General features: G+C 40.8%; 12 protein-coding genes and 1 pseudogene across 33 annotated transcripts; 8 read left to right on the forward strand and 5 right to left on the reverse strand.

Annotated features, from left to right (window-relative positions):
* The first annotated feature begins 102,585 nt into the window (after positions 1-102,585).
* ATF7IP (activating transcription factor 7 interacting protein) lies at positions 102,586-192,223 on the forward strand. Of its 9 annotated transcripts, XM_079304526.1 has the most exons (16): positions 103,589-103,625; positions 112,255-112,295; positions 149,851-150,902; positions 155,045-155,128; positions 156,972-157,117; positions 158,176-158,313; positions 159,424-159,489; positions 160,007-160,080; positions 160,589-160,677; positions 161,980-162,618; positions 164,093-164,160; positions 177,080-177,158; positions 182,269-182,445; positions 183,336-183,521; positions 185,349-185,458; positions 186,824-192,223. In XM_079304526.1, exons 3-16 carry the CDS (start codon positions 149,858-149,860, stop codon positions 187,238-187,240), a joined length of 3,318 nt encoding a protein of 1,105 aa, XP_079160652.1. In that variant the 5' UTR covers positions 103,589-103,625; positions 112,255-112,295; positions 149,851-149,857; the 3' UTR covers positions 187,241-192,223. The 9 variants fall into 9 exon arrangements, with proteins under 9 accessions (XP_079160649.1, XP_079160651.1, XP_079160645.1 ...); XM_079304523.1 differs by lacking the exons at positions 103,589-103,625; positions 112,255-112,295 and adding an exon at positions 102,586-103,372 and having other exon boundaries at positions 182,266-182,445; XM_079304525.1 differs by lacking the exons at positions 103,589-103,625; positions 112,255-112,295 and adding an exon at positions 102,586-103,372.
* A 3,694-nt stretch (positions 192,224-195,917) lies between these two features.
* PLBD1 (phospholipase B domain containing 1) lies at positions 195,918-231,869 on the reverse strand. Its single transcript, XM_079304539.1, has 11 exons — positions 231,691-231,869; positions 225,165-225,384; positions 218,706-218,789; positions 216,720-216,858; positions 210,741-210,905; positions 209,438-209,582; positions 203,682-203,882; positions 203,431-203,571; positions 199,384-199,569; positions 197,651-197,757; positions 195,918-196,175 (listed from the first exon to the last, which is right to left on the reverse strand). Exons 1-11 carry the CDS (start codon positions 231,767-231,769, stop codon positions 196,008-196,010), a joined length of 1,635 nt encoding a protein of 544 aa, XP_079160665.1. The 5' UTR covers positions 231,770-231,869; the 3' UTR covers positions 195,918-196,007.
* Positions 231,870-233,825: 1,956 nt separating this feature from the next.
* Positions 233,826-277,901, reverse strand: GUCY2C (guanylate cyclase 2C). Its single transcript, XM_079305182.1, has 27 exons — positions 277,644-277,901; positions 276,597-276,709; positions 275,346-275,413; positions 273,427-273,642; positions 270,914-271,035; positions 269,954-270,050; positions 267,155-267,287; positions 265,810-265,945; positions 264,030-264,115; positions 263,491-263,602; positions 260,165-260,246; positions 257,926-258,031; positions 257,344-257,406; positions 256,714-256,785; positions 255,666-255,770; positions 254,418-254,504; positions 250,176-250,308; positions 248,215-248,352; positions 243,870-243,958; positions 243,066-243,157; positions 241,363-241,521; positions 239,787-239,979; positions 239,240-239,414; positions 238,205-238,303; positions 237,369-237,463; positions 236,681-236,757; positions 233,826-234,825 (listed from the first exon to the last, which is right to left on the reverse strand). Exons 1-27 carry the CDS (start codon positions 277,855-277,857, stop codon positions 234,651-234,653), a joined length of 3,237 nt encoding a protein of 1,078 aa, XP_079161308.1. The 5' UTR covers positions 277,858-277,901; the 3' UTR covers positions 233,826-234,650.
* A 10,055-nt stretch (positions 277,902-287,956) lies between these two features.
* Positions 287,957-333,167, forward strand: IFT56 (intraflagellar transport 56). The gene is made up of 19 exons (XM_079304538.1): positions 287,957-288,088; positions 288,373-288,510; positions 288,824-288,916; positions 294,435-294,549; positions 303,292-303,341; positions 304,961-305,106; positions 306,339-306,510; positions 306,908-306,982; positions 308,177-308,279; positions 310,638-310,693; positions 312,459-312,512; positions 312,936-312,999; positions 319,983-320,071; positions 323,165-323,248; positions 325,413-325,482; positions 327,894-328,000; positions 330,125-330,258; positions 331,975-332,109; positions 332,725-333,167. Exons 1-18 carry the CDS (start codon positions 288,086-288,088, stop codon positions 332,084-332,086), a joined length of 1,665 nt encoding a protein of 554 aa, XP_079160664.1. The 5' UTR covers positions 287,957-288,085; the 3' UTR covers positions 332,087-332,109; positions 332,725-333,167.
* A 12,801-nt stretch (positions 333,168-345,968) lies between these two features.
* Positions 345,969-389,014, forward strand: UBN2 (ubinuclein 2). The gene is made up of 17 exons (XM_079303650.1): positions 345,969-346,429; positions 350,510-350,602; positions 356,280-356,381; positions 364,892-365,029; positions 366,100-366,212; positions 367,231-367,729; positions 371,214-371,284; positions 371,958-372,087; positions 373,412-373,530; positions 374,164-374,277; positions 375,421-375,564; positions 378,497-378,547; positions 379,942-379,984; positions 380,630-382,168; positions 386,071-386,317; positions 387,019-387,108; positions 388,066-389,014. The coding sequence occupies exons 1-17, from the start codon at positions 346,010-346,012 to the stop codon at positions 388,119-388,121; spliced, it is 3,969 nt and encodes a 1,322-aa protein (XP_079159776.1). The 5' UTR covers positions 345,969-346,009; the 3' UTR covers positions 388,122-389,014.
* Positions 389,015-397,736: 8,722 nt separating this feature from the next.
* On the forward strand, positions 397,737-429,280 carry LOC306801035 (putative RNA-binding protein Luc7-like 2). Of its 5 annotated transcripts, none has more exons than XM_079303667.1 (11): positions 397,737-398,364; positions 398,455-398,575; positions 410,440-410,534; positions 419,205-419,303; positions 420,157-420,267; positions 420,928-421,071; positions 422,043-422,219; positions 424,237-424,328; positions 425,200-425,229; positions 426,099-426,293; positions 428,296-429,280. In XM_079303667.1, the coding sequence occupies exons 1-11, from the start codon at positions 398,236-398,238 to the stop codon at positions 428,486-428,488; spliced, it is 1,386 nt and encodes a 461-aa protein (XP_079159793.1). In that variant the 5' UTR covers positions 397,737-398,235; the 3' UTR covers positions 428,489-429,280. The 5 variants fall into 5 exon arrangements, with proteins under 5 accessions (XP_079159793.1, XP_079159789.1, XP_079159792.1 ...); XM_079303666.1 differs by lacking the exons at positions 397,737-398,364; positions 398,455-398,575 and adding exons at positions 400,577-400,971; positions 408,701-408,771; XM_079303663.1 differs by lacking the exons at positions 397,737-398,364; positions 398,455-398,575 and adding an exon at positions 400,575-400,971.
* A 5,393-nt stretch (positions 429,281-434,673) lies between these two features.
* LOC306801042 (cytoglobin-like) lies at positions 434,674-444,846 on the reverse strand. Its single transcript, XM_079303687.1, has 4 exons — positions 444,559-444,846; positions 438,577-438,781; positions 436,454-436,685; positions 434,674-435,270 (listed from the first exon to the last, which is right to left on the reverse strand). Exons 2-4 carry the CDS (start codon positions 438,669-438,671, stop codon positions 435,142-435,144), a joined length of 456 nt encoding a protein of 151 aa, XP_079159813.1. The 5' UTR covers positions 438,672-438,781; positions 444,559-444,846; the 3' UTR covers positions 434,674-435,141.
* On the reverse strand, positions 440,547-444,846 carry LOC306800752 (annotated as a pseudogene). The gene is made up of 2 exons: positions 444,506-444,846; positions 440,547-443,952 (listed from the first exon to the last, which is right to left on the reverse strand). The product of its transcript is annotated as an uncharacterized misc_RNA (transcript).
* A 3,286-nt stretch (positions 444,847-448,132) lies between these two features.
* POLDIP3 (DNA polymerase delta interacting protein 3) lies at positions 448,133-461,283 on the forward strand. Of its 4 annotated transcripts, none has more exons than XM_079303657.1 (9): positions 448,133-448,444; positions 451,678-452,065; positions 454,364-454,438; positions 456,273-456,368; positions 457,835-458,017; positions 458,842-458,919; positions 459,480-459,609; positions 460,381-460,447; positions 460,792-461,283. In XM_079303657.1, exons 1-9 carry the CDS (start codon positions 448,218-448,220, stop codon positions 460,964-460,966), a joined length of 1,419 nt encoding a protein of 472 aa, XP_079159783.1. In that variant the 5' UTR covers positions 448,133-448,217; the 3' UTR covers positions 460,967-461,283. The 4 variants fall into 4 exon arrangements, with proteins under 4 accessions (XP_079159783.1, XP_079159786.1, XP_079159784.1 ...); XM_079303660.1 differs by having other exon boundaries at positions 448,371-448,444; positions 454,361-454,438; XM_079303658.1 differs by lacking the exon at positions 448,133-448,444 and adding an exon at positions 448,484-449,149 and having other exon boundaries at positions 454,361-454,438.
* Positions 461,284-461,425: 142 nt separating this feature from the next.
* RRP7A (ribosomal RNA processing 7 homolog A) lies at positions 461,426-467,461 on the forward strand. Its single transcript, XM_079303680.1, has 7 exons — positions 461,426-464,359; positions 464,553-464,695; positions 464,830-464,958; positions 465,127-465,250; positions 465,845-465,942; positions 466,319-466,517; positions 466,988-467,461. Exons 1-7 carry the CDS (start codon positions 464,308-464,310, stop codon positions 467,071-467,073), a joined length of 831 nt encoding a protein of 276 aa, XP_079159806.1. The 5' UTR covers positions 461,426-464,307; the 3' UTR covers positions 467,074-467,461.
* An 889-nt stretch (positions 467,462-468,350) lies between these two features.
* SERHL2 (serine hydrolase like 2) lies at positions 468,351-477,439 on the reverse strand. 2 transcript variants are annotated; one of them, XM_079303676.1, is made up of 12 exons: positions 477,319-477,439; positions 475,703-475,927; positions 475,518-475,631; positions 474,365-474,406; positions 473,627-473,646; positions 473,371-473,445; positions 472,523-472,632; positions 472,172-472,251; positions 471,795-471,829; positions 470,961-471,037; positions 469,475-469,568; positions 468,351-469,164 (listed from the first exon to the last, which is right to left on the reverse strand). In XM_079303676.1, exons 2-12 carry the CDS (start codon positions 475,848-475,850, stop codon positions 469,048-469,050), a joined length of 912 nt encoding a protein of 303 aa, XP_079159802.1. In that variant the 5' UTR covers positions 475,851-475,927; positions 477,319-477,439; the 3' UTR covers positions 468,351-469,047. The 2 variants fall into 2 exon arrangements, with proteins under 2 accessions (XP_079159802.1, XP_079159803.1); XM_079303677.1 differs by lacking the exon at positions 474,365-474,406 and having other exon boundaries at positions 477,319-477,438.
* A 166-nt stretch (positions 477,440-477,605) lies between these two features.
* On the forward strand, positions 477,606-502,339 carry LOC306801041 (suppressor of cytokine signaling 1-like). 5 transcript variants are annotated; one of them, XM_079303684.1, is made up of 4 exons: positions 477,606-479,196; positions 479,851-479,950; positions 497,343-497,467; positions 500,625-502,339. In XM_079303684.1, exon 4 carries the CDS (start codon positions 500,691-500,693, stop codon positions 501,372-501,374), a length of 684 nt encoding a protein of 227 aa, XP_079159810.1. In that variant the 5' UTR covers positions 477,606-479,196; positions 479,851-479,950; positions 497,343-497,467; positions 500,625-500,690; the 3' UTR covers positions 501,375-502,339. The 5 variants fall into 5 exon arrangements, with proteins under 5 accessions (XP_079159810.1, XP_079159811.1, XP_079159808.1 ...); XM_079303685.1 differs by lacking the exons at positions 477,606-479,196; positions 479,851-479,950 and adding exons at positions 487,120-487,508; positions 497,005-497,142; XM_079303682.1 differs by lacking the exons at positions 477,606-479,196; positions 479,851-479,950 and adding an exon at positions 487,120-487,691.
* A 12,970-nt stretch (positions 502,340-515,309) lies between these two features.
* NFAM1 (NFAT activating protein with ITAM motif 1) lies at positions 515,310-530,704 on the forward strand. Its single transcript, XM_079304137.1, has 6 exons — positions 515,310-515,751; positions 517,787-518,125; positions 519,155-519,264; positions 521,297-521,398; positions 525,868-525,954; positions 528,553-530,704. Exons 1-6 carry the CDS (start codon positions 515,697-515,699, stop codon positions 528,610-528,612), a joined length of 753 nt encoding a protein of 250 aa, XP_079160263.1. The 5' UTR covers positions 515,310-515,696; the 3' UTR covers positions 528,613-530,704.
* The last annotated feature ends 7,265 nt before the right edge of the window (positions 530,705-537,969 follow it).

A 537,969-nucleotide genomic window follows, 5' to 3' on the forward strand; every position in this document is an offset into this window, starting at 1 on the left:
TGGGCATTACAGCAAGGCAACATTTATTGTAAGGACAGCTTAAAGCAGCTCACAGTGAAAATCTTGGCTTCCTCTGGTCCTTGTAGATAGGCTTGCCTGAGTGGAGGGAAGTCTGTGACTGTATTCTGTGGGTTTACAACAAGGCCATTTATCATTTGTTGTGCCCTTTAAGTGCAAGTACATAAAACTCCTGTGGAGTTATGGCTTATTTCCCTGGCAAAAGAGCAGCTGGACATCTCTGCTCCAACCCCTAGTCAGGATGCAGAACCCTGAGCTTGATGTGCTACCAGGCCTTCTCAGGCTGACAAGGGAACCTGCAGGCTGTTGTGCCCTTGTTGGCCATGTTCTTATCCTAAGCCAAGCACAGCCATGTGTTTTCATGCTACCTGAAGGAATTGTATATTTTTTTGTCATAAACTGACTCGTATCTCTTGCATGACTCAACTTTCTTAGGTCCCCATCTTTAGCCTAACAGCTTTTTTTTTATTGTATCACAGCCTCTGCAGAGAACACTGTCTCAGTGGCACAGACAACAAAGAGACAGTCCACAAAATAATGAAGTAAAAGCACAGGGAAGAGACATCACTAATGCCACTTTTCCCAGATATTTTTGTCTTCAAAAGCATTAGAGAGGGTCTGTGTCTCAGTTATATTGTTCCCGGTGGCAGCTCAGGGGATGCAGAGAGAAGAGAGATGATGAGAGAGGGTAATGAAGAGATCAGTACTTGGCAAAACTATGACTTTATGTCGGGGATCATTCAGCTGTCATATTAGGAGAAGGTTTTTCAACCAGAGTGTGTTTGGACACTGGAACAGGTTCCCCAGGGAAGTGGTCACAGGACCAAGTCTGACAGAGTTCAAGAAGTGTTTGAACAATGTTCTCAGGCACAGGGTGTGATTCATGGGGTGTCCTGCTCAGGGCTAGCAGCTGGACTTGATGGTCCCTGTGGGTTCCTTCCACCTCAGGTTATTCTGTGATTCTATAACTGGTCAATTATAAGTGTGAATTACATTCACTTCCTTTCTGCCAAGGACATTTATATTACCAAAAGAGACCTTTACCTACCAGGAGTCACCCAATACTGGTGATGTGGTTGGGCTGAGCAAAGGTAGGTTTGACTTCAGCAAATCCAGTGTTGGTGAAATGGCTCCTTGTTGGCCCCACTGTCTTGTGGTGTCCAGAACAGAACTACAAGAAATATCAGCAAACCCTGGGATGTTGTTACAGGTGACTGACTGCACATGCACATCATGACTAGTCAACAGGACCTGAAGACCTAGTGCAATGTACATGATGGCCAGAAATATCCAGAAAGAGATGCAAGAATTAGGATAAGCTGCATCATTTGGAATGTAGGTTGGTGGCTGTGTGCTAGAAAAGTTATTGTCCACAGGCAAAAAAAAGCCTGACCTGGCCATAACAACAAAGAGAATTCTGACTATGTAGGCATCCAACACACACAACACTGCCTGCATTAATGCCCACAGAGAAAGTCAAACATCCTATTCAACATCCATTAGTCCCTGTGTTATAGGCATAGGACTCCTTTTTCTTCATTTGGTGAGTTATCACCTCAGGCTGACAATTTGTAGAGCCATGGGCCCAGCAGCTGGAGAATTCATTTAATTAGAACTGTTAGTACTCCCTCTGGGACACTACAAGGTGTGCAGTGACATGGGGCACATCATGATGGGATAAAAAGTGAGCATCTTGACAGTGCCTCCCCCTCCTGTGACAGCCTCAATGATGAACTAACGCTGCTACCCATCAATAGAAGCTGATAGCTGTCCCTCTGCACCCTTGGCCTTAAAGGCTGCGTGCTGAGTCTTGGATGTGTGCAAATTCATAGCACAGCAACTCAGAAGATCTGCACATGTATACAAGCACCTGTACCTGCTGCTGCTGGCTTTACCAAATGCAGAGAACATCATGAACCCATGGAGTGTTGGTCTGTGTCTCCCAGAACCGATGGTCTGCAGCACAAGGGCAGGAATTGGGGTAAGTCACTTGCAGCTGGAGAAAAAAAACATCTAAGCAGTGCCTCTGTGTTAGGTTGCAATACAGGATGTGGCCAGAAATGTGTGTTCTATCACCATGTTAAAGCCAGGTGGGGCAGTGATCCTTATCTCCGTGGCACATACTATCTGCTAATGGGCCATCTTTAAGACTAGGTGAGGCAATCATCTTTGTCTTTTCCACAAGCCATCCTCCCTCCAGGAAGATATCATCTGCTAATGGGCTATTGAGTCCCACTGTATGACTGATAAAATTACATCATCCCATTGGGAGATGCTTCAGCCAGGGGGAGGAGCCAAGCCTTTCCTACCTACATAAAAACTGAGATTTTGAACACCAAAGTAGCCTTTTCCACTGTATTCCAGATTCCCTTCTATAAGACCACTGCTTCAGCTGAACCACATCTGCCACTGCAGGAGGACTGTAGCCACCATTTCATGGGACTGCTACCAACACCATGACTGACTGACGGGGTGTCAGGTTGTATTCAGACTCTGTCAGTGTTTTGGGATTTTTCTTTGTAATACTCTAATTCTATTTTAATTTTCCTAGTAAAGAACTGTTATTCCGAATTCCCATATCTTTGCCTGGGAACCCCTTAATTTCAAAATTATAATAAGTTGGATGGAGGGGGTTTACATTCTCCAGTTCAAAGAGAAACTTCTGCCTTTATTGGCAAACACCCATCCTTCAAACCAGGACAGCCTCAAAAAAAAAACAACAAGAGGGCCAGAATTGCTTTTTCTCTCTGCCCACATATACTGGGTCCCAGAATACAGGATACCACTGTTTCAAAACCCAGTGATCTGAAAGGACAGCTTACCTGAGAGGCACTGGTACACTTGAACACAGAGCAGTCTCCTGACTGGTAAGACAATGAGCAGGGAAACTCATTGTGATCATCTGCTTCTACAGTAATCCAGGAAACAAGTCCTTAGGTGCACCAGCTGCAAATAAATCAGCTCACAAAAAAAATAAACCGAGTTGTATGGTTTTTTTGCTTAATGGAAACAGCACAATGAGATCACTGATACTGGCTAACTTCCTGGGACACAGAAGAACAATACTAGGCTGATGGTAGCCCCATCCTCACAAACTGTCACCAGGATCTGCATTATTCTTCTCTACCAGTAGGTCTACTTCATAGAACTGAAATAACTAATCACACAACCTCAGTTTGTACAGATAGGCACCAAGCTGTATGAGAGCAAGAATCTTGCATATGTACAGATGATAAATGCCCCCTGGAGTTACTGCTCAAAAGACCACTTTCAGAGTTTTCATCAGAAAGGACTGTCTCCGTAAAATCTGCTCTTTCTTCTGAAGTCTGACAGAGTTCTTCTTGGTGCCTCTGTGTGCTGCCATGAAAGAAGTACAATCTCGCTGGAGGGTGTGAATTGAACAACTGGTTTTGGTATTAACTACATACCTGACTGTCATTGCACCTGTGATATTTTTGTTTGCAAGTCTCTCTTGATGGCTGGAAGAGTTGGGAAGTGCAGAGGTGCAGTATTGGCCTGAAGTCTGTGGGCATCTTACAGCACAAAGCAACAGGAGCCCCTCCTCACCACCTGGCTGTCATAGATCACAGGATAATTCATGCTGGGAAGGGTCTCGTCCAATATCCTGTTGAAACAGGGTCAGTTGTGACATCAGAACAGGTTGCTTAGGTCTTTAACCAGATGAGTCTTGAAAATATCCAGGGATGAAGACTCTCTGGGCAATGTCCCACTGCCTTCCTGTCCTCAATCAATTCCTGCAGAAGCATTGGAGTATGCTCCACAGGGACTTTGAGCACAGAATTCTGAGAAAGGCCAGGTTGGCTGGACAGACAGCCTCCCTGTTTACGAGCATGCCTTCACAAAGGCATGAGGAGGCCTGCTCCAGCATCCCCACACACTCACATCCCATGTATCTCTTCAAAACTCTGGTACCAAGAGGGGGTGTCCATCCTCCTCGTCACCTGCTCTGTCCACATCCCTGCACAGCATCAAGATGCTCACCAGCTCCCCATCTTCACCGTGGTTATTGCACCCACCCTTGTCCCCCAGCTCCCTCTTTTCTCCCAGAGAATTCACCAGTGTCCCCTCCTCAGATATTGCATCTGAGTGCTGACAGCAGAGTTGCCAAGCAACATGAATCCTCCAAGCAACCAACCATGGCAGATCGCAGCAACCCTTGCAACCCACTCCAAAGCTTGTGGGCCTGACACCATTTTGTCTCTTAGCATCTCTTCCATCCAGCCATAGTTCAGTCCCACGCAGATCCATCCTTTTCCCTCATGAGCCAAGAGCAGCAACCCAGGCACTCCTGCCATTTCCAACCTGAATTACAATTCTGTGCAACATAATAAAGGTCAGCTCCCTCTCACCATACCAAGACAAATGATTCAAGTGCCCACTGCCTGCCTCAAGTTGTCCTTCCATTCCACAGGATTGTTGCAACACACAACAATGCTGGAGTGTTTCCTCCAATCTTTTAAATGAAGCAAAATGTTTTTATCTGCCTTTGGAAACACACCTTGTCCTTGCAAACCTTCAGCAGAAGCAATGACATGATCATCCTGGGGAGGATGGTGGTTCAACCAGCCACCAGAGCCACAGGGCCAGCAGATCCCAGCTGGCCACTTTCAGAACAAACTCCTCGGGGGCTGTAAACTGCAATGGCAGGAGACAATCACACAGCAGCAAGATCCACAAGTGACTATTTGCTGCTCTTTATTTTGCCTCTTCTGCTTTTCTTCAGGTGCCAGTCACAGCACCTCCTGGGACCAGCCCTAGTGGCTCCCAAGCACCAAATCCCTTGTCTCACAATCACAGAACTTCCCGTACAAGGTAGATGAAGGCAGAAGGTCATTTCTGTGCTTCACTCTCCTAGAGCTTTTAAGTAGATACTGTGAGCAAATGAGAGGCAGTAAACTCTTGGAAGGCACTCGTGGCACTCAGGAGAAATTGAAGGCTTGGCCTTGCTGCCTGCAATCAGCTGCATTTAGAGGAGGTGGAGATTTCAGGATGAGCCAACTGCTGCCTTCACTCATCACAGCTGAGAAAGAGGCTACGCAGGCTGCCTTGGGCAATCTCAGAAGTCACCCCAGGAGAAGGCTGAGCTCAGGGGCTCATGTGCTGGCACCGTCAGCCTGGGACGTGTGGCTGTAGAAGGGCAGCTCCATAGCTAAGGGGCACACTGCTTTTACCAGGTGTATCACCATTAGGGGCTGGGATCATCTCCATGGTTTGCTCCAAGTTGACTATTGAAGGACAGAAGACTTCATGGCTGCTTCTTTCCAGTGCATGTTGCCTTTTGTCCTAAGAGACTTGGAGAAGGACAAGTTGGTTTCCAAACTGATTGATAGGTTTGACAGAGCACATCTACACTGCTCCATGGTACAGTACACTGACATTACAAAAACCTCATTGTGGCATATAATGATGCCATTAATCAGCCCATGTGCACTAGTTTGCTGATAGGAATTCTGGATTTGGTCTGTCCAAACCTAGGTTGCATATATCCACCTCCATCTCCATTGGGTGTACAGCCTTGCCCTTGTAAAGATGTATTTTAACCAAAGCTAACTGAAAGGCTTCAGATTAAGTAAATCAATCCTCCCACATAAAGAGGCTGCATAGACTTAATTAAATTGATAACTGGGCCAACCTGAACTAAACTAGTGCAAATTTGGGTATAGACAAGGCTTTATTTTTCTTACTAAAATCATTAACTAATCCAAGCTTTGATTGACATTAACTGCATGGTAACAAAAGTGAATACTCAGTCCAGTCTTCCAGTTTCTGTCTCCATCTGGCCCCAAATAAAAAACTTGCAAGAGGTGGATACACTCTTGAACATGCCCTCAGAATCAGCATTTATTGTGTTCTTACCTGAAGCCAAAAGGACTCAGTAAATTCACTGCTTTTTCCATAAAAATAACTTTATGGAAGCATCTATAGAGCCATTCCTCACAGAGGAATTTGAGCAAGTCTCGCTCTTACAGAGAAGCTATAATTTCTGAAGAAGCAGCAGTTAACCAAATAATTCTGTTCCGGCATCTCATCTATGGACCCTGTATAGGGATGATGGTATTATCCTATTTTTCTTTCTCAGCTAGTTAATAGGAAATCCCCTTTCAAAGGCAATTTCCATTTTAAATCACCCACATTAAGAGAGACATGTTTAATACCAATAAATCCGCTTTCTTAAAAGAGACATAGAAGCCAGGCTCATCGGCTGACTAAATCCTCTCCCCCACCCCCATTCCTGCCTTGCAATCTGTAGATCTCACAGAAGGGTGATCTAAGACAGCTGTAGTTAGCTAGCTACACTTGTGAGCACTAAGCTGCTCCTCACTTTGTATTCACTCTGTGCCAAACCAAGGTCACAGGGACACAAGAGCTAAAACACTCTTCTTGCCGTGGGAGCTGCAGCTAGAGATGCTTGGAGGCTGGGTTTCCACACACCTCCCATGGGAGCCTCTCCCTACATCAGTCTCCCACTACAAGTCAATGTGGGGTGAGTGCTATCTAAAGCCTCTGCAGATGAAATTATCTCTTCTCCTCAAAGCTTTTTGTAGCACACTGAGGAGAACCAGCCACCAATTCCCAGAAGGATCACGAAGCTCAAAACACATGCCCTAAGGGTCCCTCCTCATCCATGGGGACCCTGCTCTATCTTCACCAGTGTTTCTCCTGTCCAGAGGGATTTCTAGCCTAATTGCTCTTGCAGACAGTTGTACCACACCTTTGGCAGAGAGGTATTCTTTGGTGGCAGCCTTTCCAGGTCTCCTGTGTGCCTAAAGCCACAGCCAGCAGTGTGGGCAGTGCTAAGGCAATACTCCATCAGAAGCCAGAGAATGGTGACTTCAGAGGACCCCACAAGGTCAGGGCTGCAGTGGCATAGGTATCTCACTTGTCTGACAGGAGAGACACAGTTGAATGAAGTTCTTGTTGCTTCCCCCTGCTGTGACAAGTACAAGAAGCAAAAATTACAAAGTAAGATAAGGCTTAGGAGGGAAAAAAGCAAAACCAAGGCACAGCAGAAAACCTTGCTCTGGCTGCCCTTAGTGCTGCCAAGTACTGCCCAAAGCCACCCACGTGATTTTCCCCTGCCTCATCATTCAGTTCCCATAGCCAGAACTTGTGCTGGCAGGTATAATGCTGTGTCCCTGCAATGGCCTCTCATGGGAGACAACAGCCAGCTCCCTTCACTGAGATGAGATCGTGACACCAGTAGGAATCCCGAAAATTACTTTGAAATCTTCTATCCGAAGCATATATAACTCATTGTGCATTTTTCCAGTTGGAAGTCTGAACTATTTATTTGGCAAAACAACCCTTGTTTGTTTGATAAAAGGGGTCCATTTGCTCTGGACACATCCCTGTTCCCCCACCAAATACTCAGGCATCAGCTCTGCAAGCACCCCTATGGGTGGTGTAGTCATGCAAGGCATGTCAAAACCAGCATCACCATCAGCAAGTGCCTGCTGAAGGTGTGCCTGTGTGAATCAGGGCCTCTCAGAGTGCTGGGACTGAGCCCAGTGACTGAGGAGGGCCCTTCAGCAATGTCCCAGCCCTGCAGCAGGACCCTTACAATTAGATCTTTCCCTTCCAGGATCACCTCTCCAACAAAGCCTGTTGATAGAGAAACATTTAAAAAATAAGTTTATTTCTTTAAGGAGCATAAAGGTAAGAAAAGAGGAGTCTTGTTTCCTGATTTATTGTTTAAAGAACCTTGCCCATTTTGCTCCATGAGTCTGTGGCTGACTGCTAAGCAGCAAGGACAGTTCTTCCACTGTGGCAAACCTTCCTGGAGCAGGAAGCCATTCTCCTCCTCCTCCTTCTCCTCCTTCTCCTTCTCCTCCTCCTTCTCCTCCTCCTCCTCCCTCGCAGCACTCTTTCCAGTCTAGATAGCATGGATAATTATAACTGTTTCTATGCTCTGCTTAACCAAAATGGTATTTCTTAAACAATTCTATAAACACAGAAAAGAGCATTTTGCTCTTAATCTTGTACTTATTTTCCACCAGATAATAAGATCTATTTCTTGACCTGAGAGTGCACAAGTATTAAAAATATACTTAATCCTGTAGTCAATGGAGAGAAAGGGCAAAAACATGAGTTGGGGGAGCTTCATGGCTTCCTGCTCTGCAACTTGTCATAATAGGTCACAGCAGTAAGGTTACATTACAACACAAGACCAATGAATGATATGTAGATGAGGGTAAAGCATACAAAGATTAATACAAATTTTATGCAACAGCTTGCTTAAATAATGCTTCTAGGGAAAATAAGGAAACAGTGGGAGGGAGAGCACACAATCCTTTTTTACTGCTATTCCAAGACAATTTTAACCTCTTCAGTGGACAAAACATCTTGCTTGACCAAAATATTTTTGCTTTAAAAAGATGAATTAGTACCATAAGTAACTTCTACCATGCCCCAGGGTGGAGTTAGGTGCATGCTAGAATGTTCCTATCTGTCTGTATCTGCACTGAACTGTTAAGCAGATGCTCACTGAGGAGAAAATAGACTGCAATAAACTGGCACTGACACAGATCTGAATCGCTGGAACTGCTATAGAGATAAAATTCATTTAAGAAATGTGGTTTCCATTTCCATTTTCCTTTAATAAAAAGCTATTAAAACATTAAAAATATCTACTATTTCAAGAAGCATACTATACACATAAGTAAGAGAAGAAACGGACTTCATTTTATTATGTAAAATGTAAAACAGCCCAATACTGCACCTCATGGAAGAGCCAAACTAAAGTCATTTTTCAGAGCAAGGAACAAATCCTGTTCTCATTTACAGAGCTGACCAACAATTAAGGTCTGGTCCATTTTCAAAGCCATAGTCAATGTATGGGGATGCACCACAGATCCCAATAGGAGAAGTGCACAAGGGAAAGAAGAGAGCATACAGTGCAACACACCCAAGTGGAGGTCTCTAACTGTGCTGACAATGGACTGCCCTTCCTCCCCCAGTCAATCTCCTCTTTGGTCTCATTCTCAGTGCTCCATCCCAGGCACTATGCAGTGTGAGCATTCATCACTTTAGCACTGCTCTTCCCAGAATGGGGCTAAACCCTAAAACAGATGATTCTTTGATCTTAATGCAAATCTCCCCAAGTTCTGCCCAGGCTGCTTCAACAGCATATAATGAGCTCCTATCCTGTGCAATGAGTAGTCATGACAAAACCCAAAAATTACACAGATAAATCATTGTATCCTCTCATGATACGAAGAACAGTAATTATTCTGCCAAATTAATCTGCCTCCAAATCAAGCCTTTGGTCCTGCACTCTAGGAAGATTTAAGAGTATGAATTTGAAGTACCCTTAGTATTCAGATGAGATCAGAGGCAGGAGTGGAAAGCTATAATGGAGAGCTATATGCCCCTCCCCTGTCCCTGTGTAAGCCAGGCTGACAGCTCCAGAGCTGTGGTTGTCACACCAGCCTTCTAGAGATCTGTGAAACTTGAAAAGATACAGCACCCTAAATGCTTGTCATTATATACCAAAAAGAAACATTGCCATGCTAAGCTAATAGATTTAACAATGTGACCAAAGATCATCATGCACACCATAAATTGCTGCATAATTTTAACTCTGAAGAAAAATCTGAACAGTTTTAAATACCATTTTTACTGGCTATGATCCCCACACACTACACCTTGTATATTTTTCCTAGGAAACATTAGCATCACAGTGCCCAAGTCCCATCTCTTTCTGGTCCCTTGTATCCTCTGCCTTGCACCACCCTGTTGTAGGAGAAACATGGTCCAAGGTGAAGCATCATCCTTGTTGCTGCAGAAGGTTTCCAGGTCACTAACAGAGGATGGCAACCCAGAATTAGCAAGAACATCTAGATTGCTAGAAAATTAGCAGGAGGCTCATAGCTATACTGAGTTTTTGGTCTCTAGGAAGTAGCTAAGCAGCCATTTCATTATAGCCACACTTTGAATGCTCTTGCAGTGGCGTAAGGAAAGCCAAAAAAAGTACCAATGCTCTTTTCAGTAATGCCTTGAAAAGAATTTGTGATGGAGGAGAGTGATACATTTGGGGATGGTTCCTCATATGAGACCCTTTAGGTTCTCAGGGAGCAGAAGGGGCAGGCTGGTCCACAAGGAAAAGTGAGAAAAGCTGGGCACTGCAGGACCACACCATCACCAGCATAGGCACAGCACCTGAGCAAAGCCAGTACAGCAGTCACCTTACAACCACAAATCAAGTCCAAGGTCAGCCAGGAAACACAAGGAGATTCATCAAAGCTGTGCTGCTCACTGCACAGCTCAGGCTCAGAGCGAGGCATCCCCAGGCCAAGGAGCAGTGAGGGTGAGTGGGTGGGGGTTCCAGGGCAGGTGCTCAGGGCAATTGCAGCCCACCAAAGCAGTGGGGCTCAGCAGCAGCTCACAATACTCAGTTTCCCATGTCAGGGCCATGAGTCAGCTTCCATGGCTGCTGCTCCAAGTTTTTCACCTAGCAACAAGACAGACGGATGGATAGGGGGTGTTAGGAGAGATGTTGAAGCAAAATGAGATGAGAAAGACAGAAACTAAATTGTCAGGGAGATGAAGAGAAAGATGTGGTGCCTGAAGCTACTTGAGCTTCTAAAGGACAAAGTTCATGAGTAGCAGTGTCCCTTCTGCATTTCAGCCTTCTTTGGAAAGCATGGGGTGAGGGACACAACCAGCTCCCTCTTGAGCCACACTGCAGGTCTGGGGACTCCTGTGCTTTGATCTGCATATCCAAAGCTCTGCACCAGCTCATCTATGACCAAAGCCTTTGTCATTTGCAGTGCATGAGCTTAACCTGATTCTGCTTCTCATCAGGCAGCACAAAGTGCTCTGCCAAGGGGTAGCCACGAGGCAGTTCTTGCCATACCCACTGAGGAATGATAGGTAAGCACTACCATAGCTGATTTTCAGCTGGTTGAACTGAAGCCACTGGGAGGGTTGGAAGGCATGACACCAAGAGCTGCCCAGGGGATGGACCCCATCCAGAGCCAGAGCCTTGTACCCTCCACCAGGACACACCATGCTGCAGCCTTTCCTACTGGGGGCAGGCTTAGGATCAGGGAGAATAGCCAGGCTGCTTCACCACCTCTTCCCAGAGGAGAGGGTGCTCTCAGAGACTTGAGGGTCAGCACTAGGGAAGGCTGTGCCTCCTCAAGCTCTAAAAAAAGGACTTTGTTCCCGCTCAGCAATTTTTTCCCATCTGGGCTAAATCCACTCTTAGAAAGAGATAGCTCTATCTCCAGGGAAACAGGCTCTCTCCGCTCACAGGACTCAGCCAGCTCCCCCTCTCCTTTTGCTATGGGGTCACTCAGCAGCAAGGCTAAGGCACCCAGGCACCACAGGGCATCAGGCTCATAGGGCCACCCCAGGTCTGGACCTCTGAGAGCACAGAATACTCCAAGGAACATGTGCTGGTCTGAGCTGGAGCCACAGAGCACCTTTATGAGCTTGCCCAGCTCTGGAGAGCTCACACAGAAGTGATTACAGAGATTGACCCTGCTCAGAAGTCTCTCATTACTGAGGGTGACTCGTGCAGTCTGCTTTGAATTTTCTTATTTGCCTAAAATAGCTTCGTGTTCTCAGCATCAGTTTTCTTTGCAAAATCATTCACTGCCCTCCTTCCCACCACAAAGAGCCAGACATGTCCTACTCACCAAGAAGTCCTCCCCAGCTGCACAATACCATCCCTGTTCCCCTTCACAATCATCCTCCATCCTCTCCCCTTCTGGGCACTCAAGTTCATGGGATGCTTGGGCAAGCTGGGGGCCAAAACAGCTCAGAGGGAGTCAGGGTGACATGACAAGAGCAGAGCTGATTGCAAAGACCCACAGGCCCCTTTTCCAGTTAGCTCAGCCCAGTTATCATCTCCTCCCCATGCCTACCCAATCTCTGGGCAAACAATTCATGTCACGGTGGAGGAAGGTTTCACCTAGCAGTTTTTGTTATCCTCTCTCTAGGATCAACCCTCAAATCTGAGACTCAAGGAAATTACCCTAACAGCTACATTTTGGGGATCTGAGAGAACTGCTCTGCACTAACATCTGAGCTAGAAAGGAAACAAGTCCACAAGGGTCTTCTAAGATATAGTACCCCCACCCATGCATGGCCATGATACCTCTCCAATGGGTACTGTCCCAGGTAACTTACCCTTCCCTTCTCTGGGGACCAATTTCCAAATCTATGGCCACTGCTTCTATGCTCAGAAGCAGAGACAGTCAGTGCACCCCAAACTGTGCTGCAGGAGAGTTACACCCAGGTTTCCACCCAGCCCTGCCATCAGGTCTGCCCTGTTGGGAGCCCAGTCAATGAGAAGCACACATGGACAGCAGATACACTGCCTACCCCCCCAATTCTGGGGCAGAGCACAGTGCAGGAGCCCAGCCCTGACACCCCCCGAGCTTGTTGCAGGATCTGTGCCTTATCTCGCCTCAGCATCTGAAAGCAGACTTTGGCTAAGTCCTACATGCTGCTATTTAAAGTAAGCCAATTTGTATTCATTCTGCTTGCTACATTCACCAGTTGTTCTGAATTGTGTTTGAAGCTGAAGGGAAGAGGAAATGTACAACAAGAAAAAATTATACACTGGTAAATTTTGTGCTAATCCCTTCTCCTCCCATTATCACTTCCCCTTTTTTTGGGGGTTTCTTTTTGTTTTCTGTGGTTTATGTATTATTAGCTTTAGCATAATTTTGACTGAGAAAATACGTAGCTGATAGGATGGACTAATTACACTACCTAGAAGAATTAATTACACCATCTGTGACTGACAGTGGAGCCTGACTTGTTGCTTCCTGGTAGATGGAGCTACACCACCAGCTGCCCCGAATATTTCCCCGTAGAAGGCAAAAGAGAAATTACTGTCGGAAGCATCGTTTAAAAGCCATTACTTCTCTTTTTTAGCAATTTAGTGTCATTGGGTGACCTAGCCTGGCTGGCTGAGTCGGGGATGAGGCTCATTTGCCTTCCCTTGTGATCTTTTTACCGATATTTCTACACATATCCTGGCCCTCTGTCCCTAGCAATTTAGGGGGCTCAGTCAGTCCTAAGAACTAAAACAGGCTAGGGCTCATTTTCAAGGCAAGTGGTTCACATCCCTAGACCTACCTTCCTCTTCTACCTCTTCACATCTCCTGGAACCACCTCTCTAAATGAAGTCATCCATAAGCTGGAGACAGGTTTTGTCTGCAATTTGGCACAGCCTTTATATGTTTTGGGGGTTGCACTAACAGTGTGATGGATGGGATCATCACAGGACATCCAATGCCCTGATTCTGCCCTGTGTTCTCATAGAGACTCCCAAGATCAGCATTTGCTGTTATTCACCAACTATGGGTGGGATGTGAGGGTAGGCCATTTCCTCAGCATTCACTCTGCATGGAAAAGAAGCCACCACACCTCAGAGGAAGCAGGGACCTGGAGGCAGTGAGATTTTGCCTTCCTGGAAAGAGTGCATCTCTTATGTGTTCATCCACAGAGTCCCATCTATCTGTGCTGCCCTGCCATCCACAATGGACTCTGGCTGCAGCCACGAAATGACCATGCCAGTTTTGGTGTCTGTAGCCAGCTGAGAATCTGTCCTGGTTTATATTCTGGATGACAATGGGCATGCTGAAGATTGTCATGGCTGAATGTGGGTGATGGAAGATCTCTGCAGATGCACAGCCTTGAATGTGTGTTTTCAGCTAAAGGAAAGGAGTCGTGCCCACATGGGTCAGGAAATTTTAAGTAGTCATGCTTTAAGGTAGCTGTTCCTGCCCTTTTTGCCTCCAGCTCTGCTGCAGTTCTTTTCCTCCCACTCGTCTTTTAAACCCACTCAATTTACACAGGGTAAGCTGCAGTTATGTTAGAGCAAACCTCTTGCTTGCATAAACACATTTCTAAGCAAAATTCAGCATACAACTGTACATATACCCCCTTGGTATTGTTTGGCTGGCATACATGGAGAAAAAACCTCACTCTCCAGTCCTTGATCCCTATTTTTTTACTAGGGTTCTGGTTCCTGTCAGTGCTGAAAAACTTAGTGCAGTTATCCTTAGCCTGTGAAACCTGAAATCTTCTCCAAATAATCAAGGAAGAGCTTGAGTGATCCACTGAGACCTTATGTTTGCCTGACTCAGTTTTTGCCCTAGGACTTGAACAGCATCCAAACCATATATGGGTTAAGCCTCTAGGAAACACACACTAGCAGGACACAGACAGATCCTGAGGAATTCCCAGGCACTTACAGAGGAGGGTGAGCTTTATATTGGAACTGATACTGGGAAAGGTCTGTGATGGCACCAAATGTCTGTCAGTGCACAAAGATGCTCCAGCCTTAACCTGCAGGCAGGTGTTGAAAACAGCCCACAACTCTCTAAAGGACTTTATTAACATCATGAAATTCCTTGGTGGGTGCTGAAATACCAAGGTACTAGTCCTGCACTGCCAGAGCAAGGACTCATGCCTGGCTTATAACAAATATTTGAATAGATGCATTTCACATGGGACAAACTTCCTGAAATCCTTCTCTTCTGAGAAGGAACTACAAAATTTGATGTTTTTTTCTTTCTTCCTCCCCAGGTAATCCTTGTGCTCATTCTCATTGAATGTGCTCATTCTCATTGAATTAAATTCTCCACCTCCAACTTAAGAATGTTTTTCTTTGTAGCTTATGGTCAGTCCCAGCTCCAAGGCCATGCCACCAGTTTCTCTTGGAATGACTATTTTCTGCATGTTGCCAAGTTCTGTATATGTGGGTGAAGGATGGAAGAAGAGCAGGCTAGAGTAGATCTGGAGTAGAAAGGAGGTGTGGCACTGAAGAAAGAGGAACAATAAGCCAGAGAGGGTCTAAGGAGAGCGTGTCTGTATGAAGTAAAAGGATGTCTGATGAAGGGCAACTTTCACTGGGGAACAACAGGAAAAATCTGGGGAACAACAACAGCAATGCAATGAGTGAACAAAATGAAAGAGAAAAAGAGGAGCAGATGCACAGAGAAATGACAGGGAGACGCCCGTCTGCTGTTTGCAATTCTGGAAATAGTGATGGGGAGAAAGATTTTGACCTGCTGGAGGATATTCAGGCACACGTTTTTCAAGATGTTCCTGCATTTTCAGCTGGGTATTTTTGTGACCTTGAAATGTCACTTTATTTCTTTATACCTTCACTTACTTACCATTTAGAGGTAGTGATAATATTTCAATCACAAGAGCATGGGTATACTTAAAAGCAAAAAGCTTCAAGATCATGGGTGAAACTACGAAGTGTTGTAACACTTAGATTTCACACATGTACAGACATGCTCAAATGACCTCATATATTGATAATGACATGCATGTAAATTCAAATATATCACAAAGATATGTATGCCTTATTTATTTAGGCCAAGCTGACATTTCATGGTTGCCTAGTTACCAGAGAACAATAATGAGAATCTGCTTAGTATATATTGCATGAAGGGAAGGGAGAGGGCAGACGGGTATCCTGTCAGACACAACCACTTGTCGGCTGGGTCCGCCCTTCTGGTGGGAAACACAGGGAAAGGCAAAAGAGATCAGAGCTGAAAGGAATTCAGACAGGAAAGCAATAAGCTGGGGCACAAGGTTTGTGTGGTTCTCAGAATTCCCATGGCACATCTGTGAGCATGAATCAAAGCTCAGGTCAGTGGAAGCTGTGAAATGTTCATTACTTTCATGACATATTCCAGGTGTTAAGTTAAACAGACATTGGGAACATCGTAAGTGGTTACAATATCTGCCTTTACTTACACCAGACCTCTACCTCCATCCACACCAGTATTGGTACTCTTTCTTTAAAACAAATTACTTTGCTAACCCTAAGGAAGAATGATGTTTTGCTGAAAAAAAAAGCACCAAAAAAAGTGCATTTTTCCCTTCCAACTGCATTAATGTTCTCCAAGATTTGTTTCCACTGCAGCTCCCAACCATTTCAGAATTTGCTTGGCCTGATTTTGTAAACTCATGGAGGAGCCTTAAGGTTCAGAAATGCATCTGACTGTTTCATTTAATGCTAATGGTAGTCTGTGTAAATTTTTTGATGGAAAAAAAAAATCCTTCTCAGATTGACATCTTGTATTGCCTGATCTCATACAAGCCCAGAAATCTTAATGAGGGAGCTTGAATTCATCCCAGGACACCCTGAGAGTGGTTTATGGTTCAACATTCCCTTCAGAATAGAGATTCTGGAGTTCAACCTTCCCCGAAGGCACTTCTAATAGATGACAAAGAGGTTAAGACAAAATTTAAGATATAATGTACTTGCCACTACCCATATATTAAAAATAGAATTGCTAAGCTTAGAGACAAAAAAAGAGGCTTTTGCTATAGTTAAGCTGCCAGAAGTTCACTCTCTGCATCATCCAGCTTAAAAGATGCTAGAACACAGTCCTTGTACTAAGGATCCAAATCTCAGGCAAGACCCTTGTCCTGGGTATTTCTCAGACACATACCGGATATGTTATTTACCTTAACTACAAAACTCCCTCACAAAGTTCAGCTGAGAGTTAAGGCTTCTTTCCATACTCCTCAATCTCCAAGAACTCCCTATGACTCATAACATTAATATTTAATCAAGCTATGTTAACATTTCTTCTAAATTATTATTGACTGTCCTAACTTTAGAAAGTCTGTTGTTGTCCCTTGATCATATCTAGGAACAACTCCTGACAAGATATTTAGAAAAACCTCTTTGCTGGTGAAGTTAAATACCAATGTTTAACTTGGCTCCAAACAAGCTATTTTAATGTTCTAAAAGAAATATTGCTAAGACTGCAAAAGCATATGTCTGGTACTGGGCCCAAAGGACCAACCTGCCCAGTACTCTGAATACTGCAAGAACCAGCAAAGGCTTAGGAAAAGGCAGAGCAAATATGCAGTGATCCATTTCCCACTGTATTCTCCCAGCAGCCAGATATTTGTGGCTGAGAGTTTCCTGAGCCAAAGATCACATCTGCGTCAATGAGTTTAGTAGATCTTAATGGCCTTCTTTTTTTTTTTCCATAAATGTGTCAAGATGCTTTTGGAACTATTTATAATTTTGTCCTTCACACCATCCAATGAATTCCACAATTTATGCATGCACCAGATGAAAAAAAAAAAAAAGTGCCTCTTTTTGATTTTGACTGATAAATTTACTGGGGATTCCTACTCTTCATATTAAGAGAAAACAGTAATTTCCTACCCATCTCTGTGATCCTCCTAGACCCCTGCCATGCCCTACTCAGACATTTCCAGGCTGAAAGTCCTAACAACCTACCAAATAAAAGGGAAGGTTCAGGTGTTGCTGCCTTATGAACTGAGATATGAAAAGCATACAGAAGTGTAGAAAATATTATATATATATATATATATATATATATATAATATTTTCTACACAAAGTATTTTATATATATATATAAAATAAAGTAGATATACATCATACAAACACATTAATGAAATTAGTACGTGCAGTGCATTGCAGGCTGTTGATGAAGATGGGACAGAATGCACAATGGCAAATAAACAGCCTTGGAGAGAACAGTGCTTGGGACAAATCATGCTTGCCCACTATGGAAGGATGTCACTACATCAGAGCAGTAAAAGCAAATATTTTTTCATAATTTAAACTAGTTTCAGCTCAGATAAAGCTGATCCCAGAATCAGCTGTGCTGCCACAGACATCAGATATCTGCTGTATTTCTATCCAGCCAATTACAAAGCCTGTTATACACAAGGCTGGAACCCACTCAGCAAAAGTGGCTCTGGTTGCCTAAAATCTGATCTAAACTACAGCACCAGCAAATTTTAGATCAAACTTAACTGATAAAGTTTTTAAACTACCATGAATTTTGGAGGCATATTCTCCAGATCTGGAGTTTGGTTTGTTTTCTGTATTCATACACCCAGGTAAGTACAAAATATTTCTTTTTAATCTCCTCTGCAGGACAAAAGTTGCCTCACCAACCAACCAACCAACCAACCAACCAACCAACCTTCTGGGTTGTGCCATAAATCATGCTGAGAGTCAAGTGCACAACATACAGGAATTAAAGAAACTACAGAAGAAAGGCAAAGACCTGAAAATGTCCACTGGCAAATTACAACTGAACTTTACTTCCTAGCCTATATCCTCAAAGGTCATGGCAACTAAAGCTTGTGAGATATTGAAGTGACCCTTGACTATTACTGTCTACCTACTTAACAAGGCTTATTTACTTCATGTTCATCATGCAATCTGAAATCATCCAATAATAACTATTCTAAATAAGTCAACCACGTTTTCATATTTTATGTACATACTGTAGCTAAATAAAACCACTTTTGAGGGGTAAATAATTGCAGAGGAAGAGAAAAATTCAAGAGCGTAGGCTATGAAGATGCACTTTCAGCTGAAATTTTTTAACAAGCAATTAGTTGAGGCAGAAAAGCAGGAAAACTGTTCTCATACGGCTAAATCAACACTAGAGGAGGTTTCACACTAACTGTGGTAGATAAGTAGAAGAAAGCAAGGTGGTACATGAGGGAAGGGATCAGTAGGGGGTTATGGTCTAAAAGATATAACAGACAACAGCAAGGAACCTGAACCATAAAGATGCCTCAGGCTGAGTCCAGGGGCAAGTCCTTTAAATTCATCTGTTGAGCAGCTTTTGCATTTGTAGTGGGAGGGTAGAACTTACAAATGAGGTATTGTATGGATTAATAGAGTGAAGACATTTAGGAATGTAAGTGCAGTACAGCCAGCCTCAAAGAGTGAAGAAACCCAGGAACTGGACTCCAAAAAAGTCACTACAAGGTCTTCAGAATTTTCCCTCTGGAAAAGCTGCTGGTTTTGAACAGTCTTTGGAGCACTCAATTCCCAGCTCCCCAGCATGTAACATTCACAGAGTCACCAGCATTCCCAAAAGCAGATGGTGACTTTGGATCACCTCTGGAGTGACTCTGGCCACTGAGAGATGCAGAAAATCTAGGACCTCCCTGCAAGTGTCAGTAATTCCCTCTGCTCCACACACCTCCTCATCTGCAAGACCAGCAGTGAATTATAAACTTCTCAGCCCCACCTCTCCTGATGTTGTCCCAGCTCACAGGCATTACTTTCTACTTCTCCCCCTTATTCCTCGGCCAGGCTCTGCTGAGATTCCTCTTTCTTCAACAACCACAGCCTACCACAGTCTACCACATAGGCTGCAGTGAATCAAGGTGGAATAGGATGGAGTGAATCTACACAACCTCAGCAGTATTCAAGACTTCCTGATTCTTTCTTGCCTGGGGGAGAGAAGAATGTGGAATTTCACTTCTTCCCTTTAGCCCACCTACAATGCTAAAAGTGAGAGGAGTAAAATGAAGTGAACCCATTTTGCCCAAAAATGACAAGGGAGGAGCACTGCCCGGAATATCTGTTCCCTCTACTGTCTGTCCACAGGAGGTCCACTGTCTTTCCTCCCAGTTTAAAACAGTTTTCCAGTCTGTAATGGTTTTGGAATCAAAACCAGTGAGAGACTCCAAGTCAGAAGTACAATTTAATAGGAAAAAAGAGAAAAATAAAATACATATAATAGTACAAAAGAAAAACCACTGACAGAGTCAGAATACAACCTGACAGCCCTCTAGTTAGCAGTCCAGATGAAGTGGTCTGCTGAAGTAGTGACCCTGTAGAGATCCTAGCAGTGATCCTGGTAGCTCTTGTCCTCTGGAAACCAGTGGGTAAGGACAACTTGGTGTTCTAAATCTCAGTTTTTATCTAGGTAGGAAAGGCTTAGCTCCTCTCCCTGGCTGGAGCATCTCCCAGTGGGATTATGTAATTTTATCAGTCATGCAGTGGGACTCAATGGCCCATTAACAGAAGATATCTTCCTGGAGGAAGGATGGATGTGGCAAAGAAAGATCATTGCCCCTTCTGGTTTTAATAAATGGCCCATTAGCAGAAGATATCTCCACAAAGATAAGAATCACTGCTCCACCTGGTTTCAGCAGATGGTGATAGAATACATCCCTTTGGGCATATCTTTACATTGCAACTTCAGAATCTACCAAAAAACAGTAGCCACCTCCTCAACGAAGCTAGGGTCATGCTTGAGAGCTGTGAGCTTTGTGATGAGGGAACCTTTTTCAACCAGAGAAACTAGGTGGGCAGGCTAGGCAAGGCCAAAAAAGGGTGTGAAATAATGAAAAAATGCAAAAATCCTGAATCACACAGGAATTGCACCAATGGAGAGAAGAGAAAAACAAACCTGGAGAAAGATGTTGCAACGGACAAATACAATCTGAATCTAAAAAGTAAGAGGTTTTTTCTGCCAACGCAATTGAGACAATTGGTACGTGCAGGTCACACACATTTATCTTACATGTAGTGACACCACCTTGGGGTTTGTTCCCACAGAAACAGCCCTGCCTGGATTTGACCGGCAGTGGATGAGCAGCATGAGGAAACAAAGCAGGAACTGTGTCGGTGGCTCTGCAGACAGCACTCTGTCACCAGAGACAGCTCTGGATGAGCACGTCCTGTAAGACTGTATCTGAGGATGCTGTCTGCCAGATGGCCCCAAATTCTTCCCAAGGCTTTGGAGTTTGCAGTGATTTCATCCTTTTTTAGGACTATGAAGCCCTGCCTCATGCAAAATGAGGTTTTGCCTGCTTTAGAAGTGGTGAGGCAGTGTCTCCGAGAGCTTGGGAGACTGATGTTTCTATCCAGTATTTGCAGGTAACTCTGCTCATACCAGGAGCAGCTACCACACACTCTTATTTCAAGTGGGGATGAAGCATGTCTCACCAGGCAGAAAAAATATATGTCCTGTGGAGGGGCAGGCTGGGTCAGGAAGATGGTCAGTTCAGGGAAAGACTAGGAAGCAGTGGTTTGTAATGCCAGAGTGGTGTAGGACCATGTCTGATCTCAGGAGAGGAGGACACCACCAAAGCAATGTGATGTGCAAGGGACCAGAAGTGATAAAAAGGACGTAGAAGAAAGATGTTGAGAGACAGAAAAAAACATTAGATGAGATGGAAAATGCAAGCTGGATAAACACTGTTCTATCCCCCCCTCCTTACAGAGCAAAAGCACTTTGAAAATAAGTTATTATTATTATTACAAACATAAAGAATTAATCCCACTTTTGCTCTATCATCTGTCTGTTTGGTTGAGAAATGTCAGATGCTCAGGGAGGGGAGGAAGAAAGGTTGGCATCAGACAACATCCATTTGTAAAATTGTATCTGCCAGTTTCCCAGCAGCTGAGAACTCCAGTTAATATCAGGAGTGAATGTGAAAGGTTAGACAGAGGGGAGCTGGGGGTGGAGGAATGATGATTTTTAGTTCTCCCCAGCAATTCTTGGCACGAAAGCCAGCACTTGATAACGAATTGACTCAGTCACTAACTCACATAGGCTCCCTCTCTAGTAATGGACTCCAGTCTCATTAGCAAATACAATTGACAGTAAAAATAAACACACTTGCACCCTCCCCCTCGTGTGCTGCTGACACAGCCTTGATTGACAGATCTCACAAGTACATCAATGAAAGGAGAGGACAGTTGCTGTTACCAGTCAGCTTGAACACAGAATGGAGCTAATAATAATATCTTACTTTTACACAGTTTCTTTCTGTCACGATCCAAAGCACCACAGAAAACAGAGCAGTCTAGCAAGCTCTGAATGGTTTGCAGTAAGTAATTTTGAGAAGGAACTTCTCTGTTCAGTTGCTCAAAGGAGCCATATTTTAAATTTATTAATTTTCTGCTAGCACTGACAGTGAACAATACCCAGAGTTAACAGCCTAGAAAAGAGAACAACAAAAAGCAGCCAGGCTTTGTTTTGTTTGCAAAATAAACAAATCTCAAACAGTTCCTTTGGTTCTGAAGCACGACTGCACATACCTGGGCCTCATCCTAGTGATGAAGTATTCTGGCAAGCCTCAGGAAAAATTTTCAAAGACGTTATGCCTGAGTTATCTGAGAATGAAAGGGGGAGAGATGGAAGAAAGTATCTTTACAGCCTTTAAACAAATAAATAATCAGATATTTTTGCACTACTGAAGTGCAAGTAGAGATCACACTTCTGTGAGGAATTGTCATTACACCAGATCATAATGAAGAAAAAGATATTCATCATTTCAGAAGTGTGCCTAGGCATTAGCAATGTGCATATGCAGTAACACCACAACATTATGCACAGAACATGCCTAGCAGTCTGCAATGGCAGATGCAGTTTTACACAGAAGCAACCACTACCCATCAAAGAATGCACATTGCAAAAATCCCAGCAAACAGCCATTATGCACATACTCCACAGGCTATGTCTGAAGGCAGTATTTAGAACAAGAGCTGTATGCAAGTCTCCCAGCACGCAGTGTTCAGTATGCATTATCCCACTTCACACTACTCACTGCACAGATCCTCCTGCCTGCACTGTCAGCTGCAATCTCACCAAAAAGGGCAAGAGAGTTGAACCCATTCTCCTCATGCTTAATATCATGGAGTCTGGAGTATGGTTTCACTCCTTCGTGAGAAGGTTTCTGACAATGCCCCACATTTTACACAGCAGCAGAATTTTCTATGGAATACATTTTATTTCCTCTTAAACTGCAGGACTGCATTCTTCAGATAATGACATTCTACTCTAAGATTGTAAAGAAAGCTTAAAATACCAAACAGATGTAATCTGATGCCATGCTGCCCTCCTGAATCCACAATCAGCATGAAAGCACCCTTTTCCCTTCTCCTCCAGGGAGGTCTTATGCCTGAGCTAGTTGTGTGGCTGTTCAGTACATGAAAGAAAGGCATAAAATCATCCCTTTTCCTTACTGGCTTCTAACGCTAATTAAAACAAAATTATTTGAACTATTATGTTCCCTTTAGTAGAGAAAACAGGGGTTCCCTAGACCCAGTACAGACAGTGGCTGATTTACCAAACCCCAAGCTTCCATTGATTCTCTCATTGCTTTCCCCATCAGATGGTTCAGCAGTGAACAGCAACCAGCACAAAAACTAATTTCATATTGAAAAGAGAGATGCTGAATTAAACATTATAATTTTATATGTAAATACTTTTACCTTTTTTTAAGAATTTTTCTACAAATTGTACATGCCATGCAAATTAACGAGTTTTCCAGCAGCATCAAGACCCAGTCACTGGGTTTTGAGTTTTGTTTCTAGCAGCTGGATGGCAAAGCTATCTCAGACGTGGTTCCTCCAAATAATCCAGCCTGGCTGGTTCTTGCCCAGTCATTTCTTATCTCTTCTGCTTACCCAGCACACTCCATCTTCTGCCATATGTTTCCCAGCAATGCTTCTATACAGTAATCTGCGGATATCAGCTTGTGGACTTGAAAGAAAGGGCATCAAACTCAGCTCAGCTATACTGGCAGAAATTAGTAGTATTAGGGACTGGAGGTTGCCAAAATCTCAGTTTCCTAGAGGCTGAAGGTAGGATTTTCTGCATAAATAAAGATCCTGAGGAAGGAGAGAAAAAGTGAATGGGTTTCTTTAGGAAGGAGGAAGAAGTGGAAGGAGAAATGAGCCAATTCCCATCTATAAGTTCAAGCCATCAAGAACACACCTATTCTTCCTGAATGCTTTGATGTAGAGATGGAAAGCCATCATTTTTCATTCCCAGGCTACCCATGGCACTATGTTTTGCACAAAAACCCATCTGTTGTTGATGTTCAGTGTGCTTGACAGTTCTCTATTCCCCTCCACCACAAGCTGTTGTTGTGGGGTTCAGTTCTTCTCCTCCCAAATCTCATTTGCTTCCTGCGGCCAACAAGCTCCAGCTCTGAATGACTCCGAAAGAGAACAAAAGACACACAGTTCCTGATCTTGCTGATGGAAGAATTTGCTTTGTATCCTCTACCATTTTTATTCTAGCATACAGGAATTCCACTGTGTACAAACACCCCTTTACTTTTGTACCAAATTTCCCCAAATTCTTGCTCCTCCTACTTCCTGTGTAGCATTCAGAATATCCTGCCTCCTGGGCCAGACCCTTCTGATAACATCAGATGAATAGAATAGGAGAAGTTCTATAAGAGAAAATTTTGTTTGTTTTAAAACTATATTTATCATAGTTGCCAGTGTGCAACAGAGAAGATTTAATTAGCCAGTGAAGCTCGCCTTTGGTATGTTTTCATGAATACAGTAAGAGTTTTGATGCATGACTTCAGGCTACTACAACAAAGAAAGAAAACACACCATGAAATTAAGAAACATAATAATATACAAGAGAAGACACTTGGCTGCTGTCACACATTTCACTGAGAAATAGGCCACCACCAAACCTGGATCAAGCTGCCTAAATCTGGGGATATATTTTAATTCAGATTAAAATTTTGCACTGCAGTCTCAGTTAAGTGCTGGAAAGCAGTTAATTGCACGTGAGCTGCTGCACAGGACCCTGGGCAAAAATGAGGAGAGAGAAGAAAGCATGTGCAACTAAATAAATGACACTGATGTGACACATTAACAAAACCCCAAGGTTGTTTTGCATTATTTTGACAGCAAGAGCTGCAAAAAGAATGCTGTGCCAACCAGGACAACACCAGGACACATCATGACCCTGCCCATATTTCTGCCATGCTCCCTCTATGGGTCTGCACAGATCTGAAGTAGGCTTACTCAGCAGCACAAGTGCTCACATAGCTCTTTAGAGCACAGGTAGGTCCTGCTGGTGTCAGTGATGTGGCACAGATGAGTAACACTAAGAGTCAGCATCAAGAGTCAAAGCTGACCCCCTCTAAGCCACTGCAGAATGGCATCCTTGGGATGGATATTCAAGTCACTTCTCAGTGAAAGAGGTGTTCAGGTCTTCCCAGGTATACCTTTGACCCAGTTCTAACTCCATCACACATGACTTGCCTGGCCTTCTCTGATGAGCAGAAGTTAAATAATGCATTTGACTTTGCAGGTATGTCATAAAGATTCATTACTTAACATTTACACTTCCCTGTATGTACTGCTGTGTGATGCCATTTATTATCTTTCAGTCCTCCATGTTCAGAGGAGAAATCAAACACTAACCCCCTATTTCAGACTACCCAGAGGAAAAATATCCAGCCCAAATTTCTAGAAACTTTCAATTTTATCTACCTTGATTTCTAAATAATAAACTTTTTCTTCCAAGTTTCAGAAATGCTGGTAACATGCAACCTGAAGTAGCAGCAGTACATCAGCAAGTTTTATCAGGCATGGTTCTGCTGGCAAACTCCTTACAGCTTTACTGTGCTTGCAGCACCCATTAATGCATGACTGTCTTTCCCATTGCCACTTCTACACAGCACAGAGTGAGAAAGAAAATAGCACCTGCCAGCAGACACCTGGAATTTGCATCCAGGTGTGAGCAGCTGGGGCTCTTTCACATGACACGGGTTATGAGGAAGCAACGTTTGGAGCATATGGATGAGGAGCAGTGTGGGAAGGTCTTACCAAAACTGGCTCTGTCACTTCAGAAGAATCTCACTGAAGAGAAGATTTCATTCTGCAAGAGCTGCCAATCTAGTACTTTTCTGCTAGTGATAATATTTCCTAAGTTTATTTTTAAACTCAGTGAAGTATGTGCTACCTAACAATGTATGTCTCTTCAGTCTCAGGAAAAAAAAAAAATAAAAAAGAAAAAAGAAAAAGGCTACTGAATATCAAGCACTCCAAACCCAAATCAGGTGTAGCCAAATTATAGCTTAATATGTTTCAGGTATTCCATTTAGAGCTTCTGATCTTCCAAGGAAATAGGTTTTCCCCACTGAGAAATGTATATGCAGTGAAATTAAAGCAACTTTAGCCCCATGTGAACCAAAAGTAGGTTGGGCATCTATTTTAAATAATCACCCAAATGTTAATTTTTCATGATGGAAGGAAGACCTGGGAAGAAAGGAATATTCTCTTCTTTTAACTCACGTTCATCTCAAAACTACCATCTTTGCTACTCAAGCCTGGGGTGTAATACAGCACATGGTTATATGCATAAAACCCAACTGCTGCTATTTGCCATCTTTAGAGACAGGCAGGGCACAAGTGGCCTGGAGAGTCCTCTTTGAATATTTGTGGCCCCAACCAAGTGCTGTCTAGCACAAGAGGAAAACAAGATGCCAGGGTGAGGGGGGAAAACCCAGCATATATACAAGCCTTGAAGATAAAACTCTTCTTCCATCTGAAGTCTATCCTTCCTCTCCCTTTCCTCACTTGGGAGGCAGATCCTGAGGGAATGCTGGCATCCCAGATGGCCACAGGGACAGGGAGCTGTATCTCAGATGGTGTGGGACTTCTGCCACCCCACACTGGCCCTCCATGAACAAGAGGGAAAAATAAATCCACAGGCAAAGAAGGAAGGCAAGTGCTGCTAAATGGCTCATTGGTTTCTATGGCAACTGGCTCCGCTCTACTCCAGCTGCTTACCCCACAGTCCCTCTGTCACCCTATTTTTAGCTGAGAAATCAAAGAAAAAGAGAAGTGGTGGAGGTTTGAGGAGGAGAGAGTTGGGAGACCTTCTTGGGTATTGCAGAGAGAAGGTTAATGCGGATGCAGCCTTGTCTTGCTTTTAATCACAAGTTAAATCCTCTGTGGAGGCTTCTTATGGGATTCTTCAGACTTGATGCACAGTCAGATCCCACATTTGCCACATTGCAAGAAAGGCAGCCCAGCCATCCCCTCCTAAGCATGAGAAGCAGCTAAGTTGTGAATTTGACCTAGGCATTGACACCGAAAACTCAAGAATTGTCTACTAGGGAAAAAACTCCTCTCCCACAGTCTAACACAATGAAGTGATGGAAATCAGGACACCAGTATTTTAATAACTCTTTGGTCTGAAAAGTTATTTATTAAAAAAAAAAAAAAAAGTTTAACCTGTCCATGACCCCTCTGTCCTGCATGGTACCAAAAACTCCTCACAATTAATGCAGCATGTTTTGCTTAAATATCTCATTAAGGAAAGAGTCAGAATCACATTTACCTGGGCTGTACCAATACTAAACTTTAGTTCAGGGAACTTTGAGACTTTGGTTGCTGAGCTTCAATATATCTGCTGGTAAATCTAGAAGATATTGTAGTCTGCAGTTTCAGTATGCATAGGAGTGTGTGTTAGCTAAAGCATGGATCCCTTCGCCCCTTCTGACTGACCACAGAATCACCAAATCAAAGAATATGCTGAGCTGGAAGGGACCCACAAGGATCATCATGTCCAGCTGCTGGTCCTGCACAGCACCATCCCCAAGAGTCACACCCTGTGCCTGAGAGCATTGTTCAAATATTCCCTGAGCTCTGTCAGGCTGGTGCTGTGGCTGCTGCCCTGGGGAGCCTGTTCCAGTGCCCAAACATCCTCTGGGTGAAGACCCTTTTCCTGATATCCAACCTAAATCCTACCAACTTCAGGCCATTCCCTCAGGTTCTGCCACTGGTCACAACCTGCCTTTTTGAAATGGATGTATGCAAACACTGTGAGATACAGGTATTTTGACAGATATTTCTACCTTCACTCCCCTCCTTCTCCCTTAAAATTCCAAAAGTTTTATAATGAAATGTTGCAACTATCCTCCAAATAATAATGCTTTCATTCCAAAGAAGGCAGATTGATGCCATTAAACATCTATATTCACTTTTTCCATTTCAACTGCTATGATTTATGATGCTTACATCCAAGCTGTTCCTGCTAACAGGACCGTGGAAGTCTACCTTTGCTGGACACATTTTCACTTGCTGCCACAAGAAGGGATATTGATCTGTGTATCTCTGCTCACACAGCAAGGCTTTCCATTTTGGAGCTGTGATATTGTTGTACTAAGAGGACAAGGAATAGATCAATGATTTCTAACAATGATCACTTCTAAGAGGAAGAACTTTGGTAAAATGACTTACTAGTCCAAGTATTGCATTTGCAGTGCCTGCAATAAGTTCTATATCCTGGCAGGCATTAACTCTCTTGCTTTTCATAAAAGCAGCATATTGGGAGAGTATCACCCACGTTAGATATGTTACTGACTATGGCATGTGATGGTATATACTTCATATAGAGTAGGTTGCAGCCTCACAAAACTGTGTAAGAAGTGCCAGGGACCTAGGAAGGCTGGGGCTCCACAGGGACATCCCTACAGCCCAGATGAGAAGAAGAGCATCTGGGAGGCACCAGGCCCAGTCCCATCCCATGGCATCAGTTACCTCTCTGGAGCAGCAGGGCCATGGTCCAGCAGGGCAGAGCTGTAGGGAGCTGGAGCACATCCCTGCTGCAGCATCATTGGGACAGAGGCTGATGGCCCTGGGGGTCTGATAGAAGGGTGGAAGAAGCCCCAAGAAATGCTGGGCAAGGACAATCAGGGTCCTTGGTATCCCCAGGACCGTTGAGAAGAAGTTGTACAAGGCAGCCCAAGAAACATTTCAGTTCCTATGAACCTGGAGGCTTAGTCCATAAAGTTACTGGGATTTTCACTTCCATTTGTAGCCTCCAGAACACACAGTGGCAACACCTCATGGTTTAATCACAGCTGTGTGAAGTAGCCAGGTACTGCATTTGCCAATTTTTCTCCAAATGGCCCTTTGTTAGTTTCTGGAAACACATGAAGAAAAGATGTTCCCAACAAGAATTCTCCTGATACATGCTACTTCAAGTATTTTGATCAAGTCACTTCTGAATGAATTTCATTTCTTGTAGCCACTACCAAGTTCATCCTCCCAGGGAACCTTGTAAAATGCATTATCAAAATCTTCTCTTGCACAAAACAACATATTCACCCTATAACCCTCCTGCACCTCTGCACAGTCTGGGGAACTGTCAGGTTAAAAACACACACAAAAAAGCACAGAGACTCAGGAGTAGAAATCTTTGTCTGACAGCCTTGGAAAATGAGAGGTCCCTTAGAATAAGATGAGGACAGAAGGAAAGGTACAGAGTACTCAAGCACACAATCAGGACTCTTCTGCCAGGACATTTGCTGAAGGCAGCTTCTGGCCAGCCCAAAAGAGATGCATGGGGGAAGAGATCCTATGCAGTGAGGGGTACTGAAGAAAGAAGCAGAGGTGACCAGAAGGAAAGCAGCAAGGCATGCTTACAAGGCCTTCACTCCCTCCTGGGAAGAGAGACAGAGAGAAAATGCAATCCAGTAAGCACACATGCACTCACAGGATGGACAGCAGCCTCTGCTGGGTGGTGATGGACAACCTCACATCCTGAGCAATAAATGAAAGGGTGAGTGACTCCTGTTGAAAGGAGTAGTCAAGTATCTAAGTGAAAATAATCAAATGTGCATCTGCACTTGCCTCTGCAGGTTCGGTAGAGAGGTGGAAGCTCTTTTACTGCCAGACAAGTGGCTTTACTGAGGAACTGTGTTCCATTTGCAAAATTGGAGGCTATGATCCTGACCTTCCTTGTAGAGCATTTTCATAACTACAGATGGAAATAACCAGCCCTAGGTGGTGATTCTGATCATCATTTATTCTGCTTTCTGACAAGAGGAGTGTACAAGCACTTTGAGATGAAATGTGCCTGCACATTTAATATTAATTTATGGAAAGCACTCATGCAGTCTTGACATTTGTTTTTCCACATATACTAGCAACAGGAAACTCAAGCCTTTGAATGTTTATAAGAAATGAGCACACATGCAAACAATGCTGACAGAAGATGATTTTCTTTAAAACCTGACTATTTTCACTTCTTTTGCATTTCTCATTTGTCCTTATTCAGCATATTTTGACCTGCAAATATTATCCTGAAAGGTCACAGGAAACTCAGATTGTCAAATAAAGCTGAGGCACTGCAAAGATGGTACTTGGTAACACATGCAGACTGAAACTGATAGAAATATATGTAGAGAAATCTTACAGAGGTCTGACCATAGTGTAAAGTCTGACAAAAGAATCCTCCACTTATCAATGGGGACCCTCAGCTCTATCCATCATAAACTAGAAAACCCAGATTAAAAAGGAAAAGCCTTATTAATTATCAAATGTGAATTGGCTCCATGATATAGTGTCTCATATCTGTACTTCCATGATAGTCCATGGCAGCAGGGTTACACAAAACTCCTCAGACTGGCTGACACAGCCTAAAACTTGGCACTGACCCCTCCACTGAAGTGCCAGGATTGTCAACACACATGTAGAGCAGCTACAAGTCTTATTTTGCTCTGCAGAGCCCTTGGATAAATGCCTTCTTAGAGTGGTCCTCAGGATGACTAAGCAACAAAGCTGGGGGGTGCCAGTGACCACTCCAACACCTGCTGTCTCACTAATGATCTCAAATCCCTCATTCTCACAGGGAAGCAAGATACATCAAAAACACAGATAGGAGACTCTCTCCTGGAGAGGGAAATAAGCTTTTTGGAGTGTCCCATCCAGCAGTTCAGGGGAGTACTAAAGGGAAGAAAGGTGAAAATCAGACAAACAGCTTTTGTTCCTTTTTTGTAAAAACTGCTAAGCTATTTTGCATTAAAGAGATGTTCCTTTGTTACAGGTAACTCCATGGCTATCAGATCTCTTTTAGCAATGTCATACATGGATATTTATCATCTGCTGTGTTAGACTTTGTCTGAGCTCAGTCTCCTTGATATCAAGCAAGAGTGACTTGTAGGTCCTAGTCCAGGTGTTGTGCCATTTGTGTGCTTTGCATTCTGGGCACAGAAAAAGAGGAACTGAATCTTGAGGCGCTTTTTTTTCCCATCAGTTGTTTTAATGAAGCAGAATAATTCCATTACTCTATACAGAGGGAGCAGGCAGTCTATCTTGTCCTTCTGAGGTCTGTTTGCTGGATCATAATTTGCAGTGGTGATCTTGAAAAAGCTGGCATAGTTTACAACCAGGCACTCTTCAGAAAGGAGATATATCACTGAGAATTACTTGCTTATCAGGTCACTCTCCCCATCATCCAGTGCAAAAGGCCTGTAACGTAATTTTCATTCCACCTGGTGTCCTAAATCCATGTCACTCTGAGGTTTGCAGTAAAGAAGTTCATTCACTTTACTTGCATCCTTAAAACTCCAACCACACCTTGGTACCCAGCAACCCTGCTTGCCTTGGCTGCAAAGAGATGGCAGGGGCATTTCAGGATCTTGTGTCAGCAAAAGCAGCAGCAATAGATGAAAAAGGGAGGAGGATGCTGTGCTACTCAAGACATCCAGGAAAGACATTATGCAGGTTACTAGAAATATCCTACAAGAGAAGCAGACTTCTAGGTATTTTTTGAGAGACTGGCAGTGCTTGAACATCACAGGATGATGATGTTGTGATTACTCTAGTACTTCAGCATCTCCACCAGGAAACAGCTCACAAGGTGCTTACACTGAAAAGCAGTAAACAGCTGGCTGGAAGTTAGAAATGCACAGCAGCAATGGTCCACAGGAGAGATCCAAATACCAAGCACAAGCACGCACTGGAAACATTCAAAACACATGAGCAACTGTGGCTCACCCCTTAATACAGGCTTTCAGCTGGATCAGTGAAGACTCGGTTCAGAGAAGTGATGGGGTAACACACATCCTGACAAGTCTGGCAGACCCTAGACTTCTTTAAGGATATTGATGTGCCCTGATCTGTCTCTCCCGCCCCATGCAGCACAGGCAGGTCCTTTGCTCCTTATGGTCTGTGTTGATGGATCCTCAAAGATTTTTCTCACAGGTATACTACTTCAAGACACCTTTGCAGCAAATTACATGGCATCATTCAGCAAGAGACAAAGGTCACACATCCAGCTGTGAAGTGGGCTAGTAACATCATTACTGCGTGATTCCTAAAACCGGCTGTAATAATGGGGATAATGTAAGGGACTGACATAACAGCAATCTGACAATTTAGTGTTGCTATGCAACTTGAGTTGGGAACAGACTTTTGCAGTTGCTTCCTACTTGTCCATTGAATGCTCAGTGACAGTGTCTGGCAATCTTCCCCACTCATCACTTTACCTAAAGCAGCAAGAATTAATGTGCAGGTTTTGTGCCAAGGTGCCCTCTTCAAGCCAGTAGTGTAAGCAAACTGAGATGCAGACACTTACAATGCTTTTTCCAACCTGAATGATTCTGTTATGCTACACATGCACATAAACTGCTACATACCCTCACACACATCTCTCTTTCCTCTGATTCATTGTAGATCTTCCCCTTCTTCCTCCTTTCTCACCTTAAGGTCATCATGAAGATGACCTTCTTGTCAAAGAAGAACACTGTCTTTGGAAGCTTTTCCCTGGCCATGTCACAGCTATTATCTCACCAGTTCACACTGCTTTCTAACTCTGTACACGTGATGCCTTCAGACCTTTCCATCTTTCTCCCAACTGTTTTCTCAGACTCAAAAAAAATTAGAATAGATACAGTACTTGCTCCATCTTGTTTTATTCATCTGTCCCGAAAGTGCCTTGACCTGTCTTGAAACGGACCAGTTTTAAAAACCCTAACCAATGATTCCTTCAGCCCTTTCCTTGGGACTCTTAAGGAAAGGGGTTAAGAAAGCTGGCCTGCTCATCTCCCTGGCTGAAACCTGACTGTTCCTAGTGACATCTCTTTGTGCCACCCTAAAACACTTGCCCTGCATCCTGGTATCACCTGAACATCGAGGCGATGACTATTCTGCATCATGAGTAATTCATTCCCTATGATCCTTTGTTATCACTTCCCAGACCTCACTCAATTTGTTGCTTTTCTTTGAATTCCTGTGCTTGCCACAATCTGTTTTGTGGTGTTGCTTGTGTGATGTTTAATAGCCGCAGCTCAGAGCTGGCTGCAATTCAGTGGTAGGAGGGGGAACACAGGGAACTGTGAACTGAAACTCCTTATAATGTTGCTAGAGATGAGAACAAGTAAGGGAGTGTTTGCTATGCACGCTATCTCCAGAAAAACATCTTTGCAAATGTGTATCTGTGCAGGCACTGTGGAGATAGGGATTACGTTATGCAGAGGGGAAGAGCAGCTGACTGACAGTAGAGATTTGCAGTCCATATTGATGTTTCACAATCGTGCATCTGTCTGCAGAACAGCCATGAAGCTCTCGAAGTCATTGCACTAAAAAAAAAAAAAAAAAAAAAGATTAATCAATAGCTTCACTCACCCTTTTACCACAGCTCAGAGGGTGGAGAAGGAGTGTGTCATAGCAGCTCACATTAGTGAGAAAATTTTAATCGAAACAGTCTTCAACCAGAAAATACCACCTTGATAAAATCAAAATTTTTCAAAAAAATTATAAGTACGAATGAAAAATCCCCATGTAAAAGAAGACTGAAACAAAAATTCCAATATTGAAAAGTTTACCTTAAAGAAAAAAATTAAAGATTTTCTTTCAAATTAAAACACTATTTTTGAAAGCAATCTTTTATTTTTGTAACGTATTTTTCTCCTTGTATTGTTTTTACATTCTTCAGTTAATAATGAGAGACATTGATGTGCTCAATATCCTGCCATTAGCCTGGAATCAGGTTTCCAAGATATTAAAAAACAATTGGTCCCTAACTAGTACCCAGAACATTTCTATTTCAGAGTGCAAAAATTTAAATTGTTTCATTCAGCACAGACTAATAAAGCTGCTATTGCTTTTGATAGAAAACTCATTACTTTATAGAAAAATCACTTGTTTTGAATATAAAATAACACCTGTACTAAATTGTATAGCAATATTTAATTATTATATTCACAGTATGTTATGTTTTTGGTAGGATTGCATAACATGGCCTCATATGAGAACTTGATTTGCCATAATCTAACTCTGCATTTCAACTGATATATGAAATGATACCAAAACTTCACTAATTTTCAAAATAAAATATCAGTTATTCTTCTATAAGTATCTAATTGAAGTGTTCATAATTTTTTGTTTCCAGGAATACACTGAAAACAGTGTTTTTATCACTAAAAGTAACAAGACACCTTGAAATCATAAACTTTGACATTTCTCTCAAATGAACGTTTCAAGTTTCATCTGGATCTCACTTAACCTGTGATTCATTCTTTGTACTAACTCTAAATCTCCCTATTTGGAATAGTTTTTGGATTGGAGGCCTTGTCGAAAGCAATCATCATAAATTCAGCATGCACTTTATTGCAACTGGTTCTACCAGCATTTGTTGCAAGATAAAGCAGCTAATTGGTACTCACTTTCATCCCAATATTAATTCTTTTTTATGCACTCACAGGTACCTTAAAATTATCCTCATCAGAATATATAAATGAGGATAAAATACATCAGGAAAAATTAAATCAATCTTGCCACCCAACCACACCCAAGAGCACAGATTTCAAGGCTCCCACCACAGCCCTGCTCACAAGATCCTGTTGCAGGGAGGACCCGGGATGGGACTGACACTTCTCCTCCATTCCTCTGCTCACCCCATGGCGCATCAGAAGAGCTTGGACTTCCCTTTCTAACATGTGAAGGCAAGAAGAAAAGAAAAAGCTCTCTTTTCTGAAAGCACAAGTCCTCCTCCTCCTGCCGTCAGCAGCTGCAGTGGAACTGCAACCCAAGGCTTCCACCTAGTGTCTGCCGGGCAGCTCGGCAGCGCGCCCGCTGCACCGCTGGGGCACCGGGGCTGCCCTGGAGCCCTCAGCACGGGCAGAGCCTCGCCGTGCTTTTGAGGTGGGAGCATTTTCCTTACAATACAAAACTAAGCCTCATTAGGAACCACCCAAGCTGTCACCTAGAACTAACCAGTTTCTCCTTTACATGTGGAAAATTCGATTTTTAAAAAATTATTTATTTATTTCCCCATCATACAACAGTGCTAAAATCCAAGGCATTACATGGATGCAACAGAAAAGGGGAGAACAGAAGCTTGTTGAATTAGGTTGGACCACTTTCACATGCCCAAAAATATTTTCTTAACCTTTCTCTGGTGCTGACTTGCCTTCATATTAAGCCCACGAGAAAAATTACTGACTCTCTAACACTTCCATTCTACTAATTAAGAGATACTTAGAAATTATGCACAGCCTGTAAAATGGATGTATGATGGACAGGCATTTTCCTTCCTCTTGTGTTTCACTCCTTTCTCCACCATCATTTCCCATCAAGGTGATGGCTATTCTGCACCATGAGTAACTCATTCCCTGTGATCCTTGTTTTTTTCACTTCCCAGACAACCTCTGCAGACTTGGTGGGGCTTTAATCAAAACAAAGAATGAAGGACCTTATCAACTATTGTTTCTGTCTATCCCTTTCTCCATACTATGAAAATACAGCATGTTTGCTGTTGGATTTTTATTTCCGTAAGGGTATATAAACCAGTACAATCTTGGTAGCCATCAAAGCAGCACCCTTGTACACTCATAGAGTGACCTGACACAGAAGTGTTTTCTACGTTTTCTGGTGAGTCCAGCTTTTAAAAATCTCTAGTGCCAGGTGTTTCCAAGACCTTTCACAAAAGGCAGTTCATCAGTTTTAAAATGCTTCTCTTGATCTCTCTGCTTCAGCTTCTTAGAGCAAGGCTCATTGTGCTTTGGTTCATGGAAGCTAGAGACTGTGTTCTCCCTCCAACACCTGCTATTAGTCATTTGGGCAAGTGGGTGTGTATATGTAGATCCATACATACACCCATTCACAAGAAAACTCTGTTAAGAGGAGCTCAGAGCTTACAACAGGGCCCCAGAGCTTTTCAGAATATGTAGTCACACTTGGAAACTGGAGTCACTGAAAGCCACAAAAACTCACCAAGCCATGAAACCTGATCCAGGTGCCTCAGCATTCTGGTATCCCACTGTTCTCACCTATAAAAGCCCATCCATATTCCAGCAGCTTCCCAGCTGACCACTCTTTTCATAATGTGCATGAAATTTGCTGTATGTTCTATGGGGTTCAAAAACCATTTTAGTTGAATCAGTCTGCGTGCAGTGTAAAGGTAACAGGAAAGCAGAAGCCACTGATGGAAGGAATGGTTGGATTTGATGCACACACATTACCCCATGGGGATGATGAAGGATTGTGCAATACAGACACAGTATCCTGCCAGAATGAGACCACCAGACTCCTATGAGGGAGCTCCACCACAGTACTGGTAGGAGCTATAGGGTAAATACAGAGAGTATAATTGATTGACGTCACTAGCCAGCATTACTTAGAGCAGGGCTAAGCACAATTGCAAAAAGAACTGCCTCCAAGCTATTCTATTTATATTCCTACCAGAGCTACCATTGGTACAGTCATCCTGCTGCTGAAATCCTGACCCTGTCGTTACCAGTGTAGCCACAGACCAGAGGAGATCACTTTGGATCTTTTCAGAATTTGGCATGCCTTAATACCAGGAAAAGCAGCATTGGCAGGGGGTGGAGTGTGCTATTTGCACAGGACCTGCGTCAGGATTGGCATTCAGTGAATAGCAAGACATATGAAGGCATTTTATCCCAATATAGAGAATAACGCATCTTCCTCTGCGTTGCTGGTGGTAACTTTGGCAGTCCAAGGAACAATGGTAATTGCTTGTTACTGTGGAAACAAGACCTCCAGAAATAACACTAATGAGCCAGCAGGGTCGTGGGAGAAACACAAGCATACTGTCTCCTGCAAACATACATGATTTGGCTGCACAGAGGAAATGGGACTCTGGGGAAAGGAGCAATTTATTTTGAATGCAACAGGCACCCAGCACAATCTCCATTCATCCCCCATGCCAGTCTGAGCCTGCAAACAATTTAGGTTACTTGAAAAAAATGTTCAGATAATTTTGGAAATCATTGTTTCCTCCCTGCTTTAAATTTTGGGGACGTTGACTGAGAGATCCTCCCTCCTTTGGAGAGTGCCATTTTGTGCAATACACTCTGACAGGAAGATGTCTCCAAAAGTCTATTGATGAAAAACACATTCTTGCAAATTTCCCTACCCAATTCTGCACATGCAACGGATGTCAGTAATCTGGGAGATGGGTCTATAAGCATCTGAATGGCAAGGTCCTTCTCCTAATAACAGTCTGTTCATGATCCACTACTCCAACCTAAACAAGACTAAAGGAGGAGTGTGTACAGCAAAAGAGGGGAAAGAAGGTAAGGGACACCAAGAGCTTACTGCACCCTCAGCATGTGCCTTTTTCGCCGTTCATGCTGTGCTGCTCTCGACAAGAGAGGAGAAGACAGTGTAAAGGAAGGAAGATGGTGGATGGTAACCTGTGAACACAGCTATTTTTTCTGCTTCATATTCTTTTGCCTTGTAAAATCCCCAAAATTATGCTTTCTGCCCCCAGTTCCTACTGGGACAGCAGTGTAGTGGGTGGGTGCATATTTATAGTCAGCTCAGCTTCATGTGCTAGATCCCAGGAAGTAGACCCAGTGCTCAAACTGCCCTGAAGATTCTTCCTTCTGCCTACCAGTGGCTCTGAGGCTGTTAAACTTGATCTTCCTACTTAAAGTTGATGTACTTAAGATTAGAAGGTGGCCACAAAGGAGCAAAGAAAGGCACAGAAGCCAGAGCTAGCCTGGGCCAGACAACATTTTCAAACACATCCTGCCTTAACATGAAGGAATGTTTTGATTGCTCCACCCTACAGGGTAAAGATAAGAAGATGTAAACGTCAATCACAGGGAGAAGAAAGGTGTGACTATACTCAGATGACAGGGCCTTTTTTGTGGTGGCTCCTGTGGCAGGCCAGGAGCTTCTCAAAAAGAAAATAAACAGGTAGAGTCACCACTTTGCTTGTGATTGCATTACCTCAAATCATTTTTATTCACTGTTTGTTTTTTAGCTACACCAAGAAGTCTCAGATAAAATCAAGCCACTACTGCACAGATTAGGAACATCCCTGACATCAGCTCTTGCTGTGCTGTATGCCCACACAACAAGCAAAAGGAGAAGAAGAAAGAGGGTGTTGTCTATAGACAGGGACCTAAGGCAGAAAGACATGGAATGACTCAGCCATGGTTATGTCAAGAGTTAGTGGCAGTCAGTAGTTCACTAATTGCAACTTCAGTCTGCACAACCTTTGTCCAGAGCTTTAATCACAAACTCCTCCACTTTCCTACAACTCAAAAATGGAACATGGGCAAGGAGTGTGAAGAAGTTTGACATACAAATGGGAAATAAAAGCCAGGAGTTACATGATCAAGATGTTGACATGTCTTTCAAATATTATTGCATTGACACGATATTGTAGGCAAGGGTTCTCCAAAGCTTTAATAATTTTAAGCTGTGTGTATTGAAGCCAGTAAATTAACAGTATGCTCCCCACTGCTGAATTGCTGGGGCCCCCCTTCAGGATTTCTGTTTTTCCCCAGCAACAGTGATACTGCAGGTATCAGAGCAGAGCACGGTCCAGCAATTTCTGGAGAGCCAAACTGGTTTGGAGCTGCAGCCAGAAAGCGATGGAACCAGTTGAATAACGGAGGAAATTGTCCCAAATACTGCTCCTTTCAAAAAAAGAAAGTAGTTTAAATCCATACAGCGTCTTTCTGTTGTGGTTATGTGAGCAGTGTCCAGTGCCTAAGAACCTCACAGATATTAAAGAAAGAGAGGAGAGATGAAACAGTTTGGGTAACAATTTCTGAGGTTGTAGCCACATATTTGCCTAGAGCATCCCACCCCTCCAAACTCAGAAGGTTACCATGGTGACAAATTTCAGCTGTAGGTAAGGCAATGTTTCTGTATGAGAGCCATTTTGTAGAAATATAAAAACTAAAGATTAAGCCCCATTGCACCATTTGTAATCTTCATTTCCACATATTCACAATTAGATGAGCTTTCTTGTCTCAAGAACAGTTAACCAAAATGCAAATAAACCTGATTTGTTTTAATTCATGTGTTCTGCTAAAGGAGCTCATCTCTGTACAGTAAAATAACGCTCTCAAATTCAGCAAAAAATGTAAGTATTCATTTGCTTCCAAATTGTGTCTAAGGGACTTATTAATACTTTTGTCTCCCATAAGACAGATCTATTCCATTGCTTGACTGTGAATTACAAGAAAATTGCCTTAAATCATGCTTGGATCCAATTCATAGCACCTTAAGCACAGCAAGTCCCCAGTGCAGCCCACATCACGCAAGCACAGCAGGGAGCCAAGCACGGCTCGTATTGTAGATTTCCTCCCAGTATCTCAGGAGATTACAGCCTAATGATCACACGTTCAACCAGGCCTAAATCATAGATCAGCTTGTGAAGGCAATCACAGTAAACTCCCTCTCCTCCCATCCTGGGATTCCTAAGGAACTGACATGTACTGAAGTGCCATTTCCTCAGTTGTCCTAACCTGAGCAGTTCTGCTCCTGCTGCTTTAATTTCTCTGAGGCTTAGCACAGACACAGGGAGTCACACAGCCTTGGACCACCATCACCTGTGAGCCAAGGGCAGAGTGCCAGCTGCTAGAAGCTCCTGTAAGATTACTGACCTCAACACTGCTAAAGCTTTGTGGCATTCAATGATTGCCTTTCTCTGCAAACTCTTCCTTGCCCCTGTGTCTCACACAGACACCAACATGCCTGGGGCTGTAAAACCATCCCTCATAGCCAGAGCACAGCTGAGTGACACTTTGGCTTTAGTAGGATCAAATGAGCAGCAAGACAATAATGGAATAAACTTCTGCCTTAAGCAATGTACCTTTTTATGAAAATTAGGGAAAAAGATGGGCTGGAGCACTACTGAGAGTGAGTCCATGACATATCTGGCAATTCATTTCCATTTCCTTTGTCTCCACTGCAGGAATTAAGACTCCATCCTTCCTTCTCCCCATGAGCCCATGCTGCCATGTACTGCTTGACCATTCTATTACCACACACAGTCACACCACAAGCATTGCAGAGAATTGCAGGTATTCTCCTTTTGCCTCAAATCTTTTCAAAATACCTAATCTCTGAAATTTTGACATCCTGCTTTATTTAGTCTTCAAATTGCCTTTTAGTCATCACCAAAATGTATTGATTGCAATTAATTTACTGTGTAAGGATTTACAGGGAACTATGCCTCAGTGAATTGTGTCATGTTAATTGTGCACTAAGCTCAAATACAAAACCAAAGTTCAGCCCTTGCTCAGCTAGGGGGAGGGCTCTTTTGGTAACTTATGATGTCCTCTAGCCATAGGAGCAGAAGAGGGAGCAATCACTAACCAGTAAAGCCAGCGGCAGCTCTGAGTTTTTATCACACAGCAGCAAACAGGCCTTTGTGGTTTGTAATAGAGTGAAGATCCTTGCTGCTCACCCTTCTTTCACAGATTGTCATGGGACTGTTTGTACTGGACCGTCCAAGTTAAGAAAAGGTTGGTCTGGTCAGAGTTCAGATGGGCACAGAACTGTGTAACCAGTCATTTTACCCATTTCAGTACGAGCAGCTATTTAAAACTGTTTATTGGTTTTGGTAGCAGGGGGCTACAGGGTGGCTTCTGTGAGAAGCTGCCAGAAGCTCCTTCTATGGCCAGCAGAGCCAATCCCTGATGGCACTAAAGGTGGACATGCTGGTCAAGGCTAGGCCAGTTAGGGTGACAATGCCTCTGTGATAACACTTTTAAGAATAACAGTGAACAAAAAGTGGTTGCACAATTTTAACTTGAGTGAGAAGAACATGTGAGAAGAACAACTCTGCAGACACCAAGGCCAGTGAAGGAGGGGGAGAGGTGCTCCAGGCACCAGAGCGGGGATTCCTCTGCAGGCCATGGTGAAGCAGCTGTCCCCCTGAAGCCCACGGAGATCCATGGTAATGCAGAGATCCACCTGTGGGCCATGGAGAAGCCCTAGGCTAGAGCAGGCAGATGGGTGAGAGGCGGCTGTGAGCCCATGGGACACTCATGGAGAGAGGGGCCCTCCTCTCAGGCTGGAGCAGCATTTCTGTGAAGGACTGCACTCCTAGGAAGAGTGACCCACACTGCAGTGGTTTGAGGAGGACTGCTGCTTTTGGGATGGACTTGTGTTGCAGCAGTTTGCAGGGAGCTGTTGATCATGAGATGGACTCACATCGGAGAAGTTCATGGAGAACTGTCTTCCATGGGAGGATGTGGTTGGTTTAGAACTGGCTAAATCACCAGCGCACCACTAGAATTATTTACTCATTTTTTGCTGTGAGATAGGATTAGGAGAAAGGCAAAACAGGCTCAAACTTTGAAGGGCATAAAGAACAACTTTAACAGAAACTAAAAGAAAAAATAGTAAGAATCAGAACAAAACTTTCAGAAGACTTCTCCTCTCCCTAAACCTCTGATAATGTATGGAAACAAATCAGTCAGTTTACCATCTCTAAAATACTCTTTCTCTAATTTACTTAGGGAGAGGAATCTCTCTTGCTCAATCTACGGAGTCTTCTCCACAAGAAAACAGTTTTCTCGTGGCTTCAATGTCACAGTGAATCAGTTACCTGGGACAATGGAAATCCGATCACTGAGTAAAAATCCCTCCCCTTTTTCAGCCTTCCCACAGCTGAATTTATGGTCCATGTCAACTTATGGGGCACTCTTTAAGGATGAGCAGTTCAGAGGAAAGTTTTCTTCATGTAACTCTGGGAACAAGAACTTCTCTTCATCCCTGGAGACAGAGGTCATCACACTCTTCTCTCTTTTCTCTCTCTGTTCAAGCTTCTTATGGGATCACAGCTACTTCAACATCTGCTTACTTCAACACAAATGCCTTTGCTCATATTTCAATACGAATATTTCACCACCCCATAAGAATTTCATAATCAATAGGGAAACAAGAGAGTGTGATTTATGCATTGTATCTTCTCCATAATTTACAAAAGAATTTCAGCCTAAGAAGGCATTTCCTCATTCCCTCTTAACTGGGACCTGACCCTTCTGGTCTGATGTTGATGTCTCCATGTTGTTTTCTGTGCATGCCTTCATCTCTGTCCTATTCTTTCACTCAGGAGAGATGATAGAAGGTCTGCAAGTCTCATCTGTGTAGTGGAAGAGTTAATATCTTGCCTAGGCCTGAAGATGGTCATGGTTCCCTGCTGGGTGGTGGCCCAGAGCTATTTACAATAGAGAGTCCTTGGGTAGCTGTGCTGGGGCTGGGCCAGGATAGCAAGGGGCCAGACAGAAACTATGGTAGTTGCTCTGGTGTATTCCATCCTGCAGGGCAGGCCAGGCCCAGAGCTGCTCCCAGGGCCTGGTGGCCTCGTGCTCGGCAGCAGGGCAGGGATTAATTTCAGCTGGATGTTAACAGCAGCAGCATTTCAGCTGAGCTGCCTCGGGCTGTCTGGCCGTGCTGGGGAGAGGGGAAGCAGGCAGGAGCTCAGCGGCTGAAGGGCCTCCTGTCCCCCTCCCCTGCAATCGCTGGGGCCCAGCCCTGCCGGGACAGGGCGCCCATCCCCAGGCCATGCTGCCGTGCCCACGTACCTGTATTCAAGCCGGAGAAAGAAAAAACGCTTCCTGGGTTTGTTTGTTTTAAAATGCGTATTCACAGAGGTGTGTTCAACTTTCTCAGTGGTTTAAAAGATTGTCAGTTCTCAAAACCGGTCACTCATTGTTTTTTGTCAGACATAGAGGAAGCTCTCAGAAAAAATAATTTCCATGAGTGTCTTTTTCCCTCCTCACTTTTGTCATATGTGCAAAACCAGCACAAAAGGACCCCACAGTACAGCAGGGGAAGGACTCCTCTCCCTGAGCAGCGGGAGAAACCACAGGTGATGAACTGACCATAACCCCCATTCCCTGTCTCCATAACCCCCATTCCCTGCCTCCTTGCACCACTGGAGTAGGAGGAAGGGCTGGGGAGGAGGAAGGGGTGACAGAAAGGTGTTTTTAACAGATAATTTTACTTCTCACTATCCTGCTCTGATATCGTTAGCAATAAATTCACTTCCTGTCTCTAAGTTGAGCCTGTTTTTCCCGTGATGATACTTGAACAGCAATCTCTCCTGCTCCTTATCTCAACCTATGAACCCTTTGTTTTATTTTCTCTCCTCTGTCTAGCTGCAGAAGGGAGGGAGTGAGTGGCTTTCGTGGGTGCCTGGCATCTGGACATCATCAACCCGTGACAGCCTGCCACTCCCTGCTGCTTCAGACAGGGCCAGCATGGGCCATGCTCAGCTCAGCCATCACCTATCTCACTGTCATTCCAGATCCAAGCCCTCAAGTCCCTCTCCTGCACAAATATCTACCCCGGAACTAGTGAGTATTATCCTGGCAGCCCAAGACACAAATTCTCCATGGAAAAATCATTGGGAGAAGGAGGGACAATCTCTTGGCAATTCAACTTTTTCTTGAGCTGGCAGTTGTCTTCTTTCCGGATGAAGAAGATAGTCAAGGTTCTTCCTGCTAATAATCATTAAATAACTTTTCTTTTTTTCCTAGTACCATTTCAGTATTTTGATCGAGTTCCAGCTTGGTTTAATTACATACTTTCTATCTGAATTCCTGCCCAAGCTTCATTTAGGGAAATTATTCATTTCCTATCTTCAACATTATTATTATTATTGTGCTTATTTGCACGATGTGCTTTGCATTCATTGTACACATCTTCAGTGCTCTGATGGGCTCATCAGAGTGGTGCCGGTGGGATGGAACAGAAGAGCACTTCTCATACTCCACCCTGAAAAGTCAGCCCTCCTTCCCATCACATACAGACAATTTTGCATTACTGCACATTAGGGAATGCTCACAGTCACATCTGAGGTATGACAGAAACATTACTAGCTCCTCCTAAGAACATGCCTGAATGCTGATCAGTAACATTATTTAGAAACAAAATCCTAATCTGACTGCAAATAACGGGGCAAGGTGAAAAATGTTCATTACAAAATATTAATTTTTCCAGGATACACATTCCCAATAGTGAAGACAAGGAAAAGTTGAGTAAGAATGGCAAAAGCACATACCCTACATAACATTTTTTCTCTTTCCTTGTAAGGATTAAAGATTTGAACAGTCTTCATCTCACATGACACACTTATGTAAATCTCATTCAGCACATGCTTTTCTGTCCAATAGTAATGGATGTGAACAGAGAATTTTGGTTTCTTTGTCATGCTGAAAGCAATGTTTTTCTTGCCACAGTGATTTATTTTCTACCCAACTGCTTTCAACAGCTTTTAGCCTTCACTCCTCCATAGTTCTCCAGTAGCTTCCCAAGTTTTACCACACAGAGACAGAAAAAAAGCTATTTTTCCTTCTTTCCATCTCAGCCAAGGGACCTAATTTGAGAACTCCTGGAGGCTGGCAGAGAGACCAACACAAAAGCCATTTTGCTGGTTCATTGACAGAAGGGCAGGGACAGGACAGACAGAATGGAGGAGTACATAACCCCACACATGCAACTGTTGCAATCATTCCCCATACATGAGGTCAGGCAAGTATTAATTTAAATTATAATGAATATAAAATAGGTGGTCCTTAGATCTGCATTATATACTTCTGTTGGGCAGTAATATCTCCAGGACAAGAGCAAGCCTTGCATAAATGTCAGAAATGGAGCAAACACCCAGTAAGCTTATCTTAATAAATCAACTGCATTCCAACTCCTGGCATTTGTTTGCTTTCTGATGTGGATTAAGATCTGATTCCAAAGACAGGGCATCAAAATCAAAGCAATAACAGCAGCTGGACAGGGATGAGACAGCTCCATGTGGATTTAATCATAGATAGATGGAGCATAGTGATGGAGCAGAAGATGACATCCAGCAGACATAGCATTTCCTAACGCTGAAATAAAACCCAAGACAGTTTCAGTAGCTCAGCCTCAGTGTAGAGGGCAAACAAATTTCAGTGAGGACACCTGATCTTCTGCTTGTCACGCAGATTCCTTCCTGAATTGCATATTACTGCAATCTCTCTTGAGAAAGCAGAAAGCCCCTTAGAGGCAGGAAGTTTCATTGTCTGTAATATCAAGCCACATTACCAGCACCTTTACAACCTTGCCTTGTGTTAGACACGTTTATTCTACAGAAAACTATAAGTGATTTAAGACATTAGCATTCCTCAGATGCATGTTACCCCTGACCTCCTCATTCCTATCAGTAGGATCTCATTCCCACTGCCAGGAGAACAAAAGGTGCAAGCATTCCTCACCTACTGTTCTTCAAAGCCCATTATCTGAGCTTAATGTGCTGGGGATGATGATCTGACAATGTGCTGTAGTATCCTTTCAACTGCACTAGCTCAGCTGGGAAGACTGAAATCTCTAGCATGGATAGAAACTGAGCAGTTGGGGACAAGAACTTCTTAAACTATCTAACCTAGACACAAAAAAGCTTGTCCATGTCCTCAGACATCTTGCACATTCTCTAAAACCACTTCTACTCAATATGTAACGTACATTGTTCACCCTGGCATTCAAATTCAGGTTCCTCACAGCACACAGGTTTGAGTCTCCCAGTTACACAATCTGGAGTTGTCACACTCAGCACAACTCTCGTGGTATTCGATGAGTATTAGCAAGTATTGCCAAGGCCATAATCCACTAACTACCCAGAGTCTGAGATTTAATACACCTTTGCATACTTGCAACCAGACAACAAATATTCCAACACTGCACAACAAATAAAAATAATCAAAAATGTATTGCTTTCAGTTGCTTTAGTAGTGGTTTAATCCTATAATTTTAAAAACAATCACATATCAGAGGGGAGGCTTGGCACACGATTTCTGTATGCTTACCTTAACACCTCTGTCTCCAATAAGCAAACATTCTGCCATACTAAATACATGTTCAGGGACCAACTTACTACAGGTATGATTATACAACATATTTCTGGTACCACAAGCTCATACTGGCCTGTAATGCACCATGTAGACACACACTATGATTTCCTGAGGAAAGAGGTCTTTGCTATACTTGTTCTGTTTGTTACTGCAGGGCCTAGCCCAGCTCTCAGCACGGGCTGAGAACTAACTTGTCTGTAGCTTGATTTGAACTCACTTGGTATTAAAGGCTCCATCTTCCCTCAAGCCATTGGCTACTAAAGCCATCTCCTTCCTTTCTGTGATGCACTATTTAATGCTTGAAACATAAAGTTATTTTCTTCACCAAGCAACTTCTGTTGTAGAAGTTATCTTGATGACATCAGTTACGTTTACAAAAGGTGAGAAAATTCAGCCTGGGGGCAGATAAATCAGCTTGAAGACATCACAAAACCACAGCCTCAGAAAGAGAAAAATCCCTATGTTATGGGAATCTGAAGCTCAGCTTCTGGAGGGTTCCAAAACCAATAGAAGAATTTAACTGAATTTCCAGGATGAAGGTTCATGTGATGGCTAACAGCTGGCCTGGAGGCCTCATAGATAACCCTAATTATATTTACATAACTGAAATATAACTGATTATATAACTATCTTAATTATATAACTCGACCAGTTTGGGCCATTGGGGAGCCAGTCCAGCTGTTGGGGATGCAATGAGCTAGGCCAGTTAGCCAGGTGGCAACTAATTCAGCCAATCAAGACTAACTGCATGGGCTTTCAAAACTATATAAGGGGAACAGCACTCAATAAAAATTGACTCTCAGCATGCTGCTGCCCGTGACTGAGTGGGCAGCCCAGCCACCATTTGGCTCGGCCATCAACAGCTACAGTGCGCAAGTGGAACCCGGAAATCAACAAATACTCAGTGCTGGAAATGCTGACGTGGAGCTACAAGCACCCAAACCCGGAAGTGCTGGCAGGAGGTTACATGCACCCAGCACTGTGACACACTACACCGTGCCACTTTTACAGCTAGGGCACAAGAAGCCCAAGGAATACTTTTCATTAATACACCCATGGTATCCCAACAAGGGGGAATCGAGTTACCATATCTTTGCTGACTCACTTCCACCAAACTGCCGGTATCAGTTAACATCTCTACATATGATCCCATCAGCTTTTGGAAGCAGATAAAATTAACAGCCACTGTGGAAACGGGGAACTTAATAGCACTGAAAGGATTTCTGTGCCCATGCCTGCATTGTCATTGGATGGCCAGGACCCTGCGGGTGGGATAGTAAAGGACTCCCAGTACTGATGGATGACAGGACCACACCCAACAGGTATGTTCCCTTTCAGTGGCAGGTCCTCTCTGAACTGCATCAGCTAGCCACCAAACATGCACCGGGGTCTCCAGCAGTAGCAAGCATGCAATGATTTTTAACTGTCAATGAGACTACATGCTTTGACGTCAAGTAGACAGCAAAGCTGCTTTGTACCCTGGTCCAGTATATGATGTTTGAGTCCACCTGGTGACGATATGCAGAGGACCAGGGGATGCAGAATCTAGAGGTCCCACAGCAAGATCCATGTTTTGAGAGAGCTTCTCAGCTTATGGGACTGCCCCCTGTTGATAATCCACAATTATAGGCACGCCTATATTCTTTAATATTGGCACAAGCAAAAGACTTGGGGATATAAGCCATGCTTTAGGTTGCAGACATGGCAACACTGACCCAGAGGTATTCCATGATCAAACAGGGCTATAGGGAACCATACATACAATTAATGGAGAGATTAAGAGATGCCGTGGATAAGCAAATAATAAATAATGATGCAAGAAATCAATTAATGCTCCAATTGGCATGAGATAATGCAAATGAGGACTGCAAAAGACCTGTCAATTTGATACCAAAAGAAAATCTATCCTTAAACAAGTTATTTGATGCGTGTGCCAAAGTTGGGGACTAATTCCTATCATATGGCTTTGTTAGCTGATTCATTTGCAGCTGCTGTGGTGCTGTCACGACAGTGTTATGGATGTGGACAATAAGGCCACATAAAAGCAGATTGTCCCCACAATACCAATCACTGGGCACACATTTAAACATAGAACAGTGACTGCTATGGGAAACTGTAACCAACATGGGAAGCCCAATCATCTGACCAAGCCATGCAGGTCTAAGTTTCACTTTAACAGACAGCCTCTCAGTGAATAGGCAAATGGGAACAGGAGGACAGTGAGGAATCACGCTCAGACACAAGCATCTTCCCATCCCCCAGTGAAAGCCTATGTGACCAGCTCATCGGAAGAACAAGAGTATGTATGTTTCCACCAACTTCACAGTAATTGTAAGTTCATTCCAAGTACATTTCTCTTGAGGCCCAGGGATGTATAGGGACAGGGTTAAGTGCTCTGTTGCTAGGAAGATCAAGTACAACATTACGCATTTTTGTCCATCCAGGTGTCAGATACGTGCTATGGTGTCAATGTCTTCTTTTCCTGTGACTATCCCAGCAAAAACTTGTATCGTCTAGCTTATACCTTTCAAGTCTTGTGTTTCCAAAACAGACCCAAGGACACAAAGAGACCAAGGCTTCGAATCAACTGGAGAACCTCAGGTTGTACTGGACCTAGGTCATCTCTGATCAGAGACCAAATGTGATTTGTACATTTACAATGCCTCAGACAAGGACATTTCACATAAAAGTCAGCGGTATGGTAGATACTAGAGCAGACGTCGCCATCATTTCTGCAGACACATGACCTCAGTTGTGGCCTACCATGGCCATAGGATCTGTTGTTGCTGGCCTTGCAGGTACCACACAGAGTCATCTAAGCAGCAAACCCATGTTGGTTAGAAGTCCTGAAGTTCAAATAGCCACTATATGTCCCTATGTTGCTGCTGCCCTGTGGACACTGCTGAAGGCCTAGGCAGATTTCAGCCAGGCCTTTTCTCAGGTTCTGAAACTTTTCTTTTTCTCAGGCTGTGAGGATTTTTCCCAGGCTGTGACACTTTCTCAGCTCCGGCCAGCAGTTTTCCCAGGCTAGAGGTTTCTCTCTAATACAAACATAAGAGAAAGAATTATAACAAAAGATAAACACCTGCTGGATCCATGAGAAAGTCTGGGACAAGAGGTGTCTCCTTCTCTGACCAATGAACGGTCTGTATTTTGTTTTTCACGAACTGTCCTATTTAAAGCCATGGCTTCCTTCAATAAATTGTTCTTTCCTGCATCATGCAAGAGAGTGCCATGTTACTGTGTCCTTTCGCCACTCTGTAACCCTTACACAGCAACAATTGGAGGTGTCCACCGAGACTGAATTTGACTGAGATTGCCCAGGACTCGTCCTCAGGAAGTCCCACGGTGGCAGAGCCGCTGAGCCGAATTCCGGGGGGAGCTCAAGCCTTTCCTGTCTTTAAGACTGCTCCCAATACAGGACAGTCGGACAGGCATGATCCTATACCTTGGCATGCTGTTCAGGATTTGCATGACAGGGTCACACAGTTTGGGCTTGGCTCTACACAAGTTAAGAAAATTATTAGAGTGTTGAATGTGAATTTACTGATACATTACAATGTTAGACATATAGCCTAAGTGCTGTTTCAGTCTGTTTCAATTTAGAGTGTTTGAGGACACTTGGAGGCAGATGGTTGACAAGGCAGCTGTGGAAAATATGGTGCGACCCCAGGATGATCCCAGGTATGCTGTGGGGAACAATGCTTTGATGGATCAGCATCACTTTGCTAGCCCTGATCTTCAGGCTACCTGGGATCCTCTGATCCTTGCCCAATGCCAAGAAATAGGATTTGCAGCAATTTTGAAAACAATAGAGGCAGCAGCTCCAAAGTCAAAATATGTAAAAATTACTCAAGGTCCTAGAGAGCCATTCTTAGAATTTGTTGAGAGAGTGGCAGCAGCTTTAGACAAGCAGGTTGAGGATGATGCTCTAAGGCAGCTGTTGTGTAAACAGCTGGCTAGAGACAATGCTAATGCTAATTGTGCAAAAATTATACAGGCTCTGCTGGGAGACCCCTCATTGACTGACATAGTGCAGGCATGTGATGAAGTAGATACTGTAGATCATGAGATCTCTGCTTTAGCAGCTGCCATGTGGCATCATCAGATGATGTTGGGGGGTGGTCAGCAGAAAAAGGGGAAGAATAAAGGCAAAAATAAGAAGAAGCCACAGGAGCAGAAGGTTGATATGCCTACTTTTTTGTGTGCTAAGTGCAAAAAACCAGGTCACTATGCAAACCAATGCAAACCAAAAAAGCCTGTTGCTGGCCAGGGAAATAGTCAGACAAGTGCTCTGGGGTGCAGCGCACAGATACAAGCAGTGCCTCAGAACCCAGTGCTGACAGATTTCCCCAGCAGCATGCAGCCAGCACTTAGGACTCCACCGGTGTGGATGTACACACCACAGCCACAGTCGTCCTAGACTCTGTTGGGGTGCACGAGGTTCCTCTGGACACCTTTGGCCCTTTGGGTCAAGGGCTGAGTGCACTGCTCATAGGAAGATCTTATGCCACTCTCCAGGGAATCTTTGTTCACCCAAGTGTCATTTATGCTGATTTTAAAGGTCAAATTTGTGCTATGGTTTCTACGCTATGTCCCCTTGTCACTATCCCGGCAGGAACTCGTATTGCCCAACTTGTGCTTTTTCATTTGTCTGTTTTCAGGGCGGATCAGCAAGATCCTAAAGACGGTGGGTTCAGATCTACAGGCCCGCCACAAGTCTTTTGGACAATGAGTATCTTCAATCAGCACCCACAGATGTTGTGGACCCTTACAATACCCAGCAACACCACCTCAAATTCAACTCAGGGCGCATGTAAGGGTGATTTCCCTTTCTGCCTGGCCTCCCACATGGCCAATGGCCCTTCTTGGCCAGCCATTGAAGGTTTGGGGGGTTCAGCACAGATCTTTGTGAGTCAAAGGCCTGTGTTGATGAAAAATGTTGATGGGCAGACAGCTACAGTCTGACCCTACGTTACTACAGCCCCAATCAACGTCTAGGGGCAGGATGTTTCAGCAGCCTTGAGAGTGCACATTGAGACAAATTTTCAATCAGGGTCATTGAGGTAAAGGGCAGGAATTATCCTATGATGCCTTTATGGTGGTTGACTAATTAAGTTGATAGCCCTTCATCAATTGGTTAAAATGCAGTGATGGAGAGCATGGGGGCATTGCAGCCTGGTATGCCTTCGTCCACCATGCTCCTTGCTGGCTGGGACATCTTGGTCATTGATTTGAAGGATTGCTTATTCACAATCCCCTTGTGTCCTGAACAAAAGCCAAAATTTTTTTTACAGTGCCTGCAGTGAACAATTCTGAGCTAGGACAGAGATATCAAAGGAAAATCTTGCCACAGGGTTACCAAGTAGCCCAATACACTGCAGCAGACTGCAGCAAGCTCTTTTTACTCATCAGGTGTACCAAATGGATTCTTCCATTGATATCACTGTGTTTATCACCAATTCGGATTTACATCCTACAGGTATCATTGGCCAGGGGAATGACACATGGTCTGATTCCTTGCATGTTCTGGAATGTGTGGTTTTGCTGCATCAGCTGCAAAAGACAGCAACTACGGTGTTTGAATTGTTTGCCTGACTGATACTCAAATGATGTTAACAATGCGTGTCATTGATAGCAGTAGACCCCGCAAGGATTGTATTTCCTGTGGAGTGGGAGTTCTTTGAAGGGGGCTTTCTTAACAGTGTTCCCTTGCAAAGTGTGCTGCAAGATTTTACAGGGCATATTACTTGTCATCTGCCCAGCCATAAGCTACTGCAAGTAGCAAAGACAATTAAGTTGTCTTTGAGACCCAAAAGTAGTCAGGTGCCAGTGCAAGGTTCTACTGTCTTCACAGATGGGTCAGACAAAATAGGGAAGGTCATTGTTATCTGGGAGGATGAGTCTGGTTGGCAAATGCTGGAAGGCCATGAGATAGGTTCTGCTCAGATAATTGAGTTGAAAGCAGTCACAATGGCATCCAACAGTTTTCTTAGGTAACTTTGAATTTGGTCAAAGCATGTTCTCGACAAACAGAAAAGGGGAGTGGCCGGTGAAGCACCACACAGCTGATTGGGAAAAGCTTTGTGCACCATCAATCACCTTACTGTGCCACAAGATTCCAATAATGCTGTTACTGTGAATCATTTCTCTTCCTTATAGGCTGCAGATGAGACATGCCTGCCTTGAGCGAAGGTCTTCATATGGGACTTGACCATGAACAAGTGGGAGGGCCTGCATGAACTTATCATTTGGGGTCACAGGTATGCATGCATCTCAATGGATACTGGGGTACACACTGGCTGCCTGCAAGGCATGTACACCCTGACCTGCAACACCAGAGAAAGAATGCAGCCGAGGAACAGCCTTCGAATGCTGACCAACAGCAGAGGATGAGCATTCATCTGTTCCCTTGGAACTGTTTTAAGCCATTGAATATTGTTAGATGCGTTTTCTGAAATGTATTAGAAATTGTAAGTCTGGTGAATGGTGGCGGGTTTTTGTTATTGTATTAGAATTGGTTTGCAGGGGAAAAGCACCAGGTGTGAAGTCTTCCCTGGGCACTTCAGGTGTCCCCAGGTCTCCTAAGTGGTGTTTGTTATCCTTTGCAAAGGGCCCTGTGGGGAATTACAAACACTTCTCTTTCTTTTCTTTTTTTAAACTAAAAGGGAGACTTGTGGACACTGCTGTAGGCCTAGGCAGATTTCAGCCAGCCCTTTTCTCAGATTCTGAGTCTTTTTCTCTTTCTTAGGCTGTGAGGATTTTTCCCAGACTATGACACTTTCTCAGCTCTGGCCAGGATTTTTAGGATTTTTCCTACACTAGATGCTTTTCTCTACTATAAACATAAGAGAAATAATTATAACAAAAGATAAACACCTGCTGGATCAATGAGAAAGCCTGGAACAAGGGGTGTCTCCTTCTCTGACCAATGAATGGTCTGTATTTTGTTTTTCACAAACTGTCTTATTTAAAGCCATGGCTTCCTTCAATAAACTGTTCTTTCTTGCACCATGCAAGAGAGTGCCATGTTACTGTGTCCTTTTGTCACTCTGTAACCCTTATACTGCAACACTGCCCCATTTAACTTATGGGGAAGGGACATCTTAGCAGCATGAGGAGTCAAGATGGTAATGGAATTTTTCTCTGGGGCCACTGTATTAAAGGGTGTAAAATAGCCTGCCTTAGCCTTGAAATGGCTTACTGAACAAGCTGTGTGGGTTCAACAGTGGCCCGCTGAAAAGTTAAAATTTAGCACCCTTAAATCTCCAGTCCAGGAACAATTGGCTCACGGATACATTGAGCCATCAACAAGCCTATGGAACACATTTGTGTTGTAATCAAAAAGAAATCAGGAAAATGGAGGTTACTCCATGATTTAAGAGACTAATGCTGTTATGGAAGGTATGGGTACTTTACAACCTGGAATGCCATCACCAACTATGATACTGCCAATTGGGACATTCATGCTGATTTAAAGGATTAGTTTTTCACTATTCCCTTACACCCAGATGATACCCCAAAGTTTGCTTTTACAGTGCCTTTCATCAATTATGCAGCACCAGTTGAACGATACCAATGAAAAGTGCTGCCACAGGGAATGAAAAATAACCCCACAATTTGCCAGTGGTATGTTGAACAGGCACTCTCAATAGTGAGAGAATAGTTTCCAGGGGCATACTGTTATCACTATATGGATGACATCTTAATAACAACACCAACCAAAGAAGGCCTTTTACAAATTTGGCCAGAATTGATGCAAGCATTGCAAGAATTTGGCTTACAAATTGCACCAGAAGGCGTACAAATTGCACCAGGAAAGGTATAGCAACAACCCCATGGAAACACCTGAGAGTTAAAATACTAGAGTAGACCATACAATCACAAACAATTCAATTCTCAACAAAACTCAGACTTCAAATGATGCACAAAAGCTTTTGGGTATCATTAATTGGGTAATACCTTATTTAGGATTAAACACTGAACAATTGGCACCTTAATTTAACGTCCTTAACGGTGACCCTGAGTTAACCTCATGAAGGAAATTAACACCAGAGGCAAAGAACGCAGCAGAATTAGTAGAACAGCCATAACAAACAGACAAGTGTATGACATATGTCCAAAGGTTTGCATTAGAGTATTGTGCTGGTTTTGCACATATACATTTAGGGAGGAAGGAAGGAGACATTCACAGCAATTATTTTTTCTGAGAGCTTCCTCTATGTTGGACAAAAACCCATCACTGACCTGTTTTGGGAACTGACAACTTATTAAACCACCAACTAGGTTAAACACACCTCTGTGAATACGCATTTTGAAACAAAGCCCAAGAAGCGCTCTTCTTTCTTCCACTTGCATAGAGGTAAAAGGCTCAGCGGGGCAGGAGGCTGCCACAGGTTTTTTCCCTCATCAGTGCGGCTAGGCAGGCTCACAGCTGAAGTGCTGCCACTGCTAACGTCTAGCTGAGATGAAGCTGCTGCTGCCCCAGGCTGAGCGCCAGGCTCCGCTGGGCCCTGGGAGCGGCTCTGGGCAGACTGGGCCCGCCCCGCCATGGCCCCGCGGGCCTGAGGGTGGTGGGGGTGCCGAGTCGGTGTCCCCCCAGAGTGGAATGGCAGCAAGAGCAACCACCACCACTTTCTGTCTGGCCCCTTGCTATCCTAGCCCAGCCCCAGCACAGCTACCAAAAGACTCCTATTGTAAATAGCTCTGGACCACCACCCAGCAGGGATCCCATGACCATCTGCAGGCCCAGGGAAGATATTAACTCTTCCACTACACAGATGAGACTCACAGACACTTTGTTCTCTTCCTGAGTGAAAGAACAGGACAGAGATTAAGACACGCACAGAAAATAGCATAGACACATCGAAGTCAGACAAGAAGGAGAAGTCCCAGATGGGGGGATGAGGAGAGTCATGGACTGAAAATTTCTCTTGTAAGCTATGGAGAAGATAAATCAGATACTCTTGTTTCCCTGTAACTCAGACAAATGCATTTTGAGGTGGATGAAGTGTTCACATTGTCGATATGAGCAGAGGTATTCATGTTGAAGTAAAATGACGGTGAAGTAGCCGTGATCCCAAGAGAAGTTTGAACAGAGAGAGAGAAGAGTGCCTCAGGGAAGAAGAAAGACCTCTGTATTCAGATATGAATAGAGCCTTTGCTTGAACTGTTATAATCCTTAAAGTGTGCCCCATAAATTTAGTTTATGGCCCATAAATTCAGCTGTGGGAAGGCTGAAAAATGGGAGGGATTTCATGATTGCAGATTTCCTGGGCGGCTGCTATCTGTGGAATCTGAAGCCATGAGAGAACTGTTTCTTGTGAAGAAGTCTCCACAGACTGAAGAGAGATACTTCTCTCCCTAAGTAAATTAGAGAAAGACTATTTTAGAGATGGTAAACTGACTGATTTGTTTCTGTACATTGTCAGTGTGAAAGAAAGAGGTTTGGGGGAAAGAGAAGTGTTCTGAAAATTTTATTCTGATTCTTATTATTTTTCCTTTGTGTGTTAATAAAGTTTTCTTTATACCCTTCAAAGTTTGAGCCTGTTTTGCCTTTCTCCTAATCCTATCTCAGCAAGAAATGATTAAATATAATTCTAGTGGGTGTACTGGCTACTTTACCAGCACTAAACACACAACAGAATCGGTGCGCTGACTGGGAAATCTCAAATTGGCAAATCAAACCACTACACTAAATTGGTGTTTCCGTCTGGTTTGAACCGAAACCACAACAGTTGTTATTGCTGATTTACATCCCACAGGTATCATTGGTCAATGGGACACTCAGTGGTCCAATCCACTACATGTTCTGGAATGGGGATTTTAACCTCATTTAGCTAAAAAGACAGCACCTTCTATATTTGAATTGATTGCACAATTAATCATGAAATGTCGCCAAAGATGCTTACAATTAAATGCCAAAGATCCTGCAAAAATCATTGTACGTGTTCCACAAGAATATTTTGAGTGATGTTTGGCAAATAGCACAGCACTACAAAGTGCTTTACAAAATTATACAGGACAAATCACCTACCACATACTTAGCCATAAATTGCTGCAATTAAATGGGACCATTGCATTGCCACTGAGACCACTGAACCATCACAGCCTCAGGTCTCACTGTCTTTACTGATGGATCTGGGCAAATGGGGAAAGCCATTGTGGCTTGGAAGGATGACAATGGGTGGCAAACACTCGAAGGTCAGGATAATGGATGACCTCAATTACTGGAGTTATGTGCTGCAACTATGGCTCTCCAATGATTTCCTCACACTCCCTTAAATATTATGACTGATTCTGCCTATGTTGCAGATATTGCACAAAGGCTGGACCAAGCATTACTGAAAGAAATCAACAAGATTTTATGAAACCACCAGAGCCTTGACTCTATTTGCTGTAACTCACATGTAGACAAACCCTTTTTTTACTCTCTTTCCTCTCTTTCAAACAAACCAGTCAAACAAAAGTGCTTCATTTCTAAAGAGCCCTCAATCAATGCCACCATTACCCTCTTCCTAGAGGGTGATGCAGAAGCCACATGGCCACTGGGACCTGCTAAGTAAGAAGCTCTACCACACACAACAGAGGCAGCAGCATAGAGCCAGGCATCTCTGCAGGATCAAGGAAGGCCACAGGATGCTTCTCTGCTGTCTTCTCCAGGAGAGTAGTGTGCCCAGGGCAACAGCATGTGCATTCAGAGAATCAGGGCAGACATGGAAAGGTCACTACCTCAGCCTGCACAATGTTAGCCATGGCCTCAGGAGTATTATCCCAACATCCGTCCAAGTCTTGAAAACTCAACCTCTTCTCCAACAGAAGTGGCTCACTTCTCATCCCCCCAGTAAACTTCAGCTTCCAAAAAGCTTTGTTTTTCAGGTGTCTTTATAAACAGACACCAACTCTGCTCCACTGCTGCTTCTCCCAATCCAAAAATAATGCGAGTAGCAGCAGGGTTTCATTTGGGGAAGAACAGAAAAGCAATTTCAAACTAAATGTGTCTTTGAAACACTTCTCAGATCTGACTGTCAGGCCTCTGGCAACCAGGACAGTTGTCTAGAGCTTGTTATTAGGCCATAAATTATCTAGCCAAGAGCACCACAACCAGAAGGAATCAAAGAAAAATAATAATAATTTAAAAAAAAGCAAAAATAAACCAACCCAGTTGTCTTTCCCACCACTAAAATGCCCGAGTAGCAAAGTTATACAATAACATTACAGTGAGGTTTTCTAAGAGGCTTGACATGAAATTGTATTACAAATCTAAGTATTTCTGAACCATCAGTTCTCTTCCAGTTCAGACCAGTATTCTATAACTTCTCAGCAGTACTGCAAATCTCAGACCAGTTCTCAAATAAACCCCTAAGTGTTCTCATTGGAAATGTACCACCTTATGTTATAAAATTAGAGGAAAACCAGAAAAGATAAAAATTAAAACCTGCATTTGCTTACCATTTATTTTGGTGTTTTAAAAGGATTTAAATAAGCATTTGTGGAAACAGCTAGACAGGCATAATTATCTTTACCTATCAAATGCGTTTGCCAAGACAGAGACTATAATCATACCAGCTGTCCAGGATGGAGTATATTTAGAAACAAATTCATTTTCATCTGGCAGCAGAGCTTGAATCTGTTGAGAAATGTTATCTTCCATTCAAATTATATATAACCATATTAACTTTTAGGACGGATCAAAAAATAACTAAGCTATTTTTTAAAACTCAGAATAATTCTGTAGAAACCTTCTGAAATGATTTCTATCTCAATAATTTCAAAATTATACCTTCAGATTTCAGTAGGTTTACATATACACTACCCTGTCATTTTAAACCGAAACCTTAAACTTGCATATTTTAAAACACTGATTAAAAAAAAAAAAACAACAAAAAAAACAAAAAAAACACACCACCAGAACCAGGCTGACCTTTTTGTTAAGTTGTGGAAAATACAAGACTATTGCAATCCACACTTTCCCAATAATTTATTCAGGTATGGAAACTGGTATCTTTCTGGACAAAGAAAGTGGGGAAAAAAAAAGAAACCATTAAAATATCCACACAGAATTATCATCTGAAATGAACATTTTGGATGGCCCACTGGAAACCAAGCTATTTCATAAAAACATCAAAGCAGCCATTGCCTAGTTTCAACTAGGAAAGTGGAGTTTCAACTTGTGTGAGCAGAGAAAAAGACTTTACAGTCTGTATTTCCAATCTATTCTCATCATGGCATAAAAGAAACCTCTTAGCAGTTCAGGAAGCATACAGTACTACAGGATAGATCTGTTGGTTTGATTCTTCTGTCGATTTTGATTTCTCTGTTTCTCCGTGTTAGTTTTTAATTTGAATGACAGTAACTCAAAACAACCTCAAAGTTAGTGGAACCCAATCAATGAAGTTTCTAAAAATATAAATTAATGCAATTTATTAACTCCAGGGTTTGGAGGGAGGGGTCTCGGGTTTGCCTTTAAGGATCTGACGGTTGGTCCCACGAGTTTTTAGGGGTGGCAATACCAAAGAAGGCCAAGAGATGGCAGCATTGGTAAAGCATCTCACGGCTCAGCCGCCTTGCTGCTGAGCCAGACCCTTCCATTCATTGTTTCACTGCTGCTAAAACCCCAACCTCAACAATGCTCTGATTAAGCATTCCCTGAATTGTCGGTTTGCAGATCTTATGTGTGGTACAAATATAGACTGGTAAAAATAAAAAAAAAATAAGCGCTAGAAAAGAGAGGGCTACTACTCTTCTTACCAGAACACAGGCCAGCTTTCAAAGACTAGAACTGCCAGTCACACTTCTGTTACGTGTACAATAAAGATGGTAATTCCTCATGGTAGGCCCCCAGTATTCCAATCAGAACTCTATCGAATTCATGCTGCAAAAGCATAAATTAAAAGGCAGTCCTTGAGAAATAAATTCACAATGTTCATTAGGACACACAAAATGAAAACTCACTTAATCACTGAAAATGAGAGCAGAAGGATTGCAAAGATAATAAAGAAAAATTATTCTATACAGCATAGTCCACCCTCATAAAAAACTTGTAAAATAATCTGCACTTAACAAATTGCAGCATTTGGAATTATAAACTAACTGGCGGGAATTTATAAAAAATATCACATACAGTTTTCTCTGGCAAGGAGAGTTCTGAGTTCCTGCATTGTTTCTTGAAAATCTGAAATCTTAACTGCTTGTAATGTGTGACTGTATTTCTCCATGTAAGACAGAATCTTAATAACAAAGCAGCCAGCGCTGGGTTCATTTCCAACTGCTATCATGCTAATTCCAAGGCACTCCACACTTTTCATAGTGCTATTCTCAACACCTGAGAGTACTTCTAGTTATAATTATAAAGAAATATCCCAAGAGTGCATACTAGACAGATCTGATTTTTCCTGATCAAAGGCATTAAAGCTGTTTTAACACAAAAACTTGATAACCCATAACCCACACCACATTGGAACAATAAAGGGGCCACTGATTGCTCTTCTTCCATACTTCTGTTCTCCTGGAAACACACCACAAATCTTTTAAATGGTGAAGAGACTTTTGGAGTGAGCACACTGCCAAAATACTAAAGGGTGTTTTCCTTTAGAGAGGCTATTTTCATTGCCTGATCTATTTTGTAGAAAAGCCCAAATGTTTGTGAACATTGGTCAAATGGTATTTTTTTTAAAGTGAGAACAGGTTTCTCTCCTGGTTCTTTGATAAAACAGTTTGAATAACCATCAGTTGCTCTAAAGCTAGCTGGATTTATCCACATAGAAATAAAAAAGCAACAATTTTTACAAAAATATTCTCTTGCACAGAAACTGGGGAGGTGCACTTACCATAATGCTGCTGCAAAAACACAGATTTGCTCCTTCTACAACATAAATGTACATTTTGTACACAGCATAACAGCAGAATAACTGCAGAATAAAAATAATTTTAAAATAGTATTCACTCTACAAAAGTTCTTCATTGGTTTTATAAGACTGGTGTTTCCCAAACAGAAATGAAAGAAAGCCAATGCAGCACATAAAACCAAGCAGTCTTTCAAAAACTTGGTAAAATAAAATCTTAATTAAAAATTTAAAAAGTCTTCTCTCTATTCCTGGAAAGAGAATGACTTTTTATTTTATTTTTCAAGAAAAGGTAAATATAATGCCCCCTAGGGTTAGTGTCTCACTGATGCTTTAACAATGTTTTAAAACAATGAGATACTACCTACGTCAATGCCTTCACTATTTAAACATTAGAAAATGCCAGACCTTTGCTCACATGTACAGGCAACCCTGTTCTTTAAAGTAACATTATATTCAAACCTAAAATATTTCTTAGCTACATACTCATAAAAATATAATATGCTGTTTATGGTATTTTTTTAAAAAGCCCAGTACATACTAGGTACCATGTAATTTCTTCAATTTAAATTACACTGTAACTTTTTCTTTCTTTGGTCTGTTTTTTACTTAAATCATTTCTTGCTTTATAAGAAAACACTTTTCAGGTCTGCAAGATAAGAATCTGTTTCACAGCAACTGAGATGTGTTTATGTGGTGAGATTTTTTTCTTAGGGAAGTGTCCTTTGGTCTTACAGAAAAGCAGTTACAGATATGCTGAAAGCTAAGAGTTGAGCATAGCTTAAATTAGCATGAAACAGTGTAAAATAGAATTTAACAGATAAATTATTCATAGAAACAATGTTTCTAGAGACACTCACTGAAATCTTTAATTCAAGAATGAATATTACTTTGAAATTTTAAGGGGAAATTACTATGCTTGATTTTCAAGTATGAACAGCAGTTCTACAGTCTGCTGAAACAGGAGATATGTTTCAGATATATTTCTTTCATATCTATTCTTAAAATGTATTATGATAAGCATAATTCTCAAGATTACATATTTTATCTTCCTAGTCATTTCACCAGCACTTACGTGGGGTGTTACACATCTTTGCTTTCATTGTTGTTCCACAGCTGTGGAACACACAACACCATTAAGCAATCTCATCCAAAAGCTTATGCCTGTCTCAGAACATCCTAGTTCCACTTAAAAAGACACAAAAAAATATACCTCAATTTACTCAAATCTTGCATAGCACGCCTTGATTTGTAACACAGGAAAAGGAGGACATTGTGAAGTTAATATAAATGCAGATGTAGGTGGTCAAAATTCCCAGGAGCACATGGGCCTTCATCTTTTCACACATATAAACAAGGTTTCAGCCTCCCAAATCTCTGGCAATTATTTATGCAATTATTCAAATAATCTGTGTTTAAACTCAAGTATTTTCAAATGAGCAGAATTAATCTCAGGTGACCTGGGTCAACCAAAACTGCATTAGCAGGAGAGGACAACACACCTGTTGTGATGCTTCCAAAAAAGATGGTGAGGACACTGGCAACACTTGAAGACTCAGCAATTTGTGCTATAAATAAGAGAATAATAACCCACAAGCAAATCTACTTTCTTTGAGTTGTTAAACTTGTTAGATACTACAGGTGCTGGCCATGAGAGAACTCTGATTGTTAAATAAAGCTTTATTAAGCATAATATCCAGTCCAGTAGGTTGTTATGCTACATCTTGCAGGAGTTTTTCCCTATTCCCACCTTTCTACTGACTCTTAGTTGTTACTGAAAACATTGGTTTTTAATCCAGTCCGGGTAACTGATCTCTCATGAAGAATTCACTGCTTTTTTCATCTCAGTATTTTCACTTTGATAATGTCAAAACCAGGACACAAAATTCTTCTGTCACATCATTCTCCACAAGAACAACAGTGCTGTCTTCAATATCATAGAATATTTTCAAACTGCCATCCTCTTTAGTACAGTCTTTTTTTGTTTTGTTTTAGCTTTAGGGAAGTTAATGCACCCTCATACCAAACCTTAAATCACACACAAAAATATTTGCTTCCTACTGGCTGTTCCATATAACCATGACTGTTCTGCTGGACTGAGGACTAAGGAGCTTTACATTCCAGATTTTTTTTTTCAACTCTCACTTACTTCTCTTTTCCATCTTGCCATCCTCCTGTTCTTTTCCACCTTCTCTAACTAACAGCTGAACCCAGGAGCTGTGAAGCACTCCCAGGTTCCCACAGTCAAGAAGAGCTAAAAAGATGTTGTGAGGGCAAGGAGCTATTCCAAGTATCTCACAGTAATCTCTAACCTCAACTTTTGCCCTCCTTTTTCTGAAGCAGGATCACAAGAATAAAACTCATGAAGAACATAAAAGTGAATAAAAGCACTGTCATAGAGGGCAGCCTAACAAACAGCCCACAGTGTGTGCATCTCCCACTCATCTTCACAGAAGGCAGCATAACAAGTCCCTGCACAAAGCACACTCTTCTGCCTACAGAGAAGAAAACCAGTTACCTGAATTCAAGCAGACAAATGGTAAAAATTACTATGTGATTCACCCAATAAAGTCACAGAGAATCACCATACAGTGTATCACCTTCACAAGTGAAAAGGAAAATTATCAACATTTCCTGGTTTGGTAGTTGAGATCCAACACAGGCAAGAGAAGACCAAAACCACGTAGCAGATGATGACTGCTTCCTGCATTGAGCAACATAAATCAGTCTGCTGGGAAGATGATTTACAACCTTGCACATAAGAACATCAATAAAGTGCCCTTAAGGTTCTCCCTTGACTCTCAGACTGAAGATATCAACAACTTGATGTTGCAAGCCTGGGTGCAGACTCTGTTGTATGTCTTCCCACCTCTCCCTGCTCACCAAGAGACATAGAGCACAGTCTGTGGATACCAGGGCAGTAAATCAGGGGAGGGTCCCTAAAACAGCAGCTGAGACAGACACCCCATCATCTAACAGACAAGCCTTACTGGATACACAGGATACAACTATACAAAACAAAGCAATACCTGTTATTATTCATTATTGTTATCCATTATCCATTGTTAACAAGACCTCACTAATCCTAGCTATCAGATATCGCAACAGTCTTCAGCAGCCAGAGATGGTAGAATGCAGAGATCCATGCAAATGCAGCTCCTTTAGATTTGGTGTTTCTTCTTGTCATTCTTTTATTTTTCCTTACTCCTTTCCCCTACTTCAGCACTTGTTTTTCCTGCCTCTTTTCTAAATCTTCACGAAGATATTCTCCTCAGCGTCTTCATCTCCTTCCATTTCGCTCACAGCCTTTGAAATCATACAAGAGCAGCTTTTCTCTCTGGTTTACTTTGCTAGGCCAGTTCTGGATTACTCAAGACAAGGGTCACACATGCCAACTACAGGCTGCACTGGCTACATCAGGACTGTACATGTAATGATTCTCTCTCTTGATTAACCTAGTGGTAGACTTTGGGATACTACAGTCTCCCTAGCTGTCATTCTAGAAAGTCAATCTTGTCTCTGTAACCATGTCTGAAATTAACATGGAATAAATGTCATTGAGCATGAAAAGTCAACACATAGAATGCATTTGTCTGACTAATGCAAAGCCCTTGAGCTAATTGCTTGAAAAATAAGTGAAATATAAACTCTGATTTGAACAACTCAGAATAATCAACTCAAGCTCACAGGAGTTTGATTGTGAATATATAAGAACATGCAAGCAAAACGGTTATTTTATTTTCATCAAGATGAAGAAAAGTAATATGCAATATGTCAATTTTAGGACAGAAAGCACAATCACTTTCCAAAAAGTTATTCTGGTTTTAATAGAAAAATCCCATTCTCTCCAGATTTAGAAATTGCTCTCTTTTCCTGAAAGTCACACTATGCTGTAGGAAAGTATAGGACTGGCATTATTACTCCTGTGAAAGCAGCTGTACGGGAACATGCCAGGACACTTTCTTGTATTGCCAGCAAGGAAGCAAGCAAGCAAGCATCCTTTGTCAGTGATCTGCAGGCTTCATCACTTGCCATGAGAAAATTTCAAACTCTATTTTTCCAATTCCTTACCTCCTGTTCATTCACCTTCTCATCTCTCCTGCATCTCAACTTCCATCCTCTTTCAACTCCCAGATCTCTTGCAAGTTATTTTGCACCATCTGATCAATCTATTCTGCTTCCAAGCTTCCTGAATATAACTGAACACTTCCCCAGGAAAGCAAGCTTATCAAAAAAACCCTCAGTAAATTAGACCTTCTCTTTTCCCAATACTCACTCCTACATTTTTAATCTACATTTTTGTGACAAAGTTAGATTAATGAATAAAATTCTATATTTTTTTCACTTGAAATATAGTGCTGAAAAAATGGTTTACCAGCACTATGTCTGCTTCTGTGTATATTTTTCAGCCAACATTCCACTGACCACCTTGAGGATTTTAAAGTATTTCAAGACACTTCAGAATGACACTAATCTAAAAAGTGATGATGCAGAAAGACCCCAAGACTAATTCTTGCTATCCTCTAAACCTAGTTTTCCAGGAGTATTATCAGACTTTCACATAGGGATTCAAATATCTGTTCTACTTTAAATCCTGTGCTAATTTCTGTAACCATGGCAGATGCTATGGAATTATCAAACCAAGTTGAAATAAAGGGATAAAGAACAAAGGCAAATTCACGCATCAGTATGAAACAAAATTTTTACATACATTTACACGTGAATTTTGATGCAGTCTTTCTTTTTTGGGTACTGGTTTCAAGTTATTATTTTTAATATGCTAGTACATTTCATAGTTTCTTACTCATTTAGCTATACATTTGTTATGGACATATCAACTAAGGCAATTTGTCTTTTACTGAAAAGCAAAAGGTGTGTGAGTGCAAAAACCAGATTAATTAATTCAACTGAAAATCAGTTTTCAATCAAGTTATCAATACTTAGTAAAATTAGCAAAAAAATGACTTTTCCTATTTCTGTTGATCTTAAACTGACCATAAACAAACATCAAAGAATAATCCTGTTCACCTCTCCACCTGTCTCTAGATACTATTTCCTGTTGCTGCCCCTGGGCTGGCATTACTGTTTGCGCTTCTCACAGTCAGGAAAACTAGGCTAGTGAAAGAAAAATGAGCCTTCAACTAGAGTGACACTCTCAAGCAAGACATCACATAGCCACAGGCATATGAGTGGCACACGGGAACTGGTGGGAAGAAGGAGCAGAAGACAGCAGGAGAAGGAAAGCCAGCCTGCTCCATTCAACAGCAATCCCTACTTCTGCGAGATTAAAATAGCAGCGCAATGACAGTCTAAACCATTTTGAACTAAGGAGGGAGGCTTCTTTCAGCAACATTTCTTTCCTTTAAAATTTCCATAGTAGAAAGTCTGTTTCCTAAAGACAAAGTATTCAGTGACGACAAAGTAAGGAAAAAACTACATGTTTAAAAATCCCATTGTTATGTCAGGGTAGAAGATCTGAGTGAGCTTAATGGGCAGAGAATTTTGAAGAATTATCATAAAACAATCCATGACAATTAAAAACCTATTTGACGTACAGTTTTCCTCAAGGATTGTTTCTGATTTGCAAGTAAACTGTATTTTCTGAGAATATATATTGTCCACTCAGAAAAAAACAGGGACATACTCTTCATAAAAAAAAAAAAAAACCAGTTGCTGAATGCTTGCTTTGCTTTTTAAACATATATGTTGGAACAGAGTTATTTGAGTTTTTATTATATATCTTCTTCACTCTACATTCTCTGAAGCAATTTGTCACTTACCTTTTACGTTGACTCGATTTTCCCTCTGCCTTCTACATTAACAAATGTTCCAATTGGCTGCTTTTTTATAATTCAAAGACTCCGACATTCCTTACTGTCCTAGTTAGACTTGCAGGTGTTGGGAAGGGGGCAGAGCCTAGCACTGCATGGGCATAGCTAGGTTGCTATTCTGTATCCCAAAACATGGCTGGTGGCCATGAGTTTGGGGGGAAGACAAGCATATACCATGAGTGTGCCATTTTGTTCCATTCCTTCCTCAGAGAACCTTCCAGCAACCAGCACTGTGAACTGTGCTCCTCCCTCTATGTCCCTGCCTGTCCCTGAGGAGAAATGTGGTTCTGAGTGGTGAACAGTCAAGCCTAGCCCAATACTGCGGAACGCAGCGGAACCCACAGAGCAGCTCAGTTCAGACACGGTCCAGCTCGGCAGGGCACTGTAGTGGTGTGGTTCAAGAGTGACACAGTCCAGCAGCATGGTCCAAATTGGGGTATTTTTCCACAGTTGTGTTTTGTTCTCTCGAGCTCAGAGCAGGAGAGCCAGGCTCCAGTAATGGCTGCCATTTTCCCCTCTTTCTCAGGAGACCACAATGTGCTGGTGAGGGTGCTGTCCGCCATCTTGATTTTGTCTCAGGAGGCCATGGGGCCAAGGTGATGAGCACCTTTATATGTGTAAATCACCCTCTCTTCTGTATTCTTGTGTTAATTGTTGCTGCTACAGTTTCTATCACCATCCCATTGTTTTAGTAGATGGTTATCTCAACCCAAGGGGTTGCATTTGTCCCTTTAGAACCAGGAAGGGGCAGGGAGAAGGGGAGTGGCTTATTTGAACTCAGATTCCCCTCTGGTTTCAAACAACCAAACTTACTCATTTTCACACTTTTGTCCTTTACTTTCCTGAATGCATCAATACTAATTGCTAACATGGAAAAGAAAAACAAACATAAAAAACCAAACAACAACAACAACAACAAAACCAAAATGAAACAACAACAACAAAAATCATTCTTGTAGTTCTGGTCCTCCAGCTCACAGCTCTGGTGGTACTAGAGCCCACCTCCAGTGTAGAAGTCTGAGGCAAAGAAATCATTAAACATCTCTGCCTAGTTTATGTCCCTGTTTGAGAAGTGACTGTCCCCATCAATTAACTGACCAATGCTATTTCTTGTCTGCCTTTTGCTGTTAATATTTTTAAAGCTCTTTTTATTGTCCTCCACAGTACTAGCCACCTTCAACTCCACTTCAGCAAACAACATCTCTGCAGTCCTCCCGTGTCACCTGATCTTGTTTCTAATGGCCATACATTTCCTTTTTATTCCTTAGTGTCAGAAGAATATCCCTGCTCAGTAGCAGGCACTGTCAGAACTAAAGCAGGAAGATTATGTTTTATCTTAGTACCCCTCAGACTGTTCTCAGGCTTTTCATTATACACAGCAATAAATTAATTCTTTTTTAATAAACATTTCATTTATATGACTGATTAAAGCAAAAGGCAAATACTGGCAGTCTGCAGTGTATTATGTCAATACTCTTTAAAAGCCAAAAAGAAAAAAAAATTTACAACACCAAAACTGTTGAATTCCCTTAAACTGACTGAGTCCAGCTCTTTTCCCTGTCACCACCTCTTCAGAAATGCATCCACCTCTCAGCTCCACTATTCTTGGCATCACTCCAGCATCCTGAGCTCGACTGAAAGTGAGCACTCCCCTTGCCTGATTTTCTCTGGCCCATTTTCAGCGATACAATGATATTCATATTCTCATACTGAGACTGCAGAGGTGAACTTTTAAATATATAAATGTCTAAATACCTATTTTACCACTCAAAACACTGGAACAAATATGTACACATAAAATCTTTTGCCAAGCCACATATTCACTTTGAGTTCTTTGTGTATGGATAAAAGCCAAACAAAGACCTCCCTACCCAAAAATCCCACTAAAAAAAACAACGGCCATTGACCAGGAGAGGGAGACAGATGAGAAAAGCCAAAACCAAGACTGTTGGTGTGAATCCTAAATGAGCCATATTGTGTTAGACATTTTTCAAGTCCTGTTTCAAAACTGGTCAGTAATCCATGCCTGTTACAAAACAATCCATATTAAGTTGTGATGCAAAATGGTTTACTGATTTCTTAAATTCCTGAAGGCTTCTACTTTCTTGTATTTCTTAGTCTTATTCTTACAGTTACAGCTAAAAACTCAAACCCCTTCCCTAGAATCTTTCAGAGATACCCTGACCTGTCTTTTCTAAGGAAACCAGGGAGACAGTGCAAGGGAATGGGGAAAAGAGGTAGAGCACTGACTTTCCCTTTGTTGGAGTGGCCTTCCAGAGCCATATCCAGGTCTGCCAACATTCAAAAGTTATAAGTAAGGTGTGAAAATGAGGGGATACTTTAATCTGTATGAAAAAAAAAATGAAAATGCAAATATTTGCTTTTGGCATGAGACCTGAAGGCAATGGATCTGGTGGGGAAGGGAAAGCAGTATTTTTTATACTTTCCACAAAGGGGCTAGTCCCTTTTAGAAGATAGTTGTTTGCACATATCCTCCTGTGAGATCAGACTTTTTTACCCCTTTTTCTCTTACATCATCTGTTTTACAGCTAGGCAAGGAAACATGTGTTTTGCAATGCAGTGATCTTTTACTCCTGAAACAGGAAATCCTTGAAATACGCAGCATAACTGCAAACCACCACAGTATAATTAATTCCATGAACTCCACTTTTTACAGGCTTAACTTGGCTGTATGCATGTGTGTATGTGTGTGTGCAAGTCTGCACACACAGACATTTCTTGTCAGGTCATTAATGCAAGTAGTGGTGTCTCCTCCACCAGCAGGCAGTGAGAACAGTGAACAGCCTTCTCTAAAACACTGCATCTGGTGAAGGGAATTCTCACACTGCAGCCAGAAAACTGGAAAAGCAGAGGTCAATGTGCTTGATCAACTGGGTTGTTGCTCAGCAATAGTCCTGACAAACTGGAAAAATAAGTCAAAAGAAACTTCAGAAAATTCACAAAAAGAAAAAAAAAAGAAAAAAAAAAGAAAAAGCACAGTCATCTACCTGGTACAGTAATGCAGAACCAGCTTGAACTGGTCCAGTGAGGTGGCACCACAAACAAAGGAAGCCCTGGGTTTTGACATACTCACCCTGTGCATGTTAGTCTAGGGTCTTCCAGATGACACCTTGTCTCCTGCTGTGTCTGAGTGACTGGTCACTCAGGTTCCCTGTGCCCTCTTTTGTTGTGCAAACGGTTGGCATCAGTTCACAGCCTCTTGCCTGCTGCTCCAGACACCTCCTGCTACCCAGAGCTCAGTCAGCAGATGCACTGCAGCTACACACTAAGCTACTGAATGTATTGCTCAACACTGTCCACCATGCTGCTGTGGATGGGAAGAATGGGAACACCTGGGTCAGAGATGACAGTGGAAATTTTACTTCATGAATGTCTATATTTTGCAAACATTTGTCACAACATAGCAACAAGATTACTTTTGTCTAGTTTTTGTGCCACCCTTAAAATCAATACACACATCCAGTTTGTGAAAGGCCTGCGGGAGAAGTCTTTACATCTACTCCTTACACCCCTAGGGATGATGAATGTTTGACTTCCAGAGATTCGGGTGTAGGTACACGATTGCCTCTCCTCGTTAAGGAGGAATTGTTCACAAACCGCTTGTCAGAGGAACAAATTAATCTTGCTTGCCATGGCTTGCTGCCACAAACAGGGTTGTTTACTCCTTTGTTACACATCACTTGTGTAGCAGACTTACTCTACAGTTGTTTGTAGCATTTTGCTGGACTCTGGTGAGCCAGCTAAACTCACGGATCTGGCAGAACATTACCCTTGGAGAAAAGAAGTAGTATCTAGAATGTCAGTGAACTAAATTGGCTTTGGAGGTGTCTGAAAAGTATCAAAACTAGCACAGGTGAAAGTGGGGAATATCTTCAGCAGCAGCTGCCAGCTAGATCTACTCAGCTGAATATCAAACCAAAGCCAGGGAAATGAGTGGCATCCATATGTACCTACTCATCCCCCTCGGGTGTGTAAGGGTTGTTGTCTCAATGCCTTCAGAAGCATGGAGGTCTAAAAACAAAGTCTGCTCTGAAACTGGCAAAAGTTCAGCAGAGCTGCGTAAAACTCAGGGACACATATCACTCCAGCGAGGCATAAAATAATGCCTGAAAAAAACACTCAGCCACAGAGAAGTTGCATCAGCCACTGCCTCCATGCAGCTGAGAGACATTCCACAGCACCTCCAGGGTGAGGCGTGCTGTCTCCCTTGTGTTCCAGAAGGAGGAAATGCATGTCAAACCTCCAGGCAAGATCATCTCCTACCTGGAGCAGACTGGTTTCCTTTAATCTGTAAAAATGGGGAGCGTGTTGGTGGAGGGAGAGGAAAAGAAACAGTGGTGTTTTCCACAGTGATGGGCTGACTTAGGGTGTGCTTATCTTCTGGTATCTGCATGGAGCAGAAGGGAAAGAGCAACACCCAGGTTTGTCTCCTGTACTAAAGGGGTTGACTGGGGAAAATGGGCAGCACAGGGAGGCCTTTCTTTGCCATGGTGGCAGCTGCTTGTAGGGCTGTGATAAAAAGGAAAAGAGCAGCTAAGGTCCTGTGTCAGGGAAGTTAAAAGTTGTATCTAAGCATGAGGCAGACAGGAAGGAAAGCCGCACACAACTACAGGGGAACAAGAGACAGGGAGCACCCCAGGTGTAGCCATGTCCCTGCAGAGAGGCAGCTTTCACCAAAAACAGAAAAACTTGCTCTGCTTATTTATTCTCTAGGTGGAAAACCCTCAAATGTTCAAAACAAAGTACTTTTTTCCTGTGGAGGAAATAGAAATGTGGTTAGGAAGCCAGGACAGAAACAACATTAATGGATTCAGGAGCAGCAGCAGCCCCACAGGCACAGAGCACTGGTGGGGGGCCGTGCCTGGCCGTCAGGAAGCCGCAGGGGAGCACAAGTTTGCGGTGCCTTTGAGAGGGAGGCCAGGGCGAGGGGGAAGACAAAAGGAGGAGGAGGCGGGAGAATGCAGGCGAAGAGGGAAGCCGATCCGGCTTCAACCGGTTTGAGCCGGTTTGGGCCGGTTGAGGCGCTGCAAGGAAACAACATCTGCTGAGGCCGCCCTGCAGCCGGGCGGGCGCTACTCTCCGGGACGGATCGCCCGAGCCCTCGGAGCGGGGCACAGCGCCTCCACCGGCAGGCCAAGCCGCGGCCGGGAGCTGGAGCCGCCTCCAGCCGCAATCCGCTCCGGGCTTCCCGGCGCGCCCCGCGGGGCCCCAGAGCGGCGGCGGGGCGGGAGGCCCCGGTGTAGGGTTTCAGCGCAGGAGCCGGTCGTGCGGCCGGGGGAGGGGAGCGCTGAGGGGAAGGGCGCCCAGGGCCGCGCCTCAGGGCCGCTGCCGCGGGCAGCCCGCAGGGAGTGCCCGTCCTTGGCACGGCCCAGCCGCCTCCCCGGAGCTGCCCCAGTCCCAGGCGCACATGCCGCTCCTGCCCGACGGGAGCAAGGGGCAGCCCAGGCCCGGGTGTGCCCAGCGTGCTGCAGGAATGACAAAGCAGTGTGGGGCAGCGCCGCTGACACATCACGGGGTGGGTGGGGAGCCTTTGAATCACTGGTTATGCATGGAGAAAGAACTCGGGTTTTCTTAGTAACCCTTAGGCCCGTTTTGTAGGTTCCTTATCCACTGTGTTTACATAACTATTACATTTGATCTGCTGCGGTACCTTTCGAAGTACAAAATGGCATCTTAACTCTTGCAGGGAAAGCAACAGCGGCCCCTGAAATAGATTTGCTGGTTTTTTCCTCCCGTGGCTGACATAATCTCATTAATAAAGTGTCTTGTCCGTGGAACACTGAGCCACAGACTCCTGATTTTCTTTCGGTATCCATTTCACACTTCAATACTTCATAGTAGAAGGTGCTTTTTTTTTCTTTCTCAGCCTAAATTACTGTTAATCACATTGTATTTTCCACTCTCAGTGGCGACTTACAGCATAGTAAATTCATCACAGCTTTTAACAAATGGTACACTTTTTTTCTGTACCCATTACTTGAATGGAGACAAAACCTGGTGAATTGGTATTCACATTATTTTGGTTTTTCTGTCACACCAACTGGTAACAGCCATATGTGCTGGCCTGTGGTGTTTCAGCTTAACAGGTAACTCAAGTCATTTAGTCATCATACTGAAAAGCAAAAACAGCCTTGTCCCCTCTTTTTCTATTGGCTCAGATCTCTCTGTGTGTCTTTAATCTCATGAGCATTTGATCTGCCTCTGGTTTCAGTCTTTCATCCCTACATCTCCCACTGGGTTATACTGTTCTCCAGATAGCTCTGAAAAATGAGAGATGCGCCCTATCCACCCATTCATCATTAACAGTGGTTTTACTAATTGATAGTTTGTGTTGCAGGGGTTTTTTGTTCCTTGGTGTGCAACTGTGTCAGTTTTTCATTGTTGGCACGGGTGGGAATGGTGATGTAGACAACAAGCTCTTTTGTTTAGTTTTCTGACCAATCTAGAGTCTCTATATATCCATTTTGAAAGACTATTGAAAAAAATTGTGACCACACAGCAGTATTGTCACATATCTTGCCAGAAGTGGAGCTGCTTTGATAACTCCAAAGCAGTCACAGGACATAATCTAGCTCAGGCAGAATCTAAGGATGTAGGAAGTGACAGAAGGTATTTTGTTCTTCAAAAGTGCAGAGGAGTCAGCATATCTCAATTTGCACAAATTCAGATTTTATTAGCACTAGGTATGGACAAAGTCACTGGGTCAGAGGTGTTTGTGTTTCAGCTCAATGTGATTAGTAAAAGAGATTTGCCAGTTACTTATATCCTTATTTTTCTCCAAGAAGATACACAAGTAAATATAGCTTAGCAGCATATACTTTTGATCATCATGGTAGAAAAATTAATGGAACAAGAACTGTTCTTATTATATGCATTGGTTACTACAGTAGTCAACTGTGGTGGTTTGGGTAAGTTAGCTGTGCTGTTATCTATTCTGGTCCATCACTATTCTGATACTCCATATTGCCAAAGCATAGGGATGAGTACCCTCATGTACTGTGAAATTAAAATTGTTTTGAAATCAATGGGACAGTTCATTCTCCTAGCTCTGCTTCAGTTTTGTTTAGTTTATTTGCTGTTGTAATAATAAAATGTGTGCTTGTACTCATCAGAGGAACAAAGAGACTAAATCAAACACTTAGTTCTTTAGTTTCATGAATATTGTGTCCTGAAGCATTTCTGCACTTCAGAAAGTTTGACCTGTCTGTGACACCAACGCAGAACTGTAAACTCCTGTTGCAGACAGAGTTTTTTACCTATGCTGATTTGAGAAGTGTGACTCAATGAGTAAGCTGGTTCCTGCCTGTGTCTCTTAAATATTGGTGAATATGTGTTGCTTCAGTCAGACTTGCTGTGTTACTTTTGTCATGTTTGTAAGAAATGTGTCTAAATTATAAAATACCATTTTTCTCTGTTCTTTTATCCCACCATCTCCCCCAGAGTGTTTATTATAGCATTGTGGTGTAACTATAAGAGTGAGTATCAAATAAGTGAGTCAAACACAAAGTAGATTTTGTTATTTGCTTATTTCAGATACTGTGGTTCATGCATTGCATGGTGGGTTTATGTTTTACCACTTTAAAGGAACAACATTGTGTCACCTGTGTCACAGATTTGTTTATAAGGTAGTCATGAAAAAAATTTGTTTGCTCAAGATGAGAATGAGTTAAGGGGGGTTGCTGAAGGTCACTGCAAGTTATGTCATGCCCAGGAAGGACATCCATCATCTGACAGCTAACTGCTAGGCTCTGCTACTCTTCTCAGATTACTGGGGTTTAGATTTTTAAATAAAACTAAATTTGCAGTCATTTTTCTAGGCGAAGACTAGAACTGAAGATTCCATATCTGTAGGCACAATCAAGAATACCACAAGTGTCTAAAGCTATATAGAATGTTCAGGGAAATATTTTGCTTTCATTGCGTTTTATCCACTGTTGCTTAGGCAACAAAAAACTTTGAAGATGGATCCTGCCAGATAAATGAAAGAAAAATACAGTCTTTTTAGTGTAAATTCTGCACATACAAACATACTGTAAAGCGTTGCTTAGTAAAATTGAATACGTATAAATGGAATTTATTTAGTTCTCAATTTGCCTGATGTTTTTAATAGAGTGTAAAGTCATAGAACTAACAAAATACCCTTCCAGAAGATCTTACAGCATCTTCTTTTTTGTCACTGTGTGGTCATTGAACATAACATCTTCAGTTTGTGTAATTACATTTGGTCAGCTCAAGATTTAAGCCACTGTGATATGCAGCATGTGTTTGCAGAATTACAGAGGTACTTTGTTCTGCCCCAGATCTGGCTGAATTTTAACTATGCAGACAAACCTCCTATGGACAACCAGAAATGGAGGGTCTGGAGCCCAAGTCTTACAAGAACCAGCTGAGGATGATTGGGATATTCAGTCTGTAGAACAGAAGGCTCAGAAGAGACCTTTTCACTCTACAGCTACCTGAAAGGAGGTTATAGCCAGTGGGGGATCAGTCTCTTCTCCAGGTAGCAACAGGAAATAGCCTCAAGTTGCACCAGGGGAGGTTTAGACTGGATACTAGGAAAAATGGTTCATGAAAAGAATTGTCAAGTATTGAACACCACCCAGGGAAGCGGTGGAGTCACCATCCCTGGAGGTATTGAAAGGATGCATAGATGTAACACTTAGGGACATGGTTTAATGGTTGGACTTAAGCATCTTACAGGTCTTTTCCAATTACTTCTTTCCCACATTTCCAGTACATGTTATTTTCTTTCACAAGATCTTGGCCATGTGCAATGTACAGAATTAATCGAAACTATACAATGGAGGAAACATCCACAAAAGCCTTGTGGTTTTTGATGGAGATAGAAATTGTGTGCTAGGCTACCATTGTTAGTCTGGGCATTGCTCATGTTTTTTAACAATTTACAACTCTGCAAAGTCTCCAGTTGTGTTACTAAGTTGGGCTTTGGCTAATAACTTTTGTTGCTTTTAATTGTAAAAATGCCTGAATCATTCTGTTAGTGTTTGGTCAGTTTTTAACTGCTAACACAAAGAAATGGGGGCTCTTTGACAGTTCTTATTTTTCAACATTTGAACAGTGTGTTGTTTCCATTTCTTTAGAGACATATTGATCCTGGCTGGTCACTACTTACTTGACATTTTCTTTGCTTCCTCTATCTTCTTAAGAATTCAACAAGGTTTCCTCGTTTTTGTTATGCATATAAAATAAATAAAATTCTTTGTTGCTGTAGCATTTAGGAAATGCTTTGCAGCTTGTTGCTGTTGAGGATTAAAATACAGACAATAGGATATACTTCTGAGATGAGTAATTGCTTATCTGTTTTGTTCTACTTGTTTTATTTTCTATATCAGTTTATAGATTAAAACCTCACATGTAGTTCTTTGATTATAACCTAACTTTCTTTAACAGCTAGAGTAAAAACTTCTTCATTTATTCATTTGCTTTAGGGAATTCTAATTACCTCCCAGTGGAAAAGGGAATGTTATGTCCTTTGGGAAAACTGAGACTAGAAGTAGTTTGGTTTCAGGGCAAGTTTATTGTTGGTCCAAAGTTCTCCAAATCTTTGAGAGCAAGAGAGATTGTTCTCCACTTTGGATTCTTGATCACAGCAGTAAGAACCTTGACAAAAAATGTATTTACAGAATAAAATACTTTATTTTCTTGTGCTGTTTAGTCAAATTGGAAAAGAACAGAACAACATCAAAAGCCAACACCAAAACAAAAAAACCCCAGATGAATTAATTTTTCTTGTAACATTTAAAAATAATTTCCAGCTGAAGTTAAACATGGAAAATTCTCAAGGCCTAATGTGGACAGCTAAAACATAAAAATACTTCTAGAAGTTCCATATATAACAATTCATTATAATTTAAACTATTCTGAATTCTCATTAATGATGTACTAGGAAGCGTCTGTTAATAGAAAAGTAATTACAGCTAATGAATAATGAGGAATCATGAGAAATAAATTTTAAATGTAAGGGCTTAGTTTTTTTTTTTTCTCCAGAGGTCCCATGCTCTAAAACTGCCGTTAGTGTTTCCTGGCTTGTGGTTATGTACAGTAGAATAGAGTTACTGGAAAGGCTTAGGGCATCATAAGTCTACTCTTTAATTGTCTGACCTACAGTTGGTATTGTCTGGCAGCCTCTTAAGTTACCTGAGGCAGGGGAAACCTGATCTGCTGCACACCATCTGATACATTCCCATGATGGCTACATCCAGACCTGACTACCCCTGAAAAGTTGCTTGAGGAAGGTCAGAGAAGAATCCAGAGCACCTCTCCCTCTGAAGATGTCTTGATTAAGAATTTACATTAGTGAGGTGTAACACATTTCCCTAATTTAAAATGGCAGCCTGGTCATGAATGCGTTGGGGTTTTTTTACAGTCTGAAGTATTTTGATAACTCAGAAGTTGACAAAAAGAGGGAAGGAGGAAGAGATGAAGGCAAAACTGTCTCCTTTCTTGCAAAGTGAAACCTATAATTAGAAGAGTTGAGGACAGGTCCTGTGAGACAGCACCAGAAGAAAAACAACTATGGTGAAGAGAATGGGAAGAGAGAACAGGTTGGAAAAACTACACAAGGCATAGGAGGAAAAACAAAAGGATTGTATATTGAAAAAGGACAGTAAGTGATGGAGGTTGGCAGTGTTGTGGTGTAGGACTTGTACACCCCAATTCAGCATTACCAGTTTCTCTCTATCCTCCACCATTTTCCCCTCCCCACTATGATAAGATGGAGAGGGTATGAAAGGCAAAGATAAGGGGTTGAGGTAAGAGCAATTTACTGGAAACAGCAATGAGATAAGAAAATGAACAGGAACAGCAACAATACTAACGACAGAGGGTATAAGAAAGAAAATTATGGTCACAGAAGAAGAATGATAATAGAAAACACTGGATGGTTCCCTCTGCCCCATTTTCTAAATCAGAAGGGAAACCTTTACCCTGGAAAAGAATCCCTTTCCCCTGCCCATGCAATGATATGAGGTAGTATAGAATAACCTCGAGGTCCTAATAATGCCCTCTCTAGAATACTTTAAAAAATTAAACCTGACACAGAGGAAAGGAATAAACCAGGAAGAAGGTTAAAAGAAGAATAAAAACCAGAAAAAGTAGGAATTAATAAACAAGTAGATTTGCAGCTTTACTTTCAGAAATCCTTTCTGAGATTGGAATATCTCCACAGACCTCAGTATAAGGTCTACGGATTTTCTCACAGATTTATCTTCTAAATGTTAAAAAGTTTTGATTGGCATAGTCTAGCAAAGAGTTCATAGCGCAAAACATCTTGGTGTCTTGGTAAAGCAGTCCATGGTTTATAAAAATCCATGTTTACAGGTCTTTAAGCTATGAAATAACCAAGTAATTGGGATTCATCTGGTCTTTAGTTATTACGCCTTGCCTCAGAGCTGGGATAAGCCTCAGAGCTGGGATAAGGTTAGTAATGTAATATTCTTGAAAATACCTTTCAAATGAGATTCATTGATTGGACAATAGTATCCATCTGAGTTACAGTTTTTATGAATGCATTCTGATTTCTATAGTTTACTCATGGATGTTGGTAGTGGGTGTTTTAATGAACATGCTCTGTAATACTTCTTTTCCTGAACTGGACTAAGGTTCTTTTGGCATTTATTTTTCATTATTCCCTTTAATTAAGCAACAACTACCTTGTTTCAACCAAAATTAGAAAAGTTTGTACTCCTTTATAGTGCCAGAGAATGGTTTCTGTCACCACATATATACATGTACTGCCAAATAAAACAAATATCAGACCTGCATGGGAGAAATACATTTTGCCAGTGGTTTTCTAAGAAAGTGTCTCCTGTTACTAGGTTCTTAGTGATTTTAGGTAATATCACTGTGTACAGTTTTTTCTGAAGAAGGGGAATTGATCAAAGAACTTCCTGCCTCCATTGCAATTTTTAACCTACTAAAAGTAAATCACAGTTCTCCAAGTCTGAGCAATAATTTGGGTTAAGGAATAAGATACTGCACCAGTTCTGGATCACACAATGCCACATACTTGTATTGTGTATTCCTTAGATAGAAGGAAGGAGTGTGTGCACTGAATGTCATGGATTTCACGTGCATATTTTTAACACTGCCTCTTATCACAACAATTCGTTTGTTTAAACAAGTTACATCTTGTTTTGCTCTCATTGTTTGTGAGTTCTCTTTAATGCTGAGGTTACACAAAGTGTTCAGGGTTGGATAGCATAGTGAATAACTTTCCAAATGCCAGCAAAGATACATAAAAAGCTGTTTCCCAGAGTGAGAGAAAAACACTGGAAACTGATGAGATACTGCAGCATAATTCAAAATATCACTAATTTATGTCTTGCTAATGGGCATATGTCATAGTTCCAAATTTTTCTTTATATAATTTGAGCAGGACATTTATTTTCAAGCAAACTGTACTTCGATATGTAAAATGAAAAGGCAGAAGTTCTTTGAAGTCTTATCATGAAACACTCAATGCTGTCAGGACTATGAAACCAGTGAAAAATAGAAAAGAAGTGTTTATCCTCCCTTATGCTTATGTTAGGATTGCTAAAAAAAGAGGGAAGAAGGGAGAATTTTACTCGTTGATCATTTAGATAACTCACAAGTGAACAATAGTGCTCTAACCAAAAGCCTGTGCTTGGAATGGAAATCCTCTCCCACACCCTTCCAGACTGACCTTCCCTCCCCCCATCTACCAATGCTCATTCTTATTTCAGAGCTGAACTTCTCTCCAGCAGACTGTGAGTTGCCAGGAGGAATGCATTATTTGCTCAAAAGAAAAACAGAGGCTCAACCATTAACTGCCCCCTCCTGCCCCACTCCCCACAGGACAAGACAGATTTCTACATACGAGATAAACTTGCTATTCTTCATTGGTACAGCAAATCTCATAAAAACCATCATGTCTGCCCACCTACATGAGGGCTTTATCATGATCAAGAGGCTAGATCTCCTCCCAGAAAGCTGAGTAAGTCATGGCAGCTAACTTGTCCCTGTGTTCTCATGTGATCAAGTCCTAAAGCCAAATCCATATTGTTGTTCTCATGTGATTTAGGCAATCTGCTTACATCTGGTCGGCAGAGAAGACATGAATCAATAAAAGCAAAGTTTATAAAAGGGCACCAAGATTACACTGTTGTTATTGGGCACAGGTCATTTAACAGCAGGTCTTGCCTCTACTAAGAAATATTTATTTAGATAGTTACATTTTGTACCAGCAGACACTGCAAGTGGGTATGTATAAGTAGTTGAGGGTCTTTTGCCCCTGCTTTGAACAAAAAAGAAATTGGCAGCAGTGCCTCTTGCATTGTAGCTGCATCTCTTCTTTGCATTTTTGGCCTCATGGCTCTATTAGTCATGGAGACCGGGATGGCTCAATTTTCTTTAGCTTTGTCAGTCAAACTCTTTAAGAAATTGGGAAGAACAGTTCCAAAATCTGAAATTAAAAGTCAGTATTAGGAAAGTTTTATAAAAGCCAAGGATATTTTTCCTTTTCTTATTCTACATCTTCTATTTGACAATGAATAGTCACTCACTACTAATCATCAACCATAACTGCAACATTTGTGTTTAATGTTTCATTGTGATTGGAATATATTTTGATTTCCAGAGAAGTTTTACATTTAACTTCAAGAGGACCTTTCCATGGAATTAGGTGTGATGAGGCAAAGGAAATTACTTGGGAAAATGAGTGGACATAGAGTGACATGTTGGCAATATAATAAACTCAACATTAAACATCCATAAATAGATGAACAAATTAAGCCCAGTGGCATTGTCTATTGTATAGGAATTTTTATTCAAATAAGCATGCAGATATGTTTTTCCCTTTAAATATTCATATTTGTCCAATAAACATTCTTTATATCATGTCATCATAGTAGATGTGGAATGAAGAGAGTTTTCCCTACAAAAGCTCGGTATTTTAGGGAGACACAGCAAAAATCCCAAAAGGGTAAAGGGCTGTCTGTATAAATGAAAAACTGTCGAATAAACTGGGGTGTAAATTTAAGAGCACAGCAGCTATGCTCACCCCTGCTTAACTAACATGGAGAGCATTCATATTCTGGTTTTGATTATCAATGTTATATTGGAAGGTAGACAAACTCTCAATTCCAATGTTTGTTTTAACAGCTGCTATGAGGTTAGGTTGAGTTGGGAAAGGCAATGAATTAAAAAGTGCAATGGCTGCTCTTCAATAACTGTGCATGGATATTCCTTATTTAGAACAAAAATATCTACACATAGATCCAATCAGCAATAGCTTCATGTGTAAGCAAGTGTTAATAAAGCATTTACTTAGAGTTTAAGTGACAGAGTTTATCAGTCAGAGCAGTTACTTATTTGTTCCACTTAGAAGATCTGAATCCAAGCTACTTCTTTGGGTAAGAAACGGAACCAGACCATGCCTGTGCTCAGCTAGAGCGTTATGTGAGCAAGGTGTTGGAGAGGAGGTCTGCAAGCCATCTTTTGTTTTCCCCTTGTCTTAAAGCAGACCAAAAGAGCAGTTAACCATGAAGAAGGGCTTCCCTAGGCACTAAAAAGTTCGAGATCCTTGAGCAGACATGTTGATGAGCCCTGGGTATAGAACTATTGAATCACAAATGTTTTTGATGTGATATATTTGAGAATATTCGGCATCAGTGCCATCTCGACCTCAGCAGATCAAAGCAGTTTCAGAGAGGACTCAGGTCTAGACTTGTGTGCACAGGTTTCCCATTGCCTTTATCTTTTTGGCTCTTTATTGTTAGAATGAAGGATTTTCCCAACAAATGGAGAGAGACAATCACATGCACAGATCATTTGTATGGGAAGGCATACAAACAGAGGAGCCTTGGAACTCTGTTCCAGGAGGTGATGGCTACTGTGCTGGAAATGCTGACAGCACTAAGTGTGTTATGTAAGAGCCAGCCAAACCTGTTACACAAGTGTTTCAGCTCCAAGGCCCTACCACGGCTCCAGAGCTGCTTTGGACGCCTCCTGTTTTGGCACTGCGGGAAAGCCTGTGTTCAGTGCCTCTTGGCCTTCCAAAAGTGGGTGGAAAAACCCGTCAAAATTTTTTTCTGATTTCAGGCTTCAGTGCCAAGGAATCTGGGGAGAGATTTCTGGGCCATAGAATTCCTCCAACCACTGCTTGTTGCTTAAGCTCCTATGTTACTATTGCAACTACAAGCGAATTGAATGCACAGGGCGGCAGCCAGTTCAGCTGAATACGGACCTTGTGTTTACAAGCTCTTGAAAGAGGCCACACCCTCATCAAACCAGTCCTGTCTAGATTCCTTCAGCTGCCCTCCCCCACAAGAGGTGGACTGGCACTGGAGCCTGAACCTTTGTACATATCTCCTCCAGCCAGGATGACTAATACTATGGCAGTATTTCCATGGCAGTGCCATGGAAACAGCTGTTAGGAAAGCGATAGCATTGCTGGTGACCAGACCCATGAGCAAGGATGGTGTCATGGGGAAGGAACTTTTCAGGACTCAAAACCTCATCTGACACAGCTTCTCTCAGTGCTCCCACAAAGAGACAGCTCTTCACCAGGTGACCCAAAACAGTTCTTCCAAATACCGTTTCCTTAGCATCAGATCCCAACCCTCAAGGTGTTTATTCCTCCTCATACCTCTCCCTCACTAATGCAATTCATCCCTCCTCAGTGAATCAGATCAATGGTGTGTGAAGCTGCACTGTTAATTAAGTCACTGAAGAGGGGTGAAAAAAAAAAACCAACCTAAAGTATATTCCTCTCTGTAAAGTTACATTTCAGACTGACAGTTTCTGTTGTCTGGTGTAAAGTCCATCTCCATAAATGATTTATCAGCACAGGAAAAGGGGTGGCAGGCAGCTAGAGGCAGGAGCAGGCAGCTGACCTTTTCATTCCTGTTCTGGTGACATCAGCCTCAAAGCCAGCCTGTGGCGTGATGGTGCAACTGGGGTTGTCCTCCTCTTCCAGTTGAGTGTTAGTAACAGTAGAAGAAGGTACTTTTTCCAGCAGGTGTTTTTGAAAGAGAACTCTCTGCCTTGGATAGAACACTGACAGTCTGTCTAATCTCAGAAGAGGTTAAGTATGGGTAGGAGTATATGAACTTTTACACCCACTCTACTTCTTCCCTCCCCTTGTGGTTCTTCTCTGAGATGTCCACAAGATCCCTGTTAAAGCAAAGAGAAGTTTAGTTGCCATGGTTTTGCTGTAATAAGCCTTCTAGCAGTGGTTGCCAACACAAGAACTGTGTTGAAGAAGCAGTACATGAAGTAGAGGGATATGAACACCACTTCCTCCAAAAATAACAGTCAGCTCATTTTGTAAAGGCTGCCAAGAACCACCAAGCAAATGAGTAAGTTTCAGCATTCCTAGCCTGAGAACAGCTGGAAAAACCTGGATGATAGGTTCTGGTTTATTAATCCTTTAATTTAGTTCTTTAACACCTGTGGCACCACCCTGCCTTCTCACAATAAGAGCACAAGAAGGTCCCTTGACTGCTTCTTTTACCTCTTTCTGTTCATCTGTCATGTTCTATTTATTTTTCTTAGCCAGCTGAGTCCGATTTCCTCTCTGTGCTGTTCTTCACCTTCTTTCCTTCCTTCCCCCATGTCTTAATTATCACATAAATCCCTCTGGGTTTTGTGGGGTTTTTTAAGTTTCTATGAAAAATTGCTATAAAAAAATGAACAACAACAAAAAAAATTAAATTTTTACAACACCGGAAAAAAGTAGGTAATTTTCTTTGCCAGCCTGTAGTCCCTGGAGAGAAAATCATCATTCCTATAAGACAGAAAAACACTTTGACAGAAACAAAGAAGAAGGCATTAGGAAAAGTTGTTTCTAGCAAGATGTTTCTCTGGACATTCTGCAGCAAGGAAAACATTACTTTGGTAGAATGGTTTAATCCAGTATGCTCTGTCCTCCTGAAAATTATGTAAGTTGCTTCGGGGAAAGGTACAATCTGAGGACTAACTCAGCTAACTAAGCCAGAAGAAGTCTTTTTAACACTTCTTATCCTCCCAACAGAGCTTGTCTTCACTTGACTTTACCTTTTTGGCCATTGAGCTTGAGGACCTGATATTTGTAAAGGTAAATTTGCACATTCATCACACAACTGATCCAAATTTTAGAAGTTTGTTCTTTAAGATAAGACTATCTTCACTGATAAAAAGGTTCTGTGCTAATATTATATTATAAAATATAATAAGGTTCTGTTCCTAATATTTCTCTGTGGAACACTAGAGGAGACAAACACATGGACAATCACTACTTCACTACAGTTAGACAAGGTCAGCATTATGCTCTAATACAGTCTGATACAGTCTTTCCACTCATCAGGCTATGCAGTGTAATAAAAATCACAAGGCTCTGACTTTCATTAGATTTCCTAGCATTGGATTTCCTAGGTTACTAAAACGGAAAACCCCTCTAATTTTGTCTGTAAAAAAGACAGGCTGCTACTTGCTTTTCTCTGAAATCTGTTAGTTGCTTTTCCCCTTCCTTTTCCCCCCTATTTAAACACCATTCTTGTGTGATGACTCATAGCAGGAAACAGGGCTGCCTTGTGTCCTTGTGCAAGCCCCAGAAGGCATATGTAGGTCAACAGAGCATGGTACAGAATGTCCTGCAAACTAGAACGCAATGCATTCCACATTGTGAATGCTTACACTTAGAATTCAAGAGTGCTACAAGTACTGGTGGAACACTATGTACTGGGAAAAAAAAAAAAAAAAAAAAAAAAAAAGAAATCTGGTAGCAAGAAATGACATCTGCTAGGAAAAATCTGGAGCAACCCTTTTAGCGAAACCACTTTATTTCAAATTACTCTTTGCTAAGTTGTCTACAGGTGTCGAAACTAGAGAACACCATGAAGTTAAGGTAGTGTGCAAATTCAGATTAAAAGTGATAAAATTGTGTGGTGACCCAAATAGCTTTTTCCACTGTCCAGCTTTTTCCATTGCTTCCACACCTTTGCTGTATGACAGAAAATTATCTTTGATTCATAGAGGGTTACAACCCATATGTGGTTCTGTTCAAACACTAGTCACATTTTCCAGCAGTGTCAGCCATGATTCATGTGGAAAAGAGTGTGAAGCCTAGCCATGAAGATTTAAAAAATATAACAATTAATGATTTGTTCAGATCTGTAGAGCCCAAATAATATCATTTGGTTTGCCATTTCACTTCCAGGAAGTCCCAACATCCACTTCATATTACAAGTCACACCTGGGAAACTTAAATAGACTTCTGAAGACTTTGCAGATAGCTGACATTGGGCTGATGTAAAGGTGGTTACTACTTTAAAACAGAACAGAAAAATTGACACTGATGCAGCCAGTCTCAAAGTTACTTTTTTCCAAGTATCACTCCTGAGTATGATTCTGGTGTATCAGTTTTTGACAGTTACATTTTCCTGTTTTAGAGATTGTCTTTCCATCAATACAGATACTGATTAAACAAGATGTGATTCTGACTGTACACGAAATGATAAGTTCATAGGTTCATAATGCATAAACTTCCCTGCCAGTAACCTCTCTCAGTTGAACAGGGAATAAATATAACACTAACTAATTATGGTGATCTTATGCTTTATTCTCTCAGCTCCTTAAGATCTCCTGGGATCATTTTGGAAATAATTTACCTTTTTTATTATTTATTCATCCCTGAACTGCCAGGAAATTTATCTATTCTGGAACTGTGAACAGTGGTTGTCAGAAGTAATTTCTAATCAGAGGGAAATATGTTTTAAAACAATCCTTAGACTGCAAGGAATCCAAATCTTATCTGCCTTTCCTGGTGCAAACAGAACTACAAAATGCTGCTGGATAAATTTAAGACCTTGAATATTTCTACAGTGATACAAATTGGAAGTAAAGTTGGAAGCACAAAGTCTGACTTAGTTTCACTTAACCAAAGAGAGAAAAAGGCTCAAAAAATTATGCAGGTTCTTGTTTGACATACTCATTATATTTCCATCACAGGAGCATTGAAAATATGTCTTTTTAAGAAAATTCCACTTACCAAAAGCACTCAGTGTCCCTGGGAAACATCAGCCATATATAAACGTCAGGGGACCTCTTGTAAGGTGGCAAATTTTACCTCTTTCATTTGAGGGGTTGGGACGCTGCTTCAGACTGGAGAGAAATCACGTAGAGTGGTTTGAAGAGGGTCAAATGAACTATGCAGAGGCTGAGATGAGCTCTGTTCTGCAAAAAAGGGATTCAGCTGGGGTCATGGGAGAAAACTATCCATCTCAGCTCTTTCAGCTTCACCCAGTTAGGCTGCTTCTTGTTCAACAGTGATGTCAAGGACAGGCATCAGATCAGGGAATTCCTTTCAGCCGTGCTTTTCTCTTAGCCAGCTTCATCTGCTGAGGGTTGTGCTTGTGCTCAGTTGGGAACAGATTTATTACACTCTGTCTTGGAAATGGCTTCCATCTGGTTTTTATACTGTAAATTCTGGATTCTATGTAATTACTTTAGCCCAGGTTTTAAACAGATCCATATAGTTTTGCAAGAGATTTCAACTGCTGAGCACCATTTTTCCTATGCCATTAGTGAACCACTGCATTTTCATTAGCAGGGTATCTCAACCAAGGACATCTTGAAATTTGATGTTTACTTGTCATGCTCTGGTGCTGCATGAACTTGAGCTTTTCAGATTTGGCATTTCCAACTGAGAAGCTGAACATGCTAGGAAATTTTGTAGACTTTGGTTTTGACACTTTCTTTATCATCCTGATAGATAATCTCCATTGTTTCATCTCCTGATTGTTTTCAGATCCTGTTAATAGTTCAGGAACAAACAGATATATACCTCAGCATTCTGCTGTAATAACATGAATTTGTCCCCTTCAAGTTTCTGCTGACAGCACAGGAAAAAAAATTGGGGGAAGTAAAAGGCAGGAGGTTTGAACCCTGATGTTCAAGAACGGATAGAATTTTATTTTCTTCAAAATTCTCCTTAGTCAAAAGAGATTTATCATAACACCATTTTCAACAGGGAAAAAAAAAACCCAAATAACAACTACATCAACAAAAGCCCCAAACAAACAAAAAAAACCAACATAAAAAACCACCAGAAGCAAAACTCAGAAAAACTAGCAAGTTCTTTAACCTGTAAATCTGCCAGCCAGTATTCCAGATCCTGGGTTGTTGGTATTTTTTGCTTTAAGATCACAAAATAGCCTGACACATCTGGAGCTGGGGGCTGTAAGAACCCTGAGGTCAAATCAGTAAAGAAGCCGGGTCTGACTGTGAGAGTGAGGTGCACAGGGCATCAGGCTGCCTATTGGAGCTGCAAAGGGGCCTCCATCCCATTAGTTAAAGTGTCTGCTGGTGAGAGTGTGACTGCCAGAGTGCTCCTGAATAGTCAGACAGGAATGTTTCCTTAACAGGAGGGCTCTGAAATACCTACCTGCCTTCTTCACTTGTCAGGCTTCTGGCCATTTTGCTGAGATGCAGATACGAGCTCAGCAAGTTTATCCTTCAACCCTCTCTCTTCCTGGGAGCTTTATCAGCTACTCAGCAGGTCACAGCCTCTATCTATAGAGGTATGCATGTGGAAATAAAGAAAAAAAAAATTGAACAAATCTTTATTGCCCAAATACTAGGCCAAGCGCCAGCAAGGATGACATTTTCTTTTCTTTATCACTTTTTGATGATTTGTTTTCCCAGTTTGAAGTGCACTTGAAAAGAACAGAGTTTTTTCCCTTGCAGTTCATTTGTATGCAACCATCAAGCCTACACAGAGTTGATATTCACTCGGAGAGCATCTGAGAAATCTGCAGCTGTGACTCTAATTGCACACTCAGACCTTGTGGTAAATGATGTTGCTCTAGTTGGTGAGGAATTGATGAGGCTAGTTGAGAAAAACATGAGCTGGACCCCCAGCTTATCTTTTCAGCTGGCTTGAGCAAGGACTAATGATTGAAGGATCCTCCATAGAAAGAACAGGGATCTGCCAGGGGGATCATAATGGGGCTATACTGAAGCACAGAAGGAGAGGAAGGTGTGGCCACACTAAGGAGGTCTGCACTCCTTTCTGCAGAGTTGTAAACAAGTTGTAACTGCAAACACTTGAACTGCATGGTGCACTTGTGTTTAGACAAGAGGATGACATGAGGTAGATACAATCTGAGAACAGGAGAAGGCTGTACACAAGTAAATGGAGAAGTTAATCCAGGTGTGGAAGAATGCCGGATGGAGAGCGATAGGCAGCAGAAACACACACGGATTCAGTGGGACCCTGCTTCCTGCAGGACTCTCATGTGTGCAGCACTGAAACAGGTGAGATGACTCAGAGCTTCTTGGATGTATTTGTGAGTGCTGGTGTGGGCAGCCAGAAAGCAGCAGGAAGGTTAGAAAGGTCTCTTCTTTGTTGGTCTTCAGATGTAATGAGGTCATTCCTTCTCCTCTTGATATAATCTGGCAGTGGGTATAAAGCCATTTCCTGAAACTGATTCCTACTGACTCATTAGTTTTCCTTTGGTTTTCTTTAAAAACATTAAGTGGGTTCTAAGGCAAAAGATGAAACAATACTTCTAAGGCAATTTTGCATTCATTTTGGCTCATTGCGCTTTTTTTTTAATGTCTTCCAAGCCTTTTCTTTATAGTCATGTTAATTTAAGAGGTGTACATTGATGTTAAAACCTGGGCATCATAATTGCCACTGCTTTCCAGAATCAGGTTTGAGTTTTTGTTTTGGTTTTGTTTCTTTGGGTTTTTTTCTGTCATATTCATTCATAGATTTCCACTTTTTTCTCCTGATATCTTGGTTTAACCACACTATTATTCTCATAATTAATTCAAAACACAGCACTTATTGACTACTAAGAATAAATTTAACGCTACCAGTTGAAAATTAACCCAGCAGAAGCCAAGACACATGATGGAAAATACCACATAATTCTTTAAAATCACTTCTTTGGAAGAAGATTTATTTACAAATTATATTTGTAATATGGAGAGGAAGCTGGTGGTTTTCCCCCTCAAAAACTATTTCTAGAAAAAGTGACTTGAATTCAGGTACACATATATATAGCATCACTATATTTCTAAGTTCTCAAACAAATCTTGCCTCCTATGGATTTAGACTTTTTTCTTGCCTACAATATGGCAGTCTCAAAATTCAAAATATCACAGAATGACTGGGTTGGAAAACCTCCAAGATCATTGAGTCCAACCCATGCCCTAACATCTCAACTAGACTATGGCATCGAGTGCCACATCCAGTCTTTTTTTAAACACATCCAGGAATGGTGAACTCCACCACCTCCCTGGGCAGACAATTCCAGTCCTTCATTATTCTTTCCATGAAAAACATTTTCCTAATATCCAGCCTGTTGAGACTGTGTCCTCTGGTTCTTTGAGTTGCTGCTTGGAGAAAGAGACCAACCCCCACCTGACTACAAACACCTTTCAGGGAGTTGTAGAAAGTTGAGAATGTCACCCCTGAGTCTCCTTTTCTCCAGGCTCAACAACCCCAGCCCCCTCAGTGGTTCCTCACAGGGTTTGCATTCCAAGCCCCTCACCAGCCTTGTTGCCTTCTCTGGACACGTTCAAGTGTCTCAACGTCCTTCCTAAACTGAGGGGCCAGAACTGGACACAGCACTCAAGGTGCTGAGTACAGGGGAAGAATGACCTCCCTGCTCCTGCTGGCCACACCATTCCTGATACAGGTTAGGATGTCCTGGCCTTCTTGGCCACCTGGGCACACTGCTGGCTCATGTTCAGTCCACTGTCAGTCAGCACCCCCAAGTCCCTTTCTGCCTGGGCACTGTCCAGCCACACCATCCCCAGCCTGTAACACTGCAGAGGGTTATTGTGGCCAAAATGCAAGACTCGGCACTTGGACTTAATAAACTTCATCCTATTGGACTCTGCTCATCCATCCAAATGTTCCAGGTCTCTCTGCAGAGCCTCCTTCCTTCCAACAGATCAACACACACTCCCAGCTTAGTATCATCTGCAGATTTACTAATGAAGGACTCAATACCCTCATCCATGTCATCAGTAAAAATATTGAACAGAACTGGTCCCAGCACAGACCCCTGAGGGGCACCACAAGTGACTGGCTGCCAGCTGGATATCTTGTTATCTGTTTGTTTAAGATCAGAAGGCAAACGTTATAACCACTGATCAACAGGTAGGATACCCTAGTATTAAGATGGTGCTGTAGGAATGGCATTCCTCAATTTAGTGCTCCCACTGAAGCTCCAAACCACACATTGCTACTCCACTCCCCCTTTCCTCTCTGCCTCCGTGCTGCAGCAGATTGGAAAGAAGAATTGGAGGCACAAAAGACAAAGATCAGGGGCTGAAATAAGAAAATGAACAGCAACAAAAAACAATATTAATAAAAAAAGTGTATAAAAGAGAGAGTGCAGAGTTTGTCCTGAACACAGCCAAACCATGCTGACCATTCCCTCTACTAAACATCAGTGTTAACCCACTGCTCCATCTATCACGCTTGCTCAACCAGCAGGAATCCCTTCTCCCCTGGAAGCAAGGGAGTTTCTGCTCCCAGCAATGACTGAGGTGGTATGGAAAAACTGCCAGGTCCTGGCCACAGCCCCTCCCCTCCACTGCAAAATTTAAACCCATCCTGGTTAAACCAGGACACAGGGTGCAATTGGTCTTAGCATTCCGCATTCTCTCTTCTCTGCCTCTCAATGTTGGATATTTGTAAGAGAAAGCTGTTCATTTTTAAGGATCTTATGTTGGGTTTCAGGTTTATCAGTTCCCACCTGGTTTGCATGTTTGTACAGGAAACTGCCAAGGAAAACCCATTTACTTCAGTTAAAAGACTAGATTTTTCCCCCATGCTTTTAATTTTAAAAACTTTGATTTAAAGAGACTTTGGCTTATTTTTTAAAGGGAAAAATTGCCTTAATGTCCAGTACCATTCCACTTCATACAAGCTTCCTTTACAGAATGACAGTTTTCCTACACTAGAAGCTAAGTACTGTGATCACTGGTCTGTGGCGGAAATTATTTGTTACACATTTGCTGTAGCATTCCTCAGCTGTCTATGATATTCATACCAATAGCATTACATTTTTAGGCATGCCATGGTGAAACAGAACCACCCATTAAATAATTATTACCTATGTGAAATACCTGCTGAAGGTCCAATTAGGAACTTACAGGTGTCTTCATGGATGAATATATATATGGTGATGCAATGGTCATAAATATGGCTTAGCCTTGCTTGGTTCAGATACTTCAAAGATACACGTTTTTATAGGTATATTAACCCAAGTTTATTGCATGCAGGTAAGGTGAGCACAGTAGCACATAGGCTTAGATGTTAATTGCCTGACTAGGCTTGGTAGCTTACAAAGTCAGTCTCTTCAGAAGTCACTCATGAGTGCCTTATTCTAAATATTTAATACTACTTTGTAATACTACTGTGCAGGCATGCAGCTGGGAAAGGGATTTGAATATATAACCTTTCACTAAAGATGCAATAATGCAATGCAGGAGAGTATGCAGTGTGCAAGGCTGCATTAGCTTTCTTGTCTCTCAGGAGAGGAAGTTAGATGAACATGTTGCTAAAACAGAACTGCTGTGAACAGTGAGATTTCACAACAGAGCTGACATTGCAAAGGCATTCTGAATTGGTAAATGTGTATCTTAACTACACATTTCTACTTTAATTACAAAATACACAGAAGTAGAATTGCAGGGACATTGGAAAATAGGTCCTTCTTGCCTGTTCTCAGCTGTAGTTCAGCCTTGCTGTAGGAGAAAAATCATTTCACACCTCATCATCCAGCAACAGAGTTTCCATGTCATTTTCTTAGCCACCACCACCCAGTGTTTATATAAACTGAGGTGAAATTAGGGTTGGGGAGACACAGAAATTATTTCAGTGGGTGCAGTGATTATGTCGTTGCACAGTACTCTTTGTTCTTAACTCTCCTGACCCTGTTGGATGGACTGCTTCCCTTACGGCTCTCACTTCCTTCTTTCATCAACATTGCACTTCCTGTCTCCGATGGTCCTTCCCAACTTCCCATTCTCTTTGTTTTTCCTGTAACCAAGCCCTTTCTTTTTTTATCCTGCCATATAAAGCAGATAGACATATATATTAAGGCACGCCTTGAAATTGAAAAACCAAGACAGAAATGGAACAAAAATATCAGCTACTGTTGTGCTCTACTTTTGTTTTTTTTGTCCTTCACATCTGTCTCACTCTTTAGATTTTAAGCATTCCTTACACTCCACAGTGAAAGTGTTAGTGCAGTGTAAAACCTTAAGTATTTTCAACAGTTCCAACAATAGAACATTTAACTGCAACCATTGCATAAAAGAGCTTGAAAATTATTTAACTTCATTAAAGTTTTCTCTCCCATACAAACACCTTTCCTGGGGTTTGTTTTTTTTTTTACAGTTAACAAGAAGAATCTGTGGGCAACTGAAAAATTCATGTCCCTGAAATCTATCCAGCAGAAAAAAAAAAAATTATGGAAAATTAGCCATTTTCTTCTTCTTCACTGCACAATTGGAAATTATTAAATACCTTTATTTTTATTCTGAAGGGTTTTACAATATATCCAACATTTGTTGTAATACATCTTTGTAAGATACTGTAATAGGATGTTTTGCCCTTTGAATCTTAGCTTTAATCAATATAATTCTAGTACTTATTCTTTTCATACCTCATCTTACTGTAGATTCATACAAGCCATATTGCATCTTCAGACAGAAGTAGAGAATAAAAAGATCCCTACAGTGGTGTTTGGCCACAAAATGTTGCATTTCCAAAATATACAATAAAATTATCCTTGATACAAATAAGGAAGTCTGTTGCTTTTCACATTAATGAAAGGCAGTTACTTTAGTTATATGTCCTTAAGAAATGACCTGTTTATTTTGCAGCTGAACAGTAAAACCAGCTTTTAATTGTTAAAGTAGAGCAACCCAGCCTAGGATGCTCAGAAACTAGGATGCCATTGTTAATTGTCATAGTGCAGAATATGGCAGCTCTAGTTGAAACCCATAGTAGCTGTTTTCCTCAAACATAGGCATCTCAGCTTCTGAATTCCAGCTGCAATAAACCCTCCAGTTCAAAGAAGATCTCCATTTTGTCCTGTGCCAGCTCCCCTCAACAGGGAAGGAACAAGTTACATCCCAGGCTGCAGCCAGGGAATCTGGTTTTGGGAAGAGCAGCACACTGAGAGATGTGAATCATGGACATGGCCTGTCATTGCTCCTAGTGGAGTAATGGCTCTGTCCACTCCTGATCCACTACAGGGCAGACAGGCATGAGTGGTCTTGGGTGCCAGAGTGAGGGGAGGCAGGAGCACTGTGCATGCAGCCAGTGCATGAGCTGTGGGTGATATAAAATTAGACAAGAAGACTTTGAGTCAGCCTGAAGCTTCCTGAGTCAGGGATCCATAGCCTGTTTATTCTTAAAATGTTTTATTGTTAGTGCAAATGTCAGATAACAGTGTAAAGATCTACAGCCCTGCTTTCTCATAACTCTGTTTATGGGTTTGGGGTCTCACTACCCCAAAGTTTATGGCATCATTTACAAAATCAGAATTGTATATTAACAAATCAAAATAGCAATACACATAGTAAAGCATGGGGCAGAGGAAACCCTCACCTTCATGTGAAACTGTTTAGCATTGTTAAATAGCAAACGAGGGCACGTGCAATAATTGTTGAAATAAAATATGATGCTTTCAATAGCACAGATGACTATAAAATGTTACTGTTCTGTGGTTGATATTAAACATGTTTTTAATTTAAACTCAAGCTGAGTGTAAATTAAGGTCTCTTTATGGATGGAATTATTCTTTTCCATATATCTGATAAAGAATAGCATACATTTTTCCAAAGGCAGAAGACCATAATTTGATAGGTGCTGGGGATAGTGATAAAGAGGAAGACAGAAAGGAAGGGCATTTTATTACATCAACTAGAAACCAGAAATAAAATTCTTCACTTCAGAAATGCTATAAAGTGTGCTCATGAATCATAAAAGGAACTTGTAGTCACAGTAGAATTCTGATGGCTGAAGAACTTCTTCTCCAGGATGAACATCCCCAACCCTCTCAGCCTACTTACCTGTGAGTAACTATAGCAAAACTGGTGTGTGATTCAACAGACAAGCAGCCACCATGCTGCAGAAATATAGTTGCTTTGCAGACTTTTACTGTGATTAGCCATTAGTAGTGTTGTGTTAGTGATTAGAGGTATGAGAACCTTGCATAAAACTGTAATTGGGGTGTCCCAGTTTGGCTGGGGACACATCACACACATGCATATTTACCCTTCTGTTCTATACTTTTTGTCTTAGCCACTCTATTCATTTGGCATGAGCAAGTCAGGAATTTTCAGAACATCTAGAACAGAAAACCAAAAAAGGCAACTATTATTATGCAAATATCTTGCTTACTCCATTAATTTCCTCTGGGCCTCTCTTACTTTGTGACCTCTTTTGTTGGGATGCATGCAAAGTCTAGATCTCAGCAAGTCTCTGTAAACACACTCTGGTTTAGGGAACTGTACTTTACCTACCTGCATTACTAATGCTACTGATGAAAGTACAACCCCAATGGCCTGATTTTGGAGAACAGCTCCACTGCCTGAAAGTGATACTCTCCAATGGGCTGCTTCTGATCTCGGTCTCCAGGAGAACCCAGATTGGGGCAGGGGTGGTCTGCCATGCCCTTTCACATCCCAGCAGTCTCTCAGCTTTCCCTGTCTGTGGATTGGAGAGGGGACACAGAGCAGACTGGAAGGGCCTGCTGTGTGTGGCGGGAGCCAGCCCCAGGGAAGGCTGGAGCCAGATCCCACAGCACCAAGGGCCAACGCTGCCCTGGCACATCCATGCCTTCCTACAGACACCTGTGCCTTGTCTGCCTCCACCCATCCGTGCTGCTGCCCCTTGCCCTCCTGGGGGCCTGTTTCCGAGGCAGGATCCCACCCCCCACACTCCCTGCCATGTTCCCAACTCTCCAGAGGCACCTCATGTCCCGAGCCCTGGCTGCCAGGCTGAATCCCTCACACATTGCCAGGGAATGGGTCCTGCAGAGGCTGCCATGGCCCCGGGTCCCTGGGCTCCATCCATAGGCCGGAGCCACCAAGCCCAGGCCACATTCCCAGTGTTACCCTACACGGTTGCAGTGCCCACTCCATGGCTCAGGAAAATACGATGGAAACATCTTGTTCATATTTTTGTTCACTAAACGCAGAACCTGGGCATTCAGGTGGGCTGCACAGCTCAACATCATGCACCCCACTGTGGTCACAGTTCAGCCAACAGGCAGATGTGCTATTTCCAGGAATTCCATATGTTGTCAGAATTAGTTTTCTCTGAAGGTACTTAAGGCAGCTGAAGGGCATTTGTGCATGTGCCTGTGCATGGCCAGAAACGAGACATCATGAAGGGATCATCTAGAGTGGGAAACAAATCCCTGAAAGTATTTGGTTTCTTTTTCTAGGAAAACTACTCTTTCTGCTTACCACCTACCAGTGAACTAGCAAGTAAGTAATAAGTAAAACCATGGTGCTAATCATTGGAAAGAAGCAGAATGGTATCAGGGAAACCCAAAATGCTTCTTCTAAATGGACATTACTTTTGAGTAATTTAAAGAAGCCACTTTAAAATTAGAGGGAGCAAGGCCACTAAAAAAAAATACTGCAAAGCACAAGAAAGTTACTCATCCAAGCAAAGTCTGAAACAGCACCAACCTGTGATTCCTTTGAGCATGTAGGTGACTTTCCTGGGTATATAGCTTCACCTCCTTTTCAGTATAATTGTAGGGTAATTAAATTTCTCACAGTTTTGATGGATATATATAAAACAACTTTGGTTTTCTGCTGTTTTGTTTTCTGCTGTTGCCCCAATGCTGTAGCTTACAGGTTTGCCAATTGGTAGCTATGTAGCTCCTCACTGGTTTTGCTGTTGGGTCACCAAAATTGTGAATGAACCTGCTTTTATCTCAGATGAGAAGCCCTGAACAGTTTGACATTTCTGGTAGAAGTGGAAAGCCATTGACACACTGGCAAAGAGTAAGGCAAAGTAGATACCAGACCCTGGAGTTGCTGGAGCAGGGGAAACAGAGATATGCCTTGTGGACACATCTCAGAAGTAAATGGGCTGGACATCAGCATGACACTAGTACAAAATGCAGAACTACACAGAGGACTGGAGAGAAATGCACCTAAAAAGTCAGTAATGTGAAAAGAGATGACTATTTACCTGAGGGTTTCATATCTTTTGTTCAGAGTTTTGTGCCCTGACACTTACTCATTACCAGTTTCCAGTACAATCTCAAAATAATTTTTGTGGGTTGAGTTTTGGGGACAGGAATGGAAGAGTGATTGTGAAGAGAGGAATGCAAAGAAAGAAGAGATAATTGAATAAATTTAATTAGTAAGCAGGTTTTAATAGATACATTCTTTCAACATATATCAAATATTCAAGTGGTATTTCTGACAATAATTTCTGCACTTGTCCAGGTCTGTTGTTAATCAAACACTGTGTGGAAGGTATGCTATTTTAAGTGTTGTGGTATATCTACTTCTCTGTCATCTATCACACAAAAAGGATTATTTTTGGTAAAAAAAATAATTATGCCTTCCTCTAACTTGAGGCAATTCAGCACTAGCATCATGAGGGTGGGCTATTTCACTCTGCTTAGGGTGTGGAGTTCTAGACATCTGTGTAAATTTTCTCTTTAGAAACAAAAGATGGAGATAAACTGAGGTCACACAATGAATGTTTATTGGTTTAAAAAGTCTGCATTTTCAATGAAAAATATTTTCATTATTTCCATTTAGTTGTTTTAATATAATACAACTAAAAGTAAAACATCATTTTCTTTCAAGATAAATTCTAAAGAGCCGATTGGCTCTTTAGTTGGTTGAAAACTCAAAATAAAGAGTGAATTTGCTCAAAGACGTTATAAGCATTTAGAGCATGCTCTTGAATCACAGAATCCTAAAAGTGTTAAGGTTGGAAAAGACCTCTAGTGTCATGTCCAGCCATCAACCCAGTACCACCACCATGTTCACCACTAAACCACAAAATGAAGTCCTCAAGTGATTGGCAACATAACATCTTCCATATATCTCTGGGATTTTTGCATGAGTTATTTCTCTTCCTCCACCTCCAACAGGGATATTTTTTTTCCCACAGAAAAGACTATGTTATAAATATGGCCCTACCCTGTCATAATGAAGAAACTAAGTATGATGAGATAATGTTTTGTTTTGAATTTTTGTAAGTTGTTCATCTCATTTTGAAACAAATGAGCTACATTTGAGAAGATTATTTTGTTAATAATTAATAGTTTGACTTATATGATATGCTATGTCAAGAAGACATTAAAATACCAATTTGTAAGACTATAGCAGAAAAACGAAGCAAGAACCTGTAGCAGCTTGTGTTGAAAGACACTAACATTTCAGCATTTTTATCAAAAGGCAAAGAATAAAGGGAAATACATGATTTATTACACAGTAATAACTTTGGGCTTTTCAGGGGAGGCAAAAAGGTGTTTTAATTTTTGTACTGCTCATTCCCCTAATTGATTCTAATGGGCAATAAATTAATGTTCCTCAAATCAAGTGTGTTTTCCCAGCAGTAGTAACTGGTAAGTGATTTCACTGTGTATCTTGACTCTCCTAAGCTTGTCCACTCTATTTTTTCCAACTGGTCCTGTTGAAAAGGGGGAGTGAGAGATCAGCTGGGTGGGGAATCTGTCTGTTAAGCAAGGCTAAACCACCACAGTCTGTTTTGTTGTCCAACATGTGGTTGAAGGAATTAGAGATAATGACAGTAATTGCAAGAGGCAGTGCACAAAACTTGGACTGGATATTTCCAGGGAGTGGAGTAATTTGGGGGGAGGGTTTTTTTCATGTTGATAGTGAAGCTTGTGGGGAATGTGGGATTAATGAAAAAAGTCTGTGATTTCAGGTCCCTGTATCATAGGGAATGTCTCTGTGAGAGGGCTCTGCTACAGTTGTGGAGGCATAAGATTTTTTTGATATGTACATGTTAGCCTCCAAGCCACATTCTAATAGTTTTTTTTTCACCAGTTCCTTCCTTCTTCCTTCCTTCCTATCCATTCCTTCCTTCCTTCCTTCCTTCCTTCCTTCCTTCCTTCCTGTCCTTCCTTCCTTCCTTCCTTCCTTCCTTCCTTCCTTCCTTCCTTCCTTCCTTCCTTCCTTCCTTCCTTCCTCCTTCCTTCCTTCCTTCCTTCCTTCCTTCCTTCCTTCCTTCTCATTCCTTCCTTCCTTCCTTCCTTCCTTCCTTCCTTCCTTCCTTCCTTCCTTCCTTCCTTCCTCCTTCCTTCCTTCCTCCTTCCTTCGTCTTCCTTCCTTCCTTCCTTCCTTCCTTCCTTCCTTCCTTCCTTCCTTCCTTCCTCCTTCCTTCCTTCCTTCCTTCCTTCCTTCCTTCCTTCCTTCCTTCCTTCCCTCCTTCCCTCCTTCCTTCCCTCCCTCCTTCCTTCCCTCCCTCCTTCCTTCCTTCCCCCCTTCCTTCCCTCCCCCCCTCCTTCCCTCCTCCCTCCCTCCCTCCCCCCCTTCCTCCCTCCCTCCCCCCCTTCCTTCCCTCCCTCCTTCCTTCCCTCCCTCCTTCCCTCCCTCCCTCCTTCCTTCCCTCCCTCCTTCCTTCCTTCCCTCCTTCCTTCCTTCCCTCCTTCCTTCCTTCCTTCCTTCCTTCCTTCCTTCCTTCCTTCCTTCCTTCCTTCCTTCCTTCCTTCCTTCTGTCCTTCCTTCCTTCCTTCCTTCCTTCCTTCCTTCCTTCCTTCCTTCCTTCCTTCCTTCCTTCCTCCCTCCCTCCCTCCCTCCCTGATGCATGATGACTGCCAATGGGCAGTCTGCTGACTTCTCCATTTGTTGATTATTTTAATCAGTACCAGTGAATATCATGTGTTTTGGTTAATTACATGCCTCACTATTGGAAGAATGGTTGGATATTATCTAAGCTATATTTACACAATAAATAATCATCTTTGTTTACCCCATAATAAAACTCTACAGGATGAAGTAATGACAAAGAACTCAGAATCTGGCCAAAAAAATTGAGATAACAGCTTCAATTAGGAAGAGGCTTTAAAGGAAAACAATTACTTCTAGCAAAAATAATAGCCAACTTAATACAGACAAAACCCAAAACCTGATGGGATTTTTTTAGAAATATGATTGGTTTTTCAGGTTTGTACAAATACAGTAAGGTTTAAGTTATTCTTCATTTCCACTTTAGGACATTGTGGAGAAAATTCAACCCAAGCTGGAAATACAGAAGTAACAAAATTGATAAGTAAATAAATCCAAACAAGCTCTTTTTTACATTCCACCCTTCATCTATCAGCCATTTTTTTATTTACAAAGTCTCCAGCAAGTCTATAGAAGATTGATCATACTGGCACTGAAGAAGAAAAAAAAAAAAAAAAAAAAGAGAAAAAAAACAGAGACCTTTTAAAATACAATTGAGATAATGAGATACCCTAAGTCCCAGTTATTATGTAATTAACATCATCTTGAAAAGTTCACTGCTGCTAAGCCCAAGTCTTTTACCTTTTAAAGTTGTTACTAAATCACTCTGCATCTGATTCTTTACTGGCAATTTTCTCCAGATACATATAATTTATTGAGACATACAACTTTCTTTAATTAACCCATGAGTCTTCTACTTTTTAGAAAGATCTAAAGCAAGTATGGTATTGAAAAAAGCCTAAGGCTAGAGCTGAGAATAAGAAAACTGAGAGAAGAATGATTTGCCCTGAGGGTAAGCCTTTTTACCAGTATAGAATATTTTCTTTTAAAGAAAATATTTTCATTGCTCAACATTCAAGGTCAGGGTTTTTTTCATTTATTTTTCATTTATTTAGACTAAGTTAGGATAGACAAAAATCAGCCCACACATTTGAGATTATTTGCAGGTGAGATTATCAGTCTATTTACTGAAAACATCCAATATGCATTACATTCCAGACATGTTCAGACAGGTTCCTTCCAACAGGTCAAAAAGTAATCCCAAGGAGGAATCATACAAAATATCCTTTGCATTTCTTTACCTGATTCTAAAAATACTTATATTGGATAAAACTTAATGAGACACATGTTCAAAAAACTGTGTAGTGTGAAGATAAGCATCCTGCACCTAGAAGTATTGCGGGAGCTAAAATTGAGTACTGATTTCTCACCTTGTACTGCATTAGCAATGCTACTTTACCTGACTACTTTGTATTGCTTTGCATTGCATTTTTAGAGGGAGAAAGACATCTTCCAAACCAAGCTACTCCTACAGCAATTTTCCTGAAGTAATGGAAAGAGAACTGTGTTCAGCAACTAAGTTTCAGTCAACACACTTGATGGCAACCTGCTGATTTAATTTCCACCACACGAATACTGCTAGTGATTATATCCTGTATTTCAGGTACCGTTTTTACAAATAAGTTTCCCAATTTTCTCATATCAAATGAGACATTAGGAGACAAGCTATTATTTCCAAAAAATGTTCCTGATTGGTGCTCAGAATTTGTGGTTTTTTATATCCTTTTGGAAAAGATCCTCATTTAATAGATTCCAGTTTTCAATCACGTCATATTTTGTTAAAATTACTTTTTCTTTCAATATCTGATAAACACTTTACTAGATGTAAGGATAAAAATTGACAGATACTTGCCTGTATCTCAGAATACTCATAGTTTAGCAGAACAAATTTAACAAGCTGTAAAAACATGTTTTTGTCACTAATTAAACCCTGCACTTACCACTGAACTATACAAATATTGCTGCTACAAAGTAGGATTTTCTTATTAAAACCAGAGATTAAGTTAGATATAATTTGTTGTGGTGGAAGCTGAAAGTAGCAAAGAGAGAGAGAGGACAACTCAGTGGCAAAAATGACTGGTAGAGGTTTCCTCAGTAAATAAATTGGTTAGTTACTACACCAAAGTCATAACAAAGTAAGTTTGATCACAAAATAGCCGAGCAGGAGAATATTTACTTCATAATTAGTAAAATTTGTTTTTTAAAATTGACATAAAATCAGAGAGGAATAGAGAAGATTTAGGAATTTTCTCCAAATCCTCCTGCTAGCCTTTAAGATAATAGATAATAACAGCATATTTTACAAAATTCACATTACAGGAAGGTGCTTATCCTATTGTGAAAAGTAACCTTAAGTGCAAATGCCTTAACTACCTTTAATTCATTACAAGAAAGTTTCCTCAAGTATTGTGGTTATATTCTCTATGTTTCTGCTCTTTGTAAGTTAACTGTAAAGTTAATAGAATTAAAATATTTATGGAATGTCTTAACATAATTTCCTAACTGTATTTAAGGTTTCTTATTTTCGTATTTTAAAAAAAGACCTTATATGAAAAAGGAATTTTAAATGCCTTCTGTTTTTCTTCACCAGAAAGTTAACATTTCCTTTATCAGTGACATTTTACGCTTTCATAGTGAAATTCTTAAAGACTGAAATTGTAGAAATGTTAAGGTTGGAAAAGACTCCTATGATCAGCAAGTTGAACCATTAACCTAACACTGCCAAATCACAGATCAGGTTGTCAGATAAGGATTTCTTTTTTCTTACCAGAAATACTTCTGTTAGTGAAATTACTTCTGGTTTTATGATGTTTCTTTTGACCTGTGTATGAATTGTTTATAATCAGGTAAATTTTATTCATTCCATCCTATTAGGCAATCACTATGTAAGAAATTCTGACTAATCTAGTGATTTACCAAAAAATAATTAATATAAATCTTACTAGCTCAAAATTGTCATGCATTTAGTAAAAAGAGGTCTTTAAATACACATTTTCTAGTAATTATTTTAAAATAAAATGCACCAATAAAATTACTTTTCCCCTCTTGCTAAATATTTCTTATGATCATATTTTGTTTTTATTAAAAGTCAGCTTTTTGTTTTCTTTATATAAAAAGTATCTCTTCATATTGATAACTGTACCTTTTTCATGCATCCCTTTTCTTTCTTCCTTTTAGGATTCCCACTGTGCTCCTGCGATGTCTCCATTAGCAATTATTAAATCATATGGGGGGAGTTATTATTTTGAAAATATTGATGGTGTTAATATCACACTTGTAACACAACCTGACATACAGAGAGAAGTAATCAGATTTGGTCAGGTGTCTAGTGATATGTCATTCATAGGTTGGAAGCTGTCCTGTAACACCACCTGGAAGTAAGTAAACTAAATATTGGATGCAGACTTTAAGCCTTAAGTTCATTGGAGAACTGGAAATCAAGGAGAAATTCTCTGTTGCACATAAGATACTTACTTTTTAACGTTATTTTTGTAGAGTGCATAAGAGGAATATTTTTTTTTCTCTATGTTTATCATTACAATGCTTGAACACATTAACAGAGTAATCAGACAGGACACTAGATAAATATCTACATTTTCATAGTGTTAAAATTTTGTATCTGTTAATTTAATTCTAGTTTACTGCCTGCTTTGCACATTCCTTTTACAGGAAAACTCTCACATTTTGCAAATAGAGACAAGTTGAAGTTGTGTTTTTCTGAAAATCTCTTGTTTTAACTCTCTTCTTGCAAAGATGCTGAGCAATATAAACTGATACTATTGCTTTTTCAAATTTATGACCAGTCAGAGGAAGAGCAGATGACAAAAATCTGGACTTTCACTTTACTACAAATATTATTTGTTTTCAGATTGAAAGTTACAGTCCTAGTACCCCTGCTAGTTTCTGAAATGCCACAGCAGAGCACTTGTTTGCTCTAACAGCTACATTAATACAGCACCCCTGACTCCTCTTCGTGCTGTTTCCTCAGGTCCTGCTACTGGTTGCCAGAGAAGAGGAATTGGTGCCAGCTGTCTGTCTTAAACGTCTCTTTACTACATGAACTGTACTGCACTGAACAAAACTACATTGCTGCAATGGTTTTAATACTAAATTAAGTTTGGAATAACACCAGTTGTTATTCAAAGAGATGACAGAGATTCGAGAGATTCACAGTCTTCTGGAAAGTCATCTTTTAGCCACAAAGCATTCACTCCTGATTGACTCCTAATGGATTTATATGCAAGGACCTTGCAAAAGTGCTCACCAGAAGAGAATTTACAAGTTAACAATGGTATGGCTAGGAATTGCCCACTTCTGGGTAGTTTTGGCCTCTTCTTTATGAAATGCTGTGTCCTCTGACTGTAAGCAAAAGCTCAGAAGACCAAACTTCAAATTCAAGTCCCCCTTTTCAAGATGAAACATTCCACTATTGCACTGTAGCTCAACAACAGAAGTTTTAGACATTACAAGCTTCTGCTACACTACCTCTTAGAAATTGTCATACCTGTAGCAAAGACAGCTGAGGAAGATGCATGTTCCCATTTCAGCAGTTGAAGTTCCAGGCTAGTACCCCTTCTTAAATCCCTGTTACAGATACATTTGCACAAATTTATGGGCACATGAGTAAAGTTCCTTTCTTCCATCTTGGCTGTGCAAGGGAAGAATGTAGCAGAGACCAGGCAAACCACTGGGAATGGCAGAACCCTAAAACACTGCCTCTCAATCCATTAAGGAATACCTTCAGTGCAGGTAGCTCAGTTGAGCTCTGGGTGACAGGAGCCCCAGAGGGGCAAGAGGCTGTGAACAGGTGGCAACCCTTTGCACAACAATGGAAGCAAAGGGCTTGTGGCATTGGCCAGGTGATTGGAACACTCAGAGACATGGCAGGAGCCAAGGACTCAGCTGGAAGACCTCAGACTACAGTGCACATACACTGCCGAGGGTATAAAAGCCCAAGGCTTCCTTTGTTCAGGGTCTCTCCTCCAAGACACCAACTGGAGCTCTTACTCTGCTGTTGCACCATGATTTATTTTAAGGATCCAGATGTTGGAGATTCTGCTAAGGAAACTCAGGGTCAAACCAGTAAGGAAACATGGTCTGAGTGCATGAGTGTGGTGAGGGTAGGGAGTCACACGGGGCACCCGTCAGCTGCTGAAGTGAAGCAGCTTCAGTCCAGCTTTGGTGGTGCCAGTGTGACTGCCAGAGCGGTTTCTGGATAGTCAGGAAAGTTTCTTTAACCAATCCACCAGATGCACCTGACAGGACTCTTAAAATGGCTACTGTTTCACGACATATATACACCTATTGGTCAGCCTGGCCTGTATATGATGGACAAAAAATTTATTCATATTTAGCTTACTTTTCAAGAAAACAAATCAAAATGCTGTTTTTCACACCTTCAGCAGGAAGAACGTGACTTTTATTTACCTGAACAAGGAGAGAATAGGATTTTCCGCTACCGGGTCAGTAGGCGAAGCCTTCACAGGTCCTTTATGCCCTCATGGCTCCTTGTGTGCCTGAGGACACAGCCACGGTGTGTCTGACCTGACCCTCGCCGTGTGGGGCAGACCAGCCGCTGCCCAGCTCTGCCTCCGCTCTGCTACAAACAGCACCAAGTTCATGGCAAAGCAGGCGGTGTGGGCTTGTCCCCCATGCCTGAGGCAAAAATGGAGGGTGGATGAGGGAATGGCCACTTGAAGCTCACACAGGATAACCCATGTGCTTCAGATTCACCTAAAAGACGAGCCAACAGGCACCCTTTGGTTTTCTGGCGCTCTTGAACCTCAGTGCCGCTTATTAAACAACTCCAAGCCTCTGGGCTTTGGTCAGGCACAGCCCTAGCGCAGAAACGAGTGATAAGGGACGAGCAGCGAGCACTGCGGTCGCTGATAAGGCAGCCTGACGGATTCCAGGCGGGCTCTCGAAGGTGTCAGCGAGGCCCAGGGCCGCGCAGGCCGCAGCTCAGTGGCGGGAAGCGGCGGGATGGCAGCGCGGGGGCCGGGCAGGGAGCTGGGCCGGCCGCTCCCGGCGCCGCCCCTCGCCGCGCCACGGCTCCCCCTAGCGGCCGCGGCGCGCCCCGCTCGCTGCGCCGAACGCTGCACGGCTGCGCGCCAAGGGGCGGGGCTAGCGCTTATTTAAATATCGCGGGGCCTCATTTGCATGGCTCCAAGATGGCCGGCGCTGCGATTGGCCGGTTCCGGTGCAGCCCCCACTGCCGGCCCCTGGTGCCCACGGAGAAGGCGGGGCCAAGCCAGAGAGGGGCGGAGACTCGAGCTTCATTTGCATAGCGGCCTGGCGCGTGCGACGCGGGGAGGCGGCGTTGGCACCCCGAGCGGGTTCCGAGTTTGAATCCACGGCAGCGGCGGCGGCCGCTGAGGCGGGAGCTGCCGCCGGAGGCGAGCGCGCAGGTACCGCGGGGCGCGCGCGGGGCGCGGGAGCCGGGCGGGCAGGGCACGGCACGGCACGGCAGCGGCGGCGCTCGCTGCTCCGCGCGGCGGCGGTGCCGGCGGCTGCAGCAGCCACAGTGCGCACGCGCCGAGGAAATGCAGCGCTGTACACGCTCCTGCATGGGAGCACGTGACCCGGCTCCAGTGCAGCGGCAGTGACGCGCGTGCGCGTTCCCGTGGGTCCCGCGCGTTGGCGGCGGCGGCGCGGGCGCAGGTGGGTCTGATGTGGGCGCGCACCGGGCAGCGGCGGGCACCCGCCTGGGCGCGACCCGCCTCACGCGGTCCGGGCGAGGCGAGGGGATGGCGCGTGTTTGGGTGGGACAGGGGCGCGCCCCGCGCCTCGAGAGCGCTCCTCGCTCCCGGCCGGAAATGGGGCGGCGTGGCCTGGGCGGTGGCGGTGCCCCGCCGGGAAGGGCCGCGCCGGCAGGGCGGGACCTCGCAGCGCATGGAGCGTGGAAGTGACGAGGCGAAATTGCTGGTGCTGATCCTACACTGGCGGGCACCAGGGTACAGTTTCTTTCTTGTATGGATACACTATTTCATTGGAAACCAAACAGTTTCTGTATGGGAATAGAGAAAGCAGAGTTGTGCTTACTCGTGGGATACCGCCAGTAAACAAGGCCCAAGCGACTCCTCGAGGTGTCATGGCTGCCAACATCTGTCAACACGACAAAAGAGTTTAAGCCATGTGCTAATCTAAAGAAGGTACATTCGAACTCTTTCTTAAACCTATATTTTAAAAATGGAGATTTTTCATAGACAAGTGCTTTGTTCTTCAATTCTGAGGCCTGGTAGAGGCGTAGAGCTGCCCTTGAGTGGTTTGTTCTTCCAGTAAGTCCATCTTTCTCTTCCTGAATCCCACAGTTGGCAGCCGTTCCGTGGAAATGCTGATAGTAGGATATTCTGTTGCTCAACAGTAATCTTTGAATAATTTTATGTAGTGTCACATCACTGTGACTCTTACCTAGACAAACTTACTGAAAAAATTGGATGGAAATGTTGATGGAAAAATACTTGTTTAAAATCTAGGAATGAGCAGCTCTGCTATTCTAGGAAGCAATCATCTTGAAAACGCAGGCTTTAGTCACTGATAAACAATATGTACGCATCTAGATATTTACTATGCTAACCAGAAAAAGTAAGAACATGCTAACAGATGTATTTGTGTAATATCCCAAACTGTATAGGGAAATGCAGTATTGATATAAGATTTTAGTGCTTATTTCTGCAACATCAGAATATTTTACAAGCATGTTATTTGTCTCTCTTTTGGAAGTTAAAATATATGCTTGCGTTTTTCTGCTTCAATCTGTACACAACCATCAGCTATCAATCTAAAATATAGATGATTTTCTAATTAGGTGCTGGTTTTTGCAGTTCTACAGGAAGATATGAAGGAGAGTATTGCCACAGATATTGAGAATTCCTTGGAGAGAAAGTAACCAAACACAAAAACCATTGTTTGATTCTTGATCTTGGGTAGGTAATTTCTCAGTTTCAGATCTATGAAATAGGGCTAATGGTTTTTGTCAGGCCAATTATAAAATGAATTTACAAATTTACGAATCGTGGTAACTGCACCCACTATTTATTCTTAATGCACAGCAGTTACTGTTTCATATGCTCCAGAAGTACAAAATTAGATTTGTGTATATAATGTAGGGAACATTATATTAATAATGTTGGATTCTTGTATTTTTTTTTGTTTGGAGAACTTGGTACATATTTGGAATAAATGGTGGTTTTATCAGATACAACTTTTCTACCAATTGTAGCAGTGCTGAGCTGATGTTTTCTCTGATAATATGGAATTTTGCTGTATGAAATAATTTAGCCAGATTGTCTTGGATATTGTGTAGACTTCAAACTACTCATAGCAGCATTTATTTGTAAAATGATACAACTATTATTATATATACCAATTTAAATAGTTGTTTTAATTGAGAGACTTCTTTATCTTCTATCCCATGTTAAGTGTTTTCAAGGGGCTGGTTCCACTAGATACAGATGTTTTTGCCACATTTCCTGTACCTATGTAAGCAATAGCATATATTATCATGGTCATTTCACAAACTTAGAAAAATGAAAACTAACTGTAGTATGTAAATTTCTCTCTAAAGGCTCCTTTAGTAATGCTTCCCTTTGGGACATAAAATACATGGGCATATGCTTTCCTACAAGCATGGGAGATGTTTTTGCTTGCCAAGAAGAAGCCTGAACAAGTTAAAAATAAGAAAGTTATTAATAATTTAATTTTAAATTATTTCTTTTAGCAGAATTTGGTGCAAACAAAAATGTTTCAAGTCTTCAATGAATTCTGAAATACTGACTTGTCATTAGTAATTTGGTTTTCATTTTCCTTGTATTTGTGCATATTTCCTGTTACAAACTGGAAATACTTTCACAGTGAAAAAAAGCTGACTAAACCAAATGCCATAATTTGCTTTCAAACCACCGAATTTCTTATCATCTAGATGTTTTTAATGGTGTAATCATTTATGAGGTTTATCTCAACTTAATTGTCAGAAATCATGCATGTGCTAAAAATGTAAAGTTTATTCATGAAATATAAGCAGTAAGGCCAAAAGATCCTTTAAGCCAGCATGTTGTTTTTACTTAATAGTTTGCATGCTAGTTTTCTTCCCGTTTGTTCAACTCGTGGTGTTTTTTACGTGTTTGTTACGTGTTAGTTTCGTTTTTACATTAGGACTTTGGTTTGGGAATTACAGCAATGATACATGTATATCACAATTCTCATATCAGTAATAAATGAAGAAAATAAGTTGCAAATTACAAAACTGCTAGGGCATGTGAATATGAGGAGTTGGAATTTTTTTTCCCCTCCTTGATACACTATTGTTTAATACAGCTCTTAAAATGCAATGAAATCTTATGTTACTAATATTTTTGAGAAATACTTGTCATTGGTCTCTTTGGTTTTTCTCTAATAAGTGACATTAATCTGAGATATTGACCTATTCACATAAAATAAGTGAGACTGGTAAATAAGTAAAATAAGACAAAGTAAATGAAGGGGTCAACATAAATGCTACTTTTATTATGTATATTTGTAATCTTGGCGTTTCAGTTCTACTTGTTGCAGTGTGTGTATTGCATGAAAAAACTCTTAGTTCCACTGTACTGTAATAGGCTGTTTTCCAAGCAGCAGTATCTTACTCAAATACAGGATGGAGAGTAAGGACTGTTGTGTGCAGCAAATTTTTTCAGGGCTTTTTTTTTTTTTTTTTTTGATAGCTCATTAAAAGCAGAAAGTTGTTTTCTAAAGCGGTATTTTTTCTGTCAGGTCAGTTGTAGAATGTAGAATGATTGGTGAGTGTGGTTGAGATAAGAATTGTGTAATACTAAATATCTTATAATTCCTTTACCTCAATATTGGTTTAAATTCCAAAGCCTACTGGGTGATGCCAAAGAAAGTAACTAAAATATTTTTAGTATTTGGCTAGGGGGATCTGGAACAGATTATGTCGACTTTTGAGTTCTGGTTATCTTCTAAGGAAAACAATTTTGCGTGATATTGCAGAAATATTACTTTTTAGTTGCCCAGAAAGATTCTGTGTACTGTTGCTAGTGTTTTTAGAGGTCTTCCATTTTGTGTTCAGGTTTTTCTAGTTTTTTTTTTTTTGCTCTCTGTACTTTTATAGTAAGCTCAAGAAATTCATGAGTTCATATGTACAATGCTTAAGTTTCTGAAAACATCAGTCAACAGATTAGACAGTAAAAGCAAGTATCATCAGTCACAGATATAAAATACTGATATTAGTTCTCTAGAAACTGAATCTTCAGAATCTATTAATGTTTTTTTACTTTGGTAAACAATGGAAGTGTGATTCAGAAAAGAGAGTCTGTTTTGTTAGTTTGGAGAGGTTTTGTTTCAAATTGAATTTAATTAAATTGGTTTTAATGAATTTTCTAGTTCTTAGTTCTATTCTTTTTTGACTTTTTTACATATAAGCCAAAAAGCATTTTAAAGTTGAAAATAGATTTTCAGTTGCATGTGAGTTTTATGTGGCTTTGTGTTCTATGCTTTTATCTGGTGTTGTATTAGATAGCATTAAGAAAGTCAGAATGCTTTTAGTGAAATATAAATCTGAATCATAGAATTGTTTGGGTTGGAGGGAGCCTTAAAAATCATCTGCTCCCAGCTTCCCTGCCATGTGCAGAGATACCTTCCACTAGACCTGGTTGCTCAGAACCCCATCCACCCTGGTCTCAAAAACTTACACACGAGGCATTCACAATTTCACCACCTCACACTGTAGTGTTTCACCACTCTCACACTAAAGGATTTTTTTTCCTAATATGTAATACAAACCTATTGTTTTTCAGCTGCAATCCATTACTTTTTATTCTATAATTACATAACATTGTAAAAAGCTTATTTTTGGCTCTTTTGCAGATTATTTTTATAAGCACTGGAAGGTCCCCTAAGATATCTACAGAGCTTTCTGTTTTCTAGACAATCCCAGTTCTCTCATCATTTTTTCTTGGAGAGGTGCTCCATCTCTCTAATCGTCTTCATTGCCCATCTTTGGACTTGCTCCAACAGGTCCATGTCCTTTTTGTTCTGAGGACCCTAGAGCACTGCAGATGGGGTCTCACCAGATGCAGCCCAAGATAACAATTGGCTTTCTGGGCTGCAAGTGCACATTTCCAGCTCATGTCCAGCTCCTCCTCCACCTGCACCCCCAAGACCTTCTCAGCAGGGATGTTCACGATCTGTTTATCCCTCAGCCCCTACCAATAGCAGGGGTTGCTCTTATGTGTAACTTAAGTGTTGCATGCAGGCATAAGTTTCAGGCTTACATAACTTTATCTATGCATATTTTTAAGTTTTATTGAAGTGACCCTTGTAATTTCTGCTAGGAGGACAGATGAGTCTAACAAGTTTATTTTTTTGGTTTAGCAGAAAAATTGCAATCCAGATATGTGGCAAAAGTTTCTAATTGTGACACAGCTCTAAAAATTTTAAGAGAAATCTGTTCATTTCTAGCACAGTAATCCAGTTTTATGTGAGCATTGATTGCCAGTTGTTCTGAGTAGTTCTTGGAAAAATTTTCATTTTCACTAAATATAAAGCATAGTAAGTATCAAAGATAGTTAAGAATTATTAATAATTACAGCAGGCATTCGTAAGTTACACCTGCAGTTAGTGAAAACAAATAGCTGGAGGGAAGAGAGGCTACCAGTGCTGGCAGTGAGGTAACCTCAAAATTCCATGTTGTTTTGGGGGGATAACTTGCTGTCAGTCAGTACATAGGCCAGTGTCCAGCATTCAGTTGCTTGCTGTAGTAAGGCACCAGTGATAACCTAAGAAAAAAGTAGCATGACAATGTCTATAAATCTTTAGAAAATATGGATTTGCTAGTTCCATTGCTTATTCCTTACCTTGTTTATTATTACTGGTGTGTCCTTTTAAAAATTGCCTGTATATTTAACAGCAAGTCTCTCCTCCCCTTTCCATTCCTCCTCCCATCTTTCAGGGGTTTTTTGAAAGTAAAGACTCCCTTGTAGGTGTAGCTGAAGGCATGGTACTAGCTATACAGTACTGAATAACTGCCTGATTTTCACTTGTACAGCAGTTTCCATCCTATTACAGTGAAGGGATTCTCAACATCATGTAAATCTATGTATGTTGATTAAAAACTGTACATAGGAGTTACCAGCTCTTATTTCTTTCATGAACATTAAATCATTTGAAATCTCAGGAAATGAGATGGCTGCGTGTAAAGTTGTTATTTCTAAATAAATTTTAAAATATTTAGCTTAACTAATAGAGGTACTTTGTTATGGATGACGTGGATTTTTGTATTACAGGAAAAATGTTTTCTCTTCTAGAAGCAGTTTCTGAAAATGCTTACAAGTAAACTTACATACTCAATGAACAGATTTTATTAATTATACGGCTGTGGATATGGGAGACTGTTGTTAAAATAACCTGTATGTTAATTCTGTCATTTTGTGCTGTGTCAAGCATTATCTTTCATTTCATTGTGTAAAAAAATGTTACGGTAAAAAAAAACCAAACAAAACCACATCCCTCTTGTCCATCCCCACCTCTGCTAAAAGAAAACAACCAAACAACCCAAAAGCTGCCATGTTACTTCTAGCTTTGCCTGCAACATGTAGAAGTTACCATGAAGTAAATTTTAAAAGATACTGCATTCAAGTTTTTTGTTTCTTTCAAAAATGTTTAAACACATTAACATAAATGCTTGGTGACTTCTGTCAAAGCACTGAAAATCTCCCTCATTCATCCTACCATCAAATAGCTTGAAATTATGAAGAAACCTTAAATGTTGTGCAGACTTTTGTTTTCTGTCTCACGATTATGAGCTCTTTTCTTTCCCTCAACAGTTTAGGTAGTGTTTATTTGTGAAGTCCTCAGTGAGAGCCAACATGTTTCTTGAAGTCAGTCTATGGCCTGTGTAAAAATAGAAATAAAAAAGGATTTCAGTGGAAGGTGTTTTGAGACGTTGGTTGAGATGGGTACAAACAGTAGTTTCTCCTAAATTTTGGCAGTGTAAGAACTGTTTTGTCTACTTAATGTTAACTAACATATAAAACACTACGAGAAAACCAACTACTATCAATAAAGGAAGAGGGTAAATGAGAAGTTGATAGGATGTGGTTTGGACACAAGGATCATATGTAGCTAACTGGTTTTTAAGCATCTAATTTGAGCAAAAGAAAGTATTCATGCCTTGGCTGGTTCTCTCCTGCCCTTGTTAATGTTTAGATGCATAAAACCTTGTCTGAAATGGCAGAAATTTCTGCCTACCCTTGATCCTTCAGGGAAGGAGCCCTGGTATGAACTGTGGCTGTATATAATGATATTTAAAGAAGTATGTGTGAAGGTGATGTTACTTGCACAGGGCAATAATTAGAGAAACAACAGGGTGCCATTCTCTTGCATTTCTTGTTTGATGTTCATGAGAAGTTGGGAAAATTGGGAGAATTTATGACTACAGTAACAGAACTTTCTGTGATATTACAGTGTTTTTGCATTTTATCAAAAGAGGGCGGGATTAAAGGCTGTAACACATTAAGTTTAAATTCTGATCTCTAGTCTTATTAAAATGCTCTATTTTTTTGAGATTTTGACTGGAGAACCTGTATAAATGCCATATTAAACAGCAATGAAAACACCATAGTCCTGTGTTAGTACAGAATTACATATTAGTGTAAGTTCACTGCAGCATTTCCTGGGCCAAAGCAATTTCAAGGAGTTATTCCACTCTTAAATGTGTTTACTTGAACATCAGGTTTTATTTTAAAATTAGGCCTATTAATAACTTTTAACACATTTTTTTAACACACTTTATTAAAATACTTCTCTGTGTTAATGGGGGTATATTGAATTGGACATTTAAGTTAATGCATATGGTTTCAGTAATATTTTTTGCTTCCATGTGTCTGTATTAGTGTCTCTGCATGTTCCTGAAGCTTTCTGACAAAGCAGGACTGGGACATGGATTCTGTTTTCTCTGACTCGGGGAAAACATTCTCTGAAATTTTTTTTGCCAGCTTGTTGTTTTGCCTGTTCAGACCTATTTAAGTCACTGTCATCCATACATCAAGCTCCAGGACTCAGCGTTACATAAAATGCAGTGTTGTACATGTGCAGCTCTTGGATTCTGGGTTAGAATGTCCCTACATTTTTGGTGATATTCTCGAAATTCTAAGACTTGAAATCAAAATTCACCTTTTGATATAAAGTTTTGTAGATACACTAGACACAATACTATTTAAAATGTTGCTATTGGGAAAATCAAAGTATGTGTGTGTTTATTATACATACAGAATATTTAAGCTTGAATTTTGAAATTTTTCAAGTTACTATAAATTCCCACAGGCTCATGTTGTGATATATATGGTGTTCAGAGTAAGCAACATGGGGTAATAATAATTGGGTAATAGAAAACTTTTCTTTTGAATTGGTTCTAACTTGATTTTTAGTTTAGTAAAAGGTTTTGGTGAAGAAAAGTTTCATCGTAATGGATGGTTTTAAATTAGCTGTAATGAATTTCTTCTCCAATGTTCATGAGTTTGTTTTTTGACAAGTATGTCTTTTGGGCATTTGAACTTCAAGTATATTTTTAATTTAGTTTTCTAAATCTGTACCATACTATTAGAGACAATCAGTGGAGCTGTCTCAGATGTGATATTTGCCCTTTCTTGTACTGTAGGTCATGCTAATGCAAGGACAAAAGGAAATGCCAGATGGTGTATTTCACTATTTTTTAAAGTTAGAAATACTGACTGTAGTGCTGATGAGTGCATCAGACAACTACTGCTGGCATGATTAATCAATCCTGAAATAACTAGCTACAGCTGGCAACAGATATGCACAGTTATGTAAGTCTAGACGTTTTCATAACTGAACTGGTTGGAGGGCATGTTCTTCTTACTTTTTTGGGGGGAGTGACATACTATGTTGGGCTAGGTGTAATTCAACAGCAATTTTCTTTACAGTGCCCATGGACTCTTGCTAGTTTTTTGTTTTAAAGTAGACAAATTTGGCTTTTGTAGAAGAGAAGTGAGGAGCTCCCTCCAGAACTGATCCAGTGTTGCCTCTATGAGAGCACATGACTGATGTTAATAAACAGATAGTAGAGCAAAACCTGTATTGGATTTAATTTTGTATTAAATTTGTGGGGAGATAAGTTTCCTTTTTGGAAAACTGACACAACAAGCTGCATTGCAGTCGTAAAGAATTAGATACTTGATTTCTACAAGTTCTGGAATGTTCTTGGGGTTTTTGCTAGCTTTCTTATAAAGTGGACTTCCATCTTTGTTTGTTTGTTTGTTTGGGGTTTTTTAAGAAGCATTGAAATGAGCCTGCTCTTGAAAAGTATTCCCTAAGGTTTGTCAATTCTGTGTGTGATCTGGCTCTATACTTGTGACTGTTAATACGTGACATGAATTCTAAAGTGCCCTGGAGTTGTGAGAGGTTTGAAGTTTGTGATACAAACCCTGGATCACATGCCTAACAGGGCTGCCTCTTGCTGGTTTTTGGTATATTTTGATTTTCTCTTTACCAGTGGTGCTAGGAAGCTGTAATGGTGCAGGTGTGTATTAACCACTTCCTGTCTGTCAAACCACTCCTCTGCTCACACACACACCCATCCCACCTGTGCAGTTTGTTGCAGTGTAGTAAAGATGGAGGTGCTTTGCCATGAAATGTTTCACCTCCTGCTGAGTTGTCACTGACTGGCTTGTCTTGAGTGAGCACTGCAGCCATTTTAGTCTTATTTTCAGTATAGCTAAGACAGAGCAGTTTCAGAATGGCTGAAAAAATGTTCTTTAGTGTAGCAGTTCAGCTTGACTGTGTGCCAATGAGCAGAACTGTTAGCATCACGTGCTCCACACCTTTAAGAGGTGAGCACCAGCTCTAATTTCATGAAAAGCAGTTTAAAATCTTACTTAGGCATAGTTAACTGATTCTAAGCTATACAAAATATGTTGAATTGCTGGTTTTTGATTTTTTTTTTTTTTGGTCCGTTTTAGTGGGTTTGGTTTTTTTTTTTTAATTTTTGTTTGTGGTTTGGTTTGGTTTTTGGAGTTTGATCTTTGGTTTTGCTTGTTTGGGATTTTTGTTTTGTTTTGTTTTGTGCTATTTTTATTCTGTGCTTTCTCACTGAATTAATTTACAGACTATCTTGTCTCAGTTGCAGAATAGATTAGGTCAGAAAGGACAGGTCAAATATCATATCTGTCTTGCTAATCAAATTACTTTGTTTAGGCTTACCTTCTTAGCAGGCCAGAAGAGCTTTCATTCTGTGCTCAAATGCTTGCCTCATACTTTAACTGAAAAATGAAATAAACTCTTTACAAACTTTATTAATTTTTTGTAACTGAGCTGTTTGATTTGATTATCATGTTTCCAATGTGTAACTTTTTCAATGGTTAATAATTATAATGCATATATAAATACATTAGCAAAACAGTGATTATATAAATGTTAACAGTTTCATAGATAGCACTTACTTGCTGCTTAAGAATAACACTACAAATTTAATTGAATTAGTGCAAATGAGAAGGTGGAAGTTTTCAGGTCTCTTGTTATTTCTTTTGTATAACTGAATTGAAATCCAAGTTTCAATGTGCTAGTTGTTTCACATGGCCTCGTGTATTCCGCTGTGTGGTGCTGGTTGGTGATCTAGCTGTCATCCTTAAAACACACTGTACTGTCTCCAGGGAGATGAAGGTAGGAGAAAAATAATGCTCCATGTTTTTTCACACAGAAGAGAAGAAAGAGGGCATTTTTCTTCATTACTCTATATCAAATGGTCTTGTTCTGTATCTTACATGTAGTTCAGATCTTCCTGGGTTCTTAAGCTGCACAGAAGTTAAACCAAGAGTAAGTAAACAGGAAGCTTCTTGAAGCTCTCCAGAAACACATCAGGAGCAACAGATGAGCTGAGTAACTCACCAGTATGTAGCTCGTAGTATTCTCCTGGCTGAAGTTGAACTTAGTGCTAGGGATGTGAAAGCTTGTCTAAATGCCGACAAATTTAGACCTTGCTCAGAATTTCTGCACGTTAATTTGGTGCTTTCAGTATAATTTATAAAAAAGCACTTGGTGGTTAAATTAGTTTTAACTATCTATTCTCATATATCATCTTACAGTTTGTCAACACAGTGTTTATAAAGGCACAAAGTATTCTGGGCAGACATTGCATGTCATATGGTCAGGAGACATCGTTTCTCCATGTTTATTTTGTTCATTTCATAAAAAGAAATAAAATCAGTGAGTGGTTAAGGATTGGTGACTTCAATTAACTTCTAAATTTCTAGGTGATTTGTCACAGAATTTTCCTGCTTCAGGGTAAAGAGGAGTAATGCAAATATGTCATTAGAGGTGGTGATGAAAAGTTAGTTTTATTATTTTTATTGCTACTAGAACTTTGTCTAGTGAACTTTATTTACAGTAGATTTTAGTTCATAGTGGCTCTTTTTGACTGGATAAGATAGTTAAGACCCTGGGAACATTTGGGTACTTTAAAATGTCTGAAAATTCAAACCACAAATTCTAATTAAACACTTATCAAGATAAAATGTGAAGTTTTGCCATTCATTTATCTCAACTAATGAATGTAGATTAATAGTGTAGTGTAACAGTAATCTTTCTGGTTTTCTGCAAGATACTCTGAGCTATCCTTGCCCCAATCTTATAAACTATTATTGAGGTTTGTGTTTGCATGGTTTTTAGTCAATTATGGTTCATTAGTTCCAGATGTAGTAACTTATATTATTCACAGGATGCAGATACATTTAATTCTTTGAGGTCACCGAATTCCTACTTTATAATCTCTGAAGGGGATTAAATTTTATGTGTAAAACATACTTAGCCATACACATCCTGTGGTGGTTTGTTGGATCTTTTGGGGTTGGGTTTTTGATTGGTTGAGGCTTTTTTAGGGAAAATAACAGGCATATAAATATTGCCCAGTGCTATTTGTTTGGTTGATTTACAATTTCTCTGTTAAACTCTGCTGTAATAGGAGCATGAAAAACAGTGTTTTGGACAATCACTATAAAGAGTGTTTTTTCTTATGTATTATATTTGAATAACTTACTTTCAGACCACATCTTTTATATAGTATTTCTAGTGACTTTTTGTTGCCCATGGGGTTCTTTTTCTGTAAGCTGAGTGGGCTTACTCCCATTTCACAGAAAAGGTACAGAGTAATTGCCAGAGCTCAGAGAAAAGCTTGTCTGTGTTTCCCGTTCTCTTTGGTTTTGGTTTCCTTTGCTTTTTAACAGGCCATTTTGAACACAGATCCATTTTTGGAAGTGCCGTACAAAATGACTGACTTGCCCAGCAGGGAGTTGTAATGTTTCGTTGTATGAACTGCATGGGTAGTGTGGTTTCATTTGGCGGTTTTTTTTTGTTTTGTTTTGGGCTTTTTTTGGTTTTTTTTTTTTTTTTTGTGTCCTTTTTTCTTTCCTAATGTACGTGTTGGAATGCTAAAAATTTGGTAGGTTTTGAAACCTGTTTTGCATATGGGAAACATTCCCATTTTCAGAAATCCAAGTACATTGTAATGCTTTGTTATGGGAATAGTAGTAGCTGTAACCGTATCTCTTCTCTCAACTCCTATGGTACTAATAGTGTAAGGTCTTAATAGTAAAAGACAGTATGAAAACCACCAATTTATGTGCAAAGGAACAGGATACTTGAGTAGATGCTAAAATACTCCCTCCCCACACCACTTCTTTAAAATACTTAAATTAGATGTTCATGCTTTGAATCAGAAATAGATGTAATGAACTAATGATTTCAACTGAATTGATTAATATACAGTTTTAAATTAATACCGTTTTGTCAGACTGTGGTATGTATTCTTGTGTCTGTGTGGTCTAGAAAAAATAGCTTTGTACTGCTGATAAGAAAACTTGAAAGATTAGACTATTAGGAGTTAAATAAATTTCTAACAGGGTAGTAGTCTCAAAGCTACATGATTTTCCAAGAGAAATACAGTTTCCTAAAGAAAACCAATAGTTTACTCTGAAAAAGTGTATAGATTCCCTTTTTTTTTTCCTCCCTTGCAAATACTCTACTTAAAAAGGAGAAGAATTTTCTTGTAATGAATTTATTTTTTCATTTTTTCATGAACTATTTGGATAGTTTTTCATGACTGAATAATAGTTGCTTGGAACCATTCTAACATGGCTTGATTATTTTTTATGTTCCTCTTAAAACTCAGAATTGTCTCAGTTTGCACAGCTGCATCTTCTATTTTGATAGAAATTTCAGGAGCGAACAGTTTCAGGCAGGATTTGAAATGGACTCTGGAACAGATTGGAATGAATGCAAATACTATTTAATATATGGAAATCACTTTGAAACAGCTGACTTACTTGGTTCTTTGGGTGGAAGTAATGGTTACCAAGTTCTTAGAACTTGGAGTCTTAAATACTTAATCATATTATGACTGTTATTAAACAGTTGTATCGAACCTTTATTTTTTAACTGTAAAATTTAGTAGATTTTTTTAAAGCATTACTGTCTTTGAAGGAATTATGAATAAGCTGAAAATTTTACTGTCTTCTATCATCTTGATTTTCAGGTTGAGAATAGTCAGCTATTTAGTAAATAACAAAATTCTTCATACAAATTAAAGTTAGCAAAATTGTGGGACTTTTGTAGTTTATGAGAATACTTACACTGAAGATTTTCCATTTCTAGAAGAAAAGGAGTACAACATATTAAGATTGTAACAGCCTGGAACTTACCCGGTTTGAAAACTTTCTCACCACTTTTCTTCAATAGAAAAGCGGATAAAGGTATTTTCAGTCCTCCCTCCCCCATTTCCTGCCCTTCCTTGTTCTTTCTGCTGATACAGGCATCTGCTGTAAAATATCTTCAAATAAACCACAGCAGCTAAGATAATTATTTGATAGACAATTTTCGCTTCAGAAATGTACACAATTTTCCACGTCGTTCAGACACTAATGTGAGAATATTCTGGGAACTCCTAAAGTTTTAGCTGGCTCTTAAGTGAACAGTAATTTGATCTGTTCTGTTTTGGAGAAGAAAAGTCGGGGAAAGCGGTGTTTTGGACTTGTGTCAGAAGGCTCAGGGCCTTTCATTTTCATTTGCTTTGTGGTGGGTGTTTTTTGTTTGTTTAAGGTTTATTGTTGTTCAGTTTAGTTTTCATTTTTTTAGGTCAAGGTACTCGTGACATTTCATCATGGTAGAATTTACGGCATTTTTCCCCTTTTTTTTTAGACAAATCTAGTCAATTAAATACTTCAATATTTAAAAGTCTGGATTGGGGAAATAATTTTGTGTGAATTTTTTTCTCTACCTATTTTGAGAGAACTGAAAAGATCTTTTAAGAAGTTGTCTTGATTAGTATCTTTTGAACCCATACAGTTAATAGTAGTTATTTTGAACACAGCTGGTCTTACTACCTTTGACTGCAACATCTGCTTTTTAAGGTGAGGGAGTAGGAAGTCGTTTGCATGTTGCAGGAAGAGAACTGGTTTTGAGAATGATACAATAGTTTTTACGTGTTTCCACCAACGTGAGCAAAACGTAGAAAAGGCAGGCAGACATTTTGGCTTTTTTTGTAGTGCCAATCATTGGAGAATTATGAGTACATTGTGGTTTATTGTCTCAGAGTCTCCTGTTAAAAACAAGGCAAACTACAAAATAAACCACGCTCCCCTCCCTCTCCCCCCCACCCCCAAGGAAAAAAAAAAAAAAAAAAAAAAAAGCCCAAGCTGACAAGAAAAAAAAATCCCGCCGAAATCCCGTATTTTGGAGGCTGCTGAAGGGTCCCTGTACTTTATTTGGGGTGGGTTGCCAGCCCTATGCTGGCAGACGGAGGCTGCCGCCCGTCTGGGGCTCAGCCCTACCCAAGGCGGCCCCTCTGCCCTGTGTAACCGAGTTGGTGCATTTCTAACTGCTAAAGCAATGGCTCCTCCTCTCTGTGGAAACGTTTTGTGTTTGAAACTGAGCTTTGTCATTGTGACGGGGAGGAAGGCGCGGGGAGGAACGCACAGGCAGGGGGTGCGGGTGACTCTGCCGGAACGTTCTGGAAGCGGGGTGGTGCTTCCCGCAGACTGCAGATGCAGGGCTCGTCCGCGGGCGCTGCTGGCAAGTTCTGGCATGGACTTCCCACAGCGGAATGGAGCCCACAACAGAAAATGCTCCAAGGCTCTTACTTTTGCATTATGTGTTTTACTGTACATATTATTAGTCAGGTATTCGTGCACAATGCTGCGGGGAGGGTAGGGACATGACTATATTTGGGAAATCTAAGGAGTTTTAATTTTTTTTTTTTTTTAAACAGCACTGGTGCCCTTTCTTTTTAAGCTCAGAAGCAGTTAACCCCATGATTCTTTCTCCAAATGACAGCAGAATCACTGAAAGATGTATTCTGCATGCACTTAGATGCACTAGCATACATAAATCAGTCTGGAAGTAAAGCAAGTCCAAAGATACGGGTAACATGAAAGGGAAGTTAGTGATTGTCACTAATGTGACAGGCATTCTGGAAAAATAATTAGCCTTTCCTTACAAATCACTCTAGGGCTTTGGATGCAAAAAGTGAGGATAAATTACAACAACAAATGAGGAGTAATTTGTTTTGCTAAATATTTTCAGACATAAGAATCTTTTTGACATTACAGATGAGCATAATGTATTATGTTCAAATAACCTAGAACCAGCCATACATGAACAAATATGCTTGCAATAGAAAATGGGACATATAATTCCACTATATATACCCTTGACACTAGCATTCTAAAGAGGAACAATGCAGGGAATTAGAAGATGCCAGGGATGTGGAGCAAGCTCTTCTGGTCCTGAGTTGCTCTGCCATGTTCAAATCAGTAAGCATCCCTGTCTCCATTACTTTGCTTTTTCACTAAATGGTGCCGGGCTGCAACTACAGATGCCTATTGCTAAATGTGTAGCTAGCCAAATTTTTTTTTTTTTAAGGTTTCAGGAACTTGTGTTTATAGCTAATATAATAAATAGTGTATATCTATTTGCATTGGTTCTTTCATGCACTCAGAGTTCTTGCAAGGCAGCAGGTGAGGGGGGCAAATGAGTTGTCCTTTACACATACACACTGAAAGCCTTCCTTCTTTTTTATCTTTTTTTCTTTCCCCCAAAAAAGGACAGTGAATTTGAGTATAAGCATTTGTCAGATGTAATTTACTGATTTATTTAATTGGACTTTGACTGGAAGGAAAAAGGTTAGGTATTAAAAGTCAATGTGAGGCTGAAATCAAAGCTTCTGCTGCTACCTCTCACTGTACCTTAGAGGTAATTGGAAAGATAATTCTGGCTGAGACTTGTTTTTTTTCCTCCTACACCTAACTAATTAAAAAAAGTTAAATGTGAAATAGAGACAACAAATTAAATGGCCACACATGTTGCTTGTCTATTATGTTAAAAATTAATTTGTCTTACCTGAAACTAATATTTATTTCTTGTTGGAAATCTACAAAATACTGGACATACTAGGTTAAGAATAGCTAGTTGCCTTGCACAGTGCAATTTTTCTGGTGTTAGTTCTATTACTAGACAATGACTGTGAACAATGTCTGCAGAATCCTACTTGAAACAGGCTGCAAGGTAAAATTTATTTTGCAGACATTTTTGTCGATTTTCATTTATATGAACTATGAGAGCAGCGCTTGACTTTTGACATGGCTCTGGATTATTAGTAAGCAAATACTTAGAAAGGTATATTCTAGAACCCGTGGGGAGGGGCAGGGCTTTGCTCAGCAATATCTTGCTGCAATTTAGTCTTGAAATCAGGCCCCTTTATGTAAATTTTTTACTGGCGCCAGCTAGCTGTAACTGCAGTCTGGCTCTGGTGGCAGCAGCTAACATGTGTCATGGACTTCTTCACACGGGCTGCTGGAGCACTCTGGTTTCTGGACACAAAAAGCAGCACTGATGAATGTGAAAAGATGTACAAAAGAATCTAGGTGTAATTAGATTGCTAGTAAGTGAAAATACAGAGGAAATTTCAGCTTTTTTTTTTTTTCTTTGTGTGCTGTAATAAATCTGTGCTTGTTGGTGCTACTACTGTGTGGTATGTGGGAGGTACTTCACTGTACATAGTTGCTGCAGCACTAATAGTTGGCAGCACAGAAGGCAGTACAAAGAGTACCACTGGAGACACTTGCAGTTGCAAGTTTCCTCAGAGGCTGTGGCATGCTCAGTGAGCTGCAGGGGCACTCTGACATGTTCAGCTAGGATGTGGAGAAGTAGGAATTCCAGCACGCTTTAACGAACAGATGTAGGCTACTAGCTGAGAGTATAACAGCATAGCTCAGGCTGGCTAAATCCAGTACTCATGCTGCTGTGTAAACAAAACAGGATCTTAGTATCAAGATGGCCGACCTGGAAGTCTAGTTGTAGCTCATAATACTTATGCAAATGAGCTGCATGTCAGTGGCTTACTCAGAGGAGGAAACTCATTTTGCACGTGCTGTCTTCTCACCAGGTAAGAGAATCAACTAATTTTCTGCATTCGTGTTTCAGAGGATTTTGAAGTTAATTTTTTATATAGGTGCCCAACCCCCCACTTTGGCACAATGCCAGGAATTAAATTTGAATATAAGTGGCATTTTCTGGGAAACCCAAAAGTCATTTGTTCTGGCTGTAATTATATTGTGGTTGATGTTTTTAAGGGGAATGTTACCTGGAAGTTATTGTAGACTATTTACTTTAGTGAAAACTAAGTATTTTAAAAATATTCAAAATTGGGTTGTGTAGTTTTTGTTGGTAATGTTACTTCTTTTGTTTGATTCAAACCTCTACTGTTTTGCTAGTGTGCTATTTTTGTCCTACAGTGACACTAGCTGATGCACATGGAGGCTTAGCAATTGTGAGAGGCTAGCCTGGAAAGGGTGCATAGTTGACAAAGTTGAATCCACCAATTGAGTTTCAGCTTCCTGGTGTTATGAAGGATCTTCATTACCTTGGTTGTAGTTTGAATTTTCTTCTTCTTGAGATTACAAAGCTGTTGAAGCAATTAGATACTGAACTGTTGTCCATGTATCTTTTAGTATATATAATTTCTTAAATGCCTGTATGTACATTTTTAAAAAGCTGTTCTCATAAGAAAGGGACTAGATCAGAATATGGAGTTTTTATGATCTCCCCCACAAGAGGACAATAACCTTGCCTTAGAGCAGGAAATTTTAACAGAATTTAAGTGCTAATTACATAATACGCTCTATTATGGTTATACATGTAGTGCATGAAATAGCTGCATGAGGCAGATGTGCTAGTTCTGAACAAATATATGTGTGTTGTTTTTATTTAACAAGTCAGAGTAGTGACAGCTTGGAAGACTGGAGAGGTAGTAGAAGAAAATTATTTGAAAAAATGGTCACTGACCTAGAGAAAAGAGATAATTGGGGATACATGGACAAACCAACAAAATATGGCCACTTAAAGGCAAATATCAGCTCAAGATAGGAATGGGGAACTAGAAGTAGACAGGCCTGTTTTGGTTGAAGGAAAAGTAAGATTATTGGAAGAGAATAAAACTGAAGAAATAGAAGGACAAAGTAAGCAGATAAATTACTGCAGCTTCAAATGGCAGGGATAGCTATTGAAAGTACTGGAGGCATTCTGAGATGGCCTGGGAATTAAGGCCTACAGAGTAAATATGCTAGGAAGGAGAACTGTAACTGGTTGATATTGCAAAGGAAGGAATTTACCAGTAATAGAGAAAGGTAAACTTCTGCATTCATACGGCAGAGAAAAGTGCTGCATGCCTACAGTATGGGCCAAATGAGTTGCAATTTGTAGTTGGCTTATATACATTGAAACTTTTAATAACTTTTTGGTGCTAACTTAAGATTTGATATGGACAAATTTGCTTGTCATTCAGAAGTCTGCTTATATGCAGAATGTCCAAACTACAAAAAGTACAAAAATGGGCATGTGTGAGAACGTGCAAACACATGTATATGGTAGAGTTCCCTAAATAAATTACACTGGAAATCACCTGTAACAACTAGAAAGTTCTCTGTAAATGTCAAATTCTGTTAGAACCAGTCTTGCTTTCATTGCTATATGAAAGAAGCAGTTTAGGGCTCCTCCTTCCTTTCTTTGAAGTATGAGTGTGATGATGGTAAAGGAGAAATGACATTGAGTGGGGCATGAAAAAATGCAGAAAACTGATTATAATAAAATATTCCTAAGAGGAAAACCTTTACTGGTAAAGCAAAATAACAAATGTGAGATTTGTTAAGAATTGAGAATTCTAACAGTAATGTTGGTGATAATGGTATCAGAACCATAGTGAAAGAAAAATAGGTATATCACAGTAAATATTTTGGCGTTATTTTAGATAAAATTGAGATTCTATTGTAAGGTTGTGTAGGTAACTCTAGTTTTTGAAGCCTTGACGTTACAAGGAAGATACTGAAGACTCCATAATAAATATTTCTTAGCAAAGGTTATAAGGAGGTCTTTGTAATCTGCATCCATGGATTTTAAAAGTGTTGGCTGAGAATACTTTTCTGACATGTCCCTCCCAGTAAGTCAGTATAAAGTTGGAATTGAGGAAGACCCGAAGACTTTTTAAAAAGGTCTGAAGAAAAATAATGGAGGATTAATAGTATGTCTGTAAATGCAAAAGAATATTATTTCAATTAACATGGAGATAATTTAATTGCTGAAACACTATTATAAAAAGCATATCTTAATATAATTTGTTTTGGAATAAAGTTCCTTGGTGTAAATATCCAGTATCTGTAATGCAGTTACTCCTTGAAACAGTTACTTCTTAAATAACAACTTCCCCATCCCAAACCCTGCATAAATAAAACATTAAATTCATTTTTAAAGCTTTTGAATGGGGAGAGTACAATAATCATGCTCCAAGTAAAGTTTGATTGGTATTGTAAAATAGTTACTTTTTGTTAACTTAGAGGATTGAAAGATCGACTCTTACAAAGTCATTAGGATCATTTGCTTAGTGAGACCAAAACACCATTTATTAGATTCAGATAGATAAATCACCCTTGTACACCATTATTGGATTGATACATCTATGGACCATCCAGCATAAAATATATTTGTATGACAGGGCAATCTGTCCTGGAAGTAAGTGGGGATCACACAGACAAAATAGGTAGCTAAAGCCCAGAATAGACAGGTAATGCAGAGGGACTGAAATTCTGTAGCATACAGAAGAAGAGTAAGGAAGTTGACTCTTTATAAAGTTATGTTCCTGGGTGATACCAGATGCTGATGATGTGAATTATGCATCAATACAGGTTGCAGTCCTCTTAACTGTGTTGGTTTTTTACAATGTCAAAAAATTAGGAGGAGTCTTGGCAAAGAGCATAAGAATGGTTATGACCTGTCATATTCTCCTTGGGGGTATGTAAATAAAATAGTTTTATGGTTACAAATGCAAGCCTGGGAGAGGTGGTCACGTACACAAATTCATCAGGAGAGTCTGTAGTTAGTCTGAAAAATTATCAGGAAACAGTTCAGCTATGCTGTGTGCCAGCACATGAAGAAAGGATGTATAATGATTCTTCACTCATTCAAAGAGAAATCTAGCCTTTGATTTTTTGGGGGATGAGGTGAAACTGCAGCCAGTCCTTTCCAGGAAGCAAGCAAGCGTTTTGGCTTGCTGTCTCACCAGGCAAGAGACAGACTGTGGACAAGTGTTCCTTTTGATGTTAAAGGCTTCTGGGCAGAACCTTTCTGAAAGTTGACTTACAGCAAACCTTAAATGGTCAAAATTAAAGATGCTTCCCTTTGTGGCTTTTACACATTTTATCAATGGAGGCATTTTTAAGTGTAATACTTACCATCTGTTTCTGGCATCTAACTCCAGGTCTAGGCAAGAAACTCTAGTTCTAGGCAAGAAAAATGACGTTTCTTGCAAATGGTTTCCCTGAGTGACGGTGCAGATGCGTTTTTCTCCATGTGATTTTTTTAATGAAATCTGGGAAGGCAGGCAGTCTAAAATAGCTGTATAAATTCTTCATGTACTTCTGCATTTCTGAAATGGTATTGCTGGATTGTTGCTTCATCATCTGCCTTTCCCCCTCACAAAACAGTAAAATAAAGAATGTTTTTTGTAGAACTGCTATGAGCTCTTCACTGAAGAAGTCTTTTGCAGACCAAGTACTACCAACTCATAAATGCATTGGGCAGTATCACTATAGCCTGGCCACTGTTTTTTGGGACTAGGCTCAAAAACTTTTATGCACTGTTCTGGCAAAATCATTGCCAAATAATGCATCAGTAGAGGTAAACTTGCAACTCCTTTTTTTGGTATTATACTATACTGTGAAATGCAAGTTTGATGTTCTGTGCAGACTATCAATGCTTCATGAATTTATAATATTGTTTATTTTTGAAAATTTGCATTAGCAAGCAAAACAATGACCTCATTACTGGAAGAAGTGTGTTCTGCTTTTGTTCACTTCCATCCTTTCAACTTAGGAATGCAACATTGGCATTGGGGGTGGCTCCAGACCTATTTTTTCTGGTGTCCTAAATGCCTCGTTTATCTAGGTGCATTTCATTAAGTTAGTGTGTATGATGTCACTAGTCAGCATGAACAAAATGTTGCTGGCTGACTTCTCTGTCCACACAATTGCTGCTAGAAACCATGCAGAGGAGATGGTGTTGAGTAACTGCAAACTGGAGTTTACGGTGGCTTTGAAAATAATTCATCAGGAAAAAAACCCTAAAACCTGTTCATCCTAGATGAGAAGTTTAAAGCCAGGAAAGTCTTCCAGAATTATCTGAGCATCCCACATACTGGCAAACCTCATTGGGGTCATTAGTAAACAGACATAAGAAATACTTTGGGAAATGTGAGTTGATCTCGTTTGAAGCCTGTAGCTTCTTAATCTAGAAGACAAAGGTCTTTATTGACTAGATGGAACATCACTTCAATCTTCCTTTTTATTTTGCTTTTGTATCTTCTAAGAAACCTAGCATGAGAACATGCTGACTGCAGTGGTCAAGAGAACACTTAACATATCTTTCTTCTTCAAGGATCTTAGACTAAGAAATCAAGGAAACACAAATATGGATTCTCCCCTTGTTATGGAAAAGAAATGCCTTCAGACTACAGATTTTAATTTAAGTTTCCTATGTTTAGAAGTATATATTCCTTTGTAATATTAACAACAAGCTGTAATTCACAGAAAATACTTCACGTTCCTTGTACTAGGATTTTGCTGCAGAAATGGCTGCTGACATTTGGTCATCCCACAGCACAAAAAATAAATACTGCTTGGCAGCTAAAGTGATACAGCACTTGCTAATTGACTCCTTTTTATTAAGATTCATATTGCAAGATGAGAAAGTCCAATAGCTGGATTGCTTTTAGATAATTGGTTTTTTATTCTGCATCTTTGAGACTTTGTGTAACATTAGGTTTGCTGTCTCCTGTTTCAAATGGGTAATTGAGCACTTGCTTTTTTCCCTGATCATTTGAAGGCAATGATTTGAAGAACTATTGCCTGAAGTGCATGCATGATTCTACTTACTTAGTATTTAATAAAAACATAGCTTTTTACAGTTTTCATCACAAAAGTCTATACCTAATTATTAGCATTTCATCCTGTCCTCTTTCTCCTCCATCCTTACTTAAACCAAAGGGAGATGTCACAGTATTTAGTTAATGTAACAGAACCCTTTTAAGAAGATGTTGAAGAGTACTTCTTAATGCTTAAGTGCTGCTTAATAAGGATGGGGCTGTGTATGGATATTGACTAAACTATTAAAGATGGTACTGCATAGCAGTGGTGGTGCTCATTCTGCTAGAATTCTGACAAGCATGTTACCTCTTTTGAATCTTACTACTGTATGCAAAGCTGTGCAGAGTAGCTGTCTAGGTCATAGGATGCTGTCTTGCTACATAGGAAACCCCTCTGGATTAGATGACAATCAGTGTGGGCAGTTCTCATAACCTCATAGCAGTATTATCCCCAGAAATATGTTGACTGCATGGATTTTTGTAGTCTTTTTTCTTTTTTCTGCCACTGTGAAATCTGCTGCTTGATGTCACTGAAGGTCATTTATATTGGTCTTTTTTTGTAAGATAGAAGGAGAACATGTATGGGCTCATGTGTCATGATCTTCAACTAAGGGGGTTCAGTCTCATGTATCAGTGTAGTATTTTACTCCATTGTAGAATAAATCTGGATAATATGCTAATTGCTCTGAGGTATTAATTTTTTTTTTACTTCTGTTAGTATGAAATTTTCTGCTTCCTGTCCTTGCTTAATTTAGGTGGATAAGCCAGGAATCAGAAAAGGCAAGATGATTGCTGAATGTCTGTGAGGTTTCTGTAGCACTATGGTGGCTGTTTCTTGGCACATGCAAATATTCTAAAATATTTCATCTACACATAAAGAAAAGCACAGGAAAATGGAAGCTTCCCCCCATCTCCTTTTCTCCTCTGAAAAATCTGTTTGCATTTCATAAAACAGTTGTGAAAGGAGTGGAATGAGATGAGGTTACTTATGGAATAAGTAAGGTTCCAGTGAATATGCCAAAATGGCAAATACAAAAATTGAGATGAAACTAAGATGTTGCTTAGCAACTGTGGTAGTCTCTGGTCGCTACAGTGAATGTTTACAGCAGTACTGCTGCTGTAAAGTGAGTCTGTTTGAAGCAGGATTTCTAAAGAAATTACTTTTTGGTGAAATTTTACGCAGATTTATTCCTCATTTTGGTGAACCCTTAAATTGCTTTTGTCAGGGATGGGAAACGAAAACCTGGCAATAAAACTTATTTTGTAAATTGATGTTTTTCTAGTGATAAACAAGACTTTCTACCAAATATTTTGGTCTTACATTTTATATTATAGTAGCAATAAACTCTAGTTTCCTGTTCTTTTACTTGTCTTCTCAGTTGATGTGGAATTATACTGAATTAGTTGTGCACAGGCTGCAGTTGCAGAACAGGGAGAAAAAAGTATTTCATTATATCTCAGTAATACAAATTCCAATATTTTTCCTCATTGCACCATATTTTGAAATCTAACTTCTTAGTTGTTGTGATGTGTTTCAAACATTCTTCTGAAATAAGATTTTGCAGGTGGAAGATGGGTTTTGATGGTTTAAACCTATGTATGAAAACAGTTTAAATCTGTGTGAATTTTAAGAACGTTAATTTTAATCAAGTTTTGTAGGTATGAGGAACTTACAAAAAAAATTGTGTTGTATTGCATTGCACTTCAGGTTTATCCTGATGTTTTCATGTGAATTCTTAGAATTAAAAAACCCACCCAAAACAGCACCATGTTTTTGACAGTTACTTAAGACTTTTTCTGTTGCTGGGTGTCCCCTAGTCTGACTTCCGAAAATAACGTTTCCCTTCTAGAATGGGACTCCTGGACTTTGCAGTGTGCCTTGCCCTAAAAACAAAGACATTCATAGCAGTTTTTATTTGATACCCTGTTTCTCTACATTGTTATTATGGATATTCATAAATAAAAGTTGAAAATAATTTGTATGAGCCTGTCAAACTTGATACCCTTTGCAGTGTCTTTAAATACATTTCTCTAAATTTTTAACAGCAGTATTTATTCAATGAATAGTTTGTAGTGCCACGTCAGAAGACTAACCAGTCAAAAAATGAGTTAAAGAAAAATATTCAAAATGAGCCACTAGTTCTATTGGTTGACCAAAGAAGGGGAAGTGAGGTGCTTGCAATTTACATCTCAGGTGTGATAAAAGTCTGTCTTGTATGAATTAGAAATTAGGTTTCAGAAACAATCTTACTTTAGGTGGACTATTTTTTTTGTGTATCTGATCAGAGATAGCAAACATGATGAATTTTTCTGGAAGAAAATTGCCTTAAGGATAAGTTCACTTATGCTTATTTCAGCCTGATGATCTATTGTTTCCATGTATTTTTTACCTTCCATATATAAAAATTACATTTAAAACCCTATGCAAATAAGATTCTCAAGTTCACAACCTAATTACCATTTTAGATTTCTCTTATTATAAGCCATCTGATCATGTTTTCCTCAATCATATGTATTTATATAGAATTACAAAATGCATGAAGTATATAAAATATACTAGGTATATAATATATTCAAAGATCTAATATATAATAATTTTATAATAATTATAATAGCATGTTTTTAAGGTGGGTTTTTTGTTTGTTTTTTAATGACTTAGCTTATTAGCAGATGATTGCTTATCTTGAAAGGTACCTTCTCAAATGCAATTACTGCTCTCTTGCTGAAGATGTAACAGTCCTTCAGAAGACTGGTGGAGTAGTCATCTGGCCACCTTTAAAAGTACCATTTTAGATAAGTTTTAATATCTGATAGCTAATACTGATCTTCTGGTAATTAAATCAGTTCTATAGCTTAGTTAATAGAGTATCTTGGATCAGAAATGATCTTGAAAGATATGTAGTCTGGTCTTTCTTGGGAAAGAGAGCCTAGGTGAGATTATCTGGCATCCTGTCCAATTGCATCTTGAAAACCTCTAGTGATGGGGATTTTGCCACATCCTTGGGGAGGTTGTTTCAGTGGATCATGTTCACCCTGTTAAAAAAAAAAAAAAAAAAAAAAAAAGTAATCTGTCTTCTAATGACACATATTTTCCTGATTCTTTACCTACCAGCTGATTTCAGCCAAACTTTATCCCCACCCTGGTAAAAAAATGGATTTTCCCATCAACTGTGGAATTACTTTCAGGACATTATTCTCATCTTCCTTTGTTTTTGTTTAAACATCTTTGTTTTTCAGGCTATGTGAGTTAACAAGAATTATTATCATTAGGTGTAACCACTACAGAATGAACATATTGTGCTTTGTTACTAAAGGTGCTGCTGATACAGATCAATACAACTGTGCCACTTAACACTAGTGTGGCATCATTTCAAAATTTATTCCTACTGATATTGAATTTAGAAGTGTGACAAGACAGTAATGAGAAAAGAGTGTCTCCTATATGGTAGCAATTGAATCTAGGATATTGAATTTGGTCTCCTAACAAGTCGGGTAAATTGTATATAGCAAGATCATATGTCTGCTGTCTATGCAGCAAGTATAGTGAATAGGTGGGTGTGTTGAAGATTCTAGAAGGGAAGAATTGGTACCCTTTCAGACTACTTGTTGTCATTAAAGCCCCTTTCAAAGCTTGTTTTACTTCTCTTAGAATTTATTTCTGTGATTGGAACTATATTTAAAAATTGTAGGTTTACTTAGTGGTTCCTGTTCCTTGGGCAGTTTAGTGAAGAATTAAATCTGGCAATCTGTGTCTCTAGAGCCTGTTCTAGATGTGCTGAAGTTAAAGAATCACCCATGCAATGGTTGCTTACATCTTAGATTATGAAACATTTAAAGGACCATTTGGGTGATGCATTGGGCAATTTTTGTTACAAGTGTGAGATGACAGAATTTTGCCTAAGAGCAAGTACAGAAAATTAATTGTCCTCCCACTGACCCAAGAGAATTAAATCTGCCATTATTGACTTGTACTAGAGTCAGTCTTACGCTGGTTGCAGGCTTTGTACAGTAAGAAATTGACCGCCATAGAACTTTATTAGAAAACATCTGCTGATTGTTGTAAAAACATGAATTACCTGCATTATCTAGGATCATTACCATATTAAGACAATGTGTTACTAGTACTAATATTGTGTGGTTTTTTTTCATCTTCTTCTGTATCTGGTAATGCATAGAATATGAGGTTGGGATTTTCTTTTCTAGTTCCCATCATTTCACATTCACTTTCCTTTGGAAACTTTTTTCTGAGAAATGAAAAAAAATGCCTTGTGGTAGGAGACAGTTTTTAGTAAAATGCATTAGAAGCAGCTAATTAACATCTATGCAGTAAGATACTTTTCCCTAAAGAACGCTTGCAACGATCAGTCCCAACACTAGGTACAGGTAATAAAGTTTGGGTTAACTGTAGGTTTCATAACAGAACATGTGTACTTTGGTTTGCTTGGTGGCAGTGATGGTGAGTTTTTCTCCCTAATTTTATTTTTAAGTTTTTTAATGCGCAAATTTTTGTCTTACTTTACTTGCCTCCTATTCCGATTTCTGTTTATTTTTTTTCATTCTGTTTTGTTGAGTCATTCAGAAGACACCAGCAGTCTTCAGTGGTCACTGTGACCAACCACCTGCTTTGGCCACTTTTTTCCTGCTCTCCTTATTTAATTGCGACAGTTGCAGAGAAAATACCTGTTTTTCTCATTCTAGCAGTGCTTATGTATCTGATTCCTCATGTATCAGATGGCACATTTCAGGCTGCCAAAGAGCTAGGGTAGATTGCTGTACACTGGGTGCTTCATTCATCTTACAATGCTGGCTTGGACCTGCCTTGACCAGTTCCATGAAACAGAAAGCTGGGGGCGGGTGTGGTGAATAGAAAGATGTGGAACCTCTTTACTTGCTTCTGCTGCGGTCAGAAGAGTCTATGCTATCAGTTCAGTACTGCTGAAAATGAAACTTCTTGTAGATGATTCCTATTTTGTAGGTTGAAGTTGTAAAATTATGTACCTGAGGATTACCGCTGGACTTAACTATCCTAGAACATGTATGTATGTAGTATTTTTAAGATTTTGTGCTTACTGACTTCACTTTGTATCTAAGTTTTATTCTTGAAATGCCTTCTCTATTTACAGAGTTTCTTTTCTTAGATCATCCTGCTTGCCCTTCCAAATCCCACTATCTTTAGTTTCGAGTGGAGGAATGGTACAGGTGTGTTTCTGGTGAGTTGTGATTAACAAGTGGTAATTCAGGAGCCAAGAACTTTGTGTAAGAGGATTAGGTGGCATTTGGTGCAGGTGTTGTGGATTACTCCATTGCCATCTCGCCAAACCGACATTGGGTATTACAGTAACAAAGATGGTGTCTGTTCCTGCTTGCCTAGAAACGAAACTAAAAAAGAAGACAGTGTGCAGATTATAACAGTTTGTTTTGATTTGAAAAGAGAATGACTGCTGGATTTATTTTAGCCATTGAAAAGGCCCAGCGGAACCCTAGGCGTTCTTTGCTCCGTGCCCCCGGGTCTCTCACGTCGGGACGCGTGCCTGGGCCCTCACATCAGCCGAGCGCGCTCCCGCCCCGCGGCAGCGCCGCTCCCAGCAGCAGCGCGGGCTATTTTTAGCCTGTTGCCAGGCAGATTTGGCTCATGCAAAGCAGCTCTGCGGCAGCCAATCCCGAGCGCGTATGCAAATCTCTCTGTCATGGGGAGGGAGCCAGCGAGAGGACAAGATGGCTGCCGAGGTGCTGCCTTGGCCTGCCTCAGACCCTGAGAGAAAATCATCCTTTCATATGGGAAACAGGAAATAGCCCCTCTGTCCCGAATGTCTATCAGAGCACACACCATGTGTGCCATGAGTTTATGAGCTGGTTTCCTCGCGCCCTGGCGATGTGCCCCTTCCATCCTGCACGCTGTACCTGTGCTGGGCAGGTGCGCTGCCCTGCCGAGAAACGGTGCCATCCTCGAGAGAAACACTGATAACCTTCCAACACACAACTTACCAACTGCTGGTTTCGTTCCATTATAAACTTGATTTTTTGTTCTTGAGAAAACACAGTCTTTGCAAAAAAACCTCATAAAAGGTGCTTGGACGGGTGGCAAACAGTAATATTTCAGTGCAGCATTGCCTCTTTTGTTGTGAGTTTTCACTTCTGCTGCTACTGGCATTTGAGAAGTGACTCTTGGGACCACTGTCAGCATCAGGTAGCTCAGCTCTGAATTCTGATGTCACTGAGCTGCCAGTTGGAAAGCTGAGGTTACATTGCTACAGCTAGTTGCATATGTGATATGGGAACTAATCTAGAGTCTAGACAATAAATTGTTCAGGGTAAATATGTTAGTTTTTTATTACAATAGCATCGTTCCATATTTTACCCAACAGAAGGAATGCAAATGTGCATATGTTAGTGATACCGTGTCAAAGTTCTAGCTTGTTGAATTGCTTAAAATTATACATTTAAAATTTATAAATAATTTTTTTACAAAAGGAAAAAATACTGTATTTTGTAATGCCTAGAGAAGCCTAAGCATGATCAGAACATCTTGCCTTTTTTCTAAGATTCTTCTTTACCCACAATGTGTCTCATATGTTTTTATCTGCATGTGCATGAACAATGAATTCAGGTTTTAAGTTTGGAATATCAGAAGTTGGCTAAGATTTTAGTTTGTGTTTTTGCAATTAGTGACTACATCTATGGAGTTTCTAGGTCCTAATGTTCAAGGATAATGGTAAGGAAATTCAAGCTGTTCATCCTATGCCAGAGATGGAACTGTAATCTAATGCTCAGACTGTGTATAATAATGTTCATCAAATGCATTTTTAAATGCACAAATTCATCTTCAAGTTCAGTATTTTTTTTAATTTAAAAACTCCAAACTTTCCTAGTGTTTTAGTTTGTGCTAAAAAAAAAAAAAACTTTCTGTAAGAAAGCTGAATTTTGCTATTACCACTGTTTAAAACAGCGGGATTTGTTTAGTGTTTGGAGGTGTCACAGCTGAATTGAAAGCTGATGTTTTGAGTTGTTGATAATAACTGAAATCTCTAACACTTGGGAAGTAAGAAAACACATTATCACAGCCTTGTTGCCCTGGCTGAGTTCCAGTCATGCCGTTTTACTAGTTTAATAGTCTAAGCAGCTATTAAAATTCAGTATACAAAAAAAGATAAAACTCTTCTTGGGAGAATCAGCTTAAGCTCCATGTGCTAAATAATGGGTGTTTCTACGGGACTTGACTTGTTTGTAGAAGTCATCTGGGAAGCACTCTCCACTTGTTTTCTGCTGTGTTCCAAAGAATGAACTTTTCTAGGCATAAAGTGATGAACATGTAAGAACAAGTCTGCAAATCCACCAGCAGATGAAATATCTTTGCCGTGTGAATAGACCTGTCAGTCATCCATGAGGAGTTAATATTTCCCACAAGATGTCAAAGCCTCATGGGAAAAAACTCGAAAATTTGGTATGAGAAGCAGGTTCATGAGCCAGTGTCAGAGGAGATACTATTCTCTTGAGGTAGAGAAATGCTTAACTTATGGTGACGCCAAGGTGATGAGAGCAGAGTTCAAGTTTTACATGACGCTATCACATATACGATAAACAAGACCAACCTCCTTGAAAATGTACTGTCAGTTTACTGTGATTTAAGAAGGCTTTAACCATATAGGGGGGTGTTTTTCTTAGGCATAGGTATATAGTTGGGCTCAATCTTTTGCTGAATTTCAGAAGGCAGTTTGCAAAGGCGAGGGAGGTTTGCCTCTGCTTTCAAGGCAGGAGTCATATTGCAATCATGTCAAAACACTAATTTTCTGTTGGAATACTAAAAAGTCAGTGGCACTGCATAGGATCTGAAGAAAGGAAGGTTTCTCGGCTGCTATACTTGAACCCAGGTTGCATCTCAGCAGTTTTTCTGATTTAGCATTCAACATCGCAGGAACTCAGTGATCGCCTAAAAATGCTCCCGCACATCAAACACCTTTTCCTTATCGCGGCTGTGCACCCCCACTCGTGGGTCAGCGCTGTTGAGCAGCTCCAGGTGTCAGACGGAAAGCCCTTGGCTTCCTATTGCGCCATTTGGAAAATCCCGTTAGTTTAACGCGCGCTCCCGCGCTCGTGCCCGCGCCCAACGTCTGCCGCGTGGGGCTTTGTTGCTGGGCGGAATTTAAGGCGCTCCCGTGTGATTGGCTGCCGCGCTGCCGCTGCGTTCAGCCAATGGGAAGCGGGACTGCGGGTCCGTCCCTCCGCGGCGCGGGTGCGGCCGGCGGGGCCCCGCGGGCGCCCCCTGGGGCGCGCCGGCGGCGCTGCAGGGCTGCGCCGCAGCGGAACGTGCCTCTCGCTCCCCGCACTGCGAACCGCAGTGCGGGATGTGGCGGGGACAGAGCAGCTGAAGGGGTTTTGATTATAGTTCACCTTGTTCTGCTGTGTGGGGACTAGGTGAAATAGAACAGGGTGGTGACGTCATTTTTTCTCTTACAAAATCGTATATTTTTCTCCCTACTCTCAGCTAACACTAACATAATTTTAACCAAAAAGAGACAAAAACTCAAATTGTCTGTGGTGTGCTACAAGAGTTGTTATTTGCACGTACGATAATCATGTGATGTCTACTTTGTTTATTACATTTAAAAACAAAGGCGCAGTTATATGTGGAGCTCACTGGGCTGCTGGTGTGTATTCCATTCAGCCAGAGCAGTAGACTTGTATTAGTGGTAGAAAACCAAATTATTGGCACGTTATTTAATTACGCCTCTTATAAGGTCTCAAATAGTATGTTTTTTTCTTCTTTAAAAATAGTTTTTAAATTTCTGACAACTTATATCAAAATTGCTATGGAGGATTTCAACTGAAAACTGCTTTTTATGAACCACAACTTAAAAGGTAGGTTTTATTCACCACTCTTATTCTTTGGAACTCTCCATCTAGAACACAATACTCATGACCATTTGCTGCTTCACTCTCATTTGGCTATGCTACGTTTTAAGTAGGCTTGCACATTTGAGCACAGATGTTCATTATCAGTGAACTTTACTTCCTCCACATAGTTCTTGTGCTTTGGCAAACGTTTTATGGTTGTGGTGCATGTGGCTGGTGCTGCATGCCCTCCAGGAGCCCTTGGCTGCTGTAATAAATAAATAAAGCAGGGCCAAAGCCTTTATTAGAATTCTATGGGAAGGCCGCCGCCTGCTGCCGATGGTAGAGCCAGTGATGTCGCGGGGAAGAGGTCCTCTAGCCGTCCTGCAGGCAGGATGGGAGTCCCAGTCCTCACGCGCATGCACAGATCTCGCTGTTGGCTCAGCTGGTCTAGGGTTGTCATTCTTGGGCACTACTTCATAGATGATGGTTACTCTGGCGAGGCTCCCTTTCAGTATCTTTGGGTTTTCTCCATTACCCAACATCAGTGGTTTCTCTATATTTGGTGTCATTCTTCTCTTTTTATGATGTCTTGGTGGGGCTGGGACTTCCGCTGCAGAGGTGTCCATTGGGAATATTTGCTACTTTGCATATCAGGGCAGAGTCTTTTGACTGGCAGGTCTCAGCAGCAGGCGGCCGGAAATGGGGCAAGGAGAAAGGGCGGAAGTGGGAACAGGAAGTAGAACAATGGGGCAAGGGAAGGGCGGAAGTGGGAAACAAGAAGTACTGGTGTTTTGAACTGGGAACCATTGGTGAGTACAGCCTCGAACTGAGGGATACATAACATCTCTTTTTAGAACAGTAAGTAACTCAACTCTTTAGAACCTTATAACGTTAACAGTATTGTAACACTTTCAAATTACAGCTGCTGACCCTATATTCACCACAATATTCCCCCTCTTGCTTTTTGATTGGGACTCTGTCCCCCATCAATTAGCTGTTTCTGGCTCTTCTGGATAGAGTAACCGAAGTTTTTGGAATTGGTTGTACAGACTCCGGGCTACCCCTTCTTCCCTTGGACTAACCTTTGTGCTTTTTCCTTCTTTTTGTGATTCTAGTTTGAGTACAGTTGCCTGTCTGGAATTTTCAGCCGGAGCAATTTGGAAATTAGTTTGTACGGTAGATGTGATTAGCCGAATCAAACAGGGAAGTAAGCACGGAAGGACCAGAAAGCCAGCGAGGGAACTCAAAATTATAAAAACTACTTTCTTCCACCAGGCTCCCTTAAACGACCAAAAGTTGTCCCACCAGTCTGTATTTATTAATGGTGTCCATTGCTGTGTCCCCACATATGCAACTTTACGAATTTCTTTTGAGAGGTTTTTAATAACTTGGCTCTTATCATCAATCTCCAGGCAGCACTCAGAGGTGTTAAACTTCCCACAGATGCCTCCTTCATTAGCCAGCAGGTAGTCTACCGCTAACCTGATTTGATAGACTACCGTTCGGGTCTGAGCTAGTTGCTCACTGATATAATCCAATGCTAGTGCTGTTTTGTTAGAAACCACTTCAAGGACTGCTTGTAATCGAATTATCCTGTTAAGCATATATATTGGGGTCCTGTAACCCCACGACCCGTCTTGGGCCCAGGTGGCTGGCCCATACGTTTTTATAATCTCTTCCGGGGTCCAGACTTTACCCTTCCACTTCTGAGAGCCGCCAAGATTGATGATAGTCCTACGCTTGCGAGTACTCTTCCGTAACTGGTCGTATAGGGGAACTCCTAGGTGTTGCCCTGAATTTCTTTCAAGTAAGAAAAAAGCTGGCTTAATGATCCCCACTGTGCAAATTCCCGTCCAATCATTTGGCAACTGGGTGTAGGCCCGGTTCCCACATATCCAAAAAAGGTAAGACGGGGCTTTCCAATTAACAGCTTGTGTATCTAGGGGACTTTCCCAGGATTTAGATATAGATTTTATTCCCCAAAAGGGGTTCCATCCCCTATTAGGGCATTCATATAGGTTGTAAATTTCATGATGAAGACAACTACTTTTTTTTTTCACTGGAGACCAATAAGTTTCAGATTCATTGGGGACCCATTCTTTTCTACCACCTTTCAGTATCATTGTTCTTTTGCAGGGCATGGCCCCTACATATGTTTTGTACTTTCTCCCTTTTCTTTGGATACACTCTTCCCCTATAACCTTTGTCTTTAACTTCCACTGTTCTACCCTTCGCTCTCCTTCTTCAGGAAGGCCTGGATTCATTTGCTTCCATCTCAATATTTCTAAGGGAGTGAGGCTTATCCCCTCCCAGAGCCATACATCAGCCATCTGTGTACTTCCACAAACGTAACAATTAGTTATATTTAATTCATGGCTGATTCTTTCTATTAGTTCTATGAAGAGGTTTTCGTTATGAATTTCAACTGGATCCTTTTCAATAGATGTTAGGGGTTTTTCTTTAATTAGGTCAGCAGCTCCTTCCAAATTGTCTAGGTTCTCTATGCAAAACCATTCCCTGATAGGACATTCCCCGGTCAGGCGTTGCCGAAAGGTGGCTATATTTTTAGCGAGCCAATAGGTTCTTTCTCCTTCTTTACATGTGGCCAATTGGGCTTTATTAAAACACGCAGAGTTTACTTGTGTATGGACTTGGAGGAGGGCTTGTAGATCTTCTCCTTCATACACAGGGTTATAACATCGGGGACATCCCCCTTCTACCCTTTTACTGGTTATTAGGACTACGATTAGTCCTGCCAAGAGTCCGGTGCGAATCCTTACTTTCGATCTCGCCCGGCCTTGCCTCTTGGTCACTGGTTTTCGCTCCTGAGGTTGAGAGCCCATTCCTCCTTCTTTCTCTCCACCACGTTTATTAATTTGTAACACCTTACTAGGGGAATGTCTTATAAGGGGATAGGCGTAATGTACTAAGGGTATGTTATTGACTTTATTTATTTGGATACAATTTACTCAATGTGTAACCTTTCAACAACAACAATACATTCAAGTTTAACATCAACATATAATAGTTACTTATAACAACCACAACCTTGATGTAATGTCCTTGCAACTGGGAGTAATTGATCAACAACTCCTACTGTATTTTTTTTTTGTGTAAATACGTAAAATTTCCAGTCCTTTTATGAGTCTTATTCAGTCTATTGCTTCTTTCTTAATGTAACTTTGAGGGTTTTAGGGTCATGTGTTATGGTCCACTGCTGAGAGGTCGCAGCAGAGTCTGGTGGAACTTTGAGGGTCTTAGGGTCAAGCGTCGCAGCAGAGTCTGATGGAGTGCATGGGGGTGGCAAGGGTCCTTTTACCCGGGATATATGTGTCCAGCCTTTCTCTTGGGTCTTGACAGCAGCATGCGATGTGAGGAGGACTTGAAAAGGGCCTTCAAATTTTGGAGATAAAGGAGCGTTATTCCACGTTTTGATTAGAACCCAATCCCCAGGAGTTATTTTATGTATGTTGGCATCTAAGGGAGAGGCTTGAGGAAGATACCCTTTTCTTCTCAATTCTTCCAATGTTTTTCCAGTTGTTTCTAGATATTTGTGAGCTGCCGCCTCCCCTTCCAAATATTCCCCCGTGCTGTAGGGGGATAGGAGGAAAGGAAGTCCAAACATCATTTCATAAGGGGATGCCCCTATATCCGATCTTGGTTTTGTCCTTATCCTAAGCAAGGCTAATGGAAGACACTTAAGCCAATTTAATCCAGTTTCCATAATTAATTTAGTTAATATATTTTTAAGGGATTTATTCGTCCTCTCGACTCTCCCGGAGCTTTGGGGATGCCACGGTGTATGCAAGCGCCACCTTATGCCCAATGCTTTTACTAGGTCTTGTAGGACCTTGGCGGTAAAATGTGAGCCTCTATCGGAATCTATATTATTTATGATTCCATAGCGGGGGACTATTTGTTCCAGTAAGATTTTAGTCACAGCATCTGCAGTCTCTCTTTTAGTTGGAAAGGCCTCCACCCAATGGGTGAGGTGATCAACAATTACTAGCAGATACTTATATCCTTGGACGGAGGGCATCTCTGTAAAGTCCACCTGTATATTTTGAAACGGTCTTAGAGCCAATTCTCTCCCACCTGACACTGGCTTTCGCATCTGCTTCTGATTAGCTTTCTGGCAGATGAGGCATCCATCAGTAATTGTCTTTGCTAGACTATGTACCCCCACACAGGTATACTCTCTTAAGAAATGATCGCAGATGGCTTGCGTTCCCCAATGAGTTAACTCGTGTATTTCAGCTAACATTCTCCGGGCTAATGCTTTATTTAAATATTTTCTCCCATCTGATGTTATCCATTCTCCTTTTTCTCCTTGATGTAACCCTAACTCTTTGATTTCCTCCAACTCTCGCTTGCTGTAGACTGCCTTTTGTTCCTCTTCCCTATCTGGTGTTATGCTCCCTAGGTTCAAAATTTTGGCCGATTTCTCTGACATCATAGCCGCTAGCTTGGCTGCTTGGTCTACTGCTCTGTTTCCTCGTTTCTCTATAGTATCTCCTCTCTAGTGCCCTTTGATATGCACTATTGCAATTTCTTTGGGTTTCATTAGGGACTCCAGCACAGATTTAATTAAGTTTTTATGCACTAACTCTTTTCCCTTTGAATTCAAAAAGCCCCTTTCTTCCCAAATTTTCCCAAATGTATGTGCAATCCCAAAGGCATATTTTGAATCGGTGTAGATAGTTCCCTCCCCTCGTTCTAATAGGTCAAGTCCTTTCTTTAGAGCATATATCTCACAGCACTGTGCCGACCAATGTGAGGGTAGATTTCCTTGATCAAGTACTTCTAACTGGGCCCCTTCTTTCTTTTCTACTACGGCATACCCTGATAATCTCTTTCCATCTACTACACTTGATGACCCATCTGTAAACAGTACTCTCCCATATGATAGGGGCTGATCTTCTAGGTCGTCTCTTACATTTGTTTGTAAATTTATAACTTCTAAACAATCATGCTGCAGTTCCTCCGATGGCTCACCAGTTAGGAACTGTGCAGGATTTAGACTTTTGGAGGTGATCCATTCTAAATTATCAGTGGCAATTAACATAGATTCATACCTCAATATTCTTGCGTCAGTCAACCGCTGTTGGGCCTTGTGGCTCAGTATAGTTTTGAGGTCATGAGGGGTGTGTACTATAATTTTTCCCTGAAGTGTTAGCTTTTGGGCTTCCTCTATTAAATTTGCTGCAGCAGCTATAGTTTGAAGACATGTGGGCCAGCCCCTGGCAACTGGGTCTAGGAGTTTTGAGAGATATGCAATGGGCTTCCGATGTTCTCCCCATTTCTGCGTGATCACCCCATAAGCTATTCCTTCATTGGCATTGACAAATAACTCAAACTCTTTCTTTAGGTCCGGAAGGCTTAACACAGGAGCCGATGTCAATTTCATTTTTAGATTCTTTAACTGTTTTTCATCTGTGTCAGTCCACTTTATTGGCTCTGATTGAATTAATTTTTCGTACAAGAATTTAACATTTTTAGTATACTCGTCGATCCAAAATTTACAATAACCAAATAATCCTAATAATTTCCTAATGTCACTTTTTGTTCTTGGTGCGGGAATTGCCAATATTCCTGATACCCTTTCTGGGCTTAATTTCTTACTTCCCGCTTCTATAATATGTCCCAGATAGATAACTTTCGGCTCTACAAATTGTAACTTATTCTTAGAAACCTTTAAGCCTTTCGCACCTAAAAAGTTGAGGAGTCTAATACTAGTTTCTTTTACTTGATCTTGATCTTTTCCTGACACCAATAGATCATCAACATATTGTAAAACTTGCACGTCCTCCTTTGGTGTGAATGACTCCAGTAGTTTTTCTAATTCCTGACCGAACAGATTCGGAGATTCAGTGAACCCTTGGGGTAACTGGGTCCACCTCAACTGCTGTTTTCTCCGGCTTTCTGGATCCTCCCATTCAAACGCAAACCAGTCTCGACTTTCTTCCGCTAACGGGCAGGTCCAGAAAGCATCTTTCAGATCAATTACTGTGAACCATGCATGTTCTTTCGGCACTCGACTTAACAGCGTATATGGATCGGTTACAACGGGATGTCTTGCTCTGGTTCTTTTATTTACTTCTCGCAGATCTTGCACTAAACGATATTTGTTTTCTGCTTTCTTTATAGCCAATATCGGTGTATTGTGAGGGGACATGCATGGTTCCAGTATACCTTCAGCTAAAAGATGAGTGATAATTGGAGCCAACCCCCGTTTGCTCTCTGCTGATATTGGGTACTGTTTAACCCTTACTGGGGGTCCCTTTTCTTGCATCTCTACTTTTATAGCTGGTATATTTAAACAACCATATTTCCCTTCTTCCGCCCACACATTAGGTTCTATTTCATCTAGATCCCTAGTGGACAAAACCATCATTTGTGCTATCATCCTTCCTCCTTTCGGGACCACTCCTGTCCCAAACTCTAGCTGCAAATCTCTTCCCAACAGGTTTCCTTCTAACTAAGGTAAGTAAATAAAATCAGCAATTCTTTGCCGGAAGTTACCTCTTACTTCAACTTCTTCTATTAGGTTTGCCAAAAAAGGTTTACCTCCCGCCCCCCAAAACTTCACATGTTTTACTTCCTATTATTGTACCTGGCGGGAGTTCACTAAGGCTAGATCTGTCTGCCCCTGTGTCAACAACAAACTTTATTTCCTTATGATGGGGACCCACTTCTAGATTTACGATGGGCTCTTCTGGGTGTCTCATGGGGTCCCCCATTGCAAAGAGCCCATGACACCCCTATTCATCATGTTCCTCCCCTTTCAACAGCTTTTCCAATGCTTCTTGCTCCCGAGCAATAGCTTTGTCAAATGCAACCTTTTTACAAACCCTCCTAACATGTCCTTCCTCCCCACAGTAATAACATTTCAATGGCTCCTTATTTGCTTGTGGAATATTCCCAGATGGCATCGCACCCTTCCCCTTTTCTCCCATGACTGACCCCGGCTTTTCTTTCTTGGCTGTCTTAGGTGTCTCGAAATTATTCAGTCCTCTAACACTCTCTCTGGCTACTGCTACCATAACCCTGGCTTTTGATCGATTCTTTTCTTCTTCCCTCCTCAGGTACACCCTCAGGGCTTCCCTTAACAATTCATTAATGCTTTTGTTTTGCCAATCTTCTAATTTTTCTAATTTCCTCCTGATATCTGGCCATGATTTTGTTACAAATTGCATCTTTAGGAAGGTTTGGCCCTCAGGAGTATCTGGGTCTATGCTAGAATATTGTTGCAGATTCCTCCTAAGTCTGTTTAGCCAGGCTGCGGGAGTCTCATCTTTTTCCTGGGAGGTATCAAATGCCAGTTTTGCATTGCTACAACGGGGGACTGACTCCTTTATCCCTTTAATTATTAGACTTCGGTAATCTTCCATACTTCTTCTGTCACCTTCTCGGTTTGGTTGCCAACCAGGATCGACCACTGGTAATTTATAGTCTCCAGGGGGACCAGCTCGGTTTTCCCTTTCCCAGATTTTAATTCCAGCCGTTCGAATTAACCGAACCTCCTCTGGGGTGAACAATATATTCAGGATGGAATTTAGCTCTCTCCAAGTATAGATACTTGAACCCAAAAATTGATCGATCTGGTTGGCAACCCCGAGTGGGTCTTCTACCAGGTGCCCTAACTCCTTCTTGAAGCCCCTGACCTCTGAGGCGGTGAGTGGGGCATCTACAAATCCTACCCCCCCCACTCATGCCTCCCATTGGGACTTCCCGTAAGGGAAAGAGCTTGGTCTTTGATCTTGTATAGTATGGATGACTTTGGGCCACATCTACTACAGGAGAGACTTGCATGTTTTGGGGGAGTGAGTCTATTTCCTCCTTTCCAAACCCTAGTCCCCAACTAGAAGGGGGTGATGGGATCTCTGATGGCAGAGGAGAGGGTGTAACTGGTGGCATAAGAGGGGGAGTAACTGAAGAAACAGGAGGATTTAAAGAGGGGGTGTGTGAGATTGCTGATGAAAGAGCTTGTGAGGTTACGTAAGTAGGTGTAGGAGCCAGTGGGGACAATGACACTGGAGCAGGAGGGTCAGAGGAAAAAGGGGGAGTCGGAAAATGAGGTCGCGATGAATCAGTAACTGAGCAGCTTGGTGGAGGAACTCGCGGGGGTGATCTAGGAACGGTGGATATGACCGGGACAGAGAAAGAAGAGAGACTCTGTTGAGGGGGCACGGGAACTTGAGGTATTACTGAAGCAGGAGGACTAGAAGAGGGAACTGGGAAAGCCAGGATAGGATCTGGGAATGTACCTGAAGTAGAAAGAATAGGAGAGGGAACTTGTGGAGTAGGTGTGGAAACCTGGGGTGTAACTGAGGTAGGGGTTACAGGAAGGGAAACTTGAGGAGGTATTAGAGCCTGTGGAGTAGGTGTGGAAACCTGGGGTGTAACTGAGGCAGGGGATACAGGAAGGGAAACTTGCAAAGGAGGGGTGAAAACTGGGGGTGCAACTAAGGAAGGAGGTGGAAGAACTGAGGTTGCAGCTTGTGGAGGAGGAAGAACTGGGGGTGCAACCTGTGAAGGAGGTGGAAGAACTGAGGTTGCAGCTTGTGGAGGAGGAAGAACTAGGGGTGCAACCTGTGAAGGAGGTGGAAGAACTGAGGTTACAACCTGTGAAGGAGAAGGCAAAACTGGGGATGCAACTGAGGAAGAAGGAGGAAGAACTGAGGGGGCAACTAAGGAAGAGCGAATAGGAGGATGTACTTGAGGAGAAAAAGGAACTTCCAGAGAAGACGTAAGTGTGGGTGCTGGGTATTCAGGAGGCAGGGGAGGAGGCAGGTGATCTAGAGGGTCCCATCTGCGTGTATTCTCTTCCTCCTCCTTTTCCTCTTTTCTTTTGTTATTTAGTTTACATATCTTGACCCTTTCACTCTCCTGCCCTTGCCTCTCCCAACATATTGCATACCGGAGTTGTTCTGTATCAGAGTTCCCTTGAGCTCTTAATATTGTACTAGCTGTGAGCACAGCCAAGGGTCCCTGGTTCCACACTTTGGCCATTGTTCAGGCAGGTTTAAGGTGGGCCATATTTCTACACAATAATGTATCATCCGGATTTTGTCCAACTCTTTGATGTTACTTTCTGATTCCCACCTTTGTAATAATTGCCCTAACGGGCTATCTAGAGGGATAGAGTTAAGCTTCCCTCTTGCCTTTCCTCCTTTACTTAAGCACTTGCCCATCCTGCCCACCTAAATTAGATCCTCAAGTGAACTTAGAGGCTTTTTGGGGCAATCTCCACACCCAGGGGCTTTTAGGGTAAGCTCCTCACCCAGAGACTTTTAGGGCAAGCTCCACACCCAGAGCCACGGGAACCCCGGCCTAGACTGGCTAGAACCCAGCGGAGACCCTGGCCCACTTCACAGGAACCCCGGCCTAGCTTCTAGGACCCAGCGGAGTCCCCGGCCCACAGGAACCCCGGCCTAGCTTCTAGGACCCAGCGGAGACCCGGTCCACGGGAACCCCGGCCTAGCTTCTAGGACCCAGTGGAGTCCCCGGCCCACAGGAACCCCGGCCTAGACTGGCTAGGACCCAGCGGAGACCCGGTCCACGGGAACCCCGGCCTAGCTTCTAGGACCCAGCGGAGACCCCGGCCCACGGGAACCCCGGCCTAGCTTCTAGGACCCAGAGGAGTCCCCAGCCCACGGGAACCCCGGCCTAGACTGGCTAGGACCCAGCGGAGACCCTGTCCACGGGAACCCCGGTCTAGCTTCTAGGACCCAGCGGAGTCCCCGGCCCACGGGAATCCCGGCCTAGACTGGCTAGGACCCAGCGGAGACCCCGGCCCACGGGAACCCCGGCCTAGCTTCTTGTTTGGAGAGTGGTGCGCGTGAGAACTGGGAGAAGTACTCCACCCCGGGGGTGTCTCAATCACTCAACTTTGCATTCGCTTCCCCCCGTTCCCGGCCGGCCCCCTCGCGGGAGTCCGGAACCGCGGTACTAGAAGGTCCTCACTCGCTTCAGGAGTCCGGCTACCGGCCCCCGTCTCACTCACACTCTCACACACTCACCCCCTGTGCCCGCCACCGGCTTACTTACCTATTCTCCGCGGCGTTCCAGCTCTACGTTGCTTCGAGTCCAGGGGTGGCCAGCTGTCCCGGAGGGCCTCTTCTGGGCGGTGCCGAGGTCCTCTTGTGGGCATGGCCTATCCCGGACGAGCCCCCAGATAATTGTAATAAATAAATAAAGCAGGGCCGAAGCCTTTATTAGAATTCTATGGGAAGGCCGCCGCCTGCTGCCGATGGTAGAGCCAGTGATGTCGCGGGGAAGAGGTCCTCTAGCCGTCCTGCAGGCAGGATGGGAGTCCCAGTCCTCACGCGCATGCACAGATCTCGCTGTTGGCTCAGCTGGTCTAGGGTTGTCATTCTTGGGCACCTTCATAGATGATGGTTACTCTGGCGAGGCTCCCTTTCAGTATCTTTGGGTTTTCTCCATTACCCAACATCAGTGGTTTCTCTATATTTGGTGTCATTCTTCTCTTTTCATGATGTCTTGGTGGGGCTGGGACTTCCGCTGCAGAGGTGTCCATTGGGAATATTTGCTACTTTGCATATCAGGGCAGAGTCTTTTGACTGGCAGGTCTCAGCAGCAGGCGGCCGGAAATGGGGCAAGGAGAAAGGGAGGAAGTGGGAACAGGAAGTAGAACAATGGGGCAAGGGAAGGGCGGAAGTGGGAAACAAGAAGTACTGGTGTTTTGAACTGGGAACCATTGGTGAGTACAGCCTCGAACTGAGGGATACATAACATCTCTTTTTAGAACAGTAAGTAACTCAACTCTTTAGAACCTTATAACGTTAACAGTATTGTAACACTTTCAAATTACAGCTGCTGACCCTATATTCACCACACTGCTGCAGTTCTAGACCCATGATGTTATGCAAACGCCATTACTCACCAGATTTTTTAGACTGCAGCTTCTCCTCCCCTCCTCATTTTCCCATGACCTTCCCTTTGCCTGCTGCCTGTCACTAGGCAGGATTCAGGCAGCTCCTTGCTGATTGGTTTGTCATTTTGAGCAGCTCCTGGGCTGCTTACCTGAGCCCACGATCACAGGCTGATCCATACCAGCTGATACAATCCTTTCTAGCTATTGTGCTGTGGTCTCCTTACAGAGTAAGAATGATAAAAAATGAGGAAATAGAGGGAAAACTTTTTAATTGACTCAGAAAAGAGACCTTCCCGTATTCCTAGCTGCACGTTTTGTGGCATTTAGCACACATTTCATCATGAGAAGAATTTCTGAATCTTGGAGGGAGGTACCTAATGATGTGTTCATGTCTCACATGACTAATTATGTATGACTTTACAGCTTAAAATGAAAAAGGGAGTTTTTATATCTAAACAAATGAGCTTAATGTGTATGTTGGTCTGTCAGAATTGTTGACTTGAATAAAATCAAAACAAAAAAAAAATCAGCCCAAAGCCTGTGTCTTTATTTGCAGCATTTAACTCTTACAGAGTAGCTGTACATGCTGGAGTCATTTTGTGCTGATGCATACAAAAACCATTCTTTGAAATAAAAGAATGTTTCTCTGTTGGCTTGGTGCCTGTGCTATTGGTTTCCTCCTTGTGACTTGGTCACACGATGAGTAAAAAAAGAAAACACCCAAACACAGTTAAGGAGGGTGTTTAACAAACACAGCTAAACTGCATGTTGTTAACTGTAAAGAGAGACTACCAAAATACATTCATTTAGAACACTTGTAGCTTAGTAACATTTGTTCATGCAAGGTTGAATTAATATAGTTTGGTCTGTTGCTCTCTGAAGGGGTGCACCTTGCCCCTTTGAAAGACTGGAAACCAGTATTTATCAGATGGTGGGATGACTGGCTTACACTGGTGTGACCAAGCCTGTCTGGACTGATCAGTTTTTCTTCTGATTTGTTTTTCTTTCACTCAGCTCTCACGAGATCTCTTCTTTGGCTGCACTGTGTTCCCTTGTGGGTATGGCTGGAAATGCTTAAAGTCTGGTCTGCCCTGGTACAAGATATTTTGCTGTTAAAAGATGAACCCAACACACTGGTTCATCTCATCTATGCTTGTAATTTTGTTACAGTAGTATTTATGGAATATTTTTGATAGTTTTAATCAAATATTCTTTGGTTGCAAAAGATTGTGGGATTGAGCAGGAAAATATGCATGAGTTAATCATAGCCATTTAAAAATGAAATTTTGAGAAGCCTGTATTTCCTACAGGTTCTCTCTAGAGCTGTTAGTGCTTTGTTTTTAACTAGATTTTGGATAACATCCTAAGATAAAAACTAAAAATAATTTTGAAATATATTAGCAATTCCAGCTTGTTAATCCTGTTTTATTTTTTTCAATATAAAAGTAAGGATTCATCAATATAAAGGGATTCTGATGTTTGAATTTTTTAAGACTGCTTTTCTTGGCAAATGTAAAAAGAAGTGTTCTGTATTTTCTTTGTATTTACTGTATTTAAAAAATATTAAGGAAAAGCTGCTTAGATGACTTAAGGAAATTAGGACAACAATTTTAAGTTATATGGTTATTCAAGTAATACACTTACAAATTCGATTTTGAGACATATGTAAATGTTACATTAATCTGTTAGTGTATTTTCTGGTCATAGGAAAAGTAGTACTTTGAATTTTGTAAATTTTGTACTGTAGTCTGGGAGTTTGAACTATCCTATTGTAATTTTGATGCAGAGTCCCTGTTCTTGTACTGTGCTACCAGAGGATTCTCGTTAGTGGGTCTCCTATTAGGAGTTCTAGGACTTGTTCAAGATTAGCCAAGCCTGATTTTTTTTTTCCTAAATTGCCTCTACTAAATAAAAACCTGTAACAGTATATGTGTTGGTTATAGGGGTTTGTATGCATGGAACATGAGTATGATGGTCAGTATTCTATTACATGACAGTGAGACACATGTTTTTATAATGATGTGAAAATATCTGCCTTCCATTCAAAGTTCTTGGGAAGACAGAAAGGATGTGCTTCCAAAAACTGCACTTGCACTTCCAAAATACTAGAGATTTTTACATGCTAAAATTCTTGCATCAGATATACTCCCTTCTGAAGGAATATGAAGTAATTGTATTTAGCATGTAGACAGCTCTGGAAAGACATTAACAGCTCATCTGGAGTTCATAAGTCATCTGTCTGAAAATGGTTATGTGATGAGAACCTGTTCTCAATTAAGTAAAGTGGTGTTTCAGGTCATTGTTTCTGTAGGTGTTCTCTTTTGCTCCCACTAGTGGCAATGCAGTAGTAGACAATCCAGTTCAGAAAATCTAGGTCAGAATGCCAAAAAAAAAGTCATAATGGTATTATTGAGAGTCTATAAGAAGACCTGATACAACCTTTTGTAAGAATTTGTTCATCTGTTCTTGAGTTGTAAGTCAAAGTGTTAAGTGCTATCAGTAACTTAGATCTAAGGATTCTAAATTGTTTTGTGCAGCTGGAAAAAAAAGTATAAGGGAAGTTAAGTGTTAGATTATATATAAAAATATAAATATAAAAAACTGCTTTGTCCCTGTTTTACTCAAGTCATGTTAACTACATATAAAACAAGCCTTAGAAGAGTAATACGAGGTACATCATGATTGTGGGGGTTACAGTAGAATTCATATTGCACCTTAGAATATATATTCTCACCTTGCAATGTAGACTATTGTAGTTAGGGATAAATGTTAAATTATTTCCTTCACAAAAAATTGTTCCAAATAGGTGCCATTAGGAAACTAGGAAAGATCTAGCAGACCAAAATGATAGGAACTAAAGCATGTGACCCATGATGAGATGCTGAGGGAGCTTGACAGCTTCAGTCTGCTGAAGAGAAGGCTGAAGTGCAATCCTAGCATTGCCTAATTAAAACTTGTAGGTGAATCTGGCTACAATATGTAGTGGAGCCAAATTGTTATTTAGAGGCTGTGGCATCTGTGTTCTGAATTTTGCGCCTTCATTCATAGAATTGTGGAATTGTCAAATATCCTGAGTTTTAAGGGACCACACAGGAACTGAGTCCAGCTCCTCACCTGGCACAGGATAAACTCAAGAATCATTCCTACTGCCTAAGAGGGTTGTCCAAATACTCTTGAACTTGTGGTCACACAAAATTGTAATTGATCTGAGCTAGTGTTGGCAGTAGCCCTGCTTTCTTTAAAAAAAAAAAATTAAAAATAATTCATATCCCACCTGAAAAGACAAAATGCAATTTATTAAATAATTTCTTACCTCTGTAAATTAAAATTCATTGGGGACTGACACAAAACTAATCATAGTAAGTATTTAAAGTCCATCCTTTGTCTAATAATTCTGCTGTGTCAGTGTTATAAACATTTGCCTGTCTGGTCCTTGTGGGGAAAAAAGTCATATTGAAATAACTGCCTGATAATTTTCTCTTTTAGTTACTGTTAATATAATTTTTGCAATTTTTGAGACCCATTATAAAGCTGTATGCTTGATAGGAGTAACTTTATGGTGATTTGTAGCTTCAGTAGACATAAATTGGTTAACACCAGCTGATTCAAGATCTTAGATTTTAAGTTAGATTTAGGATGTAAGAACTTCCTTAGCTGCTTTCTGTTTCTGAACATTATCATATATAATCCTTTAAAACTAGGCAATTAGGCAAGACCACATGAGGAAAAATATTTAAAAATCCCTATGGATTTGTTTTGTTTAATAGAAACAGATTAAATCAGATTTTGTTGTATTTCAGCGAAATCATTATAGCTTCCTAGGTAATGCTGGATTTAACTCCGTGTTTTGATTTGATAAAATAGATTTTCTAACATTTTTCTTACAGTTTTTGCAAACTTTTTTTTTTTTTTTTTTTTTTTTAATACTTGAGTGGGTGGATGGAATGAATAGAACTGTGTTGGGCAAACAACAGTTTTCCTTGAAAGAGGAAATTTATCTACAAGGTGCTCCAATACCTGTAATTTTTATGGCCACAAATAGTCTTAGTAAAATGTTACTGCAAACTGAATGAAAGTGGTCTAGAAATTCAAGGTCATTTAACCATTGTACAGATATGGAGGACGAAAGCCTATTTTATTCATGCAGAAAAAGGTATTTTAATGATCCATTGAGAAATTCTTTGCATATTATGAAGTTTTCTTAAAAGTGACTTGATGTAAAAATCTTGTCATTTACTCCAGTTATTAATTCTGTTTAAAACTTATGAAATTAAGTATTTTTAGAAGGATGGAAATATTCATGATCCATCAGTTTACTTTTTTTTTTAAATCTTTTTATGAGAAGAGAGGCTGCTGGTTCTTAGTATGATATATATTTTTAATAGAATACTATGAGACAAATGGTCTAAATTGTGTAGTTAGAAAGTTATGCATGATTATTATAGTATGATCTCTGTGACCTTTGCATAAATGTGTTTGTGCAACACACAGAGAAACTTGGTTTCATTTTTTGGGAAGTCAAATAAAATTCAGGTTTTGACAGGTCTTTCTTTGTTTCTGTCAGTAACATTTCAACTACTATACTTTAAAACGTGCCAAACATAAATTCTTTCATAGTAGCAATATAATATGACAATGATAAATTTTTATCTTCACAATTCTGATTTTTTTTTTTTTTTTTTAAGGGCTAAGATGGATAGCACAGAGGAACCTCAGAAAAAAGTCTTTAAAGCACGAAAGACAATGAGAGTAAGTGATCGGCAACAACTTGAAGCTGTCTATAAGGTTAAAGAGGACCTGTTGAAAACAACTGAAGTGAAACTGGTAAATGGGAAACATGAGAATGGAGATTCTGATATGAATTCCCTTTTAAGCAATACAGACTCTGCAGAAGACAAGAAAGAAATTAATGGCATGGTTGACTTGTGTGTTAACTCTGAAGAAGGAAGAACAGCTTGTGATGAAATTAGTGAGACCAAAAGCCCTGAAAGTAGGGCAGGAAACATAGTCAATGACACAGAATCCAAATCTCCAGTGCTGTCTTCAGAAAATGTTACTCCTGAGCAAGCTAAAGATCCTGACATTGCAGTAGAATGTGAGGCTGAAAATGGAGTTGGTAGCAGTAAAGATAATGTCCATGAAGAAAATAATAAAAACGATAATTTGGACCAAAGAAAGAATGATATCCCATCAGAAGGTGAAAGTAAATCAGTCAGTGATATTAGTGACTCTTCTGAAGAGAAGGCAGAAACAAATGATTTACCTGTTAATTCCAGTTCATCTGGTGAGGGAAAGACGACTGAAGAAGTTACTGTTGAAGCGGTGGTTGGAGAAGCAACCATCTCTAGCAGTATGGAAGCTGACCAGGAAAAACAAGAAGGCAGTGCAGGACTTTCAGAAACCACTGTTTCAAAGACAGCAGATGAGCCAAGTGAAAATATCTTGGACAATACTGAGTGTATGGAAACAGATGACATTATTCCAATTTTGGAAAAACTAGCACCTGCTGAAGATGATCTGAGCTGTTTTTCTAAAAGTTCTCTACTTCCAGTGGATGACACAGTCCCAGATTTAGAAGACAAAATAGACAACTGTTTGGGCTCACCATCCAAACAGGAAAGCAATGAAAATCTGCCAAAAGAGGCTTTCTTAGTATTGTCTGATGAAGAGGAGCCCTGTGATGAAAAGGAGGAGGAACATGTTGAAGTGGTACTACCAAACAAGTCAAGTCTTCCAGGTAAGAATTTTTTAATTTGTTAATTTCCATTCAAGTTTGGGATTTTGTTCATTTCATAGAGTAATGCACTTGGGGCAGGATTCTAAATCAAAAAGGCAGTCTTACCCACAAGTAATATTATGTAGTATTAGTTTTCAAGGGTGTTATTTGAGGCCCAGAAAAATAAACTTAGCACTGAAAAATGGTCATCTTCAACATTTGGTGGAGGGGGAGTTGTTTATTTGTTTTGGATTTTGGTTTTAGGAGGTTTTTTTGTCGTTTTCTTAATGGTTTGCTTTGTGGTTTTTTTGTAGTCTGTAAATTTGGGTGCCAACTTGGGTGAGTTAGTAGGTGGAAAAAAGGAAGGATGAGTAATTGTCAGAGAGGGAACAGAAAGATTTGGGAGAAGTGCATTCATTTACTGCTTTCATTGGGAAGAAAGGATTTCAGCTTTCTTCAACATGCAAATAAATTTTAAGGAAAACACACATGTAATCCAGGTGTGCCTCAACTTCTTGTTTCTTTATTTTTCCCACTGAAAGAGAGTGTTGGAAAAGTTTAATGAAAATGTATTATGTATTTATATCATATAGCTTTTATTCATTTAACTCAGTAGTTTTTTTATCTGAGTTTTCTTTGACTATGGCAACTGATTGATGCTTTTAAATGTTAAGTATGGGATCTCCTCATGTAGTTAGCAGAACATTTTTCTAAGTAAAACTGAATGGATGTCCTTTGTAGTATACTGTTTCATACATTTTTGTAAGCTTTTTTTCTTTTTGACAATGGACAGTCATTGTTACACTATTGCATTTCTGAAAATAAGTGATTAATAATTTACGGGTAAGTTGATGCTGTTCTTTTACCTGTAATTAAGAAAGATGTTTCAAATTATCTGGAATTATTTTTTTGTTTTTTTCCCCTCCCCCTCTTCTCCCCAACCCTCCTTTTTATGGCTTTTATTAATTCATGACCATATTAACCCAAGTGTGTTTAAATATGGCTGACAGAGTAGAAATTTCATAGTTTAAACCAGATTCAGGTTTTAGGCTCAGAGAAGTTAGTAACCATAGTTTTTCAAATCTTGTTTTATTAATGGTGAGATTGTGGCATTCTGAGTCTTCATTCTCTAAAACAGCTAGATAAACAGATAAGAATGTCTCTTGCTTGTTAACTCCACTATTTCTAGTATTTACCTTTAATTTATGCTAGTTAGAGATAAGGGAGGTTCCATAGTTTCTGCTAAGGATTCTCTTAGGCATTATCTGTTGTCAATGAGATTGAAAAGGTAATATACCATTGTTGTGCACCTAAAGTCTTCTAGAAACTGTGGACATGGGGAAAGCACAGGGGAAGAAGAAGGCTGTGTGTAATTGTATCAAAACTGTAGTGTTATGAGTCCCTTTTATGAAATGAGCATTATGAATAAATTGGTTATCTTTGTTCTTACTGAAGTTTAAGGGTTCTCTCATTGAAGTCATTAGGTTTACTGTTTTCATCTTACCCAATGACAAAACACTCTAGGGTTACAAAGGAATTTGGTATGGAGCAAAAAGACTGAAGTGAGTATTAAATGCTGGACTATAATTTGCGGAAGTTTAAAATTAATGTATCCAGCAATATTTTTTCAGACTCTTAGTTTTGGTGACAAGACAAATTCTTTCGACTACTTGTTTCATTTATGGGCTCATGACTCAGAGTTGTGTGGCTGTTCATGAAATGAAAATTGGTCACTGTGATGTTTTGCCTTAGCCAGCAACAAAGATAATAGAGAGGTTACCAAGGCAGGAAACTGTTATATGAGAAAACAGGTAGAGTTACCTTATAAAAATTAACTTTTGGAGAGAGTCTGTGAAAATTACAACTGTGGAGACCATATGGAGATAATTTCAAGATATTATATTGAAGAAATTGGTGCAAACTGCTCAGTTTAGAAGGAAGATTTCAACAAATCCAGATAAAAACCAACATAGCTCAACAAGAGTAAATTCTAGAAGACTTTACTCAAAAGAAGAGAAGAATGGAATGTCTTTTCCAAGTGGAATTAGTAATTGTAATAACTGTGTTGTCGCAGATTTTTGTAATTAAAGTTCATACATCAGAAAACTGTGGAGCTCTTTGTGTAAGTAAACAGGCACATGACAGGGAAGACCTGATATGAATTCTCTTGGGTATCTAAGCACAAGTGATTTCTTACCAAGAACTTTTTGGAAATTAAATGGTAAAATGGAAAGTCCTTGTGGTAGAAATAATCAGCTGAAAAATAAATTTGGAGTTCTAGAGACTGTTGTGTGACTGAATTAATAATTTTCCCAAAATGAATGGTAGCTAGTGAGGTGACAGTTTGCTGATATGAAGAACTGGAGAAGAATTTTACAATGCTGATTGACAACAAACATGGCAGGTGAAACTCATTGTGGTCATCTGTGAAGTGCACATGAGTACAAAACTTGATCAGGAGGTAGAACTGACTCACCACTCAATAAAAATATTTCAGGATTATAGTAGGTGCTTTGGAGGAAACATTGATAAAATGGCAGTTGAAGAAAGCAAGTGAAAAATTATTGGAATAAGTTAAACTGAGTAAAACTTTACTATGATACAACAAGCTCATAGGAGGCCAACAAGGTTGCATTCATTGCTTCTGCCTGTCTAGCATCAGGGCAATGAGATCACAGCTTAGCTGTGAATACTTAAGTTGAAAGCCAATTGTAAAGTTTTCTCCTCCTGAAACTAGAGAAACATTTATCTGGGCATCATGTTTAAACCACTTTTAGTTAAATGAATTTGATTTGTTCATGGTAATGGAAGTCAGTAAGGAAAGGACCTTCTCATCCCTGAAATTAATTGTCCTCTGTACAGAACTGAAAAAAACGTTAGTTTTGAAGCTTGTAGCACATTTTAAAGACATTTTAGGTATATGTATCTTTTCATGGAATCTTGTGTCTTTCAGCTAAATATTAAAATATCTGAATTATAGGGAAAATTATCTTGAACTTAACAATTCTCATTTAGATTCATAGGTAAATGAGTCCTGTTTTATTAATAGCAATTAAATACATGAAACTTATCTCAAAGTCTTAAAAAGCAGGTGGCATAGGCATTATGCTAATTTATTACCTTAAAAGTAAATTAGATTTTGATTGAAGAATTTGTATTATGAATATTATTTTTACATTAATAAGAAAAATTAAAATCTCATAATGATGGCTTATTAGGTTTTGACTCCTTCCTTTTTCTGATTTATTAGGTAACCTGTTTTAAATAATTTAAATGTTCTTCATAATAGAAGTGAGACTTAATGTTAAGAGAGCATCAAGCATACCTTTCAACTAGAACTTTTCTTAGAAAAGCTCGTGAACTGTAATAACAAAATGAATATAGAAAAATGAGGAAGTGTGCAGATAAAGATGTGCATAACAGTGCTTATGTGCTCTGTTTTATTCTGGATAGATTTTACTATAATCTTAAAGGCATTGTTGAATCTAACAAGCACAGAAACACATAGTGGAAGCTTGTTTCATACACATATGTATGAAATACATAATAGAAGCTCATGGAACATATAACAAAACTTTTCAGGAACTGCTGCCAGTTTTATCTTTGTGTATTTGGTAGCTTCAGATTTTTCTCTATTTAAGCATTTCTTAAACTGTATAATTTTAAATGACTAGTCCTAAATTGTTATACTTTGTATTAGCAAGAAACTTCAAATTAAAATTCATATTTGTTAACCTAAATCTAGGTATTTTCTACCATTAAGATTATGGTTGAAGTTGCCTATTGTAAGTAGAGAAATATATTAGTATTTTCTCTCTAAGTAGAAAAGTAAGCTAAAATATTTAGTTGAGAACTTTAGCTACATTAAAAACAAACCATTTTATTCGAGAGGTAACTGAAACATATTAATCTCATAATTACAGTTCTGATTTGAATGTTAAGCAAATTCTGAAGTGAGTCTTAATGTGTTGTATGATAGTTCAAATTTTTGTTTTGAGGGTATCCCCTTATTTTTTTCATATCTTTCATTTCCTTTTTGTCATACTACTCTTGCCTTTCCTCACATTTTTTCATAAGTTTCCTTAACTCATTAGTTGAAATAGGACTGTTAAACACTTTTGCAGATCTAAGTGTCACATGGATATTTTTTCTTCTGTTTGTAGAAGAGATGGAGGGGGAGAGAAAAAAGGAGTGTGAAGATAAAGAAGGAGAAGAGGTCCAAAAAGAAGAGAAACAAATAGAGAAAAGTATGTAATGTTAAAACCATTGTGTCACTGGGTTGTGTGTGTTAGAAGCACAGAATTTGACCACCATCACAGTAAAACGTTTTTTAATGTTTGAGTGGAAATTCCTGTATTTCAATTTTCATCCATTTCTCCATTTCTGTCACTGCTGCTCACTAAAAGTCTTGCTCTTTGTTCATTCTTTACCTATCAGGTAATTCACACACAAGATAAAAATCTCCCCAATGGCCTTCTCCAGTTGGACAATTGCAGTTCTTGTTGAATGCTCCTATCTCTAAAACATTTCGGTGACTCCACACTGCATTCTCTCCAGTATGCTCGCATATTTTTTTCTACTTAGAAACCTAGAAATGGACAAAAGACTCAAGGTTCAGGCTCACATTCCCTGGTTAGAGGGGAATAAAGGAATAATACCTTCCTCAACTTACTGTCAGTACTCATTCTCAGGCAGCCAGGAATGTTGTTTGCTTTCTTTGCCAGCAGGGCACGTTCCTGGCCCATGTTCAACTTCATGTACATGGAGACCACCAGCACCTTTTCTGAAAAGGTGTTTTCCACTCAGTGAATTCCCAGCCTGTACTAATACATGGTTTTATTGCTACCCAAGTGTAGTACTTGGCTATTTCCTTTTCTTAAACTTCATGAGGTTCTTGTTTGCCCGTTTCTCCAGTTTGTCAGTGTGGCTCTGAATGGCAGCAAAACCATGCAGGAGTGTACAAATCACTCCTTCCAGTTTTGTATCGCTGCAAGTTGCTGCGGACATCCTGTTACCCCATTATCTAGGTCTTGAATGAAGATGGAAGTTTTGGTACCAGTAGCATCTGTTGATGTGCTTTGCTGAGCTCCAGCTGGACTATGTACCAATAATCCTGGAGCCCAGCAGTTGAGCTAGTCTGATTATCTAGGCGATACATCAAGAGCTGAGGATGTCTTGGATGTCAGAAGCGTTGTTAAAGATGCTCTCTTCTCATCCACCAAGCCAGTGGTCTCACTGTAGAAGGCTATCAGGCTGATAATGTATGATTTCCCCTTGATAAATTAATTTTATTCCCCACCTTCTTAATAGGCTTAGAGATGATTTCTGTCTCGATTTACTTGCTCTATCATCTTCCCAGAGATTGAGGTAAAGTTGATAATACTGTAGTTCCCTGGGTCCTTGTTATATAATCTGAAGATTATTTAGAAGCAGATGTCCCTCCTGTCCTCAAGAACCTTCTGGACATAGTGCCAGGAGCTGGAGGAGTGGATGAGGTCTCTTTGGTTCTTTCATGCTTCATCACTGTGATAAAAATGACTTTTATAATCTAGTTTTGTTTTGAGCCTGTTCGTTTGTTAGATTTTTACTTTCCTTCTTAACCAAGAAGTGAAAGAAAAGTTTGAATGTTTTTTCAGTCAGGTGTTGAAGGTACAAGTCAAAACTTCACAGCAGGTAAATGCAGTTAATGCTGGCATAATAAGTTGTAGGGTTTTTTTTGCTGGAATTCCGAGAAGAGGATTCCTTTTTCGGAAGAAAATTTTATTTTGCTTTTCAGAAGCCATGTTTCACTTTAGGATGGTGCTGATAGGAGCAGGAAGAACTGGAGGGAAGTTCTGGAGAGGGGACCATTTTGCATCTGGGGCAGCAATTGGGTGAATCACAAACCAGAACTCACTGACAGGGCAATAATGTATGGATACCAGAAGGACTGGTTTGTATTTTGCTATCATCAAGCATGTTTTTCCAAAGGCATTCCTACTGGTTTACAATAAAAAAACTTAAACTGAGAACATCATAGTAATCATGGCATTCTGAAGATACTTGCTTTTTCAGGAGTTCCTCATGAGCAGTTGTATCTCATTGTTTCAGGTGAAGCATCAAAGAGAAAGCGTTCCAAATCTGAGGACATGGACAATGTTCATTCTAAGCATCGTCGGTACATGACAGAAGATTATGAAGCAGAACTCCAAGTAAAAATTACAGCCAGAAAGGATGTTGACCTAAAATTACAAAAGGTAGAGTATTGTCCTCACTTTCTCTTTTTCGTGGTTGAACACTGCATGTAATTCAAATGACAAAGGTGCTTAATTCATATAAAGTTCTACATAGCCTTCCTTTTAAGAAGACACTGAATATTATGAGAACTATGCTGCAGGAGGTATATTTGAAATGTATAAAATACTTAGTGTCATGTAACTCTAGACTGAAAATGTTAGTAAAGTATGTATTTCACCTTGATGAGGTTTATAGGAGATGCACTTTATTGTGCACCTAGCTTTTAAAAAAAGGCAGTCTCCCAACATGAGTGTAATCAACCTGGCATTTTGCAGATTTTTGTAGATCTATTAATAGCCTAATTGCACAATTGCTATGTAAGAACCTATGGTCTTGAAAAAAAGAAAATTGTAGTGTTTTTATATTAGTTTGTTAGCTAGCATGTGTTCATTAATTTAGAACGGCAAAAACTGAACCACATTAGTTGCTTATTTATTTCGTTTCTGAAGAAAACTTTTTACACTGCAGTAGGTATAGAAGGGAGAAAAGCATTAAATAATAACTTGTATCAAGTAAACTTTGTGAAAACCATTCTTTCCTTCTTATTTTTTTAGCTTTTGCAAGAAAGGCAACACTGCAGTTTTTGCTAGAGAAAAATACATCTCAGAAAAAGGTTTTGTTGAATGTCTTAAGTTTCTGTTCTTTGAATGCCAATGTCTCTCTCAAAAGTAGAAAAGTAAGAAGAGCAATTAATTTGTGTAGGCACTGCAATTAAAAAAAAAAAATCTGTTGTTAAGGTTCTTTTTATATATAGTACGATTTTATACCCTTATCATACGGCAAGGAGATGAATTTGTTGAATTAATGGCAAACCATTTGTAGTTTTGAAAATGATGTCAAAACTTAGCTCTGCAACCACATGCTTAATGCTGACTGTTGATTTATTTGATTGACAGGGCATAACAGTTGTCATTTTCTTTTTATAGCAGGTTATTTGTTAATAGTTGAGAATATTTTTATAGATGATCCCCCAAATTTTGGGATTGCATTGTTGTTTTTTTATATAACAATTTTGCAGATTATCCAGAAGCTGTTAGAAGAAAAACTCAACGTTTTACAGTGTGCGGTATTTGACAAGACTCTGGCAGACTTGAAAACTCGAATGGAGAAAGTAGAATGCAACAAGAGGCACAAAACTGTGCTTACCGAAATGCAGGTGAGTGTTTGTGTGTTCAGCTCCATACTAGGGTCAAATTCAAAAATAACTTCCTCAATATTTAGTAGTAAGGCTCCTAGAGTTGTCAGTAGGGAGACTATTTTAACTGCAGCAGGAGGAGGTGGCGGCAGGAGCAGCAAATACTAATGTTCCTTTTGAGTTGTGAAACTATTTTCCTACTCAGAAGGAGGGAAGCCACCAATTTATCATACAGAAATACCAAAGTGGATCTTTCATCTGGCAAACTGACTCATTAGCTGTTAGTAGACTGCTTTTATATTCTTCTGTTCCATTTAGACACTTTCTTAAAAAATGCCAAGTATGAAAATATCTAAGGTCTTTATGAAGCTGGAAATCTGCATGAAAATGGGAAGATGCAGAAAGGAGAGAAAAGCAGCACTGGACTTTGAACATTCTACATCACACCTTGTTTCCCCAGAGTGTGAATTGTTGATGTTCTAAGAAGGAAGCAAATAGCTAGTGTTGAATGTAGTATGCTTTCCTGCATTCTTTATAGAAAATATGTACATAGTGGTGACATAAAGAACATCACAAAATGCAAAGAATTTTGGACTGACAAGACAATTAAAAGCTTGTATCATAACGAATTTGAATGATAAGGCTACTTTACTTTTTTCATTAAAAGAAATAGTTTGCCAGATCATTTCCCACTATACAGCTCTTTCCTCTTGTTGCCGCAGACATTTCATGTTGACTTTTAAAATGTTTTGTAAGATACTTTCAATATATTTGTTCACCAATATCTTTAGCCATGAACTAGAGTGTAAAATTAATAACATCATATAAGCATTTCATTTATGTAGTTTTGTGTGAAGATACAAGATGCATTCAGTTTGTGCAGCAGTGAATAGGAAGGAAATTAGTTAAACTTGTCTCTAAGGTACCTTGATTCTGATGCGTACATTTGTCTTTTTGCTATAATATAGTTGAAAACAACATAGTAGTACTGTATTTCAAGGAAGAATAATTTCCTTGATATGAAAAAAACCTTTGACTTGAAATCTTAGTTATGTCTTTTAGTTTGTAAAATTTCTTTGGTGGTTCTTGGGGATTTATGGGTTTGTTTGTTTTCATCTTCTTCCTGTTTAGACTAAAATTGCGAGATTGACAAAACGGGTTGGAGCAGCCAAGGAGGACTTGAAGAAGAGACAAGAAGTAAGAACTAGATTCATTGGGGTCTGGGGTATTTTTTTTGAGTTAGCCTAAACCTTGTGTTGAAAAACAAAATTTATGTGCAGGAAGATGTGACTTTTATATTCAATGGCGTTGACAAGTGAGGTTTGTCTGGTTTGGTTAAAGAAGTCTTAACATCTGTTATATAATTCTGATTTGTACAGAAGATTCTTTAGCTATTTTTAGTGTGAAAACTCCTTAAACTGTATGTAACTGAATCTAATTTACTTCATTATGAAGAGTACAATGTAAATAAAAGTGCATCCCACTACCTTAAATCAGAGAGCTGAGATTGGGAAAGGGAAAGAAAACATAGGAAGAGACAGTAGGACCAGGGAGATTTTGGGTAGTTGTAAAATATGTCAAATTCTCCTGCAGTGTTGACTACAGAAACTTAATCTTTCACACAGCAGTGAATGGATATGAAATAGAATGAAAGCATTTGGAAGCTGACTTAGAATTGTTTTCTTATGGCCTGTGTCTCTTTCATTCTGTGTAGAATGTGCCAAATGTACCTGTGTCTCCAGGGAAAGCAGCACCTGACACTGCAAATGTAAACAATGCTACGTATCGGTAAGCAAAGCACATCACTGGCACAGTGTTAAAATTTACCATAGGACACTTCAGATAATCTCTGTATTTCTTTTTTTTTTAAATTAATGTGTTCTTCCTTTTCCTTCATTGCTCTTGTAAAATTTGATTTGCTTTTACAGAAGTCATGAACTGACTGAATTGAACCCATTCTTGGTTAAATTTAGATGTTATTTAGCATCAGTTTCTTTTTTTTTTTAATTGCAGGTAATAGTGGAAGTTTAATTTCAATAATAGGAAAATTCTCATGGTGCAAGGCAAGCTTGGTGCAAAGACTAGAAAATTTATAAATAATTCCATACTTTTTTTTATTAGGGAAATATCCAGAGTTAATTTTCCTGAGGAGCAAAAAATGGGTTTAGAAAATAAAATCTCAAAGAAAAGAACAGCTGTAAAATTAGGGATTTTTTTTTTCCACCATTGTACTGTTCATAAATACACCTTTATGTGGCTTACTGAGAGAAATGCCTACTCAAACTTCATTCCTTAGAAATGCTGGCACAGTGAGGCAAATGCTGGAGTCAAAGAGGAATGTAGGAGAGAGCACACCAGCACCTTTTCAAGCTCCTGTGAATCCAGGTAGGAAACTCCCTGTGAAGTATAAATACATTGCTTAAAAGTTTTATTGCTTTCCATTAAAGAAGTAACTAACTTAACAGAGCAAAACTGATTTCTCTCCTTTTTTCTGACATAAAAAAATCATTATTTTTAGTTCTCTAGCACATTCCCAGTTTATATTTGTGTAGTGTGCTTACGAGGTATAGGAAAATCTTTATTGATTTGGCTAGGCAGAACTTAAGGTAAATTGAATGATTCAGTAGACTGCATGCTGAATATGGCAGCAAAACTGGCTGCCAAGAACTGAAACAATCTCAGGCCCCTTAGTGTACTTGACCATAATAGGATGCTGATTATATCCTTCCCTCTACCTAATGACTATAGGAATTGAGTGGGAAACTAAACAGCAGTTATAAACTGTATTTCCTAAAGGGATCATGTTAAAAACCAGATTTTCTAGATTAAAATTTTATAGGGAATATAGACTCAAATTCAACATTAATTTATTGATTGTAATCTCACTGTCCTTGGTTGTAAAAATAGTTTAATATTGAATGCTGAATCTTTCCCATAGGATTATCTTACAGTTTGCATGTACTGGCTTTCAGTAGTGTATTTTGCTCCTGATCTTTAGAATTAATCCTAAAATTTTATTGCATAACAGTCAAAATGTTCTCTGACACATTAATACTTGGTTTGGTAGAACTTTCTGGATACCAGATCCTACCTATACAAGGCAAGTTAGTCATAATTGACATAGTTTTTTTTTTCTTGTTTTGTGAGGCTCCAGTTGCTCTCCCATTTCTGTAATGCTGTATTTTTGTGTTTTCAACAGTTAAATCTCAGAGCTTTCTTCAAGAAAGTCATAATTCTTTATGTATCTTTTTTTTCTGACATTTTTTTATAAACAGAAATGAATATTGACTGTGTCTTTAACCAGGCCATTGAATATCAGAGTGTACAAAAGAGTATACTCCTACAAGTACTGTAGGAGAAAAGTAATACCTATAGGCTTTATTTGCAAAAAGAAGTAATTATACACTAACTTAATCATAGAATTATTTGGGTTGGAAGGAGCCTTTAAAGAACATCTAATCCAGCTCTGCCACCATGGGCCAGGCCATCTTTCACAAGATCAAGGTGCTCAAAGCCCTGTCCAGCCTGATGTTGAACACTCGAAATGATAGGGCATTTGCAGTCAATCTGGATAGCCAGTTCCAGTGGCTCACTGCCCTCATCATAGATTGTTTCCATTTGCTGTGTTGCAGTGAAACCTCCCCCTTGATTCAAGTGCTTAATTTTTTTTATTTTTCTTGTGTGTAGTGCCTGCTCCCAGTCTTACTGCTCCTCCAGCAGTTGTGAGTGGACAGCCTAAGCTTCAGACTCCAGTGTCCTCCACCAGCTCTTTGACAACAGCAGTGCTTCCCACAGCTAACACGGCTACGGTTGTAGGCACTAACCAAGTGCCCACTGGCAGCACTCAGTCAGTGTCGGTCTCGTTGCAGTCTTTGCCCGTAATCCTGCATGTACCTGTGGCAGTGTCATCCCAGACTCAGCTTCTGCAAGGCCACACAGGGACTTTGGTCTCTAACCAGCAGTCAGGCAACGTTGAATTTATATCTGTACAAAACTCGTCCACAGTTGGTAGTCTTACCAAAACTACAGTGTCTTTGGCATCAACTAACGCAACTAAACCAAATAACATCCCACTTGTGCCCAGTCCTGGTATTCAGAGGAACTCTACAGCCAGTGCTGGGTCAATAGGCACAACGTTGGCAGTACAGGCTGTTCCTACTACACATCCTGTTGCCCAGACCACAAGGACTTCTTTGCCCACAGTGGGTACTCCAGGACTTTATAATGCGACCGCCAGTCGACCGCCCCTACAGATGAAGTTTCCTCTCACTACATTTAATAGTACAGCTCCTGCTGAACCACCCACTGTTGCAGCATCCAAGATTGGTAAGTTATGCTTGAATGTTGACACTGGCAGAGGAAGGTAATAGTCAGAGGGAATTGTGAAACTGCACTCTGTGGAAAACTGTTTCTTAATGTGTTCTACAGAGATGGTTCTTCTAGGTTGCATTTCTGTTGAAATTTTCAATATCGAAATAATCTCTATGACAGATTTTTTTCAGACATTGTTGAAAATAAACTCCCCTTGGAGTCAGCAGTGTGGCTTTGTAAGCTTTGTTTTATTTGGAATTTGATTTACTTAATTCCTAGTGCTAAGTCAAACTCCTGTCATTAAGAACTTGATATTTATTTTTGATACAGCCTTTCAGAATAAAATGAACTACCTTTCTAAGCAAAGGCATACTGAAAGGGAAGTATAATTGTAAACTTACTGTTCACAGCACATGAAGGTAAACAAAATGAGAGGAAAAAACTCAACTGAATATGAACCTAATTCCAGAGGAGTACCCTTATACTATTTAAATAAAGTCTTTAAACCCAGTAAATGTTCAAATAACAATAATTATATTAATTATTTGAAATACTTCTTCTCAGTCTTCAGCCCTGCTCTGATGGTTGTCTGCACTTATGATTTTAATACCTTCAATTTTTTTATATGAGGTCTTGAAGATTTGTGGGTTGAAGTTATAGCAAGTGCCTTATTGGTACAATAATAATGTTAGAAGGGATCAAGCAGAAGCTGACATCAGAACTAGTTTCATTTCATTTTCCTGTATGTAAGTTACCTATGCTAAAATAGGTGCTCCATAAAGTTAGGCATTTATGTTTTATATTGACTCTTAGCTCTAAAGCAAATAGAAGTGTTTTAAAGTAACGTAAAAAGGGCTGTGTCTGATGAGATACATTGACGAAAGGCAAAACCTGTGTGTGTCCAAAGAATGTCTCATTTTATGCAGTTTCCTTAGACTGACTTCATACCCTAGAAGTTTTCTCACCAGAATTGAAACACTGATTTGGGCCAGCACTGTTGCTGATAAGCTGTTGTTAAAATGAAAAGGAATGAGAGCAGAATTTGGACTTATATATTTACATAAAATATTAAAGTAACTTCTTAAATTTCTATTTGGCTGAGTTACTAAAGGTACTACTCAGTTTCCCTTTCTGTTAAATATTTTGCAGTCTGTTTAACCATCCAGTTTTCAGTCAGGTTTTTTTTTGTATGGAAATATTAAATAATTTTATTAATTTTTCAACTGAATAGCTTGTCAATATGCGTACAGAGGGAGGAGAGGTTGGAGTTATACTTTGAGCTCAGGCAAGGAAATTGCTCATAAAAAGCTTTTAATATATTGTCAAACTTACAAGAAAAGGAACTCATTAATAAAACTTGAATACTTATAATTGAAAACTGGGGCTAAATGTAAAATATGTCTGAATATTTGCCTTCAAATATGGCAAGCTGGTAGCAGTAATCAGTACTGATCAGATACTGCAAATGAACAATTTCTTGACCCCTCAGAAAACCAGACAAGCAGGCCACCAACAGATACTTCGGCAAACAAGCGACCTGCTGAGGGAACAACACAGGTAGGCTGCTGATTGTTTCTATATAAAATTCTAAAGTTACAATCCACAGGAGAGTTTCTTTACCTTTATTGATTATAATGAAACAATTTTAGTTTCTTTTGTGCCATCCTTTCTAGTTCCTCTCAGTTTATATTTTTCTTCTTCTGAATCACTGTTACTTGCAGCATGAGCTTCTGATAACTTTCTCAGAAGTTTTCTGATGGGATTTTGTAGGTAGACAAGTTGGTAAATCAGGAGCAGACTAAAAATTGTCTGCTAAAACAAAGATAGCATACAAAGAAAAGACTGTCCAATCTTTGTCTGAATGGCTTGAACTTCTGATTACTAATATTTTATAAATTGTTGCAGTGGTCTTATTCCGACACTAATCCAGAAGTTAAAATTGAAATTCTAATGGCTTATATCATGGAAGAAAAAAAAAAAAGGAAAAGAAACCTTCTTCAGGAGTAGCTACTTCATTATAAAGGATAACTTGCAATACTTCTGGATTTCTTGTCTAAAACTTGTTGAACTTGCTTTGAAATTTAAAGTTTGAAATTAAGCCATTTAAAATTCTACAGAAATAATTTTCTTTCTGTCTCTAGATGTTTCACAAAGCACCTCATCCTTAACTATTGCTGTAAACCAGAAATCATTTTATTAAGGGTAATAAAATTAATTTCTTCTAGACAACATTTCCAAATTCATTAGTGTCACAAGTTAATCTAAATTGTATTTCAAAGCAAGAAGAAAATATACTGGACAATATTCTGGTTTTTGTCTGCTGAAAGTAGTCTGGCAAAGGTAGCCAGTATTTCAGAGTATTAACTATGCCTCACTCTCTTTCTATTAAGGCATTTAATAAAGATAGATTGTTTGGAACTTCATTTTTCAAAGATACCTGTGGATTATAGCTGTCAAAAACCCTTGTCAGTTCTTGATATGTAGGAAATCTAGTACCATAATGGATGACAGTAGGACAGTTTTAAGGCTTAATTTTCAGTGTCAGATGTGCATTTTGGAATTTTTCTGCAGTTAGAGCCTGAAGCCTGGAAAAAATTTGGAAAAACAGATTGTATAATAATGGTATTTAGCAGTGGAAGATGAGCTAGGAGGAGGAAAATAAAAGACATAGGATGTTTTCAGATTTTCAGTCATCTGTTGTGTAGTGTATGTTCTAGGTTTGCTTTCCATGAAATCAGTTAAAGCATGTGTGATGCCATGGTTAAAAAAGGACTTGATGCATTTTAATTGGCTAGTGAGGTATTGAATTGACATGCCATTCATTTGAAAAATCCAGTTAATGCCACCTGCTTTTTGCTACGTAAAATCCAAAATATTACATATTCCTCCACACTTCGCAGCTCTCAGATCAAAAAGTAGCTCGCTGTGTGCCGTATACCTGTGGCATATTTGATGGTACAACTTTGATCAATTGTTTCAAAAAGCAGTTGAAACAGGAAGAGACTTCATCAGAAAATAAAGAAGCAGTAGAAGCAGCACAGACGAATTTTAACTTCCCTGAGGATGTCCTCTTTGGCTTGGAGGAAGAGGAAGAGGATGCTAAGAGCATCAAAAACACCCACAAGCAGACTGGCTGGGCAGCTAACCTATTAAAGCAGTGGCTGGCCAAAAATGGCAAGGATCCTAGCTTTGAATTGGTCCCAGTAAGTGAACTCAATGATATCTTAAGAGAGTTTTATTACACAGTAAGAAATCATGATGGAAATACCTACAGCGTGGCAAGCTACAAGTCAATGCGTGCCGGCTTAAACCGGCATCTCAAAATGCCCCCTTATAATCGTCAGATTTGCTTAATGAAGGACAAGGAGTTTGCCAGTGCAAACATGGTGTTTGTGAGCGTGCTGAAGATGCTGCGCATGCAGGGGAAGGATGAGACTCACCACCATCCTCCTATAGCTGCCGAGGACTTGCGTAAGATTAAACAATCTGGTGTGCTGGGTTTGCACAGTCCCCTGGCACTCGTCAACAAGGTGTGGTTTGATTTGCAGTTGCATTTTGCCAAGCGAGGGAGGGAAATCCTAAGAGATCTGGCTCCAGATGCATTTGTTGTTGAGAAGGACAAGAACGGGCGTCGGTATGCTATGTTTAGATATCCTGGCAAAGGCAAAAATGGAGAAGATCCTCATAAAATGGGTAAAATGTATGACATGCCTGGGGACCCAAACTGTCCTGTTTTTTCCTTGGAACTTTATTTGTCCAAGTTGCCTCCAGAGCCCCCTGCCTTTTACCTGCACCCTCTAAAACTAACGTCAGAGCAAATGCAAGAGCAGCCTGTCTGGTACAAAAGAGAACCAATGGGTGTGAACTACCTGGGTACCATGATGCCCAGGATAAGTGTGGCAGCCAGGCTCTCTCAGCGGTACACCAATCATTCCCTCCGAACTACCACCATCCAGCTACTCTGTGAAGCAGGACTGGGGCCTAGGGAAATAATGGCAGTGACAGGCCATCGCTCTGAGTCTGCTGTTAGGCACTACTGGGGATCTGCAGAGGTTCGCTACAGGGCCTGGTCAGATGTCATGGAAAATAACGCCCCCAGCTATCGGTGTAGCAAGATCCCAAATGAAGTGATAAAAGAATCTGTATCTGGTGCTTCCACCTCTTCTGTAAAACATGTTGTTCTAGAACAAAACAAAATTGTATTCCCTACAAAATCTGTGGTGCCACCTGGCACTAACTCTGTGGCTTCAGTCCCTGAGGGACGCCCAGCTCTGAATTGCAAAAGCCCGGTGCTGTTGAACCGCAGTTCATCCAGGCTGTTTCTCCCCAAGAGCATGGCCAGTGGGAACCTCACTGCCGGTCCCCTTCAAGGCTGTTGTAGCAAACCTGTCTTTATAAAGCGTGTGATAAAACAAGAACCAATGACTTGATACTTCTGTAACAGAACTGATTTTGGATGAGTGGCTAAAGTGGAAAATTGCCTGGTTTTTTTACTTGGTTTACTAAGGAAATTTCTTATGGTCTAATTCAGCAAGAAGTGTTCTGTTTGTGTTCGAGATGTGAGCTATGGAGGAGAAATTTAAACAGAACAGGGCTTGGAGTTTGTATGATTTTTTTTTGGTGGCAGCTGGGACTTTTCCAAGTGGCTGAGCAGAGCAATTTAAAAAAACATTCAAAGGAGATATTGATTTCCACTTAGCTGAAGATATGCTTTCTTCACCAAGAGTGTGGCTTTTATATTTTGTGAAGAGTGTTATTTATCATACCATTTTGTGCCTGCTGGCACTAATGTAGCATCTTACAAATCAAATACTTGATTACTAAAGAGTACCAAGAAAGTAGGAGCTGAATGAAATAGACACAGGTGCAGTACAAATATATAAGCATGAAAACACCTGGATTTGCTTAACCACTGTCACCCTCTGTTCAAATTGTTATCAGACCTACCAGAGGATTGTGCCTTTATTTTCTTTTTTTTTCAAGCCTTCTTCTAAATTGATTTTCTCAGTGAGTTTCAGATTTGTATTGCAGGTCTTTCCTTTTCCTATTTAATATTTTTGGCTTAAGATTCCAGTCGTTCTGATCTCTGAGGGCACTATTAATATGTGTGGTATTCAAACTGAGATCTCTTTGGTTTTGCATGAAATGGGGAAAACATTCTCAAAAGAGCTGAAAACAATTACTTGCTTAAATGCCAGGTAATTCGTGTCTGTGTTGTCTCTGTGCCTAACTTGTGAGAGTTTTTGTTTGGTTTTTTTTTTTTTGTATTCCTCCCACCACCCCCATTCATTACATGTCACATCATCTTTGCACTCTAGTCGTTGTCAGTATATATAATTCACAAGAAATACATCTTGTTCTTCCCCACTGAACCCTGTCCAAATACTATTTTTGGTTTTAACTTCTTCAGATTAGTAAATTGGTCCTGTGATTATCTTTTCCATAGATTTTTTTACAGGTTAGAAATTCTCAATATAGTGGATGTGAATAATTTTCATTGTAGATTCTGACAAGAGATCTTCTTGTAAATAAAAATAGAAAACTGGTTATAGAATCACAGATTATGGTTGGTCACATATTAACAATGAAATATAAATTGCTTTGTCCTTTTCAAATGTGTGTACACACATGCACATCACACGGTTTATCACACAAAAGACTTCACTTGAACTGTTGATGTTGCTCAACAATGACAAAATAGAGGGAATCCCAGCTGAAATGACAAATTGACCGTGCTAAACTCTTAATTCTGTGGAAAAGTTCTCCTGCTGAGGATAGAGTCTCAAATTTTGAATGAGGTTCATCACTCTGTTACAGTGTATAGTTGATACAGACACTGCTATAGACTGTACAGAGGAGTTGATGCCTGAATTTTGGAGTTTTTCTCTTGGCTGATAATATTTACCCTTGTAGCCTTGTGTAGATTATTCATACTTAACAGCATCAGTTTTCCAGAGTGTAAGGCCAACACAGTACTCCATTTTCTAATGGATGATGATAAAGGTTAAAAGGTTTTAAAAGTTCTTTAGTGATCTTAAACTCATCTATGATTGAGATAGCTGATCAGATATAATTGCTAATATAGAAATTACTTCTACACAGTCCTACATACTTAATAGGAGTGTTAATTTATGACATCAGTGACTGGAGGAAAGAAAGCATGGATCATTCTGTCAAACCTAAAGTAAATCAGTTAGAGATGGTAGACAAAGTGATCCTTTCAAATGGTGAGAAGAAAAAGTGAAAAAACAAAGGGCAAATAGTTCTCAAAATATAGGAGAGCTGTGCAGTAATTTTTCTATGATATTTTAGGTTAACATAAATTTCCAAATTTAAGGGATATTGGCATTGAACATTTATCCTTCCAGAAACAAGTAGAGTATGTTGCCAGGAGATGATGCTGTGTTCCCTCTTGCTGCATGTGTCACACTGACCACATGACCACATGCCCTGCTCTGGTTCTGACTGCATCTGAGTGACTTTGCAACAGCAGATTGCTGATGGCTTCATTCTTCAACACAAATCTAGCTGGTGATTAAAATAGAAAAAGGGACTCTCTTGGCCAATCTTGGCATGTCTCTCATTCATTTTGATTATCATTTGGCTTCTAACTTGACTTCCATTCTATTGGTTTATAATTGGGCATTTTTGGATTCTCATTTGTTAAATTCTAATTCTGTTGGCAACAACTGTGAGTGTCCTCCTATTACCTTCAGTTTGAACCTGATACTTCAAAGCTACTGACTGCAGTATTACTACCCTCTGGGTTTTAGTATGGGAGAATTTTTTTCAAATGAGAGAGTATTCCTCCTTTGGCCTGGAAGTGTTATTGCTTCACAAGATCTGGGATTATTATTTACTAAGCTTTTTGGTAAACTTTGAATTATTTCTAGTTAGTAGAACGTCCTTCTAACTTTTTTCTTGTTTCCCCTTCCACCTAAAGTGTAAAATGAATCTTTCCTATATGTATTTTATTTCAAGAAAAACTGAAGTAAACAAAATGCGTATTTTGTAGCTTTTGCAAAGTCAATTTTGGCTGTGAGTACAGTGATATGGGGAGCAGGGAGTCAAGTTTCAAGTCAGTTCATGGCAGTACAGGTTATGCTGTGTGAACATAATGAAATTTTGATTTATACCAAAATGGGCATGAATTATACTCAGTTGCAGTATCAGCAGAGAACCTCAAACAGCAGGATAACAGAGTTTCAGGGGTTTTCCCACTATTTTCCACTCTAAGTGAATCTGTTTGGTGAACCAACAGTTTAAGTATAGTGTGTTTGTCTAAACTTAGATTCATACATTGGCTGCAGATTTAATGCTAAATCATCAGTCATTTAAAATTCACTTTAAAAAATCTGAATATAACAAATACTCTTTGAAAGAAATTTATCTTCTCTGATTCTTGAATTTTCTAATTAGATCTTCTCCTAAAATAAGACTGTTTTATTTCAGTTTCAAAAAAATCTATAAAAGCTAAACCAACCAAACCCCCCCACCAAAAAACACCAAAACCAACCAACCAAACAAAACAAACAAAAACCCCAAACAAACAAAAACCAAACCAGCACTTAGATAAGGTCAACTAAATTAATACTGACTGCTATGTTATTGATTAAATTCCATTTTCTTTCCTGGAGATGACCCTGAAAACAGTGGAGAATTACTCGTTCCTCATATAATGCTTCCATAAATTTAGTTTTGCATCTCATTTTCATAATTCAGCTTTGGTACTGGTGTTGTGAATATAGATCATGTTTTCCCTCTATTTTCCTGTTAAGTTTGGAAATCTCAGCTGTTATTTTAAGGGGTACTCGAATTACTTTTTGTTTTTATGAAGTTGGCATGGTGTCTTAAAGTATGTTAAATTTTCTTTGCTTATTTGCACCTTCTCTGTACCATGTGAAGAGCTCTGCTGTGCACAGTATCAAATACCTGAAGGCATTGGAAGGATGCTTTGACATTGAATTTCTTGGGTTTGTTGTGATTTTAGTCTAGTACCTCTGGTTATCTTGAACTGAACAGTTCCTCAGTAGTTGCTGTTTAGGTCAGTATAGTCAAAGTTTTCAGTATGCAGCTTGGACGTGTGATTTTGCTGTATGACTGTTTCTTATTTTCAGCCTTTCTCTGTGCTTCTTGCTCCAAAAGGAGTGTCTGCAGGGATGTGGAAGGGACATCTTACCACCTGTGTTAGTCTTTCATCTTCAGCTTTTTTCTGTGTACACAGAAATTTAAGGGTTGTTATTTGGTCCCAGTCATTTTGCCAATGGCCATTCCAGTGCCTCGGGTCTTGAGTTGCACTTTCACTGTATTGGGGCGAATGTTATTGTTACAGAGGCAAAGGCATTTTTAATTAAATAGCAAATCTTTAGAATGGTTTTAAAGTATTTTAGTATGAATCCCAGTTATAGATACAGGATTTAAATATATTATATATGATATATAAACATAGCTATGGTATATACTAAGAGAACTATAAAGCAGTTTTATTACACTGTAACCTAAAGTAACAGTGAACAGGGTTTGACGTGTTGAAAATGTCTGGCGTAAGTCAATCTTCAAGAATGTTTGCATTATATTTATAAAAACACCAGGTCAGGTGAATAGTTTTTTTTTCCTGTTTCCTACTTCATGTGCCCCTTATCCTCTTCAGGCGTAAATCTGTTTTCCAGTCTATATTTCATCTGTGCATTTCACTTTATAGCTACTGTTAGTTTATTAAATGAAAGTCCACCAGTGTCCTATCCATTTCCCATTGTTTCCGACATACCTTGATTTCTTTGGTTGAATTACAGTTTAATTTAAGCTATTTTGCTGACTATTGGAAATTCATCTGGTAAAACATTAATAAAGTACATTTATAACTCCTATCTCTTTACTCTGCAATGTGTAACAAACTTTGTGAGTGTCTCTTGAGAAATAATGTAAGCAAAGTGGATATGTCAGCTTACAATTTATAAGCAGCTATTAATTCTATGTTGTTGAAGTATTATTGATGAATATGTTTCCTTGAATTTCATGGTTTTGTCACTCAAAATAAACCTATATAGTTATATATGTAAAATGGGCTGCTTGACTTTTGTCTCTGACTCTGGGGTTATGTTTGGACTGTTTAAAATGCCACTAGCTGTTTTCTGTGAAGTGGAACCTTTGCTTGAGACTAATTAGAAAACTAAATTACAAAGCTGTTAGCAGAATGTCATGTAGCTGAATTGGATGGCTATTTTAAGGAACATGGTTAAAGTGAATCCATTCTCATATGACTTTCAAAGTGATTGTCGTTCCCTGTGACTGTATCTGTGTTACTTAAACTACCCCCAGCTGCTGAGTGCAGCTTTTAATGGTAAATATACTTATATATCATAGCTCCAATTTATAATTTGAGGCCAAAAAATTTGGGAGATACATTAAAATTACCTCACTGATTATGCCATTACTCTAGGCATGGTTAATAGCTTTTAAAAGCAGCAGTGAACTAATCCGAAAAGTGAAATATATGTCTGAAATACAGATATATTTCCTGTTCAATAAGATGGCCATGCCACATGATACTGTTGGGAAACTGTCAGTGAGTCTTGGGGAAATAAGGTAGATGTTTCACCTTCAAAGAGTAAGAACCAGTAAAGTGTGTGCATGTATGTTTGTATTCATTATATACCCTTTTAATTCTCTGATAAGGAAAAGGAGAATCACAGCTGTAGAAAATCACTTCTAGCATTGTGTCAAGTGTTTCTTTGTAATTTCTAATCAGGACTAGGATTAATAGCATCTCAAACTAGCTTTTCTGGCAACCAGTCTCTTCTTTGTGTTCTTGTTAATAGGGGTAGCCAAGCAACATCTGCTCTTTGCACTGAAGAAATGAGAGGGTATATAATAGTTAGGGGTTGTTGTAACTGGTTATTCTCTTTTTTTCCATTGTTGTTCTTCCATAGGAAGTGTTGCACAGGACCAGTTAAGGGTAAAGGGAATGGAGCAATCATGTGAATGCAACACATAAGGTGTCTGCTAAAGTGTTTTTGAGTATTACACAAATATTCAACTACAACTATCAAAACATGTATTGCAGCACTGTGAAATTTTGTTTGTGTAAACTTAAATCTTGGTAAACTGCTTCCTTTATTACATTGTCGTTTTCCTTTTTATCTTGGTAAGAGATGACAAATATACTTGGTATCTGGTAGAGTAGATTTTCATGACATCTTTGCAAGACTGGAATAATTACTTCAATTTTGTGGGAGTTATTGCATTGGAAAAAGTAATGGTTGAGGAGTGATAAATCTGACACTGAAACAGTCTGTGGCTGAAATATGCTCAAAAATGTATAAAAAAAAGTGGTTTTCACAACTGCTTAAACTGTGCTTGAAATCTGTAATTTTGTATACAAATAACTCAAAATTAGTTATTAACCTTATAATTATGCATACAAACACAGTGTTGCCACCCTCTCTACATGCATCCCATTCCCAAGACATATTTTTAACATCACTCCCCATAGTTTAAGATTGATTTTTGCTATTATATAACGCCTTGGTGCGTCATGTATTGTTTTGGTGGTGTGATGCTTCATTAGTTGTCTGGTTTACAACCTCCAGATTTTTTTCTAGTTTGTTATAGTGGAAACTGTTAATAAAATTGTTTGCACTGTGTCAGTGTGCCACACATAATCTTTAGGATTTTGATCTTTACTACCCTGATTATTTTTTTTGTTTTGTTTTGTTTTGCAATGTATTTTTTTGTTGTTGCATTTTTCCCCTTAATTTTTCACTTTTACATGCTGAAATGTTCCTTTATGAAAAGCAGGTGGCATTAAAAGCAATAACCTTGTTATCTCTTCATGATCAACTGAACTGTGGCGTTATATAATACCAAAACCTTCTAAATAATGTATATCATGTGTGAATAGAGAATTACATACTCAGAACTTTCTTCAAAATACCAACTTGCAGCTTTTGGTTTTTCATTTAGTACAATACATATGCATGTTGTTGAGTTTAATGGTTCTAATTAATTACTAATGTGACTGCACTGATAGAAAGGTGTTAAGATGGCATCATCTGTTCTTCTGCAGAGATCAGCTGAAGCAGTTTCATCTTGTTGGCTTCCTGTGTTTAGAGATAGCTAAAAAGTTATAGCAGACCAGAGTGCTTTGACTACACTTTTTTGCTTTACCAGTTTCTACCCAAATGCTTGCTGAAATCTGATACTAGGAGCTGAAAGACTTGTTTTCTTGTTTCTGGTTTTTGTCACAAATGGGAGTGTTGTTCATGTATGATTGAAAGTCCAATGCCAGGCTCCTCCTTGACTTCATCAGGGCTTTAAGCATTCCAAAGTTGGGTTCTAATTTTGCTCAGAGCAGCATTCTGAATCTCCATTCTGGTGTGTAACATGGCAATCTTCTCCATATAATCCTATTCCTTCCCTTTAAGGAAGAGCAGCTGTTACTCTGTAGTCTTTCCTCAAATTTAGTTCTGTTGTAAACTGGAGTTTTCACAAGTCCTTGTACTACAAAAAGTTTCCCTGAGATAATTTCTGGGTAAAATATTCACAATACTAAAAAGGAATGGTTTTATTTTCTGGTTGGTTGGGCACAGGGTTTTCTGAAAACTCCTTATTACTTGTATTTCATAGAGATGATGCCCCATGGTTAAATTTGTAGGGCTTAACCATTCTGGTGCTGTCAATACTCCAGAAACATCTGAGATAAGGTGATAAAGTTGCTCTCTCAGATCATGGAGGTGCTTAGTTTTACCATGAGAAAGTGTGGATCAGTCCTCTTGATACCCAGCTGCCAGTTTGTCTTGAATTTCCTTTTTGTTCTCGAATTTGAGATATCTACAAGTGTCTGAAAACTGTGTATGCCAACACTATGGGATACAGAAATGGATACTCCTCCTTAGGAGTTGAGGTGGATGCTGCAAATAGTCAAAATCCTGACCTTTATGACAGGCATGATGAGCAGTCTGTCTTGTGTGGGGATACCCTGCCTACACCATGCTCCTCTAGGCAGGAAACACAGTGTTCAGCCTTTTTGGTTTTTCAGGTTTCCTTAAGATACTCCTAAATTTCATTTGAGGGAAATGCATGGTTGGTGAAATAGGGGAATCTGGCTGGGGATACAGGATTTCATGGTGTGCTGTGTATTGAGTACAGCATCTGCAGGGGTGTTTTTCTTGGAACCAGGGCTGGGGGTGTACCAGAGCCCTGCTCAAAGGCTGCCCTGCAGACCTGCAGCTTCTAGGGTAGGCTGCAGAAAGAATCTGACTACTTCTGGAGATTGCTGTCCAGGGTCAAGTAAAAAACCTTGAGTAGTGTGACTGGCAAAGAGAAGGTCTTTCTTCCTGAGAATTGCATGTATGAGACCTTGTTGGTAGACTTGATTTAATAGCTGCCTGTTTAACTAACTCAGGATTTTGGCTTTCCAGACACATCAAAATAAAGAAATGCATGCTGTGACACTTCCTGACTTGGAAATTCAGAGAAGTTTCTCAGTTGGCACAGTCAAGTAGGGCTTCAAAACAGTTAACTGTCATATACAGTATTTTAGTAAGGATTTTGATTTCCTTGCAGAGGAAGAATTGAAAGGAAATTACTTCACATTAATATATTTTTAGTGGGAAGAAATTAATAACTTGATATTAGGGGGTTTTTTTCTCTAGGTCCTTTTAAATCTCCCTCTCCATTTTTTCAATCTGTTTTCTCCTGGCAGAGAGAACCATGGTTCAAAATACACATTGTTGGCTGGGAAGATCATCCAGTTGGAATGAAATTCCTCTTGACTTTATGCTAATCAATATATCACTGGTTATTATGTGCCTTTTTCTGAAGCTTCAAGTGGTTAAATCAGCTCATACTAAGAAACCTGAAGCTAGAAAGTTTCAAATAGCTGCCACTCAACAGAAGAACTCCATGGTTAATAATTCTGAAATACATTTCTTTATGTATAGGAAAGATGAGTCCCTACACAGATCTCTTTTGTCACCTGTAAACATGAGTAGTTAGATATTTCTTACTTAAATTTGGTATTGTATTTTATTAGCAGAATTTCATCAGTGGCAGCATCAAAACTTAAGGCAAAAAGAAGTCAGGTTGTAACAATGGATAATACAGAGAACTGACCTGTCAGGCACTCCAAATTGAGAGACTGATAATTCAGGCAGCTTCTGCTTCCATTTAGTAATCATCCAGTCCCTCTTTTTGCCTGTCCTTGGAGCTTTGCCTGTGTGAGAATTGCCTTTCAGACTTCCTTAAAGGCTTAGTTTTACCCAAATTAAAGGTCATAGAGCAGATAATCTCAATGCTTAGGCTTTGTGCATCTGTCACCATCTGACTGCACAGAAAATTCTCTACTATTCCTAGGATGTATCATGTCAGCATTTGTACAGACCATGTGGGTTTGATAACTTAAGCCTTTTTCCATGTTAATTGCTCAGAGATTTTTTGATAATTGTGGTGCTTTTGTAACTCTTTGTCTGTCCTAAGGAAACTTGTTGACTCTAATCCATCAATCTGTAGCAGTTCAGTCCAACAATAAGTGGTAATCTCTTCTACAAAACATCAACAAAAAGAAACCTCAACTAATTTTTGTAGCAAGTTGAAGGAAGTAGAAATTCATATAATCATAATGTTTTTCTAGAAAGTATATTTAAAACCACAGAAATATTTAAGACCTCTCCCATATTTTTGTCATCACATAAGGGAAAATGTTGGTGATCTCTGCAGTCTGACCAGCCAAGGCACATGACTTGATCTAGAAGATAAATCTTGTTTGGTGGTCTTCCAAGGTTTTTTGTTAAAACATTTAACCTTGGCAATAGCTTAAAAAATCCCTTCATGTTCTCTAAAGGGAAGGTTAAAAATAAGTTTGTATGTAGAATAATAAATGCTAAAATTTGTCATAATGGATAAGAATACAGTAAAGAAATTACTGAATACAATTGGAGTTTTCTGATGGCTTTTGGTGTGTTTTGTAAGCATACAAGTTCCAGTGTAGCTTTACCTTTTTCTTAGTGTGGAGTCAGTGTCTTTGTAAGTACACAGGCAAAACTGTCTCATAGATGAGTATAGACAAGTCCTGGTGACTGCTCTGTCAGAAAGTTACACCACTACAGAGGAAAGGACAGATTACAACCAGATTAACATGTTAGGAGTCATAGTTGAAATACTTCATAACAGCAAATTGTTATGCATTTACCTGTAAAACAGCAGTATGCTACTATTCATCAGGGGCTTTTACTCCTTACAAAGCTGAAAATACTTTAATACTTCAATACTTTTTACTGCAATACAGTCATTTGGTTATTACCCATTTTTCAAGTCCTGGGATGTCTGTCTGAAATTACATTCTTTTGTTCATTTAATCAGTTCCTTTCTAATAAGTATCAATTCTGAGACCTCTCCTTCTCAAAGTTCAATATATGTCCCTTTTCCACCTATGTTCCCTGGATTTGCTTGTGCAAAACGAAGGAGTTTTGTCTTTCAGAGCGGGAAGTTCACAGGAGGTGAATCAGGAGGTGTCATTGATCTTACACTGGATGAAGAAGATGATGGCTCTTCTCAAGGTGGGTGAAAAATATTTGCCCAGCTGCAGGGATAATTGAGCTACAAGTGTCATTTCACCATGTGAGTGGCAGAAAGGAATAAGCTTCTGTTTCTTCTTAGTGTATTTTTTTCCTTGGTGTTTGTTAGATATAAGTATTGTTAAAAAATTCTGTTAGGTGTTAAATAAAAGGAATTTTACTTATAGTCTTAGATTTTTACTATTCCTTTACTATAAGCATTAGTGCTATCTGTGCTTAAATACCTCAGGCTTGGGGAGTAATTTGAGATGTTTGAGTTCTTGATGATCTTTCCAAAAGCTCTTCTAGAGGTGTTTATTTTTTCTGTTTGCTGATTATAATTAAAGGCCTTTTAATTCTACAGGTGATATTTAGGCATTAGAATATTACAGCTTCTAATCTTTTGTGTAACTAACACTTTGTGTGCAAGTGTTTAAAGACCAAATGCAAATTGTTGTTTGCTTTAGGACTATATGCCAAGAGCAGAGTAAATATAGCCATGCTCTTGTGTACTTTGGCAATTTGGATGCACTTCATCTTTTAAAAGAACACATTTCTTTTTATATAATTTTTTTCTAAATGTGGGCCAATCTAATTATAGTTAGCACTGGATTAGTGAAGAGTGATAGTACTTCACAAAAGTAATGAGTCTCTACTTAAGACCATGTATTGTGCTGTCATTTTCTTTGGAAAAAAAGTCATATTTCTACTATTGGAGGTAAAATTTTTGTCCTGTCTGGGCTCTAAATGCATGTCTCTGTGCTACATTCTGAAGTCTAGCCATCAAGAAGTTTGATTCCTCTGGACAACCTTGATAGTTATTTCTCTAGATTGTGCATTCAAGTTCTACACAGATATTCTTAATAGCTTGCTTTGCTTTGCATTTGTATTACACAAACATAGAAAATAATTTTGGCATATGGTAGCATTTCTTCCAGTGTGAAAGAAATCATGGAGTTATAGAATGGTTTGGGTTGGAAAGGATCTTTAAAGTGATCTCATTCCAATGCCCCCTGCCATGGGCAGGGACACCTCCCACTAGACCACATTGCTCAAAGCCCCATCCAGCCCTGGCTTTGAACAGTTCCATGTGATGTTGTCACCAAAAGGGAGTGTGTGGGGCATACAAGGATCAGGGAAGCATGATGCAGTTCAGAGAGCTGACTGACTACATCTCTTACCAGGAGAGGATATGTGGTGCACAGTGTATTGGGTATGAGCCAGCAGTGTGTTCTCATTTCAATTTAAGTATTCCCCAAACTGACACTGGTGGAACTACAGCTGAAATAGGGTATCCAGTTTTGACTCCCCCTTTTTCATGCTCAGAAGTTGTAGTAGCACTGGCTGGTGTCAGGATGGTGAGAGCCTGGAGTGCATGACCTGTCAGAAAAGGAAACAGACATGGGCATGTTTGGTGAAGAGCTGAGCAAGAGACAGTGTAAGAGCAGCCTACAGCTATTTGGAGGATAGTTACAAAATGACAGAGCACAACTCTTTAGCAGTGCCAAATGATGCTTTAAGGGGCAGTGGCCATGATCTACGAGTTCAGGAAGTTCAAGTTCAGCTTGAGAAGGAAAGAAGTCACCATAGTGCTGCACAGAGGGATGGCAGAAACTGTCATCTTGAATGTTGTTGAGATTCAATAGAGCAAAACCACAGATCATTTGAATAAGTTATTGACAGTCCAGCTTCAACAAGAAATAGGACTACACAGCCACCAGAGGTCCTCTTCAGCCAGGATTTTGACTTGATGAGCTGAGTAGCAGAATAGCTGAGGAAATCGAGTTTTTATCAGTGTCATCTCTTCTGAGAGTTAGTTCTCAAAAAGATAAAAAGGTGCTTGCCTTGGACCTGTGCAATCCTGTCAGGTAAGGTTAGCCTCTCCCCAGTCCTATTTAATATTCTGTAAAAGATACCCAGCAGATAGATTAAAATGGATTTGTGGTATATTTTAAAGCATGTCACACAGTATTGTAATATATTTCAGCTAATATTTTCTGTCTAAAAGTTTCTGAAAATAAAATTTTCCAGAGAGCTTTTTTCTTCCTAACTGCATTAAATAGATGTTCACCTTACAATTACCATAAAAGATAATTGCCTCTTCACTGCAAAGCAGCTGATAGTCTGAAGCCACTGCAGATCAGTTCATGTTTAGAATTTGTGTGAGAAGTCAGTGCTATTTTATGTAAACTCTAGAAACATGGAAAACCCTAATAAAAGCTTGAGTTTCACCATGTAGTGAGAACACAGCACTAGGATTTTTGAGCAAGTTTCTTGGGAATGTGTTCTGTTGATAACTTCAAGGTTAAACACAGGTAGAGTACACTTGTAACAGCTTTTCCATGATCAAAAGCATCTCTATGCCTTGGGCCAAATATTTTTTCCGCTGCATTTTGTTTACAGCAAATGTGGAGCAGATTTTATTTTCTCCTAGATTTAAACAACCTCAGGATAGAAAATACTTTCAGTATTATTGTGTTTCCTGCAGGAATATTAGCTCTATACTAATTCAAATTGAAGAACAACACTTAGTGTTGTTGGGAGCACTCAGTTCCTGATTATTTATTTCTTTTAGCATTATCACCCACATAAAAAAATAAACCGAGTTCTGTTACTTGTAAAAGGTATTTAAATAGATCTCAATATCTACTAATATCTAATAACACCTTCTGATTTGTGCAAAAATTATGATGTTAACAGTAATCCAGATACTTTTCTGTCTGCAAGTATCTTTCAATGCTTGCACTTTGGACCTTGCTGGCCTTTTTATAAAAGGATCATTGAATTATTTTGTATGAATATTGAAACAATTAATAGATTTAGTCTAAAGTGGGTCTGTAGTCTAGAATGATACGTAATGTACTCTTAAATTTAAACAGCTGTGTTCTGATTTTTTTTTTATTTTGTAGGAAAATTTATTAAATACATAATCAGCTTTTTTTGTAAGGGATTTTATCTGGTTAACAAATCTGTAATTCTCTGGATTATTTTTTATTATTTATTCTTGAACATGCCTGTGGCATGCTTGCTGTTTTGTAATCCACCTATACCAGTTATGAGTTAGAACACTGTTCAAAGCTTTGTGCTATAACTGCAGTGTTGTAGACTGTTTCTGGTATGGAAATAAGTCCCTCTTCTGTTTTGTGTATTAGATTAGGAGTTTTGCTTACACCTCCAGTAGTAACAATTTTCATTTTGTGATCATTTCCACAAATCATATTTTTCTGTCTCCTCTAGGTCCACATTTGTTGTGTTCATGCTGTGTTCATTTCATGTTGGAAACTGTTCCATAATGACTTTTAACTTTAGTCCTGTGCTTACTATGTACCCAGTCTTCCTTACTGTTTTTTTAAACTTAAATAGCCTTTGCTGTTTGTTTCCATTTATTTAATGAAGTCTAGTTAGTTCTCTGTCATCATTTCCTGTGGGTGGTGCAATGTTGACCTAGTTTCCAGTCACTGGAATGTCAGCAGGGCTCTTCTTGATTTGTCAAGGATAAATGAACTTGTTATGTGTGAAATTCAAAACAAAAGGAAAACTTTTGTTTGGGAGGGAAAAGCTCTCACATGTGTCCAAACTCTAATCTTTCCTTGAGCCACATTTACAGCAGTAGGGTGTAAAGGTTTTTGCTGGTTGGATTGTAAGTGCATCTTCTAAGTCGTGACAAAGACTGAACTCACATCACTGAAATTATTCAGTGGTAGTTGAGATGTGCATCAGTCTGTAAATATTTGAAGTAAGCAGATGTATGCATCTCTGTAGGAATCTCTTTGGATTCAAGTAGTTTATTGAACACTGGGAAATCTCTTATAATCAAAGGACAATAAAAGAAGCTTGAACCAATCACGAAGCCTGTTAGTTGATCACAGCAGGAAGGATCTCAGCTTTTGTTTTCAAAATGATCATCCCTTCACTACTCCTTTTATAGACAAAAAAACAACAGTATATTTTCATCCAATGGCTTTAGTGAAGTAGTTGAGTCTACAGAAAGACAATATGGGCTGCAACTCAGTGTGTTTTATTTTTAAGGTCTTGAATTTGGGGATATGGTCTGGGGGTGATTGTTAGCTGGTGCTGGGTTAATGGTTGGACTAAATGATCTTGAAGGTCTCTTCCAACCTTCATGAGTCTGTGATTCTGTAATTTGTGTCTCATAGAATCATAAAACAGTTTGTGAAGGGTACTGCTGCATCCAGCTGTTAGCACCTAGTGTTAAACACAGCTCAATGAGACCATCAAAATAGTCTCAAACTGCTAAAAACCCCAACACTCTGAGCTATGCTGGTATCAACCCTGTTCTTAATGCTTTGAAATCTAGTTGGTATACTTAACTGAACATTTTAAATGTGGTCCTCACTATATTGTTCTATTTTCTCTAGACTAAAATGAGTATTTATGTATTTTCATCTTTATATTCTATGCTCTTTTACTAAATTAGTGCCTGATACATGTACAGTTTTATTAGGGAAGAATCCTTCTGAAAACTGCCTTTAAAATCTACTCTTTGTCTTCTGGTTTTTTAGTTCTTCAGGAGTGCCTCCTCTGCCCATTACTGCTATAATGTCCAGATGAAAGCTTCTCAATTCTTCTTTATTCAAATTGTGCAAAGTCTTGATTGCATACAGACTTGCACTCTAATGAATATTTTATGTAGTCACAAATGAACTAAAGCAGGAAAAGGTATTGCTGTGGTTAACTACAGAAACAGGCAATATTTGTTGGTAACACAAGTCAGTAAGTCACATGAGGAAGGTGTCAATGTGACAAGACCAAATTTTCTTTTTAAAGTTTTCTATAAATAATAAAGTCATTTCCCCTTTTTTAAGTAAATATTATGAAAATTCAAAATAGTGGCAAAAAGGACTGACTAACATATTGAATGAAGGAATGAGCAAATAAAAAATGTAAACATCAAAGGTGGACAGGACTTATTTAGGGAACTAAACCTGCAGTGTGTAGCCCTTGAAAGATTTTAGGAAATGTTTTTTTAATAGAAACAGTCTATGAATTAGGAGAGGGAGGAAAGAATTGTAAAACTGATGTTTGAAACTGTGATTCAGAAGTGAAAATTTCTGTTTGCTATTGTCTATATCTTTTGCTTGTTCTAAAGCAGATGGCAAGAAGCAGAAGCAGAACCAGAGCCAGGCACCTGTGGCAGGACTGAGCATACCCACCCAGCCCTTGACTCGACCCCTGCAGCCTTTGCCACCTTTGCAGCCAAGCCCTGTGCAGCAGCCAGGTGTGCCAACAAGTGGCCCTTCCCAGACCACCATCCATGTATTGCCCACAGGTAACTCCATTTGACATCACTGTGTGAGTGCAGTGGCTGCTTTTATTCTTGAATTAGACTGGTGTGTGCTCTACATTGTGCTAATCTTCTAAAGTGAGTATTTGGAATGTTTGAGTCACTTCATACATAATCTTCCATTGTAGTTGGCTTCCCATAACATTTTTTTTCTTTTAAACTGATAAAAGGGAAAGATAGTACTGTTGATTTGGAAAGAATTCAGGATCAATATAATTCCATGGAGAGGAAGAAATCCTGCTAAGGGGGTTCATGGAAATTATTAAATACACTATTGTTGGTAAAAGTGAAGAAGAAACCTGTACCTTCTTTAAGTAATGGGGGGGTGGGGGGGAACATTATTAATATCACTCCTATGTCTGTCCCTGTGCACTTGGCAATTAATTCTTTTGGCAGAGGGAATGACAGGGCTGGCATTGAAGTTATAGCCCTAGTTAAATATTACTTTGTAGTGTGATTATGTTTTCCCCTTTCTAAAGAAACGTAGGGCCTCTTTTTTTTCTTACTATTTTTCTGTATATGATTGCTGTTGGTTAGTTGGCATTGGATTATCTTATGACTGCTGTGCTCTGCAGACTTTTTGGTGGATTTTGTATTCTTCCACTGTCCTTACATACAGGACCTTTGCAGGGAGTGGGGGAGATATTACATTTTTCTTTTCTGTTAGGAATCTGTATATATACTGACTTTATTATTTCAGGTGAAAATACTGTTTAGGCTGCTTTCACTTTTCTTGCAGAATCCAAAACAGAGACAGTTTTTATTTCACATGGCTCAGCTGAGTCAGTTTTCCAAAAGAGATGTGTACCCTGTAATAGGCATATGGCTTTGAGTCACAAAATTCAGGTTTAGGGTGTGCTCTTTCTTTTTTTCAGCTTCAACAACAGTGAATGTAACTCATCGGCCTGTGACTCCAGCAGTTCCTAAGCTTCCTATCCCAAGAACCCCTGGTAGCCATCAGGTGGTCTGCACCACTATTCCTGCACCACCAGCTCAGAATCCTGTAAGAGGAGCTGTCATGACCAGCCCAGGCTTAAGGCCAGTCACCCCACAGACTGGAGGTAGGGGATAATTCCTTCCATGTGCTTCTTACCGTGACACAGCTTGGTATGTTTTACTGGCATTTAGGATTTTGATTTGGGCTTGTTGTTTGGTCTGTGCAATTCCTTAATGATCTCTGATGTGTGTGCTCAGCAAATTTCCTTCCTTTCTCAAGGCCTGAAGAGATGAAATCTCTCACCAGATGTATCGGAAATTGATACGTCAGAGTTTCCTTGAATGGAGAGGTTGGCAAGTTCCCCTTGACTTTGCAAATGCATAACTGATACCTTCTCCTAGCCAAAAACTCATTTTCTGAAATGAGTAATAGATGTCAAAAATAACTTAAATGAAAATTTGTTGCAAAGTGGTGGATTTTAACTGCTCCCCACAATTTCTACAGTATGTTTAACACCTTTATGTTTAACATAAATTTCCCTGTCCTCTAAGTATGTGCCTACTTTTGTGATGTCCTGGTAGTGATGCTGCTACAGATGTACATTGGTTTATATTATCATTGCAAGAGTCTTTAGTACCAGTAGCAGATGCTTCTTGTGTAAGGTTGCTGCGCTTTGTCTTTGAAAAATTGACTGTGAAAACCCATCCAAAGTGCTTTGCAAATTGCAGTTTTGTACTTCTGCCTCAAGTGACTAGTGACACTAGAAGTGTTTGTATCTTATATTTTATTAAGGCATTTCTGACCATCTTCAGATGGTTGTCATTTCCTGAGACAGAACTACAGTCATACTAAACCAGGATATTTTACCAGGTTCTCATAGAGGAGAAACAGCCAGCTCAGACGATTGCTTATCCCATAGGAGTTTGCACAGCTTCATCAGCTTCTTAGAGAGATTCCAGTAAGAAAAGTATGTAAAGCACCTACCCAGTGTTTAGTACTTAAAGCATTAAGATTTAGCACTCTGAGCTCCCTGCCTTGGACTCACAGATTACAGTGACTTCTGCCACTCATCCCCTATGGATTGTAGCTTTATGAGTGTTTATCAAGAGAAATTTCCATACAATAGCTGTGGTTTCCTGATAACATTGCTCCATTAACTTGTTTCTGGAGTATTGGAATGCTTCAGTCTCACACAAGTGTTGGAACTAGGGTATCATAGAGATTGCTCCAAATCTTTTATTTCTAGACAGAAATGGAGGGACAACCTGGGCAATCCATAACAATGAGCAAAAGCTTTAACTTCACCAAACATGCATGTTCCAACAGTGAATAGATAAAGTGTTGCTTAAGAGAATTAGATGTGGTATAAAATTAATGAAAACGTGGTAGCTTGAAGAGTTCTACAAGGCTATAAAACTATCTAGTTTATTCCTGCCAGGCAGCTCAGTTTACTGTGGGAATGACTGAAATGGTGATGCCTGTGAGCAGTGTTCATCATGGAGTCTGTTCTGTGAGAAAGGATGAGCTTCTTGGATGGAGACTTTCTGGCTTTCAGTGCCATCCACAGCACAGCCTTCTGAGTTGATAACATGGTGCTACAGCAGCATTTCTCTATTAATTTCTGAATCCCAAAATTATGTAATTGTTCTTTTCATACGAAAGCTCCCCTGTATCTCCCACACTTCTCCTCCTTGCCCATTTCTTTCAAGTTACAAAGTGCCAAAACATTTGTCCCCTCTGCAAACACAAGAGCTTGCTTTCTCACACTTTTACAGCTTCAGGGGATGGGAGGTGATTTTGTTGTTACACAGTGCTTCATCAGTCTGCTGACAGCTGGAGGAGTCTGTCTGATATTTGACCTCATCCAGCTGAACCAAGGAGTTGGTCTTCCAGTGTTCAGTTTAGCTGCCTGTAAGCATTGAAGGCTCAGTGTTGGTTGTGCTCCCTGCAGGTGTGACGGTGCGGATGCCTCAGACAACCTACGTGGTGAACAACGGGCTGGCCCTGGGCTCGGGAGCGCCTCAGCTCACGGTGCACCACCGACCGCCGCCAGCACACACTGTGAGTGGGGCTTCAGTCACCTGTGCCGTGGGCAGCCTGCACTGCACTGCACTCTCAGCCTGCTCTTACTGTGAGCTGCAGGATGGTGAAATGCCCTGTTGGCACTTCTCAGCCAGTTCTCGTGCATGGCACCACCCAGTCACCTACAGCAACTCCTGCCCAGAATGCTGTGTAAAATGTAAAAGCTGTGCAATGTGTTAGCTCTCCAAATTGCCAGGAGAACATACTGAAAATTAGTGCACGAGTTGTCTGCAGGTGACTCTTAGAGTCAAGGGTACAGAACTGCCAGTAAAATGTTCAGTCATGGTTTGGCTGTGAATTGCGTGACCAGATTTTAGTACAGCTGTTTGCAAAACTGAGGTAAGAGAACAAGGTACAGACCAAATCTCTAAGGTTACCAATTCCAAAACTCCAGAGGTTTTTAGTCAGTGTTGAGGGTGATTACTTCTGCATCACCTAAAACCTCTTTTGGTAAGAATTTGAGAATTTTCTCTGACTCATTTAATTTTACTTCAAATACATTGCCTGTACACTCACTGTTGGGCATTCACATCACTTATGGTGTCCTGAAATGGTAAATATATTGGTGGCTTACCATCTTTTCAGTCTAGACACCATCAACTTAATCCACTCCCCAGTGATAAATGAGAAATTAAGCAAATATCACACAGAACACTTAAGATGCCAAAAACCACCCACATTCCAACCTGAAAGATCTCAGGTTTGAAGCACTGTAACCACAGTGCTAAATTCATCGTAACTGATATAAATGAGAGACCTAGCACTGTTTCTGCAGTAGAAAAAAGAAATATCACTGGAAAGATACATTTGTGCCCTCATTTCCATTTTTTCTGGAAAGTGAGGCTGAGCTTTTGTGATCAATTTAAGGTGATGGAATCTATGTGGCACCATTACCCTTTTTTTCTTTTGTTACTGAATACCTGTCTGTAGAAAAGATGAGTTGTCATCTTAATGCCCTGCCTGGGGTCTCAGGTAACGTGGGAACAGCAGCTCAAATGTAGATCTGCTCAAAGTCATTGTGAACCTGTTTGCTCAGTCCTGGTAAAGGTGTTGAGTTCACCCTCTCCTGGCTGGGAAGCAAAGATACAGGAAAATTACTGTGGCCATGATAATTTGCACAGCTAGAGATTTATATAAGAATAACTTAAGAATTTTTGGCAACCTTGGCCCCCACCCCTTCTCATCATTTGCTGCTGCTGCCTTGCCTCTGCACACAGGGCTGAGAGTTGTGGTGGCTGGGTGATTGCAGGCTCATCTGCTTCCAGTTACCTGGGGAATGATGAGCTAAAGCCTCCCTCCGTGCTGCGGGTTCTGACCTTTCCCTCATTGCTGTCCCGCTGTTAGGACCCGCCGCGGCCCGTCCATCCCGCCCCACTGCCAGAGGCGCCGCAGCCGCCGCGTCTGCCCCCCGAAGCTGCCAACACTTCCCCGCCGCAGAAGCCGCAGCTGAAGCTGGCGCGGGTGCAGAGCCAGAACGGGATTGTGCTGTCGTGGAGCGTGATGGAGGTGGACCGGAGCTGTGCCACCGTGGACAGTTACCACCTGTACGCCTACCACGAGGACCCCAGCGCCACCGTGGCCTCGCAGTGGAAGAAGATCGGGGAGGTGAAGGCGCTGCCGCTGCCCATGGCCTGCACTCTGACACAGTTTGTGTCTGGCAGCAAATACTACTTTGCAGTCCGGGCTAAGGATGTCTATGGACGCTTTGGACCCTTCTGTGACCCCCAGTCCACAGATGTGATCTCTTCCCAGAGCAGTTAAACTTGAGATCTTTGGACCTTTGAAATCTATCCTCTTATCAAGAGTTACCCCAGTTTTGGGAGGAGTTAATCCCATGCATGTAATTCACCTTTAAATCCACTCTGCAGGATTATTTTAGACAGTTGTGTGATACACTACATGCACTCAGAACCAAAAGACAAATAAAGTCTGACCTGCAGCAAGAGCGCCTGTTTTTTCTAAATAGTTCATGTCATTGGCCATTTGAAAATTTTGTTTTTCCTTCTATGACAGGTGTTCTACCTAGATACCTACTATCCTTTATCCAATAGCATCCCAAATGTCTGGGATTCTGCATCAGAGTGGAAACAAAATGGTAAATTGCAGTTAGTCTCAAGTAAAACATATGCATCTGTAATGTCTATAGAGACAACGAAACAAAGGCAAGCATGATCTGCCTCTTGCCCCCCAGCATTCTGTGAGCAGGCTGTGGCATGAAGGGTGATTCAAGATCTCACTTTTTGTACTGGAGGCTTGAGTGGTCTGGTCTTACCTTACAAACTGTAATAAGCTCTCTGAGGGGAAGGAAGGGAACTTGAGTTTGGCCAGGAGCCCATGTAAATTTGGAGGCGGTGGAAAAAAATAAATCACCCCACAACCTCCTACCTCTTCTAAGAATGCTCCTCTTTTTTCACCATCCTCCTCTACTCACCCTGGGAATATTCCCCAATCAGATCTGAAACTGGATTGTAAAGACTGCATTCACACCTCTCTAGTTCAGACAATTTCTCTGCCCCTCCCCTCATACATCCAGCCCTATTTTTTAGATTTATTTTGTGCCTTAAATAATAATTTCAGAAATAAAATGTAGCCAGATACCTTGTGCTGTTCTTTTATTTGCTTGGAGTTATTTTTGCCTTTACCTTCTAGTCTTTTATCAGTGCTTCTCATTTTCCAGACCTGCAGTAATTACTATTTCTGTAAAGACAAGAAAGTGTAACATCTGCTGATGGTGAATTTGTTCTTATCTGCAGTGTCATTCAACCAACCATTTTCTTACTGTAATTCTTGAGTAGTTGTTTTTGTCCTGTCAAGAATACTGAGTATACAGATGTTATTTTACACCAGAGCCTTTCCTGGTTCTCTTGGGAAAGCAGTATGCTGCAGTTCAGCCAAAGAAACCCCTGTGGTGCAGTGCCGTGAAAGCTTCTACTTTTTTGCACTCGTTTGGATGCTCAGTGAGTACAAAAGGAGGGGCTGGCTTCCCAGTGTGCTTCTCTCTTCCATCACCTGCCTGCCTCTGCAGAAAGCAAACACAGCCAAGGGCGTTTGCAAACTATTTTAGACACTGGCTTAAACCTTGTGAGCAATTGCAAATGTTAATAGATGCTTTCATGATGCTTCTGATCTGAGAAAAGAAATTGGTGCATCTACTCCACTGTCATTGACATGTTGAACTTGCTTTTTGCAGAAAAAAATTGTAATTCATCTGGACAGGAAAGTAGATGCAAGGTTTTAACTTTGGCAATTTTCAGTTGCATTCCTGCCCCATAGAACTACACAGTGGGTTTAGAGGGGAAAGACTTTTTCTTTTAATCCACTTCACCATATAGCAAAGCTGCAGAGTATGACTTTTTTTTTTAATTTTTAATGCTTTCTTTCTCAAAACCAACATGTTGAAGTGTGAAGCAAGATTGAAGAAGTGTCAAAGAAATTAAATGCCCAAATAGGGCTGTTGAAATATGCTATTAGATTATAAGTTCTGTAGCTGTTGTTCCTTTCTATAGAACCTTCACACTGAAAGAAATGGCACTGTAGACCTCTGTCTGGTTTACTGCACTACTTCATGTAGCTAGGAGTGTCACTTCTCTCAGGTGAGTAATGGATATTCTCTCTATGGAAATTTGCATTGAGATGTATAGCAGTTCTGTTGATTTGGGCAAGCAAAAATTCTGGCTAAATCCAAGTATCCTCAGAGAAGGTTCACACTGTGTATGAACAGTGTGTAACCTTTCCTTTGAACTGCAGTTGTCCATGTATTTCTGGTGCCAATTATCAAAAATGCCTTGAATTTTTTGTGTACGAGTACATGTTTGGTTTGCTTATTTCAAGGAATAATGACTTAATTATGCATTTAATCTATTTATGGAGATAAGACTAGATTTGGGTTCTTATAAGGACAGGTCTGTAATAGAGGTTAGAACAGTTCTTTACAGTTGATGGCTGTCAAGTCCTTGGGCAATTTTTTGTTAACATGTCTTTGAGGTGGTACCAAAGAGCCATATCAATACTATGAAGTTTTACAGTTTGAAAATTAAAATAAACATGAGGATACAACCTAGAACTTACTTGATTTATTTAGTTGTGATTCCAGCCCAAACTACATGTGAGCTTTGTTATAGCTTGAGCTTCCATTCAGATATCCCTTGTTCTGTCTCCTTTGGGATAGGCAAGGGGTGCAAGTCCTGCATTAGAGTATTTTCTTTCCTCCAGTGGAGGTATTAATAGGGATGGTTTGTCATTCCATTTGGAGGTTTTGTGGGCTGCATCATTAGAGAGAAGACTCATATTTATTTACTGAAGATTTAGTTCTTCATTGAACCGACTGTAAAAACTGGGTGTGGCAGCAGTTCTGGGTTTTTTGCAGGATTTTGTGAGACACTCTTGACCAAAGACATAACAACTCTTAGGTGAAAGATCACTTCCTATTGTTTCATCCCAGCAGGGCTGTTAAAGGTCTCATTTCAGTACCTTGAGCAAGTACTAGTGGAGAAGTACATGATAAAGCATGGCTTGACTTTGAGATTCCTAGTTTGGTGTGGAGACAGCCAAGGGAGCTGGTCCCTAAATCACTGATGCCCAAAGAGAGAACAGTGCCAGTATTGTGCAGTCACTGTCACTGTGGAGTAGATATCTGCAGTGAGTTTGCTAACAACCACGAGTAGTGCTTAATTCCTTACCTCATGGCAGTTCTTCCCATGTAGTCAAGTGGCTGATGGTTTTATTATTCTTTACCTCCCAGAAAGATGAAAACTATAGAGAAACTTTCTGCTAGCAACAATCAATCAGAAATAATTTGTTTCATTTATAGACTTTATTTGAAAGTATTACCAAAATATTTGGCAACATCCAGTACAGGTGTGCTAATACTCTACTTCTAGACTGGTCTCTTCATTAATGGAAAGTGTCAACTGCTGAAGCCTTCCAATAATCCACTTTTAAATAGGCTAAAAATTTCTATATGGCTTTTAAGTGGAAGTGTTGGGTTTGGTTTCTTCTCTGCACTTAATACTAAGTTTTTCCATCTTTCAGTAGCTTAGTATAAAGTTCTTCCTGACTGTGTTTGAATTCTATGCTTCTGTGTTTTGCTGATGCCTCTGGGTACATGACATTTCAGCAGTACCACCTTGGACCGAGTTGCCTGTGTTTAAGCAAACACAGCATGGAGTAGAGCTGTTTTCCATCCTCATTTGCCTTCTGGTGTGTTTTAGGTTTGAGCTGTTTTTTCTGTGATACAAGGGCATCTGGATGTCCAGGTTGAAAGTAATTTGAGTTAGTTCATCTGCTTGGAGAGAAGCCCTGCTGTGGAGTGCTGATGGCAAAATGGTGTTCTGCATTGCTCCTAGTTACAGCTTCACTGGCCTCTTTTATATTTCTGGGTGGCTGAAAAACTTTATTGAATGCAAAAAGAAATAAATGCTAGGAGGGGCAGACTGTAGGTACAGCATCTGTACTGTCTCCAGGGGCAGCTTCAGAAAACACAAGGATGCAGATCTCTCAGCCTGCAATTATTTCCATGCCCTGAGCAGCTTCCCTATGCATTGGTCTGACATTGCTCTTTGGAATTGTCTGTGCTGCCCTTGGCCATGTTAGATCACTGAGCACAAGCAGAGACACCCATTCCTAAGGTTTTTAGCACGAGGCTGGAAACACCCATGGTGTTCTTCCTGTAAAATTATGGGGTCTTACCCTGCTTCCTTTGAAAACAAAGGCAAAACCCCTCAGTCTTCACTGGGACCATGACTCAGCTCAGTAGTACAATCTGAACATCATTTTGTACTGTAACATATTAAATAGCCACTTCAGCCCTTCCTTGATGCTGATTGTCTTACATGTACAGTATAAATAAAAAACAATATTATATGTAGGGGTGGATCACGTCTGTTCCTGCTCCCGAGTCAGCCATTCCCCAGGATGAGTATTGCATACACTGTACAAAATCAAGCTGTGATTCTGCCTTCTTATACACCTTTTGAGTATTCTCCTTTTGTGAAAAATATCTATGCAGATATTTTAAATAGAAGCTTGATATATTAAATATATATTTTTTTAATTTGTTGATTTGGGTAGGGGTGGGCATTGTATGAAAACACTGGAGGGAGAAGAGATCAAATAACACTAAGCCAGCCCTGCCATGCAAATCTATTCCCTTCCAAACACCTTCTGAGAGGAGAAGGAAAAAATTAAGGATAGCTAGGAGAAAGCAAATTAATTAATTTTCCTTTTAATCCCTTTTAAGTTAACAAGGTATCTTTCTTTTTCATTGTCATTATGCAGGCTGAGAATTCTTTTCTTCTCTTTTATATATATGCCTATATATATGTGTAGATGTGTGTGTATATATACACACACATACACACACACATATATATACATACATATCTATATTTGTACTTCTGTCTTAAATTGATAGGCTGTAGCTGTAAATAAGATAGCTGAGTAGTAGTTGTTCAGGGATTCCTGTTCATCTTTAGTAATTTATTGGCTATCAGAAGTCAAATGTGCAAAATCCTTTGTTGGAAAACTCCAAATCTGATTTCTTGTTTTGTTTTGCAGCTGGACTTGTAAATACAAAAGAAAAAATGTAGGACTGATTTAATGTCCAATTTAAACTAAGCAGTTGCCAGCTTTCCCCGTTTTTATATGTACTGTAGATTAGTGTGTGTCTGTGTTAACTGTAGTGGGGTTTTGTCTGACAAGCCTGGAATTTATACTTTGAAATAAAACTGCTGGGTTTTTAACATTATGAGTCACCTGTGCTTAGTTCCTGACACCTTGGGAGGCAACTCTCTCAAAAAAGAGCCCAGAGCCTGCTCCTTCTCTTCAGAGGTGTTACCACCTTGCTCAAGTAACATTGAGGAGCAAGGGTTTGGCTCTTGTCATTCCCATGAAGTCAACTGCATGGTGCTGCCCTCACAGAAGCAAAAAACCAAAGCAACACTGGAACTTCTGGAAAGTTGCCTTCCATGCACTTCTGCCAAGCGTGGACAGACAGAATAAAGTAACTTGCACCTCAGAGTTGCCCCAGATGAATACAGGAATGGAAATCCAGTTGCTGGTGCTGCTCTCCTTGCTCTCCAAGATGCCAGGTTTGACCCCCGAAGCAATGGTCATTCTTTCAGCAAGAGGCTTTGGATGAAGTACCAGAGTTTTTCAGAGTCCTCTTCAACTGGCCAGGGAGCAGCTGCTGTGCACAGCATGAAGTGCATCACTCAGGGATAATGAAATCAAGATTAATAAAAGTGTGTTTCAGCACAGGCATCATAAAGGGCTCTGCCCCACCCAGCTGCTTCAAGGGTAGAAGCCAGGAACAGCACGATGACAGATGTGCAACCCGTTTGGGACCAATAAACAGCTGGACTAGATGGCAGTCTGGAAAAATTTGTCTCATGGACTCAACTCTGCTGCCAAATTGTAGAGAACTCAAAGTACTCAGAACATGGAGTTACTGACATTCCTACCCTGAGTTAGTGCTGAGCCTGTACTTCAAGGGCATGTAATTAATTTGTGATGGTAACAATTAGTTTCCATGCACTTACTAAAATTTGCTTCAAGTCACTGACCAGAAGATGGTGGACTATTCTGAAGTGATGCCTCAGTACAATCCCACTTGAAAGTCCTTAGTTTCTCAGACTGCCTATTTAGACTAAGAGTATATGTACTGCACACAGTGCAGAACCTATGTTTTATCATCAAATACAGCATAACTACTCTGCTCAAGCACTGCTGTAATGGCAATTCCTGCTGAAGTGAGAATGTGAATATGCAGAACACTCACTGTTTGCTGCAGGGTAGCTCTGGCACATGCTCCATGGTAGATCTGGAAAGAAGTGCTACAGCCCCAGAGTAGAATGTACAATCAGCAAAGTCCATTTCTGCACACCACTGACATTTCTACTGAGGAAACTGAAAAAACCCCAGCAGTCAGCTGAGAAGCAAATCTGAGCCAGCAGCACAGCACCAGGAGACTTCCAAAGGAGTGGTTATTTTCTCCCTGAAGTGCTGTGCAGCCTGGCCTGGGCAGGCACTGATAAAACCCTGCCCTGTGCCTCCTGCTACAGAGAGAGTGCTGTGACAGACTGTGGCCTCTGTTAGAACTGAGGCTGTGCACTAGAACCAGGAGTGGTGAGTTTGCTACTAAATTGCAGAAAAGGGGGATGGAAAAGCATGTGAAAGCTTGAATTAGATGTGACAATTTTGATGGTCCTGCTGAGAGAAGTAATTTCTTTTAGACATTGACTGAAAAGAATTTTTGCATTATGGCAAGAGAGAGATTTATCACAACCACCTCCCACTTCCATCTCCCCACCAAGTCCTTCTTCAGCCAAACCCAGAAACCTAAAATTTAAGGGTCAGAAGCCATAAGATTTGGAAAAATCTCAAAGTGAGGTATGAAAAAAGGTTGCAACGTCTGCCACAAATCCTCTGCTTAGAGCATACCTTCCTTTTTTTAATTACAAGTGGGATCTGCAGAAGGAAATAAGATTCTCAAAGAGACCTTTCTGCAATCTTCTGTCAATTCCTTTGCACCTGCCTACAGGGGCATGTAACCCTATCAAAGCCTCCTCTGGTCACTGATGCAGCTGTGCAGGTCAGGACTGGCAGATCAACTTGGCTGGCCTGGCAACAAAGGAAGCACAAAATACAGCAGAGCAGAAGGAATGCAGCAGCTTTTAGCAGCACAACCAAAGGCAAAAAACATAGTCACAGTCACATGGATTAGACTTCTAAGGCTCACAAGGTCCCATTGATGTAAATACTTAGATAAATGGACTCTCAAAAGTAGAGCTCTGTTTTTTCCCACAACTCTGGGTTGGAGCACAAAGCAGATCATACCTCAGGGTAAAAGGCTCAAGGTGAGAGAAGGGCAGAGCTGCCATTTCCAGGCTTATTTGTCATGCCATGGGCACATCACAAGTGCCACACAGCTCCAGTCCCTGCAGGTGGAAGCATCTAGCTGTGCCCTGGGTCAAGAACACTGTTCACTGCAGTAATCCACTGGCAATTTCCTGGTCCCTGGGGACCAACTTTTAAACAGTACTTCTCCACTTGTATTTTTACATAGAACTGTGAAAAAGCAGTGAATACATCTTGCAGTGTTGCTGCACTGTCTAGGAGTGACAGTGAAGTCAAGCCATCCTCCAGCCCCTCTCTTCTTCCAGTTTCAAACAAGCAGCTGATTCTTGGTCCTCTGCTTGCTGGCAGCTCAGATCCTTGCATTGCTCTTTGTGACCCAGCTCCATTCCTAAAGTGTCCTCCTTAATGCCTGCTACAGCTTGTTCAATCCTGGTCAATTCAATCCAATCTGTGGTAGTGGCTCCACCACCACATGGAGGAGGTCTCTACACACAGCATCTCACAGCTACCTCCTACCTCAGCAAACAAAGCACTTCTCTCTTCATGGATTTTTCATCATCAACAACAGCTTTGCTGTAACTTCTGGTCTCTCTCTTCCCCTGACAAAAAAAATCACCCTTACTGTGACAGCCAAATATTTAGGTAGAACCTCACCCATATTGTAGTAACTTTCTCTCTTCCCCATCACACAAGCTAAACTCTAGAGGCTTCGTTAAAACCTCGCACTGCTGATCATTCTTCACCTTCATAACACAGGGCAGTGCTGTGCACTATTTAGCCTGGACCATCAAGGACATGAGGAAAGAGCTGTTTATTTTGTTTTACTTAATTATACTTAGAACATCTAACACAAGACAGCCCAATGACTTGACTCTCTGGTGTAAACACAGGTAACTAAGAGTAATGTGCAAAGCCCTGACCCTCACAGCCATGTCACTGTCATGTTCCACTGCCACAGCTGAGAGCAGGCTAAGATGGCACTGAGCAACTGCATGGGCTGATCCATTCCAAGAGAGAGATCCCTTGTAAGAGATCCATTGCATCACATTTCCATCCCTGCAGCCTGGGGCAGGGGCATTTCCAAAGCATCATGCTGCTTCCCTTCACCCTCTTTTGCAGCCTGACATTGCCAGCAGCTTTGGGCACACAAAGGAAGTCCTGACAATGCCACTGAAAGTCACATCCTGTACAGAACAGACTGATCTGCAATGGAGAACACATGCTTGATAGAAAGCAACTTGCAGCACACTACTCAGACAAAAGCAGCCATCAAGCCAGCACTGAGGTAGGGCCCTCCTGGCCCAAAGCAGCCACCTGGCTTAGCCCAGCCCTGGACACAGGTTGCATGTTGCTACTACAAACAGATCACTCTCACTGGTGGTATTGGTCCTCACTCCTGCTCTGGGAACAGCTGTGATGATGGCTCAGATTAACAGAAAGCTGCGCCACCTGCTTCTCATCAATCCTAGTCAGAGGAAGGGCCACCCAAACAGCTCAGGAGAAAGGAACGTGCTTTGGGCTGCAATATCAGTACAAAGTGCCCAGCAGGCAGACATGGGAAGGCAGGTATAAGGCACAGGGATGTGGACATCCAGGTCGATTTATTACACAAGAAATAAAATTTCCATTAAAAAAAAAAAAATAAATCCACTGGTGGACATTGACGCTGGTTTTACAGGATGGGCCTCATGGTGACAAAGTCGAAGTTGTAGGACTCCGGCAGGCCCTGGTGCCGCGTGCGGTTGAACCGTCTCCAGCTGAACACCGGGAGACCGCCCTGCACCGGAGGACCATTGATGGCAACGGCCGTGAACGCCGCAGCCAGGCGGAAATCCGACACCTGGAACAAAGGGAACAGCGCGGGGAAAGGGCAGCGTGGGGCTGGCACATCCCACCCCAGACAGAAGGAACAGCTCTGGGAGGTTTGATAATAAGGGGAGGGAAACACACATGGGCAGCAATTCCTCCCCTGTGCATCTCCAGCCACGCAGCAGCCAGTGCTGAAGGGACCAGCAAAGCACAAGCCCACACTTGCCCTCTAGCCTTGCACTAGCCAGGCTGAAAGAGCCAGAGCATCTGCCCTCAGGACAACCCCTCCCTGGCTTTATGGGGCTGCAGCAGGCAGATGAGGGGGTCTGCCCTAAGATCTGCTGCATGTTGAGCACTTGGGCCATCCCCTGGGGCATGTCAGTGTAATTCAGGAATGGAGAAAGGCAGCACAGAGTTAATATTGCTACTCAGGCTCTGTGCTGCTCCTTCACTGTCTCCAAAGAGTTCCCCAGCCTGCTCCATTGTCCCAAACTCAGACACTGTATTTGTCTGTAGGGTTTATAACTAGATCAGGTTTGGCCTGTGCTCTGGGTTATTTCTTTTAATGCCCCTCTTAGGCCCCCTGTTCCACCTCCAGCCCAGTGCATTTCCCTTGTCTAACTATGCTGGCTAAGGCACTGCAGCATGCACTGATCACTCTCTTACCAGACCCATCTACAAAGCAATTTTCTGCATTCCTCTTGTATTACCCAGCTCTGGGAGTCTCCCACTACTGTCCACTGCAGTACACAGCTGACTGGACACAGCAGTGGAAATACTAGAATAGCCTCCCCAGGTCCTAGCAACCAAACTCATAATCCAGAAATGCAGCAGGTTAAAATACTGTACAGCTTTTCAGCACACCAGGGCTGCACAGCTGCTTACTTGAGCATTGCTCTTCACAGTGAAAATACCATATAACCTGCCTAAAACAAATGCTTTCTCCAGGACAGTGGGTCTAAGGATTCTCCCATATCCCCCTAAAATGCAACATGATCTTCACCAAACTTTTCAGAAACCAGTTCTGCAGAGAGGTGGAGCCCCAGAGCAGGATGGCTTTAACTAGAGAGTCAGGCTGTTGCAAATGTAAACCTTAAGTGAGAATGCAACCACATTCCTGTGGGCTCTGGGAGGCACTCACTGAGTCCTAATGAACAGGAGGCTGAGGTTGTACAACAGACTCCTTTCCTGAGTGAGCTGAAGACTCATTTCCTGATTAAGGCTTTGGGGTTTAACCCCTGAACACCACAAGCTCCCATGGATGTAACTGTTTCATGCACTTCCCCCTGTATCCTCTGCCACTATGCTAAGACTGACTGATGTCAGGGACAAGAAATGAGAAATTCCCATATGAGGAGGTGCCCAAGCTCTGGGACAGCATGTAAAGAGGGAACAGGCATGCCTGGCCATGCTTGCCCTGGTGCAGGGAAATATGATACAGGTCTGACAGGAGAACAAACAGGCTGCAGCCAACATTCAGCAGATGTTGAAATTGAGATAATTTACCTTGGAGTCATAGCAGCCTGCAGGTACTGGTAAAGAAGGATTCAGGTCTTCCCGGCAGCAAATGGTGTTGCAAGGATTGTGTTCAGCATAAGGATCATGCTGATAGTCTGGGGTGAAAAATGGTGGGAAAGACAGAAGAAAAAAAGTTAGCCCCCTTACAAAAAGCTGATGTCAAGTACTGGAGCCACTGAGAGCTAGGTAAGTGCACTCTGTCACTTGCTTTTGTGCTTCTCCCTAGGTACGAGCTACAGGTCAGCACTCAAGCCAGGACATTAAGTAGACAAGCTTCTACTTCATGACCACACAACTACTTCTGCATCCCAGGGGTACCACTGCCAACCTCTAACCACAAATATCTGCAATTCCACCTGATGAAATTCCACATGATGAAAGCTTGCAGAAACTTTGTCAGGAGAGAAAATCAGATGAGAAAGGCAAGTGGCAGGTTGGGGGGATGGGTCTGGGGAAAGGGGGAAATGCAGCAATGAGAGCCTTTGTTTTCCTGTTCTAGATTAAAATAAGTGTCAAGGAGCAAAACCTTCAAACATCACTGCAGTAGCTGCAAGCCAAGAGGGGAAGGTGGTAAGTGCACACTGCTACTCACAGCCCAGACAGGAACGATACCCCACCCTGGGAGAGGCCTCCCAAACTTCAAGCCCAGTAATCAGCAAGCTCCCTATAATTGGGAATAAAAATATAGCATCTAAAGCTATCAGTACTTTGAGATGGGCTTAGCAGAAGTTAATTAAGCTCGGTTTAATCCAGTTAAGGAGAACCCTGTCAGGAAAAAACAGAGCATTACCTACTGTCCTGGTTCAACCCCTGCTGGCAACTAAGTACCACACAACTGCTCATCCACATCCCTCCAAATCCCACCCCTTATGGGATGGGGAGAAGAATCAGAAAAAGGTAATAAACATGGGTTGAGATAACAACAATTTCGATAACTGAATTGTTAATAATAAAATTAAAAAAGAAAGGGAGGGCAAGAGAAATAAACCCTGAGAGAAACAAGTGATTCACAATAGAATTGCTCACCACCTGCTGACCAATGCAATGCCCATCCCTGAGCAATGGTCAGCCTCTTCCAGCCAATTCCCACAGTTTACACAGTAAGCATGAGGTTCTCTTTGGGCATTTCAAGTCATATGTTCTGGCCATGCTCTGACAGCTTCTTGTGCACCTGCTCGCTGGCAGAGCATGAGAAACTCAAAAGTCCTTGACTTACCAAAAACTAAAACATCAAAGTTTAAGTAATACTTAAACTATCAACATTATTCTCATACTAAATCCAAAACACAGTGCTGTACTAACCACTAAGAAAATTAACTCTATCCCACATGCAAAAGACCATTTGCCTGAACATGGAAAAAGACATTAAGTCTTTTACACTTTTACTACTTTTTACACTCTGGTCTGATCACATCTAACTGTTGCTTAGGATTTAAGGCTTTCAAGATTGATGGGCTGTAGATGTATTAGGTGACAGCAGTCCATGAAGTCTCTTGGAATACTCTCTCTTGGAATCAGAAGCTTTCTGGAAAAGTCAAATAACAAGCCTCATGGTTCTTAATAGAGCAGTTTTAGCCACAAAATAAGCTTGTGTTACCTTTTTGCTTTGTGTGTATTCTGCATTTAGGACAATATAACTGATCTGTATGTGATATCAACTATAACCCAAGAAATAAAAGTAACCCTGCTTATTAAGATCAGCACACAAACAGGTGTCTTACTGTTGTATCTCATGATGTACTTCATGCTTTCCAAGTTGGTCACCTTGCCCTGGTCTCGACGGAAGATTTTTGCTCTTGGAGCAAGCTCATAGGAGAAATCCATGCCGTACTTGACCACGTATGATGCATACCCACTGAGATTGTAAATCTTTTCATGGAAAGGGATATTGTATGAAGGCCAGTAACCTGCCAGAGACAAAACCCAATCTGTTAATTGCTTGGAAAAGCTGGATGATCTTGCTTGTAAAGGAAAAGAAAACAAATAATTTTCTATGTTGCATTGCCTTAGCAGCATGTCGAGGAACAACAAAGAAAACTGGTTTGAACACACTGGCATGACCAGGGCTGACTCCCAGTGTAACATCACTGTGTACCCAGGCAACCCACCCCCACACTTCCACCCTCAGGACTCATCCTGCAAAACAGCTGAGATCAGACTTGCAGGAGCCTGAACATGCAGCATGGCCACAACCCTCCTGCAGAGGTTTCCCTGCTGAGCCTCAAAGGACTGCAAGATCATTTACCTCCACCAAACTTCACAGTGAGAGGCCTGAAGTCACTCTGGTTCTGCCCCCTTCCCATCTCACCAAAGCAGAACAACACACCATGCTGAGATGTCGGGGAGGGACTGACACACACAAACACATGGAGACCACAGAGCTACTGGGGTGAACAGGAGGCAGGCCAGCACACACACACTTTGTGCAGTGGGGGTTGCACACAGTGATAAAGAAAGATGGGGGATTTGCTGCACATTTGCCAGTAGCTGCCTTTGAAGGTTAAGAAGTGATTGATCAGCAGAGCAGAGCCTTGTTCTAATTTTTCCAAAAGCAATCCTGCAGTTTTGTTAACTCTGAAGAGCAAATGATGCCAGGTAAGATTCCAGAGAAGAGTTTTAGGTAGGTGACATAAAACTGCCTGAAAGAAGATCACTGTGGAAAGCTCTTGTAATGAGCCAGGAGATCTTCCAGTCAGAATCTGAGTACAGAAAGTCTTGGAATAAATAAGAATAGATACCTATATCTTAACATTTAATTTTTTTCTGATTTTTAGGCAGCAAATATAAAGGGCCAAGAGCAGCATACTTTCAAGCTGTCTCCAAAGCATTAACATTCCCTGTTGTTCATTCTCAAATCAGACGCATCAGTATTTGGCTTAGAGATTTACTATCTAAGCACTGGTAAATTCAGACCTCCATGTATTAAGATCAGTCCTGCACAGTGTGAGGAGTCTGGTCTAAGATGCTCAAAAAAAAAATCAACTGGAACTCACTGGGAACAATACACAAAAATAGAAACCAAACTTCCTGAAGGATACACAGACAGCATAAGCACTGGAACACTGCCTGAGTGGAGGCCTCACCAGCTTGGGCCCTACCTAGGATAGGGAAGACAGGAATACCCTGTCTGCTGGCATTTGCTTACGTGACCTAGAGCCTACCTGAAGGAAACAGGTTGTGTACAGGCTGTGTTGTAATGCAGGCGTCCTCCAGAAATGAGCAACTTGCCAGCCTCTAATGGCACAAGCCGGAGGATACGGACACAGCAGCTTCCAAACCAGCAGGGCTTAGCTGGGATTAAAAAAGCTACTATTGTCTCATGTGAACATAGTGCATACAGATGACACTTTCGTCCCACCTGGAAAAACTTTTTGTTAAAATTGCTAAAACAGAGGAAGCTGTTGCAGCTCTCCTCCAGCAATAGCTCTTCTGTGTCTCAGGCTTTGCAAGACTGCAGATCCCATGCAGAGAGTGCAGCAGTAAACTTAAGCCTGGCTTTATCCAAGGGCTGCTACAAGCCAGTGAAATATGGCAGGGTGCAGAGTGACAAAAAACAAGTCAAGAGAGAGTGTAAGGTTGAAAGGGTCGGGGGGATGACATGAAGGCAGCAAAAATTCCCAGTATCAAAACGCTTTCCTGCTCTTCCCATTCAGAGCAAAAGATATCAGCAATAAGAGATGGGGCAATGACAATATTGCACATATGGTGGAAGACACTCAGAACCCAGGTTTTGCTCTGATGTGTTGTTTTTGATGCATTACTCATTCATCACCAAGAAATATGAACTGCAGCCTACTTCTGTGACCTATTCCTTCACTGGAGACAGTGTTGCCCTCCCTCACCCCCTCTAAAGCATTCCTGAGTTTTCTTTGTCAATATTTAGAAAGCACCTGGACATCTTTTCCTGGAAAGGGCAAAGTAAGAGATGCCTGGTTTTGAAAACTCATCTGCACTGGCCTGAAAACCAAGATAAAAGAAGCTATAAAGAAAAAAATCTGTCAAGTTGCAAACCTGTATAAGGAAATGCTACCTTTTTCTTCAATACAAGGCTTACTACAGCAATACCTGCCTTTGTTCACCTCATTCTCTTTTATTTCTAGGTTTACACTTCAAAGAGACTTAGAAAGCTGGTGGCAAACTCACTCTGACCAAACTAGAGTGTCCAAAGTGTACTATCTTGGGACACCAGCTACATGGCAATGATGGAGTGTGCCAGGGTCAGGCATTCTACAAACACTTGAAGCCAGCATTGCTCTTGAGAAAGATAATCTCCTTCACCTGAGCTACTCCAAGCATCTAGGAACAGGGCAGGGGCCTTGATGGGACTTGTTTGGTGTCCTGCATGACATGGGGGGGTACAGATCTGCTGCTTACAGGAGCAGTGTTGGCTTACAGCAGCTGAGGCCTCCAAAACTGCACTTTGGTACTGCTTAGCCCACCCTGTGTATTGAAGGCTGTCCTCTTAATGTTTAAACTCCCAGAGACTGACTGCTCTGTTATCCAATATGCCCAAGGTACATTCAAATATCTAGGAAAAGACATGCTCTAGGTGTGAAGTAATGTGTAACCTCTAATGCATGCTGCCACCTTTGAGATCAAAGCAGCTACAACATCTCAGAGGGAAGAAGCAGTCACTGTGTACCCAAGCCCAGGAGTTGGGCTCAGTCCTACAGAGAATGCCACACAGCTGCTCCAAAATCACTCCTCAAAAGGAACTCGGTACCTGCCAAGCCTGGCCTCTCTGCACAGGTATAGCACTGCCATGATGGGGTTGCAAAGTTTCCAGTGCCAGAGTTAGAGGGTCCCTATCAGCTTCTTTGTCTGCATCCCATGCCAACACAGCATTGAGAAGCCCAAGGCGAGAAAGCCAAAAGAGACAGAGATGAATAAGAGAGAGACATGGGACTTTTCCAAATTACCAGTAAGAAATATCTTTTAAAAGCATAATGACAATATGGCAATGCCTGGAATAAGCCAAAACTTTCCAAGAAGCTAGACATGAGGAAAAATTTCGAAGAGAAGCAACCCCAGCTGCTAACACAGACAAATTTCCAATCATTTTGATGATGAGCAATTCATCAATTTACCCCAGCATGTGATTAGGGGAAGGAGCAGAAAGCACCAGACTTAGGTTTTTGTTGATGACATGTCTAGTAAACACTTGCAAATTAAACCTGACAGTGAGTGTTCTGCTTCACCAAGATTTTTGTTTGTTTTCCATCAACTTGTTGCTAGTCTTGCTTGGGAATTAAAGAACCTTTTAAACAGCAAATATTTATAGGAAAACACAGATCCAGACAAGTTCAGGAGATTAATTTAACATAGAACCTCTTTGGTATTCAAAATTTCATCTTCTTGCAGGGTGACCCACTCAACAATAATTTCAAGTAGCCCACAGCATCACAGTTATTTAGTGCTGCTCCAAACAGATCTCACATTTTCCCTCAACGGTCTCTATAACAGAGCAAAATAATACCAGAATAAAGGTAAGGACACAAGCAAGCAAGGAGACAAAGTCTATTTTCCCCTCCTCTGCTTCTAGGAGCACAGATGCTCACTGCATTGCTGCCACAGCATACCAGATGAACAGATTGCAAATGACCCAGCTACAGAGGGATGCTCACACAAAGCTGAGGGCTGCTCACACAAGGCTTCATTACTTTAAACTCAGGACTAGTGTTAAACAAACCTTTCCTTGGTACAAAACAATTCTCAATTGGCATAAAAGATGGTTTTCCTAAGCCAGTAACTACTATAGGAGCTATTACCTTTCCGGAGAACATTTGTTTGATCAGAATACTCCACAAGGGTTGGGATCTGCTCAACAATGTACAATGCACCATCATCAAGGCTCCTCTGCAGCTTGACCTTCTTCAGGTCTAGAACCATGTACTGATTGTTGTAGGTTCCTGGGTATGAGAACAGAGAGAGTTACATGCCCTGCCAAGAGAAGGAAACAAACACAAGAGGCAGAGGGAACAAATCTTTTCTGCTAAGATGCATGTGAAGGTGTACTTACCAGAGTTGCACTTTGAGAAGGTCTCTGCCCACGTTTTGCCATCATTTGCCATCATGTTGGCAATGCGGACCCTCTGCCAAGCTAACAAAGATTCAGGCACCACTTGCTTAATGAGGGCTTCATTGAAAACACTGTTGGTAGTCTGTAACATCACCAAGCCACTGCCTAGTATGTAAAAGTCATCCAGGGACACCAAAAAGCCTTAAACAACAATAACATAAAACTTGTTACCTTTGTGAACTTTTGATATACTCATAGAAAAAAATAAAGACAAGCCACGAGGATATGGATGAGTCAATGCACGTGTATGTGAACTCAAACTGTACAAAGATTAAAGACAGTTTGAAATGAGAAACTGTCACACTTTCCAGACACCTAATTCTCTGTCTAAAGCATTTGTTTTGTGTTTGTATGCCAAGCCTAGAAGCTTCTCCATAAGTCAACCTATGTCTTATGCTAAAGATTTCATGCACTAAATGCCTATCAGGTGTTTGTTTCTAACAAAGATCTGAACTAATAAAATATAAAAAACCCACAGTGAAAACCAAAGCAAAGTAAAAACTCCACAAAACAGTTTACATCAACCAGTATAACTTTTAGCTTTTTACTCTGTAAAGACAACATAATTTAATTAACTTGACTTAATCCCCTTAATTAACCCGTTCTGTATTACATCAAGCAGAAAAATCTTTCTTCTAGTTTAATCTTTTCCTTCTAAGTACTCTTAAAATCATCTCCAAGGCACGGGCATCTCTTAAATCATAAACCACATCCTGTGTATGAGGAGAAGTTCTACCTACTCCTCTTTCTGACATGTTGTCACTGGGGTTTTTTATGCCTGCCAGCTCTGCAAAGTCAACACAGTGATGGATCTGTGGGCAGGACTTCCTTCCAGGTTACATGCCAACAGAAGTGCTAGGTCCAGTAGCAAACCCTTTGCCAGGAGGTGGCATACAGAGCTTCAAAGGTCAGTTATGCCTTGGATGGCACAGGGACTGCTTGTACAGCAGAAATAACTTGGCTTTTAGATTACTCAGCAAATACATGGCTGCCAGGTTGGGGAAGAAAGGTTGTTAACTGAGCTCCTGATGAGGAAGTCATGCAGAACCTAAACCCTTGTTAAGTTTTTAATAACATCAGTCTTCAAAGAGTACAAAATGCTAAAATGCTGTGCTACACCATAATAGTTGAGCTCCTCCATGAAATCTTTCACAGCAAGCTTTATTAATGCAATCTGCAAAGGTCACCAACCTATGACTGCAAGAAAGACAACCCAGCTCTGCCTCCTATTCCTGGGCAGATGTTTAAGGGCTCTAGTTTAGCAAAATTTCTTTAAATTAGAAGTTCTCAAATTGGAAGAGATCCAGGAAAATATGCTGCATGGTCATCTGTTCTCTAAAAAAATATCAGTATAGAATAGACTGAGCACCCTGGCACCTGGTATTTTACTCATGAAGATTGAGTCAATAAATTTTATACATTATCAGCAGAGATCTTTCTCAAGTAAGTAAGGACAAACATCCTAAACTTGGCTCTGCCAGTCTATTTTATACAAAATAGATGGGATACTCTAGCAATAATCTTCTGCATAACAAATCAAGTGGTGCTTGCCCAAACAGAGACAATAACTGAAATTGTTATAAGAACTGTGATCAGTTTCTGTGGGTGACAATGACAAATGTCCTACTTCAAACAAACCAAGTAGTTTATTTCTTCAATTTCAATCAACAGCTGAGATAGAACAGAAGAACTTGACTCAAAGCAAGTGCTAACACAAGGAATGATTTTGAATTAACTGAAGGTTGAACTCTGTAATTCAAATAAACTGCAAAGCTCAGCTAAGCTGAAAAGAAGGAGATTTCCTTCTGGGCCTTAATATTTACCAGGTTTTATCCTGCAATGTTTTATAACACAACATGCCCTCCATGATACACCATTACTAGCCTAATTATTCCAAGGTGGCATATGCCATTTTGATTTAAGGCACAGGCAACTCTGAAACAAAGGGAAGCTAAAATACAAGCAACAGGTTACCCATGGTAAAGACATCCAGAAAAATAAAACCTGAGATAAAAAAAACTGGGATAAAAACTAAGGATACCAGCAGATATTTGATGTGTTCTTGAGCCATTTTTCTAAGTGTGTATGAGAATCAGTTGTAACAGATGTTATCTCACTGTATGCTTCTTCTATGTTTTTCCTGTAAAACCATCACTGCAAACCTACCTCCCATTTTTGTTAGGAATACTCCATCAATTTTTTTTCATTGTTTTTAACCTCTCCTTCCAATGAATCTGGCAGTTCTACAGAGAAACAAGTGAAAGTACTTTTGTTTGCATTTTCTGGATCTGAGCCATTTAGATTCATTTTCCAAATTCTGCTGTAAAACTGAAGTTTCCAGAGTCTGGAAATTTATCAGCCAAGCAAAGCAAAGCATTTTTTTGCAATCTGAGCCACAGTGTTCTCCAGAAAGTCAGCACATCAAAGATTGTGAAGATGGTAGCAAGTTCCTGGCAGCTATTGTTCTGAAAGAGGCATACTGCTGTTTTCTGAACAAAACAGCATCAGCTTTTTTGTGTTTTTAAAGGTCCCTGTGCTCATTCAAGTGCAGAAAGAGTCATCTTTACAGGGTGGAAGTCAAAGCCATGAAGTCTAGCTGTAGGTTCCTGTCTGATCCACCACTAGATACGTGGTGCAAAACATAGCACCTTGTTTCCAACATCACTTTCTTGCTCCCTCAAATGAACACAACTTCATTCAACATTTGTGAGGAACAGTAACATCCTCAGTATTATTTCAGTTCTCTCTGCCATTCATTGATTCACCAGCCACAGGAAGTACTTATGTCCAGAGCCTGAAGAAGACAGTAAAGCTCAAGCTTTCAGTTCAGAGACATTCCTCCCTCCCAAAGGTTCACAGAACTGTCCTACGTGCAGCTCAGCAGATGAAGACTATGAGCAGAGTTCAAGTGAGGATTAAGATGAGTTAGTGTGGAAATGAGCAGCAACTGAAGAAATCATTCTGCAAAAATAGAGATTACAACTCCCCTTAATTCCCACTTGACTGTGCCTCTGCAGAACTACTGCTGCTCTGAAGGGAAGAAAGCAGCAAAGAGAAGATATGCTGTTAACAATGGACATTTGAACTTAATGGCAGAACACTGATTATTGCTGGGAAAGCTGGGATGAACTCTGTAATTCCTGGTTGTCCTCCTACCTTCTCACTCACAACATGAGCAAAGAAGTGCAAGGGCCTCCAGCTGTACCACAATGCACACCCTAACACAGATCATGGTTAGTCAGTAGCCTCAAAACCTCTAAACTGAGTCACAGCAAATACTAATGCTTGCCATCTAGCAGCCTGTCTTTTGAAATTCAGTAAATAAAGAAATAATATTAATAATTTAACTCCGTGACCCCAGGAGAAGTCATGGATTTCGCACATTCATTCTCAGAAGACAAAGGACCCCTTAACATTTTCTGACACAGTTTTTGGACAGCAGCGTAGTCTTAGTTTATATCCAGTCTTACTACATGACAATAATCTTTGAATAACTCAGTTAAGTGTCACTGAAGGCCTGGAAGGGCACCTGTCTTTTAATGCTCTCTGTTTTCTCCAGAAGTTAATAGCTCTGTGTCCATAGGATTATGTTACTATTCAGGAGAGATTACTAGGTTGGCCTTTCTTACTGATTCTTAGTGTCTATCAGGACAGAGACTAAAATAAGGAACATTTATGCAGGGAAACATTACAATTGTCGAGTTGAACATGGCCAGGAGCTGCAGATTCCAGAGTCAGATGCTCTGAAAGTATCTCCCATCATAACATGGAGCAAAGGAATTTGGCAGTTGCCTCCCTCCTACGTGATGTCCCTGGAGCATTACTAGGCCAGTGGTTACTCATCCCACGAAAACTGCAAGTCTGTGAACTACATCCACAACTAATGCAATTTGCTGCAGTCAATGGACCATGCTTGTCCAGTGCTTGTGATAGCACCCTGTAATCAGGCAGCCAGTGAGCACACTTTGCATACCAGACCTCTCAAACTTCACTGTACCCATGGGAACTATGCTTTGGAAGAGCTCCCACTCGGTTTTGTTGGTAGAAGTACACCTTCCCACATCACTGTGTCAGAGTCCACGTGGCAGTAGGCAGCTTCAAAAGAAGCCACCCTCAGGGAAGCACACTGGGATTTTGTACACCAGTGAACAGACCCCAACCATTCAGCAAAGCAGTAGCTGATTTTCAGATATCCTGCCACACACTGTGCCTTATCAGTCTCAAGAAACCCGAATATTTCTTTTTCCTTATACAAAGAATCCACAAAAGGGAGAACCAAAAGATATCACCACAGACCCTCACTAAAAATAACATAATGAATGCTTTGTGTGGCTGATCTTGATTCCCAGTTTTGAATCTGCAGCACAATGCAGCACACAACAGTTGCTAAACAGAACCACATTCTTATCAAGGGTAGTGCTATCATCAGTGTTTCAGCTGAGAGATATGAGTGCCAGAATAACCTTATGAACATTCACGTGATGAAGAGTTCAGAAACCTTTGCTTTCAACCAAATTACACAAGCTTGGCAAAATTCCTTGCAACAAGAGAGTGAAATTCCTCCAATCACAGATAACCCAAGCTCTTGAAAGGCTGTACACTAAAGAGACAGTCAGACTACCTCTACCCCTTCCTCAAATTAACAATCTTAGTTGTCAGAAAATGCTGTATTCCTGAGGAGGGTCAGGCACCTGCAGAAAAAGGCTTGTTTTCAATGTGAAACAAATGCAACTGCTTTTCAAAACATTCTCCCAGTCTCAGTCTCAGGAGACCCTGCCCTGAAGGACCCTTGCCCTTATACAGTAAGGCACCATAACAAAGCACATTTTGAAATCATCAACCAACAAAATTTCATGAGAATGAAATAGTCGCCTATAGTACTTACTTCATTTAAAATGTTTTATGAAGATTCTTGACTGGGTATTTTTGAACTTGAAAATTCACCTCAAAAACCTTACACAAGGTCAGGTCTAAGAGGGAGTTATAGATTTGCTTTGGTTTTTCATGTTCCCATTTCTTGGTGCTATTCTGTAGCAAGAGTACATATTTTGCTATTCAAACATTACTTACTGGCTATTTCTAACATTTGGCCTGATCTTCCCAAAAGAGAGTCTAAATATTTTGGCTGGCTATATTACCAACACACCAAATAAGCATTAAAAAATACTCCCCTCTGCAACAGCTTCTAGAGAAGCTGGAAGAGGAAGACATGGGGGGAAGGAAAAAAAAACAACAAAACTACTGAAGGCTTCTGAACCCAACATCAAAGAAGCTGATACACTTTGAAACAGTGAGTGTTTGATACATCCTATTACAGCAGGAGTCATGTCACAGGGGTAAACAGAAGTGCTCAAAATTGCTGTTACCAAACATGCAAATGCTATAGGCATGGTGAGTTCAGCAATTGAGATGACTGCAGACTATATAAGCTGAATTCAAAGCAGCATGTTTGTGCCAGAGGTAAAATATTTAACCAGTACTATTGAGAGCACTGAAGGTGATTAATCAACAACAAAAGGCAATGACAACAATATCATGCTCAAGACAGAAAACTCAAGCTGGCATTTTGTCCTCTTGGTTGCTAAAAGTTTTAAGGTAGATTGAAGCCAGTGCTTGTTGAGTTACAGCCAGGACAGCTGCAAGACAGTAAGGTGGTCCATTGAATAGCTACATTGTTTTGGTTTTCTTGACTTTACCTGGGTAACTGCTGAATGAGACACGGCTGGTGCTGGTGTATGGATCAACTATATTGAAATTCCAGTGCTTATATATTCTCAGTGTGGCTGCATAAGTAAACCAGCTGGAATGGGCAAAATAGATATTCTCATATCCAGGTAGAACCTGGAAAACAGAAGCAGAAAGATAAATCATTTCAGACCCCACAACATTCTGCATGTTTTCTACTTGATAGAAACTGAGAGACATACTTGTTTAAGTAGTTTGAATAATTGCATTATTAAAGAAAGAGCAAATTCTTGTGCTTTTAGCTGTGTACTAAATGAATTTCTGAAACCTCTAGAAACAATTCTTGCCCATGTGTTGTTTTCAAAATAAAACATCTTGGGGTTATTTGGGATACCATCACATGGGATGGTTTTTCCCCAGTTTAATTTTGAATATTTCTATTCATACATCCAGATCAGATCTTCGCAAACATATCCAACATTAATTTAAAACATGCTGTTTCAGTGAGAATTCCTCTGGTTCACTTTGGAGTGAAGTACAGAAGCAAATGCAAGTAAATTCAATTTCAAAAGGCAAATATATATATGGATAGTACATCTCTTCTAAATATTTCCCTGGTTCTATGACTTGTTGTTAGCTCAGAAACTTCTTGCTGTAGGCAAATGCTTCAGTTAATGTTTCTCAGTTTAAGGTGAATATTGCTGCTCTGCAATATTCTGACATTGAGTCTCCAGATGCTAACTAAATCTTCTTAACAATTTTAACAGAAAAACATAATTGCCACCATGATGCATCAGTCACCTATCTTAAAAATGTGAGGGTTTTTTCTGTCATCACTCCTACTGGAAAGCCATTCAAAGATATCACTATTAACAGAAAACATCAGCCACTTGCACCCATTTGTTTCTACGTTAGCACACTCCTTTCATTTAAATAATCATTTTCCTTTTTTCCCTGCCTATTTGCCCAAGGTATTTGCAGTCATTTACAATACCCCTTTTCAGACTTTACTTCTCTTGGTGAAATGAGTTATTCTTGTCCAGTCTCCTCTCCCTGGTAGCTCCTCACCCCCTAGTAATTCTAGCAGCTTTTCACCATCCATCTCTGTGGTTTGGTTTGGTCTTTTCCCTCCCCTTGAACACAAGTGAGAAAAACTGGACTCAAAATCCTATGGAGGCACAAATAACAGCTGCATAAATGCATCTTGATCATTGACAGAAGTCTTTTTGCACATGCAACATGAACAGGGAAGACTGCAGAAATGCAGACTCTGCAAATCAACACAGCCACTAGAGATTAAGTTCTGGCGCTCACCTTGATCAGTGCAGAGCAGTGTCCCATGTCCCACTGGTATCTCCCATGGCCTCCTGGATCCACATTGCATTGTCCACCCCGTGCAGAATATTCAAATAATGCAGGAATAAGGTCCAACAGGTCTCCAACTGCATTCAGAAACTGGATATCAAAGTTGCTCAGTGGCTGAATAAAAGAGAAGATGATAAAAAACACTTTGAGACAGAAAAACATTAACACAGCCTCAGTGGTTAGAATTTTTCTTTTACCCCTGAAGGAAGCTCTTGCATGGTCTATGAAATGCCTACTGACAAGCCCAGATGCTGACATTTAGTATGGCATCAGGCACTGAGGAGACTTTTAAGGACTTAGCCCTCGTAGTGGCATTACCAATGCTACGGTTTCTGAGACAAAAAGGAAGATGTAACTGTAACTCAAGAAACCTTAGTGTGTGTTTGCAAGCAGCACACCATTATGGCAAGGCTTAAAAAAGAGAAGTCAGAACACACATCACTGTAGGGCTATGAATAGTAATTTTATAATGCCACATAATCATATAGCAAAGAAACACATTACTTACAATATAAACCACTGTTACTAAACCATATATAGCTGACCTCTCTACAAATCCCAGTAAAGGGGGACATGGAAAAATTAAAGAACATCAAATCCATTTACTTTTTATTCAGAAGGCTGGATTTTGGGTTATCCATCTGCTGCTTTGGCAGAAAGAATAGCCAACAGGAAAACCAGAAACAATTTAAACTCCAGTCCATGTATTCCATGGGAAAGAATTAAACCTTCCCACAATGCTTACACACAGGAGAATAAGCCATTCTAACAACAAATACCATTTGTGGCTACAGTTTGAGGAAGAAATCCAAAACCAACTTTCATGTATGTTACATTGTTTTAGTTCATCATCTTTTTGCTGTAAGGATCCAAAAGGGAGCAACATCAAGAGACATGTCTTTGGATAGTTTTAAGCAACTTAGTGGTATGAATCAGTTACAAACCAGTCACTACTTCTATTTCATTGGAATCCATATAGAGAGACATGGCACTGTTGAAGCACCATTTTTTGCCATCCATCCAGCTGCACTGAAAACCCACCACACAATAAGAAAAGACATTTCCACTGTTTGATTCATACAGGCACCACTGTACAGTACCACCAGGAAGAGAGCAAACTGGCTTGCTCAGCCAGCCCTAAGACATTTTTATTGTACTTAACATCCATTTGCTTCCACTCCATATTCTCCTTTATAAAACTTGCTTTCACTATAATGTGTATAGGTAGCTACATTGATACTGCTACATCATCAGTCAGAATTGCCTGTGTATTTTTTTTTTAAAGTTTCACATTTCTGTGCTTTCTTACCATCACTTCAAATCAAAACTTCTGTAACTACTAACAAGTCCATTCAAATTTAAAGAAAAGTGCCAAGCAATGAAGCTTTCAGAACAACAGAACAGTACCCAGAGAGCAGGAGGAAAGACCCACTCAAAGCACAGGTTATGCAAATTCCTAAGGCACTGGGTGAGATGAGGCTTACAGTTGCCAAAGCTAGCCAAAATATCAGAGAGGCAGAAAAGGGACTAGGTTGTTATGCCCCCCCAAGGGTTCTGTTTTCATTCCCCTTTTAAAAGCCAAGCAAATTTTGTTCTGGTTCATTTCCAAAAATTCGTTACTCTCCTTGAATAAATCTGTGTTTAAGACTGTCTGATGTGATATCACATGAGGACTGTGCTCCTCTGGAACAAAGAGGAGCAAAACAATGCATTCTAACAGAAGATATAGGAATCTGCACTGCAGGCCCAATCTGGGAATTTCAGGAGTGGTCTAAAGCATCTATCACAAGGCTGAGTGCCCCAGTTTTGGAATAACTACAGCTGATTTCCAGGATATATGGAGAAATCTTCTGTATGAGGAATTAATCAGTGTCCCCTAGCAAGAATTAGACCCAAGAAACTCCATCAGAACAATTGCGTGATATAAAGCTTATTACAATTTTTTGTAATCACCTTCCCAAATCTCACACAGCAATGTCAGAAAAACTTCTTATATATATCATTTAGATCCTGAAGAAGAATGAATGAACTAAACTGACAAGCAGAGAAGTGATAAAGTGACATCAAAAGTCTTTCTGCTAGAATGTGTGGCTCCTCTAGGGTCCTGTCCTGAACAGCAAAGCAATAAATCAATTTGAGTTTGAGTTACATCCAAGGAAGGGAGAAATAAACTTACAACGGGCAGCAGAAATGAGAGAACCAGCCCTAAAGGCTTGTTTACATGGGATATCAAAATAGGCAAGTTATTCTATAACAATTGTTTTCCAGTAACTTCTCCAAGCCTGAGCACTCTGAGTATACAAAATAAGGAAGTACAAGTAGACAGCTATCCTGGAGTCATTCTAGTATTTAAAACTCTGACACCTCCTTATTCAAGAGTAATATCCCTGCACAGACAAGCCCAAGATTAATCACAGCGTTGGTAGAGCATTAGGCAGATGAAAAGGCTTTATGTTCTTTGAGTGCCCCTCCCTCGGAAATTGTCTTGACAAAAGGGCTGGGTTTGTTGACTGGATATAAAATGTTGCTAAACCAGATGGAATAATGTTACACTTTAACATAAAGATGTATTCAAATTTTGACATCACTCTTAATGATATCTATAAATATCAAATTCAAAATACAGAAGTTTACAATGTACATTGCCTTCATGCAGGTCTTAATGGAAGCACCTACCTAAAACAGTCCTCAGGAGAACAGACTCCATGGAATAAAAACCCCAAAGTTTAGAACAATGCAATACAAAGCATTTCCTTCATAAAGAATAGAAAAATATATACTAGTGCTACTATCAAACCATTCAAAGCCCAAATTTTCTTTCTGCAGTAAGTCTCAGTTACTTGTGGAAGACACAATGGTTCTACAACAGTTCTGTTGGTTCTGATGGGTCTATTCAAGTAAAGGAGATCTGAATATTAAGGGAGAGCTGAAAAACAGAACATTTCAGAGTTATTTGTGTGCATGTAACCCTACTCTCACTTAAGTATCTGGCTCTGGTTTCAAATTACCATGCATAGCACTAGAAAACAGAACTAAAAAATTGGAAGCAGATTAGCTATGAAACAGCTTGTTTCCATCCTTCTGAAATGAAACAATTCTATACAACTTTGCCTAGTGCCCATTGTTACAATTCACAGACTTTGTATACACAGTTCCTTTTCTTCATCCCCTCTCTTTTAGCCTATTCTGTCAACCAAACAACTTCTCAGTGCTCAGGAGAGCATTTGGTCTTTGTATGATAATTAATGGTGCAGGGAAACCCATCTCCCCTTTCTCTTCCTCATGTCTCTGGTATTTTGAGAGTTAAGGGGCCAAGTAGAACATCAGGCAACAAAACATAGACTGCCACATGTTGAGTGTTGGCTTGGTTTTGTTTGGGGCTTAGGGTATTTTTCTTGTCTTGTTTGAGTGTGAGTACAAAAAGAAAAAGAAAAATGCCACAATTCACATAAAAGGTATTGTTAATATCTCTGATGTTCATCACCATCATGAACCCAAACTATAGATCTAGAGATCAAAAGATAGACCTGTTTCTGATGATGATAATCCAAAGACAATAAATACATGGAAAGGATTCTTTTATTAATGAAACAAAATGTATCTATTAAAGAAAAGAGGTAAAAAGACTTTCAAAGCGCTGGGGAAAACATGCAGTAGGAATGAGATTTGCTTTTAAAAACATGCAGAATTTGTTACAGAGATTTTCAGTATGAAATTTCCTTGATTATTTTGAGAACTGAGTAACAGAAAAGCACTTGTTACTGGAGTTGTTGTCCAAAAAAATATTCAAAACAATTGGGTTTATTGAACCAAAGTACAACACTTAAAAATAAGAAAAAAAATAATCTATTAGGTGAATTTATTGCACTTTGAATCCAGATTTCTTTAATCACAAGGAATAAGGAAAATGCTGGAAGTGGTTTTGTTCATTTTATTAGTTCTTGAGTTTACTTGGGGCTTTTAAGTGTCAACAGTTCACAGAAGCTGAGTTGGTTCTCAGATAAATGGATATGGCAAAACTAGAATACTAGTCAGGAACTTTGCACCTGCACCTGGTTTTATCACCCATGTAAGCTTGGAACAACAGCCTTCAAGCCTTATTTCCTGAATGAGATCATAACAACAGTAAATATGTACACACTGCTGCAGTCTGATCTCCCAAAAGTACTTGAAAAGTATCATGGTATCCAACAAAATGAACTTTTACATAACATTTTACAGAATGTCAGGTATCATTTTGATGCCAAGGAAAACCAAGGACCGAGCTGCAAGAGCAGCTGTCCAAAATGTACTCAAAGATAAGGACTTATGTTAACTTACTGGCTGTGGCAAAGAGAGGAAACAGCAGCACCATTTCAAATACATACACAATGAACATTTTTGCTTTGAATAAAAGTACATGCATCTCAACACAGGTGATAATGTCCAAAGCTAAAATTGTGACTAGCATAGAAAAGAATCAAACAAATCCCAGCAACTGCGCAGGCACATTTGGGAAAGAAAAAAAAAAAATTTCCTGCATATAATTCAAGAATGGAGGACACAAATATTTCAGCCTGAACAACATATCTGAACTTTCTCTAAATGCACCATTTTTATATAGACATGCTGGTGAGATCTCTAAAAAGAGGATAAAAATTATTCAAATTATTCAGAGGTCAGTGCTGTTAGTATCCTTTTAGTATCAAATGCATAGTTAAATAAGCAAGCATCCAGGAACACACTGTGCAGGTAGGACACACCTATTGCAAAGAAGTAACTCAGACACAAACCAGCACTTCTCCCTTCCCTCCACATGAATCCAAAAGATTCAGAATCAGCAAAAAAACCCAAACCTGATGAGCTTGACAGGGCTCTTCTCTTCAGGTACAGGAGTTACAAAAGGATATTAATTTGTTCTTTTCCTAGAAAGTCAAGGTTTCTAGTGTTTTCCCCTACAAACTTGGGTCTCTCAGGATGGATTATTATTATTACTGCAAATGCCTTTTTTTTCCCCAGTTTGAGCTGACTCTGTATTCATGAAAGCTCCAGAGTGAGTTCTATGCAAGAAAGATGTATGTTTTACTAAAATGCAATTGTTGACAATTCAGAACTCCCAACTTTTCAAAATTCTTGGTAAGAAGGCCAGCTACAATTACTCAAGTCCTTCCTTTCACACTGAAAGCTATTAGATATTAGACTTTAGGACAGTGTTATAACTGCCATATCCCTACTGGATTTAAAGGAGTTCAACTACTGCATACAAACTGATGATGTGGAACACAATTCTAATTGAATTTAAAGATAAACAAATGATGGAAAAAACACACACACAAAAAAAAAAAAAAAAAAGAAACACCAAAAAAAAAGAAAAAAAAAAAGAAAAAAAACCAAAAAACCCACAACAATTAAACTATCACTTAACTAAACCCCAAAATCTATCCCATCTGACCGACCATGACACAGACCACATATTTTGTAACCACATATTTTTGAGACTTAAAAGGCAGAAAAGGAGAAATCATTCAGCAAACTAAAACATACGATAGAAAGCCTTTTAGGATTTGAAATCTAATGCTTGGAAATAAGAATGAAAGCTTTAACTCATGCTGTTGCAGGTACCCTTTATACCTAAGGTCATTTGCTTAATATCAATTGCAAAGTGACAGCAACAAGGACTTTAAAGTGTCTGTCCTTCCAAGATTCACATGGATACAAAAGCCATGCCCAATGCAAGCCCCTTGTGAAGAATCTGTGGTTACACAGCCTGAGTGCTCAGTCACATTATCTACACTGAACAGCCACTAAAGATTTTGCAGAATGGCATGCAAAATGAGTATTTGCCACTATGTATCCTGTTTTTTGTTTTTAAAAAGCGATTCCCTTCTCCCATGTTTGTCCACTGACATCCCAGTCCCAGCTGCTGAAAAAGAGGTGCAGTAGTCTTACTGTTTGTTTATGTAGTTTAGCCCACTCGAGGGCTCCCATGTAAAGACCATCCAATTGTGCAATAATATAGCCAGCATGCCTCCAAAATGGGTCATCCTTATTATTTCTGATCTGTTGTCTTGTCCATTGATCTTGCTTCCTGCAGAGGAACAAACAGGTTGGGGCTTTCTTGAGTTTTTTTAGAGAATAATTGATAATGCAGGGAAGGGACAAATACATTATAACCCAGATGGTCCAGCCTTACTAAAGATTTGAGGCAAACCACACTTTGGAAATCCTGCAGATAAAAATATTATATCCTCCAAGTGTAAATGCTCAGACTTCAGCAAAAGACTCAACAATCATGTGCCTCCATCAGATTTTAGTTAAATAAAATAAAGAGTTACATGCCATGTTTGTGGAGGATTTTGCTATAGCAGAACTAGTCAGTAAAGGGAAACAAGTGTTTGATAGGTTAGATGAACCATTCCCTTTTAAATGTCTATTTAAGAATAAAAATAGACTGACATTTGAAGATCCTTCTCTCCTCCACATTCAAGTGCAATGAAGGCTTTCTGCTGGTGGTGTTCAAACACTGTCTGAGAACCACGTCTATGCTCCTCTGAGTAACAGGTGGGAGGCCAAGAGCCAAATCACCCATGTTTAGGGCATGAGGCAACAGAAGCTGAACAGACCCCAGGGCAAGAGCCACCAACATCATAAGGATGTCTCAGAATTCTCTCTTTTGCTGTGCACAAAGGGCCACAAAACAATCGCAGGAAATGAGGATCAGATGCTGGCCTCTTCCATCCTTCTGTATCTATCCATCCAGCACTATATAAAGTAGCAAAATAGAGAGGACAAACCTGTAAATGAAGCAAACACTTCCAGCATGTATGAGTGAGAAAACCAACCAGAGCTAGCTCTCTACAAACAAGATGCAGTATGTATGTCCAAGGAAATAGGGATATGGTGAGAGCATTTAGGGCTAAGAACTTCCAAGGCAACACAGCAACCCATATTGCAAAACTGCCATAAAGTAAAGCAGTGATGCAGGAGTTGAGGATAGAGGCAACAGAAAAGCAATACCTAGTATTGCCTCCCTTCACACATCAATGTATCTTGGGGAATACAACTATGTTGTGTCATTCTAGGAAAAAACACACACATTGATATGGTAGCAATCCCCTTTTTTCTCACAAGGAGGACCACATCAATGCTGAAAATTGATAGCAAGGGAGCACTAAGATTTTTTGTTCTATTTTTTGGGTAAGCTAAAACAAATCGACTTTATATATGCACATCAATAATAGGCAGATACTCAATCCTTTATGGAAAGGGCAAGACAAGGCAAAGATGGAATAAAGTAGTCCCCAAAGTGACCATTTCACACAAATATATGTAATGGAAAAAAACACAAGTCTAAGGAAATTAAAATAATTGGTAATCACAGCTAAGTTTCCCAGTGTCTGGCCTGGTTCTTCTCCAAATTGTAGTTACCCCACCAGTGTAGCTGCATTATTTGAGCAGAATTACTTCCGATTTTTACAGCTAAAGAGAAAAGTGAATCTGGATTTTTGTGATTAGACTAGAACTTACATAGGTGGTAGAATAAAATACTAAACTAACAGAAGAAGGAAAGGATACAATGCTAAAAAGATTAAGGTGCCAGGAGACCACTGTTCAGTGTAATATTGAAAATACCAGTTTTTCAAGAAAAGTAATTTCACTAGAATGACCATCAAGATTCATTGACATTTTCCCCACCCTTTGGCGGCAATGGTTTTAAACATTTCTTTGAAAGAATCAGAATTAGGGAACAGTATATGCACTTCTTCTCTAAATGTATATTTAGAATTTCTTTTAATAATAACGACATTTAATCAGAGGGAAAGGAAGCATATCTTTTCCTCAGCCCATAAGGAAGAGAATAAAAAAAGGTTGAAAATGCTGTCATCCTCCAATCCCAAGTCTTGATTGATTTATTTTTAGCAAATAAATACATACGCCATAAAATTCTGAACTCCACTTCGAATGGCAGGAGTCTTAATTAGCTGTGGATACATATTTGCAGCATGGTCATACATTTGCCTGCAAGAACAAGAGTAACAGGAGTTATTCCTTTGCATCTTCTGTTTACCAAGCAGTTAATCAACATGCCTTGATAGACAAGCAACACAGTCCACAAAGTAAGTTTTTCCTACTCACAGAAAACACTCCAGCACGACAAATAGCCAAAGTAACACAAAAGTATTGTTAAAACATGACTTGAAATAAATTCCTTTGCCAATGACTGCTCAAACTGCTGCATGATGGAAACAAGATAAGTAAGAATGAAAGAGAACTACTTCATAGCAAAACTGCACCTTCAGGGAATATTTGTAGGCCAGAAACATCTTGAAAGCATTAGCACATTAATTTAAGTGCAACAAAAATAGTTTTCTGAAGAGCTATGCTACTTGGAATCAAAAAAATCACAGAGGCAAAGTTAATATAATTTGCTGATTCATTTTCATTTCACCCTTCAGATATCTAGCAGGTTTTACTTGCCCATAACCATGTTTCTTTCTGTTTAAGCTAAGTAACTCCATTTTTAAATGTGTGTAAGATGATCCTACATGTTGCCACAGAAACTCCCACTCATGGCAGCCCTAAATAGATTCAGCTTTATGGAGACCAAAATTCTTGTGATTTTTTCTGTTGTTAAATTCAGTTAGCTGTTTTGTCCCATTATAATAAAAAAGAAAAAAAGTTGAAAGGGCTTTGTTGCTTGGTTGGTTAGGGCCCTTTTATCTGTTTTCTTGAAGTTAAGTCCTTCAAGATGAAATCAACTGTCAAAAAAATGCTCAGGAGCCCAGAATTAAAGTCAGCCTTCCATTTTAGTTGAAATGCAATTGTCTGACCCAAGCTAAAATAAAACTTCAACATTTCTCTTAATGTGAGTCAAACTTAATAACTTTTTTTTCAGTCACTGATTAAATTAAAAATAAAAAAAAAAAAAAGGGACACCAGCAGAGAATTATTTTGCTGAGGTCTGGAGTTTATAGAGATAGAATTACATCCATCATCAGTACATCTCCTACCAAGTGCTGAGAGAAGAAAAACAGCACTGAGAAACAGATACCAGTCTCAAGGAAAGCACGTGCCAGCAGGGCAGAATTCCTGTAATGAAACTTACAAGGGCAGCTTTCTCTGGGAGGGATGCAGACAGGAGCTCTTTCCAGTTTCCCTCAGGGCATCATATCAGAGATGATAAAATGGTTTACTTCTGACTAGAGAATCATCTACTGACCTTCTCCTCTCTTTCTGTCCCTTGCCCCACCCCAGACAATTGCATGAACTTGACAGCATGATCCTGCTGCTTCTAATCTCAGCTCTGGTCTCATTATGACAATCAAATCTGGTTGTCTCACACATTCAGACAAAACATTAATCCAGCAAAATGTGATTTGTTTTTATTTGTAGTTTGAATTAGGTTGAAGAAGAGAGACGCTGGAACAAGAGGGAAGCATTCAACAGGTTTGCACCATTACATTTTTCACAAAACTGCAGCTCCAGCAACAATTTCAGTTCTAGAATTTCCTACCTCCTATGTAATGCAAGAGTACATAAAAAAATCATAACCTACTTCCAGAAGGCAGCAAGAAAATTGTAGAAACAGATTGGTATTCTCCACCCCTGCATACTCACAGAGAATTTGGCAAATAAAAATCCCAAGTAATTTTAGGAAGGGAACTAGAGCATAACATAATCCATACAAAAAATCAGAGCTCTTGTGTCTCTAAAAAGGAGCAAATAGCACAAGTTGGTCCATCTGGCAGATGATCATTTAGAGATTAGAGCCAGATGAGGAAGATAAAATCCAGCTAAAATACTGGCCTAACCACTGCCTAGGCCAGGACAAATGACCAGGCTTCCAGACTCAACCATCAGCTCTACTCTCTATTTTGCATTCAAAGGTCATGCAACACAATGCAGATTTTACAGCAGTAGTATCTTTAAGCTCTCATAACTGATGTAGATACTGGGTTAGGTCAGAATCATGTGATGAAAATACCTTCTTTAATGGCTTTCACTCTTATTTGCTAACAGAGGACAGGCAGTTCCTAGAACTGATTTTGTTTTAATGGCCAATGTTATCAAGAATTGTTAGTCCAGTTGCTCTCTTCAGCTTTTTTTGCTTTAACAAAGCTTCTATATGCATAGCTTGTGTGTTTTTCAATGGCCTTATTCTCTGAATTAGACTGGATCACTACAGTAAGGCTTTGAAACTACATCTAAGGCCAAAGACAAGGCAATTGCAAATCTGGGACAAAAATTCCAAGCCTAAAACCAGAAAAGCAGAGTTCTCCTTCTTTAAATTAGCAAGGAAGAAGACAGGACTCAGGTCAGCTGAGGCTATATGAGGAAAGAGTAAAATTAATGTTGCTTCAAATTTAAATACTGCTCTTAGGCATCTGCCATGTCCCAGTTGGAACTGATTTAAAATAATGTCACAGATTTAGATGTGTTCTGCCACTAAGTAAAGTCAGGCCTCATTAACACTACTCTGTTAGAAATGGGAAAAAGAAATTCATACCTAGTTCATACCTAAGAAATTCAGAGCAAGTACCTTGGCTAGATGATATGACTGGACTTTGTAGAAAGGTGAAAGGTTTGGGATAAAAATAAGTGTTTGGATCCCCAGACACTATAGATACTAGGATTGAATTTATCCAATGTCTAACTAGGCATTTCAAAAACAGATGGATATTCTCATACTCTGAATCAGGTGTCAACACTAGAAAGATGAAGCATGCTTCAGAGAAGACTTAGATATTTCTGCCATCACTGGAAAACTGGTTTGACCATTGCCTTTTCTACCACTGATCTATACAGTTAGAGTTGAGATTAATTCTTCCCCTGTAATCCAAAATAAAACAGTTGTACTACATTTCTTATTTTAATTTTTTTAAAAATAAGGTTATTTTACAGATTCTTTAGGTTCCTACTATAGGCAAGGCATATATTTTTAAGAGAGATACTTTGTCACTCTTTTGCTTACATATTAAAAGCCTAGCTGTGTCTGGAAAACTCTCCTTCATGCCCTAAGAGTAATATGAGACCTGAATTAGCTGTGAATTCCTGAAGGTTTCCAAACTGCAGGCACTGACAAGCTGGACCTCCTGCTCCATCCAACAGCTTCTGCAGGAAGCTATACTGTAACATGGATTCAGGCACCAACATTTCCCTCCCACCAATGTATTACATCAGAGCTCCTTCTAGTAGGACTTGTAGGATTTCTGCAAAGAGCCACTCTGGGTCAGCTTCATGGAGTTTTTACTGCATATGGATGCAAGACAGCTGCAGACATTGGAGTTGTTTGACTACAGCTAGCCATGTACTAAAAAGTTCTTCAATTACCAAGCACACCCAGTGTTTTCACATGGGAAGGCTGTGCCTGAACCACCTGAGGTGCTGGTACAGGCAAGTCACAAGCAGGGTTTTCACTCCAGCAGCTAAGTGGCTGACAATGCAAATAAAGCCATCCCCAAAGCTAAACATTGTACCTACACCTTGTTCTTATCAAGAATTTAAAAGGGAAGCTTGAGCTGTGGGCACCAACCTGTATAAAAGCAGAACAAGACTGTTTAGAGACACCTTCTCTAAGGAAGGTTGTGATGGTGCTAGAGTTTCCCTAAGGCTAAATAGGCCAGACAGTCTGATGGGAAAAGAGTTACTGGCTGAGAAAGGCTGTTTCCCAGTTTCACTTGAGAAGACCTGTTTAACTGTCCCATAGCTAGAACATCTGCCTGCATGTTAATTAGGATTCTCTGCATTTCTAGGCAAGATGAAGGAGAAATGGAGTTCTGAATGCAATCTTAACATCTGCTGACTTAGGGAGTTTCCATTTTTGCAATTTAGGAAATTGCAAACACAGTCTATAAAAGAATTCATTAGTTGCAGTGTGCCAAATAAAAACTCACAGAGGTCATGCAGCTAAAACCTGAAATAATAGGTTCTCTGTGTTATCAAGGGTAAAGAGAGTAAACTACTGTTTCATCTCCTTACCTGAAACATTTTCAAAATGTATTCTTAGATTTTGGATAAGTCTTCTTTAGTCAAAATAGCTTAACACAACATGACAGAAAAAACTTGTTTGTAACCCCAGCAAGAAATACGCTTGCACTGCAGTTACAAATGGACAATGGGGCAAAGAAATAGCCAAAAAATTAAACTCAAGACAGTATGCATAATATTTCAAACTCATTTTATTGACAGCAAGCATTTTCAGTTTTTGCATGTGTCAGGGGATTTCTTAGTACATCTTCTCAAAAAGTCTCCCCAGAAAAGACAGGCTTTGGCTACTTCTGGTTTTTCATCTTAACCCACTCCTGCACTTAATCTCCTTTCAAACAGCTGAATTTCCCATTTTGCTTAAAAGCCTAAGTCTCAAGCTGTACTTTTCTACATTATTACAAAGCCTCAGCTTCACTTTTGTTCATTGCTAATTCTGCTATATCCACTTCCTTACAAAGGGACACTCAGTGCTGGAGCTGTTAGCCCTAGAGTAACAGCAGCCAGAGCTAGGAACTAACCTCAGTAAACATCTGACCTGCAGAAGGCAAAAGCCTTGAGCAGAATAACTTGGATAGCTTCACTTCTGTGAATCTTCAGTAAACACACATGGGGGAAAAAAAATAAAATAAAAAAAAAAGAGAAAACCTCCTTCCTCTAAAACTTAGCCTAGAATAAGACAGCAGATAAATCCCTGCAGACACTTTTTCACATTCAAACTACATTAAAAGGAACAGACACATATTTAAGTTTGTTTCAAACCCAGGAAGACACATAAATCTACAGAGAGGCAGAAGAGAAGCAGGGTGTGAGTTGTTCCTACTGCAGCACTACTTCCTATATCTAATTAAGCTCAGATGGACTCAGCTACCTGTAGTATGACAAACTTTAAGCTTAATCACCTATTGATAAACACACTCAGTTAAAGCCTTAGGAAAAAAAAATCTGTTGAACAATACCCGATTTTAACAATATTCTAAATGCAATGCTAGCATTCCCCAGATTCAGGGATAGTTTACATAAACTGAATAGTGCAAGGCAGTAACCTCTCATGCCAAATAATCCAACAACAGATCTCTCATGAATTTCATTTCCATTTCCTTTCCTGTCTGGAGTACAGGTTGTGTACTATGAACTTTAGGACTCCTCCACTTTCTCAGAAGTGTTTTGTTATTGACAAATACTACTTTATTGAATTTTTTTTATACACTTCCAGAGACCTAGGTGCCTCACCAGCAAAACCTACTAGAGATGCTCATATGCTTAGAGAACTATACATAAATATTAACTGATCTTAAAATATCTTACTAATTAAATGAATATAATCTTGTCCAGTAGCCATATCTGACAAATGTTCAGCAGACAACCTTCCCTTGCTGGTCTGTGCAACACAGCCTATGGGCATTTATTTCAGTGTTCTGAAACCAAAGTTGGTGAACACAAAAAAATCAAGTCACAGTTGTCATTGCAAACTTCTCTCAGCTATGTCCAAGCATCAGAATTTTTGAATTTTTCTTTTCCTATGATTATGTTGACAGAACAAAAGATGGAGCTTGTTCAACAACTACCCACATGTCATGCTCTTAGTCGTATCACCAGATATAAAGAATCATGGAATCTCTCAGAAGATTGGAAAAGACTCTAAAGATTATCATGTCCAACCTAGCACCATCTGCTATCAGTGAGTATTTTATAGTGTCAGTCTGTCTTCCAACTCATCCATAGAAGGAACAAAGTTCAGTTAATTTTTTTGGTTGGCTATTTTTTTGGAGTTACAGATTTTTTTGTTTGTTTTATTTTAGGAAAAAAATCTCCTACACTAGATTTGTAACAAGTACAAAATTCTGTAACTTTTCATAGATGTGCACTGTGGGTAAGGCTTAGTCCGTCAGGAGAACACCAGTCCTTCTAGACACACTCCAATCTGCCTTCAGGCCTATAGTGTATATTTTATTTTTTTTAAAGTTGGCTAAGACAACTTCCCATGTTGTGAAGTCTTCAGTATCTGCTCTCCAGCAGTTTCTTGACAGTATTTGCTGAAAAACATCCTTAAGGAAGCCCTGCACACCTTGCTAGCAACATATCTCTCTGCCTGATCTGTCAGTGCTACTCCTTATGAACTTCCTTATATTTAAGTTATTTTGTGATTACATTACTTAACCAGTAATACAGATACAGTACCCATCTATCTCACCAAGGTGTTGGGAGATCCTGCAGGATGAGAAGGGGAGGGTACATCTTCATCCCATAATGAAAAAGCTATACCTTGTATCTGCTACTAATCAAAAGAACAGCAAGCAGCTGCAAAATGCATCATTAGTTTAATGGAAAGGAATTAAGGGCAATGAAAGCAAACAAAAAAAATCTCACAAGTACAGAAATCCACTGGAAGTGTCATGAGGTACTTACGGAGCTGTGAGATAGCCTTCCAAGAAGCCAGCAACATACATAATATCTTCATTGCTTAAGGTCTGAGAGCCATAGCCTGCTCTGATCTCCAGGACTCCCCAGCCTGTTGTCTGTAGACTGTTGTTGTAGAATCCATATGCATCTCCACTCCTGTCCAGAGTATCCCTGACCTGAAGTACTTTTTGAGCTCTATTCCAGTACACAGTTGCATAGCGGAGTTCTGTGGTGGAGAATAAAGGTGGTAAGGGAAAAAACATAAGTAGGTATTTACTATGCAATACTGAGATGTCAAGACAGTATTTTGACAATTTAAAAAAGTTAATTTTATAGCTTTCCATCAGGCTTAGTTCTACTGCAGAGATCAACACTAATGCTAATGTACTAAAAAAGGGCACGAGGACTAACTGGATTTTTACAAAAGTTCACAGCTAAACATTCTCATGTTATTCTTCTGGAAATTATCAACCACTCTTTCAGTGTACAGCTCCAGCATAGCAGTGTTGACATAAAACTCTGAGAAGTATTTCATTTCCTGGCCCAGAAGACAATGTATACAAATCCTACCGAAAACAACTTTAGAGGACAGTATGCTTTAGCAACAGCAAAGGATTATAAACTACTGTTGACTTAATTTTCCACCTAAAGATTCAAAAGCTTGCAAAAGCTTTCTACACTAACCATCTTAGGAATCAATCCCTGAGGTGGCATAACAGAAGCACTAGGACCCAGTGGATCACAAGCTTAAAGACAAAAGCACAGCAAGGTATGCAATCCTTTACAAGGTACACAATGTCTATTTCATCTGAAATAGAATTGATGTCAAGCATGATATGAACAGGAAGGAAGTGCACTAGACTTCTCAGAGTTCCATTCGATCTGCTGTTTTAAGAAACATTCTTAATTACTTGTGTTTTCATCCTGCAAAGCTGAAGAACAAAGAGCAACCCCCAAACAAACAACAACAAAATTTAAAAAAAAAGACCCCTGCCCTACAATTCTAATTGAATCCTCCTTAAAATGGGCTGTGATTACATCAGCTCTCTATGCATGACTGATCAAATCACTTCTACATCACTGTGAGAAGAGTTAAAAAATCACATATCAGAGGTTCCAGAAATATTTGAAAACTTTTAAGGGGTAAATTCATAAACAGCCCTTCTGAATGGCTGCATAGCCCTCTGGCATATCAACAAACTTGCTGAGGGTACACTCTGCCCCATCACAGAGGCCACCAAGGAAGATGCTGACCAGTATCAACCACTGTGCACTAGGTCACTCTTCATGATGTACTAGAGACACTTCTCATGGGAACAGAAAATGCATCAGCAGAACCAGAATTTTAGTAGTGCAAGAACTTTGTTTTTTCCACACTCTATGAAAAGAAGCTGTACATGAGTTTATATAGAGATGAAGTAATTTCAGGAACTTGGAACACAGTGTTTAAAAAACATGTTTTTCATCTGTCAGGTACTGAGGCTATTTAAAGGACAGACACACCACACTTTCAGTAACTCTTCAAGCAGCTAAGAGCTTAGTCTTCTGCTGTCTTCTTAACTACTTTTAGTAATAGAAGCAGTAATTTCTACTTTAGGTTAAAAGTAAACATGGGAATCACTCAGACTGAAAAATCTGTGAACAGAAGAGCAGGCTGATAAGGGTCATCACTGATGAAAGCCAAAGCCCACCTTACAAAGCTAAAGCTTACATACCAAAAAAGTCAGGGAAAAGGAAATTCTGTGAGGGAGTGATGCAAGGGGTCAAAGCAGAACACAACTCACCTGTCCAGCAGTAAATAGGAGGGGGATTCCAACCAAGAAGCCCATTGCAGGGCAGAGGAGGGACTATTTGCACAGCAAACAAAGACGTTGAGGAACAGATGAAAAGAGGAAGAATAAAGAGATCTATCTCTTCATGGGGCTGTGGAGAGGTTGCTGGAAGTCAAGAGGAACCAGGGCAGCTGGGTATTGCTATTAGTGCCTGCAAACTAAATAGGTATGTCAGAATACCTATTACACCTATACAGTAACTGTACCTGCCTAAAGCAAAATAGCTGCTGCTTTCCTTCAGAAAAAAAAGTTGGTGCCAAAGCCAGACAGACCCATCTGACACAGGTACTCTTAAACTGCAGGCTAGGTTTCTTTGTTTTATGCTCTGACAGAGCATGAACATGCAGAGCTATTTTCAAAAGTCAGAACAAACTTTTCAATTACCCCTGGAGTTTGCCATGCCCCAGCTTCCCTACATGACAAATTTAATCTGAAGAAAACTGGGACTCCAAAGAGAATGGGAGGGAAGGGGAAATATTAAATTTTAGGATAATTTGCAACAAACCTTGAGAGGTCTTTAAAGGAATAGTATCAAGGTAGCTGTTATAGTTTAACAACAATGCTGGAAAAAAAACTATTTTTCATTACTGCTTTTTCTTTTGATTGACTCATCATCTCATTTCACCTTGCTGTTGGGAGTTAAAACTACAAGATTATAAACCTGTCTACACTACAATGTAATTAAAGCATTTCATACCACCTAACCTGTTATAATTTTATTCTGTGATCATCTAAATGAGCAGGACTGATAAATATACAAGAAGCACATGCACATTTTCAAACAATCCTGTTTGAGTTCTAAAAAAAAACAGGAGCCTTCCTATAGAATAATATTGGCATTTTTACATTTATTTTTGGAGGGTGAGGGAGAGGCCTCAGCACCTCTTATCCCAGCAGTCATATTGGTCAATTTTTGCATATAAAAAAATTGCAATGTCTCCATGAACCTACAAATCTAAGACTTCCAATTGTCCAGCCTACTAGGACTCTGACAAATCAAAGCTCTTCCTATTCCACAACAGTGTTGCTTAGAATAACATCAATAACACACCAAAGCATACTCTGTGTGTGATGAACAAGTCAAAATCCCAGGGGATAGGGTAGGCCAGTGGAATTACCCTTCCCCTCCATGAGCCAGCCAGGAGAACTGCACAGCATCAGCAATGCAGAGTTTCACCACAACCACCAGTGGGGTGGGAGAGAGATGTGCAGAAGTGCAATGACAGAGCAAGCCTGGAAAAAGGAGTTTCTTCTCCTTTCTGCAGACAGTAGGGACTGGGAGCAACCCTCATTCGAGCTGCCTGCTTTTAAAGATACATCAACCCTTCTGCCAAAGATCCAGAAAAAGGGACTACAGCTGGGAGAGTGCTGGAATTTCTAGCAAGTGAGAAGTACCTGCTTTTTGTCAAAATTATTCCCTAAATAATGGAAAAAGGCACATATTTCAGCCAGGAATAGGAGGTGGTAGTGCTCCCTTTGGATTTTAAGCTGAAACACCAAATCTATTCTCTACCTTTTGGGATCAGTATTTCTAAAGTTATGTTAAAACTGGACATTATCTTTTACTTGGTGGCAGCGGGAGAGGAGAAATGCATACATGTGCACTAGAATATGAAACAAGCAATTCAAGGAAATACTAAGATAGAGGACTGACATGAGATGAAACAAGGAAAGCAGATGCTGAAGAAGACATGAAGGAATGGCAGTAACTTGCAATAAAAGAACAGAATTGACAGAGAAGATGAAAAATGGAACAAAAGCAGTATGGAGATGGCCCAAGACAATCTAACAAACACACTATTACTAATATTTATTAACTAAATTAGAGCTACAAAAATAACATCTGACATGCCTTAAGAATGCCAGTAAAATGTATTTGGCAATATGCAACAGCTGCTTTTCCCTATGCTTTCCCAGCTGTAAGTTGTTTTTTAAAACATATATCTATCAAGTTAGGTTACTGGACTATAATTAGAGAAATGAGTGGAACTCTCTTCCTTGCAGATGAAAGAACTACAAGGTCTGGGGGTGAGAAACAACAGTCATAGTTTTCCTTAGTCTGACAAACAAGCCAACTCACAAGCAATGGAACACTGGTTAGTTCACATGTAACAAGCTAAATTAACAATTGTGAGCATCTCCGAGTAATATGAAAAGTACTGGTTTCCTTAGCTACTAATTTTAATAATTTAACTATTAATTTTTATCTATGGCTTTCCAAATGTGAAGCTCTTTTTTTGTAGAGGTATTCTTCATAGATTGTGCCTGTAAACATTTCACTATATAGGGAAGATATCACTCTCCTGGTTTCACTGAAAACTAGTTTTGCATCACTTCAAAATTTAAAAAAAATATCTAGAACAAAATTGCACATTTGATTTCAGTATACCCTACCAATGTTCAGTAGCAAAGATTATAATATGTGATGCTATTATCACAGTATAGCATTTAAATATTTTAGGTCAACCATAATAAGGGAGTTTCTGTTCCAATTTTTTTAATTTGAATGAGCTTGACCTATTTCTCCATTAAAAATTGTATAGAATCATAGAATGTTAAGGGTTGGAAGTGAAAAATCATCTAGTTCCACCCTCCCTGCCATAGGCAGGGTCACTTTTCACTTGTCCAGGTTACTGAGGGCCCCATCCAATGTGACCTTGAACATTTCCAGGGATGGGGCATCCACATCTTACTTGGGCAACTTCTGCCAGTGTTTCACCACCCTCATTGTAAAGAATTTCTTCCTATATCTAATGTCAGCCTGCCCTCTTTCAGTCTAAATCCACTGGCCCTTGTTCTGTCACTACAGGCTCATATAACAATTCCATCTCCCTCCTTTTTATAATCCCCTCCAGGTACTGGAAGGCTGCAGTGAGCTCTCTCCAGAGCATTCTCTTCTCCAGGCTGAACAACCCCTGCTCCCTCAGTCTGTCTTTGTAGGAGAGGTGCTCCAGCCCTCTGATATCTTTGTGACACTCCTCTGATCCTGCCTATCCATGTGTTTTTGTTTTGTTTTAGAAGCATCCTTTTAATGATTTCTAAAAAGCTGTATAAACTCTAAAGAACAAGGGAGATTTCAATATATGATTGTGATTGGAATCTATTACAAAAGAAAAGTATTTCAGGGTTTCTTTAGAGATTAGCTTAAACCACACATGAAATTATCACAAAGCCCAGTAATTTTCAAATAAAGGAGCAAATGCTTTATTGAGCCTTCCTGAATATAAGATATTTGCATTTTCTATTTTACTGGCCTTAATTCATCCTATTTCCTTGTGCATTTCAGGTCTAAGTAATTTTTCAGTTTGCTTCCAACAGGCCTGTCATTATTTGAAGCTTAATCCCCTGATTTGTGCTTACATCAGTGAAAAGCAATATTCAAATATGACCTATCAATTAAGAGTTTCAGTTCTGTATGGTTTCCATGTTCACAAGGATACTTACTAATAAAGCTTAGCAAATGCAGCAAATTTGCCAAAAGTTATAGGTACCTAGCATAGGTCACCCAGAGGAAACAAAAATACCCATTCAACAAGTACCTTCACCTATCTCAGAGCACCTTAATTTAAGTCATATTAAAGAACATTCTCTAGAAACATTTTCCAACATGTATGAAAAATAATTTTCAGGGCATTCAAAATGCTAAAGAACAATGAATCATTTGGTTTCATTAAAAAAACCCAAACAAACGGAACCTAGACAATTCACAATGTTGAAAGATACATACTCTACTAAATAGACTAAAGGCATTTCTATTTGCTCCTTTGTAGTTTTCTACCAGTAATTCAATTACGTTTTAAATCAGTTGGGCATTAGGTGAAACTACCTCATACCCTGAAGTTCCTTTTATTTCCTCTATAGATAATTCACAACTGACCCTTCCTTTGGTCCTCCTAACTGAGGTTTTTGCCAATCCAGGTAAAGTTTTTAAACTATGTCTGCAAGATGAGATAGGACTGCACAAAATTATATGCTCCTCACGTTATGCACACACGGAAACAACGGCTACGTGAACTTTTCCTTGGTTTGGGGCACTTAATACATTAACCGGGAAATTCCTGGAGGATAAGCACTGAATCCAGCCCTTAAAACCTTCAGAATGTACTGAAGGCAGCACAAGAGCGAGATACTGTGTCCTTGCCCGAGGCAGTGCGGTTGGTACAAGGTGACCTTAAGGTCCCTTCTAACTCAGACCATTCTGGGATTCCGCATGGGCTCTGAAGCGCAGACCTTCACCCACAAGGCAGCACTAAAACTCTGTCAGCTACAATTACAGCATGCTGTAACCGAGTCTTCATCCTGCACGATTCCCGTGCCGGCACAAGACACTGAAAACCAGCTCGGCTGGGAGCGCAAGGCGATTTCCCACCTGCTGGATCCTCACTGGCTCCCCGCGCCCCTTCTGGGCAGCGGGAGGTGTTTAGGAAGCGCCGCACCGAGCGCCCACGAGGCAGCGGCAGGGCCGGGCGGCCGGGGCGCGAGGCGCTCCCTGAGGGGCCGGGGCCAGCCCGGCCTGCGGGGTCCCGCCCGGGGAGCGGCGGCCCGGCGGCCTCGCACCCGCGTCCCAGGCAGCCTCCGCCGAGCCGAGCCCGGCCCGGGACACCCCTCCCGACCGTCTGGCACCTCCGGGGCTGGGGGCACTCGCGGGGCAGCCCCGGTGCCTCCTTTCGTGCCGCCCCCCGCGCCCCCGCTGGCCTCACCTGCGCGGCCGCCCGCCGCCGCCCACAGGAGGACGAGCGCCCAGCAGCAGCGGCACACGCTGCCGCCCGCCCGGCCCATGCCACCGCTCCCCCGCGACTCCTCCGAGCGCCGGGAGGCGGCGGGACTTTGAGAAGTTGCCTGGCTCAGGGCAGGTCTCGCCGCTGCCCCCGCCTCCTCCGGCGCCCGCCCCGGCCCGGCGCCCCGTGCTGGCGGTGGCCCTGCCGGGGACGGTTGTTCCCCGCGCCGGCCGCCGGGATGGACCCCGGGAGCGGCGGCATCTTCCTGCCCCGATACACGTGTGGGGACCCCAAGGCCTGGCTGAGGTGTGGGAGTTACTCCGGCCTCGCGGGGCGCTGGCCTGTGGGACCCCTGGACTTGCCGAGGGTGATTAACCTAAAAGGGCGAAGGTTTTTACCAAGAAAGGCCTCTGACAAGACACAAGAGGAGTTGGGCGATGTTTTGTCAAACTATGTGTTTTGCATCACAGCAAGGGCAGATTTCAGCCCTGTTGGGAGCAGCAACTGGTATGTGTGTCCCAGCAGAAGAAATGAGGGACAGAACTTTTCCTAGGGTTACAGATAAAGACAACTTTCCATGGCGTTTTCCTTCAGACCCCTGATTAAGAACATTTTGAGGCACTGCATCTTATCCATCCAGTGTTGGATATCCTGACATTATCTGAGAAGGGCCATCATTTGGATTTGTGTTTCAGTAATTGTTTAAGACAGTTTGAATTTGATACTGGTGCCTGTAATAGCATCACATAACAAGGTCACATGCCAACCAGTTCAGGCCAAACAGCAAACCTTGGCCTCAAGCCTGCAGTAAGAACGCTGTATCTCCAGGCTGCAGGGATCCTTCCACACCTATCACTGCTTTGTTCTGGGCTACTTTTCACTTAGAGAGAGGGAAAAAACAGACATTCAAACCAGAAACCAGGATTTCGTAAAAGAGTAGTGAAAGTTGATTTATCGTGATGTGTAAGTAACATACATGGGACAGAACCACTTGAAATCTACCAGAAGATGAGTCCATTAACCCGTTGCTAAAGTAACTATTTCTCTTCATAAAATGATACAGAAATTATTATCTGAAGAACACTGGAAAGAGAAGGGCTGCTGAAAACTAAGCACTGTTTGAAGTAATTTTCTCAATCAATGTCAGCAGACACATGCTCTAAAATAATTTGTACATCAGGGATGTCAAGGTTGGAATCCATAAAACTCTTCTTTGAAAAGAGAAGTTAGATCACTTGTATAACTTCAAAGATCAGAACAGCTCTGCTTGGGGTAATCATAATGGTCATCTTCAGGCTTGATGAGTCCAGCACTTGTCACTGCATTACAGCTACATTTGCTGAGTGTTTCAGCTACAGCAACCAGAATAGCCCAGCAGCCCAGCAGTCACACCCAAGAACAAAGACATAGAGACCAAGCTTGTTGATTGGCACCATGAGGTAGGAAATAGCAGACTTTTTATTTTTATTGTACTCATACTTTTTTTTCATACATTCCAGTTTTAGCACATCAGGGTTTGGGCTTTTTTCTATCCTCATTCCAATGAATGTTTCCATTAGGACACAGACAGAGGATGGTATGGTATTAATGCCAGTTTGAGTTTCAGATCAGTTATATATAATGTGAAAGCTGTGGCTGTTGGGTGCACACTTTCTGCTATTTGTCTATAGCCTGTTCCTGAGTGTAAGAATTTACATTTATTAGGTAAGAGTATAAGCCCTACAGAACGTCATTCCTTCATTTTTCCAGTAATCTTTGCACCTCAGATCTACTTATATCTACATTGTTCTTTTGATGTGTGGATGTGTCCTTATAAAGCCAGCTTCTCATAAAAAGAAAAAACAGAGGCAGCTGGATTGCTCTCTTTCAATTCTTTTTATGTTTTTTAGTTGAGCAAAAATGCTGTTCAAAACTATAAAATAGTGATTTTGCACCAATTTTATTGTTTGAATACTGACCACTATTTGACAATCGTGGAAGGAGTTCTGCTTTGAAAGCCAACAATGCACAAAAGACCCTTGCAAAAGCACGTTATTCACTCACTAGATGTTACTTCTTCTTGTGAATGTTGATTTTCTTTTACATGCAGCCCCTGTGATTTTTTTGCTTTTTAAAGCTGTTTATTAATATCAGTGCCATGGTGTCAGTTGAAGAATGAGTCATCTGAGTAAAACCTTCTTGACTGTAAAACTGCATCCAAAAGTTGAATTGAAAAGGTCTGAGGTTAAGAAGTCTAGATTATTTTATTTCCTTAATTTCTGTTTCACTTCTGGTTTGGGGGCAGAAGCAGAAGTGGTGAAAAGATATGAAAGTGTCTTGTTTTGCAAGAATGACGGTTTCATGTTTCAGGCCCAGGAGATTCAGATAAACTTTAGAAACCATACTTCTGGAATAATCTCCCAGTGTAAATAACAGAAGTGTTGTCTTTGAATAGAGTCAGCTTGATTAAAGAAAAAATGTGAAACACAGAGGGAAACAGCAGAAGAAACAAAATAGCAACATATCCAGGTTTTACATATGATATATTTAATGATATTTTCAAATATATATCTTCAAATAAAAATTGCAATTTAAATACAACATCTAAAGATCATGACAAATTAAGGTGTTCCTGTGAATATTTTCAGAAGTGGTTTGTTGAACAGGCTGTCACAGTTTAAAAAAAAAACCTAACTAAAACAAAAAAACACTATCTTCCAGACTGAAGTGCAGACATTTCCATTTACCTCAAATCATGCTGTATATGTCATAACAAAGTCATCCAGCAATTTCAGTGTTACAGTGAAGAGAGGTTTGATTTATTGATAGCAGGTCGGGCAGTAAAAAGGATGCTAGAAAAGGTGTTTTCTTTTTCCTCTAACAGAATCTATAAGCCTCCAGCCTCCACATGAAGTTGTCCAGAGAGTTCCTGCAGCTCTTTGAGTCATACTAGATATCCAGTCTTAAACATATGTGGTAAAATTCTCTGTGCTGACCAGTTGCAGGTATTCCAGGGTACCTGATCGGTAGCTACCTACCCGTGAAAGTTCCTGTGCCTTGGATCCTTCTTTTTCCCTTTTCTGAAGACTATTGGTTATCATCTCTGCTAAGTCATCTCGTAACCGCTGCTGATTCTCCCTAAAATCAACAGGATGGGGGGAAAAAAATCAGTGATTCACATGTTTTTAGTGATTCTCAGGCTCCTAGAGATTTTTAAACATTTCTATTCCCATGTTTATCTTAATGACATTCACACACTACTGATAAAAAGTATGGGCAGGACCAAATTCCAGTTCTGAATTTGGGAACAAAAGTCAGGATTTTCATGTGAGTTTTCCAGATAGTAAGGGTCAGTGTCTTTGCACAAGAGGTCTGGAGTTGTGCCATTATTGACCTTAAAAAGTCATGATCAGTTGAAAAAAGTCAGATCACCATGGAAAGGAAGACACAGATTCAATCCTAATCAAAATAGTTTTTAGCTCCCAACGCTATTACTGGCACCAGGACTTTAATTATTCAACTTCAATCAGGTGGCCTTCAGTAACAGAGTTGCCATTGTTTCAGAAATTTCTTCAGTGTATTTGGCTTTTGCTGGAGTACCCCACATATGACAATTTTTAAGGGTAATCGTATATGAGGAAGTGAAAACAAAAACATCACTGTGATCCAGCTCAAGAGGTACTTTCAGTAGTTGAATTCCAGAAGATTGCCAATTCAATAATTCTCAACAGATAGTTGAAAACATGTAGTCTCAACAGATCATATTAATTTTAAAAAAGGAGTTCTGAATTTACAAAAGAGATGTATCATGAGGTAGTCTTGAAAGTATTTCCTACTCACTTGTAGTTTCCATTTAAATAATAACAAAGCTCATGAGATTCTGTAGCAGATTAAAATTTTGATTACTTTGATTTTGCAAATGCCCTGAGAAAACCCTCATATCCTGTTTAATCTCCTCTTTTCTCTTAGGGAATAAATGGACAGAGAACTTTATTTGTGTAAAGGACACACTGTGTAAGACTCAAAACTTACAGTAGAAACAAGCTGTAACATTTACTTATGCATTTCAGGACAAGGGATTCCTATGTATCTGACAAACAGCAATTTGCAATATCACTGCTTCAATTTGTGATGAAACACTGTCATATCAAAGCAGATGGCAACAAATTCCCACCTAGTGAAGAGCGACTGTACACAGGTGTTTAGAGCAGAAAGTAAGGAACTTCCACATTTAGTGTGTTTGCAGGAAATAGAGGAACTTATATGCAAAATATACACTAAAAAAATGCAAAAAAGTTATCTAGATTTCAATTTTGCATAGTTGCTCAAAAACATCACTTCCACTATTGATATATTTTATTCAGTTCTAATGCAAAATGATGGCTCAGTTCTAGAACATCAGCTCTTATTTTTTTATTGATGATTTCTCTAAATGTTAGAAACTGCTTGTTTAATTTTTAAAGGCTTTATTCCTGTGCAGTACTACAGTAGCTTTGTCCACCTCTTGTAGCAGATTAGTGCTTGAAATCCTGCAAGTTTCATTCCTCTTACTAATTCTTCCACAAGAGCTCATAGTATTACAGAGCCGCACACTCAGTTATGGTTATCCTGTATGGTTATCCTATGGTTATTCCTGTAGTGTGATACACAGGTGCCACTAGGACTAAACTTGTGGGAATATTGATGTTTTTCATTTTCCTGTCCATCTCTTGCTCTTATAATATCAACAACTTGTCCTGTATGTCTTATACCCTTTCCAAGGCAAAGAACCTGCTGGACGTTTATGCAGACAAATAACCTTCAACACACACTTAGTCCCATGTAATGAATATTTGCATGTTTATATGCACATACACTATTAAGCCTCTAACAACTGAAGGCAAGTTCAATGGTATAAAAAAATCCACAACAAGTGTCAAGCAGGAACAATAAAGGCTAAAGTGCAAAGAATGGGAATTTCTCTTCCCTTTTCACATAAAAAAGACCATCTTACACAGAAGGAGGTGTTGGGAGATTGTATTTCTTGTCTTCAGTACCCGTCAGCCAGTAGGTAATTTCTGTTCCTCTGCCCTAAATATGTATGACAAAGAAAAGAAAGCACAGTTTTGGGATTAGAAAGCAATTTCCTGTAGTTAATTTACTTAAGTAATATGTTATTGCACATAGCCATGTTTGCCTTTGCTTATTTTCAGTAACTGATGCTGACAGCAAAGTATTACAAATTAGATGTGAGAAGAAGAAGAATGGGGGAGATGCAGCTGCACACATCTTGTCCCATGACCTGAAACACAGCTCATGGGAGAGGTGAGCTGTGTTGTCTGCCATCAACTCCCAAGGACAGACAAGTGTAATAGATTGAAATAAATGGATTGGTAGATGTTGGAGCATTAACAAATTAACACTACATTCAGCTTCCCTTTCAGCAGATGACTTCACTCTACAATCTTCTGTTCTAAATTTCATTTATTCTCCACGCCTTTATATTGCTTTAATGTATGAGTTAAGGACCTCTTCATTGCCTGCTTTGTCTTTATAGAAGTGTCTTCACCCACAAGAGACTACCAATTGATCAGTAATCCTTGTTCCCCAGCTGTTAATTAAGTTCTGGAGTACTCTCAGCTATACAATAGTTTTTACTATTCCTCTTCTCTGTATTCATGCTTGCACGTGGTAAAGGTTACCTTCAAGTACGTTTCTCCTCTCTCTTCATATTGGAATTGGCAGTCTGTTCTTTTCAGGATGTTAATTGTGGAACCACTTACATGAATCCTCAAAGCTAAAAAAAAAAAAAGAGACAATGAAATCTCAGCCTGGAAACATCTCACATTAAGTATATGTGAAAACTGATGTTATATCAATACTTCAACTGTTATCACCATAAATTCAGAGAGCCAAATTAAATGAGAAGCAATTACACTGCTGTATGAAAAATCTGACTCCACTACAGAGCATATCCAGGCAGGAATAGCTGGTACAGCCCTTGATCTGAAATACAGGTGACAATGGTATCTGTAGCAGTGAGATGTCAAAAGGGAAAAGAGTAATTGTGAGTGACCTATATAGACAATGCTCATGTGAAGACTCTGGGCAGAAGGAGGGAAAAGTGGCTCTTGCCACAGTTCCCTAATGATGAAGTTGATGACATAATTGCTTCAACTTAAAATACATAGTCAGTATATTTACACAACAAAGCTGTAACACAGTTCTAGGTCAAACTAAAATCTGTGGTTCATAGAGTAAAATTAAATTCCAGACACATACTTGTGGAACTCAGGCAGTGAACCAGCCTACAAACTCCCTGTTACCAGCACTGAAGCATGAACAAGGAACAACTCTTCATTGCCCACTGTCAGTTTGGACAATTAAATCATTGGTAATCAAAACAAATACGTATAGCTTCTTTAAAACTTCTGCAAGCTGATAACAGATTGTTCTCAGTTGAAAACAGACACTTCAGTCACAAACTAACCAATGGCCTTTGGACCTGTTACACTGACAGCTAAAATGAAATCCTTACGCAAGCCTGTGGATTCCATCCGTGAAGCCGTGTTCACTGTATCTCCAAATAAACAGTAACGAGGCATTTTTATTCCAACCACACCAGCTGCACATGGACCTAGAAATGGGATGCAGAGAGATAAAAAGGGTAAATCAAGAGACTTGATTTATTTGGCAGGTGTCTCACTGTTGCAAAGCAGTGCAGTGCCTGGGTGAACTCTGCATTTCTCCCTTATGGCAATACTTTCTGCCTCACTTCCTGCAGTATCTTGTGGGTTCCACTACAAACCAAGCCTAGCTCTGTTATTCTTGCATAATCCAATAAGATCACAAAAAGGACACAGCTGCACAGTGTTAATTGTATTTAAGCACAATTTCTGTGCAGAAACAAAGAAGTACATTTATTAACTGTCAGGTTTGGAAGCAAGAGAAAAATAGAATAAGTTTTGTTATGCAAGGGGGAATAGTGGTGCCTCAAGAGGCTTCCCAGTGCCTCAGTCACTTTCTCTGATGTGTTCCTCTCCTGGCAGCTGGTGTTGAGGTGGTTGAGGAATTTCCCAAAGTTGTTGCACTGGAGTTCTCCTTTGACAAAAAGTATTTGTATAGATAAATTAAACATTAAGTCCCACACGGACTCAACCAAAGTTTTGCCTCCAAAACCACAAAATACAGGCTTGCATTTTTTGCCTAGATAAGCATAGCTTATCAGGCCATGACTGATCTCCACTTCAGTCAGAGAGAAATAATCTGTGAAGGCTTATTTGATACAACTGGTTTAATCACACCAGGGGCACACATCAGGAACAGTGGCTGTTGCTCATCCTAGCTACTGACTTAGGCTGTGAATTAACAGCTATGGGCTATTTCACTACAGCAGGAGCAAAACAGTGACTTATTTACTTCTGTTACTTTTCCTCTATTAACATTTTTTTTCAACTTGATTCTTCATGAGGCAGGCAATTGTGTGTGGTGTATTATCAGACTGTGTATGGATGTTAATTTTGTGCAAGACAAGGAACAACATTGCCACTGTTGATCTAGCACTACTGTGTACCAGAGTGAATTCCAATGCGAATCCAAACAGGCAGCCCTGGCAGATGTCTCAGTTCAAAAGATCCCATGAAACTGAGGATGTCCAGAGCCATCATGGAGATGTCCACGGCATGCCTGTTTCCATTCCTCTTTGGTAAACCACTCACCACCATGTAAGCATCACCAATAGTTTCCACCTGTGGAAATAAAATCAGAGCTCAATTTTTCCAGATATAGAAAAGTACATCTTTAGTTAAAAGCAGAAACATTTTATCAGATCCCCTTGGTAAGACTGAACATTTCTTCCCCTGAGAGCAGGATTGATTAGTTTAAGGTAGCTGACACCATTTTGGTATATGAGTATACCCAACATACCAATTAATGAATGTGTGACCACCTAGTGTAGGAAATTTGGTGTAAGTAGGCACAGTGAAAGCATATTTAAATGAAATAATCCTGACCTGGTTTTTTCGCTTTGCTTAGAAAGCTGATTCCCAAATCCACCACATCATGCAATTTGATTTGTGTGTCCACTGGTTGTAAATGAGCAGAAGTACAGAGCTAATCACCTTGTAAACATCATGATGGTCAAGAATGTGGTCAAAGTTCTTGTAGATATCGTTGAGCATATCTACCACCTCCATAGGGGTGCTGTATTTGCAGAGCGTGGTGAAGCCAACAATGTCACTGAAGTAGATAGTGACTTCTTCAAACAGCTCTGGCTCTACCCGGCCAGTCTCCTTCAATGATTTTACTACTGGCCTGTGGAAATAGAGAAGGAAGGAACACAGATGACTAGTGTTTACTATTAAAGATATCTTTTCATGCAACCCAATCACAGTATTGCTATCTGTGTAGGAAACATTAAATAGTTTGCTAAAAACTGCCATTGTAATTACATTTTAGATGCCCATAATGCCTTTCAGCTAGAGACCTCAAAGCACTTACTAATGGTAATTAATGCACTGCAGACTTCCAAAATTCAAGTGTGAGAATAGCCATGAGGGAACTGAGACACAGGCAAATGAGTTTCTTGGTTAAGGTCAGAAACAGGGATATTGAGTCAGATTTGAAACCGAAATTCTGAACTTCCTGATGTGTAGACCTACATTCTACTTATACAATAAGTAAGAATAGAAATATTTTTTTGTTTTCCCAGCACAGGAGTAATTTCATTATAATAATTACATCAATTCATCCTGATTTCAGATGAGATATCTTAGTCTGCTAATTTATGGAAGAAAAATTTAATACCATGACAGTCAATGTCTACTCAAGAGGGACCTTCTTCACCTTGCAATTCTAAATCCAGAGAAATATCTATTCCTAGTGGTGATATTAGAAGAACTGAAAGACACCCAGAAAATTATAGGTTTTGCACAATGCTGTGTTCCATCTACAGTGAAGCAGTAACAGAGTAGTAGGAACAAAAAAGAGTGGAAGGAGACATGAATTCCTGGTTGCACTGTCTATACAGCCAGATAATTCCTGATTTTTCCCAAAACTGGAACTGGATTGAACAAACGCTTTTTTTTCTTTTTTTCTTTTTTTTTTTTGGTCATGAGTCATAAAATCAATAACGTGACTATTGAAATACCCTTGAAACTAGTAGTGGCATACCAGGATAGTTTTACTATTCCAAATGTGTGCAATTCCAAAACTACTGGTATTACCAGTACTACAATGTCAATAACACTTATCCTATAGCATACTCTGAAGAACCCATCTAACCTAGAATGGCCCAGTCAACCTCAGCCCCTCTCTTGCACTGCTAAACCCCACTCCTGCTCTTCAGCTGAAGATAGTTCTTCCAACCAGCAAGGTGCTGGAGCAGAGCAGAGCTCTGTGATGTGGGATCACTGTAGATCTGTGTTCCCTGGAAGGCAGTGAAAGAGTGGCTTGTGCTGGAAAGGGGGATCCTGAAAATGAAGAAATGTTGAGCAAGATAATGGGTCCCAATACCATTTTGGCATGAAATTCTACCACAGGGTGGAGAGCACAGGGACAGCTGCTTCTTTTTTCTTTCCCCACAGGATTAGATTAGATGGGAAGAAAATAGAACATAAACATTAATCCTGTCCCCTACTCTGCAAGAATTGGGTGTATGTAAATCAAATGCCAGCAAAACTCCTCCTGGCCAGTTACCTTGGAAGTAACATGAAGTTAAGCCTGTCTGCTCTGTCTCTCTCTGCTTTGTACAGCTCTGTCCTTTCCTCCACCAGGTGTTCCAAGTTCCGGGAGTAGAGCTGTAAACGTCGGATCAGGGTATCCATGTAGCTTTCAGTGGTCTGGCCATGGAAATTACTGCAAATAACAGAATTACATAGGAGTCAAGAAGGAAGACTGATAGATGTACATTGTTGAGAGCAGCTAAAAGGAGGCAAAAAAGCAGCAATAGAAAACTTCTCCAGCTTTGGCTTTCCTGTAGTTAGAATGCAAAGTGCCTCAAGTGCATCATTCTTTTGCTTGCTTGGAGGCCTTACAAAGATGAATTAAAAATCTGTAATCCACATATGTCAGTTGGAGCTGGTAATTCTTAAAGCACCCTTCAGTCACCTAACCCTGCTAATATTGTCAATTCCAGATTACCTTAGGTAACCCAGGAATATTCATTTGTAAAAAGTAACTGAGAAGATCAGATTCTGAGAGGAAACTAAAAATAGTAAGTAGGAAATTGCGCATAATGTTTAGATAGGGACTTCAGCCAGAAAAATTAAGACAATTTGGGGTTGTCTGTTTAGAAGATGGAAGAATACAGCGGAACAATGAACAGCCCCAGGGCTAGTTTTATTCACAAAATCCTGCAGACTCAAGCCTACTAACCCCTGGAAGCAGAAGTGTGGTAACATGAACCAAAACCCTGTTTGTCTGGGCAGCCTGCATGCACCAAAGCAGTCTGAAAGTAATTGGGAACAGGCTGACAGGAAGAGTCAGATTAATATTGTATCTAACAGGACTTCAGAATCACTCTTACTTTAAATATTTGGTATCAGGGATGCATCATCTTAGAACCACATGAGAAGAACACCATATTGCATGTAACAAGAGGCAACCTCTTTTGTAGGATGGAGGCTTAGGAGCCAAATCAAGAGGCCTCTATATTCAGCTGCAGAAAGGTTATTCAGCTGATACATGCAGTTATGCATAGTACAACTGTCCTGTCCATGTAAAGTCTAAAATGATGCTGTTGGGGTTTGTTGATGAGGAGAGCCTTAAAAACTGGGGAGCAATGTCCCAGGAGAAGTGATTAAAAGCTCACAGTTTGATCACTGGAATAATGAATTCAGACCAAATTCTGCAGGAACAATGCAGCATTGTCCAGGTGAAATGCCTGTGTAACTCCACAGGGTTTATCCAGCTATGACCCTTATTATTTTCCCACAACTTTGTACCACCAAAGCCCTGTAATTAATACTTCTTGTGAGTTACAACTCAACATTTCTAGTCAGCTTAATTTGGGACCATCCGAACTTTCAAATCATCATTCAAACATCTACGTGCATTCATTTACCAAAACTTAAATGACATGATTCACTCTCCAACTCTTGACTAAAGACAGGGAGGGAATTACTTGATTGGTTTAAATCCCTAATTATCCAGTTTGCTACTTTCATAATGTACCAATTTGAGGTTTGGTGATCATCTCACCCTCACTCAGCTAGTACATTGTACACAGGTGTACGGATACGTAACATATGCACATGCTCACCTACTTTTTTGCCAAAGAAGACACTACAGTTTTCCACTGACTGAATCATAATCACACCAATTTACACACTTAAAAATAAGAGCTTTCTGATAGAGGAGGAGTTTGGAGCATCTTAAAAAACAAAGTCCCTGCTGCTCACCTGAATATTTTAGCCAGAGTACTCTCAATTTTCTTAAAGTCAGGCCTTTTTTCTGGATCTTCCTCCCAGCAGCTTTTCACTAGTGTATACACCTTGAAACAAAAATTTAAGGCAAAGTCCACCTGAGTAATGGATATAGACAGAGAGCAGTGCTAAACAGCACTAGTTCATTAGGGAATTTCTGGTTAATCTTGATTAGCAACATATTAAATTGTGTGACTAATTGTCCTGAATCTATGGTTAGAATACTCATTGCAGACATCTTAACTCTGTGATGACTAGTGACATGATCTTAACTTGAATTTGCAATACACAAATGAAAGGCAAGTAAATGGATCTAGTCTTGCAGACTGGTGCCAAACACAGTTACTGACATGGTGGTAAATGCTGTGGTAATTATATTTCCAACATCCCATGTTTGGGATTTTTCTGAAACTGGTGATTCAGCCAAAGAGAATGGGGTTAATTGCTGAATATATTAATATCTACAACACAAACATTTTCACCCAAGCAAGAATCCATAGGGGCTGTATCAGTGGAGAGAGGAATACTTGAGGTGTAATTTATCCTATCTCAAGGATATCTAAAATAGGTCAGAAGAGTGGCACCATATAAGTGTCTGTTTCTTTCCAGTGATAAAATTTCCATGAATCATATTTCACATTGCTGATAACAACTATAGAATGCAATTTCTTCCCACAAGTTAGGGCATTTGCCATGGGCACTTCCCATGATCACAGACTTTGGTTTGGCCAGGACTTCCACCCATCACCCAGAAAATGGCTTCATTAATTATTAGCTTACTTCCATCTGTCTTTCTCCCACTGCTTCCAAGGTCAGATCTGGTCGGAAAGGCTTTGTTCCTTTGCCACTCTCCACTCTGTAAAGTTTCTCTAGTACATGAGAAAGATCAAAGTTTTAAGCAAAAAAAGTAAGAAAGACATTTATTGTGTATAGAAGTCTATGATGTTACAAGATACTGTACAAGCAAAAGTCTTGACAACAGTTCCCTCATTTTGATGTGAATTTTAACTTTGTAATTTTTCTAGATATATAGCACAAGACCAAAACAGGTTGGCTTGAAGGCCCCTGAAAGCAAAATTAATAGAAATGTACATGAGTATTTATGGGTCATGCTATGGTATCTTCCCAAATGAATGTTGAGCATTATTAGTGTTTCTCTCAGCATGAAATATAATTACAGTAAAAAAAACTGTGAAAAGCCCATTGCAACTTGATCAAAAGTGTGGAGATATGTGCTGCTCATTAGAGCCGTTCAAATCATCCTGCAGATATTTTAAAACTAAGCTATTAATATAAATGGGTTAAAAGCATTGCATTTGTTAACTCATTTGTACTTCTAGTCATTAAAACCATTCTATTCAAGTTATTTGGACTTTGAACAAATCAAAATCAGGCTGCATTTGCACCACTCAATTTAGCCACAGTAAGAGAGAGCTAAAGCAAAAACACCTTCTTTCATCTTTCTCCTGCAGATTTCAAGAATTCCAGGGGAAGGGGGGTTGTTCAAAAAAAAGATAAGTAATTTTTTGCCTCTGGAGTAAGGAGAAATTGAAAGGGATCTGTGAATCAGAACAGATTATTTATTAATATTGTCTGATTACATTTGGGATACAATTTTACTGAAGATATCATGTAATGACATGAGGAAGGTTTGTAATTGCACTGGTCTAGGGCAGCTACAGATGGCTAAACATGCCAAATGTGCATGACCACCCCAAAATAATACAGCAGCTTCCAACTTTTTGGTGCAGAAATTACAGACTAGAGAAGGAGCAGGAAATTTGAGTCTCCCAAATGCTATAGAGTGGAGAAACTGCTGAGAAGTCTTCTATGGGCTAAGAGACAGGAAAGTCTGTGTAGGGCTCATGTATGCAGGAGGAACGTGCTGGATTTTCATACCTGGACATACACCTGAGAGAGGAAGTAACAGCAGCTATTAGCAATAATACTGCAATTAGTGGCAGAAAGTATTGGAACAAGGAGGCAGCTTGAACTGAGCATTGGTACATGGCAAGATTTCACAGTCTTAAGCAGTGAATGAGGTGTTTCTGCAGAAGAGTGGAGTAACCAGATAGGGAACAGCTTCTTGCAGAGATGTCAGTGAAGAGGACAATGACCTATTTACTTCTACACATTAGAAATCCAGTTATGTATACGTGTCATGGGACCTCTTCTCTCTCATTAGCAGCAATATTACTGTACATTAAGTTTGATAAGTTAAGATTGATACATTTTCATGTTGAGAAAACTGGCTCACTGAGTAATTGAAAGTAGAGTTTAATTTTTCTAAGCTGGTGGATGGAGCTCAGGTATGTGGTTTTTAGAATAAGTCTTTTAAAGTCCTTGCTGCTGTCATTTAAGCCAGGAGAAGCAGTTATATCAGTTGTCCTGAAATATCAGTATCATGCCTTCTAATTTGCAGAGAATAACTTCTGATAGCCTAGCTATTGAAAAAGTTTTTCTAATGACTTAAAATCCAAATGAATCTAACATACAACAGGGCCATTTCTCAGTTCATTACCACTGACTCTAATATGGTACTTTTCCCGCTCTTTTTATTTTGGATATTTGGAAATTAATGGTAACCCCAAGTTTGAGCTACTGTCTTCGAAAGTTAGATGATGCCACAAACAAAATGCAAAAGTGTTTGAGTAAGTATGGCTCACTGTCTTGCTCATCTTGGCTAGTGAATGAATCAGGCATTTAAATGAGGAGCCACTTCAGCAATATGTAGTAAAACTAATTCCTTTCTGTTACATGAAATTTGATGAACTGATGATCACATTTTACTCAACTTGCATAAACAAAAGTCAAGAATAATACCAGAAGCCATTAGAGCAGCAATATGTATCTTAGACATCTAAGAATGCTTTTATGGAAAAAAAGTTTTGTGGAGAAAACAATGTCCTCACTGAAAGAAAAATGTATAATTTCAGCTGAAATTTACAAAGCAGATTATTTTTTTAAGTTACAGTGGACCCAGACTTAGCAAATGAATCGCACGCCTAGTAAATTTATTGTTGTCTTACCTCACATGTTAATATGTAACCATCTCCAGCAACATCACTTAGGTGGTGTTAGGTACCCAGTTTAGGTGCTACAAATTCTTTAAATTGCATAGATTAACCTCATGTTTGAAAGGGACAGTCTTTCCAAAATGACAGAATACGGTGTTAAAATACAGGTCAAAGATAAAACAAGGAACCAGGTTGTGACTATGACACCCAGGGTCAAACAGAGCAGTGAGGATGCCACCACATCTCAGAAAATCCAAGAAACACTATATCTGAGGCTAACTTAATAATCACTAACACAATGCAGAAAGACTGTAAACACTCAACAAGCAGTTAAAAGAATGTAGCTTGCTACAGATTTGCTTTACAAGTCAAAATTAGCAAGGTAGGGCATTGTACTTTCCTTTCTCCATGTTCGCAATATTTGTAAAATTCTTGCATTCACAAGGATTGTGCCTGCCTCTTCTCAAGAAATAGGAATAGAAAGGATTTATTTTCTCTATCTCTTATTAAGCATGGAATCCTGAAAAGCTTGGTTTAAGGGGAACAGCCATTTCTAATCTCATTTAGATCTTCATTTATATTATAGTTAGTGATGTCAAAAACTGTGTTTCCCCTAATATGAATATACATTTGTGATAATGTAGGACGATGAATATGCCACAGAAATTATTCTCAAATGTGACTCAGTAAAAGAGCTATTAGGCTGTCGAGCTGCTGCTCTAGATGTTTTAACAAACGTGAGGCGGGTCTAACAGAATGACTCAGAGGTAAAGGCAATGTCTAAATTTGTTGTTAGTAACTGTTGTTAGTCACTAGGAAAATCCCAAACCCACACATGTTTTTCTGTCAGTTCTAGTATATAATAATGCCTGGATTCTGGGAATTGGGATTTGATCAGGCTGAATAGGGATAAGTACTGTCCCAGTTTTAGCTACAGTAGTTAATTTCTTCTCAGAAACTGTTCGCATGTTGTGTTTTGAATTTGGAATAAGAATGGTGTTGATAACACACTGATGTTTTGGTATTTTGCTAAGCTGTATTTATTCTAAATCAAGGACTTTTTTTTTAAACTTGTCTCAGGCCCTCTGGCAGTGAGGGGATACACAAAAAAAACTGGGAGAGAGCATAGCTGGGACAAGTGACCCAGACTGACCAAAGGGATATTCCACACCAAAGAATGCCATGCCTGACATATAAACTAGGGGAAGTTACCCAGAAGGGAGGATTATCTGTGTTCAGGAAGGGGAGTCTGGTATTGGTCAGCAGGTACTGAGCAATTTCATTGTTCAACACTTGTTTTTCCCTTTTTATTATCATTATTACTATAATTTATCATTAATATAGTATTTTACTTTATTTTCAATTATTTAACTGTGTTTATCTCAACCTGTAAGTTTTACTTTGATTCTCCTCCTTATTCTAACAGAGGGAAGGACAGTAGAGAGGAGGGGTTGAGCAAGTGGCTGCATGGTGCTAAACTCCCAGCTGGGCTTAAAACCAGCCACTCAAAAAAAAAAAAATCAGCCACAACAGTCACTCAAAAACAATGTCACAAAATGCACAATACAGGGTTTAATAGAGGCACTACAGGAGGAGATGATTTTTCTGACAGAAGTTAAATTGCTAAAGTTAATTATAACCAGCTTGAATGAAGTCTGAATTGCCAGTTTTTAAATGCCAACTGTTCTTGTGTCATGCAGCTGAGTTTTTGTTGTTTTGTGTTGACAATGCTGATTTATGCTGCCTAAAATAAATGGCATATTACATGTTGCTTACAAGTCAAAATAGAAAAACCTTTGAGGCCTTTAAATGTTACAGTATGTCTGGACAGCATTGTATAATGTTAACTTCTGTAATGCTGTGCTCCAGGTGAGAAGGGAAGAGAATGGGCAAGAGAACTCAATGCAAACTTTCTTTTCAAGAGAAGTAGGGACACTTGCCTCCACAGTGAGATCCTTCAAACAGGCTCTTCATTCACCACACAGAGAAAGGAGCAGCTGCTCAAAGAGTTATCAGAGCCAGTGCCTTTCACAAAACATAGAGAATAGGCCAGTTCCAGCTATAACCGCTCCTGAAGTCTGCAACAGAGGAGAAATCTGTGGAATTACCTCTGCTGTCCCGGCAGTGTCCAGTGTAGAAGGTCTCTCTGCGTAGGATGATTTCTTGGGCAATGATCCCATAGCTGTAAACATCACCCTTCTGAGATACATCAGCATGCCGGAGATGCTCAGGAGCTGTCCACAGGTCTGAAGATCCAGATGGCAATGGGGGATGATGCAAAGGGGAAAGGAGAAACGTAATTGCAAAAAGGGTGATCCTTCTCAGACCATGCAGTGGCTATAATGATATTTCCTTTTACTCTTTTCATATCCAATCCAGAGCCCACTGGTATTGTGTATTTCCTACTTTAGCATTCTTCTTGAGAAGCTGACATAAATACAGGTTAGATAAACCTCAGATGTAGTTTTCAATTTTCTGGGATTTGCTGGCCCTACTACTTTCCACTGTAGATGCAGACTCTTACACCTTCAGAAAAGTTACGTTTATTGGCAATGAACTTGCTTTACTTAGTTACGTTTCACAGGCTTCTTAGAAATAGCCTATGGATCTGAAGAAGACCAAGGAATGCTAATGCTATAATAAAAAAATCCTGAGCCATAAATTATTGAGCTAGGAGATGCAGGAGTTTTTTATACACAGTGTCTGATGAGAAGACTGCAATATTTCACAATGGTCTTGATATCATGAAGCTATTGAAATAATTCTCAAGTGCTTTTGAGCCTGACATAGCTCATAGCTACTTGCTTTCTACAGAAATTATTAATCTGTATTTCTAGTGCAATGGGCACCACTATACCTCAAAACCAGAATGCTGCCGTGGTACAACAGCTGTGACATGCTGGTAACATTATCATTACAGTGACCTGAACACAGTGACCCTGAAGACAATGTTATGATATTAGGCTGTAACATCCAGCCACAATGAATCTGTGGAACAGTGATTTTTCATCAAGGACATAGACTTGGTAGCCAGAAGTTTTGAGGCTGCTTACAAGCAATAAAAGAAGATAAATACATTACAATGGAATAATAATATAAAATTATTATTATTATTATTATATTATAATAATTTTAATGATAATTATTATAATAATATTATATAAGATAAAAAATAAAATTAATTATTTTTAAAATGAATAATTAATAGAACATTTATGTTAAGTGCACTTTTCTTAGTAATTTTTTATGTTTTTATGAGTATGCTTATGTCTGAATATAAAAATTTTCTCCAAACCAGTTACAACCAGATTCTTTTCAGGTCATATGCTGCAGTTAAAGCACAGTGTTGTGCTTATTATACCCCAAGCTCTACTCTACAGATTCATATGACATAATTTCAGATGGGCTCATCTTTTCATTTCAGATCAAGTAAGAAGGAAAAGATGAGTAGAAAGGACTGTTCTATTTTTCAGAAATATTCAATGACTGTAAGGTGAATAGAAAATGTAAAGAAAAGCTATTAATATTATTCCAATTGGGTTGAGCATATATTACTACATTCCTAACTAAGGAATAAGAAACAGAGTTATCACTGCATATCAATACAGAAAAGGATTATCAGTCATGCCTGTTAATATTGAAATGATATCACAGAGCAACATGGTAATACATGTATCTAATCAATCTAATCAAGATTTATGGTAAATTAACTCCTTTTTTTCTTCACATAGTTTTAGTACTACTGCTGAAGAGAGCTGTTTGCATGAAGGACTTGGATAATGTTTCTTACATCTCAATCATAGGTGAAATCTCTGTTTTCTACACTAGAAGTTGAATATTCATCTTTCCTTCCTTCTCACACTGCCTAGTTTCTTTCACTACCTGCTAGTAATTCTTTCATTGTGTTTGTTAAGTTAAAATTCTATAATGGCTTCATACTATATAATATGAATCAAAGTTGCATTGCCTTGTACTGAGTACAAGACATAATTAGACCCTACTGGACTATAAAGATAAGAAAAGTCCACTAGATTGGAAACCATGAAATGCCAATTGGGCATTTTTTTACCTTTCCTTGGAGGCAGAATTGAATTACAGCCAAAATCAGTGATCTTCACTACCATGCGATTGTCTACTACACAGTTTGTGGATTTGAGTCGACCATGGACTTCAGTTTTGCTTGAGTGCAGGTAAGACATCCCCTGTGGTTGAGGATAAAATAGAAAGAGAGCACAACTACATGTGAGACACTCAGATGTTACCAGACTCAAGCATATTCAAGAATGTGAATATTGGCATAATATCTATGCAAGTAATTAGATGGATTTCATCTGCAATGGATATGCATAAAAAACAATTCCCTTTCATATTATTATTTTACAAAGAAGACTTTCCAAGGTCTTAGGAACAGTCAATGTTACGAAATAAGAAAGTGGGTCATGTCATGGGAGGTCATCCTTCCTCTTGGTTAACAACAATCTGACATAGCATCTTGGTTTTGTCAATATTAGAATACAAGTAATTAAGGAAATGTATTTTCTCCCACAAAAATTTTAATTTCACTTGCAATAAATGTTTTTTGGTAAATTTAATATAGTTTTCTCAGAATAACATACAAAGAAGTGCTTCCAACTACACATTCATCCAACAGACACAAGAGGTGTGAGAGGAATTGCTCCTTATGTCTGTACTGTCTTTGAAGATTGCCATACACTAGACACATTATTTGAAACACTGCAGCAGATCCTCTAACTGCAAAGCAGAGGGCTCCAGAGCAGTCAATGCAGAGTGTCAGATGATGCACGAGGCCTTAGATCAGAGAGAGGATCATGCCAGACAGTCATAAAGGTCTCTGCTGACCTGACTGTTTATGGTTTTCTCTGTACAAGTTAATACATACCAGCTATCCATGAGCTAAATCTGAAGTGAGCATGAAGCCTGGCCAATGCAGTTTCGTCTTTATTTCCTGAGACTCAGACTCCTAAATCTCACATGCATACACATGCATACAGAGGTGTGTAGCTTGCCCCTTTTTACTCATCACCTCTGAAATTACATGATTTAGTATAAGACACTCAAATACGGTGCAATACGTGAGAAGGGACTAGCACTAAAAAGCACAGCAGGAAAAGAACATTATTAAGTAGGTGTCAACTGAAGAAGGGAGTAGGTATGCTAATTTGTACCCTCTTGCTATTATTTATTCTGTTTCATCTCACTCTTTTGAACTACTTAAACTCACACCTACTTATAATCTACTGCGGGTTGTTTTTCTTTCTATAGTCCTCTGTTCTTCTTGCTCAGTATGTGAAGTACAATCTATATCCTGTGGAAACTAGAACAGGTATGTCATATCTGTTTCGTTTCTTCTCTGAATGATCTTCCACTTAGGCTCCTACATGTATAGCTCATCCTTTTGTATAACAGGTGGACAGAATTTTATTAGGGTTAAATGGCTCATGTGGTTATAAATACACTTTATGACATGCTGGGTTTTCTTTTCAAAGACTGAGTTACTTATAATTAGGAATGGATCAGCAAATGCTGCAAGAGATCACTGAGATATGAGCTGAGTTTTGGGCACAGCAGATGTATGTCTGAGACACAAGCAGACTGCAAAAGATGCAATCTCTGGAGAATGTTGTTGAACTGGTTATCCTGGACCTATCTAGACCATGCCAAATTTACAGAGATTGGTGTGCACACTGTACTGAAGGAACACATTTCTTGATTAAGCAGCTTTTAGCACACAGCTCTGATGACACTACCCAGGATGTTTTCCCTGCTTTAGGCCCTGTTTCCTCCAGCGGTGCCTTCTTCCAGCTCCTGCTTTCACTTGCCACAAAATATTTCCCATTATTGCAGCAGAATTCCCAATTAGTATCAGCATCAAATGACAGGCAAAGGTATTTTAGATTTCCCTACCCCAAGGCTTTCTTGTTAAAAATTTCTGGAGGCAAAGGTCTTATATATATACCTGATGAAATTTTCATCTTGCCTCCCCACTATCCTATGCACCTACCTGAAGACACAGAAGCTATTAAAAACAACATGATTTTCAAAATTTATAATGACTTTCAGTACAATAGTTCTAAATATTTGAGCATTCTTGTAGCCTTTGGTCTGGAGCTCTGAAGCTTTAGTTCTGACTGACAAATCTTTTCCTGGCACAATGCAAGAATATTACAACCCCTTGCACAATATCCTGCAGCAGCCACTTATTTAATAAATAGTACTGCAACAACAGTGTATGCACTAGTAACTACAAGGCCTGATTACTGCAATCCCCTCTCAGCAGACCTTTCATCAGAGCTCTTTGGTCACATGGCCAAATCCATGTTACTACATGGTGTCCCATCAATCCTAGAGGCAGCTGTGATAGGAAAAATAAAGAAACAGAGCGGGGTTGGGGGGAAAAAAATGGAGTAGATTTAGGGCTTCCTCTTCGGCCACCCCACCACCTTTATTGAACCAGAAACTGGTCCAAGAATAGTCATCACTTGGCTGTATGCACCAGGGAATACAAGTGACCCAACCTTTGTTCAGAAACAGATGTGGCAGCTTCTCATGCAAGCATTGTGTGAGGACTGTTTGGGCCATGGTAAAAGCAGAGTGTATGAAAGTGGTGGTGTGGAGAGGGAGAAACATCTCAAAAGGAAGGCAAAGGAACTGCTGCACCTGGTCACAGGTATTTTAACAGGCTAGAGAGCTGCAGCTGGGCTTGAAAAGGAGAGATAGTGATATGAGAGGAACTGGAGTTAAGGGGCCATGAAATGACTTCTTTAAAAAGAGAAACCATTCAAGGAAATATAGACAAGGTGCTTAGAGGTTTAGAAGATATGGTTTGGAAAAAGCAATACTGGAATTCCAAGGAAATATGTATGTCCCAAAAGCTTCACTGCATTATCATGTCAAGGAATAGGAGAGGTTGGCAGATCATCCAAACAACAGTAATTTTCCTGATATTCCTAGATACATACAAGTTTTCATGAAGAGTTTGTGAACCATCTCTACTTACACAGCTAATAATGCTCAAGAGCCTTTGCAAATAACAGATGCTGTGTGCTAATCCATCCTCAGATGCCATGTCCCCTTTACAATGGTGCAGCAAACGACTGGCTGTGAAGTATCAGTATGAATGCAGTCATTGGGCATTTGGTCACTCCCTTCAGAGGGACTGGGATTTCTCTTTCCCCATAACAGAGACAGCACCAATCCTTATTTTCTACGGAAACATCTGAGGGTGAACTGCAAAGGGTTAAAAAATACCCTGGGTTTTGATATGTTTGATAAGGAGGAAGGGAAACTCCTCTGTTGCTATTTAAAATGAAACTTTAAGTGAACGTTAACTGAACTGGAAAGTCATTAACAAGGCCAACAAACTGTGACAATTTGGATTAAGGGGGTTTAATAAAGCACAAGATTTTCAATATCTCTTTAGAACAGACACAGTGGGGTCATTCAGGGTGGAGACCAAATCTGAACTGGTGCATGTAGGGAAACAGGAGGATCATCCAACTGCAAGCCACAGCTACAGGAAGAGGAGAGCAGCTGAGCACTAGCAAGAAGACAGAGGGGATTCTCTATGTTATCTGTAGAGGTATAATGGATTATTATATCAGTGAATTACAAAGGGTCCTTACCTATACTAGCTAAATAGTTACAAGTCTCTAATGTAGAACAGAATTTCCTTTACTGTGCATATTGATTTTTCCTACCACGAGGACCTAAAAAGCAAAGATCTGTTGAAATCTACTGAAAACCAGCCTTGGTTTCTGTACAAGATTAATTTTTCCCTCTCAAATTGCTTGAAATGGATAGCTGTAGTGAGAATTTAAAGTTTCTGACTCTAGTGAGAAAATCAGAATGGTACATAAACAGTTTGTTTAGAAAAAGTTGATCCCATCTCTGGATATTTATTAGAATAATTCTGTGATTTGAAAAAATATAATTTTGTTTTGTATGCTTAACCTGAGGCCAGAAAACAAAATGCAAAGCAGTGTGTTTTGCAAATCTTGTGGCTGCATAAGCCCTACTTATGGAGCTACTGGTCTAACCCTCTGATCTTTGGACCACATTTCTTTGGGGTATACTTCATTTGTTTATTTATAAATAGCCCAAAGCCAGTTCTGGCCCCTATTTCCTTCTTCAGTCTGAAAGCCACTGGCTTCTCCTGCCTCAAGAGGAATAAAGACTGGAAGGGCATACACCTCTAGGAAAGAAGAAGACCTTGAGAGCTACACTCTTCAGAGGATGAGTTTTGCAAGACAGGACAGGTTGATTTACATTGCACTGTCAGCAGTCCACTTACCTTGGCAATATCATACATGACAGAGATTTTAAATTCCCAGTCCATGAACGTGCCATCAGGATAGGATATTTTATCATTTAAAACATCCTGTCAAGAAAAGAGAAGCTTTTCAGGGAAAAATCAGAAGATGAGATACGGGTATACAAATTACACACTTTTCAACCAGCAACTTTGTTTTTTTATAGAGAGTGCATGCACTAGAACAGAAGTTTACCCAAAAAATAGGGAATAATGAATATAAATTAAGTTTACACAGAGCTAGAAAAGTGGGGAGTACAAAAAAAGAGGGGTTTCTGCAATTAGAAATAGGTTGTGAATTTGGTCTTCAAAACAAGTTTTTATGAACACAAAATAGCTGAGAAACAAATGGTCAGGTTGTGCAAGAGGAAGGGAGAGGATTTTTCATGTTTTGTGCTCACAGTCCATTTCCTACCAATTTACTCCTAGCCATACAAGTTTAAAGTAAACTCTTGCTTTATCTTTGCCTGCCAGTCATTTACAGTTCTTTCAGCCACAATGACATCCATTGATAAAAGTAAACTTCCATTAGTCTGCCAGTTTACCAGAAAATAACTTAGAGACAGAACAATTATTTTGCTACCTTGCTGTGAGTTTGTTCCAGAGACCACTGCTGCTGATGACAGTCTTTGTATGATCACAGCAGCAGAGACAATATATGCTCTCAGAAGAGCTGATGATTATCACTTCATGATTAGCACTGAAATAATATTGGTAGTAATAAACCATAGTCTTTCCATACTTTTGCCAACATCCATTTACCATTTCTTTTTATAAACAAAATTAAGGGTTGTTTTCCCTTATAATGCAGAACTTGCCATTTTCTCCCTTATTAATATGGAATTTATTTTTTTTTTCTGTCCTTGCACACTCTGTGGTACACAAGCACATCAGCAGAGACAGCAGCTACAGCTTGGAAAATGAAGAACAAGTTATATTCTATATGCTTCCAGTGGGGGACACAATACAAATATTGGCTGTTACTGTGGCCTGGGACTGTTACTTTTCCTTGGCTCCACCTCACCTCATCCTCTTGCTGCTGAGAACCATCAAAGTGACAGCAGCATCTGGGGAAGGATGGAGAGAACTAAGCAAGGGAGAGGAAACCTGCCACCACTTGCTCAGTCCATGGCTGCTGCATGAGGATCAAACGCACAGAGATGGGGATTTCTTTCCTTACTCTGAAATTTGATAATTTGGGGGAAGAAGGAGACCTTTAAAATTCCTTACCCGCAGAGAACCTCTTTCACAGTATTCAATCACCCCAAAGATCATGGTGTCTATCTTCACAGTGCCATAGAACTTGGTCAGGTTGTAATAATCAATCTGTAGGAGCTAGAGCAGAGATATTTATCTGTTTTTAAAAGCAATAATTTTTAGTACAGAAACATAGGACATGGATATTAGTGTGACATGGCTTTTTATCTCAGGTCCTGATAAGATGTATGAGTTGCTCTTAAACCAGAATGTACTAATGCACCAAGTGAAATACTTGAACACATTTGTTATTCCAGAGCCTTCTGGATTAGGGAGATAAGGGTGGTTGCTGTTGGATACTGCAAGTTAATTCCAGAGCCCACTGTACTATCTATTATTGCCTCTCTATCAAACCTCCCAGCTGACCAGAATAGCTATTTTGAGTGACAGAATATTGTGAATCAGTCAGTAAATGAGCAAGTAATAAAAATTTAATGATGCTGCATGATATTATGAAGTTTGTCCATTTAAATAGACAATTGTAGTTTACTTTGAGGTATTTTTAGAGTTTATTGAATTCACAATACAGCAGTGCTGTGTAAAAGGAAAACCATTCAAAAAAGATGCAGTGCTGCAGCCAAATTAATCTCCCATGTTGAAAGAGTCTGTATGCAGAAGTCAGCAGGGAGTAACTTATATTTAAAGAGCTGCAATTGGCATTCAATAATAAGATTTAATTACAACATTCCGCTACTGATGAATTAGTATGATATGAGCCAAAAGAGTGCACTGCCTTTTAGTATCAGCTATAAAAATTGATTTAGTAAGGCCATATGACAGTGCATGAATTACTTCATTCATTCTCAGCTTGACTGGCACACAATTAAGACTCTGAATTGGTGATGAGACCACATAACAAAGATGAAGTTCATCAAGCAGTATCCTTTGAGGAACTCATTACCTGTCCACCTCACAAACATGCATAAGCAAATGGCTGTGGGAGTTGACAGTGGAAAGCAGTTACTTCACTCACAGACTCCATCCCACCCTGCTGTGTCCAGTTCCTATGTGCAACAGTTACCTTGTTCAGTTCTATTTTTTGCTTCTCTGAGAAATTACCATCACTGTTTTTGAGATCCTTTAGGATCACCACCTGAAGAAAAAATACCATTGGGGAAAAATAAAATCATAGGTTTAGTACAACAGCAATTCATCTTTCTTTTCCAAGAAATGTCCATAAAAAGAAATACTTCAGAAACACCTGCCTACTGCTTCACTGTTGGAGTTTCAGTTAATCAGCTAAAAAGTACTGGAGCTATATTTTCTTCAAAGGATTTAAATCTATCATTTGTGCAGGTTTTAACTCAAGAAGAATATACCTCAGACAGGCAGATAGCTCTACTGAATGCACAAGAATGGCCATGTAAATGGCCTGTCCTCCATTAACCTATTCACCTCTTCAGTACCAAAATGTATCAGATTTCTGGTCCCAGTGTTTATGTTTCTGTGCTCCTGGGCTAGGGGTTTATGGAGTCTAATATTCAGCCTTCTGTCAGTAAACAAAAGACAATGCAGCTGATAGGAAATAAATGGCTTACTCCTTCCATAAGAACAAACCTTTTAGCAAGGTCAGGGGAGGTGGAATGATCTCCTCCCAAAAAATGTGCTCCTAAAGGTGAGGAAGGAAGCATGGACACTGCAGTTAGGTTACCTTCTTGTCATACTTGCCCTGGCGCAGTCTTTGGGCGGTGTCACGTCTCTTATCTTCATCAATCTGAGAACAAAGAAGAATAATTAACTTGCAATTATCACCTACTCCCCACTTGACAGGTCCAGAGAGATTTGTAACGTCTGTGTGTGCCGCAGAGCAGCATAAGCCTCTCTCTCTAGGGAGGGTCACTACATGCCGCAGAAGTGTGGGACATCCATGACACTCCCAGGTCCTCCACCTGCTGTTTTCATGCTCTTGGGCATTAGAGAGGCATAACAAAGCACTGGGAAATCATTCGTGACGCAGACTGTAAGTCAATACCCAGCCCATTCCCCCATGACAAAATGAGCTTTACTAATGGGAACAGGTATATTCTATTAGGGATCAATTAACTGGGAATAATCTCTATTTCTTCAATACAGCAAGAGTGGGTTGAAAAAAAAATTAAAAAAAAAAAAAAAAAAAAAAAGAAAGAAAAGAAAAACCATAGGGTGCTGTACCAGAACACCTCAAAACCCCAGCATTGATTGTCTTTAGGAGACAGAATCCAAGACCAAATTTTGGGCACTGTGCTCCTCTTACCTTCAAACTAACATAACTTGTCTCACTGGTCTCCAGAGGCAGGATTTCCTCAGGTGGTATATGGGACCATTTCTTCCACCGGCGCTCATTATCTCTCCTGTACTTCCTGAAGAACAAGAGAAGTCTTTCGGAATATCCTCCCAGTGAACCGAAACCCACAACAGGAGATTAGGACAGGGAAGCATCTAGTGTCAGGATGACACAAGGATGCTGTGACAGGTTGATGAGACTTGAGCACAAGCCCTGTGGCTCTCCTCCAGTTTTTCAATTTGAGGATACTCTTTAATTCTCCTAGCTTTGGGAAAGCCTGAATGCTCATTCATTCTGTAGCAGAACAGAACAGATTTAGCAGAAAACTGCTAGGCAATTGCCAGAGTCTCATGGGTGATCAGAAGAATTTAAAGCATAAAGGGCCATCTGGATTTTATATAGTTTTCTCCTCCATGTTATTAAATGCAGTTGGAAGACAGTTCCCACAAACAAATGCAAGCCAAAGAGTCCTGCCATCAACAGTGAATAGTAAGAACTGCTGTGAATACAATGCCAGGACATGAGGTGTTGAGTGTCCCTTGTATTCTGCACATTTTGTAAAAAATGAGGGAAGAGTCCTTGGTAATGGGAGAAAGAAACTGCTGTCTCCCCTGCAAAAGTTCAGAGCAAGCATTGTCTTAGAGAAAAGCTACAAGACAGCTAGTGCTCATCAGATTGTCTCTTTACTTGTGAAAGTCCTTCCTCTACTGAAAAAAACCCCACAGGAATTGACTGGAGAGTTTGTATGAGAATCCCAACACACTGATAACTGCTGGCAAATGCTCCAAATGGCAGAACCCATACTATTGACTAATAACACAAATATTCCCTTGTTCACTACATTTTTAGCATATATTTGCATATGAAAAAGACCAACAATTGCAGTAAGAACTGCTTTTCTCTGTTCTACCTTGTAAGGTGTTTCTGTGTGTCATTAGGATGCACTGCAGTTCAAACTGGTATTGGCTGGTGATTAAGAACATAAAACTGAATTAGAATCTACTAGGTCTAATATTTAGTTATATGTTTTTCAGGACTTGGACTTCTTACTTTGCAGTCAGAACTTCACAGGTAGCTGTGGAATAGTTCAAGTGTCCTAGAAATTTAGGAGATAAAGAACGAATAATGAGGCATTGTGTTGATTTTCATAGGAATTTCTCTTCTTTGCTTGTTAGAGGGCAGTATTGGGTAGGAATTATATTTGAGAAGTTTGCTATTATTTTGACACTAAAAGTGCAAGTTTTATTCTAAAAAAATCTCAGAAATCTCTTCTGTATTTGATACTTGGCAGTATCACAATGACATGTATACAATAATAATCTAATCACCTAAACAGAATCTTTATATTTTATGCATCTGCAAATATGGGAAAGTATAAAATCTTTTACAAGTCCATACTTTTGTTTATTAATTTTCATTGGCATTGCAAACTTTACTCTCTGTTTATATGTTAGTGCCTAGATGTGACAACAATAAGCTCCTACGTACCTTGAGTAGAATTGGATGTGTAAGAGTTGTGCATCTTTATCTTTGATTTTTCCCTTGTTTTAGTTAGCAAGGCAGATTGGTCTACTCGAAATAAGGGAGCCTGAGTAGCATCTGTTTCTAATAAACCTTTCTTAAGATCTGATTTTCTTGCTTTTTCTGATGTTCTCTTATGTATATCAAAGATGTAGGCTGAAAGTATATGCTAAGGTAAGTTAGGTTTTTTTAAGTTTAAAGAAAATCCTATACTTTGGAACTGTGGTGAGATTTCTTCCATCAAAACGAGGCATCAATGATTTCTATTTCTGCTTTTTCCATAATGATAAATCTGGAGGTGAAATGCTGCATGAAATTCAAAGCTCTTTGAAAAACTTTTATCCAGGGTGTTGGACTGAGTTGAAGGAATGGATCCACGGGTAGTAAAGTGGAACAATTCTGAAGATTGGTCTGTGACTTATATTTCTGTGTATGTATAGGAATCAGAGCTTTTAAGCAGATGCAAGAACATTGAGCCTTGCTGCATCTTCCCTCTTGATTATTAACCTGTCATAACAACACCATGGATGCAAGCACTACTTGGTATATACCTGAGTTCACACTAGGGACAACCACATAGGTATGTAAGGTAAGTTAATGAATAGCTCCTCAATGAGAGATCAAAGGCACTGTCCTACTGGGAAAACTGTTCAAGGACAAACAAACAGGAAGCCAAAGGGGCTGGTACCTTAGAATCAGCAAAGAGATGATGAGAACCAGAATCACAATTCCCGTCAGTGTAAAGACAGCAATAGTCAAGACGTGTGGGCCTGCAGAAAAGAAAAAATTAAAGATAAAAAACTTCATGGAGGATGCTGAAAAACAATATTGTATTTAAGAAATTGCCCTCAGACCCACATGCAAATCACAGTAGCTGACCAAGGATACTGTTTGGTCACATCCAAATTGAGAGGCTTTGGTAAAGTCCAGCACTGCCTTGGGATGACACTTGCCTCTTTCAATGTCAGATGAAGCATGACCCAGAGCAGTGCAGTCTTATATTCCCACCTGAGGCGTGGGCAACCTGAAGGGAGACCCAGGCAATGATGCTACTGTGTGGACTGTACTCTTCAGTAGGAAATTAATATGCTATAGAGGGAAATTAATCTGGTGGCAGCACGAAGGCAGTAAAGTGTCTGGGGAAGCTGCCAGGAGCCAAACAGTTTGAAAATCATGTTGTTCAGACATCTGAGGACTTAGACCCAAAAACCACAGAGCACACAAGGGTTCTAATCCTGAGCAGGCAGGCAGGATGAATAAGGCTGGGAACTGACTAAGGTTATAATGTTGATTGTATTACTGTGGAAAAGCAAACTGAAGCCTTTCTCATGTCTGTTCTTGGAGCTCGGGGCTACTGGGAAGGAAAGCTGACAGCCACCAACTTCCTTTGAAGAATTACAGGCCATTATCACAGAGCTTCAGCTAGTGGTCACATGTCTAGAGTGTACCTACTTTACTGAGCAAGTGTCTCAGGCAAAAAAAGCAGAGGAGAATCCAGTTTTGCAGATTGCCATGTTATTAAGGACAGTAAAAGAGCTGAATTATTCAGCCTTACTGAGGTTAATATATTTCTGTCACAGAAATGAAGCACACAGAAAACATGATCAAGTGCAAAAATTAGTAAATAAATAAAAATCAAATTTACACACACTGGCTGCCTTCAGGATCAAGCAGCAATTGAGGAGGGATTTTCAACATAACATTTTTTGTGCCTGCATTTGACATAGGATTCAGCTTATGAACTCCTCTGGATTTTGGACCCAGATTTCTGCTTTGATTTTTCTTATTCTGGGTATCACATCTTCCTACTTTCTTTCAGTATGTTCATCACTCTAAGGGCCTCACAGTAATTTAGTAGTAGTCTGATGCTCTCTGATGAACACCATCAGTTCTATAATTTTACTCCACAAGTTATGTCACAACTATAAATCAAGAAATAAATGAGAATAGGCAAAGACATTTTGCATGAAAATTGTCTGAAACTTCAGGTTTGTGAATCATGGCGTGCAGCTTCAATAAACAGATAATAGTTTCCCATGGAAGTGCTATGGAACTGTAATTTGCCTTTTCTGAGGTTCTGCTACCACCTTCTGGCACTTAGTTTTACAACAGGCAGAGGGAGAATGAATCACACTATTAACTGGTTCTCTGGAACCAGAAATGTTTGCATATGGAAGAATGATCTTATCCATGTTTAGAAAGAGGGTTAAAATTTTCTGAATAAGGGGAAAATATGAATGAACCCCCGGTTTTTTTTCACAGAATAGTAGGAAGAAGGCAGGCAGCAGAACTGGGTCATCTGTTCTCAGTTACAGCTTAGGAAGGAACAGGGCTCTCTGGTTGTCTGCACTGCTCACCTACCTGGAAGAAAAAGATATTCCAGGTTGGAAAGTTTTGACTGGCTTTAGCAAGGCACAGTGATTACTTAAACTTTGATCATTCTCCTTTTTGGGGGGATATTTATTTAGAATCACATTGAAGGAAGGTTTCTTTTTTTTATTTTTATGTGAAAACAAAATAATTAAGTGCCTTTGGGAGACAGTTTTACTTTAGTTTAGTATGGCTTGGCCATGGTGTCATGCTTCAGTTAAGCACTAGATGTTAAGCTACTGACATTTGTAGACATTGGTTTTCTGCAATTTTTCCCCCTCTTGTGCAGCAGCTTCAAACAAGGGCATACTGAAGGGAATATTTGAAAAGTACTTCATATCCACTGGCAACACAGCATGTTTTGTGGCCCAGGGGATGGATGAGAATGGGACTGGAGCAACATCAAGACAGAAGCCAGAAAGCACACAGCTTATGAAGCTGGTACAGGGAAAGCCTGTGGCTGATGTGTGCAGTGTTGCTGTCTCTGCATAGATAGCACTCATGGTAATACCAAGGGAGACCAGAGATTTGACCAGAGATGAAAAACAAAAGCTCCACTGAAATCCCTCTGCTCTTCTCAGAGCTAAATCAAGTCCTATCAAAGCTGCTGTCTCCCTCCTCCTGGTAACTCCCGTGAGTCTCTGGCAATAAACCACTACTCCTGCCTCTCTTATGAGGGATAAAGCCTAATTTGAGGGCATCTGATTTACTTTACTGAGAAATAAAAATGCTTAAATCTATTTTACCACCTTACTGTGAATGGACTCTTAGTTAGCAGAAGATGTTTATCTCTCCAGCTATGCTTTGCCTATTCCCTGATGGAGGCAAGCAGTACAGCAAATTATTGGGAAGCCTTTAACAGTGACTTTTAACAGCAGCATCTCATGATTCTCACTGATGAAATCACTCAGGTGAATACTAACCTACTGTGCATTAACCCTTGCAATTACTGCCATTGCAATATTTTTTATTCTGCATATCATGCCCTGAAGCATATGACTTTCCATTGCCAATCACCATGTGGCATCAGTCTTAAAGGGGGAAACAATCTCAGTCTGATCATATTGAGAAGGCTGTAATCTGCTATGCTGAATAACAAGGGGCTTCATCCATTCTATCAAAAGAAAAAGAGGTGGTGATTTCTGAGATTTTAGATTTGTTAGTTCAGGTACAAATAGAGCCATAACCTAGTTTCCCGTGATGTTTCTCCAAAGAGTCAACTCTTCTCAGATAAAGGCTGAAGCAGAAGCCACCATGCTCCATCAGATACAGAAATGCAGAGTCAGATAACTCATCATAATCTTAATTCTGCTGCCTTTCCTGAACAGTCTTACAAGCAGTTCACACCACTACCATATTCTAGTAAAGATTATTTGTTTGGGGGTGACTTCTTCTAACATACCCCATGGCATTCCTCATAATCACTGGTACAGTATCGAGTTTTCAAGAGACTTAGTATCAGCACCTAAACAGAAATAAAGGTTTCAAACTGGATTGCAGGCAGAGAACATGAGGGGATGAGGCAGAAGGAAAGATGCTGTTCTGCACCTGGCTCCTGGCATCACTAGCTGGGGACAGTGTGAAGGTGGCATGCTGGATCACACAGCAGGTGGATCTCAGGACTGTCTCGTAAGTTTAACTCACCAGAGTCTGGAGTATCATTGGGCAGCTTGTGGTTCTTCCAAATGAAATCCGGGCTCTTAGTTGCTTCATATGTCCTATTGCTTTGAGTGTTGAAATACAGAAGAGGTTTGAACTATGGATGGGAGGAGAGAAGAAATGCAGTCAACAGCTGTGTTCTCCCTCTTTTTTCCCTTGCTTCAGACTACCCTTAATAAATGTATTGCCCAAATTCTAATTAATTTTCCTGCTACAGTGGTGTATTTCTTAGTGTAGCCATATGTTTGGCTGCCATATTCTTTCTCATTCCTCCCCTCTCTCTGAAAATGCATTTACCAATCCCACAAAATATCAGCTGCACTTCACTTACTGAATTACCAGATTACATCAATCCTGTCAGTCTCCAGCACACTTCACATGACCCCCTTCTGGCATGCACAGAATGCCCTGGCACTCCACCACTCCTGATGCAGTTATTTTCATCATTCTTTTGCAACAGTACAGAGCATTTTGTTTCTCCTTTCATATATGAGGCTGAACAGTTTCATCCTGGACATACGTACATAATTTGCAGTCTGTGATGTGTACAGCACGGTCAGATTGTTATCAATGTCTCCAAATTCATCCAGAATCACAGGACCCATTACACCTGCAGACACAAGGAATTAGTCAGAGGGCTTGTATTTTCAGAAACACAAATATGAGGCAGGAAGGATGGGATAAATAAAAGGATTTCTGATACTTAAGATGCTTTTCTTCTTCATGTATGTGCTAGATACATATCAGCTCAGTGTGGTGCTACTTCTCTTTTAATACCACACTACACTTTCTCTACAAAATCCAATAAAATGTGTTGAACTGACATCACTGGAGAGTAAAGTCTCCCTCTAGCTATAGGAGGATATATTTGTCAGATTTCTTCAGATACCAAGAATGTCAGAGTCACCTACCTAGAGGAGACCATTTTGGAAGTGAGAAGCAAAATAGTCTGTTACCACCTACAGTTTGAATCTATCATCAATAAGGGAAATACAAGTATACTTTCATTCCCTTTATTATTTTGAAAGTTCTAATAATAATGTTTTAACCACTTTCTTTTTGCCTTTAGCCTCCTCTCTCTGTATGTCAGCAAATGTGCACATTGAGAAAAGAAATTGCCTGTGTAACACATTACAAGGATTCTAAGGTGGAACTTCCCAAATCTCTCAGCACAGCTTGACTTCACTCCAATGTAAGTCAACATGAGCACAAGCTCAGGCAATATTCACCAGTCCTGAAAGTCTCACCTTAATTTTCCCCTTGTTTTTATAGGAGGTTTTTTTAAATGAGCTTCAGATTGTTCTTTTGCTGATGTTGATGATGACTTGTTTTATTTCTCCTAAGTTCAGTATCAACATTATTTTAGTTCAGCAATCACCTTCTCCATTTTTGCCTCAAAAACTGATGCTGACTTTTTCATGACCCACCTTCTTAATATCAAAATCATTATTGTATGAAATCCTCACTGTACCAGACTCCATCACAAGAAAGAATGAAGGTGATTCAATGCCCATCACATTTAAGGATTTTTTTTAAACTAAACCAATAAATTATGATGAGCATTACAGTGCTATATTTTGGATGAGTAAAAACGTTTGTGCAACTTAACTTTCAAACTTAAACTGAATAGATGAGTTTACTGATATTCAGAAAGGGATTCTGTCTCCAGGAGGAATTAGTAAACTAAAAAAATATTTTGCTAGGCATAGGATCCCACAGTTAAAGCAAAGACAAGCCTGCAACCTTTCCTATCTTAAGAAAATCTAGGAAACTTCTACACACGTATTTGCTGATCGTAGGTGGGCATATACACAAAACTTTCATTTTGGGTCAGATCTCTGACGTGAAGCAAGAACTGGGACTATACTCTCAGAGAGATAATGTTTCCACTTCTTTGTGTAAGTTTTGCCTCTGTCTTTTCCTAATAATTGAGTTCTATGATTTTAAGCCCACGGCCTACAAAACAAAAGCCAGTTGACTAAGGAGCCAACCCACTGTCAGCTGGCCTATACCCACACTGCAGGATCCTAGGCCTACATGGCTTTGTAAACTGGAAAAGGTTGAACTATTTCATTAAAGCTCATTCAAGTGACTTCAGAGTCATTTTGAACATCAAATACTGAAAATAACATCCTTGTAAAAAACATGAAAAGAAAAAAGTCATTGTCAAAAGTCAAAGTCAAAACTCTTTGAAAGGCTTGGACATATTTAGTGTAGAAGTGACTTATCATAAGAGTGTTTAAAATCAGGTTTATTTCCCCTCATCAATGAAGTGAACCCTGCACAAGATGGTACTTTTTTTACCTTCAAAAGTGGTATTTCGGAATTCCTTGATTAAACTGAAAGGTGACACTGGGTTCTGGGAGGTGACAAATTTCTTGAGACTGTGTCCAAACAGCAACACTGCATTAAAATAGCCAGCAAGAAAGTCATCTTCCATCTAGAACAAAAGAAAATTAAAAAATGGCTATTTGAGAGTTCATGTTTCTGACATAAAGTATAATAACTTTGATTGGCTCCATCTGGCAGAAACTCCAGCATGGAAGACCAGTATCTGCTGAACACTGAGTGAGTAAATGGCCAATGCCACATGAGTGTTCTCATATTGGAAAAGAATGGTTAACAAAATATTTTTTTGATGTATGAAGACAAGAAGGTGCTGAAAATGTGAAAGAGGCCAATGTAAAGGTCTGGCATGCTGATCCTGGTACAAAGGATTCAGGAAATCCTACACCGTAGGTTCTTGGCAGTTCTGCTTTGCTCAGTGTGTCCCAAAGACCCTGGCTTTGGATTAGAGTTTCTGTGCAGATAATTCAGTGTGGTGCCAGCAAGTTTGGGCTTCTCAGTGGCCACAGCTCAGGGCCAAGGAATGTGCCAGAATTTCCAGCAGCCTGTCATAGAGCTAGCATCTAAAAGGCACCAAGCCCAGGCTGGGGCGTCTAGAAGCCAGAAGCTTCAGGCTGCCTGCTGGAGAGATGAAGCTCAAAGCCACAAATCCTGTGAGGAACTCTACATGAAGGACCTGGTTCCTGGGCAGATGGCAGGAGTATCAGTTTCACTAAACAAATACAGCATTTTCATAAGTTCTGCTTTTCTGGAAATTAAAAAAAAAAACAAAAAAACCTTATTTCCTACGGGAAAAAAGGTTCCTGCTTTTGAAATTTATCTGGAAAGCCACTGGAAAGAAACTGCAATGGTTGTCATCTCTTAGACATATCTGCACAACCATATTAGTCAACAACAATTAGTTCTGTATTTTCCATGCTCACACCTCAATTACACGTAGAGATCTTTCTTGAATGATGCCTTGCAGCTATGTGTAAGATTGTCAGTCACTCAGATGTGGAGTGGAAAAAGCATGTGCCTATAGGTCTCCCTCACGCCCCATGGATATGACACTTGCAGAAAAAATTAAAAGTTCGAGTTGAACTCCACAAAGCAGGAATACAACAGCTTGCAGGTTTGCCTTATGATATTATATATTGACATCATTACACCAAGACAAAACACCATCCTGCAATAATATAAGGATGTATCAGCTTAGAAGCATGACAGGGGATGATTACAGCAGCATTTTTAGTTTTCATTTCCTCATACATGAACAGGAATGAACTAAATGCAATAATCAGATATAAAATAGTGTTCTTACCAAGATGTCCTCCATCTCTACATAGTCTCTAATTACAGTATTGTAATTGTAGCTGTAATTAGCTGGTGGCAGAGTCAGGACAAGTACATTGTGCATGTAATCAGCTGAGATGTTCTTCTTGAAGTACACATTACTGCAAGGCAAAGCACAAGAGCCCCCACTGAACAATAGGATCAGTGATATCCATGATAGAATCACTCACCTGTTCCCAACAGCACTGTGTTTAACAGGTTAAAACAGTAGTTCTAGAAATAAGATTTCATCACACACACAGCTCTTTATATAATTTATTCCCTGATGCCAGCTTTTGTGCCTAAATATATTAAAAGGTAATATCAAGAAGATCTGCCAATCTGACACTCAAAGGTTGTTGTGAACTACTGTTATTATTGTAACTGTTTGTTTTCTGTCCTTTTTATTTCCTCTTTTTTTCAAGCAGAGTTTATATTTATTAAAACTCAGTTTCTCCTTAGAATCCACAATACTGCAATCATAGTTTCTTCATGTTACTGTGCCTGTTTCTCCTGTTTCTCTACTGTGCCTGAGCTCTTCTGTGCTCTTTTGCTTGTTCCTCTAATTTTGATATTTCCTGCTAAAATTGAGCATAGCAGGAATTGCATTAAAAGCATTTAACAGAAGGGAATGAAACAATCACAGAGAAACGGAGAGCAGATCATTGATTCATTTGTTTAATTCAGTGAGATAGGAAAATCAGAGGCGTGTCAACTTGAAAACTCTGCCAAAACAAGCAGAAAATGTTGTAGCTTTCAGGTATCTTCGGTTTCATCATCCTGACAGGCCATCTGGAAGTGCTTCACAGACTGGCCACCATCAGATTCACAGGTTAAAGCAGAATTTAGCAATAGATATTAGTGTCAACTGACAACATCTGTTATGGCTAGACCGATAGAAAGAAAATAATTGCATGGCCTTCTCTCATTATTCATGTTTGATCATCCTTTTACTTTGTCAGTCAGTACTGACTGTACAGTAGTCAGAAATGTATTAAGACTTTTTGGAAACCATAAGCTCTGCTCCATGGCCATCTGATTGGATTCTGACAACAGAGCCCCGTCTCTGCCCTTCCCTGAAGCTTCTGACTTTTACAATGAACTTTTCACCTAAAGAATTTCAACATGTTTTTCATCCAGGCTTGGACTGAACTAGTCAGTTGAAAAGTAAACCTCATTAGACTCCACCAGACTGGATAATCCTCCAGCATCCCATCTCTCTCAAGGGAAGCTTAAAGACTGTATTTGTGTCCTGCTTGCAGGACAGATCAGAGCTGAAAAAAATTTAAGTCTATCAACTTTTTCAGAGGCACTTCACTCTGAAGCATGGTACATTGCCCACTCTCCTACAGCTTGAGTTTCCATCTAATACATCTGTCTGTATTTTGGTTTTTTAAAGAATAATAATGTGATTTGAGATCAACAAAATAAGGAGTCTGTAGAAAGTTTAAGAAGGGCAGCATATAAAGCAGCTGAGGCAGCTGAGTACACCAGAAGGATGCATATAACAGCAAAGAATCCCCAAATCACCCTCATCTACTGTAATGCAACAATTATACCTACAACACCAATGTTAAAGCACTCACACAGTTCCCATTGTGCATTTGCAAAGAAACAGGAGTTGAGGCCAGTTGCCTTAGGAAAAGCAAGTGGAAATTCCTAGTGTCTAGATAAAAGTTCTTAGAGGCACTTCTGAAAAATAGATATGGTGAACCTGAAAGTGTGCAGGACAGAGAAGCTCCTGTTAAAACCTGAACAGGATTCAGCTTTGAATCAAAGGTTAAATCTCTGTAGTCATTAACCCAGAGTTTCTCAGAACTGACCTGATACAGTCAGCTTTAGACACAAGAGGTGGGAAGTCCCACTTGCCCTAGAAGTTCATGGAATATTTTTGCTACAGAAACAGTGAAGTAAGAAACATCAAGGCACAGGCACACACATATTTCTTGTGATCATCCATCCATCCACACCACCAGCACTGTCCCAGGCAATAAACTTTCTCTCAGACTGTGACTTAGTATGGCAACTGGGGCTATACCCAAAAAACACCTAGTTTAAGTACCTACACCCAGTTGTACAGATGTAATTTCTGCTGTGTCACTTAGTTTTAGGGCCAGAGATCAGATCTCAGCCAGGGCTTTTGAGGATACCATTGGTAAGGCAAATTTATGTCAGAGGTCTTCTATAAAGAGTTTTGTAATTAGCCATATTAAGAGGAAATTAAACAATATAAAACTTAGGTTGTATACTAAGAAACTTCTCTGAGAAATTATGTTTCTGTGGTTACAAAGATGTTGAAGAGATGGTTATAGAGTGCAAGAGTTATAAACTGGGAGAACAGTTATACCACATAAATAATTTTAAAATTGAATAAATGGAGTCTAGAAAAATATACTGTAAGTCCTATTTATATAATTGTCTGGTTGGGGAGAGTGTATGAAAAATGTACCATATCTCAAATGAAGCATATCTCATGACCATTCTGACTTTGGACTCTGTGCTTCTTTTATGGTTTCCTGAACTGAGGAGCCCACAGGACGACATTAAACCTACCTGCTTTGTCACTGCCTTCAAAAAATATTGTATGAACAAAAAGGGATTTTGTAGAGGATGTGCCACAAATTAAATACTATGCATGTTACATAAATGGCAAGACATGAGGAAAGATGGCAATAGAAAACATTTTGTGAAAGAGTATTTCTTCAACAAAACAGTTCCAGTCAGACTATTTCCATTATCTGTATCCATCAGCAAATTGCAGAGAAAAGAAGAAAAGGTGATACTTTACTTGAAGGGATCTATCAGGATGATTACGATGTCATTATCCACCTTCTCCGTCCCTAGGTCTGTGCTGAGGTCCTCTGGAGACCCACACATGATGATCACTACAGAACAGGCAAAAATGGAGACAAATTGGTGAGATATACAGACAAGAAGAGGATGCTTGCCTGCTCCCCCATGTTTGAGTAGCAGGCAGTAGAGCAACTCTGGGCTAAGGCACATTATCTGTGCTGTACTGGGGCCCAGGCACAGAGCTCCAGCCTCCCTGCAGTAAAACCAGGATATCTGAGGGGAAGTGGTGAAAGGTGCTTCAACACCTGCACCATTTTCTGTCTGATTGCACCACAGCACTACCATTATCTCACTTGAAGCATTAGGAGTTGTGGTGCCATAACAGCTACTCAATATGAACATATCTATGTTAAATGACCTCCAAGTAATGATTTCATTAGCTAGCTTACTCTCACACTCACTTGGCCTGCTGATGCCAGGTGCTTAGTCTTAGAGGAAGATAAGGTATTTATTAATTCCTTTTTCTAGTTTAGATGAATCATTTCCAGAAGTACCCCTTGATGGCAAAATGAGGTCCATAAATGTACCAGGGCTGCAGACACATGAATGATAGAGAGCTTGCAGTATCTATATTCTTGTAGTATTTAAAGCCCTTGTTAGAGAAATCATGATACCTGGATTTCTGAATCTCTCTCAAAAAAGAGCTTGTGCCTAGATGGGATAATTCACCCAAAAGCTCTCTAGAACCAGGATATTCCCCCATATTTTATGAGGATGAAGAGAGGAATCTAGGAACTTTATGCCATTCTGTCTTTACATCCATGTAAAATGGTATATCTTTGTTTCCACAATTTCTGGTGAAAGGCTTTCCCTATAACCTAACTAAGAGGTGTGTTTGATTTCCCTGAAAAAGCAACTCACTTGCAGGGGCAGTGCAGCCTCAACCCTTCCTTACCATTGCTTTTCCGGTTTGGATTTTTCACAGTTTTTTTAAGGAGCTCTGGAGTTCTTAAAATTTCCTTGAACTTGAGTTTTTCAGAGAATTCTGTGACTCCAGCATCTAAAGCATTCATGTACCTGGCACAAGGGAGCAAAGATATTGTCAGGAAATTGCTAACTCCTCACATTTTCCTAAATCAACCACAGTGCAAGATAGGCTGTTCAGAGCACCCAGGAGTGTTTATCAGCTGGTATGAAACTTTTTCTGCAGCAATAAAAGTGAGAGAATCAATACATGGCATGAAAGATGCAGAAATGCATGAAAAGTCAACCAGAGGTATTTGAGCATGGTTGTACAAAGGATGGATTTGGAAAATGCAATGATGTAATAAGATGTTAACAATTAAGAAAAAAAATCAAGGATAGGAGGAAATTGGAAGAAGTGAGACTAACAGGGAGGCAGAGCCAGGAAGCTCTGCTATTTAAGACATCAGTGGTAATGTAAGAAGGCTCATGTGAAGGTTCAAAGAACTAAACAGGAACTACAGAAAGAACTGGGACAAAAACCACACATGTACCCTGAATGTGAGAGAAGGAAGACAAGCAGAAATGAAAAACCTATACAGAATCAGTTAAACCTTGAAGGAAAATATTACTCAGCAAAAAAAAAGCAAGCAAGCAAAGTTTGATAAAAGATTAAGGAAAAACAGTCAGTTCCTGAACTCTACTCTTGCTTCAATATGTTATTCTGAGAAGAGATATTCTGTCTGAAATAAAGTTAATGCAGAGGGAAAATCAAAAGAACTCTTTGTTTTCAAACTACATAACCTTTGATCTACCAGCACTGAGATCTCAATCCAATGAGCTACTAAATACCTTTTGCTTCCTTTTTCACCTTTTCTTTTTCTCACCTTTTTTTTTTCTCTTCAGGAAGAGAATTGTTAACCATTAATTCACAGAAACATATGCATAGTTGAAACATAAACTGATTTTGCTATCACTCTGGCTATTCACTTATTTTTATATGTATATGGGGAAAACAATTAGCTCATGCAATAATACTTGTGCTTTAGAGAAAATGGATCTTTTAAAATTGGACTTCAAAAACCTTCACATTGAGTGTCTATCAAGGCAGGATGAGATGCATAGTTACAACTAAATTAGGATAAAAATAGATACAAAACTAATTTTTTGTTGTTAATTCAGCAATAAAGGGGCTTGAACAATTCTGAAGTCATAAAGAAGGTCCTGGCCAGAAACATTAAAAAATGGGAAATAAGAAACACTTGAAAAAGTCAGAAATAACTTCCATGCAATTATTTCACTGAAAGGTATGAAACCTGCAGGATTAAAGGGATTTAGCTAAAGTGTGTGTAGTGCATTGGTAATTACAGCTGCAAACATGGAGGAAGAGGGATTGTAGTAAGAGATGAGTGAAGTGCACTGATATTTCAAAACATCAAAGAGCGGTAATCATAGCAATTATATCATGTGATCAAGTTGCTATCTATACTAAGAAAGAAGGAGGAAACAATATAAGTCCATAAATACCCACAAAAGAGTTAAATGGAGATCAGATTTTAGGGCTCTTAATTCAGAAAGAAAACCCTTTTAATTCTGTATCCAAAATATTCCATAAGTATTTGCTTCTATCAATTTGAAGCAAATACACTTACAAATTTTGATTAGAATTCTGCAACTCCCTCAGGTTATGAATTAGATATATATATAATAGTTATTTCCACGAACTCTTTGCTACCTTTCAGCTATGTTTATAATATTAGTAGGAGAAATGAGATTTTTTTTTTTAATTAATCGGCTTTTTATATCCTAAAATTGGGAAAAAAAAACCAAAGGAGCATAGAAACACTCACATGAGCTGAAAGTTAAATAAGCCTCAATAATAGAAAAGTAATTATAAATACTGGTATATTAAAGAGTCTATTTGTCTAAAAGCAGCCTTTGTTTGCAGGCAAGGGGAAAACCCAGCATTTCTGAGAATCAAGCACTGCCTGATGTTTCAGATCACAAAATGAAAGCTGTCTCCTTTGCTCCAAACTGGTGAGTGTATAGCTTAAACTCTACAATCACTGGGGTAATTTTGTTTGAAGAAAGATACAGTATGAATTTTGGAAATAGTGCCTACAGATTGAAGGCATTAATGTGGAAAAACATTTTAAGAGCTTAGTAAGACCCCTGACCTAAAAAGGATGGGGAGCCTGTGGAGGAGCCTCTCATGTCACACTATTTATATTAAGGATGCTTAAACAAGTATTTTCACCACAGACCACAGGTGGGCTATGTTGTCCAAAGGAAAAGCAAAGGTTTTCAAATATTTAAAATAGACTGAGAAACGCTCAGTAAGTGCTACACCTAAAAGCTACAATTCATCTTTTCCTTCTCTCACTCATTGGTAGTTGTAAGGTCCCTCCCAAATGTAAGACTGAAAGAACACTTGGCAGAAACCATGTTTCCATGAGGGTAGAGACATTTATTAACAGTTGGGTCAGAGGTGGATTCAGATCTTACCAGAAGCATGACTCTGAGGTTTCAGTTCTCTTGTAAATGTAGACAGATTCCCAGGTCTTGGTTTTGAATGGCAGCTTTGAATGTTTCCAAAAATGAAAGAAGAATTGGTTCAGTTTCCTGGCTGGGGTCAGAAGGCGGGTTAGGTTTACTTTGAAGTCACAGGACAATCCAAAACTCCCTACAGAGATCATTGGCAGGCTCAGTATTGTTTCAAGTCTGAAGGAAGAGATAAGAGGACAAGTCTGAACATCTTGCTGCTGCACCAAGGCAGCTACCTGACTTCCATCCTCACCTCCCTCTTCTCTTGTGCCCTGAGTTAGTTTAACACAATTTGAACCTGAAGGCTCCTCAAGAACACAAACAGATTTCAAATCTGTATTGGTCCCAAAAAGCCCTATTGAACTGCTCTAGGCAGCTTCTCACACTGTCCCCAATTAGCTCTGCCCTTTTGGGTATGACACACCATTTCAGCCCCAAGGGTTGTGACAGGAGTCCAAAGGCTCAGGACAGGCTTCTGCTCACTGGCTGCCATTACCATGGAATGGATTTAATCTCCTTATTGGGACAGTGCTGCAGGGTGACAGCTTTTTGCCATCAAAAAAGCTTTACTCCTATAATTCAAAGGAAAAATCTTTTCGTTTCACAAAGGTGTATTTTAGGAGCTGTACAACAGCAGCAGTCAGGGAGAAAAGATTAAGGCAACCCTCTGCTGACAAGGAATTTGTAAAACAAAGAACATTTTATGCACAGAGACAGTAAGCTTTTAAGAACAAATATATATTCCTGAATGCTGCGATATTATCAGACAAAACGCAAAATATTTTTGTTCTTGGGTTTTTTTGGGTTTTTTGGGGGTTTTTTTGTTTTGTTTTGGTTTGGTTTGGTTTGTTTTGGTTTGGTTTGGTTTGGTTTGGGTTTTTTTGGTTGGTTTTTTTGTATCAGGGAATTTTGCATGTAAAAACCATGGCTGTAAGAGTTGTTGGCACGATTCTGACAAAATTTTATTTTCCAGGTAAGGTTCACTTACCCAATTACAGGGGTTTTACTTATTGCAACAGAAACAGACATAGATGATGTAATAAATAATGATAGGGAGAGTATTTCACTAATTAAACAGGCTTTTTTTTTCTGACAGACTTAGAATAGATTACTTCAATTAAAAGAGACCTACAGAAATCACAAATCACTGAAGTAGTCAAGACTGACAAAATGCTAAAGCCTGTTATTCACAGAAACACAGAATGGTTTGGGTTGGAAGAGTCCTGAAAGATCATCTAATTTCAAACCCCCTGCCATGGACAGGGACACCTTCCACTAAACCACTTACTAACTACATTGTCCAAATGCTTTTTAAACATGACAAGTTTAAGGTATGATCCATCTCTCTGGGAAGCCTGTTCCAGTGTTTGGTCATGCTCTCACTAAAAACATACTCTTAATGTCCAACCTATACACACAGCTTTGAATCATTCCCACCTGTCCTGTTGCTGAATCCCAGAAAGAAGAGATCAGCACCTCCCTCTACACTTGCCCTTCTCAGGAAGCTGTAGAAAGCAACAAGGTCTTAACCTCCTTTTCTCCAAACTAGACAAACCCAGTACCCAAAGCTGATCACAGGGCATGCCTCCCAGCCCTTTTACCAGTTTTGTAAGCATTCAAGGACCTCCACGTCTTTCTGAAATTGTGGGGTCCAAAACTACAGGCAGTGCTTTTATCCACAGGCTTTGGAAGGGGATTTTCTTCCACCTACAAAACAGAGTGGTTATGCATAAAATTCTTACTGCCTTGACTATAGACCTCGAGGTGTCTGATGTACTCTAAGCACCAATGTCCCTGCAGGTTTGTTGTTCACAAAACAACTTTGTTCAGTAGCTGACATCTTTAACATCACAATATAAGTGGGAAGAATTAGTACTTACGAGACCATTTGGAAGGTGGCATAAGTGCAAGCGGGTCCTATGACAGCACAGCCAAGTGTGCCAGAATCCTGCAAGGGATCAAAAAGGGTCACTTGGGATAAAGCAGAGAACTGGCAGAGAGGAGGGTGGAAGAATGAAGAAAATTGTAGGACATAAGGAGTCACAGAATTTACCTAGCAAAAGCAAGAGATGAGAAAAGCTACAGAAAGTTTAAAAGAACAAACATAAAGGGGAGGAGGAAAAAAAATTACAGAAAGCAAAAAACAGATAAGAGTACAACATTTGTTAATACACAGAAAGGAAGTAAGGATTAAAATATTGTTATAGTTGCACATTTGAAATTATACACCCCAGAAGAGTTTGCATTTACGGAAGACAAAGTGGTTGGTATTACAAGGTCCTGTGTATCAGAAAAGTTATTAGTTAAGTGCATATGAAACTAGTATTTTAAAAAATACTTCCATGATCATCAAATGAGCCTGACCTGTATCTATGTATGTCATGAGGGACAATTTCTTGGCAAAGAAATTGAGCATAGTCACAGTTTAGTAGACTTGAAAGTTCTGATTGGATTGACCAAGTTCCCTCAGAGGAGTGAAAATCTTCAGAAACACGGCTTCTTGTAATGCACTGATTTAAACTGAAGATTTTCCTCATATTCACACAGTTTCTCTCACATGACTTCTGTGATTTCTAGAGAGAAGCAAGCACTTCATCTTTGCCCTTTGGGCATAGTTCCATAATCATTTCATTGGTAGCAGTGCCAAGCTAATGATTTCTCTGCCCACATGTCCCCATCCTCACTACAGCTCTCTCCTTTGTGTATTGTGTAAACTGATGGTGAAACAGATCAGGATCTGATTCAGTTGGAAATGGATCTTTTTGCTCTGCTCGGGCTATTTTGAGTGTTTGTGGTGTTGGTTTAGCTTTTTTAGTTAATTGTTATTTGGGTTTTTTTTTAAATGGATTGCTTTGGCTGTCTGACCACACAAAGAGTTGTGCAGACATAAAAAGGAGGACAAAAAGCTCTGGGAAGCTCTGCTCTCAAGGCAGTCTCTGGGAAGCATTCACAGAATGTCTCTCCAGTATTTGCCTACTTCTTTTCACAAAACATACAGGAACATCTTCTCTTTCAAAACTTCCCTTCCCTGTCAAATTTCTTTGAAACTGAATAGCAGGATCAAAGGTTAAGAAGGAAAGGCAGAGACACACATGCACACCCAGACAGAAGGAAAGAAGTCAGCTACTCACATAAATGGTTTTGATGAGCTCCACACCTTCACAGGTGCTAGTACGGCAGGCTTGTGAGACATAGAGTGATGAAGCAAAGGGGTGGAAGCTGGCATTCACTGTAACATTTTCTCCTATAACACAATTGTTAAAGCAAACAGCATCATGAATTGCAGGTAACCACTAATACACTATTTCCCCTCTCCTTTTGACACAAGTCTGAGAAGTCTTACCCTCTGAGGTCTCCCTGCTTCTGCAAAGTCTATCTACAACCTAAGCCCCACCACCACCATGGATGTGATTGTGAAGTCTGCTCCAATGTGGACTGCTGACTTCTGTTGAGAGTTAGTACTTTCAGCTAAAAGTACTTCTAGTGTTGGCCATTAATAAGCAAATTTTTAAAGGCTCTGTAAGGAGTAACTGAGAGACCACTTTCCAATAAAATTGGACAAAATTTCTTAAACTAGAGGGCAGATAGGGAATAGATGCTATTTCTTTTATTATTTCCTTGGAATCTCTTTTTCCCATGATATTTTAGAGAGTGACAGTAGATTGGTGATGTTTAAAGGAGAGGTAAGGTATCAAAATAAATAAAAGCAACACGACTTTAAATGAAGGAAAATATACCCTGCAGATTCTTCACACTTCAGACTATGATGAGATCAACAGATAGGGTCAAGAAGAAAATTATTTTCAGAAAGTAGAGGCTATTCCAGTCAGGAGAGGAAGCAAGGACAACCCAATTACTGCACTAGATGGATCACTGGTCTTGTCTGATCCAGTTCAATAATTTCCACTTTACCAAAACCAGCTGAATATCTCCAGGGAAGTATACAGGAAGACACTGTCTGAACACCATGAAAACATATATGGTTCTGCCCATCAGAAGTAGAGTACTTCTATTTATACAAAGAGAGGTCATTATTTCCAAAAGATCTACATAAGATGGGCAAGCAAGGAGCCTGTATGAAAAGCACCTTGCTAAAGGTCAGATGAGTATAAAACTGTGCCACAAAGTGTGACAAGAAATCACAGGAAGAGAGAGGTAACCAACACCCATTGGCTTACCTATCATCTGGAATTCCTTTTGTACCCTTTCCAAGGCTTTCTTCACAACGAACTTCAAACTATCAGTACTTGATGGGAAATCCGAGTAGTTCATGAGCATCACATTGATCATATAATTGTTGTTGCTACACCGATTGGAACCCACTTGCTTCAGCAGCTGCAGTGAGGAAAACAAAGGCCAAATGGCCAGCACCAATACCAGTTGCTTCATCATCACTCAGTTTAGACCTGTTGTATGCTCTCCCATTTCTTTTTTGTCTTCTAACTCTCTATCTTTCAGATACTCTACATTGATTTTGTTCCTGGATAGATAGAATGAAAGAGGTTTCCACTGTGCAGATTCAAAGACAAGCTGTGTGATCCTTCTCTCCAGCACTTCCCTGTGCCCTTCCCTGCCTTCACCTCTGCCCGTCCCTCCGGTGTACTAGGTGGCACTTCAAGGTGAAAAATTAGCAGCAGCAAAACTCAGGAAAAGAGAGAGGCTAAAGGTTGCTGAGAATGTTTGCTCATGGAAAGGCTGAGGCTATAAACTGAAACATTACCAGAAACCTTGCCTGATAAGTGCACTAAGTCTTCATCACAGATATAAGCTGAGAGAAGAAAGGGGAGGGGACAAATGAACCATAAAGACTACTCTTTAAAATGGAAATTAAATATAAGGTCTGTTAAAGCCTAGAGGAAAACAGATGGTTACTTCATGTTTGCATTGCCCTACATCTCTTAATTACACTGCCACACCATCTCTGCTGATTGAGCTCATAAATCGAAGGTATATTTTCTTCTGTGATATGTTACCAATTTCATTCATTTAGTTTATAACAGTGAAGGACTTTTTTGTGTCGGCAAAAATGTCCCACTTGCAGTCCTTCAAGCCAAAGCCCTTCTTTCTTCTTGCAGACTCAGTACAAGGCTTGCCCACTCACTCTTGCCCAGGACTGTGCACCAAAGCACTCCAGGTCTGCCCCAGGTACATCTGTTCCCAGCCAGCACATCACCCATTCCCAGCTCCTCAAATACTCTCCTTAGATATTCATACTTTATGTGACCAACCTCATGCATCAGGTAAGGATTAGCAAAGCTAAAGGTCTCTCAGACCTGCAGGACCAAAGTTAAATTTTAAATGGCATCACTAAAAAAAACCCCAAAAGGCAACTACAAACAACAAACAAACAAGCAAAAAAACCTCATCAACCCACAAGTCTTAGGGAAAACTTTAGGCACTCTAGGCACAAAGGAAACAAATTAAAATAAACTAAAATGTGCACTTTTGCTGAATATGAGGTGCTCATGCACACATACAACAGCTTCTGGTTTTCCACTAAAACCTACACTGAGGCTGTCAGATAATAAATCAGTTAACTTTTATTACCTTCCTGAAATAATTTTAAGACAAATAATGAAAATAATCAGAAACAATGTAAGTAACAGAACTTGTGGTATAAAGCAAGACTGCAATTTCATGGTTTCTTTCAAAGTCTATATTTAGAAGGCATTGAATACACCTCAGATATATTTGCACAGCCCCTTTTATATTATTGCATTTTAATACTAAATTACTATTGCTTGAATATTTCTAACATCCAGAGAAGAACATGACCCGGCATTAAAAGTAGTCCATAAACATCTCTGCATATTTAATCTAGCATTTGTAATTAATATACAGTAATTCTAAATTAGCAGTCTGTCATGTAAACATGTGGACAAGTATGGCTGGTTAGTGCCACAGATTGAGAATGGAACACAGCTTTTCATGTGGAGATATCTGCTCATCACTTGCTCATTTTATAGGTATTTCCAACGTCCTTGAAACTTATCCCATATAAGTCAATAAGAGATTTATCATTAACTTCAGCAGAGCAGGATTTGCATTTTTATACTCTTCTTAGCCTATCTGGGAGAAACAGTCAGCATGGATAATGCAGCTAGAACTGAGTATTTTACACAGCTGGAGTATGTAATGGCACTGAGGTCTCCCTGGCTTCATATCTATTAATGTATTTATTTGGTTTTCTTAGCAGCTTAAAACTGTCCCTTAAAAACAAAAGGTAAAATCAACTATAGCCTTATCACAGCATTTCTTTTTACTCTCTCCCTTGTCCTACACCATCACAATGCCACAGTCCCAGCCAGAATATGATATAAATTAATTGTTGTCTTCTCAACTTTTTTAATTGCCTGGTGTGTGTGTGTGTGTGTGTGTGTGTGTGTGTGTGTGTGTGTGTGTGTAGTCTCTCATGGAATTCCCATGACAGAAGAATCTGGTGACGTGGAAGATCAGGAAGTGTGACAGGAGGCAGCAGCTAGATGAAACAAGCTCTCCATAAAACCTGCAAAACACCACACTTTCCCTTGTACCTTAGGGCTTTGGACATCAAACACAGTTGCCTGGCAGACTGATCAGTAACATCTGCCTCATGGCATCAGAGAGACAAAGAAAAGCTCTGTCATTGCACTGTAAATATGACAGTTACTGATACTATAGATGTTCATGAGGGTGGGGAGAAGAAAAAGTAAATAAATGAGTCAGATGTGTAAAGCACAAAACTTCACAGGCTTGCCACAAGCAAAAGCAAAAGCTTCTCCAAGTTTGTCGTTTTTGCTGCCTCTGCTTAAGGCACTGTTAGCCCTGAGGAGGAGCTGAGACACAAATGCCAGTCCATTCATAGTGTCCTGGCTGCAGAACACAGCTAAGCTCCCAAAGATCCCAGCCAACTTCATCTAATTATTTCCTAATGTCCAATCTGGCAGTTTATATCAAGAGGTTAACAGTGATACAAACCAGCCAGCTACTCAAAGAAACCTTTCATATCTCTCTACTGCACTCTCTCCACTATTTCTCTCACTATACAGTAACTTTTCTCCAACCATGAGCCAGCTCTCACACTTCCAAGATTAGCAAAGGATCCAGTTCAGAAACTCAGAAAGCAAATTATGTATTGGAGGCAAAAATAAAGATTTTTGACTCCTGTAGATGATTGCAGCTTTAACTAGAAATACTGGCATACTACAGAACTACAGGTAATGGGAGCATCCTGAAGGCAAATGCAAATAACTGCCTTCCTCTGAAAGAGTGTCTCTGTTGTGGAGAAACACAGCAAGAAATTCAAATACCTGCAATATCCTGCCTAAGGTAACCTCCCCTGACAACCCACGAAATACCTTTAAACATATCTAGAATTATTTATTCCCCCTTGAAAGTGCTGAGATTTAATCACTAAGGAATAGGGTGCTAAAAATGGCATCTGACATCCCCAGTGCATTCTTTTTAGCTGTGGCTTCTAGGTATCAGCTACTGCAATAATGTTGGCAGAAAGGTAAAGAAGATCTCAGTGTTACATATCTTCATTACGTGCAAGCATCTATCCAAAAAGTCAGTTCCTAGGTGAACATCATCTTGAGACCCTCATCTTTGTAATCCTAGCATGATTAACAGCTCATGGAAGTCTCCTCTTGAATCATTGTAGTTTATCACTTATTTTGGCTTCAGTAGCACAGGGATGATTCACATTCAGATAGGCATGCCCTATACTTGTCTGAAGAAAAAATTCAGTTCCTCACCAACAACATTACCTGTCCATATATTATATAGCCACAAAACATCATTATAGTTCTCTTTAGGTATTCTTATACTCAGTGTTAGATTAGAAATGCCACCTCAAATTAACTCACCAGAGAACTGTATCATTGGTTTTAGTAAAAAGTGACTTTTAGTGCCTGGTTCTACAGCACTTTAAAGCACTATATTTGTTCTGCCCTACAATTTACTGGATAATAAGCAACTAGATATTATAGGGTGTATTTGCAACTGATAATCAGCCCTGACTTCCTGATCTAAAACTACTCTAAGAAATTCTCTCAGTCTTCTGGAAAATTCAAGGACAGTCAGAGAAAAAGAAGAGCAAAAACTTTCAAAGACTTGTTCCTCTCTCAGTCTATGAAAGATTGTGGCCTATAGAATATTTTCCACTCCTTTTTTAATGCCATATGTGACAGGGTTTTCCTCATTTCAGTGGCTTCTTTTTTTTTTTGTGAAGAGTCTGAAAGTTCTGAAAATGGGAATGATAGGCCAGCCTGGGCACCACAGAGTCCCTTTGCCTATCAGCTCATAATTTATTGCAACTAAATGATGCTCTATCTCCAACACCTTTACCACATTCATTTTAGTATCTTATTACTGGCATGCAGCCTAATTTATTTTTTAGTTAGTTGCAAATCATTATTTCCACCTGACCACTCATAGAGGAGAAAATAGAATATATGGAATGAAAATTCCAGAAATCTCAGAAGAGCCAAAGAATTAGGTGAAGTTATTGAGTGCCTGCAGTCAGTCAAACTGCTGCTTGTGGTAGTTGGTAACAATAGTTCTAGTAAGTCTGAAAATAACACAAACATATTGTCAGCTTGTCTTCAATTTCTGTGGTACCAAAGACAACCAAGGTAGTATTTTTTAAGCCACTAGTTTGTAAAGAAACATGCACTGTGATAGAATCATCTTATTTTGCAGAATAATGTATTTTGACAATGTCCTTTAAAATATAATTTTTCCCTGAATATTTGCTACAATTATTTCTCAGTGTCATTTAATTACAATTGTTGCCATCAGCTTACATTTTTCAAAGTTGCACATTATTTTTTATTTTCTCCAGAGCCCGGAAAATTTTGATTATACACAAGTATATGAGGTTCCATTAAAATAAAAGAGCATTGCAGAACTGAGAAATGTGAAAAAGGGAGAGACAAAAAAAAAATCTGAAAGTATTATAAATAAAAATAACAGTAGATGTATTCATTTCCTAATTCTCACTAACTCTGAAAACAAATTTCCTTGATTTCAGTAGCCTGAAATCTATCACGTCTATGTTTTTGAATAAGCAAGGCTGTCAACATTGTTTCCACAACATACAGAATTTTTAATAATAAATCTGCATGAGACATTATATATTGTATAGTTGATCATATTTATCCAACAGGATAAATGCTGAAAAACATCAATGTTGTTTTCAAGTTCTACCCACTATTACTGATTCCAAATTATATTGATTGTCTGGGGCTTCAACAGCTTTTACCCTATCTTTAAAAAGATTTTGAAAATCAGATTGAAGAAAAATAAAATAGAAATGTTTCAGTTTCCCTTTTCTCAGTTTTGTTAGAGTTTAGAATCACAAATATGGTTATGGACAAAAAAGAAAAAAAAATTCAGAACTGTAATATCTGTGCTTATTTAATGTCAGTAACTTATGGGTTTCAGTTGGAGAGTATAAAGGTGTTTTCTTTAACTTTCAGTATTAGAGAGGAGACCAGGGATATGAAATAATGTTTTCCCATCTTTTAAGTTATTTTTACAATACTTCTACTATCTAGACTTACAAGACAATAATGTAAATTATTATTAATTTAGCTGTATAGTTTATATATAGCTATATATACATATATAGCAGCTGTATACATAGATATAGTATATATGTATAGCAGCTGCATAGCAGCAATATTGACTTTTCAGAACTGATCTTTTTTTCTTTCTCATTTACTACAAAAGAACATCAAGAAAAATTTTTCCAACACCATTCTTTGGAACCAGCAACTGATAAGACACAAGCCTGTAAACCAACATAAAAACATGTGGCTCATGTGATGCCTGATCCTGATAGCACAGCATGATAATACAGTGATTTTCATGGGTTATTGAGAGTTCAGGTTGCTGCCATAATTTACTTGCTGACACAGATTAGAATGAAATTACACTGCAAAGCACTGACTGTTCACATCACAAGTCACCAATCTGGTAAGAGGAACACTATAAGACAAGGATAAGAAAGGTGGAATTTCACCATATTGCCAACAGCTTGGGTGGTGGCCCCATGTTCCTACTGATCTATTATGCTGCCACAAAGTAGAAGATGAAGTTAAATATGGGATGTATCATAAACATTTAGCTCAATTAAGAAAGTCTTCTTCCACAAACCCTTTCCCAAAACAAATACATTTTGATGTGAATATTATCTATCCACCTAACTTTTATACTATAAAAATAAATAGTAGGAAGTCTTTCCTCTTAATTACTGTTTTCTTTCTCTAAAGGACTTTGTTTCCAGAGTGACAGGACAGTTACCTTTTCAGCATACCCATTTGCCTCTGTTACACACTCAGCAGGATACACCCCTGTCGAGACAAATGCAAGCTATCTTTAATGGGCAAACATCTGTTCTGCTTATCTTTACAAAGGTAAACGGCTTGAGTGTGTAATAATGTACGTCTTGGACATATACTTCAGTTTCCATAACCTCTTTTTATTAAACATCACACATATTTACACTGTGCTGGGATGGAGTTATGAGATTTTCAAGCTAGTGCACACTTGATCCTGTAAATCCAGATGGCAGTGGAACACTGCAAATACATCAGCACACATCCTAAACCAGTACAACTGCATTCTTTGGGACATAGCACCTGCAGTGATATGGCTTTCTGCCTTGATAAGTTTGTGCAGACACAGCTAACCATGCATCCCATTTCCAGCTCTGACAGTGACTCATACTGGACCAGCGGATTGTCTTGCCTCCCCTCCTTTGATTCTACATATAAACTTCTAAAAACTTACTAAATGTAATGCTAAAATCAAATACAAGGATAGCTTTTTTATTAACTTGACTGAATCTTGATGACAGGTGTGTGTTGAAAATATCAGAAAAATTCTGAAACTGCATTTCCCACAGACCCATAAAAATCACAGGCATAAACATGAGTGGAAACTGAAGTCTTCCTTTCCCAAAATAAAGATAAAAATTATGAATTTTCATGTCACCATTTGAAGGTTTTTAACTGACATGGCTGTTGTTTGCTTTCCTGAGCTGGGTAACAGAGACTGAACAAAAGCATTAAAGGTGCACATAATCCATCCACTTATGTGTTTCAGATTCTCTCATCATGGGTGGTCTATCCAGAGTAGATTAAGACTCAGAAGTTGCTGACACCATAAAAAAAAGAAGCAAGTACTGTTCAAGTTCCTTGCTTTTAAAGAGATCATTTCCCATTTTCTCATCTCAAGGGATTGCCTTTGTAGCTGTAGCAGGGGAGCATTTCTTTGCTCTCACTATTGTGTATCATTTATCTTGAGATGTCAGATGTTGTTAGGTGCATTTTCAAAGGTACAAGATGCAGAACGTGGTGAAGCATCATTACTGAAAGAACATGATCTTACCCAGATATTGTGGAAATTGAAGCATGATTGTTGCTGATGCAAGGGTCTTATCCTAACCTCTTGCTTTACTTTATATGACAGTAAGTTTTTTCCACTTCTTGCTTTTTGCTTTCTCTCCTTTTTAAAAATTTCCTTCCCCTCCTTCTTCTCCTTTTCTTAGACTTCACGTTCCAGTCTCTGATTTTTTATTTAAACACTTATTGCACTCTCTAATTATTATCTTGGTGTTTAGTCATGGGTGCATGATTTCCCTTTTGCTGCCATTAGTGTAAGTAAATTCCCATTCTCCCAGCAATTCTGTGTGGAAATAAACAGGATCATTAATCATTTCACAGCTCACAGACTCAGGATAATAGCAATAGCTAAAGGAATAGTGAAGGTAAGAACTGGAGCAGGTTTTCAGTATTATTCTAGAGCAGACAAACTTCTTGACTTGTCTTTAATTTATGAATTGTCATCTTAGTGTTTCATATCAGGAAAAATCATAACATCTCCACCTACTTCATATTACATCTTAGTAAAAATTTCTATACCAGACATGCTAAAAATATTTTGGTCAATTTGATGCTGCTATCACTTTTTATCACAGTTGACACTGTCATTCTTGTGCCCACAGCCAACTCACTGGCACTGTGCATCTGTTAGCTCATGCATTCCCCAGCTTTGGATCCACCACATACAAATTCAGAGACCACTTGGAAATGGAAGAAAACAGTGGAGCAGCTGAGAGCTTTCTTTCATTTGAGTCAATATTTTAGTTGTATTTATTTTGATCCTTAGAACAATAGGGTCTTCTGAAAGTATTTCTGTAAAAGAAAAACAGAAGAAAGCAATGTAGTGAAATTAAATTTTCAGTTATTTTTTCTTAAAAAAAAAATCATATTGCCTAATTGTACTATCTGCTTGACCACATGAAATCAAATCTCTGAAAGGGTAAATAATTTCAGAATTATTTATGGAAATTAATTTTCTCCTGAAAGAAATAATACTTTTCATAATAGAGAAGAGCTATAAAAGCAGATTAAATCACTGGCAAACGTTCTTTATCACTTTGAATAAATAATTAAAAATTAATTTCTTGCAGAGAGGTCCTCTGTGGGAGAGTGGATTATCTGCCTGCCTTCCTTCTTTGTGGCCTGTGGTATAAAAGCACATTTATGAACAAGGGACACTATCATGGTGCTGTTGTGCTCCAGAGGTTTCTGGTTGCAGAGCAATCTCTCAGAGTTGCAAGATGGATGTATCATCCCTAGGTGAAGTGATTGGGACACAGTGAATATGGAACCCATACTCTGAAGAAGCAGCACACAGTTCTTTACTCCTAGTCTGTATTACAGATGATTGGAATATGACAGGATATATTTATTCATACCAAAAATAAACCAAAACCAAAACCAAAAACAAATAAAGCAAAACAAACAAAGAACAAACAAAAACCCAGGTTTTCTTTCCTGATAGAATGTGAAAAAATAATTTCTTCTCAAGGAAGGCAGAAAGGTAGAAATACAGATATTTCATTAGTCCATTAGTCCATGGATATGTGTTTTTTTAGTTAGTTGAGTAGTCAGTAGTAGTGTAATGTTTTAGTCCTCTGCAATGTCATTTCTAACCATAGAAGGCTGGAAAAAATCTCTATGATGATGAAGTCCAGCCATCAACCTAACACTGCAGGTCTGTCAGCTGCCCATGTCCCTAAGTGCCACATCTACGTCTTTGAATATTCCAGGGATGGTGATTCCACAAGGGAACCTATTCCAGTGCTTGACCATCCTTTCAGTGAAAATTTTTTTCTTAATACCCAATCTAAACCTCCAATGATGTAAATCAAAGCTGTTTCTACTTGTCACTTGGGAGAAGAGACCAACCCTCACCTGGTAAAACCCCCTTTCAGGTAACTGTGGAAAGCAATAAGATCTCACCTGAGCCTCCTTTTCTCTAGGCTAAATAACCCCAGCTCCTTCAGCCATTTATCATTACGTTGCAAAATGTAGAACATGTAAACTTTTCTTAAGAAAACATGTTCTTTGATGTTTGATCTTTGTATACTTTGAAGACTAATAAAAACGATATTTAATCTGTGAAACAGAGCAACTAACAAACAAGCTCTAAGTGATGTCCAGGTGTTAGAAGGACAAATCAGTTGTTGGTAGAATTGCCTTGCTAAGGTTTAGGGTTTGACATGTTTCAGTGATCTCAGACCTAACAAGAGCTTAACAAAGCTTAGGAATAAGGATGCACCACTGATAGGGGACACAGGGAATGTAGGATTTACAGACCACAAGGACATTTTGCAGGGCCCCCAAAATAAGGAAGAAATTAATAAAGTCAACTCAGCAATTGTGCTGAAGCAGCCCCAACTGGGTAAAAGGTAATTGGCAGTGGGTAAATTGTGACCAGTGACTCACGGCCACTGACACAAGAGAAAGGCTATGTGGACTAATCAGCATGAAAAGCAAGAGAATCATTAATCAGTAGAAGATAGAATACTGGCACTATGTACCTTGTAGACAATGGGCCTTAATGCCTTTGTTTGCTAAAATGTATGAACAATGAAAAGTTCTGCTAGTTGTCATGCTGGCTTCGTGGATTTGTCACGCAGCATCACTTTCTGTGCTGTACTGAACCGTAAACACATCGAAGACCTTGACTCTGTGTGTGGCTTGGCCTCTTGAACAGCGGGTGAAAACAAAAAACTATTTTGGGACAATCAGACTTGTGCTCCAGATCCCTCAGCAGCTTGGCTGCCCTCCTTTGGACAAGCTCCAGCCCCTCAATGTCGTTCTTGAGGGGCTCAAAACTGGGCAGAGGGTTGGAGGCGTGGCCTCACGAGTGTACAGAGGCTGGTCACATTTTATCTGACAGAAGCCAGGATGCCGTCGGGGTTCTTGCTCACCCTGGCACACGCTGGCTCGTGTTCAACCACTGTCAACCAGCACCCCCAGGTCCTTTTCCACATGGCCACTTTCCACCCACTCTGGCCCAAACCCGCGGGTTGCTACCCAAGTGAGGGACCCGGATGTTCCGGCCAAGCCCAAAGGCGAGGAGAGGAAGAGCCGCGGGTTTGGGAGAAGAACCAGCGCGGTTCTGACCAGGGGGCCCCCGCGGAGATCGCCGTTCGCCGCAGGGGAGGCGGAACTCTGGGGACGGGCCCGGTCGTCACCCGGAGCCCGTTCGCCGCGGCCTTCCGCCGTTACCGCGGCAACGGCGCCGCCGGCGCAGCGCGGAGCCCGGGCCCGGCCGCAGGATGGTGAGGGGCGGTGAGGGATGGCAGGGTGGTGAGGGGCGGTGAGGGATGGCAGGGTGGTGAGGGGCGGTGAGGGATGGCAGGGTGGTGAGGGGCGGTGAGGGATCGCAGGGTGGTGAGGGGCGGTGAGGGATGGCAGGGTGGTGAGGGGCGGTGAGGGATCGCAGGATGGTGAGGGGCGGTGAGGGATCGCGGGTTGGTGAGGGGCGGCGGGGCGGGGGACCGGCGGGGAAGCACCACCGAGGGAGGGCCCGCTCTGACCCGGCTCCTCCTTGCTCTCTGCACAGATGCTCTCGCGGGCCAAACCGGCCGTGGGGGGCACTCCGCCGTCGGGAGACAGGCGGAGGAAGAAAGGGAAGGAGGTGCCACAGTTGGAAGAACTCTTGGCCCAGAGGGACTTCACTGGCGCGATCGCCTTGCTGGAGGTGATGGGCTGCCCTTGGGAGAGCTGCCAGCCCCTGCCCTCAGGGCTGCGGGCGAGAGCCACCCTTCTCCTGCCTTGTGACCCTCTCGCCCCCTTGGCGCCCTGCAGCGGCATCTGTGCTCCCCGCTTCACAGAGCCGGGCTTGGCCTGTGCGGGCCGCCTGCTGCTGTACTCCGAAATATGAAACCAGCTCCACCCCAGTAGCTATCAAACCATCCATGATACATAATAGCCTAGTATTGCTTTGGTTATCTATGGGGCTTTAGAAACTGTGGCAGCTGACAAAATTCTTACATTCTTTATTCTCTACAAAGTTTAAACAGCACGTGGGTGAGGAGGAGGAGGATGGCAACCTTTGGATCGGATACTGTGCGTTTCATTTGGGTGACTACAAGAGAGCTCTGGAGGTAAGGTGGGGAAATCCTGCTTCCCGAGGCTGGAAACTGGGATGTTGTGATAAAGCAATGACAGCAGGAGGAAGATGGTCTGTAATAGGGAACAGCCCTGCAAGCCAGTTAAGGTACAAATGTACAGTAATAAGGCAGATGCTGTGGGAAGCAGTTTGGATTGGGGGAAAAAATAGTATTTTGCCTATGAAAACTAAACTTTTTTAATGTTATGTACTGACTTGTTTGATATTAGACTCAGTAGCTTAATTTGTTCTGTTGAATGTCATCATTCATGTCTTAAACCCATTATTCCCTTTCTGCGGCTAGATTTCCACAGTTTAGTTTTTCAGGTTTAATCATGTTTCTGTCTTCATTGTATAGCTTATCTGTGATAGGTATGAAAACATTCTTTCCTTAGAGATTGATGCCCTTGACCATTTAGTGTACATTATTGCTCTTCTTTGCATTTTCTTGTATTAGGTAATTCAATTAAATGAGACTGTCATTTTTTCTAAAAGCTTTAAGTTACTAAATTGTATGTTAATTGTTCAAATATGTACATTTTAATGTTTGCCTCTTAGAGTTTTCACTGAGTCCATTCACTGTGAAGTGTAACTGAAGTATAGCTAATTTTGCAGCCTTTGAATTTGCTTTCACCAGAATGAATATTAAAAACAGATGTTTAAAGTATTAACAAAACATAATAAAAAGAAAATAAATAGATTATAGAACAAAGATTATATTTTCTCTCTTAGATAAACAGTCACATTCACAAGATGCATACATGAAAACTCTTCTAAGTAATAAAGGCACAAGGCACTCTGTTTCAAAGTTTAGACTTTGAAATTTAAAGATTATAAATACAACAATCTGTTGACCAGCAATCAGTTAATGTGCATCTAAGCATTAAGTGAAAGGTAAAAAAAAAGAAAAATAATTTGCAGTTTCTTTGAAATAGGAAATAATGTGAAAGTAAATTTGAAATAAATTCTGTTTTTTGAAATACCCTGTATATGCTTTTATAGCCAGAGTAGATTTTGCATGTGTTCTTCAACAAAAGGGCAACTGCCTCTTTTTTTTTGCCTGTGGTGTTTGATTCACCACTAGGTGATGCTCTTGATTCAGGCTTGTAAAAACTGCAGCATAGTTGTCTTTTTCCCGTTTTTCTACCCAAGAAGGGACAAGAAAAGTTTGTATGAGCAATTTGTAGTTTGATTGTTTGTGTATATTTTAAGTGAGAGATCACAGGCCTTGTCTTTCCAGATTTAATTCTTTTTTTTTTTTTTTTCTGTACAGTGATAAGTCCTCATAGCTTTGTTATTTTGTGATGACATGGGAAATGAGCCTGTGCATCTCAGCCTAGTTTCTTCAGGACAGAAGACAAATTCCTTGATAATCTATACCCTTGAGATCTTGGAGCAGTCTTTGGGGAGTGGCAAAAGCACTGTAAATAAAATACTACAGGTCAAAGATTCTGCAGAATTCTCTGGAATGACATTGAATACAATCTAAATGATCACACTCCTGTGGCTTTCTGCAAGTGACAGCACATAGTCTGTGTCACTATATTCACAGTTCATGGTTTGCATTCCATGTATCTGAGGAGGGTCCTCAGAAATCACACTGTTCAATCTTTTTATTAAAGATGATGCTTTCATAGTGAGCCAGGTGTGTTGGTTGCATAGCAACTTTTGGAGAAGCTTGGGAATTGCGGTGAGGTGGTCATCGTCAACCACCAGGAGAAACGGAAGAAGTGAAAAACCAAGAGATGTCCAGCTCCAGGAATATCTTCAGAGAGAATGACAGCAAAATCACTGTCACTCCCATTCATGTGAGAGAATTCACGTTCTCTTATCACAGGCACACCAACAACAGTTTGACATCCTCTAGGTAGATCTAGGTGGGATCATCCCTACTGCTGTACCCCAGTCTACAGATGGTATTGCAGTGGGCTCGACTCTTCCAGCAGTCATGGTGCAGTTCTTCCTTGGGGACTGACTAGTTTCCTTCATGGACAAACTTATCTTTACTGAGTAGCTTACATCTTCCTGGCATCACATGGCAACCAGAGCTTCCCTACTATATGGTGATGTCCAGTTAGTTTTCTGGAATCTTCCACATCTAGTGTCCATAACAGGGAAAAACTTATCTGTCTTTCTGCAGTAGCTGCCACTTGTTCATGGCTCTAATCTTAAATCTTTTGACAAATTTCCAAGTGTCACCCAAGTACCAGAAGAAGAGCCTCAATCAGGCAAATTATTCTGTTTCTACGCTTCCTGGTCTTATAAATTGAAACAGCTGGCGCCTTAAGAAAGTGAGGGTTTGTTATTTATACATATATATATATATATATATATATATATATATATATATAATTTTAAAAATTTATGAGACAAATTATCATGGGCAGGTGCACTTCTTGGTTGGATTCAAGAGCAAATTTCACACTTTCAGTCTGTACCTCTGCTTCTAGGCACATGGGATGCTGGCATGGTGCAGTTGCTGGACATGGTAATGATATTTTGGCTCATCAACTGCACACATGAGAGCAGAGAGTGATCCCTGGGCCAGAGCCTTCAATGAGTTGTTTTTGTCAAAATCCTTCAACCTACTTACAGCCAGCGACAGTCCCTCCAATCTGTTACCTCCCTCCTGGCAGAGAAATAGGAGCCATTCCACCACTTAACAGGATCTCCTGCCAGCTTAGCTCAGGGTAATTTTAGTCAAATGGTAAATCATGGAAGGACCAGGGCTGTACTAGGGTAATTGTTCATCATGAGTAGTATCTGGTCATGTTTGAGTAATTCTGTGGGAAGTGTGAGAATACTGGAGGTACACTCCAGTTCCTGATAGCTGAAAATAAAAAGTAAAAAGTGGATTTTTTACATCTGGGAGTTCTCTAACTCTGTCGCGACTGTAGCCCAGTTACAGTAAGTATCACATTTGAGCACCTGGGGAGCAGCAATATGTGTTGGCTTGTTTATTAGCTCTTTGGCATCTGTGTTCATGGGCTTAGGGAATCCAGACAAGTATTAAAGGCATTGAGTTGTCCCTCCTTATTATTAGTCCATGTCCATAGTTGTAGGCAATCAACCTAGCAGCCTGCTTTTGAGGAAAACTTCTTGTGTCTAGTGATAGAAGCATGAGGAGGAGGAGGAGAGTAAAATAGCAAGAAGTTGTTAATGCTGCTGAATGGTGAAAGTATGCCACAGATTGACTCTTAAGACAGGTTTGAGAGTAGTTTGTTTGGGTTGGTTTATTTAGAAAGGAGGGAGGAAAGTTCTTTTGAAGTAGATGACTTTGAGAGACTGATGTTGAATGGGTTTCAATAAGGAAAGGGTCAACAGCACATAGTCTGGACACATGGCCCAGAGCTACAGGATAAGGAGCACTAATAGTCCTAATAGATAAGTGATAGAACTCTCTTTATATATTGCTTGCTTTGAATGGCCAAGCCAGAACATGACTTGTGTTTATGCACTTTGTGTTTCTAATTAATCTGCCTGAAGCTCTAGCAAAAGGAGACCTTTGGGTGCATTTAACCTGAATGTATTTTGAAAGATTCCAGATGCTCCCAATAAACAGCAGTGGCCTATGTCTCTGTGCTCCATGACAGGCCTACATCAAGGTTAAACTGGCCTCAGTAGGAAAGGTTGGCCTCAATGTAAATGTTTTATTTTTAAAAATATAATTATTATTATGTTTATTATATTTATATTTGTTTATTGTAAATATTGTTGAATATTCAGCTGAAGTCTGAAGCCCTGAAGTACTAGCAAAACCGAGCTGGCTTTTAAGGGTGCTCCTTACCAGTGTCTTCTCTGTTTGAGAGTGCAGTTTACTTTTACCTGGCAAAAAAAAACCCCAAAACAACTTATTTATGCTTGCAAACTCTAAACTTTATTGTTGTCAGATATTTTTGTTCTTGAGATTTGTTGTTCCTTGGGCATGGCTTACTTTATCTTGTGTTGTGTGTATATATATATGTGTGTGTGTGTGTGTGTGTGTCTGTGTGTGTGTGTGTGTGTGTTCTTTTCCCCAGAGGTAAGGAGTCTTCCACCCACAGTGGTTCAATCTGCTGAACTCTCCATAGGTAGAGGGGACTTCCAGTTCATGTTTTGAGAACAAGTACAGAGTCAGCAAGGGGTTGTTTTCCTAGAAGGGATGAGTGGCTTGCATGGATGACATTCCTTCAGCAGGTCTTGTGAGAACCTCATGTGAGCCTGCCTGCTTTGCCTTATGCTGCTGTCTCCATGGCTGGATGAAGAGCAGCAGCACCAATAGCAGACACTTTCATTGGGATGGTCCTTCTGAAGAATTAATCAGAACTATGACACAGGAAAAAAATGACATTGAGAGTTCTCCCTGCATCTGTTTTTAGTACCTGTTGTTACTATGAGAAAAGATGTTTATCTTCAGGAATATAATTGTCCAGCAGGGCAATTGTGGCTGCAAAGGTTTTTTTGGTTTAAAAAATGTAGATTGAAAGATTGATCTGTTAAGTTTTTGCCATTTCATAAATAAAAAGAAATGAAGCAGTCTATGTGGCAGAACTAAAGGATGTATAATGAATGTGGATGTGTAAGAAATATCAGAATATGCTATCTAGTGCCTTTCTATAACTGTTGGCTGTAAATCTTAAAATTGGAGAAGTTAGGAACAAGTATATTTACTACAAATTACTAATCTTTATCTATAAGGAAATCTTGAATTTGCCCAGTACCAACATAGAGGCTTGTCTTTTAATGCAGTGGTCTCCAAACAATTTTGCTGTACCCCTGTTAGTAAAACATTTTTAAATACACACTGCCAATGTATATACACACATTTATACATTATAAATTATGTACATGTACTGCTGTTACTAACATGTAACTATAAAACATGCACAAAAATAGGAACTAAAAAAAGGATGTGATGAGATTAAACACTATTTAAAAATATTTATTTTACTTATTAATAATACAAAAAAATTTCTTGCTGTACTTGATGTTATTGTATTGCATAACCTCAGACTTAACACACACTTCCACAGGTTTAATATACACTAAGACACTACCTACAGGTTTACAAAAACATCTTCCACACTTCCTCCAGTAAGTATTCACAAGGAAAGTTCCCTGGTGTTCATGGCTACCAGGCTTTTACTGGAGGAGAACTTGAGAAGTTGGTTATATTGATGCCTTTATAACTTACATATATTGGGGTTTATATATGTAAATAATATTTATAATAATATATTTACAATATAAATATATATATATATGTAACTTCAATATTGACAAAAATTGTGCTCATACATGATGATTTATGGCACTGCTTGTCCCTGTGGTCTGTTATATTGCTGTACACAAAAAAGAGACATAGCTTAAAGCATAATAGTTTTGTTGTAAGGACTGCAGTGAACTTCAGAATAAATTGAGTGATCTCAGTAATTTAACAATACATTGTAAAATCATGGAAGAAAGAATGGTATTTAATACAAGTATGTGCTATTATGCATTTTTTTAAAAGTCAACCCTCTCTTCTGTTACAGGAATATGAGGCCTTAACCAAGCAACCAACTTGCAGTCCAGATGTTTGGGTGAACCTTGGCTGTACGTACTTTTTTCTGGGGATGTACACACAAGCAGAACAAGCAGCTTTGAAAGGTGAGATGTATGGCTCTGTTGGAAAAGACTGCTTATTGATTTGAACACTTAAAGCCATTTCCAGACAAAGTATGCAATAAAGGATACTTTTGAGGAAAGTTTGTTGGGTTTGGGGTTTTGTTTGGGGATTAGTTAATTTGAAATTTCATTTAACAGGAGAATTATGATGCTGTTTCCTTCCTAAAAATACCTTAGGCATGTGGGGCAGCTGGAACTAAAAGAAGCATCTGGAAAATAATTTTTCTTACTAATTGCTAAGTACAGAACCCAGCATCAAAAGGATACTTTTCTTTTGACTGATACTGTGTGTCTGAGCCAGCACAGATGAAGCAAATTAGGCCAGTGAAATTATTTTAAAAAATAAGCATCTGAGAGAATTCAGTATTCTCCATAATGAAGACAAGAACTCTATTTAGGTAGTTTGAGTGACTTAGAAGGTGTTCTCGTTGCCTTGTAAATCAAATGTTAGGTATCTGATTCTTCAAGGCAAGAAGTTCAGTAGTCACGTTATCACAGTTCTACTTTACTCTTAACATGCATTTAAATAATCATCTTAAAATCATTTAAAGAAGAGAAATGGAAATTAGATTCCAGGGCAGTTTTTGTTGCCTAAAAATGTTTCTGTAGTTTAATTTTGTTACCCATCACTTTTTATGTATCTTAGTGATTTATATTGTTTTCTATAAGTATCTCAGTAATTTTTAAGTGAAATTAATAGTAGCATTATCTCACTCAATTTCTGACTCTTGCCTTCTTAGGATAAAGCTTTTATTGAAGGATGGGTTTGTTCCTTTCTTTCATTAGTCTTCTTGTCTTGGACTGAAAATAGAGTAGGAAGAAAATAATTGTGTACTTTGTTCTGCTGAGAAGGAGTGCCTTCCAGAAGGACAGCTTTGTAGCATTTTTTAAAAATAATTAGTTCTCATATTCCTTTAAAATCCTCAGAAAGATCATGCTGAGCTTGAATGCCACAACTGGAAATGTTTATTTGTTTTCAATTGTGAAAATCTCATGCAGGGCTTTGTGATTTGTATTGTTCAAGAGGTGTGGAAATTTCTAATATTCACAAATAATTTAATCTTTAATGTACCACAAATTTGAGCTTTGGAAATTGCAACCTAGGACTTGAAGTGAGTGTAAAAGTAAATGGGCAATAGAGCTTTGAGATGCCACTGTGACCTAAAGCATGGAGAAAGCAAGCAGCTTCATCCTGTACCAGTTGGAGTCATTGTCATCAGCTTCACATTTAGTGAGTTACAATAATCCATTCTAGAGATGACATGTACACAGATGGGCATGCACATTTATTAGCTGTGAGCTGGAGGTAAGGGAAGGTTAATGTTTGCCATGTCCCTTCAGATTAGTAGTATGGTGAGTGGCAGAGCAAGGAGTGCAGTTAGGCTACTCAAGTACTGGAAGCAAGGGTAGGAATATTAGAGTGCTAGAGTGGGAGGGAGTGCAGCTGAAGGAGGGAACAGAAAATAACTGAGTGGTCACATTAGTTCAGTTCCTGATCAGTTCATGATTTTATATAATTGTTTAAGAAGGAGAGCATACCAGTTTTTATGAGTTTTTACTCACTTTCTTGTGAGTACTGTAATCCTGGTGATTTCTGGCGACTTGGTGGGGAAGCAGTGACAGCTGAGGATTTGAATCACCTGTCCTTTCCCCACTGAAATCTTCCAAGTGTGGTGTATTCCCTTTTCAATCTTTCTTATATTAAGCTTAAACCTTTTTATTTTTGTTTAAGTCAGATCCTCTTTTAGTTTGTTTGGGTTTTTTTAACAACTTAGGATTGCATCAGTGGTGGCTGTTTGCAATATAGTATTGACAGCTGAGGCCATATCATCTCATGCTCTCTTCCATCATTTTGCAAGGATCTTGAAGAAGCAAAATACTTTAGAAGAACACCATTTATCCAATACTGCCTTGAATACCACTGAAAAAAATGATAGGTAGTGTTAATATTAGGCTTCTTACCATTGCTATTTTGGGATTGTTTTGCCTGAATTCTTGTATAGTGTATGCTGTTTATTGTTGCTGTTATGCTAAACCCCTGAAAGTAGCATATTGCTAAAACAAATTAAGAACTAATTTAGTTTCAGCTGTAATTCTAAATTTCTACAGTGACAGAATCTCTGTGTGAAAGGGAACATAAATACCAGTTAGCTTTCTGGAACAGGTTTTCTGCACAAACATGTAAATATCTTGAAATCAAATCAAATTCTTTCCTGCTATGTACTGTTGCTGTTGCTTAAGGAAATTATTGTTAGCCATTGCTCCATTAATGAGAAAAATTTTACAGGATACTTAAAATTTAGGAAACTATCATTAAAATCCATGAGGTAATTAATGTATGCATACAGATACATAGTCCATAATCTCTTGTGGAGCAAGTTTTTTATCTTTATTTTATAACAGATGTGAATTGATCTCTTAGCTTGTTATTTAATTCAAACTTCATGGAATAGAGGGGATGGGAGGCCATTAAGAATAGCCAGCACAACTTCACTGAGGATAAGTCCTGCCTGACCAACCTAGTGGCTTTCTATGATGGAGTGACTCCATCAGTGGCCAAGGGAATGGCTATGGATGTCATCTGTCTGGACTTCTGTAAAGGTTTTGATACGGCTCCCCACAACATTCTTCTCTCTAAATGGTATAGATATGGATTTGATGGGTAGACTGTTAGGTGGATTAGGAATTGGTCAGACAAGTCAGATCCAGAGGATAGTGATCCATGGCTCAGAGTCCCAATGGGCATCATTGAGCAGTGATGTCCCTTATGGGTCCCTGTCAGGACTGATGTTATCTAATGTCTTCACTAATGACACAGACAAAGGGAACAAGTGCACCCTCAGCAAGTTTGCAGATGACACCAAGCTGAGTGGTGGGGTTCACACACTTGAAGGGTGGGATGCCAGCCAGAGGGGTCTGGGCAGGCTTGAGAGGTGGATCTGCGAGAACTTCAAGAAGTTCAACACATCTAAGTGCAAGGTGCTGCACCTGGGTTGGGGCAACCCTAGGTATCAACACCAGCTGGGGATGCAGAGATTGAGAGCAGCCCTGCCAAGAAGGACTTGAAAGTGCAGGTGGACAAGGGGCTGGACATGACCCAACAATGTGCACTCAGTTGTGTCCTGGGCTGCATCAAAAGCAGCATGGGCAGCAGGATGAAAGAGGGGATTCTGCCCCTCTGCTCTGCTGTGCTCTGGTGAGACCCCACCTGCAGTGCTGCATCCAGCTCTGGGGTCCCCAGCACAGGAAGGATATTAACCTGCTGGAGCAAGTCCAGAGGAGGCCACCAAAATGTTAAGAGAGATGGAGAACCTTTCCTACAAGCAAAGGCATAGAGAATTGGATTTTTCAGCTTGGAGAACAGAAGGCTTCAGGGAGACCTAATTGAGGCTTTCCAGTACCTAGACAAGACTTACAAGAGCTGAACAGAGACCATTAACACAGGTATGTAGTGATAGGACAAGGAGGAATGGTTTTTAACTGAAAGAGCATAGGTTTAGATTTGATACAAGGAAGAAATTCTTTACTGTGAGACTGGTGAGGAGTTGCCCAGAGAAGTTCCATCCCTGAAAGTGTTCGAAGCCAGGCTGAACAGGACCTTGAGCAGCCTGTTCTAGTGGAAGGTTTTCATGACTATGGCAGGGGGAGTTGGAATTAGATATCCTTAAGGTCCCTTCTAATCTAAGCCATTCTGTGATTCTGTGATTCTCTCAGGAAAGACTAAGTCTGAATATCAAAAATCATATAAAAAATAATTACTGCAAATATAAGCTAAGAGGTAAAGGCGATAAAGAAAAACCCCTCCTTGAAGGTTTTTCATTATAATTGTATTTTACCTCCTCTAAGCTTTCTTCCAAATTCCTTTCAGATATTTCTGGCTTCTCCTTTTCCCCTGTTGTTTGCTCACATTGCACTTACTAATGTTCCTGGTTCTGAGGTGAAGGTAGAGTTACTTCCAAGTCAGGTACAGTTGTTTTGTAGCCATCCCATAGTGAAGCTGCCAAGTGATGCTTTGCTGACTCCTTTTGCATCTGTGTTCTCACACATTGGCTGAACATATGTTTTCTGTGCTGAGGGTAGCCAATCTTGTCTTGAGAGAATGATGCTTAAACTATTGATCTTGATTTAGTATATAATAATAACAACAGGGTTGGGTTTCTTTCCTTATAAAAACTAATACTCTCATGTTGCATTCACAACTCCTGTGCCTGGCAAAGGCCTAAGAACAGAAACTCAGCCTGGCACACTTGGGCTGTGATCCTGGCAACTGATCTGAGTTTTTAGAAGCCTGCATAGTGCTCTCAGAAGCTGTTGGCTTGCATTAAGAAAGAAACTAAAAACTAAAGCATAAGAACTAAAATTGTTCTTTTAAACCACAAAATGTACACATAAGTGGGCCTGCAGTTAAGTCTGTTATGAAAAACAGTCTTTTTAATGATAAATGGAATCTTAGAATTAAATTTAAGATTCATTCACAGACAGGGTTATATTGCTGAACCATTCATTAAAGTTGGGGTTTTTTTTTTCATCCCTTCCAATTTTTGATGGGAAAAGCTTTGTAATTACTTTGCTTCTTCGCATCTCTGCATGTGTCAGATCTGAATGTGGTTTAACTGGACAGAGAACTCATTTCACAGCCTATATTGAAAGGAGCAATATTGTACAAAAGCAGACCAGCAATGGGTTAGTAATAACAGTGACATTTTCCAAACTGGTTTTGCTTATTCGTGATAAAATGTTTTTCAGGTGTGAAATAGTTGTCGCTAGTGAAGATATTCAGTTACAAGCAGGCACCAAATAGTTACTGAGTTTTCCTTTTCTTAGAATTACATATTCACCTACATGATTTTATCTGTCATGTTGCTTTTACTTTTTGGTGAATTTTAGCTGAGGTTTTGAACCAGCCTATTCATGTATGGAACTTTCAAAGCACACAAGTGAAAATATCACATGTTTAAACTCTAAAAGCTACTAAACTTATTTTCTTGTTTTGTTTTTTTAAGTATAGTGGAAGCTACAGCCCAAGAGTAATTCATTTGATGATCTTTAATTTACTGTGCTTAGTATGACTGAAATTAAATGTGTTTTTATTGTAAGTAACTGTGCATAGCTGAACTACCATTTGAGTTTTGTGGGAACAGGAAGATTTCAGTGAATATCCTCTGTAAATTTCATTCAAGTAAATTCTGAACACTTGAGCTGTTCAGATGGTGCAAATGTAAACCTCAGTGCTGCACTATGTTGGTTTTTTTTAAATATTTTTCTCATTCCTTTTCATTTCCCTTTCACCAGTGAAACTTTGATTTTGAGGCACAGAGGGCTTCATTTAGCTACGTGTTCAGATAAGCAGAGAGTTGTTTCTCAGGGATTAGGAGAATAAGGTTTCCTCTGGTCATATTTCCTACTGTCAGAATGGAGCCTTCTATGCCCTGTTCCATTTCTACCAGCTCCTGCTAGGGGTGTTTAATGTGTATTGTATGCCTGTTGATGTGTGAAGGGCTCTATAGAATATGAATTATGTGCTAGATGGGATTTATTAATGCTGGATGCATGACCAGCAGTGCCTTGCACTCTTCTGAGAGGGCACAAATGCCAGATTGTCCATGACTATTTCATCATCTTTTTACTGCCTGAGACAGCAATATGGAACCCACCAAGAGTCTGAGCTGCCACTTCTAGTGAGTTTGATGTTTTGTTTAATAACTAGTGAAGATGTCTTCAACAATGTCTTCATTCTTACTGTAGTTGCTTATTATGTTTTAACAAATACTTCAGTACGTGTCTGTCAGTGTCAACACATAAAATATATAGAACACTTTTAAGATAGCAGCTATGACACTAGTGTGTGGAAAAACAGCACTGATCATGACAAAAATTCTGGCAAAGGAATATCAGTACATTTCCTAAGTGAAAAGAGATATATCAATATATCCTGTTCAGCTACTTCAGTGCTTGAGTACAAGGCCAGTACTAGATCTGGAGCAGGGTCCAGTTTGTTGCTCTGCAGCATTGTCATCATGTACATTATGATCCCAAGAATCCCAAGATTGTTTAGTACTGATTTTAAAAAAAAAATTAAGTAGTCATTGTCTTGAAAAAGTAGAAGATTGTGCTTCCTTGTAGCATTAATAGATCAGTGACAATGATATTCAGTAGCAGCAGAGAATAATAAAAGAACAAACTAATGTCCCTTAAATGTCCCTTAAAAATCATTATCTCTGATGAGGCAGTTGTAGCACTTCCTGCTCCAGGGATTGATAACATCTTTATCCAATATTCATGACTCCATTCTTTCTGAAAACTGCCCTTGTTCATGTGTTTCCTTGTCTTCCTCAAAGAATGCATTTGGCACCAAGAGAAAAGAAGCTTCTGATATTGCATGTTTCCATATTTCTGCTTACTATATTGACAAGGCTATATTTGTGTGGGGTTTTAAGCAACTTATTTTAAAGCATATCAGATAGCCAGTATCATGTAATATGTTACAAAACAGGACACTTTTCCACCCTCCATGTATCCATGCACACAATCAAAATTCAAATTTCATCTTTTGCCTGTTTTTAGATGTTAAATAATGTGAACTAGCTCTCCAGCTTTTGCCAAGAAGTAAATAATAATTTTGATGTCAGATCAGATGCCAGGTTTGCAAGGGCAGCCTGCACTCGCTGGTTGACCAGTGAAACAAAAATTCCTTGGTTTAGATTCTTGACAGTATTGCTTGCAAGTCACAATTTTCACAGTGTAAATAATGCTAAAAAACATTCAAAAGGGGGAAAAAAGTAGACCTACTCAAAAAAAGAACATTGGTGTCTTTACCCATAGTACTATGATTATGCAATATGTTATTTTCAGTATAAATCCCACAATCTGTCCTGCTTGTATTTTTGGAGTCTTTGATGACCAAATGTTTTGAATTGTGAAGGATGGTTGTGGTTGAAGTTTCTCACAAAGGCACATGTAAAGTCAATGTGCAGCCCTTCTAAACTTTGATATTAAAACCTATCAATTAATTCTGAGGAACATGTAGAGTGACAAGCATGCATTTACATTAAGGTACTCTCACTTTTTAAGTCAGTGGTTGAAATATCCATACTATCGTGTCAGTTATACTACTAAAGCTGCCTTTGCAATCTTTATTGTACATCAGAAATTTTCTGTTCTTTAACAGAGTAATTCTCACCCATATCCTAGACTGAAGACCATTTAGCTTCTTAATAACTTGATGCTCTGTTAGAAGTATCTTACAAGATGTTGTGGTCTTGTGAGAGTGCTTTCATACCACCTTTATATTTTGTACTTTTATTCTAGTAGTTCTTTAAAGATGCAATGCATTGTCCTCATTTTTCTAGGAACATGGCTAAATAACACAGCTTGCTAAGGCAAAAAGGGAAGAAATAGTTGCTGTATTTATTAGAAGTAGGTGGGCAGCCTTGTGCTGCCAATCTGATCAGAGTAGCCTGGGTTTTGGCACTGTCCATTATATCACAAAGTTTCCTTACTATGTGAAGAAAAGTAGGGAACCTGGAAACCCTAAGTTGCTTAAAAAAAATCCATCTTCAGGGGGTGGTAGGGAAGAGGGTTTGGTGGTTTGAGCCGTCTTTTATGGTTTAGGATGTCAGAAGAATTACAGCTTTGTGTTAGACGCTATTGCTGTGCTAACTCTGCACTTCTGTGGCCTTATAAACGCAGTAAGTAATTCTGCTTTCTGTAAAAATTCCATGTACACCCCTTCTGTGGAACATGGTTTGCCAGCTGGTTGGTCTGAGCAAAAATGAGAGTGCTCATTAGGCTAGGAAAAGTACAGGAAACAAGGGAAGATTTTTTTGGAAGATTGCTGGCAAAAGAAAAGAATAGCACTGTTTGACGAGGACGTTTGTCGCTCTTGGTGAAGCAAAAGGCTCTAGTGACTTAAAACTCTGCAGTTTACAATTTGTGCCATATGGAGTGAATTCAATGGAATTCCTAATCCTGCTAGAGTAAGAAATTTCATTAACTTTACTTGCTCTAGTAAGAAGATATCCCTCTTAAATCTCTTGCCATATCTTAGTTTGAAAGTTACCTGCTCTGGCCATAGAATTCTTTCATGTGCCTTTTATTCCTACGGACAGAAGAAATATTAGAAGTATAATGTAATGTGCATGCCTAACAAAATGGTAGCTGCACTGGCTTTTTCACTCCACTAGAAGTTGTTGAGATTCCTGGAATTATAAATCAAAACTTACTTAAAATGTGATATATCATAGAAGGAGCCTTGAGTTTATCTGTTGCTGCTTTTTATTTTAAAAAGGTACTATGCCTGTGTGTCACAAAAAAAAAAAAAAAAAAAAAAAAAAAAAAAAAAAAAAAAGAAAGAAAAAGAAAAGAAAAGAAAAAAACAAAACAAACAAACCCAAAAAACCCAGAGAATTATTGAGAAATCACTGCAGGGAGATGATAAAGTGATTCATAGTTTTAAGGCTCATGGAAGGTAGAGGTCAATGAAAAATTATTTTCAACAGGGATTTAAAAAGAAATAGTCAGGGAATGAAGAAAGAAACCACTCTAAAATTGGTAGAACCTCCCCCAAGGCATGACCTGCAAAGGCTCTCAGTGAAGAACTGTACCTGAGCTAGTTAATGAAAGAATAGGGGTGCATTCTTGTATCTTGAGAAAGAAAATTAAAAATATAAAGAGATGCCCTGTGAGTAGTTCATTACAATAATACTTACTAAATTTGCCTTTCAGCACCTAAGAGTGGTCTCCAGAACCGTTTACTCTTTCACCTGGCACATAAGGTATGATGTATTTTCTTCACTCCTGCTTTGTTTTCTTTTCAGTTTAGTAATGTGTAATATATGCTGGCAACCTGGCAGAATAATTGAAATGCCTGTGGTGGCAGAAGAACAAACATTTTTCATAACCACCTTATGGTATTCAAATGTGGTGGAGAAAGCAAGTATGAAAACATGATCTCAGAATAGATGCTCTCAGCATGTTTTTAAGGAAAGTATTACCAATACACTTTCCATAAGTCATACAATAGGAATGTAAAGGTATTTTTAATCACGAGGAGCATGAAACCTTAATAGAATCAGAAATGTAGAAGCCACAATTCTACTTCTTTTTTCTAAATGTACCCAGTTTTCCTAACTTGCAGCTCTCTTATATGTAGCAATTTCATCAAAATGGTGTATATGCTATTACTGATTCTCTTAAGTAGTTCAGTATCCATAAAATCATACTCTTAATAGCATGAAATTTTATTTAATTTCAACAACAATTAAGTGCTTATTTAATTTACCACACATAGCTGTCTTCCCTTAAATTAGGTTTTGTACCATCCTGTACAGAATACTTGCAAAGCATTCTGCTACTAAAAACACTGACTTAAAAGGAAGTATAAATCCTGAATGTTAGCTTTGACATCAGATTCTTTTTACTTGTATCTGTTAGTTTTAAGAGAGAAATCTTAAAGCATTTTACACTGGCATTGGCACTTATAGATGTCTGTGATGAGCTAGGAATTATGCAATTTCTCTTTAGTTAGTCACTGGAAATAAAGGGTTTTATCAAAACTATGAAGCCCATTGCCTTTAGTTCTGTTAAGCAACTTATCTTGCCTTTTAACTTTGTGATTGGCTCAAAGAGGGAGAAGGATTTGAAGAAAAACTTGCAGATAGGTGGACAAACAAATACATAATATTAGAATTTGTGTCAAAGAGAAACTAATAATTGCTGTTGAATCAGAAAAACCAGCAAAGGGAAGCAGTGATTAAGGGAATAAGTGATTTGAGAAGACTGACTAGGTAAATAGCTTCAACTTTACTGTTGTAATACAAATATAACAGGTATGTTCCTTGGTTTTAGCCTCTTCTGTGTGTGTTTTTTTTGCTATTCAGAAATGCTTTTAAAAATAAATAATTTACTTAAATAAACTGGAAATTGGAGGCTGGTGAAAGTGAAGTTCGTAGTGCTGTAAAGAAGACTTAAAAAAATTAGGGCTTATGTGTTTGCAAGCCTCATGTTTTTCTGTTATTCATGAGACATTAGATTTGGATCTACAAACAGCAAAATTTTTGCTGGCTTGAATAATTACAATGAAATTTTGTGTTGCGAAATTCTGTTTGTGAAATAATTAATTCAGCTCTTTCCCTCTTATCCATCAAAGCACATGACATGTAATTATATCTAAATCATACCTTAAAGGAAAATGTGTGCTTAGTTTTAGCCTAACATTTATCCAGTTTGAACTCATCTGCCTCTTTAATGTTTGTCTTTCTCCACTGATGAAATTAACTTTAACAGCAGTTTTCCAGGTACGTAATTCTGTTTACCAGCAAGGACAAAACTAACCTAGTTAACTAAAAAGCCTTTCTTGCTGAACTCTTCTGAGAATATATTCCCTTTCTTTTAGTTCAGTGATGAAAAGAAACTGATGAGCTCTCACCAGAACCTGCAAGATGTTACAGAAGATCAGCTTAGCCTGGCATCTATCCACTACATGCGGTCCCACTACCAAGAAGCTATTGATATCTACAAGCGCATTCTGCTGGATAATCGGTGCGCATCTCTAAACCCTACTGGAGCATCTATGTGATTGGTGGTGTTTAAATTCCAAATAGTCGCTTGGTTTCTGAAAGGAGACATTTTCTGCAACTACTATGTCTCTTTCTCATCACAGAATGTGCACCAATTGCAGCTCCTCAATTTTGTTCATTCAAAGTGTTATTGAAAACACCACATTTCAAAAGAAGTCTGCTCTCTCTTGTTTTCTTTTTGCAAAATTGTTGGTTAATTCATTCTGATATCTTTTTTATTTTGTTACTTACTTCTTCTGAAATTATATATGGTCATGTAGCTACTTTGTCTTTTTATTTTTCCCCCTCTGATGGTCAATCTTGTGACCTTGCTTGAATTATTGACTTCTCCTTCACCTCTTAGTCTTCCTTAGAAGGGTTCAGTTCTTGGGTTTTGTGTAGAGTTCCTGCATCCCTTTAAGTCTGAAATTCTTTCCTTTTCTGTTTATCCTCTGTGACACTTGTTGATGGATTTTTATGTCATGTTCTGCAAATTTTTAGTTCATAATTTAACAAGGAACAAATTGAATTAGTAAGTAACTGGAGGTATTTTTAATAAAATAGAAACTGCTGTCTTAGAATACTGCTATCTCTTGGTACTATCTCCTCTTGAATGTTTCAGAAAAATTCCTCCTAATACATATATCATGTAATGCTTGGGAAAGAGATTCTAACCTTCAAGTGCTGCAGAAACCATCACTCAAAGCTAAATGAGTAACCTTCATAGCAATTATCCTTTTACTTAGAGTTTTCACAAATGGTTGTCTTTTCTCTGTCTAGTTCTTCTGGCTTGACTTCTTTTAATGACAAGGATTTTTTTAAATAATTGTATTTGGTACAACCTTGTATGTGCATACTAAATGTCTTTGAGTGTATTGCTTAGAAAAACATGTTAAAGCCAATTACAGAGCTCGTGTTCGGCACATTTCCTTGGTGTGAAGTTGCCACTATTTCCCAAATGTGCAAACCAAAACTTTTGTTGGTAATTCTTAAAAACTGCAGTAGCTGCTGTGAAAAAAAATACTGTGAATCTGTCCTAGCTGACAACCTAGAGAAGTCCTAAGAATTTCTCAAAAACCCCAGTTTTGATGTGTTTGTAAAATGTGTATAGATGTGAGAGCTTTCTTCTTAGTTACTGATTTTAATGTGCTGTAGTGGAGAAATGTTAAACGATCTGTGAGATTTAAAGGTTCTCTTTAATCCTCTTTCCTGCAGGGAATACCTGGCTCTGAATGTATATGTGGCCCTGTGCTATTACAAACTGGATTACTATGATGTATCACAGGAAGTGCTAGCTGTGTATCTTCAGCAAGTTCCTGACAGCACCATTGCTCTTAACCTTAAGGCTTGTAACCATTTCCGACTTTACAATGGAAAGGCTGCAGAGGTATCTATTGGACAGTCCTTCAACTCACCTTTATTTTTGTTTGAGATTCCATACATGTTTCTTTTCATCTTAATCAGTAATGTAGATAATGGTCTTTACCTTGTCACTGTGTCCTTTTAGGAATGTCACCTATTTTTCAGTTTCCTTGGCATTAATCCATCTGTCCACATATGTGCACAGTGATCTTACCATTTTCCCAGTATCTTTTTGATCTTGTTTTTATATCTATTACCCAATTGCTAAAATAATTAGGTAGAACTGGAAAGGCAAAATCTTCTAGTCATCTGGCACCAATGGAAATGTCTTGCTCTCAGCTTTGATGCTCATTTGAAGCTCCACTTAGGCTTCTGTGCTTTTTTGGTTTTATGTTAAAATTTTGTAATGTATGTAATTGCAGGCAGAGCTCAAGAACTTGACAGACAGTGCCTCATCATCTTTTGAGTTTGGCAAGGAGCTCATTAAGCACAATCTGGTAAGTAATGTATTTCTAGGGTTTAATATGAACTGCTCTCATTTGTAGAGCTTCTCATGATGATTCATAGAATGGAATATTTGGAAAAACTGCAGACTTAATTCAGTCTCTCTGCCATATAAGTCATGTTCCAGGAATCCTACCAGTATAATGAGTGTGCCATCAAGTGTATTTACTTTTTTTTCCTGTAATTTCTCCTTGACAGTTTGATAATGTGTCAAAAAAATAATAATACTTTTAGTTGCTTTTAGTCATGAAGGTGTATTAAAATAATGTATGTTGTGTAAGAGTACCTTTGCAAGATACTTTGTGGAGCCCACTCAATAAAGACACTGTAGAAACAAGTCAGGATGACCCTGAACTCTATTTAGTAAAGAACAATTTGACTGGAAAAAAGATAGCTCATGAAAATAGCTTTCATTTGAAAAGTATTTAGCAAGGAGTTCTAGGAAAAAAGATGCTCATAAAACCAAAATACTTTTGTGTTCTGCAGTAAAAGAGTCACTAAGAGTAACTAATGTTTAATTTCCCCTTCAGTGGTATTATTTTGCTGAACAACTGGTAACAGTAGATTGCTCCTCTTTAATGGCAGCTACTTGCTTTGTCATTTTTCAAGGCAGTCATCACAAGTTAACACTTCTTTCCCCAAGCATTAAAACTGCTTTCAAACGGGACTTTTGTAAGTTAGTGTTGTTTATTTTGTGTGTTGATATTTTTGCCAGCTTTATTTTTTAAGTACATTAGATCTTGTTGGAGGAACTGTCATGTGAAACTGGAGTATAATCCACTGCTCTTGATTGTTTTAGGGCCCTGTGTCGTTCTAAATAAATGTGGAGTTGTTAGCCTAATTTTTTTCATATAAAAACGTCATAAGCAGTTTATAGTTCTATATGTGTTCTATTCACTCTATGTTACTCTTTTAAATCTTTGATATATAACATATCACTCTTTTGAGCTACTAAAAGCCTAAATAAGTTAATCTCTATGTATGGATTAAATACTTACATTCTTTAGAGTCAAGATTGTCACACTGTATAATTCTATAGCTATATTAAAGCAGGAATTAAGCTAATGTCAGAGCCACTGACCTTTTCCTACTGTTTATGTAGGAATTTAAGGATTAATTCCCTTGAATTAACTTATCATAGAAAAGGTTCTGATACATGATTGTCAATATGCTGCTTTGGTTTGCAGGTAGTTTTCCGAGGAGGAGAAGGGGCTTTGCAAGTCCTACCTCCTCTGGTTGATGTTATTCCTGAGGCAAGACTGAATCTTGTGATTTACTATCTCCAGCAAGGTAAATACACCTTCCTCTGGCTCTTTCGTACCTTCACTAATTCATCTTATCTCAACTGTTCAATGCTTTCTTTTCTTTGCAGTAGAATGTAATTTATTTCATTTTCTGTTCATCTATAAAATAGTGAAGTAAAAGTTCCCACGGCTTGCAGAGAAGGACTTTAATACTGTGCACTCAAAAAAAGCCTATGCCAGCATAGTATTGGATGTTCTTGGGTTGCAGGAGATGGCTTTGGAGATGGTAGTGTTTATTTGTTTCTAGTGAGAGGACCTCTCCTTTGGCTGAACATGTGAGAATGGTAGGCATATATCCTGTAAAGGCAAGAACAACCATTTCTATAAATACAGCACAAACATATGAACCAAACAAAATATGAACCAAAATGACTGTGAACAAGATATTTCATTAAAATCTTTTTTACAGTTCTGAAGAATGCAGGTAGGTAGCCAGAATCAGTTGGTAAGGATTTTCTACTTTTATGTCTCCTGTGATTGCCAGCTTCTTTGAATTGTATCTGAGTTTTTCAGAACTATTCCTGTTCTGTCCAATGCAGTGGGTTGACTGGCTGTGTGATTCAAGGCAGGCCCAATTAGAAGAGGTTGCTTAAAGCCTTGTCCAGACAAGCATCTAGTCAGAATTTCCTCTGTTATACCTTGAGTCCATGCCTTTCTCTCACTCTGTGGAAACTGTTTCCATCTACTCTGTACCCTCTTATCAGTTAACTGTAGACAGTGATTAGATCTCCCCTGAAGTCCTTTTTCCTCTGAAAGCTAAGCAAACTCAGTTCTCTCAGTTTCTCCTCAGCTCTCTTCCTGCCTTGGGAGCCTTCAGTTGGGCTCACTCCTGTGCTTCAGTGTCTGTATTGATCATAGGATCCCAAACCTAGACACAGTGCTCATGTGCAACCTCACAAGTGCGAAATAAAGAATTCCTTCCCTTGCTGTGATGGCTCTGTTCGTGCTAATAAGATCTGGTGTGCAGTTGGCCTCCTTTGCTGCAAGGCTGCACTGTCTGCCAGATTGCCTTTTAGCCAGTCAGCTCCCCACCTGACTTGCTCGGGCATGATTCAAACCAAGTAAGATGCAAGACTTTCATTTTGCCTCCAATGAACTTCATCAGATTCCTTTCAGCCCATTTTTTCAGCCTATTGAGCTGCTTCTCAATATCTGGGAGATTTCATCATAAACTTTTATAATTTGCAGACTTGCTCAGAGTACTCTATGCTATCATCTGGATCATTAATAAAAATAAGTTAGTGAACAGTGTCAATCCCTGAGACATTTGATTAGTAATGAGGCACCACCTCTTGGATTTGGTACAGTTGGTCATTGTCCTTTGGTAGTCCAGCCAGTTTTCCATCGCCTTATAATTTTATTTAGCCATTCCTATCTTTCAGGTTTGTATGAGAGACCATGTCAAAGACATTGCTAAAGCCAGGGTATACAGCATCAACTTTTATCTCCTTATTCACACAACCAGTCACACCTAGAATTAGTGAATACATTTTCACATTGGTAAATCCATGTCTGCTGTCCCGAGCCACCTCTCAGTATTGTTGCCATTGTCCCCGTAGGCAATATTGGTACTATTACCAATTATCTTGCACAATAATATTTTTGATAATAACATACATATCAAATGAAGTTCTACTTACATGGAAACAAAGTGCATCTCATGCATCAGTTGAAAATCAATCTTGTTTACTCGTATCTGTTAACCTTGCAGTAATTTTCACTAGTTAGGTTCTGTTCTTCACTGTGATATACAAATGACTTGTGTACTGACAAAGAAGGTCAAGGGGAATTCAGACTAAAATCTCTTTTCTGGTTTGGCTAAGTTTCCATTTTATTTCTATTATTTTTAGGGTAGCAGTATTGGTTAGGAAAGTGAGAAATTCTTGCTTCTAATGACAGCAAGGTCTCTGATAAATATAGACTTGTGGTGATGATATATGCTCTGAACTGGAATGATTGAAGCACAAACACGCATCCTGTCTTTTCAACTCTTCTGTGTAGAGAATATGAGAAAACAAAGTACAGGAAGATTATTGATTATTATTTTGACCTTGTGCTGTTGAGAAGACGGCTGTTGGATTATGAACCAAGGGGCCAAACCATATCTGCTAGGAAAACTGCAGTAATAAAGAAGTTATTACTCACTCTGTGTTTGTTATTTGAGTTCTAGAAAACTATCACCATTGTGATAGAAATTCACAATGATTTATAGTTAGCTTTCTCCTCCTGTCTAAATGGTTTATTTTTTAGTCTGTGACTATTGGGGAATGTTGTAGAGGATGAGTGGCTTGTTCTAATACAGTGTACCATGGGTTGTCATGCATTCTAATGTCTGGCATTTCAGATGATGTGCAGGAGGCTTATAACCTGATTAAGGACCTGGAACCTACAGCTCCACAGGTAATTGGAAAATTATGTCATGGCACATAAAGACAGAGGTTATAAAGTGATATGAAATCTGCCACATACAAAACTGATATCCTGAGGACAGCTTGCCCATTTCCACTCTTAAAACTCCTGTGTTTTCAGCCCTTCATCAACAATAAATTTAATGTGCATGCATAAAATGTTATGTATGAGCATATAGGAGTACTTAGCCTGTTTGTTGCTGCACCACCTGGGTTCAACTAAGAATACAGTTCTGTTGTGTGCAGCCTTGATTTTGGGAAGTGGACCATTGCTGTAAGGTAAAAGCCCCCTTGCAGCTATAGCTGGTTGTCTGCCTGGTGGTGGCTTTCATCCCTCAGATTTGCTAGCTCAGATGGTCATATAGTTTGTCCTGAAGCCATGAAAATTAAAATGAGCTAGATTAGATTAAACAGTTTTAATAAAAGCTATTTTCTAATTCCATCACACTTTGGCTGCCATGAGTGAAAACTGCAGTGTCCCTTGGCTGCTACTCTAATTTTCTTCTGTGGCTGTTCCAGCATGTTTAGTTTGATTTATTCTTTGCTGTTTATTTTCCAAAGGTCACATAGCTGGGCATAAAAGGGACCTTTCATGCGTCTCTGTAAAGAATTAAATGGAGAGAGGGAGGGAAGAAGGGAGGAAGGGAAAAGGAAAACCTCAAAAACACAGATCTGGTGATTCTGTGCTGAGGAGTGAGGAGTGTCTTCTGATGTTGCTTTACACTCCTTACATTTTTCAGTGTAGCAAAACTTACTTTAACAGTTTTCTGCAGCTCTCATTCCTATTGTAAGATATTGTCCCAATACACTTTGGTAATAATTCTTGATCACATTTTGAGATTAAAAATATTTGTGCTTTTTTTTTTTTTTTTTTTCATTTCTCCCTCACACTTTTAAGGAACTCCCTGCTAAGACTTGCAAAACTACTTGTAAAACCTCCTTGAGTATTTGCCAAATTTCTTCTTTGTCACAATGCCTGTAGGGTAATAATTTGGCATCTGTATGACAGTTGGTGTGCTAAAACAATTACTTACATTGTTTCATTACATTCTGTTGTTGGTTTCTTGAAAGATGTCTCTCCTGCATTTACCTCTGTAACAGGGCTGTCCTGGTTTATCAGCAGTACTTACCAAGATAGGTTTATAGATATAACCCTTAATTATAAGATTTGGGTAAGAAAAAAGAGTCTGTTACATGCTGAGAAAAATTTGTTCAGAGAAGAATTGCACTGTAGTTGTTTCTCATACTAGAGGTTACAGGATACTCAACTTCTGTTCCTAATTTCACTTGAGTAACATGGCCACAGAGCACAAACCTCTTGACATTTTTGTTCTGATGAGAAAAACTATGAATTTTTCAGCAAGGCTGTCAGTGGTTATGGTTAACCAATGTATATATTTGAAAGGGGATCTGTGCTTTAGTATAACAGTAGTGCACATCTTGGTGATATGATGGTGAAGAGGGCATAAAAGGATGTTACCTGGTGTGTTGTCTTTGACTGTAAGACTTACCAGAAAACACAATATCCCTTTGCATCTAACATATTTAGTAGATGTGACTGCCTAGTAAGTAGAATGTATTTTAGGTGACTAAATTAGTACTGTGCTTAAGCACTACCACAGTAGCCAGCTACCTGCTAAACTCAGTTGTGTTAGAGTTGAATTAATTCAGAAAATACTGTAGACATAGATGTTGTGTGTCTTCTGAAATCTTCACCATGTATTCTCTGATCCCTTTTAACTTTTTTTTTCCTCCAGGAGTACATCCTCAAAGGGGTGGTAAATGCAGCACTTGGACAAGAAATGGGCTCGGTGAGTAAAGCCCATGAGGTTCTCCAGCTTCTCCAACAATACAGTGTGGACAGATCTGTAGAAACAGGAATGGAGTGAAAGAGACAGTAATTTCTTATTTACATTGCAGGGTCCCTGGGTCTCTTAACCTCCTCCCGTAGAATAATCAGTCCAGAATTAGTGAAATGCAAATTTCTGTTGCTGGACTTGATAGTAAATCAAGATGAATTTGATTTCTCTATACTGTTTCCAAAATTCCCATTTGTTTTGTAAATGTTCTTCTTTATCTAGGCACATAGAGTGGCACATTTACCTTTTCTGTTTCTGCTTCAGCCCTGGTTTATCTGTTGGTTGCTCCTCAAGTGTTTCTTGGAGTGTATTTCCAGTGTATTGTAGCATCAACCCTGGAACTCATCTTGGATTTCTTTTTTATTCTTCTTCCAGAGAGATCATCTGAAAATTGCTCAACAGTTCTTCCAGTTGGTGGGGGAATCAGCCAGTGAATGTGGTATGCTTGAAATGTTCTTTTTCCATTAATTAATCCATCTTAAAATATCCAAATATATACCATCATATCTGTGTCTAACTGCTGACTGTTAGCAGGAATATTGCTAGGCATTTTGTTTCTATAGGATGATTTTCAGAAAGTCTAAATTGTAGTCTAAAAAAAATTTGCAACATAAAATTAGAAGTCTCAATTCCAAACCTTACTATATTACTTCCTCTGGAAAAGAGACTGTACTGCAAACTGCAAGTCTTCATGAGGGACTCTGTGGCAGCTTGCCTTTGCCTCATAATCCCCATTACAGAAACAGAAGACACAAGCCTAATTAATTAGGTGAAGTGAGTGGCTGAAACCTCACAGGCAGAGATACACAGGGTACGAATCTAAGACCACTAATGAAAGCCTGTCAAGTACATAGAGTCCTAGCATGGAGCCTGCCCTGAAACTGAGAGTCATAAAAATGTAAAGAGGACTTTGGCTGCAGGGATAAAGGGAAGGTCTGGGACTAACTTCTTGCTTGAATAAGAGAGAAAAACCCACCCACCACCATGCCCCCAAATGAATACATTTTCAATATTTAGTTTTACTTACTCAATGATAGACTGAACCTTCCCTTCTCTTTGCCAAAACCAAAAATCCCAAATAAAAAAAAAAGCCAGCAGTTGTAACATAGAAATCTAGACTGAACATGGCTTGCCAGTTTCCTTTGTAGGCATTATCACTTAGTATTGTTTCTTTAGGTGGGTAACTTGTGCATGTTCATGATGCAGACAGCTCATAGTCCTCAGGGACAGAATGCTGATCCTGTGTCCATGGTGACTGAAGAGAAGGAGCTCCAGAGACAGAGTGGCATCACTGATGAAAGTTTCAGAAATACTGTTGAGCCATTCTATTCTGTTCCCCTTGCAGCCCTGGTACTATTGAGATCATGCATCAGAGAATTTCACATTGGAAGGCTGGAAGTGGTTCCATTGATGAGATTTCCCTAACTCATTCCTTTTGCATTGAAACTATCTCTTCAGAGATAGGATCCCAGAAAACAGGAAGAAACAATATGAAGTGTAGCAGTAGAGGACTCAGTTAGTGGGAATATCTTAATGCCTGTAACCATCATGCAGATGTGACAAGTGACCAGAGCACACATGGATAAAAATAATGCAGAGATAGTCAGGGAAAAGATAGTCAGGGTTTCTTGTTTAGATATAGCCCAAAATTGAAATTGTTAGGAAACCAGAAGTCTAAATTTTATTGTGAAATATTTTTAAATTCATATGCAAAGTATACGGAGGCTGAGGCTTCAACCTTTCAATGGCTGGGGCGGGAGGAATGGCAACAGAAATGTAATACAGTTAGGAAGCTGGATTACTTGAAAAAATGAGCCAATGGGAAGGATTGGTCCCAATCAGAGGTAAAAGGAAGCATCAGTACTGTAAGCATCTTGTCCTCTTGGTACTTCTGTGTAAGAACTGCTTTGTCATCTTCTTAAAAGTTTGTGGGAGGAAACTGCCATAGAGAGGAGCACACAGTTCAGAGTAATTCCTTTAAAGATAAAATAGTGTGAGGGGTTTTGTTTAACCTCAAATGAAGAACAGATGGAGATCAACAAAATGTATATAGGAAATAAAAGAAGCAAACAGTTGTAGTTAGGTAGGTTATAACAAAAAAACAAACACATGAAGCCCAAGAATGTAAGTGTTTTTATATAAGCAATCGATGTTTTTAAAGAAGTTGGATAAAGTGAAATGCCTGATTTTAGAAGAGGAAGATAAATACTAAAATAATTTTTAATGTGATAGGAGGAAGGTAATATGTAGGATATTGTTTCTATTTAATGTACAATGGGGATTGCACATTAAATAAACAAAGTACATAAATAAACATACATGACTATAGAGAAATATAGATAAATAGATGATGCCAGTGGAAAAATGGTTCTAAATATTATAGAAAACTCATCTCAAAATAAATATTTTTCTTTATCAGCAAGTAAAATAATACTGTTTTCAGTTATTTGTTTAGATAGGCAGCTCAGCATATTGAAGCCAAATTATTCACGAGCCAGCTTGAACAGGAACAGTGAGTGGCATATTAAATAGGTTACAGATTTTATATAGAAAAATAAATAAAAATTGGAGACTTTTGTTCTGCCCATGTTGACCTAATAAATGCAATTACATGGCATAATAAACAGCATGAACTTTTTGTTTCTGTCTTTCTTAGAAAAGCATAAGTGAACAGATAACTCTGGACCAGTATTGAATTACATAGCACCTGAGTGGAAATTTTATGATGAAATGACAATTCTACTATAGTCATCTGAGTATTATCAAATTCAAAATCCACGTGTTAGCAAATACCTCAAAAAATGTCCACAGTACTAATCCTAGGAAGAGAAGCTACATAATAACCTTTCTCATTCCTAGCAGAAAATTTACAGGGAAATAGCAGTGAAAAGGATAAAATGCACCTGATTTGAACACTTGAAAGAACCTTTTGTTTCTCTAAAGAAAGGACTTGTATTCATAATTAATGAGCTATAGGAGACAAATAATGACATGGCTACGTTTGCCAATGGTACAGAATTGCCCATAGTAGTAAATAAAAGCTTCCATAATGATGAAAGATGTGAAAGACTGTATAAGACTGGGTAATAATATGTAAATTAAATTTAGCTGAATTACGGAAAAGTTGAAGAGGATCTTAAGAATTGATGAGGAAAGAGGAAACAAAACTAATTACTGTGTCATTGTATACAGATGTGATTCTTTTCCTTGAATACTGTCTCCAGTTCTGGTTCTTACATTTCATTTTAAAAATGATAGATCAAGAAAGGATACAATAAATAGAGCAAGGATGATCAAAGAAAGGGGATAGACTCCTGAAGTAGGAGAAAATGAAAGATTAAATAAAGCAGAATACATGGGCTGAAAAATGATGACTGAGTTTAATTATGTACCTCATGAATCACAAGGAAATGAGGAATAGCGAAGAGTTATTTACTGTACAGTACAAAAATCAAAGAGCATTGACATGAATTATCACTTAAGACAATGAAAATAAACAGCATTAATTGCTTTTTCATATAACGAAACTTATTTCATAGAGAAACTTGCAGAACTAGAATATATTTAAAAAGTTGTAGATGAAAAGTCCATTGGCTGTTTAACACAAATTTTTCAGCAGTGATTAAGAAGTTCTCAGTGCAGGCTGTTGGAAGCTGAGATAAACGTCAGCAGAAGTGCCATTACATACCACAGGATGTATCATATGTGAAATCAGAATATCTTCTTTCTGTAGCTGTATATTCTTACCCAGCAAACTCTGAACTAGACAAACCTTGGATCCAATATAATAGTTTTTATGTTCTTAGGTAACTTAGCGTATTAGCCACTATGTTGAATACTTGTGGTAATTTGTTTGGCTGGATTTAGACCACAGGACAGAATTCTTGCTGTTTGTATATTTGGGCTTTTCCTAAGTAGGTAAAGCTGTTCATGTACATGCTGTTCAAGCGTGTGCATCATGCTTCAGCCCTTCCCATCCAGCTAGTCCTTGCAAGGACCTTGAATGACTTCATCAAGGTGCTGACCTGCTTTGCAGATTTATAATACAGAAGTTGTTGTTTGCTAGAGTGAGGACATCCTTTGCTGTGTCTTTGCTTGCCAACTGGCCTATGTCCTAGTTTTGCCTGGGATAGAGTTAAATTTCTACTTAGAGAATGGTACAGTGCTGCATTTTGAATGTAGTATGAGAATAATGCTGATATCTCAGTGATGTTTTAGTTGTTGCAAAGTCAAGGATTTTCTGGTTTCTTATGGTCTGCCAGTGAGAAGCTGCACGAGAAGCTGGGAGGGAGCATGGCCTGGAGAGCTGATCTGAATGAGCCAAAGGCTTATTTCATACCATAGAACATCATGCCCACTACATGAACTGCAGGGAGTTGGCTGGGAGGGGCTTACTGTGGTTTGGGGAGGGGCTGGACATGGGTCAGTGTGTGGTGAATGATTTTATTCTGGATCATTTGTTTCTCCTGAGTTTTATTCCTCTCTCTTTCTCTCTCCCCGCCCCCTTTTCATTACAATTATTACTGTTATTATTACTAATAATTTTTTTATTTCAATTATCAAGCCATTCTTATCTCAACCCACAAGCTTTATCTTTTTTTAGTGGAGAGGGAGATGGAGTGAACAAGCAGCTGAGTGTTATTTAGTTGCCAGCTGGTGTTAAACCACAACAGTCTACAAGTCTTCTTATTTTAATGTGGATTATCAAAAAATAATGGATTAAAATGAAGATGTGGGATATTTTTTCTGACTTGCTTTTATTAACTGTAGAAATTCCATTGCCTGCATTAAGAAAAGCAGCAATAGGAGGAGTTTAGGAAGAACACGGTGTCATTTATTTGTAAAGTCATTTGTAGTCATCAATTGAGCCCGTTGCTTTTTTAAATTAGATCTCTGCCTTGGAGGTTCAAGGAACATGGAGTAAACTGAGTTAATGTGCAAGTCATTTCCACTAAATGTACACATTTTATCTTTTGTTGGATGTTGTGCACTATAACAGGGGTCAGACAAAACAAAAACTAAAAAATATCCAGAAGCACTTAGAGTGTAGGACTCAATATTCATTCTCTAGCAGTAGAAATAACACCCAAACAGCAGCTTGGGGTTTGTTTAAGCTTGATAAAAATTCTTAATCCTAATGACATGGTTTGGAACACACATTACAAAGGAGGACATAAGTAGATTTTTATAGTTTGTTTTCATTCTCTTCTACTAGGGTCTCAACTGAGTGGAAAATTAAACAGATCAGATTTCTTTTAAGGAGGAAGTGGGGCAAGGGGAACATCAGTGAAAACAAGTTAATGTTTCCATTAATTCAGTGTTTCTGGTTCTTAGCATAAGTCTTACAAACCACCCAAAACCACTAGCAAGCATAATGGAAAAGAGCACCCCGTTTGTTTTCAGTGGTCCTCTTTTAGGACCAGCTCAGGCATATTTGATGTTGGGTGAGAGGAATGAAACATTTCTTCTAAATGTCATGCAGTCTTTTCTTTGAGGTTCTCTTAGGTCACCCTAAGTAATTTTTTCAAATGACAAATTTTTACTCTTTCTGCATGAGCCACATGGGATGAATTAGAAAATTGTAATTTTTCTGTCACTAGACAGTATTCATTGCTGAGTTGGATGAGATACATGTTGTACTCGTTTGTCACGATGTTGTACTTGTTTGTTTTTTTTAAACAGAATCTTTCAGTAAAATATATGGGGGATGGTGTGCTGCCAAAACTTTCTGCCAAAATGTGAACATAAGAATAAATACTAAAATTTAGAAACACTCAAATCATTTATGGGAATATTGTGTTTCTAATATTTTGTTACTGTGACTAATTTTTACTAAAAATGCATCCTCAGTTTTAATCTTTGCAGGTTTTGCATTTTTAAAATTTTGTTCAAAATAAATTGTGATTTTATGAACTTCAAAAATCAAATTTCAGAGAAAAGGGCCATTTTAAAATTATCTGTAGTCTCATTAATCAGTGTTTCTTGGCTCTTTTTTATAAAACTGTTTCTGTGATTGTCTGATAAAGGCATGTATTTTTCATTAAACTAGGCCTGCATGTAAAAAATAAACAGATAAGTATACAGGCCAGTTTCTGCTCCCAAGTGAACACTTCATAAATAACCAAATTATCTTATGAAGTTGGAGAACTGAATGGTATGGTTCAGATATAGATAAGGATTGATTGTGTCTATATGGAAATGACAGGACATCCAAGCTTACTATCTCCAAGTGCTAAAAGATAAAAAATGAGAATATTTTGCTTGCCTCTGAAATGTATTTTGACATCTTACATAGTGCTTTCCAGGAATAATTGCTACCTACCATATTTAAAGGAGAATATAGAGTTTTCCAGCTGAATGCTCAATTTTGTATGACGGTATGGAATGAAAATATTGGTTTTTTGTTACATGAAATATCTTTATACAGAAAATTCATTTTAATTTTTTGGTGTGGATGGATTGATAATAACAAACAGTCAGGAGCAGATAACCTCAGGGATACTGGTAACTTTAGTTATCTCTTGTCACCTTTCCAAACTGCACAGAGCAGCATCCCCTGTAATGATCACTTATAGTAGAATAGTAATGATTTGATATCACTTCATTAGGCCTTCCCAGCTGCTACCTGGGTTCATCCATGTCTGCCAACTGGGTCTAACAAAAATTAGTCCTAGTAAGATTACTTCAGAATCTCTGTGAAAGCTTTGAGATAGTTTTCAGTATCACAGCTTGCAGTGTCACAGTAGGTGACAGCATAATACTGTTGCAACAAAGTTTATGACGACACAAATAGCAGCAAGGTTTGGTGACTCTCATTTGAACTAGTATGTCTAACTTACTTATGGCTTTGTGATAATGTGATAATTCCAAATGCATGTACATTAATTTCCATACTGTCAGATATCACTGAGTATTTTACCTGCTCCTGTATTAATTCTTTTTTATAACAATATTTTCAGTATATCAAGTTTAGTCTCTTACTCAAACTAAAATTACAATATGTAGAGTTTCTTTGTAGGATAACCAAAAAGCATAACTTTAAAGATAGAAGACTAATGGTGCAAGAATAGCAAACTCAGGCTTTGTATAAAGTGTTTTTTTCCTAAAAGTGAGAATAATTAATGGTAAAATTATGCTATGTAAATTGTGTCACAGAAAAGGCTTTTTAGGTAAAATTGTTATTTGTCTCTGTAGAATTTGCTGTTGAACAAAGTCTTGCAAAAGTTATTAGATGCTGTAGAGAGAGTTGACAAGATGAACTAATATTTTTTCCTAACCTCCGGTATGATCCTTTGCCTGAAAAGGCAAGCTGTACTATTTTTAGAAACTAGCTTCCTTCATAGGTGCCAGCAATCTTGGCAGTGACTTCCATTACCATGTGTTTTAAAGTCTACAAATTTGCATTTCTCTTTTGAATTTTAGATACCATTCCAGGGAGACAGTGCATGGCCTCCTGCTTCTTTCTTCTTAGACAATTTCCTAATGTCCTGATTTACCTCAACTCAATCAAGGTTAGTATTATTATTTAGTATTGGTCGTACTGTAATGTGTGGAATCACTACTTTTATACTGTACTGTGTGAGACACAATGGAAACATAAAAAGATGCAGAAACAAAACACTAAAAATAAAACATAGGAGTGATAGTGGGACATAGGTGGTCAGTACAGTAAATCGAATAAAATGTAAAGAAGCAATTCAGAAAATAGTACCATGCAGCATGGAGGGCATGGTGGACTCATCACACTTGTAATCTAGCCATTATCAGGCTTTCTAGTGGCATCACAGAAGATAAGAAGATAAGAAATATAATTAAAGAAGACAATTTTTAAAAAGTGTATATTTATGGGGTGGGCAACATGGAGGGAAAAAAGCCCAAATGTTTGCTTAAGACTTATCAAGTGAGTGAAAGATATTATTGTCACTGGTTAATAACTGAAGACAACATTTTTGTGAATAAGAGCGTGTAAGGAAGATAGGACACTAAGGACTCTGAAAGGAATAACATTTACATTTTACAGGGAAAGCAGTCACTGAAGGGCTAAAAGAGGGCAGTTTTACCAAAGCAGTAACTTAGGAATGTTACTTTTGCAGAAGTTATCCGAGTACCCTGCAGGCAATGTTGCATTTTCAAAATAAGAAGCTGGAAGTCAACATCATGCAGTTCTTTTGAAGTAATAGATCATTCTCATAATTTTTTAGCTGAGACTAGCCATGCTCAGATTTACTTAAGTCATTTTCCATCTCCATAGGTCACAGGGATACAAAAATAGTTCTTTCTGTGCCATGTTACAGGCAAGGTGTACGTGGATTTACCTCTGTGTTTCATTCACAGGAACAAAAGTCAGTAGAATCTCTGCAGCTCTTAAAATGGGGCTGCCCTCTATGAAGATTATTTGCTTATTTTCTCAAGAAACACCACTTTGGTCCATGAACAATTAAAACTGCTTTAGGCACAAGAAAGTCTCAGAGGACACCTCACTATAAATGTATTGCCAGCTGCCCTGAGGGTGACATTATAACACTGTCAGGGATTAACTGAGCAAAAATCTGATTCAGGCTCTGCTGAGCTGTGGCCACAATGGGAATTCTTCATTTTTAAGCTGGGTATCTGAACATCTCATTGAAATGGACATCACTCAGAGGACAGTTGATTTTATGAAAACATTGAAGACCTCTAGAAAGACCACGAAAAGAGTAAAGTGAACCACTTATAATGTGGGTTAAAAAAAGAAAAAAACCCAAAAAACAAAACAAAACAAAGAAACACCCACAAACAAGTAAAGAAACTAGCTGCTGTAAATGTATTGTATTATCAGCAGCACTTGTTCATTTCTCCTGGTTTTGGTTTTGCAGTAGGTCTGGTCTCTAGCACTTATATGGCCAAGACAGAATGGCGCATTTTTTGAGTTTGGTTGTTGACAAAGGTTCTTCTCCATGTTGATTAAAAAATACCGTGGGGTCTACTTGAACAGAAGAAAGCATTCACACAGTAAAACTAGCACCTGTCTCACCAGCTTTGCTTAACCTGGGACTTGTGCTGATTCACATGAAACTACTGTTGAGAAAGAATGCAGTAAAGTGACATAATCCTCAAATGGCGAAACCCATTAGTTTACCATAAGAGCTCTGAAATGTTTTCACAAACTTAAGGTTCATCCCAGTTGGTTCTTCCTCATGCTGTCACACAGCTTGCTGTATTTGCTGGCTTGTACATGCTGCCATAAACTGTTTGGGTGAAACCTGGACATTTGGCTAATAGTGGTAATCCCTCACCTTTCCTTTCAAGGCACTAGCTTGATGTATGTGGGTGGACTAAATCAGTACCCTTTGTAGGCTGCCTGTGACAGTGAAAGGAAGAAATTCCTCAGTGTCTCTATATCAGGAAAGAAGATATCACTGGGAAAAGGATTTGTGCCTTGCTTCATTTAGCTTTTGTACAGTACCAACTATTTACCTCCTCCTCACTCTAAAAAGGGGAAAAAATCAAAAGTTAGATCTTCCTATACAGGTTCCATTTCCTTTATAAATTTATAAGGATAAACATTTCTTCTTCCCTACACCTTGCTAGTATGTACACAGGGAGGCTTTCTTTCATTAACTGTATTAGATAAATCACCTGTTTTCCCATGCTCTCTCAGAAACACTGTACCACTGCTGGGCAGGGATCCTAAATCCCATTCATGCTTGCATCTGGTATTTATGTTCTATCTTACCTCTGCTAGTACTACTGGTCTGCAGTGTGGGACAGCAGTGAATGTAGAACACAGCTGACTTTTGGTCATCTGAGCTATATTTCAGTCTGACAGGTGAACCCCAAATATCAGCCTAACCTGTACCTTGAGTTACATTTCCTGCTTTGACCCATGTAGCTTTTCAGAAAAGATAACAGCTACTTCAGTCTAATGTGCCCTGAACCAAATGTGTCGTATCTAGGGTTATGGGAGAGAAATCTCAATGTTGCACTTCAGTTAGAGAGAAGGGTACCTGTAAGCAAGGCTTGCTTAAAGAAGTCCTATTACCTGATGTGCTGCCTGCTACAGCCTAGTGCTGTGGCTCCAGCTCCATCATGAGATCCATTTTTTCAGATTGGCATCCATCACACAACCAGATGCACAGGATCCCTTGATAAACCTTGACAAGTCTTAGAAAAACAAGCTGATGATCACCTTTAAGACTCAAGGAAGTCAACTCAAGGAAGTCAGCCTATTTACCCACCCTAGTGGTGAAATAAGTGCTTGGGAAGTGAAAGAGACCATTGCAGCACAGCATGTCTTCACATGCCCCAAGTGAAAATTATACCCACAAAAGCTGCCACTGCAATTTTGAGCTTGGAACATTTTCCAGAGCTCTCATAGTTAATGTTGTGGAATGTTTCAGCAGTGTTTGTAGTCATGAATGTAGGATGGAAAAGCTAGTCCATAATTTTTCTGCCCACTGTTTATAAATACCGTATGTTCCTAATGTGGGATTTTCTTTTTCCTTCCCATTGTTTCTTTATATGATCTGAGTCAGATTGAGGCTATATTTTTTTATGTTTGTTTTTTTTTATCATGGGAGGAGATTTTTAAATTGTATTTATTTGAGTTTGTCCATATTTTTCAGAGTTACTTCTACAACAATGACACTTTTAACTTCAACTATGCCCAAGCCAAAGCTGCAATGGGCAATTTTAGTGAAGCTGAAGAGGTATGTATTTATCTTTTGAAAAAAAAAAAATGGAAACATTTTCCCCATATTCCCCCCTTTCCTTCCTTTTCTTCACCCACATCTTCATGCTGGTTGAAAATGAGCAGGTTCTGTGGAACATCTTCTTCCCCTTCTTAGGGGAACTGAAACTCACTGAGCACTATTCAGAAAAGATTATCTTGCTAATCTTGTAATGTGTGGTATACAGGGAGTCATGCTGCTTGTGATGCATCACAAGAGTGCTTGCAGCTACCTCTAATTGATCAAAGAATGGCCTCTTAATCAGATTTTCTACACTTTGTCTGGGATCCCAGGCACTCTTTTTGTTCAGACTGAGTAGGACATGCTAAGTAAAAGACACTGAATAGTTAAGAGCTTCTAGGTGTCCCTAGAAATTTGTGTTTAAAAAAAAAAATCTTCCTCTGGGATATGTGGGAGGAAAAGAGGAAGGACTCACTATCTTATTCAGCAGCATTCAGATACAGCTGGAAGAGATTAACTTCTAAACCCAGTACTTTTTTATGTCTGTGTGCAGCAGAAACTTAATTACAACTAAAATATGCAAAAGCAAATAGCTATTATGAAGGTGGAAGCAACATTTTCCACAAGACCAGAAAAGAAGACAAGCCACAAAAAAAATCCCACATCACATAGTCTAAAGTGAATCATATAGGTTTTGTTGGTTTGGGGTTTATGTTTTGTTTTGTTTTTCCAGTCTTCCTAACTTAACTATCCTGGTTTGTCAATAACAGAGCCCCCCTGTTTTTATAACTTGACTCTCCACCCCATCCCCACTCTCACATCCTGCATCCTCACCCCTTAATTTCTGTGACCCAAAATTGCATCTCTATTTAATAAAAATATCCAAGACTGTAAGGAAAATGGATATATATTTCAGTTGAACAAGCTTTCAATTCACTTAGCCTCATGAAAATCTTTCAAAACTGTGCTAGCAGGCTATGCTGATTCCTGAAACTCCGTAAGAATGATAATGCTATATAGTAAGTTTTAGCAGCAACTAGGCAACAAAGAAAGACAAAGTTGTAAACTCCTGTTAATCTACATTTTTCCTCTTATATTTTTAGAAGCTGTTCTATAGAAACTTGTGTTATATAGGTGATGCATTTAACACCAGAATTATATAATTACATTGATTCATCTGGCCTCATGTCTGATCTTGGGTTGTGATGACAGTTCCATATAAAGATCAGCCTTCCTCAGTATCTCATAAACTTGTAAAACATCTACATATGGCACTTACTAAGTTATTTAAAAGCATACCTCCCTGGACATAATAAAATAAAACATATGATAAAGTGCTACTTACAGTGATAAAAATGTTGCTTTCTTTCTCTTTCTTCCCTATTACTCCTCCTCCTCCCCCACCCCTGAATTAGGGGATCAGCAATATTTAAGCAATACAAATGTCAGTAATTGGTGTAACTCACTGTTCATACATACATCTATTCCTATAAAGGTATTTTGATTTTTGCCAGTAACATCCAGTGTAGTTACAAATATACTTGAGACAGGCATAAATAGCTGGGGTTTTTTTCCCTTTAAGCAAACCTAGAGTACATTTTAAAATGTATAACTTCCCCCACACATCCCTTTTTATGTAGAATGTAGCCTGTATTTGTACAGTAAGGTACAAAAGATTAATGCTTTGCCTGAGAACCTTACTGAAACCAAAATTATTAGAAATAGCTCATTGCAGAGCTGGAATGATCTCTGACATGTACAGAAGGGAAGTGTCATCTATATGTGAAACTTGCAGTATTTCAAGAAGATGCTAACATGATTGCTTACATTGCTCTCTAAACAAACACATTTCAAATAGCTTTTCCCACAGGCCCAGTGTTCCTTTGTGCTGTTTGTGCTGCATGGCCGCCCACTGGCGCTCGTTCAGGGCAGGCCGCACCCTCTGCACAGCTTGGTGTTCTGAAGCTGCACAAGTCCCTTGACAAACAAGGCACTGTGTGAATCCTCCACCTACTCCACACAGAGGGATGCCCCCTACACTTGCAATTATACCCAAACTCTTCTCATAAGCAGTTGTTTGTGTGACTTAAATCTTATCTGTGTGTTGAAATGAGGAAGGTTTGCCTTCTGTTTGTTTAAAAGTACATGCATGTATAACCTTTTATTTTCCTTCTTCCTGCAGGTGTTCCTTTTGATCCAGAGTGAGAAGATAAAAAGGGATTTTGTTTACCTTAGCTGGCTGGCTCGCTGCTGTGAGTCACTTTACTCTCAACATTGCAGAATACAGATCCTCCTCTATTGCGTCAGTCTTGGCAATCTACTTTCCTAATTGAATTTAATGTTGTAGGTGGATTCAGGACTATGAAAGTGAAAAGCTGATTGCACTAGTTATAGTGTGGGTGGTTATTGCACCTTTCATACCTCTGGCTTTTATAGCAATTACTGCTTCAGTGCAATGCTGTTATAGTACTGTCAATGCAGCTTTGTCCTGACCAGTGACCCTTTTTCTTCTCAATTGTCTACTCAATTGCTTGAGTGAAGACTTTCTGTCTTAAAAGACTGAGTTACAACTCTGAAATGTTCAGAGTAAAACACAAAACAGAAGCATTCATAGTCAGGCTCAAGGGTCTGTCTGCCTTCAAGGTTAGCCAATGTCAGATGTCTAGTAAAGAAAGGAATCAGGCAAGCATACACAGTATTTTTCTTACTACTATGTTACTCTACATGTTTTCCAAACTCCTGTGCGTGAGGGATATCCTTTACAATCTCCAGCATGTTTTTTCTTCCAAAAAACTCTTAGAAGGGATCTTTCCTTGAATGTCCTTGAATCCAGGAAACTTTTGCCATGTTTAGTATACCATAGCAAATCTTATTTACTTTTTCTGATCCAGTTTTTAAAACACTACAGATTACATCTCAGTACAGAGATAGCTGCAGTGCCACATAAAAAATAGTATAGAAGTGGGCTTTTCTAAGGACTGGAGTCTGGTCTTAGTCTCCCTAGGCTAATTTGTTTTCCTTACAGTGCCTCAATACAAAAATGTTTTCTTATCAAACCATTTTCAGCAGTTATACTGGAATGTAAATATGTGTGCTTTGGATGTTATGCCATATTGCAAATATAATAAACATCTACAAATAGGATCTTTCCAGACAGGCACATCACACATAGGGATGCCTATCTATGACTCTGTTTTAGGATATGCCAGTTTATTTCCTATTTAATTAAGCTGCACTACTTCATTGTGTTTGAGTATTTTATATACAGTTATAGTATAGTGTCAAGTATGTAAATTATTAACAGATCACCTTGTAATTAATGACAGAGTACAATTAAGGATTGAGTAGTAAACAATTCAGTGCTGAAATATTTCCAAAAGGGGCAAAAATTACCAAAGACATGCATCCTTTTGCATGACAGAATGTAATTTTTTGTTTAGTATTATAGTACTATTTATAACAAATGCTTCTTGAAGAGAAGGTCAAAAAACATTGGATTAGCACAGAACTGCATTGCTCTAGGTAGATTGGTGTTGGAAATTGAGAACTGGCTGTTTGCCATTGTATATGGTGTCTGGAGTTGATGAGAGATAAATCTGATTTGATGTCTTGCTGCCTCCTAAATGAGAAGAGTCTATAAATTGTGTGACTTGGTGTTATATGTTTATTGTTGATTACCACCCATTCAACCTGCAGTATAAGTATAGACACAGTGGACACAGATATAACAAGCTAAGCAGTCCCTCTTTTAAAAAAGCACAAGAGTGATCCTTATGTGAACAGCCAGGTTCTCTCAGAGCAGATGTTAAGGCTTGAAAAAGAAAGGAAAACTTAATTTAGCTTTCTTTTCTCCCAGTGTTTGAATGAGCCTGGAATTATGAATACCAACCATAGATTCAAAAGAATGTCTTCTTATCACCAGGAAATAGAACCTTTGTGTTTAAACACCCTAGAAGAATTTCTCCTCTTCAAGATGGAAGATTCAGATTCATTTATTTCTAACTGTGTATACCAGTGATGTCTAAAGTTAAAGACCAATGAAAAATTCTAGTCATATACACAAATTTAAAACCAGCACAGGATCTCAGGAATTTAGAAACATTTTTCTAGTAATGACAAGTTTTGTCATGCTTGGAGGGGCTTCAACCTCTTCCCTCTTCTTTTGATTTGTTATGAATCATGGGAATTAAATGTTTAGACTGATGTGGGCACCAAGTATTAAAGACCTCAGTTTGGTGCCAATTAAATTTTTTTTGTGTGTAAGAGCACAAAATCCTAGATCTTACCATAAAAATGGATTGCCATAGTTCATTGTCCTGCATAAGAAACTTCTCTGATGCTTTCCATTTTGTTCCTTAATCACGTCTGAAATCATGAGAGTTGTTCTTATTGCTTATCTGTGAAATATAAATTGCTTATCTGTGAAATATAAATTAAGATATAAACACTGTAATTATTCCTTTTGACACTGGTCTTCTCTGCTGAATTGGCTGTTATAGTTAGTAAGGCAGAAGATAAGGACAAGTTTCCCTTCCCAGCCTCATTCTCATGGCTGAGGCACTTACATTAAACAAAGAATTACAGCAATATCTGTTCCACCTGCCACTGAATATTGTGTGTAGCATATTCTTTTCACAGTTCCAGCTTTTTCTTCTTATTGCAGATATTATGAATAAGAAACCACAGCTAGCCTGGAAGCTCTATCTGAAGATGGAAACCTCAGCAGACTCCTTTAACCTATTGCAGCTCATTGCAAATGATTGTTACAAAGTGAGTTTTCTCTTTAGAGCTTGGTGTATGACATGCTAATTCAGTGACTGTACCAAGAGTCTTTTTTTTTATACTTTTTATCATTGTCATCACTAGTGAACTTTCTTTTATAAGGGCAGGATGTCTAACAATGTGAAGGAGTTGGCAAGGATTAGTCAGTATTTTAACCTACAGGCCTTCTTGGTAGAGAACCATTGATTAAAATGTTGGTAAATTAATGCTTGAACTATCAATAATGATAACAGTTGCTTCTCCTACTAGGGATTCATTATGGGTAGAAATGGCAAACAACTTTTACAGAAAAAAATCTATCATAGATTCAGCAAGATACTTCATGCTGCTTTTTTTTTTTTTTTTTTTGAGGGGGCAGCATTGTGTTTTCCTGAAAGTTTGTAATGGGAGAGACTCCTTGTGATCTCAAAACCAATATTGTTAAACTGAAATAATTATCTTATGTACATCTTTCAAGTACTCAGTTACCATTACACCCTAAAAGTCTAGTTGCTCAAGCAAGTGCTTATGCCTCTAGTGTTTCCTGTAGATGCAATTTGTGAAAGCAAGTTGACAATCACACCTCATGTAAAATACCTCTCTCTAGATCATTAGAAGTCTCACTTAAATCAGTTGATTTCTAAATTATTTTCAAAACCTTCTTGTCCTGAAGAGAAGTAGCTCCATATTTTAGATTTATCTCGAGCTCTTAAAAGCTGCATTTGTAGAATTAAATTTTTCAGCCTAATTATGTGTCTACATATGGCCATAAATGACTGCTCCAAAATGGTTACTTTAGTATTATGATTCATCTTTGTATGCTAGCAGCCATTTATACCTCTTGAACAAAATGGCAAGGTCCAAGTTGTTTGATTTTATGTGACATTTTGTTTCTGAAATACTGCATTATATTGGAGGTCCACAGACAGCACCAAAGATGTAACTTAAGAAGGCAGTTGCATTAGGCTCTGCTCAAAAGAAAACAGAATGAGCATGGATGGAAAAGGTAAACAGTGTCCTGCGAGTTGGTGTAGCTGGATGCCTCATTGCTGTGCTGATAGAAATTGTTCAGTGAAAAAGTTGGCATGCAGGATTTCATGCTAATTTCTTGATGATTTTTATGCAATAGCCCATCTTGTCCATATGGGGAACAGCACATGACATAGAGTGAAGCATTTCCTAGATTTATAGATAGAAGGAGACCATTAAACCTCTACCTGCTTAGATCAGATACTAATTTGGGTAGACCAGTATTCTGATTTTTCTTTTTAGCTGACACATCTGATAGTGTTCATACTCGCTATCTTTATTCTATTGCCAGTCACCAGTGGTTAAAATCAAGGTTTTTGTGAAGAAAAGAGAATTATTACTCATCCTGTAGTACCAGTGTTTCTTTGACTAAGGTTTCCAAATGTAGCTCCCATAGCCTGTACTTTTTTTTCTTCAGGCTTCTAGCTACCAAAGGACGGGAGATTGTACTCAGTCTACCTTACGTGATCTCTCATGAGAAGATGCTAGTCATAAACAACATTGCCCTTCAGGCTTGCCCAAATGGAGAACACTCATACAGCCCACATGAGATATGCTATGATGACTTCAAAAGCCACAGTTAATCTGGTCACTCTTTTTGCATTGTCTGTTGCCAAGCAACTTGCTCCTGGTTCCCAGTTACAAGTAGAGAACCTAAGGCAGAAAAGATAGGGTACACACTGGATTATCCTATTCTGTGGAAAATTTTGGATCACAGAGTCATTGAATCTTCTTTTGTACTGTATTGTAACAGCAAAGAAAAAATATAAGTTAAACCCAGAAGATAAATATGTGGCCATGTGTACATGAGGAAATGTTTCATTTTCAAATGTCTGGACTAGTTGAAGGTTGATATTCTGTCAGAGGTTTTGGTGTAGTTGGTAAGACACTGGATAAGGGCACCTCAAAAAAAGATGTTATAATACCATCTGTTTCCCATCTCTCCAACTGCAGTGTCCCAGTACTATGTCATTTGCTGCCTGGAGAAAACCAGGAAAATGCACATTGCTTCTACAACTTGCTGCTGATTTCAGAAAACTGAGCTCAGTGTTTTTAATCTGCTTCTGAAAGGTGGTCAGGAATAATGTTTCACTTTCTGTGCAGATGCGTCAGTTTTACTATTCAGCCAAAGCCTTTGATGTTCTGGAGAGACTGGACAATAATCCTGAATACTGGGAAGGCAAGAGAGGTGCTTGTGTGGGTGTATTTCAAATGATCTTAGCTGGCCGAGAAGCAAAGTGAGTATTCTGTGTTGTATCTGAATTTATTTTGTTCTTTTCTATTTTCAGCTAGCTGTAAGCCAGAATCATAATCTCAGGTTTAGGACTACATATAATCTTCCAGTCTTTTATTGACCTTTCAGAGAATAAACACTCTGCCCAGAGGCTCCATGTGCAGTCTTCAACTTGAAGTGTATCTTCCACACCAACAGTTATAGAATATATGGTAGAGAATAATTTATGAGCAAGCTGTGGGCTATAAAATACCAAAATACTTTAGTCATTATCACTAGGAAAAGCTAGGTCATAAGTGTAGTAGTATGTTCATGAATAGGGGGAAAACATCATTTCATGTTGATGGGGTAAGAATGGAAAACTATCACATGACATTTTAAAGTGCATAGAACAGAACTAAAGAAACCTTAACTCAACACTTTAAAAAATACATGATTTCTCTAAACAAAGAGTAGATGAGACTGTGTTTTCATTAAAATTTGCCTTTTGAAGACACTGACCATGTCACACAAGTATACTTACTTGATGAAAGCTTAAAGGAAATCATCTGTGTTACTGATAATTTTGGTTTTGGCCCATTTCACTGGATGGGGGAATGAGAATAGTGAATCTGTATTTAAGAACTGCTCCCTTGTGAATATTCTGCTGTGATGCCAGATGGCCATTGTCCTCTGGCCAAAGTTGTTGTTTCCTACATGGCTGGTTGGTGTGTGTCTTGGCCTCTACACCTTTCTTATGTTCACTTCTCTGCTGGAATAATCTCATTAGCTACTATACCTTTCAAGTGTCCTTTTAGCAATCACTGCAGCAGATGCAGTAAAATACACATAGCTTGCCTGCTTTTTAAAATATGCATTTAAGTTCTTACTGTAAACTAACTGGCAAACTGCAGCAGGATTTATATAGGTTTAATAATAATAGGTTTATTCTATTAGGAATTATGATTTCTATATTATTTGTGTTTATGTGTATTGTGTTATGTGTAAAGTGCTTTGGCAGCGTTAAGCTAGATGTTTGCTAAGACTAGCAAATAAAATTAAAGATTTTTTTTATGTTTGGTTTGTTCTGGGGAACAATTTTGCAAGAGTGAGGTTGTGTATACAAATACAGACATATGTACACACTAAACTAATTACATTTTGATGACTTTTTTTAAGTTATAATTTCTTTACAATTGTGTACAAGAACTTTTTGTCAGTTGCTTTTTTTGTCTCTGGGATCACATCTAGTGTGCATTTTAACCTATCCCAGCACTGCAGATGAATGGTCCTCTGTTGTATCTAGATGTTGCCTGGGGTAAAGGAGCAGGAAAGGCCTTTTCAGGTTTTACAAAGATGTTTATTTCAGCCACACGTGCATCGTCCGGTGTTCAGGGATCAAAGGCAAAGGGGCTTGTGGGGGTCTAGGTTTATGGGATGAGCAGGGCGGGGAGAGCATCAGGGACCAACCAATTACCAGGGGACATGGGGGTGGCACAAGGGTGAGGTTAGGGTAAAGGGTTAACAGGGAGTGACCAAAAGGCTGACCAACAGGGAGAGGGCACGGGGTTGACCCAGGGAACAAAACAGGGGTTGCATTCCCTAGTTGGAAGCACCTTTCTGGGTCTCCACATTCTTCTCTGTCTCAGAGGATGTGTTTTGTGAAATAGTTTGATGTGAGTAGTTTATTGTATCAGTTGGGTCTAACCCTCACTTAAATCTTTGCTTTTCACATTTGTAGAGAGACTCTGCGGGAAGTACTGCACCTTCTGAAGAGCACTGGTAATTCTCAAGTAGAATACATTGTTCGTATCATGAAAAAGTGGGCCAAGGAGAACAGAGTCCCTGTTTGAGTCAATGTCACAAAATGAACCAGGTGAGCTGATGTGTCTGACTACGAGACAAGGGTCTTGGCCTCTAGAGAAGAATTTGTTACATGACTCAGTCAAAGCTACTTCAGCAAATAGTGGAATGTGGCAAAAAGAGATGGTGACAGTGATACCACTGGGCACTACTAGGGTATCAGATACTGCAAGAGGCTTGACATAGAATCATATAACAATAAAAGGCTTGGGTTGGAAGGGACATTAAAGATCATCTGGTTCCAGCCTGCCATAGGCAGGTACAGCTTTCACTCAGAGCTGCTCAGGTCCCTCAGAGTTTTATCCAGCCTGACTTTAAACAGTTCAAGGGATGGGCCATCCACAACTGCTCTGAGTAACTTGTTCCAGTGCCTCACCACCTTCATTGTAAAGAATTTCCTGATATCTAAGCTAAACGTAATCTCAGTTTGAAACCATTCCCTCTCGTCCTTTCACTACACGCCTTTGTAAAAAGTCTCTCTTCTTTAGGACTTTAATGGATTACCTGTCTGGGGTAAAATACAAACCATATTCTAAGGAGTATCCTTTTCTGAATGAATTTCAACTATTAATACTTTGATTTGGGTTTTTTGTCTAAGGATTCTTTTCTCTCTTATAATCATTTTCAGAGCATGGAGACTTATTTGACTGATGGTATTGTTCAATCTCACTTTGAAATTTAACACTCAAAACATTTATTCATGTTAATGCAGTTCATGTGAGAACTTTAGCAATCTGATGGATAAAAGATCTTTTGAATTATTTTCTTGAGCATTTACCACCGTCCTGAGCAATATATTCATTATACTTTTTTATTTATTATATTCTACTGTATTTTTATGGAAAACGGTTCAGAGAATACATAATTCTAAGAGAAGGCAACAGTTGTAGCATAAAAATGTGTTATATATTTGGTAGTAAAAACCATTTTTATATTATTTTTGAAAGTAAACTTTACCTTTTATAAATTTGTAAAATACTTAAATAAGTATTTTTTATCCTTTGAGGGGAATTCAGAATACCATATTCTCTATTGTCTGTGCATTGATTAAAGCTCTTATTTGAATCTACAGTTGAATGTTGGATTGGTCTGTATTGCTTCATATTGCAGAAGTTGAAATAGTATATTCATTTTGGTGTGGAAGAGGGAAGGTTTGTGGCTGATTGTCAAGTGTTCATTAATCGGTAAAAGGCAAACCAATGGCCTTGGTCCTAATCTTATAGTTTGCTGAAACTAAGGGAGCTGGGTGTATGTGAAACATGCACACCTTTCTGCCATACAATCTGTCTGGTTTTACGGCTTTAAGCAAAAAATGTGGGTATCAGGTGTCTAGAAGTACAGGGATAGTTGTGGCTACTTGTGCTTAAATCTAGAAACTGATCCATCACGCTAGCAACAATAGGCCTTTCAGCAGGGCAAAAGAGAAGTGAAAGGAGCAGCGTTCACTGAAAGCAGTTGCAAAACACTTTACTCGTGAACAGCATTTTTCTTTTCCATCTCAGTTTAATTAACTTGGAAACAGATTGGGAATACAATTATGAATCTTGGTACAAAGCTTGAAAAAACTATATTGGTGACTTTGTAGCAGATGTTAAATGCATCTAATTACTTCCTTTATTGAAGCTTACCCTGCAGGAGAGCTGAAGAGCATCCAAATCCATTACAGACCATTTTACGTGTTGGTTGAATCTTCTGAAATAAGTGAGATGGCTTTGCAGCATAAGGGCTTGGGGGCCAATTTTAAATTCTCTTGTCTGTGACCAGGAAAGTAGTTTTTTTTTTAAAACCTCACCTTTATTTACTGTAGCCATAATGTCATATTTGATATGCTAAATAACATGGGGTTTAGCAGTGCATTTTATTGACTGATAATAAAGCTTTTATCATTTAAGATATAACAGGGGACAGGAGAGCTTTGCCCTGATGATGAAATTTTGAGCAGTGATGAAATAAGGTGTTTTACATACTTAGCATTTAGGTCTTGGTAATAGAACAAATATGTAGGTACTATTAAAATGCAGAACAAGAAAAGTAGAGAAAAACTGGTGTCTTTTTACCTTAGAAATACATCTAGAATGTGTGCTTCATTGTTTAATCTGAGGTTATGTTCAAAGAACAAAGATGAGAAGTTGCTTTAACTGATACAGAAATGAAAAGTAGTAAAGAATAGATAAAATTTTATCCCTGTCCATTTCCATATTTCCCTAAACTGTGGAAATTTAAGGAGTCAAGGTATTCTAAATAGAAGGGCTAGGAGTGAAAGTAGATGTGGAGGAAAACAAGAAAAGTGACCTACTGAGCAGGCAGTGAAGAATGCATGTGCAGAGTCAGGGAAATGGGTAAATTTATTGGGTCAGGAGTAAGTGAATATAAAATTGAAACAGTGGCATTTCAGATAATGTAATGAAAGGAAGACTAAGGCAGAAAGAAATTGCTTCATCATAATTTCAAGGAAGAATATGGAAATTAGACTTATTTCCTATACTCTGAATAAGTATCTGATTCTGGAAAAATAAGCTACCAAGAATGCACAGAAGGTACTGTGCTAGCAATCATAGCATTAATAGTGACTAGTAGAGAAAGCCAAATCCCAAACAGCCTGTAACTGCTTTTACTTGGGTGCTGACCATTCCTGATGGATAAGAATGTCAACCTTGAAATAAACTTGTTAATACCTGAACAACAGCTATGACAGTAACATCTAAGTGAATTAAACTGCAAGTAGCAAGTTAACTGTGAAAGAAAATTCATGTCACATTAAGCCCTGGACTGCAGCAGACATTTAGGTTTCTGTGGTTCCCTCAGCTGGAAGCTGGTTCATTGATCTTCATTAGAAAGCTGTCTTAGCTTGAATGAGGAATTTGGCTATTAGGTAGACAGACACAAAGTAAAGAATTACCTAAATGGCTGTTGCTACCTGTAGCTTCACTATATGGGAGCTATACATACATTGAAGAAAATGTCTGGACTTTGCCCACTGTTTACTGTTCAATCATTTTTCCTCTGTATTGTCTCCAGAATTAACTTCCACACACTCTTTTTGAAGTTTCATTTCCAAATTTCCTTCTTCCCTTTCGATCTATTACATGGTCATTGAATAAGTAGACAATTGCATTAGTGTTACCAGTAACCTTAAAATCAAGTCATTAAGCAACTGCTAGATAAGCTGGCCTGACACTACATAGTGAAAGATGGTAGATTTCACCAGTGTTGAATCCAGTAAGTAACTCAACTTACCAAAAAATGTTTTCCAGAAAAACTTAGGAGTGTTAATTTGAAGATGGATAATGGAAAATTCATGGTTTTATTTTGAAAAATATTCAAATGGTTAAATCATGTTTGCTTTGTTAGAAATTATACCTTTATTCTAAATTCAACTTGTTTAGCTTTGTTTTCTAATATTCAGTTCTTGCAATGTTCATCATTGCTGTTGGCCATTAAAGCCTGGCATTCTTTGGTTTGGTTTGGTTTTTTTGCTGGTTTTCTTTGGAATTTTCTTTTCATCTTTAGGTATGCTCAAAGTACAGCAAGTCAATTCTTGTTTGTATGAAAAACACCTTCCCCTGTAAAGGTGTTTTGCAGGCTGGAACACTGTCAATGGGTTTGTCAACAGATTTTTTTTTATAACATGACTGTTTAGCAGTGGGTGTAATTTATCTCTGTATGTAACACAGGAATATGCTTCTCCATAATGCTGCTTGCTGTTCTCCTGCATGGGTACTCAAAGACTGCAATCACCCTTTTTGTCATATTATCACGGGGGAACCTTGGATTAAACTGGTTCTTGGATGGAACAGGATATCTAGGATTTTTCTGGAACTGGTATTTTCCAGAATACAGTCTATCCTTTGGAAGAGACAGCCTACCTTTTTTTCTTCAAAAATACATTTTGTTCAAATTGGCTCAGTTTTCCAGCTTATGCAGATGACTCTGCATGACTTCTTATCCCCACTAATTATGAGTTTGTTCCTCTCTAGCTATTTATTAGCACAGTTTTGCAGCTATATCTGGGTCATCAAGAGGTATGTTGGATCCTCTTTACTTCCAGGATCCCCAAGACTTTGTTATTGCTGACTGATGGATGCTTTTTATCATGTGTCAGTCTCAACTTATTTAACATGTACCTTACAGATATGGAATTATGCTGTTCTTTAAAATTAGGTATATGATACATCAGAAATTTATGCATTGCACTTGTAGGAACTGCAATATTCTTATATTCAGCTAAATTTGTAGAAGATCTATGTGATAGGAGATACTTCCCATTCATTCTTTATTAGATGAGCTTTTCAGCATCCCAGAGAGACTGATAAAGTCCAGTTGCTCAAGTCCTTTTGCATAATTTGAAACACCTCTTTTTTTTGACCCTGCTATCACATTTAGCCACACACTAAAAGGTTACCTATGACTTTGTAGAGTTTTCATTGGAACAAATAAAGCAGGCATTTCACATTTCTGGCCAAGGAACAGCTCCTAAATTCCTTACAGGTCCCACTTAATTGATGAATTACACTAGCATCTATTTATAGATTTAAAAATAAAAGTAATGTCTATATTTAGTAAGAGCTGTGACTTTTTAGAAGACACAGTGTATTCTTCCAATAAAAAAAGAACTTCTGTTTCAATTCATCCTTACATGATTGAATTGTGCTTAGTTGCTCCACATTGTACTATTCTTAGTAATTCTTTAGAAGAATTTAAAATAATGCCATAAATAAATAATGATCTTTATTATGTTTTTACAATTGGTCTTCAAGACTGTGGGCCTCCAGTTATTGGAACAGGAAATATGCTGTCTCATAGTTTGTAGTGATTCTCAGATACAGCTGAATCACACTAAAAAGTGGGATACTATGTATGCTGTTCCATGAACCTAGGAATGCATTGAGTTTTTTGCTGTTCTTAAACCACACTTTAAGCTGGTCCTTAACTGGAGATGACTGATGAGCCTTAAACTCCACCTTGATCACTGTGAGCAACTTCCATGTGATCAGTTCTGTGAAAAAACACACACAGCAATGCAGAATTATAAAAGGTAGCATTCTAAGAACACGTGTAATAATGTTGATATTGTTTACATCATGTAGAAAAGAACCATGCTCCAATTTCAACAGCTGCATTGCTCATTGTAATAGCTACAATTTTCTTAGATAATGTTTTCCTTCTTAAGCATGATGGGATCATTATGCATGTCTACTCTAAAGCTACTTTAGTCTTTTTCTTGCCTTACATTAATGGGTGAGGCCATTATATGGGGAGCCATTATGTGACAAAACTCAGTATCATATTTTGCAGAGCTGGTGAATTAACTCATATCATGTGTCATTGTGTCTCATGAATCTATGTGTGAAAACTGTCTCTAAGAAAATGTTACAAAAATTAAATTATAGAACTTGATAAACCAAGCCTGGTATATTCCCATAGTGATGATTATCCTAGTGTTTCCATTCTACCAGTTCAGTCTTACTTTTGCCTGACTTATTCATGATGCCACATGTGCTGAACTCAGTCATTACTGAACATACTGAGAAGCTGCCTATATAAAATTGTGGTGGTTTTCCCCATCATTTAAAGGCAGAAGAGCTATTTTCCGGTCAAAACAAAGTAATTTCTGAGGCAAGCTTTACAAGACTCCTGACTCATTTAGCCAGTTATTCTCAAATAGGTTTTATCACTGTGTCCACTTTTCATTCTGCACGTTCTAGCTCCCTACTGTTTTCCCTTTCCATCTCCCCATTAGTGTGATGGGCCTTGCAGGACCTACTGGGCTGCTGCTAAAGTACTGCTGGTTTCCACTTCTCCCCTCTTCCCCTTGCACCCCCTCTGAGCCACAAGATATTTTCAGATTTATAAAATGCTAAGTCCTGTGGAAGACTAGAAATGAGCATGACACTAAGAATAATCAGTCTCTTAAAACATAGAGGAAGTGTTCAGATAAGAGTAGAGTGTACTATTACTTACCAGTGTCAGGGGTAGTTCTTTTAAGGTTAGAAAAATTACATTTGAAATAGAACTGTTATACAGAAAATGTAGCTTGTTTTCACAAGCATTTCAGGTATGTAGTGTCCACTATATTCTTACAATTGTCACTTCTATTGCTGCTATTCTACACTTGTTTTAATATGCTCAAAAAACTTCACATTTCTTGTCATCTCAAAATCCAACTTGAAGTGGAAAGAAAATAGTTTTAAATAATTTCATTTGTCTATTTAAATTATTCATGTATGAAAAATCTTTTTCATATGTAATTTTTCAGATGCTATTTTTAATGTTGTGGCATTAAATCATAATAATTTTATGCTGTGGCATAAAATCAAAAGCAGCTTTGTGTTGAATCTGCAAGTTCAGTGTGTAGTTAATTCTCGGTGATAAATATGTGCTTTGCTTTTTTGAAGGCAATTTGGTTTGGAAATAAAATCATGGAAGTATGAAAATGCTGAACTGCACATGCAAAGTATGCTTCTGACTATTCTGATCATAAGCTTGTATGAATGTTAAAAATGTGGTAATTTGTTTATGCAATCACTCTCAGCTGTCTGTGATAATGTGCACTTACCTAGGTGTGGAATTTACATCAGTAAAAGTGGTTTCCAAAGTGCTGAGAGGGATTTAAAAACTTGGTTAGGAAATTAGAGTTTTGGTAAAATCAGTCTGAAAGTAAAAGGAGGAACGAAAAAGAAAAACATTTCTTCAAGGTCACAGCAAATATGATGTTGTATGTCTTAATAACTTTTAGAAGATTGCTTTGCCATCTACATATATGTATTACATTAAATTCTCCTTTTTGGGAGGATGAACATTGCTTGGCAGGTGTTGCCTGAACAGTAACTATAATAATTGTAAATATATTACAGCATTTAATAAAAACAAGTTTCCTATAATTATCACAATATTTATGTTTCACTAAAAACTAGAAAATATCACCATGGCAAGTGACCAAGGTTCTTCTTGCCAGCAGTCTGCCTGAGTCCACTCCCAAGGACACCGAGAGTGTTTGTCTTGTACTAGATCAACACCCACAAGAGAAAACCTGAGCGAGGGCAAATCTGTGGCACATTATTACCTTTTGTACTTCTGAGAATGACTTCCACACCCTTTTACCTCATTAAACAGCATTACTACTGCTTTTAGTATAGAAATTGCAATTCAAACTGAGAACTCCCTACCTGGCTAGTCCTCCTTACTGCTGTTACAGGTGGGTGGCAGAGCTATAGGAAATCATGACTCATATTCCTGTGTGGCTTTCATTACCATTGGGAGAATAAAACCGACAGACAAGAATACAGAGATAAGACAATAACCTGACTAAAGTTTCAGACAGCCTGGTAATCTTCAGCAGCCTCCAGGGGTGCTGGCCTGATGGAACAGGCTTTTCATTGGAGATAAGCATCCCATGCTACAAGTATCTTTAAAGAAATGGTGCAAATGGAGAAAAAAAGTGAGGGACAACTCCCCATAGCACATAATCCCTCTCAATCTCTGTAAACATCTACGTGTTTTTACACTCTCGAATTAGCAGGTGTGAATCATAAAAGAGCTACCATTAAGCAAATCTATTCTTATCAAAGACAGCTCCTGTTCAGTTTTAAACTCTGCTTAGGTAGGGTTTAAGTGACCATCACAATCAACATGTAACAGGCAGATGCTCTTCAGTTTAAGTTTCTTTGCCAGTTCATTGAAATCTGCTCCCTTTCTATATACTTGTATTTTCAAGGGAAATGTGTGTGTTTGCGTGTGCACACCCACGCATATTACTGGGTACTCCTCCACAAAATCCCTTCTGTGTTTATTTCTGATGAAATTTTCTTGCAATTCTTTCTATTTAAAAAAAATAATAAAAATCCAGGATTTCAACTAAAACGTTATTTTAAAGAACGATTGAATTGTTCAGGTGGAAAAAGACAACTTTAAGTTCACTGAATCCAACAGTTTACTCTGCAGTACCCTAGCTACCACTAACCTTGTCCCTAAATGCCACATCTATACACTCCTTAAATACCCCCAGGGAGTGTGAGTCAGCCACTTCCCTGGGTGGCCTGTTCCTTTGCTTGACAACCCTTTTGTTGAAGAAATTTTCCGTAATATCCAGTTGAAACCCCCTTTGGTGTAATTTGAGGTCAACTTTATCTTGTCCTATTACTTGTTATGTTGGTAGTTCAGTGGCTTGAATTTTCTTGTAATCAATTAGAAGCTAACTAATTTTTTCACCTCTGTTTTTTCTTCCCTCTTAGAAAAGTAAACAATAAACCTGCAAAGAGGAATTTCCTAGGCATTCACTCCTTGGCAGAAAAAACATCTCAGGGACTGAGATTATAATCCCCAAATTAATGCCATATAAGACAGAGTCCACACACTACCTGGAATCATTACTACTGTAGAATTTTACAGCTTATTTGTCAAACTCTACTGAGTTCACCCTTAACACTAGGAAAGCTTAAAGACAAAAGTTGCATGCTTGCCCCTGTAAGAAATCTCGACACCAGAAGCAGAAACAATTATTTACAATTAAGAAAAAATAAGATGTAACTAGAAAAATGTTGTTAGTTACAATCGATTTTGCTACTGTTATCCTAAGGAACAAATGACCCCTGTTCTGCTCGGTAAAAGCACCTAAAGAGTTGATATTTAATGTCTTAATATTTCCTCTTTTCTCCAGGCTCAAAAGATGTTCCCACAGCAAGCTGCTTCTCCAAGCAGCTTGCTCTTCCTTGGCAAGGATGCAGTTCTTCTTTCCCTTTTCTCTCTCTGCTTTTTCTTCCTAACTTGCAACTCCATCTAAATGGAGCTCTTGAGGCATTGAATTTTCTCTGAGATTCCTCTAAGTTAACAGTCTTATCCTAAAGAATGTTACAATGTTCTGTAGGCCATAAAAATCACCAGTCATTCTGAACTTGTGTCAGCTTTAAATTTCTCATTGAGAATATTCCTCTGAATAGCACAAATGATAGATACCCCAACGCCCCCACCTTTGGTTGAAGAACTCACACTACCATTGCCCATCCCTTCCTGTAAATCCCTCTATTTGTTTCACATGAACATTTGCCCTGATTTCTATCCAGAGATAAAAGACAATATTTTGTTTTCATCAGCTACCTCTGAGATACACAGTCATGCCATTTATGTTGTTCTGGCACAAAACATGGTGTTGGAAGACCACTCATCTCAGCAAGTGAGCAAAAGATGCACGTAAATCCACTTCTAGGGGTAAAAAGCACCTCCAGTTACAGGAGCAATAACTACTCTTTGCATAAAAACTGTTGCTATTTTTAAAACATCCTATTGCCATTGAAACCTTGCTCTTTTGGTCAGATTTGTTCAAAGCATTTCTTATCTTAAAGCTCTGGAGAGGAGTTCAGTGTCTCTTTGGCCCAAATAAGCCAAGTAAGTGAGGCTTGAGCAATTCACAGGGAGCAAATAAAAACGTATGGGATAAAGTTCATTATCACAGTTCCTCTGCCCTGAAATTGCGACAAATGAGTATTACTGCCCTGTCAAAGGAGATCCTAATTACCTGAAGCTAATGCATACAGCCTTCCTAGAGTGAATCTGGCATTTCTGTACTTGCCTGCAGTCCTTCCAAACAGTTTACTTCACTGGAAAGTGTACTTCACACCTCTTAAGACTGTGGCAGAACTGGTGACAACAGCTCTTAAATGCATGTGCCTGAAGAAAGACAGCTAGAGATGTATTCTTCAGGGAACAGTATTTTTACTTAAAAGAACAACAGTAGTAAAAATGTGAGGGGGAAGGATCCTGCAGATAAATCAGTTTTCTAAATGGTATGAAAGGCATTGGTGTTTCATTTTAGAAAGAAAGTGGGTGTTTTATTTCTTGATTCTGGATCTGGCAGGGAACAACTTAGTAAAGCTGTAAGAGGAAAGAGACATTAAAAAAAACACACTCAAATTCAGAAATCTTCATTAAACAGAAAACCAGCAATGCTAGCCATGTTGGTGCAGTGGATTCTTGTGATGCAGCAGCAGTTCTAGTAAAAGCTACATAAACACCAACCTACCTGCAGCTGTATCATCTCCTGACACAAAAATGGAAGCTGCAGCTGCTGTGGCAGCAGTTCCAGTGAAAGGACCACAAAGATCAACAAGATGCATGATTGGACCATAAGAATCCAAGGATATAGTGAGGAAGCAGCTGATGGTAAATGAGGATATTCTCACCAAAAAAAGCCCCAAACCAAAACCCACACACACAAAACCCACAACAAAACAAAAAACAACCAAGCCTAAATGTGATAGAAGCATCTTGGAGACTTTTGAGCAGTGGAGATGTGACTGCCACTGGTATGAGCTGGCAGCCACTCCTAATGTAGATCCCAGTTCTAACCTTAAGGAAACTGCCATTCCATGCCACCTAAGCTTATCGTGTAATATTATTATACAAGCAGAACATGTTTTCTACTGCATTCCCATCCAAGGAACAGAGGCTCATAGCCCATGGAAGTCCAGCCTTTGAGGCTGAAAACAAGCTTCCTGGAGGCAGATACAACTGATGATAAGGACAGCTCTGCTTTCTGGTGGGACCCTAGGCCTGCTGCTGTGGGGTGTCCAGCCCAGAGGAAGCCACACAGTGGTTTCTACGAGGTCCAAGAAAGCAGAGATGACTGGTCTGTAATGAAACAGGGTACAGCTCTGACTCTGCCACGACCAACACAAACAGCCCAACAGCATCAGAGTGCTACAGACAAGAAGCCAATTCAAACCTGAGCAGGAGGATCCCACCTGCACCAAAGCAGAGGCCACTGCAGTTTGCTGGTCTGTCTCTTGTTTTCTGTACTTGAAACAAAGTCAGGTCAACAAACTGCTGCTCACAGATGTGGCATTGGCATTTGTAGTTCCAAGCATCCACTTTGTCTGATCTACTCATACTGGCTTTCACCAGTGAAATAAAAAGTAGTTTCAGTATCACCTCAAAATTGCTCTCTTTGTGCAGTTGTTAAATTTTTTAAAAAATCTTAATGTGCCTCTCTGTGTCCTTCAGATAGCATACAAAGGGAAGGAATCTGTATTTGATGTTGGACTATTTTAGCATGGCCATATCCTGAGAGAAAGCAAAGTAACTGGCAGAACGTCTCTAATTACTTTGGAAAAAGGATACTTTTAATTTTTTTTGTTGCACTGAGAAGGGCAGCATCTATGTACAGACAATACCTGAGATGGAGTTTAATGACAAAGAACACAACAGGTAGCAAAACAGAATACAAAGTATGGATAAATTACAACTCTAACTCCATTGAAGTGTTTAAAATGGCACAAGCCTGCAACTCTTCTGGTGTATTCAAAACCAGATTCCCTGAGAGCTTATAATCTAGTCAATTGGTTTTCTTTTCCAAATGGTTCTACTATCTTAGACCAAATGTAATATTAACATCTTCCAGTAACTACTATGTTTGGATCTGCTGCCAAGTTTCTTTCTGATTTACTTCAGATACTCCAATCCAGAGCAAACTGTCTTTGGTGACTTCACTTTCAATGCAAATATCTAGAACTACTGTTTGTCTATTTGCATAAACAAGTACTAAGTCTTATAAAAATATGATGTGCATAGATGCAAGATGCTTAGAAGTAAGATAATATAGAAATATGAGGGTTTATTGGTCTAATTAAACTCCTAGGAGAAAGGAAGAGGGGATATATTAATTACTATTTCATAGTAACCTTAGATATAGTAACCTTAGAAAGGCTGCTTCTAATATCAAGGTCTGCAATCTCAGGTCACCTGAAACTATTTCCAAGAACTACTTTTGGTTTTCTCAGTAACCCTACCATGGGTTGGATGATGATTGTTCCTTTCCAGCTTATTTTCTTTCCTACTTAAAAAGCATGTTAAAAATCTGACCAAGATGTGATTCCAGGTGTATCTACACTACAAGAATATAAAGTGCTTAATTCAGATACTCATAAAACTAATTTTCTTGTGGAGTACATGCCCTACATTGATTACTTCTGAATAGTAGTCCCCTATATCTTAGTTAGGAGACTGAAAGACAGAATTGAGTTTTACATTAGATGCTTAAAACACACAGTCTATCTTCATCACTTGCCATGGATATATCCAAGTATTATCTGTGAACTACCTGTTGTATTATTCTTGTATTTATTTCAATGTCTAGTCTCCAATATGGTAATTGAAAACAAGGTTCAGCAAAGCTCCAAAGAGCCTGTGACTTCCACATAAGATTTCTATTTGATGTGCAATAAACTGCTCTTTTTCTGAGAAAAGGCCCCTTTTTATCATCACAGAATTTAACGGCATAGATGACACAGACACTTTGATGAGAATCAAAATCTTCCTGGCAGGGTCCACAGGTCTGGAGCTTAGAGATGCTCACTCAGTTTGAATCCAGAAATACATTTCCTATTTGTGCATCAGCTAAAAGCTGTATGAAATTCTCAACACAGAACAGGTGCAAGTACCAAATTATGTTTCTATGATGCTGAAGGTTGAAACATACATTCACCTCTACTAAGCTTGCTGGTTGCATCACAACATGCAAGGCTTTAGGATAAAACAAGTCCTTTAGACTATAAAGCTCAACAAAGTTTCAAGCTTCAGATGGAAAGTTTACATTTCTCAGATCCGGTCAGTCATTCCAGTAACTTGCTGCTACAAGCAGTAATCTGGAATGCCCTTCATTCCCTGTTAGTGATGTTTATAACTTTCAGTAATATTGTTCTTCTGTGAAGTCTAGCTGAAATTAAAAAGTCAAGTCAAAAGATTTCCTATGCAATGACAGGAAATCAAGCACAGTGATGGATGTAGTTTGAAAAGTGGAGTAATGTGATGCACAGAATAGTCTGTGATCATTATGTAAAATAATAGATGTAAATTGCTTGCTTTGCATGAGTACATTTTTTAAAAAGAGAATAGTCCCACTCCTATCTAGTATTTCTGAGACTAAAACGTGCTCCATAAATGGTCTCTTTCTCTGCTCCAGTGAAACTGGAGAATACAACACTCATCATAAGCTTCCTGAAACTTCACATTGCCTTGGTGGCATACCTCCATCTGGAAATACCAGCCATCAGTCTGTCAAAGTAGGTGGTGACAGACTGAAACACTTGCAGTATTTGCAGGCAGCTCCTGCTCATGAGGGAAGTCTCGCTGCTGCTCACACCCTGCCTTCCTTGCGTTGTCCCCTGTCTCCCGAGCAGCTCTTTCCCAACAAGCCCGAACTGCTCCTACAGACCAGCCATGGCCGCTGAGCGAGCTCCCTGCCGCCGAAGGCAGACCGGCACCCTGGGCAGCGGCTGCGACCAACCCCGCCATACGGCACGATTCTGTCAAACCCCGATGTCCTCTGCTGTTCCGCTCAGCGTGGGCTGATGCTACCGAGACACGGTGCGTCCGCGCCGTTCGGGCTGGAACAGCCGCTCTCCCCGCGCGGGTGGCTTTTCTCAGGTGACCGACCCGCAGCCGCCGACTTCAGGCACCTCAGCGGACCTTCCCCTCAGCGGACCTTCCCCTCAGCGGACCCGCGGCCCCCGCAGCCTCCCCGCGCTGCCCCGGCAGGACGAGCGCTGCGCAGGCCCCGCGGCTGCAGGCGGCGGCGGGCCCGGCGTGCGCATCGCCCCGGCAACCGGGGGCGGGCCCGGCGCCCGCGGCGTGTGGGCGGCGGCGGCCGCGCTGACGTCCGGGGGAAGCTGAGCAATAACAGCAGCGACGCGGGCCCGGCTGCGCCTGCGCGGGCTGCGGGGCTGCTCTATTTATGTGGGGGGGCGCCAAGATGGCGGGGGCGGCGAGGAGAACGTAGGGGTAGCTCCGACCGGGCGGCGGAGCGGGGAGGAGGGAGAGGGAGGAGCCGGGGCCGGTGGGAGGGAGCGCGGAGAGCGGTGTCACCGAACGTGTGAGGCGGGGGCCGGCGGACGGCGGGCGGGGGGGGGCGGCGGCGGAGGAGGATGGCGGAGCCGCGCCGGGTGCCGTTCATTAGCCTGTCACCCGTGCGGCGCCGTGAGGGCGAGAGCCCGGCGCTGGAGCGAGAGCCGGCGGGCCGCGACCCGGAGCCACCTCCGGCGGGCCGGGAGGCGCCACCGCCGGAGCCACCGCCGCACGAGCCGCCCGGCGACAGCGCTGCCCGCCCGGAGCCGCCCCGCGACCCCGGCCGGCCCGAGCAGCCGCCGCAGCGGGAGCCCCCCCCGCCCGAGCCGCCGCCGCTGCCGCCACCGCCGCGCCAGAGCGGGCGGCAGGAGCCGCCGCCGCCGCGGGAGGCGCTCCCGCTCCGCCAGACGGTCCGCCTGGAGGTGGTGCTGAAGGACCCCACCGAGGAGGGCTGCGTGGAGTTCAGCTACCCGGAGCTGCTGCTGTGCGGGGACTCGCGGGTATGGGACCTTCCCCTCCCCTTCTGCACTCCCCTCCCGCCGGCACGGGCCCCGCCGCGCTTCCTCCTCTTCCTCCCGGCTGCCGGCGGCCCCGGCCCCGCCGATAGTGTTATCGGTTACCCCTTGCTGCTCGGGGTGGTCCCGGTACGGCGGGAGGGCGGTGTCCTGCAGGGAAGTCCGGCAGCCTCGCCGTCGCTGCGGGCTCCTCCTGCTGCTGAGGCTGCGCCTCTGCCCCTGGGGGGAAGGGGACGCTTCCCACTTGTCCCTGAGCTGCCCGAGGGCTCCCGGCCTTGGCTGCGGGCTGAGGCGGAGGAGCGCCGCTGTCTGTGTCCCGCTTACCCCGGCTCACCTCCCTGCCGCTCCCCTTCCCGGGGAGGTGTTGCATCCTCCCTTCCTGGGAGCTCTTCACCGGCAGCAGCACGAAACTCTGACCACGCCGGTCTGTGTTCCGGGTTGTCCCTAGGCTGTGTGCATGTGAATAGAGAAAGCCCGTCTCCCTATAAGCCTCGAGAAGCAGTGAAGTGATCATTAGCAAACTGGGAGAGGAGTTTTTGTAGTCTTGGAGGGTTCAGGAATAAATGAGAGTTAATGTTGAACCGGTAACCGCACCTGTAAGTGTTGAGAACTTAAGAAAGAAAACCAAAGTGTTCTTCCTTTGGTTGTCCCTCCCAAGCAGAAAGTGTTTGATACTTGAACTACTTTGTTTTTTTAAGAACAAAGCTCCTACAGACAAGTAAGCAGCATTAGCCAATCAACAGGGCCCACTGTTCCAGGTAGGAAAGAGACTCGTGTCCTTGAGCTGGTTACACTTGAGCTGCTCATTCTGAGTTGAGGATACCAGCGAAGTTGCACTTGATTTAAATAGTTGTGGCTTCTCTTTAATCCGGCACACAGTTTTAGAGAAAGCATGTTTCGTACTGGAAAAGGCTGAGGATAAGTAAGTAACTACTGCTAAGAAGGTTTTGGTAGATTTGATGATAAAAGCAAGTATCAAATACCAGTACTGATACTGCCATGAGATTTTTACATCCAGCACCAACTTGAATATGGTTGAAACTTATGAACCAAAGTGTTTCTAAGTGATGACAGTGCTGTGACTATACTTAGCAGGCTGCTCACTTTTTCTGCTGTAGGAGGGATATACACACTGGATTGTGTTCAAATGTGGAAGACAGAAAAAATCAGTGACTGATTTTAATCCCTCAGATCTTGTCATGCAAGTTAAAGGGTTCCTTCTGTTCATCCTGTCCTACAGCTGTTGTGGGCAAACAGTGCCAGTTATGACTCCTCAGAATTAGTGTAGCATAATCATGCTGCTCTCTGAAGTGCAATCTTTCTGAGCAGTTCTGTGAAGGTGAAAATTGTGTTAGTGTTTAGAAGTGGTTCAGTACTTGAAGGCTGACTTTTCCCTTTGGCAGTTCCCAGTTCCATAACTACCTTTTATTCTGAAGGTTGCCAGTGTCTTAATCACATACTTAGGGAAAAATGAGTCTTTCTGATGTAGTTCTGATGCAAATTCCATGTCTTCTGGAGGTGGGAGAGCATTGATTTAGGGGATTTTGGTACAACTGGGATCAGAAACTGCTTTTAAGGTAGAGACAGTGATAGTAATGCTTTATAAGAAACTTGTGCATTTTTCAGCTCCTAGAGTCCAAATTAAAGTGAATGGATCATAATGGCCCTTCTGTTACTGGGTTGTGGAACAATCACCTGATTTACTATATAAAAGTGTCAGAAATTAGGATCCTTTTAAAGTGATTCTGCACTTTTACTCACGTTTAAAAACTATTGTATACTTGGCCTGTCAGTTTAATTTATTGATTGTTATATGGTAGAACCTAGAAAATCTACTCTTATACTAGGGAAGACTTAAAACCTTAAGATGTGTTTTTTCCAAGTAGGTAGTAACTAATTGGCAGTTAATGTTGTGGTTTTAAGTGGAGTTTAAGATTTCAAAATTTGTTGTTTTAGTAACATTTCAATTCAAAATTGGCAGTTCAGATACTGTATTTTTACCATGCAAATTTTTTCAAGGGTGAAGATTGATTTGGTTTTCTGGAAGCTGTTGTTGACTCCTCCCCTATAAGAAGTTGCTCAACTTTTTTAAACATTTTCCATTAAAATTAAACATTACAGAGTCAGGAGCTTGTCTTTCTATCTTGTAGTATTCTTGGAACTGTAGCAATCAAGAAAAGTTCTCCAAAGGAAGGCAAGGACTGGTGCACAGGCATAACTTTAAATATGGCTTTAATAGGCCATGATAATAATAGTTATATAATAATGAAGATAGAGAATCCAGAAACTGATCTGGCAGTGCAACTTCTGTCTTTTTCTTATTCCAAATTTAGGTTCCTATGCTGAATCAGAAGCTAGTGGAAATGTTTATTTTAAAAACTTGTGCTGGCCTTGTCCTTTTTTGTCTTAATAAAGAGAACATCCTTTGATAGGGTTGTTTGTAGAGTTCATCTTTTGGGAGGAATTATGTAAAGTTTGAAATGTGGGTAATAAGTTTGTGTGGTTGTAGGGTTTATTTGCCTCTTAAATGCTGCCAAAAGTGAAAGTGCATTCCCATTTCTTTTGGGGTAACTGAGGCTTGGTGTGTAAAACCAAAGTCGAAGTGGATGAGCCAGAAGCTCTAGTTGGCTTCTGTCAAACAGGCTCTGAAGGTGCTGAAGTAGTAATGTCTTAGTTTGAGAGCCATCCATCACTTAGAAACAGTCAAAACTAAAAATTGCTTGAATTTGAGTTTCCATTTGTGCTTAACCAATCAAATTGATAGTCAGCTTTAAGTGTTTGATGGAGAGAGGCAAGTTAACACTGAAGTACCAAGTTTTACTTACCTTTAGGCTCAACATTGACTCATTTTACAGTTAGAAAAAAGCTACATATGCCTAGCAGAAGATGAGGAATAGCTGTTCCCAGCTAAAAGCAGAGAAAATGGTATTTCATGAATTGAGCAGTATTTTATATTTAATTATGCCTGCAGGAAATAAGTACGTGGCTTTAATTTATGTTTCAGGAGTAACTATAGCCTCTATTAATTTTTTCTCTAAATACTCACTCTGGAAAATATATTATAATTATGTGGTGTTTACAGTTTTGCTTAGCTTACCTTCCTCATTACATTGATCTTGATGCTAATGAGTTGGTTTGGTCACCATTTAGTCAATATACTGGTTTTTTGTACTATGAGGAAAGATCTTGCTTTTCTGAACTTAATGGTTTTTTTTGGTCTTCATAATTCATTGGTGAGTAGCCCATATGCACTAAAATTAGTTGCCATCCATAAAATTCTGCAAAGTGGAATTCCATTCCACCATATTTTAGCATCCTGGTACCTTCCCCCTTCCAGTAATTACTGTATTTATGTAATCTCTAGTTTGAAGGAGGGCAGCCCTGTTTTTCTGCCATCAGTTTTTTTTTAAAAAAAAAACACTATGTATACCCTGTACATTGACTTTGTCTCAGTGAAAACCTATTTTCTGAAAAACACCAAAAAATAAGGGGGTACTCCCTCCTTATTTGTATAGCTATAATATTAAATCTGTTGTGGCTAACCTAGTTACGATTACTGAAATTAAGTCTTGCACTGTATTTTTTTTGTTTGTTTAGATGAAACACTGACATTAATTATGGTTATAATTTACTGAGCTTTTTAGTCTTCTGACTGCTTCCCTCCTGGCTAGCACACCATGTACATCTTCTCTGTTGTAACTAGAAGGATCATAACACCTGCAAGAGGGACCAGTGGAAGCAGAGGTGAAAAGGAGTTGTGATTAGAGAGTTCTTTCTAACCTCAAATGGCCATAATTCTCTTATGCTTACACTTTGAGCTGAGGTTCAGTGGAATGCTTGAGGTTCAGTGGAATGCTTGGGAAAATACAAATCTGAGTATTTGTTTTAATTCTTCTGGTTTTGTTCAGAAATAGCTGGATGATAATTCAATGATCAAAATAATTTTTAGACATGAAGTATAAATTTTGACTACTTAGTCATCAGAGTATTGTTTTTTGACATTTAATAGATTGAGATGCACTCTGTTTCTTATGAAATGAATGTGTAACTTTTTGCATTTTCCAGAAGAAATCAGTTCATTTAGAGGATCCATTTAATGATGAACAACGTGAACGACATGAAGTAGAAATGCTTGCCAAGAAGTTTGAGGCAAAATACGTGAGTTACTGCACTTTGTTAACAAACATAAATATTTAACAGTGATAACAGATATTGTTGTGGGGTTTTTTTAACTGAATAAGGTTGCTAAAGTATTGTCAAATGATTTCTGCACATTTCAGTGATGACTGTCTCACTGTATTTCATTTAAGTACCTTGAAGCTGCCACAAGCTTATCAGACAAGTCTGCTAAATAGATTTGTCTATAGATGTTATAGCTTGTGAAGCTATTCTTGGAAAAGCTTCTGTATAAATACAACTTGGTAATAGGTGCAGGTCGATATTCATGCTCTACACTGTGCTGGAGGAAAGAATTTTTATGTAGTGTTGTTGTGCACTATTGAGCAGTTCTTCTCTTTGGGCTAAATACTGTTGAATCTTGATGAATTTGTGTCTAGTTTGGAATGTTTCCATAGGAAGTTATTTGTTAAATAGTAAGTCATTGCTCGATGAATGTCTTATTGCTGCCAGCTGCCTAAAGATACTCTACTGGCTCCTGAAAGTGTAGTGTGAGTGACTTGAACAACTAGCTAGCAACATAAAGAGCCTTTCACTAGTAAATGAAGGTAGAAATCAGAAAATGTTGACAAAAACCACACCCAAACAGGTCTTTAAGAATTAATTTGGGTAGGGTTGGGTGATTAAGTCTGAGCTGGCAATCAGAGCTCATCATCATGCTGAGGCATGTTGATATTCTGGATTACTAATAGAACACCTCAATAATAAAGAAGGGAAACAAGAGCAGTCATTTGTATCTTTTGCTATTAATATACATATTAAAATATTTTTTTGTCTGACTTACTTGGATTTATTTTTTTTTCTGGCAAAGGCAGATTTTTCTAAAGGCCCAATCTATACATTCTGTAGAATTAATTACTGTTTCAAGGCATGTTACCTGTGATGCATAACAAAATCAACTCTCAAGCTGAAAAGAATAATTCTCATCTTTTGGAGAGATGGAGAGAATACAATAAAAATTGTGAAGGCTGTTCCAAAATGTTGCTTGCTTATAATTTGAATGATAAATAATTCTTTGAATGCGAGAAAAAAATGTTTAAATCATATTTTTTAGAAAACTCATTTCCACTATTAAAGTTAAGAATTTTATGATGTCTGAAACAAGTTGCTTAACTACAATTTATGAAAGTCCATGTAAGTATGTAAAACAATATATGTAGGAGGGAGTGGTAGTGGAAGCAATCTAATTTTACATATATGTTTATGCATCCATCAAAGCTGAACATGTACATTTGTGGACAAAACATCTTATTAGACTTAAGAAAAGCAGAGTTCAATGTATAATAGTCACAGAAAGGGGCAAATAGATGCTTTTAACCATAAGAAAACAGTAGATAACAAAAAATTGTAATTTTCAACAGTTTAAACTTGTGGTGCACTTGCATCTTCATTACTGCTTGCATTTCTGATTCCTTCCCTTTCATTCTCTGACTTGCCTTTTGTTCTTTCCAACCCCATGAAAGGGAATGTCTGCTATATAAAGAATCACTCTACTAGGTTAGAGCCACTAAGCATGAAGGGTGGTGAGGGATTAAGATGCCTTATGTTAGAAACTCCCTGTCCTTTCTCTTCCAATATGAGAACCATCAGTCTCTACTTCCATCCATGCTCAGAGGAATTGCATCTCTGCACACTGACCCAGTACAATTGCTCATCTTCTGACAGCATCCAGCCATCTTCTGCCTCTTGTGGTGAGACATTCACTGCATAACTTCGATTGGAGCAGGGACCCCATGTAGTAGATTCTCCTCATTCATTCCCCTCATGTGAGTGACCAGCTGCAGGATACTCTTCTTTGCTGGAGTTACATTGTAACACTTCTTAACAGTGCTTTAATTTAAATGTATCAGTGGTTGTATGAGAAAAAAGGGATTTTTTTCAGGTTTGCAGGAAGTACAATATCCTCTTTTAATTAGGTATTACTTATCTAAGGTACCTGTTTAAAATTGAGTCAGACATTGTTTTTAATCAATGTGTGGCAATACTTTTGGAAAATTTGATGCATGAAGAACAGTCTGCCTTGAAGACTTTTTACTTCTTTTCTGATAAATTCCTGTAATCGTAACCAAAGCAGTACACTCTTTGATGTATTTTGCAGATACTAAGAAAAGCCTATGAATATGTGCATTTTTGTAAAACAAAATGCATAACGTACCATTTGTTTACTTGATTATTCAGAACTCTTCTGTAATTGCTGCACATACTAAACATCAGCATAAAAAAGCTGCTCTGAAAGATTCCCATTTTCATTGTTTTGATTGCTTTTATTCTCTAGATAAAATCAAACACTGTTGTGAACACATAATACTGAACCTTGGACAATATTGTACCATATGTAAGAATTTCTTTTGGATCAAAATGAAGGTCCATCTAATGGATGGTAGCATAGTTTCTGACACTAGTGGAATCTCATACTTGGAAGTATAATAGAGCAAATGTTCACTAATATTACTTCACTGTGCCTGTCTGGCAGTCTGTTGTCTTAATTTCTATCAAAGCCAAGGGTTGTGTGTTTAATCTTTTTATAGCCAGAAACCTACCAGATCATTACTAAATTTGTGTTTCACAGCACTGGTGTATCACAATGACTGTCATATAAAACCACTGATGTGTTTTAAACCCTGAAAAACTGTTTAAACCTGATGAGTTCATGTAGTGATCCATTGTTTCTGTATTGTAAGAAACAGAGAAATACTTCCAGTTTGTCTGAACATTGCATGTGGTTTTGATGTTATCATCTAAATCCAGCCCTTTTGTTCTCCAGCTGTAGTGTCTTAACATTGTTTTTGTATGGAAGTGCTGTTTTTTTACCTTTAAACATCCTTGTTGGCTTACTGTTCTCTCTTTTGTTCTAATTTCTTTTTTTTTAGTGAAAGGATATTAATGGTATGATGCTCTTATTTGTCAGTGTTTTGATGATGACTTCTGGTTTGGTTCTCTGTTTCTTTTTTTTTTTTAGTAAGTCCCCACTCTTTTTTTTTTTTTTTTTTTTTACCTTTTTTGATTAAGCACAAGTGTGAACTGTGTGTAACAACTCCAGTGGTTCCTGAGGAGCATAACAAATCTGGAGCTTGCTGTATTTTTTTTTTTTTTTTTTTTGCTTAGACTGTATTTACTTTGTGTGGATTACCTTGCTTTATTGATGCTGAATTCAACTGCCTATTTATCATACTAAATTCAGAGCAACTGTAGAGTCTTTCAGTGATTTTTTTCAGTTTTCTTTTTCATTTACTTTTCTCAGAAAATTACCATCTTAGACCCCTGTCCTTCCCCAACTCTTTACCTGCTCTGTTGCTTCTAAAAGTGAATGAATGCATGTTCCATAATAATTTTGTTGATCAGTCTTTGCCTAAATAAGGTGCCTATTCTCACCTTTTCTTTCCTAGCTGTAGATCAGACATCAGTTTAAGTGGACATTGTTTATCCCATGACAGTTTCTTGTCTTTAAAGATTTTTGGACCATTTTTAAAGCATTTGAAATATTCTTTTCTACCAACATTTCTTCCTGTTCTGTGTATTCTTGTGCCTGCTAGTTCTGTTGTTTATAAGTTTTATTAACTTATCCACCATAAAGACCAGGTTTACTGTTTTATAGATTATGCTCTTCGAGATTCTTCAGGTATTGGCATTGCATTTCCCACCTTCCTTCTAGTCCTGTTAGACAAAGATTGTTTAAATGCAAGGTTACACGACACAGTTAAGATATTAAAGTCATCTTTGCTCTTTTGAATGAGAAATATATGCAGCTTCAGGAGCTAGACACCTTGATTTGCCCTGGTATTGTGACTACTTTTGTTCTGGGACAAGAAGGTTGGAGGAAAGCTGCAGTGATAAAACTTCCCTGAAGTGCATGGTGGACACTGACACAGATATCCCTTCATTCTTCTGCTGCAGTTTTGCATCCTTAACATCTTGATCACATGAAATCTCAACATGGTTCCTTAAACATGACTGGTTAGAGCCAGGCCTGAAGGGAAATCTCTTCATTATACACATAGTGGTTCAGATATTTTTGTATGTCTGAATACAGGTACTATTTTAAGACTGCTTTTGTTCATTCAGCTATTAAAAGACTTTTTTCCTTACTACCTTTGTTCCACATCTGGTTTTCTGACTATTAGGCAGTCAGAATGTATTGCAAATTAAAAAAAAATTATTTGCCTTGTATTATACGATATCAGAGAATCGTAGGATCACCATTGCTGTGATTTTAGACTTGCAAACAAGGATGTTGATGGGTACTAGCAAGATATATGTAGTACAGAGATATTTTGCATTAGTGAGATGAGTACAGGTAAAGTATGGTTTATGAAGCATTCTTAGCCTGCTGGCACCTAAGTCAGATTCATGAATTATATAAGCTTTTGAGCTGGAGTTTAATCAGAATTCTTAAGTGCTGCCTTTTTCTAACTTACTTGTTTTTTTTCTCTCATCCTTCTCATGTAAACTTTTCTTTTTTTGAAAAAGTACCGCATATTTTGGAAATGTGCAGTCTTCCAGATGAGTGATTGTAGGAGATGATAGGACTAATAGGAATACTTAGTTTGGAATGTAGCTTGGAAATGTGAATTAAAAGCAGAACTCACTTTTGAGGTTTTTTTTCCTAGGACTTCTTGTATTTGTTTATTGAAGTAATTGTGAGATTCCTGTTTGTTTGCAAGAGCAAAAACTTGCATGTTCTCATTATGTTGTTAAAATGGATGTGTTGAGATGCTCACAGGTCTTATAGAAGTGCAAGGGTGAAACCACCTTTCAACAGTGTCTTCATTCTCATAGTAACAAGTGGACTGTGACATTTGGATGACACAGCTAGAAAGACTGACTTGCTCTAGAAATGCTCAGAGCTGTAGGGTGGTGAAGTTTCAGGAGCAAGTCTTGAATTCATGGAAGCTACCATTTTAATGAGGGCAGTGCTTTGAGAATTTTACCTTTTTAAGACTTTTATTGATGATTTTGACAATATATGTGAGCTAGAAAACTAGGCCTTAGATCCTAATATTTTTGTGTAAGTTTAAGTTTAGATTTCCTGAATATTTGAGCTGGCTGTGAGTCTTTATTTGACTTAACAATGAAATTTCCACATGAAAAGAATACTTGCAGATTAAAATTAATTTCCTGTCTCCTGAAGGTAAGTGAGCCCATCCATAGTTTGTGATGCAGCTTCTTCAAGTAACATCTTATGTTTTAAAACTCAACTTTTTATGTGTCATAGAGAATTAATCTATCTTGTGTAGGGAAACACTTTAATGATCTTTAGGCTATCATTATTTTCCCTTGTAATGACTCTGTAACATACTGAAAAGCTTAACACTTTCTAAATTATTACATCCCTTATATCATTATCAGTCCTATCACTTACACTTTAAAACCATAGGAAGGAGAAACAGCTCTAAATAGGAAATGTGAGGAAGATCTTGGTCTTGAAGAAAAAAGTAGCTAGTGACTGCCTCTCAGGGATGATTCTGGTGAGTCATGTTTGCCAGAATGCATCTGTGTGGGGAATTTTTCATTAGCTATCTAGATTGTCTTCAAGGAAGCATTCAAGAAAGCAAAATTGCTAATTCCTTGAATGCCTGTTTCTCCAAAGCCTTGTGCTTTGTAGGCTTTAGTACTTTGCTTCCATGTTTCCTAAATGATGTACCAGTTGCTTTGCCCTCAGGGTGGAAAGCCCCACAAACATCGGAAGGATCGCCTGCAGGATCTCATCGATATCGGTTATGGCTATGACGAGACAGACCCTTTCATTGATAATTCTGAAGCGGTAAGTAAAGCCCAGCACAGCAGCAGGAAATCATGAGACAGTGCTTTATCTTTCCAACACAGAAGAAAGGTAAGGGAAAAGACATTGCACCTGTCTAGAACTGATGTGAATGCAGAGGGCATACTGCTTTGGGAGACCAATGATTTACTGTATTTGTAGTCTTGTTCAAGATATTATGCAGTGAAGAATTAAGAAAGCTATTCCTAGGTCAAATAATTTTCCAGCTTTAGAAATGAAAATATTTTTATTTGTCTGCTTCATTTACTGTTGACTGAAATGATACTGGCTCTGTTTAGTTTCTTGAACTAGCTCTCTGCATTATTAGTAGGTTACTGGCCTTAGATTTCCTGCATTAGGTCAGGAAGCTATTCTCCTCTTTAAAAACCAGTAAAAATAGGATGGTTATTCTAAACATTGAGTATGTCTGGAAGATTTAAAACAGAACAGATTGAACAGGATATTACTACTTACTTTGAATGTTTTTCAGAAATGAAAACATCTTGGGGTAAAAGGTATTAATTTGGTGCAGGCAGTATCAGGGATATCAGAATGTTTATAAGAGGGCGTTTGAAGATATCTTAGAGGTGATATATGAAATTATGAAAATGAGAAAAAAGCTTGGAAAAAAGAGTGGATTATCTAGAAGCTCAGAAACCTCCTATAATTCTTCCTTATTAAATGTGAGTAAGAAGTATGTGTACAGTTTAGTCAAGTTAAAAAAAACACCAAACAAAGAGAAGAGCTGTCACTTGCCAGCCTTCACTTTATTCCAGTGCTGAGTGATACTGGACAAAGCAGCAGTGAGCTGCTGTGAGGAGGAGGGGGCTACAATTCTGAGTGGGAGAGGAAAGATTATGGAAAGGAGTTGTAAGAAAAGAGTAAGAAAAGCACGTAAGTGAATTTCTTAGCATACATTATGTCAAGCCTTCATTTAAATTTTAAAACTTCCCAGTAAAGAGCTGTAAAGTGAGCTGTGAAGTTTCTAGCAGGTAGATATTGCAATGAGTGATACTATAACCTGTGTGAGATGCACAGAAAGTGTCTGCAGAGCTGATAGCTTTTTCAGCAGAAGTTGAGCAGTTAACCACAGTGTGTAGCAGGCTGAGCATATCTGTGTGCATTGGTTGTTTTTGAAGTAGGTCTGAAGTTATGCAAAGAGTTTTTTGTAAGGTGCTTATTGTAACTTATTAGTTTGTCATTTTTCTTTGTCTAGAACTCGAGCCTGCCAATATTAAACAGTTCTGTTATCGTACAACTTCTGGTTGTGCTGCTGGAACAATATTGGTGTCTAAGCCTTCACATGTCTTTTCCAAAGGTCACATTCTGATGTCCAGCTTGGTAGGAACAAAGGTGCTTCATTTCTGCCGAGAAACCTCTTGAGCCTATAGGTTTCATCACCTTTGCTTTTAAAATGTTATGATACTGAACCCAAGTTCTAGTTTTCCTGCATTTACTGTGACCTATCACAGATCTGACAGGAGATTTGGAGCACTGGCAGTACTCATAGTACAAGTGTCTGTCAAAGTACGAGTCTGGTGTATAAATACTTAGTGTACTGTGCCTCCTTCCAGCACTGGTGCTGCTACCAGCAGCAGATCCGGTAAATTGGCGAGAGCATTTACTTACGTCTCTTGCCAGAGTCCTTGCAAAATGTACAAAAGGCAGTTGTTACAGGACCAGAGGGTTGCATCATGTGCTAACTGTGGAAGCTATTGGGGAGAAATTGTGTATTCTCTAAAGATTGCTCTTGACAAATCACTATTCCTTGTGTCCGTGTTACAAATACAGACTAGTGAGAGACTATCTTTTTTTTGCTTTTATCCCCATTTTTATACAGAAAAGAAAATACAGTGTGCCAGCTGCAGTCTGTGCTGCTGTTGCAAAGCTTAAGGGTTCTGTAATGTAGGAATGTTGTTCAACAAAACCTCTAATTCCATCATTCTGTCTTGGATACAAGAGAAGTGTTCAGAAAGAAAATCTACATGTCTGGCTTGCTCATTGTCTGTGTGGCCAGTGATGAAATTGCTGTGTACCCTGAGATGTGTCAGAACCAGGTCTTGGACTTACTTCTTAGACACTCAGTCTTACATAGAAAACTACAATATCCTGGGCACAAATACTTAAAGTGAATAGGAGTGCCTCTTCAATTTCTCCAGGATTAGCTTGTCCCTATCCCAGACGAAAAAAAAAATTAACACTTCCTCAGAATTTTAGTCATTTTTCTTGTTACAGTTGTAAAATAAATGTTGAGCTCCTTGGCACTGAAACAGATTTATTCCATAGCTTTAGAGATGCTTTCCTTCTAAAAACAGATTGAGGTAAATGCATTTGCAGGCAAGCAAGAAATCTATGTGAGCAGCTATTCTTGGGTTGAGCATTTTTACTGTAGTCAGTGAATTGTGATAATTCCAGTTAAAAAAGTAAATCAAAACCAACTTCCTGTTGTTTCTAACTGCTCTATAGGGATTAGCCTCATGGCAAGTCTTAATCTTTGCTTGTGTTAATGGACCTGTACTAAATGTCCATAACTTGCAAAGAAAGCTGCCCCTCCTCAGTGTTTCCACTGCTTTGATGTTGAAAATAGGTTTTGCTGTAAGCTGCCCAGAACTACATTCTTTGTGAAGTGGAATGCCTGTAGAATTTTTCTCCCACTCTATTTTTCCTTCACACACATGCGTGTCCAGCCAGATCAGGCTGATTACTTGCTCTGGGGATGACCTCTGATTATTTGGTTGGTTGAATACCTTCCTAGCAATGTAAGCTTTATATAGGTAGAGACTGCAAGGGAACACAGTGCTCTCTGAGCTTTTAGCTATGCAATTCAGAGCAGAGAATTTGAAGTAATACATGGTGATAATGAAAACTTATGGTATGTTCTCTTACTTGAAGTTAACAAGGCTTAGATATCCAAACCAAAGACTTCCCCCATTCCAAGCAGATGAATGTAGAAAAAGAACTGTTGATTTACTAATCTGTAAGCAGTGTCTTTTGAAGCAGTGATACCAGGTAGCCATACTGGCAAGAATTGAAGCTAAATGTGAATGCCAGCAGTAGTGGGAAGCAGGCACTTCAGTTCTTGAGATATCCAGGCCCCTGTGTAAATATTTGACCTAGTCTGTTATAATCATGGTTCCATAGTAGTCTTCTAAACACTGATTAAAAAGTCCTATCCTGGTCACTAGAGAAAACCAACCAATCAATGGTTTCTCATACATGGAAATTTTCTCCAAAACAGGTTCTTCAGCTAAAAAAGGAAGAACTTGTTTTTCTTTAGCTACATCTTGCCTCAAGAGCTCAGATCATCTTTAAAGGAAACCTTTCAATGATTTTGTGTTGGTTTTAGGAATTCTGGACACCTTGTTAAAAGCATTGCTCTTTTTCTCTCTGAGTTCCCTAGAAAACTTTTCATAACTTAAGGGCTTGGTCTCTGCTGAAGTTCTGTCATGATACACAGTTTTCACATACTTCCAGGATAAATTTGTCCTCATCCTGTAATTTCCAGACTTAAAAAGGTATGATAGATTTAATATCCTCTTCTCTCCTACCCTGGCTTGCCCCTAAAACCTGAAGCTGATGGGTTATCAGTAAGGTTATTTTGGACAAGACTTGAATATCCGAGAAACTTTTTCCCAGCAAGAATAGTGTTTCTTCAGGGAATGGCAGCTCAGTGTGTTAATGGAAATTTTTACCATTTTTGTAAAGTTCTGGGCCAGATGTAGTTGTAGGCCAACTTTATATTCTTCTCTCATTCTTCCTACTCTAAAGTGTTTGGTTTATGCTAACTATAGAAAGACGTGTTGTTTTAAAAAGATTGCTGTCTCTTAAAAAACCTAATAAAATAACTGAGCTATCAACCTGCAAACGTTAGAGGAATTTACAGAAAAGCACTCCATAGAATCCATTATTAGACTTACTTTCATGGTGTATTGAGAGAAATGGAACACTCTGGCATTTTTCATCTGGAAGAAGCTGCCTTTACAGACCTGTAACAAACCTCATCCATAATGAATTCACAAGGCTGCATTAAAGCTTCTTTAAGAGGTTCACTTGCCAGGTGTTTCATTGGCTCTGGATTGGTGTGTTTCTGTCAGTACTGTCTTCCTTGTTCATTGTCACTTTGCCCAGGCTTGGAAGTTGTGTGTTTGGGGAATAGTGCTCCCTTAGCCAAGTGCACTGTCACCTTTAATGTGTTGTGCACACTTCCCTTATGTCTTCAGGGGATGCCTGCTGACTGGCCCCTGACGTGACCTATGCAGTTGAGTGAATACAAGGACAAGCTTCAATTCAGATATTCTTTGCTTTTTATCCTACTCACCCCAAAATACATCAAGATATAAAGTGGAGTATCAAACAGATACAGATGCAAGAGCTATGCAGATACAAGAACCAAAATGGCGAGAGGAGCAAAGGTGATTGAATTTGCAGAACACATCTGATGTTTGCTAAAGCAATAGTAATGTTTTTGTGCTCCTTCTGCAAGAAGGCATACCCTTCCTTAGGAAAGAATAGGAATAAACTGAAAATTCAGCCCTGCATCGGTTCTTGAAAACATGTGAGGCTTGTATCTGGCCTGTGTAGTAGCACTCTTTAAATTTGTAGGAGAAGCAAATAATAATGGGTGTAGCAATATCCTGTATTTTGCTAATTTAATTTTTTGAAGAGCACAAAATCACTTTTCAAAGTAATCTGAGTTACTAGAGGGGTAGATCATGGCCTAGGATCAGCAAGTCTATGAGTAGATTAATTTGGTTAAGCAAGACAATAACCTAAGTGTTTTCCAAAAAATATACAAACAAATACGCAAATGATATGATTACTAATGTAATACAAAGGGAGGTTTATAACCTGTCAAAATAGCAGATCTTTGATAAGAGCATTTGTCTTAAGTGTCATATATGAAAAGTCTGCTCTTTATATTAACTGAGGGGAAAAGGAAAGTTTAACTTTTTTTTTTCCTCCAGAATCTTCTAGTAGTTCTGTAACATTAAACCTGGAGAGATTAAGTAATCCATTACATAATTATTTAACACTGAACTAGATTTTCATTGTGGGTCAGGTCAGAGCTCAATCTCTCAAAGAATTTAGTTGTAGAGATAAAAGTGGTCACATGACTGGTCATACATTTTATAACTTAGAAATGTTTTCAAGGTGAGAAGAATGTAATCTCTTTGCAGTGAAGGTCACTTAAGCTAATAGCCTAACACTGGTGGCTTGTGGGAAGTTATAGAAGGTGTTGGTCGAGATGGGAACAAAACAGGAAAATAGATGTATATTGATACTTCTTTCAAGGTGCTGTGGTAGGCTGACAGGTTATGATATCCTGGCTGCTAAACTAGGATTCTCCTATGAGACTACCCTGGGCTGGATATTGTATCTTTTATAATCTCTTATGCTTTTTTTTCTGTTGTGCTCTGCTGCTGTCATTTTTCCAAGGGTTAAAAGAAAAACAAACCAACCCACCAGCTTGCCTGTGCTTTCTGGAAGAGAAAGCTTCTTTATCACAGAAAAGCTCTCTGTGCTTGCTTTTTTATGTCTCCTTGGATTGCCAAAGCAATTGTTTCCCCTTAACCTTGTTTGAGATTTCCTTGTAGGTTCTGTTATTCTAGTTTTGGAAAGATGTGATTTTGTTTGAAAACTTAGCCTTTTAGAAGGATGGCAAAGCCAAAGATTGCATTTCAGTTCTTTACATCTTGAAACAGCAGAGAGATCAATCAACTCTATATGTTTGAAGTATCTTGAAGTGTGTAGTGAACTGTGTAGATTTTTAGTCCATTTCACTGAAGGAACTGTATGTGACATGGTTTCAAAAGCTTGGCCTTTATTCAGTGGGCTACTGATGATCAAAATTAAACATTTCCTTTCACCCCAAGTTGGTTAGAGCTACCTCAAAAATAAACTAAGCAAGTTACAAAAATGATCCCTGCTTATCTTTTAGCTAAGTATTATCTGTTTCACAACAAATAATAACAAGCTACATATTCGTTAAAGCATTTGGGCATTTTTGCACCAAATCTCATTTCCAAGACTTGATACAGAAGTGTTTAAAAGCTTTCACATGTGTACTTTTGGAGGTTGTCTGGAAGGGAGGTGAATAAGGAGAAGGATCGCAGTGGAATATTTGAGGATTGTGGTCAAAATACCTGGACACAAGAGTAGACAGTATTAATATGAGATATTGCTGAGGGTCTGGATTTCAGAACTAAATTGTTACAATCCATAAAAATTCACTGTTCTTGTATAGTGATGAAGTTGAAACCAGTAAACTTATTTTTAAAAAACAAAATTATCTTTCATACCAAAACATGTTATTGGATTTATGGCACTAAAAGCATAGTCATGTAGCTCAAGGACAATAGTTTAAAATAATGTATATGTGGACCTGCTTTTAGATGGTCAGTCTGTCAGTCTTGTGTTATCTGCAGAATGATTATAGAAATCAGTCATAGGACAAACCTGTGTTCACAGGAGTCAGTCAAGTCCTATCTCTTTGTAGGTCTGTAGGGATTTTTTGATTCTTGCCCTTGAAATGTGTAAGGAAGAACAGAGCACTATAAAGGGCTTTAAACTTCTTTTTTTCCTACTTTTTTTCCTAAGATGAATTGTATGATTCCACACACAGAAAAAGGTAGTTTAAAGCAAAGGTCTTGGAAACAATTCATAAGATTTAGAATTTGCAAGAGCCATGTTCCTTTTAACTGAGAGTTCTGGAAGCACTTCAAAATGAAGCCTAATGTCTGTTGCTAATACTTTATACAAACATACTCATTTTCTGTTCAGTTAGGGCACTAGAAAATAGTTAGCTCAAAGAGGAGGTGGACTACCTACAGTCTGGTCTGCAGGCTCCTATTTATAAAATACAACACTGAGTTAAAAGCTATACCTGGGTAAAAATAGATTTTGATAAAGAAAAGTAGTCTTACTCAAGGGTTAGAAAGGTCTTTGAAAGTCTGACTAAATTCATAGTCCTCAATAGAAGCTGTTGAAACCTCAACTGCTTAGTTGTACATCCACATCTTGATGATCTTACTTGCCTGTTGACTACTTGGAATACATTCACTCTGCATATTGAATGAATTCTGCCTTTCTTGTTGCTTTATTCCAGTGGAATTGTGCCACACAGTGTGTTGATCATTCAGATGATTTGCTGTGATTCATGATTCCTCATTTGTGGACTGTCTTTATTCCCTACTTGTGTGTTACCCAGGCATTCCTGTCCTGCTCTGCATCTGTCTTTACTGTGTTGGTTTTTGCTTCTTATGTTAATGGGTCCCAGCTTTGACTGGGTGCTTTTTCCTTCTACCTTGGCAACTACTGTATTCTTCAGTTTTGATCCTTTACTGCCCCAGCCTTGCCAATTCAGTTCACACCCTGTCAGCTCAAATGGGAAATCTTCTCTGACCATTAAGCACTGTGGATAATAATTTCTTTTCTCTACTTTCATTTTCCTTGCACCTAATGAAGCTGGTTCTGAGAGCTGTGGAAAAAGCATGAGTTTTCTCTGAAATTCTTACACAACCTCCACTCTCAAGTTTACTTTGCATGATCCTCCTGGTCTTTTATGATGAATGACAAGTCAACTATTAAATCACTTTCGTTTTATTCAATTAATAGATTCTTTCACTTTCTTGCACTACCTTTTCCTATCATCTTAGGGTACTTTTTAAATGCTGTCACCACTTTTCCTTTCCCTTTTTTGTCTTTCTGTACTGCTTGTAAAGCTGTGTTCCAGGAAGATAAAAAGTGATGAGTCAGGGAAGTTTCTAACTAATTACTCATATTAAATCCCCATGTAGGCCTCCAGTTCAGGCTCTTTTTCCAGATTCCTTGTTGGAGTAGACAGTTATAATTTTACTTTTCTGAATAACTCTTTTTCCTATCTAAAAGTCTTTGGTAGCCTAGACTTTTCAGTTCTTAAACCATTTTATCTTAAGTATATTTAATGTGGCATGGAGGTGGTTGGTTCCATGTAATAATAGAATTTGTATTGTCATCCATTATACTAATTATAAGACCATTTTTTCTATTGTCGTCTTTGGACTTCAGTATTTTTTAAATTCAGTTTTATAATTTTAACTTGGAAATTTATTCATAAATAATTATTCAAAATAAACTATTGATAGAGTTAAGAATAGTTTGTGGTTTTAAAATTGTCTGAATAGAGTGAGAATGTTTGCCTTCAAATGGAAGAAGTCCTTGCATTGTGATATTTGTTTAAGAGGCAATGTTGTATTAAACACCTAAAATTGGAAGTAAGGTAACTAACAGGTTCTGTGGTTAAGTTTATGTCTGGGACAGCATTTTTAACAAAAGAAAATTTCAGAGAACTTCTTAAAATAAGTAGGGTTTTGAGCAGGACACTGAGTTACCTGCAGAACTCAGTACTTTGCTATCCTGTTCTAGCAAGCTGTGCTGTGAATTGGTGTATATGTTTTTATATATAGGGACTGGTGAATGAACTACATGTTTAGTTTGAGAAATGCTAATAAGTTAATCTTCCTTTTCCTGCCTAGTATGATGAATTGGTTCCTGCATCTCTGACAACCAAATATGGAGGGTTTTATATCAACACTGGTACATTGCAGTTTCGCCAAGCATCTGAATCAGAGGATGAGGACTTTGCAGAAGACAAAAAACATAGGCCACCTAAAGTGAGTGATTTTTTTAATTAAGGCTTTTATACAGAAACAGAAGCTAGGTGGATATTGGAAATATTTAGTACACTTAGAATGGATCAGATGAAGAGTCCAAAAGCAGAATGATGCATGGTACTGTTTATTGCATTTTCTGTTTTGTGGCTCATGTCCTAGCATTCAGTAGCTCAGGGTGTCCACAGGCTGTCCAGTCTTGTAAGACTGAGCATCTTTTTATGCAGCCTAACAAGTTGTGTCCACCCATCTTGAGCTGACAGATGATTCTGTAATTTTGTAAGAATTTTAATTTTACAAGATGAGATCTTAAGTTCATCATTACTGCTCTAAATGATGTTGCACAAGGTTTCCTGATTTGAAATTATTCCTAATATTGAGAATAACACTTTAACAAAAATACCTGTTAAAATAAACTCAGTTGATAAGAATAGTTATATTAAAATTATATATACAGTCTTTCCAAACAGCATGCTGTTCTATAAACTTCCATAAGTTACAGTCAATGCAAACATAATTGCAATATGAGATTCACAAGTTCCATGCCATTTTTGAGAACTTAGTGCTTCCTGGTGTCCTTTCCTGCTCTAGAAATCTTAATTTTAAGGTGCTTGTATTGACTGTCACTGTGATGCATTTAACTTCCCTGCCCTCACCCTCAGGTAATCTAAGGATTGGCGAGGGAGGGGAGGCAAGTGGTCTGTATTGACCAGCAGATGTTCCATATGTGGAACCTTACAGACAGCAATGAAACTGTGGTAGCAGAGGAAGGTGGGGGAATTCTGTCTTCCAAGGTAGCCATTGACCATACAGGTCAGGCAGCAGTCTGCATATACCTTAGAATATGTCCTTTACTGAAAGCCCTAAATTTCATAACTGTTTAAAAATAATTAATGATTAACACTTGTCAGCTATTGCAATTGCTGCTAGAAATCCATCATGCTATTTGCTTTTACACACATTGAGGTGTTTTTCATGGCTCTGAATTGGAAAGTGTAAAAACAGAATGTTTCTTGCTGTAGAAGTCCTTTAGGGTGGAAGAATCATTGTCCTTTATTTGATCTCTTTTCTAGATAGCAAAGTTAAAAGAAAGTGAAGATCGTGGAATGAAGAAACGCAAGCGAAAAGATGAAGGGACAGAGAAAGAGAAGAAACCTCGGAAAATGAAAGTTCCTAAGCAATTGGGGTGGGTTTCTTGTTTCTTTTTTCTTTATAGGAACCCTTGAATTATATGTGAGGTTTGGCTTCAAGATTGTGTGCCATAGCAAGATTATTACAGCTCTTTTGAATATTGCACTTTTAAACTGTAATTAATAGCTTATAGATTTTGTTTCAGAATTTGTGTGGGGTTTTTATGATTCAGTCCTACGGGCTATTTTTTTTGTCCCTGAAATTTTGAACAAGGAATAGTAAGGAAAGATAAATCACAGAAAATAGATTGAGTCTTATGAATAGCATAAAGCATCATTGTCCTACCCAACATCCACTAGGAATTATATCTTCTAATGAAAAATAATTTTCTTTCTATCCTTGTGTTTCTCGTCTGTAAAGCTATAAATGCAGTTTAATTATTCTTCTACATATTTCTTACTGAATTTGTGCTTTCCTAAGTTCTGAGACTAGCATAGAAGGAATAAGGTGGTGGGGGTTTTTAATTGGCTTCTAGAAAATTGTTGTTGAATGGATGAAAGCTGTCTTAATGTGAATATTCACATTGAATATTGAAAATTTATTGACCTCTTCTTTTTGTCAAGGTGAAAAATTGGTGAAAAATTATCAGTCTAAGCAGAATTTAGATGCTGGCTCAAAATCTATAAGTTTTTAGCAATGAAAAGAATTTTTTTAACATATCTGCTGTACAGGAAACCTGCCAGCATTCAGCAGTCTTGAGAGGCAAGTTTTTTAGTGTCGTAGATATAAATCTGCAGTGAGTTTTAACACTTGTGCCAACTTGTCCATAATTAACTTGAGAAGTCAAGATGAGAACCTGTGCCTTAATGTGTATGAAACATAACAAATCAGTTGTAGAACATGTAATCACATGACCACCTAAGGTTTATGGCAATTGATGAAATGGTGTAAAGATGGAAGGAGGAAGTACTTGCTTCTTCCCTCTGATAATTTTTTAATTGTACTAAACTTTGAGTTTTGTTATTAAAAACCTCTAAAGTCACATGCTAATCAAAGATTGCTTTCCTCTACAGAGTAATGGCCTTAAATTCACACAAGTCTGAGAAGAAGAAGAAGAAATTGTATAAAGACTCGCTCTCTCTGGCTGCCATGATCCGTAAATTTCAAAAGGAGAAGGAAGCCATGAGGAAGAAGGAGCCTAGTCCAAAACCTCCAGTGACTGTTGCAACCTCCACCCCTAGTAAAATTCCTTCCTCTTCTCTCAGTGCAGGAAATGATATATCTGACTTGAATCTTAGGATCAATGATCCTGTCCTCTCCATTTTTGGTAGCACAAATGAACCTGAGCTCCTGCAAGAAACAGAAAGTGCCCTGGAGATGCTGGGAGATATTGACTTTGACAAGTTGCTCGATGGCACTTCTGATGGCAGCCCAGTCTCTGAGCTGTCAGGAGAGAATGGAAATGTCACTCAGGCAACCTACACCTCTCAGGTCATGACACCCAAGCAGGTGCCTGCCCTCCCAGAAGGTCTGCCTGTGCTACTTGAAAAGCGCATTGGAGACCTTCGAACAGTAAGTATGAATTCGCTGGTAGTGGATTGCATTCAAGAATCTGAGAGGAGGAGGAAGAACAATTAGGACTTGAATGTCATCCTTGAATTGTTGACTGAAACTTTAGAAATGAAGAATTGATGTTAATGACAATCTTAATGACTGTGTTTATACTCAGATGAAAAGGGGCAGAGATGATGCAGGTCAGTTATTCAAGCAGTGTTTGTTTCGTGGTGGAAACAGGGTTTTTTAAATCTTCTGTACAATATCTTGCAATGTTCATCTATTTATGGGCTTTTCTCCATAATGGAAATACCAGGGTTACTTTAACTTGAACTATTATTTGAGGAAATGGAATGGGTATTTCTTATTTTGAAGGAGGTAGCCTGAAGTATGACTGAAGCTATAAATCCATGTATTGGTTTTTTGGCTTTAACTTGCCAGTTAAGGAAAAAAAACCCAAATGAAAAAAGCCACCAAAACCAGAAACCACCACCCAAGTACAAAAAGCAAACCAACCAACCACAAAACGGAACTTGTTGTTCTGGAAGGTTAGAATGGAATCTGAACTTCTCAAAAATGGGATGAAAGATGTTAAATTAACAAGTTATGAATATTCCAGTAAGTTATTGAAAGGGATCAGAGTTACTAAGGTATTATGTACTCCTTGTTTCAGTTTAGGATGCTATCCTCAGTTGAGAATAAATGTGTTGCTTGTTCAGATTATGATATTAAAGGTTTTCCTTACTTAGAATAAAGTGCAGATTTTCCTTACTTAGAATAAAGTGCAGCTTTTCTTTACTCATAGTAAAGTTTTGAAAAGTTTTACTCATAGTAAGTTTTGAAAAAGCAGTTCAAGTTACTACTTTTTCTGGACAAAAAGAAAATAATTTAAACAATTGTACAGCTGGCTTTGCTCTTACCTGTATAGAAATGTCTTCTAGTTTTCTTGTTTATTTTTAAATATACCAAGCTAAATACAGCCAAGGAACTGATATTTACTGAAGTGAAGGAGCTTCTGATTACCTTTCAGTATGCAGGTTAATTTTGCTGTGAATCAACAATAAGCTTCTAGCAAAAGTGCAGAATTGGATTAAGACAAAAGTCAGGAAGAGTTAGTGACCTTTCTCAAGTTAATTCATGTTGCTTCTCTGTATAAGAATCCCAAACCAGTTGGGAGGCATGTTTGGTTCAGTGGGTATTGGAAAACATGACTCTTCATGCAATCATGAAATGGTTTGGGTTGGAAGGGCCCTTTAAGATCATCTACTCCAATTCCCCTGCTGCAGGCAGGAGCACTTTCCACTAGACCAGCTGGGAACTCTTCTGTCTTCCATTTTTGACAGTGTCTTCTGAAAGCTTCTTGGCTGAGCAGAGCAAGTTTAAGTTTATACTTGGGGAGCAATTAGTCTGTATGTTGACTTAAAGATTGCAACTTCCATACCTACTGTAAATTGCAATCAGACTTCTTCTAAAAAGCACTAAAATAAGAGTCTTGTCAAATGTTTACCATACTCTCACAGCTTTAGAGCTCTCTAGCACCAAGAAAAGTTTATAAAGGTGTAGGAAGAAGCCTATTCTCCGTGGCTGGAGCATAATATATTGAGGCTAAATAAATATTAGAAAGCCATTGACTAAAGGCAATAAAACCTTCCTGACTTGCTTTGGTAGATTGTGTTCTAGTTCCTTGAGTGGATTATTCTGAACTACCATTACAGAAGGCAATATTGTACAAAAGCAGGAAAGTAAGTAAAAAGGTTTTTTTCTGTTTAGGTCACTGTCAAGATAATCACTCTGGAAATAAAACTCAACCATAGTTAGTAATAGTAATGAAGTTTTTGAATCTGCCAGTGTTGGTCTCTTTAAAAGCCATCAGTGCTGTCTGACCTAATAGTATAATGCTGGAATTGCCTTTCAAGGTCTACCTGGGACCAAAATGTCAAAACTTTTTCCTTCTGCTTTGTAAATACCAGGTGATTATTCTAAACCTTCTGTTAATTAGGCATAAAGGTACTGGATTTAAGACTTTGACTTGTCTTTTTGGTATCCTATCACTTACAAGCATCTATAACCTTTCTAATTTTTTTAGCAGGAAAAAAGCTTCAGTATTCAGTACCTTCTGCTCAGCAGCTGAATTTATGGTAGAAAACAATGAGTGGAGAATGCAGTCCTTGCAGGAACTTAAACTCCAGTATCAGTGTTCATGACTGAAGCAATAAAGCCTCAGACAGTGATCTACCTTACAGCCTTGACAGTGTCACACTGTTTTCCTGTGCAGTGTAGAATTCACAATTTTTAGATTTTTTTTCCTTTAAATTCAATTTCAATGTCACGAAATTTCTTTCTTTACAAAGAGCAAGAACAGTAAGTATTTAATAGTAATAAATTAATTTAATCATGTTAACACTTGCACTTACTTGTAATTTTTAGCTATGTTGTTGCAAGTCACTATTCTATGGGCGTTTTCTAAGACATAATTAAAGGTTGTTAATTATTTGAGTATTCGGCCTTATAGCGTGTTGACTTCATCTAATGCTTCTCAGTCACTACAATGACACCACACTTGCCTACTTTTTTGCATGGATAAAATTTTCTAGCTCTTCTAGATATTGCTGTCTGGTCCCAGTGCCAATAAGTAAGATGACAATAGGCCTCTCAAAGTGAGGCTCTTTTTTCTTGACTTCTAAAATTCTGCAGAGTAGATGTACACTAGACAAAGGTTCTTACTGATTTTTTTTTTTGTAGAATGGTACAGCTTTGTCCTGTAGGCTTGAAAAAAACAATAAGAGGATCTAGGTATTAAGAACAGAGATAAGGGGATTCCTATGAGAACAGTAAAAACTTCTAATAAAAGGAAATACTTATTTAAATAAGGCTGTCTCCCCCCTGCAACCAGACTCAGAAAGAGACCAGACAAAAATACTAGAGATACAGTCTAAAGATGGCAAAAATGCTGCACAGCAGCAGAAAAGAGGGATGAGGTATTCCTCTAGCATACATAATCCCATTGTAGAAATTGCAGTGAAGGTTGGAGAGATGTAACTCTAAAAAAGCTGGGATGTTGTAACTGGACAAGGCATATAACAGGTAGAAAAAGATGGAGTAGAAATGTGTTAGTTAATGCTCTTGCCTTCTTGACCTGTCAAACAATGCTTCTGTTTTTAAAACAGAGGTAGTAGAATGTTGGTGGTGGTGAGGTAATAAAGCATCTGCCATTTTCTTAATGGTTATTCAAAAGATGAATGTGTTAACATCAGTGATCCAGGCAGATCCTAAACAGAATGATTATCTGCCCTAGAGCAAGGTGTGTATATTTGAGTATAACCATAACAATCCTCATATTTTTTTTATATCACTTCAGAACAGTTTGATTTTCTTTTTTCTTTTCCAAGTAATGTTATCTGGGAAATAAGAATATGATGTGGCTGTAAAAGTACAGATACAAAGATTGTTGGTTCAAAATACTCTATGGACTTTGATGCTTTTTTTTAAATTATATTTCCAGGCTGCCAAGATGTTTGATGAAGAAGGCAGGAAGAAGTTTTTCACACAGGACATGAATAATATTCTTCTGGAGTAAGTGCTTATCTGTAGAACCTTCCCTTTTTGGAAAGGGGGTGAAAGGAAAAGTACAGAAGAGGAAGTATTATTGAGGTTGTTCCAACAAGGCCCTTAAAAGTCAATGAAGGTAGATCAGTCTAAGCTAGTTACTAGCTAAAGAGATTTATATATGCATACAATTCCAGTTGTGCCTGTCTGTCTTTATCCAGTGTCAAATGTTTTGTAGTGCCCTGGTCCTTGACTTGGTGTGTAAAATTCAGCAAAATTGCCATTATTTACTCCGGTCTCCCACTTTTGTAACTCAAAGCACCTTCAGCTTTCATGAAGGCAAACACCAGACTTTGATCTCTGTAGTCTTTAAGGGCTTAATAGAGAGAATTCTGTGTTCATATTCTAAGAAACAAAAGTAATCTCTAGAAGACTCTTAATGGTCAAATTGTATCAATTTTGATTCATAGTGGGGGGCATAAACTAAATTCGAATGAGTGTTCAACATTGCTGGACAAGTACATACATGAATGGTTTCTTGCCATTTCCTTTTATTAAAAAACTTATCTGACAATTATCCCAAGCTGCTATTTTTAGTGTGCCTAGTTAGAATATACTAAGCTTCCAAAGCTTCCTTAGGTTTTTGTTCAGATGTGTTTTCCTTGGGGTGCGTGTCTGACGGAGGTCTCCTGTTTGTCAGTATTGAGCTGCAGCTGCAGGATGTGAATCCTGCCATCCGCAATGGGGTGTACTCACACCTGGAGGCTTTCGTGCCGTGCAATAAGGACACGCTGATCAAGCGCCTCAAGAAGTTACACCTCAACGTCCAGGTAAGCACGGGGAGAGGAGCTCCACTAGGAGTCACTTGTGTGACAGGGAGGAGGACTGAATGCAGCTGAGTAGAGCAGTAGCCACACGCCTCAAATCTAGCAAAATATTTTGAATCAGTTGCTAGATAAGTTTAAAGGCTTCTTTCCGTATACCTGATATTGTGACTGGTTAGGAACAAATATTTTAAGTACTTCAGAGTTTTTTTATTTGAGAATGAAGTGCTTTCATCTTGAAAACTGGGTACAGGCTATTAAGGAGTGTTTCTGCTCTCATCACTAAGTATTGCTGAGCAAAAGCAGCAGAATTAGACACAGTAATAATGGTTATGATAGACTAAAAAACTTACTTTTGTATTCACCCTTGTGTCAAGAAACAAGGAAGGCTACACGGGTAATGGATGACTCAGCCTGTATTATTTGTTCAAATTCCCCTTTGTGGCTAGGTCTTACAAATACTCTTTATGCCATTTTCAGTTGCTTTTCTTTAGAAGATTGTTTTCCTGTTGAATAGAAAAGTTATCTGTGATCTCAAGTACCTTGACCAGATTATTTAGATAAAATCCAGGATTAAATCTTGCAGAGGATGTGAAGATGAATGCAGAGATCTCGGTACTTGCTTGTAAAGCAAACAGATTCAAATGCTATTGCTAAGCAGACAGACATAAAAGAGTATTGTAGTTCCTCTCAATAATATAGAGTCAGAAGATGTGTGTCAGAAGAAAGTGAATATAAGGCATGTAGTGAAGTGTATAGTCAATTAGCTTAATGTTTAAAGTTCTTAATATTTGGAGACAATTCTAAATACATAGTCCTTACCTTTCAGGTACATAAATTGCATGTAATAACAATCTAGTACTTGGATAATACAATACATATTAATATTTTGTTCATCACCTAGGATGCTGTTCTACCACTGTTTTTGGAGACCTGATTAATACAATATTTATTTGCAATTAAGAAATTGATTGGTCAGTTTATCTCACTTTTTCCCCCTTAAGTTTTTTCCCTTCCCTATTTTAGTTTAAAAGCATTATTTAGAGAGAAGTGCCATAATCTTTTGGGATATTCATGACCTATTTATTTGTGACTATATTTTTATATTTCTGGTTTCAGGACTTCTGTGAGACATATGTGCATTTATATAATGCCTATAATGCTGTTGCACCTAACAGGATTCAAGTGCCATGTAGAATATGTCTGTTGCAGTCCATAAATAGTACTGGGAATGTTACCTTGGGAGTGATCCAGAAATTTTCATGAAACTGTCTGAAAGGTTCTTTATTTTACATCTAATAGGATTGTTTTGGTGCTGCTCTTTTCACAGGATGACTGCTTGAGAGAACCATTGCAGAAGCTGAAACTGGCTGTCAGTAATGTCATGCCTGAACAGTTATGCAAGTATCAAGAGGACTGTCAGGCCCGCAATCAAGCCAAGAATGCCAAGTAGGTTATTCTGGAGGCTGTGCATGCTATTTAGAACCCAGCTGGAAGCTTGTATCCATGTTGTTTACTTCCTTAGCTCAGAAAATCACTCAGCTCCAGTTTAAGGATTCTTTTTATGAATTGTACAAAATACTTAATTTTGTATAAGTGTTATTGTCTGACACCAGAGAAATTCCATTAACTGAATAAAATAGGTTTTGATAGAAAAAATTATCTGAAGGATTACTGGTTGATTCCTAAATTGGTAGATTAATGGAGGAAGATGGTGTGTTGAGGTTACTGATATATTTTGTCCTTGTTCATTGTAATTGTTTCAGTCAGTTAACTAATTTTAGACTCAGAGAGGTATTAAGAGTTTGATAAGTATGCTGCTACCTCCCAATAGAGGCACTGCTTGAAGCTCATAGGGGCATCAGTGAAAGCATCTCCACAGTGTCTTTTGCATTTGTCTGAAAACCATAAACCAGTGGGGAGAGGGAGATTAAACTCTTTATTCTATCAAGAAGTATAGCAGAAATCTGAAAACAGCTCCTCTATGGGTTGTTTTTCCCCTAACACTTAGAATGACACTCCTTTTTCAATTAAATATTCTATGTAGTATAGCTCTAAAGAAAATAATTGTTCCAACTGTAGATTGCAAACAGAAGATGAGCGAGAAAAAAATGGATCAGAGGAAGATGATGATGAGAAACCTGGAAAGAGGGTTGTTGGACCTAGAAAGAAGTTTCACTGGGATGACACAGTGAGGTAAGACAAAACTACCTTTTCCACCAAGAATTTTCACAGAATTGATAAAGGTATCTCCAAGAGGATGTTATAATATTATACTATTGAATAAATAATTTTTCCCAGAATTATACCTTGGGGAAATTAGGATGAGTGTTGGTGTTAAATAGGTAAACTAATTCTGTAAAGGTGAAACACTTCCTTTAACTCAAAAGAAAAATCATCCTTTGTCCAACCCTCTCGAGTTTCACTGCTTGTTTTTCTGCTTTGTCCAAATATGTCAGAATTTGCCATGAAAGAGGCAAGCCTCCCTATCCAACAGCTAGAATAATGCATTAATCTTAACCCCTTTTGTTTCCTCTGGACACAAATTCTTTATCTTTTAAGAGTAGCACAGATTCTTGTCTGAAATTATCAGTTGCTAGAGTTTGGTTTCCTAGAACAGATTTTTCTGAAAGCTGAGACAACTATTATTTAAATGATCTGAACTTTCAAGCAAACAGATCTTTCTAAATTAGTAATTTCTAAGATAATTTTAGTACAAAAGTGTGTGTATATATATATTACTAAAAAGAGCTGGTGGACTTCTCTCAATGAGTCTTTTTAGTGGGTGAAGACAACAGGAAAGCAAGCTTCATGAAATATGTACAAGCGATATAGCTTGGACTGACCTGGAGGGGAGAGGTATTTAAGTATCTTGCTTTTTTTCATTCAAGAGGCTCTGAAAGGCTGATATTACTTGACTGTGCACTTCTATATTTTCAAGAACAAAAGACAAAATCCCTGTCAGAAAGAATCCTCTGTTTAAGTACTCAGTGTAGAATGGGTTTCACTTCCTTTCTGACAAATGAAAGGTCACTGTGAGCAAAGTGAGAGGGCATGCTCCAACTGTGAGAAAACCACAAAGAAAATGTAAAACAAATTGCAGAATTTTAGTAGGATGAAAGTAAGAGGAATAGCATCTGTTGGAAATGAAGAAGTGACAATGGTAGACCATACCAATTTGTAGTAGCAGTGCTTTGTGCAGTACAAACTTCCAAAAAGCACAGTTGGAACTGAGCACTTCCTGCAACTATCAGTGGACAGCAGCTTCAATTTCTTAGCCTTTTTCTGCTGAGCTTTTGAAAGGACTATGTCTTTCAATGTATTTGTTTCTTTTTGCAGGTCTCTGTTGTGTAATCTTGTCAAGATCAAGCTGGGATGTTATGAGCTAGAGCCAAATAGAAGTCAGTCTGCTGAAGATTACCTCAAAACCTTTATGGAAACAGAAGTGAAACCACTTTGGCCTAAAGGCTGGATGCAGGCAAGGTAAGATACCTGCTTTATGTTTTTCTTAGAGAGCTATTTGCTTTTATCATCTCTTAGAGACTGAGTTTACCAACACTTCTGAACAGCATGAAGCATGATTCTTCATTTGAGAAGTATGAGGTGGGAGGATAACAGCTTTGTGATACAGGAAGTGATCATGATCTAGAAATCAGTTGTTGGAACATTGCATTATCAGACTGCTCACACAGGCTTCAAAATTATAATCTAGAATTTTGACAGCAGTGTTCTCAAACAGACTTAAGGTTTTTGCTCTTTATTTCTTGTTTGCAGTTGAGATGCCCTGTTTTACAGTTGTTAAAAATACACCAGTTTCTCTACTTCCTTCTTATGGACATAAGAATAAACAGCCACACACAAGAGAAGGAGAAATAAAATGGGAGCAATAGTAAACTATTGTGAAATACTGCTTTGGCAGAGATTTCTAATGGCCTGGAGTGAAAGAGAAGCAAATATGGTTTGGCCTGAGTTCTTTGTTTCTGTGGCACCCACTGCAAAAGATAATTTCATCAAACCTCAACCTGATTGTAAAACCTAAATGGTACACGTAATTGTCTTGCTCAAGAATACCTTGATCTTAGTTTAGTCAAATCTGTAACAAGTAAAAATAACTGTACTGAGATATTTCTTAAATAGTTAGAGTAGAAATAGCTGGTTAAATAGTAGCAGAAGGAGCAAATGAAGTTTTATACTTCCTGGCATCCAGCTGAATTATTTTGTACAATGATTCGGTTTTTTGTGTAAGTATGTTACCGAGTGAGATGTTATCTGTTATGAAGATTTTATTGAATTAGATGAGACAAAGAATCCCAGTTTAGTATAAGAATTCAAGATAGTGGAGAAATACTCAAGAGATAGTGTGAGGGGATTCAAGAACACATAGAAGGGAAGCATGTTAAAACTGTGTTGGAAAGCCAAAAAACATACAGTTCTTTCTGTTTGAAAAGTCTGCTGAAAATTTCCATAAGCTTTTGAACTATCTGTACAATTGGCTTCAACAACAAAAGACAAAAACTAAACAAAAAGCCAAAATGCTCCCCAAAACCACCAACAGACTAAACAAACCCCAACAGGTGACAGATCATAACTTCCTGTTGACCAGCAAGACTTCATTTACTAAATGGGTGGTGTTAGAACCATAATGATTTACAAATTGCCCTGTATCTACTGGGAGGCACTTTGCTGCTTTCTATTAAGGAAGTGATGTATTGTAATTTGTTGGCAAATAGTTATGCATGGGAAGAGGAAAAGAAAGCATTTCCTGGAGTCTGGCAGTGGTAATTCCTAATACAGAACATAATTTGTATTCTGAATGCCCATTTTGTTGGGATGTTAGGTTAGAGATTATGCTGAAGTCTTATTTTTCATTTTCATATGTGGCCTCAAGTAAAAAGGAGCTATATTAACTTGAAAAAAATAGGCATTTAATGCTCAAACTGATCTACTGACCATGTATTTTTAAGGAATTCTTACTGATGTGAATAGGTCTGCCAGAACTTTGTGGATTCAGCTTGAATGAAAAATTTCTTGCACTTTCAGAGTTAATTGTATTTAATGTTTCTCATAGCTTTGTAAGGAAGCAAGAGGTAAGGTTTTGATCATAGCTGGAAATTACAGAATCGAAGGATTGTTAAGGTTGGAAGGGGCCTCACATACCACTCTGTCCTTTCTTTGTACCATGTCTATGATTTGTCCTTTTATATACTTAAAATTGCCTCTAAGCTTGAAGGATGGTGCTACAAATTACTGGGGGCTGTGATTAATTTACTTTTCCTTTCCAAATTGAAAAGATTAAGGCATGGATAAAGCACCAAGGAGGAGGTGGGGCAGGAAATATTCTGAAGGAGGTGTATAGGGTAAGGAGGTGGCACATTAGACATGTAACGAGGAATATTGGTTTTGCTCCATGATGTTCTTCATAGGCATTCAGTCTCTGACAGAACAATCCAACACAGAGCTGGAGGTTAGTATGGTGAAGAAAATGTGAAAATGGAGCTGGAAATAGAATCTGAGAACTAAGGCTCTGAACTGTGGTGAGAGGATGTCAGTGTTTTCTTACCAGATGATATGAAATTTTTGGATACTTGGATTTTTTGTCATTATGGCAGGTCTGCAGGTTGTATTATCAGTGGTGAAAAGCTCTTGTTTAGACAGCTGTTCATGATGTGGTCAATATCAATGTAATGGCAGTGCTGTAAGAAAATGATGTGTGTCTTAGTTTGCCTATCTGGAAACAAGGGGACTAAATTTTCATTGCCTATTCATAGCTGCATAGCTGTAGGATACATACAGGTCAGCAATCATTTTCACTTTCCACTTGGCAACTCAGGAGCTGAAAGCATTGAATAAAACTACATGAAGTGTTGAGATTTGTCATACTGGCTCTTGCCATTCTTTGGCTCTGTAGTAATATGTAAGTCCAGTGTAACTGAAGTCAGAGAAATTATACACAATGATCTAAAGCTTTTCTTTCACTAAACTTTCAAAAACTTCTACTAAAGTTGTTTTTTCAGTACTAAAAGTACTGAAGAAAACTAGAACCAAGCTTGGCTGTGTTTTTATCTTCTGTGCTTTAAGAAAACCTTACCAGAGATCAATAACCACAATCCCAAGTCTATGATCAGTGGTGTGTGAAGAGTTTACGATCTTTTATCTCTTATTTGAAATATTTCATTAGTCTTTGAGGAGCAAACATTCAAAGTGTATTTCTTCTGTCCAGTTGAAGGAAGTAATGTTATCTTATGCTGATTTTTGCTTGGCTGTTTACTGAGGTACTTTGTGCATAAATGCAAATTATTGCAGTAGCTCCCTTGGATAATCAAAGGCTGGTTCTAAAAAGCAAAGAATATTTGGGTATTTGGTGGTCATATGCTGTAGAATCACTTCATGTTTTCTTTTCTCACCACTCTTTCAGGATGCTTTTTAAAGAAAGCCGAAGTGTTCACAATCACCTCACTTCTGCTCCGTGAGTACAGTAGTGACACCTTGATCTTTTGGTTGGGCATAGCATCTTTTCTCATCTTCCTGCTACCTGTTTTAGAGAGAAGGAAAGGGTGGTACTTTGGGATTTGTTAGAAGATACTTAGTGATGTTTATAATCTTTTTTAATGCTTTAATTTAGGCATATAACTGTAATGTTCTCGTGGCATTATATTTTAACTCACTTGTGAAGTGGCTAGATAACTCCAGGGGTTATTAATTCTTTAATTAATACCTTTCACTCAAAGCATTCCACACTGTCTACATTTTGACATTCAGCATATTAAGCTGAACTCAGACTGCAGTACTTCCTGCTTTTTTTTTTTTCCTCAAAAATATCTCTAATCACAGAAGTCCTTGTATCATAGTGGGATTTTTTCTTATTCATTTTCAGACAATAGTGTGTGCCTTTCAGGAGCTGTCCACATTCAGTCACAATTCAAATAAATTGTTATGACTTTAAATAACACCCCAATTGCAACTTTTGTGATAAATATGATGAACATAAGGTATTTTTTTATATAATATCAAAGCTGAGTCATGGTCCACCTACAGTAAAGTCTTTTTTTAACCAGGTGTATTTCTAGTTACTTAGGAAAGGATCAAAAATTGCCTACAAGATGTAAATCTATTGATTGCCGTGGAAGAAATAAAGTGTGAAATGCTGAACCTCTAAGTTGCACCTGATAACTAATAATCCTTAAGGCAGTTTTTACTTGCATAACTGCAGTTTGTGTACATTGCAGAAGAAAATCTGAGAGTTTGATAAATTATATATATATATAATAGATATATTATATAAATAAATATAAAATATATATTATATATATTTGTTTGATAAACAAATTAGATACAACAGTTTTAACAGTTGATAAGCAACAAACCACTTTTTGGGGGAAGAAACAACTGTTTTTATCTGGTTTGAAATGAATGGGAATAGGAAGCATCCTCCTCAGGGACAAAAATGTCAGTGTAAAAAGTGAAATTATATTACTATTCTAGAAGACTTCAGTGTAGACAAACTCATAATATTAAGAGGCTGAAATTAATTGATATTTTGAAGTTCCTGTAAATCAGAAAAATAAAACCAGCTCTCTGGATATATCCTGACCTATATGTCAGGTTATATCATCAATTCAGTTGATTTTTGCAACTAGTTTACATAGAGATACATGACAAATTACATACAAAAAATTAATTGATAGTGTGCTATTTTTCTTTCACCCTGTATTTTAAACTGTTTTTCATTTCAAGGATTTTTTATTATCAAAGCTGGACTCCTATAGTCATCATTATTGAGATGTAATGTTTAAACTGAAAATTACTAAATTACTTGCTTTTTTTTGGTCTTCTGATGAACATTTATCCCTTCTGTTTTAGGGCAAAGAAGAAGGTGATTCTGGCCCCTAAACCCAAAGTGAAGGTAAAAGCCTGTTAAGATATCTGAAAACCCATTTAATGGTCCAGTGCAACCATTTGCTACAATCTGTTTCTTCCTCTGATCCTGAGAAATTGTTGCAGAAGGTTTCTGTCAGGCAATGCTTAGGTGCTACATTACTTCAAGGAATGTAGTACAAAATACTTCTGTATGGCTTTGCCACTTTAAGCTCTATTAGTTTTTTGAAGGACTATGAAGAGGTACTAGTTCAGTGATGTTTCACATTTTTGAATGTATGCTTTGTGTGTTTTCAGTTTGTGTTAAAATTGGCAACACTGGAAAACAGTGTGGGTGGAAGGATGTCATAGTACAGAGGTCCTCATTTGACAGGACCAAGTGTTATTCAGTAGCAGTTTTACTAAGTGATCAGATTAGCTACCCTATTCTTCAGTATGTGGGACACTTTTAGTTATGTGGAGCAACAATGCTAGATTTTTGAATCCAAATATTGAATTAGCATGCAGGGCTTCAGCACCTAGATATCTTCAGTATCTTAATTTGAAGATTTCTGTAGTAGATCTTCGGTTTCTCTGAATTTACTGAATAAAAGTATTACACTAAATAAAGATGACCCTAAATCAATTTCAGAAAGACTATTGAACCTGCTGTTTCCTATCCCTTTATTTTCAGGACTCCAGTCCGAAAAAAGAACAGAAAACCTGTATGTCTTCAGTCAATTCAAGTTCTGCTACTGTACTGAGTTCCAGTGCAGCTGTGTGCACCCCAGCCAGCTCTAGCTGCACAGCAGCTCCAGAGACCATCTGCTTGGATGACTCACTGGATGAAGACCTCTCTTTCCACCCACCCTCACTGGACTCTGTTTCTGATGCTCTGGCAGTTATCAATAATGGTGCCAAGGGATCACCCCTTGGATCCACCATAGAAACGCCAACATCCAGACCTCGCCCTGGGCTGAGGGAAGAGAAACTAGCAAGCATTATGAGTAAGTTGCCTCTGGCAACTTCAAAGAAAGTAGAGCCCAGTCAAACATCCCATTCATCAAGTCTTATTGCTGGCCACACAGGGCCAGTACCAAAGAAACCCCAGGACTTAGTTCACACTGGTATCTCTTCAGGCCTTATTGCTGGATCTTCAATTCAGAATCCCAAGGTTTCCTTAGAGCCTTTGCCAGCCAAACTACTTCAACAAGGACTACAGAGATCTAGTCAGATCCAAGCTGCTTCCTCCTCTTCTCAGACTCACATTTCTTCCTCTAAGACTCAAGCAGCTATTTCCACCTCCTCTCAAAGAACCAAGGATTCTAATATCTTGGTATCATCTGCTGAGGCTCAAGGTGGTTCTTCCTCGACATCACAAGTGACAAAGGTGCACCAGCATTCAGCTGTACAACAGAAATATGTATCTCCCTTACAAGCAACTATTAGTAAATCACAGAACAATCCTGTGGTGAAATTGAGTAATAATCCCAAACTCTCTTGCTCATCACCAGTCATCAAGGCTCAAGATAAGTCTGTAGTGTATCGCCTGCCTTTGTCCAATCCCTCATCTGGAAGTGGCTCTCAAGTGTCTCACCCACTGGTTTCTCGGACAACATCCAGCACCTCTACCTCTAGTAACTATTTAGCCAAGGCTATGGTGTCACAAGTTTCTTCCCAGGGTTTCAAGCCTCCCTTCTCCATGGCTGCATCTCCCAAACCTGCTGCCTCTCCCAAGCCCGCTTCATCTAAGCCCTCTGTGACACCCAAGCCCAATGCATCACCTAAATTTTCATCCAAGTCCACCTCATCCCCCAGGCCTGCAACAACACCCAGTTCTTCCAGTTCAAGTGCACTAGTTTCCCAGAGCAGTCACTCCAGCAACAACCCCCTTCATAAACAGAGCAGTGGTGTAAATATCAGCAGGCAGTCTCCCACAGTGAATTTGCTGTCCTCTAATCGCACCTCAGGCCTTCAGCCTGCAAAAAACCCTCAGGCTTCTTCAAAATTACCCAACTCTTCTCCTTCTGGAACTGTTGGTAAAAATAATGTGGGTGGAGTTGGAATGAATGTACCTGCCAGCAGAGGCAGTAACCTTAACTCAAGTGGAGCTAGTAGGACTAGTCTGTCTGGGGGAGCAGGAAGTGGAACACAGGGTGCTACTAAACAGTTGTCAACTCCACACAGACCGTCTTCTGCCTCAGGGTCTCCAGTTGTAGCAGCCAGCGTGCAGGTACGCATCTAACGCGGTTACATTAGAGCCTTGCATCAATGTTTATCACAATTGTTCTGTAAGCGTTCTTAGTATTTCATCTTGATTTGTTAATGTCATAGATTGAGTTTTTTGCCTTTCTAAGCGTAATGCTGATACTGATGAAACTATTTCATGCTAAAGAATGTGTATTTCCAGCTGATGTGAAATGGATCAGTGTGGAACAAATCCTCACTGTAAACTGCTTGTTGTCTATACTGTGGAAAAGAATTCACTTTTTTCCTTTTGACAGCACTAGAGAAGGTAAGCTTTGTGTGACCATATTTTAGAGGATATGGTATTTACTTGCATTATTTGATTTGTGTATTCTCTCATTTACATATTTGTAATGATGAAGGTCATGTAAAAAGTGTTTTTGTACATTTGTTGTCAGTTCATGATTAACCTCAAAACTGGAGTTCAGTTGCTTGTGTTGAGTGCAATTCAAGACTTGTAATTAACACTTGCAAGGCCTTCTCTTTTGTATTTGTGACTGTATTTTATTTTGTAGGATCTAATCAAACTGAATAAGACACCCTATTAATATATAAATGCCCTAGAAACTGAAAGCTTGTATTATCCCTAGAGATAAGACAAATCAAACAAAACAAATACATTGAAAATACATTGTTCTAAAACACATAAACCTACTATTTACCCAGAAGTCAACCTGCTTTCCCAAGCTGTTATCTTCTTACTGGGAATGCTTAATTAGTGAGAAGATTTGATGTTTTCCTCTCTCTAGTGCTCTCTATGCTGAAGTCATCAATACTTAAGAAAAGTAGTATTGATGCAAATTATATTCTTTGTGTACAGCAAAGGAAAAATTTTGTATTATCCTGAACAGTGCACATTGCTGTTGCATGGGAGTGATGTATACTTGACTTCTGGCAATATTTTATAATCTTGTTTGTCACCAAATTCTTCTTAATGCAGCTGAATAACAGGAGGAAGATGATTTTTATGACACTTCTATGGCCTTTCATCCTACTGTACTGAAACAGTCAGCAGTAAAAGTCTGACAGGCTCTGACACAGCATTCACTTGCTCTGGGTGCTTAGAATGGAAAAAAAATCCACAGTATACTGTGTACAGGCCACTGAGGTATCACACAGGCTCTGGAGAAGAGCAGAACCAAGTACAGTGCAGTTTGAGTAGTCTGCAAGGTACCTGGAGGAGATAAAAAGGGCTACAATCACTGGACTGGGAAGAAAGTTGTTTATTCCTGTACAGTCAGCAGAATCCAGTGGATGCAATGGCTGTGATGTAGAATAAAATGTGAAATGGGTATGGTAGTGCTTAAAGGTGGCGGAGAAGGGAAGTAAACAGTGTTGTGTGGATGATGAGATCAATTCTCAAACCCTCCTGTAGCTGAAGGCAAGTAATTTTGTTAGAAACACTGACTACATGAGAGTAATTAAGTCCTACTGAAGCCCACTGAAGTGGGGGGGATGTGTGGTGAATAATCAAGTTAACACGAGTTCATACTATAATACAGCAAAATAAGGGGTGTTGGTATATAAGAGGTAAATCAGCTAGAGGTACTGAGCAGCATATGATATCACTAAAATAATTAAGACCTTTCATATGGGTTTTTTGACACCTCAAAAATTACTTTGGTAACCTAAAAATGGTTCAGAAGGACCATTTTCAGTTCAGATTTTCAGTATGAAATCAAAGAAGAAAATCATGGAATAAGGCTGTTGCTCCTGTGCACTATGAAGCTTAGTCAGTGGAGTACATTCAAGGAAAATAAAATTATCTCCTAGTTCAAGTACACTAAAGGGGAAGAGATTTGTGATCAGAGGTCTTTGTTAGCTGTAAAGGTCTAATGGCTGGCTACTGAACTGACATCACTTCCAGACTAGTTGTTAGTTACAATATATTAAGGACTTAGTTACTCCTCTTAAAACTTCATATAAGACTGAAAGTGACTCTCCTGTAAGAACCTTAGGGATTTAATTCCTATTTGAGATGCTATTAGAAGATGAGAATGATACCTGCATTGCTCACTATAGTATTCTGGTCTGTTTACATTGAAGATGAAACTAGATGACTGATAATGTGATCATGCAATAATAAATGTGTCCTTAACTAGGAAGCTTCCAAGAAATGTTTCCCTCCTTTCTACTTCTGATTGTCACAATTATTTACCAGGATATAAGTTTATATGTGCTGAAGCCTTACAGAAAGTTACATCTTAAGGACACAAAGCTGAAGTGTACATGTGTGATTTTCTTAAAAAGCTCTACCTATCATTAAACCAGATTCTGCTCAAGAGTATTAGACTTATAAGGATCATAATGACTCAGATCTACATGACCAGGATGAACCCTTTTAAGAGCTCTGGTACAGGAGTTAAATAGAAACATCTGAACTGCAGTTCCTTTAGGGCATGCTCTGAAGCTCTTTTCTTCACTGTACTTCTCTCTTCTTCTTTTTGAGAAAGCAAGATTTTGGCAGAGCACTTTACAAAGTTTGTTTTCAGGCACTTTACAAATTTGCAATTGCAAAATATTACTGTATGGCTTTTGTTTTGTTGCCCTTTGCTAGATTCCATAGACAATGAACAGTTTTTTGTACATGAGCTTATTGTGAAATTAATACTTCTAAAGGCAAAAGAATAATAGTGTGTTGATACTTTTCATTCTTTTTTTCTACTTGTGAAATAGAATGTTATAGAAGTTGTACCTTTAAGATGATCAATATGAACACTTTCTAGGAACTTCATGTGTAGGTGAATGCCCTTTTCAGGGCCACTGTATTAAAATACTGTGTTTTCTCCTAAGAAGCAACTGTCCTTTCTTTAGCTACTTTCATGGGAACATCTTAAGACCAAAACTGGTAATAAAAACTTTATCCATGCCAGGAGATCTCATCACTATGCTTTTTCTGTAAGTTTTTATTACAGAACTCAGTGAAATGTCATCTTCATTTTAAGCTCATGTGTTCATTAAAATGATTTTAAGTTTTTGCTTTAGTTGAAGCTTACTTGTAAAAATGCACAGATTTGAAATCCTATTTTAAGTCCTTTAAATTCAAATAACTGCAATTTCTGAGTTGGAGTCTGATTCAAAATGCTTTCTATATTAACTGTTTTGTAGTAGATAATTAGAGAACTGAACATTAGCATATGAAATTATATAGTAGTATACTAGTATATGTAGTGAAAGAAAAATTGTTAAACAAGAATGAGCTGGTCTAATGTTGGAAGAATTAATGCAATTTGGAGCTGTTGCTAAAATGTTCTGGTTCATCTTGCATTTTTATTTTAAAACTGCAGTGAATTTAACTTCATTTGGACATTTAGAGTGGAGAGATTTTTCTTTTGCCTTTTTCTCTGACATGTGCATACACACCTCTACATACTTATGTATGTATGCGTTTTGCCAACCTGACTTCTTAAGTTTGGGGATTCTTATATATGAATCTTAATTTTCAAAATTCATTGCTATCTCTTTAGAAATAATGTTCTGTTAAGACCCAGATTTGGAGAGGGTAGAGGTATAATACTGTACTTCTAAAGAACTTCAGATTGGATAATTTCATATTATTAATCAAATAGAAGATATTGCATTACATTGTGACTGTAGACTGAGTGTATAATTAGAAAGGAGATCAAGGAAATTACCTATAAGGCTGATGAGAAAAACATGATAGATGAACCATGCTCTTATATCTGAATCTGTGATATAATTGCTCCTGCTTAGCAAATGAACACTGGGAAGACTTCCTAGGTGGATAAGTGGATATTCATTAATAGTTTAATACAATTCTAAACAGAGCAACACTTAACAGGGAATAGCTGATTTTTATACCCTTAAAGAATACAATTCAAATCTTTAGAGATCTTGAAGTACTGCTCTTTTTTTTTTTCCCCATAGTCAACAGCAGGAGCATCGTTACTGGCTAATGCCTCACCTCTGACTCTCATGGCATCACCCCTGTCTGTAACCAGTCAGAATGTGACATCTGCACCATTGACTCCTTTTGGGATGCTGGGTGGCCTTGTTCCTGTGACTGTGCCCTTCCAGTTTCCCTTGGAGCTGCTTGGCTTTGGGACAGACACAGCTGGAGCGACAACCACCTCGGGATCTACCTCAGCGGCTTTCCACCACAGCCTAACTCAGAGTGAGTGGAATTATCACTCTGTGCTATAAGCAAAGATGCATCCTTAAAATGGAAATTGAGTAGGGAAGCAAAGTCCTGAGACACTCAGATTTGGTTCATGAAAATCACTACAGGAGAATAAATGGGATTCCTTCACTGGTAGAAACTTTCTTCACATAATTACCTTAGTGTCGTTGTTATATTCACAGTATGTTTAGTTTTGAGTGCGCTTTTTTTTTGGGTTAACTTCTAATACCTTATTTTTAGATGGGAGTATAGTTTAAAAGTCTTAGTGTTGCAGTTTAAGTAAGAGACTTAATGTGGTGATTCCTCAAAATAGCCTTGACTCAGTGACTTCAGATATCAAACAGCTCTCTTATGAAGAACTATCAACCAAGATGTCTTTTACTTTTTCTGATTGCATACAGAGGAACTATTTATGTTCTTAAGCCATATAAAGTGTTGGTCTTTCTGCCAAACAAAATTATATGAAGTTGTATCCCAGTAGTAAGGCATGGTCTTTGCTCTGACTTTTGACTAACTGTATTTGAATAGCTTTTTCTCTGTTGACTTATTCCAACCATCAGAATGCTAGCAGGTATTTATTCTTTGAGGAGATAAGCCTGCTACTACAGCTACACTGTAAAAACAAAAATTTATTTCACAGACTGACTCTCTCCTCAAGATTTATTTTTTCATTGCCCTATGTTTTTTTTCCCCAGACTTACTGAAGGGTTTACAGCCAGGTGCTCAGCATGCAGCAACGCTGTCTCACTCACCTCTGCCTGCTCACTTGCAGCAAGCTTACACAGGTAAAGAGATTATATAATTCTTATTACTTATTTTAAACTTATTTTAAGTCAGATTTCTGCTTTAGACTGAAATACAATGTACACCAGTGTGTTAGAGAAGACACAACACAGGGACAAGCTTTGGGAGCAGCTGGCAAAACTTGCTCTATTGTAGCAGTATTTTTGGAACCTGAATTATTTTATTTTTTTCCCCCTACTTCTCTTCAACATCAGGAACAAAAAAAAAATTTCAAAAATTCCAACACTTTACTGCAGCAATTAGAAACTGAAGTATGTAAATTCAACTAGTGGGGAAAAAGGGAATATTACTGGACACTAACATGATTGTTTGTGGGCTGCATAAAGTTTTTTACAGTAAAAATTTTCATTTCTCCTTTTCAGGAGAAACTGACTTTCCACCTAAGAGCTTATTTTTGTTTCTTCTTTGAGTATATTCACATGTGAATGCTGAGATGGTTTCTTAATGGAGTATCTGTTTTCCTTAGGAATTTTATTCTTGCTAGGAGTTGCGTATTTTTGATTAAGAGGAGACACGTGAAGCTGAACATTTTTTTTTTTTCTATTTGTAAGTCTTAGAGCAGGAAAATTTTCAGAAAGCTTTAGAAGGTGCTGTTTAGAGTGTGCACCTTTCCTTGTCACCAGAGATGTGTTTTCTGGGAGCCAGGAGAAGGAATGGGAAGGATGGCAGCGGTTTGATGGGCATTCTTCATTTAAGAGTTCTCAGTACCAAAAAACTGGGCAGTGTTTTGGTATCAAACTGGATATATCAGGTTTCAACAATGCTATTTCTAATAAATGAACTATGGAAAAGATGCAAAGTCTTCCACTCAGTAAAGACAATGTACTTTTTTTGGTGATGCTAAAACTGAACCTGCCAAATTCCTGTCTCTCCTACTGTAAGTTACAAAACCAAAAGTCCACTCATGGTTTTATTTTTTCCTTTTGTTTCTGTCTCAGCTACAGATGGAGGCCAAAGTAAAGGGGACACTAAGTTACAGCGGAAAAACCAGTGACTTCTGGACAAGCAAGGGAGCTGAAGCAGTTCTGGTTGGCTGACAGAATCTGCCCAGTTGGGAAAGTTCTTATTGTCACAGGGCTGCTGTTTCTGTCAATGTTTACATATTCTGATCCTAAGCACTGTGGTGAGAGGAAGAAGAAAAATAAAATAATACTTGATCAAAGAGAGAAGGAAAAGGAGGACTGGTCCTCCTGGTCATGCAGACTGGTCATAGTTTGATAATGCCTAAAGAAACAACCTTTTGTATCTGCTCTGATTGGCTCTTAAAAGAAATTGATCGTCAAACCCACAGCAGCACCAACATTCTGTTTCTGGGTGAAGTCCAATGAAAAGTGGAAATGGTGAAATGAGCTAGAATAGGCTTCTCCATTCATTGCATAAGTTGGAATCATCCACTATCATCCACTTCCTTAGTGCCCAAAGTGCCCAGTGTAAGATTATGTGTAGGTCCTGAGTGTGGTTGTGGACCAAAGGTTATGTAGAATAGAGGTGGTGCTGGGATTCTTTGCATTATAATTAAACCTTTAGACAAAAGCAGTTTCTGATAAACGGGCATTTATCCAGCTTTAGAAGGCTGTTTGGCTCTAGGGAGCCTACAAGATGTATGCAGCCTCCATAGAGAATTGTCTTTAAAAACAGATCTCCTGGTACATCAATATGTGAGACACAGACTATTTGATCTATTTTCAGGGTGTTGTTTAGTACGAAAATTCTAATTTAAGGGAGGAAGGGGATGGCAATTAATTTACATGAAAAGAAACCCACATTTTATTGGTCAGACTAGCATTTCTTTCCCACTTTTTAAATCATGCTAATGTTTCAGTATTTCCATTTGTTAAACTTCCTCTTACCTTGTACTTATTTGCTACTGAATAGATACTCTATTAATATCTTTCCTAAACCACAACCAGTTCTTTCCTGATTTTCAGGCTGCATCTCTTATCTAACTCCTCCCAGAAACCGTGCATTATATTGATTTGCTAGTTAAAGAAAGCTGATTGTGACCAGTTCCAGAGTCAGATTAATACTGCTTCAGGCATTAGCCAAAGAGGAGTCGTTCAAAAGCGACCAGAGGTGCCTTCTCTTCTGGGGGCTGAATGGGTTGTCTCCAGCATTTCCAGCCCCTGCTGGCCTGGGGAGTTTTACCTGAACTCTTTCTTACATGGTAGCACAAGACTGCAGAGTTGGCTTTGTTGTTTTTGTTTGGTTTTTTGTTTGGTTTTTTTTTCCCCTTTGATAGCAATACATCAACTGGTTCACATGTAAGATTAGGTAGCATCCAGCACCTGTTGCACTTTTGACACTAGGACAGAACTTTGCTGTTGAGTCGCTTGTGCTGTGAGATAAAATGTGAGAATGGCAGAAACTAAAATAAGTCATAGGGAAAAGGAGCAAATAAACCAGTATGATTCCCTTCTCCTTCAACCCTGAAACATTCCTTTGACCAGAAATGCTGAAATCCTTAGTGATTAGTTTTTCTGGTAGTTTGACTTGAGATTGAACTGGACACTACTGGTTATCTCCCACCTTTTAGAGAGACTTTGACCCCTGAATAATGAATCTTCAATGTTTTTTGCTAGATTACTTAGAGCTTGCAGGTTTCTTTTACATGTGATTTATTTTTCTTAGATCAGACAACAATTTCTTTTCTATTTAGAGCTCATTTTAATTTTATATAAATATATATACATAAATTTAAAATAATATATATTGTGTATTTAGTATAAAACTGTTGGGTTGAGCTCAGCAATAAATGTTTTTGCACAACACTTCTGTGAAAGACAGATTGAATTAAGATGCATTAGTTCATTAGTTTCACTCCACAGCATCTGCCAATTAAATGATTTTTAGCTGGTGCTAATGTTTATGTGGTGTGTTGATCAGATAAGCTTGCATCTCCATCGAGGTTTAGAGTTGAAACACATACAGCTATGTAGACCCTGGCGTTTATACTGCACAAATTCTGTCAAAATACTATAAACTCTTAAGAGTGCAAGCTTCATCTGATATTTTTTTTCTTTTCTCCAGGAAGGGTTGAAGGAAGCCAGCTTTTGTTTTTTCAGGCCCAACAGTTCTGGCAGGATGTTAATTCTCTGAACTGTGTCAAACCCGAGAACTGTAACGATGCATGTAGCTATGGGAGTCGTGGCAGTGAGCCATTGGGCAGCAATATGTTTAAAGGACCCTGTCCTAAGAGAGTTCTACCTCTTCTGTGTTTTCCTCATCGAGGCATCCCATTTAAATTGTCATCTTTTGTCTTCATACTTACTGAAATTTTAGACTGGGAGACTTGGAGCCCTTTATTGCTACAGCACAAATTCCCTTTCAGCATTCCTTTCTTTCTGGAAGTATGCTTCACCTTCAGTTGAAGAGTATCCTCTCTAAATCTTGAGGGTAGGAATAGTCCTGTCTCTGTGTCCTATTGAGCTTCTCAGTCTTGGGAAACAAGTAAACTAATATTTATTGTGGAAATAGATATTAGGATGATGAAAATAAAGATGACTGTACATTTTGTCACATCAGCTCAAACATCCCCCCCCAGCAGGTAACTGTTATCAATCATTACACTCCTGTTAGTCATTATGCTCCTGAGCATCTTTTGAATGAACAACACTGGGGATGGGAACTCTTTTTGGATTTTCTATTCTCCCTGGTTAAACTTAGCAAGGCCAAATCAAAGGAAATAAGGTGGTTCTCAGAGACCTTTGCAGGTAGCATAGACAGGATGGGAAAAATTCCTGCAATGTTCAAATGCAAAATTAGGTTAATGTTTTACTATTTTCAGCATAGCAGCTCTTCTGAAGACATTTCCCCCTCACCCCCACCCCAGGTTTTTACTACTTCTTAAGGGCCTTTGTTAATAAATAAACTGTAGTTGTACATACTATATAAACCCTCAGTATTCACAAGCAATAAGAAAGCCAAGTAGAGCTGTCTTTTCCAGGCAGTAAGGCTGAACTTGGTTTGGGGACTGTATATGAGCTAACATGTCAAGCTCTCTGAAAGCCCCAAACAAATGCAAGCAATAACTTTCAAACATAGGTTTTAGATGTTGAAACTGTCTGGGTAGTATTCCCTGCTACATGATCCAAAGTCCCAAAAACCATGGTAGCTATTTTAAGTCATTAGAGACTTTTGCAAAGAAAGAAGGCAGGCTAGATAAACAGGCTGCAGAGTTTCCTGATACCTTGGACTATAACTGCAGTGCTCTCCCAAGACACAAATGGCCTAAGTCACTTTGTCCAGCCTTCTCTGTTGATTTGAGAAACATGTCTAAATACAAATCATCCGAGTCACAAGTGCAAATGCTGTGGGTTTCACATCTGTTTTCTGCTAATCAGAAGTAACTTTTAATTACTTGGGTTCTGCTTTGTGTTTTGAATCTGATCAAAGTTATCTGATGCACAGATTTAAGGGTGGGACAGGTGCTAAAAGCCTGTTCCTTCCTGCAGTCCCATCACCTGACCTTTCCTCCACACTCCTTCTCCACTTGGTGCAAGACCCTTTGAGGACATGAAAACAGAGAAATCTGCAACTCTCCCAAGCTGCCATCAGTTATGCGAACCAGTAACCCTCTGGGAGTCACCTTGGACTCCAACTAACTTTATCACATTTGCTGCTACATTCATAAAAATGAACTTTTGGCTGTATTTATTAGCAAATTTTAATCTAGTTTACAGATTTTTTTTTTGTTCTTTTTTCTTCTTTTGATTAGTTTTTGCCCACTGTTGGATTAGAAGCGTTTGGGTGTTTGGGTTGATGGGTTTTTTGTTTTGATTTTTTGTTTGTTTTTGCGTGAATTGGTGAAAGCACAGTGGTCCCTCTTCTGCTTTTGTTCTGTACTTTTTTGAAGATGGCATTGCAGGGAAAACCTACAGCCAAGCCAAACTGTGGAAGGCTTCCTCCCATACCTAACTTTCATCTGTTGCTGAACTGGGGGGAAAAACATTAAAGGGACGCTTGGTTTTTCCTTTGGGCTTGTTAGTTGTTTTGGTTTTGTCTTTGTTTTGGTTTTTTTTGGTTTTTTTGTTTTTTTGTTTTTTTGGTTTTTTTTTTTTTTTGTAAAATGAACCAGAAGGTTAAAGCATTAGGTAAACAACTGGTTAATTAACACTTTATGCAATTTTAATTTTACAGAAATTTTTCAAAAGGTTGATAGACTTTGGTCCAAGCTCTGGTGAAATGGCTGTTACCCTTCATGACTTACTTGATTCAGGCCTTTGTCCTTTGTTTAAGTGCCTTTTTTTTTTTTTTTTGTTTTGTTTTCTTAATTTTATTTCCCTACCCTCTTTAAACTTTTCTCAGAGATCCTGAAGTGCTGGAAAGCATTTTGGATGAAAATCTAAAGCTTGCCAAGATGGCTTTATGCTGTTATTCTATTTTTTTCCCTTTTGTAAAGAAAAAACAAAACCAAGTGTGTAATGTGTGTAACTTCACAGCTGCTGTACTGTGGCATTGGTTCTGTGTGCTTGTGCATTCTCTCTCACATGCACACTCACACAAGCAATATTCCTGAAACCTGTTCATCCTTCTCCATTCTCCGGGCTCTGTTTAATGCTACTTCAAGGTTGAATGTTTGTGCAAAGATGGCAGAACAATAAAAGTGTGTGAATGTGTGTAAATGTGCATGAGAGAAAGGAAGTGGCTAATGGGAATGAAACTTTGGAATTTTTCTCAGAAGGTTTTGAATTTGTTTCTTAATTAGGTCATGAGTAAAACATTATGGGCCCTGTTTGGCAACCTTATTAATTACTGGACTGCTTCACACAATCACTGAGTCTGAGGTAGAGATGTGTGGCTGATAGCCCCAAGGAGCTGGGGGGGTAAATAAAGTTAAAATAGCAGCTTGCAACATATTTGAATTAACTGCACGAATCTTGTGTGCACCTGGTCACATCTGCTTGATGCCAGTTACTGTGAGGAATTTCATATTTACCAAAGTTGTAACTTTCACCATGTATCCTATATAAGAAGGAATTTGGTAAAGCCTGCAGGAGTGCAGCTGCTAATTGAGTTTAAAGCTAGCTATGCTTCACATGCTGCCTAAGTCACTCAACATGACGTAGTTGTACAACTTTTCTAGTTGTACTTATTCTCAATTTGAGATTTTATTAGTGGTTTCTTCTCTTATTATAATGAACAGTAAGTTTGTGTTCTTAGCTGCAGGTAAACCCTCATACTAGTATCTATACTTGTTTCCTTGTTCTTGGACAAAATTAGCTATCTGCAGTAGATGATCTAGTGATTCAAACAGCTTTGTGCCGAGGATCTATCTAACTTATGATTGTTATAAACATGAATACCTGAAATTAGCAATTCACTTGTTGACCAAGTGCTAAACTTAAAATAACATGCATATGCATCACTAGGCTATTCTAGTTCTGTGATGTGCTTCCCATAGGGAAGATCTTATTTTGAGTTGCAATATGAAAAGGAAGCATTTGTTTTGCAGAGTTGGAATGGAATGATGAGTCCTTCATGGGTGGAGAACCACTGTGGAAAACTGAAACTACAGTACCATAGATGTTCTTGTGGCAGAGCTTGGCCTAAATCAGTTCTTGGCTTCTCTTCACATGTTTGAGTTAACCTGTTGCGTAGACTAGGCTGTAAGTGGATTCCTCCTCCCAATCTAATGGTGCCAGTCAAAGATGGGACTGTTGCTGGTAGCTCAGCCAGTTGGAGTGGTAGTTGAGGGTCCTTCTTAATCCATCTTAGGTGCATCAGTGAAATTACTTCAGTGAAGTTTACCACATTCACCAATTATGTTAATTCCTTTTGAACACACATTCTGTTCATCCTAGGCTGCTCCGTGGGATGAGGAATCTACAGCTGGTGATGATGGCTGACTGTTGCAGTCTAACAAATGCAACCGTTGTAAAAATCTGTGTCTGTCTACTGCTTAAGAAATCACTGCCAAAACAAGCAGCCAGAAGTATGCTTACTGGGCCACTGGAAAGATGACTGTTGTGTAGGGGAATGCTTTGTTTGTTGAAACTTCTGGTGAGGCTTCATCATCCTTTTTTTTATGATGCAGTTATCCCTTGCTGCTGTAATATCCTTTTGGGGCTTTAGAAAGCCCTGGTGCTGCTGTGAGTTATGCTGAGAGATCAACATGGCCTGGAACTGGCCCAAAACTGGGGAAATACAAAAATTCCCTGCAACTGTTTTTGCACACTCCTTAGTAAAACTGTGTTAATCTTGTCAGTAGTTGAGGATATAGGCCTCTATTTTGTAGCCTTTTCTGACAGCTGTAGTTCTACCCCAACCACCACCATGTTTTGTATCTAGAAGTGTTTCAGTTTCTTCCATTGCTGTCATCTCCTGCTGAAACGATAACCATTAGCTACTAAGTTTTTCTTCATGGTGAAGTAATCCCTACCAAGCAATGTACACTCTGTTTGGCTCCTATCATGCGCAATACTGAAAGGGTTTTTTCTTTCTTCCTAGCAATGTGTGCAGATGCATTTTATCAATAGATTGTACTAGATAGTAATAATTATGACTAAGAAAAAAAGAGTGGGGGAGAATCAACCAAATCCAGTCAGGAGATGCCACTATCATAGGCCAAACTGAGCAGTTGCTGAGGTAGACGGAGCTTCATTGAGACTTAGCCGATTTCACCAGAGTGCGGGAAGAAACTTTCTTGTGTTCTCAGCTTTTTCCAGATAAGGCCTTAGTTTGATTAGTAGTCACTAATATCAACTATGCAGATAAGTATTTACATGTTTCAGTGTTACATGCATTCCTTTCCCCAGCTACCCCTCTTAACACATATTGAAATTTTACCCAAAGAAAATGGAGTATTTTTGAATGTCTGTAACGCAGAACTTTTTGCTAACATGAAAAAAAAAAAAGATATTTAAAAAAAACCCTTTCACTGGTGCAACATGTAATGTCAAGTGTCATGAAGTTGCATGAGAGGGAAGCTAAAATCACTTCTTGTGACAGGTTTTAGTCTGAGAGTTTTTTAGAATATTCAGCTCTCACAATTGGGTTAAGAAGCTGCAGAAGTGTTTTTTAATGTACAGATTAGTTTTGGGAAGAAACTCATGAGACATCCTAGGTTTCTTTCCAGCATCAGAAGTGAATTAAATTAATTTCTCACTGAAATGAAGTTGCTTCTAAAGAAGGGGAGTTACCAGCTAAATAAAAACTGAATCACAAGTCCCCACATATTTCTCACTGGTCTTTTAGTCTTGTTGTATGTAACTACAAATAACAATTTAGCTCAGAGATGAGAACTGTAGTATGTGTTTTATTGCTGGTGATTCCATCATGTAGCAATTAGTACCATGTTCTTGCATAGTTTTCAAGATCTGTACTGGAAATAGATGGAGAAATTTTATTTTTGGACTACTGTTAAAAAGAAAAACAACAAAAATAACTATTACTTTTTACCCCCCAAAAGTCTACTGAGGAGCACTATATTTTAGCAGTTAAACTAGTATCCTTGTTAATGTGATTTGTCTCTTGTAGTCTATTACTGAGAGTTAGAAGCATTTAATGAGTAATCCTTAAAATGTTGCCATTCTTTAGCTTAAGGTCAGGTGCTTATCAAAAAAGGGCATCTGTGATGATAACTTCTGATGATACAAAAATCTCTATATTCAGAATACTTCATTGGGGAACAAAAACAGATGTGGGTACAAGTCCCTTTAGGCCTGCCTGATAAAAGAGGGTCAGTGAAGAAGTGTGCCCTGCATAGCTAATGGCAGTGAGGATCATCCCCTCAACAGCAGTTTGGCCTCTGTATCCTTTGTTTGGTGTCACTTTATATATATATATATATATATATATATATATATATATATATATTTTAGCAAGTTTGGATATAGCCTGTTTAATTCTACCTGACTTGCTATGATCTCCCAGACAATGAAGGAGCTGAGAAATTGTTTTGCTGCCTTTCTCTGGGGAGCTCAGAACAAAAAGCTGGAGGAGTTTTTTGTTATTAACAGGTGTTAAATCACAGCAAGAATTCTTTGCATTCCTCAGCTTCAAACAAAGAGTGCACAGTTACCAGGAGATGGCAAACCTGTTTGAGTTGGTGATTCCTCTGATGCTTTACTCAGTCCAACATGCATTTGTACCAAGCCACCTTCCTCCTTAAAACACTCGTGCATTCCAGATCATAGGGCTTAGCAATGGGGAAAGGATCCCAACAGCTTTGTGCTTGCCTGATGAGCTCTCCAGGGAAACTGCCCCGTGAAATGCTCCCCTCTTGTGATAACAAGCCTGAGCAACCAAATGCAGCTACATTTGGGTGGTAAGCACCACTTTCATTTGGATTTTTTAGGGGAAGTGTGTTCCAATAACTTCAAGGGATACTGTGTTTTAAATGTGTGGTTTCTTTCCTCTCTCCTTATAAAACTGGACCTGAACACAAGTTTTGAGTTGTTGGGGTTTGTTTTGTTTTGGGGTTTGGTTTTTTTGTAATAATCTCAGGACCTGAAAGATTGTAGCATTTAGTGTGTCTTAAAAATGATGTACTGTACCAGCCATGGATTTTGTAAATACACCTGTCTCCCTTTTTTGTATTTTAATTTTTTAAAAGTGTGTAAGGCTCTTTGCCAGAGGAACTGGTGCCTGCTTTATCTCCATCCTGAATTGAAGCAGGAAAAGAAAGAAGCTGCTGCCTCAAAAGCCTGCGTCAGTTCCAAATGCGTATATTGTTCTGGTCAGTTTAATGGCTGTTAGTCTTTTGTTAGTTGGGAAACCGGTGAGTTCCTTGCACATTCCCAGTTGTGGCTAGCAGAGCCCTGTCAGGGGAGCTAATTTTAACCCTCTTTCTGTGTGACTACTTGACATTTTCACTCCTTCCAGGTACTCAGGTTTCCTATCCCTGAGCAGTCCAATGCTTTCGGAGGTCAGGACTATTGGCCTTCTGCGAGAATAACTGGAGAGCATTTCATTTTATCAGTGCTCTGATCCAAACACAGTCACGGGGTTCGTATCCTGCGAACCTTGCAGGTAACGCTGCCTTCACCTGTTCGGGAAGGGACTTGCCCTTTTCTGCTTTCCTGAAAGGAGCGCAAGCTTTTTTTGGCAGCAGACTTTGCTCTGGGATCCTCCCTTGCCGGCAGACCCCTGTTCTGCAGCAGGAGCCTTACTCAATTCGGCATAGCTGTTCCCTGTCCCTGACTGCGACAGGCTTTTTCATGAGTGTACTTTTCTGTTTTTTTATGTGTCACGTGTCTGTGCTGTATTGAATAAAGAGGAATGTACATATTAGCCTTGTGTCTGTGATTTCTCACAAAAATAAAAATGGGAGAAGGTTTTACTTCAAGGGTCGGCCTTCATGGGGCTTTTTCTCTTTTGGGGCTGGGGCCGTCCTTCAGTCAGAGCAACCACCCGAGCAAGGGTAACACCGTGTGCAAGGCCCAGCGTTTTGAAGCCGCCGAAGGGTCGGTATCGAAGCAGCGCTTCCCTGAGGGAACAGCGCGTTGCTCCCGGCGCAGCTCCGCAGCGCCATTGAGGCACCGCGCCCCGCCTCAGCCCCGGCTCCCAGGGAGCCGCGCGGGGCAGCGCTGTCCAATCAACGGCCTCCATTGAGAGAAAGGGGGCGGGGACAATGTGATAAGTGAGCTCACAGAAACAATTTCTCCGCGGCAGCCCCAGTGGCCTAATGGATAAGGCATTGGCCTCCTAAGCCAGGGATTGTGGGTTCGAGTCCCATCTGGGGTGGGTGCATTTTTTGCACTCGAACCGCGCCGCCTCGCAGGATGCCTGTGATGTGCTGGCTGCCTCGGCTCTGCGGCTCCTGTGGGCTTCTTGCGCGTCCCCCTGCGGCTCCAGCGGGCTCGCAGCCCCTTTTAAAGCGGCGACCCCAGAAACTCGCGGGGACGCGCCCATTGCCCAGCTCGGTTTCCCTCCCTATGATCCGCCTCTCGGAGGGATTCCCGTGCTCCCGTTCCGTTGGCACAGCCCTGCGAACAGGCGTAGGGCCCTGCGTGAGGCGAGCACGGCCCCGCCGCGCCGCTCGACCAGCGAGGACTGCAATGGCGGCGGAGTGCGGCAGAGAGTAGGCGAGTCGATCGTTCGCTCGGCGCTCGGCTGCCCGCACTGCCGGGGCGCGAGGGCGAGGCCCGGGGGCGGTGCTGGCCCGGAAGATGGCGGCGCTCGGGGCCCCGCTGCGCACCCTGCGCGCGCTCCTGCGCGAGCTGCGCCACGCCGCCGGCCGCTCCTATCGCGACAGCCCCGCCTATCGCCACGTGCTCTCGGCTTTCCGCGCGCACCGGGTACGCGCGGGATTCCCCTTTCCACCCCTGCCCGGGCCGCCCCCGCCGCTCGGCCCGGCCGGGGGCCCCCCTGACCGCCGCTCCCCGCAGGTGACCAGCGAGAAGCTGTGCCGGGCCCAGCAGGAGCTGCACTTCCAGGCCGCCACCTACCTGTGCCTGCTCCGCAGCGTCCGGGAGCACGAGGCGCTGCACCGCGAGTACCACGGCCGGGGCGAGCGCTCGCCCCAGGAGGTCGCGGGGCTGGTGGGCTTCAGACTGCCGCAGCAGCCGGGAGGGAAGGGCTGAGACGGGACTGCTGCGTTCAGTGTTTATTCGTCAATAAATAGACATCCTACACCTACTGCAATGGGCTGGCTTCCCTGTCAGTTTTAGGTTATAGGTATAAAAGACATAACTGGAAACAACCAGCCCCCTCTCCCTATATCAGGCTTCCCAGATGCCCATCTCGCCCTTGTGAATGTGAGTTGTGACGGGCACCCTTCCACGAGTTAACAGAGAGGTTATTTGTGGTGATAAAACATCTCAGCCTTACTGGTGAGCTGCTTGTCTAAGGGGTTGCAGGGGTTCGTGGTTCCCCACGTGTTTCTAAAGCGGTAGGTGAGAGAATTTGTCCGGTGTTTGCTGAAGCGTTTTCCAGCCATATTCTGTAGATGTGGAATTTCCTACTCTCTCAAGAACAAAGGTCTCTTCTGTGGAGCATCTGTGGATTCTGGCGAGCGCTGCAGTGGCACAAACCTCTTCCATCTTGAAAGATTTTTTTGGTTTTTCCCGTGGCGGTGAGTGAGCAGTAGCGATTCAGAGACATGAATTCTTAATGGTTAAATTTGTTTCTCAGTGTCCCTGAGAAGATTTTTTTACTGCCAGGGAAAATCAAAGTGTTCTGTCAGAAAAGCATTGCAAAGAGAATCAGTTTATCTAAGTCTACTTCTTCCTTCCCCTGTATTTAAAACTTGGGGGTGATTTAATCCCCACAGTATAGTGGATAGAATCCACAATGGATCTGTAAAACTGGGGAGATTTGGGCTGCTCAGCTAAGGTAAGGAGATGTGAATTACAAGTTTTAGGGTTCTATTGACCAAAATTCCAATTTGCAAGTCTTAACTAGTGTCTCACTAGTTAAACGGTGATTATTTTGAAAAGCCTTGATATGAAAAGGATGGGAAAGTATCAACCTCTTTTCAGCTCAGTAGATTCAGAGTTGTGGGATGTCCCCACACACTGAGAACAGCTATGACACACTGCTTGTTCTGTGTTATTTAATGAAAATGGAAATTTAAGAAACAGCGATGATTTGGCCAGACACAGATGCTCTTTAAAGAGTAGAAGGTGCTAAAATGTTTAAAGTGTTGGTGTAAATAGTCACTAAAATTTCTCAATTTCCCCTAAGCATACCAAGGTACTAAAGAGACACCTCTAACAAGAATAGGTATCTCTTCCATTTACTTGCCCTGCAATCCAGTGATGACTAACAAAAATAAATTTAAACAAAAAGCAAAGCAAGGACATATTCTAATTAACTGGAGAAAATTTTCCTGAACGTGTTACAGAAGAGCATCATCTCTGCAAGTCCTTCTAAAATACAGATAACTGGGGTGAGGTTATGGTTAGGGGAGGTTGTCTTTTTTCACTCGTATGGAGCTAACCTTGAAGACGGCAACGCTTGTGGACGACTGGAAGTGATCTTCGTGACGGGTTTTGGGCACTAGATGGCAACACGACGGTTGACAAAGGGAGAGTCACAAATAGCAGCCGTTAGAACGGGTAAAATTCAGGATTTTTTAAAATGGATTTTGGTGCCCTGTAAGTTGAATTATCAGCCACACATGGCAGCAGCCTCAGTTTCAAGGCAAGTTCTCCAATAAGCGGGGTACTGCAGTCTCACCACGACTGCAGCCGGCACTTGAGAGCAGCAGGGGCCGTTGCGGTGCTGCTGCCCGTCAGCCCAAGAATTGGGGAATTGTCCCCAAGAGGGAATTGTCCCCAGGCGGAGCTGTCCCCTCCCGCGGCCGCTCGGACCCCGACCCGCCAGGCGCCGCCGCTGACCCGGAGACCGTGACGTCACCCCGGTCACGCGGGCCTCCCCGGCCAATCAGCGTGCCCTGAGGGCCCTACCCGGCAGCCCAATCAGGAGCCCCGCCGCGCGGTGCGTCACTGGCCGAGCGGCGCGGGCCGTGGCCAATGAGCGAGCGCCGAGCCCCGTCCGCGCTGACGTCGCGGAGCGGACGGAGGAGCGCAGGGCGCGTGCGCGCAGGTTTCCGTTCCCGCCGGCGCGCGCGCGTGGCGGGCGCGGGAGGGAGCGGGAGGAAGGGAACGTGTGGGGGCGCGAGGCGGCGGCACCGGGCCCGGCGCGAGGCGAGTTTCCCGCTCCGCTTCCCAGCGGAAAAGCCAGGCCGGGGCAACCCCGCTCCCTCCCTCCCCCCGCGGCCGCGGGGAGCGGCCCCGCCCGTGACGCGAGGGGCAGGGCCGAGCGCCCGCCGCGCCTCGGGCCTTGTAGGCCGCTGTCGGCGTGACTCGGCCGGGCCGCGCCGGCCCCCCCCGCGCTCAAGATGTCGGCGCAGGCCCAGATGCGCGCCATGCTGGACCAGCTCATGGGCACGTCCCGGGACGGTAAGTGCCCCCCGGCCGTGGCGAGGCGGGGAGGAGGGGGCGGGGCCGCCGCAGCCCCGGAGGTCACGGCGGTAGCGGGCGGGCCGGGCGGTGTTCGCCGTGAGTGGCAGGCCCGAAGCCCGTTCCCCGCACCCCCCGCGGGGCGGGGCTGCCGGGGCCGGCAGCGGTGGGGTGGGGAGAGCCGGGCACCGCCTCCCCCGCGGAGCTGTCGGCGCCGGCTGCGGTCCGGCGGCCGCGCTGGCGGTGCTGCCGCTGTTGGAGCCCCGCTCCTGGCGGTGGCCGCGGCGCGCTGCCTTCCCGCGCCGTCACCCTAGAGGGACACGCAAGCTTGCGAGATTCTGATCATCGAGGGGAGGACACAGCGAACCCCCCCCGAGCCAACAGTCCCTTCAGTAGAGCAGGGTGGGGTTTTGAGTCATAGTTTGTCTAAATTCTGGCCCAAACCATCGTGTCAGTTAGCAGGCGAGTATGGCTGCTGCTTTCTGTTTCAATATGGGATTGACCCAAGTGGACAAACCCTTTTAAAAACGATCCCTAAACAGCCAAGTGAAAGTTTAACACCTGGAGGCAGTCGTACCCAGAGGGAGATACGAGGTGTAGGGTCAGGTTTCAGATCGCTCTGCGATCACACAGGGAGTATTGCTGCGTAAAGCTTCCCGCAGTTCCTGTCGGAGTGCGTGACCGTCAGCATGAGACTTTTAATCGGCACCTAAATCCAAATAGCCGGGGGGGCTGCTAGAAAAGAGCAGTTCCAGTTATGCTGTGAGGTTCTTAACTTACAAACAAAACAATACTGCACCCGAGGGTAGGCAGCAATTAGAGATGATTTGAATGTTCTGCATGTGGTACTCATAGTCTGTACTCACTCTTGCAGACACGTTCCAATTGTTGAAGCTTGGTGAATTAACGCTTACCTGTTTCCCCATGCACCGAGTAGGATGTGGGAAGTATCAGGACCTTGTCTGTCCTGGTCATCTCTTGCTGCTGGGCTAATGTGATATGATAGCCTTTTGTAGTATAATCTAGAATTTTGAGTAAATGTAGCTGGTTTATGCATACTCTTTGTGTCACGACTGCTTTCTGCTGAGTTCTAAATTATTGTTCTGCAAAGATTGTCTTCCAGAGCAAGGGTGTTTAGTGAGTTTTCATGCAGGATCTAATTTGGGGTGGTTCTGTCTTGCTCCAGAAGATTTTCCAATACTTCCTGTTGTGGCTGCATATGTCTGAGTGCTTGGCAAAATAACACTGTGCTTATGAAACTCAAGTTTTCCCAGTGCTGGCACCCAGATCTCTGTGTGCTACCCTAAGACTACACAGAAGGCTTAAGGGGGGTGGAGGAACTGCTTCAGTTTTTGAAGGTATTTTCTGTTGGATGGTGGGAGAAGAGTGTGATTTACTTGAGACAGCTGCCCAGAAATGTTTGCTGACTAAAATCTAAACCAGGAAAAGCCATTTCTGGCTATATTTTCTCTGACTTTGTAAGAAGGCAATTATTGTGTTGATAATTATATTCCCCCTCGTGCTTACCCTGTAATTCCTAAACTACATGTGCTGAACTGTTCAGAAACTAACTGGGTAGAAAGGAAGCATTTAAACAAAATGGGCAGGATGGGGAAGGATGAGGAGAAAAGAACATTTATAAAACTGACTTTCATGATTGGATTGAAGATCTCTGTGTAACACCATTCCAATTTAAAAAAAAGAAAAAAGGTCTAGTGGAGCTGGGGCATCATTTAAACTGAATTGTACACAGAAATTGAAAATGAACCTTTTTTCTCAGAGCTGATGCTTAATAAATCCAAGGCCAGGCTCAAGGTCATTGAAATATTGCTAACCTTGAGAACAGTGGGGTTTGGAGTCGTTAGGTTTCTTTAATATTCATATTTCATTTGACAAATAGTCTATTTCTATTGACATGCAAATTGCAGCTTTTCATTGAAATGTGCAATTTTTAAATTTCTTAGTAGATTAGATTTCACACTTGTCCCCATTGCCTTTGATTTTGCTCTGCCTGGCAGCACAGTAGAGTTTAAAATGCAGTAGTTTCTGAAAAAATAATCTTTCCTGGGCAGTGTTTTTGTTTTATATTGTTTAATATTATCAAAGGGCTTCTTAGTTTTATACTTTACGAAGTCTGGCAGGTTTTTCTTTTGTCTTGTTCGGGGTTTTTTTGTGAAGCCTAGAATACGAAGGCTTAAAAATCTTACCCATTTTAAAACAGATAGATCAAACATTTTATCTCTTCATTGGGAATAGAAAAAACTCAGAGGTAAATTGAAAATCAGTGGCCATGCCTGAATATATGTAGGGACTTGTATTGGTTTGGTTTTTTCCCTTTTAGGTTATAGTATAATTTGTAAAAAATATGAGCATGCTCTGAAAATGTTGTTGAATATTCCACAATGAGATGCTCAAGCATGGTTTTAGGAGATGAGCTGTGGACTGTAATTTGTAGGACAGTGTGCACACTCATTATAACTGGTGTCCCATGGAAAAGCCTGGAAGATGCAGTGATGAAGTGTTTTGATGGATTTGCTATTAAGCTCCAAGAACACCTAGAATGCACAGTTCCATATTGGTCACAGTGATTCAAAAAATACCCGCTAAACTAAGAATATTCCTGAAAAATAATCTGTGTTAGAGAAGAGCCTCCTGGCCCAGTGCCCCCTGCTCCGTGCCTGCCCTTGCACATGTGACAAACACCTGACAGAGAGCAGAACCCAGGGCACTTGGCAGGTGCTGCTCAGCACTTGCAGTGAGCTGCAGTTCTTAGAATACTCCTGGGTTATCTGAAAAACAGTTGTGTTGGTGATGTCCATAGAAATAAATGTCTGAATGGCACCTGGGAAAAGCATTTATTCATTATTAAATAAAAGCACGTGGGTTTTTAAAAGTGTGTTGAATATTACTTGGGCTAACCTTCTCTTGCACACTTCTCTGACAACTAGAAAGCTGAATTGGATGTGGACTGTACCAAAATTTAAAAAAAATAAAATAAAAGCACCTTTCATTTCAATGCTAGTAAGAAGCTGGGATTCTTTTAATGTAGTCATGCAGGCTGAAAAAAAAAAATCTCTAAAGTGATATTTCATACCTTACACCTTTATACCTTCATACCATATGGCTTCTGCCATAGCTGGAGAGGCTTTAAATATAAATTACTGAATATATAATATGGGTTTTCCAAATAAGTAGTGCCTGAAAACCAGGTGCTAATCTTATATACTTACATATTAATGTTTTTGTTTTGGTTTTACTATTAGCACTTAAAATAAAGGAGTTTTTATTCCATATGTTAATAGTTAAAGGGTTAGTTCAAGTTGAATTTTTTGTTGTTGACCAGAGCTGCAGGAGTTTGCAATTTAGGAGTAGATTGCACACAGAAATGTATGACTTTTATTTTTAAAAATATGGTTTCTCCACTTTAAAATTGTATAAACCTTTTTTAATAGTATGCTTAGGTAAGCCCTGCTTTTTGCCATCCCTGTTCCAGAAAACAGGGGTGAACATTACAGATAGGATCATAACTATAAATTGAGTCACAAATTGCGTGAAATATTAACAATTGATATTAGTATTCCCAGGATTGTTTGGGGTTTTGGGTTCCCTCCCCCCCTCACCCCAGAATATAGTTTAAATGGGCAGAGATTGAAAAGTTTTCTGTAAAAGGCCTGATGGGAAATATCTCAATTTGTCTTGAATCAGCTTATCTTGCCCAAGTGTTTAATTTTCCGCCAGGTCGGTTACATGCTCTGCCTTGCTGCAGGAGTGAGTGCTGGAGTCAGCCTGAGGAATTGCTTGGAAGCAGAGGGTGAAGCAGGATCATTCCTTGTGACAGTAGTGCAGACTCAGCAGATCCCAATGGCCCTGGTGCCACACAACATCTTGAAACTTCTAAGACTTTATTGTTGCAAAGAAATGTGGTGGTGGCTTGTGTTTTTAAAATAATTGCCACCATGTCAAAATTAGACTATAGTCTAGAAATATGGAAATCTAGCAAAGTTAATTAGATTCTCTTATGAGACAGGTGAATATGTGCATGCTTCTGAGACTTACATGTGGTCATGGAAAGGTTCTCCCAAGCATCCTAACAAATACTTGCTATGTGACTAGCAGAAAAATCTCTGGAGCCTTTAGACAGGAGTTGTATATATGAAGTGCCAGTCAGCACCTCCTTTTGTTTCACCTGCTAGTTTTTTGAGCTGAGCTGCTGTTTGAAATCTTTAACTCAGTTCTTCAGCTGTTACTAGCAAACACACTTCTATTGTTGTAGATCATCTTCTGCCTTTGAAGTTTGTGCATCTTTTTGCATCTGTTGCATCCATCATCATAACTGGCTTTTCTGGGTTATGTTTCAGTTATCCTTAGCAGTGGTTAGTAATGTGCAACTTTTCTGTCCTCATTGAAGTGACACTCCCGTGCTGATTGTAGTCATCCTGTGTTTGGTGGCACACTTTATATGGTAACAGAGGTGTAATCTAGAACTTGTAACCCGTTTTTTAATTGTTCTAGTATGGGATTATTGAAGAATTTCTGTGTACTTAACAATGAGTGGAGAGTTGATGTTGGTATTTCAGGGTTAGGTAGATTTTGGTTTCCACTTTGCTTGGAGGTAGGTGGTGGTATGTGTGTTTAAACTTTGATAGATCATTGTTGAGGTTTCTGTGGCCACTTGTGTAGCTCCAGGCTGAGAGCCAGGCTAGGGAGCCAAGGGCCTCTCTGAGAGCTCTGCTTTCAAATACATAGCAGCACCAAAGGCAGAGAAAAATATCTCATATACAAGAATTTCTGCAAAACCTCCCCAAAGTGTAGAAGTGAAGTCAGCTCAGAATTCTGAAAGTAGTCACAGCACACAGTCTTCATGAGAAGGTGTTTTATTTGTCAATCAGGAGTGATCGCATTTTAAGAGCAATGACTCTGTTTAGTTAATTGTCTTTATTTTCTGGCTTTGTTATAAAGTTCTGATATCTTAGACCTTAAAAATTATAGGAACAGTGAAGGACTTGAGGAATTATTTTCTACTTGGGATACTAAATTGTCTTTTATGAAGAAGCAAATGGGCATATTCACACCTCAAAGAAAACCATTCCTATATTTGCTCCACTTGTACTTCATTAGCTAAAGGATGGTTTCATTGTATTCTGCATTTATTAGTGTTGCTTCAGTGATGATGTAAAACAGAAGCAGTCATGGTTAGAAATGTGTGTTATTCTAGAAGTGTTAGGATCAGTACATGTCCAGTCTTAGTGGCAAGAGTAAAAGAATTAGCTGGCAATTCTCTGTGCAGCAGGAACAGGATCTTCTGTGCCTGCATAAGCCTCAGTTAAATAATGGTGTTGGATACTGGTTAGGCAGGAATTGCTTTGCGGGTGGAATTTGATACAGTTTTTAAACACATACTCCACCCAGTTAGTAGCTCTCTTTGAGAAAACCTTGCAGAGTCCCTTGCCAACATGTTGGGACTCATGCTTCAAAAATTTCTGTGCAAGTTACATTAACAAAAAATGGTTATCTTAATCAAGAAAGTCAACATCATGAAAATTAAATTTGTTTCCTTTGCATGGATTGCACCACTGGTTTACAATTAGAGGTTACAGTTGGATTATAAAGGGTAATTCTCATCAGTGCTTTGGGGTTGTTGACAGTACTGTATTAGGGGACATCAGAATTGTATGAAATGCTGGATCAAAGAAGTCATTGTTACAAGCATGTTACTGTGCTAAGCATTGTTGATGCATAAGTGTTCATTCTGCTGGTTTGTGATTAAATTATACTGAACAGGAATGACTTTGTGGTGGCTTGTTAATAGATTAGGCTTGGGAGTTCAAAGTGAGTTGTGTAGTACAAGTGCATATTGTAAGCTTAACCTCTGGATGTTCCTCAATCAGCAGTATGCACTGGTCTTGAATATTGACATTAGTTTTGTAGTCAGTATGTTTTATACAAAATAGAAAACTCCTTTAGAAAGTTTGCATTATTGCCAAAATCTCTTGAATATTTGTGTATCTTGTGTGCAGTTTCCTTATGCTTGTAAAGGATATGAAATGTGCAAGTAGAGAAGTTTCCTTGGTGTTTTGTTTTTTTCTTTTCAGTTCTGTTTCACAGTTCTCAGTTTACTGAAAAGTAATCTCTTAGAGAAATGTGGTTTGGGACAGGTACTTTAAGTAAAGCTAAAGCTGGTGCTTCTTGGAGAAAATCTAATTTGTCTTTTCTCTATATAAATTTTATCAAACACATGATTTTGCTCTTAATGGAAAAAATCTAATTGGAAGCACAGGGATTACTTAGAGTAATGGATGTTGGCTCCTGTAATGCCCTGGTAAATTACTTTCATTTTTTTAATGAGCATGAGTCTTAAAGATCAAGTAGTTGAATATTCTGCTATTCTTCAGAGGCAGGGTTAAACAAGCTGCTATTCTGAGTTAATTTAATTATTCACCTATTAAAATAGAATTTGAAATAAGGTCTGAAATATCAGTGATAGTGTCTTCTTCATAAATGCTCAAGAATACTTCTAAAACTTAGGTGGCTGCAGCTACTTGTTGCCTGGGTGTATTATTTTCTTATTACAGAATATATAAAACTTTTTTTTTTTTTTTTTATACTCAGTATTTAGATTTAGCACTCACATGTTTGTTTGACAATACAAAGAAGGTATCAACTTCCCTACAGTTTGACAAGCAGAAGCAGCATCTTGGTTACCTGCTGCATTGCAGAAGTCCTTGGCTTAAGAATACATGTGTTTGTGGTGTTTTAGTTCTTAGAAGGCATCTGCATGAATCTAATTTGCTGTAGGCAGAGTGTCAGGTGTGTAGTGGATCCATAGATTTTGCTCTTCCCACCCCAGCAACCTATGTAGATTCCAGGCCATCACCCACTCAGGATGATTCCTCTGTAGGTCAGGAGCAGAATAAATCTTCTGTCTTTGCCAAGAAGTGTGCACTATTTAGGAATATTGGAGCTCACAAAATTCATGAAGAAATAAAAGCATTTTTTTTTTCTGAGGCTATCAGACTTGCAAATGAGCTGCCAGAGGGACACAACAGTCAGTCACTGTTATAATGTGGTATATGACACCTTTTCTTTTTAAAAAACTTTTCCTTCTGAAACAACATATATTAAAAAGAAATGCAAATGTATAAAATTGCTTTTTGTAGAAAAGAAAATGTAAATGCCCAAATCATATTTGTAAGGGGAACTTTCTGCAAGATTTTTAAATGCTTGAATAAAGGCACAGTGGAGAAAGAATGAATGTTTAAAATATAAATACAAATGTGTAAAGTATTCTTGAGGCTGTTGTTGATCAGCTGCTGCCACTTTTTTTTCCTCTCTATGCTGTCTTCCTCAGGTTGGTAGTTGTGATTATCAAGTTAGCCACTGTGATGAAAAAGGACTGCATTTCAGCTCTAGTATCAGTACTTAGTTGTGGTAGATGTGTGGAAAAAGCTATTTGGAGGTAATGTCTGCAAATGCTGTTTGCCAACTTTACTTAAGGAACCTGAGTTTTTCAGCAATTTTCTGGTCTTGGTAACACCTTGACTCCTGATAGGTTAGTACTATTAGGCCATCAGCTGTGGGGTTTTGTTGAAGTACTTTATTTTGTTGATGTGTCTTTATATAGAAGAATCTTACAGTCAACATGTATTTCTGGATGCTGTGTTAAAATTGCTGGCAGAGTCTATTATTCTATACAAACTGAACAATCTGGCCCCTTGTTTTATTTATAAAGGTTCAATGTATCTTTGCCTGCCTACATCAATCTGCAAGGGAGTGTCAGAAAGGCCCCGCATTCGCCGAGCCGTGAGTTATCAATAACTTTTCAGATGTGTTAATGAATGTGGAACAAACGCAGTTATGTGTTTAAAAAAATAAAGATCCACCTCCTAAAAAGAAGAAAAAAACCAAAAGAGAAGTGCAAAACTCTTTACTGCAGTAGCAGGCATGATTACAAAGGGATTACTCTAAATTTTAGGTAGTGTAGATATAACCAAGCAGTGAGGTTGCTCTCTAGAAAACCTATTGTTGAACTGCTTTGAAGCTCTTTGGTGTGCGAGTTACAGGTTTTACCTGTTGTATCCTGCAGGCAAATTAAGCATGTGTTGTTTATGAAGGCTTTTGTTTGCTTAATAATCTGAAAATGTTACATATTAGCATCCTATCCACAGAACTGATATTTTTAAATCTAATTACATAATAGCAAGAAAGGTTTGTCTAAAATGATATGGGTTTTTCATTCCTCTCTGTAGTTAACCTTGGTAATGAATATGGCTTCTTGAATTGTTTAAGAGACTCAAATTTAGTTCAGAGTTTCAAATCATGAAGCCATAAAAAAACTTCAATAACTGCAAGACATATCTGCAGTCTTTGAAATATTTGATGAAATGGAAAAGGCTGCTATCTGAGCTCACTGTATGTCCCTTTTTACCCAGCAGCCCTTCTTGCTTCAGTAATTCACCAGTAGGTTTTCAATGATAAGAGATCATATCAAATTGTTATGTTAAAAAAAAAAAAGGCTGCATCCTTAGAGAGTTTGAGGTGTTTTATCATGCCTGTGTTTTAACGAGAAGAGAGCCACTGCACGGATCTCTTCTGAATTTCAAACAGTGACAATTATGTTTTGACTCAAAGGGAAAAGTGTTCAGCCCTCATCCCCAGAATACCAGCTGGTATTTTGTTCTGAAGACTTCAGGTCTTGCTCCAAGAAGGGGTTATTTAAACTCACAATTGGACCTCAGTGTCTGGGCAGGTTGATGCTTCTGCTGATCCAGGAGCTGCAACCTGTCACAATGAAGATACAATTAAGATGTTCCAGCCCAACAAACAGCATGTAGAAGAAAAAGGAAAAAAGGTTTATCATATGGAGATATGCAAACACCTCAAAAATATTTTGCATATAGGTTATGCCCATATGTTTGACTCGTCTTTTTTTTTCAGGTTTGTAAGCATTTAAAATCATTCTTCTGTCAACTCTCTATGCTACTCCCATCAGATGTTAAAGGGTGCATTGCATCCAAGAGCAAAATCATAGAATGAGTATCAGGTGGGATTTGGTGAAGACTCAATGTGTATCATTTTGTGTTTATGAAGCTGCTTTGATATGCTAATTTTTGCCTAGAAATACGGCACTGTTTCATGCAAAGTCTGAACAGAGCATTATATAGCTCATTTAACAAATGCTATTGTATCAAAGTGATTTTAAGCTAATACTGACTTCCTTGTTTCAAGCACTTTTCCTGCTGCATTTTTGAAGGGGAAGTGTCAGAGGATTTTTAAATAGCATTATAGAGCATTAAAACACATTTGTGGTTTTGGTGTTATTTGACAAAGAAGCAGAGAGTGTTTTGAGTTCTAGTTCCCTTAGACCTTCAGTATGTGACAGGGCACTGTTAATGCTTTGCATGTAGCCTGCAGAACGTGTCTGATTGCCACAGATTTCTGACCTGGAACGTGCTCATTTCTATATTGCAGGTGACACAACCCGTCAGCGAATCAAATTCAGTGATGACCGAGTGTGCAAGAGCCACCTTCTCAACTGCTGCCCTCATGATGTGCTCTCTGGAACTGTATGTAGCTAAATCTCATGTTTATTTAGATAAAAGTGGAGAAATTGAATTATATTTGTTCTTTGTAGTATTTCTTTAAATTTAATGATTTGCAGGAACTGTCTAGCACTCTCTGGTAGTTCAGAGGGACTGTCATACACAGCTAATTTATGGGTTCTGAAGTTAATTTTTAGAATTCTTCTGTTCTATATGCAAATTATTACCCAAATTTCATTGTTTACTCTGACTTGAAACACCACATAATGTTACGTATGTGAACCACACTACAGCAAAATGTCCTTATAGTGGTACAGTTGCAAGTAATAGAAAGAAATAAAATATATTGTATGCATAAGTTAAGAAGTTACTTTCTTAAAAATGCATGTTGTAGTGGGAAAGTATTTCACATGTATTGGTATAAAGAAGTACAGAGATTTTTCTCTCTTCAGAAATATTTTAATGAAAATAATTAAAAGTTCAAATTTAATTTCTAAAAGTTGAGATCCATTTAATTTGATAGTGACACTATACAATATTCAGTTACTGTGCCATTGTCATAAATTCTAAAGCAATATTTAATTTTCATTTATGGCATATTAGTAACTCGTTTTATTTGGGCTTTCATGCACTCTGGAGAAGTTCCACTACCTGAGCATAGGAAACAAGGGGCTTTGACACATGCCAGTAGTTTTATCAGTGTGCTTGTGCTTTACCTTGTGATCCATGTTTAAAGCAGTTTATTTTTTGTGAAAGTCACATGAGTAATGTTTCATTGATTGTTTAACCTACTGTTTGATAATTAGAATAATTAATAGTAGAGAGATATACACAGAGTCCCACGTACCTACTGTTCTTAATGCTCCTGGGGTAGCTTTTTTCACTGATGTTGGCACATTTTGTTACCCTTTGGCCCTGGGGAAAATAGGTACTGGAAAATCTGTCTGAGGGATTATTTGAAGCAGTTATTGTGTATCAATGTATATATAGTTTAATTTTGAATTGTTTTGTGCATTACTGTCCCAACAAAACGGGGAAAAGGAGAACACTGTTTCTTTTCTCCCATCTGTTATGTTGGATAGTGCTTTGGTTGTGTGGTGAGCAAAATAACTCCTGCTTGGGGGAGATTTGGGACATAATGATATGCTATCAAAACATACAAAGGCATTGGTCATGACTATAAAAGTTGTAGGTGTTGTGCAGCAGTGCTTCTTACACTGCTGGTCAGTTGTGTAGGCTGGGGCAGCTGGCACAGTTTAAGACCTCACTAGAAGTTTTCTTCAGCCTCATACCAGATTCTGCTGCAGCTCTTGGAACACTAAATGAAACTGCTTCTTTAAGTCTTTTCCTTCTTCATGCAATTAGCCATCATACCAGAAAATGTGTTCCACAAGGTAATTCTGGGTACTGAAAAGAAGTCACTAGTTTAATCTTTTAGTGGAAGTAGTAGAAAGGGGGGACAGGCTTTACCTGGGCTGTGTGATGTTCTGCTCTTTGCCTCATCATAGATCTCCAGGAATGGACATTCTCTTACCAGTAGTTTTTAAAAGGGCAGGAAGAATGGACTCTTACTGAACAGTTTATCACTGATGTAGATAATGACTGTGAAGTTTTCTCCAGAGTTTTGATTAGGAAAATCTTGATGCATCTTCACATTCAAGACCTATAGTAACAAAAATTGAGTGACTTTTTTTTTAATTCAAGTCCCTGAATGCTCCTGAAAGAGTAAGTTCTCTGGGGACATTTTATGAGATTAAGTCTCTACATTGACTAGATTATCAGTAAAATACTGGATATTAATTGTCTTTTGTGTGTCATAGGATGATCTACAATTCCTAGGTACTGTTTATTACTGTTCCTGTCTGCAAGACGCAGACTTCTGTACATCTTTAGTCCACCCACTCTTTCAAAGGCACTCAAGGAGGACATTCACAGCTCACACAAGACAAAGTGACTCATATGAGTAGGCCCTGTTATTTTAGTGTGTTCTTTCCCTTAATGGCCAAATTCCCAAAACTCTACAAGGCTTTGATTTGCCTTGACAATAAAAACCTGTGTTCCTCTGATTGCAGTATGTATTGGTAAAGGTAGTGTGTGTATACTTTTTGTTTAGGGATTTTATTTATGGATATGTTTTTGTGCTGTTAAGTTTCTAGATTTGTAGATTTGGAAGTTTCAAGTCAAGCAGTCAGAAGTGTCTGTCTGGTGGAGGTGATTTTGTGTTAATGATGTTAATGGACACTAGTTTACATATGTAAGTCAGTGGTTTAAGAATTTGCTCAGTCATTTTGAGCTGAACATTTTATAATGAGAATTTAGTAAGACTTTGTAAATCTTGACTGCTCAGACACTGAATAATTTTCCTACTTACAGCTAGCATTTTTTATTTTTTTTAATCCATATTTTATGAGACTGGGGACTGAACCTGTATACGTGGGAGTCAGATGACTCCCCCATAATGGTATGAACCTGTTAAGCAATATTCTCTGGATGTAAGTAAGGTCTGTGCTGTCTTCTGCAGATTTTGCAAGATGTGTGTTCTTTCTCTATCTTTGTATATTTCTGAATGCATAGCAGAGTACTAATGAAAATGACAAGGTGGGAAGATTTAAACTAATACCTTTAATAAGGCTATTATTAAGTATCAGTGTCCTGATGTGGTCTTGCAAACGATGGTTCACAAACTATCTGCTCAGTGAATTAACTTTGTATTTAAGTGTATTTGTTGAGAAGATTTACTTCTTGCATTTTGTTTATTACAGACCTGAAAATAGTCTCTGTTGGCTCACCCTGCAGTTAAGCATATCTTTAAATGTTCCTAGATTTATTGTATGCAGCTCTTCAGAACTCTTACTGACTAAAACCACATTATTTAAGACCTTGGTTTTAGCAATATACTTGAATACATTATTAACTTTAATCTTATTAAGAGTGGAATTCAGCTCTAGATTAAGACATCTAAATTTAGATTTCAGCTGAGGAGCTGCATGTTGAAGCTTGCACTGAAGTCAGAAATTATCTAGGCAGTGGAGCTTAGAAAAAGATGGATTTCACCTGCCCATGGGTATCCCTCTCACGGTGGCCTGAATCCATTTAGGCTCACTGAATGTCTGTATCTTGTTTTACTGTGTAAGAGAGAGAAGTTTGGGTAGTTCACACATGTGCAGATAGGTGTTAGTAAGGAGTTTTAATCTGTAGTTTATTTATTTGCCAGTAGTCCCACTGGCTCTGGAACTATTTTGCATGCTTAAAACTTGTTGTTGGGGTGTGACTGTGATTTTAGGATGTACTTCTAGCAAAAACATTAGGAGCTGTTAGAAGGCATTGTATCTGAGGGTATCAGCTTTTCAGTTCAGGACTGATTCAATCATGTGAACTGCTTCAGCTTAGCAAATCAAATTAAATTAGGTTTGCATAAGCTACCTCAGTTTGAAGCCTTCAGCCCAGTGGTGATGAATTGTAAAGTGCACTGCTGTCCTCTCAAGTGATCATCTCAGTCTCCTGAAATGTATTCTTAATTTCTTTGGCCAGGACCAGGAAGGTGAACTGATTCCATTTCACATTCCACATTCCATTTTAATGGGTTTAATTTATTGAGATGAAGTGGTGGTTGTTACTTTCTGCATGGTTATCAGCCTCAGTGTTAATTTAATATATTTTGCAGTCAGGCAGTAAGAACAAATAATATGTAAACACTGAAATATCTCATTTAATAATAAGAATTGGTAGTGAAGATTTATTCTAAGAAGGTTGAAGTCGTTAGAAGTGAGCTTATGGTTACATGGAGGAACATCTTTTTTAAAAGTATTATACTTCAGAAGATACCTAGAATTCAGTGGTTACTACAGACTTCAACTTAATAATTTCTGCATTATTTTTACTCAGCATTTCTTTCTTGTTAGTGAAGTCCTACAAAAGTTAACTGTTAGTGGAGTCAGAGAACTTAAATCCTCTTCTAAACATGTGTTGCTTACAAGAAAGATGGGGTTTATCACAAGTCTAGAAATCTGTTCAAAATAAAATTGTTAGTACAGCTGAAGAATGAGTTCTGTAATAAGGAATATTTCAGCAAAGAGTCTGTCTTCAGCTTCTTTTTATCCATGTTAAGTGTTCTTTTGCAGACCTTGGTAGTACCTTGACAGTTTGGTAAAGGAAGAGATCTGGTTCCTCCAGTATCAATTTTCAGCAATGTCTGATCTTTCTAAGCAAACAAACAAAAATTCTTCTCTTGCTGAGTGTGAACTGCTTTGGTATCTTTATGTCTAAAAATAAATATCTACATAAACACTGCCCAGAGTATCTTCTTTCAAAAACCTGTCCAAAATACCTGCTGTTTTTAGAAGTATTTGATAGTTTGTGCTACTGTGTCACATTGACTCAACATCAGCCCTTTGTGTTTTAAGTACCTTTAGCTTTTCTTGTGCTCTTTCTGCCCTTTGTATAAGGTATTTTCAGTAATCAAATTTCTGATGCCAACAGAACACAGCAGTTGTAAAAGTGCCAAAATGAGAATTTTGCTAGGAAAGTAGGTAGCTCAAGAGCTGAAAAAGAAAAGAGGGAAAAACTTCACCTGATCTAACGTTCCAGAAACAGCATCACATCAGAGTTTAGCTTCCTATTCAGTTATTTGTCAGCTACTCAGAGTGCACATTTATTTAGACCATCAACTCTACTGATTGTCTGTTGCCAGATCCTTGGCCAGCTCTTCCTTTTCATCTCCTACTTAATTCCTGTGTTGTTTTTTTTTTTTTTTTAACCTGATTTGCTTGAAGCAGCACTATGTGAACAAAATGTATGTAATCCATATTTCTTTATTATACCCAAGGCATTCTATGTATTTCGTGGATGGGATGACAAAAATGATTACTAAATCATTTAAATGCAGAGTTTTTTTGGGTTGAAAGACCAGTTTTATAAACCTCACCTCTGGGAAATCAAGCAGCTTTAATTGCCCATCTAACACAAAGAAAAAGTATTGCAAAAAATGCTCAGCAAGTACTAGAAGGCACTAGTTTCTTAAGCAGAATTCAGCAATAACAAAAGGATGTGATTTCCTAGACTAATCTTCAGCAATAAAAAAGTCTCTTCTATTTGCAATAAAGAGTCTCCAAATATACAGGCTTTTCTTCAGGTTTTAATTTCAGTAAAAGTACAGAAAACTGCAAAAAGACGAAAGAATGGTTTAGCTTACTCAATGAAACTTCACTTATGTCTAGCTTAGGGACTTGGATATTTTCACCTTTCTTGTTTTTGTTGTTCATCTGAACTGCTCTGTAAATCACTTTTAAGTAGTGTAAGTCTGCCTGAAAGTTAGTGTACTGACAGTGCAAAACTGTTTGTTCTTTTTAAGCCTTCCATTAACTCAGTGTCTGAGCATGACTCTCCCTTCTAGCCATCTTCTGTTTGAGATGTGATTGATCTTTAAAGTGGCAGAATACCAATGCTTGTTCTTTGCCTCTGGGGAAGGAACATGTCTTGGCACCATATTGCAAGGTGGACTTGTAGAAAAGGAAAATAATATGTTTTACTGTATCTTCTGTCCATTTTCATCTGCTGCCCATCTACTTTGCAGCTACCCATGAGCCAAATTATACTATAAGCTGCTTTGTGCTTGTTAAGGTTCTTGGCAGTCATGATCCAACATAGACTTTTAACTGTAATGAATCATCTCCAAGATTAGTTGTCTTTGCTTGATGTTGCATAACTTACACCAGCAGAAGTGCTTTGTAGCCTGTTTTTGTGTTTAATATGCAAACTTATTTAGGAGTTTTAATCATGGTGGGTTTTTTATGTCTTTACATTGCGGTTTGCTCATGGAACTTTCATGAAGGACATTTTGTAGTAATATTTCTGTGAAGACTTTCAAAGGTTTACCCAGGACTAGTGCAGGCAGTGTTAAGGAGCAGTTCCAACAACAATATAATTTCTTCAGCAGCAAAACTAATAATAAAGAATCCTTTTGTCTTGTACCTGCTTTCTTCTTGTTCTCTGCTATTCCACGTGAGTATTTATCAGGCTGTCCTGCTAGGTCAGAGGTGGGGAAGGGGAGCCAAAATTTCTTCTGTTGTGATTGAGGTATCTAACAAAAAGGAATCCTCTATAACATACTCCTTGTTCCCCAAAATTTTCACTAACATTACTGAAGGTTTTCAATAGCTTTTGAATTTGCCATCTTGATACTGTAAGAGACCCCAGCTTCTGAAGTCCACTACTGTGTTGTCCCCTAGATATTGTCAGCACGTTGTTTGTATGGCTGCTCAACAAGTTCAACAAAGGTACACTGCTGAAAAATTTGCCTTTGTGTTTGGTTTGCTAAGATATTTTTTACCCAGTTACTACCCAGATGGTGTTCAACAGCACAGGCAGGTGAGCCAGCATGGAGTGGGTCAGCACAGGAATAAGAAGAAGAGTTTGCTGGCTCAGACTATTTACTATCCTTTCAGGCTTTGGATTTACAATTCCCAGAAAGAGGCAAAGAAATCACAAGATATACTGTTTTGTGGAGGTTAAATCCAATCCAAATAGAGAGAAAGAAGCATAAAACACATGTAAAGTGTCACAGTAGTGTTACCTGAATTCTGGGGGTTTTTAATATGTGATGTAATTTTATTTCATGCATTTATTCAAAGTGTATGCAGTTGTATCTTGAAATAGTGGAGGATTTTGTGCTGTGGTGGATGTGTTTCTGGCTTTTTGTCATTGTATTCAGACCTGTTGAAGTGTGTCACTAACCTTATCTGTGCATTTATAACTTAAGTGCCTCACTTCAAACAGAATTGACCTTGAGTTTCACTTAAAGACCTTATTCAGTACAAGAGATGAATCAGCATGAAGTCAATATTTTCACAATTTTTGGCTAATTTTCAAGTGTCTAATTTTCAGATCATTTTTCAAAGTTCTTTCATATTGCTCTCCTAGTATTTAAGTACTTTCCGGAAAAAAATGCTTCAGTTTAAATAACATCAGCATGACTTGGAAAGAGACATCTATAATACATTGCTCAGCATCAAGGTCTTTGTGGATTTGCATCAGTTAACAAAATTGCTGAGGTCCTGTATAGTTGCAAAAGGAAAAGCTAATCTTTTCCTTTATCATTGCAGTCAGATGTTCCCTATTGCAATCAAATGTTTTCCAGAAAACAGATTTAGGGTGGCTGAAGGGGATATAAATGAATGCAGTTTATGTAAAACCTTTTCAAGTTCAAAATTCTTTATTTTACCGATCTGGGTGTTTTTTTTTTTTCTCTCTCTCTCTATATGAAACTTCTGCATAAATGAACCAAAAGCTTCCATAGAATGACTTTAATGGTTTCACTGGAAGTCTCAGTAAAAATTTTAGAAGACTAAAATTATTGGAGTTTGTTTATTTTACTATACTTATGAGGCTTGGATTGTTTACTAAAATCCAAGTGTTTTATTTATTAAAAACAAAAACACAACAAAAATTCACTCATTTGGCTTGCAGCACATTCTGAGTTAACATTCACCTTCTATTTACAAAACTCACAATGCAAGTTATTAATCATTTTAGATAGGATTTAAAATTGTTATTTAACTTCAGCAGTAACAACTTTTTCCATCAGAGTACAATTTTCATCATGTGCTTTTAGTGTTAAGAAAGGATTAATTCTTCTTAATATTAAGTGAGCAGTGCCATGAGCAGAATTAATAGAGGATGTGCTGGTTTCAAGTAAGCTGATTTTAAGCTGTAAATAAAAATCACTTCCAATGATTATACTTTTGCAGAGAGGCTGCTTTAGGTTCACTTTTGTTTCCATTACAAATTGGTTGGGGTTGGTGGTTTAGGTTTTTGGTTTGGGGGTTTTTGGTGGTTGTTTGTGGGTGGAGTTTTTTAATTTGTTTTTTGTCAAGTGCATGCTGCTGTGTCTTGGTCACCAGACTTGCCATGAACAGACCGAATTAGAATTTTTTGTGCTGTCATTTATGCAAAATTCAGTTTAAAAATGGTAGTTGTTACCCAGTAAAATTCTGGGCACTCTTCTCAGTGACACTGATAAATGATGCAGCCTACTTAATTTTTATGTTCATGCTTCCTTCCTGTCCCTTCTAGAACAGTTTTAGATTACAACTGAAATATCTGTACTTTTTCTTCCCTGGTTCTTGAACATAGTCCAACATTCAGCTCATCTTCCCCCATTTACAAAATGTTTTGCAGGGATTTGACTTGTGGTTGCTCTACTTGAAACGCTTTAAGAATGTTTTTTAAGCAGCACTTTACAGCAGAGCTGTGGTTGTAGCTATCAGGTGATGAATATAACAGGAGCACATTATCATGGAGTGTGCAGACAGATTCAGGTCGAGAATTTGGCCATTTAATTGCCTGTTGTTTTTGTGGAACTTGGCTGTACTACACTGTTTAAGTTCAATACATGATGTTCCACTTCAGTCACTTTTTTGAACTTCCAGTAAAATAGCATTTTTTGCAGGGCATTAAAGATACTTTGTTATGCAAGCAGCCATCATTATAAGATAAGCTGTTCATTCTCTCTGCTGTTATTTCCTGGTTCATGCATGTTTATCAAAGACCTGGTATCATGTTACAGCTTTGTTAAACTCTCATTACCACAGAGGAGATACCTTGCTTCAGAATATTTGACTGTTGAAGAAAATCATCCTAACCTTATTCCTCATGACACTTTTGAAAAGTTAAACCACGTTGCCTTTGTCTTTTCAGAGAATGGACCTTGGAGAATGCCTCAAAGTGCATGACCTGGCATTAAGGGCAGACTATGAAATAGCATCCAAAGATCAAGATTTCTTCTTTGAGCTTGATGTATGTATTTTGTCTTAATGGTGGAGAGAAAACATTAGTTTGTGTACTTAGGTGGATGAATTGAGCAACAGATGAGTTTTGTTACAGACTGAAGGAAGACTTTTGAAAAGTAATTTTTTACAGAGACAAAGAAACTCTTGGCACAGTTACATGAAAGATAATTGCTTCATGATTATATGCTGCTTTGTGTTGGTAGTCATCTCTAGGTAGAGCTGTTAACAGCCTCTCAGAGTATGATGAGCCTGAGTGCTGTCTTAGTATTGTCAAATAGCAAGCAAATGTTAAAGCTATATATGTTTTGAAGATAGTTTTAAATTCTACACTTAACAAAGAAAGTAATTTGGTATTGGAGAAAACAAATCATATACTATGTTTCCATACACTATAGTTTTGTTTTGAACCCCCAACTAGGAAGTTAATCTTTGCTAGGACACAAGAGTTTGGTTTTTTAAATTGTTACTTGGAGGAATGGTTAATATACCTTCTTAAACTCTAGTGAAAAAAGTTTCAGTATTACATGTATTGGCTGGATGGAGTGAACCTGGATAGCCTTCCAAGAATTTTAGTGCCACTAGAAAAACTCAGTACTTCTTCTTCTTCTTTGAGATGACTTAAGACAGATTCACTTCCAAATTTCTGCAAATACTTAGAAGCTATGACAGTGTGTAGACTATAATTTTTTAAAACATTTGTATGAATATGTGTGATTAGTCAGCATAAACTACTAAATTATAATTTCACTAATTGCTAATGAAATCTTGTGAAAGTGAAGCCTTAATAAACAGAAGTCTTACAGCTAATGAAACATTTATATTGTTGACAGCATTGATCCTTGTTGTTACTGATGTTTTAGGCAATGGACCACCTGCAGTCATTTATTGCAGACTGCGACCGGCGGACAGAAGTGGCTAAGAAAAGACTAGCAGAAACTCAAGAAGAGATCAGTGCTGAAGTTGCAGCTAAAGTAAGCATGTCAGACAAGTTACTGCTGTCTTTTTAGTGGCTGGTTTTTCTAAGGAGCCAGTTTCAAGTTTTGAAAATATATCAAATCTGAGAATTCATGCTGAAGAAAGGGGAAAAGTAATACTTTTTCTCTGTCCTTCCTAAATCTGCCTTTAATGCACAGAAAAGAACAAAGGGAAGAGACCTCTGTGATATTTTTGACCTCAGGAAATTTGACTCTGAATCCATGTTATAGAAATGTTAGTAATTCTTACACTTTTTGATCCAAATGTCATCTGTAAAGTAAACAAAATTTACGTCCTTTTCTCTAGAAATTTTTTGAATGCAAAAAACCCTATAATTTTTCTGCACATATATGCAAATGCTAGGAGGAATGGTTGTACAAATATTAATTTTTCAAGACTGGTATAGACTATAGTGTGAATTACTTGAAGTTTGCTGAGCAAAACTGTCTTCTAGAATTTTACATAGACTTGTAACTCAGCCTTTCTCTGTGTTTTTTGCAGAGAGGCATTTTCTGTTTCACTTCTAACTGAAGAAGTTCTCTCTGTGTGTTTCTTTTAATTTTATTCTTCTAATTTTGTATATCATAGCTCAATAGTTGTTGATTGTTCTCCATAATTAAAAGTATTCTGTGTTAAGCTTTTTCTTATCTTTTAAGGCTGAAAGAGTTCATGAATTGAATGAAGAAATTGGGAAACTGTTGGCCAAAGTAGAACAGCTTGGAGCTGATGGGAATGTGGAAGAATCTCAAAAAGTAATGGATGAAGTGGAGAAGGCTCGGGTAAAGAAGAGAGAAGCAGAAGTAAGTTAATTGTGTAAGGCTTGGGGGGATGGAGAGGGCAGGGTCAAATATCAAATTGCTTGGCCTCTGTGCAAGACATCTTTGTCAGTTCCTTAGTTAATTAGTACATATAAAAATAAAGAAATTGCTTTGTGGCATCCTGTATAATTAAAGGTTCTGCTCTTCAATACACTCCTATACCATTAAAATTATACTTCCTTTGCATTTATCTTAGTTTTGTTGTGTTGGTCAGTTGTATCTGTGGACACTACACTCGTGGCTGTGATGGTTACACTGACTTTCCTGGTTTGGTCTCACAGCTCTTACTGTGGCAACCCTGTTAACTCGTGCTGGAAAGCTTCAGTGAAGTGATCCATTGTCTTCAATAAAAGAAAGTTCATGTTCTTGTGTATCAGAAAAGTCAAAATAATCCTTGTAATGTTCAGGTGACAACTCACCAAGAGCTTTTCCATATTGTATTAGACAAAGATACTGAAATTTTTGCAATCAGTATCTGCAGTTGTTTAAATAGTACCCAGAAGGATTGCTGGCAGTGTTGCTGGTCTGTCATCTGAATGTCTTGAGGTAAATTTTGCTCAGATAATGTGTTTAATTAGTGTCTAAAACCCAGATAGATTTCTCGGGAAAGTAGTACTGGTTTAAATGGGTTTCAGAATTTAAAAATGTCATATTTTCATAATACATTGACATAGTTAATATATATTCATTCTTGTAAATAAAAAGTTGCTCATCTTTCTATGTAATACAATCTTAAGGTAGTAATTACCCAACTTTTTTTTAGCTTGTAAATCCAATTGCTGATGTCCTGTTTTTAAATATATTCAGTTTTTAAAATAAGGAAACATGCCTTGATCTTAATGAGACAGTGTGAATTAACTAAAGGGCATTCTGGTGTACATTGAATTTGGTTAAGTGTCATCCTTATGTTTATGTGCATTTTGAAGCAACAGCAAATGTTTTTTCTTTTCTAGGAAGTATACAGGAATTCTATGCCTGCCTCTAGCTTTCAGCAGCAGAAGCTACGGGTTTGTGAAGTGTGCTCAGCTTATCTTGGTCTTCATGACAATGACCGACGACTTGCTGATCACTTTGGAGGAAAACTACATTTGGGATTTATTGAAATTAGAGAGAAGCTTGAAGAACTCAGGGTAAATTGTTCTTACACTTTTTGTGTGTGCTCCTACTTAATTATTTGCCAGGCATATTTCTCTGTGTGTGTGATTTTTTTTCATATCACTTTAAACTTCCGGATTTCATTAGCCTAAAAACACTAAACATTCTAATTTAGCATCAATTACCTGGATAGATTTGTAAAATGACCTCTTTTGCTCTGAGGTAGATTAAAATACACATTCAAAGTAATGCAACTTGGGAAGAAAGAATTTGAATCTCCTTGTAAAATGGAGAACTGTATTTCAAATTAACAATAGCAATGTTGAAACATACTTGCAAGTCACAGAAGAGAGCCAAATGAACTTTGCTTTTAAAAGCCAGATGATTGACTAAAAGTAATAAGGAGACCATTGAAAATAGGAGAGCATGTAGTAAGGAGGATGATAACACTTGGAAAAGTTTTCCAAAAAATGTAAAGAAATGCTTGGAACTCAAACAACCTACTGTATGGTGAATGACTAAAACTCAATTTCTCTATTTTACCTGGACAAAGATTAGGAAATTACTTTGAATAGAATCCAACTATTCATGGCTGTAGCTATTCAAAGCAGGAATACAAAATTATGTATATCTTGAAGTCAGAAATAATTGTTACGGGGAGGTTGCATGTTCTCTATAGCTTGAACATTGGAAATCCAGTTGGAATATTATAACCTATCTTGACCAGAAATCATATGCTGGAAGAAAGACTTACTGGAATGATATTCTGGACTTCTAGTTTTCAAGAGGATGGATTTGAACACTGATGCCATTTATGACCTTAATGTACACATTATGGAGTTGACAGCTCAATTAAGCATTTTAACTGTAGAAATCACTAAAGCCAGTAGCTAAATTGGTTGAAGTCTTAAGAGCAGAAATTACTGCTACTGGATTTGAATACATTGACTCAGTTTATGTTCTGTAATATTCCAGCTATCTTGCATGGATATTGTGATTTACCTTTTGGAGAGCCCAACTCTGCCTGCTGATGATGTTAGGCTCTTAACTATAGCTGGTGTAATTTAAATCGTCGATGCTTAGAACAGGTCGTGTCTGCTTTCTTTCATTCCTCCATAAAATTATGCAAAGAGTCACTTGAACAAGAAACCTTGCTTGTAGTTAAATTGCTGAGATTGTACAAGGAAATATAAATATAATTTGACATAAAGGGTAGAAATTACTAATTATTTACACCATTTGGAAGAACATATGCATGGATAACTATTTCACATTCCCAAAGCATCAATAAGTAAGTCTTTCAAAGTGCTTTGCTAGTAAAGAAAGAAAACAATAACTATCCCCTCCTTCCTCAGAGCTCTCCTCAGAGATCTAATCAAGATGCTGCTGGGGCAATTCCACCTCTCAGAAGAAGGTCTTTACAAAGAGTTGAATTTCTTGCATCATGTCCAGAAGGTGGCAAGACTTGGGTTTGGCCAGATCTCCAGTTGTGAGTTCCACATCTGAGGGCCCTCTACTGAGCGTGCCTTGTCCCCAGTAGTAGTGAGTTCACCCTGGGGGCGACCAGCTGAAGCATCTGCTCTAACTTTGTCCCACAGTCATGATACAGAAACAAGTAGCCTCAAAACTTAGGTGTTGGCCCAACCAAGTCCTTTAAGAAACAATTAACTCTCCTGGTTCTGATTCCTTTTTGCCTTTCCTCTGTGTCCAAAATATGATAGGATTGGCATGGAAACTCTCACATTAAAGACGTGTCTTACTGTTATGAATTCCCCTTTATTAAAATCTTAATATTTAACTCTGCATATTTCAGGTCTTCGTGTAACACCCACATGCAGCTCTTTTGCAATAATTCCTGTTTCTTCAAGAAAAAAAAGATTTGTATATATATATATATACTGAGGAAGAGAGTGGGAATAATATGCACAAGGGAAAGGGGATATGCCTGAGGGAAACTCAATGTTAGCTGATTGTTAACTGTCTAGATGGTTTTTATAGCACCTTCATGTGAGAAATGTTTTAATATAACTTAACATATTCTTTTGCTTTCAGAGGATTGTGGCTGATAAACAGGAGAAACGAAATCAGGAACGCCTGAAACGTAGAGAGGAGAGGGAAAGAGAAGAAAGGGAGAAACTAAGGAGGTAGGGATCTGTTTTAATTGCATATACAGTATGACCTATTTATGTTTCTTAAGAAAACTCTATAGTTCATGCACATTTCTAAATTTGCAGAATTACAGTAGTTTGCATACCTTGGAAACTTAGAAAGATTGAGATGGAATTTCATTCTAAATCTTAAAACATGGAATTGTTCTCATAAAATGCCTTTTTAAAAAGTACTGATGGTATCATCTCTACCTATTTGAACAAAGGGCCTTTAAGTGAGATAATTTTCAGGTGTGTACTTTGTTTTGAGATCTGACAGATGTGAGCTTACACACACATGAGCTCCTTACATCTCTTAGCAGTTTTCTTCAGAGATGTTAGAAATTTTCCTTATTGGAAGTAGTTGAATGTATGATTAAAGAAAGCAGTTCCCTGTTCTTCTGTGAAATAGTAACTTCCAGGCCTGATGGGGCAAGGGTGGAATGGAACCTGAGCTGCAGATCTCTCAATGTGTCAAGTTTCAGACGTTAACAGTGTGAATTTCTGAAATCTGTTGCAATTTGTACTATTTGCCTGTCAGGAAGTAAGGGAATACTGCCTCTAACTGCAAGCATTTTCTGTGGGAGGGGGTGCAGGTTAAAAAACTGGTTAGATAATCTTCTGACCTTCTAGTAGAGTAGTCTCAAAAATAAAATAAAATAAAAAAAACAACCAACACAAAACAGGGATGTGTTTCCTGATAAAAATGTTACAAAGATCTGACATCAAATAAAAGGCCATTTAATACTTGCTACTAAAACAAGAAATACAGTAACAGGTCAACTAGTCTGGTTTATTATTACTAAATTGCACTTTATTTGATAGTGAGATTCTCTTTAGAAAAATTACTATTTTCCATTTATTTCAGGTCCAGATCCCACAGCAAGCATGCCAAAAGGTATATAAATCTGCAGACAAGGAATACCAGCGGTGAAGTTAGCCTTTCACAAGCTGGAACATTTTAAGTCTGTCTAGCACTGTTAGTTTAAGATGTCCATCTTTACAAACAAAGCTTTCTGTTACATAGTCATCTCTCTGTGTGTTTGTACACTATTTATCACCATGCTACTGAGTTTGTACATCTACATCTATTTTGTGGCTATTACAATGCAGCTTCATGTCCCAAGTAACACCTAAAACACAGAGAATTGCTTTTTCTTTACAAAAGCTTCTGGCTAATCCCTTTTGGTGATAGCCCATGTTTTCAAAATCCCTAAGCACCAGGTTAACTCATCAGATCACCCATAAATAGTATGAGTGTTCTTTCAAATCCACACAGTTGAAGGTCACCAGTAAGGTATGGGGGGAAAAAAAATTGTATGATGTCTAGAACCTTCCAGATGCGTTTTGTGGTTGTAGCTATGGGGAACAATACAGTGCAGTTTTTAAAGAACATTGCTTCTGGCAGATGATCCCTGTCACTGCATCATGAAGTTCTTCTTTGCCTGATAAAGGCACTAGTTTAAAATGTAAAGAAGTAGATTTTTTCATACTTTGATTTGCTTTCAGGAGCCTGAATTGGCTATGCTGTAGCCATACAGTGATGAATTAACTATAAAATTGTCTGCATTAGTCAAAAAGGAGTTTGTAGCCTTTCTAATGTTGCTTTCCCCCGTCCGTTTGCCTGTGACTCAGACACTGCAGTGGCTCTGAACACTGCAGGCCATTCTCTACACAGATGTGCTCACACACAGAGTGCACAATGCTCACAGTACACTGGTGAGAGTGGCTGGGGAGCAGCGTGGTGTGAGCCCTCTCTGTTCCTAGATCCAGGTCCCGAGAGCGCCGCAGACACCGCTCTCGCTCGGCCTCGCGGGAGCGCAAGAGGAGGACTCGCTCCAAATCCCGTGAGAAGCGCCACCGCCACCGGTCCCGCTCCGCCAGCCGCAGCCGGAGCCGCAGCCATCATAGAAGCAGGCACAGCTCCAGGGAGAGGAGCCGAGAGCGCAGCTCCAAAAAGAGGTGACTGTTGCCCTGGGATTAAATGGCTTTTCCTAACACACACTGAGAATTTTCACACTAAATGAAGTTTATGCTTTCCACTTAGTAGTTTCCACACATTTTGAGTGTTTCAGCTTTCAGTTACAACCTCAGCATATTTATGACTTGACACACTAGAGTGATTTATTCTCTATTTTCTTTATGTAACAGTAATAGGGCTATATATTATTTCTGTTTTGGAAGAGTGCTAGAGCGTATTGGTATCAAGTTGATAATAGCAGTTTTGTGCAGCATAGAAAGTGAAACAGCTGATTTTCTTTTGAACCCTGGGATGTCAGCAGTCATTTTACTGTCAGTACATTCAGATTTTCCTTTGGGCTCTTGCTCCCAACACCAGAGCCCATCTGTTGTGAACTGCACAAGATAGAAGTAAGTTAAGGTATGCCCGAAAGTAAACTTTTTGCACTGCATCAGAAGATTGTGCTTTGCAAAGACCTCTCATGGAAAGATTACTGCAGGGGGCAGGCTGGGGCTGTTGCTTTTGAAAAATTCAGTTTCTGTCTGCTCCTGGGGACTGACTGGCTTGTTTTACATGAGTGAGATGACCATAACTTAAAAGAGTTGGGATTGCACAACAAGGCATTTGACAGGGAGGTCTGCTCATAGACAGGATTCCTTTCTTGCATAGGTTACTCACTGTGGCATACTTAAAGACAGTACAGTGAAAGAGTGCCTAGTCTTAAAGCCTTGAAACTGTTGACCTGCAAGAAGATAAAAAGTCAGGTTGTGAAGTGGCCACACATGCAGGGCTTACAGTTCCAATTATTTCAGGAGTCAAATCATTGTTACTTCTGCAGGAAACTTGGGCATAAGATATTTGATAAGCAGTTCTAACTCCAGGATGATGCTCTTATTTGACACGTAGCTTCTCTTTTTCTTTGACATGTTTGTGGAATAGGGTAATGCCTGTGGATCTCAGCGTTTTTTGCAAGTACTAAGTCTTGCAAAACACTACATTGTAGGGAAAGTAATCTTCTCAGATGAGCAACTAACATGAAAGGTCACTTCTTTGTAAGCTTACAAAAGGAAATTAGTAGAGGGGCATTTTGCAGAGCTTAGTTTGGAAGCTTAGAAGTGAAGTGACAGTAACTTTCTATAAGGGAAGAGAGTATAGTCTCACTGTCCAGAGTACCAAATTTTTCTACTAGGAAATTATTGGCTAGCTGTTAGGATTTTTCTGTAGAAATCTGAGTTAGAATATTTTCTGATTGCAGTACATGGTAAAATACAGATGGGATGTTTTTTAAAAACAGACCTAATTACATCTGTAAGGGAATATAGAGGAGGATGTCTAATCCATTTTTCTCCCATATAGGTAGCTAATTTAGTTTAAAACTACACAGTTTGCTTAACAAAACAGGTCTTTTCTGTCTTCCTTATAAAGGTTTTGAAAATGCCTGTAAAATATCTAAAAATAACACTACCCCAGCCTTTCCAAGTCACACAAGGCTTAATTCTTATAACAAAATATGGTTGTAGAACAGATTCCAGATTTAGTTTGTATTTGGCTCATGTAGATTCTCCCTTCCAGAATTATGCAAGTTAATTTCCCCCTGCTTTTAAGCAAACTCCTGTTTTTAAATGTGTTTAAGTTTGTAATTTATAGTCTGAGAAGGGCTAGACACTGTTCTTAAACTAGAGGCTGCAGATGAGAAATTTCTTCTCAACTCCAGTTAATGCAAACTTGCAGGTGGAGGCTGAAAGGAGAGATGCAACGAAGCATGTTGAACTTAGTTTGGGCTCTGTAATAAATTTAAATTAAATCCTACCTCAAAGTACTTGTCTTTTGAAATGGGAAGTAGGAAAGGGAGGAGAGTAGAATGATTGATGTCTTCTCATACACTTCTGTTTATATAAATCTAAAGCTAGGTTGGCAAAAAAAGAAAAATATAAAATCTAAGTGCTGTTTGATAGCTACCAATTCATGTCTAACTTGAATTCTCAAACACACTGCACTTTTCAGATCCTCTAAAGAAAGATCTTCCAGAGACAAAGAGCGTTCAAGAGATCGCGATAGAACATCCCGCGACAAAGACAGAAGCTCGAGGGAGAGGTCGCCGCGGGATTTCAAGGACAAGAAACGTTCGTACGAAAGCGCAAACGGCCGATCGGAAGAGCCCAGGAGCTCAGAGGAGCGTGAAGCAGGGGAGATATAACTGGCTGTATATTCACCTGGTCTCTAGCTTCCTATGGAGTTGCATACTTTGGTTTAGTTTACAGTTGTTCAAAGGGACACCGGTGAGCAGTTCCAACACTGATCCAACTAGGGTAGCTGTACAGTATATGAAAGTGGTTATAACAAAGTCAGAATTAAACCCCATGAATTAATGATGCCTAAAGCTGGGTCCTGGACTTCCACCAAGTTGTAAAACTTTTCTGAGAGATTTCTCTTTATTCAGGACGACAGTTTTATGTACCAAGATGCAGATATCAATGTTTTTAATCTCCTTTCCAATACAAGTTAGTGAACAAATTATATTGTACTACTTGCCTTGGGTGCTTTTGAACCTTTATAAATTCTCCAATTCTGCTCCGGTCAAAACAGCAGCATTGAAAGGTTGTATTTTGGGGGACTTTTTTTTTTTTGTTTGCTTTTTTGTAAGAGGGTGGGTGGATGGATATTAACTTTTACTCTGAGATTATGTTCCCAGTGTTGGGTTTTATTTTTGTTTGGGATCCTAGGAGTTGATTACAGTGGGAGCATTTAGACAGGAATGTGTGCTGGAGAAAGCGGAAATGTCTTTTTACAGTGCCTATTTAGACTTGGAAATTGAACAGCTGTTGCATTACATCTTTTTTATTTCTACTTAAATTTTGAAATCAAAGCCAGTCCCATATCTGTACCATTTGATTGGTATGTGTTCAATATATTTGTTTTTTTTCCATAAGGACTCTTTCTGCTTTTTCTTGTGGAGTTCATCTTTAATTGTATTAAAACAAACAGAAAATACCAGCAACAACAAACAAAAATTAAGAACAAAAGAAATAAAAAAAAAAATTAAAAAGAAACCATATTGTCCAATAACTTAACAAGGATATACTGGTCTCTTAAGGTGGTTAACTAGCAGTTCAGTCTTTTTAAAAGCATCTGATTATTAGAGTTTTTAACATACAGGTGTGCGCTAGGAGAAATAGTCATTCTGCTTACAATCCTGATTATTCTAAAATCGTTGAATGCAGAAACATGTGGAGTCAAAATCATAGAACAGTTTGGGTTGGAAGGGACCTTAAAGATCATGCAATTCCAACCCCCTTACTGTGGTCAGGGACAGCTTTCTCTAGAACAGGTTGCTCAGAGCCCCATCCAGCCTGGCACAGAACAGTTCCAAGGATGAGGCATCCACAACTTCTGTGGGCAATCCCTCATCACCTTCACTGCAAAGAATTGATTCCTAATGTACAATCTTAATCTACCCTCTCAGTTTAAAGCCATTCTCCCTTGTCCTGTCACAACATGCCCTTGTAAAAAGTCCCTCTCCAGTTGTAGGCTCCCTTTAGGTACTAGAACATGCTGTAAAATCTCTCCAGAGCCTTTCTTCAGGCAGAACAACCTGAACCTCTGTCAGCTTTTCCTCACAAGAGAGGTGCTCAATCCCTCTGTTTGTCTTTGTGGCCTCCTGTGGGTCCACTCCAAGAGATCCAGGTCCTTCTTGTGCTGAAGATCCCAGAGCTGGATGCAGCACTCCAGGTGGGGTGGGTGAGGTCCCACCAGAGCAAAGCAGAGGGGCAGAATCCCTTCTCTCACCCTGCTGCCCACACTGCTTTGGGTACAGCCCAGGACACATTTGGCTTTCTGTGCTTTGAGTGCACATTGCTGGATCAGCCTTTCATTCACCCCAACTCCTCAGCAGGGCTGCTCTCCATCTGTTCATCGTCCAGCCTGGATCCTTGCTTGGAATTGCCCTGATGCAGCTGCAGGACTTGCACTTGGCCTTGTTGAACTTCTTGAACTTTGCACAGACTCCCACCTCAAGCCTGTTGAGGTCCCTGTGGATGGTGTCCCTTTACTCCAGTGTGCGACTGCACCAGCTTGCTGAGAGTGCCCTTGATCCAAGTCCATTTTGCTGACAAAACATAAAGGGGCTGCTGTCCATTCTGTTGGATTGAAAGTGCTTTGGGGTATTTAAACTATTCAGATATGCCCTACTCCCACATAGAAGAATTTAGATACTGGTAAATTTCTTTCCTTGTGATCATAATCATATCATTGAGTTACCTAATAGTGATGCTTAAGAGCAGTGTTTGTAATGATTTATTGGCATTTCCAGCAGGTTGTGCAGCCTCTGTCCCTCCCTAGTGCAAGTGCCTGTGAAGGCCTGCTGACGTCGTTGTGTAATACCATTCACTCTGCATTTGTTGTTTCTGTAGCATCTTCTGTATGGTCAGAGCACATGGGTGATAATTCTAACAAAGAAGATAATTTAGCAGTGTACTGGCTGTCAGTGAAAGCTAGAACAGCACCTTTACACCTCTGCAAGGACTTGGATCCAGCATTGCACATTCCACTTTGAATTCACATAATTTTAAGCTCCCAAAGTGATTATGACTAATTACTTAACCCTTTTTTAAAAATTTATTTATCCATTTGAATTCTGAGCATGAGTTTTTTTTTTTTTTCCTGGGACTGTTTTCTTGATTTCCTGGATAGCCCAAGTGCTTGATGAAGAAGTTACCAGAGTTCATCCATCTGGTACAGCCAGAGTGTAAGTGCTTGCCAACATCTATGCATAGTTGTTAATGGAATTCTAGTGGTGTCACAAAAGGTCATTTCTAGATATATCTTACATAGCACAAGTGCCAGTGATTCCTTTGGAATTCTTTCTGGAATAGTGATGTTCCAGAAACACTGAGGACTTGTTTCCCCCTGCAGCCAGCATCTAGAAATTTTGTATTGTAAAAAGGAGGAGGAAGGGAGGGTGGTTGAGATTTGCATACTGTGACAAAACAGTGCCTAGACTCCACACTAGCAAAATCTGGATAATACACCATTCATTTTACAAATGGCTTTTAAATTTAATTACAAAAGAAGGATTGGGTTTGGGTGTTCCCTTATGTAGAGGAAGTACCACATTAAATGTTAAGCAAGAGGGTAAGGCTTATCTCTGATTTCCTAATAAAATAATCTGGATTACTTGTGGAAATACAGGACTGAAGTGCAGTTGGGAAGAAAAAATTAAGATGACTGATGGAACACGCTTAGGATGCAAAAGATTTGGAGCATCTATCAGAAGAGGAAAGTTGTGCCTAAATACGGATTTTCCACCTATCAGAACCCAATGACCTCAATTTCCAGGTGTGCAAAACTCAGGTATTCATCACCTGCAAATTTCCTGCTGTACAGCTGAAGAGTGGTAAGGACTGACCTTAGTCTTTGTGGTTAAACAGATTATGAAATGGAGCTCTTGAGGGAACCAAGGGATGCTGTCAGCTTTTGAGATCTCAGAAATTTTGCTGATGCAGTTGTAGCTCCGTAGCAGTTTTTATCAAACTGAAGATGTATAAAAGAAGCAGAAACAGTAAATTATTTAACTGATTTAAAGTGTTTGAATTGCAGTGAACCTGCAAGCATCATTCTCATATCTTATAATCAGTCCGGATTAGTCAGGGGAGTGCAAAACAAAAAGGTTAAGGTGATAAGGAGCTGGAGAATGATATATTACCAGAAATGAGATCTGTCCTGAACATGGAATACTAGAATTGGTTACCTTGAAAAAGCCCCTCAAGATCATCGAATCTACCCATTAACCCAGCACTGCCCAGCCCACCACTAAACCACATCCCTAAGTGCCACATCTTCATGCTTTCTAAATACCCCTGTGGATGGCAACTCAGCCATGTCCCTGGGCAGTCTGGCCCAGTGACACACAGCCTGTGTGTTGCTTTTCCCACTGTAGCAGGAGGAACTACACAGGAAAATGGTGACATTTCCAAGCAGAGGTGCTTGGCCTAGTCCCACTGTATCCTGTTACCCAACATACAGCTTGCCAGTGGAGCTGGCACAGGTGGCTGTTGCTCTGTCCCCTTGCCTTCCACCAGCTGTTGAATTTGGGAGTTAACATCCCCTTGCTACAATGGCAGGCTGCCCTGGAGCTCCTCCCTCTGTCCAGCCTGTCTTGCACTGCCCATCCCCACAGGCAATGGGGGAAAATATGTGAGCCAGCTCTCTAAGCCAGTGCAAAGGGATGATTGAGCAAATGTTAATCAGCCTTGGAGCAGGGATTATCTATGTAGCTGAGGAGAAAATGGTAGCAAGACTTCAGACCCCTGGGGCCAGTGCAAGGCAGCCAAGGTCTTGGGTGGGTACATCCAAGCAGATGGGTATAGCTGTAGGGACACAGGAGATGGTTGCAGTCAGCATTAAACTAAGGATAAATGCAGACTAAGCCACGCTTTGGAGGTGATGGCAGTGTGAGAGTGTTGTGTAGGAGCCTGCAGCACCTGATAACCCCTCCAGTTTACTGTTCTCTGTCCTGTATTTCATATGTCACCTTCCTCAGTATCATCCTTTATTCCACAGACAGTAGAGATTAGTTTCTTCTGATGCAAGGGCTTATAGAAAATGTTAATGCACTCTTCATCCAGTCCTGCATGATGGTTCTTTTTGGTTTTTTGCTTTGATCACTTTTTTTTCCACTTGCTTAATAAATTTTTGCTTTGTTACTACTTATGTAATTATTTATTCTTTTCAGTAAGACCTGAAATCTGTCTTTCACTGCAGTTTGCAAAACTGGGAAGCAGCAGACTGCTGGGCAGGACTTTTATCAGCAGCTGGAAATACAAGGAAAGAGGAAGAAATGTTTGCTTCTAGCCCTGGCTCTCCACTTTATCCCTGCTTTCCCCACTGTGGGCATATAATGGAGTTGGCGGGTAATTAGAAAGTTCTCTCATGACTTAGCTCTCCTGGCTCTTCACTTCCTGTTGCTGGAGAAACTGCAATCCCAAATCCCTTCCCCTAGGCTCAGTGGTGCTGCCAGAACACTGCAGGCAAGCAGAGTTCTAGGAGATGCACCATCAGAAAGGCAGGATTAACTACCAACAAAGCAGGGCTGGACACCAGCAAGGTCACAAAGGGCCTGAGAGCAGCAGGAGCTGCCATGGCTGTACAGCCCTTTCCCAGGCCGAAATCTTGCAAATGCTGACTGTGGTAAAGTATGAAGTGCAGAAAGGTTAGAAATCGTTCCAGGTGCTGGCTCAGAGAGGCTGCAAAGAAGGCACTTTTACAGCACTGGCCCTCAGGCACATTCATCCCTGCTGGAGCCTCTGCCTCCATCTCTACAAGGTGGTAAGAGGGTGGGGACTTTGCACTAGAACCACTGTAACTTTTCAAATTGCTGCCTTCAAATCTTCCTAAGCTCCAACTGGTTTACAGCAGAGCAATGGGAGTAAAGAACTGCCACCACCTCTTTTCAGAGCTTTAACTACTTGTGCTCCCTCAGAGGGATTTGAGACTATAAATATTTTTTTAAACATCTTGTTCTTTCTCCACAGTTCTTGCCAATGCTGTGCAATGCGCTTCTCTTTCTCCCCCAAGCTGAACAGAACACTGAAGCAAATAAAGCAACCTGGCCATCTTCCCCTCAAGCTAGAGTTTCTCTTCTGGACTTTGGGATTTAACATCCTTTGCCAAATGCAATGGGTGAGGAAAACTACATGTTGAACAATGGAAAACTGCATTTTTACTTGTTTACAAAACTGTTGCTTCACAGTTAAATGAAAACCATGAGAAGCCTGACTGCCACAAGTGTGATGGGTCCCTGGATGGGAGCTTGAGCTAGTTTTGGAAACCCCCCAGTACCACCAGTAGATGTGCACTGTAACCAGCTACCACTGCTGCACATCACCTTTTCTGTGAAGCAAATGAGGGCACATCTGTTTTCTCTGTGTTTATTGTGTTACACTGAAGCAAACCAGCATGTGGTTATTTGCAGTTATTAGCTAATTATTTCACCATGTCTAAGGAATACAAAGAAAAGCAATTAAATAGTTCAGGACCCAGTTAGCTCTGAAGGGAGGCTCAGGCTGTGTGACTGGAGCCCACACAGTGAGGCAGCAGTCTCCATCTGCTGGGTGCATTTTGAGTGCACAAGAGCCAGGGAACTCTACTCTTGCTTCATGTGGGAGCACAACCCAAGCAATTTTCTAGGAGTAACACGGTGAAATTCACACCCTGGAAACATTCACCCCTGCCCAGAGGGGTCCAGTGGTGACCACATTCAGTGTTGTCATCCCTTGTGCTGAAAGCTGCTCTGAGAAACCAAGGTTGGGTGACTCTCCTGGCTCATACAAGATGGGATTTTCATCATGTCTCTCCCAGATGTTGGTCCCATGCACTACTTTCTCCTTGTTTAAGTTCCAAACACAAAACAATACTCATGCCTCTTAAATAATGACCTCTACCAAGATTCAGGAGATGATTGAAAATGGTCTCCGTCCTGTCATTTGTGAGGATGGAGAGGTGGTAGGTGAGCCAAAGAACTGCTGGTGCTGCTGAAGGAGCAGGTCTTTCTTTTAGGAATAGAAAGCTTAGTCACCATCTTAAAATGTAGTCTTCAAGGACAGTGGCCAGAGGAACCCACCTGAAACTGCAAAGCCCATCAGGATTTGTTGGTTGACTTTGATCTGCAGGTTTTGTTTAGCTGTAGAAGCTCAGTTGGCTAAGGAAATTATTGACATTGATATCTATATTGTATAAGCCTTTTTTCTTGCCTTTTTTATTTTTAAATTTAAAATTTTCCACCTGTGGCTGGGGTCCCAAAAGCAGCAAATCAGCACTGGCAAGTTTTTTGAAGAGCCTGGAGGGTGCACATCCTCACCAACCCTCCTCTTTGTAGATATTGTTCAGGTGGGTACAGATTTCATTGGTCACCTTCTCAAAGGAAGCTTTGCAGTCTCCACCAAATTTCTCCTCCATCAATTGTAAGATAATGTCACAGATAATCTAAACAGGGAGAAGGGAAGAAACAACCAGTGTGAACTTCTCTCCAGTTAGAGGCATAAGACCTTACATATCTTTGGGATTGTTGGAGGGCAGGGAGGGGTACAAGAACAATTCACAGCACATGACCTACAGAGCTTGTAACAGGGCATGGAAAATAAGGTGCATTTTAGAATTCACAAAAAAACTGCTGCTGGTGTTTTTAACTACCCTGTATCTAGTTAAAGTTAACTGCACCTCATCACTTAAAGATGTCTGTATAGGACAGATGTGCTTCATCCTTCCACTGCAGTCTTTCTCCAGGCAGGGGACTGTCCCAAATATTCAGAGGCCATGATAAGCCCCCTGGTTGAACACCTATGGAATACGTGGCTTGGGGGGGTAAGTTTTTCCCTGATCTTTCCTGCTTGTCAGCTATCCAGCACTCTGTAGCAGAGTTCTTGCAGTCACTAGGTAGGTGGTATACTTTGAAATGCCAACTCATTTCCTGTGCAGCATTTATTGTTTTGTGTGTATCTTTACCCTGAAAAAGTATTTTCAGGCAGAAATCATCACTTATTTTCCCACTCATTGAAAATTGGGCCTACTGCTTTTGAAATCACCTTCATTTGGAAATAATCTTTGCCAGAATGTGCCTCTTTTTGCTGTGCAAGGCAGACAAAATAGTTATAAATGCACTCTGCTAGTGACCTTAGGTGGATCTGGGTAAGTAATTTGATCCTGTATTTATTATTTGAGTTTGTTTAATGATGACAATGCTGTTGTCATTGTTGCTCAATAACAGCTGGTTTAGCTGTTAGAAAAGCTCAGCTCCTGCTACAAGATAAAAAATACATCAGGGACTGAAGTCCAGTGTTAAATTGCTTTTCTGTATCTTATTAAATGGCAGGTGTGGGAATCACATTGCACTGAGAAAACCCTCTACAGCTCATGGGCAGCTGTGCAGCTCCCACCTGAGCACCACATCACCTGCCTGCACCACATCTGCTGCACAGCCTTCTTCCCCACCAATGTCTCACTCCTGCCATCTTCCCCCATCAACCATCTCACCTTCCACCCCTCCATTCTCTGAGCCATATATTTGTATTCCTACATACAAAGCCTGTGTTCCTCAGCTCTACCCCTCAAAGGGCAAAACATGCTCTCCTCACAATTACACCCTTTGGGAAGAGAGCTGCTCACTCACCCTAAAGTTTTTGGGATCAATCTTCAGCTGGCTGGCATGTTTCTTCCCAAGTGGGGTCAGTATCCCAAGAAAAGCCTCAGAGTTGTCCAGGTGTTGCACCATGTCATTGAGGGCACTGAAAACCTTCTTGCCATGGCCCCTGACTTGATCTGACTGTTTCATCTCATCAGCAGAGTCCATGCCTTTGAAATGTGTGAAGTAGGACTTGGTGTCTGGGTGCTCGGTAAACATCCTGTTGAGGAATGAGAGATATCCTGACTTGTGGACCAAGGTATCAAGCAGACATGGCCACACATTCCAGGCCTTGCCTTATGCATTTATGTCCCTTTTGCCCTTCTCTTTATTAGAACAGACACTTCTGCATTCCTTGTTTCTCCTTAGCCTTTTGCACCTGTGCATAACCCCCATCATGTAGCACCCAGTCCTCTCTCCCTTGCCTCTCCCCAGGGCACTTCCTTTGCTCATTCCACCTTAAAACTTATAATGAACTTATTCCACTCCTTCTAAAATTAGTATTTTCTCAGTGTTAACTCTGTGTTACTTTCACAGAGAAGTGGGAGCATGTTCACAGGGGGTGACTGGGACAGTTTAATATTCCCAAAAATGTTCTGGACAGCAGATATGACCACTGTGATACTGGTGGGTGTTTTCACAGAGAAACCCTACTATTGCCTTTGTTAATTAACCCCTTCCTGTAGTCCACTGCAAAGCTTTCTTACTGCTTGTGATGGATTGTTGTTTAAGTATGGGGTACTGCTCATTCCATTTATTCAAAAGTAGCACAATTCAGTGTATTTGAAATTACCTTTGATCAATTACAGTCACCTTAGTCAAACTCTTTTTAAAAAAACAGTTTACTCCATTGGATAAACTGGTTATCCACCTGAAATATCCACCTAAAATAGCAAATTCCACATTGCATTTCACAGTCATAAAATGGTTGGGCTTGAAGGAACTTCTGGATGTCATCTGGGTCAACACCACTGGTCAAGCCAGTTCCCCAGAACCATGACCAGATGGCTTTTGAGTATCTCCATGTATGGAGACTCAACAACTTCTTTGGGCAACTTGGGCCAGTGCTCAGTTGCACTCAGAAGTAATAAAAGTGTTTCCTGATGTTCAAGGACACCTCCTGTGTTTCAGTTTGGGCCCATTGACTCTGGTCCTGTCTCATGGCACCACTGAGACAAGCCTGGCTCTGCCTTCTTTCCACTCTCCCCTCAGGTTTTTATGTAGACATTGGTAAGATGCCCCTGAGCTTTTTCTTCTCGGATCTGGACAGTCATAGCTTTCTCTGCCTTTCTTTATTGGACACATACTACAGTCCCCACATCATCTTCCTGGCCCTTTGTTGGATTCTTTCCAGTATGGCCATGTCTCTCTTGTCCTGGAAAGCCCTGAACTTCTCAATAGGAGATCTGAGGCTGTAGGACACTAAAGCAAAACTCTCTAGATTAAATTACTCCAGAGAGGCAAGCTACTGGATGCTACTAACATTTTATGGCTGCATTTCTGACCCTAACTGTGCTCAGGTTGTGTAGCCTGCAGAAGACCAGCATGTAAGGCTTTGTGAAGGTAATCCAGGCACAAGGTGTGGTATACAAGAAAGCTGGAGAGCAGGGTAAAGGTCTGAAAACCAGAAATAGTATTTGAACTGATCCATGCTTATGGAGGTAAGTCCTAGATGAGAGTGGAGTATGTGAAAGGTGAACAGAAGAGAGGGAAACAAGATGGAAACTGAGAGAGCAAAGTCCACAGAAAGGGTGGACAGATGGAAAATGGAACAGATGGGCTGAGGCTGAAGGAGAATCAGAAGTGAAATACTGAGTTTTAAAAAAAACATTACAATAGAGGTAAATAGGAAGAGGGAAATAAGGCCCGTGTTTTGTTCCCATTCTCTTTCATACCACTTTCTTTACATTACATGAGTGAAGATATTGCTCGTCTCTTCTTCTTTTCCCACCCCCTCGCCCCTTTCTTTTTATTTTTCCTTGTGTGCATTGCTCCTCTTCCTAGCAAGGGCTGCATGAAAAACATTGAGACATGCTCCTAGGCAGTAACTCCATCCTTGCTGTTCCTCCTTCACCCCTCCAGGGCAGCAGTTGGATGGGCTCTTTCCTTACCTGACCAGCACAGCTGTCCCATTGTCTTCTGCATCCACATAAATCTTCTCCCAGGCACCACGGGCACTTTGCACCTCTGCTTCAGAGAGAGACATGGTGCAAGAGATGTTGGCAACAGAGGGTGAAGCAGAAGGGACAAGGACAGGGAGGTCCTGGCAGGGTCCTTCTGCTCCAGTTCTCTCCTCTGGGTTCCCTAAATACTGCCCTGGGGATTTAAGAGATTTTGAAGGGTCTCTTTGTCTCTGTTCCCCTGTCACATTTCTGCAGGTTTTAGAGCTACCTAATCACTTTTAATCAGGAAAGAAACCAACCACATGAGGAGGAGGAGGACTAGCCCTGTAGTTGTAGGTCAGGTGCCAAAGCAAAGGTCTCACTGTCTGAGGAGAGAAGCAAAAAAAGGCAGTTTACAGTGGGGGGAAAAAAGGATCAATTCTCCCCCGCTCACCCCTGCCAAAGCCAGTGCTTGGCTCCTCTCTCCTGAAGGTGATCCTTGCCCAAGCACTGATTTTCCTGGTTTTCTCCCTAGAGTGCTGCTGTGCTCAGGGCACCGTGATGTCTTGCCATCCCCTCTCCCTGGCACTCTTCAGTCAAAGATCCTGTTTCTAGCTCCAACAACTCTCTCTAGTCCTGCCTTCCTGCCACAGTCACTGCTTTCCCCACAGCCCTCTGGCTTAACAGGGGCTCACCCCACAGCTGCTCCCAGCCCTGGCCCCATGAGGGTGGGAGGTTTTGCCAGCCCAAAATGACAGAATTGCAGGGATAGTGATGGCAGCATGGCACAGCATGCCCGTGGTCATAGTGCTCTGCAAAGCCACTTCACTTAGCACTGGAGGTAAACAGTGCAGCATAGGCCAGGAGCACAGGCATTTCACTTTCCTAACCCTCTTGGCTTGCAGCTGGGATCTCTTGACTGCCTGGTAGAGAGATAAGGGACAGAAGAAGGGCAGGGTGGAGCTGCAGACAGCATCTCTGGACTTGTTATAGTCATGGTCACTTGGAACTGGAGGCAAAAAGTTTTCATGGATTATCCATGCAATGCCTGGGGTTAACCTCTGGCAGGAATGTTCTGGTTAAGTCCAGGGCACGCACTCAAAATAAGGGCTAAGGGGCTTGAGAAACTGCTGCTGAATGCTGAGGGCAAACAAAACCTCATATTGTTTGGGATGGTTTGGAGGAGGGAAGAAACAGGTGTGAGGAGAAAATATGCAGCATGTCAAGAAAAACCAGCTTGATACCCCAGGGCAGAAGCAAAATGCTGGCTGCAAACATAGAGGCCACAGGTCTTAATGGGGTTGTGTCCCACTGCTGCTGAGAGAGACCTCAAATGACTTCACTGAAATCTACCCCACTTGCCTCCCTCTCCCTTTTTACCACACAGCAAAGAAAGAGCAGTCTGATAGAAACCTGCAAAGCAGTTGTGGGTGCCCCATCCCTGGAAGAGTTCAAGGTCAGGCTGGATGGGCTTTCTTAAACACATTTCCATGGAGGCACCCTAATCTTACTTGGTTGGTCCAGTTCTGGGGCACAATGGGTCAGTGTTGTCTGGGACCAAGCCAGGTGTCAGCAGCACAGGGCAATCCCTGACCAGACAAAGCAATGACATCTTCCCTCAAGCACGTCACCATGCTCTCTCTGTGACATGCTTTTCTATTCTTCCATCCTATGGTGTTACTTTTACTGTTCTGGAAAATTATATTCTATTTTCCCCTTGCATAATTTGCCAAGTCCTTGTAAGATGAACACAATAAACCCTCATGAAGTTATGAAATCTCTTACAGGGCTATACACATCTATGCTACATCTCAGCAATCTCTGGCAATTGAAGCAAAAAAGCTCCAGAAACCTATTTATATTGGTCTGGAAATGGAAGAGCTATGAAAAATGTGCTGTTTAATTGTGAAGTCATTGCTGACACTTCTCTACAAGTGGGCAAGAGAATGAGTGCTTGGTTTATTTCTTTTTCCTCTCCCGTGCCAAAGGAAGTGAATCCTCTCAGTCATAATTTCTGTTGCATGAAGAGACATATTTGCTAATATGGGGTGAAGCTCCTCAGGATGTTATCCCTAAAGAAGAGAATCCTGGTGTACAAGAGCCAATCAACACATTGAGTTGATACATTATTTTATTACAAATCAGAAGAATAGGGTGCCAGGCTTTTTCCAACCTTTTGGAAAGCAATCAGAGTCCTTTTACAAAAAGGTAACAAAAAATAATCATACAGAAACAGGAGATTGGTCATTCACACTTTGCAACAAAATTTTTAATGTGCATGTGCTGATCTCAGTCCAGTTCATTATCCTATCATTTCCACATACAAATTCCCCTGGGGATGTGTTCTTTAAAAGTATAGTTATCTAAGGTAACTTGAAGAAGTTGTCTTTACATCCTGTCACTTGTTGCCAAGTTATTGTTAAACCTTATTTTGTTAAACCTCTGTTGCAGTTTGACTCTGCTTGAATCTATTTGAACATTACTTGTCAAGGACATAAGGATTTACAGTATTCTTTTCCTGGGGTCTCTTCACGGTTCCCTTGCTCCAGCACCCCACTGTCATGGTTCCAAGGCTAACTTATAGTTACTGTGAACTTTTTGTGAGTCTTTAGTTTCCTCTGACATCAAGCAGGCAGGGTCAGGCCAGGGAGCCAGATGGCACTGGGAAATCTGGAGCAGAAAGCACAGCCATGGTGTTTGGGCTGTGGCCTCTCTATCCCCAGCCAGGGGATGTGCCTCCCACTTTGCTGCCAGGAAATGGTGTCAGTACTGCAAAGTGGGGGTTGCTTTCTCTCAGTTTCCAAGAAATCACGTGCTTTAGGCAGAAGGTAGCTGGCAAGATCCAGCCACAGAAGTGAGTGCACCTTCTACTCATTCAGCCATTTAGGATCCAGCAGCCATCACACCTCTAGATCTCATCAATGTCCTGGTTACAGACACTGCAAACCTCACTGTCTTCTCTTACCCTTGAAATTTGAGAATCTCTGATTTTTAGCATAAACAACCCACCCTATTTATTGTTCAATGAGGTTAATCCCCAGATCAACAGACACACCTGTTTCAGAGGATGGCTGCCAGGGGCTCAGCAGCTGTAACTCTTATCTTCCCAACATCCATGGTACTGTCAGGTTGATGGTAGAGCACTCCATATTCCCAGTTTTCAGGGATGCTTAGCCCAAGACCCTGACACTCCTTTCACAGAAAGGACAAACACCTGCATCTGCTCATGCTCATTGTCTGAGGTAATCAACATAATCAGCTCATCAAAACAAGCAAAACTAGGGGCTGCAGTCACCACTGCTGGTATCAATGTCTGAATCCCAAAGCCCACCTAGCACATGGGTGGGAAAGGCATTCCCTGCTGCCACTTTCCCAGACTGTGCTTCTCCCTCCCATTCCAGGGCATTGATGGGCTTGGCTGGAGCCCTGTTGGGCTTTTCACTGGTGAAAACACCAAATGCAAAGGGTAAGAAAAAAGCAGGACTACTCTGCTTCTTAGGACCTAGCCCCTAGAATGGCCCCTCCAAAGTGTACAGAGTGGTACCACTTGACATGGTAGAAATGCACACAAGTGTCTGTTGTGAATGTTTTTATTGCATACATAACATTTTAAATGTGAAAGCAAAGGCAGTCATTTCAAAATTGTTCTGCTTTTATATATCACAGGGCATAGCATATATGCAGATTAGTCCTCTGAATGCTGCTCTCATGATTAACAACATTTAGTGCATGGCCAGCAGTGACTCTAACATGATCATTCAACTAATAAGGATGGCAGTGCTCAGTTTTCTTGCACTGTATCCAGCTAACCAAGAATTGGCATTGGTGGAGGCTGGTGTTCAACAGAGAAACTTTACATGCTTAGTGTAGGGGAAGCAAACCAACTCCACAAACCCCAGCCCACCCCTCACCCCCTGAACCCTCAGAGTGTGATCAGCATCATTCTGGACCCAAACCACACACCAACATAAGGGCCACTATGAAGAAAGTTAACTTCTCCTCAGCCAGACCCAGCACACTGTAGGACTGCATCCTTTGCTTGGACAAATTTAGGCTCACAAAGCCTTCACAGTGCTGAACTTTTGCACAGTGCTGCAGGCAGGAGGAAAGAAATCAGCTTCTAGAGATACAGAAAATACCATGCCCAAATCAGAGATGCAGAGTAGCTGGAGCTGGACAGAAGCATCAGGCAGCAGCATATGCACTATTCATATCTGTAATGTTACAATCTGGCATTCATATCTGCCCAATTAATGAGATCAACCACCCAATCATTTGATGGAAACAACACTCCCACGGGTTTTGGACACAAGTCCCTAGACTGGTTCACTCAGCTTCCTTGTCTGCGGCACTGAAGCTCTAATTACACATTGTTTATATAAATGATATTCTGAAGAGAACAGAAATACACTGAATGTCACCCCCAGCAGAATTAAACCTGAACTCCAGATAAAGTGACCTAATGTCAGAGAAAGAGAAGATATAGCTGCAAGAAGACACCAGGCTAATATAAACTGCTTTATGTGGAAGTTAGACACCAGTCCAAAGGCTTTACAACAAACACAGGTAGGTCAAAGATTATTATATTGGTGGTATGGACTATTGTGTTCAGAGATGCAAGCCAAAAGGGCATGAGATAAAGCAGCAGACAAACCTGCTGTCAGATACAAGAGAAAATGAGGTGTTGGACTGAAAGGGTGGTTGGTGAGGAATGGAAGGAACCAGAGAATCAGACTAGTGGTTTTCCTGTGTAAATAGAAAGTTGCATGATGGACTTATTGGTCCAATTGTCTCCTCTGTTGTAGAAGTCATAGAATTGTCAAAATCATAATGGCTGGAAAAGAAATCTAAGATCTGTTCAATATGACAAGTATTTATAAGATAAAAAATCCATTATAACTGCCCAACTTTTTTTGGGAAGTAACATCAGTACATGTGGCTTTAAATTCAGTGAGCCCAAATTTAATCTCCACCTTCAGCCTGCAATGTCTCTCCAGCCATGTGTCTGGTGATAGCACTACACAGAAACCAAGCTGTTCCACCCCTTCCTCATCAACATACAGAGCATTCTGGGTTTTTTGTACAATAGAAAGCAAAGATTACCTTTGTTTAATCTGATTCTATTGGAAAGAAATCATAGAGGGCAACTCATGTATATTCACCGATTCCCCAATTTCCACAAGTTTCTGGAAGAGACCAACCGCTCCAGAGTTGACATTGTGACAGACTACATCATTCCCAGCTGTCCTGGGGAGCAAAATCTTCAGAGAGGCCTCCCATCCACCAAAGAGAGAACCTGAGGCTTTCCTTGGGACTGGCCTTGTGCTCTGGTTTATTCTACACCTGAGAGGTCCTGTGGGACCCTGGAGCACAGACAGAAAGGCCCTAAGGTAGCCTCATGTTTGGCTGAACAAGCAAACAGAGATAAAGCTGTGAACTATTCTGAACCAGCACAGAACCTCCAGAGAGAAATTTAATAAAGCCACTGCAGGCTTCAAGGACAGCTGGACACCTTTACATTAGCTTCAGCACAATATTTCAAGAGAGGGAGAGACAAGCTACGGGGACCTGTATAATATGGGATGAGATCTTAGGTAATCCCAAATCTGCCGATCTCCTTTGAATTACAGGAAATTTCACTTGATCCCTGTTTTTGCTGAGGACTAAGGTAGGGAACAGAGGGAGACCAGTTTCTCTGTCAAGCTTGGCAACAGGGCAGCTTTTTGTTTGGAACAGGTATATTCCTTCACCCAAGTATGCAGTCAGGTTTTATTGTCTTTAAACAAATAAAAAACATCATAAAGGAAGGGACCGTAAAGCTTTCATCAATTACAAAAATAAATGATTTCTTCTTTAGTTCATCAAATTCTCTCTGACTTGTGTTCATTGATCCTCATCAACCAGACTTAGCCCTCTTCATGGATTCTCCAATGCCCACCTCTCAAATAATGAATAGCCCCAAACTCCATCAGCTGTAACTCCTCCACCTACCACGTTGTACAGCTGCATCTTGAAGTTCTGGAAGAGGTAGCAGCTGTCAGCTGGGCTGAGGGAAGGCTTTTGGACTTCATCACAGCATCAATTGCCAAAATATTTGAGCTCCTGCTTCCAGTTGAACAAGATGCTCGTAGGTGTCTTTGGGGTCTTAAACCTGTGTTCTGCTCCCCATAAACCTGGCAGATTTGGTCTGTACCTGAAGCAAGAGAAAAACAGTACCCACTGTAGGATGTGCCAAAATCTATAGCAATGACAAAAACTGACTGGCTGGCCATGGGCACTGCAGTGCAGAGGTGTGCAGCTCTGGGAGCAGACAGGGGTGAACAGGTGGAACGGGACTGAAACTCAAGAGACTGGAATTGCAGATATCTCTATGAGAAAATAGAGACAGGTGCTAGACGCTGGCACAATCTAGAAGTCAGGACTCAGTAAATAAAATAACCTTTAAGGTGGCTCTGGGATTGCCTGCATGTCCATTTCAAACAATACCAGCAGCTTTGACAAGTGAAGTTCTTGAGTTCTTAGTTCCTGTGAAGCAGCTGCACAGATTGAGAGCAGGGAGGCAACATAATAAATCAATATAACATTACAAAACTTTGAAAACTGTTCTCATTTGATTTTCAGGAAGCTGCCATTCACATAGGAACTGAAAATGAAACACAGTTTCTGCTGCAGTGCTGCCAAGTTTATTGTTTGCTGCTTCTTCAGGACTCACAAGTTAAAGCTGAGTGGAAGATGAACAGAAAGTATTTAGAGCACGTGGACAAAAAAGATGTAGTGCACTAGAAAAAAACCATCCCTTCTGTGGGCCATAATGAAATGTGGGGAAGAAATTATTGTGAAAGGTGCAGTCTGGGATCAAAGGAGAATGACTTGAGAGCAGGCTAATTACTTAGTTACCCTAAGAAGATGAAACAGCTGCTATGCCATACTCTGCTCTTCTTTCTCCCATGAATTTCCCACTTTTCAGAGCTAGTAAATTAGACCTCCCCCACTCGGGACACCTAGCATAAATAATCATTAACAAACCTGTATTAAAAACTGAAGCTATTCCAGCTGTTTCCTTACAAAGGCCAGCTGCCTGTTAACACTCAGCTGCTTCCCATGTCTGTACAATTTACCTCTCCCAAAGTCCTTCAGCTCTAAAAGTTGTATTCCATGGCATAAGGGGGATGCAATGAGGCAAATGTGATTTGTGTGACACAGTATTCTGTCAGCAACTTGAGAAATACCAAATAAAAAAAAAAAAACTTTAAATTCTGCTGTGCCTGCCAAGTCCTTTTCTCCAGTTTTTCTTTTTAGTCCATCAGTTTCCTTGGCTGCACAAACTCCCTGGCATTTTCTCGATGGGCCCCCAGAAAGAAAGGAAAATTTCTGTGCAGCTCTCTGCAAGAAATTTTGTGTTTCTCTTAGGAATTCAGTATTCCCTAAGCATATTGCAGGTCACTGAAAACATCAGCTGGGATCCAGGTGTGTGCAAGAAAATTGGCTTTTAGAGAACCAGAGTACTCTGAGAAACTGACTGTAAAAAACCTTTATTGGAAATATCTATTATGGAATAGAACACGTGAAGTAAAATTACATATGTACCATATTTCCTACAACTTTCACAGAAAGAAAAAACTACCATAGTTGGTTTTCATACCTTTTAAAATGTTGCAGACAGCAGTGCATTCGTATTTCATTTTTCCAGGTTGTAGAAGGCAAGTGATAGGGAACTTGTCCAGCACAGGCAAGTGTTACCCTAAGCCAAATGCTTGTGATTATACAGGTATAATACTATACATATGGCAAAACGCCATGCTCTATAACCTGCTTAGCCTAATTTTTTTTGTAGGTCCCTGAGTCTCTCTGGTCCTATGCTGTGCATCAGTTTTATTTCTGAAGCTCATCCCAGCTCCACATCTATGTCTTTTCCTTTAATTTTTCTCTCCTTAACATCATTTTTGCTAGGCTAAAATATTCAAGTTCCAAGGCCTTGTACTTCAAAGACTGATTTAAAGTCTTCAGAAGACTAAACCACCTAGGGTGCAGTAGCTCTGAAACAGTGAACAAACTGCTAAAATCAGAGGATTTTTAACCACTCACTACAAACCAGGCACTTCCTCCATTAGCAACGAAGATCCACTGATTGCCACTGTGCAGTGTCTCTGTGCATGAAATTTCCTACTGCCAGACTCTCACATCTCCTGGTGCAAAGGACAATATCTACCTCGTGATCCTACACAACTTCTTTTCCCAGCTCTTGATGTTTGAGGGTGAGATGATATTTTAAACCAGATGCTGGACCAAATACCATCCCAAGAGTAATACAATGTCCTGAAGTCCTTTGCACTATTTCCTAAGTAATATTTTAACAGAAAACTGGTGTGAGATGGGGAAATGGTCTCTGCTTTGATTTCCATGTCATGGGGTCTCAGCAGACGGAGGAGACACGCCAAAGGAATCTGCCTTTGTGGAGACCCCTGCACTCAGGGAGATCTCTTTGCTGCTGCTTACACCTTTCCTCCTCTCCCAGCACAAGGAGGGAAGCAGAGCCCTGGGCCCTTCCTGGAACAAATATTTGGCTTCTCATCCACAGCTCAGAGAAGGAACCGTGAAGAACCTGTGAAAACTGAGCTTCGGCTCGTGTCTAGCAGGAAGAGCAAAACAATCAGAAATCCAGAGAGAGGAACTATGACTTCAGGCTCGCAGAGGTTTCCTGAGCAGAGCCCAGTGCTGCGGGAGCCTGAGCCTGTGCGAGCAGCGCCTCAGCCGCCTCAGCCTCCCCTGCGCCGGTCCGCAGCCCGCCCCGGCACCTCCCACACTGCTGGAGGCGCCGAGACTCGGGCGGCAGCAACACTGCACTGGAGCAGCTGTGGCCGTCATGTGCTGCAATAGGGCGTCCTGAGGGAGACCCAACAGCACCACGGCCCGCGGGGAGACCCAGAGCCACAGTCGCGCAGGACCCGAGGATCTCACCGCTGCCCGACCTGCGCAAGGCACCATTTCCCTCTCACTCTGGATTTTAAACGGTGTCATTGCTCCCTCAGAAGAATAGACAAGGAACTGCTTCAAGCAGACACAGGAAATGTTTCTGAGGCAGGTTTGGTGATTTAATTCTAAGCCGTCTGATGACCCTTACGGCACGTTAGCGAACTGAGCACAAAGAGAATCATGCTTAATGTACTTCTGATCTTTAGCCGGCCAGGAGTTTCTCTGTCCCGTGCCCCACCGCGGGGCGCAGGCGCGGTCCCGCCCGCTCATGGCTGGCGGCGCAGAGCATGCCGGTACTTGTAGTTCTGTCCTTGGAATACGGGCCACGAAGGGTCGGGCAGATCACGGCACCCAGGCATCCCGCGAAGTAAGCGGGGCACCCGGGGGCGACCTGTACCCGCGCAAAAATTCCTCTCACATTCGGAGTGAGGACCCGGGCGTCACCCCGGGTCGTTATTTTCCTTACTCATAAGTTTAAGGCATAACGGGCAGTTCTCCGCGCCGGTGTCACACTGCTCCGCACTAACTCGAAAGGTCACAGCGAGCTCCGTATTGCGCCGTCTAACACGATCTTTATCTGGGCTGCACTGCCCTCACCATTCTGCACAGCCCCGATCCCCTTCATCGCCGCGGAACCGCTGCTGGGGGCCGAACCGGACCGCGATGTGCCGCGCCGTATGCAAATGAGAGGCCCGGGGACCGCGGGGAGTTGTGGGACACCCCGTCACTTGGGCGGAGCCGGAGCGGGGCCCGCACTATATCTGGGGGTGGGGCGAGGAGCGGAAGTTGTATGGTGTCACCTCCGGGACTCGCTCGCTGCGTCTCATCGTTGGGACCGCGACAAGATGGCGGACCTGTCTCTGGACGAGCTCATACGGAAACGCGGTGTGACGGTGAAGGGAAGGTGAGCGGCTGGGACGGCGACGCAGCGCCTCGGGCCCGGCGGCCCCGGGCCGTTCTTCCTGTGTCCCTTCGGGCGGCTCCGCTCCGGGGGCTGCGGGCCGCGGCCGCCTCGGCGCGGCCTGGCCCTGCTCCCGCCCCCGCGTTGCCATTGGCTGAGCCGCGGGCCTGCGGGGCCGCGCTGCGATGCGATTGGCTGCGGCTGCCGCCACTCAAGGCCGGGGCGGGGGTCGGGCCCCCATCTCGGCCCGGGTGCCTGGCGCTGCCCCGGTGGGGCAGGAGCGCTTCCCGGCCCATCCCATCTCGTTCTTTCCGGGATTCCCGCCGCCGTCTCTTGTCTCACTGAATCCTCCCATTGCCCTGTCCCCGCTGCCTCGTGCTCGTCCCTGCCGACTAACCCGGCGCCGCTGCCCGCAGCGGGGCCGGCGCCCCCGCGCCCCTGGGTGCCGGTGTTCCCCCGGCAGTGCCCGCGGTGCCGCTGCCCCCGCGCTGGCGGCGCGGCCCGGTGCACTGTGGGACAGCGCTGGCGGCTGCCGCTGCTCGGGGAGCCGTAACCGCCCGGGGCCAGCGCGGGCCGGGCTGCCGGGGCTGCGCCCGCACCGTGCCCGGGCCTCGGAGCGTCTCGTCCCTCCGGCGTGGTTAGCGGGGCTCCGGCAGATTGCTGGAAGTGATTGAGGACGTGGAGCATGTTGCAGATCGGAGCTGCAAGGTCAGGTTATTTCTTTGCATGGCAGAGGTCTCCTGTGTAGGCTGGGCCCTTTACTGCCACAGTTGGCAGTTCTTACCTGGATTCTCCTTCCATAGGTTTCCACTTTCCGTTTTGCAGTAGTCTCTTAATGCTTCTGAAGAACTTTGTCCCCCATCTCTGTTAGCTCTGTGTGCTCTTGTTTTGTTAAATGTCTTGGTTTTTGTTTTTGACTCTGAGTGTGTATACACTTATATGTCTAGAGTAATATTCTGAAAGTTACCTGCTAACATATACTACCAAAACATTCAAACTTATTTAAATCCTAGTCTAGACAAGGCCTTGACTTTGCAGTTTCATTCATGTTATCCTGCATATTTGGAGGAGTCTTAGACTGCTTACTATGCCTCAAGTACCTCCTTTATCCCTTTTCAAATCCCTCCTTAACTAATTTCTTTCAGGAATTCTTCCTGCACTTTTTTTGCTGAACAATAATCCCTCTGCAGCACTGTGCCCTGCACTATTCTTGTTTGTCATGTTTAGCTCACTTTATAAATTCCTGAGGTAGCAGACTTGGCTTTGTGAGGGCTGGATAAACTGCATAAATTTAAATCATTATATTCATGCTGTTTAGTAGTGTAGATGAAATAATAGAAACATTTTCACCTATAAAATGTTCTGAGCCATAACATATTCAAGCCAGAGCTTGGAATCCTGGAAAGTGAATTAGATACTTGGGATCCACTTTTATTTCAGGTGCTGTGGCACAAATACCTAAGCAGTTAATGCTCTTGTAAGGTGAGCAATTATCTGTGAAAGAGAGTTGCTTATTAGGGTGTAAAGACAGCTCTTCTGAAATGGTGTAATCTTCAGTACAGTTTCTTAACCTATTTCATTGGCTTTTGTCATCAGCTGTCTTAACTAATTCTAGTTGAAATGTTGATACATACATTTGTGGTTTTACTTTGACCTCTCTCATGAACCACTCATCCAACCCTTTGCAGTGCTCCAGCTGAATGCTTTCATCATGGCTAAATAAATGCTTTTTAAAATTGCAAGGAAATTCTTGCTCTGTGTCAGTTGCATTATGGGTGCTGTAAATCTTCTGTATTCTGGATATAATTGCATAGATGATCTTAATAATCCTCCTTCTTCTAACTGGTTTGCTTTGGCTGTATGAGAGAGCTGCCATAGAACTCTTAGGTGGTAAAATGGGACTCCAGTCCCAGCTTTCCAGATATCTGGACACAAGAATGGAAGAGACAGAAGCAGAATTAAGTTTTTAATCTCTTGGTTGGGTTTGTTGGTTTTTTTTTTTTTGGGTTATTTGGAGGTTTTTTAAAGAACTCTCCACTGAAAATACATAACAGTAAATAATGTGAAGGTTGTGGAGTTAGATCAGGATATTCTTATATAAAGATGCATGAAGAATTGAAATAGCATCATCATCTGATTTTGTGATACTAACCTTTTGATTGTTACAACAAATTCCAGGTATCTACTTTCAGACTTGATAATACTGGACAACACATTTCTGAAAGCAGATGAACATTGTAGCCCTCTATTTTAAAAAGTCAACAGCAAGAATATTTTTTATCTCTCTTTCTACTTTGTCTTCTTTTGTTTGTTTGGTTGGTTTTTTTATACAAAGGAACCCAATGGAAAAAAGCTTTAAAAATACTCATCAGAGGAGTTCCATTAAAAATTAGATAAACTGGTTTTGTTCTTAGGGCAGATTTTGAAAAAGTGTATCAGACCTTGTAATAGTAAGAAGGTAGTTCTAGCTTTATCCTGCATTGTGCTGGTTTTTAGGAATACTTGTTTACAAGTACAAATGCTCTAGGTTTTGGGCTGTTGTCTTTCTGTGCTCAATATTGTGATAATGACGTGCTTAAAAAGTAAAGGCCATTAAGTGCAGTATTCTTTTAGTAGATTAAAGAAGAAGCAGTCACGTTAAAAAGCAATTTGACTAGTGACTATGCTTGCTGGAAGCTGATCAACCTTGAAACTGCTGGCTTTGAACTGAAATTGTTGCTGGTGCTTGTACACTCTAAAATTCAAATTGCTGTGCTCCCACAGATCTGAACTTGGTGCCTAGAATTCTTGAAATCATATGTAGTTTTATGTTTCTTTTATATCAGGATGTATTACTGTATTACAGAAGATGATGTAGCAGACCTTTTCAGTCCTAAAGCTAGAAAGTCTGTTCCTCTTTGTCTTCAAAGGTTTCCCCGAAGTTGTTGAATTTTGTTTTAATTTGTATGTACTTAGCACAGCTGAAGTCAGATCCTTTAGTTTGTAACTGTGAGCTTAAGGATGGACTTTGGAAATGAGTTCCTTAGCTGTTTATGTAGAAAGTAAAATCCAGCATAAAACAGCTTAGGAGCTCTACTGTTGTATTTAGACATGCAACCAGAGTGGATTTCTGCACAGTAATAATGAACTTTTTGTTTGCAGCAACACAAATACTTTTATTGACACTGTATCACACTTTATAATGCCTGAAACTTTTTTTCTTTTTTTTTTTTTTTTTTTTTTTTTTTTCCCTTCAGACTTAACACAAGGCCAGTGTTTGGGGGTGTAAGATCTCGCATTGGGATCCAGCAAAACCTTCTGAATAGATCACCACCAGCTGTGAGCTTCCAGCGGACATTTGATGCCAGACAGAAGATAGGACTCACTGATGCCCGACACAAACTGGGGGTTAAAGATGCCCGGGAGAGACTGGTTCAAAAGGATGCTCGCTTCAAAATCAAAGGCAACGTGCAGGATGCTCGGGAGATGTTGAATTCCCGTAAGCAGCAAAGCGTTGCTGCTGAAAAGGTGACCAAAGTGGTGGATGCCAGAGAGAAGATCAGCTTAAAAAGGAGCACTCCAGCTGTTATCAGCCCAGCTATGGGAACAGTAAACCCAGCCATGAAAATCACCAAAACTATTCAAGTAAGTGAAGTGAGTCACCTCTGAGCCCCTCAGTTATTCTGCAGTTCAGTAGAAATGATAATATGTTAATATGTTCATAGGGTTACAGTAGAAGCAACAATGATACAGGTTTACTCCAGCCTGTGGGGGAGCACTTCTGAGCCTTTAGTGTGTCCTTGCAGCTGCTTGGGACTTCCTGTAGAATCACACCTTTCATTTAAATTTTCATTTTAATTTTGGGCCCAAAAACTAAGGCAGAGCTCCTGTCAGCATTAAAGGAGATGTCTTGAATGGTTAAGTAGTCTCTTTCCTACCTGAATGCAAACAAAATTATGCAGATTTTTTTTGTCGTTCTTATTCTGCCCCTCTTTGCAAGTCTGATACAGTGGATTGGCCTGTATAGATAACTGGTTTATCCTTAGAGGTGGGATAACAGTTTAGAATATGCAGCTGTGTTTGTATCTAAGAAAATTTAAAATTCAATGAGCCCTTCTACAATTTTCTCTTTCATACTTGTCTGGTTTTCAGGAAAGCCCTGGTTTCCAGGGAATTGCCTGATCACATGAAGCATTCCTACTGAGGCTTGAGAGTTATTTCAGTTGTATTATAATCAGTTGATCACCCTGACCTGCTGATTTCCTGGGCCAGTTTTCTTATTTCACTTTGCTTTTTGTGCAGCAGCTTGATTCTTAGCCAGCTTCTCTGAAAAACAACTGCTATTGAACTGTATCTGTTAGGTACAGTGGGTAAAGTCAGAAGTTTCCAGATTGTTGAGTGGTTTTGCTCCTTACCTCTACAAGCATGTAACTGAAGCTCCTAGTCTACCTCTTCCATTTTCATCCTCCCAAAAATCATTAGTGTCCTTACCCAGAAATCTCCTATTGTCATCAGTTTGAAAGCCTGGATGAGTCTGCTTTTTATTGAGCTGTAGGTATTGCTGAAGAGCATCAAACATGTTTCTTCTGCAAATTGGCCAAGGAAGTTCCTCCCACTCTGCAGGTTTGCTGCCAGGCTGATGTAAGAAAGAGAAAGGACTTTGAGGCAGTAAGAAGGGCTAATCACAGAGCAGCAGAGCAGTCTGTTCAGCAGTTGTTAATTAGGAAGGTGATTAGTACTCTTTGCTGTCCTTCTAAACCAAATCACCAGCCTCTGCCATGAGGAATTCAAGATTTTTTCTAAGTTTCTAGGAATTAAAGTAGTTTTCAGAGACTTGGTGCAGTAGCTGTTTGTTCTGATGTGATGTTTTGGGGTTTTTTTGTGACTTGGTTTGACCAATAGTATTTTTTCTTTGTTAGACAACATAGTGCAATGAAACATATGTATTTATATATAGGATAGAATGGTGATTCAGACTGTAGACAGAACCTTACACATGAGCAATTTTCTAATTTTTTTTTTTAATTTGTACTGAAGTTCCAAATTGCCCCTAGCCCATCTATCTTCCCAAACATAGGAGTGGAATCAAACTGGTGTATCATGATCCAAGGTACAGCACACAGCAGAGTTCTTGTTTCTCATAAAGCAAGGAAAAATCTTTGAAACCACAAGATGACCCAGGTCTGCTGCTGTTTCTGTGGGATGGGTGTCATTGTTGCTGAATTGATTAGGAAATTGAAGCATGAGAAGCTATGGTATAAGTTGCAGTCTAGAGAAAATGCAAATCTGAAGATTTTAATACCTGTGTGGACTATTTTTGTAAGAATATCTATTCTTTAATGGACAGCTTCTAGCTTTTTCAAAAAACAGAAGGGCATTTTTAAGGGTGTTGTTGCATTATTTCAGTTATCAATTAATACAGCTACATTCCCTACCTACTTCTGTGGTGCTTTCCCTGTTTCATGGTATAATGGGCTGCAGAAAGGGCAGCTACACTACCTTGTGCATCATTTTATTCCACTACAGCTTATTCCAGCTCTAGTGCTAAGGGGCACTATATACACACAAGTATATACTTGATGGAGATGTGTTTAGTTACCTGTAGCAGGAGAGAAGAGATACTAACTCCATTCATGGTTTTGTATTAGCAGAAATGTAGATCTAGTCTGTCCTGACAGGACTGAAGTTAGCTTCCCTTCCCAATAATCTTGGACTAAACCCTAAATAATCTGAATCCATTTCTTCATGTGGTCTAAGATTTTAATTTAAGTGAAGCTTTCTCATATTGCACTTATCACAGGAAATACAGGTGTTACCTAAGAGCTGGAAGGTGAGTGTCATTTGTGATCTCAGGATGTTCAACTACAGGTTAGATTTTCTGAAATGAGGACCTGATGGACTGTAGTTCTTAATGCTTTGATTCTTTATCTCTAACTGTAGCAGAAGGCCCCAGTTCCTGGACACTCTCATCCAGCAGGAATGAGGATCAATGTGGTGAACAATCATACACATAAACAGGTGTGTACCTGCTCTGTACTTTGTTTGTTACCTTTGGCAGGGAAGGAAATCTGTCCATAACCATTGGCAGGTGCAAGGAAAACTCTTAAGTAGGAAAGAAAAGCTTTTGGAAGTTCTCCATCAACCTAACTTCCGTGTTTTGCATGGTTAAGGTAGTTTCATGGTAATTAAGGTTTTCATTTAGTATAGTTTATCTTGATTCCTAGTGTATTGTCTGAACAAGAAGTAGGTACTCCCAGTTCTGTGTGTGCTAATGGTATTTTTTTTTCCCTAGAGGCTGACCTCTAGCTTTGAGGTTTTTCTATTCATTTCTTAGTGACACCACATGAGATCAAGTTGTTGGTTGTTTTGATTCACCATGCTGCCAGCCTCTTCAGAGAGAGGATGTACATGGTCAAATGTGCTGCAGTGAGGTGGGAGAGGGTGTAACCTGACTGTGAAATCCCAGCTGTGGGCCACTGCTGGAATCCTGATAGGAATGATGTTAGTTAGTATTCTGATGTGCTTCCAAAATTCCCATAGCCCCTATCAAGCAGATTTTGAGAGAGACCCCAGAGTATTGTCTTTTTGGGGTCAGTTTTAAAGACCTTTGTTGGAGCCCCCAGACATTCAGCCACCTTACTACCTTAACTGCTTTCAGAGAAAAATTGCATGTTTTTATTACTTAAGTTATTTTGTGTGTATACACATGAAATATTGCATGAAATACTGGAAAACTGACATTCACAGTATTATGACTTTTTTGCTGTGATTATAATAACTTTAGCTATTTGTGTATGTTACCTTTATGCTACCCTCACCTATTCCAGATGCTGTTGTCTAAGGAAGTGTTTTCATTATTGACCTCATCAGTGTAGACATGGAATCCATTTTATTTTGTCTCAAACTCAAGTCCATTGTCTAGTGTCCATGCCTAGTGTTTTTCCCAGCTCTTGTATTATCTGCACAATTCTCCTCTATTCCCTGTCCATTTTTGGGTTTTTTCCTTCATAGCATTTCTATGACTGGAACAACTTCCCTGTTTGTAAACCACAGTCTTGCTGACTATGACAACCCACTGATTTTGCAAGCTCTCTTTGCTAATCTCACCATTTTTCTTTACCTTTTTACTGAATCAATGGGATGCTGTTTACAGTTGTGATTTATGTTCTGGGCACTGCTATATGTGTCTAGATTTTTTCTTAACATTATTTAGAGTCAATGAAAAAATGCTTATGTATAGGAGTTCATCTCAGTATTTTAAGGCAAGGCTATGAGTGTTAAGTTGAACTGGAAAATTAATTATTCATTCAATAAAGCTCTTAGTGCAGTGTTTTCTGGGGCCAGATGGATGTTTCTGTGCTAAGGAAAGCAGGCCATTCAAAAGGAATGCTCAGTTTAGGTGTATTCAGTGGGCATTTGTTTAATTTAAAAAAAAAAAACAAAACACCACAAAAAAATGCCAAACAAACAAAAACAAACCCACCATGCACCCCCAAACTAATTTAAAAATCACGTGCACAGCCTTCACCTGTAAAGGTAAGGTGCTAAAAATCTGACACTGAGGCTTTATTCCATTAATGTAGCTTCAACAGTCCTAGTGAGGTCCAGGAGTAGAGGAATCTATATGTGATTTCAATATATCTAGGGAAACAGTTTTGCTGGGGTGTTTTTGGAAAGAAACTCTGATAGTTTTTGTACTGATGTTTTGACATTGACTTGTGTACCTGAAACTAAAATCCAATGTAATCATGCTCATTAGCTGAAGATGGTTGAAGGCAGGAGAAAACTGTCAAGTTTTGAAATATCTCAGTGATATCTACCTGTGTGTCAAGTGTTGCCTTCTTCACTTCAGGGCCTGTATGACACAGAAGATGATGATGAAAGTCTCCCTCCCCTTCCTAGCAAACAGATGAAAATCACCACCACAAACAGTTTCCTGCACAACTCGGTAAGGGATTCTCTGAACAGTCCCCACCATGCCCTGCTCACATTCCATGGACACAGAAGCTGTGTCTTTGCAGGACTTGCCAATGAGGCAGTTCTTTTAAAGTCTGTAAATTATGTTTTCTCCTCAAATATTTGCTCTTGACCCCACCCTTCCTGTGTGCCTGTGCTTCTACTGTTATTTTTGGAACAGAGTTCTTTTAAGGTAGCTGGTTTTATGGGCTTTTAGCAGCCAGAATGTGTACTTTCTGCCCTGCTGGCAAGTTGCTCATCCTGGCTCTTGACTTTTTTCTTGAGGAGGAAGTGCATTGAACCTGTCTTGTTACTGTTTGAATAAACCAGCATGGGAAGTTTTCTGTTGTTTCTGGATACTGGACATCAAAGCAGGAAATCTTGCTGGGCAGAAATCATAGTAGGCATCTTGTTGGGGAGGACTGTTGCTCTGGAGAAGATGGAATTTCAGTACAGACAAATGTAAGGTCCTGGTTTTGGCATGGGATGGCTCTCTACAGCTAAAACTGAGAACAGACTGGCTAGAAAGCAGCAGCAGCTTTGTAGGCTGCAGAAGCACCTGGGGGTCCTACTGTGTGATCTGCTAAGAATGAGTGAGTAGTTCATCCTTCCAGCAGCAAAGGAAAGCTTCCTGCAGATAATTAATCAAGGAGGGTAATTGCTCCTGTTTGACATTTTGAGAATGCATCCAGAATTCAGTGCTTTTATTGGGGCTCTGCAATACAAGAAAGACATGACTGGAAGCAGTAAACAAGGTGGTCAGAGGGCTGCACCATATTATGCATGAGGAGAGGGTGAGAGAGCAGTGTCTAAAGGCAGTAGTACAGTGATTACTCCAGGAATTTATTTCCTCATGTGGGTATTCAGAGCAGAACTTCTGGCTATTTGTGATTCTCAAATAATCTTATGAGGGCTTTTTGAGGGTTTTTTCCAGGAGTAAATTTGTTCTTTCCAGTGTTCACAGCAGCTTCCAAGCACAAGTTTTAGTCTGGCTTTATACTCAGGTATTTCATCCTACATTCCATGTCTTTGTGTGCCCTAGCTTGGTGATTCTGAGGAATTACTACTTTTTGTTCTGGGGCTTCTCAATCTTACTGTTAATGAGCAATCTTTGTGAACACTTTGTAAAGTACTTGAAAATCTTCAGATGAAAGGAGCTTTTCAAATTCAGATCACATGGTTAAAGTTCATTTAAGAAAAGTATGAAACCAAAAAGTGCTTATGAGGGAAGTGCTCTTTCTTGGATAAGCATAGCTTTTTATGTTTATGCCCAGAAACTTTTGCTGATTTTTTTTTTCTGAGCCTTTTGAAAGTCTCCAGCATTGTAGTGGTTTTGACACTGGGAAGGACATACAGTTCTTAGTGCATACTAGTAATACACTGGTGGTGGTGGTGGTTGAAGAAAAGTGATGGCTTTTGTAGGCTGCAGCTCTGAGAATTTCTTTTTTCTTCCTGTAGTCTGGTCTGAGCAGCAATAAATTCTCTCTGTCCAAGACTGTTCCCCTGACTAAAGTGGTCCAGAATGATACATACACAGCTCCACCAACACCTCCCCCTCCTGTGCGGCCAAAGGCCTTGACAAACGTGTCCCGGACCTTAGTGACAAAGGAAGTGCCTCCAAAAGAGCCAGCACCTGTTCAGGTGAGCTCAGGGAAGGGGAAAATGCTCTTTTAGAAGTCTGTGAAAAGTTTGAAACTTGTTCATTGGACATGTGAGTAGTTCTTTTCTGCCTGCCTTTCACCGTTAGTTCTGGGACATCATCAAGGTTATTCTGATAACTGCAGTCCATGTCCCAAAAATTTGAAACCTGTCTAAACATCCTTTCCCTGCACGTGATCTTGGAGGAATCCATATTGAAGGGAGGTGGCAGTTGTTTGGACACTCCTTGGTGGCTTTCATGTTCTTTGGAGTAATGTTTTAACATTATTTGATGCGCTGTATGTCCACTCCAGCTAGCAAGGAGACAAAAAGAATTCTTCCAAATGTACTCATGAGACCTCCCAGGCAATTTGTGGACAACCTGCCTGGAATGGCTTTGCCAAACTGCCTGATGTTGAGTACAAGTAACCCACCAGGTGCTCCTAGGTGTGTTGAATTCAACAAGATCTTGAGAGGCTGGAGCTGTATTTTGGGGTTTGCTGGCTGATGTAGAGTACAACAGAGACAGGCTATTAAAAGTCTGGGCATTACCAGAGTACTATGTATGCAGATTAAGTTAGTGATATTCTTGGGAATAAGAGTGAAGAGTTACTTCAGAGAGAAAGTAGCATGGAAAAAGAGCTCCTTTTTGCGATCAGATGAGCTGGACTTCAGTAAACATTGATATTTCCCATTACTAGTTGTAACTCTCTCCTTTGTGGGTGTGTACAGATATTCCTAGACGTACCTTTAGTGATTTTTTTATTGCTTTCTCTGCTGTGCTGTGTGCTGTATTTCTGACCTTTTTCATGTATTTGTTTTGGCAGCTGGCATTCAGTCCTTTGGAAGGCACAAAGATGACTGTAAATAATCTGCATCCTCGAGTCACAGAAGAAGATATTGTTGTGAGTGTTGCTTACTGCCAGACTGTGCATGAGTGACACTTCATTTTCTTAACCTACCTCTTTTGATAAGTCACTTGATCTGTGGTGAATCCAGTGAAGAGGGATGTGATGTAGGTTCATTGTCCGTGCAGTAACTTCGAGGGTTCCTGATTGTTTGGGGTTTCTTTGCTTCATTTTTTTCAAAGTGTGCACTTAAGAACATGGGACAAAATCCCACAGAGTATTTTGAGATACCTGACATGACTTAGAAGAAGAGTTCATGCCAAATGAATCTTCTACCCAAACTTATGCTCCCATCCAGTTTATCTAGGGGCTTCCATTTTCACCAGGCTGAGAATGAATCTGGTCTTTGTGTGTGAAAAACATTACTGGGTACTGGCCCTGAACTTGTGTAGTCCCTATTAGTGCCAAGTACATACACCATACCAAACACAGTAAGACAGGTGTCCAGATCCTATCAGGTATTTAATAAGCAGGATGGTGGTGTGATGAGGGAAGTAAACCCTTCTCATGCAGTGCCTTTGATATGACCACAGTCATGACTGACTCTCTGCCCTCAGGAGTTATTCTGTGTGTGTGGTGCTCTGAAGCGAGCCCGGCTGGTGCACCCTGGAGTGGCTGAGGTAGTATTTGTGAAGAAAGAAGATGCCATCACAGCATATAAGAAATACAACAACAGGTGCTTAGATGGTAAGTTCAATGCCAGAGTTGCATATAGGATAAATAAATCAAGAATGACTTTTCCACCTGAGTGGAAGGTTTAAAGGCATCTTAGATGCCAGTATGCTGGCAAGAGAGAAATACCAGAAAATCGGTTCAAGAACTAGGTAAAATAATAATTGCTGTGTAACTAGCTGAAGATATGCACAGTTTATTATAATTTATAATTATATATAATTTATTATTATTATAAGAGCTGGAAAGTCCTTAGGAAAGCTTTACCCACTACAAAGATGCTTGCAAAGTACAAGTAAAACTAATATTTGCAATAGTTTCAGGGTGTATTCAGAGACATTTTGAATTGGACTTGTAAAACAGTTAGTATTAGATTCTCCATAAACTTCAAATAATGCAATTTTTTTTAACCATGTTAAACTGAAATTATTGTTGAAAATGTTAATATTTTTTAGCTGGAAATAGGTGGTTTTTCTTTCTTTAGATGGGTGACATGTTATGGATGTCAGATGAGGAGCAGACAGCTAAAAATGGGAGATCCCTCTTGTGTCTCTGCTAAGGGCTTCATACTTCTATGTGACTTGTTAATTAGTATGATCCTTCATATGGTAGCGTTTCAGTGGCTTTTCTGTTGCTCTGATTCTGCAGAAAAAGATTTATCAGCTGTTCTTTCTCATGTTTCCGCAGCATGTCAAGCTCTATTGCTTGCACTGTTGTGTGATATTTCAAGGATCTTGCCTTACCTTGATTCTGATGGAATGGATTTTGTATTTTGTTTTTATTTAGGTCAACCAATGAAATGCAATCTTCATATGAATGGAAATGTCATCACCTCAGACCAGCCTATATTGCTGTAAGTGTCTTTCAGTGGGGAAAAGGTCCAAATGCTTTTGCGGGTTCTATTTTGAGAATTGTTGTCCCATGAATTTTCATTCTCTCCCCTTCTGTGACACAATATGTTGAGTGCAGTGCAATGTAGCTTGACTGCATAGTGTTCTCAGCCCTGAGGCTCAAAAATAATCTGAGACAAGGATGTTCTCTTGTGAGAGAAGCCTATTTAAAACCTTTATCTGTGATATTGGTAAGGGGGGATACGTACTGATAACAGTAAATGCAGACACTGTTTGAATTTATTTCTCATAGGGGTTAAATGCTGACTTTTTTTTTTTTTTTTTTTTTTTTTTTTTAATCCTCCAGCCGATTGAGTGATACCCCTTCAGTGAAGAAGGAAGGGGAACCCCGCCGGTCAAGTGCAAGCGCCTCCTCAAATCCCCCAGCTGAAGTGGACCCTGAAACCATCTTGAAGGCACTCTTCAAGTCCTCAGGGGTCTCTGCCTCTGTGCAGCCCACAGAATTCAAAATTAAACTCTGAGAGGGGGCAGCAAGCAGTGGACTGGAAAACTCATATAAGTTGGGGGATGAGGAAAGTGCAGGAGTGCAGATGTTATTTGCATTTGCCTGTCCTGAATTTTTTTTGTTTTCTATGATCGCTACCTTACTGTACAATAGTGTTTCCTCTTGTGTGTGTACTTTCTGTTTTCATAGTTGGAGCTTTCTTCCATGACTTTTTTTTCCCCAAGAGAATAACCTCCCCCTTCTGCCAGTAATGTATTACCAAGCATATACCATGTAACTTCATCCTTTATTCCAAAGCCCCCAGTGGCCATTAAAAGTGCACATAGACTTTGAGGGAAGGAGTGGTGATCTCCTTCTCTTTTCTTCTGACTGACCTTTAACTGAAAGGGGCATCCCCTTGATTGTCCACAGGCAAGAGCACCGCGTTGTTTCTGAAGTTGCTGGATTGGGTACAAAGGCAGGTTGGGCTCTGTCCAGAAAGGACATGTATGCATTTGGTGGCATAACTCTTCCTTCTGGCTGTTGGACACTTTCCTGCTCAGCAGCTGGGACATTGAGAAGAAGCAGGAAAAGCTGAGCTGCCGTGGTGTGTGCCAGCAGAAGCATCAGGCAGAAGGGACATAGGCACAAGTGCACCAGCCACTGTGCTATGGGCAGGGGTGTTTCAACTCTGGTAGTGCTGGAGGATTGTTCTGGCATTTGTACAATGAATATATTTGCTCTGGAGGGCCAGGCTCAGTTGCTCTCCTCTTTCTGACTGAGAAATGAAGAGCCAGTCGTGTTCAGAGCTAGAAGAAACACTGCTGTTTGACTCCCATTAGACTATACTGCCTCTTCCTGCTGATGCATGGACACGAGTTTCTTGCCTTCTAACTCAGCCAGTCTCCTTTAAAAAGGAAGTACCTGGACCCTTTTCAGATCCTAATACACACCAAGTCTTGTGTCTGAGAACTGGTTTTTTGGAGAGATGCAATTTGGGCATTTTGGCTGCTGTGCGGTTCTGCTGCTGGCAGGCCTGAATTTGGAAGATGATTGCTGCAGTGTGTGGCTTCAAGGAGAGGTTTAGGAGCAGAGGGCAGTCAGTGCTGTGTAAGGAGCACGGCAGAGGAGTGTCAAGTCCGATGCAGGGCGGCGAGGACATGGCGTGGGCCAGCGAGTGTGTGTGACAAGCCACTAGGTGGCACTTCCAGTACTCCCCATTGTTTGTACCGCATTGGCACCTTGGATGTTGAAAGTCCCAGTAGCTCCACCCGTTTGTGTTTGTTGCAATTGTTTTGGAAGAGAGGAAAGCTGAGAGCAACTTCCAGAACCTGGTTGGGGTTTGATCTTGATCCTGCTAGCTGGGAGACTAACCTAATCCATTCTGTTCAGCTCTGCTGAGTGGCTCCTGTAAGTCCAGATTTCATTTCTTGGACAACACCACGTTTCTTTTGCTTTCTTGTTCTGTATGAACTCTTTCTTCTATCTAGCTTGTGCAGACCATTCATCTATCTCACTGTATCCCTTTTAGCCATGGAAATAATAAGGACTTGACAGGACTTGTTTTTCTGGAGTACTCTCTTTGGTTTGAAGGCCAGTGACAGTATCATTGGTAGGGTGCTTTATGTGAAGAACAGATGGTCATAGGGGAGGGGACCTAAGACAGCTATTGTTCTCCTTTTTTAGATTGCCCACCAAATACCTGTGTTTTAATAAATAAAAAAAAAGGGGGGGAGGGGGAGGAAACAGGGGCTGGAGAAGATAATGTATTACCTGTTTCTGAATAAACGTTTGTTATACAGAGAGTGGATTCTAAGCCTTTTTAGATGCTGCGAAGCAACTAAAGATAAGTGGTGGTGTTCCAATATTGAGTCATTCAACTGCTTTCTAGGTGAACATAGAAATTTCAAAACTGATAATGTGATTAAGAGCAAGAGGAGCTTATGGATGAGGGGACTGTTACTCATCCATCTTTTAATTTGGTTCATAGAAATTAGCAGCTGACTCTTTCTACAAAATTGAAGCTATTTGTGCCCATGTAATTCCAATTCTCTTTTTACAGAAAAAACAGCCTTTGTTACTGACAGCCTAGTCATGTAAAAAGTAATTTTATAGCAAGACCAGCTCTGAAATCAGGGTACCTGTTCTAGGTGAAGTGGGATACTTTGATTACCAGCTAGACAGGAGGCTGTGTAAATGTGAAGACATGTATTGTGATGAGTGCATCTTCTGCCTCTCCTGAAAGAAAGGGGAGACTCGAGGATTTTTTAAATTAATAGATTCATGTCCTTCTGAAAAGCCAAATAGCAAGATGCATTTTAACTTACTATTAAACTCTGCATTATGCTGAGGCTGAGTGTTTATGATGGCATTGACATACTTCCTTGGAAAAACTACTATCTGCTCTGTTCCATATTTTTTTTCATGTTTTGCAAATTAGTGAATTTATTGGTTGTCCAAACACCACTCCATGGCTTGTCTTACAGCGGGTGTATTGGTGTAACCTGGTGTTCTGGTCTTGGTCAGCTCTTTAATGCATCATTGCATGGCTTCTTCTGTTGGGCCCTGAAACAAGAGTAACTGTTAATTCCCAGTTCTTATCCGGTTATTCTGTCCTTTTCAGGTAGTTCATCTTGGCTCTCCAGTTTCTCCTGGACATCCTGCAATTGCCATGCTAACCATGATTTCAAACCTACCACCTTCTGTCTACATTTATCCTCATGCAACATGGTTATATTTTTGTGGGGTTTGTTGTTTTTTCCTTCAGGTCTGGTAGAAATTATGAACTTGCATATGAAATACTAATTGCCTGCACTCTGAATTAGTGTGCATTAATTTAGGCATTAAATTAAATGGCTGACCAGGACAGGTGGTAGGTGATTTGTAAGGGTGTTTCTTTTGTTCTGGTTTCTTTTATTTTAAAAAATGTGAGGACTTCTGAAATGTTGCCACAATGTGCAAGTTTGGTATATTTTCATGGCTTTTGCATGTACCTTCCAATAATGTTCACTAACTAGATATTGGTTGGATCAACTCTCCATATCGTGTCATATTTTGTCACCTCCTGCATTAGTCTTGCTTCAGTATTTTTGAAATGGTTCTGTCTTCCGTTACAAGTTTGTCTGTAAAGGTTTTTTGAGTTTTTTTAATTAACAAGAGTCTTTAAAAACAAATGCCTTTTAATGTTTCTACATCACTTTAAGATTTATTTGCCTTTCTTGGATTAAGGACAGTGCTTGAGGTTTACACTGTTTTTACAAAAACACGAACTCAACCCCGGAGCTGCGGCGTGTCCACCCGCCGCCGCCATATCAGGGCCGCGCCGCGCCCGGGAAACTACAACTCCCGGCAGCCCCCGCGCTGCCGCGCGCAGAGAAGATGGCGGCCGCCACGGGGCGTGCGGCGGGAGCGGCGCCGGCGGGATACACGGGTGAGGGGAAGCGTGGGGGGCGGTGGGATACGCGGGTGAGGGAAGGCGTGAGGCCGGCGGGATACGCGGGTGAGGGGTGGTGGGATACGCGGATGAGGGGCGGCGTGGGGTCGGCGGGATACGCGGGTGAGGGGCAGCTCAGAGAATGGGGTCGGGGCGGCAGCGGCGTCTCAGAGCGGTGCGTCCCTCGCAGCTCTGGCGGTGAAGTTCGCGGAGCGGCAGCGCTCGCCCCACTGCCTGTTGGTGAAGGAGCACCAGGTGCGGGACGGCACCGACACCGCGCACCCCCCTCGCCGCACGCTCTTCGTCCTCAACGTGCCCCCGTACTGCGGCCCGGTGAGTGAGGGCGGCTGGGGCCGAGGGCAGGGCTTTGGGGCCGGGGCGCCGCCCGGAGAGCTCTGCAGGCTGTTGGAGGGAGGCATCGCTCCTGCTTTGCTGTACCGAGTGTTTCTCTTACTCTCCGTGTTAAGGACTCGCTGTCTAGGCTGTTCTCTTGCTGCGGGCATGTGCAGTATGTGGACATTTGTGACAAACCTGGGCCAGGACAGAAAAAAAAAGATAAATCGGCGTCCAAATTCTTCGACCACAAAACTCAAAAGGTAAAGCTTGTGCAGAGGAGAGGAATACTGATGCTTTAGTGGGAAAAGATGATAGGTACTGAATGGTTCTTTTCAGAACATGAGGCATAGAAAACCATATGGGGCATTGGGCGACATGATTACTTACTTAAGTTTACACTGTCTTTTATTTTATTTTTTTTCTTTTAGGGATTTCAAGTAGCATACGTGGTGTTCAGGAAACCAGCAGCTATCCAGGCAGCCAAGACTCTGTCACAGCAAGGTCCCTTGCTAATATCAACAGAGAGCCACCCTGTGAAAACCGGCATTAGCAGTATGTCAGCTCTGGCTGTCTTTCTACAGGCTAATGCCAGGGAAGAACTATACTCATGGTTTGATGAATTCTACCCTGCATGTCCCATTTTGTTCTAAGCTGGGGGATGTTCTGTGTTTTGTGTGCTTACAGGGTAGCCATCTTATTGAACCAGGTGTTGAAGTCTGGCCCAGTGACCCTATGGGAGAGTGGGGACACTTGGAATGGTCCTTTTTCCTGACGTTTTTTCAGTATTGCATAGATTCAGTGATACTGTCTGCATCTTGTTCTCAAAATGCCAGACAAATGCAGCAGACACCAGATGTCTGTGAAGTTGACAGCACCTCACATATATCCTCTTGACAGAGCAACAGCCCTGAGTGTTGTGCCCCTTGGGCTTAAGGCTAACCCATTCTGCCTGGGCAAGTTGCAAACTCTTCCTGTCACGTATTGGTTGTACTCACAGCCAAGTTGGTTTGAGCTGTGGTGAGGGGAAGCTGAAGCTGAGCACAAATGGGAACAGTGTGTCCTTGCCCACTCTAGAGCTGCCCAAAAGCACCACACTAGCCTGCTTCTACCAGCAGCTACTGCTGACTTGTGCCCTCTCTGTCTCAGAGTGGATCGCCAGCTATGAGGCCTCCATCGTGGATCCGAAGGAGCTGAAGGCTGAGGTGGATGCCTACATGCAAGACTATGATAAAAAAGTGGCAGAGGTGAGGCCAGGCTAGGAGGGAACCCAGCAGAGGGCAAAGGGAGGGATTACTCAGTGCTCTGGCCATAGTGGAAAGGACTGAGGTTCCCTCTGTTTGCCAGAGCATTTTTTACTCCCATTTGCTGGTGGGCAGTCAGATGCAGGTTTGGTCTGCAACACCTGACCCTTCCTCTAGAGCTTACAATAGATATCCACAAATAAATGGGTTTGTGGCTGACATACAGTGTTGAATGCCTGCAGCCCTGATCCCATGTCTTCCTTTAAATCTGGTGTGGAAGCAGGAGCTGTAACTTTGCTTGTGTTTAAGGGGGGGCTGTAGGGGAGCTGTGCATTAGACTGCAGCTGCACTGGGCTGCCTCACCCTGCTGTCCTTACAGGAAGAAGCCAAAGCAGCCAAGGAGGAGGGTGTTCCTGATGAGGAGGGCTGGGTGAAGGTGACCAGGAAGGGCCGGAAGCCCGGCCTGCCCCGCACAGAGGCTGCCAACCTGCGCGTGCTGGAGAAGGAGAAGCAGAAAAGGGCCCGCAAAGAGCTGCTCAACTTCTATGCCTGGCAGCATCGCGAGACCAAGAGAGAGCGTGAGTGTGCAAGTCTCTCCTACCCCTGCCCTTGTCTCTTGTCTCACACTCTGGCCCGTGAGCATCCTTCTGCCTTCGGGGAGGATACACCCAGCTGCCAGCAAACAGCTGACTGGCTGGATCTGAGTGGCCTCTTGCCACTACCTGTCCTAGCAAGGATTGCTGGATTATTTTGTGGGAGGGTATGTGGGTTGTGGTTTTCCAAGGGGTGTTTATTCAGTCTGCATAAAGGCAGGGATTGAGGGGAAAGTTAGCCGATTCCTCCCCAAGAGGGAGCTGCAGCACTACCAGAGATGCAGGGCTGGAGCCCCAGCTTGGCACTCAGCCGAGGTGTAAAAGGACCCGCTCTGGGAAGTGTGTGTTTGTGGCTGTTGGGACTGAGCCCCTCTGGTGTGTGGAAGTGAAGCTCCCAGGAGAGGGACATCTCCTGCTCTCGTGTGACCTGTGCTTTCTCTTTCACCATGTTTTAGACATTGCCCAGTTGAGGAAGAAATTTGAAGAGGACAAGCAGAGGATCGCACTGATGCGAGCCCAGCGCAAGTTCCGGCCGTACTAGGTTGTGCTGAGCTGTTCCTCAAGTGCCTGTGCTGCAGAGGGTAGGAGAGATGCTTACTGACTCCAAAGGATTTTGAATAATTGAGGCAGCTTTGGGTTCCCTTAACCCTTGGATCTGAAATGGGAGGTCCCAGCAACTGCTGCTGGAGGAGAGTTCCCTTTATTTGCACCACTATCCTTCTACTCTTTTCTCATTCAGCCGCATGGCACCGCTTCTCGGGGTGCTCAGGTGATGGATGAGGCACATCCTGGGACAGCCTGTATCTCCCTGCCACCCAAAAACACACCTCCTAAAGCTTGGTGAGAACTGGCATTGACCTAGCACAGCCTCTGCAGAGGCAGGGAATGGTTGAAAAACTGTAAATAAACTGCTGCTACTGTTTTCAGAACATGGGAATGTTTCTCCCACTCCCCCTGCCTCCCTTCCCCAAGTCTCCTGTGGGAAACAGCTTCTTGTGCTGGCATGGCCGCAAAAATTATGCCTTGTAACCTGGTGCTCCTTTGCACATTTTATTGAAGGAAGGAAGTGACTTTAGGAAAAAACTAACTGTAACCTGTTAGCAAAAATGGTTTGGTACAGAGCCCTAACTCCTTCTCTTGGTGATTCCCTCCCTGGCCAAGTGTTGTGGTGCCCAGTCATCCAGCTGTACATGGAGTTCTGCAGCCATATCTAGGCCATGGAAAATTCCTGATACCCAGCACTGTTGCAAAAACAAATGCCACTTTGAGCAACCTGGTTTGGAAGGAGAAACCAGACTCTCCACACCCTGTTTCCACTTAACCTGTTCCCAGCCCACAGAAGGCAGGTAAGGATGGCAGCAGGCATGTTAAGGTGTGGGGCAATGCTTTTGTACTGCTCCTGCAGCATTTGTGCAGCTTTGGACATAGTGGTAGGTCTGTGATCAAAGTAACCCACCCGGACCCAAGCTTTTACACATTTATTTTACTACCTGCAACCTCGCTGCAGATGTGACTACAAATATAAGGTGGAAGTGATGGTAAATTGTAGAGAACTGACATAAAATGGATTTACCCTCTCCTGAAAAACCAACTGCAAATACAGTTTGCATTACTTGCAGAGATGACAAACCTGTCTACTTTTACTACAAAAAGTGGACTTTTTGCATCAATTTAATTTGGAGGCAGAGCCTTAATATGGCCTACCTAAGGCAGACAGTGTGTAAAAATTGCTGCCTCCCAAGATGCATTTTAGCTGCTTGGGTGAGCAGCCTGAAAGAGACAGGAGGTTTGTTCTCCTGTAGAGTCAAGAAGACAGACTTAACATTAGAACATTAATCTTTATTTAGGACAGAAATCATCTCTGCCAAGTTTTCCATATTTTGTAGTTCTCCCAGCTGCTTCAGCTAGAGGATTAGGGACATTCTCTAGCGTTTGTTAAAATGGCCTTCTCTGCACAGGTGAGCTCTTATTTAAGCTGATTCTTAAAAAAAAAGCAGTAGCTCTCACAGTGGAACAGAGAAACTGAGGCCCTCTGAGCTTAGGTGTCTATTAAAGTAAGCAGAGAAGCAGAACACTTCCTTTGTTTTTCAGCAGGTTAAATCCTGGGAGCAGCCTGTCTACACCATCCTCAGGGAACAGGCAAGATGAGCCACCTCTCTTGCAGTGCCAAAGCTGGTGGTGCTGCTGCTGTCACAGAGGACGCCTCTGCCTGTGTTCTATTCCATTTCAGGGTGCAAGTTTGGAGTAAGCCAAGGGGGAGGCTGCTCTGGGCCTCTATCCTTGTACTCACAAAGCTGGAAGTAGAGCAAGGATTCCTTCTCTCTTTGGCAGAAGAGATACTTTACTCAGCTCTCTTTCAGAGAACCCCTGGCAGACCTGCTTCCACCCTGCAGTGAGCTAAGCATAGGAAAGATTATCACGATTTGATGTTGGATGCGAGGTAGGAATGGTGACAATTCTGGAGCTTGCTTGTTAGCTCCCAGTTATCCTGGACTTCTGCAGCTGTGAGGGCTTCCTAGAGTCTGGCCCTGGTGTTCTGTGCTGTCAGGAAGTTGCTGATGATCCCAGATACCACCTCGGGCTCATTCAGGTGCACAAAATGACTTCCAGGCACTTCTGCTAGCTGGATGTGCTGGAGAGAAAGGACACAAGAAGATGTGGACCAGGAAGGTGTTCCCTCTGACACACACTGCTTGCTGTATGACACTCATGGGACAGGACAGGGCAAGTGAGGCATGACAGAGATGGGAGGACCAAGGAAGAGCTGGGTCCAGAGGGCAGTACTAACTTGGGACTTCGGCAGCAGGAACAAAGTTGTCTTCCTCCCCCATTCCACACACCCCCCCCTTCACCCCATGTGAGGGCTATGCTGTTCCACCAAGGTCAGCTGCTGCTCCCAGACTGGTGGCAAATCAGGATGCAAGGATGAAGCTTGCTCTCACCTCTTTGAGGGTAGACTCAAATGCCTCCTGCAGGGCTTTCACAAAGTGATTTCTGCTGGGTAGGTTGTGCGGTACCAAGAGTCCATCTTGGGATCTGAAAACAACAGTGAGGCTCAGTACAGCACCCAGTGTGCTTCCCTTTGTCTTTGTGGCTGTCCTGGGCAGAAGCAGTGACAGACCCAACTGTTCTTTCCAGGCTGCTCGTTAACAGCAGATGACAGGGTCATATGTGGTAGTCAGAGTGCACCTCACAGCTTGGCTAAGCAGCTATTTTCTATCAAACTATCTGTGTAAAACCTTGGGTGACTGCCTAGTGGTATCAGAGTGGAGACTGGCTAAATATTGTCCTCCTTGGGCTGACTGTAACTGGTCTGAGAACATAATTCCCTGCCCCCCTTCTACCTTGTGCTCTTAGCTTTTTGCTTCCTTAGAGTTTTCACATCTCCCCTTGGTCCCTTCTGCCTCTCTTTGGTGCTTATTTAACCATGTTATGCCCTGCTCAGAGAGGGAGGTACCAGGGCAGTTGTGCTGGAGAAGTCAGCATTAGATCTCCTGCTGTCTCCTACTGTGCTGGTGATGGGACAAGGGGCCATCCCAGACTCAAAGGCATTTCTGTGGCTCAAAGGACTTGAGCTCATCACAGTGTTACATTTCTGGACAAGCAGGAATAACCTGAACCTCTTATCATACTAAAACAGATCATAGAAGCCAAAGCTGCACCTCTTTCTTCAACTAGTGCTTCCTCTTGTTTTCTAAACAATCTTTTAACTGCCAAGGTAGACAGAGCCCTACACACCTTGCCCTCCAAGGAGATGGGAAAAGGCCGAGGACAACTCACAGAACAAGCTGTGCAGGCAGCTTAACAGCTTGTAGGATTCTGCAAACCACTGGCCATGTCCCCAGAGCTCCTTGTCACAGGAGAGAGCTTGCAGGAGCTCAGTCAGACCAGGGGCTTCAGGAGCTGCTGGAGGAGATGGAGGCTGCTGTAGTTTCACCTGTTTGCTCAGGCAGGAGGTTTTGGGGCCTGGAGAAGGGGTCAGGCTGGGTTACTGGCTGCAGTAGAGTCAGGTCAGGAGGATAATAAGTAGGTGTGGTGCTGTGAAAGGTCACATATATGCCAGGATGGCCCCTTGCTGTGGTGCCATGGAATGGAAAGTTGTGAGGTGGGATGATGAAGCCAAGAGCGTGGGGAAGATGGGGCAGGACTAACATTTCCTCAGTCAGCCTTGTACCAGGGTGTCCCAGTCTGAAAGCAGAGTGACAGGCTGGGAAGATTTCATTTGCTCCCTGCCTTCTCCAGGAGCCTGCCCAACCCAGGTTAGTAGTGGGAACTGGGAAACACTTCTGACACGTGAAGCTGTACTGTTACACCAGCTGACCAAAAGTCTGGAAGACTGGTGTAGAGGAAAGGGTAGTGGAGGAGTTCTTCCTAGCCTTCATTCCTTCCACTGAGGGAGAGGGTTGGTATGGCTTGTGCCTCACTCACATAATTATGAGAACACGGTCCTGGATCTTCTGCAGGAGCTTCACACACTGCTCCACCGTGAAGAACTCTCGACTCTGCTGCAGGTGCAAAGAGAGGGAAAGTGCCAAAGGTCAGGGACAGCAGCTGGGGGCAGAGGATGTCCCCAAGCCCTCCTGCACAAGTGGCTCTGAAAGTAGAAGTAACTGTGGCTCTGAAGCTTCCGTGCTGGGACATGACAAACATCCAGGCTACACATAGGAGTAGATGGCTCTGAAAAGCCTTCTTCTGTCCAGCTGTTTCAGGGCTGCCAACAACATCACCTGCTGGGCTGCAGTACATATGGGAATGATCTCATAGAGAAAAGATTTCAAAATCCTATTACTGAAAAGGAGAGAGAGCATTACCCTGGGTTCCATATCCTGGCAGTAGCACAGGTAGAAGAGGCCCTATTTGCTCAAAAGTGGCACAAAACTATCAAAATACCAAACCTAAGGACTTTGCTCCACTCCCCTTCATTCAGGTCATCTGACAGAGAAGCTGACAGAAAGCATCCTTCCATCTGCTCCCTGAAAAGTTATAATAGCAGGAAAATGTGACCAGGAGGCCCAGTGGCAGAGGAACTTCTTAAAAAAACAAATGGTAACATTTTCCAGTGACTCTGTAAGCTGAATCAATGATCAAATGCAGGCTCTTTTAAAAGCAGCATTTAAAGGCCATGTGGGAATTAGGGAAGCAGAAAGTAAGTGGCTGGGTGGAGGCAGGGCCTAGCTCAGTGAGCAGGCATCCTCTATCTGAGTATTCTGTAAGCTCAGGACTCCAGAGTAGCAGGGGGTGCATCAGAAGAGCAGTGCTTACCGTACGGGCTCTCATGTCTCTGTTATACACCAGCCCTGGATAGAAAAAAACAGAAGGTTTTCATGTTTCATAGGAGCAGGAGTTGTTCTGTTTTAACTCAGTTTTAGGGTCTGCCTAAGACTTTTTGAGATGGAAAGAATAGGATTAATTCAGATTTCTCATGGGTTTTTTTTTCGTTTATTTTCTTTAGCTGTTCTAGGATTTGAGCACCAAATGCAGTTGCTGGGAATGGAGAACTCTGTCTCCAGACTTAACTGATCCCATTTAGGCTGTGTAAATCTGTAGCTAGGGCACCCTGTACCCTGCAGAAGACAATGGCTGTTGGCACCAGTCCCTTCCCACACCCAGCAATGGCCCAGCAACACACAGCCCCTTACCAGCGGGTGTCTCAGTTGCTCCTCGCTGCAGCAGAATTGCTCCACCCTCTGCTGTCAGATGGCTGTTTGCTTCTAAAAGCCTGAGGGAGACATGGCAGAGAGATTGTGATGCTAGAAGAAGGGAGGAAGTGAAGCAAAAATGGCATGACAAGGTGACAGTGAGCTCTCAGGCTGCTTCAGAAAGGAGCAAGAAGAAGCAGCAGCTTCTGGCTGCAGAAGCAAAAGGTCTTGCAGGGATTTCAGAAGGGGACTTGAAAGGTGAAACACAGGGACAGTTTTCCTTTTTCATTTGTGTAGCTGTAACTCTGTCAAGCTGAGGGCAGTAAATGAAGAGGATGGATGGGAACCCACCTCTGTAATGCTGCTTCAGGGCTCCGTGCTTTGGGAATTTGCTGCTTTCCCTCCAGACTCAGTAGTCTGTCAATCACCCTCCGTTTTGATTTCAGCCATGCCTCAGTGTCCTGAAACACAGAGAGGCAGGGGAGTAACCTGTTTCTTTTGAATTATTTTACCCCTTATTGGAGAGTGGAAGAGGGAATTTCACCCTTCAACATCCCTCAGAACTGGTATCAGTTATGGGTATCTTATTAAAAATGCCCATTTCTGGGAGAAAGGGAACATTAATACTGCTGTGATGAACTTACTAACTTTTTATCCTTACCATCTTTTCTAACCCTTCCTACCTCACTTCTGAGTTGAGCACAACTCTCCAAAGTTTGGTATTTTTTGTCTCACTGACCTAGGGCTTCTGTCCCACTACTGCCAGCAAAAGCTCCAGCATCAGTATCAAGGATGGAAAGCTGGGAGTTTTATGAACTGCCAGGAACAGAAAAAGAAATCTACCAATCTTGTACCCAGGTCACCCAACAAAAAGATAACCTCAGCTGGCAGTTGGCTGGACAGAGGTTCCAGTTTCCTTTGTACAAGGGCTAGGCACAGACAAGCAAATTCCAATGCTTAGGGACTGGAGGATGTGGAGCTCTACCAAGTGTGCCTCAAGGGCCATCCTAAGGATGGACCTCAGTCTGTACAACAAGGAGCAGATCAGTGCCTGCCAAAAGGAAGAGCCCTGGGACTTGTGTGACCTGCCAGGAAGTGGTCACATCAGTGCTTTCTCTGAACAAGTGAGTGAAAGAAAAAAAAAAAAAAACTGTTCTTGTATTTTAAAAAAGTTAAGGGAAGAACACATGAGATCTAACCTCTGGAGCTAGAAGAAAGCCAAGACTTTCCAGCAGGATCAGCTTGTCCACCATCTCAGGGTAAAGGAAACAGAACTGAGGAGAGATGAAATTATAAGAGAATGAAAAGCTGAGCACTGAGTGATACCTTTATCCTGCTGCATGAGAGAGGGTCAGGGAAGGGCTCTTCTCCCCTGAGATCCAGGTCCTTTCCTCTCCCATTTGTTGTTGCAGCTACAGAAATCACAACTGCATGAAGAAATGATACTTTACTTACCATTCCTGCCACAGCCCCACCTGCAAAGAAAAAAATGGTGCTCAGTAATGTGCAGAACATGCCCTGGTAACAGAAATTTGCCTTCCCCAAAACAGGAGCTGCCCCAGGAAAAAAAAAAAAAAAGTGCATTGTACAATGGGACAAAACCCCAATACAGAGGAGAGGTCTCCCAGCCTGCAACATGCAGGCAGAGACTAGGGCTGTTGACCTGCTGTATTCCTCATCTTGTGCTATTCTCACCTCCCTCAGGCAGCAAAGGCCAAGGAAAAGTTACTGTTTAAAATATCTTGGTGTGCAGGTCCTGTTAGCTGTGATGAGAGCAGCCCTGGGAAGCAAATTTCTAATTGTGGCAAAATTCAATCATACTCCAAGCTCAAAGGGATGAATCCTCAGCCAGCTTTACAGCCCACCAAATGGGCTTTCTGTTCCCAGGCTTTGTGGGGATCAGGCAGGAAGGCCTGCTGTGAATTCTCCTGAGTAGACCACCACTCTTTGCCAATCACTGTTCCCTCCTGTGAGTGGGGGAAATGCTCACAGCAAGAGATACCACTGTACTGCAGGATCTTGAAAACAGGTATTTCAAACACAGGCACAGATTTTTGAATCAATCAAGCAGGAGCCTCGTACTTTGCATAATATAATAAATATTCCAACCCAGCTCCTAGCAGCATATCTTGGAAGTTAATTATCTACTGATTTCTATTAATCTCACAGCTTACAAGGACTAGAACCACTTACCCATACTGTGACCCATTAGGGTGAACCGTCTCCACTGCAAGGCTAAATGGCAACAGAGAAAAACAGATAGTACTACATTAGAAATCAGAGCAGCAACATCTTGCTGCTTCTCCACTGCCATGGGCCCTTTCTCCCAGGAGAAGGGCTTTTGTACTGCCCTGACACATTTGCTTCTTAATTCAGAAACTAAGCAGCTAAGTAGGCCAGTTTTGAAGAAAAAGAGCATTTACCACCCTATTTCCATGGTAGTTAAGTCATACAGCTCCCAAGCTCTCCCTGTATGTCCAACAAACTCCAGCAAAGTCCCATTCACTGCCAGACATGAGACTGGCAAGAAGCAGAGGAGCCTGACTGGGTAGCATCTGGTGGAAGAGAGAAATCCTGACAGAGCATCCTGCTGCAGGGCATTTTGCAAGACATGTGAGGACACAGAGCCAGGTCTGCTGCATTGAGGGAAGTATTATTCCAAGTGAAAGCTTTCTGCACCATTTAGCACATCAGGCTCTTCAGTCCATTTTAAGGGCACTCTGGGAGGCTTATAGAAAAATACAGCTTTATCAGTGATGCCCATCTGAAATATACCACACTGAAAGATGGTGTTTACCCCCTAGAATGTCTGAAAGCTTCTAGAGGCTCTTTTGTGTACTGAATGGGGGATGTAAAACCACACATGCCAAGTATACAGATGGAAAGTTACAGCAAGAGGTATTATGAGTACAAGACACTTTGACTTTCAGATTTCTTTGTATGCTACTAAAGCAAGTAGCAAACTGCCATCAGAGAGAACCAGAAGTTTCCAACTTACACCTAACAATGGTTAGGGGTCACTGGCTGCTTACAAAAAGCCAGTCTGACAAAATTATTTAGTTGCATCCACCACTTCACCACTACTGCTTTTTTAGTATAGAAACACCACAGAAACACCCAGGGCTTACAGTTTCTTCCTTTTCCAAAAACAGTGTTTCCTTTCCCAAAACAGTGAGAGAGAGGGATGCTTATTCAGTCACAAAGCACTGGCTAACAACAAACTGAGAAGCAGGGGCAGCTGACTCTTCTCCTGGCAGAAAATGCAGCTTGCTTGTTGGAAAGAGCAGGACCAATACAGCACCCCCTTGCTCAAGCACCCTTCAACAAGGTTCCTTCAACTACCCACCTGCTGCCACGCGGCGCACATCGGTCACATAATCTAGGAAATGGTAGGGGCAGCCTGCAGGTCGGTGGGAGGACAAACCATGGCCAGAAAAATCCATTGCAACATAATAACAACCTGGAAGGGAAAGAGTATCAGATGTGCAGCCTGGCCACACAGCACAAGCCATCCTGATGAGCCGGACCTACCTCTGGGGAGCAGTGGAATGAGCTTGTCAAAGGTGTTGGCATTGTCCAGCCAGCCATGCAAACACAGCACAGGGTGTCCCTCTGAGGGTCCCCAGGCCTTGGCTGCCACATGTCCCCAGGGCACAGGGAACTTCAGCTCTGAGAACATGACCAAAACAGGGTGATGTCCTTGGAGAGTCACGAACTTGGAGTAGGTCCCAGTGGTCTTGTTAATGGTCTAGAGCTCTGAAAAGAGTAATACAGGTCTTTAGTAACTCACCAGTCTCCTGTGGTCTTAATTAGCAGCTTGCTGATTTATAGCTCCCCATTCAACATCCCAAGCTGCCGTTCCTGCCTGCCTGTTTGGGGAATCCTCCTCCCAGCACGTACTAGCTATGCTCCTAGGAAGAAATAAGCTTTCCCTATGCAGGAGGAGAAAGCCTTCTCTCAGTCTCTGCAGCAGCTGCAGCCCAACCAGAAGGCGCAGGAGATCTGGCAAGAGGGAACCATGCAGAATTCCCCCAGCTAGCTGCAGTGAGCCAGGCACCTGTCCTGGACTAAAAAGACAGTTTGGGGAATAAGGATGCTGCCTCCAGCATTAGACAGTTACCACCTTGCCCTCTTTTACCTTGGTGCTTCTCTTTCACACCACTGGTTGGCACATTTGTGAGAGCAGCTGGCTCGATGCTGCACAGCAGGTCAGTGCTGCCACCTGCCCGTGCACCCCCTCAGGGCCAGGGACATTTGCATGGGATATGGGTCCACAACCTGCCAGGCTCTTACTCAACCTCAAACCATCTCATCTACCTGGCAATCACTGACCCTTGCTCAAGTGCCAGCTCCTGAGTGAACCCAGCCTTTGGCGACCTTCCAAGAGTGGTTTAAACATTTCCTTTTTACCTCCATGCCACGGGCAACCTGACTATCCCCATCCCCAAGTCTCTCATGTCATATCCCTTTCCAAGTGACTTGTCTTGCGTATCTGCTCCCTTAAATAGCCCTGTGAGACCACACAGCAATTAAATCACTCTACAGCAAGTCCCTCGCGAGCCCATAGCTCTCTAAGGAGTGAGAACAGAGGCTGCTGTCAGGGCCCTGATGGTCTCAATCAGCCAAGCCTGGGGCTCCCCGTGAGCGGGTTTAAGCTCGGCCCAGGACCAGCCGGAGCAGTGCTGCAGGAGCGCCGGTCTCCATCAGCACCGCCCTCGCCCCAGGAGCCCTGGCTCTGCCTGCTGATCACGGGCCTGTGTCTGATCCCAGCTGCCCTCACCGGGCCAGGTCCTGACAAACAACCGTGGGCTGACTTTCCATGGTGTGACCATGGACCTGCCCTATCCTATGGGCCCGGGCTCCTGGCAGAGCCTGACGGCCCTTCCTCCCCAGGCAGTCCTGCCTGAGCCCAGCGGGGCTCCGGCCCTGGGGCACCCCCGGCCCCGGGTGAGGCCTCCCTGGGCGGGCAGGAGGCGCCGCTACAGCCGGGCCTTCGCCTCGGGGCGCTCTGGAGCTCCTGGTTCCCTCTCCTGCCCCGGCCCCGGGGAGGGGCTGCCCGGAGACCGACCCCCGCCCTGCGCCGAGAGCAGCCCCGGAGCGCCCCTCTCCCCTCACCGCCCTCCCGCGGCGCCCCGGCCCCCTCCTACCGCTCCGTGCGGCCGGGCCGGCTCAGCGGAGGCGGCGGGGCCGGGCCGGGCCGGGCCGGGCAGGGCAGGGCCGGGGCGGCTGCACCGCCCCGCTGCCCGCCTCCCTGGGCGCCCCGGCCTCCGCCCCGCCTCTGCCGGCGACGGGCTCGGTGAGAGGAACGGGAACCTCAGGATGGATGTGCCCTCTGGAGCGGCGAGCAACCTCCTGGGCGTGCTGGGAATCTCTGAGGAGTCGAAATCAAGGAGTTATGGCTGCATCCTTGACTACCTCGAGAAGACACATTACTGATGATGGAAACTGCCTGTACTGTGGTGACACAGTGTGAGGTGTTTTAACTGTGACCCAGGAGCTTCGTATTGACATCAAACAGGCCCAGTGCTTGACACTAACACCGAACTTCTGTCACTCTCTGAGAGAGAGACTCTTCTGAACTCCTCACGCTTGCTGAAATCGTGTTGCTTCAGGGACAAGAGTCACCCTCCCATACTGTGACCCATCACAGTGAACTGATTCTACTACAGCTGCCACAGATACACAGCGGACAGCACTGCCTCAGCTGCTCCACCCCTCTTCTGTGGGAACAGACCCCTCTCAGATGGAGAGGTCTCTATATAGTTTGCCTCATTAATTGCCCAAAAAGGTGATGTCTGCATAGACCAAGTTTCAAGGAAGCCAATACTGAAGTATGGCTGCTTGCTGGTGCCTCTCATTCCATCCAGCAGTCAGTCTGCTAGGCCTAATGCAGATCACAACCACTTCTCTTCAGTCAAGGACTCTGTGGTCAAAGGAAGCAAAGTCAAATCACACTGTGAACAGTGGGACCACTTGCTGGAACAGTTGAAGGAAGCAGAATGAATGTATGTTCTTAAGGAATCATTTTTGTATTGGTAACTGAAAGCCCTACGCTCAGTTCAGCACATCAGTCTCCTAAATTACACAATATGTTTCCAGAACAGCTTAAAAAACTTGAAAGGAACCAATGCAGAAGCTTAGAGCCCTATTTCTCCTGCCTAGCTCTAACTCATCCTGGCAAAATGGGCTTTGCACCACAACAGTTGAAACATAACCTTGGGAACCCCTCACTGAGAAGAAACCAGAGCACTGTGTAACTCACAGCCTCCTCTTCATGTGAGCCATTAAAAAGGAAATCAGAACATGATTTTTTCCAGGTTTGCAAAGTGTCCAGTGCTTTGTTTTATCTTAGACCTCCATATTGGAGGAGCAGGAAAGTAAACTGCAAGGGCTGGGGGAGCCTTGCAGAAGGAGAGAGGCCACAGAAATTTCTACAGCTTCTCTCCTACAACAGTCAGAGGTGGGTGGCTGATTACAAAAGGTGGAAAGCAAGAGACAGCTTGGCAGAACAGATTTGTAAAATGCACTCAATAATAATGATCAATAATCAAGTAGCAGCTGCTGCTAACAGAGGGCAGGGCCCTCCTGTGAATTCCTGGGATTACTCCCAAAGAAGCCACCAGACGGCAGTATAATTGTTATGCAATGGCTGCTGCTAGGCTTGTCTTTCTTCAGTCTATTGTATGACTTTGAGGAAGAGGACCCTGTGCCATGAGAAGTTATGTAGACTGCTGGCACACACTCTGGTGGTTGGTGGGACCACAGGTCATGGCCGGGAAAATTCATTGCTATTCATGGGCCAGATCCACTTCTGGGGAGCAGAGAAATGAGCCCACTGAAGGTGGTGGCATTGTCCAGCCAGCCATGCAAGCACAGCACAGATTATTCCCAGGCCTTGGCTACCACCTGTGCTTGAGGCATGGAGAACTTCACCTCCAAGAACTTGCACCCACAAGCAACATCCTCTGGAAGGTACGTGCTGGAGCTGGTCCCACAGAGGCAAAAGCTCTGGACAGAGCTTGTAGGTAGGTGGTAGTTATCTAAGTTGTTTTCGTTTGTTTACCTGTCAGGCCTTACCTCTACCTAATAGCAGTATTTGGGTGCAAGCCTTGTTTGGGATAATCCTGGGATGCTGCTGTAAATGCTTGCCCTGGTGGTATATGCATGACCACCCACTGGTCTTGGACCACCACACTGGACTCTCTCCCCCATTCCAGCAGCCAAGAGGTCTGGGGTCTCATTGCTTCAAGTCACAGGGATTATTCTGGGACTCAGATGGGAATAATGCATTCTCTCACTCCTGTGACTTGCATCCTAAATCACTTCTGATAGGAGGCTCCATCAGCAGCCACCTGATGGGAAAGGAAAAATTCCTCACAGAATTGATTGGAATAGGTGATTTCAGATAGAGCTCCAAGAGAAGAAGATTGCACTGGGGTGTGCTCTGTGCAGGACTGTCCCTCTATTAGCCAAAGCCAGATTGTTGAGCTGTCCTTCCGGTCCCTCATGCCTTCTCTAGCAATGCTATTCACCCTTCTAAAAGAGCAGCCCAACATCTTACAAGACTGTGCATCTCCCCTAGCACAGCCTGAAAACCCCCCTGAGGAGAGGGCCTTATGCAGGTTGCACAGCAGAATTTGGATGGCTCACAGAATTAATTTTGCTGCATCTGCTTCTAGTGCCACATGCCACTGCAGTGGGATTGCTGCTCATGGAGAATCAAAGTGGACTCTACCTGGAAAGGTGTTGGCGTGTTGGCTGAGCTACACTGGACTGATGGTAAGAAAAGCTGGTTCTGAATAAAGAACTGTGAGTTACTGTGAGATATCCCATGTGCTTAGCAAAGGGTGATTTAACCTTTGTGTCCTTGCAAAGGAGCAGGAGACCTGCAAGGGTGAACACTGGGACATGCAAAGCTGTTCTGCTCTGCTGACTTGGAACAGCATTGATCAGTTTGTGCTAGCTGCAGATCTGGTGAGGAAACTTTAAGTACAGCAGATTGATTGCTGTCAAGGGACAAATTCCCCATAGCTGGTTGGATTCAAGCACTGAAGTACTGACATATTGATCTATTTCTGTTGATTTATTAGTAATAATCTTGTACCCCAATTTCTTTTGTGTGGTTATATACATTTTACAAAGCATACTGTTGCTAGCTTAACTGATTTCTTTCAGAGGATATATAGAGGACACACCTCTATATAAAGCCCCATACTGTAAGCATATGCTGCAATCTAGAGTAGACAGGAAAATAAAAACGATCACAGGCAAGCATGTTATCATGCAAGCAGATTCAACATGCTGACTCACAGGTTTGAGCTCCATCAACAGATCTTGCTTGCCTTGGAGTGGTCACAGGAAGTCTCAAAAGTTTAAATGAGCTCCCCAGGTGGGAGGAGTTGGGGTAGAATATCATCTCATGATTTCTGGGCTCTGCTCAACAGCAACAGACTCATCTAGGTACCTTGTGTGGTGTACTTTTTCTTTGGCTTTCCCTAATTTCTTGTTGAATTTCATTTATGTGAATTTCTGATTGAAAAAGTTGCTTACATACTAAGTGCAAAAAAAAAATTCTGTCATAGCTTAAATTGGTTTCTCCCCCTTGCTCCAGACCTGTGGTTCTCCTTGTTTATTGGCATCATGCTGTAACCAGCTGAGCTAAACTCAATTGTTCCAGGACTCTCCAGCTGTGAGAAGGTGAGAGAGACAAAGAGATGCTGGCTTTTTACCACCACAGTCTGAGGCCAATATGATAGTTTAAATGGAAATCTTTGTTTTAAGCCAAGCAATGAGTGTTTGGAAAAGTGGAGTGCATCTACTTCAGGGATTCACCTGCAGCATAATTTGGATAGTGGGGCTGCTGGGGTGTTAAATCATTCCCACATGAACCACCACCATTCATCTGGAAGCAGCCCCAGCACACACCATGCATCAGGTCCAAGTGGTGCACATTTGTATCACTTTATTTGCAACTAATGAAATAGCTAGAAACATTTATTGCATATAAATTATATATGAGCACCTATCATACAAATAAACTCTTTCCAGTCTCAGCTTTCCATTTCCTCCTTAATCACAAAGTCTATTACATTTGGGACAGATTCAGGAGTCTCTGCTGGTTCCCATCCCCTGGGCCTGTTTAGATTAACTTGTGAGGTGAGCTACTCTCCAGATCTCTAGAAAACCCATACCCATCTTTAGAGCATGCATCTATTTTAATGTATGAAGAGACAGGGGAAGAATTTCTCTCCAGCTCTTGTCTAGACTTAAATGTCTTTCACTTGGAAAATCTTGTAGATTCTCCATAGGCTGAGATGAAATAATCATGAAAACCGTAAGTAATCCGACACTTGTAATTACAGGCCTACCAGCTCCTTATTGACCTCAGACAGAATAAGGAAAAAGCACATATTGGGATCATTTAAAAACAAGGAAAGTTCTAGTTAACATTAAGTCTCATGTGTTTATGGAAAAGAATCTATAAAACTGCTTGGGAACTTCTGGAGATGTAAATTATAGATTTGGGTTATGGATTTTGCTAACAAAAGTAAAAGCTGTTGAAATAATAGCTCTCCGACAAGGGAACTGATAGTCTTACACTATGTTTTGATTTTTAAAATACTGGAATGATACCAAATTAACACATTTTGTAGTAATCGGACTGAGAATTGACTGGATGGCAAGTGTCAAAATATTAAAGTTGATACAAGTATGTAAGGGGGGGGTTGAAACAGTCCAGTGGTGAGTTACTCCACTCGGGCAACACTTTGGATCTGGCAGTGCTGTTTGTGGAAGAAGTGACTCTGGCAAAGGACTGACTCACAGCAGAGCAGCAGCTGAATGTGAGCTCTGAGTGCAGTCAGGAAGGCTAATTCCATTCTCCCATGTATAAGCAGAGAATGCGGAACAGGTGTAATGTGATTATATTGCAGGAGATTATATTGTGTCTGCTAATTCCACGGAGGTGATTACTGGTATGAAAGAATTCCCAGTTTTGACAGCTTTGATTCAATGAGGAAGGGAACAAGCTGGAGAGGCTTCCTGGCAGAGCTTTAAGGCCTGTTAAGGAGTTGGAAGACATTTTATGAGAGAGAAGTATTTAGGATCAATATGATCAAAGTCTTGGTATACCTATGTAGCATTGCATTTTTGCTTCTCCAGTTGTCACACTACCTAACAATGGCACAAGAAAAAGCAATTGAGAGACGAGGTATACATTTGGTAATGGACAAAGGAGTTAAATACTTCAGTGGTTTACTTAGGATGCTGGCAGCTTTCCAACCATTGGCAGTTTTTTAATGAAGATGGGATGTTTAACAAAACAACAATGATTAATGTGACAGAGTTCTTTGTCCTGTGATCATCTGGAAAGCAGCGTGGTCTGGAAATTAGTCTACTGCAATAGACACTACTGTCAGATGGTACCAGCCTGCAATGTTTTTGCTACAACCACTCCCAAAATTATAGTCCATAGCTATACTCCATTTCATATTGTTTTACTTCATTTAGAGGTTTGGATTTCTCAGCTGAAGAAGCCCCTTTTTCTAGTTCAAACAATGACTTAGGACCTTTCTGTTATGGGGTCTCTGTCTTGGATTGCTCCCTGCCAACAGCCTCTCCCAGCTGTTTTTGTCTGCTTTGGAGAAATGCCTGAAGTGAGTGAACTTGGTGCCTGTGTCCTGTGAGTGGGGTTCAGCATCACCACTGGCCTCAGTGGAGGAGGACGGATGGATAGACACAAAACTGGGAAAGCATGGCCAGGACTGAGGCTGCTTGTTCCAGCTGAAGGGTTCTGAACAAAGGGATTTGAGCAAGATCCACCCATTTCCTCAAGGATACAATGAAATCCTTAACTGAGCTTCCACTTCCACGTCTGTTGGGCAGCAATGTTGGGAGAAGTTACCCAGCATTGGGGTGGTCATGGATTTATGTGGCCACAAAGCCTCAAGGAGCTCACACCTGAGTCCAGTGGTGTGGAAGGCTGATACCTCGTTTCCCCTGTCCTGGATTGTCCTGTACTGACTGCTCCAGGGTTTGACATGTAGGCAAGATTCAGAGGTGAGGGAATGGTTTGCTCTACAGTTATAAAAGACTGCAGCTGCTTAAATCTGACCTAAATACCTTCCAGATTATGCAGCCAGATGCTTTGTTTGAAAACCTAGAAGGTCGCTGTCTGCTGGGTCTTCCTCCCTCAAGTGAAGCAGGGGCAAGGACTGGCATTGAGTGAGAGCTCGTGGGGTAAAGCAGAGGGCGATGCAGACTGGCACGAAGGCTCCTCGGCCGCCGTGCGCGGCTGGCTCCGGCTCCCCTCTCATCCTGCGGGACGCGCAGCCGCTCCGAGCGGCGCTGGCAGCCCGCAGACCGCCGCACGCCGCTCCCCGCAGCCGCGCTGGGTCACCGCGCTCTGGGCAGCCCCTGTACCTTCGCTTTCCTGGAAAGCAGTTTCCCGTCGTTACTGAGAAGAGCCCTGCTCAGCTAGAGGAAGGAGGGGCCTTGCCACCGCTTCATGCAAAGAGGGTATTAGTTGTGCTAATTTTTCTCATAAGAGTGGAACTAAAACAGTCTCTGCTCGCTCTAAACCACTAAAGGTGTTTGTTTGGTTTTGTTAGTTGGGTTTTGGTTGGTTTGTTTTTTTGTTTTTTTGTTGTTTTTTTTTTTTTCCTGAGGGGAGCAGAGGAACAAGGCTGGGGGATTTTTATGTGTTGGTTTAGTCCTCTTGGCTTTCTCTTTCTGTAGTGTTGGGGTTTTTTTTCCTTCTTCTAAATGCTTTGCTGTTAGCACCTCCTAAAAGGAGACTTTTTACCAAGTTAAGAGAGAGACCATCTCAAAATGGGAGGAAAGGTCATAAGGGAAAAACTACCAAAGACTGAATGCAGTCAAACTACATTTTGTATTATTTGCAGGTTGGACTTGCAGCACATCAGGAGATGGTGGCAGTCATTTCCTACTCACCCCACAAGCATTCTTCTGTCCTCCCTTCTGTGCAAAATCTCATGCACTGCCTGGATCACCTCTCAACCCAGGCTACCCGGGCCTTCCTCTTGCTTTCCCCTCTCCCTTTCCTCCCCAATTCCAACCACCTGGCAGGAACCCCCAGCTTATATCTGGGCTACTTGGTCAGCTACACTGTCAGGGCAGCTTCATATCCTACTAATATTCCATCCAAAAAGTCAGTGTCCACACCAGAGGGCAACAGCATGCCTGGGTCTGGCTGGGGGTCCAGTAGGACACTGAGATCCTAAATAATTGGTCACCTGTGCTCTGGAGTTGGTGCTCCAGCTCCAGGTGAGCTTCCATACACAGGTCTGCTAAGCTGAAGGGCAAGTCAGTACTGGGAGATCTAATGTGTTCACCCATCTTCCTTCCTCTCTGCCCTCCATGTTGTTCTCATTTGGTTTATTGGTATCTTTTTTCCTTTCTTCTGCAAATTTTCAGTGCTTCATTATCTCCAGTTCTTTTCTCCTCATCATATTATTCTCTCCCTTCATCTGAGGCAATGTTTGTCTTTTGCTTTCCCAGAAAACCATCTTTATTCAGTAGTTTGCAATAACCTGCCCCAAAATACTATTCTTTTTCCCACACCTCCCAAACTGACAGCAGTAAATAGGCAGATTGTGGCTCCTTTTACCTTATGCAAGCTGTAAAGGAATCTGCATGCTGAGAAGGAGTGAAGCTGTTATGGTGTTACTGGCTCTTGGGCTGCTGGATATCAACATCTTGGAACTTACTAAAGACTTGTAGGTTGCTGAAGAGCAAGCACAGAAACACCACAAAGTAGAACTATGATCCAAAGGCAGAATAAACTCAGGCCTACTGGTCTCAGCAGCAGGATTTCAGACAAAACTCTCTGGAAATGGTTCATTCTGTCAGCAGCTCTATGAATTAATGTTTTCATGTTTAATGGGGTTTAAAGTTTCAGTATCAGAGATAGTGAGGGTATAGGTATCCATAGGTAGGGGAAAAAATGAGGGGTAGGATAAAACTCGTAAATCCTAAGAACAAATCCTGGCACCTTCTTGGGAGCTATTCCTTGTCAGGCTGTCATCAGCATCCTAGGCATCTTAAAAACTGTCTTTAGGATGAATCCAGCTTTCTCCAGAGATGCAGCAGTGGACAGTGTTCAAACTAGCCAGCCTGTTTTCTCACTGTCATTACACAAAGCCTTTCACGTGGGTTTCCTTGCACTGAAAGCAGTTGGGGGAAAAAACTTTCACTCCAGTGGTGATAGCATGGGAAGTCTCTTGGTTCTAGGGAATTTGCTTGTATTCTTTTTTCCTCAAGAAAACTCACCTAAAGACAGGGTTTGTTTTTCATGTTAAACACATCCAGACTTGGTTTCAGGCTCACAGCAAAGAAATTCAGTACTAGGCTCAGCCTGTGCTTGTCTGTGATGTGGTTGGTTGCCTTCTCCTCCTTCATGCCACAGGACACAAGCTATTTCAGCATCCTTGTGTTTTCCACCTATAATGAAGCCACCTCTGAGGTACCTTGATCCTGAACACATTTTGGACCCTGTAGATCAAATCTGAGCTTTGGAAAACTGTGGTCAGTGGTGCCATTGTGACGTGTCTCACTGGCTTTTATGGCCAGTGATGGTTGTTGCAATATGCTTCAGCTGTAACTGTTGCCAGGTCACAGTTTCAAGTGGATGAGAGAAATATGAGCAAGACCTGCAGACATCTCTGAGCAATGAGGCTGGTTAACTTTTCACAAGGAAAGATGAAAAGGAAGAAGAAGAAAAGGTAGAATTAGACCAGACCATTTAACATTAAGCCAAGGTGGCTGGAAGAGTCTGTGAAGTCACCAATAAATGTTATAAATATCCACAGAGGGAAACAGACTCCCTACTAGGCAACTGCAAAGCAAACCACAGGATATTTTTGAAGCTGTCATCCAAAAATACAAAAAAAAGTGTGACAAGCCTACTTAAAAACCAAAAATGGAACAGATGAGCACTTCATCCCTGCTGTGATTTAGAGCTCCAGCGGCAGGTCCTCCCACTGAAGCCTCTCTGAAAAAGAATGAAGTGCTTTGCCCAGATTCTTATGGAAGTTCAGAAATTCTTCTGTGGTCAGCAGCATCTTCATGCTTGGTTGAAAGAAAAAACAAGAACTGATGTCTCAACACTCAGTGGAACTTCTGGCAAGGCTGAGAATCAGATTCAGTGGTGTGTTTCTGACTGGTTTATGCTCCCTAGCAGTGCCAAGCAGCTGTAAAGTTTTCAGTCTGCTGCTCAAGCTGGAATTACAGCTGCTTTGCATCACTAGGCTGGTACAAAGCAGCCAGGGCATGTCTGCTTTTGGGGTTTGTATAGAGCTTTTTCAATAGGGCAATTCACCTGGTATACACACACCAGGGAACATGAGCAGCATCAAGAGAAAGTATGTAGGAGAGTGAGAGCTCTGCTGACATGATCAAATCACAGCTTCCTTACTGGCTAGGCCTTTAAGCTGTGAGGTTTGTACTGAATTCCAAAATTTATCTTTTCTTCTATTACATCTATTCTTTCTGAGCAGCAATATGCTTACAGTATGTACCATGCAGTGCACTATTCATATTTCATAGGATAAGGTTTCTCTGCATTTGTAATTTTTTATATGATTTCCAGTATTCTGATTTGACCACCAAGGCAACAGTGCGCGTTTTGGGGCACGCTCTTGAAGTGCTACACACACTGTGCTTGCAGGGTGCCCGGTGTCCTTCTGAGAGCTCCTGCAGTGGCCGAGGGGAGCTGGGAGAGCTCCCAGGTAAGGGAGGGAGCAGGCTCTCTGTTTTCCGCTGGTGTAAAGAGCCCTCTGCGCTGGACATGGCCCCTTCCCCGGTGCCTGCGAGCGGCGGTGCCCCAGCCCCGCGCCCAGGGCAGCTGATGGAGGCCGGGAGGAGGGGCAGAACCGCGGACCGGCCGCCGCCTCCCCGGGGCGACACGTGGCTCCGGCGGGTCCCGGGGCTGGCGGATGCTGCGGTGCCGTCCCGGTGGGGTTCCTCTGCCAGTCAGCGGCGCAGGGGCTTACACAGCATCTTTTTCTTTCCTTTCCTTTTCCCCTCTTTTCCTCTCTGTCTCCCTGCTATCCGTCCAAGTTTTCTGTTTAAAAAACCCAAACTTTTTTTTTCCTTTACTTTTTTTTTCCCCTTTGCAAGAGCCACGCCGTGGAAAGACGGGGTGGTGGAGGAGAGAGAAACCCCTCCCCTTCCCCTCCCCCGTGGCTCCTTCCTCGGAACAGAAACATTTGGGGGGTTTCCTCCCCTCCTACCCCTCCCCTCTCTTCTGTGCCGCTCCGCTGTCCGGAGCCGAAGCCGCGGCCGAGGAGGGTCCGGCGGGGCAGCCGCGCCGCCCCCGGTAAGCCGCGCACCGGCCCCTTTGTGAGCGGAGGGGCCGGGGGGGGGGATGCGGAGCACGGCGGGGAGCGGGACCGCCTCCGTTTGGCTTCGGGCGGGAGAGCGGCGGGGGCCGGGCCGGGCACTGAGCGCTCGCTCGCACCGCAGGCAGCGCCGCCCGCCCGTGGCCCCGGAGGTGCCGAGAGTAAGTTGTGCTGCGCTGACTGGAAACGGCCTTTTTGGGGGGCGGGCTGCGAGGAGTCTGTCTGTCTGTCCGTCTGTCCGTCTGCCTGTCTGCTCTGATCCCCCCTTGGCTTGCGAAGGGGTGCAACCCCCTCTGGTTTGGCTCCTGGGGAGCTTGGGGAGCTTTTCCCGAGGAGTCGGGAGAGATTTGGGATGCTGGCATCTCACCGCCAGCCTTGAAGGGAGCCATGTGCTGTCCTGGGAGTAGCCTGGGAGGCTCCATGGGGACTGTCCTGGTTTCAAGGTGTTCTTCACAGCCTTAGGACAGGGAGATGCTTCTTTTAAAGTGAAACCTGCAAATTATGTGTTGTCTTAGATGGGTCTGTAGGGAAGCAGCACAGGTCCTGGTAACTTGGTCTTCACACCACTTCTTTCCTTTCACATAAAGCACTGGAGAAGAGGGGCTCAGAGTGTTTCACTTAGTCTTAGCTGGAAAAGGGAGCTGCCTGCCAGAAGTGAAGGCGTTACAGGGGAGCGGGGTGACTGTGACTCGGGGGTGTGCATGCCCGTTTGGGGTTGCCTTGAAAGGCGGAGAAACTCGCCATCCTCCAGACCGGGCACAGTCAGAACGCAGCCTCACACCTGCCGTTTCTCAGAAGATCAGTGCTGCGCGCCCATGAGAAGCCTCATCGCAAAGGTTATCGCTAAATCCTCCTTCTTTATGCAATCTGAGTCATGGTGCTCACAGCCATGCAGGATCCGCTACTCACTTTTTCCCACAAACGCACGCGCTGTTACTGAGAATTTTGGAATGGTTACCGCTTAAAACCTCAGCTCATGCTACTCTTAGGTTTCTTTTTTTTTTTCCTTTTTAAAAAATTCCGTTTAAGTGTGTATTAATTCTTGCTTAGTAGAAGCTTGGAAACAGGATCTGGATAAGTCCCAGAGATAGCTGAGAGGAACTGAAGAATGTTAAGTTAATGTCCCTGACTTTTTTCTTCTGCATGGTGAAGAAGGGGGATGTGGCTTGACCATTGTTCTGGAAACTTGAGGGCAAAGAGTATTGTTAGCAAGCTGCTATTTAGGACTATGTGGTCCAGACAGTGCCATTTACTAGTTCTAGTCCTTGCAGCTCTCAGAATTTAAATGAAAAACCCAGTCACATGTTGACCACACTCTGCAAATGGGGTGGAATCAGAAATAACTAACTTCCTGATGTTTCATTCTCCTTTGACTGTGTCCTTAAGAAGGTATGCAAGCATATCTTCTTTCTCTGAACAATTGCAACTGCAATTCAGATGCTGTGTGAATGTCAAATGGTCCATTCAGTCGCAGCAGGGCAATGGTCATGTGCTTTAAAATCATGCACATGCACAGAAGTTTGTGAGACTGAGGCTGTATTATCACATAATGTTGCTCTTGGTTGAATCAAGTTAGGATGAAATGTGGCCAGTCGCTGTAGATGAAGCCAAGCTTTGTTTCTGTGTTCATGAATGATTCTGCTGGGTATGTAATTTAAAACATAGTTATTGAAGTATGGATTCTTGTTCCCTCCAGAGGGGAGGGCTCTTGGGCACAAACCCGCAGGATTACTGGGATGCCAGCCTCCCACACAGGTTCCCATCTTTTCCTGAGTTAAACTGGGATCTGGGCCTTGGTTATTTCTGTGTTCCTTGTTAATGCTCTATATGTTTTATGTCCTTTAATAACCTGGCTTGCTTATCATTTACTTAAATGTAGTGGGGTTAAGTGGCAGCACAAGGGTCTTCTGTAAGATTATGTTGGAAGGCACAGGTAAACTGTGCTAGGATCCCCAATAATGGGCATAGAGGAGTGCTGAGGAGAGGCTGAGCTTCTTCAGATCTTCCCAGGTATGTGTCTCAGTCCCCACTGTGCCTGCTCAGAGAGGGCCAAATTCAGTTTCCAGATGACAACTCCAAACTTGCAGCCAGTGCCTCTTACCCTCCTTGGTCCAGCTGGGATTTCTGTGAAGTTGGTGGTCGGTTTGCGCAAGGATAGAGCTGGGGTTGGGTGGTGTAAATTCTTAATTGCTGTCACTAATACTGCGGTTGCATTGCTGAGAAACAAAGGAGAAAATGTGCCTTTAGAGCTGTGTTTTTTCCCTTGTTTCTCTTTTTCTCTGTCCCCACTGGGAATGTTTTGCTCTTTTCTCCTAGTCTTTCCCTGCAGCTCCTTGCCACCCCTCTCTCCCCTTGCCACCCACAAGCTTCTCTGTCCTTGATTTCTCCAGCCTTGGTTTGGTCAACAATAAAGAGATAGTGCCAATACTTAAATATGACATCATTTGGGTCGGGTTGATACTGTGGTTAGATTAATAAAAGCTGTGGGGAGGTGATGTGTTCCTGAGCTGTTATTCCAGGCCACTGCAGACCTCAGCTAGTGGTGCTTGCCAAAAGCTCACAAGATGGGAGAGGAAGGCACGTGCATCTCTGTAACTTAAAATGTGGATGGTGCGAGAGCTGAGTGAGCCATACAGGGACAATATCTTTTTAGAGAGTAAAGGTGTTAAGTGTGTATGTCATTAAGAGGCATTTTTATTTAAAATAATGCAACTTAATGCTACATTCATTAGATCCTTGGTTACATGTGAGTAGAGGCAGCAGGCAGGTATGATAGCAACTTAACCCCTTTTATTCTGTCAGTCCACTTCATTAAACCCTCCTCTTCTGGTTTGCATTTGTGCATATCCTGCACGTTTTGCCTCAGTAAGGTATTTATTAGCTCACTATTTAACTGAAATCAGTCTAAATCTTTTTAAAAAATAAAGGTGCAGTGCTGTTTGATGTGGCAGGATTTGGTGACTTTGTGTTAGTGACTGACCAAAATGACAGTAGAATTCTTCTTACCCCTCTCCCCTCACCAAATGCAAGGTTTCAAATTAAGATTTAGAAGTGAAAGGTGTAGAAAACCCTATTTTTTAAACTTCTGGAAATCAATGCTTCTGTTCAATAGGTATTTAATAGTGTAAAAACTGTGAATTTAGTTTTAATAGAATGGTTAAATGCTGCTTTGTGTTGTCTTTGGAGGCTTCAGAGCTGCCCCTTATTTTCATCCTCTTCAGTGGAGAAATGAGAAGGCCTGTGTGCACTTCACAGGAAATGAGTGTCTGATACAGGCTTGCAGGCTGCACATTTCCAAGAACCGCTCTCAAGGTATTTTGATAATGCACATTCTCTCTGCCTTCTCCCTTCCTGCTTCTCCTGCACTTTGTGTGCTTCTGCTTGCTCACAAACATGTGCAAAGTTGAAGGGAAGAATCGAATGGTGCCACTATAAAGTTTGCATATGGGCTCCTTCAGCTTTATACTGGAGCAGTGGCTGGCAAAATTGGGTTAAGCTGGTAGCATTCAGTTGCCTTTTTTGCAGAGGGTTTTTGTCTTTCCCCTCACTCCCTGCTAATGCTGAAGAAAAATTTGCCTTCAGATTTTGCCTTGTGCAACAAGGGAGTTTTTTGTGTGTATGTGATTCTGCAGTTCAGAAACAGTTTGGATCTACTGTCATACTTCCTCAGTTGCAAAGTTTATTTGGAAACTTAGGCTAAAGCTAAGAAAATGAGTGTGGCTGTTAGCAGTTAGAAAATGCCAGATATCTGCAGTCTGAACTGTGTAGCTGGGCTTCTGCAGATCCTGCTGAAGCTAAGGGGGTTCAGCATAAGTTTGCACACTAGTTGTGATGAGCACAGTTTGATTGTGCAGGAATTGTTCGATTATGCTTTTTAACAGACCAGCAGTGTTGTTCTTTATCCATATTTTAGTTCTTCCTTGTTTTCTGGTGAGATTTTGTGGTGTGGAAGGAGGGAAGTCGGAGCTGGAGAAACATTTACTGCTTTAGCAGTAAACACTGAAATCTGCTGTTTGTGTAGGGTGCACGCTGATATTCAAGTCAGCATATCCAAAGAAGAGGTGTGCTGTTCTTTTTAGGCATTAAAGAATGAAGAAAACATGGACAGAGCTATTTTAACTCTGCAGCGGGTCCATAGTTAATTTCTTGTATTGACTTCATATACCCTTGTTTACTACTTTTGTTTTGCACAAAGGGCATTTATGCCTTGTGCTGGGCTCCCCTTACTGTTATGTCAGCTTTGAATGGTTAAGAGGTGTCTTAAAAAGGTGTTGCTAAAAACCCAGCTCTTTGCTGCTGGATTCCTCTGCCTAAGGTCTACTAAAGCATGGCATGGTGGGTACAGCACAGAAACAAAGCAAAGACGTTTGTGAGAGAAGAGAAATGAGACTCCTCAGATCATCTCTCTCACTTTCCCCACCCAGTCTACATGGTTGGAGTTTTTTCCTTTTATGAGTTTTAAAATTAGTTACTTTTCAATCTTGGTCACCTTTGAACTTCCTCTCATCTGGTTTTCTGAAAGAATACAGAAAGAATGTCCTGATTGTACTGTGTCTTTCTCTGGCATCCTCTTGTATATATATCTGCTCTCTAAACTGAGCATGAAATTTCACCAGTCTCTCTCTGTTCAGTTACATGTTGCTTCTTGTTACCCATCTTTAGGCTTAGCCTTTTCATTTCAGCTCCGTGTGCTTTTATTTCAGGTGACTAGAACTGACTGTATTCTCTCAGGTGGTGGTGACATTACTGTTATGTTCCCACCCATCCATTTTGCACCTTCCCCCTCCTGCTTGCTTCTTGGTTTTTAAATGACTGCTTTTGCATTCGGAGCTGGAGCTTTCCTTAATGAACCCTCATCACTGTTACTCGGCTCATTGGTCAGCTGCGCCACTTAATTTATTGCTCTTGAAAATACAGACCCAGCTGGTTTTCCTACAAGCCTGTGTGCATTTGCATGTGTCAGGACAAAGTCTTGCCTGACCTCCTGCTTTCCTGCTGATGAATTTTGAATGACCTCTGACTTCTCTGTCCTGCACAGAGTGAAGTGATTTTGTCTCTATTTACCCTGGGAAGGCAATGGAGAGGGCTCACTACATTTTGAGTTGGTTGCATAGATTTAAGTAACATGAGGCTGTGGGGAGCAAGTTAGGCCTCAGGGGTTTGAGGTGTTGTGGGTAATGACAGCTTGAAGACAGGGAGAGACAATTCTAGGAAGAGACCTGGGTCAGCATGTGACAGTCAGGGGGCAGGGCTTGTGTAAGAGAAGGGGAGCCTTTGGGCTGCTTGTACACACCAGCCTGTTGAGGAGTGAGGTGGGATGCTCTGCAAAGTGGGCTGAGTCAAACAAGGGGGAAGATGCAGTGGCTGGGAGGGTGGCAGAAGGTGACCTGATGTGCAGGGGCTGAAATGAAATGCCTTGGTTTCCTCCAGCCACTCCTCTTCCACCTCACATTCACCCTGTGGTTTCATGTCTTCTGCCCATCTGCTGTCCAGGTCCTGGTGTGCTCCTGGCTCTTTAGCTCATATACTGTGTCTAACTTCTCAACTTGCTTTTGGGAAGCACAAAGTATGTTCTGTCGTCTGTTGCTTCTTCAGGTGCCATCTGCCTGATGGGGAGCTCTGCCTGGGGGTTGGCTTTCCCCCACACCAGGTAGCCTTGTGTTGTTCCTGCTTTAGCAGCACGTGTCAAAAAAAGTTCCTTCCAATACTTGCAGCCCTCTGGCAGTTGCTAGTGTATCTGATTTGGTTGAGAGAGTACCTCTCTTTATATCTCAACCATCCATTTCCAATTCAAAATCTCTGGGTATAGTCCATTGTGCCCAGCTGGCTTTCTGCTTTAACATTGCTTTCCCCCATTCATTTCTTCTAATAGAGCAACCTCTTTTTTCCTTTCAGATTAATCAGCATTAAACACTGGGAATCTCCTCAACATACCATGCAAGAAAAAAATAATACCTGCTTGCTTGTGTAACTTTTATACAGTGTCCCTGTCCCCACTAGTTGTTATCTCACTCAACTAAATGATTCCCCCTGAGACTTTCTGTTTTTGATAAACTGAAAATGCCATATGTTTTCTGGGTTTTGTTTCCTTTATCTTGGCCACCTACTCTCCCAGTTTGACATATAAATTTGTTCCTTACTGTCAATAATTTCTATTCCTTTATATTGGCTCTTCCAGGATTATATTTTCATCTTCTGAAGGGTTATTGAGGTTGTAGAGAGATTTAAATAGGGACTGTGGTTTTCTAGTGTGTGTGTTTGATGTCTCTGATCCACAGCAGTAGCCCTTGCAAGCTGTTACCTGCAGTGTGACCTGTGCTGTCCCCCAAGCCTGTCCTCTTAGCCAGGCAGCATCTCTGTGCCATCATTTGTGGGAGGTCTGCACACTCTGTCACTTAAGATTTCCTAAATAACCTGTCATGGCTTAATTTTATTATTTTTTTATTCATTTTACTTTTGCCTTTTAGGACTAGCTTCTTTATTTTGTGTATTGAAAATCCCCCACTATAAAACTTTGTGATGTGTCTGTGCTTTCTGACCCTTGCCCTTTCCTCTGAAGGCACAGTAACTGGTGCTGTGTAATGGCCCCTCACATCTTTTGAAGCTGGTCCTTCTGAAGAGTCAAGGCAGGATGTTTCCCTTGTCCCCCTGTGCTCATGCTGGTTAATCGTCTGGGACTCCTCTAGCAGCACAGTTCTGGTAAGGATACTTGAACCAGTTTTAGCTGCAGACTCTGCTCATTTCTCAGAGTTAGCTGCTTCTTTGAATTCCTTTCCGGCTCAATGTGATGGTTTTGATAAAAAGCCATGGTTGTCACAGGGACCACTGATGGCTTTTGTGTCTCAGGATTTACTCATTTCCTCAAACAGGGCTCTGGAACAAAGTCAATTTAGTAGGGAAAGGCAGAGGAAATGTACCTGTGCGGGTGGTCTGGGGTGGGGGGAGCTGGTAATGCTGAGGAGCTGTGATGGGTTGGAGTCAGCCCTGGGCGTTACTACCCCCTTCCCACTGATCCCCCTCTCAAGCAGGGAGATGGGACAGAGTATTTCAAGCAGGGAGACATCAGGGACTGCTGTTATCTTGGCTTCTTTCTTCTTCCTCCTTGTGCTCTCTCCTCGTTTCCTTGTTTCTGCCCCCGAACTGGGGAGAGCTCCAGCCACCTTTCCAGGGGCTGCTTCCCAAGCTGGTGTGTGGGGAGGGAGAGCAAGGGAGCAGCACAGGCTCTGTGTTCCCTGGCCAAGCACAGGGCTGAGGTTTTGTGTACTGACATTCACAGGAATGGCTGCTCGCTGTGAAACTGCAAAGGTCAGGAGCAACAACGCGACTGGGCTTCCCTCACTTACCAAAAATGCTGTTGGCCAGAGGCAAGCAACAACTCTCTGCTTAAACCATAGCAGGATAGGCTCTGCTACAGCTTTGGAACTTAGTAGTAACTCCTCCTGATTTGCTTTTTTTTTTCTCTCTCTTTTTTTTTTTTTTTTTCTTCTTGTTTCCTCAGTAGTTACAGGAGAAATAATTCTCCAGTAGAAGATGTCATTGGCAGAAGTCAGAAGGTAGTTTTGGTAGTTTTACTTGCTGTGGAATAAGCTATAGTTCCTTGTGACTACTGCAGAGCAGCCTCTGAGTTCAGGGAAGTGATGAGGCTTCTCTGTTATTCTGAAATAGCAGGATTGCAGTTTCACAATGGGCTATTTTGATGAGGAATAAGCTCTTTTATTTGAAAGTATTTCTGAAAGTGTGTAGCATTTCCAAAGTTTAAAGAGGGTACCCTAAAAATGGATGTCTTTCTTCCAGCTCCTTCAGTTAGCCCAGGAAAGGCAATTAGTTTTTCCTTTAAACTGCCACTTTGTTGGGTTTTTCTTAATGCCTGTCACAGAGAAACCAAAGTGCTTGCAGACTTCCCTGCCTTTAAGAGTATTTGGCACACATAACACTGTCTTGTTGGTTTTCTTGGAGTAAAAACCTTTTAGCCATGATTAGCAAAGTGTCATATTAATTCAGAAAACACATGTCATAGAAAAATATGTTAAGAAGTACCAAACATTAATATCAGATCCATACAAAGTTATTTGTGGCTTTTGAAGTATGTTCTCCAGACCCAAAAAGCTGGGAGGTGTTTGATAAGATAAATCTTCTTGCAAGGTGTCCAGCTGCTGATTCCCAGAGCCTGCATGCAGGATCTTCCTGCACTGTGTCTCTGTGCAAAGTATGAACTGTCACAGGGTGTGTGCTACCTCAGCTTATTTTATTAAATATTGCATCCTTGGATGCTGGTTGTGTAGGGAAATGCAGTTTTGGTTTGGGATATGTATGTGAGGTGTGGTTTGTTTTTTTTCCCACATATTCTCTCGTGTCAGATATAATGGCAGTCTCACATCAAACTGCCATGGCATAAAAAATAGAGGGAACTGTTTCCTAGGCCTGCTTTGTGCTGGAGAAATTGGCTGTGATTAACATTGGTCCTCTTGGCTGAACTGGGCCACATTCCTCCTCTAATCACAGCTGTTCTCTTTGGCACGTCTGTCTGTGCATCTCCTTTGCCTTCCCCTCCGTGATCCCTTTCTGGATCAGCCCTGATCACCCTGGCTGTGGCAGGGTGCTTGTGGCAGGGGGCACTGGTGTGACTTGCACCATGGCAATGCTGGCACGGCTCAAACTGTGTCAGTGCCAGTGTGGGGCAGGCAGTGGTGGTCTGGGAGCCAGGCTGGCCTGCCATTAAACCCAGTGCTGCATGCTTGGCTCTTACCAGGGAGGTTTCTTCCAGCCCTTTGCTCAAGCTTTCCTCTGAAATAGCCTTCCCAGCCACAAATCAGTAGGCAATGCATTTCTGTGGGATGCAGACGTGCAAACAAGAGAAGCGTGCTCAGGCTCTGCTGCCTGGAGTAGGGACACTGTTGCCAGGGCTTGCAGGGTACCCTAGGGAGAGCTTTTCCTAATTATCCCAGCTTCCATCTGACTGCTCTGGGAACTGCAGGTTTGATATCTGGGAGATCTCAAAGCCAGATGGAGTGGTAGTGGGGAAGTGTAATAATGGGGTCGACCTGCAGTTTTGCTAGCTGCAAGTCAGTGTAGCTTGTGGGGTGTGTGCCCAGTTTGGACTGGGCTGGGGAGGATGCAGAGAGGTGATGTTAGGTAGGTACCAGTGAAGCTGTGCAGGGACTGCCTCTGAAAGGCATGCAGAAAGCTGGGATTGTTTTTTCAGCTTGCAGATAGATCCACTGACAGACACGTGATTGCACAAGTGGTGGCCTGCTGCTCCACCAGGTCAGTGGGTTTACTTTTGCATCTGCAAGGTGAGAAAGAAAAGTCTTGAGAGCTGGGGAAGCAGAGCAGAAGAGTGTGGGCCAGAACAGATTGGGTCACAATCAGGATAACTCAGCACTGAATGAATACCTATGTGGTTTCAAGGTAATACTCTAAGTATTGTGTTTTGTATTCAGCACAAGTTGGGACTTTGCTGTTCTGAGTCCTTAGGTTTATTCCTGTTGCCATCATCTCTTAATATTTGGGTTTTATGGTTCCTGCTTCTGGAAGATGATGGCAACTTTATGGTCTTTCTATTTGTCCTTGGGCCACTTGTGAGCTGCCTGGCCCTAATCAGTTCCTGGCTTTGTAAGTAGCAATAATAGTAACAGCAATAACCTGCTGTCTCTGTTGCTATCTGAAGTGCTGTATATGTGTTTCTACAGTAACACAGATCAAAGAGATAGAGACAAACACCCTGTCCCCAGATTTGTTGTATTTTAGATCCACATTACAGCAAACTAATGGGCTTAGTCACCTGCTTGATGGATGTCTCTTTCTTTTCAAAGGATGGATTTGCTCTTATGTAAAGCTGTGCAAAAACTGGGAAATGCTGCATCAGAGCTTTTGAATTTGGACAACTTCCAGTCCTGACATCCAGAAACTCATCCCTATGGGTGGCAAAGACAAAGAGGTAAGCATTTTCAAGTGTCCTGGAACAAGAGTGTGAGGATGCATTATAGCTGAATACTTAAGGCTGATGTTGAACATACCAGATTTGTCAAGCCCCAGGGTGCAGGGTTGGCTTGGCTGACACCACACACTGAGTGCAGTCCCCTGGTTTACTAGAATTGTCTCCTTATATAAAATGCACTGCCTTGCCTGGGTCATGAGTGAGGAGGAAAGCAGAATGCCCTGTGTCAAGAGCACTTATTTTGAAAAGCTCTTGAACTTGCAGTAAATCAGAAAGTCTGGGGAAACTTATCCAGCCTTTTAATTAGCAGGACACCAGCTTTTTAGGGTATGTTGCTTTGGCTGCAAGCATTGTTCTGACTTGCAGTAAGGAGGTAGTAACTTGTTTGGGCGTTGGGGTTTTTTGGGTTTTTTTGGAGGGGAGAAGAGGGAAAGCAAATTGTGGTGTGACAAGTCAGCAGAACTAATTATGTATGTGTGTTTTATTACACCCCTGGCTGGGTTTACTCCTAATCCTGGGTCTGTACATCCTCCTTGATGTGGGAGGCCATGTATGCCTAAGACCTGTTGACCCATTAAAAGTGAACCTTGAAGGTAGTATCAGGAAGCACTTCTAGGGCTAGTATTACTGTAACTAATGCTGTGCTGCAGGCCAAGCACTTATCTCTTGGAAATGGGTCAATGAAGCTAAACAAATTCCCCCCATCTGAGGCTCTGACCTATATGTAGATTTCAAACCAAGTGAACAAATAGTCAAGGTGCTATTTTTGCATTTACTTTGAATTTGAAATTATGACAGTCTCAGTTCTTAGTCAGTCAGATTTCTAGTAGCAGTGGATTTTTCTTAAAGGACGGGTGAATGACTCAAGGTTGAAAACTGGGACAAACCAGTTTGGGGTTTTTTTCTGTCAAATAGCATCTGCAACCTTAAACAAATTATATATTTGTTGTTATTTTTAAAACTAGCCTGGAAGTGAAAGACAGCTGCCTGATTCTCTTTCTGTGCTTGAATCAAATTTCCAACCTTGACCCGTGAAATTGGCAAAATTTCCATTTGGACAGAGAAGTTGCTGTTTAGGAGGGTTCCTTATCACTCCTTTTGAAGCTATATCCACAGTCCTGGAGGCACCTGGTGGATGATCTTTGTTTTCTATAGGAGCTAATGTCAGAGGGCCCTATAGCTTCCTGCCCAGCAGAGAGGGGCAGAGATGCTGCAACTCCTTGTGGTGCCTTCTGTGCTGAATTTTCGGTGGTGATAAATGGCCCTTGTTGCTGTAGTGGTGACCGTGTTTGTTTGCATCCTGCTCACTAAATCACCTTCACCGAAGATTTATTTTGACTTGCTGAATGGTCTGAGCTGCTTTCAACTGCTGCCTTTTTTTTTTTTTTTTTTTTTTAATGGAAAAGAAAAAAACCAGCTTGATTAACTCCTTCCTACCCCTCCCACCTTTCTCTAAGCATGGAATTTCCCTCCTACTATGAAAGTACCTAGAGGGCAGGATCAACAGCATTCAGAACAGTACCAGGGACATTAGCAGCTTGTGGACTGCAAATCACAGGGCTATAAGCTGGATCAGCTTCCCAGGCTGCTCTTGGAAAGGATGTTTATGGCTTCATATATGAAACGTGCCTGGCAGCTATATTATTACTGTTAAGTATTGAGAGAGATGTTAGACTAGAAAAGATGTCTGTAGTAAGGCATTGCCAGGCACATGCCTGCTCTAGCTACTGTGCCCATGTGAAGGAAAGATGTTTGTCCTCTCCCGGGGTGCAGAGAGTGCACAGCCAGCCAGCTGGCATGAACACCAAAAATAATGTGAGGCTCTTGAATAGCTGGCAAAGGGTTTGAGACAGGGGAACCTTGCAAGGACCTAAAATTAACATAAAGCTCTCCCTGCAGAGCAAGCCCAGAACAGGTCCCTGCACATTCCCTGCTGCCTGATAGGAGCCCCTAGTCCTGATACTCTGGCAAGTCTGTGGAAGGAGGGGACTGCTGGAGATGAATTGTGTCTCTTCCTCTGCTGCAGGCTGTGCCAGCACTCTCTGCTGCTTCAAGCATGGCTGTGCTGTGAGTGAGTATGACTGGGTTAATGGAGTAAGTCAAGGGAGTGAGGGCAGCATTTGGCAGCGAGCTACTGACTGTCAGGCCTGGGGAAGTGGTGTGTTACAGCTCAGCTTCTCACACAGAATGAACCTCTGCCTTAGGGCTGTGGTTTTTTTGTTTGTGCCTGTACAGACACACACATTTAGAATATGTATTTTTTAGATATATAATTGAAGTGACTTGGATGGCTGATGGTAACACTGGGTTCAGAAATTTGCATTTCTGAAAACAGCCTGATGATAACACAGGGTGCTGGAGATGAGCAGGGTCATGACAGTACATTAGAGGATGGTGACTGGGAGAGGGCAGCACTGTCTGCAGGCAGGGGGTGTTCTCCTTCTGGAAGAAACAGAAGTTAAGAGTCTGGAAGGGCATCAGCAGTGTCTGGTACCAGTGTTAAGTGAACTCATTCATGGTAGTCTCAGCCTTGAAGATGATGTAGGGGTCTTTATCTGAGACCTTTGCTTTCTCCTCACATGGTGAAACAAAGCATGTCTTGGGATAAGGAAGTGGTTCCTGGGATTTGGTGAGGAAGGTTCATACCTGTCTTCTTCTTTTGCTAAGTCCTGTTGTCAATATATTTGTTGAAGAAAGGTGTGAGGAAACCTTGGAGTTTGTGTGTGGAAGCCTTTCTACCTTTCACTGAATGACAAAGTAAATTATAATTTTGTGCTTTAGGAAATCTTTCCCTTTTGATTTGTGGCATAATTTCACCTTTCCAATCTTAAAGCCACTCTAAAGAGTCTCAAACATCCAGCAGAGGGAAATCTTGAAATGCTGAGGTCTGCTGGAGGGTGTGCAGAAGCCACTGGCTGTGAATCACAGAAACCCAATGGATGCAGAGCTCTGTAAAGTGCCACCTTGTGCTGGTGGGGACCCACCTAGAGCCCTTTCTGCACAAATATATCCTTGGTTGTCCCTGCAGCTGGGAGTTGGTGATGTGCAATAGCTTGGTACCCTCTTTGATACTCTTGCTGGTCTTTCTCCCTTGGGAAGTGTCTTGCCCAGGCTGAAGAAGGTATTGGGTTTGCCTCACTCTGCTTCTGTCCCACAGGCTGGATGCAAAGGAGGAAGCATGGTAAAGGCAGCATCTTCCCAGGATTCATGGGCTCTTTGAGAGATGATCAGAGGGAGGCCAGATGATCAGCACAAGACACACACCGCTGTTTCTCCTCTGCAAGGGCAACATCGCAGTGTTCTCCCCGGCCCCGCGCCGCCCGGCCTGCCCGATCGCTTCCGGATGTTCCGCAGCTGCGAGTGGGAAGTGCTGGAGCGATCCCTCAATATCCTCCAGGCCAGTGACTTCTACTGGGGCCCCTTGTCGGTGTGGGAGGCTCACGCCAAGCTGCAGCAGGAGCCCGTGGGCACCTACTTGGTGCGGGACAGCGCGCAGGGGAACTGCTTGTTCAGCCTGAGCGTGCGGATGCCCGCGGGGCCCGTCAGCCTTCGGATCTCTTTCCAGGAGGGCTATTTCCGCCTCAGGAACTGGTTTTCGGACTGCGTGGTCCGGCTGCTGGAGCTGGTGGTGGCGGGGACCCGGAACAACCCCTTGCACTTTGATGAGATGGGGGGAATTCCCCTGGTCTTCTCTGAGCCCTTGTGCCGGAGCCGCCGGGCAGTGCCCACGCTGCGGGAATTGTGCATCCGGAGCCTCCCTGCTGGTGCCTTGACAGAGGACAGAGCAGGGCTGGGGGGCTCCTTGGGGATGCGTCTGAGGGAAGAGGGGTTCTCACCCCTGGACAGAAGGGGAGGGTCAGAGGGGAGCGTTGGCCCCAGCCCCTCTCTGTCCTGGGCTGGGAGATGATGCTGTGCATATGGGAGATGAAGGGAGATGCCTCTTTTATGACTGTGCTGGTGGGATGTTCCACACCAGTGAGGCTGGACTGGTTGCCAGGAGAAGAAGGGGGAGGGCAAAGGGAGCAGAGCTTGAACCCAGTGGCTGTGACAGAAGTGTCCTCCTACATACACATTGAGTGTGACTTTCCCCAGACATCCCTGGGGTAAAGCCAGACCTGAAGAGCAGACTTTTCCACTGCCAGCAAGTTCTGCTCTTTGCTTCATTTATAACTTAAAAGCTTCAGAAAAAGGTGAATTGCCTGTCCTCCCAGGTCAGCCCTGTGTTCTCTTCTACCCCAAAGCTCTTGAGCTCATTTCTGCCTCAAATCTGCCCATGTGGAGTGCAGCTGAGTCCAGTCCCACAGCAGTGCAGCTTGGACATTGATGGGCATGACCCTTGTGCTGACCCACGAAGCTGTGGTGAAGCAAGAGCACATTTCTCTCCTTGCAGCACAAATGTGATGCCTGTTACTTCAGAGGCCAGTGTTTGCACCAAGTGAAACCATTGCAGCCATGTACCATACGTGCAGCTTCACTGGCTTTTGCATTGCTTTATTTGGATTTTTGAGAGTGAAGATGGATTGTGCTGTATTTAAGGGCATGGCATTCCTGCAGAGATAACCCTGGTCTGGAGAGTGATATCTGCCCTGGGAGGGTGTGAAGAGATGGGATCCTGCACCCTTTTTTAAGCTCATCTGATAGTGTGCTGCTGCCATCTGTCGAGCATCAGAAGATGTTTTGGTTTTGCCTCTGAAAAGGCAAGGATTTTTTTATATAAAACTTCTAAAATTTTAATAAAATTTTTATATTGATTTTTAAAAGTCAGTGAACACATGCCAATAATTTCATTCCCTTGTAATGTTGGAAGCCCAGTTAGTTTAGTGCCCAGGCTTGGCAATCAAACTGAAACTGAACAAGTGAATTTCTCATAAAGAACAAAAGCAGAGCATAAATGAGTGTTCCTAGCTAGGAACATTAAGCTTAAATTCATCTTCTAGTGTAATTAATTGAAAAATTTTCTAAGCAGAGAATACTTCTGATAATCTCAGCCCTCATTTTTAGAAAGTTTTTTAGTACCTTGAAATTTGTACTGAGTGTTTGAAAAAAACTGAGTAATTCAAGATCTTAGAGCACAGCATCAGTGAACTTGAACTGGTGAGTATGAGTACAAATGGGAGGAACAGAGCTGGCTTAAATAGGGTCATGGTTCATTTCAGGGATAGTCAGTACGATGTCTTCAAAATAAGTGATTGAAAACAGCTACATGAAAGAAGAAATTCAGATACTCTAAAATTTGAGCCAATTCATTTTATATGCTGCTAAACATCCGCAGCTGGGCAGGCAGCCTGTTATGCTCATGCTGACTTTCCTCTTCAGACCTGTATGGAAGGAACAAGTTGAACAGGGAAAGAGAGTACACTGAATTTGCTCTGTTGTCTTCAGCTGTTTTATCTGAGGAACTAAAGTGTGTGGTCAGCACAGAGAGAGATACAGGCTGTGATTCATCACAGGAGCCTAACTCAGACACTCTGAATTATTCTCTGGAGGGCTCTGTTGCTCTGCTGGCAGTAAGGTGCCTGGCTGCCTGTCTCAGGGCATTGGCTCATGAACCTAGGTAGTTAGATAAGTGTCAGGGAAGTGGTGATCTTTTCCTTGCTGCCTGCTCCTTCCAGCTGCAGGGAGACCAGAGGCAGCTTGGTGGCCCTGTGGCTACTGCATCTCTCAGCCCAGTGCAAAAGCAGGAGCTGGGATTATTCATTTCTGCAGGGTTTGTGTGCCCTGGGGTGGCTGATGTGGGTGTAGTGTTGCTTGCTGCCAGAATCTCAGGTGGCTCTGGGCACCTCTGGGACCATTCCTGGGCTCCTGGGGAAAGCCCCTGCAGCCACACAGCTGCTCTCCCTCTCTGCCATGGAGGAGTGGGACTGGATCTGCTGGCCCAGGCTTCGTGTCCACCCCTTGATCTTTTTCTTTCTTGAGGATGTCTGCTGAGGTGCCTTGGCTGCCTTCCTGCCTTCCTTTCAAAAAGCAGGGGGGTGGAGGAGCAGTATAATTTCTTCCATGTTTAGAACTGAGCACAGGAATGCTTCTGTTTTCTGGCCACGGTTATACCTCACTGAGGGAAGAGCTTTCTAACAGTATTGCTCTGACCTGGCTGTGAACTGTTCTTATTTGGCCTCAAATGAGCATCTTGGGTTATATAGCTGGGGGCTGCAGAAGAGCCCTATTTGCAGCCTGGATTGCTCTTTAGGAAAATCACACCATGAGAGAAGGAAATTGTTTGGATTTTAATAAAGTCTACTTTATTTTGTTCCTTTTTTTTTTTTTTTTTTTTTAATTGCACAGCAAGCACTTGTCTCAGTCTTACAAGTAAGTCAATTCCATGCAGGGCTGCAGCGAATTGATTTGAGATCTGTGGATGAAAAGCAGTGAATTACTGCCAAGCATTGTTATATTGTGGAAGTTGAAAGCACATCATGTGTGAGTATCCTCATTATTCCCAAGGAGAGGTCATTCTGCAGATCAGGATTGGTGCAAGAAAGGAAATCAATGTAGAAAGAACAGGAAAGTAAAAAGTGCATTGGCTGAGGTAAGCATTAGAATCCTTCGTTCTCTGCTTGGATGTTGGAAGAGAAACCTTTTTTTCTTTCAGCTCTCGAGAAAAAAGATGCACAAAGCAAAACCATAAGAATTTACTTCCATGGGGTAACACTATCCTGCTGCTTTCATTAGAGTGGGAGATGTTCACTTTAATGACCCTGTCTCTGAACCGGCCCCTCTGTCACGTAAGAGTAGCTCCTGGTGGTCTGTATCCAAATGTTTCTTTTGGTGGCTCCTAAGGGGACTTAAAAAGAAATTGCAAACTTCCTCGCAACCCCTTGAGCACCATTTGGGGAATAGAAGAAAATTGTTTGCATTTTTATATGTTATGTTATACATTTCTCCAGCTGACTCATTTCAGTTTGTTGAGGAAACTTACACAGGCTTTGCAGATGGTTTTTTTTCAAGTGTTCTTCCTAACAGCAGAAGTTGAAAAGTTTAGTGCTTGTGAGAGGGGCTTCCTCTGTCATGCTTGAAGGGCCTGGATTTCAGTCCCAATATGCTGCAGGCATCCAGCAGGAAACTGCCCTTTGTCTGTTCCCAAAGAGCTGTCTGTTGGTAGTGCTCTGGGGCCCTAAGGGTTAATTTCCCAAAATTCTTCACTGAAACTTGCTAATAACTTCCATATGTACCCATGTGTGTGCTCAGGAGGGGCCCCACAGCTATCAGCCCTTGTAATAATACTTGATTACCTCTGTCATAAGGGTCTGTATGTCGTTAAGGGAGCAGGATTCACCAAAACACAAGTTTGTGCAAAATCACTTTAAAAATGTATTAGCATTTGGTCATCCTCAGTGATTGGGAAATGAACTCTTCTTAGGTACTCAAGCTTCAAAATAAAGCCTGTGTACACACAGCTGGGTCTCAGTTTTGACCCTTACCCTGATGTCCCTCTGAAAATGTGTATTTGTGTTATTAGTGTTTAAGTGTGCTAAACCCTTTAATTTACAGCAAACCTTGGTTAGGGGAATGTGATGGCTTTGCTTGATAGAGTTTGTTTTGCCTCAGTTCCTTAGATGTTGGCATCTGTACAGTTAAAACTGCACACATTGGAGCTTTCTGCCTGCCCTGTGCCATTCTCTGGTGCAAAGGCTGAGCTGCTGAGGGCAGCCTTCAGAGAGAAAGCAGGTGTCAGAGGGAGGGGGAGATGTGACAGAGTCGCTCTGAAACTCCCAATGCCTTCCTGCAGAGCTGCCTGGGTCTTGGCAGGCTCCTGCTGTCTTCTGATCTCAGCTGGAGCTGGTGGAACTGAGGTTTTGATTCAGGCAAAGCAAAGTACTTCCAAACGCTTCCCTTGCAAGGGCTGGCTCAATAGTAGGACTCTGCAGCCAGAAAAGAGATGGCTGAGGTCTGCAGCAGAGATCTGTAAAGCCTAAATGCCGTGGAGTAGGTGACCATGTGTTTTCTTAAAAATTCAGGGTGGTGTCTGATGAAATACTCAAGTTCAAGAACTCAAAAGCAGACATTTCTTCGTGTGACATATAGGAGCTTAAGCTGTGGAAATCTCTGCCACAGTCTACCAGCAAGGCTAACTTCTGTGTGGGTACAAAAAGGGATTTGTAGTGATTGATGGAGCACCTCTGGAGGAAGAAAAGGAGAGTCAGGAAATAGGGGAGAGGCAGGAATCCAGGTGGAGCTTTGAGTTCTGTGCCTTGTAGGGCCGACCTCTGCTATGGCAGGAATGTGGGAACAGGCCAGCCTAGGCTCAGCCTGAGGCTCAGCAGCACAGGGGGCAGCCCAGGCCAGCTGAGCTGGTGACAGCTGTGCTGAGCTCCCAGAAGCTGTGCTGGGCCTCTGGAGACAGAGGGGTCTGCACCTGGCAGACCTGTACACCCACCCCTGCAGTGCAGTTGAGCGCCCCAGCAGTGTGACAGCAGCCCCAAAGGGAGCAGCCCTCGGGCGCTTCTTCCCAGCTTTCACTAGCAGAAAAATTGGGACACCCATCTGATGCCTGGAGGCAAACATCAGCACAGGCCAAGGATAAAAACATCACAATCATTCAGAATGAGTGAAGGAGCCTGAATTGTCAGCTGAGGGCACTGGGGGAGGCCAGCATCAGCCCGAGGTGACGGCTGGTTGGGGCAGAGCTGGGGGCTCCCAGCCTGACTAACTGCATGTCAGAAAGGAGCTGCAGAGCTTTGAAAAGCAAAGCAGTGGCAAGCTCCTAGGTTCATCTATCCCAGAGCAAATGACTTGCATACACTTTTAAAAATTTTTGCCTCCTGGGCTACCTACTTTCACAAGATACCACCCTTGCCATCAGAGCTCTCAGTCTTTGAGCTGGTCCCAGATGCCACTGAAATTAATGACCAGATTATTGTCCCTCTCTGAAGATTTTGGATTCGGCCTCCCTGTTTTGTCAGGCTGATGTGAGCAAAATGTGGGTTTTCCACACTAAACGTAATCAAAACAAGCCCTGCTCCCACTGGCTTGTGCAACAAATCATGCTGGGGGAATTGCTGGCATTCGGCATGATTAGCCCAAGTGCAGATGCCTTCCAGCTTGTAAACAATAGCCTAAAGGATTGGAGAGGATCACAAACAAAGCACTTATGCAGAAGACAGCATTTTCAAAAGGGACTTGAGAGCTTATGTCCATTGGGGGTTTGTCTTTTAAAAATAAACTAGAAGTAAACAAATTGACAGAGACGGCTCTGAAGAATCTAAGAGAATGAAAGTGAGGAGACTGGATATAATACTCCAAAAATTAAGTAGGGGAAAACTAGACAGAGCTAATGGGTCCTCTTAAACTCCTCAACAAGATGTCCCACAGCCTTATGGATGGGCAGACACTGGAAACCTCATCTGTCCTTGCAATGAAGCCAGATGGAATGTGTAAGGTGTGCAGGAGACAGCCCTTCTTCAGTTCACAGGAGAAAAAAAAATCCCTAAAACGTGGTGAGAGGAACAAAACGATCAGGCAACTTGTGCTTGAGGGACATTCCCTCCTTGAACTGCAAAATAATGTCAAATTGCTGTGAATTTCAGACTGAAAACTCCAAGTCATGTGAACCATAGTTTTTGTATTGTGCTTTTATTACTTTTTAAAATCTCATTTTTATATAGGATTTTTAAGTATGGTCTGAGTTATTTTCAATTATATCTCATTTCTCCTGGCCATGGCAAAGTAAAGTAGGAAGTGCCCAGCTTCACACTCAAGAGCTCCTACAGGGGGACAACAAGGTTTGTGACACTGATGATTGCTCATTTAAAGACATGGTGAATGGGAGTTGTGGCCAGAGCTCACCAGCATGTCTGTAACTGAGATGATGCTGCAAGAAATGCTAAATCTGGAAAGACGTGAGCACCCTTCATGCTTTCCCTGGTTCTCTGTCTGCTGTAAACAGCAGTTCATCCATTTGTTTAAAAGGTTCAGGTAGCAGCTATTCTGATCACAGAGCATGAGGTATTTGTCCTTGCTGCTAGATTTTCAATGCATCTTGAGTTGTTTGGGAATCCATGGAATCTCAAGCCTAGAATAATACAGGTGCAAATCCAGATGTTCTTGGTAGTATCCAGCCTCCATGTTCTAAGTGCTTCAGTACTACTACTAGTACTACTAGTTGTACATTCTGCAGTATTGAGTTAGTAAGGACTGATGGTTCCTTTTATCCTTGATCTTTTGTAAGAAGCTCTCCAAGGCATTGGGATGGGAGAATGGGGTGGTGGAGAACATGAGCTGTAGATCTTTTCCTGCTCTTCCAGGCTGTGCAGGGAATCAACCAGATATGAAGGCAACTCTAATGTATGTGCTGAGATACCTAAAATAAGCCATGCAAACAAATCAGTCGTATGTTATCCAGATGGGACTGTTCAAATCCAATAATAGCAGTAAAGTGCTCCTGAACTCTGCAGAGAGAGAGATTATAGAAGGATCAGGTATAATTATAGTGCCTTATTATTACCATTCTCATAATTCTTTCTAACAAAGCTTTTCAATAGGATGAAAAAACTTCTTGCAGGAGATCCTAATGTGTTTGCTGGCATTTTTTCATTCTTCCTTCCAAGACTGTTCAAGTCAGCCCCTGTAAATGGCATTACTAAATATCATCATGATCATGGACTATACTATCTTTCAGATGAAACCTTCTTCAGCATCTCTTTATGGCCTTTACTGCAGCAAACCCTTCTCCTGAAACATTTCACTGTTGCTACCTCTAATGAGAGCACCAGCAAAAATACCCCTGTGCTGCTCTGATCCTTGCCTTGATACAAGACCTTCCAAGCAGGGTTAAGTAATACCCTTGAAATTAAATATTAGTGTGTGCAAGTGGCTTGTCTGTGTACTGCTTCATATATTCCACCTGGAATACAGGTGGAATCATTCAGCAAAGATTCTTGGAGAAAGTCACAGTGCTGGAGTTATGTATCTGCCTCAGTCCTGTCTTCTCTGAACACCATCAGTGCTTGTGAGAAAAGCCCAGGGTTATCAGAATCAGACCACAGGCAAAATGGGTGCAGGAAACACACATCTTTGTGTGCAGGTTGGTCCTATGGGCTGGCACCACTTAAGAGAAGGAAAAAAAAAACCCTGGCATTTATTCAGCAGTATCCCTTCCTAGATCACTGCAGATTCCTGGAAATATTGCTGAAAGAGGAGCTCGAGAGTGCAAGAGTGCCAGCTCACCTTGGAGGCACAGCCACACAGAAGCTCTGAAACCCAGTGTGGACTTCCCAGGGAGGGGATTTTTCACAGGAGGGAAGTCCCAGGCAGCACTTCCACTTCTGCAGCTCCCCCAGCTTAGGGAGCAACTTGCTGTGGAGAAACACTGTCAGTGAGCATGTGGATGGTAAAAACTCTACTAACACATCTTGCTTTTAATCTGCAGCACACCCTGCATTGCCATCCTCAGAGCCTTGATTTATTGAATCCCTTGCACCTCTCTCAGCTTGGGGATGTGCCTGTCCCAAGTGTTGCAGTGCAGGACAGCATCTCTCCCAGGTTCCATGGCTGCCTGCCCTGCTCACCTGCAAGTCCTGGGCAAACCAGGAGGAGAGGTGATGTGAAAAGATGCAGCAGGTTTGGAGGGGGATTTGTTAGGTTTGTCTCTTGGGCTGGGGGGCAAAGGGTAGTTTGCTGAAATGGGTCCTTCTCATCTCCCCTGAGCACCTTAGCTCTGAGCAGCCTTGCTCTCAACTCAATGAAAGTAGGGCAGAATCTAACCACATTTCAAGCTGTCTGTGTTTTTGGATTCTGGGTAACTGTGATCTTTATCTGTTCCTAGAAAAGATTTAAACAACTTATAAACCACAGCTGGGCAGAGATAATAAAGGAAGCAGTACTGGGGTGGGGAAGGATCTCCCCAGAGTGTACATAGGGAGGAGAGAGTGGTATGCAGGAGAAACCATGAGCCCAGCTGTGATGGAGGGTCTAAGCTTGGCTACTTGGGCTCTAGGGGGACACAGAGGGGCTGCCTTAGGGAAACCTCAGCAGTATTAGTAGCTGGGGATAAAATGTGGGTACATGTATATACATGCATAAATATATATAAAGAGCAAGTGGAGATACAATTAGTCACAGGAGAGGGTGTCTGAACCCCACTATGGTATCTACATAGTCTCAACTCCGTGCACTTGCTCCCACTGAGGTTTGTGTCTCCATGCAGACAGGATATGCCTCCTCTTATACTCCAGGGTTTTTTGCATTTCTCATCCCTGTGGGACCCACATCTATCATCACACAGTTCTCCAGGGAGAGGAGACCTCCTTCCATTGGAGGGGTTGGAGTGGGTACAGGCTCAGTGCCTAAGCTTTAGGCCTACAGGGAGGTTCACCAAACCCCTCCCAGGTCTCCCCATGGCTTTCAGCAGCCTTGGATGCTCCCGGTGTGCTCAGCAGTGGTGTGTAAGGGTTTGGAAAACGAAACCCAGTGATGTTTCTCTTGCATTAGGTCAAAACTACGGATCCTTGTCCTGTAGTTCTGTCAGCCAGGAATGTAGACAGCAGGTGGGAAATTTAGGGGTAGGGAGGAAAACAGAATGAAACACATTTCTGTATTGGCAAAAATCCTAGCAGAGATGTGCTTCTTCCAGCACATGTTTTTGCCAGAATCCTTTATTTAGTTTTCATAGCCAGAATAGGGCCTGTTGGCAAAATTATGTTTTTCCACCCTAGGAGGGTGTGCTATTACAGCTGTATCAGCCTGCATATTCTCCACAGTCCACAATCAAAGCAAAGTTGAGGAATTAATAGAAAGAAAAAAACAATATATTCACTTGCCAATGAGATACTTAGCTACTTAATCCTTTCCCAGCTTTCCTCCTGGGAGCTGGCAGAAGCCTGGAGTTCATGAGGAAAGGTGTGCCAATCTAAAGCGGGGTGTGACTGCACTTAAGTATCTGCTGTGAGGGTCCATGCTGGTTCCCAGGGTCACTGCAGCTGTGCAGTGTCTGTCCTCTTCTACTTTCCAGTGTCCTGAGCTGCAAAGCTCCTGCAGGCTGAAGAAAGGGGCCCCCACCCAAAAAAACCCCCACAAAAACGAAAACAAAACCAACCAAAAAAGGGAAGATATTAAAAGGAAATTAAAAAACCAAGAAAAAAAGGAGGGAAAGAGCAGGTAAGGGAATGAGGTGGTTTGGACAAAAGGCAGCACAGGGACTTCTCCAACGAGCTCAGGGGAAAGGAGCTTGGATTTGGAGTCAGCTGTGGGGCAGGCTTGGGTACCTGGGAGCAGTCAGAAACTATTGCCAGGCTGCAGGGAGCTGGGGTTGGCACAGCTGGCTGGCTCGAAGCAGGGCTGAGGCCCAAGCAGTTTTCCTGTACAGACAGACCAGAAGGGCCATCTGGCGAGACCATTGCTGGCAGGAGCCAGTCCTGCAGCTCCCTTGCAACTGCTGCCATCTTGTCCAACATGATCCTCCCTGTGTGTGCCCTGCACAGGACCCAGCACCTGCCAGACTCGCCTTCCTGCCCCCCTTCAGCCCCAGCGGGGGGGTGCACAGCCCTTCACCCAGGACAGTTTCAGAGCACCATGTGCACACCTCGAGGCGTGCAGCTGGCGAGCAGGGGCTCGGGGGCTCCTGTTTTAGGAGAGCACTGCTGGCAGCATGCCCTGCTGCTGCCCAGCATCCCACCCCCCGCATTTTTGCTGCTAATGTGAAGAAGTTTGGGCTGGCCTGGTCATGGCATTGAAGGGCTGGTGACACATCCTGTGACGGGGGGAGGGCTGTGTGCCTGTGATCTCTGCACTCGGGCTCCTATGGGGGCTGTTGAGGTGTGTGTCTGTGGTTTGTGGGGACACTCCTTTGAGCCTGCCCCTGCTGAGGCAACCACAGCAAGCTGAACGCCATTACCAGCACCTTGACAATGCCATTAAATAGATACTTGGGCTTTGCTTGTGGTGGGAAGCACCCACGCGTGGTGCCAAGAGGCCTCTGCGAGCTGAGAATTGTCATTCATAATGAAGCTCCTCACTAGCACTGGCCAGGGTTTCCCGAGCACCCTCAGCACAGAAAGGATGAGTACAGAGACGGTGCCAGGGCTGGAGACAGTGGTGCCGGCAGCTCCCTGTGCTCGCCCCCGGCTGGGGCTGCTCCCCCAAAGGGCTCAGCAGCAGTGCCCGGTGTGTGGGGCTGCTGACGGGACAGGGACCTCTGCCGCAGAGACGGGCGACGAGGGCAGGACACACCGGGGACGGGTTACACCCGCGGCAGGCAGGTTCATTTTCCTTTTCCACACCCCGTCTGCTGCTGCTCCTGCCTGACGGGCGAACTGCGACTGCAGTATCTGCAGCTTGCCGAGTAAAAGTTGTTCCTCGAGCTGTTGATTACGGTTAATTAGCATTAATTTTGCCTTAAGTGGATCCTAGTCGTGCTCGTTTTCTCCAGAGTTGCGACTCCTCCGGTCCCCCGGAGCCCTGGGCCCGTGGTGGGTGGGCGGGCGGGCGCGGGAAGGAGGGAGGGGGCGGCCGGGGCGGCGGCGCCATCTTGTGGGCGAGGGCGCGCCGCCCGTCCGTGCCCGCCCCGGTACCGGGGCCCGGCCGCACCGGGCTCGGTGTGCGCGGCTCGGCCTTGCAGGGGGCGGGGGCTCTGCCCGGGAGGAGATTTAACCCTCTGGAGCAGGCGGACCTAACGTGGCCCGCTCCGCCCTGGCCTCGCTTCAGCCCCAGCCCAGGCCAGGTAGATGTTCTTCTGGAATGGGTCGTCCTGAGTAGGGAAAGCTCTCCCCTCAGGCGAATTCCCGCTGGCCACACAAGGAGCACCGTGAGGCTGAGACGCGGCTCTGAGAGTGCGTCAGGCCTGTGGTGGTAACTTAGATCCTGGAAATCTTTTAGCAGGTGAGCCGAAAAAAAGCAGGAGTGGGTGATTTCTAAGGCAGACTTGGTTTGCTGGTGAAAGGGAATTAGAGATTTTCCCCGTGGTGGTGTCAACACCTCAAATTTTCTGTTTTCCCATCAAATCACTGATCATTCTCTTCCCTAGAGCAGTTCAGTGGGTAGAAACGTAGCGAGGGCATTGGCAGCTTTTACCTCAGCATCATCCAGTCCTGCTGAGAGGCACTCGACACACAAGAGTGGTAAAAATGCTGGCAGAGGTACGGCCCTGCTCACACTGGCTCTGCTATCACTCCTGCTGCCAGACAGAGGGAAACTGTGCGCCTTGGAGTCCGGGGTTAGAGGACTCAAAGAGATTGTGAATCCTCAGAGATGCACATGTTGCCACTGGCTGGCTTTGCTGCGATGGGGGTTCGAGCTGCTCTCTGACAAGGCAGCAAACCCAGAGCTGCTGTGCTGGGCAATGCTCTGAAACGCTCTGTGCAATCAGGCTCGTTGAGTTGCTGCAGCTCTTCTGTGCGCCAAGTGGTGTTTCTCTTTTGGATGGTTGTGGTGTTAAACGCTTCAGCAATAAAGAGGCTTTGTTGTGGTCTCTGAAGCATTGCTTTTGCCTTGGCTAGAGGCAGCCTTTTTGTTTGAATTAATGCTTTCCCTGGAGCTGGCTGTGGGGGCATGTGTGGGCTCGTGTGTGTTCATGTGTGTGCCTTGACTTGTGGGTGCACACCGGACACTGCTGTGAGCAGGTAGGTGCAGCACTTGCCCAAACTTGTTTGTGTGCGCCAGAACAACGTGCTTTTCCTCACTGTTGGGAATGCTGGCCGCTGTTGTGGGCTTTTTAAAGTGCTTGAGTGAAATTAATAGCCACTTCTCAGCTACAGGCAGAAACTGGCTTGATATGCCCCAGTCCTGTATTTAATTCCAGGAAGTGTCAGCATTCACTGCATCGAAGGAAGGACCAAGCCATACAGATCTTGGCCAGTGGATGCCGTGGTGGGCTTACAACTGGCCAGACAGTTCCCTCCTCATCATGCTGCAGGGACTGGCTCACATGCACCAATGTATTGTATAATGCATGCATGAAGGTCGTACAGTGACTATTCCTTTGGAGCTTTTTATTTCCTTTGGCACAGGTATCCTGGTTAGTTCCACCTAAGTTTTGGGGCAATCTGTTCAGTCCTGCTACAGGCTGGTAATAGCAACTCCCCAGCTTTTCCTCATCTTCCTCCCATTTATGTCTCCAGGGTTAAAACTCAGTTCAGAATCCCCAGACCAAATTGAATTAGAATTTAACATTCAAAGATTCAGGCTCCCTTTAGGCTCTAAGGAACAGAATGTCATCCTGTCTCGCAGTTAATAGCTGCTGGGTAGTCGTTTCAAAGCCATTTCTTTTCAGTGAGCTCTACCATAGCAAATCCCAGCAGTGAATGTATTTCTGGCCTGGCTGTGCCTTTAATCCCACAGCTGAGTCTTATGTGTGATCTCTTTTGAAATGCTAGATTTTTTTATTTTTTTTTAAATTCCAGACAGTGATATTTCTAGGACTTGGCATTTTGAGTGGCAATGGGGTTGTTTGTAGGAAGAGAACAGAAAGGACAGAAGGACGATGTTGACCTAGCAGCCCTACAAACCTACCACACTTAATCCACTTATCACCCTGAATTCCTGGAGCAGATAAATGCTGATAACGGTTAAAACACACCATTGGCAGGAGCAGCGTGTTCTGTCCTCTAGAAATACATCAATACTGGAAATTATAAAGCTGTGTGCTGCCATGGGGATGAACATGATATAAGAGCTGAGGAAACCCTCACTATTCTGTGGAATTCTTCTACAGGAAGGTAGTGAGCCTCTGCTTCCTTCTCCCCCCCTGCCCTAAGTACCTTGAGATGCCATTCAGGCCTGAGAAAGGTTTCTGAACACTGTTGTGACCCCAGAGCCACAGCTGCCTGATCTGTGCCTCCATATATAAAATACCAAGTAAGCCCCAAGTGTCTTGTTACTGCTTTTGATTGTCCTTGGTGCTCAGCGTTAAGACCTGTGAGGAGTGATTTGCAGCTGAGACCAGCCCTGTGCAGCTCACATCAGCATGTCTTGGGGAGAGGAGTTGGTTTTGGCTAATCTGAGCTAAACCTTCCCTGGAGGAGTGCAGCTGCTGCACCAGCCTTGCAGAGCCACACAAAGCCACTTTCTCCTCTCCCCATCTGTCAGGGCTCTCAGCAAGGTACTGGAGCCATCCCTGGGCATCATGCAGCTGCATGCCTCCCCCTGTGTCAAGACCCCTTCCTCCTGGCATCATGTCCTAGGCTGAACAGGAGGAAAAATGCTGTAAACCAAAGGCTGTTTGAAGTAAACCTCATTCCTACAAAGAAAGTCTGGAGAAATAAAACAACTGGTAGTGCTTTTGAATACACAAAGCTCACAGGCTTATCTGCTGCTTTAGGTCTTTCCCTGCATGGCCATCTCCCACCAGTCTCTGCAGCACAGCACCCCCACATGAGTGGGCACTCTTGAAGTTGCAGCAAAGTGCTTTCTTGTGGACAGTGCAACTGCATCACAAGAAGTGTGAAAGGAGGAAGCTGCCTTAAGAGAAGTGAAGACCTTTCAGCCACCGGAGTTTTTATGAGTCAGATGCTGCTCAGCTGTTGCAATGCAGATGTCTTAGCTAAAAACAAGTGTTCATTGAAAATCAAAGAGTCTTCGTGAGTATAGGCAGCAGGAGCCTCCCACAAAACGTGTTTTTTCTTCTTCAAAGGGCTCTCCTTAGATTTGCCTACAATAGATTACTTAAAGCTTGCCTGCACTGTAAAGCTGATTCAGAGCCAGCATGGTGGGGATCTGAAACAGCCCAGCTGTTTGGGATGAATTCACTGTCTGGTTGTTCTCATTCTGAATGTGAGTGCCTTCCTCTGAAGGGACCTAATGGAGAAATTGGCTGTGGAGGGCCATTTTGTGGAGTCAGGGTTGTAGGAAAGCCCTTGCTCTGTACTGGCTACTCATGTGTACTGGTTTTCTGTGTTGAAGGTAAAACAAGTGATCCCACACTCGATTTTTTATGTCACGGTGGAAGGTGACAAAGTTTGTTTTAAGTGCATGCAATATTTTATGGTCATCAGGAAGCAAAGCTCTGTGGGTTAAAGTGCTTGTGGTCTAGGCTTTAGACACTCGCTGATAGGTCTAACACCATCATTGTAGTACAGAAGTCAAGCCTGGTGTGGGGAGGAGTCTGACCAAAAAGCAGAAGAGCTTGCATCTGCCAGGAACTGCTTGCCAAATGCAGTGTGTGTACATCCCGCCTGTCCCTTGGCAAGCAGGAGGGCATCAACCAGCTGCTCTGGCATGAAAATACCTGACAAACCTCCATCTCCTTTGCCTTTTGGATCTTTGTGTCTGGTTGTGTCCTTACAGCCTTTGACCCCCCATCATGATCCCTAATCTAAAAGTCATCTTTTTGTTCCTTTGGTTGCTTCAGTGTGGAGGTAAACAAATATTTTCTTTTTAATTCCTTTTGTTTACTCTCATGTTTTTCATATTAGAGCATTTCCAGCTGCTATCTTTTGCTAATTTCCAGAGATCCCCTCTAGGAATTTGCATGCTGCTGCTATTTCTGTCTTTTAAGCATTTCAAAGCGAAGAGAGTGAATCCTCAAGAAAGGGGGAACGTGGGAGAAGGGTTAGATAACCTAAATAAAATGGTTTGGCTTTTTCCCTGGTATGTTCATTTCAACCTAGTCGCTTCTGGGATAATACAAGAAGATGGATCTCTCCTCTCTTTTGTTACAGTAGTGCTTAGCTGTGTCTTATATAGAAACTATATTCATGTGTGTTCTGCTACGTAGAGATGAGGAGAAGGGTGATGAATGATTTTGAAAAATATGGCCCAGAATAAACCACTTGAGTTATCACTCCCACAGTGTCTGCGGGATTTTACCACCTTTCCGTAATATTGTAACTATTGTACACAGGACTGAGCATGTCCCTGAGGGCTGTACTGTATCTTAGTTGCTTTTATAGCCAAGAACCTTTCTGTGGTCTTGTAACCTAAGCTCTTCCTTACTGTCAGGCTGTTGTCCCTGGCTATGTGATCTGTAGAGAATTTTCTTTAAATGTGGTACTTCCCAACAGTCCGTTCTGGGCAGTAGCTGTGCCCTCTCTCCATTGTGTTCCCCCCACCACAAATCCTCAGTGCTCAGCATTCAGCAGTGCTAAGTCTGAGTTGCCTTTTCCAATGCCAGCTCCCGCTGTGCTGAGGTGACACTGCTGTTGTGATGCAGTGTTAGTCCATGGTGACAGAAAAGCAAGCCTGGCTGTGCTCTGGGATAGCTTTAATACCTTGTTATGAGCCTGTTCATAGATGCAGGACTCCAGGGAATCCCATCAAAAGCATAAATGGAAAAGCCTGCCCATCCCCTACTTTCTCTCTCTACCCTTTTTTCCCTCTTTTCTTTTAATGTGTCTGAAAGAGTCCTTTATTTTGTGAGAGGACTTGTAAGTTTCCAGTTCCCTTTCTCAAAGAACCTCCTCTTGAGTTGCTTTATAGGTGGTGTTATATCAACTGACAAACAAATAGATCCAGACACTGTTCCTGTTATTGAATCCAGATTTTCCTGGGAACCAAAGAAGTCCTGTACCCCATCCTCCTTACTAGCCTGTGGCCCACTCTTAGGTTTTTTCCCCTTTTATCAAACAAGACAGGGAGCCAACCATGGTGTGGTTCCCCATCATATTTGTCCTCTCTTTTAACTTCTGACATCGTCTGAGTTACAGTGTTAGATCACTTTAAACTGCTTTCTGTATATTGGGAGAGAGCACATGCTCTCTCATCTCTGCCTAAGATACTGTCATGTATAAATACCTAAGATCTGCAGTCATCTGCAGATAGTTTCCCATGGCTAATATTGATGCTTGTGCTTTGCTCCCATTTTAGAGCAGCAAAAGTTTGGAGTGATTAAGCTGTGGCTTATTTCTCATGGCTCTGGTGTTGGCCCCTATACGGAATATGCAATTTCCTTCCTCACTTGCTTTTCAAAAATACACAGTCCCACTGATAACACCTTCACTGCCACAGAGCCAGCACATGGCCACACAGATTCCCAAGGAGGCTTCATACCTTGGGAGTTGCAGGAGATGTCCAGCTAGCATTTATCTTGGAAAATCACTTTCTATTCACCTGCTGTAAATACGTTCATGCACCACTGCAAAATCAGTTCACTTCCTGCTTCATTTCCTGTCTTTCTGTGTGCTGGCATTATATGGAGGAGCTCACAAGGGAAAAGGGGAAGCCTGTGAATGCAGCAGGCTATCGTGGATCAGACAGCAATTACCCAAGAGATGTGGCAGATCACACAGGGCACGTGCTCTGAATCACTCAGCTTCTGACAAGGGCCAACACTGCGTGCTACAGGCGTGCTTCCTGGTGTATGGTTATTTTCAGAGTGATCCTGTCTTTGGGGAAGCCATCCTCTCCTCACTGAAAGGGAGGTCAGGTGACTGCTAACAATTACTATCCTTACAGAGGGAAATGTCAATGTACAGCAGAGACCTCCAATCCAGGTTACCCTGCTCAAGGAAGGAATATCCATCCCCTGTGAAGTCATCTTCCCTTACACGCCGAGATACACCAGATTTTCCATCTGCTATTACTGGATTAATTCATTGGATCAGGAGACATCCATCTTTACTAGTTCAGAAACCGTAGACATTCCTCCTGGACAAGAGAATAAGACTGCTACCTTACCTTACAACTACATCATCGCACCACTTGGAAACGCCTTTTCCACTGGCACATACTACTGCAAGGTCAAATGGAATGATGTTGAAAAAATGGGAAAGGGAGTGTTTGTCCTTGTTAGAGGTAAGTGAACAACCAGAAAGGAAGGACAGGAGGTTAATCAGCTGGATTTAGCTATGAAAACCTGGTCTTTGCTTTTCTTTTTCTGTATCCGCATATGCTATGAAGTCAGGTGTGAATAGTGCTTAATGCCCAATACTGACTGCTATCAGGGTTGAATGTACAGGTGACCTGTCCTGCTGTTCCTAAGGCATAGGTAGGGACATAAAGAGGCAGTAACTTAATTCTGCCCTTCCACAACCTCCTGGAAGTCAGAATCTATCCAGGGAGCCTGAACACTGGGTCAGATGGTGCTTTTTAGGTGTCAGTGTTCAGGAGACAGTGTGGTTTGTCCTTCAGCAGTGTGAGAGGCAGTTGATAAGGTCAGACATTAGGGTGCTTGCTGTAATCACATGTACAGATTCAGCTTGCTCAGTTTTAGGGACTCATGAACAGGTTATGGCCTCACCAACATGTACCTCTTTTCCATTTGGTACAAGGAGTTGGTTGGTCTGTTAATGAGCACACTGGAAAGCAGTAGAAAGCTTGATGCAATGTAAGAGGAATGTTAAAGAAAGGTGGGAAGGATGTGCATGCTGCTGACTGGCTGGGTGTCCATTGCTAACTGTTGGATATGAAGAACTTGTTAATGTAAATGCAAGAAGCTGTGATGAAGGAGCTTTGCTATACTGATCAGAGGATGCCTACAGTACCTATCTTCCCAGTTAGTGTGGCCTGTGTGTATTCCAGTATCTGTCTTTCTGCTCCTGTCACAAAAGACCTTTGCCAGCCTCTATCTACCAAATTTCATGTCTCTCATAGTTATGTTACCTCCCTCTGTGGAGCTGCTTATACCCTGCATCTTCTGTGTGATTCTTCAGCTGCACCCTGCTCTCTCTTCAGTCAGAGTATGTTTTGAAGCATGTGTGCATTTCTGCCACTATATTCCATACTCTTGTATTTTGGTTTTCTCAAGTCTCTTTCTGGGGTTAAAAATACAGCAGGGTTGTAACTTCCATTCACACTGTGAACTTTCTGCCTTCTTTCTTACAGATACAGGATACGTAAATACCTCTTATGGGTGGGAAATCCTTGTTACCCTTACTGTTCTTCTTGCTGTATTGAGCATCATTGCAACAGCTCTGCTTCTGTGGAAAAGAAAGGCAAGTAATAACCCAATAAAAAGCAATACCTGACCCATTCTAAGAATAAATTCCATTTGGAAATGGAAGTCCCCATGCTGAAATTTTCCATGCTGGGTGTCTGATCCAGTTTATTTTCTTAAGTTCAGTTTTTCTGAGAAGAAAAGATTTCAGGAATGACAAAATGAGGAAGTGATTTGCCCATTGAAGAAATTCTGGCAATCATTTTGACTACAGCATGCTCTGATTTAGAGCAAGGTCAGAACAAGGTTCCCAAGGAAGCCTGTATGAAAATTACGAATAACTGGAGGAAATAAACAAAGGTAGAGGGACAAGGATTGGACTATACAATCTCCAGGGACAGCTTCCATCAGCACTGATTTGGTGAGGCTGGAAGAATGAGGCTCAGGGGGCAAACTGGACTGGAATCTGGAGGGAGGAAGCACTTGGAGGGTCTTAAAACTGGATTGATAGAGCCCCTTGGGTGAGCAGACTGGTGTCCCAGGTTGGAACCAGCTGGGTCAAGGAAGTGGAATCTGGGAAGCTGAGAGCAAAGGAGTGGGGAAGAAAGGATTTGGAGAGTGGAAGAAGAAAAGCCAAAGCCAGAGCTGGAAGATCTGGATGAGATGGACCCTGTTAATGACCTCTGGAGTCATAATATTGGAATCCCTGCTGTTTGGGAGAAACCTACTGCTTCTAGTACTGCCACCCTCAGGTGTTCCAATACCATCATCTGCATTCTTCCAGACGTCTGAAGGCTGGCTTAAAAATACCCTTATGTCTTTTAGAATGAAATTTGGGATTGTTTTCTAGGTGGAGTATGCCCCATAACTCCTTGAAGCTGCTCTCTGCCACTACAACAGCAGACCCTCTGCATGCTTTTTCTGTGTGGAGGCTGTGCTGTGTGTACAGTCCTTTGACTCCAAGGAGCATCAGGCTTCAGCACACTCAGTCAGAGATCATGAGGTTGAAAACAGAGTGGCAGCATTTGGCAGCCCAGCTAATCTCATGAGACTTACCTTGCAGGCAGTCAGATGCAGAGGAAGGAGGGGAGTATGAGAGGAAAAGGAGTCCCCTAGAGACAGGCCCCTATCTCTGTTTGCCTAGACAGAGTCTCTGTGGGGATGAGGAGAGGAGGCACATTGACATGTCTGGGTTTTGAGGTGGGCTAGTGAATCTCAGACTTATGGCCTCTCTTTGGGGTCTGAAGAGATTGTGCAGTCATTACATTTGCCCTCCTGCAGAACACAGCCCATATTTCTCACCACAGCTTGCTCAGACCTGCTGGTTTAAAAATGTTTATCTTTAAGAGAAGCTATTTAGCATCCTCCTTAGTTACTAATGGACTGGAAAGCAGTTTGTCGTTTTCATGTGATGTGAATATAATCATCCCACTTCTTTCTGAATTAGAACAGAGATACTTAGCAAAGCCTTCTGCCTCTTCTCTTGCTTGCTGAGCAGGGCTAACTCTTCTCTGTGTGTGAATGGAATGTGTTCAAGGAGAACTCATCTGATGCAAAAGAAACATTTCACACGAAGGGACCTTCTTCCTTCAACTCCATGCTGGACTTGTATCACTGACTATATGTCACCATTAATGATTGTCTGGTGCTGTTCTGTAGACTCTGTGTATTAGGAAAAGCTTCCCTGCCAAATCCTGATAAAAATAATTGCATTTTTGCCCCTCTGAAATTCCTCTCTGCACTATGACCAATGCCCTGCTTTATCCCATGTCCTATAGCATTGCTTTGTGTGGCTCAATACTTAATACACCCTTCAGCCAGTAAGGTTTCGTTGGTGAAAGTGCTTTATGTGTACACACAAGGCCCAGTTCTCCTTTCCACTGCTGCAGTGTAATTTACTAGATTTTACACTTAACCATGCAATGAGGAAAGTAACCAGCACATATTGTACAAACTCTGCCAGCACTTTTTCTTGTGGAAGCATTCGGGAGGTGTGTGAACAACTGGCTTTGATATAACTTTGGTGTTCATTTTAGCTTTGGGCATGTGGTTTTCTCCAAATGTTTCATTTGGTGTCTTGTCCTGAGCAGGTGTTGTGCCCTAGAAGGAGCCAGGCCCGTATCCTGAGACAGAAGGTGGAAACACGGCTCCCTTCATCCAGCCCACCACCAGCACCACTTCCTGTCTATGATGTGAGTACCAGAATCACCCTTCATCTCTTCTGTCCACATCATGGTACAACCCTTCCTTTCCCTGCCATGGTGCAGAGAATGCCAGTATCATGATGAGAAGCATAAGCAATACATTCATACCAGCTTGGTCTTGGTAACCTTGCCCTGCTTGGCTGCTCTCAGGACTGAGTGTGTCTCCATCCCAGTCCCATTCATGGCCTCCCCAGTGTCCAAGCCTTGCCCCATGCCCTGCTGAGCAGCACAGAGCAGCAAGTGTGGGGCCAGGGAGGATTCCTGGTGGAAGGGTCTCCAAAAGTCAGGAAGGAAGAGGGACTCTCAGCCCCACCTTGTACTGGCAGAGTGTCACAAGGATATGCCCTTCCCAGCTGGAGAATGATGGCTCAGGAAAGGGGCAGAGACATGATCCCCTGAACAACTCCCAGCTGTTTTGTTCTTCTGTGGCACCTTCACTAGTGCCAGTGTCACAGACCGCTGCAGTCCAGAGCAGGCACACTAGCTAGCAGGGGGAAATAGGCAAGGAGAAAGTAAAGGGAGTTTCTTTTTCTAAGCATTTCCCTTTTCATTGTGTAGGATCTCCTTTTCCATTTCCCAAACTTAGGAATGCTAACTGCTCCCTCTCCTCAAGCCCAGTAGCCACAGTATCATAGGTAGTAGGATTGAAGTGGCTCCCCTGAAATGTCAGGCCTAGACCTCAGCTACCTCAAGTAACCATGACTCCTAATCCCATTTACAACCTGTCCAGCTCCATTTTAAATGGATTCCTTTTTCTCCTTTTACTCCCATGGGATGGCTGCTCCACTGAGAAGGGAAAGGTTTGTTGTTTTTTCTCTTGTGATCTGTGGGACCAACGAGGAGGAATAAAATGCAAGTGAGTAGAGAAGGATGTTGCCTGAATATTAGGAAACCTTTCTGTCTGTGAGGTCTATAAAGGCTGGGAAAGTCTCTCCAAGGAAAACCTGTGAGCTCTGCTGCATTAATCATTTAAACTAAACAAAGCAAAGCTCTGGAGAATGTACTACAGAGAGGAGCAAAGCTCTGCCAGGGAGGCAGGAGACCTGACTGGGGGCAGATACCTCCAAAAGGATGGGCCTGCCCCTTCTCATTCTCAGTCTGGGTTGGGGGGAGGCACCATTTTGTGGCACTGTAATTTTTGGAGTAGCAGTTTAAAAGAGAGTACTATGTGTTGTATGTGATATGTTTATTATGGGTAAAAGGCAATGCTTTGGGTAAAGGAGGTTGCAGGTTATAAACCTTTTCATTGTATCAAGTAATTTCTTTTTAATTCAGGCTTATAAAAATCTGAATGGGTTGTTTCCTGCTGAAGTGGATGATTTCTGCAAGGAGACAAAAAAAAAAATCAAATCCATTTCTCGCTCAGTCGGCCTCGTCATGCATCCTTAGCTCCATCTTAATTACATGTTTCATCATGTTATTCTGTTCAGGCTCCACTAAGGCTAATATAGCAAGCCAGCAGAGCCAGCCTTAGGCACAGGCAGTCCCTGTGCTTGCAGGAGCCCTATGGACCTGGCCCAAGCAGCCTTCCTGTGAAGCCTGTTAACCACACACCAGCTGTGCAGGGTTCCTGGCCAGCCCTGTGTGCAGGACAGGTGGCTTGGTCCTCTTTGGCAGGGCTGCAAGCAGCCTGGGACCATCTCCTGCACGCTGGGGGGTGTGAGTCTGCCCACGGGAGTGTCTGTTGTGGAGCAACTGCTGCAGTGGGGGGGCTTGAAGCAGGAACTCCCACTCCAGACAAGGCACAAGCTGGGAGCAGGGCTGTGATGTGGAGAGCAGCAAACACAGCCCTGCATGGCGTAATGGGCAGGGGAGGAGAGAGAGGGAGAGCCCCTGGGATTGAAGCTGCATTGGATGGGCCCTCAGGATAGATGAAGGGAATAGAAAGTTGACAAACCAGATTTTCTTTGTATGATAACTCTGGTGCCCCAGAGCTAGTTTTTGTTGGAGCTCTGCATGGTGTAAACTCAGCCCTGCAAACTGTTTGAAACTAGGTGAGTTGTGAAAGTCTATTGGTGGGTGTTGAACTCAGTGCTTAATTCACAGGGAGGAAAAAATCTGTGATCAGCATTGGGGTAATCTAAGGCAAGGGAAAAAAGGAAGAACAAGTGAGAAGTAACTCCCAGTGATGAGATAAAGGAGGTCAGAGATCAGGGGCTGGACAGGAGGTCAGCACATGTCAGCTGTGCTATCTGTGTGGGAAAGCAAGAGGTTGGAGTCTGGAGGAAAGTGAGGCCAGGGAAGCACAGTATCCTTGCAGGTCTGAAGCTGGGAGCAGAAACAAGCAGCACTGGACATCAAAGTAACAGATGCTGTTGGAACTGGCTGGCACAGCTCATTAAATTCTTGGTGTTATCCTGCATCGTAGCAAGGCTCATCCCTGGTGTGGGAAGGGTCCTAACACCTTCTGCAAAGCTGTCCTGCTGAACCTTCCTAGGAGCAAATACCTTCCCCAGTGGCTCTTCCAGGTGCCACTATTTTCTTTATGTTCCCTGGGGTTGGCTGTATGCTGTGAAAAGCATACAACGTAGCAAAAAGCCTGGTAATTAGGGGGCAGCTGGCAACCAGCTTTGTTCTCTCTATACTGCCTTCCTTGACCTCTCAGTCCTCCTGCAGCCCTAGAGTAGCTCTACCTCACTGCACTGCCCAGAACCAATCCTGTATATCCTCTGAGTTCCACAGTTTAGCTGCTTAGTTAACGAGCAGCTTGGAAATAGCAATCTGAGGGACTTGCTTCATCTGCTTTACACTTCAAACAAGCTTTTTTGAGCAGCAAACAGAACTCCTGCAGTGCAGGTGCAGTCAGGTTCCAGAGCACAGGAGCTTTTCCAGGTGTGAGGGAGACAGGAGGCTGCTCAGGGATAGGAAGGCATCTGTCAGCAGGGAGGAGAGTAGCTGTGTGCCTCCACTGTGACTGTAGCAGGTGATCAGTGACCAAGTAAAAGTAATTAACTTGCAAATGGTAGTTGGAGACACCAGCTCTCCAACTGACTGGAAAAGGACCAGCATTGTTAACAGCTTCCATGGGAAGAAGGCATGTGGAGGGAAGGGAATTTTTTTCTGGAGGTTAAACACCTTGCTTTCAAATGGCTTCAGACTGGAGTAGAGAAAGAGGCTGCCAAGGGGACATGGAGACAGACTTCTGGAAGCTCAACACACAAGACGAGGTCCTCACTGTGAGCATCACAAAAAGAATTGAAAATATGTGTGGGGAAATAGGATTTTCTGTGAGCACATGTGCATATGAGAATGGTAGAAATGTCTGAGTAGGCAAAGCAGGTTTTTGGGAGCAGGAAGCAGAGAGATGAAATAATTTGACTGTTTCCAGAGTAGCAGTGGGAATGTGAGAGCTGTGTGGTGCGCCATTCACTGTGGCCAACTCATGTCTAAGTACCTGTTTATCCCAAGTCCCACTTTCCAATGCTGTTTCTCTATCCTCTGGTCCTGTTCAAAGCACTGATCCTTAAAGATGCTGAGTGTTTGCAGCTCTGCATGAAATTGTGAGGGTTCAAGTGATTGACAGCCCCCAATGAAGCCTCCATGTTTTGTTCATCCTTCTCGCTGCATTACAGGGCGACTCGCTCTCTCTGCTAATACCATCTGCCCCTCTTGCAGCCGGAACTCCTCCCATCTTCCTGTTGCCAGAGAAACAGCCACCTTGGCAACCTGCTGTCATCCTTGAAACACACATGGAAAAGTCCTCATGATTGTTATGTTTGATCCTTCAGGCAGATCTGGAATATCACTCAAACTGACATGCATCTCCTGTGACACGATTACCTAGGGGACAGCGGGTGCATATGCATGCAGAGCGTGTGTGTGTTTCTCTGTGTAGCTGAGTGGGATCATGGTAATGTTTGAGGGCTGGGGAGTATATGGATTTTTTTATTATTATTTGCTCACTCAAAGAAGAAAGGAGAGTTCTGGCTTGGGAAAAAAATCCAACAGACAATAAACGGAAATTATGTTCATTTTTGACAGCCTCTGTGCTTCAGGACTCCTAGCCTCTCCTGTTTTCTCACCTTTGTGTTCCCAGAATAATCATGAGCAAGAGCTTGTGGTTGTCAGGCACTTAAACAGTCTTGGGTGATGCAGAGTACTGCCTCTTACCTGTGGTCCCCCTGGTGCACAACTTTGCATTCTGGGACAGTTTTGGAGCAGAGGGAGGCAGGGGCATTGGCATTCTTCTCCACCACTTACACAGGGTAGGTAACATCAAAGCCTGTCTCTGTAAGCCTGAAAAAAAAAGAAGACTATGCAGCTGCACTGTAGGGATTTCAGGGGAATAGGATTTTCTGTTTGCCCAAGTTTAAGGTCTGGAACTTGAAAATTTTGGACATGGCAGGGGTTCCTAAAAAATGTCGGGCATGAGATGGGGAACATGCCAGTGAGTAATTAGTTAACTTAAACTGAAGTGTTTCATTTGCTGCCTACTTTCTTCTCTCTTCTCTGTGCAGAGCCTGGATGTGCAGCAAGTTGATGTCTATTCTAGCCTTGAGAACAACACAAACAACCCACCACGAGGAAAGAGTGCTCCAGGGAAGGTAAGAGCCAGGACTGTGTTCTTGGAAAGCTCCCATATGCCCTGGGCACCTGGGGAAGAAACCCCACATAATCTCATGGCCTAGCAGGCAATAAATGTGTCTCCAGTCCCACCAAAAGGGGAAAATGGGATGTGGCATGCACTCACCAGCTGGGCTGCACATGTAGCCTATCTTCCCTCTTCCAGCAGAACCCTGGCTCCTGCAGCTCCACCAGTTCTGGCACTCAGGGTTTTGTGCAGATGCTGTGCTGTATGACGTATGCTGAAAGGCACTGAGGGGTTTGGCATCACTGCTCCCTCTGAACAAGATGGGCATTCATGAAGAGCTGGGCAGGTGCTGGTCCTGTTATTGCCCTTTCCAGATTATTTAGGCAGCTGAGGCATCCTCTGGGCTGAAGGAATCTGTGCACCAGCAGCAGACCCTGAACACAGCTTTCCTCCCACCAGTATTAAGCACCTGAGAGCCATTTCATGGTAGCAGAAGCTAAGATGGCTTGAGCAGAGGCCGGGCTTATACAATCTCTGCTGTCAGCTCTGGTGCTCAGGAAAAGGAAGTGTGGGTATGTTTTGGACTTGGATTTTCTTGTTGGGCTGAGAATTATGAGTGAGAGACAAGGAACTAAATTCACTCATACTGAAAATAGAGGCAACTAGGAATATGCAGGTGTAAATTAGTTGTGGGGGCCACATGAAGCAGATCAGAGGCCCACACAGCTTTCTACCCTGTGTTTGGCAGGCATCAGCTGTTTCATATGGACAAAACTTGCATCAGGCACCCCAGGGAACGTTTCCTTCCTGTCTTCTGAATCTAATTTTTTTTTCTTCAATATATCCTCTTCCAATGCTAGAAAATGTTCCTGGAAAACATTTGCTGCTTTCTCCCATTAATGTTCTATTGAAGAGAGTTTCCCTGTTTGCACCAGCCCTCTCTTTCATAAAGGACAGTATTTTCCAGTGTCTGAGACATTTTCACAACTCCCACCTTTTAGGAAAAGGTGGTCTAAAATCAAGCAGTCCCCTTTGTGTCACAGCTGCTTGTCATGTGGCCTGGTCCCATGGCACTGGCCTCCTGCAGTTACTGCTGGGGCACAGCCATGGTGGTGGTAACAAAAGGACTGGCAGGTTCCTGGTTATTGAGGGGAAGGATGAGTTGTTCTGTATAGGCTTGTCTTATATGATGCACTGGGAAAGACAGCATCTCTGCATTTATGTTGTGCTGCACTTTGAATTATTTGGATAGGATCCCTCTTTCTGATCCTGTTTATACAGAAGAATTTCTGTATACCTTTACCAGCTGCCCCCTCTGATATTATTCTGTCTGGATGGTAAGACGAAGTAGGTGTGGGGCTTTTCCCTACCAGGGAGCTGTTTGGGCTGTGCTGAGTTGCTTGTGTGTGGCCCACACCATTAAACTGCTGCTTGGAGGGGTAGAGGGTCTCTAAAACAAAGTAGCAACAAAGCAACAGCAGAGGAGCATTTGTGTGTGAGTGCACCTGGCGCCAGCAGTTTTTTGCCAGGGTGGGGTAAAGGTCGTAGCAGAGATGGGAGAAAGAGAGGAGAAGAAAGCAGAAAGGGAATGGGATGAACTCTCAATCTGAGAGCAAACAACTCCAAGTGCCCTCAGTTGTTGTGCTGGTCTGGAGGACAGGAAGTGTGAGTGGCAGGATCCCATGAGCTCAGCACTGGTGAGTTTGCATTATCCACTATGGTTGCAAGTGCCTTGATCAGCTTCCCTCAATCATCCTGGGCTGTTGCCACTGGAGACACTTGTCCCCCAGCTGCCTTTGCCAGAATATAAGAGGGTGTTTTCCCTAAGAGTGAGACTTATGGGTCAGTGGGTTTGGCCTGCAAGTGGGAGCTGAGACTGCTGAACAGTGGCTGGCTCTGCTTCAGAGGGTCCAGCCCAACCCTTGCTGCAGGATGCTGCACAGCTGAAGGGGAGCTGTAAAGGGAAGCAGGGCAGAAAGCCTCTGAAAAGAGCATTTGCATGCTGTCACTCTGGACCATCAGCCAGCTTGGACAGCAAAGGGTTAATCCTGCATGCTTTGGAGGTGCTTCCACTCAACACTTTCGTAGTGTTTGCCTTTGGTGGTGGCAACAGAGAAAATGCTAGTGTAGGTAGGGCTTAGTTCAGCTGGTGGCATTTTAGCTGCTTGCTGTGTAACCTTGCTTACAGCAGGCCTGTGCCACACAGCACTTAAAATATCAGTCTGTCAGCACCTTGTCTACACAAGGAACGGTCGTGAGGAATAGACTCAACTGTTGAAGAAACAGGATTGAGGAGGTCAGGGAATTCCTCCTTCACAGAATCCAAAGTGATTTATTTTCTTACTGAGTCCAATTTTCCCTCCCCTCCCTGTCTGACAGGTTTTTTGGGGAAGAGTGACTAGTAAGGGAGGCATCTTTATCCCTTGGGCTGGATTAGTCACGTTCATCTCTGGTGAAGCAGCATTTCTCACTGTAGTGGCTTCTGTTTCAGCAGATCACTTGTAGCCATTTCTAACAGAGCAAACGTCAGTGTCTGCTTATTAAGAATTAATTCATCATCTTTTGAATAATTTTCCTCCATTTCTTCTTTCTCCTTTTCATCATTCTGCAGACACGTAAGAAGCAAGAAACTCCAGAAGAATCATCTGATACATTGTATGAGAATATCTAACAGGGAAGATATCTGACCCTATGTGGACCAGACATCTTTCTGTATGGCAGAGCTACTCTCTTACATCCCAGATGAGATGCAGATACATGCAGAAATCCTCAGTGACTTCAGAGCACAATCACGAGGGAATTGTGAACCCCTGGCCCCTTCTAAACTGCCCTTCATTAACAACAGAATGTATCTGTTAAAATCCCTCGGGGCTCAGTCTGCATTGATGCAGCAAAGCTATTTTGCAGCAAAGCTGTTTGATGCAAAAGAAAAGCTGCTTTTGTCAAGCACTTGTCTTGGGAATGGGCAATCTGTGAAGGTTTTTCTCACCTGCCACGGCTAAAATACTTAATTCTCAGTCCTCTGCAAGTGGTAGGACAATCCAGAGACTTCCCTGCTTGCTGGCTTGGTGTTCCAATCTTGACCTGCAGCCGCCCATCTGATCCTGTGCTTGTGGCTTTGCCGAAATGACCAGCAGGACTTCATGCATAGTTTAACCACATCCAAGCATCCACCTGCCCATTTTCCCTTTCTCAGGAACCCCACAGCAAACACTTTCTCATAATCTGCTAATCCCATCAAGTAGTCACAGATGCCTGCTGCGACCTTACTCGGGCGACTCAAATCAGTGCCTCCAAGAAAACGCCTCCCCTTCAGCAGTATCAGCAGTACACGGTGAGGACTGGATGCACCGAGGGAGATAAAGGCAGAGAAAAGAACACAGAGAAAATATCCCTTCCTGACTACATGTGTCAGTGACAGTGCCCATTCCAGAACAAGGACGTGGGAACATGAGGAAACTCCATTTTCTGGGGCTGCATAAGCCAGGCGGGTCTGGGGCCAGGTTCCAGCCCGCACAAGTCCAAGTGGAGCTCCCCAATTTCCTTTTCTTCTTGGCAAAGGGCGTTATCACTTGGGATTTGGAGCCTCTGTGGGAGCAGGCATGGTACCTCTGCCCCATCAAAACCAATAGGTTTGCCTTTGTTTTAGCTTGCTGCTAGGAAGAGTGTAAAGCTCCTTTATGCTCCCACCATACATTATTGGCCAGGGAGACCAGTTCTGAAACTGAGAACGACTGGAGGAAGGAGGAGAGAAGCCTTAGAAGTGAATTTGCTATCCTAGTTCTTTCTCCCCTGACAGCTGGAACTTGCCTACCATTTGCTGATGCATATTCTGGTTCTGATAGGGAAGAAGTTACATTAAATATCCGTATAACATGATCAAACCAGCAGATCAAAAAGCTGAGGCTGTTTTATCTCATATTAAAAAACAACAACGAAATAACAACCAAACAAAACCAACCCCAAATAAGAATATGCAGCATAACTTGAGAGGAATCGTAGAAACCTCTTTAAAGAAGAAGATCAAATTAAAATTGAGCTCCAGGGTCATAGGACCCTCTCTAGCTGAAGATAATGTTGCTATGTATCAGAGATAGAGGCTATGGAAAATGTCTCCGGGGCCTCCAACCTTCCTATACTATGTTTAAAGAGATAATCCGCTTATTGCTTTGCTCTTTTTATTAGAAAAGATTTCAAACATGTAATTTGGACTTTCTTTAACCACAGAAAAATGCTTTTTCTCTTCCCAGTGCTGAGGAGTTCATTTTAGAAAAGGCAATGAATGGACAGCATGGCTTATTAAACCCATTTTATAATCCGTTAAGTGATCACAACAATTACAAATATTTTTGAAGTTTTAGATTTTACTAATATGACCAGGAAATATTTGTGTTCACAGAAGAATTTACAGAGGATTGTAAAGATATAACAATTTCTTTCCTTAACAATTTTGAAGAAATGATGAGATGAATTATGAATATGTTTCAGTATGGCAATAAAATATTCAGCAGATGCTGGTGGATTAGATGAAAAGTAAAAACTTTCAAAATAATGATGCTTAGGTTTTGTTTTTTAAATTTTATAAATGCTAAAAATACTGAATGCTACTGGAAATTTCCTTCCAGGGGTCTCTCTTTGCAGGGAGTTGATTTGTCTCATGTTTTCTGTTACCTTTTTAAGTAGCATGTTTCTTATATTTATGCCTGAACAATTCTATATATTAAGAAACTGAAGCTGTTTAAAATAAAACATGAGAGAAATAACAGTATTTGGAATGGAAAATGCTATTCTAGAACAGTCAGTGCTAAAGTACTGGAAGAATCACACCAGATTCTGATCAATTAAGTGAAAAAGTAAAAATTTCTAAGAAACACTGGCAAAGGTAGGGATTTGGGCTCTGTGCCAAGCTTTGTCAGAATCAGGATGGGGGTTTTGCTGTGTTGATTTCAATTGCTTTCAGATTGGCCCTGTGAGGAAGGCTAAAAGGCTGCTGCATGAGAAAAAGGAAGTTTAAAGCTATGAAGCTACAATCTAAAATCACTTCTTTAGCATGATGCACTGTGGGCAGCCACAGCAGCAACAGCATGTGTGAGAGAGAAAAGCATAAAGCAGAAGGCTGTGAGAGCAGGGATGTTTTTAAATGGTATGGGGTTTTCCAAGGTGGTATGAGGAAATGCCTGAAGGAACAGGTAGAAGAGTCTATGAAATAGAATTTATATAATATTGGTATAACTACATTGTAGCAGAGATTTTTTTCAAGGAAAAGGCAGTCATTTGATGTTTTTGTTGTCATTTGGTCTTTTTGTCTTACCTGGCTCTGTGGCCCATGAGAATAGGTGCCAAAAAATGAATGCTACTAGCAAGAGGAAACATGTTCCTTTCTAAGTGTTAGGCAATTGGGGAAAATTTGAAAGAGGAAATTATGGATGAGTTTCCCCAGCTCCACAAATGTGAGAAACAGTGACTGGCTTATTGTGTTCACCCTATATATTTTGCTTTACATTGAATGCTGAGAATGAATTCCTCCTAAAAACTGTGTCTCTAAGGGCCTGAGCTCCACTTGCTTCCCCCAGCATGGTGATGCAATGCACAGACCAGGCTCCCTGGTTATAGTGGTAGAACCTTTGATTCCCAGGTGTTGAATTATTCTTTTCTATTGACAGGGAATTATTCTTTTCTATTCAGGGAAGTGGAGACCTGTTATCAAAGTAAGCAGGGGTATGAGGTGGAAATGCACTGCCTGCCTTCTTCTAAAGGAGATGCTATGTTATGACTAGGATCCTTTGCCCTCTTCACCAGATACGAGCCTTTAGTCCTGAGAGTGCATTGCTGCAAAGAGAGTTGGTGAGACTGAGTTCATCTATTTCTTTTAAATTGACTCTTTCATAATGCTTTACAGCAAATCCTCATTTGAGAAGGCAAAAAACAGGGTGCACTTGAGAGGTTTGTTGATTTGATCTTTTTCTGCAGAGGACAAGCTCTTGCATGGATACTGTTTTGTCATATGAAACAGTGCAAACTGTATTTTGCCTTTATCTGCAGACAAGACCTTACTGTGGTGGGTAATGCCAGTGAAACACATGTCCAAAGTGTTCTCCTTCATCACTTCTGTCTTCTCTTCTTTAGCCTTCTCAGGGGTGTCTCTACTGCAAATCACCTCTAAATACCCAGCTAGGGCTGGTTCTTTATCAAGGGAAGTGCTTGACTGAACAGCACCCAAGAAAAATGGTTGCTATGGCTCTGTTTTGCACTGTTGTCCTACTCAGCAGTGCCCTACAGGCGTGCAAGTCTGGGCCAAGGGCAGGGGTCTCTTATTCCAGCTGGGCTGTCTCTTGGAAAGACTTTGAGTTCTTTCAGCCCTTGGCCATGCAGTGTTATGACCCCGTGAGACAAGGATTTAGGGAAGGCAGTGAGTGAAGCCACCAGATGGTGCCCTAGGTCCTCTCTGCTCTCTTTCCTGTCCCCTGCATGCCCACATGCCCCCACCAGCTTCCCTGGGAACCCCCAGACCACAGACTTCCTGGAGCTGGGCAGCTACAGCCATGCAGAATATCCCCAGCCATGGCTGTCTTCTCCTTGGGCTAGTGACTCTGACACTCCTCAAAAGTCTGCACCATGGCCCAGGTGCCACCAACACCTGTGAAGAGAGAGGACAGGCTCCCCTCTTTTGCATTCCATGACGTCTGGAGCAATTGCTTCATCAGATACCAGCGTCTTGGCACAGGACTGCCCATGTGAGGGACAGGAGAGTGACATCTGAAAGGCAAAATTAGCCAGATGTAGGCAAGTGCTTGGAATTGCTACCACTTTCTTTCACCATTTGAAAATGGCATCTTATCTTTGGCTTGGGAAAATTTACTGTGTGTCTGTGGTGAAAAAAGTCTTTGCACCATATGCTGCTTCTCTTCTTTACTGTGTCAAGAAACTGATGAAGGCTCTGATATTGCTCTTTCTGTGTGTTTGGATTCTGTGGTGGTGAAGTTTTACAATGCACAGTGAACTATCATTAAGACTTTATAAAGAAAAAAGAGCAGCTCAGAGAACACCAGTGATCTCCAAGAGAAGAGAATAATGTGAACCTTTAGTGTCTTCTCTTGCTTGATTCTCAGGCAGCCCAGGCTCCACTTATGTGAGGGATGAAATGTTTTTCTTAATAATGATTAAGTAGAAATGCAGATTACTATTAGTAACTAGTATGTCACTAGGTCCATCACTGTTAATAACTAGGCCTGTAAACTCCTGGAATGTGTTGCAAGCTGTGAATCTTCAATGTTGATATCATCTGTGCATCACAGAGCTGCCACCAGCAGCTGCCTGGGGACAAAGTGTGATGGTGCTCTAACAATACCAGGCAGGTTCCTGTAGGAAGTGGCACGGAGGAGAAGCTGCTTCTGAGGGAAGGATTATTTCAGCAGGAGGGTTCCAGGAGGAAATCTTTCTCACTAGCTGATGAACCTCTCCTAGAGCTCCTCTGTTCCTTCAGCTTTCTGAAATATGTGGTTGTGTTGTATCGCTCTGGGCCACATGAAGATTTGGATATACAGCTGGTAGGGCCAGGCAGGTCAGCCACCCTTCTTTAAGGACTTAGTGCATAATTATCCAAATTGGAACAGGGTGAACATGAAAAAGCTAACATATGGGCTTCTTCAAAACGTTATGTCTTTTAATAACCTGTCAGGGCCTCTGGTTTCTATCCCATCTGAAGGATTCATCTGCCTACAATTTTGTGCAATGATATCTGAGCACTTCCAGGGGTAATAATTGTATCCAAAATACCTGTGGCACAGTGAGCTTGCCTCCCTTGTGAGAGAATTAGTGCTGTAATGCCCATAATGGTGCTTTTGGCACTGACATGTACTATTAAAACCAGAGGTTTCAGAAGTTCTTGCAAGACTCAGTATATCATTTCAGCTTCATGCATGGAAAAAAACGGAGACTCGGGAGCCTGACTGACTTTTCCAAGACTGGAGAGATTCAGAGGTGAAGTTTGGAACTGAATTCAGGTTTCTGTGCTCTTAGTTCTATCAGGTTGTTCAGGAAGAAGCCAGTATCTGGATAAGTAAGAGCTACTGAACTACTTACAGTTTAGGGAAAAAGAAAGTTTCCTCCTGAGTCACCGGCACTGGGTTCTGCAGCACTTTACTTTTCATTTTTGATTTCTCATGCAGGTATCAATCAGACTCACATCTGCCTAGCTGAGGTAGCAAAGCTGGAGAAGAAGTTACTCCTCTCTTTTACAGAGGCATCTACCATTTGGCAATAAGAAAACCTCATCAGAACCAAATTACCATAGGAAGTTCGAATATGTGTCCCATAATTTCCCAAATAAATATTTACAGAGGATATGTGCTGAGTTGTTGTTCATCCAAGCCATGAAATCTTTCTGATTGTTGAAGAAGTTCTTGAGCTCATGGAGAGGAAAGCAAATGACTGCAGCTGACTTGCAAAGGCTCTCTCCACTCCCAAGGAAGGGAGGCAGGGGAGTCCCTACCATCACAACAGTTAGATGCAGGAGAAGGAGGTGTGAGCAGAAGTGATAATGCTGATAATTATGTGAATGGAAATGCTTGCCATTCTTTTTAATGTTTAAAGGAAACCACAGTTTTGAAGTGATGTAATTCCTGCTCAGTTGGCTGTTTATTCAAGCAGTGCAGTGCAATGCTGTGCTGGCACATGGGGAGAGAGAAAGAAAAACTTCATCTTGACTCCCACTCTTGGGATTTCTGTACACTTTCAGATTCACTCAGGTAAAGGCAGGGTGTGGATCTGAAGTACACAGCTCTTTCAGCATAGCCCTCTGTACAGGCTGGCCCTTTGCTAAGGAATGTGCACAACACAGATGGGGGTTCTGAAGGAACCACTTTAATAGAAGGAATTGTAACTGTTCTCCCCAAAAGATTTTAAATCTTGCTGTCCATAAAAATCAGGTTAGCTATTTTGGGTTCTTGCAGAGCTAAAATGAACGAAGCATCTCTCATTTCCAGCCATGATAAGTCACTAGATATCAATTCTTAATTGCTTGATTAATCTTGAATTTTCAGAGCTGACACTGCCTGTCCAAGCACTTAGACAAGATCTATATTTAAAAGAAAGGAGAAAACGCTTATTTTTTGCCTTCTCTTTAAGCATGGTCTGCAAGGTAAGAGCGTGAAATTACAGAGATTTGTAACATATGTTGTCCTGAGAAAGATGGACCATTAAGCAGAGTGCAAATAGAACAGTCACAGGTTTGTGATAAGCTTTGTGATAAGGAGAGGTGATGAATTAATTTTAGCATATGCTTCAGCAATTCTTTACAAGATTATGTCAAATATTAGTACACTTACATTTGCTGTATATTTGTGTGGTTTAGACCATGTTTCATTTACATAAATAAGCAGAAAGGTTTCCTTCATGAGGATCATGTCATTTATATGTTGAGAAAGAAAATTTAAGGTAAACACTTATGAGGGACACACCTTTGTGTGTGCTTTGTGTGTGGATGAACTGGTAATGATCCCTGCACATGCCTCCCTGAAGGGCGGTGTTAAAAAAATATAGACCAAAAAAAAAAAAAAAAAAAAAGACATTCAGACTCCCTGTAGAGCATTTATAAAATTGTTTGGGATTTTTCCCCCCCCCCCCTGTTTTTTCTTCCCCCCAGCAATGAGTGTGTGGCACATCTGGGCTGAGCAGCAATGTGGTGTATCAGCCCTTGCTTTGAAGCAACATGTTATACTGTCAGGTGTCCTTTTCTGGATGACAGGCAGGCTAGAATGTATGATGGCATATTGTGATGTAAAGGTGTTATGGATGAAAGCTTTCCTATGTTACATCTTATCTTGGTATCATCCCTCTAATTATGGAATATTAAAGATTTTTTTCATTCTAATGAACTGCTATATCTGCCACAGACATCAGAAGAGTTAGTGCTGTCCAAGACATCTACTCAAAGGTCTGTGTAATCCAAATGAATGTGTATTAAAACATCACCGCTGTTTTTTACAGATGGTGAGCCAATGATATCTCAAGGAAATCATAGTGATAAAAGGGAAAATTCTGACAGTAGACCTCCCCTCCCAGCCCCTCTGAATATAAGACTTCATCCATGGTTACCTACATGGTTATTTTGGTCTACAAGTACCTCTGGTAATGGTGTGGAGAAGGGAAATTTCCACCCTACTCATACCTATTGCCCTGCAGATGTCCCACTCAGCAGTTAAATGGTCCTAAAGGCATATTGTCCTTTTGTAATCCCTTCCTGCAGTCAGGATTTCTTTAGTGATTTCTTGTGTGCTTTTTTCCATAGTCTTGTGTGAATCAGGTGATGTGAGCCTCCTGTGGGATGCTATCTTGCAAGTCTTGTAGATTAATGTTTCCTTTACTTAATTTGCTTTTTATTTATACCATTTATACTCAGTCAGACAACCCTAAACAGTCTTTCTCGCTCCCTGGTGCTTCTGCGCCCCTGAAGTTCTCATCTGCAATTCCCGTGATGCTCTTCACAGTTGTTATTTGGCCAACCTACACGTGCTGTAATCCCTTCCAGCTTTTTATGTTTCTCCTTTTTTATTTCCCTCCAAGTTGTTGACATCTAGCTAGCACCAGGTTGTCCAGAACTAAACATGTCTTCGAACTGCGGTCTCACTACTATATTAAAAAATGGGACTATAGCCTGTATCTCTGAGAAGAGGTCTCTACCTTTACAACCCCAAATTAAATTAACTGCATGATTTTTGCTGCCATATCACATTGCAAAAACATATTAAATCTGCTGTCTGCTGTCTCCCTGGGGTCTTCTGGCATTTCTGCTTTCAGTGCTTGAGTACAGATGACTCCTCTCTTCACCTCAGTTTCTGTCTTTCAGTAGCTCGTATGTTGTACCTACTGCCTTTGTAGACACGTGGGATCACTCAGGGTTCCTCTTTGAGGAACAGCAGTGTGATTCCTTACACATGAGTAAATTCCCTCTATTTTTTAAGCATGAAATAGTCTGTCTCCACCATTTCCCTTCCAAGCTGTCCTATGATAATCTGCCTCAGTGCAATTAAAAGGCACATTACTCTTTTTGGTTTCCAGATTTTCCTATTTATAGCTGTATAGAGCGCTGGCCTGTATGTTAATAATCTGCCACAATCTGTTTGAACGTCGCATACTGAGGATCACAGGTTGAAACTCTTTTTCTGGAGAAAGGAAAATGCTGTTCTTTCCTTAGGAAGTTTCTGTCCCAAATGTCAAGAATATGGATTAGCTTTTCTTTGGTGGGGAATGACATAGTAAAATGTTGCTTTGTGCGGGGGACTGTTTCTATGGGTGGTGCAACACTCTGAAATTAGCTTCCTTGGGAAATAAGGTCTATCTATGACATAAACAGCCATTGTCCTCATTTTCTATGTTATAAACACAGAGCAACATGAATAGAGGAAAGGGGTTGAAACCATCACAAAACCAAAACTTTGCTCCATGCATAATTTTCTTCCCGGGGAGAGAAAAAAAAAAAAAAAAGAAAACCAAACCCTCCATATGACAGATGGTAGTCAGATCAGCTAATGCAGTCCTAGAAGGTACTTGGATATTATGTTTATGAAAACAGTGTAAGTACTGATACAGAAGGGAATACATTTTATCATATTCTACTTCAAAGATAAGAGAATATGGAAGAATCGGTTAAGGCAAAACATTAAAATGATATTTTAGCCATGATGGTCTAAAGATCCTTGGGAAGCAAGGTTTGTGGTGAAAGGTAATATCTTGTATTAGATAGAGCTGATAGAGCTAGAAAAAGCAAACAAGCTATTGGGCTTAGGGTCTTTTTATCAGATCTGACAGAAAGCAGCAATATTCAAGCTAACTACAGGTTAGATGCAATTGCTCTTAGTTTAATCTAATTATATTAATCAATTGGACCACTTGAGAAAAAAAAAAAGTACCTATGAAGTGGAAAGGGGTGTAAACAGCAGTGAGTGACAGGCTGCTGGTTTTCTCATGGATCTCTAGCAAAAAAAGGGCTGTTTGTGCTGGTGACAAAGGAGAGGTCAGCAGGGAGGCT

The sequence above is a fragment of the Erithacus rubecula genome, assembly GCF_903797595.1.
Source record: "Erithacus rubecula genome assembly, chromosome: 4".
NCBI lineage: Eukaryota > Metazoa > Chordata > Aves > Passeriformes > Muscicapidae > Erithacus > Erithacus rubecula.

Bases quoted from the DNA above. Each gene is read 5' to 3' on its own strand.
- ATF7IP (XM_079304519.1), top strand. From the start codon at position 149,858: ATGGATAGCACAGAGGAACCTCAGAAAAAAGTCTTTAAAGCACGAAAG. The intron at 150,903-155,044 runs GTAAGAATTTTT...TTCTGTTTGTAG, and splicing joins AAACAAGTCAAGTCTTCCAG to AAGAGATGGAGGGGGAGAGA. The intron at 159,490-160,006 runs GTAAGAACTAGA...CATTCTGTGTAG, and splicing joins ACTTGAAGAAGAGACAAGAA to AATGTGCCAAATGTACCTGT.
- PLBD1 (XM_079304539.1), bottom strand. From the start codon at position 231,769: ATGGGCCGGGCGGGCGGCAGCGTGTGCCGCTGCTGCTGGGCGCTCGTC. The intron at 225,385-231,690 runs GTGAGGCCAGCG...TCTCCACCACAG, and splicing joins GGCGGCGGGCGGCCGCGCAG to AACTCCGCTATGCAACTGTG. The intron at 196,176-197,650 runs GTAAATTATCTC...CCTTTGTTCCAG, and splicing joins CAGGCTGCTATGACTCCAAG to GTGTCGGATTTCCGCCTGGC.
- GUCY2C (XM_079305182.1), bottom strand. From the start codon at position 277,857: ATGATGAAGCAACTGGTATTGGTGCTGGCCATTTGGCCTTTGTTTTCC. The intron at 270,051-270,913 runs GTAAGGAAGGGT...CCTGTTCTGTAG, and splicing joins TCCAAACCGGAAAAGCAATG to TGATCATCATGTGTGGGTCT. The intron at 260,247-263,490 runs GTGAGTTAAACT...TCTTTTCTGCAG, and splicing joins CAATGATACTCCAGACTCTG to GCCCACACGTCTTGACTATT.
- IFT56 (XM_079304538.1), top strand. The intron at 305,107-306,338 runs GTGCGCATCTCT...TCTTTCCTGCAG, and splicing joins CGCATTCTGCTGGATAATCG to GGAATACCTGGCTCTGAATG. The intron at 330,259-331,974 runs GTGAGTATTCTG...TCACATTTGTAG, and splicing joins TTAGCTGGCCGAGAAGCAAA to AGAGACTCTGCGGGAAGTAC.
- UBN2 (XM_079303650.1), top strand. From the start codon at position 346,010: ATGGCGGAGCCGCGCCGGGTGCCGTTCATTAGCCTGTCACCCGTGCGG. The intron at 372,088-373,411 runs GTAAGCACGGGG...CTCTTTTCACAG, and splicing joins AGTTACACCTCAACGTCCAG to GATGACTGCTTGAGAGAACC. The intron at 375,565-378,496 runs GTAAGATACCTG...CCACTCTTTCAG, and splicing joins AAAGGCTGGATGCAGGCAAG to GATGCTTTTTAAAGAAAGCC.
- LOC306801035 (XM_079303667.1), top strand. From the start codon at position 398,236: ATGGCGGCGCTCGGGGCCCCGCTGCGCACCCTGCGCGCGCTCCTGCGC. The intron at 410,535-419,204 runs GTATGTAGCTAA...TTGTCTTTTCAG, and splicing joins ATGATGTGCTCTCTGGAACT to AGAATGGACCTTGGAGAATG. The intron at 425,230-426,098 runs GTATATAAATCT...CTCTGTTCCTAG, and splicing joins CACAGCAAGCATGCCAAAAG to ATCCAGGTCCCGAGAGCGCC.
- LOC306801042 (XM_079303687.1), bottom strand. From the start codon at position 438,671: ATGTCTCTCTCTGAAGCAGAGGTGCAAAGTGCCCGTGGTGCCTGGGAG. The intron at 436,686-438,576 runs GTAAGGAAAGAG...ATTCCTCAACAG, and splicing joins GGGACAGCTGTGCTGGTCAG to GATGTTTACCGAGCACCCAG. The intron at 435,271-436,453 runs GTGAGTGAGCAG...CTCCCTGTTTAG, and splicing joins TTGATCCCAAAAACTTTAGG to ATTATCTGTGACATTATCTT.
- POLDIP3 (XM_079303657.1), top strand. From the start codon at position 448,218: ATGCAAATGAGAGGCCCGGGGACCGCGGGGAGTTGTGGGACACCCCGT. The intron at 459,610-460,380 runs GTAAGTTCAATG...GTTTTTATTTAG, and splicing joins CAACAACAGGTGCTTAGATG to GTCAACCAATGAAATGCAAT. The intron at 460,448-460,791 runs GTAAGTGTCTTT...TTAATCCTCCAG, and splicing joins TCAGACCAGCCTATATTGCT to CCGATTGAGTGATACCCCTT.
- RRP7A (XM_079303680.1), top strand. From the start codon at position 464,308: ATGGCGGCCGCCACGGGGCGTGCGGCGGGAGCGGCGCCGGCGGGATAC. The intron at 464,696-464,829 runs GTGAGTGAGGGC...CTCCGTGTTAAG, and splicing joins TGCCCCCGTACTGCGGCCCG to GACTCGCTGTCTAGGCTGTT. The intron at 465,943-466,318 runs GTGAGGCCAGGC...CTGTCCTTACAG, and splicing joins ATGATAAAAAAGTGGCAGAG to GAAGAAGCCAAAGCAGCCAA.
- SERHL2 (XM_079303676.1), bottom strand. From the start codon at position 475,850: ATGTTCTCAGAGCTGAAGTTCCCTGTGCCCTGGGGACATGTGGCAGCC. The intron at 473,446-473,626 runs GTAAGTAAAGTA...ATCTCTCCTCAG, and splicing joins GTGGGGCTGTGGCAGGAATG to TTCTGTTTCCTTTACCCTGA. The intron at 471,038-471,794 runs GTAAGCACTGCT...TTGCACCTGCAG, and splicing joins GAGACATGAGAGCCCGTACG to CAGAGTCGAGAGTTCTTCAC.
- LOC306801041 (XM_079303684.1), top strand. From the start codon at position 500,691: ATGATCAGAGGGAGGCCAGATGATCAGCACAAGACACACACCGCTGTT.
- NFAM1 (XM_079304137.1), top strand. From the start codon at position 515,697: ATGATCCCTAATCTAAAAGTCATCTTTTTGTTCCTTTGGTTGCTTCAG. The intron at 518,126-519,154 runs GTAAGTGAACAA...TCTTTCTTACAG, and splicing joins AGTGTTTGTCCTTGTTAGAG to ATACAGGATACGTAAATACC. The intron at 521,399-525,867 runs GTGAGTACCAGA...TTCTCTGTGCAG, and splicing joins CACCACTTCCTGTCTATGAT to AGCCTGGATGTGCAGCAAGT.